Source organism: Euleptes europaea, chromosome 2, assembly GCF_029931775.1.
Source record: "Euleptes europaea isolate rEulEur1 chromosome 2, rEulEur1.hap1, whole genome shotgun sequence".
Classification (NCBI taxonomy): Eukaryota; Metazoa; Chordata; class Lepidosauria; order Squamata; family Sphaerodactylidae; genus Euleptes; species Euleptes europaea.
In genome coordinates, this window is record NC_079313.1 from 83,245,140 (window position 1) to 83,752,573 (window position 507,434).

Genomic DNA, 507,434 nt, shown 5'->3' on the forward strand with positions numbered 1-507,434 from the left:
ATGTTGGACCAAGCTGTTTGGAATTTGTCAAAAGTGGCATCTTTAATTGCTCCCGGAAGGAGACAAGAAATAAAGTGGCTGTCGTGGTTCACTGGGGCAGACGCATCGGATGACAAGGAGTCCCTCTCAGGCCCCAAGATCTCTGAGGCGCAGTCCTTCTGAGCGCTCTGCAGGCAGACCCCATGATCCTTCCAGGGGAACCAGTTGTGGAGCCCTGCCCCCAGTGAGCCAGTGGGCCAGGAACCACCTGGAAAGCCCTGCACCCCACCGGCAGCTTCCCCTGGGGTCGCCACAGGAGCCCTGGCAAGGCCCACAGAGCCCCCACCCCCCGAACCTCGGGATTAAAGACAAAGGAGGACCAAGGCAGAGACAGGGACCCAATGAAAGAATAGACGACAAACAGCCCAGGATCTGCCTCTCTCCAGTCTCTCCAAGGAGGGAGATGAGGTGTAGTCCTTGACAGAAGCCTGGACTTCACCCAGGTCATCAGAAAGGGCAGGGATGCCAGCTTCTTATATAAGCCCGCAGAAGCTTGGATGCTTTGCAGATTCAGATGCTTCCATAAGGCTTGCCTCGGTTTCTGACCTCTTGTCTCCGTCCTGCTTTGTGCCTACTCTGCGTTACTAGGGTTGCCAACCTCCAGGGACTAGCTGGCGATCTCCTGCTATTACAACTGGAAGAAAAGGGAATCCAAGCTGAGCAGAAAATGGTCTCCTCTGGATATATTGTTTTGTTTGGGGGGTCAGAATGAGGAAAAGTAGCAGAGGGAAGGCTACAAGGGCAAATCCATTTGGGTTTCACATTGCTCTTGGATGCACACAGTTCTAACTTGGGACCTTGGTCACTAAGTATTTGTAAAACATTTATCATGTTAAATATCAGGGGGAATCTTAGAACATTTTCAAGGCTTTGCCACTTGAGCAATTGTACATGCTCCAGTGCTGATGCAGCATGGCAGGACTTAGCTGCAAGCTAAGATATCCCCAACTCCTCATTGTCCTGTGCTAAACTTACAATATATACAGGATTTTCACCAGAAATTATGAAAAATGTTGCATTCACAGAGATGGATGTAAAGAATCACTCACCCATCACTGCCAGACACCTGTTCTAGCAGTAACATGAGCTGATGTTTCCTTGCTGATGACACCTGGGATCCCTTAAACGTGCTGACATCAGGGACACCCAAATGTGCTGTGAGAGTAGCAGGTGTGCCCTGAAATATCAGCCACCACCTTAGAGGCGCTACTCAAAAACTGTCAGAGTGGGGAGGACCCTCTGTAGTACTGATCACCCCTCTGCCCATATATGGGCAGTGACATCATCCTAAGAGAGCGTGGGAGGAGGCACCTACAATGCAGCACCAAGGAGCATTTCCCTTGCCAAAATTCATGATTTTTGTCCTTGATAGGGGAAATGAGAAGCCAGGATGTAGTATTAAGGGGCCTAGTAATGGTCCTCAGTTTGCCACCTGGTCCTTGTCTTCTTGCTTAGGGTAGTCTGCCAGGCATCAGTTAGATCCTGTGCCTTTTCTATTGCACTTCCCAGTTTTTGCAGTGGTCTCACTGCAGAGGTGTAGGGGGGTACTGTCTCTAGTAATGTTTAGGCGGTATTGCGAGATCATCATATTTATCGGGGCCTTTGATAAACTGCAGGTACCTGTTAGGGGAAGGGTTGCCAGGTCCGTCTTCGCCACTGGTGGGAGGTTTTGGGGGTGGAGCCTGAGGAGGGCAGGGTTTAGGGAGGGGAGGGAGTCCAATTGCCAGAGCGGCCATTTTCTCCAGGTGAACTGATCTCTGTCGGCTGGAGATCAGTTGTAATAGCAGGAGATCTCCAGCCACTACCTGGAGGTTGGCAACCCTAGGGAGGGGTTACTGCCATTGTTAGTGTTCTTGGTCACTGGGAGGTGCTACTCAAGTAGCTTCAAGTATGGCTTCTCAACTCCTAACTCTGAAATAGCTTTCTTCTTCCACAGATTTCAAGCCCTGGAAGAACAAGCATCTTTCCTTGGCTTCTCACAGCTGCCGGTCTGATCCATGAAAAGGCCCGCTTTCTGGCAATCTGCCTTCCTTGATGACCCTTCCGCTGTGTGCCTCTTGATCCTCGACTCACACTGCTGATCAAATAACCTGTAATTAAATTCTTGTTTCCCCCTAATAGGCTTGTCCGTTTTGGATGGCGCTGCATCTCGTTTGAAGCATCTGCAGGTGGTTTTGGCTTCAGCATGGAGGTGGGGGCTGCCTGTTGCAGGAATCGATTCTGCTGTCATTGATGAGAGCTCTTTGTCAAAAGGATGTATTGCTCTTTCATTTCACCTTTGGAAGGAAGGAAGGGATGCCGTGTGGTGGGGAGTTTCTCTCTCTGTGCTGCTTGATTAATGCCAAAGCTGGAGTGGTTGGTTGTTTTTTTTCCAGCACAGAAAATCATCCTTCCAAGCACAGACCTGTCATTTCAGAACTGCCTCGTTGTTGGAATAATACTGATATAAACATACCAGTGCTTAAATCATTCACTCTCCCAAAGCAGGGCTTTCACTGGACACTGTGTGAAACAGGTGTGAAAAGGTCAACCTGCTTATATGCATACACTTGTACATGTTATGTGCGCCACTCTAAGGAGGATGTTTGAGTATTTGAATAGTGTTTCTAGCTCTGCCAGATGTCCACAAATCTCCAGGTTGCTAGGTTGCTGTAAGGTGATGCACACTGGAACTAAAAATCCTAACTTCAAATATAGGCTAATGGGGTCTGAATTTGAAGAAGAAGAGTTGGTTTGTATATGCCGATTTTCTCTACCTTTTAAGGAGAGTCAAACCGGCTTACAATCTCCTTCCCTTCCTCTCCCCACAACAGACACCTTGTGAGGTTGGTGGGGCTGAGAGAGCTCTAAGAGAACTGTGACTAGCCCAAGTTCATCCAGCAAGCTTCATGTGTAGGAGAGGAGAAACCAACCCGGTTCACCAGATTAGAGTCTGCTGTTCATGTGAAGAAGTGGGAAATCGAACCCGGTTCTCCAGATTAGAGTCCACCGCTCTTAACCACTACACCACGCTGGCTCTCTGAGACGGAGGAAGGAAAAGATCTTGGAGTTGTAGTAGATAGCTCAGTGGTGTGCAAAATAAAAACAATATAAACATAAAGAAGAACACAAAATCAGCAAAAAGAAATTCTTACAAGTTATATCAGCAGCAGTTGTAAAGAAAACCCCAGCAACGAGGACCCTAAAGATGTCAATTAAAAGATCATTGTAAATCAAAACATTTTCAAATTCTTTCAGAATTACGAGGGAAAGGGAACAAGGTGAATACCCCAGGAAAGGGCATTCCACAGCTCTGAAGCCAATACTGAAACCCCCCTGCTCTGTGGGCATTAGGGCTGTCAATTCGGTTCGGCCCGAACTGAAAATCAGCCGAATTTCCCTTGATTCGGCGGTTTTTAGTTCGGACGGATCCGAACTCAAAACTGGCCGGCAACCGGGGGGGCCGAATTCAGCGAGTTCGGGAGTTCGGCGAATAAATTCGGCCAATTCGGCCGTCAGTAAGCAGCATAACCGTCAGTAAGCAGCATTCTCCTCCCCCGGCCAATCGGTGGCCAAGCTGGGTCTTCTTCTGGCCAATCAGTCAGGATTGAGTACTGGAGGAATCAGCTGATGTGCGGCCGGCCGGGGAAAGAGAGAGAGAGAGGGAAATCCTCATGTGTGTGCGAGGGGGTGCTTGTGCACATTCGCTCCTTTCCGTGGCTGCAGGGGGCGCATTTTTTGGGGTACCGACCCCAAACTTTCAGGGGATATTCAGACAGGTTTTTTTAAGAGACCACCCAAGTTTTGTAAACATTGGGTCGGGGGGTCCCGAGATATGGGCTCCCCCCTTTTTTCTTTCCATGGCTGCAGAGGGCGCATTTTTGGGTGTGCCGACCCCAAACTTTCAGCGGAGCATCAGACTAGGCTTCTTAAGATACCCCCCAAGTTTTGTAAACATTGGGTCAGGGCCCCCCGAGATATGGGCTCCACCCCTTTTTCCTCTCCCCCCTTTTCCATTTTCGTGGCTGCAGGGGGCGCTTTTTTGGGGGTTCAGCCCCCAAACTTTTGTCATAGCTTCAGAGAATCCCTCTTAAGAGACCACCCAAGTTTTGTAAAGATGGGTTCAGTGGGGGCTGAAATATTGGCTCCCCCCCTTTTCTCTTTCCATGGCTGCAGGGGGCGCATTTTTGGGTGTGCCGATCCCAGACTTTCGGCGGAGCTTCAGTCAAGGCTTTTTAAGAGACCACCCAAGTTTTGTAAACATTGGGTCAGGGCCCCCCCGAGATATGGGCTTTCCCCTTTCCCCTATTGGGATGAATGGATCACCCTCGAGAGATGCATACATATGGATCTTATATTGGATACAAATGGAATCATATTGGATTACCCAGCCTCCCAGCCCCTCCTGCTGGAACAGAAGACAGCCACAGTAAGACCCCTTTGGGGGCTTTAATCTATATTTTTTCTTTTCTGTGTGTGTGTGTGGGGGGAAAGCAGAGTCTGTGTGTGTGTGTGGGGAGGGAGCAGTTTCTGTGGGTGGGGGGGGGAAGCCAAAGGGGGCTTTTGCCGGTTCTGCCTGGGGTGTGTGTTCCCCCTCCAGTCTCTCTCTCCCTGGTTTGAGGGGGGGCTTCATTTTTATTCTTCAGGTTTTTCCTCATTCATAAGATCAGTTAGGTTATTGATGCTTGCTCAAAACTGGTTTTCAAATGGTGACTTAAAGAATGCATCTGCCTGGTCCCAAGTCCAATGCAAAAGGAGACATTCCACCCCCTCCTGCTCATTGTGCATAGCTAGCTGCCTCTGTCCCTTTCCATGGTATGCAAACTCCCAGGTGTCAGGTGTTGCTATGCACTGTTGCAAAGGTTTTGCATTGCTTGCTTGTGTTGCTTTGCAGTTGTATTGTTTTGCAAAATTCTTCACACCTGCCCCGCCCTTTGCATATTTGCAAAGGGGTTGCTCTGCAGTTGTGTTGCTTTGCAAAGTTCTTAGCACCTGCCCCGCCCTTGCTCTCATCAGCTGTTTGTCGGGCCGGGAGCTTTGTGCGTGGGCGGCAAGCTCTGCGGAGAGATCCACATTAAGGGTGGGGGGACCCCTTTCAGGGCCCATATCTCAGCCCCCCCTGACCCAATCTTTACAAAACTTGGGGAGTCTTTCAATATACGTCCTTTGAAGCTCTGCTGAAAGTTTGGGAGCTCTAAGCCCAAAAATGCCCCCCCCAGAGCCGCGGAAAGGCGCGGTTGTGTTTTTAATGGCTTTATTCGGCCGAATTTTTTCCCCGAACTTTGAATTCCCGCCGAATTGAACGGATCCGAAGTGGGGGAGTTCGGACTTCGGCACGTACCGAACCCACAAGGGCCAAATTCGGCCGAATCCGAACTGTACCAAATTTTTTTTTTTTTGACAGCCCTAGTGGGCATAATGGAACCCCCTGCAGAACTTCACATGCTGACCTAGGGATGTCAGCCTCCATGTGGGACCTGGGGATCACCCGGAATTACAACTCATCTCCAGACTACAGAGATCAGTTCCCCTGGGGAAAATGGATGCTTTGGAGGGTGGACTCTATGGCACTGTACCTAGGGTTGCCAGCCTACGGGTAGTAGCTGGAGATCTCCTGCTATTACAATTGATCTCCAGCTGATAGAGAGCTGTTCACCTGGAGAAAATGGCCACTTTGGCAATAGGACTCTATGACATTGAAGTCCCTCCCTTCCCCAAACCCTCCGCTTCTCAGGCTCCGCCCCAAAAACCTCCCGCCAGTTGCAAAGAGGGACCTGGCAACCCTAACTGTACCCCACTGAGGGCCCTGTCCTCTCTAGTCTCCATTCCCAAATCTCCAGGAGTTTTCCATCCTCAAGGCCAGCTGGTTTTAAAACCCATTGTTTAAAGCAATTTCTTCCTTTCTTACTCTCCCTTGGCAGGAAGCTCCTCTAGAAGCAGGACAGGAGTGTTCCTAGAACGACAGTGCTGACTAGCAAGACTGATAATTATACACCCAGATGCAGCAAGATTTGGCTACAGATTGAGTGCTGATTACAAGAATACATATAAAACCAGAACTTACTGCAGCGAATCTAATTGTCCATAGACTCATGTATGTATGCCTAATTAAGATTATATAAATAAATCAACATGGCATAATTATACAGAGTGTCAGCTCTTGATTTAGCAGGCAATACAGTTAGCTGTGCAATGTTGTGCCTCCACTAATGCGGGTTTGTACGATATCATATGTAAAAAGCCGTGTAACGGACACATTCAGTATTTTCCAGCTTCTTCTAAACAAGAGTGCTGTTTAGGGAAGGCTGGGGACAGAGCAGTGTCCCCACCTCCCACCGTCTTACACAGACAACACACACATACACATTCTTCAGATCAGGCAATCATTTCTAAGGAGCACTTACAATTTTAGGCAATTTTTTAAAAAATTTACAATGGGTGACTAAAGCTGCAAAGCTAAGGGCACTTTCCTGGGAGTATGTCCCATTGGATGCTATGGGGCTTACTTCTGAGTAGACCTGCCCATGCTTTGAAGCGGGTCGTGCTGTTCAGCTGGCAGGCTCTTAGAATGTATCACTTACTGAGAAGTGATCTTATTCAGCCAGTCATCGAGTAAGCAGGACTCAACAACTTTACCTACTTTTAAAAAGCAAGTCTTTTTATTGATATACTTCTAGTAAAATATGTGTAAATGCAGATTATCAAGTCTTTAACACTTCTATAAAAAACTTGTCAAAGTACAATGTATGTATTTACAATGTATGAAGTAAAAGCAAGCAAGTCTTACATACTATTCAGTTTCAAAATCCAACTTCTAAAATATAACAGTCAAATTATTCTGATTCAGTTCAAAGTATTCAAAAAGGGCAAGAGTCCAGTAGCACCTTAAAGACTAACAAAAATATTTTCTGGTAGGGTATGAGCTTTCATGAGTTTTTATGAGTTCAAAGTATCTAATTCATAAAGTCTAAAGTAATGTATTTAAGCCATACATACCAGTCAGCCTTTTCTTGAGAGCCTTTGGAAGGTTCTGAATCTCTGGGCTTACTGTGGCTGTATTTATACTGTTTCAGACTCATTAAGAGTGTTGATTTTACCATCAGGAGGGATATCTTCCTCCCCACTTTCAGATAACATGAGCAGTGCAATAATATACAGTTGCAGCTGTTCAGGTTATTAGCTTCTCCCCATGACCAAATATGGGCTTCCTTTCCTTTCCTTTCAGTCTATTTTGCTTAAAGTATAAACAATCAATTCTGAGAGTCATGATCATGCCATATACTCAATTTTCATACCATTCTCATCTTCAGTACAATACGCATTAAATGAGACTATTTAGAAATCTACAATACAATATATAACTATATAAATCATAAAACACAATTATTGCTCACATTGTAACATGTAACCATCTGGTCAGTAGGAAACATAGCCTTCAGCAAGGTTATAGAAAGCAAGAAGCTTACTGCACTTATAGCCTTGAGGTCTTTGAGTAGGCCTTCTCAAGGTTTGAGGATAGCAGGACTTTTCTGCTCTTGAGATATGAGCAGCTGACAGCTGGCAGCTGAATCAGGAAGGGTAATTTCAGATACACCTTTCTGGCAGATAGTGAAGAATGACTCTGTTCTTCTCCCTTCAAGGACAAGACCAGGGTAAGTTAGTTAGCTCTTGAAAGAATTCAGACCTTGAGAGAATTCAGTCAGCCTGTTCTAAGGACATTTGCATTTTGCAAGCTGTTGCCAGGCTTTTCATTACACAAACCTCTGCAGTTTGTGGTTCAGTTTGTATGTTGTGTTCAAGCTCTACATGGAATTAATTCTGCACATGTACACAAAATACCATAATTATGTCAGAGACCGTGACAGCTTGTTCCCTAACGATGCAATCTCGAGCAGAGTTGCGCTTTTCTAACTCCTATGAAGTTAATGGGCTTAGAAGGGCGATACTCTGCTTCGGACTGTGCTGTCATAGTATAGTAATTGACAGTGCAATTGTAAGAACACTTTCCTGGGAATAAACCCCATTGAACAGACCTGCTTAGGATTGCTTTCTAAATGGCCTGTGATCTGGGTATGCATACTAAAGGCTCTCATGCCTTTGCTTAAAAAAAAAAAAAAAAGGAGCAGTTTGATCTGTGTTGAAAAAAGACTGAATATAGGAAGCTGCTTTATACTGAGTCAGGACATTGGTCCACCTAGCTGAATGTTCCCTACTTTGACCAGCAGCAGCTGTCCAGGGTCCCAGGCAGAGAAACGTCTGCCCCAGCAGTGGCTCCGTGAGTCTTATGGCTAGTTGCCAGAGAAGGCAATTCATCAGTCTGGAGAGAGGTTTCGTGGTGCAGCAGGACCCTGTCCTGGGCCTGCTTCTTTCCAACGTTTTTATTAATGACTTGGCTTAAGGGCTTGAGGGAAACCTTATCTGCTTTGCAGATGACACAATATTTGGGAGGGATAGTAAATACCTCTGAAGGCAGAAATAACATTCAAAATGACCTTTCTCGGCTGGAAAGCTGGGCTGAAACAAACTGTCATTCAACAGAGGCAAAGGCAAACGTTTGCGCTGAGGCAGAAAGAGTCGATTGCGCAAATGTAGGTAGGAGGCCACTTGGCTTGGCAGTTCTCGATGTGGAAAGGAACTCGGGATTTCAGTCAACCGGCAGCCGAATGTGAGTCAGCAGTGTAAATACACATAACACGCATTTCTCAGGCTGAAATCCTACAGTCACTGACACAGGAGTAATTTAGTGGGACTTCTGGGCAAACATGCATAGGATCAGGCTTGTGTGTACCGATTTATGCCTGCTAGGAAAAAGAAGGTTCGCCCCCTTCTGGCAAGCTTCACAGATGAGAGACAACCTTGCCCCTGGCTTTAACCCAGCAGTGTATTGAGGCAATCTGGGAAGAGCAGAACACAGATGACTGCGCTCGATCTCCAGCGACTGCCGCATCTGCCGATCACTCATTGTTATTCTTGTGGCACTCAGCCTGTAAGAACGCTGCTGCTCCTTTGACACACACACTACTAATTTAATGGCCCAAATTCTTCGGGCTGTTCTTACCTGAAGGTCCCTGTGGAACATCAATCTCAGGGAATTCCACAGTCTGATCCCCAGCCCTGGTCCGTGTGGACGGGGGTGACCTTGGGTCATTTGCCTGCAAAGAAAGAAGACAGCCAAGTGTGGAATGAGCTCCTTATAGGCAGATGGATGGCAGGTGACAAAAGCTAATGATTCATCTGGGCTAAGGATTAATTCTCTGTGACTCCAGAAAAAGCCTTGCTCCTAAGGACGTACAGGTCTCCCAACACTAAAACAGCCAGGCTTTTTGCAGTTGCCAGACTAGGTTGGAGCAGTTATGTTGAACAAGCCAAGGCCTTGCAGATGAGAGTAGAGGCCTTGCAAAGTAGAGAGGAGCACATTTCTTCTGCTTTTATCATTTCAGTTCATCTGTGAGGCATTCTCCACAGCTCCATCCCCCAGTGCAGGGTGTGCTGTGCGGGGAGTGAGGCTGTTTTGTCACTTGATAAGGCATGGTGGGGGTGGGGAACAAGAGCACCTCAAAAAGTCATTTTAAATCACTTGAAAAGGGCCGCAGTGTCTTTGTGGTGGCCACGAGGATGCTGTCATGTTTACTTTGGCCCTAACAGCCTCAGGAGCAGGAGGATACAGTGGGGAAGGTGAAGGGGCAAGTCATTCCCTTCTTCCTCTTCCATCAGTAGGCAAATTTGTTACCTTTCCCCTCCCCACACGGAACCCTTCCAACCAACATGGCTTTGAGTCCACAGGGGTCCTGCAGGAGTTGGATAGGACCACTGGGGAGAGAGGACCACAAGAAAGATCTGTGGAAGCTGGCACCTTCTGCTGATGGATCGCCGGATCCCGTCCTTCATGTGTTTGTGTTTTTTCCTGCATCTTTGTTATGGATGGACACGCAAACACATTGATAAAACATTATTGTCAATCAGTGCTGATGTACTAGTATATACAATTGCATCCAGACGTTTTCATGCAGTATTTTACTATTGTGTAAATACACTCCTGGGCACTGGTAAAATACCAGATACACACAAAATCTTGACGCCATATATTCAATTGCTTTAACAGTGTTTTATCAATGCACCTGTATGCATCACTACTATAGAGAAGAGGGAAAGACAGCTGAAAGCTGTGACAAACCATGTATGCACAAAATTTGAAAACAAAAATGAAAAAAAAATCGAGGGTTCCTAACACACCAGTTCCTGCATTTGCGTTGACCTCACTTGGAATGCCTGGGTGGGGGCAGACTGCTGCTGCTGCATTAGCGGATGTCAGGAAGAGGAGTGTAGCTGCTGCATTCGCCACCTGACAATGCTGGCCCTTTCCTGGCTGATGCACTGTGGCAGCCCCTCCTTCGGAGCTGATGAAGGGAGCTTTGACTATCAAAACTTTATACCCCCCAAATCTCGTTAGTCTCTAAGGTGCTACTGGACTCAAATCTAGTTCTTCTTCTTCTTGCTGTCAAGTCACAGCTGTCTTATGGTGACCCCTGGTGGGGTTTTCAAGGCAAGAGATGTTCAGAGGTGGTTTGCCATTGCTTGCCTCCATGTCACACCCCTGGTACTCCTTGGAGGTCTCCTATCTAAATACTAGCCAGGGTCAGGGCCAAGAGTGTGTGACTGTCACCCAGCCAGTTTGCATGGCAGAGTGGGGATTCGAACTTGAGCTTCCCAGATCCTAATCTAACACCTTAACCACTACACCACACTGGCTCTCCTAGCTCTTCTACTGCAGACCAATATGACTACCTTCCTGAAACTTCCTTCATAGCTGGGGAGTATGGCTATCTTTCTCTCAGCAACCAGGGGTTGCCACTCCTGTGTGCTTTCATCCTGTTTCAAAAGTGCTCCTTCCCCTTTGTCTCAATCCTACATGTGATGCTTTACCCTTGAGAAAGTCCTGTGTTGTAATTCTTGTCATGATTTTCATCTGCCACTAGGTGTCACTAACAACACTAAGGCAGTATCTAGTCACAAGATATAGTACACCAAGATAAGACACTCTCTGAAAATCATCTGGCCTTCATTAAATCTCTGTAGTATAGTTCCACAGTGAGCAATTGCATTGCTTTGACATGTACAAGCAATCACAGGGGCAAACCACAACATAACATCTACATGAGAGGATGCTCTCTTGGAAATACTACTCCAAAATATGGTAGTAGGGATTTTCAGCCATGAACACTTTCATGCAAACTATCAAAAAGCTACAAAGGTTATGAAGCAAATGTATTTGGGTCTTTGGCTTTCTCATCTTGAATAGTGAACTAGTCCAGTCCTCTGGGGTTCTTGGAGTCACAAGAACTGAAAATTATGATCATTCCTGCAGGATGCAAGACTTCAGCAGTACCATCTAGTTAAGTACATTTGTTGCAATTTTAAATGTAAGAGTAAAAATTGTTGTCATAGTTGTTCATAGGCGCACTGTTGCATTAGAATTTAATACCGCCCACGGCTGCTGACATTAGCATAGGAGACTCCATGGCAACGATGTGGTCCATCTCTTCTCTTTACTATTGTCTCCGGGTGTTCCCCCCACCCCACCCCCACAAATCATCTAAAGTGCAAGATAACACTACTGTGTTACTAAAGAGGAAAACAAAAATCCAGAATAGTCCTATTTTCTTGAGTCTAGCTTAGTTTAATAAACTGGGCCGTTGTGGTGATGTATGTGAAGGTTCATCTGTACTTTCCCCCTCCTAAGTCCGGACAGAGTGATAGCCCATTGTTGTTCCTGTGCATGGGGGTGGGAAATTTTTAATGATTCACATGTGTTTTTGGTTTTTGCAGCTGTGCCACCAGTCCCCAGTCTCTCTTCCACCATTGCTAACTTTGGTCAGGAGCTTTGGACACCTGGAGCAATACACCTGGAGAGCTGCTGCTACATGGAGGTGTTTCTTGGTAACCTCTACAGGACTGCTAGGAGATATAAAATAGTCCTTTGAAGCATATAGCTCACAATAGAGCTGATCTATGTTACATTTACCCTGGGGACATCCCAAGAAAGCAGGGTCCCAATTCAGTTGGGACTATAGTGCACGATAGGGTTGCCAACCTCCAGGTAATGGAAAACAAATCAGACACCTCTATACACTTATCCTAAGATGAGAAATTCAGTATAGGAATAGCTGTAAATAATGCCAACAAATTTGTGGCTATATATTTTCAGTATGTGGTATTTATTTCTTTTGCACATAGAATTTTTAAACAGTGAAATATTTCAGCAATTCCTATAAGAGGTAATAGTTTAAACTATTGCAATACTTACCTCTTATAGGAATTGCTGAAATATTTCACTGTTTAAAAATTCTATGTGCAAAAGAAATAAATACATGTTTTTGTTGGTAATATGAGATGTTGGTGGGTATATTACCACATACTGAAAATATATAGCCACAAATTTGTTGGCATTATTTACAGCTATTCCTATACTGAACCTCCAGGTAATAGCTGGAGATCTCCTGCTATTACAACTGATCTCCAGCTGATAGAGGTCAGTTCACCTGGAGAAAATGGCCGCTCTGGCAATCGGACTCTATGGCATTGAAGCCCCTCCCCAAACCCTGCCCTCCTCAGGCTCCACCCCAAAAACCTCCCGCCGGTGGAGAGGGGGGACCTGGCAACCCTAGTGCACAAAGAGAGGAGGTTTAGACCTTTGCCCAACCTAGGTTGACCTCAGGGAGTGCTATTTTCCCCATTGTGAAAATGTAATGTGCATGTGTGCAACAACCAACAGACAACTAGTGCCTCCGTAGGGCTATGAGCACTTGTGAAGCATGGAACTTCACACTATGCCTCTTCACCTGACCCTGGAACATTCCTGAGGAAAATATAATCCCTAATTTGGCCCTAAGAAGACTATAGGTTTAGAGCAGGCGTAAAATGCATTATTGTTATTATTCACACTTGTACCCCACCCTTCCTCAAATGACTTAATGTACAAAGATGGTAACTGCCCCATTTTAACCTCACAACAACCCTGTGAGATGGGGTAGGCTGAAAAATGGTGCCTGGCCTGAAGTCACCCGGTAAGCTGCATGGCTGAGTGGGGATGTAGAGTTGCCAACCTCCAGGTGGTAGAGATAAATAAAATGATGGACAATTGATAGCAAGCAACAAAACAGCCAAGGCTGTGACTATATTAGAATGAAAACAATATACAAACAAAGCTAAGCAACTGAGGTTACAAAGCATAGGAGTAACAACGTCAAGAAGAAAAGGAACCAGCTAAAAATAGCTGATAATAGGTGCAAAAAAGTTCATATAAGACATAGAGTCATTTTCTAGTCAATTACAATTTATCTTCAGGCGACGGAGATGCAGATGGTAATGCAGCTCCGGATGTATTCCAGCGTTTTCGCTACAAAAGTAGCTTCATCAGCCTGATATAAAGATATATACACACAATAATGCAAATCAACCTCTATAATAAACTACAACAATTCTAATATGTACATAAATATATAACTTACCAAAAAGGCTTAATATTACTATTCCTAGGATTAATATGGAGCTCCCTGACGGGCTGCTATCTTGATAGATCATGCGTAGGAGTGACTGTGAGAACATCTAGCTCAAATAGAAACAGCTGCAGAGCAAAACATGGCATTTAAAGGTATATTCAAATAAAACAGGATAAATCAAATTCTGTATTTAAACCATTTGGGGTAAGAGTATTGAACAAAAAAATGAAGCGCATTTCATTTTGTAAAAGAATCTTCTGAACATGCCCCCCAAATCTCCAGGTATTTCCCAACCCGGAGGTGGCAACCCTCATGGGGATGTGAACTCTGATCACTGCCATATTCTTCCATCCTCTGCACCACAATGGCTTACAATTGGTGTGAATCTCTTTAGGTGTCTATATAATAAAACTTAATTATTAACGCTAATATCAGATTGTGCACACGATGTAGAGCCCACGAGAGATGAGGAGTCCTTGGACTGATCCAAAAGTAGTTATGCATTGATTTATGTTATTGCCAAGTTGCTGATTCTCCTGTTCAGTGCTAGATTTATTTTTAGTTCACTTGATGGGCTCTGTGTTGATGGTTTTACTTAGTTTTCGCTGTCTTGTTTTTTTGGGCTGCATGCTTAAAATGTATTTTAAATTGGTCTTTTATTGTTATGTAAACCCCTTTGTGGGCCTTTCTGACAGCAAAGGCAGAGAAAAGCACTTCAAATAAACAAGAACACATACAAAGTCAGCTGTATATTAATAAAGTCAAGTCATAAACCTTCTGTTAAGTATGACATTGAATTGCTTTGAAGCAGCAAGTGAGGCTGTCTTGTACCAAGTCAAATCATTTGTCTATCAAGCTCAATTTTTACTCTGACTGGCAGTGGATCTTGAAGGTCTCCAGCAAATAAAGGGCTTTCCCAACACCAGCCATCTGAGATCCTTTAACTGGAGATGGCAGGATTTCTGTACTCATTTGTGTGGATAATTTCCACCCTGTTCTTTCCAACAAAGGCACTCAAGGAACTGAGCCTGGGATCTTCTTCAAGCAAAGCATGTGCTGTACCACTGAGCTACCTCACAACTCCCAACACTTTGAACCTTTGCTTTGTACCCATCAGGAGCCTGAACTCCTATTCTTCAGATATATAGATCCCTGTCCCAAGAGGCCTAATCAGTAAAATAGGAGGGGTAGAAAAATGAAGGAGTAGATTGGGTAAAGGGAGGGAAGGTGGCATGGTATAGAAGAAGAAGAGTTGGTTTTTATATGCCGACTTTCTCTACCACTTAAGGCAGAATCAAACGGGCTTACAATCACCTTCCTTTCCCCCTCCCCACCACAGACACACCCTGTGAGGTAGGTGAGGCTGAGAGAGCTCTAAGAGAGCTGTGACTAGGCCAAGGTCATCCAGCTGGCTTCATGTGTAGGATTGGGGAAACCAACCCAGTTCAACAGATCAGCATCTGTCACTCATGTGGAGGAGTGGGGAATTAAACCTGGTTCTCCAGATCAGAGTCCACTGCTCCAGACCACCACTCTTAACCACTACACCATGTTGGATAACTTGATCTCTCCAGATCTCAGAAGCTAAGCAAGGTCAGTACTTGGATGGGGGGCCACCAAGGAAGAGAAAGGCAATGGCAAGCCACTTCTGCTTGTCATTTGTCTTGAAAGCCCTTGCTGGGGTCTCCACAAGTCAGTTGCAATTTGACAATATATACAGATCACAGATGGCTAAAACCAAACAGTGGGTCACCAGTTGAACAGAAAACATTTCTCCTCAGTCAGAAGCTGTTGCAGTCTTTCCACTTTTGCTTCTGGAGACACAGTGCATCTTTTAAAAAATCTTATCCCAGGACAAAGGAGGCATCTGTGACACCACCCTGATACACCTCTGATGCATTTGCAGGACTTAAGTGCAGTATCACTTAAAACTCTATCAGTAGGGTTGCCAACCTCCAAATGGTTGGTGGAGATCTCCTGCTATTACAACATATCTCCAGCCGATAGAGATCAGTTCACCTGGAGAAAATGGCTGCTTTGGCAATTGGACTCTACGGCATTGAAGTCCCTCCCCTCCCCAAACCCCACCCTCCTCAGGCTCCACCCCCAAATCACCAGGTATTTACCAACCTGGAGCTGACAACCTTATCTATCAGGTAGGACCTGATTGTAGGTGACAGGAGCACAGCAAAAGAGATGCAGCTATATATACGGTAATATTAGTCTTTGGGAGCCAACCACTGCATAACGGTCATCAGAAACACCCCACACATTCTTGTTGCAGTTGATAGAAAGATAGAAAGCCTAATCTAAAGAGTACATTTCCATAAAACAAGTGGCCAGCTAGTCCAGTGTCACGTGAGTGTATGTATGATACATTATTTCTACAAGAGAGACCTATAGATACATCTGACTCCATCCAGGTCCATGGGGGAAGTGAACAAAAAACAATGGCTACTGAGAGAGAAGGAGGAAGGGTCAGAGGGCAGCTCCCAGGTTCAGAAAAAGAAAAGAACATCCCATTCAAGAGATAACACTTATACACTTAGAGTGAATTAGCGTCCCATAATGTCCAGGCATGCTGAGTCGCTCTCACTCCAACACTAACTGGGAATCAAGATGGATTCCAGCTAACTGAGGCAAGAAGCCATATACAGTGACTTTGGCTCAGTGTATTATCTGTGCTCTGGACAAAACTGGTGCCCTGACCAGGTTATGACACTCATTCCTTGTGGCATGAGAAGCTTCAAATGTCCTGGACCTAAGGCACATTTCAAACTCAGTTTTGTACCAAGGAAGGACACATGTTTGAACGCATAACTCTGCCTTCCACTGAGTCAGATCATTAGGGTTGCCAGGTTTACCTGGAGATGCTAAGGATTGAACCTAGGACCTTTTGTATGCAAAACAGACGCTGTGCCACTGAACCACATCCCTATGTCAAGAAATGTTGATGCAGTTGCTTACAATCACATACAGAAAACAAAGCCTTGTCTAGAGCCAGTGGTATAGTGGTTAGAAAGCTGGACTAGGACCTGGGAGACCCAGGTGCAAATCCTCAATCAGCCATGAAGCTCACTGGGTAACCCTGGGCCAGTTGTATTCCCCAGCCTGTCTCTCTCTCATCCTAAGGTACCTCAAAGGATGGTTACAAGACTAAACTAGAGGGGGGAAGAGAACCATGTATGCTTCCCTTAGTTTCTCAGATGAAGGGTAAGATAAAAATGTGGTAGACTGTTACATCCTGAACTGGGTATCCTGCACTGATTGACTCGGGTGAGTCTGGGTGTTGTAGAACATTATGAGAAAGCTTTGCATGTTTACCTACTTGGCTTCACGAGTTGAGAGGACCTTGATGGTTCCCTCCCTGGGTGGGCATGGGCATTAAAGGTCCCTAATGGAAGCGGATGAGTCATGGCGGCAGCAGCAGCACCTAGGAGCACAGGAGGAGTTTGGGGCTCAAAGTGGAACCTAAGGCCCAATGTACCTCCCCACAGACCGACAAGAATGACACTGACTCTGGGCCAGGGAGTAAACAGCTTAAAGTCAGTGTGCTATATAGACATAAGGCCAGGTCTTCAATCAGAGCCAGCACTGGATCGACTCTTCGTAGTACTGGCATGGGTGTGGGCTGAACTCCACTTCAGGGGATTTCCCTGTTGCCCGACTTCTTTCTGCATTGCTGCCTCTCTCAGAGGCAGCCCTCCCCTCCCACTGTCTGTGCCTCTGCAATCGTGTCAGCAGGCTGAGAGTAAATAGTTATTTTATAATCTTATGTTTCTCTCAGTCAACTAATGGGCTCGCTCAAACATCAGTGCTGCAGGAGTTCTGTGCCATTAAGCTGTATAATGCCATATTTCTCAGCTGACAGTCCCGTGCTCTCTCATCAGCATTGCTTACAGTAGCAGAATTGCATTCAAAGCAGGTGGGGGGAAGGCACAGCAGACTTCTCTGCAGAGCAGTGGGATGTGAAGGGCAGGCTGAGCGTGTTGGAAAGGGGCTTGGGGCACTGCTGGACCCACAACTTGAATCCCCATTGCTTTTCGGAAGGAGGATTCCAGCTACACAGCAGGTCGGCCTCCCAGATGTTCAATCCCACAGCCTGCCCCCCACAGACGTCTTTCCTCCCTTGCCATGCACACACATCAGCCATAGATGCTCCATAGCTGTTAGATACTGTGTGTCATGGGTGACCCAAAAGAGAATGAGTTCCACAAAAGGGTGACCCATTGTAGATGGCCTGATACCTTCTCGCTTGGAACAAGGCGATGGATTGCAGAAGCTGCCATGGCATTTAGGTCTCTCAAAAACAAAATTCTCCTCCTCCAGCTTTGGACGGGCATACTTTCTCTGACAGAGGGTTCTCCAGTGCCACAGCATGATATCTTGAGGTAAATTTCCTGAAACTGTAAAGAGAAACTATTGGGGAGGGTGGTGTGAGAGCAGGATATAGATAAGGGCAGGATATAGAGAGCAGGATATAGATAAGGGTAAATTTTCTGAAACTGTAAAGAGAAACTATTGGGGAGGGTGGTGTGAGAGCAGGATATAGATAAGGGGACATCAAAATACTATCTGCCCCTTGTGGAAACCATTTCCCCAGCATTTTTTCTTGCTACACCACCAGAGGGCTTAAAAAAACAACTGGTAATTGCTATAGAACTACAGCACTAATATGACTATAACAATCTATCACCACTTATCTATCTCAAATTTTAATAGAATCATTTTAATAGATATTTTAATAGAATTGGCTGTAGCCGACGCATGAAAAAGAGAATAAAAGGGGCAGTGAGTCATCATGACAGAGCACATGTGGAGGGGGAAAGGCAGAAAATAGAAAGAGGAAAGTGTGCAGAAAACTCCCATGTGTGGAAGCTCTGTTGCCAGTGCGCTGACCTCTGCTCTGTGGGATCCACTGGGGAAACTCACGCATGATCTCTGAGTTGGTGTTGTCACCACTGGGCCACAGCCATGGAGGGGAAGAGCCAGCCAGGATGCCACGGCCAAGTGGTGACCGAAAACAGGGGAAGAGCCCAGTAGTCTGCAAGGGGGAAAGAAGCTCTGTGCCTGCACAAAGGCCCACAGAGGCCTGCTCTGTTCAAACCAACCTCCCCATCCTTGGTCATTGTTTGGCAAAAATGGGGTTGAGCCATGGTGAGTAGGGTTGCCACTCTCGGTTGGGAAATACCTGGAGATTTTTGGGGTGGAGCCTGAGGAAAGCGGGGTTTGGGGAGGGAAGGGAATTCAATGCCATAGAGTCCAATTGGCAAAGCGGCCATTTTCTCCAGGTGAACTGATCTCTATCGGCTGGAGATCAGTTATAATAGCAGGAGATATCCAACCTGGAGGTTGGTAACCCTAATGGTGAGCCGTGTCAGCAGTGATGCTGTTGCAAGTGTATCCCCATCCCACATTATCCTTTCTTTCAGTGCTTCAGTTCCAGTTTCCCTTGGATCAAGCCTGGGTGCAGCATTCAATATGAGGACCCTTCACACGGTGGAGTCCGTTTGCAACTGTGCAAAGTGGCTGGATGTGGATCAGCCAGCAATGGAAGCGTCTGTCTGATGTTTAGTGTTGCAAGCTATAGGGTACACCTTGAGAAGTTGGATTCATTTATCCCAGAAGCAGAGGGGGAGGAGGAGGTTGCCTCGAAGGAGAAAGGCCAACAGTGCTGCTAGCTGCTGCTCTTCCTCTCCTCTTTGCTGCGCTCACTGCTTTCCAGCTCATCTGTCATACGGCAACGACAGTCAGCGTGTGACTAATTTACCCGTAGCTCACTTTAATAAATCATCAGGAAAGCACCGGCTTGGGCACCAATGAAAAATTACTTAATTTTAATTAAGACTGCACAATTAATTTGCAGGACGCCTGCCAGGAGGTGGCAGGGGTTGGTCCGTTCCAGAGCCAGTGCAGCTGGACTGAGGCACAGATGGTCACGGAAATCCAGGCAGTACAGCTGAATTGCGCCCGGGAAAGCCTGGGAGGGGGAGAAGGAACCATGCATGGTACAGGCTCGTTTGGGGAAATGTGTACAATCCATAGATCGCTAGTGAGAACAATGCAGTGTGGAAATATAGCGGGGGTGTTGCAAACAATGGTCATGGGCTGGGATCCCAAGGTCTGCTTTAAGCATACCTTAAGCCAGGAGGTTACTATGTATGGGTGTGAAAGCTGGACATTGAAGAAAGCGGATAGGAAGAAAGTAGATTCCTTTGAAATGTGGTGTTGGAGGAGAGCGTTACGGATATCGTGGACGGCCAAAAAAACAAATCAGTGGGTTATAGATCAAATCAAGCCTGAACTGACCCTAGACGCTAAAATGACTAAACTGAGGCTGTCGTATTTTGGCCACATTATGAGAAGACAAGAGACACTAGAAAAGACAGTCATGCTAAGAAAAGTTGAGGGCAGCAAAAAAAAAAAAACCCAACAAGAGATGGATTGACTCAATAAAGGAAGCCACAGTATTCAATTTGCAAGACCTGAGCAAGGCTGTCAAAGATAAAACATTTTGGAGGACTTTCATTCATAGGGTCGCCATGAGTCGGAAGCGACTTGACGGCACTTAATACACACACAAGCCAAGAGGAACGGAAGGGTATAAATATTTTAATTAATAAATAAGTGACGCCTCATGGCTTTGGCATGTCTTATGGGCTTGCTTAGTTCCCCTCCCTTTCTTTCAACAGCAGACACCCCATCCCCACAGCTCCATATCACACATTTCTTTGCCAGATCTCACTTTCAAAACTGTTTTCCCTGCAGCATGGAGTGTTCTCATTAAAGAAAACCCAAGACCTATGTCCCCTTGGGCATATGGAGTGGCACTAGGGTTGCCAGGTTTCTCCTCACCACCGGTGGGAGGTTTTTGGGGCGGAGCCTGTGGAGGGTGGGGTTTGGGGAGGGACTTCAATGCCATAGAGTCCAATTGCCAAAGCGGCCATTTTCTCCAGGGGAACTGATCTCTTTCGGCTAGAGATCAGTTGTAATAGCGGGAGAACTCCAGCTAGTACCTGGAGGTTGGCAACCCTAAGTGGCACACAGTTTTTTGGCTCCAAACCATGGCTTATAATTAATTTGAGAGCGCATGCATAGATTGGATGGTCAGTTGTGATTAGGACACTTTAGAATCAGGAAGCCACTGGACGAACTCACTTCACTGTGGTTGCCTCTCAAAAGCTGTTGCCACCTGTACTGGTAATGTATGTATAATAAGTGGTTCGAGCCTGGGTTTCATTAGTAAGGCTTGAGTGCTTCTTCCATTGAAAGTGTGGAGGGGAAATTCCTATTGTATTGATAGATGTAAATGCAGGCCCACAAACTAGCATTAATTCTACTCATTTTATTGACAGATGCATTAACTCAGTGCCAAGTGTTCCATCAGATTAACAGCTTTTGTATCCTTTCTGAGGCACTGATGAAAGACAGCTACCTGGAAGAGACTGCCTTTTTCACTCCATAGCTCCTGTAATCCTGTTTGTCACCTGTGAAGTCAGCCGTGTTGCTCGCTCCCTCTGATGTAGACTGCAAATAAGATTATACAGAGATTTGTTTCACAAAAGAGGCAAAAATGTTCATAAGCATAAATGTGCCATGGGCAAGAATCTATCTGCCCAGCCTATCCCAGCCTTAATTTGGGAGAGGAGGCTTTGGAGCAAGCAGTGTGCAAAGCCTGGGTTTGTGGATCAGTCATCATGGGTATCATATTAAAGAGGAGACAGAAATGTTACACAAATCAAACTTGTAAAAAGGGAAGAGGTATTGGCTGAAAATGGGATATCACACTCCTGGGTTGGTATCATCATGACAGTCATTAATAGAAGAAGAAGAGTTGGTTTTTATATGCCAACTTTCTCTACCACTTAAGGAAGAATCAAACCAGCTTGCAATCACCTTCTCTTCCCCTCCCCACAACAGTCACCCTGTGAAGTAGGTGGGGCTGAGAGAGCTCTAAGAGAGCTGTGACTAGCCCAAGGTCACCAAGCTGGCTTCATGTGGAGGAGTGGGAAAACAAATCCAGTTCACCAGTTTTGCATCCGCCACTCAGGTGGAGGAGTAGGGAATCAAACCCAGTTTTCCAGATCAGAGTCCACCGCTCCAAACCACCGCTCTTAACCACTACACCAACCTGGCTCTCAATAGCATCATAGTCTGTACTAGGTATATACCGTACCCTATCTTTCCCTTGACTCTCCTGCTTTTCGTATGGCTTCCTGTTTGACTTCAGATGTTTGTGGAGGCTGGTTTTAGCCAAGTTGGAAGTGGGAAGGAAAGTAAATCAATGGAAAAGATATCCACTAGCATGGACGTACATACCTGCTGCTGCTGTTGTGGAAAAACAGTTGCTGCTCCAGCTACTCCATTTTAGGCTTGCAATGATCAGTAGGGAGACTGGAAATAATCTTTCTGGGAATAGGAGATGTTCAGGATGCTGACTGTTCATTCCTGCACGAACCTTTCCTCTAATGAACCCATCTCCTCTCTCTCCTTATCCTGGGAATTTTCTATGCTTTTCTTCTCCCCAAAGCACCACCCAGGCATTCTATTTTTTTCTACATAATGTGAGACTCTCTAAACACACACAAATAGTATCTCAATAGCTCTCATATTGGGAAGTAGTGAAAAATTAACCAATTACTGAACCATCTTTTTGGAAAGCACAGAAATTATTCTTGTAATTTATTGTTAGTGAACATTCATTGTTTGTCTTTAAAAGATGCTTTTTACCCAGAATGAAGAGACTTAAAATAGGGTTGCGAACAGTAATTTTATTATGTTCAATTTTGTCTTGTTTTGTTCAGTAAGAATGTTATATGGATACTTTAGTATTGTTATTGAACATATTTGGAGATGTTAATCAATTTGATAGTTGTTTGCAAGATGAAACTCATTCCCTCCTATAACTACTCCTCCACCCACACCTGGAATAAAATTATCAAGGATTTCACCGCTCCGCTAAGAGATCCTTCCGCCATTTCAGGCAGATTGGAGAAAGCCTTCCCATTTTACAGGCCATTAAAATTCTACCTTACAGAATGGACACACAAAGGTTTCAAGATTCTTTCCCCTTCCTTTGACCAGAGGGGTGGGGAAAATAGTCATAGAATAGAATAGAATAGAATAGAATCATAGAGTTGGAAGGGACCACTAGTGTCATCTAGTCCAGCCCCCTGCACAATGCAGGAAATTAACAACTACCTCCCCCTCAAACCCCCAGTGACCCCTACTACATGCCCAGAAGATGGCCAAGATGCCTTCCCTCCAATCATCTGCCTAAGGTTATAGAATCATCATTGCTGACAGATGGCCATCTAACCTCTAGTCATTTTTTAGGCATGAAGGGTGCTAAACCCTGGCCACACATGGCCCTGGGGTGGCAGGGGAAAAGGTGCATGCAAAGCACTTTTCTCCCTTCTTCTGGTGCTGCACTATCACTTTCATCTATGTAATCAGAAGTGACGTCATGATATCACTGGATGCTAGGACACCCATAGAGTTTTGAGTGAACCCTAGTGTGTTCTGCAAGGAGGTGATGTCACTTGTGGTTACACAGCCAGAAGTGATGTCGTAGCATCAGAAGATCACTGTTTGTGAAAGTCGTGCCCTCATCAGTCTCCCAGAGCAAGCTTAGTGTCCCTCCCCTCAAGGCCATATTAGGCTGGGTAGCTGTGATCCTTATCTGAAAAGGGCCTCCATGTGCTGGGAAACAATTTCCTCATACCTGATGTCTCACTGTCTGAGTCAAAGCCAGGTTGGGGGAACCTCGACACTGCATGCTAAAAATCATGACATGTCATTTGGCCCTAATCTTTCTCTACCCCTACTCCCACTAATGCCAGCCTCCATTCCAGAGCTGTGCTAGTGTTTCTCTTTATCCATGGCTCACGTAAGGTGCTTTTACACATCCTAAATAATGCACTTTTAATCCACTTTCAATGCACTTTAGCTATCATTTGCAAGTGGATTTTGCCATTTCATACAATAAAATCCACTTGCAAAGTGCACTGAATGTGTATTGAAAGTGCATTATCCAGTGTGTGTGAAAGTACCCATAGTCACGTCTCTATTGCCCCCAGACACACCAATTTGCTGCTGCTGTGAACTCTGGCACTATAGTTACAAGGCTATGTTAAGGTACAGCTGAAAGCAGATTAGGCATCAAGGCTGCAGTTGTGATGGTTATCATCATATGAAGAGATTAGAGAAACAGGTGGAGGAATAAACCTATTGGTGGCTGCAAGCTATGTCAGTCAGAAGTGTAACTCTGTGTTTAGAAACAGTATGTTTCCGACTGCCAGATGATGTGGAGTAGCAGCAGGGGCTCCATCCTGTCACTGCAATGGATTCCTAGTGATTTTGGCTAGCTGCTATTGGTGATTAGGATGCTGAAAACAGGACTGCAGTTTTATTTTTAACCAAGAAACTACTCACATGTGATTATTGGCATAAATAAGATGATCAAAAGGATTGTAGAGCAGGATTTTCGGAAAGGATGTAGGAAGAAGAAGGAAAGAAAGGGGAAACTCTTTCCAAAAAGGATTTTTTTCTTTAGTGTTACCAGGATCTTGATGGATGATGCTACACTGCAAAATGGCCTGTAATTACTCAATGGGACAGTGCAGATTCATCAAGCAGTGATCAATATTCACAGTGTCCAATCAGCTGAAAGCCTTCAGTTCTGGTCTCCAGGCACATAGGAGTTCTAAGCAGATGGACAGGCACCGTTAATTTGACAAGCCGCAATCGCACAATGCATACACGTGCACACCCACTCAACGATACCCATAAAGTCACTATTCCACTGAAATTGACACAACACCCATGCAGCCCTCTAGTTCAGGTACCCTCATTAACTCCTAACAGGCAGATCAGCAATAATGTACTCACTTCACCTCTATATACAATGAGATTCATGCTTTTGTATACAAGCCTTGGCACACTGCCTTCATCAGGCACATAATGCTGAACTCATCTCCCATTGGATGAGGGCTGTGACATTGTTAGTGAAAAGCAATACAGTTCCTTTCCACACGGTCACCAAATTTTACATGCCTTCTTTTTCTAAAAGCTATCTTTAGACGTCGAGTTCTCCTCTGCTGTAACATTCGGTCAGCATGCTTATCTAGTCATCAAACAAATGCCAAACACAAAGAAGGCTATCTTCTGCACAATTGTCAAGGATGTGCCCTTTGTCTTTCCAGAGGTGTAATGCACCTCTTCTGGGATATTTGGTGGGGAAAGAGCCTTGCCAATTTCACCTTGGGGACCAGCTGATAGTGAAATTGATGAAGTTCCTTTTCAGGGCTAGAAGAAAGCCTGCCTTTGCCAAGGGACCTGAACAAGCCTTATAGAAAGCTTGCAAAAAGGCATGAATACAATTGATGGAAGCTTTGTATGACTGTAGCAGATTACTTGTGAACGTGGTTAAAGATCAGCCTGCAAGTCCTTCATTTTCAGAAAAGCACTTTGCAGTGGTTTGACAGGAGGTAAATTCTTTCTGCACATTTAGCTCCAATTTCAAATTGTGGTCCTCGCAAGCAGTCAGCAGGAGCTGCTGGTTGCTTCTGTCTCTCCCAATTACCTTTGGCACTTGTAGATTATGGTTATCAGTGCCTTTTGGAGGGCATCAAGTTCCAGTGCCACTGGGAAGTAATAAGGGAGACTCTGCTGAGTTTTTCATTCCTTTCCTCCAGGTCAGACAAAAACACTAACAGGACGAGGCAGTAAATTGTGAATGAGTATGATTTAAAAGATCAGGGAAAAGAAGAGTGATGGCTGTCTCACTGCAAGGCAACAAGGAGAAACAGTAGACAGCAGCCTTGTAGCACTTTAAAGACTAACATTTTTACTCCAGCACAAGCTTTTATAGATTAGAGCCTACTTCTACTTCCTCTCATTGAATCTGAAGAAGTGGGCTCTAGTCCATAAAAACTTATGCTGGAATAAAAACTTGTTAGTCTTTAGGGTGCCACAAGATTCCTGTTTATTTTTGCTACAACACAGCCATCTCTTATTAAGCATAAAAGAGAAGGCAACAAACTACCAGACCTCCTCTTCAGGGGAGTTTGGTCCCCAGTTGTTCTCTCCTGTCCCCCACTTCAGGACATGGTGCCTCCTCAGATCCGTTCCATGAAAAGCAGGGAAAGATATATGAATACGAACTTACGTAATGCCTAATGAAACATTTGGGAAAGGGCTGAGAAATCTGCTTGGCATGCAGAAAGCTCCAGGTTCAGTCCCCAGCATCTCCAATTAAGGATCAGGTCATAGATCACGTGAAAGACCTCTGCCTGGGACCCGAGAGAGCCATCGCCACTCAGAGTAGACAGTACTGACCTTGATAGACCAATGATCTGATTCACCATAAGGCAACTTCAGGTATTCAAGCTGTCTTCAAGCCAAGATCGAGTTCCTGCAGCAAGATGTCAGCCACCTCCATCTGCCTTGTTTGTTGGCCCTTAAGGGCAATTCCATAAAACAGGATGCTAGACTAGATGGACCGGTGGTCTGATCCAGCAGGGCTCTTCTTATGTTCTTACCTTGCCCTCAAGCAGTCGTGCCTTCAAGTGGCTCTTGCAAGTATGTCTTTAAAGTGCTCCACCAGGACCACAGCCTCTGACTAAATGCATGCATTGATTTAATGCTAAGCAGATGTTGTCAAGTAATTAAGACTCTACATTTACAGCAATTGTATTGAAAAGGGATGAGAATAAGCTTCTTTTGTTGTTTTACAAGTTGGGGTGGGTATACAGATTTTTTTAACAGAGTATTTTTGCAGTGGCTATGATTAATAAGTAACTAAATAGTTACTTAGGAGCCCCGTGGCTCAGAGTGGTAAGCTGCAGTATCGCAGTCCAAAGCTCTGCTCACGACCTGAGTTCGATCCCGACGGAACTTGGTTTCAGGTAGTCGGCTCAAGGTTGACTCAGCCTTCCATCCTTCCGAGGTTGGTGAAATGAGTACCCAGCTTGCTGGGGGTAAAGGGAAGATGACTGGGGAAGGCACTGGCAAACCACCCCATAAACAAAGTCTGCCTAGTAAACGTCGGGATGTGACGTCACCCCATGGGTCAGGAATGACCCAGTGCTTGCACAGGGGATCTTTACCTTTTCCTTTAAATAGTTACTTATTAATCATAGCCTCTTGCAGAAGAAGAGAATCCAGCCTTGAAATAGAATGGAGACAATCAGCACAGAAGGACCTCTGAGGTGGACTGCCTGGAGTTTTAGGGCCTTTCCACGTGACGTTTCTCCCCCTTAATGCCATATTCATTCCGTTCCATTGCTGTCTTTGTGTAACATCTGCAGTTGGGCAGTCTATTGAAAAGCACAGCTTTTCCTCTGCTTTTATGCAAAAAAGGGATCAGATACACTGCCATGATGGAGGAGAAGACCACATCACTTCAAAAAATGAGGCACATGAGGGTTTTCTCTTCCACTTCCAAGGGCCATCTTATTATGCAATCTGGCTCAAATGGATAGATCATTGTGTGTTTGTGTGTCTCCTGCTTAATAGCAGCCATAGTGGAGGGTGATCAGGGTCATGGTGTGAGAGGGAGAGACCTCTGTACCACCCCTGGAGCTGCTATTTGCCTTGCAGGGGAAGGATACAGGCACCATATGGGTACTACCTCTATGTTTCCCCTACCAGACAAACAGCTGTGCAGTGGTGATGGAGATGATGGAGCTAAGGTAAACTAAATGATGAGAAAAGTTTGATCTCCTGTGCCATGACTCTGCTCTGGATCTGGCCACTGCCATTAATTCTTTTTTAATGGTAGATCCATCTCCCACTATCCTGACTAATTTGACCCTTAAGTCCATTCAGTGGTTAATTTTGGCGGACTAAACAATATATACATCTTTCATATGCTACAATTAAAGCATGAGTTATAGGGAAAAGTGGGGAGAGTTGTGTTGCTTCTCACTAGTGATGTTACAGGCACTAGCCAGTGGATGCCTGCAACACTTCTATATTCATAGTATAACCTGTCATTACATTAGTCATGGTAATTGACAGGGGGAAAACATTACCATTAGAATAATGTGAGGATATGATTTCTCAGCAACAGCAGTACTACACTGAACTATTTTCAGCTAACAGCTGAATATTAATAATACAACTGCTCCCCCCCAAACTTTCTAGAAAAGTCCTGAACTGAAGACATGTGGGTAGCTCCATTTCCTAGGGCTTAAAGTATTCGTAAATTGTCCATCTGTATGCTACAGCCAGCAGAAATCCTACATATTTGCACAAAATGCATATATACATTTTTTAGTGTTCATATGTGCAGATCTCTGGGTATTTCCTGGCCTCTTGCATCCATCTGTATATCTTCTAGAAATGCTGTCAATGGCAAGGCTGGGTTTCCCCTCCATTATAAATGACCACCACTACCAGGCTGCAGGTTTATAGATTGCCTCCCTGGTGATGCCAGCTGGGTGTTGGCAAGGGGTTTTATGACTGGGGATAAGCTTAGAGAAGACAACCTACACATAGCAATGGAGGGTTTTGTTATGTGACTGACAGGAGGTTCTTTGAGCCCCCTGTTTGCATAACATTTTCTCCTCTGGGCAAAGAAAGTACCACACTAAAGGGAAACCATGAAAGGAGTTAAAAGAAAACCTAGAAGAATGTGCATTCGCTATTATGGTTGCCAGCTCCCGGTTAGGAAATACCTGGAGATTTTGGGGGTGAGGCCTGAGGAGGGCAGGGTTTGGAGAGGGGAGGGCTTCAATGCTATAGAGTCCAATTGCCAAAGTGGCCATTTTCTTAAGGGGAACTGATCTCTGTCACCTGGAGATCAGTTGTAATAGCAGGAGATCTCCAGCCACCACTTGGAGGTTGAGCAAAATCCAAGTTAGCCTGCTGCTACAAAGTACAGTTGAAGATCAACAGCAGTAAAGCCACAACACATATATGCAATAGTAATCATTGTGTGTATTTGCATTTTCCAGCAACATTACATATAGACAACTGGCATAAACATCCCAGGATCCTATCACAAGAGTCCTAAATGAAACAGTCCAATATTAGACACCATATATTTCTTATAAAGTCGGTCTTCATATTAATATATTGTTAATTAGCTTTGAGTCTTGAGTTTTGGTTCCCTTGATCTGTGACAAAGGCATTGCAATCATGGGATCTGGTATTCTTCCTGTTTCGACTGTGAAATCTTCTTCAGAACACAACATGGACTGCTATGTAGCTTGTTCACATGTTTGTGTGAGAAATTTGAGAGATATTTGAGAGAGCGCTATTCTCTAACACAAACATGTGAACAAGCTACAGATGGGGCCACACTTGTGAAACAGATATATAGCTATGTAAAAACTACAAGAATGCTAGCAGGCCTGCCTTCACAGACAAAAAAAAAAATCTTCATTGCGAATACAAATTATCTTAAACGAAGAAGTTTTCATTGATTGATAATCTGCCTGTTAGCGTATTACCCCATTAATTGATTGCACTTAGGTACATTTGCATATTGCCAGAGCCTTTTTAGATACTGAAGGAAGTGTTAAAATAACTTACAATCTAACAAAGAGGGGCAGCCACAAGTCAGCATTGTAGTTACTTTTTATTTCCTGTCACAGCAACAAAACAAAAGACATTATGGAATCTAAACACCCTCCCAAAATAAACGAGGGTGTGCTCTTCACTTGCTTTCACCAATTAATCACCAGATTAAAATTTTCTTTCACCAGTTAATCAACTAAAACTTTAGCTGATTTATATATATAGATATAGATATAGATAAAACTTGCAGCTTAATTAAAACATGATGAATTCCCACACTGATAGCACTTCTGTATGGGGAATTACACACATCCCATATGAACCCTTTCACTTGTGAGAAACTTGACAGGAAAATCTTAAATGCAGGCTCACATGGGTGCACTTGATTTCCTGCACAGCGGCAAGCTCCTGCAAGAAATCTATCATGTGTGAAGCAGCAGTCCTCAGTTGCTTTTAGTTGTGTAGGGAAAGGGGTCTGGCCCAGCAGGCTGGGGGGCGGTGGAGGGAGTTTTCCTCCTGTTCTGCACCAGCTCCCAAGCCTGTCAGCAGCACCAGCTGGAGTTTCACCCAGGTGTCACTACAGGCAGGTGGAAGATGAGTCTCATTTCACAGAATCATTAATCTCTTTTTGGCAGCCCTGCTGAGGAAACATGTTCATGGGAGATACAGTCTTCTCCTCGCTTCCTTCTTTGGCAGGGGTAATTCTGCCCCCCTCCCCAGACTTCAGCTCACTCCCACAATGAAAGAAGAAAGGGATTTCTGCTGGGTGTCTACAGCCTTTTCACAAAGCTTAGTTACTGAGAGGATTCATTCTGCATTGGCTGCCAGCTCTAAGTGAAAGATCAGCCACGGTGCCTAGGGTGGCAGGGAGGAAAAGCAGAAGAGCAAATAAGATAACAAGCCCTTTCAGTAAGGGGTTCTTGACCAAGAAAGGAAATAAAGACAACAAACTGCTTCAAGAAGGATTTCTCAAGTGAAGATTTAAGGGCAGTAGTTAACCCTTTATTCAGAACTACCTTGGATGCTTTATGCATCCTAATCTATCACAATGATAACTGTAACTATCACATAACAGCTTTGCCAAAGGATAGCAGCTGCTATCAGTTGCAGAAGAAAAAGATAGATCACGATGGGTAGCCGTGTTAGTCTGTTCATAGCAGTAGAAAAAAGCAAGAGTCCAATAGCACCTTAAGGACCAACAAAAAGTCTGGCAGGGTATGAGCTTTCATGAATCACACCTCACTTCTTCAGATACAGCTAGAACGTAACTCACCAAAGCTGATACCCTGCCAGAAATTTCGTTAGAAGAATAAGAAGAGTTGGTTTTTATACCCCGCTTTTCTCTACCTTTAAGGAGTTTCAAAGTGGCTTGCAATCGCCTTCCCTTCTCCTCAGCAGACACCTTATGAGGTCGGTGGGACTGAGAGAGTTCGGAGAGAACTATGACTAGCCCAAGGTCACCCAGCAGGCTTCATATGGAGGAGTAGGGAAACAAACCCAGTTCACTAAATTAGACTCTGCCGCTCTGAACTACTATACCACACTGGCTCTCATGCTGTTTCAGCCATATATATTTTATTTACTTATCATTTATCTCTCTTCTATATATAAAAAAAGAGATCCACCAATAGGGCTGTTAATAGGCTTAATATGTGGAAATGGGAAGCTAAAGTTGTTTATGGTATGGAGGGAAATAAGATCACCTGATAAGGGAAGGTGGCTGTGGCTCAGTGGTAAAAGTTTGGTATGTAAAAAGTTCCAGTTTAAATCCTGTCTCTATAGTTAAAAAGATCAGGCAGTAGGTGATGTGAAATACCTTTGCCTGAGATCCTGGAGAGCCACTGCAAGTTTCAGTAGACAATACTGACCTTGATGGGCCAGGGGTTTGATTCAGTATAAGGCAACTTCATACGTTCACGTGTGTTCAGGTAACATCCCATTAATCTTCTATTGACAGCATTAAAGCTAACATCAAATTAAAATCATCATAATCAATTAGGATCTTCCATCAACTCACCAACGTGAATTAGCAACCAGTTCAATATTCAGTCAATACATCCCCCAGCCAATTAGACAGCAGCATAACCATGCAAAATACCTGGTAAAAATAACATTTTGAGCCTTGGGTAGAAGACCAATAAAAACCAGATAAGGCAAATCCTCCTCGAGAGCAAATTCCAAAGCTATGCCACTACTAAGGTTACCAACTAGCCAAGAAGAAAAACTCCTGGCCCTTTAATGGAGATTTAATATGTGGAAGTGGGCAGTTGAAAACTAAATGGGGTTTTAAAAGTTGATAATTACATTGTCAGTTGTGCCTAGAAACCCTGTGGCAGCCAATGAAACTGATACAATATACTTCATCTGGCTCACCCAAGTCAGAAACCAGTCGACTTATTCTGTACAGCTTGATTTCCAGACATTCTCCAAAGGTAGCCTCAGTGAAGGTAGCCTCAATGAAGACATGGAAGACTCTGGCCAGGTCATTCTTTTCCAAAGATGGCAGTGAAATGCAGGATGTGATGGTCTTGATTAATTAAATTGTAGTGATAATTCTGTTTTCAGTTTTTGTGTTTGGTTTTATTTCTGTGCTTTTTTAATCCTGTTAATTGGACTGTTATGTTTGTGGCGTTGCCACTTGGTGTTGCATTGTTAGACATCCTGACTCTGTGGAGATAAGGTGGGGTAAAATATTTTACATAAATATTGTAGTGGGGGCTATACCTTGGATATGCTTTTTTTAGTTCCTTAAGCAGAAACAGAACTATTAAAACAAAATCTAGCTGTTGAGAAATTATAACCGTTGCCTGGTCCCATGTTACAGCTACCTCAGGTGGTGTAAAACAGTGGACTTCATTTTGTTGTAAGGTTGATTTACAGCAGCTGAGGAACCGGCTCAGAGCCAAGGGAGAAACCTCAGGTTACTTCTGTCTTTATTGCTTGCTGCTTCGCTCACCTCTGCTCACTCAGTGCTGGTCCCATTAACCCCATTTTGCTCAAGAGAGGTTGAAGTTGACTGGCTTTTGTGACCACACTGGAGCAGAACCTTAGCCCGTTCGGCCCTGGAAGCCGCTTCTTCCCTCACTGATAGTTCTCTGGTAACAAAACACGGACGGGATTATGCAGAAAGAATGCCCTTCAAGGTTAGTTTGTTTCTCATTTCTGCTCCGTGAGATGAGAAACCTGCTGAAAGTTTGAGACATCTGAAATAAGTTTCCAGGGCATTACAGTCCCTTATTACGGCTGTTTGTTTCTGAGACTAGAGGGATTATCTGAATCAGTGAACTGAGAAATTCTATCATTCTTGCAAAAATGGGCTGAAACAGAGGCTGTCTGAGGCACAAGGGAGCAATTAGAGTGACCTTGAAGACCCAAGGAAGCGCGACTCTTCAACAGGATGGACGCTTCGATTACGTTGGGATGGAAGGCAAAGCCAGAAACCTAGAGGCGAGCAGAAGGTGACTTGGTTGGACACCAGAGCTAGTCAACGGCGCTCCATACTCTCTCCAGTCCCCTGGAAAATGCATGAAAGGAATATAACTTGCCCCAGACTCTCTTGATGGCTCTGCCCCCCCTGCCCCCCACTCCCCCATCGGAGTCTTTTATTACTCCTGGTTGGAGGGAAATGGATAGCCAATCAAGAGGGACAGAGTTTTGAGGGAAAGGGACACAGACCTGGGCCTTGTGTGTGATTGAAGCTGGAGTTACTGTAGTGTCATAAAAATTAGGAGACTTGTCACAAGACATTTGTTACTGCGGTAAATTGAATGGTTATTTCTTCTGGAGAGTCCAGATGTCTGTCCTTCAGGGAACACTTCTTTGTCAAGGATACGGAATATTTCCAGTAACCAAGCTGCAGGGTTTTGTACCTGGGGGCACTCAGTATCCACCCCACTAACATTTTATTGTGGTTGTGGCTGTTGTGTGGGAAGTGGTTAGTTATACAGGCATCAGTTGCAATTATTAGACATGGTTGTGTGTGTGAAAAGTGCCTTCAAGTCACAGCCGACTTACGGCGACCCCTTTTGGAGTTTTCCTGGCAAGAGACTAACAGAGGTGGTTTGCCAGTGCCTTCCTCTGCACAGCAACCCTGGACTTCCTCGGTGGTCTCCCATCCAAATACTAACCAGGGCTGACCCTGCTTAGCTTCTGAGATCTGACGAGATCAGGCTAGCCTGGGCCATCCAGGTCAGGGCATTAGACATGGCTACACATGTCAAATTCCCAGAGGTCTGCACCGTACCTTTAAATTCTCTGTTGCAGTTTCTCCAGCCTCCCCCTCACCCCACACACACTTCTGTTGTTTGCTTGCTGCAATTAGAAAGATTCACAGGTGATAGAAAGGAAAGGGAGTGAGAAGGAGGAGCAACAGCTATTTTGTCTGCCTCATGCTGGGGAATTTAAAGGTACAGTAAGACATAAGTAAGTTGTAATCTGGCAACTCTGGATAGGATTTCTGTCAGCAAAATGATGAGCTGCACAATCTCACATTCCCATCCCTCTGGAGCTCATTTTTTACATTTGTTTTACTTATTAATATAAAAAATATTCTTTTAATAGAGGTTGGGGTATCACGTCCTCCTACTATGTGCCATGCCTGTTAGGATGCGTTCCTCTAACTCTTTAATAAATTGCAGACACACCATCAAAACCTGCTAATTCTTGCAACAAATGTCCTGTCAACCTATGACCCTTTAACAATAGCCACCCCTTTCCCTTTTGCTCTGTGGAAGCTGTGTGCTATCTCTACCCAGTGCTGGGGCGCATATGAAATCTACAAAGCAGACTTGCATAAGGAGTATTGGACTGTCAAGCTCATAAGTGGGTGTCATAGCCATGGGAGGGGGCAATTTCAAATGTGAGTCCTCTCATCCTATCAGGTGGTAGAAACAGTATATATAGAATTCCCTTGTGCTAGAGGAGTAAGTACAAATAGTGGGTACAAAAGAATCTGTGATCCAAGAACTATGTACACTCTGGGCCAACATCCTTTTGTCATTGAAGAATTAGGTCATGTTGTCTAGTTTTGGCTGCTCTCCAGCAGGCAATAAGAACTAGAGAACTGAGAGCAAATACCTTGGGGGCTGTTAATTTCAAGGGTACTGAGTGGATAACTAGGTTCTACAAGGTGAGATCTATTCACTTCCTCTGTACCACTGCCAGCTTCAAGAAAAAATTAACTATCCGGGGGTGTCAAACTCAATTGTTATGAGGGCCAGATATGACATAAAGTTCATCTTGTCGGGCTGGGCCATGCCTTGCCAGCCCAGATCGAGAGCGGATGTGTGTGGGGGGTGGCTGCCTCGGCTGGCTTGCGGACCAGATAAGAGCTCTCAAGGGGCCGGATCCGGCCCGCAGCCCTTACGTTTGACACCACTGAACTATACATTATGTGAAGGGGGAAGAAAAAAGTGTAGGGAGGGTCCTTTCTTTTCCTAGCATACTCAATAAAATATATTAGTTATATAAAAGATGACACTTCTACTGAAATGCTAACTATCCTGAAAGATCAATGCTTTGATTGCTAAAATCACCAACCCATGATGTTTTCATAGAACATCTCCCATCCTGCTATTGAGCTAGAAAGAATCTATTCTAGCCTATGCAGTATGGATAGTTTTATCAGTATCTTAATGACGGTCAAGTTGCAGAACACTGTCCTACCCAAAACTTTCCCCTGTTAGCCTGGCTTATGGTTTTAATGTATTTGATTCATCATCTGCCCGTCAAATATGCAAAATGTTATACTGACATGGAGGAGGTATTGCATAGCAGAGGTTCAAAAACATATGCAGCTACAGGGGGGAAAGGGCAGAGATTGGATGCAAGAGATTGGATCCCTAGCTAATTCTAGAGAATAGCAATGCTGGGCAGGAGCCCAAGATCAACAAATGGCCCACCACTCCAAAAAAAGCCATTATTCTCTTGATGCAAGAAAAGGTGGGAGACAGCTTGGGACAATGCTCAGCTAGAGTGATCCACCCTGTGCCAGTTGGGAGGGCCACTAGGAGTACCTTGCCAAGGGTGTCCATAATCCAATAGCCTGCTCTAGATGGACATATAGGAATGTGGATGCTAGTTTGAATGTATTTATGGTCGTTTATGCATGGATACTTCCACTCATGTTCTCCCCCGTTCTGTCTTGGTTGTTCCTTGGAGTTATGCATGAGTTTTCCATCCATTAGAGATGACCTTGCTACCAGCCCTCACAAATCCCGGGACTTCCCATTCCTCTATTAACCCTATTCTTCCATCTCCTCTGAGCTCAGCCAGAGTGAAATCCCCATGCATAAGGCAAAGCACGGGACACGGAAGTTTGTTTTCTCTCACAGCAAGCAGTACAGCCAATCACAAAGCAACGTGTCAAGGGACAGGGATTCAAGTGCTTCCTGCTTCCTTGGAGTTCTTTCTGAGCAGAGGAAAGGCTTTTAAAAATGAGGTGTGGGTTTCTCTCCCCCCTCCCATTCTTTTCAGATAGTTCCGTATTTTTGTTTGTTCTTGAAATGCTTTTTTATGCGGCAGTTGGGTTTCCGGGGGGTGGGGGAGCTTTTCGCTCACTACAGCCAATTACAAAGCAGCATTTCAAAGGGCGGGGACTCAAATACTTCCTGATTTGAGCTTGGAGACTGCTGGTGCATAGACTCCCAACAGGAAAGTGTGGGTCTAGCGAGCAACGAACCTCAAGTTAAACTCCCATGCATAAACAACCTATGACTCTGGATTTTCCATACAGACTGCTGTATTATTCCAATATCTGTATCACCTATCCCATCCCCTTCCTTAGAAACAAGTATTTAAACCAAAAGCAGGTACACGTTCAGGGTGAATCTACTTCTCTCAAAAGGCCTGGCTGCGTGTGCATTGCGTCCTACATAGTGAGCCATGTATATATTCCTAACTTGGTGGACTGAATCCAAGCAATCAATCTATAGGAGGCCTGAAAGCAGTCCCTTAATAAAAGGGCAATGAGCAGCTGTCATTTTTCTGCACAGGCATCTGTCAGATACAATGATTATCTATCATTTCGTGTAACTGAAATAAAGGCGTTGTGGTGGCACGTTGTCACCATGATCGGCAAAAGAGGAAATGTCTTGGTGCTGCCTGGAATTTATGTGGCTTGCGAGGGGACATTAACATGAGACATTGTTCTGTTCTGCCGGCATTACCTCTTAATACATTCCTAATACTTATTATAGCGTATAGCCCCAATTTCGTTCCGCGCAGCCAGCCAGAAATGTCCTCCAATCAGTCAGCTGTCACTACTCATAGATCAAGATTCATGATCATAACAGATTCAACACTGTCCATGTGGCACGCTGCCTTTAGAACAGTGGCCATCCATCATGTGCAGCGACCTCTGCCATGGGAGGAAGGCTTAAGCCAAGGACTGAATGACAACTTCAGCTGGAAAGGAGGCTGATGGAGAGCAACCATATTTTGTTGGATCTGGAGCCACAACCTTTCACCATTTTTATCTGTTCAAACTTCTCCCAAGCAGTGCTTGATTCGGTTTTGTGAAGGTGCTGAGAATTCTTTGCTAGAGAACCCTATACTTTCCCCCAGAGGTACTCTGTGTTTGTATGCTTGTATGTAGACAGCCATGTCTAGCAATTTTGCAGCCTGAGCATGCATCAAGATCTCAAGATCTTTGGGGTGAAAGCTGTGACCAAAGGTTGGCAAGGAAACAAGGAAGGACTGGGCTGAACAGACAAACAGCATTTTCCGCTCCCCAGGCCCACCTAAGTGTGAGTGCCGTGCATGAACTGAGTGAAACCTTGAATCCTGGGAGAAGGGAGAGATGACTGTGAGCACCAAGCATATCCTTCTTCTGGAAGACACCTTCCTCCTGCACAGACAAATGCCTAAAAAGCACAATGCAAGGACTTCTTCTGAGATCCTCTCTGGCCACCTCTCCAAGGAACCGAGGGAACAATTTGTGCAGTAAAGCCTGGCTTTGGCACATGCACAGTGGGAATAAAAAGCTTTCATTGTTTTCCATAATGGTTTAACAGGAGGCAGCATGCCAATTCCATCTTACCTGTGTCCTCAGTGTGGTTGCTCCCTAGACCAGACCTCTTCCTGGTCCTCATTATACTTCTCAGTGTGGCTTTGACAGTTAAGCTGGTTTCAAGTTGTAGTTCAGCCATGTAAGAGGAAAACACAAACTAGATGATACTTTTTATTAGGACAGCTCCTCTTTAGGGGGAAAAACAGGCTGGTAAGTGAGTGCCATGGGACACAGGTTATATGCTCAGACCGAAGTTAATCCAATTAAGGACCCATTCATATATTATAGAGCATATATCTGAGGTGCAAAAGAGACATGTTTGCAGGAGTCTAAGCCTGGGGGGAGTCTGAGCCTGGGGTGGGGTGGATACTTCACAGGTGTCTAAGAGTGCGGAGGGATCCAGGTTTGACTGCAAGTCCATTACCAAGAGTGGAGAAATGCTTTTCACTTTGGAGGTTTGGACTATTCCTTTCTACCTCCAAGGGTTGGGAAAGCCAGGAGTAGCACATTGCCAGGCAGAGATTTGGATGGCCACTGGTGCCCAGGTGCCTCAGAAGGCAAGATGAAACCAGGCTCAGGGATCTGTGGGGCTGTTCCGCCACACCATGGTATAGTCTATTATGCCATTTCAGAAATATTCTTTCTTTCATGATTCGTAAGACTGGCTGTATTGAGGGTGGTGGGAGTCTACATTACACACTCATATTGGACCCAGAGGAATAGTGCTTGGACCCTGGATATACCATTATAAATGTATAGAGCCACAGAGCCATAGATGGGATTGTGTTACCTGGAGCATGTCCAACCAATGTTTGCAGTCCTGTGTTGCCTTTTTCACATTGTAAAATGTTCAGCCCTGCAAACAACAGTGTAAACTTAGCAAACACATCTACCATTTATACTTTGCAAAGTGTGTATTGGCCTGTGGAGTCTTTGAGAGTGAAGGATTTAAGCGGCTGTGTCAATTGAGTTACAAATAGCTAAACTTTGCTCAAAGATATGAAGTTATATGAATTTCCAGAGACAAAACAATGACATTTCCCAGCAAGAAAATCTACTGTAATGAAGTTTTCCATCTTTGGTCAATTGAGATCTCAGAGGACCCTTGAAAGACAGAGAACAATAAAGCCACAACAGCAGCTAAATTTGGACAGTGTATAAAGAAGAGATCCCTTATGGTATCTTCTAGCCCTGAGAGTGTTTTGCCTTCTGCTATTCCAGGGTGAGTGACCAAATACTCAGCATGGCAAGGCTCCTGAATCATTAATAGCTGCGTGGAAAATGCAGTTTTGACAGATGCTGCTTGTTATGCAGGAGGAGGAAAAGAACTTTTTTCTGTACAACAATTAAAAGTGCAGGATTCTTTCCCACAACTGAACAGAGCAATTGTCAGTCAACACACATAGCTCCTGACTATCACATGATGCAAACCTATGGAGCAAACCCTCACATTTTTGCGATGGGTGTAGGGAGTTTGGAGAAAAGCCAGCTGGGGAGAAAGTGTTCTGGAGCAGAGAAGTAGAGGGCATGGAGGGCTGTGAGCTTCGGTGTGCTTTACTCTTTTTTCTGTGCTGCAGATGCATATTTGCAACCTTTTATTGGGGAAAATGAGGGGGGGAAATATGGATCAGAAATGCAGCAAGCAAGTAAAGAGTTAACTACTCTCTTCATTCTTCTTCAGATTGCATCCCAGAGATCGATCGGTCGGTCTAGCTGTCTTTCTTTCTTTCTTTCTTTCTTTCTTTCTTTCTTTCTTTCTTTCTTTCTTTCTTTCTTTCTTTCTTTCTTTCTTTCTTTCTTTCTTTTTGGGGTAATTGGGGACTTACCATATGCATTTGCAAGACACATTTACTTATGCCCACGGACTTTGTGTGTATTTGAAATGTTCCCTCTGTGCTGAGACAATTAGTTGTATGCAATTTTAAAACCGTGTTAATTCTTCATTGCATTTTTTCCATTTAATTTCCAAATGGGCTGATTTAGAATATATTGGAACAGAGCAGGTCAGCTCCCAAACCTTGCATTTTGGCCCCAGTTGCAACAAGTACATTCACTTTGTTATCCTTAGCCCTGCTAGTGCCACATTCTTCATAATTCCAGGTCATTCAAATTACTTATCCATTATTTGTCCATCGTTATTTAGATTTGGCTAATATATTTTGTTTGAAGTTGAGGTTATTCATCCAGTCTTTCCCCCTAAACTGGGATGAAAAGGTTTACCGTACAAAACCATACTACAGTCCTGCTCCAGACTTCTGGCATACCTGTAAAAAATGCATGAAAGTATTAAACCTCCATGTTTTAATTCTGTTTCTATTGTAGAAGGCTTCAAGGTTGCAGTTCTCACCTACAACACGACCTTGCCCCCCCCCCCCGCCCCAGTATCGGCTGCTCAGAGGGATTCTGCATCTTATGAAGCGTGAGCACAAGAGCACTCATGGATGCAGATTCCTGTCCTCTCCCTTCTCCCAGCAACCTCCAGAGATCTCTGACAAGCTGGTGTTGGAGGTTATAGTACCCACATAAACAAGAAGCCATGTGGCCTTGGGGCAGCATTGAGGAGAGGGTAACCAGTAGGGTTGCCAGGTCCCTCTTTGCCATCGGTGGGAGGTTTTTGGGCAGAGCCTGAGGAGGGCAGGGTTTGGGGAGGAGGAGGACTTCAATGCCATAGAGTCCAATTGCCAAAGCGGGCAGTTTCTCCAGATGTACTGAACTCTATCGGCGGCAGATCAGTTGAAATAGCAGGAGTTCTCCAGCTAGTATCTGGAGGTTGGCAACCCTAGTAACCAGGCAGGCACCACTATTGTGCCAGCAGAACTTCTTGCACCCGGGGAAGCAGCATGGTTGGAAAAGAGCATGATTTCACCTGATTCCCTCCCCTGATTGCACTATGGCTTCTTGGCCATGCATGCCCTGTGAGCTCCTGGGACAGCATTTTGGAGGTCTCAGGAGGCTGCTGGGTGAACAGTAGGGTTGCCAGGTCCCTCTTCGCCACCAGTGGGAGGTTTTTGGGGCAGAGCCTGATGAGGGTGGTGTTTGGGGAGGGGAGGGACTTCAATTCCATAGAGTCCAATTGCCAAAGCTGCCATTTTCTCCAGGTGAGCTGATCTCCATCGGCTGGAGATAGGGTTGTCATCCTCCAGGTACTAGCTGAAGATCTCCTGCTATTACAACCGATTTCCAGCCGATAGAGGTCGGTTCACCTGGAGAAAATGGCCACTTTAGCAATGAACTCTATGGAATTGAAGTCCCTCCCCTCCCCAAACCCCGCCCTCCTCAGGCTCCGCCCCAAAAACCTCCCGCCGGTAGTAAAGAGGGACCTGGCAATCCTAGCTGGAGATCAGTTGTAATTGCAGGAGATCTCCTGCTACTACCTGGAGGTTAGGAAAACAGTACAGGATAATATATATACATAAAGTGCAAATTTTATGAGCTACTGAGATGAAACAAGGACCATATACATAACACATACAAAGCACAAATATATACAAGATATACAATCCGCATAAAGCAGAAATGATTCCAAAGGTCTCAACAGAGTACCAGGTAAGTATTAGTATTGTAATCTTTGTGTATAAAGTCCATATAAAGCCACAATCATCAATGGATACAGCCGTTTCAGATCCACAGCAGTGGAAATCTTTCTTCACTCCTTCAAGAAAGTTGTTATACATTCATAATTCCTTCCCATGCAGGGTAAGTACAATTTGTTTCAATCAGACATCAGCAAAGTACATCACATAGTGTTAGGATCTTGCAGGTTTTCTAATTTTAATGATGTCATTTATATATGTGTGTTATACTTTCACTTTCCTTTTAATCTTTTGTTGGGAGCCACTTCAGAAGCTGGGCATGGCTGAGGGTGTGGAATATAAATAATAATTTAGCTGTCATAGGCTGACCTAGTTAGATTTTCCAGTTATTCTTCCATGTCTATTATGCTGAGGGGGGGAGGAGGGATACATCCATGAATACTTTACTAATGTGTATGTTTGTGTAAAGTGCCGTCAAGTCGCAGCCAACTTATGGCGACCCTGTAGGGTTTTCAAGGCAAGAGAATATCAGAGGTGGTTTTCCATTGCCTTCCTCTGCATAGCGACCCTAGAATTCCTTGGTGGTCTCTGGCTAGGGTTGCCAGGTCCCTCTTCGCCACTGGCGGGAGATTTTTGGGGCGGAGCCTGAGGAGAGCGGGATTTGGGGAGGGGCTTCAGTGCCATAGAGTTCAATTACCAAAGCGGCCATTTTTCTCCAGATGATCTGATCTCGATCGGCTGGAGATCAGTTGAATTAGCAGATCTCCTGTAACTACCTGGCAGTTGGCAACCCTATCTCTGACTCAATTACTGGCCAGGGCCTATCCAGCTTAGCTTCTGAGATCTGGTGAGATCAGGCTTGCCTGGGCCAGCCAGGTCAGGGTACTTTAGAAGAAGTCGGTTTTTATATTCCAACTTTCTCTACCTTTTAAGGAGAAACAAACCAGTTTACAATCTCCTTCCCTTCCTCTCTCCACAACAAACACCTTGTGGGGTAGGTGGGACTGAGAGTGTTCAGAGAGAACTGTGACTAGCCCAAGGCCACCCAGCTAGCTTCATGTGTAGGAGTGGGGAATCAAACCTAGTTCTTCAGATTAGAGTCCACCGCTCCTAACCACTACACTATACAGGCTCATTGCTAAGAACTCCCCTGTTCATTTCAGCATTTAATTTTCAGTGGTGGCTGTTTTTTAAAAATGCCATTTTCCCAAAGGACAGAAGTTGTGCCGCTGAGATATGACAGACAGAATAATATAAAAGGTAGCTGTCAAGGAGATAAGAAGGGTTGCTAAAGAAAGGGCACTATCTACAAGGAAGATCTTTTACGCAGCTCACATTTAAGGAAGTGTGTGCAGGAGAACTTCCCAGAACACTTAAGGAGTGTCACCATGGGCTATTCTGTTTTATAAGGACTGTTTGCTTGAGAAGTAGGGTGTTGTATGAGATATTTGGCAGCTCTAGTGATGATCTAGCTCCCTCTTGAAATTATTTTTGGGGTGTCTTGAAGGTTGTTTCACAGCTTGAGGGCTTAAATTTGCCTGTTTACTTTGTAACTGATCACAAAAGAAATGAAATTGTCATGCTAATATATTTTAATTGACCCATTAGAATTGCTAAATAAAATAAATTTTCACACGCAGATGCGTCCAGCGAAGCGTGAACTTTCATTTCGCATTCTTGGTTAGCACAAAGTAAATTATTATTTTTTGTGCCTTCCAAGAAGATTTAAATTACAATTCATTGTCTGACACCCTTCTCTTCTCCTTCCCCCTACAAGAGTTCTGTCCTTTGACCTGCTACTGCCACATGTAGTTCTTAAAAGACATGCTCCTTGCATATCTGGACAGTGGCTGTTACTGCACTAGGTATTCCCGGCGATGTATCAAGAGTTTGGAAATGTTATAAAAAAAACATCGCTTTAAAAGGGTTTTTGGATGCCACAATGAAAAAATGGTTGGTTCACAGCTAAAAGGGCCAAACAAAGTGCGAACAGTATTTTTTTATAACAGTTTCAAACCTTAATACATCGGTGGGAATACAGAGAAAGTGTGAACAGTATTTTTTATAACATTTTCAAACTCTTAATACATCGCTGGGAATACCTAGTGCAGTAGTGAGAAGTTCCAGGGCCAGTGTTTTCCTAGTTGGTTTCCTTTGGAGCAGAGAGCACTAGAGACTCATAACATTTTTTGAAGTTTTTTTATTTAAAAAAACAGAAGCAATGCAGAGGTGGAGCCAAAGACGCACGCTTACAAGCGGCAGCACATAAGATCGCCTGTGAAAAGGATCTTGTACCCCCCAAGGAGACTGAGTCATCACACAGCAGTGTCTGTTTCTCACTACTCTGTCTCTTACAAATACACACCTTTCACATCATGCAAACAGGCATGCCCACAACCCTGCCCCCTCCATTCAGTGGGGAGCCTCCTCTAGGCTCCTGGGAATTTCAGCAGAACCACCAGTTGACCCTCTTCTAACATTTATTCCCCCTGCGGAAGCATCCACCCTAATTAAGAAATGTTAACGTTGGTTTGTTATACGGCCTTTCTGACTCCAGTCCCCTTAGGCCAAATCCTTTTATGTACCAACCAAGGATCTGGTTCCAAGCAGGTAGACAAAAAATCCTTATAGTGTATCTAATTCTGGGGACAAAATCTAGATTGATTAACCACAGGAACACTCCACGTTTGCATACAAATCAGATTTGTTTTTAAAAAGCCACAGTAGTTGAAAATATCAAGAATGGTTATAGTAATGGACATGCAGAACACCCCCCCACCTTCATGTTCGGGCAGCATATGACAGCTGTAATCATAATGAAAATAAGGAGGTATAGGTTAGGGGGAGAGGGAAGCACAGCTGGAGTCAGAACCAAGAGGGGGAAAGTGTGGAACAGGGAGGGAGGGAGAATAAAGATGGAACCCCAGCTATTGGAAAGGAGTGAGGAAAAGCTGGTCAGAGTAAGGGGTGGGGACAGTGAAGGTAAAAAATCTAGCAATGTATGCCTTTGAAATCTATACAGGTTGAGCAGGCATTACAAAAAAATAAGCAGTGGCGTTCTTTGCTTTGGCTAGGAGGCATTGTGCCCATCCTAGAGGAGACTGGTGGTGGTCTTGTTCCTTGCTTCCAGATGCACATTGTGCAGCTTTGTTATCATCCAATCACTTCCGTCACCAAGATGCCGACAGATGAATGATCTGACAGGCTGACAGGGGAAGGCATTGAACAGGCAGCCAACAAAGAGCTGGCATGAAAATGGAACAACAGCTCCCAACTCCCCATCACCTTGTGCCCAGAAGGAAAGACTGAATCTGAAAGAGGAGAGCCTGCAGCACCTGCGGCCGGAAGGGCATACACTGCCAAAGCAGCCGTGTGGGTTGTCCCAACAAGATCGAAGGTAAGCTGATAGTGCCTGGGAATGCTGGAGTTTATCCTGTCCAGTCTAATGGAAATTGTCCAAGATCAGCTGTTCAGCTGCACTTTTTGGGCAACATGTTCATCAGCCAGGATATAGTATCAAAATGAGAGGCAGCGATTTGCTCCAACTCATTTGTGAGGCTTGGGGGTTAAGAGACAAATCAGGAGAACCTTGAAGATTTCCCTTCTACCCTCCCACAGTACAAAGCCGGCCCAAAGTATTTAGTAGTGATATGTATTTGCAGAGCATGTGACCAACATCCAACCGAATATGCCCTATTAATTAACCTCAGAAGATATCTAATCAGAATGAAATTACCTCTAACATTCAGAAGCATCTGGGGAAGTTCAGAAATCCTTGGTGTCCTGGTGCCTCGCCCACTGATTCTGTTTCTGATCAACCAGGGTGGGACAGAGCATCATCCAGTGGGAAAGGAGAGAGTGAGGGCCTAACTACAGGAGATGTAGTTCCTGATTCCATCCAAGCTGTCAAGCAGATGTGTGCTGGGAGCTCTGGAGCAAAATTCTCAGGCATGAGGGGTCCAATTCAGGCAGGGCTCAGGACTGCACTGTCTGGACAACCTGATTCTGTGCATGTTTAGTTACTCAAAAGTAACCTGTCTTTCTAATTAAGTTTTTGGTAACTCAGGCTTGCCGATTGGGGGTCTTACTTATTATCACCAACAAATGTTGTTAACTAAAGTGTATGGTTAGGGTTGCCAGCTCTGGGTTGTGAAATACCTGGAGATTTTGTGGGCGGAGCCTGAGGAGGGTGGGGTTTGGGGAGGGGAGGGACTTCAATACCATAGAGTCCAACTGCCAAAGCAGCCATTTTCTCCAGGTGAACTGATCTCTATCGGCTGGAGATCAGTTGTAATAGTGGGAGATCTCCAGCTAGTACCTGGAAGTTGGCAACCCTATGTATGGTATTTTCTTAAAAGTAATGGGGGCCAAATGTTACTTGGCCATTGTGTAAAGTGCTGTCAAGTCGCAGGTGACTTATGGCAACCCCGTAGGGTTTTCAAGGCAAGAGACTAACAGAGGTTTGTCGTTGCCTTTCTCTGCATGTGTGTGTGTAAAGTGCCGTCAAGTCACAGCCGACTTATGGCGACCCCTTTTTGGGGTTTTCATGGCAAGAGACTAACAGAGGTGGTTTGCCAGTGCCTTCCTCTGCACAGCAATCCTGGTATTCCTTGGTGGTCTCCCATCCAAGTATAACCAGGGCCGATGATGTTTAGCTTCTGAGATGTGACAAAATCAGGCTAGCCTGGGCCACTGTTGCAGAAATATCTGGTGACCCTTTCAAAACTCAGTGCCAAGACTTGTGAACAATCAGTTGGCAGAAGATCACAGGAAGCTTGCCCAACCCACTCATAGTACATTTTGAAGCTGAACCACAAGGGCCAACTGAACAAAGAAAACTAAGGCAGCTGAAGTTGGTGGAAAGGCAACCATTAGGGATGACGGCTCCGGGTTGGGAAATACCTGGAGATTTTGAGGGTGGAACCTGAGGAGGGCAACGTTTGGGGAGGGGAGGGGCTTCAGTGGGGTATAATGCCATAGAGCCCATCTTGCAAAGCACCCCTTTTCTCCAGATGAACTGAGCTCTGCCGCCTGGAGATCAGTTGTAATCCCAGGAGATCGCCAGACACCACCTGGAGGTTGGCAGCCCTAGCACCCATTGACTTTGGCCCAGAACCTGTATGACCACAGGGATGACCTTCATGAAGCTGAGGATTGTTTCTCTGCTACTATTCTTGCCCCACTATCCTTTACAGATAAGTGATGGGTCTTTGGCTGGAATCCTGTGTATGCAGACAGCAAGCAGCTCTCTCTCTCTCTTTTAAAATGGATTCTTTTAAGAGGCCCTCACGTAGAACATCTTCAAATGGTGCAGTGATAATGAGGGAGATTGTTGTATGTGGTAATCTAATCAATGGTAATTAGGGCGAGACATGAATTAGTGCCTTGGAGACTTGGTCTCTCTTTGCACTCTGATTGCACAGAGGTGGGAGAACAAAATGGGCAGGTATTTAACTATTGCTGGCTGGCTGCTGCATATATATTCTGCTTATTTGGAAGTTTGCCCAGATCAAGAAAAATATGTTGTTGTGTTTTTCCATTGCATTTCCCTGGCAGATGCCGACTGCTTCTAACCTTGCCACTGAGCTGCTTTTTCCCAATCTGCTGGATGTTAATGTTTGCTGGTATACATGCAAGTCGTTTTTCTGAAGAGAGCCACTTTCTACGATACATTTCATCCACACTGAGGCAGCAGTGAGAACTGGATTTTGCACTTCAGGCAGAGAGGATTTGGGGGGACTGGAAATAAGACACAGGGATCTGACCTGGCTTTGCTCATTCTTCGTTTTCCAGCTGCACTTATTTCCTGAACACTCACCTTTTCTTCAGCTGGTTCTTTTTAAAAGATTACTTATATTTGGCAATATATTAAGCCGGTAGAATGTTGGCCATTGTTGCAGCTTTTAGCATTGAGTTTGAACCATATAGGCTGAGGATGGCCAATTTGGAAGAATCAGGGGCTGATTTGGAGGCAACCTTGTCCATGAACTCTACACTGGCCCACAGGGTATGTTCGGAGAGACCTTTCCTCACAATCATCTAACCATGCAACCAGCCCCTTGACCAAGGTCTTGGGAATCTTTGAGACTCAGGCCCAAAATAAGAATAGGAGTTGAAAGTTTGAGCATAGCTGCAATTGCTTAGCTGCCACAAGCTGTGTCTAGCATCCACGGCTCTGGCAGGGCATGATGAGGAGAACATCTGGGGTTTCACAGAAATTACTGAAAAATCCCAACTTGATCCAGTTGACCTTCTGCAGAAGTGAACTATAGTTACCTAGTGACGTGTAAATTAATAAAACACACCTCCTTGAAGAAAGCTACCCGCCTCCAGGATTAATTATGTAGGCGTAGTGAGAGTGTAATTATATATCCAAGTAAGCTTTACGCATGTTCGAGAACTTATGGTCAAGAGTGCCAATCCAGAAGCAGCAAATTTCCAAATACGTATAACAGAAGGAAGAAATGTGATGCCTTATCTTGTGAGCATCTTAGAATGACAATGTGCTTGGGTTTTGGATGCTTGGGCACCTATTTGTGATCACAAATAACATCTTTTCCTTTCACCCCCTTGGTGTGGTTATTGGCTCAGACGGCACCAGGGCCCGATCCTGCATTTTGCATACATCTTTATCCGCAGACAAATGTCATGTTAAAAATTAGAATACATCAGGAATTTTTTTGGTCTCTTTAGGCAAGAGAATGTGACAGTCTTGCTCCATAAAGTCTTCTAAAGTATGTGAATATACACTAGGAGTTCCAGGCTTATGGGTAAGAGTCATTCTCTTGTTCCACTAAAGGTTCTTACTATCTGCGCCAGACCCCTTGACCGATTTCTAATTAGTGCTTCAGGATGCATCTAATACCTTATAAAAGAGGCTTGATGTCCCTTAGCACTATGAAAGTTTGGATAGACCTTTCCAATCCCCCCCAGTCATTTGTCTTGCTTCATATCTTTCACCTGTATTAGGCTTAAACTCTTGTTTTGGGGAGAAAATCACACACCTATATTACCAAAATCTAGCCCTCAAAATCCCTTTGAAGGAGAAGGAAGAGCATCTGGATAGAGACCACAAACATGGCTTTTGGAGACAAAGGTCGTTTATGCATGGGTACTTTCACTCATGTTCACCCCCGTCTGTCTCGGTTGTTCCTTGGAGTTATGCATGAGTTTTCCCTCCATTTAGGGTTGCCAGGTCCCTCTTCGCCACCAGTGAGAGGTTTTTGGGGTGAAGCCTGTGGGGTTTGGGGAGGGACTTCAATGCCATAGAGTCCAACTGCCAAAGCAGCCATTTTCTCCAGGTGAGCTGATCTCTATCGGCTGGAGAGCAGTTATAACAGCAGGAGATCTCCAGCTGGTACCTGGGGGTTGGCAACCCTACCTCCATTAGGGATGACCTCGCTGCAAACCCTCACAAATCCTGGACCTTCCCGTTCCTCTGTTAAATGATTCTTCCCTCTCCCCTGAGCTCAGCTTGGGTGAAATCTCCATCATAAGGCAAAGTGCAGGACATGCAAGCTTAGTTTCACTCACAGCCAGTTACAAAGCAGCATGTCCAGAGACGGGGATTCAAATGCTTCCTGCTTCCTGGGAGCTCTTTTGGAGAAGAAAGTCTTTTTAAAACAGAGGTTTGGATTCCCCCCCTCTTCTTTTTAAGTTGCTCAGTTTTTTGTTTTATGTTCTTAAAATGCTTTTTTAATGCGGCAATTGGGTTTGGGGGAAGGGAACTTTTCTCTCACTAGAGCAAATTACAAAGCAGCATTTCAAGGGGCAGGGATTCAAATACTTTCTGATTTGATCTTGGACACTGCTGGTGCAGAAAGTGTGGGTCCAGCGAGCAACAAACCTCAGGTAAAACTCCCATGCATAAACGACCAAAAGAGGCAGGAAGGAAAGCATTAAATCTTGCTACAGCCTACGGGGACTGTAGTACAGAGATACATTTCATGGAAAACATATGTAACAAACCCCAACATGGGAGAACTAGAACACTACTTGTTTACAGGTACCCTCCAGGCAAGCATGGATTGCTCTACATGCCAATGTTAGCAGTCAGAAATTCATTAATTCTTGCCAGGTGGTTCCTTTTGTGCGTGCTATCACATCAGGAAAATAGGATCCCTCTAACAGGAAAATTCTGCTTTTATTAACAAAAAGAGGCTCCATCCCATCTTACCTATAGTTAGTGGAAGCAAGAGAACAACCCAGCCCTGAAGCCCACCTTTAAAATGAGGAATTGCTCTTCTGCTTCTCTAGAGTACTCAGAGGTGGAGGGAAGGATCCTTTCTCTCTGCTATCAATATGGAAGTACCAGAGTAACTGTAGCAGCAGTACGAGAGCCATTGCTGTATAGCGGTTAGAGTGTCGGACTAGGATCTGGGAGAACTTGCTTTGAATCCCCCGTCTGCCATGGAAGCTCGCTGGGTGACTATGGGCCAGCCACAAAACCTCAGCCTAACCAAGATAAAATGGAGGAGAGAACAATGTAAGCTGGTTTGTGTCCCCACTGGGGAGAAAAGCAGGGTATAAATAAAATACATAGATACATCAGATGCAACCCCCCCTCCCTTTTTACAATATATCTCCTCCAAGTGCATTTCCGTCATCCTGCTGACAACATCAGCTTCCTCGTGCCAGTGAGTTCACAAAGACCTGAAAGTGGGTTATCTGATGCTAAGCACCGATGGAAGGGGATGCCATTTCCTGTGTTTTCTATCCAAATCCATCTACAGGTGTTCCTACACAATTCCTCATTAGACTTAGTTCCTCCTTGGCAATAAGACCAACTCCCTATCTGCCTTGGGCTTCCTTTTCATCTGTGTCAGGACAAACCTTTGCCTGTTTCCCATATTTGGCAGCTTCCTCCTCCTAGAATTGCAGGCTGAGGCTTGGGATCCAGTTGAGCATTTCTGCAGATGGAACCATTTCTGACCATAGTGCACAACTTTCTCACCTCCCCCTTCCTGCTGCAGTCTGAAACGCCCCCCCCCCTTCTGTCCCTGGCCTCCTGTCTCCCAGGAGCAACACTAGGGGGCATTTTGAACCTCAGCAGGAAAGGGGAGGTGAGAAAGTTGCACTCTGCAGGCAGAAATTGTTCCACCCATGGAAATGCTCGATTGGCTCTAAAGCTCTGACTTGGAATGCTGAATGTGCACAATGGTGCCCACACATCTCGCCCTGCAGGGGGTGCTATGAATAGCGCTTGCTGCTGAGCATATATGCTAAGGGAAGAGTGCTACTGCTATAGACGCAGGAAGAAGTGGGTTCTCCTTTGACTAGTAAAGTTAGAATTTTATTTCCTTACATTTTTGACATCACAAATCTTGGAAATTTATTACCGTGGAAAAGACCCTGAAAACAAAGAGTCCATCTCACAATGAGAAAAAAGGGTGATGAGCAGGACAGGACCCCCCAAAATCTTTGATATTTACAGGACAGGGATCTGAACTTACTAGAGGCGGGATTATCAAATCGTTGATCAGTACCAACCAGCCAGTCTTGGGATTGTAATGTTTTTGTCATGGAAGTGGGTCACGGAGACAATGAAAAAGCATCTCATTTCTAGGTCAGGGGAAGAGTTGAAATCAACCAGAGCAGATTGTGAGCAAAAGCAGAAACCCATCCATGAAGTCTGTTGACAAAGTCTGAGAATTTCTGCATTGCGAACAAGAGGTTCTCTGCTATATTTTGTTGTGAGATTTTACCTGACTGTCCAAGACAGCTGTGATGAATGTAAACTTTTAAAAAATCACAACGGATTAAAAGGGCACATGGTTTATCACACATGCCTAAAGTATGGAATTATTCTTAGAAATCAGGAGCAGCAAAGGCTGTAGTTGTAGTGATAATGGAACATAACCACGATAAACCAGTGATCTCTTGCAAGCCCTTCCCGTGTTGAGCACTACAAGGATGAACCATTGTAGTGTTCTGGCCAGAGTGTTAGACTAAGATCTGGGAGTCCAGGATTTAAACGCCCATATTGCCATGAAGCACACTAGCTGACTTTGGGCCAGTCGCACACTCTCAGTCTAACCTACCTTGCAGGACTGTTGTGATTATAAAACAGGGATAGGAGAACCACGTATGCTGTGCTGAACTCCTCAGAGAAAGGTTGGGCTAAAGCCATGATGGATAGGTAGATTTGGTGAAAGGTAGATCGCTGCTGTCTCATCTGCTCCTGACCCATGCTGATCACAGACCAATCTCATGTTGTTTGCCACTAGTCTAAGTGGCATGCTGGGGTCCAGCAGGATTGGGGTGGAGATGGCACAGTTCACAGCAGCAAACAGCACCAAATCCCTGTTTTGATCTGTACCTTTTGTTTGTGGTGCTTTTCATTTCACTGCCGGCTGAGCACCACAGTACTAAAACAGCCATGAGAAGCAACTGCTACTGCGATGCAGCTTTAATTTCTACAGGACGTACCTTTTTTTGGGGGGGGGGTAACCATTCCACTTCATAATGCAGCAATCCAAGATGAAGCTGTCTGAAAAGTCTTGCTGTATTCTATGCCCTACCAAAGTAACCATTCCCTACATTTAAAAGGCAGCCCAAACTGGTACTTTGTAAGGGAGTCTCTGCTTTCTAAAGCCAGACCCTCCTCTCCAGGTTTCATCCAGTTGCATGAACAATGGTCTATTCTACCCCACACCACTTCACTGAGCTAGCAAATATCCTTCATGCTCCTCTACAACAAGAAACAAAGTGGTACAGCATGAAAAAGTGGTGAACATTTGTGGGAATCAAATTATAAAGCAGTGACTGTGCATGTTCGTCATGAAAGCTCAGATCTGAAGGATATCTTCTGAAATCGGAATAAATGGCAGACAACCAAGCATATCAATTCTGCTCAAAATTCTGAGTTTGCTCCTGATTAATGGTGAATGAGATGTGGCCAAGGAGTTATTTCCAACCGTTATTTGGGTAAGTGCCAGGATAAAATTGAGACAGATAAAAAACTGTAAACAGAAAGTGAGGAGAAACTCATTAAATACATGTTTTGGTCCAGGTTCTTCACTTTGCTCTGACAGCAGCTTTATGATGATCTTTTGCTGTTCTCACCCTTTGGCAAACTCTTTCCCTCTATATGCAGAGCAGATGATGGACCAGAGAGGCAAAGCTGACATGTTCCTTCAGCATCTTCTCACCTCCTTTGGCTTGGTGGAAATGAGTGAAAGGAAGAGGCACAAGAAAAAGAGAACATTTTCTTCACAGCAACTGGAGAACATCCCAGATTCTTAGCAACTGCCTCAGTCAGAGTCTGTCACAACCATATGTGTCAAGGAGGCAGAGTTTACGAGGCCTGTTGAAATCTTGGCTACCATGGCAAATTGTTGTCATGGGAGAAAAAGGTCTACAGAATATAGCATTTCAGATTTAAAATCCACAAAATAAGCCATAAATAGACATATTTGTTTTTGGCAGGGGAAAAGAAGAAAAATCACACACACAGCCTCTTTATGTTGCTCCAGTAACTTGTGTGGCGCATGTGCAAGAGGAAACTTGGGGGAGATGGACCATACTTCATAGGAATGAGCCCAGACTGAAGAATTAGATTGATCCTTTTCCCTCATGATGAGATGACCTCTGAACTGCAGCTTCAGTACATAGGGAGTAGAGAAGTTGCTCTCACAGGCAAGTGCACAATTGCTGTCAGGAGACCTAGAAAACAACCATAAAAAAAGAGTGGAGATCCATCACAGTATAATCTGTACATATTCCATTGTGCCTCCTGAAAGACATCTGGCAGACATTGACTTGGATCCTAAGTAACACAAGTGGAGTTATGCTAGAGGAAGGCAACTTCCTCACCTTCCCCACCACCACAGTCTCCTTCATCTCCCAAAATCAGGGGACCCAAAGGAGAGTGGGGGGGGGGGGGGCAAACTGGGAGCCTGCAGCAGAAGGGGGGAATCGACAAAAATAGCCTTCCCTCCTCCACAAACAGAAAAGCCATTCTGTCAGAGGAACTACTACTGTGCCAATGGAACGGGACCACAGGATCCAGGCCCTCATTGAGAATTAGTCCCTGAGATCTTCTGTGAGCCTCAACCTTAGCTAAGGGGAGGAAGTAGATGAGAGCTTGCCTACATTTGTGAGAAGAAGGAGATGAGTTGGTTTTTATATGCTGATTTTCTCTACCTTTTAAGGAGAATCAAACCGGCTTAGAATCTCGTTCCCTTCCTCTCCCCACAACAGACACCCTGTGAGGTAGGTACGGCTGAGAGAGCTCGAAGAGAAGTGTGACTAGCCCAAGGTCACCCAGCTGGCTTCATGTGTAGGAGTAGGGAATCAAACCTAGTTCTCCAGACTAGAGTCCGCTGCTCATGTGTAGGAGTGGGGAATCAAACCTGGTTCTCCAGATCAGAGTCCACTGCTCTTAACCACTACACCATGCTGGCTCTCTTTGGTCTCCTCCTGCCCTACAGAAGGGATTAGAAATATAGGTGGCAATGACTGCATCACAGAACAAGGGCTGTGGCCGATGAAACCTGGTAACCAAGTCTCTTGAAAACTGTGTTTTTAAATAGAGGAAAGTTTTAGCATTCTAACTTGTCAAGGAGCACAGGCACAATGGGCATTTTCTACTCATGCAATGGGCATTTTCCACTCAACATTTTGGGTGCTTCAGAAAGATGAGCATTGCTCTGAATTAGAGCACTGGTTACTTTTAGCTCATGCATCTGGAAAGGAAGAGACCGTTGTGCAGTGAGCCTAGGCAAATTAGTGGAGCAGGTCTGCAGGAAAAGCGAATGTCATGCCAAACCAGTGACAGGAGCTCTAATCCATTACAACAGAAAACAGCTCCTCGGTGTGATGCATCCTCTGGACTTCTTTCCCTGATAACTCTTAACAACGTCTTAAAGTAACTTAGAAACCCACGAGGGGTTGGATCAGGGTAGGCAGAACAACAGTTGCGCACTCATCCTAGATGCTTGTCTCTCCCACATTGCCTCTAAACATCTGTAGCAGAGGCAGGCAACCTCTGACAGGCATGCTGACTGGTGATATGCCACAGTAATTTGGGGGGGCTCAGCTGCCCCCTTGCTCCTCCCCCAAACCAGGGGCACACTTGGGATGGGATGGGCTCAGGTCATGCCTGAGAAGTGGAAAGGCAGGCTGGAAGTCAGCACAACCCAGAGAAAGTACAGCCCTGTCCTGTAGGGCAGCAATTGTTTAAAATCAGAAATTGGAATTTATTCGTTTGGAGAGTAAAAGTCTGCGAGTATACTCTCTCACCGCTGCCCTTGCACCCCACTAAGGTCCTGCTCACAGGACAACTTTCATCTTCCTTTTTAATTTGTAGGCCCACCATCTTCACAGGCAGACACTACAGTTTTTTCAGCAGGCAAGCCACTCACCCCCCCCCCTTCAGATCAGTAGTTATGCCGACCTTTTTGCCATGGCCAGTTATGTGGCCCATCTGCGAACTTTTTGCAGCTCAAGGAAAAAAAGAGAGAAGAGTTGGTTTTTATATGCCAACTTTCTCTACCACTTAAGGGAGAATCAAACTGGCTTACAATCACCTTCCCCTCCCCTCCCCACAACAAACACCCTGTGAGGTAGGTGGGGCTGAGAGAGCTCTAAGAGAGCTGTGACTAGCCCAAGGTCACCCAGCTGGCTTCATGTGGAGGAGCAGGGAAACCAACCCAGTTCACCAGATTAGCCTCTGCCGCTCGTGTGGAGGAGTGGGGAATCAAACCCGGTTCTCTAGATCGGAGTCCACCGCTCCAAACCACCTCTCTTAACCACTACACCACGCTGGGTGTCTAGTACACAAAGGCCCCTAGTACACAGCTAAAAACAAACAGGGCAATTCACAGACTACATGGGAATATCCAAATATTAAGGCTTGGATCTTATGACCACGTTCCACGTGCACTTCCTTCCAGCCACAGCGCAGCTCCCTTCCTCTGCCGCCAGCACTTCTGTTTGCATCAGGTTCATTCATTCATTGATTGGTTCATTCTGTTTGCATCAGGTTCAAACCCAGGGCCTTGCAGAAATGGAAGTACTAATGGCAGAGGAAGAGAGATGTGTTGTGAGGGGACCAAAGTGCATGCCGAGCACAGCCACAGAATCCAAGCTATTATAATATGTAGGTACATAAGTGCTGTCAAGTTGCAACAGACTTGTGGCGACAGGACCTTTGAAGGCAAGTGAGAAGCAGAGGTGGTTTGCAATCGCCTTCCTCTGCAGAATCTTCCTAGGTGGTCTCCCATCCAAGTACCAACCCTGCTTAGCTTCGAAGACTTGACAAGAGTAGGCTATATCATGTCGCCTTCCCTCCTTGCCATCGTAATACAAGTCTTTTAATACAAACCCTACACCTCAGAGATCCAATGGCACACAGTTCCCTTTCAAGTGTTAATTGAATTATAAGGTGCCTAACATTCTATTAAATCAAAACACAAGTTTTCACAGTGGAATAAGCTGGGAAATCTGTTTCACTCCCACACCCTTGTCCATGACCGATACACCAATGCCTGGAGATTCTTTTGTTGCATTACCTGGGAGAATAGACCGGAGACACAAGAGGCACAAATCCAAGATGATGAACATGTATAACGTACCAAGCGTGCAGCTAAAAGATATCAGATGTTTAATGGCCACCTCAAAAACTGACAACTGTGATGAGAAATTCAGTGCTGTATCAAGGGGCCCCTTTAAACACAGGGATGAAGGCAAGAAATGGGAACAGTACACTCAGTGACCTGTGCCTAATCCATGTGCTGTTATCCTGTTCAACCCACTGGCATGCACTGTGCTGGTAGGCAGCTCATCATAACAGCTTTAAGTACATGCATTCTGGATTTTATTCCCCAATCTCAGTCTTTTCCTTTGGATGAGAGAATTAAATGGAAGTGTTTGGAAGCCTAGGCTGGGTCAGAGAGACACATAAACACATGAAGCTGCCTTACACCGAATCTGACCACTGATCCATCAAAGTCAGTACTGTCTACTCTGACTGGTAGTGGCTCTCCAGGGTCTCAAGTAGAGGTTCTTCACATCATCTGATCCTTATTAGAGATGCTGGGGGTTGAACCTGGGACCTTCTGCATGCCAAGCAGATGCTCTGCCGCTAAACCATGGTACTCTCTCTCCCCGTAGGATCAGATCAGAGTGGATTCATGCACAGCAGAAAGGTGTGTGTGTGTGCTAAGTGCCGTCAAGTTGCTTCCGACTCATGGTGACCCTATGAATCAATGTTCTTTCTTTGACAGCCTTGCTCAGGTCTTGCAAACTGAGGGCTGTGGCTTCCTTTATTGAGTCAATCCATCTCTTGTTGGGTCTTCCTCTTTTCCTGCTGCCCTCAACTTTTCCTAGCATGACTGTCTTTTCTAGTGACTCTTGCCTTCTCAACAGCAGAAAGGCAGGAGCCACTTATTCAAAAATTGTGCAGAGTTCAGTACAAAAGAGATTACTTTTTGCTATGGGAAAGATCCTTCCTATGTATACAGAAACAAAATTCCTTTGCAGGATGGTCCAAGTATGATTCTGAAATATCACCACCACTCCATGTTCACTGATATGATTTTTTAGAGTGACTTCTCATAAAACAAAATTTCTATAAAACAATGGCCAATGCAAACAACAGAGGCCATTCTCTGAGCAGCTCCTGTATCAGAAGCACAGGGGTTGCGAAGACACGTTGCCCTGCCTTAAAACTTCTCATGAGAGAATGCAGCTGAATCAATGAGGTTTCCTTTATAGGAACATGAATAGTGTTCCGTGTCTCCCTTGATTGTACATTAATGATTCAGTAGCAAAAATGTGCACACTCCATGTTGTCAACCAGTTTGCATTAATATTTAATAATGCAAAACAGAGCCAGGGCAATCGGACAGGACATGCCAAATCGGCAATCTTGTTGGATAAATATGGATGAGCCTCTCCTTTCCTTCCCCCTGACCCAATCCCTAAAGTCCAGAGCGGATTTAAATTCCCTTAACAGCCTGAAAAGTCATGCACATCTCAAATGTGCGGCTAAGGTGGTGATGTCAGACATGGGGAAAAGTTTTGGGCACGAGAAATCTGGAGAAGAGCGATGGGCTCCACCTGAGCTGCTGTGGAACCAGACTGCTGATTTTTAACATCAAAAAGGTCACAACGTATCTCTGAAACCAGTTTCTGGGGGAAAGGTAACAGGAGCGGCAGAACATCCCAAATGATTTATTGCTCTGGGATGACAGCAGAAATGTTTCGGGTCATCAAATTGGGGCTACGGTACACTTCATGCTGAGTTGGATGAGTCCCCCTAGCTCAGAACTGTCACTTCTCACTGGCAGTATCTCTTTGGGGCTCAGACAGAGAAAAGGGTTTCCCAATCCTTGCTACCTGAGATTCTTTAACTGAAGACCCAAGGATTCCACATGAAATCATCTTTCACATAAAAAACATGTGTTCTACAACTAAGCCACATAAACTCTACCTGTATGCTTGGTAATAAGCAGGAGGAAAGAAATTACAATCGTTTAAGGAGAACAAAGGGCTGCATGACAAAATGCACAGAAAAGCCCATTTGTAGAGACACACACTGTACAGATATTTATATTATAATGCTAGCAGTCACTGAGCCAAGATAGGGATGATGGTGCTGAAACAGAACATAGATGCACTGGCCAGTCCAAAAACCTGCAGGAACAAAATAATTTGGTGGGATAGTTATCCCTGGATATGAAAATCTATAAAAAGCCTAGAAAAGAGAATATTTGGGGGGGGGGGGTGTTTTTCTAAAGAGGGCAAGGGGGTCCAATAAACTAGAAAAGTTGAATAAATTCCTCCAGATAATCAACGTGGGTAGAAATATGAGGTCAAAAATGAGATTTAGTATCAGGTACATACTACTATTATCTCTCTGATTAAAATATTGAAGATATGATTGATATGGAGAAAGAAATCAGGAAAGTAGCTAAAGGAGAAAACGCTGCAATATTACTGGATGGCTTCAACTGCCTTCTCATTGACTGGGGAGATAGCTGACAACATTTCCAGATATAACAGTTCTACCTATTGAAACAAATTAGGGAAGAGGCCACCCTCAACTGAATAGTGTCTTGAATATGGTGTGAGAGGTAACTACAGAAAAGTATCAGAGTTAACAGAAGAAATTGCTCAGGAAGTCTACCACACTCATGTTTAATTTCAAAAGATGAAATTCCTAAAAAATGAGGCGACTAATTAAAGGAAGAGTCAGAATGTTTTAAAACCATGATAATAGAAACTCAGCTGGAATGTATACCACAGCAACTGGAAAGTACAAACAACAAGTATGCCAGTTTAGTTAATGAACACAGGCAAATCATTTCCAAAAGGGAAGAAGACTTCCTTTAAAAAGTGGTACTCTTAATCAAATGAGGACAGCAGAAAAGAACACAAACACTGGTAAAACAAGTATAAATTGACAATAAGGCAAGCAAAACAAAAAAGAATTTAAGGATCATATTGCTAAAAACATCAAGACAAAGAATGATAATTCCTTAAAATGCATCAGAAGTAGGAAACTAGCCAGGAGATGGACAGATCCTTAGACAGCAAAGGTATGAGACTGCCAAGAAGCTGAATTACTTGCATGGGTCTTCATTGCAAACTGCTTTTGGGGGACAGTATCTGAAGAACTAAGTCACATAGATGGTAGAAGAGAGGAAGTGCTGGGGCTAAATGAATGAAAAATTAAAAAGTCCTCTGGTCCCAATGTCATGCATCAAGAGATCTTAGAGAACTCAGATGTGAATCTGTTGATCTTCTGACAAATATATACTTCATCATTAAAACTGGTGTTCTTCCTGAAAGACTGGATGTGGCTAATGAAATGCCAATTTTTACAGAGGGTCTGGAGTACAGGAGGGGAGTCAGAAAATTGCAAGACCGTTAGCCCCAAGTCCACCCCAAGTAAATTGGTGGAAAATATGATTAAAGCTAGAATGTGCACATGTATAGAAAGAACAAATCTTGCTGAGGAAGCAGCAGCATGTCTTCTGCAAAGGGAAGATTTGAAAATGTCAATGCCCATCACTAGAAGTGATCCTATAACACAGTGTCAAAGACTCCTGAATAAACTTACAAGTCGTGGGACAAAAGGGCGAGTCTTCTCATGGACTGGTAGACAACAGGAAGCAGAGGCACATGGACTTTTCTCACAATGGCATGAAGCAGTGGGGTTCCCCAATGACCTGGATTGGGACTGGTGCAATTAGATTTATACATAAATTATCTAGAAGGCAGGATGAGGTAGCCAAGTTTGTGGACAACACCAAGTTACTTATGATGGTGAAAACATAAGCAGACTGCAAAGAGCTTCAAGATCTCACCAAATGGGATGAATGGGCAATTAATGTAATGCATCTTCGGGCTAAAGACCCCAGCTTTACATATACAAGTGGTAACTAACCAGGCTTTGAACAGATGGTAACAAACCAGAAAAGATGTATTGGTTTATAGTGGGTAGCTCAATGAAAATGCCAACTCACTACAGCAGAGAGGGGAAAAAACCTAATTCTGTACTTTTAAAGAAACTGACAATAAATTGGCAGTATGTATGCCGTTAAATAAATCTATGGTGCAGCTGCAATTTGGGAAACAGTGTACAGATCTGGTCACCACATCTAGGGATGCTGTAGAGCTGGGAAGGTTACATAAAAGGACAATCCACATGATCTGGAGAGCCTTCCTCTCATGGACAGCTAAATCATTTGGGATTTGTTAATTTAGAAAAAAAATTGACCTGGGGGCATTTGATAGAGATTTTGCACGAAATTATAAAATGGATACAGAGACATCCCCACCAGGTGATCAACTAATCTTAGGAAAATTCATAATGTTGGGGGGGGGGGAAGAGAATGGAAGGAATTTGGGTTTTTAGGCAGCCCCTTCTTACGGTTTTCTGCTGCTCACTGTGCACTAAAGGTAAAATCCCAGATGCCCAAATTCTCTCCCAAACCTTTGAAAAAGTGGTACACAACCAATAAGAATGAAACTCAACATTAAACACTGTCTGATGGCAGTTAGGCACGAGGGTGTCATTGAAAGTATGCCTGAGCTCTGTGTACTGTATGGCTATAACATAAATATATAAATAAAGCTGCCTTGTTGAGTGTTTTTTTTAATCCCAATTTTTGCTTTTTATGGAGCCTGTTCACCATCTCAGATCTTCTTGGGGTTCCTCTTGGTGCCCTTTGAGCTATCTGTTTGGTAACAGCAGAGACCTGCTTTTTTCGGTAGTTGCTCTAGCATTACGGACTGCCCTCTCCAAGGAGGTGTAGAGGGCACTTGTGTCATTCGCCTTCTGTAAGATATGTAAGGCCGTTCTTTTAGGGGGTCATTACACAGTTATTATTGTAAGGAGGGTATTGTTGTGAGGGAACATTGTATAGCTGTGGTCGTTGACAAACATGGCATATAAATATTGTAATAAATTAATAAATAAGGAGGGCATTCAATGATACTGTTGTGAGCTTGTTGTGGATTAAAGATTAATGACCTTTGAATCGCTGCATTCCCATGCAAGGGAATGCCCATTTAATTTCTGCTTGTTGTTAAAAAATTTAAAGGCACAGAGCCTCTGCCTTGAAAAACAAACCTTAACCAAACAGAACATAAGCTGGTAAAGGTGAGGCAGGCCCAGATGTGGCCTCACTTGATACATGGAAGAACAGACTCAATACATGATCCATCCTCAATCTCAATAAAAGTACACTTCAGATAAAGTGAAAAGGTTTGAGAGTGGAACCAGATATTATACTTAATGCAGAATGGCAGCCCAAAAGCTGCACTGGTTCAAGTTCTGCCCCTTCCCCAAATAATGTTTAGGCAAATCACAGAATCATAGAGTTGGAAGGGGCCATACAGGCCATCGAGTCCAACCCCCTGCTTAATGCAGAATCAGCCTAGAGCATCCCTGACAAGTCATCAAGCTGTGGATTTCCTTGTGTTCCCCCCCCCCAACCACCCACGTCGTATCACCATCTGCCATACTGACAAGGACACTATGGATACAGCCAGCTTAGTGTGATGGATATTGTTGGACAAGGATCTGGGAGACCCAGGTTTGAATCCCCACTCTACCATGGAAGCTCAGTGAGTATCCTTGGGCTAGTCACACACTCTCAGCCTAAGCTACCTCGCAGGGCTGTTGTGAGGGGAAAGTGGAGTAGCACAGAACAACATATGCTACCCTGAGCTCTTTGGAGAAAAGGCAGGTCAAAAATGTGCTAAATGAATACATGTGTAAAGGTAATAGGACTATACCAAAACACAATAGTTCAGGAAAGTGCCTTATAGGAAAGTTGTGGATAATACAACAATGTATAGGCTGTATTATCACCTTGCTGTTGCCAATTCATTTGTTTTCTTCTGATGTAAAACCATTTTTCTTCATTATATCCACTCTGTATCATGCCTAATATTCTATGCCCATTCAGATTTCAGTAATCTTAGTTCCACTACATTGCGAATTCAATGTCTCCTCATATTGATTGTATCAATCTACACTGTGCTTATTAGATGTCTTGTCAAATGGACTGTCATCGACTTACACGGTGTAATCCCCTTTGAGTCTCCGTGAGAAAGGTAGACTACAAATATAGTAAATAAATATGCCCAAATGTCAAGGAGAACACGATGCGGGGCTGTTCTTTTTTTTTATTCCACCCCATATCCAGCATGATAATTATAGGGTTCTACACAGTAATTCCAGTCTGAGCTCATTGTGGGCTTAGACAGGAGTCACTTTGCATCAAACTGCACTGCTGCTTCCATTCAAGATCTAAGGAATGCTATAGTGATGGGAGAAGTTCTGACTGGTGGGGATTTTCTTTGATGCTACTATGAATGGTACAGGAACCTCCTCAAGGACTGGTCTTGGCATCCTTACAAATGCCCAGAGCTTCCCAATTTGCATGGAGGCATGAGATGGAGGCTTGGCTTGACAATGCCAATCTGTGTTTCCCTGTGGGGAATAGAATTCATCCTCCTCTACACCTCCAGACTCTCTGGCATTAATAAAAGATCCTGGTGCACTTTGGAAGCTCCCACCAGCAACTTCCAGTTCCCTATTCATTGTTATTCACTTGCTGAGCCGACTGCAGCACAGACTTCTGGGCCTCACACGCTGAGCCGCCAGGCAGCTGCTCTGGGATCACAGCGCTCATCTGGGGGGGGGGGGATGTTGCTACAGGAGCCATTCAACTCCAGCACCTTTAGAATAAGAAATTCACTGGCACTTCCTCTCTCTTCCTCCATGGACTCCTTGTGCACTCCTGACCTCTCCATCCCTGCCTACCTCTGGCTGCTCACAGCCAACCCACCCTGCTCTGCAGCCAGCACCCTGGCACATTTCAAAGCAGAAAATTCCCCCCCACACACAGCTTCAAGCTCCCAAATCACAGGAAGCATCTGGAAGTCGGACTTGGAGGCAGCACCAATCCTTAGAAGGCCAAACCTAGTCCTTAGAACCCCATGCTGAACGGCAGAAAATTACCATCTGTAGATAGTTAAACCCAGCATTATCATAGACATCGCCATTTTGCCCGATTTCTGAGAGGCTGCAGAGAGGTGCTAACCTGGGGCTTTATTCCATATTGGGCTCAAGGCTCACAATCCCTTCTGATGGATGGGCACAGGAACTGACACTTTGGAACTCCCTGCCCCAGGATGTGGTGATGGCTGCCAATTTGGAAGGCTTTAAGAGGAGAGTAGGCATGTTTAGGGAGGAGAGGGGTATTCATGGCTACTAGTAAAAATGGATACTAGTCATGATATATACCTATTCCCTCCAGGATCAGAGGAGCATGCCTAATATATTGGGTGCTGTGGAACGCAGGCAGGATAATGCTGCTGCAGTCGTCTTGTTTGTGGGCTTCCTAGAGGCCCGTGGTTGGCCACTGTGTGAACAGACTGCTGGACTTGATGGACCTTGGTCTGACCCATCATGACTTTTCTTGTGTTCTTAGGTCATTTCCCACTGAGAAGAAGCAAGCACTTCAATGGGAAGCCCCAGGAGCAGACAACAAGAGACACTGGGAGTTCTAAAAATGAGCTCCTGGCATATTTCCCCCCCAAATGCAGGTATGCAGAGCCTCAATTCAGACCCAAACTACACCATGGGATGTGGGGGGGGGGGGTTAAGCCTTCTCCCTGCACAATTTTTCTCAACCTGGAATGGGCATATTAAGCCCACTGAGACAAACATCCAGGTTCTGATCAGGGCCTTAAAGTACAGGAAGGCAGCTTTTGGCCAAATATTAGGAGAAACTCCCTAAGGGTAAGACTGGTATGGCAAGGGAACCAATTGCTAGGGCTAGGTAGGCTCTCCCTCCTTGGAGGTCTTCAAGCAGAGGGGTTGGGAAGACTCCAGCTTTGGATTTCTTGCACTGAGCAGGGAGTTGGACTAGAGGCCCTAACAAAGCTCCTTAAAAACTCTATAAAGCCAGTGTAATGTAGTGGTTAGTGTGTCATACTAGTATCTGGCAGACCCAGGTTTGTATCCACTGGGTCTGAACCAGCAGGACTGTTCATACGTTCTTATCCCCACACTGCCACAGAAGCTCACTGGGTGACCAGTCACTCTCTCAGCCTAACCTACTCACAGGGTTGTCGTTGTGAGGATACAATGGAGGAGAGGAGAACAATGTTGTAAGCTGCTTTGGGTCCCCATTGGGGGGAAAGCAGGTATAAACAAAATAAAGAGGCGTGTGGCGCTCTCAGTATTACCTCTCACTCCTAAGCTATAGAGGTTGCCAGATGTTAACCCAGAAACCGTGCCTGCATCTGCAATACTCCTAAAGCAGAGGGAGAGATGCAGTGGCCGCTCTTCCTGACTTGCCCCTTTACCAGCCCCTGCCTGTAGGAATTAGAAAAAGAGGTTAGGGGGAGAGACCAGTGGAGCAACAGAATTGGGGGGGGTTGCATCACCTACAATTCTTACTGCCTCCAAGCATTTAAGGCATAGTCACGGTCTTTGGATTAAAACCTGCCAACCCAAGTAGAAGCTAAATGGCTGTGGATTTCTTTAGGGAGAAAGAAGGTACTAGTCCTTGCCCAAGAACCTGTTATCATTGCTTGCTCTGAAGATGAACTGCATTAACAATTATTTTACAATCCTTTATGTATGCCAAAGCTGCATAGAAACAAACCATCACTGGAGATTGCATCGCCGCTGCATCATAGCAACCAATCACTGCTGGATTGCCAATGATGGTTATGTTGCGACGCTAGCGCAATACCCCACAATATGTGGATGCCCCTTCAGAGTTGCCCAGTACAGAGGCAGTAATCCAGGCCCTTTAACTCTGCTGTTGATTCCTTGTGTTAAAAAGGTAGGTCTGCGCATCAGGCCTGGCCAGGTATCTCTTCAGGCCTCATTATTCCCCCCTCTGTGCTGAAGAGCTTTGTTTAAGGAACATCCACATCCATCTCTACCTGCCGAGGCTGCCGCTTCTTTAATACGGCCTAAGAGAGAGTGATCCCTGGTGTGTCTGTGGTGAACTCCAGAAAACAAATTGCCTGATGCGTGGCCCTGCGAGTGAGTTATATTAATAGCTGGCAAAGCCCTCGTGCGTGGCCCGTGTGCAAACTCTATTAGCAGGGCTGATTCCCCCAGGCAGCAGGGGCAGGCGATGCCTCCCTGCACTCGCAGGATAAACTGGAAGAAATAACTGCACTACAATTTCAGCCAAAGCTCAGCACAGCCTCGGGCCTGTTTTACTCTCCCAGCAATTTTTTTTCAACCGTTACAGCTTATGAAGTGACCCCACCCCCCCAGCACTCTGGATGCTAGATCCAGTCTGATCTTTTCCAGATACATTTCCCTCCAATCCCACCTCTAGACACATTGTTTTGAAGCTCATACACAGGATGAGAATTAAAAAAACATCTGACCTTGGGAGAAAGAGAATAGGAGAACCTAAATCAATACCCAAAAAATTCTCCTCAGCTCAATTCCAAATTGGTTCAGTATTTATGAGCTTTCTTGGATAACTCCTGGGGGAAAAGGTGACCTCTGAAAACCAGCCTTTGGGGGCTTTTACACAACTCTGACTTTAGTGTTTAAGACTGGGAGGGGAAAAAATAAGCTTGGACTAAAGGCAGAGAAATAGTTTTTATTTTTATACTGTTTGCTGAGCTGTTGAGTGAGAGCACATGTTCAGGGAATATACTTTTGCACATGTATCTGCTTGAATGCTGACCATACCTTAGTTTTTATTCCAAGTCAGACAGGGATTTCTTAGAGAAATGACACACAAGCATGACCAGCCGAACAAATTCATATTTTTAAACTGATGCCTATGAACTCTGGTAATAACACAAAACTGAATCTGAGCCAGGGGACATCAGTGCTATACAGCAGAATACATTTCAGAATTTGGTCCAGGGCCGCTGAATTTACCCCTCTTGTTGCTGTTTATCGGCACTTTTACACATACAACAATGCACTTTCAATCCACTTTAACAATAGTTTGCAAGTGGATTTTGCTGTTTCACACAGTAAAATCCAGCTGCAAAGTGCATTTAAATTAGATTGAAAGTGCATTATCTGGCATGTTTGAAAGTACCCAGTGTGTCAGTTCTTGTAGGTTATCTGGGCTGTGTGACCGTGGTCTCGGTATTTTCTTTCCTGACGTTTCGCCAGCAGCTGTGACAGGCATCTTCAGAGGAGTAACACTGAAGGACAGTGTCTCTCACTGTGTCAGGCATCTTCAGAGGAGTAACACTGAAGGACAGTGTCTCTCACTGTCCTTCAGTGTTACTCCTCTGAAGATGCCTGCCACAGCTGCTGGCGAAACGTCAGGAAAGAAAATACCAAGACCACGGTCACACAGCCCGGATAACCTACAAGAACTGATGAACTCTGACCGTGAAAGCCTTCGACAATACCCAATGTGTATCTGAATCTATACCTCTATTGAATGTGTATCCCATCCTTCTTTCAAGGATCTCAGAGTGGCATATACAGTTATTTCACTTCCATTTATTCCTCACAACTACACTGTGATGTAAGTTAGGCAGACTGACTGGTCCAAGATCATCCAGGGAAATGTATGTTCATGTGGTGATTTGAACCCAGATCTCCCTGGTCATAGTCTGATGCCCTAACCACTGCACTGCACTGGGTCTCTGAAAAGCTACCTGGCAAGTTGCTCTTCCCTCAGCAGTCAATCATTCATCTCCAGGATGCAGGAGCGGCATAGCTTCCAGGCAAGCTGGACCTTTGGTACCTCTCTTGTTTACAAATTCAGTGTGCTGAAGAAGCAACTCTTCATGAGAATGCAAGTGGAAAGAAATGACAAAATATTTCAGGTCTTCAACCCACAAACATGCTGTGTTGGCTACACAGCTAGCTCGCCTTGCCAATACAATCGCACACAGTGAACAGAATTCAAGTAATACCTTGGGGGGTTAACATGCTCGTTAGTGCATTAGTGAGTTGGTGACTCTAGACAAATTGCAGGATCTTCTCACGGTAACTAAATAATTGGAAACACAGTCTTCCAGTGGAACTGTCACAGGGGACATGTCTTGGAGCATCCTACTGTAATCCCTCATGTTAAATTTGAAACAAACAATCGGTGGGAAACCATCTTTTTCTGCTCTTCTGAATGGAGGGAGGAGGGCTAGGAAATTATATCACCTGTGTGCCCTAAAGTGGGATTCTTTTTCTGGCATATTTAGTTAGCAGTGGTCACTGAAATGCCTCTCCATTTGGCCAGAGACTGTGGAAATGCTAATTTTTCCAGTGGAAGGGCAGTTTATTCTGAGGACACAAAGTTGAATACAGTATATATTGTGTATATATTCCTTATTTTCACACAGCTTTCTCTAACCCAGAAAGGAGGTGGGTTGAATAAACTTGGCAAATTCTGCTTATCCAGACTTTATTTTAATACATTTTTCTACATTTGACGGGGAGATGAGAAATCAGTGCAAGAGCGTCAGCAAGAAGAGTAGGAGCATCATGGTGGAACTCCTGCCTGGCATGCGTAAAGACCAAAATTGGGCTGGTAAAGCCCTCCCAGGTCCCTATCAGAAGCCATAGCTAAGTGATAGGACACACATTTTGCAAGCAGAAAGTCACAGCCTCCCTCTCTGACATCTGTGTTTAAAAACAATATTAGGGAGCAGAAAGCTTGCCCCTGGTCAGCCACCACATTTCAGAGCACACAAGGCTTGGTTAGATGAACTTGCTGCCTCAGGAAGCATTTTGTGTGGACAGAGGAGCAAGGAGCTGTAAATGACAGAGATGCTCTGTCTCCAGTGAGCTGCTATTTGCCCCACTGGGGAAACTTCTGTGTACTGATGAGCGACACATAAGTGGCTGTCAGCCACTGGCTATGCTTGCAAAACCTTTGCAAAGTTGGGGGCTAACCTGGTTCTGCATGTATACAAACAGATCTTTCCTCTCAATTGGTACCCGCAGAAACCCTCTAGGAAGAACTGTATTCCTACCACTATTTAAACCCATGATGCCCTCTGTAGGAGTATCGTGACTCACACTGAAAGACACACAATCTCCCCATTCCACCCCAGTGACAACAACTTCCTCTCCTCAGCTCCCATCAACAACTCTCCTTTCTCTCAGCTCAGCACCCCCAGAAGCAGCAGGTTTCTTGGCCCCTTTTCCTTCTCGGCTTGGGTTGGGTGGCCAAAAGAAGCCCAGGCGGTTACTCACCGTGACTGTTTTTATTCGTCCCAGTTGCCTAGTGCAGCTCCAGCCTGAACGGTTGATTAGCAAAGAGCACTGCTCCCCATCATCACAGGGCTCCATCCCGCACCACTGTTTGTTGACAATGATGTGGGCTGCCGAACACAGCCAGAGGGATAAAGGAAGATGGAACGGGTGGAGGGAGGGAGGAAGAGAGAGCAGGACAAAAATTAGGTGCACGTTTCACCAGAACAATCAATAAAACTTGAAACTTTGGGTTCCAGAGGATGGGTTTATAGCAGAGGCAAGGTACTCCCCCCAAGCAAGACTGTCCCCTTCCCTGCAACACGCCCACCACCTTCCATTTCATTGGAATGAAACGCAGGGCTTGCATAAGATGAAATCAATATTTTTAATTGGGGAAGGCCCTTTGAAGTGGAAGGATAATAAGTACCGAGAGGGAACAGAAGGAGAGAAAAAAAAAGGAAAGGGGAAAAAGAAGGGAGAATGAATCAAATCTTGGACGCTTTATGCTTTATGCTGTAGTAATAACACCTCCAAACATGAGACAACAGCCACCTGCAGGCTCCGAATAGCCTCATGCTCATCACATGTACCAAACACCCACCCCCAGGCAAGGGACAGATTCTCCCACGTAGCAACACTAGGTAGCGTGTTACCGCTGCACCATCACAGAACATAGCAACACAAGCTAACACGTGCCCACACACTGAGGCCTCAGGAAGGCTTCCTGCAAGTCCCAAAGGACCAACAGGACATTCAGCTCATTTTGCATGGATTTTTCCCCCCCTCAGCAGCTCCCCAACTGTGATCAAGTGGCTTCCTAGATTGGAAAGGCATTGTTTTGTGAGGCCAAAACGCTTCTGTGCAGCTCCGGACCAGATTATTACAGGGTTCAGCACCCACAGTTTGTAACAATTTCCCAGAGGCCCTCTTTCTTCCCTTAGACCATGTCAAAGCCCTCTTGATGTTCTGAAACAAACTGCTGCTCCTATGTAGGGAACAGATGCATGGTATCTAGTTCTATCCCATAAGACCTAGGTGGCTGCTGGGGACTGGTTTGCTTCAAAACTTCTGCCCTCTAGTATTCCAATCACAATATAATGACTGTATGTATAGTGACCAGGTCTTCCCCACAGACTGCATCTTAGGAGGAGCAATGGCTCAGGGGCAGAGCATCTGCTTTGTATGAAAAGATCCCAGGTTCAATTCTCAGCATCTCCAGTTAACAGGATCAGGTAGAAGGTAGCGTGAAAGACTACAGACACTGGAGAGTGGCTGCCTTATACTGAAAGAGACCCTTGTCTATCAAGGTCATTATTGCCTACTCTAATATGTACCTTGATAGATCAAGGGTTTCATTCAGTATGAGGCAGCATCACGTGTCCCTTTCAATGCTCCATGAGTTGGAAGATGCAAGTCTGCTAGTCCTTTCTCCCAATGGGTTTTGTACAGAGGACTCTAGTTTTATCCATCAACAGATGGAATGGACCATTCGAACAGCAGGGTAGGAAGGGGTTTGGCTGCTACATTGCTCTCTCAGAGTTGCACAGTTTCCAAAGGAACAGGTGCCCTCTTCAGGTGAACAGCTTGCGAGACAGACACATATCATTTCACTAGTTGGGGGACTACCTAGGACACATTCTCAGAAGAGGATGAATTTCTGCTCAGAGTGCGAGGGGGACTCTTAAGGGATGCACGTGGAGCAGCAATGTTCCACCAGTCCAACACTAAATGAATTTTATTTTTTAATTACCTCTGTAGGATTGTCCTACAGTTCTGGGGAGAGCCAGTTATTTCCCATGCCTTCTCAGTCCAAGGCTTTGCTCTTAATTCTCCAAAGAACTCCTACCTTGACAAGGTCATATTTCACATATTTTGGGCACCACAATTTAAGAAAGATGTAGACAAGCTGGAACGTGTCCAGAGGAGGGTAACAAAGATGGTGAGGGGTCTGGAGACCAAGTCCTATGAGGAAAGGTTGAAGGAGCTGGTTATGTTTAGCCTGAAGAGGAGAAGACTGAGAGGAGATATGATAACCGTCTTCAAGTACTTGAGGGGCTGTCATATAGAGGATGGTGCTGAGTTGTTTTCTATTGCCCAAGAAGGTCGGACCAGAAACAGCGGGTTGAAATTAAATCAAGAGTTTCCGTCTAGACATTAGGAAGAATTTTCTAACAGTTAGAGCGATTCCTCAGAGGAACAGGCTTCCTTGCAAGGTGGTAAGCTCTCCTTCCATGGAGGTTTTTAAGAAGAGGTTAGATGGCCATCTGTCAGCAATGCTGATTCTGTGACTGTGAGCAGATGATGAGAGGGAGGGCATCTTGGCCATCTTCTGGTCACTAGGGGTGTGAGGGGGAGGTAGTAGTGAATTTCCTGCATTGTGCTGGGTGTTGGACTTGACGACCCTGGTGGTCTCTTCCAACTGTATGATTCTATGATTCACAGCATTATCTAATAGCACAAACAGAATCTGTTACTGCTGGTGGACAAAGTGCGTGGTGTGTATTATGGGTTTCTGAAGGTCTTTCACTACCCTGAGGCAAGACATAAACCTGTGGATGACTTGACTGGTCCCAAAGGCGGGGCATCAGACCCTTCAAATGAGTGCAGGAGCCCTTTTTCCTATACTCACTGTTGGCTCTGGGAACCAGGGACACACACGGTGGTGTTTTTTACTAATTCCTTTGCTTCCATGAAATCTCTCTTCCTCATGACCTGCTTTCTGTCTGGAATTTTGTTCTGCTTATTCCTAGGTGAAGAATACGATATGAGCTACTGCTGTTTAACTGGTGACAGTTATGACTGGAGACGCTCATCTAGTTTCATTGTTTTCTTTACACAGAAAGTTTGCAAAGCTCTACTTCAGCTCCCCTGGCGAGGGTGTCTAGCTTTTGAGCATAAAGATCAGCATATGGCCTCTGCATGGGACATTTGCAGAGACCATGGTTTGCATCTGCATGAGTACTCAGCAAATTTCAAGATAGTCCCCTTCTTTGTGGGCCCTGAGAGAAGAAAGCCTTGCTCTCTTACCATCCACACAGGCAGGTTTTGCTTTTGTTGTTCCAGCAACTTGGCCCCTCCTACAAGCACAACGTGCCGTCTGCCTGGCAATCATCCTCTTGGGATGGCTCATATCTCTGTCCAAGGCTGTGATTTCACACGTCCCAACCTCCAGCTCCTTTCCTGTAACAAGACATAGGAACACGAGAGTATCTCAGTAGAGAAAAGCACGCAGCCTTTCCACCAGAGTAGGATACCTGGAGCCAGACCTTCGGGGTTAAAGGTACAGCAGAAATGTGACACCAGCCACAGAGACATTGCATTGGCTGAGAGAGATGTCCAAAGTCAAGATATCAGCTATTCATTCACCTGAGAGGGAGAGGTGTGGTCTCTGTTCTCAGCTGGCTGGCTGATCCCCACACTTGTGGCTGGGAGGCCAGCACATACACATGCGGTCTTTCCTGCTGCACCCTGAAAAACCTTACTCTACATGGGAGCACAGTGCACAGATATTTACATTCACCGAGACATTAACAGGCATTACCTCACAAATCCAACCATTCCCTGTGTAACACGTTAACGTCCCCTGATGACATTTTTGTAGTACCAAAAATTATTCTGGTGATATTTTTTGTGTGCCTCCTACAACTCTGGCAACCACTCAAGAAGCTAAAATTCAGGAAAGGCCTGTATGGTTGGCTGGCTGAAAACCCTAATGTTTAGAGAAGAAACCTGACTATTAAAATAACTTTGGTGGGGCAATATTCCACACAATTTCCATTCTCATAATCCACTAAAACTAGAAGATTCTTATAAGTCACTAAAACTAGAACATACGGGATCCATTTCTCCTTTCTCAGCAGCCCCATGGAATACAATTTGGCCATTTTGAGGAACTACAGCACATTTATACCAAAACAAGAGTCAAACAAGGAATCAGCAGTTTGGTTGACTTCTGCTGATGAGAAGAGAAGCTGGACCAAGATACTCAACAGAGACAGGCCGTTCTCTTTCAGGTACTGTGGGACACTTAACAGAGAGTATTGGTTCAGCCCAATGCTTTATTTGAAGAGCCACTCCCAGCCACAATGACCTGGCTTCACAAAGCTCTTTTTTCTCTCTCTTCCCTAACCTAGGAAACGTCTGGGTACGAACACAACACCCTTATATCGGTCTGCCTCCAGATAAATAGGATTTCCCAACACACACACACCCGTGAAATAAACTGGCAGTAAATTGCTTTCCTGAAGCCCACCGTATCTTTTTCTCCTGCCCACCCAAGCCTGTATCCATGCCCTGATAGATACAAACTTCTTCCGTTTCTATATGTACCTTCTTGCCTCATCAATACCACCTACCAGTTTCCATTCTGAGAAATAAACTGGGTGCTCCTGTGGAGCTCTAAAAGAAGCTACTGATGAGCATGGGTCACCACACCTCCTTGTTAAACCACCCTGATCATGCTGTTTGCCTGAATTCCATCTAATTCTTTGCAAGGCCTAGCCATTTTGTTCTGTTGTGATGTATTTATATGCTTGGGATCCATTTAAACAAATCCTTTCCCTTTAAGTAAGTTCATAAACCCTTTTGTTTGCCTGCTTCCCTATTATCTGGGTAACAGCACTGTCTCATTTCCTCACTTCTTCTTCAATAGCATTCATGTGATGAAAACATGCAAGATCAGTACGATTTATACAGGCACACGCAGCAGCCTTTTCATGTTTATTTGAACTGTAATATATACATTCAATCTGCAGCTCTCTTTCCCACAGAGCTATTTGTTATCCGAATAAGTAGATGTGAGAGGCTAAGACGTTTCCATTAGAAGTGCATTTGCTGCGTAAGATTTACCTTGCTGAGGGTGCTTTTATCACTTTCCCTGCTTTCAAGGACTTGGGGACTTGATCCTGTAGGACTGCTCAGTGCTACTGACCTCACTAGGCAATTCTTTCCTATATTAAATGTACAATTTGAAAAAGGGCAACCATACATCCCTAAGCAGACGCATGGCCCATACCTGTATGCTAAGAGCACCTTTTGGCACTCTGCTCTGTATTTCTGTGTTGGCCAACATGAGGCTGGGGAGTATGCAAGACGGGGCTTTTTCAGCTCTGCCACCCTCACTGTGGAATTTCTTGGCCTAAGCAGCTCCTCTCTCCTGGCCTTTCAAAGGTTAGTTAAGATTTTTTTCCTTTTTTTTACTGCAGAAGTGTTAATGTCTGGCTTGATACAATGATGCTTGAATCTGTACCAGTGGTTTTTTTTAACCAAAAATTACTGATTTTATTGCTAATTTTATTACTACTGCCGTTTTATTGCTGCTGAGGTTTTTCTCCATTAGTTTTACTGTTGTTTTATTTGTATTTTAGTTGCAAATGTCTGATGTTTTAGACAGTTCCTTTAGATATACTATGCATGATTTTAAAATTTTATGGTAAAGTATTACCTTGATTGTAAACTTCCTTGAGTATTAAAAATCAAGGCATAGTATAAATCTTCCAAATAAAATGAATGCATCAAACTGGTTTGCAATATTTATTTATTTAGGAGATTTTTGTGCCATCACACAAGAGGTAGCTCTTTCAATTAAAATAATAAATTATTAGTATAAAAACAAACGAGCCATAAAAACAAGCCTCAGACCACAAGCAGGCCATGAAGCAGCTGGAGAAATAAGACACTTAATTAAAAGCCTGGGTAAAAAAGAAATGTCTTAGCTTCTGATGTGCCTGGGACCCCCCCCCCAAATGGAAACCCCCATTTTTGATCCCTGTCCATATCCACATCTTAGATGGGCCTAGCAATTAAAGGTGGAAGAGATCAAACTGATATTAAAATGACAGTGAGTCATTTTGAGGGCGTGAAAAGAATGTGAAGGCAGCTCCTCTGTCCATTATGCTAAAAGCCTATGGTGGGAGTCAACTAGCGTGTGGTTTTCCCCAAGGACCCAGGAGTCTCCTCTCTGATAATTTGGTATTAATGAACGACCCAGATCTTCAAGACAATAAGCAACATGCCAGTCCCAGGTCTTTCCCCCTTATCTTAATGGTTGGACAGAAAGGTCTATGCCCTGACTCCCTCAACAGTCTCTCTTCCTAATCTCCCTTTGAGATCCCTTTTTAAGAGAACTGCTACTCTTAAATCAGCAACTGAATGTACTAGAAGGTTAAACTGTCCCCCCACTGGTTTCTGAATGTTGTGGTTTCTGATGTCAGACTTCTGTCCATCCAATCTTTGTTGCAGGGACTGGCCTGTTTGTCCAATGTAGAGGGTGATTTCAGTTGCTGAATTACAACTAATAATGAAGCTCAATGAAAGCTGGACAGTGAAAAAAGCTGATAGGAAGAAAATAGATTCCTTTGAAATGTGGTGTTGGAGGAGAGTGTTACGGATTCCGTGGGCTGCCAAAAAAAACAAATCAATGGGTTATAGATCAAATCAAGCCTGAACTGACCCTAGAAGCTAAAATGACTAAGCTGAGGCTGTCGTATTTTGGTCACGTCATGAGACGACAAGAGTCACTGGAAAAGACAGTCATGCTAGGAAAAGTTGACGGCAGCAGGAAAAGAGGAAGACCCAACAAGAGATGGATTGACTCAATAAAGGAAGCCACAGCCTTCAATTTGCAAGATCTGAGCAAGGCTGTCAAAGAGAGGACATTTTGGAGGACTTTCATTCATAGGGTTGCCATGACATTTTCCCCCTCCTGTCTCAGTCAGAAGCGACTTAACGGCACTTAACACACGCCCGCAATGAAGCTCAAGATTATGCATTCTCCGGGACTTAATAAAGATCTGGGATTCCTGCTAATTTCTCCAACCCTACTACCCCTCTTCATATCACACCTAATCCAATCACGCCTGCTGATATCATTTACTTTGCTTTTGACATTTACATTGCCAGTGTGTGTCTAATTCACTTGTCTCTATTTAAGGATAGATGGAATCACATTCTAGCTGTATCTGAAGAAGTGAGTTGTGGCTCACAAAAGCTCATACCCTGCCAGAAATTTTGTTAGTCTTTAAGGTGCTACTGGACTCTTGCTCTTTTCTATTTCAAAAGTAGAATAAGATAGGATGAATAGGAATGAGGGAAGTCTGTGTCTCAGTCTACTTTTACTTGTGGATGGTTTCTATGGGAATGATATAAAAACATAGTTAACAGGCACAGCTGTGAGACAATATTTTAACAAACAGTATGTATACCCTTTCATCTTGCCCTGGCCAAGTTCTCAGTGGTTTATGGTACCCAATTTACATGAAAGGCAGTTTTTCCCCCAGGAGTACCATTAAGAAAAATTGGTGGTTGTCTTAAATTTGCATACTAGTCACAGGTATGTTTGGTGCTTTAAAACTTGGGGGTTCATCTTACATCCAGGGTCATCCTCCTTTCTGGTAAAGATGATACCTCTGCCCTTGCTATTTTTATTTATTTATTTAGCAAGTGTATAGCCTGTCTTTCAATATCATACTTCTGAAGTTAGAAACAAAACCAAAATGCAATAAAAAGAATAAAACTATCCAGAGAATATGTGTGTGTGTGTGGGGTGGGGGGAGCGCAGGGAGCAACCAATAAAACCAAATAGACATATTAACTATAAAATGCTTCTGTAAATACAGATCTTTAAAGCCCATTTAAATGTGCCAAGTTCACAGGTCTGGCAGCCTTAACATCGGACTTCATTATTGGAGGGCCACCACCAGGAAAATCCTCTGCACAGTGGCCACCAAACAAACGTAAGACAGATCAGAAGAGTATCTGGGCTGGCTCTTACAGTGGGAGATGATACCGCCTCAGGTATCCAAGGGCCTGACCATAATTAGTTTTAAAAGTAAGCACCAATACGAAAATACTAAACAGTGGAGCTCATGTGTGATTTGACATTATCATGCTTGGGTTCACTAAGGACTAGAAGTTCACTAAGGAACTCACAACCTGAGTTCAAACCCAACAGAAGTTGTTTTCAGGTAACCGAGGTCAGTAAAATGAACACCCAACTTGCAGGGGGAAAAGTGTAGACGACTGGGAAAGGCAATGGCAAACCACCCCGTAAACAGTCTGCCTAGTAAATGTTGTGATGTCACCCCATTGGTCAAGAATGACCCAGTGCTTGCATGGTGGATTACCTTTAACCTTCTGTTTGCACCCTGTATATGTGTGTGGGCACGTGTGTGTGTGTGGGCACGTGTGTGTGTGTGTGCACGCAAGCACACATATCTGCCACCTCCATGCATCTGACAAAGACTGGAACTCTGGGTCATCAAGGTACCACAGAACTCCTTGCTGTCTTGAATGGTGGGTGTTTTGTGTTCTCTGTGACTAATGGCCCACACCAGTCAATGTTCTGGTCCAGCTGCAGCTTCTCAATTTCCCAGGGCAGCCTGACAGAGCACCTGTAACAGTTGTCTTGTTGGTGATACGGCAAAACGGGGGTTCGTGGGGGGAGAGAGAGACCTGCAGATCGTTATTCAAGAAAACAGTTTATTCTGGCAGCTGCGACCCAGAGCACTCTACCGAGTAAAAATCTCTGAGCCCCGATCATACTGAGGAAGGAATATTTATCCAAATTCAAGATATGACAACCCATCAACATTCAGGGTAACGCTGATAGCACTCCAGACATCGAGGCGGCAATAGAATAACAGTTTCACCCAGTTCTTGTTATGGTTTACTGTAACCCTCCATGACTCTTACCCCAGTTACTAGCTCAGACACACAGGGAGATTCTGCCCAGCAACAAGCTATTCCCTGGCTGCCCTAATACATTTTACAGAAAGGAAAAGAGATTATTACAAATTGCTAAATCAGTGGATCTTCCATAGTCAGGGGAAGTCTACCTTGCTGTCACATTGGGAAGTTACACCACAGTGCACACCACAGTGACCACATTTCTGGAAGTGTCCTAGAACACACTGAAAACAGCTGAGTATAGTCTGTACCTTGTTCCTCATAAAAGGCGGTTCCATGAGGTAGCACTAAACAGGAAGCTGGGTGAAAAGTACCTCATGGAAGAGGTACAAACAATCTTGAGGGATCAGTACATGCCTGGTTTTGCAGTAGAACTGCTTCTACCTGGAAGTTACTCAAGTATTTCATTTCTGGATTTTGTGCCTAAGTACAGAGTTACTTGTCTGAACTGTTCTCCACAATGCCTGTAACCATGCATTACACCACTTCCTTCTGCCTCGCTGCTTGAAAAAGCCACTGGAGACACTGCCCTAAATGTAACTTTACTTGTGACTGTGTCCCTTGGCCTACCACCTGGAAGTAGGAATAGGCAGTGCAATCTGCCCTTTCCAGCAGCATGCATGTCCCTGTTGCACATTGCAAACACAAAAAATTAACAGCACAGAAACAAAGAGGAACGAGTGATAAGGGACAACGCACAAATGTAACAAAAAGAAACTGAACTACAAATCCTAATAATATTGACTGAAAGAAAAGAGGGAAAGACTTCGACTGCTTTAGTTGTGTGAACAGAGAGGCAATTACAACTGTTAAGGGGATGGCTGCCCTGTTCTGTGATCTCAGAAATATGTCCCAAAATGTAGAAAAAGACAATTATAATCTGTGTCAGTGATTGCAAGAGTAAAAACAGACGGTGCAATTTATTCCAGACTAATTCTCATGGACTGAAAACTGCTTCTCTGCAAAAATGCAGTCCTAATTTCCTGGGTGTACTAAGAGCTACAACCTTCCCTCCCAGTTTTCTTAGTATCATTGAAATGCTAACAATTTTTCACCTCAAGAGTCTCAGAAATCTTCATGAGAATGCAAAGCCATTTTATTTGCCAGAGCTTTTAATGATGTATAACTGCAGTCATCTTTTGTAGTTGGGGGTGGGGAGGGAGATGGAGTTTTATTCCATTGGTTTTAAATCGTAATGTTTTAACTCTGATTTGTAAGCTGCCTTGAGCAAGTACAAGTACTTTAATTAATAAGAACACAGAAAACTCAAAGTATACACGCACCACATTTTTTCTGTTGCACTTTGTTCTACATGATCCTTTGTTTTCAGGGCTTGGAAGGGATCTCAGAAGCATCTCTTGCCATCCTCTGTCCTACAGCAGCAACCTCAATGTGTGTGTGTGTGTGTGTGTGTGTGTGTGTGTGTGTGTGTGTGTGCGTGTGTGTAAAGTGCCGTCAAGTCGCAGCCAACTTATGGCAACCCCTTTTTGGGGGTTTCATGGCAAGAGACTAACAGAGGTGGTTTGCCAGTGCCTTCCTCTGCACAGCAACCCTGGTATTCCTTGGTGGTCTCCCATCCAAATACTAACCAGGGCCGACCCTGCTTAGCTTCTGAGATCTGAGATCAGGCTGGCCTGGGCCATCAATGTAGCAGCCCAGAACTACACCACACCTGAACCCAGCTGCGGATTAACAGATCATAAACTCCAGTGGAAACACAGAGCAGAAGTACATAAGATGCCTCTTGCAAGCAATGCCTGAACAAATCCATGGATGGTTTCACACTGCTTTGGTGCTGTGGTTAAGAGCGTGAATCAAAAAGACCCCATTTCACATTTTATCCGAGCCACAAGCTCTTTGGATGGATGACCCAAGGCAGAGGAACAGAAAGGACCAGAGGAACAAAAAAACAAAAAACAAATGTGAGGTTTTAAATGGACCAACACCTTATTACTGTGGGAACACAAATGTTACGAGTTTTACACAGGTACTGCAGAAAACTAGAAGCAAACAGTTGGAAGAAAAAAGGGCAGAAATCCTGTAGCATTTAGAGGCCAGACTAGCTTTTAATGAACTGAACTTGAAAAGCTGAGCAACACGCTAGTCAGTCACTGAGGGCAAACCAGATGTTTAAAGTTATGCAAATTGATCTCCCGAGCACGTTTTTTATTGGTAAGCAGCAGTTTGGGGGTTCTGATTCAGACTGCAGATAAAGGGGGAGGACAGCTTAACCTTCCCCCCCCCATGCTGTTTTCCGAACCCCCCTCCTAGGAATTCCAATTTGTCCCACTGAGGGAAACATACAGGAAATATCCCAGCAACCTGTATGCTTCCATCCAACAAGGAAAATGGTGGCGGCGGCGGCGGCGGCGGCGGGGGGGGGGGGGCTGTTTGAAATCATGTACATGGTAAAGGGGATAGGATTAAATGCCCCCTGCCCAAGTACCGCAACCCTGACCCAAATCAGCCCCCCTCCCCATGCAGCTACTACCAATTTATTAGATGCTTGGGAGTGCCATTCATGGATCTCTCAAGTCTTATCTACTTGTGTCTCCAGATGCTACAGGGTGTTATCTCTTCACAGAGTTCTATACCGCATAATGGCCTCCAATGAAGAGCTCTGCATTACGCAAAAGCCGCTCTATTCCCAGGTGCAACAAAAGGCTGCTCCGTTTAACAATGTCACTTACACCTTACCCAAGGCAAAATGCGCAGGGCTAGTCTCAGATGACTAGTCTTCGATAGTAAATAGTTCTATCTATATTTATAACCGCCCGGAGGCTTTGTTTTTAGAAAAGGCACCAGATGACTACTAGTAAAAATGGATACTAGTCATGATGCATACCTATTCTCTCCAGGATCAGAGGAGCATTACTATTGTATTACTGTGGAACACAGGCAGGACAATGCTGCTGCTGTCGTCTTGTTTGCAGGCTTCCTAGAGGCATCCGGTTGGCCACTGTGAGAACAGACTGCTGGACTTGATGGGCCTTGGTCTGATCCAGCATGGCCTTTCTTATGTTCTTATGACATTGGAATGTACAGCAAGAGTGGTGTAGTGATTGGAGTGTTGGACTAGGATCTGGGAGACCCAGGCTCGAATCCCCACTCTGCCATGGAAGCTTGCTGGGTGACCCTGGACCAGTCATGTACCCTCAGCCTAAGCTACTTCACAGGGTTGTTGTGAGGATAAAATGGAGACAAGGAGAACAATGTCAACCTGCTTTGGGTCCCCACTGCAGGTTATAAATGAAGCAAATAAATAAATCCCACCTAGGCTTCTTTACACACTGCACAGCAAAGGAAGCTGTGCAGCAACCAGCCTTGTGCTTCACAGCATGCCCAGGGCCCTTGTAAAACAGCTGAGAACTGGGCAGGGTCTTGTCTGCCGAATGCCAGAGGCCAGTGCCGGCCTCCTCTTTGGCTGGCTAAGGCAACTGAATGTCTGCGTGAACATTTACTTACAGTTGCTAATTGCGACATTATGGATGGATCCACATGGATCTGCAAAGTGCTCCCCTCACATCCTTGTTTGCAAGAGTCCTGTCTTGGGAGCTCTCAGCGGAACACTTAAACTGACAGCGCTTTTTATGTTTCTGGGTGAGTGAACATCAGCACAGGATTTCTTCCGCAGTGTCTGGACAGGCAGGGTTGTTATACAGTGTGAGCTGTCAGAAAGGAAGTAGCGGGAGAAACCAGGCTGTATGTGGAATTCCCTGTACCTTACTGTGGCACACTGTCATTCAGAGGAGCTTTACAAGGAGGGCTTTAGCTATAAAAAGAATCACGATTTGTTCAATTACAATGAAAACAGACAAAAACTGAGTTCCTCTTGTGACAGAGAAGCTTCCTCTGGAAGCCAGCATCTGAAAGGGGGAGTCTCTGAACCAGAAGGCATGGGAACCACCACGTACCACACAACCTGTATAAAAGGGAATGGGGGTGACAGTGTGCAGAGGGTCTTTTAAAACTTAAAACCTATTGTGAGGTGGGAGTGTGCAGAGGGTCTTTTAAAACTTAAAACCTATTGTGAGGTGGGACAGCCACACAACTTCATCCTCCAAAGTTGCAGGGTTGAATCTCAGTAATTCTCATGTTACATTAAACTCATGTACAACTGAACCTGTAATTTAAACTGCAGGTTCTGAAATTGGCTACACATTGCCTCTCTCTTACAAACAGGTAGATCACAATGGGTAGCCCGTGTTAGTCTGTCTGTAGCAGTAGACAAGAGCAAGAGTCCAGTAGCACCTTAAAGACTAACAAAATTTCTGGCAGGGTGTGAGTTTTCATGATCCACAGCTCAGTTCTTCAGATATTTACAAACAGGTGTACCATGCAAGTTGCCCATGGGTACATTGTAACACATGGACAGGGTTTCTGTCAGTACCAATGGGTAATCAAGGAGGTGAGATCCTTGAATAACAAAGATCACAGAGAACAGATTGTATGGAATGAGCCAGCCACAGAAGCCTAGATGGACCCAAGTTGTCCTCACGTTGGAGAAAATAGTATTTTAAGGGATCAAAAGTAATAGCAACTCTTTATGGACTATAACTTCCAAACAGACCTAGTTTATCTGCGCACTGCCACCCCCATTCCTTTGTATACAGGTTATGTCCTGTTCTTCTTCTGCCATCGGAATGCTCCTCAGATAGGAAACTAGCACATCAGGGGGAATATTTCTGCAAGCCAGATCTTTGCTTGTTGTGCTGGTCTTTTATTTCCAGTGAGTTTTTAAGTACCTTGAGGCATTTAAAGTAGTATTCCCCACCCACAATTTGAAGTGGTGCAGTCAATTCTACCCTCATAGTATTTTACCCCCACCCATATTCTATCTGTAAAGCAGGCCTCATTTCGCTGGCACTTCAAACTATCTTCAGGTTGCAATCTATCTTCAGGTTGCAAACCTGAGGAGAAGCTGATCTTCCTGTCCTTTGTTTCAACTTTGTTTCAACGCAGAGGTGTCTGTATCTTTTAAGTCCATATCAACTGACAAAGGCTTTGTGGCTCAGTGGTAGATCACATTCTGAGAGATTCCTCAGTGGAACAGGCTTCCTCGGGTGGTAGGAGGTTTTTAAGAAGAGGCTAGATGTCCATCTGTCAGCAATACTTATTCTATGACCTTAGGCAGATCGTGAGAGGGAGGGCATCTTGGCCATCTTCTGGGCATGGAGTAGGGGGTCACTGGGGATGAGGTAGTTGTGAATTTCCTGCATTGTGCAGGGAGTTGGACTAGATGACCCTGGTGGTCCCTTTCAACTTTATGATTCCACGATTCTTTGCATGCAGAAGGTTCCAGTTTCAATCCCTGGCAATTCTAATTACAGATCTTAAATAGCAGATGTTGAGGGACCTTGGCCCAGTCACTCTCTCTGTCAGCCTAACCTATCCTCATATTATGAGGATAACATGAGGAAACATGTACAGTGCTCTGAGTTCCTTGGGGGAAACAGTGGGATTAAATTATACCAAATAACTATCAATAGATGTAACAAAGGAAAAATGTAAGCCTCACAGTGGGCAACACCTTCTATGGAAATCAATTGCAGAGAAACTCTCTGCACATGACTGAGATGCTTTTCTCCCATGCACACTCAGTTACAAAAAGCCCTGGCCTAAGTTTTAGACTGAATTCTCCAAGCAAACTGCAGGTTTCAGACCTAGTCAGTTCCCACGATCCCATGCAATAAACATGGACACGCCTCCCATCCTTCATGTCAATCATGCTCAAGGTAAAAATCAGCCCACAGAACCAGCGTGGTGTAACAGTTATAGTGTCAGACTAGGGTCTGGGAGAGCCAGGTTCGAATCCCCACTCTGCTACAGATTCTTGCTATGTGACCTTGGGCCGGTCGCACAGTCTCAGCCTAACAATACTTCACAATCAGGATAAAATGGAGGAGCTGAGAATGATGCAGGCCCCTTTGGGTCCCAACTGGGGAGAATGGCAGGATATAAATGATGAGTCCAGTAGCACCTTAGAGACCAACAAAATTCAGGGTATGAGCTTTTAGGAGTTAAAGCTCCCTTCGTCAGATATAAATGAACTAAATAAACAATAGATATGGGTCTCAGCCACTGGCCACCAGTGAAAAGGTGAATCTGTTCTTCGATGAAGGGATCCTTCTAGGAAAGTTTGCCTTTCAAACATTATGAGATTGGGCTACAGAAAATGCCTTAGTCCAGGATAAAGTTTGTAGAGGAATCCTTAGGTGTATGCATCATTAGAGTCATAGAGATACAGTTGCTCAGTACATTGCAAGCAGCACCACAGCCCTGAACTGCCCAGTTCAAACAAGATGGCAAGGAAAATCAGCTTGGTGCAGGGGGAAATAAACTCAGAACCCAGTTCTATGGTCCACAAGTAGTCTCCTGTTGTGAAACTTTCCCTTTGGTTCTTTCATGCTTGCCGACAATAAATGGTTCTTTCTGGGCTAGGGGGAAAAATCCTCTACCTTACCCAACCCCTCAATGAACTAGCAAGTTCACAAGCTCAGATATGGCAAATTTGTTACCTAAGTGTCTTGCCACAATGAGATTTTATACACATTTACTTAGAAGAAGTCCAACTGTGTTCAATGGGATTCATTCCCATATAAATCTGAATGGGATTGTAGCCTCAATGCTTCGGGTATCCCTTTCTGTTAAATCCTGCTACCTGTGTAGAAATCTGGAGGAAATGGAATGATCTCTTATGCCTTTGAAATTTAAATATTTAATTGATTCCAGGATACCTGGGAAAGGTCTGGGATTGGTTGGAAGTGATGTCACCGGACTCTCACCTTTGCTGTATTTTATGAAAGGGCAGAGTGGCTCATTTTTTAAAATTTGGGGCTGGGCTGGACTGTAACTGACCAAACGCATCCCTGCTGTGCTCTTTGACTCACACAGAAGCCATCCTTCGCTAAGCTCAAATACTCCATTTCCATTTTAACTTGGAAGCGAAGTATTCTGCGAAAAGTAACCCAAGCTGTATTTGAGCCGTGGCTGGTTTCTATGCCAAAGCAGCTGTAAATATTTTTTTTGCTAGCTTCTACATTTCCGTTTTCTCTGTTAAATATAAAGCATTTCTGACATTTTTGCCTAAGAGATCAAAGTGTGCCTTCAGCCTGAAAACACTGCCAGATTTTAAAATGTTTGATTCTCTTAGGGGTTGGATAGCCTTGGTGGCCAATGAGCTAAAGTTTTAATAGTTTAGCTAGCTTGGCGTTGCCTGCTTTTATTTTCTAGACAAAGTAGCCCGGTGGTTAGCGTGTCAGCCTAGCTAGCACAAAGGCCAATGTTCAAAACCCAGCCACAAAGCTCCCCAGGCGACCGTGGCCCAGCCATTCTCTCCCAATCTAACCTACCTCACAAGGGTGTTATGAGGAGAACACGAAGCTCCCTGTGACAGATTTAATCCATTCCCTTGTGTGAACTCCTGGCTGTGCTAAAAGCAGAACAGCCGGCAGTGGCAAGACACCCAGAAGATGGGCAGGTTATGAGCCTGAGGGGAGAGCGGAGAGAATGCCACGACGTCAGCCTGCTCTCGTCACCAGGTGGATCTATTCAGATATGTTAACCCACAGTGCACAGCGGAGTACAAAAGAGCGAGGAACTTACCTTCCTTGGGCGGGTAAGAGTACAGGAGCCAGAAGAAAAGGAGGCAGCCAAGTATAGCGCTGATCCCTGTAGACAGCTCTCTCCATCCGGCCAGCATACTTCTGGAGGTCTCCCCAGGCCGGCCTCCAGCGGGGCCAAAGAGGGTGCTCTCCCCCCGCCCCAAAGTCCAGCTCTGCTCTAAATCCAACTACCAGGGGGGCGTCTGCCGAACACGGAGGGGCTCCTGCTGCGACCGGGGCACAGCTGCATTCCCTTCAGAGCGGAGGAGGGGGGTGGCGGGGGGCAGCATCAGGTTTCCGGGAGGACGGGGCCCCTCCAGCACAGGGCCGGCGCTGCAACTTCGGAGGCCCCCGCCGACTCCTTTCGCACCTGGGGCTTTTGAGCCCAAACCCCGAGGGAGGGGGGCAGAATGTCTCTCCCAGGGTCCCGGGGGGGGGGGAGAGTCCCCTTTTTACATGCTAGCCAAAACTCCCGCCTTCCTCGCCGTCCACGGCTTCCAGGAGGTTTGCTCCACAACCCGGCGCGCAGCACTGAATTTCGGTGCGGGATGGCAGGGGGATGGCAGGGGGGTGGCGTGGGGGGTGGCGTGGGAGGGGCCCCGCCCCTCCCCTCGGCGCCGGCGGGAGTCCCGTCAGGGCGCGCTCGGGCTCAGCGGCCGTCTCCCTTGGCCGGGGGGCCCAGCGAAGCCCCGGCTGCGGCGACCTCCCCTCCCGCAGCCCGCCCGGCGACGCGGCTCCCGGCTGGCGCGGCCGGCCTGCCCAGGGCGCGGGGCGCGGGGCTCATCCTGGGCTGGAGGGGGGGGGAGGGGGAGGGGGAGGGGGACGTCCGGCTCTCGCACCTGGGGGAGGGGGGCGCGCGCGATCCCGGGCGCTCCCCCGCCGCGCGCGCCGCCCGCCCTCCTGCCCTCCCTCCCTAGCGCGTGGCACAGGCTGAGCCGGCAAGATGCCTACCTGCGGCGGGCGCTCGGCCACGATCCCGCCGGCGCCCAGCGGCCCGGCGGGTCCCACAGGGGGGGGGGGAGAATTTTACAATCCGGCCCGGCTGACCTGGAGCCGCTGGGAAGTTTCCGCGCCTGGACGGAGCCGATCTGGCGAGCGCGGAGGCGGCGGCGGCGGCAGTGGCGGCCCTCCCCCGCGGCGCCGGGCGGCCTCCCCCGGGATTTCCCGCTCTCCGCAGCGGGGGGAGGGGGGGCGGCGCGCCCGAGCCCCAGACGGCGCGGCGCGGCGAGGCGAGGCGGCGGCCGCTTCCCTCGTGACCTCGGGACTGCGGAAGGGCAGCTGGGGGAGAAGCGCCGCCGGCGGGACCCGGGCACCGGGGAGGGGTCACCGGCGCGGCGCCTCCCCGCGGGGGCGGGCGAGCCCGGCTCGAATCGCTCCCCCGCGGCTGCAGCAGCGTCTCCCCCGGCTGGGGGAGCTTGGGCGCCTGCGTCCCCCTCCTCCTCCTCGTCGTCGTGCTGGAGGGAAAAGATCCGGGGAAAGTTTCCGTCTCCGCCCCGCCCCCGGCCGCCCTCCCAGACGGAGACCCCCTGCGGGGAGCTCTCCTTGGCCCAGCCTCCCCCGCCGCTTCCCCCCTTCCGCGCTGCGCTGCCCCCCCGCCCGCCCGACCCGCTCAGAGCCGCCCGCCCGCTGCCGCATTCCCTCGCGCGCCGCGTCCTCCTCGCCAACCCCCCCCCCCCCCACCACCACCACCACCACCACCACCACCACCACGCTTGCCGGAAGAGAGTCCTGCTGGAAGCGGGATGCGCCCCCCCTCTCCCTCCCCCCCCCTCAGCAGAGGTGAAAGCCGCAGGGCAGGGGTGGGTGGGTCGGTGGGCCCGCCAGGCAATGCAGCAGTCTGGGCGCCTCGTCCAGCCGGGCGGCGGAGGGAGCCGCAGCCCGCCGCGCCGCCTGAAGCCCGCGGTCGGCTGGCCGCGCTGCGCCGGGGGAAGAGCTGCCGGGGGGCCCCGCTGCGTGTGTGTCCCCGTCCCCGTCCCCCCCCCCCGCACCCCGCGGATTGCCGTTCCCTGTGGGCGCTGCGACGGCCTCCTCGGGGGCTGCCGCGGAAGATGTGCACGGCCGCCTGGCGCAGCGCGGGAGGGCTGGCGGGTGACCGCGTGGAGGAGCCCCGTCGGGGCGGGGGGCTCGGAAGGGCGGGGGCTGCCGGGCGCTGGCCTGCTTTGGGAGAGCGGCCCGCCCGCCGGGACGCCGTGGGTTGCCCTGACCTCGAGAGAACCGCAGCCCCTGCTGCCCGGTGAGAGGATCGCGGCTCCCGGACAAGTCGATCCTGCTGGGATCTGCTCCCTTAAGCAGCGGCGGACTGGCCAGGGTGTCCGCTTGCCCGATGGCCGGGGCCCCCTGATGAAGTGCCCCCCCCACCAAACATTAGACAATATGTTTAAAATGTTAATGACCTTTTAGTAGCTTGAAAATATGACAGAAATTCCAATATTATTACTGTATGCAACTAAAATGTATGTTGTGTTACTATTTTAATAATTTTTTAAAAATAAAATCATTTTTCAAGGATACTTAATGTTTAAGAATATAATAAATCACTCTGGAAAAATAATTCTGATTCGGGTTATGTGAGGCCGATGCAGACGTTATATAGGCTCGGATCTTTACTACTGCGACCTATAGTTGTGGGTGGGCCCCCCTTTGTCTCCTGGTGCTGCTTTGTGACCGCCACTGTGCCCTTCAGCCCCTCTGCCACCGCTTCTGTGGTTGGGTGCTGAGCAGCTGCCCGGTCTGCCCTTGGCTGCCTCTGGCTCTGACTGCCCTCCTCTGGGTTGCTGCTGTTGTCTGGCTTCTGTGGCATTCCCCCATCTTTGGAGGGAGCCCAGGAACGCTTCATTCGAGTAGGTCTAGAGGACCCCGGCCCATCTGGTTGGCTGGCCGCAGTTGGGAACAGAAGGCTGGCCTCGGTCTGATCCAGCAAGCGGTTCTGAGGCTCCCCGTTACGCTTTGGGTCCTGGATGTTCCGGCTCATGCCAGGATGGGAAGGGCTGCTGGTTTATCACCAAGCTGTGGGTATGTTGCACTCAAAGAGAGAGAGGGTATAACTTATGCAAATTGGCAGATTTGCTGTTTTGTACAGTTTATTCGCCTTCTGCTTCTGCCTGTGGGTTGAGCGGAGAGGGATGGACGTTCCCCAGTGTCTAGTTTTCACCAGCTGTTGCCCATACATTTTCAAGCGTGCGTTTATTAGACTTTTAAAAAACTTTAAGAAGAAAACAGTATCAGGTTGTTGACTCCCATGCCTTGTGCTATTTTCTCCATAGTTCACTGGCAGAATCATGGAGGATGCAAGGCGCTGTTTATTATCCCAGGGTACGGTTGGAAGGCTCATGAGATGCCACCTTTGCTCTGGAGTTGGACGGCACCTGGGCTGGAGGCCTTCTGGGAATGGTACCGGCACCTCCTTGAGATCCATGATGGAAGAAAGAGAACTATAAATGTCATAAAGGATTACTTTGGGTCCACCATGGCTAATGGGGGTGGTATCCAGCACAGGCCCCATAATCCCCTTCGTACACAACCTCCAACATTAGACCTGAGTGCCAGTGCCCCATTGCTCCTTCACATCTACCGGGTGGCCACTTTTGGGTCTCTGCTGGCTGAAAACCTCTAAAACTTGTGCAAAATATTCCCTTCATTCAAATGCAGCAAAAGGAGCCTCTCCCTCTCCACCAGCGGCTCGCACTGCAATGAAAAGCCTATGCATTCTCTCTCGGCCCTCTCTTTTGATTTGGGGGAAATCAATACGTGTGTTCCACCACAGCAGTGCCTGTGACTGGTTTGTTAACCATAAGGGACCCTGAATGAATAGCGCTCGGGCGGGTAATTTACCACCAGATCTGTGGGGATAAAGGGAAACCAATATAAATAGTCAGTAATAAAACTGTTTACTGACACAGGGCGTTCTTTAAATGAGATTTGTATGCAGGGGAGTACACCTCAGATAAGCTCTCCAGCTTACCATTATTGACTCTCTTGTCCAGTGGAGCTGGGGCTATTATTAGCACCAGAAAGCTGGGAGAGTCTGTCTTCATAAAGCACCTGATAATATTAATAAGGAAGGCAACCATATCGGAGTTGAAAAGGAGCCGGAGCGCAAGTCAGCATTATTAGTCCTGCTTAGAGAGTAATTGTTGAAGGCTGTCAGGGCCTGCATTCTTTTCGAGGGGCGCCGCGCCGAGAGCCATTAGAGTGCTATTGATTTTTTTGTCAGCCTCTTAAGGATGTCCGGAACTTCGCAGGGCGGGGACCACAGCACCAGCACAGGTGTCAGGAAGGGGCTCTAGGGTTTCGCGTCTGTTTATGCGGTGTGATGCCAACCATACCTGCAGCAAGAGACAGCTTGCTTAAATCCCAGACTAAGATTTGTAGGAGGCGAACGGTGACAATAATTAGCAACGTGCCCATCGATATGAGGTAGGGAGTGCGTGGAGGAGATCTTGTATAATGCAAGGGCCACTGAGCGATACCGGGTGCTTCTTTGAGTACGCCACATAGATGCCCTTGCCCTTGCCCACACCTGTGTACACACCATGGGATTCCTTTCAGTGAGGACCAGGCCACCCGGTGATAGGGGGCACATTTTGCCCCCACTGCTGACCAAGGCTGCCTGCAATCTGATAGTCCCATCTCTTAACTAGTATTGGACGGCTGTAAACAGGTAGGCACATGCTGCATAAGAAGAACAGACAAACAGTGGATGATGGTGAACTCAGCAGCTTCTACATTTATAAAGCGGAAGTTGAATGTTTGATCCTTTTTTAGCAGTCAATCAAGATCAAGGTTTTCTTTCCTGCTATAAGTAGTTATGCTACACTAGACTATCAGATTGGGCTGTCTCCTACTACTGCTTATATACATTGGAATGTTACCCAGAAATGCCGCAGACTTACAGTTTTATGATATTGCACACAGGGATTGTCAATGTTTAAAATATTGTAGAGAACTGAACTTATTGATGGGATCTTCTTAAGAGGTTGGCTGATTTCTTGGAGTCACACAATTAAGGAGTTTTCTGGTATGATGCTGTTTAGATGAAAGAAAATTTTTCGGAATGCTTCCACTTTGATTCCTGTCTCTTCTTGAGAAATCCTTTCTGTGCCTTTGCTTCTCTGAGAAACTGCAGGGGCCTGTCCCTCTGGCCTGAGGAAAATAAATTGTGTTGGGCACCAAACTCAGGGGCTTGGGGGGGGGGGGCTTGTGTTATAGAAGCCCTTACCAGGCTAGTGAATGTTACTAATGAGATCCTAATTAAAGTCAATAGGGACAAATTAAAAGTGGGAGGAAATTAGGGCAGAAGCGGCACAAGGGGGAAGGAATGAACCCTGCTCAAGGAACTGGTGGAGAAGAGATCAAAGAGATGAACAAAATCACATTTTTTGCCAGTGCTTTGAGCTGCTTTTCTCCAAGGGAACCTCATTCTTCCACTCCTCCCCTTCATAATTCAGAGGTATTCTAAAGCTGGTACAGAAGGGTTTAGCTTTATGGAGTGCTGTTATTAGTGGCACCTCCAGCGACGACTTCTTTCTGACAGACCTGTTTCCTGACCTTAGTTCCTCACCGTGACATCGGCACACAAAGCTGCCATGCTTCACAGTTAGGCAGGCAGGTGTAGGGAGTGTAGGTGAGGTGCTGGCTTGCCAACCCATGCACATGGGCGAAATAGAGAATGTGTTGGGACTTCAGAATATTTTCTTCAAGTAGAAATGAAAAGCAGAAACACTCATTCTCTTTCCCAGTCAGAAAACTGTAGCAAGAAAAGAGAAGAGGAAAGAAGATTGAAGGGGAAGGCGAGAAAAGGTAAGGAAGGGAGCCCCTTAATGGCATACTCCTGGGTCCTCTGGTGGATGATGGTGAACTCAGCTTAGCAGCGTCTACATTTGTAAAGCTGAAGTTGAATGTTTGATTGATCCTTTTTTAGGGCTCAATCAAGATTAAGGTTTTCTTTCCTGCTATAAGTAGTTATGCTAAACTAGACGATCAGATTGTGCTGTCTCCTATTACTCCTTGTATACATTGGAGCGTTACCTAGAAATGCCACAGACTTCTTGTATTTCATTGCCTTTTGATCCCACTATATTTGCATGTAAGGATATATACCAACTTGAATATATACATCATGTCTTTGATGAAGTGTGCCACAATAAATCTGTTAATTTTTAGGATGTTCAAGACTCTAGATATCTGTCTGGAATTAATAAGTACCTGTACTTCTTTGCATTTGTTGCTGTCATAGTTCATGTATATTGTGTTCTCCATTTTTTAAAATGCACATCAGATTATATGCCTAATACCTATCCATCTTATCAACACTGATAGAATTAAATGTATATTATCTGACTTTTAGTACACCTTCTTGCACTGCTTGTTCTGAAACAGTATCTATCCCTTCCTCCATTTTTGACGCTTCTGTGCCACTTCAGTTTAGTCATATAATTCTTTTCACCATGCTTAAGCTTCTTTTTTGTTTAAACTTCCAGTCGCCCAGTGGTTTAAAAATGAGGGATTTTGTATCATATTGACTGAGATGAACAGTGCTATCACAGTGCTATCCTAAGCAGAGTCAATGGACTTTAAAAGCTGTAACTGTGTTAAGGATTGCCCTGCTAGGGGGCATCCATTTACCGAGGGTAAGCTCTGTTGAACCCATTGGGACTTACTCCAGGCATAACCTTTTAGGAAGCATGCTTAAAGCAGAATGACGTTATAAAACCAGATTAAAGGTGCCATTCCTATGTGAAGTCTGTTTCTCCCTCAATAACTTGTGGTACAATATGCCTCATATCCTGATGTTATTCTACAGCTATGGTCCCCAGCATGGCATCTATGGGTGCCATGAAGCCCACCAGTTCCTTACCATCAAAGGTTTTTTGGAAGTGGGTGGGGCCAGGTGGGGCTCAGCAGCTACCAGCACAGTGTTACTTTTATTCTATCTTCTCTTCCCCAGTGTGTGTTTTTTTAATTACTTGTCTCCCCTTTCCCCTGCACTTAGGCTTTCTTTATATTTATTTTATTTATTTTAATCATTCTTATACCCCACTATACCCCAGCAAAGCCAGGCTCAGAGAAGCTCACGTAAACCTGGTTGGCCACTGTGTGAACAGACTGTTGGACATGATGGCCCTTGGTCTGATCGAGCATGGCCTTTCTTATGTTCTTAAACTAGCAAAATACAATAAAACTATAAAATCACATAAAACAATAGGTTAAAACAGCCCTAACAGATATGTGTGTCTCCGCCTCCTGCAGCAGCGATTTTATGGTTGTGCCAAACACCTTATATCACTATTGAGCTAACAGGTTCAAAATGTTTGGGATCCTAGTTCTACTGTGTGTTTCCCTGCTGACATTGTTACGACGAGTGGGATCGTAAAGAAGTCAGGACATGAGGTAAGGTGAAAAATATACTTCACGGAGGAGGGGAAGACCCCATGCCAATTTCATCCCACTATGGTGGAGAAAGACCTGAAGATTGTTGTTTCTCAAAAATATCTCATAGGGAGGGAAGGCAGCATAATATAGCCTGATCAGTACTTGGAAGGGAGACTCCCAAGGATGACTGCAGAGGAAGGTACTGGCAAACCACCTCTGCTGCTCACTTGCCATGAAAGCCCCTTGCTGGGGTCGCCATACGTTGTCTGTGACTTGAGGGCACTTTACACGCACACAGGATATCTTATTGCTGTGTAAACATGGACATTTGCAGTTAAAGGAGTAGATGGTCAGGTGAGGAAGTGTAAATACTGTGCAAATTTGAGCGGTGGCACTCTATTGTATACATAATCCCAGAATAACTACAGAGTAATTACATTCCCTTAATAAAGCAAAGGAATTAAATGGTGAACAGGTGACAGGCTGTATTGCTGTTTGCTTATTTATTTAGAAAACTTTAATATTTTTAATGGATTTTTAACAGCAGTGAGTGGTACTTGTGTGTATGAATTAGTGAGCTATACAAACAATTATGGCCAGTTTTCAGTCCATCTTAAAAAAAAGACTTTGCTGGGATGTTCCATAACTCTTTGTTGCTACCTAAAGAAGTAAAGAGTGCTGAAAAGAGATAAATTATACAAAGTACCAGGATCCATCTGGGGGAGATTTTATGCCACATTTTCAACTAGTGGCTGTTTTAATGTAGCGGTTCCTAATCTCCTCATAAAGAGTACCTCTATAGAGTGAAGAGTACTCATTTGAAGAGCATGCAGATTTCAGAGACATGATTGGCAGGTCTCTTACAGACACCAGGTGCGTGGAGGCACCCCAGTTCCTAGGGGAGATGGCACAGTGCAATGACCTTGTGACTAACTAGATACTCGTGGCCTCTGTCCAGCTTGCTGTAGGCTGCTGAATTATAAAAGGATTTTATCTGCATGATCCTGCAACCACAGGGTCTCAGCACGTTTTGCTCTTTGCAAGAGTCCCCCATCCAGCATGGTGTAGTGGTTAAGAGCGGTGGTTTGGAGTGGCAGACTCTAATCTGGTGAGCCAGGTTGGTTTCCCCACTCCTCCACATGAAGCCAGCTGGGTGACCTTGGGCTAGTCACAGCTCTCTTAGAGCTCTCTCAGCCCCACCTACCTCACAGGGTGTCTGTTGTGGGGAGGGGAAGGGAAGGAGATCGGAAGCCGGTTTGATTCTGCCTTAAGTGGCAGAGAAAGTCGGCATATAAAAACCAACTCTTCTTCTACATGCTGCATCCTCCAAGCTCCACAATATATAGAAAATGCCTTTTGCTCTGGACCTTTGTCAGATTAATTGCACCAACTCTTCTTCTACATGCTGCATCCTCCAAGCTCCACAATATATAGAAAATGCCTTTTGCTCTGGACCTTTGTCAGGTTAATTGCCCTGATCACAGAACTTGGGAAGCTAAATCCTTCCTTTCTGTTTATGGGAGATGTAAAGAAGCTGAGAAAACCTTGGAAAAAAAGAGTTGTTAAAAGTGACACTGGAAGTGCGTCGGGCTTCATTCAATCCCCTTTATGTTTCCGATGGGACTAGCTAGTGATGCTCATATCTACACAGCTGGCTTCCAGGAGAAAGCAGCTGCCCGCTCTTTCCTGAACAAGCATGGTTTGTACACAGACAGCCTGCTGGAGATGGATGGATTTGGCATGATGCGCCCTTGCCTTTGGTTTCCTATTTGTCTGCAAGTACTGCTTAAAGAAAAAACAAAAAAAACAAAAGAAAAGTTGTGAGAAGATTTCCAGGTTTCCTTTCCATGACCTTGATTCATCCCCACCCCTTCAATGGACATTTTTACTATATACATGAAAGTAGGTGGCATGTTTGGTGGATATACAGAGGAGCTAAATGCTGGGGGGCTACAACAGAAATAATGGAGTGCTGCTTTTCATTGCCCTGACTGCTTGCAACAGTCTTGATATTGCAGCAAACCTGCTCTGCCCATCTCACAGGGCAGCCTGATTTCTTCTGACATGAAATCTGGGAGTTATCTTTTCCGCGAAGACTGCAGCAGGGGGGTTGCACCCTTCATGGGTGCACATCTGAACACCCACCTCCACCACCCCAGTCCTAAATACCGCCTCAGTACTAACAAAAGTAAAACTGGCTCCATCATTTTTCCTTTCCAAAGTACCGGATTAAATCCTTGGTCAAAATGAGTAATACCCAAGTAATGGTGCTGATTTCTTCATGCTAAAACTGTAGTTGTCGTGTGTAGTGGTTAAGAGCAGTGGTTTGGAGTGGTGGACTGGACTCTGATCTGGAGAACTGGGTTTGATCCCCCACATGAGTGGCGGAGGCTAATCTGGCAAACTGGATGTGTTTCCCCACTCCTCCATACGAAGCCAGCTTGGTGACCTTGGGCAAGTCACGCTCTCTCAGCCCCACCTACCTCACAGGGTGTCTGTTGTGAGGAGGGGAAGAGAAGGTGATTATGAGCCAGTTTGATTCTTCCTTAAGTGGTAGAGAAAGTCAGCATAATAACCAACTCTTCTTCTTTTCTGTGCCTTTTGTTATAGACTCAGGAACAGGCCTTATCCATTGAATTTGAATTGTCAAGGAAATTTGGCATTGGCCAGCAGCTCAACAGGCCTGCAGATTTTCTCAGTCCCCTACATTAAAATTGTTGAATGTAACTAAATTGTCCGTGTTATCACCAACTTCAGTTGCTGTACTTCTCTGTATACACTTTTCAGTTTTGTGCAGAATGTCACTAACAGGGCCCTTTATCCCATTGTTCACAATGTTGTTTCTTTCTTCTCTCTGTGTGTAGAGCTCTTGCTTAACACAGATTCACTTCACTGCATTTGATGAAGTGGACTCGAATGCACAGAAGCCTATCCTTCAATAAATGTGTCCATCTTAAAGGCGCTTCTTTTGTTTCTGTTGTGACAGACAAACCCAGCTGTTCCAATGGAGTGTGCTACAATAACTAGACTATAGATCAACCAGATTGCTTTTTCACCAGCCAAACCTCCTTTATTTCCATCCTTTCCTTCCTGCCATGCAACCACTAACCTTCTCATCCCATCCGTCAGTTTTTATTTGGTTTATAATTTTAGACGTCAGTTATGTATGCATCTTCTAGTTAACAGAGCCAAAAGGCCTGCTGGATGAAGGAGGCATGAATATTTGGCATATCCAGTTTGTCCAGTCCTAACTTACACAACTTCAGCAGCTCCCAGCTTTCCTGCACAGGCCGTGTCCTGACCCCTTCTGGCAGGGTTACCAACTTCCAGGTGCAGACGGGAGTTCTCCAGGAATTACAACAAATCCCCAAACAATGGCAATCAGTTTCTAAGGAGGAAAAAGTAGCTTCAGAGGGTAAACTCTATGGCATTACATCCCTGCTAAGCTCCCTCTCCTCCCCAAATGTTGCCTTTCCTGCCCCTAAATCTCCAGGAATTTCCCATACCAGAGTTGGCAACCCTATCTCCTGGGCTGACTCAGAAACAGATTCCTCAGAGGATGACCAGGTCAAGGGAGATAACACCCTGGGAAGAGAACAGAAGGCTCACTGGACAGGCAACATCTATGGACCCCCTGCAGACCCAGAGCATCTTCCAGACCCAGAGACCCTGGATCTCAAGGCCTCAGTCGAAGGACCCGGCCCTGAAGGCCTAGCTTCACACCATCTACCAAAATGCCAGACTCCAGGGTAGCCTGCAGGGTAGTCTTATAAGGCCAGATAACAGGCTACTTGTCACCTGGTGGGAGCAACAGAAATGGTAGGTCCGTGAGGAGGCAGTTCAGCTATGATGAAGGACCAGGCTGGTAGACCCATGTTTCCGGCACTGTCTGCTGCCTAAGCTTACATAGTGTTTCACAGGATTGGGGCTCAATCAAGCCCTGGACAGATAAACCCAGGAGCAGATAGGGCTTCATGCTATCCAGGACAGCTTAAGTCCTGGGCCAAACAGAGATCCTCGCTGGTTCAAGCAGTTTGTATGGCTAGTGTGCAAGTGCCACCTGTGGGCCTGGCCCTAACACCTGAGGCTGCCAACCTCTTTAGAAGACTGAGGCCTGGCCTTCGTCTATTAGGTGGACTCCTTGCTTCTGAGGAATCCTTGGGCTGCTTCAGAGCCAGAAGAGGCATTGCCCTCTGATATATTGTTCGGAGCTCATCCTAGTGAGGCCAAAGCTGGGGAGAGATTTAAATCAAGTTCTTCCTATTGGAACGTAATAGCCAGGAATTGTATTATTGATTGTTATTTTTTTTTTAAGTACTCCCTTTTTGGTCAAATCAAAATGGCTTTTAATTGATGCTGCTGTCTTTATTGGATATATGATACTGTATTTAATGGCTCTGACTGTGAAATTCAGTTTATTTGATCATGGTTCTTTAATTGCAAAATCCACTTTTATTGCACTGTTCCTTGCATGTATTATACTTGCTCTCAATGCTTGATATGTGCACCCTCTGCCCAGCAGATGGCTGCTACTCTACTGACCTCTCTCAGCTCTCAGTACCCTTGGCAACTTTGTCATTTTCTCTTGGTCTCCTCTTCTCCTTCCCTCCCACCCCTCACCTAGAGTGAGCTCATCTTTAGTGTATGCAAACAATGGGAAATACATTTGTCATTCAGTGTGAGTTGTCCTCCTCAGCCCACTCAGCTTAAATGAACACTTTTGTGTTATAACCAGGATGAAGATTAAATTTACACAGGTGATTTAAAACACTTCCCCCACCCCTCTCTCCCACAGGTGGTGTGCACGTGTGAAAAACCAAATGTGCCTATTATCAGGTTTCAGAATTTATTGATGGTCATACTGGAAGGTTGATTTGCAGTCATATCCCATCTTCCCTGCACTTCATAATGCACATTTCATTTCAGCCTAAGAAGCCTGTCCTGTTTTCATTGATTATAATATACTAGCATATTGCCTATCAAAATGATGGATCCTGGATCTGTCATCCTTGGTCTGCCCACAACTACTCTGCAATAGGCATGGGCTATGGCCAAGAGGATTGGTTTGCCCCTCATCTACCTTGCAGCAGAAGCAACCTATCCACACTATGGACAGTCACAGGTATGATACACCTCCAGGATGTATTGCTTACTCAGAGAGCCCCCTCGACACTAGTTTCCCCTGCAGAGCTCTCTGTCTCTTTCTGTGGTGTGTGTGTGCTGCCCCTTGGCAGGGAATTATTCACATTTTTAGCCCAAGCCTGTACAGATCGACCATACAACTAAGGAACACAAATGTCCTTACTATGTTATGTTCTTGAGATAGTCCAATCAAAAGATCACAGAACTGGGAAAGGCAGCTGCCACTATCTAAAAAGAACTGGGTAGCTCATTCAGCCGTCCATTCTACAGAAATCTGTAATGGCATGGATTATCATTTTGTGGCAGTGCAAACACTCATCAAAGGGCATGGAGCTGTTTCTAACTAGGATTTTACTGCACAGAAGCCTAGTAAGCAAGGCAATCTACCCATCAGTGAAGCAGTGCAAGATCTTAGAAAATCACCACTCCAAGAGAATGGTGCTCCAGGCTGTTCAATTCCTAAGTACCTCTGCCAGCAAATATTATGGCCTGAAATACAATCTCCATCTACTGAAGGAGTGTAGTGGTTGGGAGTCTGAGCTGCCATCTCCCTGATTCAAACCTTAGCTGTGCAAAGAACTCATTAAGTGGCCTCAGGAAATCCACAGGCAAAGCAATCCTAAGCAGAGTTACATCCTTCTAAGCCCATTGACTTCAATGTACTTAGAAGGATGACACTATTAGTGTTTTCCCAGCCTCAGCTTCCCCATCTGCAATACTGGGGCCAAGATTATTATTTCAGTGTGCAGATAGGAAGGGGGGACTGAGACAGATATTTGTCTAAGACCACTTCATGAATTAATAACAGACAGATTGGCCACTAAGCTAGACCAGTGATTGTAAGTATTGTTTGTATTAGAAACATTTTTTGGGGGGAAACCCCTACTTATATTAATGATGATGGTAAAGTCAGAATGGAAACTGTTCTGTGAACGCTTCCGCTGCTATGTACAACCCTGTGACATCTCTGGTAAGGCTATTTCTCATCTTTCCCTCCATGAAAAAGCAACATTCAGAAGGCAACAAATGTTGGATTTACCACAGTTCTGCTCCTCCTCACTACAGAAAGGCCGTGGCTACATTGATCAGAATAAAGAGGGGTCTTTTGGCACCTTGGAGACTAAAAGGATTTCATTCTAGCATAAACTTTTGTGGACTAGAGCCCCCTTCATCTGACAAAGGCGGTTCTAAGCTGTGAAACCTTAGGGCCAGAATACAAACTTGTTAGTCATAAAGGTGCCGCAAGACTTCTGTTTATTTTTGCTGCCGTGAATAACTCACTATCCCACCTGACTTGAGCAGGGTATTAGCCTTCGCCCTAGAAGGCTAATGTCCATATCCTTGGTCAGCTCTGGTCTCATCTGGCAGCCAGCTCAGCTGTTCATCTGTAAAACCAGCAGTGTTAAGGATGTACTACAAAACAGACCTGTTGTGAAGACCGAGGGGGCAAGGACTGTAAGTATACCTGCTTAGCCATACATTCTTAGTAAGGCAATGTGTACTACTGCCCTCTGCTGCAAGAAATTAGAACTTCTTTGCACGCAGCCCTAGGACAGATGCAGCTGCTGCCCGGTCCAAAAGATCATAGCTCAGCATCAGAAGCTTGTAAGGTAAGTGGAAGATGCTCTGCACATCACCTCTGGGCACAAAAGTACTGAGTGGCATGGTGGTGGTGATTTCAAGCGTTTGAAGACATTATTAGAATTCAACGTAAGATGTTTAATTTTTTCCCCAAAAGCACTGAAAAATGCAAAGACCTGATGATGTCAGTCTAAGGACAGACAAGAGGTGTGATAAAAGGGAGGAAAGGTCTCTAAACTTACAGCCCTCTCTAGCTGACTGCTTGCCCGCCCTCTGCTAGGTCTTCTTCTCAGTTCCTTTGCATGCTAGACTTTATCACTTCCAACACTGCAGCAGTCCCTGAGGGAGATCATAAGATGAGCCTGTCAAGCTGGAATATGAAGGGTACAGCTATTGCACAAGGAACAGAGGCCTGGATCTAACCCTGTAGTTCGAAAGATTTAAGGGCACTTGTGTTTTTGGAAGAGGGAGTGGCGAATTCTGTCAGTCCCCTCTCACACTGAAGACTATTGGACCCCCTGAAACTTTGCTCCTTGTGGTCAGCAGACCCTCAGGAACAGCAAATTTAAGTGCCCTCGTTGGTTTCAGGTAGCTGGCTCAAGGGTGACTCAGCCTTCCATCCTTCCGAGGTCAGTAAAATGAGTACCCAGCTTGCTGGGGGTAAAGGGAAGATGACTGGGGAAGGCACTGGCAAACAACCCCGTAAACAAAGTCTGCCTAGGAAACGTCGGGATGTGACGTCACCCCATGGGTCAGGAATGACCCAGTGCTTGCACAGGGGACCTTTACCTTTAAGTCTTCAGAATGTCTGATTGGATTCAGGCCAGACTCCTGGGGCATCTTAATACCGACACATTAATGCTTTTGTGTACAGCCCAGTTTCTCAGATCCAGGATGTTCATTTCAACTGGTATCAAATTTATAAATGTGAATGAATTTATGTATATATGTACATGCGCACAGGCATACATGAGCACACCCACACAAGTAACAATGGAAATTTTTTTGTTGTGAATGGTAGAACCAAAAGGCTGTGGAATTCAAAGTGTCGAGCACATTTCTATTCAAAGCCAAAGCTGCCACTTCTGGGTCTTCACATTATCGGGACGGAAAGAATGGATAGTCTTGCTTCATCCATGGCCAGTGAGACAAACACAATAAAGTGAGGAGCTGTGCACAGGTGATAGAACAATCCTGGGGAAGGTATCTCAGGCAGCCTCTGCTATTTCACTGCCTATTGCTACAGTGGCCCATGGCTTTTGATCTTAGAAACACTATAGCACTTCTTTTGCGCATACTTTATTTTATTTTGTATTAAACACACATAAGGTAATCCTACACACATAACAAGGTTAAGCAGTGTCAGTGTCGTGCGATAAAAATGTATTAAGTGCCACCAATATGATAAACAAATACTACCCAAAGAAATATCTGCAGTTTTTGTAAAACCAACAAAAAGAGGTTAATAAAGATACGATAATCAATCATGTAATCAAGTTAATGCAGAAAAAATGAATGCACAAACAGCAAGAGTAAAAACAATTGCAAAATGAGTTCCATTGTTAATAAAGAAAAACACTAAAATTAATTAGGGCTATGATTAGCTCCTCTTAATTAGTTATAGTTAGGTCAGTCCAGGTGCATGAGGTAGTTTTTTTTTGTTCCTATTTTTTTTGTTCCTATTTCCCTCTACTCACCAATTTCTACCATATCTATTTCCTAACAGAAGGGGAGCATTTAAAAGCAATGAGCGCAGGAGACCACACGGCTTTTGTTCTTCCCCAGAAGTTCTGTATTCACACTCTACAGGCAGATGTAATGATAAGAGGTGGGGGTGGGGGCAAAGACATTCTCTTCCTTTTCAAATCTGGCGGATACATTAATTGCTTTCTTAAGGCTGGCACTCTCCCAGTACAATTAAGTTTCTAATAGATCAACAATTACAGTCATGCACTGAGGGGAAGGATTAAATTGATCCCTGTTAACCCAGTGGCTCTGATCTGCAGCGGGGTCCAACGTTGCAGCTGCTTTGCTGTTAATGACATGAAAGGGCCTCTGATTGAAATGCCTTTGCAGTGGGCAGTGGTGGAGGAAGGAGCATGCCGTTTCGCTAGTTCTAATCCATCCTGCTGAAGAGTCTCAGTTCCCAGCACCATGAGCAGAATCTCATCAGCACTTTTTAGTTTCAGGCTTTGCACCTAAACTATGGAAGTAGCCAATTTAATGCCAACAACACCCATTAAGGAAGGCCTTGGACACTGGACTGGATTAACTCTTATGGTAAGAAGAAACGGTAGTTCTGAACTTGGCTAATCAACATCTGATCAGAACATGCTCTGTTAGTTAACCTTGGAAGGGTAACTAATCTGAATGAAAGTACTTCTGACTTTTGGTAAGACCACATTTTAGTATGATTTTCAGTGCCAGTATGTCTCTGTCCATTCCATTTCCCCAGGGTGGAGATGGGGACACAACAAGCCTTTCCTCCAATTATTGCATTGACTCAGGGGCTTTCTGAAAGGGGGTGTGTTTGATTGAGTTATTCTGCTATCTGAGATTGTGCACATTGCACGCCGATAGGGGAAAATCTTCAGATTTTGTTCATCCAGCAACGGGCACTCCACTTGCCCTGCAGGCAGAAGGAACAGAGGCTTACAGCTTCTCTTTCTTCAAGGATCATGAAGGATCAAATCATCTAAGTGAAAGAGATTCAGAGACTGAGATCTATTGGATATCTTCCTTAATTATAGTTAAACAACTGTGGGAATTCCAGCAATTCCTCAAAAGGTGTGACATCACTTCTGGATGACAGTTGCCCTCCCATGTCCCCCACCCCCAGGTCTCCTGCTGGTTGCCAGGCCACTGGGCAACCCAAGTGTCCAACCTGGTTGAGTCTGTGAGCACTTCTGAAATTTTGGGAACAGGCAGCGGGAACCAGGACAAAAATGCTGCCATAGGGATGAAGAAGAAGAGTTGGTTTTTATATGCCGACTTTCTGTACCACTTAAGGAAGAATCAAACCGGCTTACAATCACCTTCCCTTTCCCTCCCCACAGCAGACACCCTGTGAGGTAGGTGAGGCTGAGGGAGTGTGACTAGCTCAAGGTCACCTAGCTGGCTTCATGTGCAGGAGTGGGGAAACCAACCTGGTTCACCAGATCAGCGCCAACGCTCATGTAGAGGAGTGGGGAATCAAACCCAGTTCTCCAGATCAGAGTCCACTGCTCCACCACTCTATCACAGGCAACCACAAAATGCAGGGGCTGGCTCTAATCACAAAATGTTGGGAGAATCTGCATTAAGCAGCCTCCTATGATGGAGGCAGCTCTTTACAAATTATGCCTTCTGGGTGCTTTTTAAGAGCTTCTTGTTCCAATGAGGAAGCCAGGATTGGCTCTTTGCTTTGGAGAAGAAGGAAGTGGGCACCAAGAAATATATCTTGAGGTACCGTGGCACCCATGGCTCCATGCTGCAGAACATAAATGTCAATAAAAATAAATCAGACAAGAGGAAAGATTAAGGCCAGCATATACAAATCAATGTGCAAAAATTAGATCAGTCAAACATCATTCACAACAAACCAGTTCAGCCTTCAGGATGACTGCCCATCCTTCAAAAAGGCTTCTTCTGAATAGCTTTTTTATTGTTTCAAGAACAATGTGGGGCCTCCTTGACAGGTTCGAGAAGGCCATTGGGTAAGAGACACTGCAAGTATAAACCTAAATAAATTGCTCTGCACATCCTCAGAATCCCCAGCCACTATTATAACTAATCATTTCCAAGCTTAGAGCAGAATCCCAGTTCTGTGGCTGCACCCCATGCCCCAATTAAAAGTATAAAACATGAGTTATGCCAAGGCATAGCTCTCACTAAGGTGCCTTGCCTGGATTCAATTTAGTCTGCAGGTAGTGGATTGCATGATGGAATGTTCCTCCAAACAACAACAAAATTTGTTCCAGAGAGAAGAAATAGATTGCTGGGGAAAGCCTAGGTTAGAGTCCTTCTCCCTGACGACCAATTTTCTGAGTGGAGGAGATTGTTGTACATGAAGGAGTGAGCCTCCAGATGTGGCTGGGCCATTTAACTTGCAGGGAAAGTTCCTGGTGGATCTCTGCCCTGGAGAGGCACATGCAGCCAGGAGCAGGCAGAACCAAGACCCAGTAGCTCTGGCAGAGCTGCAGGGGCCATTTAGGTCAGACCCATCCAGCAGCACCAACCATGTTTATTGGCTCATCCATTACTTCTAGAGATGTTCAAATACCTACCAGGTTGGCCCATGCCATGTCCTCCAATTGAGAGCAGGAACTTGTCAGTAGCAGAATCAGTCTCACCTACTCTACAGACGCAAGAGCCTCTGAAAGGCAAAGAAATGAATTTTTACTACTGCAAGGTTATAAAACTTGACCGCAACGGCTGCTATGCAAAGCTGTTCAACAGTTGTTCAAGTACGTTGGTGGACGGATCTGATATCCAGGTCACAGGTGATCACAGCCGTCAAGAATATGTTTGATGGTTGAACATATTTGCTGCGAAATTTGTGGCATCTCTAATCTGAAGTGGCACAACCAAGACACAGGTTGATGGCCTCAGTGAGATCAGCCCTAGACCTCTCCCTATGGGGTGGCTGATGGTGGACCTTCAAGGGTACTGCTGCCGAAATTTCAGTTCTCACGGGGCGTTCCTCCTGCTGCTGCAAGTCACTTCAGCTGTTGTACAAAAAAAGGGACTAATTGGCTGCCCCTATAGAAGCCACAACAACACAAAACGGCACTGCCACATGAAACATGTATATTACAAACTTATGAAGTACTTTCATAATGTCCATAATAAATCACTACCAAAAATACAGTGAAAATATATCTATATGCATCAGTAGAATGTGTGTTGTGCCAATGGGACACGGTACCCTTGGTTGTGCTGAGTAGTAACCAGTCCAAAACCTTCATGCTGAAACAAAACCATTTATACAATCTCAGGGAAGTCATAAAGGATCAATTATCCCAGTTCCTGAGGAGAGATACTTCTTGTTTAGATCACAAACAGTAGGAGGGAAAGGTCTTCTGACCACTAATCAGCTGACTAAACTGGAAGCCATGGGTCCAGGAGAGAGAGCACTAGGGCAGAAGGTAGGCCTTTGTATCTTTTGCTGGCTCTGCCTTCCAGCCATTGTGTCTTTTGGCCAACCTTCCTACCTCCCAGACCTTAGCCCTACAGGGGAAAGGGTTAATAGCACCCTGGAGCCTCTGCCTCCTCTTTCACAGGAGGAACAGTCCACACTCTTCAGTGATCTTTCAAGATTCCTAGCTAAACACAGTAATTCCATTTCAGCTGAGCCACAGTTCTGTTTCCAGATGAACACAATGACTTTTAACTCCTAGCTGAGACGAAGCTTCTGGCTGAGAAGTATCTTTCCTCTGGGGCTGGAATTATTTATCCTGTATGACCTAAGTAGCATCTTCTATGAAAAAGCTTCAGTTTTCCTGGATTTTTCCTGTGGATTCTCTCTCTTTCTCTCTCCCTCCCCATATCCACAGTGCTTTTGTGTTAAAAAAATGCCAGTACTCATATATAAGATTGTACCAATTTCCACCAGTTCTCCCCACCAGTTCTCCTGCAGATCCCTACTAGGCTGATTCTGAGGGTTCATTAACCCACACAGGAACAATATTTCAGAGGGCTCAGGGGCTTGCAGCAGAAGAAGGGGATTATTGTTGCCCCTTCTTAAGAAAAGGTTACTTAGTTTTTCTTAATGGTGTGGTTGAATACAGGCCATTATCTGGTAATTTTTACAACAACCCTGTAAAGTTGATCAGTCTTACTATTTCCAGCTAGCTTTTGTTTTGGTTACGGTAATGAATTTCGAGTCTGAATTGTTACATCTGTGTGGTGGCTTTTATTCATTATCTGGATTGTTGTGGCTCTTCGCTGGTTTCTGCAGGTTGTTTTTAAAGTGTCACCCCCCTCCACTTCCTATATTTTGATCTGATGTGTCTGTTAATTGTAGAAACTCTGATGTGAATGTTTTAACAAATTTTCAAACTGTATATAAATGAAACTTTTAAAATCATGTAAGCACATTTGATGGTATTTATAAGAATATCAATGCATAAGAATATTTATTTATAAAATAAGAGGGATAGCAACATTTTAATAAGTAACGAATAATTTAGAAAGGAAACCTTGCTACCCAAAAGCTGTTCTGTTATCAGGAGATTATTGCAAGTATATAGGACAAAACAGTCCAGCAGTCAAAGCCAAAATAATGATCCAAATAATTTCAATGTGAAAGATTTTACGGTGCCATCCTAAGCAGAGATACACTTCTCTGATTACAACGGCACTGCCAGTGGCGCAGATCAGACATTCACAGAACTACCAGCATCCTTTGAAACATAGGACTTGAGTCAACAACAGCGGGGCTAAGGGGCAGCCTGAGAATTTCCCCCTATTAATGATCACAAGCACTTTATACAAGACTGCATGGGAAGCCATTAAAAATAATTGTGGAGAGCTGGTGGGTGGGGGTTACTATTGTGAAGTGTCCTTGATGAGAATGATTGAGCTGAACTTGCTAGCATGAGATTTAGACAACTGAAGGGGGCAGTCTGAAAGAGCTGAGTGCCCCAGCTGGAACCCTGCCCTGAAGTGAACCTGCATCCTCTTCAAAGCTCTATAAAGACTCAGATGAGGCGCTGGGTGTTATAAACTCCCCATAAACTCTCTTGAATGGTGAGGGAGGATAATGCTGTTTTCAGCAGCCCTTTAAGCTCAAGATACAACAGGGAAATGAGGGGAAGAGAATATGATGGGTTTAAATCCTGACTCTGCTACAGTTCTTAACAGTCACAAATCCTAATCTATTATCCTCAGAATTATGGATGAAAACAGACAACCTCTTAGCAAGTGATAATGTTCCAGAGTGAACACAAAGCCCTAAAGGGACGCAATCCTCTGGAGCATCCATCTAGGCAACTAGGAGAATTTGCCGCACACTCATACCCAATTAAAAAACAGGTAAAATGGAAGTGATTGATGAGCTTCTTACCTAGGGTTGCCAGGTCCCTCTTCACCATCGGCGGAAGATTTTGGGGGTACGGTTAGCAGGTCCCTCTTTGTCACCAGTGGGAGGTTTTTGGGGAAGAGCCTGAGGAGGGCAGGGTTTGGGGAGTGGCCATTTTCTCCAGGTGAACTGATCCCTGTCGGCTGGAGATCAGTTGTCATAGCAGGAGATCATCTACTATTACCTGGATGTTGGCAACCCTATTCTTACCATATGGGTAGGCCCTCTACATAACTAGCTCCCTAGTCCATCTCAATATGCTACTATGGAACAGGCAGACCCTTCGGGCCAGGAGGCCAGCCAACAGGGAGGGCATGGCAGAGGCCCCTAGAGGACCAGCAGGCAGGTAGCATGGTCTTCACACAGTAGGCTTGCCAACCTCCAGGTACTGGCTTGAGATCTCCCGCTATTACAACTGATCTCCAGCCAACAGACATCAGTTCACCTGGAGAAAATGACTGCTTTAGTAATTGGACTCTATGGCATTGAAGCCCCTCCCCTTACCAAACCCCACCCTCCTCAGGCTCCGCCCCAAAAATCTCCAGGTATTTCCCCACCCAGAGCTGGCAACCCTACCACACAGTCACTGACTGGCTACCTGCAGCATATTCCCTGACCAACTGGCAGCATGAAGGCAAAGCAGAGCAGCAGAAGAATCTTCCTCAAGGCCCTGAGGAGGTGGGGAGTAGGGTTGCCAGCTCTGGGTTGGGAAATACCTGGAGATTTTGGGGGTGGAGCCTGAGGAGGGCGGGGTTTGGGGAGGGGAGGGGCTTCAATGGGATACAATGCCATAGAGTCTGCCCTCCAAAGCAGCCATTTTCTGCAGGTGAAACTGATCTCTGTCACCAAGAGATCAGTTGTAATCCCAGAAGCTCTCCAGGCACCACCTGGAGGCTGGCAACCTTAGTGGGGAGGGGGGAGGAGGCTTAGGCCCAGAAGTGAGAGAGGATGGCCCAAAACTAGGGTTGCCAGTTCCAGACTGGGAAATACCTGAAAATTGTGGGGGGTGGAGCCTGAGGAAGATCGGGTTTGGGGAGGGACTTCAGCGGGGTATAATGCCACAGAGCCCACCTTCCAAAGCAGCCATTTCCTCTTGTACCTCTATTTCCTCTTGTACCTCATTTCCTCTATGCAGCTCTCTCTTTGCATGCTAGCAGATCTTGTTGACAGTTCACATGACACATAGCCTCTTCTTGCATATATTTTACTTAGATGGGCTTTTCCCATCAGCCTCAATTCAAATGCAGTCATCCAAGCCTTCCGTCATGGGCACCAATTGTAAATGAGCAGGCAGCTCCTGCCAGCGAGTCCATTTCAGTCACTCTCACCAAAGGGGCTCCACTCAACCCACCATCTGAAGCTGCATCTGTGACAGAATATTCAAGCAGCTGGCGTTTGCATGCACACATTTGAATCAGGACTGATCAAAAACATCTGTCCATGGAGCAGTCCACATTAAAAATGCAATGTATTATTGTCATTTACACCCTCCAAGTCTTAGGGTTGTTGACCCTGGTTAGTACTTGGGTGGGAGAGCACCAAGGAATATCAGGGTCGCTAAGCAGAGGCAGGCAATGGCAAACCACCTCTGTTAGTCTCTTGCCTTGAAAACCCTACTGAGTTGCCATAAATCGGCTGCAACTTGACAGCTCTTAACACACACACACACAATCTTAGGGTCATGTGAATTAGCCTCGGCTAACAGAGACAAGAGCCCTGTGGGGCAGAGTGGTAAGCTGCAGTACTGCAGTCTAAGCTCTGCTCACGACCTGAGTTCGATCCCAGCGGAAGTTGGTTTCAGGTAGCCGGCTCAAGGTTGACTCAGCCTTCCATCCTTCCGAGGTCGATCAAATGAGTACCTAGCTTGCTGGGGATAAAGGGAAGATGACTGGGGAAGGCACTGGTAAACCACCCTGTAAACAAAGTCTGCCTAGTAAAAGTCGGGGTGTGACGTCACCCCATGGGTCAAGAATGACCTGGTGCTTGCACAGGGGACCTTTACCAGATTCAGATTGTTTATTTACGGCCCTTAGCCAGATAAAACCAGAAACATGGACTAAAATATTCTTACAAACAAAGAATTACAAAGAATCACCTTTACCTTTACCAGAGACAACTTAATTTCCGTGTGAGTTTGAATGTCCCTGGATGGCTCTACAATGAGGCAAAGGTGAGCCTGTGGTCTCAGGAGGCGTATTTTGAGGCGCAGCAGCTGCCACTGCCTTGTGTCACCTCCACCATCCCTTCCTGTGCAAGAGGGAAGAAGCATTAACTGTTCTAGCTTTTTGGGGAGGATGAGGAGAAGCGGGCAGGGGAGAGGTGGCAAGAAGTGGCAGCCGCAAGGGATGGCAGCCGCCTCAGGTTGTTAAGTTGTCACTGTGACCGTCCTATACTTTTAGCAGGTACTGTAAGGCTTGAGCTTTTAATGGAGTGTAGGGGGCAGACATTTAATAGGTTGGGCATGAATGGGGATGTTACTGTTGCTTGGGTGTTTTTAATTATGTATTGTAAGCTGCCTTGAGTCCTGGGGAAAGGAGGGAGGTAAATGTTTTCATAAATAAACAATAAACAATACTTTCCAGCACATGTATATGCTCAACAATTGCATGGAAGCAATATCGCTTCTCATATAATACAATGTTGCTCTTAAATCAGTTCCAAGACTCTCTCATTCAAGCCACAGCTTACTGATAAATTTGCATGGAGAAGGAATAGGTCAATGAGACCAGGAGATGTCTGACAGGTGACACGCAGAGCAATGTTCATCCTCGGTAGAGCTATGCTGGGGCTCCCCATGAGATCATTGCTAACTAAATAAACAACCAAAGACATGCATGTCTCATAAACACAGCTTCGGAAGAAATGAAACCAGTGGAAAAGGTATGTCTAATCCAGCTGTATATCCTACCCAAAGTATCCACAGCCACATTGATAGTTCTATTGCTGCCTGACATGGAGGTTACACCAGACTAGGAAAAGCTGGAATTATACATCACTTCTCCTCAATTTATGTTTGACTGTTACAGCAGTTTCTCATCATCATCCATGATAAGAGTCATTTCCTGAGAAGGACAGGCATCAATTCTGGAGAACCTAACAATCTGCCCGACTGAGGCTCACTGAATGTATGATTGGAGTGAGATGAGCGTAGGGGTACATGTTTTATGTTTGTGTGTCATAAAAAACATTGTTTCTGGACTGTTCCACATGGCTGGTGTTGTTTTCCATATTGCTAGCTAGTCACGTCATGAGACGACAAGAGTCACTGGAAAAGACAGTCATGCTAGGAAAAGTTGAGGGCAGCAGGAAAAGAAGAAGACCCAACAAGAGATGGATTGACTCAATAAAGGAAGCCACAGCCTTCAATTTGCAAGATCTGAGCAAGGCTGTCAAAGATAGGACATTTTGGAGGACTTTCATTCATAGGGTCGCCATGAGTCGGAAGCGACTTGACGGCACTTAACACACACACAGCTAGTAAAACACAAGGGGTCATAGCCCTGTCTATGCTGTCCTTCACGCCGACCCAGTTTTCTTTTACAGTGGCCAGACAAACACCACTTTCACAAATAATGTTAGAAACAGGATCTTTGAGTCTCCCTGATATAAGTATGGCTAATATGAGATGTTGCCCTGACCTGGAGGCCCAGGCTAGCCTGATCACGTCAGATCTCAGAAGCTAAGCAGGGTCAGCCCTGGTTAGTATTTGGATGGGAGACCACCAAGGAAGACCAGGGTTGCTGTGCAGAGGAAGGCACTGGCAAACCACCTCTGTTAGTCTCTTGCCATGAAAACCCCAAAAAGGGGTCGCCATAAGTCGGCTGCGACTTGACAGCACTTTACATATACACAATATGAGATGTTAACTAAGTGGAGAAATTCTAGACTGAAATCTACCTGTTACATTTTTCTCTCACCCTTCCTCAAAGTAGTTCAGGGTGGTATCCATGGATCTTTCCTCCTCCGTTTTGTCCCCACAATCCCATATGTTGGCTAACAGAAGGTGACGGGTGCAGCGTGTATCATGACTGAATGGGGTCTGAACCTGGTTTCTCAAGGCTACAGTCCAACACTCAAACCATTACACCACTCTGGCTTTCAGCGGACTTCCTAGAAATGTGCTTATCTCATTCATGGGTTTTGAATGAGTGCACATATTATTTGAGTTCTCTGATGTGGTCTTAAAGGCCATCAAGGGTACTTTTACTATAGAGAAATATGGCATCAGGGCACTCCTCTTTGGGGTTTGGCTTCTCCAGCCAGGGGTGGGAATTATATTTTTAAGAAGACAAAGCACCAGCATTTAAACTTGCATAATGTGGATCAGTGTTATGTCACACCGCACAGGGAGGAAAATGAAAACAACAGCAACAAGTATTTCTTGTGAAAATGAGCTTTGGCTGCCAAAATCAGGTTGCACTTTGCGAAATTCATGTTTGCTTTATAGCACTTTTGAATGGCAATAAGCAGCCATGAAGTTATATTTGGAGAAAAGGTCTTAAAGGCGCTAATAAATATTCACATTCCGTTCTGACAGCAGAGCTCTCTCTCTCTCGATATGCCGCTACATCTGGGGAGGGTACATTTTGGATAGGAACATATGGCATACTTCCCATGGGATCTTCCTCTTGTGCTGCGCTGCTGTAAATAAAGCAGCAGAGAAAATTGAAGGCTTACTCAGGGCACATTGGTTAAGCAGCCACTTCCTCAGAACAAACACAGAAAACGGCTGGGCAGGAAACCTTTTGACTGAGGATTTTAGGTTGTACCTTCTGGAGACTGGCATGCGACCCTCCCCACCCCAAATAATTAGCCATTCCAAATGCATCTACTAGAGGACAGCACCTTTGGGAACAAGGAAAATCCTAACCTTCATGTTCACAGAACAGCGGACAAATCTCTGGCAAGCAACCACCTCTAAAACTGTCAGAAGGCACAAAACGGTGTCTCAAAAGGTGGGCACCTTAACATCTGGAAACAGTCCGTATGGACAGCATCTTAGTCATAGGTTGGGTATTCTCCTATTTAAAGTGCACCACAAAGGAGCTTGCATTGAGCTAAGATGGACAGCTGGGGACTGCAAAAGACATTATTGCTCTCTCGGGACTTAGAGCAGTGTAGAGATGGAGAAAATGTAATGCTTGAGATGCAATACTGTAGCGAGAAGATGCGGGCAGGCCAAAACATTAGAAGACCAAGGTTCTCATCTCCAAGGCAGGAATGTATGATCCAAATCTTGCGACTATGCTTATTTCATATCTAGAGAACCTAAAAAATCCCCTTTTGACATATAATGAAACAAGAAATGAAATGCAAGAGCACTTGCCAAGGTTGCTTCATTATCTGCAGATAAGAAATCTGGTAGCAAAAAAACAAAAAGAAGAGTTAGAAATCTGTCTCATTTTGAGCAGGGACTCTTGTTGAATATAAACATACAAAAGGGATTGCTTTCAAAAATGCATTACATTTCAATGGCAATAGTTTTCAGGGATGACAAATGTTGCCTGCAATAGGAACATGATGTATTAAACAAGATAGGTACAGAACAGTGGAGACATATGTGTGATGGGACCTTGATTTGTAATGTAATGTTGTGATGAATGATAAGGTTTATAAGGTGCTGTTTTAGTGGTACTATATTCCAATAAGAATAAAGAAAATATATATCTCTGTGCCAGGTTGATGCTGATATTATTAATGTACAGATGCCCATTTCATATATATCACACCCCTTTGCAGTTCAGCCTAGATAGACTGAACATGCACATATGTATGTGGGGAACCTCAGTGGCAGGCCATGTCCCAAATAATGTGCATTGAGTCTGCTGCACATGTGTATAAGTTTATCCGCATGCATGGAAACCCTGCTTTAAAAGTTATTTAAGAAATTACAGGTGATGCTCTTATGTTTATTCTTCAGGTAAGGTTATTAAAAGTTCTAAGAATCTGTGCAACTAAGAAACCGAGGATTGGCTGACAATTTATTATTAGCTACTAAACTGTTAATGGCTGAAAGCATAATAAGAAGCCATTGATTGAGAAAAGTGTGGAATGTGATGGTGATGAATAAATTAACAGCCACAAACACATCTAGGATGAGGGGAAATTATGGCTAAGCCTATTTTTTTCGGAGAATTGGGAAAAATTATAAATTATCTGAACATAAATATATTGCAGGAAAACATGGGCTTAAGTTGATAGTAAGCAATACATATAGCGGCACGCTTGTGGAACAGGAGTTTCCTGCCTCCTGCTTCCCACTGCAGCCTCCTACACTCCCCCCAAATCCTACCCCTGGGATTCAGAGTCTCCGGGAAAGCACTGGGTGCAGAGAGGGTCTGCAGTGAGAAGGGGTAGGGGAAACTCCCCGTCTGTCAATGGAAGCGCTTTTATGCTTTTTATTTATATCTTACTTTTCTCCCTGATCTCCCCCCCCCCCTCCACTCTGTCTTTATAACAACATGTGAGGTAGGTTAGGTTGAGAGATTGGGATGGGTCCATGGTCATCCAGCAGGCGTTCATGGCAGAATGGGCATTCAAACCCATTTGTTCCAATCCTAGAACAACATTCTAATCCAGGGATTCTCAAACGAATTGAGCGTGTGGGCACTTTGAAAACAGAATGGGCATCATCATAAAATGACTGCCGTGGAGGGCCAGGGCCAAACAGAAAATGGTGGCCATACATTACTGGGGCTAATCACAAAATGTTGGGAAGTTGTCTGCCAAGCATTCTCCTACCATGATTGATGTCTGTTGTTTCTGTGTTCTCCTGCTCCAAGAAAGTGCAGGATTGGCTCTTTGATTGGGGAAGAGATACTTTGTTACCCAAATTAGGCAGTCTCCACTTTAAGTTGGAGGAATTAGCTACGGAGTGAGAGGCGAGTAACTGGGTTCTGTAACCTATGTATACCAGGATTAATCCTGTGGAAAACTCTCCAATAAGCAAGCAGTTGTACAATAAAATTATTTTTTTATGAAAGAAGAAAATAATAAAGAATGTAATTCTCAAGCAAAAGGGTAAACACACACACAATTCATACAAGAGCTAAGGAAACAAGGGTGGAAAACTGGAATAGTTCAGGGATAGGCGATATTTACTGGCCCAGAAGAGACGTCCAGGGAAAGCAGCACTGAGATAGGAAACAGCCAGTGTTTCAGGGAGCGAAAAGGAGCCCACACGCAAGTGGGAGTGTATGCACGGATCCAAGACACACATGTACACTATGAATGGCCAAAGGACTAATATGTATACCCCAAAATGGGTCCTGGGGCGATATGAGGTACGCTGGCAGGAAAGCCAGCCAGGGACAAAGAACTGATTGCTTTACTGTGATCCGAACAAAAAGACAGGAGAGGTTAATGAGTCGTCAGGATGCAGGAGAAATCCTGATCTTGAGGTACTGATTAAATAATTTTAAGGTAAGGCAGTGAAGATTAACTAGTTCCATTGCCTAGCCTGGCACACATTTGGGACATGGGAAAATGCATAGCTATCAAGCACCTTCCTGCCTATGTTATGTACATATAATGGCTCCCATAACTTTTTGAGAGGCTTCCATTTTGAGGACAGCAGTGTCTTGTTTTTCTCTCAGTCCTTGGTCCCCATGCCGTCATGGCACCCCTAGTAGAAGTTGGGGTCCAGCTGCTGACAACTTTGGGGAAGAAGCAAATGGGAAACCCATTGACAGCACCATGGTGCCCATGGGAACCACATTGGGGATCACTGCTTTAACCAGTCTGCAATGGAGGCTCTGGAAGCGCCCTTCTGCCAGCAGAAGAATCCCACCCAATATAATAAAATTGATTATCCATATAAACTATACTTTTTTCTCAAATAATACAATAGGAAACATTTGCTCATTTGTTACATTCCTATATACAACTATTTTTATTTAGCATGTTTTGAATTTGCTAAATTAAAGAATTTATAACAAAATTGAAAATAGGACACAACAATGTGAAGGAAGCAAAAAGGAGGGGGCTCTTTCAGCATCTTATCAGAAAGGGCCCCAAAATTGAGAGCCAGTGTGGTGTAATGCTTGAAGTGTCGGACTAGGATCTGGAAAACCAGGTTCAAATCCCCCTCTGCCATGGATGCCTGCTGGATGACTATGAGCCCATCACAATATCTCAGCCTAACCTACCTTACAAGGTTCTTGTGAGGGAAAAATGGAGGAGAGGAGAATAATGGAAGCCTCTTTGGGTCCCCGTTGGGGAGAAAGATAGAATATAAATAAAACAAGTAAGTAAATACCTACTTGGCCAGAGTGACCAGCAAGTCCTACATTTCCAAGAATAGGGACTTGAGGGTGGATCAGCTGGAAAAGGCAAGTGGTGAAGTGGGTGGAACATGCATATAAGCACATTTCCCCACCAAATTTGTAGCGAAACTATCAGACCATTGCTAGAAAGGTTTCCCGGAAGATCTAATAAAATTAGGCAGGCCATGTAGACATTAAGTATTTGGGAGGGGCTGTGGCTCAGTGGTAGAGCATCTGCTTGGCATGCAGCAGGTCTCAGGTTCAATCCCCGGCATCTCCAGTTCAAGGGACAAGGCAAGTAGGTGCTGTGAAAGACCTCCACCTGAGAACCTGGAGAGCCGCTGCCAGTCTAAGTCGACAATACTGACTTTGATGGACCAAGGGTCTGATTCAGTATAAAGCAGCTTCATGTGTTCATGTGGGAAATTGGGCTCTCAGTTGTGATTAGGAGGTTCTTTTTATTTCAGGTTTATAATTCAATGTCGCATGTCAAATGATTTTTTTTAGAGGAAAGTAGGGTTCAGTAGCTGTTTGCTCACTGTTTGAATTTGTTTGTTTGAATGAGCAAACTTATTTCACTTTTTAGTTAGCATATCATTTCACATTTATTTTCTTCTATGCCAATTTTAAAGGTTCTCTTCTGTTTCCTTAACTACACCTTCCTTGTTCAAGAATATTTAGTTTTGTTTCCGGAATGTAGTAACACCCACATAACACTCTTTTGCTTTGGTTACAAACCATGTGATATATTTATTTTTAGAAATGAACTAGGAAACACACAGTATTAAGTAAGAAAGGGATAGATAGACCTCACTAGTTCCTACCTTAATTTAGGGATACTGAATACATGCACAGGGTGTTGACAAATACCCTAAAATTTGGTGCCAGCAGGAAACCTGGATAGCCGATCCCTATTCCTAAATCTGGGAGGCATGTTTGGCCAGTTAGACCAGTAAGCCCAGACCCAAATAGTAGAAGTAGGAAATTGACCGAACTAGTTTTAAAACAGAAAGAGGATCGCTCCTTGTATTTTCTCCATGATTGGTCATGAGGCCTCTTAATTACATGGACACACTATGGCAGGAGTCCTTAAGGTGATGCTCATAAATGCCATGGTGCCCACGACACTTTTTCCAGTGCCCGCCAAGTGTTTTTAGGAAGTGGGTGGGGCCAGGTAGGGCTTTTGCCCAGCAAGGCTTATGATTAACCATTGGAGATTTCATTGACTGTGCAGATTTTGAAAAAAAAAAGTTGCTTTGGTAGCAGCTGCCACCACAGCATAAGATCTGCACTGAAGTTAAGCTGAGGCAATCATTTTGTGGCCGGCTCTGCCTCTTGCAAGGAGCCCCGTGGCACAGAGTGGTAAGCTGCAGTACTGCAGTCCAAGCTCTGCTCACGACCTGAGTTCGATCCCGACTGGAGTCAGTTTCAGGTAGCCGGCTCAAGGTTGACTCAGCCTTCCATCCTCCCGAGGTTGGTAAAATGAGGACCCAGCTTGCTGGGGGTAAAGGGGAGATGACTGGGGAAGGCAATGGCAAACCACCCCACAAACAAAGTCTGCCTTGGAAGCGTTGGGATGTGACATCACCCCATGGGTCAGGAATGACCTGGTGCTTGCACAGGGGACCTTTACCTTTTGCTGCCTCCTGCGGCAGCCATTTTGTGGCAACCATTTTGTTACAGCGCTCATCATGCTGTGCAAAATTCCAAATGTGCCCACAGGCTTTAAAAGGTTGGGGACCCCTGCAATACGGCCTCTCTGTGTGTACAGATGCTATGTGAGTTGCTTTTAATATGATTCAGTCACCTGAATCTGCCATGAAAAAATAAAAACTGTGTGCTTGTGAGTGTGTGTGTGGGGGGGAAATAAGAGGGTTATTATCTCGCTGATTTTAAATTTGCTTCCCCATTAGCATTTTTTTTTATTTTGAGGGAGGGAGATTTCCCTCATTAATACAATGAGCAATCTAAATGGTACATAGATTTAAATAAATTGGCGTCTGCAAGTGATCAGCAGCTGATAGATTCATTTCTCAATATATTCTTGCCCCTATCCCTCATGACAGGGCAGATTTGACATTTAAAATACAGAGAGACTGTAGGCAATTAGTGTTCAAATGCCAGGGGAAGTGTGAGGAAAGCAGGCCCTATGATGTTACGAATAACATCATGCTTCTTTAAAATGTTCTTAAATGGTTTGTGCTAACCAAAGTTGCTGAATCAAAGAAACCCTTCCTTTTGTTCCCCACAATGTAAGAATTGATTGGCATGACTTTGCTCTGCTGCCCTGCAGATACCCCCTGCCAGCCCATGAGCTGCCATTAGATTTCTGCAGCTGCCCCGATGGCTTGCTGCTTCTTTTCCAGTAAACTGATATACTCTCTTTTCTTATCACCATTTGTCAGGACAAGCTGACATTTTCCTGCACCAATGTTTCTGTGTCTTGCGCATGTTGACGGATACATGTACACACACAAACCCACCCTTTCCTTCAGGTGCTTGCTTGTTGACAGGTGAGTCTTCGAGGCTGGGCTTCGACTTTAGGGCTGACCTTTTCCAACTGGTATAGAGACACATGGACAAGAGCGACGAGATGCAGCAGATTTTCTCAACTCTCAAGGCAATGAAGCATCAGTTCTTGCCTGAAATAAATCAACACTGCAAAGACTTGTTCAGCATGAGGAACAGTTTCCATAGACTCACCTAAAGCGATGGCTACCTGTCTTTGTTGCCTAAGGGCATTTCCAGATGATTTTGAATAGTACATTGGCAGTGTTTGGTGATTGCTGAGGATCCTGCTCTAGGCCTTTTCCACATACATCGCTTACTCCAGATTTTCCACATGGTTGATCTGCAAGGTTTGGAATTGCATTCCACGATTTTTGTCCGCATGCTTCCTTTTACAACGTTGTTTTCTGTTTTCAAAATCAGTTTTATCTAGGGTTGCCAGGTCCCTCTTCACCATCGGCAGGAGATTTTGGGGGCGGAGCCTGAGGAGGGCAGGGTTTGGGGAGGGGAGAGGCTTCAATGCCGTCGAGTCCAATGGCCAAAGTGGCCATTTTCTCCAGGTGAACTGATCTCTATCAGCAGGAGATCAGTTGTAATAGCAAGAGATCTTCTGCTATTACCTGGAGGTTGGCAACCCTAGTTTTATCCTGTCCACACTGTTTCCCCATAAAACAATGTTTTATGGTGGGGGGGGTGTCACATCATTCGTAGGTGATCTCACTTGACTCTCCCCCCACTTCCCCCTTATTTTTGTGTGTCTTTGTGCATGTGCTTCTAGTGCTGATGAGCACCACCATTAAACAGAAATGGTGGAAGAAAGTTACAAGAATTACTCTGGAGGAGGTGGGTGGAAGTGATAAAAAGCCAAGTCCTGGCCTGATATGCAAGCCTGCTCCACAAACAGCAGTTCAGTGGAAGCGCTTGGTTTTAAAGGCGGCTGAGCCCCGTTCTGTTTAGCAGGGCTCCATCTGCTTCAGGGAGCTCATCTCAGCCGCCTTTGGGTCTGTTCAGTTCAGCTCTTTCATAGCCAAAACGTTTATACTCAAAATGGATGCCCCACACTGAAGCAGAATCCACCATTAGGCCACCACATCTGCACACACACACCGCCCAACAACTAGAGACTCAGAGCGTTCATCCAGTTTGTTTTGCACTAAAGCACCATTGAACTAGCAATCTATCATTACATCACTAAACTTGGGGTCAATTTTTAAAAAAAAAATTAAGGGGAGGAGAAATGTGTGGAGGAAAGGGAAGGAAGGGGATCCTGGATAAAGAAATGTGCTTTTGAAAGAAAAGGGGGGAATTGAAATCTAGGCATTAGCATGCATGAAAAGCTTGGCGAGAAGAGGAAAGGCTATACTTTTTAAAATTAAAAATGAGAGGAGGAAGCAACTGTTTTAAAATAACAGATTATAAACATTGCACACACACCCCTTTGCAGCTAAAGCCAGTGTTTTTATGATCTATCATTACATTGCTAATCTCAGCTTAAAAAAATAAAAAAAATTAGGGGGTAATTGGTGGAGGGAGGGGAAGGGAGGGGAAATGAGCAAAGCAGTGGGTGTAAACAAGGGAAGGGTGTTTGGTGGGGCAGAGAAAAAAAGACTGTTTCAAGAAGTTCACACGCTCGAGGACAGCTGGCTGAGAAACAGAGGGGAAAAACATTGTGGTAAAAGTGCTCTGGAAAACAATGGAGGAAAAATGATGGGAAAACGTTTCTGACACCAAACAGGAGAAAAAAAACGTGCAGTAATGAAAAAACAAAACATAGCTTTTGACGGCATGAGACGTTGTAAACCATCCATGCAGAAAAGGCCTGTCTCTGCTGTTGGGGAAATAGCTTCTTCCTCGCTCTCGTCCACAGTGTGAATCAGTTGTGATACAGTACAGCGAGTGCTTTGTGGATGGTGACTGCACACGCGTCATGGGCCAGGGCAGTGAGCTGCTGCGTTGCGGCACAGCGGGACCCCAAACGTATTGCCTAGCCTCTCTAGTCAAAGGGTTGTGTGTGCTGGGAAATGCAGGCTCATATGATTGTGTAATGGGCACAGGAAAATAAACTGCCAAACAAAGGATGACAAAAGATGTTGTTTTGTCTTTAACATAATAAATCCATCAAAGGTACATGTATCAACTGCTCTAGGAGAGTTACATAAATAACAAGTCTCCCACAGATGTGAAACTTACACAAAAATACAAATTGCATGAACAATGCAAACTACAGAAAAGAGATGCAATGTTATAATAATGATGGGAAATGATGATACATGTACCTTTGATGGATTTATTATGTTAAAGACACAATAACATATTTTATCATCCTTTGTTTGGCAGTTTATTTTCCTGTGCCCATTACACAGTTGGCTGGTACCACTTTGTTGTTGTTGTTTTCATTTGTTGCTGTGTAACCCTTCTTCTGTTTGACAGGCTCATATGATGCACGTGAGCAGGCTTCCTTTTGACCAGCACCCACAACCCTCTTCTTGAATACTCCCAAGTTTGGCTCACATTCTATTTGGTAGTCATGAGAAGGGAGCTGGTTTTTTGACAGGGTGTTCAGCTGTTTAGAAGCAGCTTGACCCTGTTCTTTGGGTTCCTTTCGGCATATTAAAACAGCACAGTGCAATCAGCAGTGTTTCACACGCGTGTGTTTTCACACAGCACAGTGGGAGACCTCCTTTCCCACTTCACCCGCAGACCTGCCATTCAGCAGCCAATTGTAAAAACAAAATGAGCAAACCAAACCATCAGCCAGTGAATATAAGCAATGTTTCTTTTGAAAATGTCTTTCCATTTAGTGCTCGTTTAAGTCAGTGTTATCAAGGTTATTTCATGCACGTGTTTTTTCCATAGGCTTACTGGAGTCTTCATTCCCCCCACCCCAAAGCATTTATTTACCTGTCATATCCATCCATGACAACTGGGGGGCAATCAGTTTGACTGATGCAAAAGTTTGTGCAAGGCAGAATGAAATGAAACCCCACTATCACAACTAATGGACAACCACAAAGCTGTTCAGATTGGACGGGGGCGAAACAAGAGGATCCAAGGCTCGGCCCACGAGTGAGCATAACTTTCAAACGTGGCACTTTCAAACGTGGCACACTCACCTGCCAAACGTATTCACCACAAAGACTACAGCAGCCCTAAAGATCGGATTCAGTGATGAGTGAAGCTCACTTGTGATCACATTATGTTCTTGTACAGTGGGGCCAGAGCTGAAGCTGAAAGAGCAGCACCATTGCTAGGCACACTCTGTTGTCTCATGAAAGAGGGCAATCATGAGGGAGCTGGAGAGGAAACAGGAAGTGAGATGGATGGACATGGAAGCAGGTGGTGGGTGTTGCCTGGGAGGCCACATTGGAGGGCTAGAGATAGCAAGGGCTGTCTTGGAGGCATGGCCGTGTGTGTGAAAGCAGGCCTGGGGAAGGAGGAGGAGATCTGATCCAAACAACACCCATTTGTATATACTGGAAATGCTCTTAATCTGAACAAAATCATCTCAGACATTTCTCACATGTGGAAGCAATCAGAAGCTTTCTATTCTGATGGTTTATTCTGGCACATTGCTGTCTGTGTTCATTTTTCTGGGCCCTGTGGTATGGGAGGGGCAGCAAAGAGAGAGTGACACAGCATCAGCAATATGTATGTAACAGGGAAATCAGGATTGGCCTTTTTGTGCTCATGGTTTCCACTCCCCCCCCCACAATTATTACAGTCTCACTGGCTTCAGGAGGGCTTTCTCATTCTACATGACCATGTCCAGATTGCCTGAGCTATTTCATTATCTCGAACTGAATGTGTGCATGACAGGCAATTTGGCAGGGCAGATGTGGGGGAGGTGAGCGACAGAGGCTGTGGTTTGCCTTTTCCTCTGCAATAGGAAGGCAGAGTCAGGTGTTCCCTAGGAGGATGGCTGTGATCTCTGAGAATTCCATCCCAATTGGGGTGGGAAGATGTGCTTCCATGGAAATGTTTTTCTTAAGAAAACCAATGGAAATTACCATCAAACTAATTTACTATGAAGCAGCTATACCCCTTGATATGAAAGAATCCAACTCAGATTTTTAAATCTGCATACAGCCCAACTCCTAATCTGTCTCTTTTTTTCCCTTTTGCATGCCCTGCTGCTTTCCCACTTCTCTCCCAGAGTCCCATTTGTGTTTTTTTCCCTAAAGGTCAGTAACATATATTAACAAGAAACAAAGAAAATGCTTACGGCACAGACTCTAACTACATTTTGCACATGCTGTTCATCTTTTCCCTCCAGCATTGCAGCATGTTCCTCTGTGGACTGAAAGAAAAGAAGATCTTGTCGGTTTATAAAAAGCGCATCCCTAGGGCTGTTTCTGCTTGGCAAAATGGCAGGGAGTGGGCTAGACGGGCAAGATCTCACTGATTTCGCCTACTAAGCAGAATACTTAACCCTGATGCTTGTGGGTACTAGTGCTGTCAAACTAGCCATTTGTCTTCTGTTTGAAACCCAACTAGATACAACATTTCTATAATATGAGGATCTTCTCATCTTGCTCCCCACAGCATGTTGTAGTCAATGATCCATTCAGCGTAAGGAGGTCAGCCTCATTACCTTCTGTTTACAGATCAGGGCATATCTGGGGCACAAACTAAGCCCCTAGCACCAATTAACCCAGTGGCACAACTCTCCCAAGCTTCTTCTCATGTTACAAAACAGTCTACGTAAGAACTGAAGTTAAAGCAGCATGGATATTATAAAGTGTGGGAATATTTGTGTGGTTTTTATTCCATACACAAGTTAGAGAAGTGCAGCCAATCTCAGCTTCCCAGAATAGGTTCATGAACCAAATATACACATGCTGTCTTCACATATGATGATGTACATAGTTTAATTCCTACATTAAAATATTTTCAGTATAAAACTTACACATGAAGGGTCCCTAGGAGCATGAGCATAGATTTGCAGGTGCATATTTTTAAAAGTCTGTATAGTCTACTCAAGCAAAACCCCAACTTCGCAGCTTGTGTGCAACATACATCTGCTCCGTCTTGTGAATTCCATCTACTTCTTCCATCCACACCGGTGTGTCCAGAGTCAGGCAGCTGGCTATGGCAGGAGACAGGAGATGTGTAAGTGGATACAGTCCAAGGTCAAGTACAGATACTTCCAAGTCCAAAGCGTCTAAGCAGGAAAGGGCAAATCCAAAAGGCATGGTCAGGTTCAGTCTAGAAGAGTCAAATTGCAGACGCCAACATATAGCATGGCTACAAAGGCAGGCACACAAGCGACACGTTGCTCCCACCCAAGGCTCTCTTTACTGGCTTTTTAAATATGGAATTATCTTGCTGGGACAGATAAACCAACTGCAGTTAATTAGGTTGTTTCGGCATTCTGAGCTTGGTGTAATTCATCTGCCTCAATGTTGCTGTCAGGGATTGATCTCCATTGAGCTGTAATTCTTGCACTTCTTTGTCTCTCCTGAATTTGACATCTTAAACGCCTCCTTCACTGCTCTAGAGGCTCTGGTGACCCCAAAGGTGAGGCTGCCAGTTGGTGGGTCTTAGGCACTGCTTGAGTTCCTTAGCTGGAGGTCTGAGGGCACCGTGCCACAGCTTCTGCCTGTGACTGCTCCCCTGTTAAAACTTCTGCCTGCGAGTTCTCTGTTATCAGCCCTAGGCTGGGACTGACCTCCTCCACCTCCTCCTCGTCTGAGGAGGTGTCAACAGGCTGACCCACGACACAGTGGGTCAAATACTGGAACATCATACATCTCCTGCCCCAGCAGCATGTTATACTAATGAGGCGGTTATGAACCCTGGAATGTCTATGCGAAGTAAATCTTGTGACTTCTTGCTCCATTTTTTAGATTTCAAATGGGCAGTTCTTTCCTTTGACTTGGTGCAGTTGTATGTTTATGCACACATCCCACCATAATCTCTCTTAAATGACATTGAAGACTCAAATCCTCTGTCACCCCAGCTACGACCTCTCCAGGAATCCGTCATTTTGGCATGTTCAGATCTGACATATGCCCATGTCACTTACACATTTATTTATTTATTTATTTATTTAAAGAATTTTAATACTGCCATTCCACCCACTTCAGGTTCTCCATGGTGGCAAACAAATCTTAAAATGCATATATATAAAACAAACAACGAAACCAACAAAACACAAACAAACAGATGCAGACACTTTTGTGGGAAACCCTTTAATCTTTTATTGGACCATGGAGCAGATTTTGACCCAAGCCTTCTTTCTGTGCCCATGTGCTATATGACTAGCTTCACTGAAGCCTTGGATCCTCTGAGAAAGGCCAGAAAGTGCTTGAGCATAAGGTTATGGATTTGGAGAAGGATGCTTTTCAATTATAGATGTGATAGCTTTAATTTGGTGGCTCAGCTCTTACAAATTTTATTTTGTAGAACTTAACTGCCCATAGCATTCTTGTGACTTTGGCTGTCAATCTCTGTGAATGAGTGATCAGGGACTTGATAAAAGAATGTTAATGTTTCATAATGACTTAAGGTAGATTGTTCCCTGAATGGGCAATTCATCTGCAGGGATGTGGTCTCTAAGACATGCTCAGCAGATATCTTTGAGAGAAGAGCAACAGCAGTTTTGCTGTTTGAATTAGGATAGAAGGAAACGGAAAGTTTTCTACCTAGAGTTAGCTAGAAACAGGGATGCAGTCTGAGGAGCATGTGCACGAACAAGTATGTAATGCTGGCTGTGTTTGCCTTCACTGTGTTCTCTGTGCGTATTTGAAAACGAAGTGCTGGTACAAAGGTATGAATTTGTAACCCAAAGTGACTTACCGTAAACCCTGAAGCGTCCCCCTTGGAGCTTCCCACCATTTGGAGAAGAGTGGAGCATGTATTGTTTAGGAAACATCAGTGAGGAAGGGGGTGGGAGTAGTTTGAAGCCCTTCTGGTGACAACATCCAAAACCTTCACCAGCTATGAGGGGGTAGGTAAAATTCATAGCAAAAATTAGACTTACTATTATTTACTTTACTTATAGATTCCTTTGAAATGTGGTGTTGGAGGAGAGTGTTACAGATTCCATGGACTGCCAAAATACAAATAAAAAAACAAAAAAAAAATCAGTGGGTTCTAGATCAAATCAAGCCTGAACTGACCCTAGAAGCTAAAATGACAAAACTGAGGCTGTCGTATTTTGGTCACGTCATGAGACGACAAGAGTCACTGGAAAAGACAGTCATGCTAGGAAAAGTTGACGGCAGCAGGAAAAGAGGAAGACCCAACAAGAGATGGGTTGACTCAATAAAGGAAGCCACAGCCTTCAGTTTGCAAGATCTGAGCAAGGCTGTCAAAGAGAGGACATTTTGGAGGACTTTCATTCATAGAGTCGCCATGAGTCGGAAGCGACTTGACGGCACTTAACACACACACACACACACATTCTTTACTGGGGGCCTATCAGAATTAGCAGCCGTGGTTGTTGGATCTGTCAGCCCTCTCTGAAAGTCCTGGAACCAGGAGACATTCGGTGATGGCTCAGCTTGTGTTGCCCTCAGCAGCAAATGCTTCTGCTTGCAGAGAAGCCCCTTGGCCTGTCCAACAGCAGAGCCAAAGTCACCAGCAGAACGTTTCCTTCCGAAAGTGGCCATGCGCTCATTCTTCGGGAGAGCGTCAGAGTTAGTTGAGCTTTCTTCAGAATGTAGCAAAACAAACAAGCTCGTTTCCATGACAACTCAGGCAAGAATTGCGTCAAATGACAACAAAACAAAATAAAATTGCTACCAGAGGAGAGTGGCAATAACTAAGGGAAGATGAAGAAGGAGAGAGTGAATCATATGTTCCACTAAATAAACAAGTAAACAAAAAAAATTAAAATAATAAAAGGAAGGGGGTCCTCCTGATCGGCAAGGTGGAGGATGGGAGATAAATATTTGAAGGGATGCCATGTTGATGAGGGAACTAGCTTGTTCTCTGTTGCTCCAGAGACTAGGACACGGAGTAATGGATTTAAACTAATAGAAAAGCGATTCCACCTAAACATTAGGAAGAACGTTCTGATGGTGAGGGCTGTTTGACGGTGGAACGCTCTGCCTTGGAGGGTGGTGGAGTCCCCATCTTTGGAGGTCTTTAAGCAGAGGCTGGATGGCCATCTGTCGGGAGTGCTTTGATTGTGGGATCCTGCATTGCAGGGGGAGGGTTGGGGTCACTGGGGATGAGGTGGGGGAGGTAGTTGTTAATTTCCTGCATTGTGCAGGGGGTTGGACTAGATGACCCTGGTGGTCCCTTCCAACTCGATGATTCTATGATTCTACTGTCAACCATGTTGGTGGAATCCATGAAGATTTCACTTGCAGGGCAATCAGCCTTCTATAGCACAAGGCCTTCATATTCTCACTTTTCTCCCTGTAATGTGAGATAAGGTTCAAACATATACAGCTCCCATTTAGGCAGGATTGCTCTTGAAAACCAGCTCAGAACAGTATATGGCACCTGACTGAGATATGAGCTCTTGTGAAAATCTGCCTTGCTGTGTACGTAACTTTCCCAACTGCAGCTCCTTCTGTAGTGCAGCATCATTCGCGAAATGTACTCACCCACCATGGCATGCAGTTGGTTACAAAAAAGGAATACCAGAAATCATAAGGAAAAGTCTGAGGCAAACAAAGTCACTTTAGGGAACAACACATAGCAACTATTCAGTGTGCCATTAGCTTATTTAAATCCTAGGAATTTGATGGATCACTGTGATGACCTGGAGAGATGTGGGGGGAAAGGAACTGGGCACCCCCCAAAAAATCTATGAGGAAGACACTGCAATTGCTACCAGCTAGGAAACTACTTCTAATCAAACCAGGCATCCCCAGATATGGATGTCTGCTCCCAAGAGAAACAAGGAAGGTTGAATGGCAGGGATGGGAGGTCAACCCCTTCCTTTTAATAATAGCTGTGCTGAGCTCAAAAGGAAAATAAAGCAGCACTTATTCCAAAAATTTTAAAATTAAAATGTTTAGAAAAACGGGAGAGGATTGGGGGGCACAACAGGAATAAGTACAGATCTAATCCACTTTGGGAGTCAATAAGAGTTTAGGCAAAGTCTACAATGGCAAACCGAAACAAAAGAGAAACCCATCCGTTAGTTAGATACAGTCCTTCACCATGTAAGATACTTTACTGCTAGAGTGATAAACTCTAAGATCCAGTCATCCTCATTCCCACAGTGATGGTCAGGATCAGACAAAGAACAACAGGTTTTTGGGGGGAGGGTCTTCTTTTACAGATGATTTGAACACAGATACCTAGTCACTCTGTTGGTTTGATTGTAGCTGGAAATGGGGACTCATCTCCCTCACCTGGATGATGGGGGGAGCAGTCAAAAGGTGTGGGGAAGACCAATCGCAGGTCATTCTGCTAAATGAACTGGCTATTCCAACTATCGGGCTGGGATTTCTGCCTGAATGTGATATCTGTCCTGCTGAACAGCTTTCCTGCCAGTGGTGGCACCTGGGGTTTGGCTACATAAACTATTTCATCTTAGGTTCAGAGAAAAAGAGGCCTTTTGACATGCCTGTCAACACACTCAGACTGCAGTCCCCAGCACTCTTTGACCCCAGTCTTCAGAAAGTTGGTTATCCCTAAATCCTGTTGAAATCAGTGGGCCAAGACAGTTATGACCACCTTAACCGTGCAATCCTGAAGGGAGGGCAGAACCGCACAGGAGCCAGAATAACCCCAGCGGCGGCGTCTGTGCCACTCTTGGCTGTCCAGCCCGCACAGGGTGACATATGCTGGCGCCAGGGAATGGCGCAGCAGCGTGAGCCCCCTTCGCAGTTGCTGCCTTCCTGGCATTGTTTTTTCTCTCGCTCCAGCATCTGGAGGGGTGTTCTCAGGACGTTTCCAGGGGCAGAGCTGCCTTTAGGCAGCTTCCAAACTCCTTTTGACCCGGGAATGCGCCATTTTGCAGGTTACACTTGCAAAATAGCTGGTGCAGCCCCTTGAAAATCAATGGGTGAGTTTGACCGGGGGGTGGGGTGGGTTAAAATGCTGTTTTAATTTTTCCTCCCAGCCAGGAATCCTCTCAGGAGGCGCATGACCTAACTACCACCCCCCTTCAGGAATGGGCTGCTTGTCTCATTCTCTGCATTTCCACACACACACACACACCCAGGAATGGGCTGCTTGTCTCATTCTCTGCATTTCCACCCCCACCCCCCAGTTGGGTCCTTTGTGTAGGGGGTATGATTGCAGTGAGTTGGTTTAAATGGACTTAGAAGCTGCTAGATGCTGCTAAGTCGCCTACTGGAGTGCCGACATCCTGTAAAATTAAAGTCAACTGCATATGAGGAGAAATGCAACAGGATCAGCTTTGATAACATTTGGCTAGAATTCCAGAATAAATTATCGATATGCTAGGTCCTTAAACTCCCTTGGGAGTGCCAAATGACAGCTATACCTGGTCTGTTGTACTAATGCCAGTCTTCTTGGGGTGCGAGCAAAACATCTGTGCACCCTCTGTAACTTGGCCTAGCTGCAAGAAGGCCTAGCTTCTTTGGGGTTAAAATACAAACTGTGCCCACTGTAAATCTCTGCCTACCTTTTTCCAGGTGCCAAATGCAAGACACTACCTGTAGCTTGGGGTCAAAGAGTGCCATATAACCCCCTTGCATTCTTAGGGTGCCAAATGCCTCCCTCTAACCATTTAATAACAAGAGACTTAAAATTACATTTCAGAGACTTGGCAGAGTTTATCCCTTTAGCAAGGGGTACAATTTCTGAGAATTTCAACAGAAAATGAGTGGTAAACAAAGAAGTTACAGCGGGAAACATGTTTCTCATTAAAGCCAATGGAAAAGAAAATGAGTGAATGTAGTAAATAAGAGAACCAAAATGAACAACATTTTGAAACAACCCCCCCAATGTATAAATCCATTTAATAAGCTTTCAAAAGAGCTGAAAATTGTTCAAAGGAAGTATTTCTTTCCTTAGCTTATATACACAATTCTCATTTGTCCCACTATAGTCTCTGATCAAACAGGTTTTACATGTTTTATAAAGAATACAAAAACCTGTGAGATAAAGAGGGGTGATTGTACGCACCATCAGCAGCAAATCTCTCTTTCAAATTTCATCCAATATTCTGGGGGAGGGGGGGTGCTATCCTTTGCCTACAATCTAAGTGCAGCAAGCACAACAGTGCACGGCTGCTTGCCCGCAAAACAGAGACCTGAAAAGGACTACAGGCATCGCCCTCTTGCCAGATGGATCTCTCTCGTGCACTATGCAGACAAGGATCATTCTGGCCATTAGCGGAAGAAAAGGAAACCTGGAGGCACAACGGCCTTCAGGGAAGAACACCAGGCAAGATATTCTCACAAGGGCAGGAAACGACTAAGAACATCTTGCAAAATGCAAAGGTATGCATGTCAGTCCTGCCCTCTTCTCTCATTAACAAGCCGTAGCCTCCAGTCTGGGAGCTCTCTGCGGCAGGCGCACCACCCAGCTCTGTGCCGTTACTCTAATTTGTGCTGACCAGACACTTAATCTGCCGTGCTGCTATGAGCCTAACACAGCCTGACTCTGATGCAGTGACTGTAAAACACACATTGGCGCAGTTCCCAGGCGAGAGCTCTATCCTCTGCTTGACAGGGTCGGACTCTGCGCAGAGGGGTAGGAGAGGGGATTAATAGGTGTGAACAGTTATTTTCTCAGCCCGTCTCTTTCAGGAATAATGGACTTGACTCGGCTCCTCACAAAGCTCTCCTTGCTTCTCAGTACCTCTGGCACCACTTAACACGGGCACAAAAACTAATGAAGCCAGCTGACCCCCTCCTCTTCCCCGCCCAAGGGGATTGGAGGGCTTGTCTTTGCTCTGAAGGAGCTGCAGAATGGGGAGATGTAGGTACACTCATGGGGTTCCCGTGGAAATGTCACTACTTCTGCCAATCATGACACACACGTACACACCCTTGCTAACTGTTTCTCACAGACAACCCCAAAGATGGCCGATAACTTAGACGTTTTCTGTTGTTAAAAAAAATAAAACCCACAAATATAATTGATATTTTAAATTTGCAAACTGTTTTACAGTTTTTATCTTGTCCCTCCTCACGAGAAAGCCTAACACCTCTCTTTACAGATGAGGTGGAGAGCTAGGTGGCTTGCCCAAGGCCTCATAATAAGTATGTTGCAGAGGTACATTTTGGAGCCAAGTATCCCAAGTCTAAGCTGAATCCCAAGTCTACCCTTTAAACATACTGTTTCGCCCTTGTGGTAATCACTACAAACACAAAGAAACCATCATAGCACGACCTGAGGGCTGAAAGGGGAAAGAAAGACATGGAGAACAAGATGATTATTATTCAGCAAGCATTAGGATTTTTAGGACTCTCAGACTATTTGGGTTGCTGTCCTCTCACAAGCAAGAAGCACACAAGACCTAATCATGGAATCTCCATACCATCCAGTGGGATGTATACATTGTGGTGGTCCAAAGCTTATTTTGGGGTGCATAGCTGTTTAAGTGCCATTAATACTTGTGGTTGCGCTAGAGAACAAATAACCCAGAACTGCAAACAGGAAACGCGGAACGTGGGATCAACTTCAGCATGATACATTATTGTGGAAGGTGATTCTCTGATTTCAGTCGGTGTTACTTTTCAGTAGCCTCCTTCAAAGTATAACATCATTTCTTCCACACACACCCTTCTTGGTCTTTTCATAAATTACTTATCTAACCGGGAAGATTAACACTCATATCTAACACCCCCTGTGGGCAGAATCCTGCCAAAGATAAGCACTTTTCAAGCATCTTCAATTCTAGCAGTGGAGATTTAGGCACATGCTTAACTCTCCCATTAAAATCAATGGGACTTCAAAGTTCTTAACTTTGGCAGGATCATGCCACAGACATAGCATATATCTTGTGTGACTGTTCATTGTTACATTTGTACCGTTTCCCCCAACACTAATCTCCATACTAGAAAAAGTAGCCTCAATCCAAGACAGAGTGCAGCATTTCAGGTTGTTCTCATGGTTTTCTTTGTTTTATACATTATAGTTGCAGTGTTTCTTTAATTGTTCAGGAGGGCCTTTATAGTGAGAATAGGGTCACAGTTGTGTGTGTGTAAAGTGCCATCAAGTTGCAGCTGACTTATGGCAACCCCAGTAAGGGGCTTTCAAGGCAAGTGAGAAGCAGAGGTGGTTTGCCATTGCCCTCCTCTGCAGAGTCTTCCTTGGAGCTCTCCCTTCCAAGTACCGAACCTGCTTAGTGTCCGAGACCTGATGAGATCAGGCTAGACCACGCTGCCTTCCCTCCCGGCTCACAATTAACAATTGTGAAATGTTAGGTAGATTTCATTGCTTTATTCATAGTATATACCATACTTTCCACTGTTTCTTTAATTTTGTAATCCTGTTTTGTTTCATTGTTCATACTATTTGATGCAGTCTACTGTTTAGTTAGCGCTGCTCTGAATCTGTGATCACATTTTGTTTCATTGTTCATTGTATGTATTCAATTCTGCTTCATTGTGTTTAAATGTGTAATCCTCCTTGAGTCTCATAAAGGTGGACTATAAATGAAGTAAATAAATAAATAAGCCAACTGAAAATGAACCCAGTGGGCATCATCTTCTGGGAACATGAGTATGGGCAGGCATGAGCTGAATTAACAGTAAATAGACTTCCCTGCTGTGCTTTTTTGGACTGAGAATGGGCCCTCTCACTCAGCCCATTAACACCCTGATGAACTTAAGAGTTTCCTGGACAGTTACATCCCTTCCTGGAAACACGGGTGCAGGATGGAAACTATGGTATTTGGAAATCCACCCATCAGGATCTGACCTTTAATAGAGGGCAATGAATGCTGACATTTTTCACATGTCAGAAGCTATCAGGCCTGCTTGATTAAGTGCAGACAGGGTAGATGCATGCATGGTGAAATGACAATGTGATGCTAAAGGAATGGAGAATGAAACTCCAGACACCTGCAGACTCCAGAATGGAATAGTCTTTCCAGCCCTGAAGACAAGCATTAACTCCCACAGTAGGCTTCATCAAAGTTAATATGGCTGTTGTGTCATGTAAATAGGCTGCAATTCTGACCTCTCTAGGATAGCTCTCCCAGGGTTCAGAATTTCATTTGGTATGAATAGACTTCTCCTGAATTGTTTGTTCCTGATTCAATCCAAACAACTTTTTAAACTAAATGCCTCTGTCTGCCCTGCAGTGCTTGTAAGTCCTGTAGGTAAAAGGTATAGCTAGCTCAGGATAATAGTAATAGCATCTCAAGGTATCTGAGGTAATGCAAAACCTCAGTGTTCTTGCATGCATGTCAGTCCAATTTCCATTTTGCATCTCTCAGTCTCTGTACTAAAAGACCGGCAATATGATGATATCTCTGTACATCCTGTTTTCAAGGGCATTCTATCCCTTTAACACTCATGCTCATACTGCTTTCCAAGTATGCACCAAGCAGGCTTCTCATGCTTTCTAACACAACCATTGGTGTTCATGACCTGAAGCACCCATTTTGCACCTGATATGAGATGAAAGACACAGTCTAATCTAAGCTCATGCTTTCACCCCTAAACTTTTTAGCTCTCCCCACCCCCTCCCTGGGCTTGCATTGCAGTTTGGTGTCCGTCATCTGAAAATTTTGCTGCCATCCCCTACCCACAGTAGTTCAATTTGTCTTTCTCTCCCTGGGGGTAGGATATCCATCACTGTCTGTCTCAGAAGCTGGCAAAGTGTTTGCCTTTTCATATGCAAGCAAGGGAATCTTTCTGGCAAGGGAATTTATCAGAGAGATAGCTGGTTTGTTCCAGCTATAGATGAGCTGCGGGTAAATTCATGGCCAGTTACGTGTGGAGGAGTCTGATATGTCTCAAGGACTGTGACACCTGCTGAGACATTGTGATAGGTCGGAATGGAAATTCAAATAAACACATTGGAGAAAATCTCATCAACAGACTTGTCTAACTTTCATGTGAAAGCAAAATCTTGGTCCTGACATGTCTTGCTGGCCAAGAGAGCAAAAGCAGCAAAGTAAGCGATGAAAAGCAATTTGGTAAAGGTGTGTTTTTATAATCAAGTTGGTGCCAGTGGGTTACCAAGCAAAATTCTCTAGGCATCATTCTGTCCACAAAAGGATGTGATGGAGGGGGGATTATGCAATCATTATTCCAGGTAAAAATCACCCCGCCATATATGCTACATGTCAGATACACACATGGCTTTATTTGAAATCACAAAGGAATGGAGAAGCAGTGGGAAGGAGAAGTGTAGTAGATGCATTCCTCTTATGGAATTGATTTAATTAATATGTAGCATGCACCACAAAGCAAAGTTGTGAGGCTCTCGCTCATCCCATTAATGAGGATGTGTACCACTACATAGGTACATGTGAATAAGGAGAAATATTTTTCTCCCTATTTGAAATTTGCTAGTCATGCAAACTGCAGAGCCAGTGCAGATACAGGTGTTTGTTGGCATGGATTGTCAGGAACAAAAATAATATAGTACCTTTGTACGCTGCCTCCAGTGTACTTTTAAATCTTTTCTTAAGGTTATAAAGTATAATCTTTGTGTGCCCTTCAACTGGGATTTGTAGTATTTTCTTTACACAGCTGCCGGTGTCTCTCTTGAAAAGCTCTCATCTAATGAATCACAAGGTCCACATGAACACATGAAGCCTCCTTATCCTGAATCAGACTCTTGGTCCATCAAAGTCAGTATTGTCTACTCAGACCAGCAGCAGGGTCTCAGGCAGAGGTCTTTCGCATCACCTATTTGCCTAGTCCCTTGAATTGGAGATGTTGGGGATTGAACCTGGGATCTTCTGCATGCCAAGCAGATGCTCTACCACTGAGCCATGGTCCCTGTTGTTCAAGCAAAAGTCTTGCATGAGGACCTTTAGATGAGTCCCTTTCCTTCTCCTGTACTCAGCCATAACATCTTCCTGAATCTGACAAAAGACCCCCATTTCTCTTTCCTGGTCTGTTACTGTGGCTGCTTCCTCCTGAGGCAGAACTTACTCCACTGGTAGTTCTGTCAGGCATTTGGGCCTGGCAAAGGGACTAGCGAGAATGCAAAATTATGCAACAAGAAGACATAAGTAGGCAGGAACTAATTAGCACCCCAGGACAAATATCCCATCCATCCAAGAATGGTCTGGTTGGCCATATAAGGTCATCTTGCTTTTGATATTTTGAAATTTGAAATTTTGAAATTTTGAAAATTGCTTCAAGTTGGGTGATGGGAAAAGTAATCTTGTTAGACTTCAATTTGTAACAAGACGGTAGATTATCTGGCCTGTTTTCTCAAGCCCAGGACCAGCATTTCTTAAACCTTAAATCTCAGTCTTACTGAGCTGTAGCGCATCAAGAATTAGCCATAGCCTGGCAGCCACTATGGAGAATAGTACTTTACCTAGTGGGCAAGAGAGATGAAAATGCCATTGAAAAGGTGACTACACAACCTCTTGGCAACTTTCACCAGACTGGAATGAGTGATTTAGATTTATATTTGTCTGGTCTGGAGGATGATAGCTACTTGCTTTTTTTTTTTTATTTCAGTAGAAGGATCATAACTACTTGGTTTTTAAAATATATATCTTGCATTAATATGCCTTTCCCCCCTTTATGTTAATGAATGGCAGTGCAAGTTCAAGGAGATGGCAATAAGATTTCTGTTATTGGCTGGGCTATACCTGTTGACTCCTTTCAGGAGAAATGGACAGGGATCAATTACTTTACTGAGAAAAGTTCTGCTGTCCTGGCAGGCTGGATTTTTTTCTTTGCCTTGGCAGTAAGCAATCTGACAGTCAAGTCGCACAATCCGACTGATGTACTGAAAACATACATTGCATGGATTTATGGGGGATTTAGCATTTGGTGAAGTGATTGTCCAATTGCTTCAAAGGGATACAGAGGCAAAATCCAGAGTTCATTCCCATAAGAAACCTCAGGGGATACCTACATGTTACAAAAGATTCTGGAAGAGCCCTGATGCTATTTTTAAAGCAGTTTGGCAGAGAATTCAGAGCAAAAGAGAAGCAGGGATGTGTTCTTAAATCCATGCACAGATTTACCACCTCACCTGTGAAATGGTAGAGGGCTTGAGGGGGAACCATCACAGGTGGCTGGAGCAATAGTTGGAATCACTAGTCAACCAGAAATTTGTCACCATGTGGGTCACCATACAAGGGTTTCTGTATGAAATCTATATTCATGAAAATACCTGTTCACGTGACTCTGCCTTATACCAAGTCAGACCCTTGGTCTATCAATCTCAGTATTGCCTACTCTAACTGGCAGCAGCTCTCCAGGGTCTCAAGGCAGAGGTCTTTCACACCACCTGCTACCCGATCTTTTTAACGGGAGATGTCAGGTATGGAACCTGGGACCTTCTGCGTACAAAATGGATGCTTTCCTATTGAGCCATGGCCCCTCCCTGAGTTGTATTTTGAAACAAGGCTGTATCAGTGTGTTTTGAACTTCACTGCCTTCTTTGGGCAAAATGCTAAATTCTAATAAACTGAAGGCAGCGGTTATTACACTTAAATGCTTCTTTGTTTTTATTGAGAGATTGCCAGCTCCTGTGTGATGAGACATTGGGCTAGATACACACAGGTGTGCTACGGTAATCACGTGATTCCTCCTGCATAGATCCATTCAACTTGCACTCCCCATATAACAAGTAGCTAATGTGGATCAGTCTTCTAGTTGCCTCACAAAACTATGACTCAAGGACTCTTACTCACCTAAGAGGTGATCTTTAAGGGAATGTCCATCTAATTTTACACATACTATATGGGAACAGGATAGAGAGAAATTAGGCTCTGAAGTGGATACAATCCTGTCTTTATGCCATTCTGAGTTGCAAAAACCAAAACGAATGTCATTTGCTTTGCTAATTCTTTAGTAATACTCAACTTCTTTTATATTCTTTCCCCTCTAATTCACCTTTGTTTTTATTTTCACATACTTACACAATTCAGACTGCATTGTATTTTGGGGTTTATAATATCCTACCCAAAAAAAACTCTCAATATTTAAAACTCTTGTGTTTTATGCTTTGGATGACTGACTGTAACATGGAACAAAACAGTGTTGGACTAAAGGAAAGGAATCATAGCCAAGCAGGTAGTGGGTACATAGATGAAGGCAGATGGACTGAGGGAAGACGTAGGGTGAAATGGGCTGTAAATGTCCCAGTACGGCCAAAATCTTCAGGATTTGCTTTCAGCAGGAAGAATGCTCTGGTTTACCTGAGCAAATAGAGCATGATGTACATGAGCCTGGCAAGGTAACAAGCCTTTGGAACTCAAAACACTCCAAGGATTCATCCAGGTATAAACAAAGAAAGCCCAACAGAGGCCCCAGAACGGAGACAATTGCAATCAGGACTGCAGAAAAGTTGGCATCTGATTTCTTCTGTGGGGGTATTAATTAGATAATTCCAGGGCGAAGCAGACCATTAGCAATCAATTACAACAAAGCACTGGCAATAAATGCAGATAATTAGGCTCCCAAAAAGTAATTATGTTTGTTCCACTCCACTGAACTTTTTATTTTAATAGTAATTAACTTAGGGTGGGGAGAAAAAAGTTTGAGTGACCTGCTGTGCTCAGCCCAGCCTGCATGAAAGATGGAAGGATGTCTAATTTTAGCCATTAACTCCTCTGTGTTTATTTAAAACCCTACCTTGTGGATGAAAGTGGGGCATCCAAAATGGATCTTATTTTTTAAAAGGGCGATACTAGAAGGAATTGCCTGGGAGCAACAACTTCTTTCACATGTTGTGGCTGCTCAGAGAATGTTTTGTGTTAACTCCAACAATGAAAGTAATTAGAGCGGCCAGTCTCAGCCATGAAAGATAGTCCAATGAAGCATTTCAGGCTGCACTGGCTTTGGAAGATCCGCCAATGCCAAAATATGTATGAGTGATATTCATTTCTCATGCCTGCCTGAGGAGCCACTTGGATGTTTGCTGTTACACATTATTGAAACAATTAGGCTTGGATTCAGGATAGTTTGACAAGACCAAGCAGCCTGGCCAAGTTGGTGCTCTTTGAAAGCCCAAGGCAGCAGGGACTGCTACTCAAACGCTCATCTTGTTGCCACTGTCCATGCTGACCTATGAGAAGATATAAACTCGCTCCCTAAAGAAACCATCTTCCTTTTCCAATCATTTTGAAAAGGCACTGGAGAGGTTGCATTTCTACTTTTTGCTTATTCTCTAGTCACCATACTAGAGAACTTGGGCTTCCATGAAATTACCGGAACCCCTAGTTAGGCCCTGCTTTTAGTATATCTTGATCACAGATTTCAGTCCAAAGAGAACATGATCTTCTGTGAATGGTCCTTCTCATCTGTGGTTGAAAGGAGTCCTGGAGAACGAGTTAAGACTCCCACTTAGGCAGCTTTGGGCAAAGTAATTTTCTTTGTAGTTATTCTTTGATGTGGAGAAAGAAAGCAGTATCTGGACTTGGTCGATAACAAAAAAAAAACCTTCTGAAAAGTTATGTTAATGTCAACAACGTATGAAGAATATTGTTTAAAATAGCAGAATAGCCACCACGCACACATACGGGCACAGAGTGAAAGAATGTTTGTGCCTGGGTCACATAAGCACACTTGACTAGGCACCAGACAAATCATAGCCCAGGTTCTTTAGAATAGTGAAACAGTTTAGGTGGGTCAGGCCAACTTTCAACCACCAATGAGAGGGATCAGTCATAGTAGGTCCAACATTCTTTTCTCCATCAGTGAGGAAATATCCTGCAAAATGGAATGTTCAAAATGAGTGGATGCATCCCATGCGGGAGTCTCTCACTGTAGGAGGACAGCCTAAAGCAGAAGAACATGCTGCCAAACCTTGTTGGTCCTCTGGCACGTTGCTGCCGTAGCACCTATGGAAAAGTTAGCTTTGCTGAAGCTGTTGATTCACTGGTAAGCTTTGCACCTGTGTCATCCCTCACTCACTGAGTCCCCTGGGTGGAAAGCATGAAAGCATTTTTCAAATAGAAAGCAGGCACAGTGCTCATGGAGGCTGAATGTTAAAGTCTGAGGTAAACCAGAAAAGAGAAGACTCAACAAAGAATTACAGCTGGGCAGGAACTGAGGGGCATCCTTCCACAGCAAGGGACATCTGTTCATTTGCAAAGCCCTGCTTGCCTACAGCAAGTGGGAAGGCTAACCCCTTCTTGGTGTCATCTTCTGCCACTGAAAACGTTATTATACTGAATGACGGTATTTTTGACAACTGGTATAGCCATAGGTCAGAGGATTTCTCTTTGAAATACCAGGACTGGACTGGCACTTCTGAAAAAGCGCTGTGAAATTGAAGCTACGTAGGATTGGAGTCCGTTACACTTTCATTCAGGAAAGAGAAGAAGGTTCTCAAGAACTTTGGTGCTTAAAAACCCAAGGAACTGACCAATAATAAAAAATAAGCAACACCGTTCAGTTTTCTCTTTTAATTAGTCATGTTAAACTAAGGACCACCAGGTCGCTGTCTCAGAGGAAACAACAAAAGGCACACACACAAAAGAAAATCAAGTCAGAATGCCTGAGAAAACAACTCCAGGTTAGGAAAGCAACTTGAGACACTGCTTGGTCTTTGATTGGCGATGAGGCTCCCACCTTCTGGTGCATCCAATCTCCCCTGGTGCCATCGCTGAAGGGGAAGCCACTCGACTGCTTTTCTTTTGTGGCCCCCGGGAGGAGAAACAAAACAAGTTGGGTGCAGATTGAAACCTGATGAGATGAGCAGAGGTCAGCCCAGAGCAAGCTGAGGAACTCAGCCACTGGGAACAACTCCACCCTGCGAGGTCAAGGCTTGGCACTAATGAGACCACACCTGCTAGCTACAGTAAAATATTGAATTAAAAACATTGTCCTTTGTCAAAATTCACATTGAGACAATTGTGGAGAGAGAAGAAGAGGGGCTAAAACAGGCGATGGAAGCCATCTCCCCCTCTTTCCCCCAGATAGTTCAGAGGCTTGAACCAAGTCAACCCATGCTCCCCATTGCCTGAAGAGAGGACTGGGGCGGTTCAATTAAGGATGTGGGGGGGGGGAGGGGAGAGAAGAGCCAGGAGATGCAGACTGGGAATCATTTACTCTTCTAAAGAGACTGCTACAGCAATGTACATCATCGGTCCAAGCCACCACTGCAATGCTTGAAGAGGACAGAGTGCTGCGTATTTTCCAAAGGGCATGCTCCAGTGTGGATGAGGAGGGCAGGTACTCTTTGGGTCACTTCCTAGTGAGTCCAAAATGTCTGTTCCAGCAGCAAGCTTCTTAAAACCCACTACCTCCCGGGCTCTGGAGGTCACACAGTGCCATCTTTGCTTTGGAGTCAAGTTTTCCTGACCGAAACGAAACACTTGGATCTGGAAAATGTGCTAGTGCAGATGTGCCGACAGCTCTGGAACCCCAACGGCCAGGGGAGGCCGGGAGTTCCACTGTTATTTGTAACCTAGGCAGCCTTTTACACGCTCGTGACGCACATTATAAATATAAAATCATATCTGCTACAAACAGAAGACTTATAATGTACATCTTTTACCCATATACACAAGAACACAATATACACATAATGCATTGCAGGAGGAGTGTCATTGTCAAGGAAAGGAGATTCGTAGAAGCACAGCTCCCTCCGCCCTCCAGTTCAATGCACACAGCTCAGTCAGCCAGGCAATCAATCAGTCACAGGAGGAGCCCTGTCTTGTTCATTTATGCCGTTTTGAACTGTGGGTGGACAAGACAGCTTTTTCATCATGTGCGCACCACCCTATGCAGAGAGACATGTCGCAGGAGAGCACGTGTGTACGAGAGAGGGGAGTACGTCTCTTGTTAACCATTGAAATGTTGCACTTCAGACACACGGAGCGAAGCTAAGCCCTGAGAGCTTCTTGTGTCCAGTGGCACTGCCATCCCCCGGGCAGGACTCTTGATAAGGCATCTTCGTTCGGGAGTTTAATTGAACAGCATCTGGAGGAAAAGAAAATACAGGCCCAGCTGGGAGTACGCAAATGTGTCTGTGCCGAGACAGGTTAACAAGAGGCTGCAAGGCTTCGGATGAGCCAGGCTGGGCCTTCGGAGGCTCCCTGTTCACGTCTACAGCCCCCAGCCAAGCTCAGGCCACCATCACAGTATGGGACACGAATGGTTCTTTGAGTGGCACATCCACACGCGGAGTGGCAAGCGGGCACACGCAGAAGTTAAGACAGAAGTCTGATGTGAGCTTTTTACAGCAAAGAGCAGGTCCTCTTTGGGGTGTCGGAGGACCCGGACGAAACGCCACAGTGATTGGGACTGGGCCAGCGCAGCGGGATGGAGAGGCAGGTCCCCGGCACCTATCGGCGGTAGTGATTGGGCGCATCCGCAAACATGTACTTGAGTCTGTAGGCTTCGGCAAGGAGGAGCCCAATCTCTTCATTGCCCCAGTGTATCGTGGGTAAGTTTTGCAGCAGCATCAGAAGACCCTGAGGGGGAGAAAGGAGTGTGTTACAGAGGAAGCAGTGAGAGGCATTTCTAGTATTAGACAAACAGAAGTCCCTTTGCATCTTTCATGGCCTAAGGTGTCCAGATGGCCACAGCTAAGGCAGACACTCTGTGGGGGGGGGGGGAGAATCTTACTTCAGTTGACTGAAAGTGAAGTCACTGACTCATCATAAACAGATTGGATAACAACAGTAATAAAACATTTTGGAGCTCTAGATTTGATAGAAAGGTAGAGCAGAAATATTTTAAAGAAATAAACAATTAATTAGAAGTAGCTAACTCATTCTTACCACTTTGGGGGAGACTGGACAGTAGAGACCCTGCCTGACAGGTAGGGAAGCCTGGCATGGATGAACACACTTGAAGCTGCCTTATACTGAACCAGACCCTTGGCCCATCAAAGTCGGTATTGTCTACTCAGACAGGCAGATGTCTACTAAAATCATACAGACAATGCAGGAGATGCTGGAATCAGAACCAAAGCACTGGAACAGAGGGTGTGGCCTGAGGGCATATGATACAGCAACCTTGTTGAAGCTAGATGCTGCTTGGTCAGTGCCTAGAGGGAAGATCTCACTTGACTGCCAGGCGTGCCACCATGAGTTCCATGAGGGGCAGACATGTCATAAAGAAATTATATTTGATGCCTGGCTTAAGAAACAGCATGTGCCTGGATCTTGGATATAGTCATTGCATGCATCTAATCATATGCCAGAGGTACTGCCGATCCTGTTGCCACCTGCCATCTTACCCTAGGTAGAGTAAGGCCTCATAGCGGGATAATTATGTTGCATCCTTTGCTAAAGGTAACTGCTTTCTGAAGATTTACCTGGAAGTCCTCTTCATCCAAGATCTCTTTCCGCCACTTAATCAAGAATGCAGCACAGACATATAGATGGAAATGAGAGAATCCCTCTGGCTCAGACTGGAAAAAAACACATTTCAGGTTAGAAAACATGAATCAACAGACTTACTTTCTACTGTTTCTCCAAGGACAGAGGGGCTGTATAGAGCTATCATCCATCTCACAGAGTTCTTTTACATCTTTACAGGCATGAATACTGAGTGCACTGCTTCCCTTCATGTAAGATGTCTGTTGGCACAGTGTGGGTTACACCTACAACGTCAATTTCCCCCTCCATGTGATCCTCACAACAATCCCATGAGTTAGGTTAGGATGAGAAAGAGTGACCAGCCTAAGGCCATCCGAGGAACTTCCGTGGCAGAGGGGGATCCAAATCCGCATCGCTCAGTTCCTAGTCTGACCACTCTAACCACCACAACACCCTGTCATCTCCTACACCCAGAAAGGCTAATAATTGCCAGCAATTTGCATATGATGAGCAGCTGTATACAGGAAGGCAGCAGTGTAGTCTCCCATACCTGGTAAGTATCCCAAAGGCGAATGGTGCAGCGAAGAGGAAGCTCCCTCATCAGTAAATTGTTCATCCAGCGAAAGGCAAACTGCAGGTATTCCACTTCATACTTCCTAAAGTGATTGTGTACCTGCTCTGAAACAGCACATTCCATTTACACAGCTGAAGATGCAGCCTCCCCCCCCTGTCATATCCCATAAGCCACCTCTCAGGGAAGCTCCCCCTCCATCCACACATATTCCTACCAACCACTGCCTTTGTTCCATTCAGCCAAGTCCTTCCCCCCAAAGTCCACATATTAAATGCCTCCAACAAGCACACTTTGGACAATGTAGGTTTTTTTCTCTACTAAATCACATGCTCTCTTGCCTGCCTATCAGCTAATATCCTCTCCCCCATTCCCATCTCCCAGCAGTGCCCCATTTCCAATATTGCTTAATGGCATCAACTGGGTTAACGGCTCCAGCATCCTGCACTGACTACCATCTTGCAGAGATAACTGGCTAGAGGAGCCCTGAGAAGCTTGTTTCCTACCTCTTGGGAGCTTTGTAAAATCCACACCCACCGTCTTTCTCTCCACACGAACCCACAGGCTGCTACAATTCAGCTGGGGGATAGGAACAATAAGAACTCAGCAAGCTCCTCTTCCTCTGCAGCTTGAATCTCCTCTCACCTACCATCGATACGGCTGACGAGTTCCTCCAGTGCTTTGACTTTCTTTTGGATCCCTGGCTGTGCAAATGTGTAGTTATCCTGTAGAACAAATACAGTTGGTTCGAGGGGAAGCAAGTCCACTGAGCGCACACACCCCGTTTCCGTTAGACCAATGGCCCATCTAGCTCAGTACTGTCTACTCTGGTGGTACCTCCCCAAGGATTCAGGTCAATTTCCCCCATAAATGGAACATGCAACATGCTCCAGCACAAAGCTGTGATCTGATATAGCAGAGAGATATTTACATAAATTCACTTTTACAGCTTGCCCTGTGAGGGGTTGTCTCTGAATGCTGGGGATGAAGTTTTTCCATTTGCCCTGATAGGTCCTATTATTCTCCTTACTGTAACAATCCTGTTTTCTCCGTAGTTTGTTTAAGAAAGGCAGCATAGTGTAAGCAAGGGTAAGGAGGTAGAAGATGTTATTTACTCCAACCTCTGGACAGGAAAACTCTATTTGGAAAGCCCTGTATCCCCACCAGCAAGCGCACAAGTTCTTCCTGATGATCAGTTCAGCAGAACGAAGTATCCACTGCAGTTTGAGGAAAGTCATTTTGAGGAGGAAGTTTCTTCAGACTGGGGGACAGGGATTTTAGTACCTCCTCAAGCATATTATGAAAATATGCTGAATTTGTATAATTCATATAAGTTGCAGCATTTTGTGCAGAATTCCAATTGGCTGAGTACAGAATTGTAATTTTTTTTAGCATGGAATTTGCACAACACTGCACATAACTTGCACCGGCGAGGCTGAGTGAGCAAGGCACATGAATGTCCTGGAAGTGTCAGAGAAGTGAGCATGAGCGCAATCTGCCATATGAGAGCAGCAAGGGTGCAGTACTTAAAGGTGAGTTGCAAAACAGCTCCTACCTGTATCCCGTCCAGCAACTTGCTCATACACCAAAAGCTATCAGCTTCGATGCTACGCATCACATCCTGAGACAGGTTTGTAACATCAAAATTCTCCACATCTTCTTCTGAAAAACAAAGCGCAACAGAAATCCAGGAGGATAAGTATATAAATTGATGCCAAACAGTTCTTGTCCAGCTAACTTGCTGCAGGTTTACTCTTCCTCTCTAGGGTGAACTGTATAACCTGTAGCCATAGCTATTTGCAGTTCCATTAACGCTCAGGAAAAGTACAAAAATCAATACAGAATGTATAATTTAATATATAGAGAATCTCATTTTTATAGAGTAAGTTTCTGGCCTCTGTGAGCACAAAGCTAAACTTTAAAATGCATGGGCAATGTCTGTTGGCATCTCAGAATTCAGCCGAGAAGCAGACATGGATTTCTGTTGTTCAGGGCTGAAATGCCACATGCAACTCCAAGCCTTACGAAAAAACTCCTGGATGGAGAAAGAACTATGGAGACTACATTACAACTATGTAATGTATAAACAGTCAAAGGGACCTGGGCCTGGCAAGCAGCCCAAACGGAGCGGGAAGGAGGACCCAGCTGTAGGGACTTTGCAGCCGACTGGGCACAAAACAAGCAGACATTGCCCTTCCCCATTTGAAATCCTCAGGTAAGAAAGCTGATCTGGCTAATAGCCATGTCAAAAGGACCAGGGCCTCACCAGAGGCACGAGCTGAACGGCAAGAGCACAAGGGCTCTTGGACTGTGACTCTTAGCCTGAGACACACAGCTCGGGTCCAGTTGTTGCACACAATGAGAGGAACCACTGGAGAGCTTGATACTAGCTACCCGCCGGAAAACCAGGAGCAGCAGCGACATAGTATCACACCTGTTGGTCAACCCGGACATTAAAACATCAGGACTAGCCCTGGAGACTGCATGGCTGTTCTGTGGACCCGAGCATCTTGGGTTTGGGGGGCATTCTTTACTTGGTGCAGGATGTTTGAGGAAGGCATGACTTCAGTGCAGATGGGAACTGATTGATATGGGGGTGGGGTTCTCCAAAGACTGTCAGTATTTGGCAAGGATGCTCACTGCCTATCTGATCTCCACAGAATACCAACGGTCAACAACGCAAGGGACCCTGTTTCCCTCACTTCTTCACTAGTGTTGTGCAAAGCCGGAGCAGTGAGGCCTGAAAGTGCTCATCCCTCCAGGGTGTTACAGAAAGAGAAAATTGACATGGCTTGCATAACAGAAATAAGGCTGGAAAAAAAATGACATGGTGTGTCTGTTCCAAGTAACCTGATCTGGTTATGCAGCCCTCCACCAACCCCACAAAGGTGGCTGGGGAGGAGGGATGACTATTATCCTTCCGTGAGTCCTTCAACTTTTGCAGATTTCCAGTACAAATTATAGACAGCATGGATGAAATATTCCTTATGTTGGTGACCAAGGATAGATTAGGCATTCTGCTTGTTTACTGGCCGCCTAGTTTCCCAGTGGGCACCCTCTCTGAGGTGGTGGAAGTGCTCTTGGCTGCAGTGCTGGAGAAACCCAGACTGATGGTTCTGGAGGACTTCAACAATCACACTGAGCATTCCTTGCTATGGCCAGCCCAGGATTTTATTTATTGTAATTACAAAATTGATACCCTGCCTTTCTGCCCTCACAAGGGCCACCATGGTAGTTAACAAATTAAAACATACATAATGAAATCACATTTTAAAACCATTAACCCCCCAAAAAAACACACGTATCATTAAAACAATTAAAACACTGCTAAAATAGATACAAAGGCATAAAAACAGCAATTAAAACATTGGTCAAGGAGAGATCACTGAGGAAAAGCCAAACTAAATTATTCACCTGATGGCAGAAGATGGCAACAGAAGGGGACAGACAAATTTTCTTGGGGAGTTCCAGAGTTTTGGTGCCATGACCTAGAAGGCCCTCCCCCAAGTTGCCACCTGCCTAATCTCAGAAGCTGGGGGCACCCAAAGCAGGGCCTCCAAAGATTTCTGTAGTGGTCAGGTGGGTTCATAAGGGAGTGGGCAACCCTTCAGGTATGTTGGTCCTAAATCATAGAGGGCTTTGAAGATCAAGACCAGCATCTTAGAATTGTGCCCAGGAGCAAATTGGAAGCCACTGTGGATAGGTCAAGAGTGGAGTGATATTGTTCCTGCTACCCACTCCAGTCAACATCCTGGCTGCAGCATTCTGTACCAGCTGAAGTTTCCAAACACTTCTCAAGGGCAGCCACACATAGAACGCATCTAATCTAGATATAACCAGGGCATGCAGCACAGTGGTCAGATCTTCTCTGCCCAGCAAAGGCCACAGCTGGCTAACCAGTCAAAGCTGGTAAAAGGCACTCCTGGCCACAGCTTATCCATCAGTAGGACCAGGTCCAAGAGCACCCCTAGACTATGGACCTATTTCTTGAAGGGGAGTGAAACCCCATCCAGAATGAGTGACACCATTATTGATTTATTGATTTAATTCATTTGTGCCCCGCCTTTCTCCCTAATAGGGACCCAAAGTGGCTTACATCATTCTCCTCTCCTCCGTTTTATCCTCCCAACAACCCTGTGAGGTGGGTTAGGCTAAGAGTGTGTCACCGGCCCAAGGTCACTCAGCAAGCTTCCATGGCATGAGTGGTGATTTCAACCTGTGTCTCCCAGATACTAGTCCAACACTCTTAACCACTACTCCACACTGGCTCTCCTTAAATCCCAGGTCAGACGTTCCACTTACCAGTAGCACTTCCATATTGCTGGGATTAAGCTTCAGTTTATTAGCCCATATCCACACCAAAACTACCACCAGGCACTGGTTCAGGGTTTCTATATTCTCCCCGGGGATCAGCTTAGAGTGTGAGGTAGAAATGAGTGTCATCCACATATTGGTGATATCCCAGCCTGAATCTCCAGATGACCTCACCCAGAGGTTTCAAACAGTTGTTAAAAAGCATAGGCGATAAGATGGAACCTTGCAGGACCCCAGAGGCCACAGGCCTGAACAGCAGTCCCCCAGCACCACCTTCTAAAACCTACCCTCCTGTTAGGATCTGAACCACCACAGAATGGTGCCTCCCAATCCCAGCCCAGAAAGACATTCCAGAAGGATACCATGATCGATGGTATCAAACACCACTGAGAGGTCCAAGAGAATCAACAAAGTCACACTCTGTCTATCTCCTAGTGCAGGTCACCACCAGGGCAACAAAAGCTGTTTCAGTCTTATAACCAGGCTAAACCAAATTGGAAAGGATCTAAACAATTTGCCTCATCCAAGAAAGCTTGAAGATGTACTCTTCTTCTTCCTCACGGATTGGACTCAAAGGGTTGCTGTTGGAGATAAAGTGTCTTCAGTGTGGGAGCTGCTTGCAGATTCCACAGGGTGCAATCTCATCCCCCATGTTATTCAACCTCTAGGAGAAATCATATGGGGCTTTCGAATAGGAACTCATCAATATGCAGATGACACTCAGCTGTTTATTGTTCTATCCAAATCCCCTAGTGATGCAGTAGAAGTCTTAAGCCACTGCCTGATTGCTGTGGTCAAATTACTGTGGTTGAAACTGAACAAATTGAAACTTCAGCCAGACAAAATGGAAGTGATGCTGGTTGGGCAGGCAGAGATCTTTAAGGACACTTAAATTTTCACTGGGGTCCAACTGACCCTTGCTGACAATTAAGAGCCAAGGGGTTACACTGGATCAAGCACTGCGGCTGGAGAAGCAAGTTAAAACATTTTTTTAAATGTTGCTTTGGTAGCAGCTGCCACCATAGCACAAGGATCTGCATTGGGTTACTGAGGCTAAGCTCCGCCTCCTGTGGCAGCCATTTTGTGGCAGCATCTACCACGCTGTGTCAGAATTCCAAATGTGACCCCAGGCTCAGAAAGGTTGGGGTCCCCTGGGATAAGTGGTGTCTTTAATTCTATTAATTTTCCGCTCGTACTGTATCTTTGGCGAATAGCTGCAGTACCATCTTGGGTTGCCAGAACTGCACCAACAAGGGAATCTGCTCAATGCTCACTGGAATCTAGGGTTTAGCTTTGTGCTTTTCACATATTGAAGTCCCTTTTGTCAGCATCAAATTCCAGTGGAGGTCTTTTACACCTTTTGAGGGAAGAAACTTACAAAAGTTCCTGGGTGAAGTTAGTGGATAGCAAATTCGAGTGTCTTGGTCTTTCCCTTAAAATGATCCAAAATATAGGCTATTACAAAGTATTGAGAAAGATCAAAATGAGGTAATCAAAGTTGATAAAATTAGCACAAAATTCTGAGCTTGCTGTCTATGCTCCACCCTAGCCCCTGGAATCTCCCCCCCCCCCCGTAAGTCTCCCTCCAAATTTAAAATATCTTATCGTTCCTAGCAACTACTGCCTATTTATGCTAGGTAGACTGAACGGGTTGCCTACTGCCAAACTGAAAGGGCGATTTACTAATACTCCATTCTCTGGATGCCTCTGTTGTGCCTCTGGCATAATTGAAACCATTGATCATGTTCTATTTTGTGACCAATAGTCTTCATTGTGAGAACTTTGGATTCCCCCCATTTTTTGAGTAAGTACCAACTTGCCATTGAGCCTCAGGTAGTTTCCTTTTTCTTTTTGGCTGACATTAGAACTGCAGTTAAGCGAACTGTGGGCAAATTCTTGTCTAGTATAACATCTTAGAGACCCTCTTCTGCTAAGTATTAATGTGACAATCTCCCGATTTTACTAGTGGCATAACTTTCTTTTATCAATCACTCTGTAATTGTTATTGATAACTGAACTGTGATTTCATTGTATGGCTCGAGACCTCCAGTCGAAGGCGCTTATTGTTAATAAAGTAAAGGAAATCTCTTGAACTACACCTCCTAATCCCAGGGTCCTTTCAATTGTGTTGCTCAGCCTCTGCAACTTCCTGCCCCAGGAGGTTCATCTGGCTTCCTCTCTGTTTACCTCAGCTGCCAGGTCAAGACACCATTATACCATTTTCCCAGTGTGCTTTTGGTCTTCTATTATAGCGTTACCAGAGCTTTGTAATTTTAAGACACAATGTTTTAGAAGGTTATTACTGGACCTTGTTTGTTAGCTGTCCTGGGGAATCTTAGGATGACAGCAAGGTGGGTGGTCTAATATGTTTTAATAATTAAATAAATGCATTTGGGCAGGATTCCATTACTCATTATTGAAGACACTGTGCACATGCTCAGAACCATTCTCTATTTTTAAATTTAGCAATACACATATTTCGGGATATGGATATTACAGAGCATCCCTCCTAAAGGATGCTTTGGCTGAGAGTATCGAGCAGGAGGCTACGCTTCTCCCATGCTTCTTCCACGAAGCCAAGAACAGGCTATTCAAGCCACCCACGGAGTCGAGACCTACTGCCGAGCAACTGGCCTAGTTCTCTGGTTCAAGGGATTGAGGGCTCCGAGCCCAGAAATGGCAGCGGCTCTGCAGTACAGACAAGCAGGCACCGAACTACAAGCTAAATTTAGAGAACAGGCTCGGCAGAGGTCTCCTTTGGCCTCTGGTGCCCTTCTGTGAGAGTGGTGCCCGATCCCAGGACAAAGAGAAGCATTCCTAGCTGAAAACTGAGTGGCCACCGTTCTGAAGTGACAGCCATCACATAAGAAAAGCCAACCTAAAATATGGAGAGGGTGGTGGATTTTTTTGTTATTTTCTGTTTTTGAAAGCCAAATTGCAGTTTGGCTGGAAAGATTTTGGCGTGAAATGGCAATCAAGTCCAGCAGACACCAAGAAGATGCAAATAATTTTTAATATCCCAAGCCACTAGAATAGACAATAACTCTGAAGAAATGAGGCGCTTAAGGGCAGAGCCACTAAATCAGGCGGCAAGTAGAAGATAGGCTTTCCCCTCCAAGAGTTGAAGGTTGCATAATAGAGACGATGTTGCCTGTAGTGTGCACACTCATCCCCATTAGTCTCTGTTCACAGGTTTTTCAGTTTTTGCAATGCTTCAAAAAACTGCAAAACCTATCTGACCAGAGACTACACTGAGACAAAAGAACACGAGTATATATAGCACAAGGGGAACCTTTAAGCCCTGGACTGGTTTATCCCCATTTCACAACTAAGATCCTAACACATTTCCTGATCCATTTAAAATAAGATGCCCTCCCTGAAGACTACCGCACTATAACCGAAAAGGTGCATTTGAATAAAAGGTTTTGAGAAAACATATTTTAGCCCCTATGTAGAGCTGCCCTCGAAACTGATACGGAAGCTCCAGCCAGTGCAAAATGCCATGGCGAGGCTCCTCATGGGGTCCTCGCCGTGAGACCATATAGCACCAGTGCTAAAGCAGCTGCACTGGCACCAGCTGGAGTATCAATCAGGTTCAAGGTGTTGGTGAAGCCTTACAGAGTCTGGGACCATCGTACCTGCAGGACTGCCTCTCTTGGGATGCCCCCCCCCGAGAGCTCTACACTCTACCAATAACAACCTACTGGTGGTCCCCAGCCCGAAGAGTGTGTGACTGTCCTCGACGAGGGCCAGGGCCCTGGCCCCAGCCTAGCGGAATAGTCTCCCTAGTGACATCAGGGCCCTGTGGGACCTTAAACAGTTTCGCAGGGCCTGCAAAACGGAACTATTCCGCCAGGCCTACAACTGAGGACAGCCGCGAGTCGTTCATCATTGCTAGCCTCCCCATTTCTCCCCCCCCCCACTTGTTATCTGTGGGGGTGAATCTGCTTGTCTGATCCCAAAGTGAATACTACAGTTTCTGAATGCCATCTTGTTTTTAGTTGTTAAGACTGCTATGTTTTAATCTTGATGTTTTACAGTTTTATGTGGTTTTAGAGGTTGTTACCTGCCCTGAGCCCAGTCTGATTGGGAATGCCGGGGGAAGGGGGGGTTTAAATGTAAAAAATAAATAAGATACTTTTATTTGTTTTACTGCATGCACATTCCACTTTTCTTGCATAAATTCAAGCCACCATACATCAAGGTTTCTGGACAGTCTCCTACCAGACACTGACCAGAGTTAGACCTGCTTAGTATCAGCAAGGCTGCTTCAATATGTATTGTCCACCCATACTCAGAAGATGTTTCCAGGGGGTTGCAGCTCAGTGGCAGAGCATCTGCTTTGCATGCAGAAGGTCTCAGGTTCACATCCTGGCATCTCCAGTTAAAAGGACCAGGTAGTAGGTGATGAGAAAGACTTCTACCTGAGACCAATGGTCTGACTCAATATTAGGCTGCTTCATGCATTTAACTAGCAGATCCAGAACCCACATTCCTGTTATAACAGTCACAAGAACTAATCACAATACACAACTCTCCAAGATGCTTGCAGTAGTCAAGGACTTAAGCTGCCTCATTATTATTATATTTATTTATTTACTTTATTTATATCCTGCCTTTCTCCCCAACTAGGAGATGGCAATGGCAAACCACCCCGTAAACTTAGTCTGCCTAGTAAATGTTGTGTTGTGATATCAACCCATAGGTCAGTAATGGCCCAGTGCTTTCACAGGGGACTACCTTTCCCCCCACTCCCCAATGGGGGACCCAAAGCGGCTGACATCATTCTCCTCTCCTCCATTTTATCCTCACAACAACCCTGTGAGGTAGCTGAGGCTGTGAGTGTGTGACTGGCCCAAGGTCACCCAGCAAGCTTCCATGGTAAAAGTGGGGATTTGGACCTGCCTCTCCCAGAGCCTAGTCCAACGCTGTAACCACCATACCATACCGGCTCATTGGGTGCTGTCTGGTTTTTAAAGCAGGCTCTTAATATCTGAAGCACTTTGGGTCAACAAGTCACCCTTGGCAGCACTATGGTGATTCAGCAAATGCAAGAAGAGTTGCCAGCTGGCTGCGTAATGAAGCAATCCCACAACTGCTCCTTCGTAACATTAAACTCAGCTCAGTTTCACTCCTATCAGTTTGGTCGTGAAAAAGAGCTTTAAACAGACACCCAGGAGGCCTATTCACACTTCTGGTGATTCACAGATGGCAATGTGAACCATCTTAAATATCATTTTATAACAGAAGGACAGGTTATAAGTCTTTCAAATAATCCATATTTTACTTTTGTAAACCCAGGCACGAAGAACCCCCAAATTCACATGCTTGCGAAATGCCACCCATTGTGAATGGTGCATGGATGCTGACATGGCCAGATTGCTGGAGTCAGGGACAAGAAAATAGTCAGGCCCCTCTTTCCATATTTATCACTGCAAAACTGGCTGTGTAAATACACAAAGGTAAAGGTAGTCCCCTGTGCAAGCACCGGGTCATTCCTGACCCATGGGGTGATGTCACATCCTGACGTTTACTAGGCAGACTATGCTTACAAGATGGTTTGCCAGTGCCTTCCCCAGTCATGTACACTTTACCCCCAGCAAGCTGTGTACTCATTTTACCACTCTCGGAGGAGCCCCATGGCACAGAGTGGTAAACTGCAGTACTGCAATCAAAAGCTCTGCTCAAGACCTGAGTTCAATCTGATGGAAATCAGTCTCAGGCAGCCGGCTCAAGGTTGACTCAGCCTTCCATTCTTCCCAGGTTGGTAAAATGAGCACCCAGCTTGATGCCTGGGGAAGGCAATGGCAAACCAGTGCTTGCACAGGGGACTACCTTTACCTAAATACACAAGCATCATTTGTCACTGGTAGTATTGCCCTTGTATTGGCCAAACGAAATGTGAATACTTTAAAAACCAAGATTTTTAAAAACGTGAATTGGCCCTGAGCAACATTATTAATGGCCAGTTCCCCCAGGCAAGTTAATATATTGAGAGAGGCTTGCTTGAGATTGGTATGTCATAAAACAGCAGTTGCGTTAATCCTTTTTTAAAAAAGAGTGCACCCTCTTACATTTCGTTAGTTGGAGCCCAAAGTACTTGTCTGCTGTAGCTGGAGGGCCACAAGGGTTGTCTTTGCCATGAAGCTGATCCCTCTCTCAACCACCAACAAGCAGCAGGCAAGAGATCACAGCGCAGCGGGAAGGCACCAAGGCTACGGCAGCGCAGCAGCCAAGAGCAGATGAGGAGGAGCATTAGGGTAATGGAGATGGCAGCGGGGGACTAACAGGCAATGGCAGCCAGGGAGGGGAGATGCAAGTTGCTCCCAGGCAGCCACCCAGCGTCTTTGAAACGTTCAGCCATCAATGCTAATTGCAGTTTGTGGAAAGACCACACAGTCACAAAAGCATAACAGCCCTTAAACAGTTTCTTCCCCAGCCAAGGCCTGAAAGTTAAATCTAGCTCAAAGCAATTAGTGTCTGCTGTAATGATGAACTGATGGCAGAGTTTTCACAGGGACAGACCCCTCCGCTTAGCAAGCTCCCACCCCGTCAGGACTTGAGAGGGAAGCATTCTCTGCCATCGGCTTAGGGGCATGAAAGGAGTCTTATGAAAACAGCCGCTTTGAGAGAGATTCCCGTTTGCTTCCGAGTTTTTCCAAACCTACTCAATTTGGATCACAGTAGGATGGGGAGGGCCCTCTTCTCTTCTCAAATTCTAAGGGTACGCTGCAAGTTCAAGAGGCAAGTAGCTGTTACTGGGGGAAGTTTACATTTTTGTTATCCACCAATTTGGATGATAAATCAGCTGTACTTTAAACCTCAACATAGACTGCTTTTTGATATTTAAGAGAAGTGTAAGATACACTACTTGATAGAAAGGAAAGGGCCATCTTTCATTATTTCTCCCCCCCCCCCCATTGCAATCACACACCAGAATCAAAGGAGCTTGAAATACAAGCAGGTGTGCCTTTCCCTCTCAACTCTACCAATTAAATTCTATGCTGATTAAAATTGGCTCCTTCCAAACCAAATAATCAGCTAAACCCTTTTTTGATCAGTTTGCTGCTTTATTTTAAATCAAAATTCTACTACAGGACACAGCAGCCTATGGGCCTCCAACCTTGTCTGTGCCCCATGAGAACTACAGGAATTCTGAGAACTGATAGTAAGTGTTGTTGTTATTGTTGTTGTTGTTATTAGAAGAAGAAGGAGAAGAAGAAGAGGAGAAGGAGGAGGAGAAGGAAAAGGAGGAGAAAAAAAGAAGAAAAGAAGAAGAGGAGACGGAGGAGGAGAAGGAGGAGGAGGAGAAGGAGAAGAGGAGGAGGAGAAGAAGAGGAGAAGGAGAAGAGAAGAAGAGGAGGAGGAGGAAGAAGAAGAGTTGGTTTTTATATGCCAACTTTCTTTACCACTTAAGGAAGAATCAAACCGGCTTACAATCACCTTTCCTTCCTCACAACAGACACCCTGTGAGATAGGTGGGGCTGAGAGAGCTGTGACTAGCCCAAGGTCACCCAGTTGGCTTCATGTGTATGAGTGGGAAAACAAATCTAGTTCACCAGATTAGCATCCACAGCTCATGTAGAGTAGTGGGTAATCAAACCTGGTTCTCCAGATCAGAGTCCACTGTTCCAAACCACCCCTCTCAACCTCTACACCATGCTCCCTCCCCCCCCGATTGCAGGGCTGAGGGCGGCTTACAACATGAAATAAAAACAATCCATTGGCACACGCAAAACAGTAGCAAAATCCAATCAGTAAATTACATAAAAATCTAACAACAATGGCATCTAAAGTAACATCATACCTCCCAGTGTTAAAACAAGAATCAGTAAGTGTCTCCTACAGGCACAGGGGCCAATCATAAAATGCTGGCAGGTTCCAAGCCAAGCGTCCTGCTATGATGGAGGCAGCCATTTCTGAATGGGTGCTCCCTGCAGACACTAAGGTGATACCTCCTGGACTCTTCTGAAGAACTTCCTGATCCAGTGAGGAGGAAGAAAGCCGGAACTGGCTCTTAGCTTTGGAGAAAGTGGGATCTGGGAATCCCATCAGCAGGCACCACACTGGGCATCACCAAACTAGTACAACAAGGTTTCTTGCAATCAGGTAAAGGTCAGAGAATTTAAACATGACACAGCAAGCATTTGTGCTATTCTTCTGTGGGAAGCTAGACAGGGCAGTATGGTCTAGCAGAGACAGGCAGCTGAACTGAAAGAGAGAAATTCCTGTGTGTGCGTGTGTGCTCCAAGCTCCCATCTCACCTCCTTCTGTTCACTATCCAACCCAGTGTAGCCAGGAGGACACAGCCTATGCACGAAAGAAGCAGCCAGGCACACAGGTGAGATTCATTCAACACAGGCTGAATTCTTAAGAGAAAACCTTTATTCACTACAACAGCTTTACACTCTAGAGCACAGGTATATAGGGAAAAGTATATCACAGCACTGAAGGACTACTGCAGAACTAAGAAAGGAAATAAAACATAAGCTTCAGAGTCACAGATGTTACCATAGTATCCCCTTCCTGGGATGGGCACAAGCCCACTTCAACATGTGAAACAGAGGCTCCCCAATGAAGAAATCACTCTTTTCCCTCCCTTGTTCCTGGTTGGACCATCTCTGACCAGGTGCCAGATCTTTTAACCCTTCCTGCCCCAGCTGGGTGGGTTTCCCTTCACCCAATGCAGAGTTTGGGAAGTGATACCCCATGTGAGTCACTCAGCACTCTTTTCTCCAACCAACTTGGAATGCATGTCTCCAACTTTTATTGCCCCACGCAGGTAAACTCAAATACCCATCCCTCTTGCCCCTTCCGGGCAGTTGGGAAATGGGTATCTCCTTACAGGAAACTCTGCTTAGCTGGTATTTTAAGAAGTTTATTTCTCCCTTTCCCTTGGAAAGGTTAGGTTCCCCTGTGCGTAATTCAAGGCATCTTCCACCCCCCTATTACAACACCAACAAGAAAAGAATTAAACCATTGGAGGGAAAGCTTGCACACTGTTATGTGTCAATGGCTTAGTCCTAATAAAAGTATTACATGGACTGTGTTCTTGGCTTTTACATTTGGACCAACAAGGTAAACAACTAGCCATTTTACTCTACATATTGACTACAGTTAATCAAATTATCCCTTTAACCCTTCCTGCCCCAGCTGGGTGGGTTTCCCTTCACCCAGTGCTGAGTTTGGGAAGTGAAAAATGTTGCTGAAAGACAAAAAAGGATCAGCTGAGATGAACTGCCCTTACCAATTTGTAATCAGATATCATCAATCAAGGCCCATAATGCTGTTTCAGTCCCAAATCCCAGCTTAAAGCCAAACTGAAATGGGTCACAGGCAGATGTAGGTAACGATGAAGAATGGCAACCTTTCTGGACCTTTAAGAGTAGGAACAAACATTTTACTTATTAAAAAATGTATATATCTGCCTTTGTCGCAGGCAACCTGGGACCCAAAGCAGGTAGCAACAATGTAAACATATAAACAACATAAAGTCCTTCCTGTGTTACCCGCTAGCACAAGCCAGAGTGGCTTAATTTTTGTCAGGCACCTCGGTAGCTGGGGCAGGCACAGAGTGTTGGCAGGAACAAGCCAGAATACCACATTCATATGTAAAGCAAAATCATAGTTAAGACTAACTCTGGTTGATAAACCAACTTCACATCCTGGTTTCAGAGCCAGGTTTGAAGTCCCCTAGCTAATCATAGCTAGTGCAGCGGCCTGCATTCACATGACCAATTAATTATGGCTATTCTCAGACACAAAAGATATAAAAGTAGTGTAATTTTATATACTAACAAAGTTAAAAACATGAAGTGCCCCATTCATAACGCAATAAAATATGTTACACTTGATAAGAAAATAATGTGTGCGTGTGTGCCGTCAAGTCACAGCTAACTTATGGCGTAACCCTAACTGTAGGGTTTTCAAGGCAAGAGACATTCAGAGGTGGTTTGCCATTGTCTGCCCCCGCGTGGACTGAGAGAGTTCTGAGAGAACTGTGACTGGCCCAAGGTCACCCCAGCAGGCTTTCATGTGGAGGACTGGGGAACGAACCTGGTTCTCCAGATTAGAGTCTGCTGCTCTTAACCACTACACCACACTGGCTCTCAAGAAAGTAGTACTTTTGCCCAAAATATAAATTTCTTGAACACCTTCAAAATTTTCAGAAAAAAATTAATCTCTATTGGCAATTACTGTCTACTTCTCTCCAGGATCAGAGGAGCATGCCGAATATATTAGGTGCTGTGGAACACAGGCAGGATGGTGCTGCTGCAGTTGTCTTGTTTGTGAGTTTCCTAGAGGGACCTGGTTGTCCACTCTGTAAACTTGATGGACCTTGGTCTGATCCAGCAAGGCTTTTCTTATGTTCTTATGTATTTTAGGGTCCTTTGGGGATAGATTATGATGATTTCAGCCCAACTGCTTATCCTGGAAGTGGGGAGGGTTGAGAGCCATGACCTCCCCAGTTCCATCAGACACCGTATTCTCCTTTATCTGCCAGGAAAGGCTCCTGCATCTCTGCTAAACCGAAAATTCAAAAGAAATTCCCTGGGGCAAAAAGAGAGAGAGACTAGGCATGGCATGGGGGAAATCTTGCACCATCGTCATGCTTGGAGGCCTACTGCTGTCGCTGGCTTTCCTAGAATCCATTTGAGCTTGTAAGTGGGCAGAAGAAAAACAGAGTTTCACTTACCTGTAACTGTTGTTCATCTGGTGGATCTTCTATGCAGGCACACATGGGACTGCGCAGGCCAGCCACGGATAAGATTTGTCAGCTTCTAACAAAATCTAAAAAAGAGTGCTCCCCCTCCCCTTGGGGCATGCAATCTCCCCGCCCACGGTCACATGACCCACGGAGGAGGGAGCACTCTTCCCTCCAGTTCTCCTGCCGCCACAGAACCAACCACTGGTCTAGTGGAGAAGTCCCACAGAGGGGAAGGAGGGAGGGATACGTGCCTGCATAGAAGATCCACCAGATGAACAACAGTTACAGGTAAGTGAAACTCTGTTTTTCATCTGCGTGGCTTCTATGCAGTCCCACATGGGAGAGTAGCGAGCTCGCTTACCAGGACGGTGGGTGTGGGACAGTCACCGAAATAAAGACTGCAATACGGCACGTCCCACAGCTGCATCTCTTGCCGAGTCCACATCCATAGCGTAGTGTTTCATAAACGTAGAGGGTGTGGACCAGGTAGCAGCCTTACAGATGTCCCGGAGATCTATCTTAGAGGATAAGGCGATGGAAGCCACATACGCTCTGGTAGAATGTGCTTTGATCATAGGAGGGCACTCCTGGTGAGCAAACTCATATGCCATCTTGATGGTTGACGTGATCCATCTCGAGAGGGTCTGAGGAGAAGCACGACAACCTTTGCGATGCCCGCCGAAGCAAACAAAAAGGTTGTCATCTTTACGGAAGTTTTGAGACCTTTTAATGTAAAAAAGAAGGGCTCTGCGGACATCTAGGGAATGTAATGCCCTATCAGCATCTGAGGATGGGTGAGGGGAAAAAACGAGAAGGACAATGTCCTGTGTAAGGTGGAAGGCTGAAACGACCTTAGGTAAAAAGGAAATCTTATCCGAGTGGAACTCTATCCGAGTGGAACTTAGTATAAGGAGGGGAATGTGACAGTGCTGAGATGTCGCTCACCCTCCTTGCCGAGGTAATGGCGACTAAAAAGGCAGCCTTGAAGGATAGTAGGGCCAATTCACAAGTAGCTAACGGCTCAAACGGAGGTCTCATGAGCTGTGAAAGGACTAAGGAGAGACTCCACTGGGGAACTGGTGGAGTGACAGGAGGATACAAGTTATTGAGACCCTTCAAAAACTTTTTGGAAAAGGGGTGAGAAAAAACTGAGAAGAAGTCAATATCTGGGTGAAAAGCCAATATTGCGGCTAAATAAACTTTAATGGAAGAATTAGATAAACCATCATCTTTGAGAGATAGAAGGTAATCAAACACAACAGACAGTGGGCAATTGATTGGTGAAATATTTATAACCTTAGCCCAATCAGAAAAATGTCTCCATTTAGCATCGTAGGACTGCCATGTGGAAGACTTTAACGAATGCAGCAGAACTTTAGCTACCCTGTCAGACCACTGCCCTGGGGTATCACCCTCCAGGCAGCAAGTTGCAGATCTGGGGGGGGGGAGTGGGAGGAATTCTTCGGAAGAAGAATGTAATTCCCTTGTGCAAGTGACATGAGCACTGCGAACCACGATCTCCTGGGCCAAAAAGGAGTGACAATGATGGCATCTGTCTTGTCGTGGTTCACCTTGGCTAGGGCCTTGTGAAGTAGAGGGAATGGGGGAAAGAGATAAAACAGAGCCCCGTTCCAAATTGCCTGAAAGGCATCTCCCATTGAGCCTGGGCTGGCTCCCGCCCTCGAATAGAACTTGGGACACACTGAGTTGAGGTGTGTGGCAAAAAGGTCTATTTGCGGATAACCCCACAGGCGGAATATTTGATGGAGACAATCGCTGCTCAGGGTGAGCTCGAGCGCTTGATTGGGAAGGCGACTCAGAGCATCCGCTAGTGTATTGCTCTTCCCTGCGATGTGAATCGCTACGAGAGTAGCGCGGTGAGCTGTGGCCCATTCCCAGATGTCACTGGCTTCCTTGGAGAGCGAAACGGACCCTGTGCCGCCCTGCTTGTTAATATAGAACTGGGCGGTGGAGCTGTCTGTGGCAATCTGAATGTGCTGTCCGTCCAGGTGCCCTGTGAATGAAGACAGAGCAAGACGGATGGCACGCAGCTCCAACAAATTGATGTGCAACTGGGATTCTAGGGAAGACCAAGTACCCTGGGCCGTAAGGTCATCACAATGAGCCCCCCATCCTGACAGAGAAGCGTCTGTGAACAGGTACTTCTGAGGAGAAGGGAGCTGAAAGGGGACACCTGAGAGGATGTTGGCATCGTGTGCCCACCATTGTAAGGAGGAAATAACGTATCTGGGTACGGAAAGGCGTTTGTATTGGGGATCAATATTGAGCCTGAACACCCGGAGGAACCAGTTTTGGAGCGGGCGCATACAGAGCCTCGCAAACTCTACCACGGCCATGGTAGAGGCCATGAGGCCTAACAATTTCTGAATACGATGGGCCATTTGAAACTGTTTTTTTGTGAAGCTAGCCACCATTTTTTGAATGGCGCGAGCTCTCTGTACAGGGAGGAAGGCTCTAGCCTGGACAGCATCTAATTGCGCTTCAATGAAGGTTTGTAGTTGCGCAGGTACAAGCTTAGACTTAGAAAAGTTAACCAAAAGATCCAGGTTGTTGAGGACTGAGAGGATTAAGTCCACCTGTGTGGCTAATTCCGATTGTGACAGACCCACCACTAACCAGTCGTCCAGGTAGGGAAATATTACGCAACCCTTCAGGGCAAGGTGAGCTACCACTACTGCAAGGCACTTCGTAAAGGTCCTGGGGGCTATGGACAACCCGAAGGGCAACACATTGTACTGGTAACATTTCCCATTGCATTCAAACCGTAGGTATTGGCGACACTCAGTATGAATTGCAATGTGGAAATAAGCGTCGCTGATATCTAACACCACGAACCACATATGTTTATCCAGGAGGGGAAGCACTTCTGGGAGCGTGAGCATACGGAACTTGCTGGACCTAATAAAGGCGTTAAGGTCCTGGAGATCCAGGATAGGGCGCTTCCCCCTTTTTTATCCACAAGAAAAAAGTGGGAGTAAAACCCGTGATTCTGTTCCGAAGATGCAACCTCTGAAATGGCTCCCTTAGACAGGAGAGTGGTAACCTCTTGTACGAGTAAATCTGGGGCCGGCGAAAGGGAGCAGCCCGTGGGTCTGTATGGAAGTAACATATCAAATTCTATGAAGTAACCAACATTTATTATTTTGAGAACCCAAACATCAGTGGTAATAGCAGACCATGAGTGGTAGAAAGCTGACAGGCGATCAAGAAAGCAAGCAGACATGTCTAGTCATGCCTGCTTTGGTTTGTGGAAACTGCCGGGAGACCCTCTGGGGCCTTTACGGGCCCTGGGTTTGGGTGGGAACTTCCTGTCCTGCTGCGAGCGGGGAAAGGACGGGCAGAAGGAGGGTTGTTGGAAGGAACCCTGGAAACGATATGGGCGGGAAGATTGGTTGGCTTGATGGCCAAAATAACGCCGCTTAAAATCAGGGGCTTGGGGAGCAATCCCTAAGGATTTGGCATTTGTTTTGTTTTTTTTCAGGTGATCCAGGAAAGTATCAGCTTGGTCGCTGAACAAGGATGTCCCTTCAAAAGGAAGGTCCTCAATACGGGCTCGAGTGTCATAGGGGAGAGCAGACTGGCGCAGCCAAGCATGCCGGCGAATGACAATAACAGAGGCAATGGCTTTACTAGAGGAATCCGCCACATGGCGTGCAGCTGTAAGCTGTTGCCTTGCGAGGGACATGCCTTTGGACTGAATGGCTACTGCCGAGGGACATTGATTGTCGGGAAGGATGGAGATTTGAGGGGATATACGATCCCAGAGGGAGTATTGATACCTGGCCATGATGGCCAGGAAATTGGAAATGCCGAGACCCACCGCAGTGGAAGTGTAAATTTTTCTGGCAAGGGTATCTAGTTTACGGCCTTCCTTATCCTGCAGGGAGGAGTGTGCTCCAGACCTATATTTACCAGGCAAAACCTCCACTATTACGGAATTAGGAGGGATTGGCACCGACGACTGTATCGGCTCTGATGGCCCCGATGATAGGATCGGCTCCGACGGGAGGAACAGCTCCGACGATGGGCTCGAGTCCGACTGCGGGATCGGCTCCGATGAGAAGATGGCCGGCGTTTGGAGGAAGCGGATCGTTTGGACTATCGGCTCGACGTCGAGAAGAAGATCGGCTCCGACGGGTAGATTGACGACGGCGAGAGTTCGACCAACACCAACTGGATCCGGACGAAGCCGGGGATCGGGAATGGCGTCGAGAAGTCGATCGACGCCGAGGCCGTTGGCCGGGCTCGAGATGGGACGAACGCTTCGGAGACTCCGCTTGGTTCCTTTCAACCGAACGCTGGGAGTCCTGTTGAACACTCACAGGATGGGGTGGTTGATCGGCACCGACCTGGAGCTCTGTAGGTTCTGCCCGAGGCCCTTTATCATCAGGCCGTGGGGACTTTGCAAGCACCGGAGGCACATCTTTATAGATGTGAAGGAGGTGCTGCTTAAACTCAGCCGAGTCTTCCTGGGCCCTGCTCGGACACGGAACCGAGGGGGTAGCCAGGGAACGAGGAGGCGAATCCTCAATGGTAATGGGCTGCTGTGCAGCTTCGTCGGGAGATCGCGACTCACACAGACGAGGCTTGGCTTGGGATCGGCGTCGAGGGGTCCTCGGCGACCTCGAAGGTGATCAACGCCGAGGTGATTTTTAGCGGGACGCATGGTGCGGTGAGCAGTGGCCATCTTGCGAAACCGGAGCAATAAACTTTGCTGGCCGAATAACGACGGAGGAAGGCTTCTTAGAAGGGCCAACTTTTTTGGACTTTTTGTAGTAGGACCCACTTTGGGTTGGGACTTACCGGTCGAAGTACTCAGTTCAGCAGAACGACCTCGTGGGCGAAGCGACTCTTTGTAGAGATGAGAAAGTAACCGAGTCGACCGAACCTTCAAGGCCTTGCTGGTGAGTTTGGAGCAACTTTTACAAGCTGCCGGAATGTGGCCTTTCCCCAGACAAAGGAGGCATTCAGTGTGGGTATCATTCTTTGCCATCTTAGTACCACACACAGTGCATTTCTTGAAAAGTGGAGCTTTTTTGGGCTCCATGGCTAGAGAGAGGTGCTGACACGTTCTCTCTCTGTGGCGACAGAAAGAGAACTGGAGGGAAGAGTGCTCCCTCCTCCTTGGGTCATGTGACCGTGGGCAGGGAGATTGCATGCCCCAAGGGGAGGGGGAGCACTCTTTTTTAGATTTTGCTAGAAACTGACAAATCTTATCCGTGGCTGGCCTGCGCCTGCGCAGTCCCATGTGGGACTGCATAGAAGCCACACAGATGAACTCTTGTTAGGATTCATATGGACTGCAGAGATGGAATGCACTAAATGCTACTGTGGCTGGTCCCACACGAAAGAAAAATGCAATAAGTGAGGCACTATCTTTTCTGCGACAAGACGCGCAAGCTTTTGGAAGGGTTCTGCCTTACCTCGGGCAACACCACTGTACTCCACTGACTGCTGTAATCCTGACTTCCTAGTATTGTACCAGGTTGTGTTCAGTGTTTTCACATACATACAAAAAGACAGTGTAACAGCCCTCTCTTCTCAAGTCTATGATCTGCTTCTTTCATTCTGTACATTGCTTTCCAAAGGGGAGAGTTAGAAAATCCAATTCACCCACCACCAGCAGAAAGGAGGCTTTATTTCACCCATCAGCTTACAATAACTTTTTAAAAAGAAATGCAGTGTTATTCAATGGGAAGGTTTGTCCAATGATAAAAGTGAAACATGTGAGGAGTCAGTACAAGAAGCTAATCAGGAAAGATGAAGATAGAAAACAGCTGAGCTACACCCATCCTACACTCAAGCTTATAAAAGATAAATGGTGCCGTTCATACAGGTTTACTCCCACCCACCTTCTCCCTTGGCCCCTAACAGACTACTCAATACCAACAGTACAATCAGCCTTGAAAAACTGAGCCAGGAGCAAAGAAGAGCTTTGCGAGAGCACAAACATCTGTTCTGCAAGAACCTTAGACAGGTCCCTCATAAAGAACCTGGATATCCAACATATGGCTCCAACAGAAACTGAAAGGCAGCCAACAGCTTTGAAACAGTCACTCGAGGCTGGCGTGAGGACAATTCTAATGATTGACACCACAGTGCAGGGCACTTTGGGGCCAGGCTAGGAGAGAATTAGTATGCATGGTTCCAGCTGACTAGGCATATGGCTGTTGGGAAGAACAGAATTCTTTGGAGTGGGATTCCACCAATAAGCCTGGCGACAGTACTGGTAACAAGCAAGTGGAATTCATTTAAACCAGAAGTATAGCTGAGCTCATGGCTGAGAATACAAGTGCTGGCTAAGACATGCAGGGCCCTGCCAAAAGGAAAGGCTGTATTTTTCCTGCCTTACTGGGCACAGATCCACTATCTGTGCTGTAACTGCCCACACACACACGCTGCATTTTAAAGATAACCACTTTGCTGGCTTCCTTTATTTCACACATGTGCCAGCTTGCTATGCCATCACATTTGTTTGCCATCTGGCCATGACCCAAGATAAATGTATTGGGAGAAGGTTGCAATAGAAGTAGCAAAACTTACTCCACCAGGAGGCTGACAGACTAAGTGTACGAGAAGAGCTAGACAAATATAAATTAAGAAAAACCTGTTTCTAGAATGCCTACGCACTGATGTAGTTAGAGCCATTTACCACTGGAAGGTAAAAAATGCACAGTTGGCAGTAATGTCCAAAGACGAGAGTCTCTCACACATCAAAGATGGGACTGACTCAAAATATGTTTCTCTTCCCAAGACAACTTTGTGTGAGATCTCCTTGATGGCTTTTTAGATCGTCAATAGTATTCTTACTTATACTTTTGACTGTACAGAATATTTTCCATTATTTGCCTTTCCTACTCTCTGACCACACAATATTACCATTGTACAAAGGCAGATCCATTGCTATTCAGGAAATTTACAGAAATCGGTGACCAGGTCAACTAGGCCCGTGCACCAATGATGTCCACAAGATGCATCAACGGGTTATTATGTTTCCCAACTGTGTTCGGCTTGTCAAAACCAATTCTGAAAGCGCTCTAGTGGCTTTGAAAAAACATCACAGACAATCTTTGCTGTCTCATCAAAATCAGTAAGACTGAATGGAATGAAATAACATGCTGTTAGACTAAGGCACATTTTTAAGAGGCACTTAGAGATTATTTGTGTCCCACAAAACATACACACACCCCAAAGTGCCTGCCTGCTTTTGATGAGCGTAACAGACTATACTTTAGACCACTACTTGGACGTGCTACTATAAGGCATCGCCTTAAAATCTATTCTGATTGACCCCTCAGGAAATGTGCCATTTGGGGACCTGTCCTCACTCCACCTGTAGGACACTGAACTAGGGCTGTCGATTCGGTTCGTCTGAACCAAAAAAACAGCTGAATTTTCTGCAATTCGGGGTTTTTTGGATGGATCCGAACTGAAAAAAGGCGGGAAAACGACGCCCTGAATTCAGCAAATTCGAGGCGATCGCTGAATAAATTGGCAGGTTCAGTGTTCCCGAACCTGCCTTTTCCCGCCTTTAAAGACCCACCACCCACTTTCCCTGAAGCCGGGCAGGGGGCGCTTTAAACAGATCTGCGCCTTCCAGTTGGAGGGCGTAGATCTGTTTAAAGCGCCCCCCACGCGCCTTCATGGAAGCCCCGTGAAGGCCCGCGGGAGGGGGCTCTTTAAAGACCCCCGCCCCCTTCCCGACTCTCGGTTTGAAGTGGTGGGCGCCGCCTGGGCAGGTGGCGCCCAGGACTTCAAAGACCCGGCCGAATTTTCCCCCGAACTCCGGATCTCATGCCGAATTTCGCGGATCCGAAGCGGGGGAGTTCGGACTTCGGCACGTCCCGAATTAAAAAGGGCCGAATTTTGCCGAAGCCAAACTTTACCGAATTTTTTTCAACAGCCCTACACTGAACAGCTACAGACATAGCACCGACAACTCCCACAAAGTATTCTGTCAGATGCTACCCGCTAAAACAAGCAGTTCTCAGCAATGATCAGTTGAAATCATTAATCTGATCGACATGGCAGACACTCAATATATAGATCTGTCACTGGCAGAGTCCCAGAAGTGCTCAAGTGCTTTGCCAACTCATGAAGGCAGCTGAGTCTATGCAGGCAGGCAACACTGAACACCCTGGGAAGAGAACATACAAAGGAAGGAAGAAATGGGGAGAGGGCAGAACTTATAACGTTTCATTGACCTGGCGAACCACTGGGAATCCAGCAGACATTTATTCAAACAGGTGGGAGCAACCAAGAGCAATGTCCTATGGAAGTAACAAAAGAAGAAAGATGCTAGATCAACTGTTGGGTGTGAACCAACTTTTGCAATAGGGGATGAAAAAGAATGATTCAGTTGTCCAGTTCTGTACCTTTTCCAGCTCTTCAATATTCTTTTGAGATAACATATCCACCGGGTCATTCCAATTTCAAAGTGAAATGTATAATTTATGTAACGGTACAATTCCTAATATCTGTGGACAATTTAATAAGCCCATAACCCTTCTATGTAGAGTGAAGCTCCTTGGTATGTTTTCCAATTGCAAATACTCCAAACCCTCATAGAGTCCCTGAAGGAGTCTCTATGAGTTTTGATTGGACAGATATATGAACAGAGTACCAGACCACTTTGGGGGATGTTTCTCAATTGCCCTCAAAATACGCTGAGGACACTGGCTGGAAATGTAAAACTTGCACTTACCGAAGAGGGGTTAATGAATGGCAATGATCTTGCAGACCAAGGTTAATCTATCACTGAGCATGGATGCTATGGGAGAGACCCGTAAATCCAATATTAAGAGGCACGGGTGTCAGCACAAATGCATGAGCAAGAGTTCATTTGGAGATAATCTCTTAAGAACTCCTACCTCGAAACAAAGGAACCCTTTCCCACACAAATGCTTCCCTTGGGAGCCCCTGCAGGCTTGCTGACCCTGTTATTTATGCTGTAGAATGTGCTATTAGGGGGGCAGGTATGTACAGAAAAAGCTCAAACTATAGATAACAAACAGCTATTTAAGGATGTTTGTAATGGGATACAGTAGCTCCAGGTACTGATGTTCCACAACCCAAAAGAGGGACACCAGCCTTTAGTATCTATAATACCGTACAATTCTAGGCAACAGGCAGCAGAGAGAAAATGAAACAAGCTCAGACTTTAAAAGTGAGATGCTTCTTGCCTGGAAGAGTGAAGGGAGAGCTGTTTTCCAGTACTGAGAGGAATGGTGTTTTGAATTTCAGCTCATGTGCTTAGTACCCTTCAAGTCCTTCCAGAGGAACACTGCAAATATGAAGTGGTAAAAGTTCAAAAAACACAGAACTAGTAAAAAACTAACCCCAGATGCAATCTGGATTTTTTTTAAAAAGGGGGGAGGAGAATGGACCACCACCTGTATTACCCCATAGGCCCAAACAGCCAATTACTTTTCAACCTGGGCTATACTTTGCACTGGAACTTGTTGGCCTATTACACTCTTAGCTGTGAATTCCAAGCCCAGCTCAACAATGAGCAAGATATTTGCTTTAAATTTGGTTAAAATAATATACTTGTCAGATTCCACAGAAGGTCAATTTTTAGTAGGGGATCTAAGAAAGGCGACAGCAGTGACTGCGTAAGACTAAAACTAGACTGGGAGGGATATGTATGCTCTTCTGGGTAGAACGCATAGCTTTTCCTGCATAGAACTCTTACCTACATACCAAACATCAGCCTTTCCAGATTCATCACATTTCTTCCTCCATTTTGCTAACTGCATTATTTTGCAACCAGGATGGACTACCTAACCCCTACTGTAATCAAGTCATGATCCCCACCATTGCCATTGTTTCAATGGAGTATACCCTTATCCTGTTTAATTTATGCTCACACATCTCCACAACGTAAGCAATGTGCGTAATTGTCTGAAGTACAGTACAGTTACAGTGCCCAGTTAGCACGGAAGGTAGGCACAATAGTAACCACAGCAGCAAATGACAGGCATATATAGGTGAAGCTGATATTGAACAAAAAAGTGTTGGTACAGTTCTGGCTTAGTTGCCTTAATATCTCTTAACCAGCTTACTTCTTACAGATGTATAGAGGAACAGAATAGAATAGAATCATAGAGTTGGAAGGGACCACCAGGGTCATCTAGTCCAACCCCCTGACAATGCAGGAATTTCACAACTACCTCCCCCCCACACACCCAGTGACCCCTACTCCATGCCCAGAAGATGCCCAAGATGCCCTCCCTCTCATGAACTGCCTCTCATGAACTGTCTAAGGTCATACAATCAGCATTGCTGACAGATGGCCATCTAGTCTTTGATTTGCAGTTCCTATTCTAAGCCTTTAGAGGTGAAAAAAGAAAAGAAAATTTGCTCCCAAGTCAGATCATGGTGACCGATTTATCACACAAGGCTACTGAACTGATAGATAACCCCTATGTGTTCCAGAACATAAAACTGTTCACAACATAAATGTGATAAATAATCTTAGCCATAGTTCCATCCTGTAACCTTACTAAAAGTTACAGGAGATGGGCAGGCCTTTCCATTAATAAAACAAATGTGTGTGTGACTTGCATAATGCCCTAATTGCAAAATGTTAGTCTCCTCAGCACAGAATTTAAATATTTTGTCACCACCCTAGCCATGACTACTGACTTTTAGTCTCAAATGGCTCGTTTTGCTACCGCTAAATATGAATGCAAAACCATACCTACTTGCAATTTTAAGTACTGTATGCTACTGACAAAAGCTAGTCCAGGAGAAAAGTGGAAATAGATTAATATGCATTCTAGCTTCATACAACAGCCAACGGCAAAGCATTTCTGGCATGATAAAGCTTATCTGATGACAATTTGAGCATTCAACAGCAAGGGTAATAACACACTGCAGCCATTAAACATCGCTTACCAACATATTCAGAGAGGAACACGACAAAGAATGGAGTGACCAGGTCATTAATCCCCTGCACGTAGCCGCTGGCTGGGTGTCGAATGGCCCAAATAAACAGGATTCTTTCAAAGATCTAGAGAGGAAGAAGGAAAGCCAGGTGCTTAAGTTAGCCATGCCCAGAGGAGAGCCAGAGTAGGAAGTCTGATGAGTGCTGGGGAATGAAGAAAGGGCACAGGAGGCCCAGCCATCCCGAGAAAAGGGTGCCAACAGACAGAAATACACAGTGCAGGAAAACTCAGCATGAAATGAACATGGGGCCTCAGATAAGACCCAACATGGGGTCCTAGACACGGTCTAAGTAAAGGCTTAAGTTATCAGACCTATCTGATGTCAGCGTTCTGCACTGAAAATAATTAACTGCACAAAGACAGAGGCAAACCAGAGGTAGCTTAGGGAAACAACATACAGGTTGAGCATCCCTTATCCGGAATGCTTGGGACCAGAAGTGTTCCATATTTCGGATCTTTCCATATTTTGGAATATCTGCATATACATAATGAGATATCTTGGGGATGGGACCCAAGTCTAAACATTAAGTTCATTTATGTTTTATATATGTGCTATATACACTTTATACACATAGCCTTAATGTAACTTAAAACAATATTTTAAACAATTTTGTGTACACTGAACCATCAGAAAGCAAAGGTGAGAGGTGCTTGGTGAGCTGCTGAGGGCCTGCCTGCATGTTGGCTCAGAACAGGGTGGATTTGATTTAAATCAAATCGATTTAAATCACAATTTAAATTATTAGTCAGTAACACTAGATTTGCCCTGACCTGGATGGCCCAGGCTAGCTTGATCTCGTCAGATCTCAGAAGCTAAGCAGGGTCAGCCCTGGTTAGTATTTGGATGGGAGACCACCAAGGAAGTCCAGGGTTGCTGTGCAGAGGAAGGCACTGGCAAACCACCTCTGTTAGTCTCTTGCCATGAAAACCCCAAAAAGAGTTGCCATAAGTCGGCTGCGACTTGACGGCACTTTACACACACAATACTAGATTTAAATCATGGTTTTCTCCCTCCTCACTTGGCTCCTTGTGCAGATCTATTCCATTCCAAACAATCTTCTATTCAGTGAACTTCTTGAAACTTAGCACTTAAGAGGTAAGAGGTTGAGTCTGCGTACATCGATTTGCAAAGGAACAATGGGATTAAGGTCATTTTCTCAACTCTGTGTATTTTATAACATTTTTGCTGTGAAGAAGAGCCGTGTTATCTCTGCAGACACAAAGCACTATTTTGAGAAATGAAAACCAAGCATCTGTGATAATATCTTCTAGACAGAAAAACTGCCTAAAATAATCATACAGAACCCTCTGGAAGAATGGATTAATGCAATTCATTTACCAAAAAAATGTATACAGCCTCACGCGAAATAATTAAAAACAAATCCTTATTTCAAGAAGAATAACCTTTGGACTATAATGTGTCTTAAATAGAAAACTATATATTGATAGATTTCCCCTCAAAAAGTGTTTTATTAAAAAAAAATCTAATTTAAATGTCAAAAATCTGGTTTTTAATGTAAAAAAAAAAATCATTGGTTTTTATCCACCCTGGCTCAAAACTGCTGGTTTTCAAGTCATTCCAGTTTTAGGACGTCCAGCTAAGGGATACTTAACCTTTACTGTTTAGTAACCTCCCAAGTTCATTTTCACTATGTCCTCAGAGTAAGAGGCAGAGCACTACAGGCCTTTGTACTTCCCTGTTTCTGTGGAGAACGTTACCATAAAGCAAGAGCACCGGACCAGGACTAACTTCTTTTACATAAGCAGTTCCTACCCATTCTAAGGATAAAGAAACAAATACACAGGCAACGTTTCACCCAGTTGTTAAGAAACACCACTCTATTCCTCCAGTGTCCTAGACAATGACAACTAAAGTTACTAGGACAACTGACAAGCGCTTACCACTTAATTGTATTAATATTAAAACTAAGTAACTTAAATGTAACCACTGTAGATTATCTCCATTGTAGATTATCTGTATTTAAGTTTTTGCTCTCTTGCACCAATTCTTCATATGCTGGAGGAGCTACATTCGGTGCCACCATCACAAAATTTCTGGCCATGATTCTGTCCCTAAATGCCCCACAGAGGGTTGTGCGTGTGTCTGTCATTTATTTGCCTTTTCTTGAAATCTCTGTCTTGCTGATGATCTTGATTGAAAGGAACAAAACTGGAACGGAGCAACGCGAGACATTGTTCAAATAAAAGGCTATTCAGGACACCATTTACCAGCTTGGCCATGCGTGTGTGCGCAACAGGTGAACCTTTTACCCAAGATTTTTTTCCCCCTATATAAAAGTGACATGTACAAATCTCATTTCAAACCACAGCTTTGTTCTTGGCCGCCAATTATAATAGCTTTCAGTTACCAAACCTCTTGGCTAGATTAGGCAGCTTGCTAGTATATTTAACATTTTGCAATAAGAAATCGAAGAATGCTATAATGATGCCACTGGTAAGCATATACTAAGCTGGGCCAGGTTTTGTTTGTTTGGTTTTGCAGATTTCACTAAACATTAATGGACTCCCTTTTCAACGATTTAAACAGGTTTGCATTTCAAAATATATATCAAAAGACTTCAACACTCATTCTTGGCACGTAAGGCAACCTGATACAACACTGTTAAAAGAACATGGAAGCAACTGCAGATAGCATACCCTATTAAAATTATATCAAAGTTTCCCTGTCTTCTATGCTAATCAATCTCTACCCCACTCCCAAACACTTGGTGTTTCCTAAAAAACCCTGGTTCACACTTTGAGAGCCCCCCCCCCCCGCACATACACACACCCCTCACACGCGAAGCAACCCTGCTATCACAGCCTTGCAGTGGGGAACTAATACAAACTGCCTTGTCACGCCGTTGCTTGGTGGCAATTAATGTGAACACAGCATGGCAACAATCACTCCTGGGAATGTGGTACAACCCCTCTATATGTTGCTTCCTCCATTTGATTTATTCTGAACCTTGTATTTGTGTGCTTGTTCTGTAGAAGAACGTTCCATCATAATTTGAGGAGAGGCATGCCTAAGGAAGGGGCAGTAACACTGTAACAAGACTAATAGGGTAATCCTATTCGTCCGTGCAGCCAAACCAAACAGAAGTCCAGTGGCATATTAAAGACTAGCAGCATTTTTTTTTCTAACACAAGATTTCATTGCTCAGAACTCACCTCCGATGTACTGTATTTACTCAAAAGGAAGAGGTCTTCCACTTGGGTATACAGATCCACGAAGTGTGGGAGGTCACTAGCTGCACATGGGGGAGAGCAGGAGAGGTTTGGAGAAAGTGTGCCAACTCAGTCACCAGCAGAGGATTGGCAGTAGAAATGACCCTGCGTCTGCACAGACTGCCTTTCAAGCTGCTTTGAGTTTCAGGGAGACAGAGGAGTCAGGTGGACTCACTGCCTGGCTTCAGAAACTGCAGCTCCTTGTCTGGCAAATGTTAAGGATTAGGCAAGGAGAGAAGTTTAAATGTCCTTCTGGATTAGAGATATAACACTTTCTGTTGGAAAAGTGTGACTCTAGCCTACAGAAAGAATTGTAACTGGTGGGAGGGGTTTAACGGTGTATTCATAAGCAGAGTTACACCCTTCCAAACCCATTGACTTCACTGGATTTAGGAGGGTCTAATTCTGTTTAGGATTGCACTGCATGTTGGTCAGTTTATCTGAGCCTTTGTCTAGTAGTCTGACTCTTGGTAAGGGTGGGGTGGGGTTAAAAAGCCAGCCTCTTGTCTTTTAAAATTTGAAACAGTGATCCCATACTACTCGTGAATAGTTACAATGGAACGAAGTACAAAAAGTGAAAGTCATTATTGTATATTGATTATTATATGTTTGTTTTGTTTATACTGCTACCTTTTTTAGGAGGAGTTTTACATTCTGGGTTATCTGTTTTTATGTATAACCTCCTCTTTTTTTGGGGGGGGGCTTCTTCCTTTTGAGTAAATACAGTATGAAGTGTATATCCAGAGCAGACCTATTAAGTATACCTCTGTTTCTGGATTTCTGTTTAATATATCAAGAAGCTACAATAAGGAACTGGCAGTCACACAAGGCAAACTAGAGAGACAGTCTGAATTCTGGAGATTTTGCTGTAGCTATAGCCATGTGTTTTTGAAACACGTCAACAGTGAAGAGCCAAAAACCTGGCGGGGGGAAGGGGGCTTTTAAGAGAAAATTAAAATTTTCAAGAATCCATCCCCCCTCCCCCACTAAGAAACACAATGTGATAGTTGGTCTCATCTAGATCTCAGAACAGTCATGGGCCATTTATTGCCAAGGCTGACAACACAGGCTCTTGCTAGGCATTTCTTTATGGAACTGATCGTGAGCTTCTGTGCTTTAGAAATCTGAAGAAAAGAATCTAACTTTTATGGTTGCATGGCTTTAGAAGTCCCTGAATTACTTATCATAAATTCCAGCACTCAATCAGCTACTGGCTCTTAATAGCACATTGCTCCTCCTTGCTACATATACAACCCCTGGAATGGATTAAGTGCATTCAGACTTGACTGAAAATGCATGATCTGCAGGCATAAGTAAATATTCAAGAGGATTAGACTCAAAGAAGAATTTTGAGCTATTCCGCAAAATCAACTTTTTGTAATTAATTCTTGGTTTTCTGTAAATTGTACAGTTCTGTCTGGTCTAGACAGAAGTTCTCTCATATGCTTGGCTCTGCCATTAACAAGCTACATGGACTTAGACAAATGACGCTGCTACAATGAGGATTTATCCACTATTATGCTATACAGAACGCTAACGGGATGATTTCTTGCCATATGTGCATAGGGCAACTGGTCTAACAGGTCATTAATTTTTGTTAGATTTCCTAGAAGAAACCAAGTTAAATGCTACCATTCCCAGTCACTTGTCACAAGACACCTACAGAAATCAAACACAGTCCTGCTATATTAGAAAATGTCAGCGTTTTGCAAATAGCTAAATGTAATTAAATGCAGCAGAAATATCAATATCTAACAGATTTTAAATAGGAAAAACTGAAATAACAGGATTCAGCTGCCCACTCTCTTGGCTGTTCATTTTTTAATATACAGGGAAGAATGTCTATTCTTATGAAACTTCAGCCACATTTAAGTGTATTTAAGGCTTTATGGTTGCTACCCAAAATAGTAGCCCTGTATCTTCTGCTGTATCTTAATTATACAGGAGTCAAGTAGCACCTTAAAGACTAATAATAAGTTCAACATAAGCTTTTGTAAAATATTAGCAACTATAGTGAGTTAGGAAACCAAGATCCTTGTTAAGCCCCCCCGCCCCCGACGGGCATTGTCTGGAATTTGTGAATGAATAGTACTTTTGCATTGGATCCTATGTAGATCCAAGGCCTGTGAGAAAGACGTATCTTTATTCAGAATGGGTTGCAAGTCCCTGGTGATGTACTGGACTGGTTTAAGTAGCTGGCTGTAGGTGACAATGTTTGGGCCCGTCTTGTAGCAGGCTCAGTTGGGTGGCAGATCTTTTCTTGCCTACAACCAGCTTTCGAAACGAATACAGCTTCTCTCCAACAACCATGGCTCACCTAACAAACCCAGCAACCAAACCCTGCAACAGTACTTAGCCAATTTTGCCCCTGCGTACATTCAAACACTGTTACAGGTCCTAATAATATCAGTCATACCATCTTGGACTCACCCGCTTGCTCATCCTCCAATTTAATACATGCTGTCCTTCTAGTCTCTATATTGGGCAAACAGGACAATTCCTACACAAAAGAATAAATGGATACTAGTCTAACAGTTACAGTGTTCAGGAACCAGCAGAGGAACATTTCAACCTACCAGGACATCCTGTGGCAATTTATTGTTTACTTTCAAAACAACTTCACAGTGAGATCCAACGCATCAGACCTGATTTAGAATTCATCCACAAAAATCAAGACAATGTAACCACCCCTACCCCAGGCTTCACAGGGACCTTAGATTCTTAGTTTGCTGTAGGAGCTAGTATCTCACACATCCCACCCCTTAGATTCCCCCACACACACCCATTAAGTCATTGCAACCTGAATTAGATTTCATGATTATTCTACTTTGTTGTTGTTTAGGAATGTCTCGTACCTACTCTGGGTAAACTGATTTCTGTTGTGATCAGATTTTGTTTTACACCAGCCTCTCTTGTAACATTCTTCTTCGCCTTCTGCTGGGTATTTAAACCTAATGGACTTCTATGCATGTGAGGAAATGAGCACAAAAGCTTAGGCTAACATAAGTGCTGTTAGCGTTTAAGATACTTCTGGACACCTGTGTAATCATCCTACGACAGACTAACATGGCTACCCTTCTGGAATTATTTTCTTTTCCCTAATAGCTACCAATGCAAAATATATCACTACATTTCAAGTTTATCCATACCTTCAAACAACAACCAATAAAAAAAGAAGGGGCTCAGGAAATGGAGCTATTACGCTGCATCGTGCATTTTATATTATCAGACATCACTAAAAAGCGAAGGAAATGAGATGGTGGGCTATTTATTTATTTCTCATATTTATATTCCGCCCTCGTTCCCGGGAAGCAACAACAGTGCATCTGCCAACATCTAGTTCTGTTCTTATGGCCTTTCCAGACAGCCTTTGCAAGGGAGATGTGGAGTGATCCATACTACCCTTCACTCTCATCCTACCACCATGATAACACCCAGAACAAAGAATACAAACTGAGGATGCTCCTACAAAACAAGCCTACGAGCATACACTTGGTTTCATAGTTTAGTCTGAGCACAGTAATCTGCATTTTCATGGTGCGGAAAAGCAAAGTACACACCACGCTGTCATTTGGATGCAAGCAGAAATACAGCTGGCCACATTTACACCAATGAAGCTTTTCTGGGCTGTTGGACCAACCCTTGCACACAACAGACTCAATGTGAATGAGACACTGAACTTACTGTGGGGGCTTCTTTTCATTGGTGGCTTAGATTCTAAATGCATCCTTGTGAGGGCGACTCCTTCCACCATGGGCCACAGGCAAGGCTGTGCTGAATATCTGTACAGTACTTCCATTTCTGGTGGGTGGTAGATCCCCTGGGCATTGGTTACCAGTTAGCTTCTGGGCTCAATTCAAGGTACAGGTTATCACCTGCAAAGCCTTTCATGGCCTAGGACCCATATATCTGCAGGACCACCTCTCCTGAGAGGCCCCAGGTTACGTTCATCTGAGCAAAGCCTTTTGAAGGTGCCACCCTGCAAATGGGTGAGATCAAAAACTGCCTGCACCTGAGTATTCTGTTGTGGTGGAATGGCCTGCCTGACATAGTCATGAAAGCTCCCATGAATTTATCATTCCACAGAATGTATAAAATAGAACTATTCCAGAAGGCATTTTCATAAAGGAAATAGGGTTATAGAAAAATGTATGTGAAATGTTTGGTAGCCTTTATTGCTCTGTTCATTGTATTAATAGTATCTTTTATTGCAATGTTCTCTACCTTTGTAATCCAGTTTGATTGCATTATTGGTTGTACTGCTTATATTGCATTTTTTAAAATTTTGCATACTTTACCTTGAGTCTCAGTAAGAAAGGCAGACTATGAGTGAAGGAGACAAAACTGCAGACAATGATGCCTCAACTAAATACAAGGCAGTCTACTGCTTTTGTTTATGATCCTCACATTATACCAACAGGTTACATTTCCCAGTAAGGTTCTGGCCATAATGCCCATGGGGAGGATTCCCTCCAATGAAAAGAAACCCTCATGGTGCAACCAATGATTCATTTTCCATCAGTGGAGTAGAATGTCCTTGAGAGGAATGTTGAAAAGCTATGTCATCCTGGGTGGGAAATGCCCGAGGAGTCTATGAGGGAAGAATTCACTGAAGCGCCAATCTGCTAAATGGTTGAGGCGTAAGCATCTAGTTTCTCGCGCCTTGCAAATCTGTAGGTGGTGACCCTGGTAGCTGCCCTAAAAATCTCCAAGGGGATGCTTTTGGAAAAGGCTACCAAGATTGCTGTGTCCCTGGCGGAGTGGGTGGCAACCCTGGTAAGAATCAGGATATGCTGGTTCTCTGTTACGAAAACACAGGCTTTTATCCATCCGGCAATCATAGTTCTAAAGACCTTCCTTCACATGGATGAGGGATGAAATGGAACAAAGAAGGTGTCTCAACATCAGAAGACCATTGTACAACTGATGTATATTTAAAAGATCTGTTCCTGTCCAATCTGTGCCATCACCTCTCATGAGCATGGTTTAAATGAGGCCTGAATGAGGTGAGCACTAGCTTTTGGCTTCTATGAAACAGGGAATTCACGTTGGTATTGTGAACCAACCCCACCTTCCACAGAGTCTCTGTGGAAATGCTGAACTCCTTTCTTAAGGAGACAGTGCAGAGTTCTTGTACTTTTCTGGCTGAGGTGACAGTGACCAGGAAGAGAATCCGGAGGAGGTAACTATTTGATGGACTCCAGAGGATCTTTGTAGAGGGTCATGAGGACCTTGTTATGTCTCATGTGGGAAAACCCACAGGAGGGCTGAGGAAGGATGCACCATTCAGGAACCATCAGATTTGAGGATGAGTGGAGAGGGAGAGCCCTTTCCTGGTCTTTTGATAGTAGGGAGGGCAGTGCCCTATCGTTTGAGAATATTTGGATAAAGTCATTGTGGAAGGGAGTTATGGAAAAAGTTTAATACTTGCATCACTTTTTTCCATTAAGAAATCCATACACTGCAATGGCACTACCTGGTAAATGCCGTCCATGCTGCCTCATAGAACCCATTTGAAGAGTCTTCTGGAGGCCAGTAGTGCGTTGACAACTATTTAACAGCAGAAGCAGTCTAGCCCCCCCCCCCCACTTTTCAGGCTACAGGCAACGAAACAAAACGAGTCAGACTTGAGCTGTTGTTAAGAGTCTTGGAAGGAGATGCTACATGTTATTGGAAGGGTCTACGGAAGCTGAACTGCCATGGCCATTGGATCCGAGAACCATGTCTAATGGGCCAACAGAGAGCAACGATTTTACCCTCCCTTATTTGGCTTTGTTGAAGACCCTCACAATGGAAGGTAGAGGGTGCTAGGTATAGCAAGCATTTGGACCAGGGATGACTGAATATGCCTGCACTCACTGTTCTGAACCTTAAGGAAAAAATTGGGAGGTTGTTCTTCACAGGAAAGGCAAAAGTTCTAGTGGTGGCAGCTTGAGCAATGGCTCAGAAAAACCTTTTGGCTCATGGCCCAATATCCCGAATCCGCATGCTAGTGGCTCAGCCAGTTGGCCTTGGTGTTGCTACTATTGGGCTGAGATCCCTGTGAGTGTGAGGTTACACCCCTGTGGTGTGAGATCACACCCAATGCAGCAACAGCAGAAAGCATTCCTGTTTGAAAGACTGTGACTTTGTCCTATCCTATGAAGACATGTATTCTCTCGACTGGGAGTTTCAAGGCACAGTCTGATCAACCTGAGTTCCAGTGTATTTATACTATGATTGAATTCAGTCAGTGGCCACTTTCCTTGGGCTAGGAGGATTAGGCAGTGAGCACCCCATCTAGTTAGGCTGACAATTATGGTGATTGCAGTTGGGGCTGGATCTCTGAGCGGTTGTGCCTATTTGAAGGTTCTGAATGTGAAGTCCCTAACAGAGAGAGCAGTGAATATCTGAAGGTAATGGGACTTGGATTCACTGCTGCTAGGCTATGTTGTCTGGAAATGGGGAAAGCATCCACTGTGACAATGCAAGCAATTATGGAGTCCCGGATTTTTGAAAGAGCCATCGGGTTCACGGTAGCCTTTTGGTGTATTTGCAGGATGACATCTTGTAACTTGCTTATCCTAGTTGGTGGAAGATACACTGTTCTGGCATACATGCAAGTGCAAAGATGCGTTAAGATTTTAAACTGGATGAATGAACTCTACTTGTTGACTACTAACACAGAAGTTTGCAGACAACAGATGTTTGTGAGTACTTCTTAGATCCTTTACTGGCTGGAATGTTTACTTCTGAGTAAACTTGTCTTACCTTCAGCAACTGACTAGATGGGGGAAAGAGACACAGAGCAAAATCCAAACACAACCTCTTAGAAAAGGAATGTAAAGGAGCAATGGCAAAGGAACATGACAAGGCACATGGCCCTTGCAGCAGTTCGTCCAAGCAATCAACTGGGAATACATATATTCAGCAGTCCAAAGAAAGAAATCCAGACTACCTCCTTCCCTGTTCCTGTGCTTGCTCAGTATGTGACTGCAGTGTGCTACTGCAGTCGCTCTCTCATTTCTGAGCAAGGCATGCATTCCTCCCATACGTCCTCCCCTTCCCCATGAAGAGAGGAGTGAGCAGTCAGGGACAGGTGATGCACTAAGTTGGCTGCTTGAACATTTACAGGAATATATATAAACAGTAAATGGAGATCATTTAAATGTTTAGTATTTTACATCCTTACAAACGGAAGGAGCTATACAAGATCTCACCACAGGCTTGCCTGCAGAGCAAAATGAGAGGAGTGACCCTTACAAGGAAACCTCCAGGAAGTGATCTTTCACCACCATCCTAGGCTAGTAAGTACAATGAGGGAAAGCTAGAGAAAGAAACCTTCTCACCTCCTGAACTAGCGGCTGCTGAAATAGAGGGATGAGGGGATTCGTCCGTGGAATGTCTATATGGATCTGAAAGGGATGGAAAAACACACAAAAAAATTATAACACACACAGGGATTTTTGAGCTCATTTGCCCAATTACAATAAAAGGCGGAAGTACTTCCAAGGCCCAAACCAGAGCAGCACTTTTAATAAAGACACAGAGGACACATTGATTCATTCAGCAACCACTCCCACACCAATACCTGCTTGCTGACCCTTCAGTGGAAGAGGCCAGACATTTCAATGCAGAGGTCAGAATAAACATGCCAACCTACCAGGTATGATGCCCACATGACAGCATGCTTTTGGAAAACAAGGGGGAGCATCTGGCATGGGAATGAAACCTTTAGGGAAATCGCTTGATGGTAACTTCAAGTACCGGAGCAATACTTCCCTTGAGAATTGCTGTTTAGGTCAAGTGCTACATCAGCACACTTCTGGCAATAAACTCTGCACCCACACTGTGCCATAACACTGTAGGATGGATGCAACACGATAGTGGACAGAACTACTGGGGAAAATTCAGAGTGCCACTCTTAAGGAAGTCACATCTCATGAAATCCCCAAGCCCTCCAGGATGCAACGCAATGAGGGCAGGCAGTATGAAGTAAATGTTTGGGTACCTGCCGGTATGTGTCTTGATGGTGTTCCTCATTTCTAGAGTCATAATACTGCTCAATAAAGCCAAAATACTCCTCTCGTTTGCGCTGCAAGGTCAGTTTCCTCCGCTCCATGTTGGCAGGGAGATAACCCTATAGCAGAACAGGGACTCGTCAAGGCAAAATCCATCCTTTCTTCTGTTGTGCTCAAAGTTTACCTATTTCACCCAGCTGACAGTAAGCTTCAGGAGAAGTATTCTAATTAGGGCTGCAATACTTGGTAAGAAATGGGACTCTGGGGCCTTTAAGAACTGTAAGGAGAGTGTTAATTTCTTTCAACCTAGAACTGCTGCAGTGGGAAAAACTGCATTGCCAAAGTTTTCACACAAAACTTTTAAAGGCATTAGGAGGCTGTGCTGCACTGGATCTGGCAATCCTAATTTAATGACCATGCAGAGATTTCTAATTGGAAAAAGCTTTCCTGAGCCCAAACATGTGACTGTCACATATTTGTTCTCACTTTTTGTAAAGGGTCATCTACCACAACCGTTATTTAAGAATTGCAGGCGTTCGCTAAGCCTAACTAGCACATTGCACTCTCCTTATTTCTGAATCTCATCTGCCTTTAAAACTAAGCATAACCTACATTACATTATGGAATTGACCACAACTCAATGGCAGAGTACATGTTTTGCATTTTCTTATCCAGCTAAACAGCTGGATTCCAGTCCAGTAGCACCTTAGCGATCAACAAGTGCTACAGGACTGGAATCTAGCTGTTCTACTGCTGACCAGCGTGGCTACTCTCTGAAACTATTCTCCAGCTATAGAATTTCAGACAGCAGGGTTCAGAAAAACCTGCCAGATCTAACCAGAAACATAGGCGACTGCAAAACCATCCAGTTACAATGCTTGCACATTTCCCCCCCCCCCCGTATGATGTACGCAAGTCAGCCTAGTCCAGGTACGCAGCATGAGCACTCACTGATAAAAGCCGCCACGTCACAGGCCGAACCTCTCTGGGGACACCAGGCCAGCTGCATTTCCTCAGTTCATCTGCAAATGAACAGAAGTTAGTTTCTTCACACACAAGTATCTCTGACAGCATTCCTGCACTTGCAAAGCAAGGCAACTCCTTTCTGTTCAGCAGCCTCGTAATTCCAAGCCCACGAGATGCTTCTTCTCTAGACATGTTCTTGTGGCAATAGCTTAGACCAGGAGTGTTGAACTCCATTGTTACGAGGGCCATATATGACATAAATGTCACTTGGTTGGGCCAGGCCAAGCCTCACCAGCCCAGATTTAGAGTGGGAGGGGGTGGCCGCCTCGGCTGGATTGCGGGCCGGATAAGAGCTCTCAAGGGGCTGGATCCAGCCCTCAGGCCTTATGTTTGACACCTCTGGCTTAGACAGTTGTTATCATAATTACAGCTTTAAGTGTACCGTTATTAAATATTTATGGAACCGAATCATTTTAAACTATGTGGTAAGCAGCACTGGGAAAGGCTACAAATATTTTGGATATAATTATTTAGACAGTGCCTCTGGTATACCAGATGCTTGACTAAATTTAACTCCCTCCCATTTCCTATTTCTCCAGTACAATTTCAACATCAGTCAGCCAAAGATCAACTGAAATTGATATGGAGTAAATTCAGTGATGCCTCCGGAATAAGCAGGGCCTCATAACACAGTTTTCTTCAAATACTCTGACTCACCTAGGTCGGTGTTGTGGCTGGACAGAAGCTGCCGGAATTTCTCCAAGCGGGTTTTCTCACGCACTGTCATGGGAGGAGCTCCTGAAGCATTTTGGTCAGAGATGCGAGCAACAAGTGGAATGATGGGTCGGAGTGGGAGGGATTGTTGTTTGTGGAGTGGGTTGCGCATGCAGCCGTCCTCTATAAGAAGATAAAGAGGGCCATCAGGCTGTGAGCACACTGGACAGCAGCAAGCATGGAAAGTAAGGGGGCTTCCAGAACCCACCATCTTCTTCATTTATCTAGGGTTGTGAATGCTTAATACATGCATGGCAGGGAAAGGCTCTACAGTTTTAATTTTTCTACTCCACCAAGGAATGATAGGCAAAAGCTTCACCTAATGAACCTTTCTGTCATGCCATTATGGAACGTACAAACACAGCCTCAAGACCAGAGTGTATCAACCCTTCCGGGCATATTACAGAATTGCTCTGCTTTGATAGCACATTCCCTGCTTAAGCAAATGTTGTAACTGAAGCAATGCATTAGTGCTCATCCACAGAAAAGAAACAACAAATAAATCCTCATCCCTTTTGTCTTAGCCACCACACTGATTAGCATGATAAAATGCCACACTGCTAGCAAAGGGTACTATTCCATGACTTATAAGGATGGCTGTCAAAACAGTTCTGATCCAAGATTCCTGAACATGGCTTCTATCACCCGCTCTGCCCTTTCACTCTGAACATGGGCAGTTTCTCACTGCTCTCCTAGCCCTCTCTTCCTGTTCAGTCCTTTCCACTTGCTTCAGTCTTCATGCTCTTTTCTCATTTCTGTCTCTGGTATGCTAAACGGCAAACTTGAGAGGAGGCTGGAGAACCAACGTAGCAGGGAACCACAAGGTAATTTAGAATGGGAAGCTCCCCAAATGCTTGTTACACCTGAATCCCAAACCAGTTACCAGAACACACATAGTGGTATGATATAGCCTTGGATGCCATCTGGTGGTGATAGTGTGACAGGAGGCTAATTTCTAAAATAGTTCCTGAGTAGCTGTGTTAGTCTACTGTAGCGAAACAAAGCAGAAGTCCAGCAGCCCCTTAAAGACTAACAACATTTAGTGCAGCATGAGTTTTTGTTAGTTGTCAGTTCTTCTGATTGCATCTGAAGTAAGCTCAGACTCATAAAAGCTCATGCTGGAAAAAATTGTGTTAGTCTTTCAGGGGCCATTAGATTTTCGTTTCTTTTAATTCTTAAAGCCAGCCATAGCATGCATACTTCACTTACTGGACTCCCACCTACACAAAATGATAAGCACTTAACTAAACTACTCAGAATATGCCTTCCATATGTTCTCAATAATCTCTGCTCAAAGTTCCACTGGCTCTCCCCAAAGCCTCTAGTTTGACCCCAAGAGTGCTATTCATACTGGTTTGTACCATTAACAAAAAGACCTTAATTCACAATAGTCTGGCCCAATCAATCCAAAAGAGGTTCATTAGAACTTACTGACAATCCAAAGTAAATGAATTAACTTTGCAAACATTTGGTGCTATCTTTAAATACAACAAAGTAATGTCAGTTCTGACCTGGATAACCCAAGCTAGCCTGATCTTGTCAGATCTCTGAAGCTAAGCAGGTTTGAGCCTGGTTAGTATTTGCATGGGAGACCACCAAGGAATTGCAGGGTCAAACTCAGAAGAAGGCAATTGCAAACCACCTCTGTTATTCTCTTGCCCTAAAAATCCTACAGGGTGCCATAAGTCGGCTGTGACTTGACAGCACTTCACACACACACACAATCTCAATTCTGTATCAAGAAAAGCTGAATTTCACAAGATAAAAACTGACTGAAAGCAAGGGTCCACCTCGGCCATCGTTCTGTTTCCAATACAAACCATGAATTACAATTATGCAGAACAAATTTCAATGTACTTTCTTATTTTACAAATACAATTCTGCTCCCGGTAAGTACAGAAAGGAAGAATTGTACAGAGCACAAAAGCCTTCTAAGAACCCCTTGCCCCCAACATTCAAGATTTCACCAGGTGTGGTGAGCACACTGTAAATCCTATTTTTGCAGCCACAGGGGAAAGAAGCCTGCCTTTCTTGACAAAGGTCCAGTATTCTCAAGAGCTTCTGTTCTGTACTCAACAGAAAGTGTGATTATTTGTGCAGAATCTATGTCACCTTGGTAGAAGCATGCATTGCAGTAATGACAGAGGAGTAGGAAGAGCAGCAGGACTCTTACCCGATCTGGACAGCTGGGCCTCACTATTAGACTTAATAACTTTGCAGTTGTTTGGTACTTCGTTCAGAGCTGCTGGGGGTCGCTCCGACTTCACACGCAGCCTGCTGTGGTTCTCCAGCACCTGTGCAGCTGTGGCCTTGGCCACCTTAGAGTTCAAGGTTTGGAAAGATGAGAAGTCCTCATCTTCATCATCCCCAATGTCCCAGGCATCACTGGTGTCACGGGCAAACTCATGAAAACTGCTGGCCTTCTTATTCTTCATGGGCAGCGCATTGACCTTGGAACGTTCTTTGATGAAGCTACAAAATGCAAGAGAATTGGTGTTATTGCCATCACTGCACAGCCGGCCACGGCCTCTGGCATTCCCCGGCCCGTGATATCATTTGTCCCTATTGATTTCATTTCCCTTGTACATGAAAGGTAACTTCTCCATCACATCGCATAATCCTGCCTCTTCCAGTCAGGGTGAGAATAAGAAATGCAAAATCCTTCCCTGCAAACCCCACCAAGTACAAACAGAGCTTTACAGTCTTGACACAGGGGAGGCCAAATGCTCCTGCCAAGTGCCTTAACAAAGAAAGCCTGCTGTTTGTTGACTGTGTGGCAAGCAAGCAAAACAAAGGAGGAGGAGGAGATCGTATTTGAACCTCAGTGAGCATGTGAGGAATCCTGGCTGGCACCCTCTAAAGAGCAGCAAAATCATAAATATGGTGAGAATGAAGCAAATGTTCCTTATTGGGTTGGAAGAATAACTAGGTCTAATCGTTTGTGTATTCCACGTATTAGTTGGTCTGATCACTAAGGATCACTAACCACTCTTTGTGGTTACTGTCAAGTGGGACACTCATGATTTTGCTGTTCTTCAGAGGATGCCAGCCAGGATCTGAAAAAATTCATGTCCCAACAAGAAATAAAAAAGTACTTAACTCCAAGAAGGTAATACAGAGCATGAAGGAATCTGGGGGGGGGGGGGAGAAATTTGCAATGTTCCAAGTATCAGAAAGCCCTACTAGAAACAGCCCGTGCAAGAAGAAACCCAAAGATTGTGAAAATACCCCCCTAAAGTAATTGGTTGCAAATGTCTTCATGGTAGGAAAAAAAAGTGGGGCTGTGAGGTCATCTAAAAGAGACCTTTTTTAGACCATTACAATGTCATAAAGTTTCTGTTCAAATAATGCACTTTTGTTTAGTACAAATTTTGTTTTCTACCTTCAACTTTTATTTTTACTACCTCTTAGATGGCAAAAATTAATGATACTTGTGCTATGGTGGAATTCAGTGCAGCAGTTTGCAGCTTTCTCTCTCAAGTATTGGGTATACTTGCATTTTTTGGTTAGAAAATGAAGAAATTTTACTTTTAAACTCCATAAATATGCCAAACAGTACAATCATATGTGCTAACTAATTTATAATCTATGTATTTTATGCTGTTAAATCAGTAAAAGAAGTTTAGCTTTGATCGAAAAAAATTGTATGTATTTCAATTTCCCCCAAAATCTCCATTCCCTCCCCACCCCCCAAACTGGGGGGGAGGAACTCCTCCAGCTTCAAAACGTCTGGAAATTTTACATCTCTAATAAAGACAGAAGAAAAGCCCTTCTTATGCCCTCATGGCTAACATTTTCTAGGAATGGAGGCGGAGGCTCTCCACCTCTGGAGGGGACAGAATCAGATTCCCCTTCTTGCAAAGGCAACCAGCTAACTTCCAGATCACCTCAGAGTACTAGCCAGAGAACGCACAAGTTAGATGCTGGGAACCAATAACTCAGCCCCAGGAACTCTAATTTTTTGAGTGTCTCCAAGGAGGTACCATCCAAATGCAGTCATCGATTACTTCTCTTATAAAACTGAATTGTCATTTCATTTTCCAACATGAAGGATTTCAATGTAGAGGCACTAGACGCTACTGGGCATCTAAAGACAATAATAGCCAATAGAGTTTTCCAATTTAATACTAAAGCTGAGGTTCCAGTGGTCCTATTTCTATTTCTATAAGCAGCTCTGAAAGTTTTCCAGGCCCTTTCCTATCTCTGTTCAGATGACCTCTAGCTGGAAGTCATTAAGGAAGTTTGTTGCCCTCTGCAATGCAAATCCCTTGTCGATCAGAGGCTGTGAGTGACTACAACTCAGGTTGGGGTCTTTTGAGTTATAGCCCTATAGAATCAGCTATACTCTGAGATCTATCATCGTAAGGCATGTACAGACAATAAGCACATTTTCTTCAAAACTGTCTTTTAAAATGTAGTTGATAAGAGTCTCAACAGGGAGCCCCATAGAGCAGAGTGGTGAGCCGCAGTACTGCAGTCCAAGCTCTGCTCACAACCTGAGTTCGATCCCAACGGAAGTCGGTTTCAGGTAACCGACTCAAGGTTGACTCAGCCTTCCATCCTTCTGAGGTTGGTAAAATGAGTACCCAGCTTGCTGGGGGTAAAGTGTTGATGACGGGGGAAGGCAATGGCAAACCACCCCACAAACATAGTCTGCCTAGTAAACATCATGATGTGACATCACCCTATGGGTCAATAATGACCTGGTGCTTGCACAAGGGACTACCTTTACCATTAAGGGTCTTAGTGTATTTTTTTAATGGACAGAAGCCTTCATGGGGCATATGCAGCTTCACACATGCACTTTGAAAAGTGGCTGCCCACTTTTCTATATTTTGTATTTTTTCTGTATTCTGTTTCTATATATATATATATATATATATATATCTATATCTATAAAAGATAAAATCTTTTTAAAAGAAAAAGAAAAAGAAAAGTGGCTGTCCAGCATATGACATGTGATGAGGGAGGTGGGGCAGATGTGAGAGGTCTGTGGAAATGGTTTAATCAAAACGGGGTTATTGGGTTGGTAAAGTTTGTGAACTCCGGAACTGGTGCATTCCTAGCAAAAGTCTAGACAGACAGAAAAGCAATCCTTCAACTTCCAATTAGCAGGCATGGAGAAGAATCTGCAGGGAATGGATGGCTGTTAATTATCCTGCACACATCCTTCATCATCCATTTGGTAGTGGCCATAATCAGAGAAAAAATACACTGATACAGAGGGGCACTGATATAGCACTGTGCTACTAAGATAACAAATGAACCAAGATAGAATAGATTTGCTGCATAAATGGGTGTATAAAACAGTATTTATAGCATCTATGGAGATTTGTCAAGATAAGACTGACTCCTGTACTAAACAGTGGGGTGGGAGGAACTGGATTTACAACCTTTAAACTGTCACATTTCTTAGATGCTGCAACCAATGCGTAGGCCAGGTTTGGACAGCAGTAGTCAAGACTTTGCCCGACTTGAACCTCACCTTTTCCTTGGAGAAATTCCTTCTATATACCAGCATGGACTTTAAGACTCCACAACCCATCAATTTCTTGACGTGCTGGCTCAGCAAGGACAATGATTGTGATGGGGATGCCTTCCTACAGTGACTCAATAGTAAGACCACCAGCTCATTTCAAGCCCTTCAATCAATGGCCAACAGCTTGTGGTGAAAAAAGCAAACACAGAGGTCAGCTTCAAATTTGATTATGAAGAAGTATTGGTCTAAATATAGCTCCCAACATCTTCCTCAGGGGTGATAAAACTATTTCAAAAGGATCTTCATCACAATATATGAGAATTCAAAATTGTCACTAGGGCTCTGTACCATTTCCCCCTCAATATATTTCAGGTTTATTAAATCCGGAAATTTTCAAAAATCCAAAAAATCTGAATATAAAGAATTTGCGTTTTTTGAATACTTGAAAATGTTCGGGTTTAATACACCCGAACCCAAAAATACACAGAGCAGAGTTCCAGCCCAGCACTTAGATCGCTCTCCCCTGCCCCCTGAAGTAAAAAACAGCAAGGGAGAGCAATCTAAGCACGGGGCTCCAGCTCAGCGATTAGATCACCTCTCAGCCCCCTCCCCCCAGTCGGAGGCTGTAGGGGAGAGTAATCTAAGCACTGGCCTCCAGCCCAGTGCTTAGATTGCCACTGGCCTCTGAACTTTGGAGGTGGCGGCAAGGCAGCCAGCAGAAAATTAAGGGGGGAGGGAGGGGGGAATGGCGGCAGGGCGAAAACAGCCCTTAATAATGCCGAAAAATTCGGCGAAAACAGCCCTTAATAATGCCGAAAAATTCGGCATTATTTTGATCCGCTTTTTCGGCTCCCTTTATCTGCCACCATTTTTTTAACCAGTAACACCCCCCCCCAAAAAAAAATACCAAAAAGGTATTGGGGGGGTGCGGTTCAGATAAACCAGATGCACATTCCTAGTTGTCACCCATGAGGAAAACATTTTATTAAAATGCATGGATAAAATGCATTGAACCAAAACATTCTCCCTCAGGTAACTTTGAGGTTGGCCTTTCTCTGCTTCTGTGGCCATTTTTGGTGTATCCTTCATTTTCTATATTCGTTATCACCAAGTGAAAAGCTCTTGAAGGCTGCTATTCCATGAAACAGTAGACAGAAAAAAGCTCTCCTCCCAAGGATGAAGAGGCATCACACGGTGATGACCACTAATAGCCCACCTTCTGGACGAGAAGGAAAACTACTTACTTTTTGGTGAGCCGGGGATCCAGAGGAGGGTGTTGAGCACCATAGACTGGCTGAATGCTGCAGGGGAAACAAGAAAGTTGGGTGATTTGTGAGTAATTGTTCTAGTCTCAGATAGTTCGGGATGTATGAAGAGCCACGCAGAAACATCATCAATAGCTCCAAGCCTTAGGGTGATTCTTCCAAGAGAAGTATAGACACTGCCTTCACTGCCACAGCAGAATGATTGATGGAGTAAGGAAGATGGAGCTGAGAATAGCTTAGCTGATAAACTCAGAGAAGGTTCCACTGAAGGGAAGGAAGGCAACGAAGATGGTGAAGGGTCTGGAGACCAAGTCCTATGAGGAAAGGTTGAAGGAGCTGGGTATGTTTAGCCTGGAGAGAAGACAATTGAGAGGTGATATGGTAGCCATCTTCAAGTATTTGAAGGACTGTCATATAAAGAATGGTGTGGAGTTGTTTTCTGTTGCCTCAGAAGGTTGGACCAGAACCAACGGGTTGAAATTAAATCAAAAGAGTTTTTGGTTAAACATGAGGAAGAACTTCCTAACAGTTAGAGCACTTCCTCAGTGGAACAGGCTTCCTCGGGAGGTGGTGGGCTCTCCTTCTTTCAAGGTTTTAAATCAGAGGGTAGATGGCCATCTGACAGCAATGCTGATTCTGTGGACTTTGGCAGATGATGCGAGGCAGAGCAGAAAGGGATGAGTCAGTGCTTGAATCTTATGGCCCTTTCCTACATGCCCAGAATAATGCCGATCACCTCTTTGGGGTTAGGAAGGAATTTTCCTCCAGGCCAGATGGGCCAGGGATACTGGAGGGGTTTTGTCTTCTCTGGCACAGAGCAGAGATCACTGGGGGAGTGGGAGAAGGTAGCTGTGAATTTCCTGCATTGTGCAGGGGTTTGGACTAGATGACCCTTGAGGTCCCTTTCCAGCTTGATGTTTCTGTATTCTATGTTTCTAGTCATAATTCCATATAATGTCAGGGTTTGTAAATCAGCATACACTTCTTACCAAAGAAATGGTGGTTACTCTGCCTTGTTTTCTTCTACTGGGATCAAATGGAGCCCTCAAAGCACTTGCTAATCCATAAGTGCATTTTACAGGGGGAAACTGTAAGATGTCTTTTGCTGTTATCAGAAATTCTTTGGCTCATCCCAGTATGAGCCTACTCTGATGAATGAATGAAATGAAAGAGTAGCAGATTTTCTTTCACACTTCGAACACGCTATTTGCTTGAATCTATTGATCTGAAGAGGTATTTCTCAATTAATACTAAATTCAGCCTAAAATATATGGTCTAACCTCTGTTATTGCCCCATCACATGACCTTGACCAAGTCACTTCCTCGCTCCATATTTCTCTTCCTTCTTTCTCCAGGCCTGCAGAGCGTCTTGCAAACTGATGTGTTTTTTTTCCCTTTAAAAGATTTATATCTTGCCTTTATACAAAACAAGTTCAAGGCTCTGACCTTATTTGGATTTTAAAATCTGAGCTATCAACCCTGTGCTAAAAACATATTTACCATTACCCTATTTTATTCAGCAATGGCCATTTACGTACACTGTTGTGCCACTTAACAAGCACATTAATCACAGTGGTAGGTCAATACCACGAAGACACGATACACACATAACTGTGCAGGCCTTCAGAGATCCAGAGGTCACCTAGCATAGCTGCCTGACACAGGGCAGGATTCTCCCTGGAACAATCTGCTGTTATATACACTCCACCTTTTTGATTATGCGTGCATAAACTGCCCAAGACTCATGTGCCTTGGGCAGCTTCATTCTGGAAAGGAGGCATAAAAATAACTAAATCTTTACCACAGATATTAAAATCCATGCAGATTCATTTGATTATAAAGTACTACAAAGCGGGAACAAGAATAAAGGAGCCACACCCATGAAAAACCTACACAGGCATCTTAAAGTTAATTCAGTAAAACGCATACTATTCATTCATACAAGTTACCCAAGCAATCCACTACAGGGTAAAACAACAATATTGACTGTTCAGTCTCTCTCATAATCCCCTCCTTACTCTCTCCTGTTTTGATAAGCAGCTCTTTGAAACTTGCAGTTTCCCCAAACAAAATCTCCTCTCCACCCCGCTTTGCTGATTTATTAGAGGCTGACTCACATTACTTCATATATGATCAAGTGCTTTTTCTTCCCACCTTGGATTACACTGCACATGGTGCAAATGGGTCATCAGAACCACTTAGCCCAAGCACAGACTTTCCTGACACAGTGTAAGCAATGCAGTTACTTACACAGACGATTTATTTACAACATACCAATCACAATCCAGGCTGGGGAAAACAAGAAGCTGTGTTTGAAGCGGCTGTATGAATTGGCCTGCCGTATAACAATGATTGTGCTTCTCAGAAACAGAGTAACCCCAGAAATGACATGCACTGCAAAATATTTAAAGCCGTGTGAATGCACATACCTGATCTCCTTTCCACTGCCCTAAGATATTCCTAGCAGCCTACTGACTGAAAGACAACTTATACCAAAGTTTGTGAAGTTTAAGTTCAGCAGTTGGGCTGAGTCTCAAGTAGGCTCATTTATTTTCCCCAAACCGGTTTCTCTGGTTTAACCAACTTCAGTGTTTAAAATAGGTATAGATGGAAGAGACACGTTGCTTTAGAACAGCAGGCACAAATACAAGCAGGATGTGGCATTACAATAATAGACCTAACAGATAGTGCTAGTGTTTTCTCAAATACAGCTGCCATGACCTGTATTTGCAGTTCTTTCATATATTTGAACTTTTTTGGCCATCTGATAGTTTGACCAGGGGAAAGCGAGCATATATTAGAGACAGAAACAAAGAATTAACTGACCGGGCAGGATTTAAAGTCAGTTAAGAGGCCATGCAGTACAGCACTGCAAGGGAGCTGCAGGGTCAAGATGAGGTGACAGGTTTGTGTATAGACTGCAATATCCATATTAATTTACTGTCTTCATCTCAAATAAGTAGAGAAAGGTAGACGACAGCCTTGGCTTACTTTCTCCAAGGGCACATACTCCTGACTACATTAGTAGGCATTATTATCCTCCTTCAGGCATCATGATAGCCATAGAGGTCAAGGAATTGTAAGGCAGATAGAATGTTTCCACTCTTGCTGTGCATATTTTACAGGCAAACTGGGAATTCTAATCCGTGTGTGTGTGTGGGGGGGGGTATGCAGTCATGGCCAGAGTGAAGAAGTTTTTCCAAATTAATTAAAGTGTGATGTTCCGCACGTGGCTTTAGAAACTTCTCACTGGTGCTGAAAGAAGGTTTTTCCAGCACAGACCCTCTCGGCCATAACACTCTCTCACCAAGCTAGCATTTACTACAGCTACCATGCTCCCAAACAGAACAGTGATGCAGAGAGGAAAAGAAACCCAGATTTGAATCAGATTCCTTTTTCTCTGTGTGAGATGTCAGTAAAGGACCTCACTAGGGCTCTTGATGACCTGGGCTTCTGCTTACAGGTTTCAGAACTGGCGTGGCGTCCTCCGGATGTTCTGGGAGCTTTCTAACTACAACAGGGGAAAGAAAGTCCAGCGGTACCTTATAAACGGGCATTTATTTCAACACGCGCTTCTGTAAAGCAGTGCTACATCGGACAAACACACCTACGATGGTTCAAAGTAGGCCTGACTAGTCTCGGTGGTTCAGGATCGCAGGGTCTCTGCTGCAGCTGCCTGTGCATTTCACCTTCATTAGAATGCTCTGCAATCAGCATAGCAGATGAGCACATACAGACTGACAGCACTAATGTATGCAAACCAGGAAATGATTTCTCTCCCTGGGCAAAACAGAAATCCTGGTTACCTGCCCAGAGCAATGCCTTGCTGCTGCCTAAACGCACCAATGCCCTAGAAGCTGGGGTGGGTGGGGGGATGTAGTTCTATTAGTGTCCCCCCCCCCAAAAAAAAGAGGGTTCAGACCTAGGAAGTAAGCAGATAGTTGCCCCCTTCGCCCACCAGGAGAAAAGCGCCCTGGCTGGCAAAGAACTTCAGTCGCAAGGGCTGCTGACTGATGGAGCAAGTCGCAGGAGGAGAAGAACATTGTCGGGGGGGTGGGGGGGAACCCCCTTCGCAAGAGTTACCCCCGAGGCAAGGGGAGACCCCACTTCAGCCCCTCCCTCCCCGAGGGAACCTGATCGCGGCCGCTCGCTGGCTTCAGGGCGAGGGCCGCCACCTTTTCACGCGCGCCTTTCCGGAATGAATGGCGGCGAGCAGCACCCGCTGAGCAGGCACCGCTCCTCGCCTTCTGCCTCCGCGCGGGACGCCTGGCTAGTCAGCATCCACACCGGGCCGGAGCCCGATCCTCACTGACCTGCCCGGCAGCTTCGCGCTCCGCTTCCAGAACTGCTTACTGCTTTCCGAAGCCATGGCTGGGGCCGGAGATCGAGCCCCCCCACCGCCGGCTCCTGTGGGGGGCAGGGACGAGCCGGAGCGATGGGCCCCTGTGGGAGCCTCGGGCCGAGGCCGCCTCACCGCCTCCCTCCAGGGGCCCCGGCGCCAGTCCCCTCAGCCGCCATCTTGGTTCCCGGCGGGTACGGCCCAACGATTGGCCGCCTGGTGGAGAGCGTCCGAGGCTGGCCAATCCTGAGCTCGGTTCCAGAAGGAACGCGAAGCGGGATGGGGGGGCGAGGAATCAGAAGCCTGGCAGAACTCGAGAGGCGGGATAATTCGTCTGGAGAGCGGGAGGGGAGGGGCGGAGCAGCAGGGGGGGAGAGAGAAACCCCACGTGCAGATCGTGAACGAGGAAGCGGGAAGGCGGTTAAACGGTCAACGCTGCCTGCTTTAGCCAGGAAGCGGGAGGCCAGGCGCGCCGCGCGGGAAAGGCTTCGCCCTGAGAGCGCCGCAGCCGGGTGTCGCTTGTCAACGAAGTGGCGACGAATTGGTTCCCTTAATTGTGCGTTCGCGGTCGTCTCAGTTGCAAACTGTAGGAGCGATCTCAAACGGCTATTTTGCTCTAAAGACACACACATCCCTGCAGTTCTGGAGTTACTCAGATAGCAGCTGCAATCCTGTGCAAGCTTCTGAGGGAGTAAGCCCTCCCCCCCCCCCACAAAAACACTTAGTGGGACATATCAATAGACTTAGGGCTGGTCAGGGTCACCAACTGTTGGGCGTAGGTTGCTTAAATTGCAGCGAAAGTGATGGGGAGGGAATAGAGACGCCTCAGCGTACTGAGTATAGTTCTCGGCCAGCGTGGTGTAGTGGTTGGAGCAGAGGACTTTAATCTGGAGACCTGGATTGGATTCCTCACTCCTCCATCCGAGTGGCAGATGCTAATCTGGTGAACCAGGTTTATTTCCCCACTCCTACACGTGAAGCCACTCTGACCTGGATGGCCCAGGCTAGCCTGATCTCAGAAGCTAAGCAAGGTCAGCCCTGGTTAGTATTTGGATGGGAGACCACCGAGGAAGTCCAGGGTTGCTGTGCAGAGGAAGGCACTGGCAAACCACCTCTGTTAATCTCTTGCCATGAAAACCCCCCAAAGAAGGGGTTGCCATAAGTCGACTGCGACTTGATGCACTTTACACACACACAAAGCCGGAAAGTCAGCATATAAAAACCAACTCTTCAATACGTTAACAGAGTCAAATAGACATAAGTCTACTTTTTCCTATTAAATGGCCTGTTTGTTGTTTTCCGTCTCTTTCCAAGTTATGTAGAAAATGCTGAGTAGCTACCAGAGTAAACTAAGGGAAGGCCTCGGGTCTCTGTCTCTGGTTATATGCCTTAATGCGGCCTGTGTAGCATTTTTGATATAATAACGTAATCGAGCAACCAGGCAAATTGCCTTCCTTTTTTGTCTCAGGCCTGTTACTACAGTACATTAACTCTTTATTGTTGGAACAGCTGGCAATGGGTATAGTGGGATTCTAAACACATTTACTCAGAAGTAAGCCCAGTGAGTTTTCCTCCCTGTAATTGTATCCATTTCCACAAAGGTCATTTGTCCTAACTTCAATGCTATTGAGAAGCATTTCGGCTTTTCCCCGGTCATTCCCAAACCAGCTCCAAAGTTTGGGGAAAGGTTGCAGCAAAGCCTGGATGGTTGTTGCATGAGTGGAAAAGTTCAGATTTTTCTGCTGCCCATATGGTAGCCATTTCCCCCCAAAGCAGCCATTTCTTCCTGTCACCTGGTTGTTGTTTTTTAAATTTTCCTATTAGCAGCTAAATATTGTTATATCAATATAATATTACAACAATATGTGTAACAGGTTATTTGAACTGCCAGCTTTCATTTTACATCTAGCCCCTTTTGTTGCAGAGATCTAAAGGAGAAGGCATATCTCCACAATAAAGGGGAGTTGATACTTTTATTTTATTTTTTTTTGCAAATGAAAACTGGGAATTATAATACATTGATATAACAATATTAAATTGCTGATTAAAAACCCCCCAAAAATCCATGGTGGTGTAGAGGTGGGGGGAAATGGCTGCTGCCAAGCAGACTGGGGCAGGAAAATAATGGGGAATTCCAGATGGGCTGTTGCGTTAGTCTGTTGTAGCAAAATAAAATGGAAGTCCAGTGGCACCTCAAATAATAACACTTATTCCAGCATCAGTTTTTAAGAGCCAGAGCTTACTTCTTCAGATACTGTGAAGAGGAACTCATATTCCACATTTTTATAGGGGAAATTATTGTTGGAGAGGAAAAAGAGTGAAGTTGGGGCTGAGAGGGGCTTAGTAAGAATCCTATTATAAATCTTTCAGGTGTGATTCTCTGTGTAAGGGACTGGAACAGATGAGGTTAGAGAGGTCAGAGGTTCCAGCCTCTCTTGCTAGGGGTGCAGACATACAAAAATAATTATGTAGGATAAACAGCTAATCAGGAAAGAAGCCATTTGAAGCATTCTTAAAGGGTTATATTATGTTAAGAAGAGTCAATTAAAGTTTCTAAAAAGTGACTCCTGTTGAATAGTTAGAAATGACAGTAAGTGAGGAAATCCAAGTTTCTGTTTATGCCGGGATGTAAGGTCATATTTAGTTTCCTAATGAATTCTAATTCAGCACTTTCACTTTCTAGATCTGCAACATTATGTTTCTGGAAGATTAAAATGTTCCCCCACTGGTTTCTGAATGTTCTTCTTATGTCAGGTTTGTGTACTTTGATTCTCTCACATAACGACCGAGATGTTTGCTCGATGTAGCTGGTAGAAAGATATTGTTGGCACATGGTGACATATTAAATTGGATGATATATAAGTGGATGAGCACAAGATGATGTCACTGATTTTATTAGGTCTTGTAATAGTATTACCTATGTGTATAGGGACAAAGTTGGCATCTATGGCTGTTGAAGTGTTTGGTTCCTGGTTTTGGGTCTCTGTTGGGTGGTCTGTGGTTGTACATGAAAACAAAATTAACTGACTATAATAAACCTATGGGGAAAACTGGATGCTTTGTTGCTGCTGTACACTACTGGCAGCCACAGTAGCAATGGGGAAACTACTCATGCCTATTCTTGTGTGAAGAACATCTATAGCTAGGATTGCATTCTGGAAGTGGTTTTATATTCAATTGCCCTCTTAGACTTCTGTTTACACATTGGGGCGTTTTCCTCTTGAGTCTCAAATTCAGCTTTGCCTTAATACATATGGAATGTGAAAGTAAAACTAACAGTGATAGTGAAAATATGCATTCACTTTTAAAAGGGCTCTCTGTGTTCCATTTTGCATTGACAACATTCATGCATACTGAAAGAGACTAAAAGGCACTTTTTAGGGCCAAACTATACATTGTTTGTTTTTAAAAAAGTCTACTCATTCATGTACAAACTGGTGTGTGTGTCAATTTTTAGAACAAGTAGATTGAGGAGTATTTATGTTACCCCTACCTGGGGCTTCTTCTTGCCATCTCAGAAATCCCTCCTTCTGCAGTTGGCTGTTTTAATCAATCATTACAATGATCCCACAGCAGCTGTAGGAATCTCAGTTCCCATTCTCTACCACTGATGCCCCTCTGCCTTCTTCTCCACTTAAGAATTTGCCTCCCCCTTCAATGATAAAATTGAAACTATCTGATCTCTCTGCCTCTTGCCCACCAAGTTCTTTCTCTTTCACCACTCCCTAATTTGTGTACTTCCTTCAGTCCTTTCCTCTCCCCGCAGTCTCACTTGGTGAGTTAACTTCAGAGTTGTAACAAAGGCAGGAAACTTTCCCCATATAAGTAAGATACTTGTTAGTGACATTATTTAGTGATAAATATGTGGAAGATTTGAGGAGAATTGCCACACAAATGGAGGATATTTGGTAGCGGGTTATTTGGTTGTTTTTATCTCCACTATGTTTAAGTGGCCCTGACCTGGATGGCCCTGATCAGGCTAACTTGATCTCCTCAGATCTTGGAAGCTAAGCAGGGTTGGTCCTGGTTACTACTTGGATGGGAGATCTACAAGGAATGCCAGGGTCATGTCACAGAGGCAGGCTACCACCTGTTTGTCTCTTGCCTTTGGGAACCCTGCAGGGTCACCTTAAGTCAGCTGTGACTTGATGGCACTTTCTACCATCAGTTTTAGGTGATTGTAGTCTATTTTTTTATTGTTGCTGCTTACATTAATTTTATTTATGTTAGAAATTATGTCTGGCATATTTTATGTTGCTACTGTCTATTGTTTTATTTGTCTTTGTGGGCAGGGGGGATGTGTATGGGGGAGACCTGGGAACTGGAGGGGTATAGGGGTTGATGAGATCTCTATTGTCTCAGCCCATTTTCTCATGAAGATATTTTGATGGGACTAGGACGTGCCAGTTAAGGAGAAGAGAATCAAGACAATTGCCTTTCTTCTGACCCTTCTCCCAATCAAAGAAACCCTGGGTATGTCCATCAAAAAGTTGAACACCAGGTCAGTGACTTGAAAAAACCATTGCAATGCAATATGAGGTTTATAACTGTAAGATTTAAATGGCTATATTTCAATTAATTGAACCAGAGGATGTGGATAAAATACCTGGTGAAGTGAAACTTGGACATGAGAGGTACCCTGCTGGGTCAGATGAGTGGTTCCTCTAGTCCAGCATCCTGTTTTCACCCTGTTTCCACCCAGGTACTCTGGAGGGCTAGCAAACAGGGCATAGATGCCAAAGCCTTCCCCGAGGTTGCCTGCTAGCGCTGTATTCAGAGGCTTAATGCCTCTGGATGAGGAAGTTCTCTTTAGTCACCATGCTAGTAGCCATTAATGTACTTATAAATCTGTCCAATCTCCTGTTAAAGTCATTATGCTAGTGCATTAACTCGTCTTTTAATGAAATGAGCAAGGTTTGGACGAAGACAATGGCCTTTTATGCATAGCTGTTTCCGTCGCCGCACCCCTCTGATGACTTTGAGTTTTGATTATGCATGCTGTTTCTGACCGTCAGAGGTTGCCTTGCTCTCCCTCAGCATTTCCCCACGGTTTGCCCACTTCAAATTTGAGATAAAACAGGTTCCTACATTACATCTCTACTAAATCGCCTATGTTATCCATGAAAAAAGTGAAAAACCGAACCATGATGTAGAACATAAAGGGCAAAAGCAGTGTGCATGACCATTGCCTCAAACTGACACTGAAATATGTCAAAAAGCTAATGCTGATAATCTTGTGTTTTCCATATGGCTAGACTGGGTGCACTGAAAGGCAAAAATACACAGATCAGTGTATAGACCTTCTTGTTTCATTATTCCTTCCTTCTTTCTTCATAGAAAATATGTTACAACAATCACAGTTCTGGTCTTGTGATACAACAGTATTGATTAAACAGAACTATGGGGAGGATGTAATCCGAGGAACTATATCAGAGAGGTGTCAGGCTCCAGCAAATTCACAGCGTTTCAGCAATAGACCTTCAATCCAGGCAGAGCGGCGATTCAAAGATTGATTTCAGAAGTCAGTGATTTCAGTAAGAGACATGCAAGGTTGGAATACATGACAGGGGGAATGGGGATACATTTATAGGGCTGATACAATAGGGTTACAGAAACAAAGAGACAATGTAGTCATTTCCTCCCGGTAACGACTTAAGTAAAACTGAAACAGAAACAATCATGAGCAATCAGTGGAGGAGATGGCCGAGCTCTTGGCTTTGTGTGCGGGGCCCGATATCAGATCGAAGATTTACACGGGCAGGTCCCAATACAATTGTAAATCTCTGGCCGGAGCTTGTGTGCAAAACCGCGGGGGAAGGAGTGCACGGAGAACTCCATCTTGTTTGCGGGGGAACCATCTTGTTTGAGGACGGAGCTGTCAGAAGCCCTATCTGACATTCCGCCTCTCCAAAGGCCCCCTCCCTGGGTTCCCAGGCTTGTCGGGACAACTCGATGGAACTCGGTGATCAGAGAGGGAGCGTTCACGTGTTCTGCCGCAACCCACTCATCGTGACTCGAGTTTAAATGTTTCCAGTGTACCAGATACTCCAGCAGACCCCTCCGCAGCCTGGAGTCCAGGACCCTAGAAATTTCAAATTGCTGTTCCCCCTGCACCATGATAGGTGTTGCCTCTGGGGGTTCGGGGTGCCAATCAGGGGTGGGAGAAAAAGGTTTCAGTAGGCTAACATGAAACACGGGGTGCACTCCCTGTAAAGTTTTGGGGAGATCCAGTTCAGCAGTGACCTCGTTGATTACTTGGGATATAGTGAACCGACCCACGTACTTTTGGCAAAGTTTTCTACAAGGACGCAGGGACTTTAAGTTCTTGGTGGAAAGGTACACCTTTTCCCCGATTACAAGATCAAACTGAGGCGCTCTGTGTTTGTCAGCCTGCGCCTTGTACCGTTCCTTAGCCTGGTCCAACTGTTTAACAAGTCCCGGCAAAGTATTTCTGACGGTGTTAGACCAAGCAGATACCTCCGGAGGGTCACCTCCCGGCGGGAGGGGAACCGCCCCCAAAGGGTCAAATTCTATCCCATAGAGAGTCTTAAAGGGACTCTGCCCAGTAGCAGAGTGCACAGAGTTGTTATAGGCATACTCCGCCAGGGGTAACAGATCGACCCAATTATCCTGGTGATAGTTGGTGAAGCAGCGCAAGTAGCATTCAACAACAGCATTCACCCTCTCCGTCTGCCCATCAGTCTGGGGGTGATAGGCTGACAACAAACCCTGTTGTACCCCCACAATTCCCAAAAACGCCTGCCAGAATTTGGACAGGAACACCGAGCCTCTGTCGCTCACGATCTTCCGAGGAAAACCGTGCAGACGGAAGATCTGTTGAACAAACAGTCGGGCCAACTTGTGGGCTGAGGGCAACCCCTTGCACGGAATAAGGTGGATCTGCTTAGAAAACAGATCCGTGATGACCCAAAGCACGGTTTTCCCGTGGCTAGGAGGGAGATTGGTTACAAAGTCCATACCAATCACCCGCCAGGGAGCCTCCGGGGTCTCCAGGGGTTTCAGCAGTCCAGGGGGCTTTCCCATGAGACGTTTATTGGTAGCACACGTTGGGCAGGACCTTACGAAACCATCTATGTCCCTGGCCACCAAAAGCGCCGCCGTACCAGGTGTAGGGTCTTAACGAAACCAAAGTGACCCCCCCGTCTTGGAGCTGTGGCTCCATTCTAGCGCTTCCCGGCGCAGCTTCTGGGGAACATAAGTCCTTTCTTCTGGGGTCCCAGTTTCCTCCACCCCAAGGGGACCCTCCCCTCGTTCCTCGCGAAGAGCCTCCTCCCACCTGGTCTTTGCGGCAGAGGGCAGATCTCCAGGAACCTCCTGGGAGCGGGGGGAATCGTGAGCCTCCCTCTGTGGGAGGGCCGGGGGAGGCAGAGAATCCGCCGCCCGGGCTTGGGCCCGGGTCCGGACTCCCTGGGGGGGAGGCATCGGGTGCTCTCTCTTGCTGGAGGTCTGGTACAGGCATGGTAACCGCCGCCCGGGTCTGGGCCCGGGTCCGAATCCCTGGGGGACGAGTGGCACCGCTTGTGCCGCCTTGCGGAAGTACCGGGGCAGGTGGGGGGGGCGCTGCCCGGGTTTGGGCCCGGGTCAGAACTCCCGCGCTTGCCCCCTCCGGGTCCAAGCCCAGGTGTTCTGGGGTGAAAAGGGACCCAAGCGGCCGCTCGACTCTGCAATCGTACTGTGGCATGCGGGAGAGATCATCCGCCAGACAATTCTCCCTCCCGGGAACATGCTTAATGGTGAAGCGGAATCTAGAGAAAAAGTCCGCCCACCTCAGCTGTTTAGCCGAGAGCCTCCTCTGCCCCAAGATGGCCTCGAGGTTTCAGTGGTCTGTCCAAACCTCAGACGACACCGTCGCCCCTTCTAAGAAACGGGCACCAAACCGTGAGGGCATGTTTGATAGCCATGGCCTCCTTTTCCCCAATCGGCCAGTTGAGCTCGGCCCCCGAGAACCTTTTGGAAAAGTAGGCTCAAGGTCTGAGCTTCCCCTGAGCGTCCTTCTGCGGAAGCACTCCTCCCATTGCTTTGTTAGAAGCGTCTACTTGCAGGACGAAAGGCCAAGAACAGTCGGGGTGAGCTAAAACGGGCTTAGACATGAACCGGCCCTTTAGTAAGTCGAATGCTGCCTGGCAGCGGTCGTCCCACGCCACCTGATAGTTAGCGGCCGTGGCCGCCTGACCCCTCCCCTTGGTCTTAAGGAGGTCCGTGATCGGGAGGGCTATCTCAGCAAAATCCGGGATGAATCCCCGATAGAAATTTGCAAAACCCAGAAATTGCTGAACCTGCTTATGGGTTCGGGGGGGGGGGGGTTCCCAGTCTCGAACCGCTTGGACCTTCTCAGGGTCCATGATTAACCCGTTGGGAGACACTACAAACCCAAGGAAGGCAAGCTTGTCCTGATTAAAGGCACACTTGGACAGTTTGGCGTATTGGTGGTGCTCCCTCAGTCGGCCCAGTACCTCCCACACCAACTTCTGGTGTTCCTCTGGATCCCGAGAATAGATTAAAATGTCATCTAGGTACACAATAACCCCCTGAAACAGTAAATCATGTAAAATTTCATTGATGAGTTGCATGAAGCAGGACGGAGCTCCAGACAGCCCGAACGGCATCACGCTAAACTCAAAAAGACCAAAGCAACATGAGAAGGCTGTCTTCGCCTCGTCCCCTTCCTTAATCCGGACCCGGTAATAGGCTTCCGCCAGGTCCAGTTTTGAAAATATCCTGCCTTCCTGCAACTGACTGAGAAGGTCAGGGATGAGGGGGATGGGATATGCATTCTTTTCAGTCACTGCATTGAGACCCCTATAGTCCACACACAACCGGAGGTCCGAAGTCCCCTTCTTCTTTACAAAGAAGCAGGGTGAGGAGAATGTGGCCTTGGATGGACGGATGAACCCCCTAGCCAGATTCTTGTCCAGAAACTCCCGCAACACAGTAAACCCGGGCTTTGGAGGGCTTCATGTCCGCAGTGAGCTCAATGGCACAGTCTGTAGGTAGCAAGTCACAGTCCTTCCCCTCAAAGACATCCGCAAAGTCCTGATATTCCAGGGGCAGTATCACGGGGGTTGCTGTCGCGGCCGTCACCCTCCCCCCATCGGGCATGTCCTCCCGGCAATGCCACCAGCATTGTGGAGACTCAAAAACCACTTGACGCTGCGCCCAGTCAATGCTGGGGTTGTGGCCCGCCAGCCAGTTACTTCCCAGAACCACTGGGTAAGCGATCCCAGGAGCAATGGTAAGTATGATCTGCTCCCAGTGATCTCCCACCCCCAACAACACTGGGTCAGAGCGCTTAACTTCTGTCGCTGCCACTGCCCACTCTACTGCCTCCTTATTTAGAAGCCCGATGGCGTACCGCACCCGGGCTTCTTCGGAAGGAAAAGTCTCACCCTGATCGTTCATGAAGCCAGAAAGTTGCAGTAGAAAGTGGGGTAACTGGGCACAGGTTCCATCAAAGGAAATCTGCAGGTCCCGGGCGACTGTGCGTGGAGAATGAACGGGGAGGGTAGTCGCGCCGATGGACGATCAGAGTCCTCGCACCGTCCCTGCTAGTGCCGTCATCTCCCTCCTTAGGATCTCCAGCTGGTCCTGAAGCTCCTGGTTCTGTCGAGTCAGGTTGTGGTTCTGCTCCTGCAGAAGACAGTGTTCCTCTTCTCGGGGGCACGGGGTTGAGGTGACTGCAGCACGGCCTCGGAGCGGTTCCTCCTCCCTGGAGTACAGGTCCTCCAGCGAGCCTCGGTATAGGAGATCGAAGTTTGGCCCCGTGGTTGATTGGTGGACGTACTGTCCGGCGATCTGTGGTGCCCCCTCTGCAAGTTCTGTGGGGCTCCTTCCAGGGGTTACTTCCTCCCGGCTTGGATCTGTTCCTCTCGGGGCTGCCTCCTCCCGGGGCAGGACCGCTCCCTGCTGTTCCGACAGGCAGAGGCGTTTGTACCGCCGGATCAGTTCGGCGGATCGGGTCGAACTGGGGAACATCTTTCTCAAGAACTAACTAGTAGAAAATAAAAAAGATGGATTCCAACCTAATGTCAGGCTCCAGCAAATTCACAGCGTTTCAGCAATAGACCTTCAATCCAGGCAGAGCGGCGATTCAAAGATTTATTTCAGAAGTCAGTGATTTCAGTAAGAGACAGGCAAGGTTGGAATACACGACAGGGGGAATGGGGATACATTTATAGGGCTGATACAATAGGGTTACAGAAACAAAGAGACAATGTAGTCGTTTCCTGCCGGTAACGACTTAAGTAAAACTGAAACAGAAACAATCATGAGCAATCAGTGGAGGAGATAGCTGAGCTCTCGGCTTTGTGCGCGGGGCCCGATATCAAAGATTTACATGGGCAGGTCCCAATACAATTGTAAATCTCTGGCCGGAGCTCGTGTGCAAAACCGGGGGGGAAGGAGTGCACGGAGAACTCCATCTTGTTTGCGGGGGAACCATCTTGTTTGAGGACGGAGCTGTCAGAAGCCCTATCTGACAAGAGGAAAGGTTTAAATATGGGTTTAAATTTCAGCAGTGATTATGGGTTTAAATTTCAGCAGTGATTAACCATAGAAACTTGCAAGATTGGTTACTCAAATCAATACTGATGTTCTAGTGCACAGAGACAAATTTTAAGAAATCATTTACTAAGGTCTGCATAGGGCTTTAGAACTAGGTTACCAGAAGGGAATTGTTATGGCTCGTATGCTTATTTAACATTTAGAGGACAGGTGGGTCTGGTTTTCCATCATCCAACATTAGTGCAGGGAGTACAGTCTGATGGTTGGTTAAAGAGCAATCAAAGATCAGATAATCCCCAGACTGGAACCTTGCAGAAGTGGACTAATTGTGACCTTATAGATAGCAAGAGTAACAGTGAACATACATTCACACACATCCCTAAGATCTCCAACTAGACCTTCTGATTGGCTGGGCCCACTATTACATCACTTGCTTCGCCTTTTGGGTGAAACAGGTAGATTGGCAGTTCTTCACTTCCAGATGCCATGTCTTCATATAAAGATCTATTATTCAATGATAGTTATAATGCTAGCAGCCTGTGTCCAATTCAGCAGTCAGATTATCCTGTAAAATCTGCAGGTGAGTGGCAAAACAAATTGGGGGCCCACAAGGAACTGCTGTTGGAGAAATGAACCATTTGAAAATTCCCCCTCCCACCTTTTCCTTCAGAAACTATAAGAAGGCAATGAGCTGGCCAGTTTCCTCATTTCTCTTCATTTTCTTTCACTGTTTCTGAACATTTCAAGGGCAGTGAGCATGCCCTAATTAGGCTGTTTTGGGTGGGGGTGCCTTTGTTCAACTTACAAACTAATATTGTTTCTGCATATCTAAGGAGTTCTCCAGATTTGGCAAAATCCCAGCTGTCTACAAGAGGGACTGTTTTGTTGACTTTATGATAGGCACTTATCTGTGTAGTTCGCTGTTAAAGTGGAAAAGCTGGAACCCATAACAAAATGTTGTGTGCTGTATGGCATTGCCCTATACAGCTTGCTTTAAAAGAAGACGGGCTTGTTCCCCACCTCATCACCCCCCTGGGATGTTTCTGAAGCCCCTAAACAGCAAACAGCCTTCCAGTGCTCTGAATTAGAAAATGCAGCCCTAAAAAGAAAAATATATGGTTGGGATAAGAGATAGACATGGAGAAAATCTCTTTCCCAGTCCCATCCTGTAATCTTTTTTATTTATCCTGGAACCAATATACTGCTTGAACTAATGTGATTTTGGGTGATGCCTTCAGTTTGCAGGTCTGTTTGCTCTGGTGTAGTTTACTGCTTTCTTTATTTAGAAGAAGAGTTGGTTTTTATATGCTGACTTTCTCTATCACTTAAGGGATACAGAATCAAACCGGCTTATAATCACCTCTTCCCCTCCCCACAACAGATACCCTGTGAGGTAGGTGGGGTTGAGAGAGCTCGAAGAGAGCTGTGACTAGCCCAAGGTCACCCAGCAGGCTTCATGTGTAGGAGTGGGGAAACTAACCTGGTTCACCACATTAACCTCCACCGCTCATGTGGAGGAGTGGGGAATCAAACCCAGTTCTCCAGATTAGAGTCCACCGCTCCAAACCACCACTCTTAACCACTATACCATACTTGTTCTCGCTTTGCCTCAGCCTTTGGCTTGGATGGGTAAATATGCTTAGTATTAGGCCAGATCACTTGCACCTTGGTTTTCAAGAAGGCAAATTATGTTTTCCCCCCAAGGTGGAGCACAATCTTGTGCCTGTATTGTAGTAGTCTACCAAACTGCACAGTTGTGTGGTGCCTGACCCAAAGATTGTTTATCATTTCACTTAATTATTTAAAGAAGCGTTCAGCATATTTAAAGAGGATCTGCAAGAGTAGATTTATATGGTGCAGCTACCTCATTGAGACCAAATTATGTACACTGGGTACTTAAGCTGTGTCTGCACTAGGAATTTGCTGCAGATCAGTACTATTTCAAACGCACGCCACTATCTGATCTGCACTCTACCATGTCCCTACAAGCAACCATTTGTATAGCTACTTTGCCTCCATTTTTCAGCTGGGAGAGGTTAGATATACTATGCAATCACAGCCTTAGGATGGCTTCAGACTGAGCCCTATAAAAAGAAAAGCTTTATTCAGGAGGCAACACAGACATCTGAAACCATCCTCAGAAATCAAGCATCCAGTTTTACATGAACAGAATTGACAGTTGCACTAGTCGCCACTAGAGGGTAGTAGAATGCTGCTGTGGACAGAAACATTCTTTTTGTTGAGGTTACATTTCTTGCCTTGTTTTCCTGTTTGTAGAAACTATGCAGTGAATGTGATATGATCTCTAGTCAGTTTTCAAATTCAGAACAAGACCAAAAGTGAAGGAAAACCAAATTCCCTGAACTGTTTTCCCCCAAACAGAAAGCACCACCACAAGAACTTAGGACAGAGCAAAACTGAAAGCTATTTTCATGATTTATGCCCAGCTACGTAGTACCTACTCTTAAAGTTGTTTCAGTTTAGAGAAAAGCAGAAATCAAGCCTAGTTTCTTGAAGTTCTTACTTAAAACATATGGTCTTCTATATTTGCATAGGGCCTCACTGTTTCAGCGAATCTGAACGCTCTCTTCTTATTTGGCTCAAAATGTCTTGAGGAGGAGTTCAGCCTTGAGTTCTTATTTGGTTCAGAATGTCTTGAGCAGGAGTCCCCAACCTTTTGGGCATGTAAGCACCTTTGGAAGTCTGACATCATAAGGTGGGTCCATCCAGAAAATGGCTGCCCCAGGAGGCGGAACCAGCCATACAGTGGCTGCTGCAGGTTACCTTCAGTCACACTGTGAAGATCCTTGTGCTGTGGTGGCAGCTGCTGCAATGCAACATTTAAAAAATCGGAATCAGAAGCCTTGCTGGGAAAAAGCCCTTCCTGGTCCCACCCACTTTCTATAAACACTTGGTGGGCACCAAGAAAGGTGTCAGTGGGCGCCATGGCACCCATGTGCACCAGGTTGGGGACCCCTGGTCTTGAGTAAACCTTCAAATGCAGAGAGCTTAAAGGTATTGGCATACATACTATAATATTTTGATAGCCTGGACTAAGATTATCTTTGTTTCTGTCTCATGCCAAGACTGTGGTGAAGATTCCCACATCACTTATGAAATTTCCTGACTAGGGAGATCAAAGAAAGCTGCATTCTACTGAGTCAGATAACTAGAGCATTGTGTCTCGTTCAACGCTTTTTGGGAAGCAGTTTTTCTTTCTTTCTTCCCTACTGCGTTGTGGTACATTTGTACACCTCTGGGGATTTCCCTGGCTTTGCTCAGAAAAATCAGAAATCCAGTTTTTCCAGCCTGTTTGGCAGTCATTTTCTTTGACCCTGTTGTGAATTAAGTTATCAAAGGCTTAGGAACAAGCTGTGCTTTCAACCAAGCCCTTCTAACATTTTCATAGTTCTTGTTGTGTGTCTGAATTTCTCTTTAAAGCAACAATTGCATTGGAGGTGTTTCAGTTATACTGAATGCAAACATCAAAAGATGGTGATAATAATAATCATGTACTTAAAGCAAGTCAAATGTCCAAAGTGCTTCACATATATTACAACAACTCCATAAATTGAGCCAGGATTATGGACCCTATATTGTAGCTCAACTTTCACACTGAGACTTGAGGTGGATTACAGAAGATGAAAATCAATTCGATCGGACAGCAAAGACCTCCAGTAAACAGTGAAGTAGGACTAGGAGTACAGAACTGTGAAACAATGTAAACAAAAAAACTGTTTAAGGCAACAAAAGCTATCTGAGGCATGACATACCATAATGAAGAAAGGAGGTTACAAAGGTAATCCTTTATAAAAATGCCCTCCTGAACACTGTTGTTTTGCACATCCTGCAGAATGACAGAAGTGTGGCAGCCCTCCAGATAAGGTTACCAACATCCAGGTACTAGCTGGAGATCTCCTGATATTACAACTGATCTCCAGCTGACAGGCATCAGTTCACCTGGAGAAAATGGCCACTTTGGCAATTGGACTCTAAGGCATTGAAGTTCCTCTCCTCCCCAAACCCAACCCTCCTCAGTCTCTGCCCCAAAAATCTCCAGATATTTCCCAACCCAGAGCTGGCAATCCTGCTTCCAGACCATCTCAGGAAGGCCATTTCAGCAAGGTGCAGTGATTATACTGTCAGATCTGGGAGACCCAGGTTCACATCTCCACTGTGCCATGGAAGCTTTCTGGATGACTTTAGGCCAGTCACAATTGGTCAGCCTAAACATCTCACAAGGTTGTTGTGAGGATAAAATAGAGAAGGGTAGAACGTTGTAAGCCATTTGGATTCCCAGTGGGGAGAAAAGTGCGGTATAAGTTAAGTAAGTAAATTCCACAAAGCGAAAGCCACCACAGAGAATGCAAGTGAATGGACAGCTGCTGATCTTATCCATTTGCAGAGTGACACCTTCAGAAGGCTTTAATCAGACAAGTAAAACTGTTGTGGCAGAGATAGTCCCGCACATATATGGGTTCAAGGTCATAAAGGGCTTTGCAGGTGACAACCAGAATTTTGAATTAAACCCAGTAACTGATTGGTAACCAATCGGGTGTCTGCAGAATGTGTGTGACACAAAGCTGAGCAAAATTTGAGCCCTGGTTCTGAGTACAGTAAGCACATGTATTGACATTAAAGTGACCAAATAATCATGTCTTAAATTTGGCAGACTTCTTAGAGCACCATGTTAATGCACCAGAAGGCAGTAACTTCATCCTGAACAGTGCTGTGGTGTTACACATTAATAGGGTGATAAGTGCCAGGGAAACATATATGTCTGTTTAGTAGATTCTTACATGTACTTCATTGTACTGAATAAAGGTAAGCTTTGATGAGCAACCTAAAAGGTAAAACAAAAGGCCTTGAGAACTAGTGTAAATAATTTGTTTTGGCAATATGCCAAAAGGAGAAAAGGGAATACACACTCAACCCAAAAATTTAATTAAGTACTATGAAGGTTGAGCAGGAACAATGTTAAAAATGCATTAAACAAAATAAATACATTTATTGTACAGTACAAATTAAATATATAGGCCTTGAATTTGGCCTCAGGATTGAAACCACTGGACTAAGTAGTCCTCAGTGTACATTAAATAATACAAATAAATATCCAAAGGTTGATGACATACAAATACAAATGACACAGAAATAAGACCACAGTCACAGTAAATGGACCAAATGCATTTTGGCTCAATGGGCCTTCTTCAGTGGTCACTAATACATAGAGACACATACACACCCTGAACAATTGTTGTTATGGGCCAAAACAAGTCTTGATTGATTCTTGCACATTTTCTACTGTGTGGCCAATGGGTGACATAATTAGGATCATGGATCTTGTTCCATGATGTCCATGCTCATACATAAACATGTATGTTTATAAATTATATCTAATTTTGGCAGTTCATTTTGGGAGTCAACATGGTGTAGTGGTTAAGAGCGGTGGAGGCTAATCTGGTGAACTGGATTTGTTTCCCCACTCCTACACACGAAGCCAGCTGGGTGACCTTGGGCAAGTCATGCTCTCAGCTTCATCTACCTCACAGGGTGTCTGTTGTGGGGAGGGGAAGGGAAGGTGATTGTAAGCCGGTTTGAGTCTCCCTTAAGTGGCATATAAAAACCAACTCTTCTTCTTCCTCTTCCTCCTCTTCTTCCTCTTTCTCTTGTAGTGTGTATGTATACATCAACCAGCAATCTGACAAATTTGTCAAAACAATTGTTCTTGGTCTAATTTGTATGGCATCAACCCGTGGATTTTTTTGTATTATTTAATGGACATTGAAGAATACTTAGTCTAGTGGATTCAATCTAGAGGCCAAATTCAAGGCCTATGGTTTTAATTTGTATTTTAAGTGCACTGTACAGTAAATTGACTTATTTTGTTTAATTCATTTTTAACATTGTTCCTGCTCAACCTTCATGGTACCTAATTCATTTGTTTTGGCATTCACCTTGATGAGCAGCAATATGGAGTGATGCATGAATAAGTGACATTTATTTTAAACAATGAATAACCACAGCTCAGGAAGGCTTTATGCAGATTAAAGACCACAACTTAAAACATTTTGAATGATAGAGTTATGGATGAATATTTCTGTTCAAAGAGAGAAGACAATATTTGTGCATTAATGGGAATGCTTCATTGCCAGAACAGTCCAGATAGGATAGGGTGGAATAGTTTTGAGAGAAACTCCATAACAATCCTATGGTCCAGCCTATAATAGTTGTGGTTATGCTGGTATTTATACTGATATAATTAGTGAGCATCCTTTTGCTCTCCCAGCAGAGAAATAAAGAGAAAAAATCTGGGCAGATGGCTTAGCAATACCACCAAATCCATGCTGACATTATCAACATCTACTAATCACAGGGTGGCTAACCAACAGTGCCTCTATGTTAGCCATGCATGAGATAGAGCCAATCCACACACAATGATAATAGCAAACTCGTGACATCACCATGCCACACCAGACATCCAGTATATAACACAGAAGACACAAACACAGCACCCTCAACTTTGAAGTATTATGGCACTCACAATAGGAACCCTGTAACAGTCGTATTTCATGGGATCCTGAAAATGAGTTGAATCCTCTTATGCCACACAAGACCACAAACCATGATGGTTTTGATAGAAGGACACACGGAGAAGGAATGAAAGGAGTTCTTTCAGCCATCCCTGTAGCTCAACTGGGAATGAAGTCACCCAGGAAAAACCTGTGGCGGGGAGTCTTTGTGAAAGGCAAGGTGAATTGAGTGCCAGGCAACAAGGGAAGACACAACTTCACATTTATAGAAAACAATTATGTCATCTCCCCAAAAGCTCTCTAGGAAACAAAAACACTGTTATGAAAAACAGGAGACGGGTACAAGCCCCATCCTGCTGACAAACCAACCTTATGCACCAGCAGTAATGAACTTAGAGAAAGCCCCAACTAGGGCTGTTGAATTTTTAAAAATTCGGTATAGTTCGGATTCGGCTGAATTCGGCCCGTTTAGATTCGGGATATGCCGAAGTCCGAACTCCCCCACTTCGGGTCTGTGTAATTCGGCGGGAATTCAAAGTTCGGGGAAAAAATTCGGCCGAATAAAGCCATTAAAAACACAACCGCGCCTTTCTGCGGCTCTGGGGGGGCATTTCTGGGGGTAGAGGTCCCAAACTTTCAGAGGAGCTTCAAAGGACCCTTCTTGCCAGACCCCCCAAATTTTGTAAAGATTGGGTCAGGGGGGGCTGAGATATGGGCCCCGAAAGGGGTCCTCCCCACCCTTAATGTGCATCTCTGAGCAGAGCTTGCCTCCCATGCACAAAGCTCCCAGCCCCGACAAACAGCTGATGAGAGCAAGGGCGGGGCAGCTGCTAAGAACTTTGCAAAGCAACACAACTGCAAAGCAACACCTTTGCAAACATGCAAAGGGCGGGGCAGGTGTGAAGAATTTTGCAAAACAATACAACTGCAAAGCAACACAAGCATGCAATGCAACACCTTTGCAACAGTGCAAAGCAACACCTGACACCTGGGAGTTTGCAAACCATGGAAAGGGACAGAGGCAGCTAGCTATGCATAATGAGCAGGAGGGGGTGGAATTTCTCCTTTTGTATTGGACTTGGGACCAGGCAGATGCATTCTTTAAGTCACCATTTGAAAACCAGTTTTGAACAAGCATCAAAATAACCTAACTGATCTTATGAATGAGGGAAAACCTGAAGACATAAAAATGAAGCCCCCCCTCAAACCAGGGAGAGAGAGACTGGAGGGGGAACACACACCCCAGGCAGAACCGGCAAAAGCCCCCTTTGGCTTCCCCCCCCCACAGAAACTGCTCCCTCCCCACACACACACAGACTCTGCTTTCCCCCCACACACACACACACAGAAAATAAAAATTACAGATTAAAGCCCCCAAAGGGGTCTTACTGTGGCTGTCTTCTGTTCCATCAGGAGGGGCTGGGAGGCTGGGTAATCCAATATGATTCCATTTGTATCCAATATGAGATCCATATGTATGCATCTCTCGAGGGTGATCCATTCATCCCAATAGGGAAAAGGGGAAAGCCCATATCTCGGGGGGCCCTGACCCAATGTTTACAAAACTTGGGTGGTCTCTTAAGAAGCCTTGTCTGAAGCTCCGCTGAAAGTTTGGGGTCGGCACACGCAAAAACGCGCCCCCTGCAGCCACGGAAAGAGAAAAGGGGGGGAGCCGATATTTCTGCCCCCACTGAACCCATCTTTACAAAACTTGGGTGGTCTCTTAAGAAGGATTGTCTGAAGCTATGATAAAAGTTTGGGGGCTGCACCCCCAAAAAAGCGCCCCCTGCAGCCACGGAAATGGAAAAGGGGGAGAGGAAAAAGGGGTGGAGCCCATTTCTCGGGACCCCCTGACCCAATGTTTACAAAACTTGGGGGGTCTCTTAAGAAGCCTTGTCTGATGCTCCACTGAAAGTTTGGGGTCGGCTCACCCAAAAATGCGCCCCCTGCAGCCATGGAAAGAAAAAGGGGGGAGCCCATATCTCGGGACCCCCTGACCCAATGTTTACAAAACTTGGGTGGTCTCTTAAGAAGGCTTGTCTGAATATCCCCTGAAAGTTTGGGGTCTGTACCCCAAAAAATGCGCCCCCTGCAGCCACGGAAAGGAGCGAATGTGCACAAGCACCCCCGCACGCACACACGAGGATTTCCCTCTCTCTCTCTTTCCCCGGCGGGGCCGCACATCAGCTGATTCCTCCAGTACTCAATCCTGACTGATTGGCTAGAAGAAGACCCAGCTTGGCCACCGATTGGCCGGGGGAGGAGAATGCTGCTTACTGAAGATTATGCTGCTTACTGACGGCCCCGAATTGGCCGGATTTATTCGTGAACTCCCGAACTTGCTGAATTCGGCTCCCCGGTTGCCCGCCATTTTTTAGTTCGGTTCATCCCAAACTAAAAACCACCGAATCAAGGGAAATTCGGCTGATTTTCAGTTCAGGCCGAACCGAATCAACACCCCTAGCCCCAACCCTGTGGAACAGCATGGGTTTGTCAAGAAAATTCAAATACTGGCTGTGATTACCAAACAAAACAGGGCTGTCAATTGCATCACTGCCCCAGCATGCATCAACAGAACCAATCAGTACCAATGGACTGGTTATACCATTTAGGTAACTAGCTGTCCCTGTCCCATGCTCTCTGTTGATTACCTCAGTCTAACCTTTATTGGATGGCCCAGGCTAGCCCAATCTTGTCACATCTCTGAAGCTAAGCAGTGTCGGTCCAGGGTTGCTATGCAGAGGCAGGCGATGGCAAACCACCTCTGTTCATCTCTTGCTTTTAAAGCCCTATGGAGTCGCCATAGGTTGGCTGCAGCTTGACAGCAGATTTTATTATCCATCTCTCTTCCATAGCATAAAGCTTACCTGCATAGTTTCTAATACTGTAGTCATCATGTGATTGCGAGCTCTTAGGAGCCTCCCCTTTGTTGGAGCCAATATAGCCAGAAACCCATGAGTCCCACTCCCAGTATAAGTTCCATCCTGAAAATAGATAAAGGGAATAATGAGTAGGGACAGATCCATATTTGCTTAACCCCATCAAAGATGCCAAATTTGTAGCGACCAGCACTGGAAATGGAGTTTTGAAAGCAAGACCGATGAATGAGTTGTGTGTCAGGCAGCAGAATAACAGCTGTGTCACAGGGATAGTATCTGCTATGGACAGCATCTGTGGTAAGCCATGTCCTGCAGGTGTCTTCCTTCTGTCAGTGGGATGTGGAATTTGCCCAGCTGGCCCAATTTACTAAACCTCAGTGAGCTAATTCTTCAGTCTTATTCCACCACATCCAACAAACAAGTTCCTTGATAACTCCGTCCCAAGCAGAAGTTTAGTTTATTAGATGTATACCCTCCCCTGGCAGAGCTGAGCTCAGGGCAGCTGAGAAAATGGGAAATAATGGGAAGCCCTATTGTGGGCTTACTCCCAGGGAAGTGCTGCTCTTAGGATTGCTCTTAACTGCTGCCACCCACCAAAATTAGGTCTGTAGTTTTTAGTCCTTCCAACTAAAAATATCTCTAAATCATTGCGGCAATATTATGATACCACAGAGTTCCTGATGCTTGTGCTTCTTCAGTAAATGCTGCTTAGGGGACTTAAGTCAGGAACTTGGAGGTCCTGAAGCTTGCCCAGAAGAATTGTAGGACTCCTCAGTAAAGATACTGCCTCCCCCCCCCCTTATGTGCTCATACACTCTATGAAAAACTTGGGATCTGTAGAGTGATGCGAAAACACACAATTTTACACTTCCTTGTTATCACTCATCTGTTTGTCAACACCCTTGCCAAATTGTGGCACTTCTTCTTTTTCTCCAACAGTTCATCTCTTATTCTAAAATGTGTTTAAGTTTACTCTCTGGGTTATCTTCTGCAGATATTTATGGAAACATTTTCCATGCCCTATTGGACTGAATGAGTTGTCTTTGTTTTTCAAGGTATTATTGGAGAAGGCAAAATGATCATCTTCTGTCCTGGTGGATTTTTTGGCATGATGCCAAAAACAGGGTGTGTTGTATCTGGTATCTACATGATTATAATGACTAATATGTATATTATCTTTGAGACGGGTCACCTGGATCGAGCAAAGAGGCTGCTACCCATTACTGAGGATTCGATCATCTATTACTATTACACCGCACTTCTCCTGGCCTGTCTAACTTATCCTGTATGTATCCTCCTCATCTATTCTGTTTGGAATCGAAACGTGAGAGGCATGTTCACCTATGTTGTTTGGATAATATTCTATGACCTAGCCAATTTCACTCTTCTAATCCTGACTTTCTTGGCTAGACGTTATGCCCACCCCTTTTATATCCATCCTTTGGAATGGTTTGGGCTGGCCTTGCGGTTGCCTGTGGACTGCTTTTGGCTTTCTTATATTATAATTTATGCTCTGATGATTTTTGAAAGCAGAAGCAAAGGGCGGATGTCAATGAAGGTAAGGCGTATCTCTAAACATGTGTCGGAACCTCCCAAGTATAGGTTGGGGATGAGCAGGAAACTCCAGTGAAAGCTGACGTATCCTATGCACTGGTGTACATCAGGCCTGCACAAGTCATGATCTACCAAGCAGTGCACAGCTTACCAACCATGTACTGCTGTCCACGCTAGGTGTTGGATAGCCCTCCTGTTTCTGCCATGTGTAAAGCAACTGAAAGACTACTATATGTGGCCAACAGGATTGCCTTTGACTTGGAGGGCCATAAACTGTACAAACTGGGTACACACACAAGCATCCCAAGTGGTATTTAATGTGGTTTAATTTTGTGTCATTGCTTTACCTTCGGATTGGCTCGATGTTCTTAGTAAGCAAAAAATTTCTTGTCAGTTTTATTTGCAATTTCCCTCCTCAGGCTCCTGTTTTGTATAATTGAGGGCATGAGAACTAAAATACTGGGGCAGATGGATGCTTCTGTTTCTAACCCCTCCATATTACCAGATGCAATTTGCAAATGTATCACAGTTGTATGCCTGTGATAAAATGGGATCCTGTACTAAGCACCTGGATGGTCATATCCATCAAATGCCAAGATGGTGATATTTTATTAGTAGATGCTAATTTAAAGAAGAGCTAGCCTGTTTTTGTTGTCTTTCTTATTCTGGAACTGCATGACATACTAACAAAGCAAATTCCTAACCACATGTGTACTGAAACATGCATGGGTGGGAGGACTTTGCAGGGGAGAAGTTGGCAAAGGACAACTAACCCTTTCAGCTGCTCCCCTCCCAATTCTCTCTCACATGCTTATTTTACCTAGCAGGACTGAAGAGAAATAATGGTTTCAGGGGAGAAGTAGCACCCTTGCTTCCTCTCCTTTACCCCTACAAATGCCCCCAGTAATTCAAGTTATTTGCCAAATGTGGGTTTGCATGTTTGCTGGCATAACATGTAGTTCCAGTAGTTCAGACACACACTCTTCAACAATGCAGTTAGTCAGTATGGGTTTCTGATATTTCTAATTCTGAAAAATATAAGCTTTACTTTCTAGAATTCAGATATTCTCGTACCTACTATTCACTATTGAGAAATAGTACTGAAATCTTCATGCATTGAGCCAGGAACTAGTGAAAAAGCAAATGTAACACAACAAATGTAAATGTAAGCAAATGTCATTCAAACTTTTGAAACAAATCAGAGTTTATTTGTTGCAGGCACAAACCTGGTTAATTGTTGGGCTCACTTCCATCCTTCCCTTCACTCCTCCTCTTGTGGAGGGCACCAAGATTGAAAATGGAACTCTTCAACTAACTCTGCTTAGTCGGGATGTTCAAATGTCTTAACTATTTGACCTTAGTATCTTTGCCAGGGATGGGATTCATAACCCCAGCTTGGCCTGGTTAAGAATCCCAGTTACTGGGAAAGAAAGTAACCTAGCACTTGCATTTTGATGTTACAACTAATTGCTATTAATTGAAGACTTTCATCGTCAATCTCTGTGTACTGTATGAGGGGGAAGAAGAGAGAGTGTGTGAACTCAACAATTAATCATATTTGTGCCCAGCATAGAGGAACTCTTGCTTGTTGTGACATCTGACCTGAGCCAGACTCCTCTATTCTTTAAACTGCTAAAGCGCATATGGAAACAAGTTTGCAGATGTTGCTGCTGCATAAATTTGTACCATCAGCTATTTCTTCCTGGTGGATTTGTTTTGAGCATGGTGTGATGCCCTGGTTAATTCCTTAGGAGAGCGTGTGCAAGCCTTGAGACAAATTGGCCATTAACTGTTTAATGTGAAATCAAGCTACGTTCCATGAAGACAATATAATAAAGTTTCTTCTGTGCAAAGCGTCTTATCTAAACTGAACAGTAGGCAGAAATTCACGTGGGAACAAATACTGGTCATGGTAAGCCCTGAGACTCAGCTACTGCCAGTGTTGTCAGTGCACAACTTGACCCAACAAAACAAACTTCGCTTTCTCGCTCTGAGAGAGAGGGGCATCTTCAGCTTGGGTTATTTACCAATCCATATCTGGGAGGCAGGAACTAAAAAATATCAAGACTTCCTGTCTCCCAGGGGGAAATGACCCCTCCCTTCTCAGAGAGTCAGTTTAGTTTCCTGCCTTGATGGGAGAGCAGCTTCTTTCAGTGCTCTGCTAATCCGACTGTAGGAAATTAGTTTGTTCTTTGTTCGTCTTGTTTTCTCATGTTATACCTCTGACTACTTCGTCCTCCCCTCTGTATTTGTCCTCCCCGCTCCTAGCGTCAGTCAGGCTCTCCTCGCCGCAGGCTTAGGCCAGGCTATAGCCGCTGCAGTTTCCCACCTAAAAAACATGGCGGCCGCGGCTTCTAATGACGAGTACATCTTGCCTCAGGATTTAGATCCTAACCTCTTACTTGCCGCTAATAGCAGATCTACGGGCCAGCAGACCCAAAAGGAGCCTCAGCCTAGCTCCAAACGCAAAACTAACTCTGGTAACTCGGAAAACTCGGGGAAGGACTCCAAGAAGAAAAGAAAGGGAGAGGACAAGAAAAGCGGCTCGGCTCCTAGCCGATCGCAAAAACGCAGCAGTGCGGCTCCTAGCCATTTAACAGCGCCCTGGGCTACTTCCTCCGCCCAGCCGGAGCAGCCCGCCATCCCCGCAGAGACTTCCACCCCGGCTTCCCTCACAGCTCTGATCAGGGATGGAGCTAAAACCAGCAATGAGGCACCAGAGGGTAACGTACAACCCCGCACGTCTGAGATTCGGGGGGAGGGAGGTCTGGCAGCTTTAAGGAATGAACTCGTTGATCTAGTAAGGGCTGCAGATTTACAGTTCTCCTCCCTACCCTCCTCCATTCAGGGCGACCCAAACAGCAGTCAAGCCCCTGGCAGCCACACTCCCTGACAGGAGCCGGCCAGAGAGGCTCATTTAGACCCCAGTGAGGGTCAGAGTACGGGGGAAACTCCTTGGCTGACTAAGGCAGCTAGGAAGACACCTGCACCAGGACCTTCTAATGTTACCATGTCCCCTGACTCCTCTGATGCAGAAGAGGAAAACAGAGAAGCAGGGAGAGTTTCCCTCCGATGAAGAGCACCTTCCCGTGGAGGAAAAACAGATGAGGCTCTTCCCCCAGGAAGAATACCAGAATTTATTGTCCAAGATGCTAGAAGCCTTGGATCTGTCAGAAGACACTGACGCTAAGTCCAAGGAAAAATTAAGGGTCTCTAAGGAGTTTTTTCACAGACACAACATCCCTGACAGGACTGTTCCTATGCCTGACAATTTTCACTACACTCATTAAAGATGAATGGGGAAAAAACCTATGGCTGTAAAACAATTTCCTGCTGTTGCTAGGAAGTTTTATTCCCTGGCCAAGTACTCCTCTCAACTCCTCCAACTTCCTCTGATGGAGGCCCCTGTAATTGCACCCCACTCCTATGATCTCGTGGCCAGAGAGGGTGTGGGTTCTCTGAAGGATCCTTTAGATTGTAATAAGCACCTCTATCTCTCCTTCCACTGCCTGTTGCCAGGCAAGAAACACCCACCCTGTAATAAGCACCTCCCTCTAGAGGGCAGTGTTAGTGTTGCAAAACTTTGCAAGTGAAACAAAGCAATACACTTTTTAACATAAAAACAATTTTTAAATGGCTTACATTCTCCACCCAGCCAAACGTTTGAGGTCCCGGCAATTTTCCGCAATACCTCCATTTTATACCCATTGTGGTACCTGTGGAACGTGCGCTCTTCCCTTTCTAAATGTGCAGAGGTTGCCCAAAACATTCACTAACCTATGAGCTATATGAATGGGCTGCTCACTTGCTACACCTGGAGCTGTATAAGTCAGACGTTGCACAGGTTTAATCTCCCTGTCTCTTCTGTTAAGACCGGATGCCTCTGTTCGGCTAGGTAGTGGCTTGTTTACCTCAGGAGGGTGAACTACAGAGGGGTCCTGTTCATCAACTAAAGCAACATCTTCAGTATCTGCCTGGGGTTCCATAGAAGGACTCTGTCCCTCCCCAGGACTATTAGGTGCATGAGACAAAATATCTGATGATGGAGATGGAGGCAACAGGTTTTCTGGCTCAGAAGCTAATGGTGCAAAAGGGGTCTGCTTCTGGGTTTCAGGGGGCTAGAAATCTGATTGGTTTCTCTTAGGCTCTCATTGATCTGTGAGGAATTTCCTTTATTTTTATGAGATTCACCACTTCTAGCCATTGAACATTCCTCTTGCAGTCTGGGCATTTCATTTCAATATGCCCAATTATCATTCTCATCCTCTGAATCACTGTCTGAGCCAGTTATTTCAAGCTGTCCGGAAGGATTGTTCCGTGTTGGAATTCGTTGCATTGTGGTTCACATGAGATGCTACTGTGGGTTGTATCACAACTAATTCACCAATGGGTAACAGAAGATTTTTATGTATGGTCTTTATTGCCCCCTGGCCTATTTCAGGTTTGATTTTATAGACTGGCATATCCCCCATTTTTTCCACCACATAGTAAGGCATGGCTTTCCATCGGTCTCCTATTTTGCATTTCCCTGCAACACTTACATTCCTCAACAAAACTCTTCTCCTGGCTGAAGTTTCTGGGATCATAGCAAAGTTTATGCCTGTCAGTATTCTTTCTAGCCGCTGCTGTAGCAAGATGGTAGGCTTCCTGTAGTCTCTCACGCAGCTTAGTGGTATACTAATGGTAATTCTGAGGGCCTTTCCCTCTGCTGAAACGCCAAAACATAAATCTATTGGTAGGCGTGGCTCACGCCCAAACATCAAAGAATATGGAGTAGCTCCAGTGGCATATTGATTATCATTCCGGGTAGCATTATATGCAGGCACCAGATATGCAACATGTTGACTCCAATGTGTTTTCTGCTCTGGCCGAAGTGTCCCCAGCATATTCAGAAGTGCCCTATTAAAACGCTCTGGCTGTGGGTTTCCTTATGGATGTTAAGGTGTAGTTCTGGATTTCTTGATGCCAGCTACTGCAAGGACCTCCTTTAACAGGTTACTCTCAACTCCCTCCTTGGTCAGTATGTATTCTTGCTAGCAACCCAAAAACGGAAAAGTATTTCTCCCATAAAACTCTAGCAACAGTACTGGCTTTTGGTCCTTAGTGGGATATGCCTGAGCATATCGAGTAAAATGATCAGTCACAACAAGTATATTTCCTATATTTTTTCCGATCTACTTCAAGTGAGAGGAAGTCCATACACACAGTCCTAAAGGTTTGCTGGTGGAAATTGTTTCCAGATATACAGACCTAGTAGGTAAAGTCTTTCTCTGAACACACCGTGCACATGTCTCACATTTCTTGCGTAGATCTTCTACCTTACGGGGCCAATAAAATCTACATCTAACAAGGTCCAAAGTACATTCTGATCCCAGATGCCCAAAATCATCATGTAATGCCCTCATAGCAACAGTCCGATATTTCTGAGGGAGGATCAGCAGTTTTCTTGCTCGGATAATGGCCCCATTGAGATTCGGTGCAACGGCCCCTTGATTAGTTTAAGTCTGCCCCACTCTCGCAATAATAACTTGGCTTCAGGGGTTGATAGTGAACTTGCAGTTGGAGGTTGGTTATTCCATTTTGCAACCAGAATATTACATATATCTTTATCCTTTATCATTTACACCACCTTGGCGCCTCCCAGATCGACACGATCTGCTCCTCCAGGGTCCGATATGCCACCCGGATCCAGCCTGGTACAAGTTGACCATCTGGCTATTGAGAGGGAAAGGCTTCTAGAACGTGGCTACGAACCAGAGGGCATCGAAACGATCCTTGCCTCGTGTCATCCTTCCACTCTTCGTATCTATAACACCACCTGGAAGGCCTTCGCCTGATGGTGCCGTGGCAAACACCTGAACCCACTTAAACCCAAGGCGGCCGACCTTCTCTCCTTCCTTTAGGATGGCCGTAAAATGGGTCTTAAGTGTTCCACTAGGAACAGACAACTGGCGGCGATTGCCACTCTAGTCCCCCGCGTAGCAGGATATCCGTTAGCCACGCATCCACACAAATCATTCTTAAAGGGAGTAAAGTCGTCTTCTCCACCCGTGGCACATAGGTTCCCCATGCGGAAACTACACACAGTGCTCACTGCCTTAACGAAGCTTCCCTTTGAGCCCCTTCATTCAGTTGACTTGAAATGGTTAAGACTGAAGGTGCTGTTCCAGACGGCCATAACCTCAGCCCACAGGGTTTCTGAATTGGGAGCCCTCTCCATCAGACCCGGGTTATGTGAGTTCCACAAATATAGGGTGGTCCTACATCCTGACCCCACCCTTGTGCCAAAAGTAAATTCATGCTTTCATTGACAACAGGAGATAGCGTTACCCACCTTTAGCCCAGACCCTGCTCGACCAAGGGAGAGGAAGTGGCGCTCCTTAGATCTACGTAGAGCTCTGAGGGTGTACATTAACCGTTCTCAACCTATTAGGATATCGGACTCCCTCTTCATCATGCTGACTGCCCCAATAAAGGGAAGGCCATGTCTACAGCTGCTATTAGTTGCAGCATTAAGAGCTGTATAGCCCAAGCATACAAATCCAGTGGCCTACCTATTCCCCAGGGGATCACGGCTCATGCAGCCACCTCTGAGGCCCTATACCGTCAGGCCTCAGTAGAGGAGATATGTAGGGTGGCCACCTGGTCCTCTATCTCCACCTTCGTTCACCATTATAAACTTGATCTTATTTCCTTGGCGGACGCTGCCTTCAGCAGAAGGGTGCTGCAGTGCGCGACAGACACTTAGGTCGACTCCCCCAGTTAGGACAAGCTCTTGTACGTCCCAAGCTGAAGATGCCGCTCTCTCTCAGAGCGAGAATGAGCCTTGATTTACTTACCGTGACGGCTCCTTCTGCTCTGAAGAGTCGAGGGGCATCTTCCCCTCCCGGCTTACCTGCAGCAAAAATATACAAAAGAGTAGTCAGTGGTGGGGTAAAACTATTTATAGTTTAATTACTGTACAATATCAGTTTATTGTCCTAGAACCAAAGACTCCTCTCCGGAGGGGTGGGGGGGGGGAAACACCTTTCTGGTCCATTTACCTGTTACAGTAGTCCTTCCAAAAATTCCTACTGTTCTCCAATTCTCGCAGAGCCAACACGGTTCATTTAGTTACACACCAGTTCTAACCTGTATTTTTTTAAAAAGTTTTTTTCAGGTTAATTGTTATGGTGTACTGTTAAATCTTCCTGTCTAGTTCTATTTGTTTCAGCTTGAAAATTACTGACTCTCTGAGAAGGGAGGGGTCATTTCCCCCCGGGAGACAGGAAGTCTTGATATTTTTTAGTTCCTGCCTCCCAGATATGGATTGGTAAATAACCCAAGCTGAAGATGCCCCTCGTCTCTTCAGAGCAGAAGGAGCCTTCACGGTAAGTAAATCAAGGCTCATTCCTGCTATGTTTTGTGTTCTGCCAGATGCTTGAAACACCTCTGTCCCTCATGTTTGCAGGTTATCAAGCCTGTGGCTGACTGCTGACTGTCGTCTATGGGCTGCATTCAGCACAGTGAGGCACAAGTGATGCAAGTCTGCTTTAAGTACATTATTAGTTTAATTCACATGAGGAATTATTTTAACACTGATGGGGTAGGCCATAGACATCTACGAATGCTTCACTACTTGTAGACATTAAGTCAAACCAGCGGTGGTGCCAACAAGACTGTGGGACAGAAGTCCAGTGCCTGGACTCAGCAAGGGGCGGGGGGGGGGTGCTGAACAGCAGGCTGGAGTTTCACATTTTAAATAGGTATTATTGTCTAAAGACCATTTAGTGCAGAATCTAAAATTACCTAACTGCACCACTGCAAGCCAGGTCAACAGCCAAAATGTCTCTGAAGTCAGAGGCAATAAACAGCAACCAGGCACAAGTAATAACAAATAGGAGAAAATCAATACAGGTGGAAGTCTGGTGCACAAGCCAAACGCCTAAGTTCAACCGTTCCATTAATCAAATATCTTTCTGCTTCTGGGCCACCAACATTGAGCAGTGTGTTGCCCTCATGATGCAGCAACATAACAATTAAGATGTTGCCCCCCCCTTCAGTATGAGGTGAACATTACAGCTCTTGGGGTCTTGTGTAGTTTGGATAGTGATCTGAATCAAGGAAGCACTCCTTCCTTCAATCCAGTCACTTACCTGGCTGCCATTGTATCAATAGCTATGCCAGCACCGGCTCTCTCCTCTCCTTCCCTTTGGTAGGAAAGCAGGAGAGATGATCGCTTCCCCATAATACCTATGATGTTACAATAGCATTCCAGCTGCCTGAGTCAGGGCTCCTTGAATGCCGAGGGCCAAACTAGATATGCTTGTTTTTAAAGAGTTGGGTCTGGATTTCCCAGACTCAACCTGTGTTTGCTACCTCCACTCAACAGCTGTGGGGAATGGCTTTTTTAAAGATGAAGGATAGCTCACTTGAGTTCAGAATGCCATCATGGGGAGAGGCAGGGTTCCTGCTGCCCCCCGCCAGCCATTGTTGTGCATTGATAGTGGTGTGGGGAGTTATTTCCCCATTTTTTCTGCTCCACATGCACAGAATATTCTACGAACACTCCAAAACTCCCCCTCAAGCTCTGTTTGGTGCAAAAAAATTGCTCAGGGAGGGGAGGCAGGAGCCCTTCTTCTTTCTGCAATGATGTGCTGTGCCCAAACAGCCTCGTCTTTAGTTTTAAACAGCAATTCCCTGCAGCTGCTGTGTGGCTACCGGGCACCTGAACTGTGTCCAGGGAACTTTGAACCAACTCCTTAAAGACAAGGACATCTAGTTTGGCCTCTTTAGGAATGTTCCATGTGCTAGGGCTGAGATATGTTTCCCTACCATTACTTCCACCACCATTATAGCGGAAGAAGAAGAGAGAGAGGAACCTTCTGCATCTGCAGCTGTGGCCAACAGCTGAGGGATAGGAAGGGAGAGCTCAAATTGGGACCAGAAATTACAAGCTAATTTAAAGAACTTTTTAAAAGACCCTCTTTCCCCCAAGCATTCACATTTGGCGAACGCTACTTAAAAGGCAGAGCTATGCAACCTGCATAGGACCCTGTGCATGAGGTTAGAGGAAAGGGGAGGAGACTGCTGTGCCATAGAATCATAGAGTTAGAAGGGACCTCATAGAGTTGGAAGGGACCCTGCACAATACAGAAAATCCACAACTCCCTCCCTCCCCCATACCCCCAGTGAGCAAAAGATGGCAAAAAACAAACCTCCAGGATCCCTGGCCAAACTGGCCTGGAGGAAAATTGCTTCCTGACCCCAAAGTGGCAATCAGCATTTCCCTGGACATGCAAGAAAGGGCCACAAGAGCCAAGCACTCACACAACCCTTTCTGCCCTCCCTCTCATAATCTGCCTAAATTCACAGAGTCAGCCTTGCTGTCAGATGGCCATCTAGCCTCTGCTTAAAAACCTCCAAAGAAGGAGAGCCCAACACCACTGAGGAAGCCTGTTCCACTGAGGAACGGCTCTGTCAGGAAGTTCTTCCTAATGTTTAGCCGAAAACTCTTTTGATTTAATTTCAATCCATTGGTTCTGGTTCTACCTTCTGGGGAAACTGAATGCACAGCAGCACTGTCTTAAAGATGCTTATTTCCCCAGGTTCAACCTGTACATTTATAATATGGGTCACTTCCACATGAGTGTTTTGTTCTGACTTGGGTCTCAAAGTGCTGTAGAGGTGCTGTTTTTAGGAGATTCCACACTGCATTGTGGTGCATTCATGCACCATCCAGCTTTTCCCTTGCTTTGTTGTAAAATTTCCTAGACTTGCTTTGCTATTTTTTGCCCCTGAAAAATCACAGTTGAAGATTTATGGAAGCCACGTAGACTAGAAACCTGCCATGTGGATGCTCTGTTACCACTGCAAAGGCCTCCACATTTGCATCAGCCACAACAGCCAGATGGAGAACTATCATTATGTGGAAATAGCCACAGTTATATAAAAAACAGTCTCTAGTACTTATTCATCACTAGGAAACTTACCCTATAAGAGGCTGCTCCTAAAATTTCCTACAGCTTCTGACTGCTTCAAAATGAAACACTAGTGACTAATGTGTGTGTGTTAAGTGCCGTCAAGTTGCTTCCGACTCATGGCAACCCTATGAATCAATGTCCTCCAAAACGGCCTATCTTTAACAGCCTTGCTCAGGTCTTGCAAACTGAGGGTTGTGGCTTCCTTTATCTCTTGTTGGGTCTTCCTTTTTTCCTGCTGCCTTCAACTTTTCCTAGCATGATTGTCTTTTCCAGTGTCTTCTGATAATGTGACCAAAGTACGATAGCCTCAATTTAGTCATTTTAGCTTCTAGGGTCAGTTCAGTGACGAATACACATGTGCAAAGCAGTGCAGGAAAAATACACAAGACCTAATATACTCAGGTATTGTACGCCTTTTAGGCATGACAAGTTAGTTCCTAGCTCCTTATTTAAATCAGAAATGCAAAAGGAACCCAGATCTGTATTAAATAGGGAACAAAAATAGGAACTGCAAATAAGGAACTTGGGGCCAACTTCAGCCCCCTCTTCTATAAACACAAGGACCATCCTGCAATGAATGCATTCCAGAGCACAAGGTACATATTTGGTTCATTTTAGTATGGTAGATGCTTGCATGGTACAGAAAAGATGAGTAAAGCCCAGTTTATGTAGTGTTGAGACTCTTGCAGTGCATCTGGGCCAATTCATATGACCACTGTGCATGCTTTCCTATCAAGGTTGCAAATGATCATAGCAACAGGGTTTTTAAGTGTTCAAAGCATTTGTTTTGTAGGGTGCCACTGCGAACATCCAAGTCTGGGTTGAACAAATCTGTGATTTGTGGTCATGATGACAACAAACCATGAATTCAGACTGGGGGGGAAACAGCTGATTTTGCACATGCAATGGTCATCTTGACTGAGAGCCAAAATAGAAGTTATGGTAAATGTATGACAGCTGCCAAAAACAGCCTCTACACATCCAGTTCCTGTTCCCTAACACCAACCAGAACTTAACACTGTGCTGTGGTGTCACAGTACACTATGTTTCCCTGACCGCAGTGTGCATCATTGGCGGGTAGCAAGAGGAAAAACTGAATGTCATGATATTGCAACACAAGACATTAGTTAGGGGGGGAGAAAGGGACTGGAAGCAGGCTGGCACTTACACTGACATTTCATTTGTACCTGAGACTACATGAACTGGGGGAAAAACTGTTCCCCTCTCCCTCATTTAAAAAAAAACACACACACTTATGTATTCCACCTCTTCCACACACATACAAAATGCTGTAATTTCTGCAGCTTATTGGAGATACTCCATCCGAACCAGGGTGGAATAAGGGTCTTATATGTGCTATGCTCTCTAGTCTGACATCATTTCCTTTATTCTTACTGATACAGCAAAGGGTGGTAGGGAAGATAGGGACAAGCCATAGATAAGAAGTTACTATCATTGGCTCATTCTCTCTGCAGCTTGCTATTCTGGTCACACTCTATCTCTTTTGTGAGGAGGCTTTCTTAGAATAACAGTCAACCAGCATTCACTGGAACAAGGATGGGACTGGGGCGGTGATGTTAATACACTCATGTGGAAACAGCACTGAAATTAATGGGGCTTTCTTCCACGTATTGTATTTTGAAGCAGATCATAAGCAAGCAGTGCCATATTGATACCACAACCAAAGTAGGGACCAAACTACTCATGTGGGAGACCCACAAACAGTTATCCGATCATTTTTAATACTGAAATGCAGCTGCAGGGGGGACTGCCTATTTATTCAGAGTGGCAACATGTGTGTGTGTGTTGTTGTGTGTTTAATCTCTTCTCACGTACCATATTCTTCATCAACCCTAAGCTGTGCCATGGGGGAAATGTTGGGGCAGTGAGGAAGGGATTAAGTGTCCTTTGCTCATCTGCCAGCAATGTCCTTTAGCTGTTTACATTGGCCAAGCAAAACAGTCTCTATGCAAAAAAACAAATACATTAATTAATGGCCGCAAATAAAACTGAAAACACCAAACCTGCAAACTATTTGCCTGGAGGGAAGAGAAAGAAATCTATGTGTCTGCTTGTGAGCTTTAGTCTTATGATAATCCCATAAACAGACATCTACAGACAAATAGTCCAAAGAGAGTTGATTTATTGGAAAATCTACAGGTTAACAGAAGCTAAGCTGTGACATTCAGTCACAGACTTAAGCGCTGTCATAAGGGTGGCTCCAGTTTGAAACTGATGAGGTGGAATTCATATGCAGACGGGACATTATTAGATTTGGGGTCAGTAGAGACTGGGAGCCGCTTATTCACTAACACAAATAATTGTCGCTTGTTGGGACTCATGTGAACTCATGTGAATACTGGATATACTCCTGCCTGTCGAGCGCAAAACTGCTTGTGTCTGACAAAAGAGGCTCGAGCTCGCAAAGGTTTATACAACAATAAAGAAATTTGATAGTGTTTGAGGTGTCAGGTCCCTTTTTGATGTGAAACTGTAAAAGTATTTCCTCAAAATAAAAGGTTACGGAATCTAATTTGGAGCTCCTAGGAAAGCCAAGGGGCATAGAGAGCTCAAAATCTATACTCAAAAGCTTGCTGAGCACTTTCTCTTTTTTTGCCATCAAGTCACAGCTGACTTATGGCGACCCCTGGTGGGGTTTTCAAGGCAAGAGACGTTCAGAGGTTTACCAATGCCTGCCTCCGCATCATGACCCTGGTATTACTTGGAGAGCTCCCATCCAAATACTTGCCAGGCTCGACCCTGCTTAGCTTCTGAGATCTGATGACATCAAAGCAGCCCGGGCTATCCAGGTCAGAGACTCAACAAATCTGTGCAGAACTACAGATCCAACTATACATCTATTTTCACAATACTTTTAGCCTAAGCTGACTTCCGTTCACACTGCCAAGGACTGAGTGGTCACATGTGACCCAACAGCCTGAACCAGCTTTTGGCACAACACTGCCATGAGCTGCAGTCAGGGACAAGCCATCGGTAATGACAGTAGGAACCAAAGGGAGTGGGTTCAAGCACTTTGGAGGAGCATGGTGGCAGCAGAGAGTGAAAACCTACAGCTGCTTCCATTTTGAGATGAGCGTGTGGCAGTCAGAATTAGTGGCAACTCAGCAGCGGTTGACACTGGAAGCCACCAGCTGACCTGCTGGCTGCCCTTTCCTATCCTTTCATCCTTTCCTCGGGGCTGGAGAGTCTAAGGCCATTTTTGCATGGTCAATTTTGATGCTTGCTCAAAGCTCTTTTTAAAAATGTGACTTTAAAAATGCCTTTTCACAGCCTGGATGCAAAAGGAGAAGTTCCACTCCCCCCACTCACCTGCTCCTTTGTTTCTGATTGCATAGCCATTAGCATATGCATAGCTAACGCGCCTCTGTTGTTTTGCATTGTTCCTTGAGGGGGAATCTTCCTGCAAACACCAAAGGTCGGGTTAAATGGGCTCTTTTGTAATGTGAAGCAGTCCCTTCCGGAATGATGGTTCAGCATGCAAAATTCAAAAAAATATGCGGGGCAATTCAGCCTGGAACGCGCTGCTAATAACTCTGCAGAAATGGCCTAAGACTGATATCCTCCTTGCTCCCCAGGATTTGAAACATGCATACCAACAGGACTGCCCAAACCCTTGCCAAAAGTGTTAGGTACTCTTTGCAGGGAACAAAAAAAGGGCAAGCCAGTGGTAGGAACTGCAACATTTCCCCTCATTAGAACTGGCCCTGGTAAGAGTTGCATGGTGTAGACTGTTTCAGTCTCCTGTGGCATCGTTTTATAAAGCTTGCAACAGCAAATGTTCATATTAGAAGTGAAGCAAAGTAAAACAGTGCATCAAACGAGCAAAACTGCACTAGGTGAAGGCTCCCTCCCCCCCAAAAAATTGTTATTTAAAGGAAGGTGGAAACACAGATTTGAGCTGTACTGTAACTGTACACCTTGATTACAGTACCCAGGAAAGACTGAAGGAACAGGTTATGTTTAGCCTAGAGAAGATAGAGAAAAGATACGATCATGCTCTTCAAATACTTGAAGGACTGTCACAAGGAAGACCACAAAGAATTGTTCTGTGCTGCCTCAGAGACAAAGACTAGCTCTATGGACTTAAGTTACAGGGGGGTGGATTTTGGTTGAACATTAGAGGACACTTCCTAAAAAGGAAGCCAACAATTGGCTGACAGTGTTCTCCAGCACTAGAGGTCTTTGAGCAGAGGCTAAACAAGCCAGATGTCAGAAATGTTCTTGTTTTGGATTTCCGACATTAAACAGAAAGTTGGACTATGAAGCATTCAAGAGGGGCTGAGGCCCAGTGGTAAAACATCTGCTTGGCATGCAGAAGGTGCCAGGTATGATCCCTGGCATATCCAGTTAAAAGGATGGGGTGCTTTTCTGATCGATGTGGCTCCCTGGGCCGCATCAGGGAGGACCCTCCGCAGGCCGGCCCTTGGGTCGGCATTCAGGCGGAGTGGCGCCTCCCCTCCCGCCCAGCCCTGCAAAAAAAAAAGAAAAAAAGATGGGGTGCTAGGTGATGTTTCTGGAGATCTGCTGCTGTGCAGAGTGGACAATACTGATGTGATGGACCAACAGTCTCATTCAATAATAACTTCATGCGTTCATGTGTAGATGGCCTTCAAGGCCCTTTCCAGCTCTAGGATTCAAGGAGTTTGAAAGAAGAGGGGAGAGGCTTCATGCTGCACTATTTTATGTGGCAGGTAAAGGTTTGAGAAGTACTTGGTACTTTTCACTTTGCTAACAGTACAGACAAGGAGAACAATTCTAATTTTAATACGTTTGAATAATACTCTGCACCTAGAAGAAATGTTACATATGGAAGAGAGTGAGGAACATCAAGCTGGTTTAAAGCTGCTAGCACACACTTGTGAATTGGTAGAGCTGTGTGAATCACATGGGTCTGTGGCATAACAAAAGCTGTGGAGACCAGCTTCACTCTGGTGTATGCAGTAAACAAATGCAGGATAGAGGATGTGGCTACAAGGAATTTCTGAAGACTGGGTACAGCAGAAAGGCACTGGGAGCAGCTACACTACAGTACAAAAACTCTTAGTAAAAGCTTAGCCATGCTGCGTCAGAACAAAGGAAGACATATCATTAATCCAAGACACATGAGAAAAATGCCAGATGTGTGCAGATGGTCTGCTGTAAGTGGCTACATTGGCCACAGCTTAATTTACTGTGTAACACACAGGAATGTTCAAACATGGCAAAATTTTATCATTCAATTAAAATTGTTTTAAAAAGAGATGAATACATGATTGTATCAGCAGAAACAGATGAAAATCCACATTATTTTTTCACTCACTGAATTTTTCAGCTATGGAAAATGGGCAACATGCAAAAATTTTCAGATATGTCAAGATATAACCCATCAAACAGATCCACATTTGCAAGGGGGAGAGTGAATTGTGCCAGTTCCTCTCTCCCACAGCAGCCCTTGCTATAGCTGTAGGGTTCCCCTATCCACCAGGAGCAGCATTGGGCGGGGGGGGGCATTTTGGGCTTCGCCAGAAGGGGGAGCCATGGAAGTCACACTCTGTGAGCAGAAAGCCTCCTGCCTGTGGTAAATTCCAGTGAGATTCAAGCCATATTGTCAATATTCACCAAGTAGTGAATTTTGAAATTGAACCTCTGGACCGCTACTCACCATCTTTTATAAGAACAGATCATGTCAACAGGAGCCTGCATTATATAGTTATTAAGTCTCAAGATTAGGTCTGAGAAGACTTGTTTCAAATTCTCACTGTTAGGAAGTTTACTCAACAGCCTTGGGTCAGTTTTCTCCCTCTGTCTAAACTTCACAGAGCCACTGTGAGAACAAGAGGGGTGGACAGTCATGCAAGGCACCCTGACCTCCTTAAAGGAAGGGTGGGATAAAAATGTAGCAGCAGATATCATCAGTAACAACGCCCTTGGCTTTGTTGGCAAAAGAATGAGATTTGTCATTATTTTCTCATTCTAACAGAATGATGAAAAGAGCAATTCCAACTGTGGATTGCAAAGAAATCTGATCAGACAGAGATATGTACAGTAAAATAGAACTGCATGCCACAGTTCTGATTCTTCTCCCCACCCCCATGGCACAGGAGCTGCAATTTAAAGAACTGGCTGCGTGGGCCAGATCTTTCCCATGTTTTCTCACCTCGACTTGCCAGCCCAAGCTCTTTATTTTTTTCCCTTGGTGTGGATAATCAAAACATGTTCATACCTGCTTCCACAGAAGATGGATGTCCCCAACCATTCTAACTTTTGTACTAGGCACTGCATGAAGGCTGCTGCCTTCACCACTGAATAATACTTATTTTTGCTTCCTCTGATTCCAGTAGTAGGTTGCTTTTGGCAAGAATCATTGTCGTTGGAAAGTGTAGGTGTATATGAGCAGGTCAGCATGACCAAGAATCCTGAGGGAAGCAGGTAGCTGGTATACAAAGCCCCTGAACACTACGATCTTTATAGCTGCCTTTTATGTCTCATGATCTAGAGCACCACCCACCTTCTGGCTAGAAGCATCAGTGATGCATATTCTACTCCAGATTTTATGTTGTAATATAAGCATTCACATTTTAGGCATTTTTATGGCACTATTAATTGTACTTGAAGCTTGTTAACCAATTATGCCTCCATTTGTGGAATCGATTGTATTAATCACTGTCCGTGATTGAATGTTTAATAAGCGAATACACAAGGCAGTGAAAGCAGAGTCAAGGTAGCTGGGAAAATCATGTATTTACATCATCCATGAACATAACTGCTAGTTCTCAAGTTGAGTAAAAGAATGATGGCTTTTTTGAACTATAATGGGTTTTCACTGTGGCATTTGACTCCTTGCAAAAAAAATTTGGAAAAAAACCCCAGAATCCTGAGTAAATCAAGTGATTCCATTTTTATTTAAAACTGCATGTATAAAAAAATAGCATTTCTGAATTCCCTGTACAGTATTAGCTATTAACAAAACGAGCAGACTACACACCAAATTACTTATACAAGCTCGACAGTGTTGAAGTCCAGGGTATTTTGCCCCCCTTTTCATTAAATGAACATTATATACACATGAGTGGCACCAGCCCTTCCCCACCAATACTTGTGGAAGCATGTCTCAAAATTCAGGGAGGGCTGAGCAGCCACACAGGAGGATATATTTACAAACAACCAAGAGAGGTGGTCAAAGCTGCTTCCTATAGTGGCAAGACATCAGAGCAAAACAGGCAAGAGACAGAACCTGGAGGGTGGGGAAGGAGTGCTGAAGGGTGCAATGTAACAAGACCAGAACAGCAGCTGTAGAGGTGAGGTGCAGACTATAAGCCTACATGATTCATAAATAAAATAAATAAAAGTTATCCAAGCTAGGACATTTCGTTTAAAAAACCCTGGAAATAAATTAAAAAAAACTAAGAAGTAAAAACATTATAAACTACAACCTTCTGTACACCAAGCTTTGTTTCCTGTATTATTCTGTACAAAATTACAGTTCAGTGGGGTTGCATTGTTTGTGCACTTGAGGATGCCCTGGCTTTTGAGAGGCTGCAAAAACCAACTCGGGAGTTCATACTGGAAAACCATTGGCTAGGGGTTGCCGACGTATCACACACAAAGCCTCTTTCGATGATGTTCTTTTTGGAAGATGGAATAAAACCCAAACCCAGATGAATCTTGAGACAGCAGCAGTGAAGGAACATTCAAGTATTTTCCCTCCCAGCACAGCTCAGTTTGCAACTGAAGGCACTCGGAACATGGTGACACAGTGAAGACAGGAAGCCAATCCAAATCAATACTTTCCCTCCCTGCTCCCATACCTAGATTTCCCCAACGGAAACATCTGCTCTATCTTTCTGTTCCACTCATTTCATATTCTAGGATCCGATTCAGCAGGTTATGGACACTCACTGACTTGCCCAAGTCACCTAGTGGCAAGGAGATTTGCAAGGTGGAATCCTGAGAGTTCAAGTCCACACCAGTATGAGATTTCTTCAGGCTTGGAAAAGTTTCCAGGCAGACTGGATCTGGAATGAGATGAATGCTGTCCCTGTAAAAATCCCCACTCAGTAGGGCAGAACTTTGTTTTGCACCCAAACAGATTAAATACTCTGCTATTTGTTAGACTCTTGAATTAGACTGTGCAAATGGATCTCAGCAGTTTCCTGAGGCAGGAGGACGTCTTGCATCCAAGAATGGTTCAGAATATCTTCGAAGGATGGTCTGTCAGAAGGCCTCAGAGCCAAACACCACTTAATAAGATGCTGGCATTCTGGAGGGGGAAAACATAAAATTAGGGGGAAATTGCAAAATTAGAAGAGGCATCTCTTTTCAAACTTATTTTTAAAGAAATTGTTATGTTAACAAATGAACACATGAAGCTGCCTTATACTGAATCAGACCCTTGGTCCATCAAAGTCAGTACGGTCTACTCAGACTGGAAGTGGCTCTCCAGGGTCTCAGACAGAGATCTTTCACATTACCTACTTGCCTAGTCCCTGGGACCTTCTGCATGCCAAGCAGATTATCTACCACTGAGCCACGACCCCTCTATTCTACAATTCATACACTGTGCATGTTCACAAGGAACTTGGGTATGGAAACCCTATAACAGTTATTAACTGGAGGGACCACTGTTAGCTAGCTACCAAGTTCAAATTCTGGACTTCAGCTTGAGTAGCGGAGGTGCTACTTACACACTGTGCAGCCTACCCAGTATGCTAGCTTGCAGCAGCATCTAATACAAACTGTTTTCTCAAGAGAAAACTCTGCAACAAGTGCTCCCTGGGTAATGTCCTGAATACCTGATGTGGCCATGCTTTGAGTGTACACTGTGAGCCAACATACCATCCAGATCTCACCATCCCTTCTGTTCCCCCTTATTAAATAAAGGTGGCAGGCAAGCACTCACCTGGAGAAATCCTTTGCCGAAAATAGACCTGACCTCTTACAATCTCCTCATCATGCTCAAAGGGGATGTCACCACAGACCATGTCATATAGTAATACTCCAAGTGACCAGACGGCTGCAGATCTGCCATGATACCTGTGGTAGCGGATCCATTCTGGGGGACTGTATACCCGAGTCCCTGAAAAAGGAAAATTAGATCTCATCATTAAGAGAATTAAAAGATCCCACAGAATTCTGGCAGTGATATGCTTAATCCACGCCTTAACTTTAGAATTACAGCTTGGCCAGGATTTAGATAATCCCTTGTTGCTTTAGCTGTTGCAGTGCTCGGGCACCGACTAAAGGAACATAAAAATATCTGGTTTTCAGCTGCATTGCAATGAATGGCATTGCAATGAATCATTCAGTCACATGTTCAACTGTAGTGTCCACGCTGGGTAACCCCCTTATGTTACCATTAAGGACAGTCCCTAAGCATTACAGTTGCATGTATTGTTTGTGGTGGAGGGAAAAGATCATTCTCTTCCCAAAGATCCCTTAATTATTAAAAAAAAAACCTCTCCCCAAAAGAAAAAATGACAACTACGCAAATGCCAGGTTATCCTATTCAAGAGGTCAACGAAGATTTATTACAGAGATTTACAGGAGCTTTTTGTTACCATTGTGCATGTGGCAGTTATGAGATGCTCAGATTGCACCTTATTTGCGCTTCTGTAAGACGTTCTTGGCTCAAATACACCCTCTGCCTTTGTTGGTAGCATCCAATCCCCCCTCCCGCCCCCGCCCAGGGAGGAAGCAAGGATACTGAGGTCAGAGCCGCTCAGTCTGGTTTCCAGCCACGTGACTCTTGTTTACAAACTTTGGGTTGTAAAAATATACTTCATGATCCACCAGGGGGCACCACCAGATAGGAAAATTATGCCAGAAAGAGGGCAACAAGGGGAGGAGCAAAGCCATCCCTGGTCATTAACCGTTAAATTAAAAGCAAAACAAAAAAAATGCAACCCAGCAGCAACTAATGCCATTCAGGAACACAGATGCAGAAAAGAAACACTAATCAAAAGCCAGCCATGATTTTTGAAAACCAACGGTTCTCACAGAAAGTCAGTTAGCCATGCAAGCAGCTTACTAAAATATTTCTAGAAAACAAAGTGTTTCTCAGCAGCTCTCGTTTCTGCCCTGTAACACTTTTAAGTACTTGAATTACTCCCGCTTCCCACATTAAACAACAACAGACGGCTCCTTTCACCTGCTTGTGTGTTTCTTAGTAGGAAAGGAAAGTGAGATGACTGTAAGCAGATCTGCTCCCGATTACATTTCACAACATTCATGCCATGACCAGAAACAACTTTCCAGTTAAGCTGAATAATTTAGCAAGATGGCAGGGGCAGCACTTTTTCTGAACAATTACCATCGTCACTACCCCTTGAACTCAGACATCACTGGGAGGCCAAAGCCCAATACGCCCCCTTCCATCTACCAAATTAAAAAAACATTAGCAACAGTCTTGCCTTGTCTAGGAGGAAACCCAAGCTCATATTACAATACCTAGCAAGTGAATGAGTGACCACTACCTCAAACAGACCTGCTGCCTAACTTCCTCATGCCTACGCTCACAGTACAAAAAAAAATGCAGGTCCAGAGCAGAACTGTTAATTTGACTACAGCACTCATTAATGAGATGCAAATCTCTTCCCCAGAAAGAAGGATGAGTACAGGCAAAAAGGATAAATGGATTTCACACACAAAACAAACAAGTCCTATAGAACAGAGGAAGTACATGTTCCCTTGCTGGGAAGTTACTGAGCACTCAAAAGCAGGGAACAAACTGTCTTAGAAAGGAAATTCTTTGGCTCAGAGGGGCATACGGAAATCGACAAGACTCACCATCAAAGTCAGTGTACACTGTGTCCTTGAGCAGTGCTCCAGATCCAAAGTCTATAAGTTTTAGCTCTCCTCTGCTCAAATCAATCAGGATATTCTCATCCTTGATATCCCGGTGGAGCACCCCACAGCTGTGGCAATGCCGAACCGCCTCCAAAATCTGACAAAAAAAACTGCGGGCCAAATCCTCAGGCAAAGCCCCTCGCTCGGTGATGAAGTCAAAGAGGTCCTGCACAGGATCCGGGCGTTCCAAAACTAAGATGAAGCTGTCCGGCCTCTCAAACCATTCCAGAAGCCGGATCACCCCTCGAAATCCCGAGCTGACTTTTTTCAGGAGCAAGATCTCCATGGGCACTCTCGTTCCGCCAGGCTGAGCAGAGAACACGGGAGGGGGGAAAGGGGGGGGAGTCAGGGAAAAGAGAAAACGGTCCATGAATACAAGAGCAAAAGGATCTTAACCAGCTGCAGCTCAGCGCCACACTGACTGTGCAGAAAACCCTGCGGATCACCCCAGAAATGCTTAATCCACCCCCCCATCTACTCACCAGTTCTCCCCAGTCTGAGACGCGGTCACGGGACACATGCTTGATGGCCACCTGCAAACAAAAAGAGAGAGAGGCTCAATGGCAGCACAGGTAACTGTAGGCGCTGAATAAAAGAGGGAGAAAAGGCATGCAGGGGATTGGTCAGGAGCACGCTGGAGGTACACAACGCCCCAAGAGAGCCCCGGGCGGGGAGCCCTGAAAGCCCCAACCTGGGTAGCAATCCGAACACTCACCGGAGCGCCATCTGCCAGCCGGGTGCCCGAGTAGACCGAGCCGAAGCCGCCGCTGCCCAGCAGCGGGCCCACTTGGTACAGCTTCTCCAGGGGCTCCTTTTCCTTCCCTGCAGAGAGAACGCCGGGGGGGGGTGAGAGGGGGTCGGCTCCGAGCCCCCCCCTCAGGCCCCTCCCTTGCACCAACCCGGCCCGCGCGCACCCCAACCCCTCGCCTCGCGAGGACCGAGCCGGCTCCTGCGGGTTGCATCCAGGCCACCCATCACCCGGCGGAGCCCCCCCCCCTTTCCCTTCAGCCTCGCTGACCTGGCAGCGGCTTGACCGGGTGCAGCTCCCCGCCGGGCGCCGAGCACAGGTGGGCCAGGGAGTTGATCTTGGACAGCAGCATCCCCGCCCCGTCCGCGTGTGCCGGGCGGGCGGGCGGGCAGGCCGGGAGCGGCGGCGGCGGCTTTGGCGCGGCGGCGGCGGGGCTGGAGCCTGGGCGGGAGCGGCGGGCGGGCGGGCGGGCGGGGTCGTGTCGGGCCAGGCTGCTCCCTCCCGTGTGGCGCGGCGGCCCAGGCTCCAGCCGCCTGTAGTAAAGTGGGAGGGAGCAGAGCGAGGGCGGAGCCGGGGAGAGCCGGCGGGCAGGTCTCGGGCGGGAACAGGCCCCGCCCACTGGCGCGGCGGCGGCCAATCGCGGCCGCGCTTGGCAGCCCGCGCCGGGCCTCTCCGTCAGAATGGGCTGCTGAGGAGACTCGACGTGGCGGGAAGGAAAAGGCGCCAAAGAAAGAGGGGGAAGCGGGCGGGGGAGAGCGGGAGGCGAGGATGGGAATCCGGAGAATGGAGGGGAGGGGGCTGAGGGCCGCGGACCTGGCGGGAAAAGGGAGAAGACAATGGGCAGGCGGACACCCAGGAGGAGGAGGAGGAGGGCCGCAATGCTGGGGCTATGCCGAAGGCGGCTGCTCCTGAAACGGCTCGCCGGTGCGCATTCCTGCCTCATCACACACCATTGGTCTTCCCCCCCACAAACAAACAACCTCGGCTGCCAGCGCTGAGGGCTGCCTCGGTCTTCAGCCTTTGGCAGCGGCGCGCTCCGCTTCGGCAGGTGCGCTTCCCCTCGTCACTGCACCGTCAGGCTGGGGGAAGCAGCAGCTTCTGTATTGCAGTCGTTTTGGGCTCAGGGGCCTAGTAGGGGGGGGAGGGGCTGCCCGGGAAAGCAACTTTGAGACTCCCGCCGATCTCAGGCGCGCTACATTCACTCATCATCAGGCTAGTACAAGGAGTCCTTTGTAGGTCTCCTGCTAATGCTTTTAATAGGTGGGCGCCAGGTAGAGATCTAACCGGTGTGGTTTCCTCGTTATTTCAAGATAGGGAAAGGTTTAATCTTTTCCCGCTTGTCACAGGCTTAAAGCAGAGGACTTCTGTCAGGGGGGGGGGGAAAGAAAGCAAATCTACCTTCACCCCACTTTCTTTAGCCTTTTGTAGCTTAGGGGAAAGCAGGCGCTTAGCCTTGTTGGTTTCATTTATAAGAGCCTTGCAGAGTTAGGGCTGTCTTCGTCCAGTGCTTCTCAGACTTTGAGTTAGGACCCAAAAGTGAGCCATGACCTGCGGAGAGGGAGGAGGAAGAGGAGGCTGCATGGCAATTCTGGGCTTCTCGGTGAATAATATAAGAAATGGCCCTGAAATAGAACCTGTTGCTCAGCAATGCTATCTTTATACATCGAAAATGTGAAAAATAAAATATAAACTAGTCCACTGTTTACTGATGTGACAGCCCTACATTTTATGCTGCCGCAGGGAAAAGTATTGTGGGCTTACGTTGCAATCTTAAGCATTTTTAGGATCGCACTGTTATACCAGATGTGTAACATGGAACTTCCTCTGTTTGGCAGGGATCTTCGGTATATACTTAGGTAGCACCTGACAAGCTGAGTTTATGTATTGGCCTCTGGAGTAAAAAGAGCAAAATGGGAGTAGAGATGAAAGACAATATTAAAGCAAACATATATGGTAGTCAATTAGGTCATCATGATCTCTGTGAAGCTGCAAACCAGACAAGATTTTAAGTATTAAAATGTAATCTGATACTGGCTGTACATTCCATAGAATGACTCTGTACTTGGATTAGGAGAGGACACCTAATAAACAGAAGTTAGGTTAATATCTACTTCATCTTTCATTTTTTGGAAACTAACATAACAACATTCCTAGCTATATAGATAAACTTTACATGGTGATGACTCTTGATTTGCACATGTGAGGTCTGTAAATCCCATACTGCATGCATTTAACTTGGAATTTAATTGTACACAATATATTGTAATTGCACTAGACAGAAAACACCATGAAGTTCATTTCATTGCCTCCTTTGAGATGGTGGAACTGCTGATACCATTTCCAGTAAAGATTTTTTTACAACCTTTGGCCTTTTCTTGTAGCGGGTGATGTGTGTGTGTATATTGCAGTACAAAGGTAATAGCATGCAGTACATAGTGGGAGGCTGTCATTTTGTCCATCCTTTTTAAAATTCGGTATAAACTAGCTTATACAAATGACAAGAGAGGTGATTTTACAGCTTTTAAATTTAATTTGAACAGGAACAGCTGCTTTAAAACAAACAAGTATTGGTTAATTGTAAGCCAGTTGTAGTAATTGAAAGTGAAACTCTATAAATACAAGTGAAACTAACAGATTTTCACCATGTAAAAGAAACAGTGTGTACACTGCAACGCTGCATAGCCAACAAAAAAACTGCAAAGATTTTAGGGTTTGCGCCTTTAGATAGTGAATATAAAATGCTGTCCCACCAGACTTTTCCACTCTAAACCTCATTTTACACAAAGAATGTGAGGACAGCCCAGACTATTAGTTTTATGTTAATCTGTTATTCTATAGCAGAAAAAAATAAGCATTTCTAAAGTAGTATTCAGGCAACAAAAAAGTGGTGCAAAATTTGGCAAATCATTCCAGTTGTAATATTTGTAGAAGGAATGTACCAGGGACATTTGTTACTTCTTGCCAACTTGTCAATGGACTTTATCAACATCACCACACCAATGTAAGAAAAGAATGTGAGAGAAGGAGACCTGGGGAAACAGTAAGTTGCCTGAGTTACATAGATAATTATTCTCCAACCATTATCCTGGAGCACTGATATCCTATTGAGAATAATGCAACTTCCCCTTGGGTCCAAAACTGAAGGGGTTGCTGTCATTCTCTGGCCCCACGAAAGTTCTGTCCTTTATACTGGAAGTTTGTTATGTGACCCAAAGAAGTTTTTCAATTGCTGTCCTAATCTTCCCATTCCCACTGGTTAACATAATTCTACAGAACCAGTAACAACTGGTTTTTAAAAATTAAATGTTTCTTAAATATATAGAGTGTATACCTAGAAGGAAAAAAAGAAAAATGTATATGACAGAAAAGCAAGTGCCCTGACCTGGATGGCCCAGGCTAGCCTGATCTCGTCAGATCTCAGAAGCTAAGCAGGGTCGGCCCTGGTTAGTATTTGGATGGGAGACCACCAAGGAATACCAGGGTTGCTGTGCAGAGGAAGGCACTGGCAAACCACCTCCGTTAGTCTCTTGCCATGAAAACCCCAAAAAGGGGTCGCCATAAGTCAGCTGCGACTTGACAGCACTTTACACACACACAAAAAAAGCAAGTAGCTTTACTGGAGGACCTGGATGGTCAGGTTTCAACCTGGGCATATTCACTGTACTTTTTAGACTTCAATCCTGTGAACACTTATTTGCAAGTAGGTCTTAAAGAGTGAACATGCATAGGTTGAGAAGCTTGAGTTACACAGGGCTGCAAATTTAGCTTTTCCTATCATCAAGTGATAAGACAAACAAATGCAACAGAAGCAGCTCTGCCTCCTTGCAGCTCTTACAGGTACAGGAACTGGGACAGAATCTGGACCTGGGTTCAGTAACAGGAGTTAACAATAGGAATGGTTCACCATTATGTAGCAGTTGTGGGAGGGGGGCAATGGACGTTTAGGATGGTTACTGAGAAATTAGACATGTTCATTTTATTTCTGAATTTGAAAGAAATGCAGTTGAATTCTCCCCTTTTGTACAAATGCAAATGTTGCTTCACAAATCCAGGCTAAAACACAAACAGTAATGTTACTTTCTGCATTACAGGCTCTGTGATAACAACAACAAAAGCCTTTGTCATGCTCACAAGCCAGCCTCTTCAGATGCCAAGGTGAAGTCAGTCTTGATTGACTTTTCCTGCTAATCTTGTCATTACTTCATCTCTTCCAGAAAACATGCAGAAAGAACTTGGCTGCTGAACTTTTACTCTTTTATAAGATTCCAGCTGGGATTTCTTGACCACAGCATCTTTCTACAGAAGTCGCTGGGTGAGAAGCTGTTCTGAGTTCCAGAGATCAGATAAATAATTTACCAGTATAGGGTTCTGATTACTCAGTCTATTAACATTTACAGCAAAGAACTCCAGCCAGAAGCATCTAAATTATTACAGATGAAGACTGAGTTTTTTTTTTCCCCTTCTCATTTTCTTTCTTTCCTTTCTTGGACACACTGGGAGTTCCCAGCATCCCACACATACTTGGGAAGTGAATTGCTTGGATCTAAAGGGGTTTACTAGAAATTCTGGTGATTGCTATTTACTTGTATCATTTAAACACATTCACACAGAGCAGTTCTGGCTTCTTGCTGCATTGAAACAAAAGTATCTAACTCTTCCAAGCTTATCCAGAATTAGATCATTCATACGGAATTCCGACCTCAGATACTGTCCCACCATGTGATATTTCAGAGGAGTGAAAACATTTCATTGACAAGATGATAATACTGTCTCTAGTTTCAAAATCAACATATTGTTATGTACACGAGGGGAAAAAAGATGCTCAACTTCAATCCTAAATAGAGTTACACCCTTCTAAATCCTTTGAAGTCAATGGGTTTAGAAGGGTGTGACTGTTTAGGATTGTGTTGTATACAATTTTGCTAGTGAAGTAAGCAAGATAGGGAAAGCATCATGCATATAATCCTTTCTGGAATGTTTGCAACTATAAAAGGTGACTCGATAGGATAATTCAAGAATACATGGCAGGTAGGCCCTGGACTAGGTCTTTTCATTCATTAGATATAGCCATATATATTGCACACAAACACCCATTTCAACCTTTCCATTTGTGACGAGGGGAATAATGTAGCCAAAATGAAATTAAAAAGTTAATTACTTTTTAATTAACTCCTGTCTTTGAAAGCACACTTCTTTTAAACTGATTTTTTTTAAAAAATCTAGACTTGGTGAGCCTTTTCTTGTATGTATTCTAATTGTGAGTATCAAAAGAAATATGTAGTGGTGTACAAAAATGCAACAAATTTATTATATGAAATAAAAATCCAGATGAACTAAGAAATAGCAAAACAACTAAATAAAAAAAAGAGAGACCAGGAAATCCTATAGTCCCAAAAGAGGCTTAAACATATTAGAATAGACAGGTGTACACTTTTATATGAAATGTGGGGTTTGGCTCAACAAAACCCCTGATGCCCATTCTAAATGAACCGCTGACCCCCCTGTGCCACCGTGAGCCCTGGCCGCAGAAGAAACCTGCCCTTGAAAGGTGTCCATCTATGCAGGCGGATGCTCCTTTTGGTCCCCCACCCCATTTGGAAGCCGCCCCAGGAGAAACACACCCATTTCCCCAGAGGTGGAGCGGAGGTAGAGTTTAGTTCTCTCAGCTCCACTGCCCCTAGAGCCCTCCAATAAAGTGTCTTCATTGGCCACAACTGTGTTTTTTGTGTGTGTGTCTCTGGGGGTCATTGGATGGTGGGTGGGGAGGCTGATTAGCACTGCAGATGCTGCAATCTGCCCGCAGAGCAGATAGAGCTCTTCTTGCTAAAGATGGTGACACATCTGCATGGGCAGGCCTTGGGGTGCTGTGCCCTCCGCCCCTGAAGTGTGGACCATCAGACAAAAGCACAAACAATGTCTGGAGGCCCTCCATGGAGTGGAGAGTAATCAGTTGAAAATAGCTGGGTTCTTGGAGTCGGGGCCACTGTACAGCGGGATGGGACAGCTCAGATTGAGGGTTGGCCAACATTTCCAATTGATTAGGGAGATACTGGGAAGGGGCTCTATGGGTCCATGGAGCTGCGTTGGACTGAGGAGTCCACGTTCTTTCCATGTGGGGGTGCAGTGGGTGGAGCAGACCACTTGAAACAGCTCACAGCCACCTCTTGCAATGGAAGCCTGTCTTTCGACACTTGCAAACAATGCTGGTCAATTTTGGGGGGTCTTGCACTAAATGGAGGTCTGGAAGGGCCAAGTAGATGCCACCACCTCAACCCCATTTGGGCATGCTAACGAGGGGGCAGAGCAAGAAAAAACCATGGAGTGTGGGCTTCATAGGGGGCCATTTTCAAAATGGATCAGTGCCCTTGCCATTGTATGCGTCAGGCTTCCGCCTAGCTGCGCTGGAAAAAATGCCAACCGTTAATGATAAGCGCTGATGCTGCAGGTGGTATGTCAAGTTCCAACTGCCTTTATTTCATCCTGGGGCCTTGAGCCCTCAAAGCTAGGAGCACCCACCCTTTTGAGGTGGGTGCACAGGAGTGGGGAGGGGCTGTGGCTCAGTGGTAGAGCATCTGCTTTGCATGCAGAAGATCCCAGGTTCAATCTTTGGCATCTCCAGTTAAAGGGACTAGGCAGGGAAGTGATGTGAAAGACCTCTGCCTGAGACCCTGGAGAGCCGCTGCCGGTCTGAGTAGACAATACTGCCTTTGATGGACCAAGGGTCTGATTCAGTATAAGGCAGCTTCATGTGTTCATGAGTGTGCCATGGAGGGGTCAGCCATCCATACAGATGTGCAGGTCTTTCCACATTTTGAGTTGGCTGGATGCTTAGAAAAAACCTGGTTCTGCAGATGTCCTTAGCCAGCAGAAACAAATGCACTTTGTATCCTTACCCGGAGTGGGACGTGAACTTGCTTTGTATCCCTTGTGGGACATTTGATGTAACCTACATTGTGATAATGGAATATGTAGAAAGATATGCAGGATATTGAATGAAGGACTGAAGAAGAATTGCTTAATAAGCTAAGAATTTGAAACGGACATATCCTCCATAAACTGTTGGCTTCTATTTTGCTACATGATATCTGCCTTCAATAAGAAGATTTTGTACTCATAATTTAGAGAACTTTGAAAAACAACTGTGTACATATGAATTTGTATATATGGTCTTTTGTGGGTCTTTGATGTACATTTTGTCTTGTTTGTCTTGAACTACAAAACTTGAGACAGCTCCAAGCAACTCTAATAAAGGGTGGCACCTAATGTATATATTTTGAGTGGTAGAGATGCTGTGGGAGGGAACTCAATGATCCTTGTACTATCTGCTCCCCAGTATCGAGCTCAGGGAAAACCAGTCCTGCATTTTTGAGGCAGAAACTGGCCTATCTACACATTGATTGGTTGGAGGCTTATGGTATAACAAGCCCACCACCTCAGGAGCAGTTTTTCCAACTCTTTAAAAATAGGGTGGCTTAAAAAAAAAAAAAGTAGGCACTGAAGAAATGCTAATTTGGATAAACATGCAAGTGGTTCATGAGGGGGGAGCCAGACACTCCAGCTGAAGCACTGAGAGAGATTCAAGACATAACTTACTCATTGTTCAATCCGTTGATACGTAAATCTGTCAACTGCATTGAAAGGGTAGGAGGAAGCTGACCTTATTTCATGGAAGGAAAAAACTGCAATAAAGACTCGTTAAAGTACATCTTTACACATCCTCACAAAAATAAAATATCTCTGAAAGGAGCATGATTTCCGGGGGGAAAGAAGGGTGTGTGTGTGTGTGTGTGTGTGTGAAGTCTTCTTCATTTAGAGTGATTTTGCTCATGCTACCAAGAATCCACACCACAGTCTTTCTTATTTTCAGTATTGTTCTTCTGCTTGCGTACATTTCCTAATGTTCCTGTTTACTTATGTAGGTATTTATACGGCATGTTTCTCCTCAGTGGGGACCCATAGCAGCTTACAGCATCCTCCTCCTTTCTCCATTTTATCCCCACAACAACAAAATTGTGAGGTAGGGTAGGCTAAGATAGTAAGTAGCCTAGGTTCACCCAGTGGGCCTCCATGGCAGAGTGGGTATTCATACCTGGGTCTCCCAGATCTCAGTCCAGCACTCCAACCACCAGGGGCTGACTGGCTGACCATTTAATTTCCTGGTGGGCCACGGGTGGTCAGGAGCAAGCAAAGCTAAGCCCCAGCAACTCTGTCCAAGCCTTGGGGCCACTCAGCCCAGACCCCTCATCAGCCATGGCAGTTTGGGTCAGCTCACCATCTGCCTCCTCCTGCACTTCTTCCAGCTTGGGGTCCATTGTCAGTAGGGTTGCCAGGGCCCTCTTCGCCACCAGTGGGAGGTTTTGGGGGCAGAGCCTGAGGAGGGCGGGTTTGGGGAGGGGAGGGGCTTCAATGTCATAGAGTCCAAAGGCCAAAGGCATCCATTTTCTCCAGGGGAACTGATCTCTATCGGCTGGAGATCACTTGTAATAGCAGGAGATCTCCTGCTAGTACCTGGAGGCTGGCAACCCTAATTGTCAGCCCCGCTGAGCTGAGTTGCCCTGCAGTGATGGCTTTGTAGCACAGCAGGGGCTGCTCAGCTTGACTTGCTCCAGGGCCATTTTCACTTCCCAGTCCACTACACCACACTGGCTCTTATTCCTCAAGACATATGACTCTTTCTCAAGGGTAAATAGAACCCAGAAACCTCTGTCCCCAACTTCATTTTGTCTTTCAGTGATAAATTCCAGAAGTGCCTTCGTCTGTTGCTGCAAAAATGACAGAGGCTGGTGGCGACTTAAAGGCACACACTTTTACGGGCAGAACCTCTTCTTCCATTTACATATGTTGAACCAGGCTTCCTTTAGGTAAGAGAATAAGTGGACACATCAGACTTTAAAAGTGGTATTACTCAGAAACAGATCAGTAAGTTCATTCTGTAGCAGACTTTAAAGTTTCCTTAGATCAAGACAAAAGTTTCAAAGGGAGACTCCAGTGTGAAGCTGCTGATTGATTTACAGACTTGACACTTCATTCTCAACGGAGTCTGGGAATTGCTTGCTCTCTGCAGAAAGTAATTGTCCCTCTTGAGGTGTTTATGTACTTTCTTAATCTCACTTTGACAATTAATCACCAGCTGGGAACTAGTCACGCCTCTTCTGATTGGATCTTTTACACTTTTGACTGGACCGCCTTTTCATTTGTTCCCTGCATTGATGTGTCACACCTTTCTCTTGTGACCTTCTAGCCTTACTTTGTAAGGATTAACAATTCATACATCTGAGGAAGTGGACTCTGACCCTCAAAAGCTTAGGCTGCAATAAACTGGGGAGCCTTTAAATTTAAAGTAACACAGCTCTTTTATTTTTGTGATCGATTAAGGTCGCCATGTCACGTCAGCAGGTGAAGATTTTCCTGTTGTGATTATAAAACTTTATCTGCTAAACTTCTTCATGTTGTTTTAGGATAGTTACATGTACTTTATTCACATGTATTACCTATTCACATATCAAGCAAGGGGGTGAAGCCATATTTTTTAACTCAAAAAAGAATACACAGGTGAGGAGAATTGAATTATCCTGTCTTAATGTGCTGGGCTCCATTGTTTCAAGCATTTCTTTTCCCTGTCCAGTTCCAACATCAAAGAGTTTAGTGTCTGAAACAATGGAAACTGTGAGGTAATGGCTAGATTTTGATCAGAGCAGATTTATTATTCTGAAAGTTAAAGCCTTTCAGCTGTTACAGTCCCCTTACATTAAAAAATAAATAAAAGATACAACTAGATACAACCATATGATACCCACGCGAGACCTCTCTTGAGCATTTGTCGATCAACATTTACTTCCTCAAATGAGCTATCCAGCTGAATGGGATCTTTTCTCTTGGCAGTTAGCTACCCAGTGAGAGCTAGCTGGCTTGCCTCACTGGTGTTATTATTTGTTTTACCTATTTTATCTGTAGATGACAGTTTTTTATGTGATGAATGAGAGGTAACTGCTGGCTCCAATCACAAACATTTCCTCTCAACTGCTTTCAGGAGCTCTGAGCCTCACACGACTCAGTCATCTCACACAAACTGCAGTTCAGTCTACTATTTGAAAGTGTCCAGCTGTGCATTCACTAATCGTGAGCATCGGCCCTAAGTAGCCTGCACTGTGTAGGGGAGGTAGTTGTGAATTCCCTTCATTGTGCAGGGGGTTGGATGACCCTGGTGGTCCCTTCCAATTCTATGGGCAAAAACGCACGGTCGCTTTAGCCTCCTTTATTCCCTGTTTCAGCCAGGATTCAGCCAGGATCAAATGCACGTTTTGCAAAAACGCATGCGTTCGATCCTGGCTGAATCCTGGCTGAAACAGAGAATGAAGGAGGCTAAAGCGACTGTGCGTTTTCTCCCTATGATTCTATGATTCTGTGTTCTGAGTGGACTATTACTGAATTCTTTAAACTGGTGCTGAAAGGTACCAAATTGGCAGCCCCTAGAACTAATCTTCTCTGTTTACAAACAGGAGACAAAGGTGCCCTGTTAACACGCATCATCTGACCTGCAGAGATTTACAGTCAACAAAACAAACAAACAAAAAACTGTCCAACAGTTTCCATGATCTATATGTCAAACCTAATTTGTGTCAACTGACTGTGATTATTTCAGTAACGTAAATGACGAGACATAAATTCTTGATTAATATCATTGGGCTTTGGTATGTTGAAAGGCATAAAGTTAGGTTGATTTTGTAGCAGGCAAAACACCCCTAGGCCTTTTTGCCTTTGAGCAATGCCCCAGCTGCAGCCGTTACTTTCAGATGCATCTGTGCAGAGACCAGTTAGTAACATACAGTGCTAGTAGCTGCTCCAGCAGAGCACCATCAGTTAATAGTGATATGTTAGCATTTGTCTCTTTACATAAGTGGTTTGCACTGAAATCAGAGGAAATCTGAAGCACATCTCTTTAGAGAAGCAAATTTTACATTTGATCCCCAGCATTAAATAAAAGCCAAGTTTTCTGTGGTTAGATGTTCATATCAGGGCAGTTATACTGAGATAACAATTACCAAGTCTAATTTGTGGACATGGAAGGGATCAGTGACAGAATTCAACAACAAAAAACATCCCTGAAAATTTAGGGACTTGAATTCCATTTGTCTCAACAGGCTCAGTGACCATTCAAATCAGTAGTCTCCTGACAGGAGATAAAACTTGGACAATGTATTGATGGTCATATAATTAACTTTAAAAATTCTTGCATGGGCCTTAGATTCTATAACTAATGTGTGATATCCTTTGCCGACATAAATAACAACTTCAGACAACATTTTAGCTGGAGAATTCCAGTGCATACACCCCTTTCCTCCATGGACCCATCCATAATCTAGCTACTCGATCAGCAAATGATAGGATAATCTTTCTCTCCCCTTGCATTCTCAGCTATCTCTGGCTCTCCCTTGGCATATTCTCCCTTCTCTCCCCCCACCCCGTCCCAATCCATCTCTGTCTGTCTTCTTACTGGTCTCTTTCTCTCCTACCCATCTCTCTTTCTCTCTTGCCACATCCCGTCCCCAAAAAACTACTGTTTGTAGTGATGCTTCACCAGTACAAACACCACACAATATGAGGTTTCTTAGGATGACTCCCTTCAGTCATTAAAGTGGAACACCTTCTTGCATCCCTGCTTTTGTAAACAAACTGTTAAAGATCTGGTGACCTTTCCCCTCCCCCCAAGATGCTATGCACCCACTAGCTTTTTCTAGATCACCTGTAGACAGCTATTCAGCACAGCTCTCCACCCTGACTTCCAGTGAAATTTGAACCCAGTAGTCGCTATAAGACAATGATGGCAAGCTGGTTAATAGCAACACCATGAGAGATCCCCAAGAAGAGTAAAAAACAATCAGGAACATCACGGTTGCATCATTCTTAGCCCTATTAGCAGAAAGAAGTATATGTATTTCCCGCAAGGAGTAAATTGTGTTTAGAAGTCCCTTTTCCCAGACATCCAGGCTGACTTGATTAAATAGAACAGGTCTTTTTTTCACTTTATGTTTCATGGCTTCTTGCCCTAATCAATTAGCAGGCACCAAACAAAACAAAAGGGATTCCAGCTAGGTACCTTTGTTGCATTTGTGTAGAATAACTTATTTTCCTGCTAGATATTAAACACCCCTCCTCCTGCTATCATCTCCAGTTAAAATTCAAGCTGCCAAGGATATCAGTTCCTCACTACTGTTACATTTCGCCTTAGCACCTTCTTCATGGTTCTTTTACACAGAGATATTTCCAGCTCTCAGGCTTGCTTATTTAGTGCACTTGAGATCCAGAATGTGTATAGTGCCCATGTGCAGGCTTCATTGGTGAGGGGAATGCCAGATGTGGATGATTTTTACAGGCTGCATACAGAGGAAAGTGCATTGTTGGTGCAAGAACTGCTATAATACATCCTGGAATTGATAAGCCCACTTCCAGTTGTCGAGGGTTACCAACCTCCAGGAGGTGGTTGGAGATCTCCTGGAATTACAACTGATCTCCAGGCAACAGAGATCCATGCACCTGGAGGAAATGGCTGCTGTGGAAGGTGGACTGTATGACATTACACCTCCATTGAAGTTTCCCCCCTCCCCAAACCCCGCCCTCCACTCCATCCCCAAATCCCCAGATATTTATCAACCCAGAGCTGGCAGCCCTATGCCGATTATTGTTCTTTCAATTATTGTTCTTTCGTTATAGTCTCAAGGGGATTCTCCCTTTGCTGCGGATCAACAGTTCTGCTGCTTGAAATCCCCTCATCTGCTTGCGCCAAACATTTCTAATTCTTGCTCTTTCACACCCAGACCAGAAAAAAGCATCTTTATCTTTGCCAAGGAAGGGTGGCTGGGCTGTTCCCTTGATGGTGGAGCAAATTTGATCCTTTTTGTGTCAGCTTGGCAGACATAACACCAAACAGACTTCAGGTTGAGTGTGTGTATTTGTGTGTGTGTGTTTGGAAATGACAAGTTAGATGCCATGTGGGGGGGAAAATCTTTGTCTGTCAACATCTCCCTTTAATTCTAGGAAAGGTTGCATTTCTGCAGAATTACATATTGTATTTGCAACCAATTTTTGTGCCTTTGTGTGCTCAGTTGGTTGAGAAGCTGCTAGTGCTTTCATGCAGACATCAAAGGGTCAGTCCCCAGCACTGCAAACAATCCATCCAATTCTACAGTCTCTTCAGCAGCATTCCAATCCAACCAGAGCTGCCTTGCATGATAATAAGGCCTAATTACTGCTTGATCCCCTGATTGGGCCTTTGGAACTGTAGTGTCCCTTTCTCATCTTACATGTATATTTCTTCCCCAACTCTCCCTCACCCTATTGTTTTTACATCCTTCAGTCTCTTGAGATTTTACTATTATAATTAACAAATGTGGGGGTAGGTGTGTGTTGTTTTTTAAAGGTTGCTATCAAAACCAGCTTGTGATTTTAATTCATTGAACACAGATCATTAGTATATTTTCCCCCTTGGATGTCAGAGCTGGGATTGCAGTTTGTTCAGTTCTGGGAAGTTTCTAGCTTTATTATACTAAATTCTAGGTTAAAACAGAGGGGGTTACCGCACTTTGTATTCCCAGCGATGTATTAAGAGTTTGAAAATGTTGTAAAAAACAATCACTTTAAAAGGGTTTTTGGATACCACGGCTTATAAATGCTTGGAAGACGTCTTCACAGCTAAAGGGGCCAAACAAAGTGCAAACAGTATTTTTTATAACGTTTTCAAACTCTTAATACATCGGTGGGAATACATAGAAAGTTCGAACTGTATTTTTAATAACGTTTTCAAACTCTTAATACATTGCTGGGAATACAAGTGTGGTAACAGCCAGAGATAACTCAAGTAGCCACATACTATAAAATACGAGCATTCTACCTGCTGTTGTAACACAATGAAAATGGACTCAACAAAAATCAATAGGTTTTACTTGTGTTCTAAATAATCATTCATAGCCAAATGATCAAGGGTATCAGTCCTCCTAATTTACTGTTGCACAGAGAAGAACTGTAGCTGAAAGTACCAGTGCCGGATTTACGTATAAGCTAAACAAGCTATAGCTTAGGGCCCCACTCTCTTGGGCCCCCAAAAAAATTTAAAGGAAAAAAAACACCTGGATGTACATTTCCAAAATATAAGATAAAAAACAAAGTATTTCAGTTCAACAATTACTTTGATAAAATACATATTTTGTTATGTGCAAATGGCTTTAGATACCTATTAGGTCCATAAATTACCATATAGTGTATATTCAACACAAAAAACAGTGACAATTTGTTGTTGACAAAGGACAGCTGAACATATAAAGGGCCCCATTACCTTCAATAGCTTAGGGCCTCATCAAATCTAAATCAGGGCCTGGCTGAAACAGAATGTTGAGTGCCACAAATTAACTAGAGGCATGGCTATGAGGAAGAACATGCTAAAGGTCATTGCAGAAGCCATATGATCTGTGCTTTATTTCCAGCCTGCCTGTGATTGTGGTGTGTTCATTGATATGGTACTTTACCTTTCCATGATTCAGTGTTGTTGTTTTTGCCATCAAGTCACAGCTATGGCAACCCCATAGGGTTTTCAAGGCAATAGAAACCCAGAGGTGGTTTGCCATTGCCTGCCTCAGCATCACAACCCCGGTATTCATTGGTGGTGTCCCATCCAACTACTAACCAGGGCCGACCCTGCTTAGCTTCTGAGATCTCACGAGATCAGGCTATCCAGGTCAGGACATGATTCCGTGCATTCGTCAGCAAAATCAGTCATTGCTTCCATATCTCCTAAGAGATTATAGGTATATAACACAAATTTTGTCTGAGGAGCTGCTGAAACAGCAACACATATATATGTTTACTTGGGGCTATTTCTCAATAAAAGGCCATTTACTCAAGGGGAACAAAGGCGCAGAGAGAAACTGAGGCCCATTTCAGACATTGCATTTGTTCAGTTCCCAAGTCCAAAATAAATATAACTGAAATCGCTGATGAAAGGCGTACGTGTATATAAATTGTGTCCTCCAAGATACATAAAAGTGTTGCTTTGGAAGGATATGGCCAATAGTTGTGTTTATATTGTTATCCAAAACCACAATCAAAATACATACACACAATTCGTAAGTGACCATATTTTGCACAAGGGAATTGGTTTGCCATTGCCTGCCTCCATGTCACACCCCTGGTATTCGTTGGTGGTATCCCATCCAAGCCGACCCTGCTTACACACATGACACATTCACATGACAGAGGTACTGCAGAGTATTTTGCTTTTTGGCCATTCACTTTTGCATTAGTACTATATGGATGGTACTCATGTGAGGGTCACTTTGCCAGGCAATAGCATGATGCTCACAGAAGTAGCACAGTGCTGGTGTTGACCTAGAACACCAGTGGCCAGATAATAATAATTTGTCTTAACATTTTCAGTGTTCAGAGCCCTTCACATACACATTCTCATGTTGTAACCCTGTAAGGTAGGCTATAATTATATTGTAGATGGGAATCTAAGACTAAGGGAGATCAGCTTTCCTAAAGGAGAAATGAGATTTGAACCACGGAACTTCCAGGCCACAGTACAGCCAATCCAGTCTCTGACAGAATTACCAAATTTTAAACATGGTTAGGTTTTTAAAAAAAGTTAACCTAGAGCTTCACTTGTAAGAAAAAAAAGGTGAAAAGTTAAGGGGACTAGGGCATTTTTTAAATAATGCCTCTTTTTTGGAGGGAGGGTTATATGCAACTGTTGGAGCCTTTATTACAGAGATTGACCATGCCTGACAAAGGAAACTTCCAGCATTCAAACCCACTCTAGTGAACAGGCGATTACAGGAGTTGGACATTTCAGCCATAGAATAAGGCCTCAGTATCAAAAGTTGCAGCTGCCCAAGAGCAAATGAAGAGTCCTGGGCAGGCAAATCTTGAGAAGGTGGCGAAAGGTGGCACAGAGGAAGGCCAAGTTTTCCTGCCTTGTAGACAAGCATCCCAGGCCCAGATTTTCTTTCTAGTTTCAGTTAGCTCAGTCCAAGCATGGGCAATTGTCAGCTTAGCCACATATGCAGACTTCCTGGTGTAAAGGAGAGTGCTCGTCATGAAGGAAAGCAACATTGGGTTGCCAGCAGGCTTCCCAACCAACCATGTGTACAGAGCCCATGTGTGTACAGCACATATTTGCACTGGTCTATTCTAGCAGGCATGTGGGGTGGGGGGCAGAGAGGGACTTCCTCCTCAGGCACTTTCAATCTGCACCCACTGACTGTCCACAAAGGATTTAAGTGTATCTTAATGGAATTTAATTGTTCATCCCTAGTTTAGCTCATCGGTGGTGGGTGGCTGATGAATATATTACTTTAAAATATTTCCCTCCAAGTTCAACAGGTCTATATTCGTAGAACTGCAACTTTAATCACAGAGGCAAATTCTTAAGCCATTGGTTTTTTTTAAAGGTGACCAGAACATTCAATGATTTCAGCAAAAAATATGGATTATCAGAATATTCCAAGAAAAAGATTTAAGCATCTCAGGTTGGGCACGCAAGTCCCAGAAACCATTCAACTGTCTTGGTTTTTAAATGTTGCAGTAGCTCCTTTGGACAGCCATTCTCTTGGAGTTGTGCATTCTTTAATGTGCTTTGAGATCTTCCAGAGACTTTGGCACTATTGTGTTATTGCTTGGCAGTTAGAATTCATGTAGCCTGCCCTCCAAACTTCTTTCAGCCCAACAGAAACCTTGTGTAAGGAAATCTGAATGCTAGTCACTATGATAAAGGTTAAAGAGAGCAGCCCAGTTTAGCTTCAATTTTTTCTTCTGGGGCGAGGAAGGAACGCAGAGGAGCTGGACCCCGGAGCTAGAGAAAAGGCACTATGTATACCTGGGAAGGGGGTTGCTGATGATTCTTATTGTTTGCTGGGGGGGATAAAGTTGTGGGCTGAATGGAGGCCCTAGTGCCATTGCTAATCTGCTTTGTGAATGGAGCCACATGGGGGGCTGGAGAGGGAAAGGAAGCCACATGCCTGGAATTCCTTTCTTTGGGTGGGCTCTTTCTCGCCAGACTATCAGGATGTGGGAAATGGAAGATGAAAGAAACTGCATTTCCAGCCTATCAGGTTACAATGCCTAAACCAGAAAAGGATGAAGAAAGGGGGAAGGGGTGTATCTGCAGAGGGAGAGCTTTGCTTTATTGGAGAGTGTCACAGAGAGAAAAAGAGAGGCCGGGAAGGAGAGAGTTTGGCTGGGACGAGGGGTGGCAGCTCATGTTTTGTTTCACATCACATCAGAGCTGTGGAATTTCCTCTGTTCTAGGGGTGCCTTGCAGAGAAGGGGCAGGGTTTAAGGTTAGCTTGGGATGAATAATAGTCCAGCAGCAACTGATTAAGCGTGTTACTTAGTGACTGCTGTTTACAAGCAAAACCTCCTGCAGCAAAGAGTGGTCTGACTGGGTGTGGAAGATGCATACTTGTGTGATTTGTACATGGAACCCCATGATGACAGTGAGTGGGAGGTGTGTATGCACACTTGTGTGCATACATTACTTATATATAATCACACAGGTCCTGCTACAATCTTACTGATCATCTTGACATATCTGATTGCTACACTTTCATGACATGCTTTTAACTTTGTGGGTTAATTATTACGATGGTATCTGGAATTGCAGTCAAAATGGTGATATGCATTTATTTATGAGAAACCAGTTAATATATTTTCCATTTCCGGACTGACTGACAGTATCCAAGCATCTATCAGCAATCTAACACTGGTAACTATTGAGGAATGACCTCGCCAAATTTAAGCACTTTTGTCCCATTGATTTTAATTGAAAAGATTTAAATATGTGACTAATTATCCCACTGAAAATAAATGGGCTTAAAAATGCCTAAAATTGACTGGATCGTGCACCACATATTCCTGTTTGAATATTTTCTGTTTCACAGGAAATATTCTGGGACAACAAGACAATAAGAAGAGTTGGGTTTTTTATGTGCTGACTTTCTCTACCTTTTTTTTTTAAAAAAAAAGGAGAATCAAACCAGTTTAAATCTCCTTCCCTTCCTCTCCCCACAACACACAACTTGTGAGGTAGGTGGGGCCGAGAGAGTTCAGAGAGAACTGTGACTAGCCCTAGATCACCCAGCTAGCTTCATGTGCAGGAGTGGGGAAACCAACCTGGTTCACCAGATTAGAGTTCACCGCTCATGTGGAGGAGTGGGGAATCAAACCCAGTTCTCCAGATTAGAGTCCACCGCTCCTAACCACTATGCAACAAACATCATTTTACAGCAAAAGTAAAATGCATTTTAAATGCTTTTTAAAATGGGAAGGATTGTTGGAGGGGGATGGGTGTTGTGATTCGTTCTGTACCATGGAGAATGTGGGATTATGACTGCATATGACCTTGTCTGTACTTCTTGTTACTCAGAATGGGGTAAAAAAAGAGCTAGGATAAGCCCCACACCCATAAGCAGCTCTTTTTTTTACCATGACACTCTTTAATACTTTGTTTGTTTGTTTGTTTTATAGCTCGCCTTTCTCACTGAGACTCAAGGTGGATTTCATTAATATTGGACCATTGTTTATGATAAATTGAATTTTAAAAAACTGGTCAAATTCTTGTTTATTAAACAGCTATCTTAAATTCTCCTACTGTCACATTTGTTTTGGAAACCACTTGAAAAGCTTGCTTTCTAAAGCTGCTCTCGCTTATATATCTGAACCTGTTAGCTTGCCACAAATGTCACAGCGGGGAGTTGCTAGGTGCTAAAATATTCCGAAAATTTGGTTTATATTTAGATGTCAGAATGGGCTGAACCTCTGAACACTGCATGCACAGAATATCTGAGAGGCTGACTGAGATGCTGCGCAACCATTCATTGGCTCTGCAGTACAACATAGCTCCCCCATACATTACTATCAAGGGATTGGTTAAGGCAATTAGCGTTAGGTAGTCATAATAATAACATATTATTTTAACAATTGTATTTTTAAAACAAAAATGCAGATTTCTGAATAGACTTCTATTTCATCGTCTCCAAAACAACCTCCTGAAGCTGGTCAACTGCTATCCTCATTGTGTAGGCTGTGATCAGAAGCTGAGGCTGCCTGTGTTTCCTTCCCTGACTGGATTTCCCTGCAGCCGTTTTTCTTGCAGTTTGCAGCCATGGAATCTCAGTGAGAGAAAAACAGCTGGGGCAAAGCAGTGTTAGGGTGGAAAGCATGAGCAAAGGGAGAATTCAACTCCTGCAAACTTCCCCTGCTCTGCCTTAAATGGTACTATTCCGCTTTATATGAAGTTCCTGCTGATCTAACCCTTACTTGCAAGTCTGCTGCACCTACCGAGAGGTATTCGTAGGAAATCATGGAGCACATCCTGAGGCCAGTGATTATAAATGGCACCTGTCGTTCCTCACTCACCACCCTTGTATCCCTTCCCTCTCCCTTCCATCCGCTGCCACTGTGCTTCCTCAAATATTCAACTGTATATTGTAAGATCCTCGAGGCAGAGACCAATCTTTTTATCATGCTGCAAAGTGTCACTTTACACTGATAACATTGTAGAAACACTAATATCCCTCCTCCACCAGCTTGTACAGAGAGTTGGACAATGAAGAAAGCTGACAGGAAGAAAGTTAGATTCCTTTGAAATGTGATGTTGGAACAGAGTTTTATAGATTCTGTGGACCGCCCAAAGACAAATAAGTGGGTTCTAGACCAAATCAAGCTTGAACTGTCCCTAGAAGCTAAAATGACTAAACTGAGGCTATTGTCCTTTGGTCATATTATGAGAAGACAAGACTCACTGGAAAAGACAATAATGCTAGGAAAAGCTGAAGGCAGCAAGAAAAAAAGGAAGACCTGATTGACTCTATAAAGGAAGCCATGGCCCTCAATTTGCAAGACCTGAGCAAGGCTGTTAATGTTAGGACACTTCAGAAGACATTGATTCATAAGGTTGCCATGAGTCAAAAGCGACTTGACGGCAGCTATGTTGGTAAAGGCTCCCCACAGTCGGTTGATTGATGTCCTCCAAGGCGGTCATCCTGAATATTGGGAATGCCCCCGTTTTTCTAATGGAAGAATTTACATTATAGCATAGGTCAACTTGACCCACGTTGCTGCAGTCCAGACAGTCTGAGTACTGAGAGAGCCAATTTATCATCTTGCTTTCTAGCGGGACCAGAAACTATCTGGGCTTGCTGCAACTGAAGGAGTTGGGGGGGGGGGCATGGGGGAGAATCACAGAAATGCCTTCCAGTCTGCCAGTCTTCAGCATGAGGACAGCTTAACCAGCCCGGGCTGCTGGGTCTTCTAACAAGTGTACATAAAAGCATCCTTAGGCAGGACTCCTCAACAAGCTTGATTTCAGTGGACTTTGAATTTTCTTTCTCTCTAACATAGGGCAGCTCCCTGATGGAAGACGCTATGACAACACTTGGCAGGTACAGACTGAATAATGATGGGTTTTTTTTGTGGTTCTGTCATCTAGTTGTGCTTGAGGCCATTACAGAAAACCTGGCCTAAGGGCAGGCCTTGGCCTAACACCAGAGCTCCCTGCGATTACCACTGTTGGTGTATAATCAGCAGTGTTGCAAAAGTGTGAAAATTTAGAAGGAAAACCTCTGTTAAGCACGTTAAGGATTCAAAAAACAAGGTTTTCTTGGAGCTCTATTCTAGCCAAAGCAATGAAGGGGTTAGAGTGTTGGATTAGGATCTGGGAGACCCACGTTTAAATCCCCACTCTGCAGCTTGTTGGGTAATGTTGGGTGAGTTGCACTTTTTCAGGGCTGAACGAAATATGACGGCATTGTCATGGCCACCACGAGGCTGCCGCCTCCATTTTAAGGATATTTTAAAATGCTGTTAGGGCAGGCCTCAGTGTGGCCCTCTTGGGCTCCCACCTGCACTTTTTCCAGTGCCGAAACAGCCATAGTAGGGACAAGCCCCCCGTGGCTTTTTGGGGGGGCACTTGAAAAAGTGTGAGTGTGTGTGGGGGGGAGAGGACCACACTGAGGGTCTGGTGTGGACCCTCACAGCATTTTACAATGTCTTTAAAATGGTGGCAGTGTCCTTATGGGTGCTGTCAATGTTTAGTTTTGCTCTTAGCCTAATCTATCTCAGAGGACTGTTGTGAGGATAAATGATGGAGGGGAGAATGGATGTATCAGATCGACTCTGATCTGGAGAACCAGTTCGACTCCCCACTCCTCCACATGAGCAGCGGGGGCTAATCTGGCGAACTGGATTTGTTTCCCCACTCCTACACATGAAGCCAGCTGGGTGACCTTGGGCTAGTCAGTTCTATTAAGAGCTCTCTCAGCCCCACCTATCTCACAGGGGGTCTGTTGTGGGAGGGGAAGGTGACTGAAGCCAGTTTGATTCTGCCTTAAGTGGTAGAGAAAGTCAGCATATAAAAACCAACTCTTCTTCTTCTTCTTCTTCTACCCTGAGCCCCTTAGAGGAAAGTCATAATTAAAAATGTACTCAGTAAATTAATATTGGCAGAATAGCTAGGGTTGAAAGCTCTGTCTTGGGGAAAAACTTGGAGAGTTTGGGGGTGGAGCCTGAGGAGGGTGGGATTTGGGCAAGGGAGGGACTTCAATGGGGTATAATGCCATAGAGTCCAACTTCCAAAGCGGCCATTTTCTCCTGGTGAATTGACCTCTGTCACCTGGAGATCAGTTGTAATCCCAGGAGATCTGGCAACCCTAAAGTGGCCTCCCCAGCAGTACAGCAGAGATAGTGTTCCCTTAAAATACATTGATACTAGCTGTGCTTTTTTCTGTTTCATTGGGGGAATTCCCAATGGAAGCAGCTAGTATTGCCAACCTAATTCCAGTAGTAGTGGCTAGTGGATCATCAGAGGGAGTCTGCGATAGAAATTTGAACCTGGATTTCCTACAGCAGTATCTGTTCCCTCTCCAGCACCAACACCGTTCAATCATATAGGTAATTCTGCATTTCCTAGATGCCTCTGTATGTTTGATCCTCCTGTTTATTTACTGTGGGAGAGGATTGTGAGCACATGTGATCTCTGGGCTGAGCTCATTTACTGCAAACTAGTGAGTGAGTGGAGTAGTACGATTGCCAGGCAATGGGTTCATTCAGAGAGAGAGAAAGAGAGAGAGAGCTAGCCAGTGGCATTGTTGCCAGGGTCCAGTCCTGCAATGCCCATTCAGAAAACTCAAACATGTGAGTCAAGGGCAGTGGTATGTGGCACCACTGTACCAGTGGTGGCCTCAGAGTGAGTATAAGCAGCAGACAGTTAAAAAGGTGAAAGTTTAATTGCTCAAAGCTATCCTGGCAGACCATGGCCAAGCAAGATTTGAATCCAGATCTCTCAGATTTCAAGCTTCCTACTAGACACCCCCTCCCCAGCAAGTATGTTATCAGACCAGGAAGTATGATTCTTTCCAGAGTGGCATATTCTTTTTGTACTGGTGCTGTCGATATGTAAAACAGGAAATGTTCCAATTCGTAGATGATGTGTCAACGAATAAAGGGCTTTAAAGAAGACAGTGACGTGCCTGTTCATACAATCCTGTGCACATGAGGGTCAAGTGGACACATCTTGCAAACAAGGGAAATGGTCACTTGATTTCTTCAGAGGTTAGCTAGATCTCCAATGAGCACGCAGTGAAGCAGAGCTATTGTTTTTCTCTCTGTGATATCAGTGCAAACTGAACACAGAGATCTGGAAGGGTGCCGAAACGAACAATCCTTTCACCACTCATACAATTGCATCCCTCATCTATTGATCTACACCCTGCTTGAGTGTTTAGAATGGTATGAATTGGTCCTAATGCGCTTAGCAGTTGTCAGCTTTTCCTGACAGGGTTTACTTAACCATTAGAGAACAAACAAAAATTTAGCAGCTGCCAGATTCTGCATATATTATATTTCTGCCAAATGCTAACAAGAAAGAAAGCAACTCTATTATTGTTTTTTAGTCTCATACCTTTTGACCCAGAATCCTTGCTTTCTGCACCTGCTTGGGGTGGTGGTGGCAAATGAAACTAGAGGTAGTTCCAAATTTGACTTCAAAGTTTCATTGTCATTAACAGATTTGACAGCAGACAAATACCACAATCGCTTTCATGCAGAGTTCTGTGTAATTTGGAACTGAAAGCTCTCATGTTCTTACACTAGCAAAATTGGGCAGCACTGAAAAACCAAGGTTCAGGATTTGTTTTCTGGTACCCTGTGCAAAGTCAAATGAGCAATTGTTCCACATTCATTTGTGCCCAACCAAACTCAAAAGCCTTTTCAGATGTTAACAAATTTGGCACTCCCACCTTGTGTCCTGGGATAGCGTGCTATGTGTGACCCTCTCAATACACATGTTTACCATTTTGTGTATGATTGCCATCTGCGGGTTGGGAAATACCTGGAGATTTTTGGGGCAGAGCCTGCAGGGGTGGGGTTTGGGGAGGGGGACTTCAATGCCATAGAGTCCAATTGCCAAAGCAGCCATTTTCTCCAGGTGAACTGATCTCTATTGCCTGGAGATCAGTTGTAATAGTAGGAGATCTCCAGCTAGTACCTGGAGGTTGGCAACCCTAATTTTGTGTGACATACTATTTTCCAGTTTTAGCACTCACAAGGAGAAATCCAGATTTTTGGAGGTATGCTATGGTGATTGGTGGGAAATGATGTCATAGGCAGGAACTCCAGACCGGAGCAGCAGCAGGGGTGGAGAAGGAGAATGGGGAGGGGGCCGGGAACGTGCTGTGGCTGCTTCCTCCCGCTGAAGTTTGGCCTTAGCAAATGAACAACCACTGAGCACTAGATCAGGAAAACATTCTCTCCTTTCTGAGATCAGGCCTTCTCTTTCAGAAGAGGAGACAGAGCATCTCCAGAGCAACATCACTGCCTTGCTTTCACTGCTGGTGGCAGGTGGCTGTCTGACGGGGGGAGCTGCCTTGGTTTGGATCCCTCCCCCCAGAAGCTGACAATAGAGGGAAGTGATCACTGGGGAACAGCCACTGAAAGGGCTACTTCTGGATCCCAGTAGCAGCCTTGATTATCCTTTAAAGGTGGGAACGAAGCTAATGAGCTGCTCTGTTTGACTTTATGATGAAGGCCTAAGGTTGGCAATTCTGTCTTGGGAAATTCTGGGAGATTGGGGGGGGGGCGTTTCTAAGAAGGCCAGAGTTTGGGGAGGGGAGAGACCTCAGTGGGGTACAATGCCAGAGAGTCCACCTTCCAAAGTTGCCATTTCCTCCAGGGGAACTGATCTCTCTCTAGTCTAGAGATCAACCACTATGAAGCTGGGCCTCCTTCTAAAACAGAAAGATCAGAGGGTTATCAGGTCGAACATCAGGTCGAACATCCTGGCAATATTGGTCAATGCCTACCTATGCTCAGCTACTCAGTTGGCAGAAACAGGCCAGCAAAACATAGGGACAGCTATCGTTGTCCCCACATAGGGTTGCCAGGTCCCCCTTTGCCACCGGCAGGAGGTTTTTGGGGCAGAGACTAAGGAGGGTGGGGTTTGGGGAGGGAAAGAACTTCAATGCCATAGAGTCCAATTGTGAAAGCGGCCATTTTCTCCAGGTGAACTGATCTCTATCAGCTGGAGATCAGTTGTAATAGCAGGAGATCTCCAGCTAGTACCTGGAAGTTGGCAACCCTTACCTGGCAGCCATAGTGAGGAAAGTACAGGCTTCAGAATCAGGGCTGGGTGCTGGCATTGCAACTCAAAACAGATAGCAGTGAAAGGAAACTCGCATCACACTGTGATGATGCCCTTAGTCAACATGCCACTGCTGGAGTGACAATATGGAGAAGAGAACAAGGTCCCTGTACCTTTATAGGAATTGTACAGAAGGGGAAATGACAGGGAGGGCTGTGTCTCAATGGTAGAGCCCCTGCTTTGCATGCAGAAGGTTTAAGTTTCTATCCTTGGCATCTTTAGTTAAAAGACTTCAGGGAGCAGCTGCTGCTGAGAAAGATCCTTCTTTGCCTGAAGAGCTGTAGTGAGTTGATCAGATGGACCAAAGCCTGATACTGCAGCATCATTTGTTGATTTGCATATATACTGTATAGTAAAGAAAATTCTAAGAACTCAGCCTTCTGTTGCATCTGGTCCTGGCATAAGAGTTTAAACGTTGCCTTATTGCAGCAGACCACCAACCATCTAGTCCAGGAATCTGTTCCAACAGTGGTCTGATCAGGGCTATGACAGTGTTGGTCAACCTTTTCTGACTCTCATTCAGTCTGCTCTGAGTTGGGTCTGGAAGACCCTTCTGAATCTACACCGGATTTAGCCTCTGGTGACCACCTACCTGGCCCCTCTGGAGAGGAGATCACTAACTTCTCAGAACAGATGGCTAGAGCAGCTAAGGCGTTAGGATTTGATGATAAATCTTTGGCACCTAAATCAAAGGCACCTAAACCTCCACTATTTTCCCAAGCCTCCACTTCTACGGCTTTCCCAGTCCTTGAGGACTTTATGAATGTGGCTAGAAGGGTTTGGGAAAGTCCATCCTCCACTCCTTCAACTTCTAGGAAAGTGGACAACATGTACAGGGTCCTGCCTACGGGATGTGAGTTTTTATTTTCACATCCAGCCCCTTCTTCAGTTATTGTGGCCGAGTCTCAGAACAAACGCCTGGGTAGCCACTCATCACCTTCTGACAAAGACAGTAAGCACAGCGATGTCCTTAGCAGAAAGGCGTACTCTGCAGACGCTCTCGGATTTCGAATCGGGAACTACCAGGCTATTATGTCGGCTTATCATCTATTCCTATGGGAAAAGATGTCTGGTTATCTGGAAAATCTGCCTGAGGAGCAAAAATCATTGGCCAGAGTAGTGATATCAGAAGGAACACAGTTGGCCAGACACCAGATGAATGCTGGTAGGCACGCCTCAGAGTCAGCTGCTAGGGGCATGGCTGCTTCGGTCTCTCTATGCAGATTCGCTTGGCTCCGTTCTACTGCCCTATCCCATGACATAAGGAGCACCACTGAGGACTTACCCTTTGACTGCAAAGGCCTATTCGCTGCGACCACTAATGACACTCTCAGTCAACTAAAGAAAGAGAAGCAAGATGCCAGATACATGGGGGTATCTGCTCAGGTGTCTGGCAACTTCCACAGGCCACGTTATGGCTATAGGGGCAACTTTTACCAACCAAGGTTCCAGAGACCGCCTCCTCCACCACCCAATCCTTATGGGCAGCAACGATTCTTCCAGTCTTTTCAACACTAGAACAGACAGAGATTTCCGAGGTCTCGATCCTCTGCCCCGAGGTTCCAGTCTCCAAGAGGACAAGGCCCAAAGCCATCTTTTTGACTGTTAGAAAATAGTGAAAGTCTTCCCTGTGTGTTTGGCAACCGTTTAGCCTCTTTTTATTCAGCTTGGTCAGATATAACCACTGATGTTTGGGTTTTACACCTCATACAATATGGCTATTCGTTAGAATTTCAATTTATGCCTAGTTTAAGTCACCCCCCACCCTACAGCGGCCCCAAGTTGTCTCCAGCTTTACAAGGTGCCTTAGAGGAGCTAGTTAACAAGGGTGCAGTTCAACCTGTTTCAACTTCCTTGAGAGGTTTTTATTCCCGGTTGTTCGTGGTTAGTAAGAAAGATGGCGGTTTACGCCCTATTCTCGATTTAAAATGTTTTAACAAGTGTTTGCAGTATAAAAAATTCAACATGCTGACTGTTCACAATGTTTTACAGCTATTAAAAATCGGTTAGTGGTATATGGTTATTGATTTGAAGGATGCTTATTTCCACATCTCTATTCGGGATGGCCATCATAAATATCTAAGATTTGTTGCAGGGAACAAGGTGTTCCAATATGCTGTTTTACCTTTTGGATTGTCCACAGCTCCTTGTGTATTCACTAAATGCATGGCCATAGTGGTTGCACACCTCCGTACCAAGGGCTGTGTGATTTTTCCTTATTTGGACGATTGGCTGGTGACAGCCCCTTCTATTGAACAACTAACTTCCCAAAGAGAACTCATACTGGATTGCCTAAGCTCCCTAGGCCTCATAGTCAGCCTTAAGAAATCTACCCTTATTCCAGCTCAGACTGCTAGATTCATAGGCACTTCCCTAGATTCCACTCTAGGTAAGGCTACTTTACCCACTGATAGAGCCAACAAGTTATCTGGTATGGTGAGATCCTTTCAAAGGAAGAGGCATCAATCGGCCTAGCGTATTCAAACACTTTTAGGTTTGATGGCTTCTACTACAGCGGTTATCAAAACTGCCCGTTTACACATGAGGCCCCTCCAGAACTGGTTTGTTAGGAAATTCAAACCTTTGATTCAATCTCAAGAGACTAGATTTTCAGTCCCTAGACAAGTGTTACTTACTTTATTATGGTGATCCCAGATGCACAATTTGACATCTGGGGTTTCTTTTGGGGTATTCACTCCTGATGTGGTGCTCACATCTGAAGCTTCATTGTTGGGTTGGGGTGCACACTGCCAAGGACTTTCGGTTCAAGGGTTGTGGTCCCCTCAAGAGATTTCTCTTCATATTAATGTTTTAGAGCTACGAGCGATTCGTTATGCTATTATGTCTTTTGCAGAAATCCTGTACAACAACGCAATGCTCATCCAGACAGACAACACCACCGCAATGTTTTATCTAAACAGACAAGGGGACACGGTTTCCCTCACCCTATGCAGAGAAGCAGAAAGCATTTGGAAATGGGCAGTTCTACACAACATGTCTCTACAAGCCATCCATATTCAAGGAGTACAAAACGTCAGGGCAGATTCCCTGAGCAGGATTTTTTTCCCCCACCACGAATGGTCTCTCAAGTGGGATTACATTCTACCCATCTTTCTGGAGTGGGGTTTCCCCGAAATAGATCTATTTGCCACATCTCAGAATGCAAAGGCACCCCTTTTTTGTTCCAGGGCAGGCCACGACCCGTGGTCTCTGGGAGACGCATTTTTGAGACCTTGGGTGGGGGCTCGTTTTTATGCCTTCCCCCCAATACCTCTGATTACCAGGACGCTGGCTCGAATTCAGGCTTACAAGGCTTATTGTATTTTAATAGCCCCTTATTGAGCCAGGCAGGTTTGGTTCACAGAGCTGAGGAGTCTTGCTCAGGGCAATTTCAGACACCTCCCGTCAGCACCAGACCTTCTGTCAGTAGGTCAGATGCGTCACCAAGAACCAGGCACACTCCAGTTAACAGCCTGGCTCCTAAACCCTCCTCAGTAAAACTTTCTGATCAGGTTCTAGAGGTGGTTTTGAATTCAAGGAAACCTTCTACTAGGGTTTCTTATGCTTTTAAATGGGAACGTTTTTCCAGATGGGTTGCATCTACAGAGTATTTCCCATCGTCATGCCCTTTACCGATTGTTTTGGATTATTTACTGTCCCTTAAGAAAGGGGGTTTGAGTTTGTCCTCAATTAAGACTCATTTGGCAGCCCTGTCTGCTTTTCATGTAGGGGTGGATGGGTGCTCCTTTTTTTCCCATCCTACGTCTAAGTTGTTTTTGAAGGGTTTGTCAAATATGTTTCCAGTGAGACATGTGCCCGTTTCGCAATGGTCCCTGTCTCTAGTTTTGGCCCATTTGATGCTATCTCCCTTTGAACCCATGGAGAAAGTTCCCTTAGCATGGCTATCTTATAAGGTGTGTTTTTTGGTGGCCATCACGTCAGCACAAAAAGTTGGTGAACTCGCAGCGCTGAAGTGTCACCCTCCCTTTGTCCAGTTTTACCCCTCTAGGGTAGTGCTACGTACAAGTTTTGATTTTAAGCCCAAGGTTGTGTCTGAGTTCCACTTGGGACAAGACCTATCCTTACCTGTATTTTTCTCAAATCCACAAACTGCAGCAGAAAGAACACTTCATTCTTTAGATGTTAAGCGGGCTTTATTTATTATTTAAATCGTACAAAACAATTCCGTAAGTCGGATTCTCTGTTTGTTTGTTATGCTGGCCCCACGAAAGGGGAAGCGGCTTCTTCCCAATCTTTGTCCAGGTGGATAGTACAAGCAATAAGACACTGTTATGTGAAGGCTGGTAAGAGGTGTCCTAAAGCCTTACGGGCTCATTCCACTAGAGCCCAATCTTCTTCAGCAGCGTTTCGGAAGAGGGTCTCCATCAAGGACATCTGTAGAGCCGCTATCTAGTCTTCATCAGAGACCTTCGTTAGACATTATGCTGTTGATGTGGATGCAAGACAGGATGCAGCTGTGGGGAAAGCAGTGTTGCAGTCATTATTTGGCAGAGAGCTCATTCCCCTCCTCCAGGTGAGTGTATTGCTATATAATCTCCCAATGTGGGACTGCACAGAGGATCACAGACGAAAACAGAGTTGCACTTACCTGTAACTGCTGTTCGTCAAGATGTCTTCTGTGGAGGCACACATCCCACTCTCTTGCCCCTCGGAGAGCTCTCATGTTTGATTATTTTCAGTTTAAAAAGTCTCTTCGAGAGGGCAAAGAACAGAACTGGGGAGAGGGGGCGCCGTTACGCCACGTCATCGGGCAGGAAAGCGGACGCATGCGCAATGGCGTACGGCGCCCCCTATCATTTTTAGAAGCTAAAAGAATCCTTTCCGAGGTTGGCCTGCGCAAGCGCAGTCCCAATGTGTGCCTGCACAGAAGACATCTTGACGAACAGCAGTTACAGGTAAGTGCAACTCTGTTTTCCTTTTTGTCTGTTCTGAATCTTCTGCTGATCAATTTCATGAGATGACTCTGAGTTCTAGTATTATGAGGGAGATAATTTTGTTCATTATTTATATTCTCCACACCATGCTTCGATCTTCATTATTGTATTGTGGAAATTGTATAAATCTACCCTCCTGTGCTTAAGTCAGATCTCTTTTTTAAGGATGTTTCTGCCACCATAGCAATTTCATTTCTGCAGCAAGGCTGTCCCCACACTATGGCTGTCCTACCCTGCAGTTGGATGCAGAAAGTTGCTGTCATTGACAAGGGATTTGCAAGACTGCTTTGCAAAAATTGTGTTTTGGTTGGGCCATACTTTCACTAAGAAAGGCCTTTGGTGTGGCTCAGCACAGGTCAGTTCATAGCAGATAAGGCTAGGAAATATAGTCATTTATGCCCCTGGAGGATCCAGCCCTCTGATCAAATGGATCTTGTGGCATGTCCCTTTCCCATAAAATGTTTTCCAAAAGCACCTTGCAGAAACAGCTCTTCACATGTTGGGCAAACAGGAGCTTCCTCCATTTGGAAGATTTGAGCTGAGCCCGTGCTCCCCATCATTCTATGTCTCTGCATGTTGCCTCCTGGAATGAAAGGAATTGCTCATTTCTCAGGTGCATTCCCCACATTCCTCTCTTTGTGAGAGCAGGCAGGAATGCTGACCTTGCTGACCATGGGAAAGCCTGCTCTCTGCAGTAAGGAAAAGGTCTCAGAGATCAAGGAGGGAGGTGGAGGTCAGAGGAAAAGCCTCTTTCATCTTTTCATGGTCGCTTGCCACATCGTTCCAGCACAAGGCAGCCTGGGAGGCCAAATGAAGAAACCAAGGCATAGGAGAGCAAGTCTCATCAAGCACCGCCCGTTCTCAAAAGGGAATTGGGTTGGGGGCTGGGCTGGTGTCCAGCTTAAGAGGACATTGAGCAAAGCCTTTTCCTTGGGAAGGTATAATGAATCCTAGGATAAGTGACCCCGACCACCCAGTGACACCAAGCAGAGCATAAAAGTCCCATGGGAACTAGGGTTCAAAGCAGGGCACTTCCTCTCTCCTGCTGCTTTTGGAGCGCACTTTGACCCTCTCTGCTGAGACACACTGTGGAGTCTGAGTAAAGTGCAAATTCATGTGGGTGGGAGGGAATCCATTAGTCTGATTTCTGAGGGGCAAGAGGAAAGGACCCTATATATCATATGTATGGTTTCTGCAGGTTGGGTTACCTTTATCTTGAAATGCAAGAAGGATTGACTCTAAAACCTGATCTAAGCTTGACATTTTGGACAAGAAGAGTGAGCTCACCCACACAATTTTGCACAAGCCTCTCGGGCCAGTATGTGTGTAGTCCTTCTACAAGTTCAACATTATATGTATATACACAGGGCCCCTGACAGTTACCTCCAGGTGCTGGAAACATGTTTATATAAAATAGATGTTTCACGATATTTCCTAAAGCTCTGAAGATTCACTCAGACAAAGGGCCAATCCAAGATATTTTGCTGCCTAAGAAATATTAGAAGCAGAAGCAGCAGAAGAAGAAGAGTTGGTTTTTATATGCCAATTTTCTTTACCTTTTAAGGAGAATCAAACCAGTTTACAATCTCCTTCCCTTCCTCTCCCCCACAACAGACACCCTGTGAGGCTGAGAGAGTTCTGAGAGAACTGTGACTAGCCCAAAGTCACCAAGCTTCATGTGGAGGAGTGGGGAAACCACCCTGGTTCACCAAATTACAGTCCATTGCTCATGTGGAGGAGTGGGGAATCAAACCCGGTTCTCCAGATTAGAGTCCACCGCTCCTAGCCACTGCACTCCTAACCACTGCACTCTGGCTCTCTCTTTTTGCCCTCCTGCAAATTAAGCACTGGGGTTTCAAGGTTGCTAAATAGCAAGTACTTGGACAGTGAAAAATACATACTTGAGCTATAGGGAGCAGGATGGACAGACAGCCATAATTCTTCCCCCAAGGCTATACTTTCCCTTACTGATTGGGTTTCAACAGCTCTTCTCCCAACCCAATATTAACTCTGGATTCTCATAGCCCTAGTACCTGGCTGTGCTCTTTGCAAGGGATAAGAAACTCAAGGCAAACCAAAAGCTCCCCTGTCCCCACCCATCCACCCTTGCACCTCCCCCCAAAAAAACCTTAAGGAGGCTCTCTACCTTTTGTGCACGTGGCAGTCTCTGGGTTCTCATGGGAGGCAATGGCACAGAATCAGCGGGGAAAGAGCATTTATCTCTTGATCTGTTGCTAAACATAAGCCTGGCAGAGGAAGCAATAGTCCAGTGCAGGGCTCTGAAATGGGAAAGTAACCATTCTGTTGATAGTCGCAGTCAGTTACATTGCGATCTGGTACAGGCGCTGCTAGCATTGGCCCGTGACGTCTCAAGCACAGTCTGCACCTGCCGAGCTCTGATTCTGCTCTCCTGGTTCTGCGGAACAAGAACAGCCTCTCCCTGGCCTGGAAACTAATTGCTGTACAAAACAGAATCCCAGGGTTTCCTGCCAGGCAGCCAGTCCGCCCCCACTCCAAGGGCTGCTCCTTCCTAGATTAGGCACTTCAGAAAGTCACTGCTACTTCTAATGGGCTCCTTAATCAATGGGCTACTCCTGACAAGTTAAAGGTAATTTCCGCACGATCGCTTTACCCTCCTTTATTCCCTGTTTCAGCCAGCATCAAATTTTTCAGTATGCACGTTACCTCATTCCTTGGAAGCTCAATGCTGTTTCAACGCAAAACTAACCCGGCTTTTCCCAGTCCTCTTCTGGCCTGAATTAAATCATTCATCCTGGCTCATTCTGGAGTCACAGAGCGAGCATACTCCATTCTCGGGTTCAGCTTCGCCCCCATCCTTTTCCAAACCCCTCTTCAAGGCAGCATGCAGAAAGCCAAACAGGGGAAGCACAGAAGATTGGCTTCTCTCACAGCCAATCACAAAGCAGTGTGTAAAGAGGCAGGGATTCAAGGGCTTCCTGCTACCTCGGAGCTCTTTCTGAGCAAAAGAAAGGCTTTTTTAAAACGAGGCTTTGATTTCTCTCCCCTCCCTTCTTTCAGATTGCTCCGTTTTTTCTTAAAATGCTTTTTTATGCTGCAGTTGGGTCTGGGGGGAAGGAAATCTTCTCTCAGTGTGAGTACTGCAAGTCAGCCAATTACAGAGCAGCATTTAAAGGGGTGGGACTTGATTTGAACTTGGGAGACTGCTTTTCTATATTCATGCCTCCGTTAGCACACAGTTTCGTCCCTGATCTTTCCAGCCAAGGCATACAGTTTCCCCCATCCCCGATTACTTTGATCCTGGCTGAAACGGGGAATAAAGGAAGTAAAAGCGACCATGCATAAATGACCATCAAGACCTTGATGCTTGGCTCCTCGGGGCTTGGACCCTGCAGAGATGTGTGTGTGTGTATGTGCTTACAGCGTGGAGATTGTGCTGTTGTTACAACATTGACACTTTTGTGGCTTTCCAGCGCTGGAGTGAAGCAGCATAGCTTGGCCTGGAGTCACATGCTTCACAAACCAACACACCATCCTCAAATGAGGACTCTGCATGCTCTGGGAACCCATGTGATATGCAGATGATCTGGCTGAGAGTGACTCCTGCTCAGCCAGAGCTCCCCAGTGCCAAGGCAAGACTATTCCCTAGTCTGGTTTCCTGGATACAGGGCACAGTTGTAACAGTTGCTTGTCCTCCCCTTTTTCTTCGCCTTGCTCTGGAGACTGCTGTCTCATGGCTACTGAACAGAGAAGAAGAAGAAACCCAAACACAGTGTCTGCCCTGTGCAGTAGGCAGGGATCGGAGGGTGGGTGGCATTGGCCAAGCACTAAACAAACCAATTGTTGATTCAGTAGCAATTCAACCAGACGGAAGGTCGCCATTCACAAGCTTAACTTTCCTTTGGGGAGAGCAATGCTCAGGAGTCCCCTTAGGAGCTGTTGGGGGAGCCCTTACCTGCCACAGCTGCTAACTTATGCCCTTGTGTATTTGTTGCGATCATCATGGGCTTCTCAACCTGTTGCATCAGGAAATGGTTTCTTTGGTCCTTATGATGAAACCATCATGCTAAATGTTAGAAGCCATTGCAAGAGGAGGGCACAGTGGAGCTAGGTTGAGCTTGTTAGGCTAGGCAGGTTCACAGCTTCCCACTACAGGGATGCTTCCACTTAAGAGTAGTGTCTCTCTCTGTAAAGATTAATCATGTTACAGGGCTATCGTAAACCCCTTGCTAAGTCCATTGACGTTAATGGACATAGAAAAGTGTAACTCTGTTTTGGATTGCACTGTTAAAAATTAAGACTTGGGCTGAGAGTCTGGGAGAGGGAAGCAGTACCCTCCCTCCAAATGTGATAAGGTTTCTTCTATCATATCAGTTGCTAATCAGTTGCTAAAGTGTGCTGGTTTGCCCAGAATTTCATCTAGTGGTGGGCAAACTTTCTTTGGTTTGAATTGCAATTTGATTGCAAATTGTGGGCAGCATCCAATGTTTGCTTTTTACCTAACCTCAAGATGGTTCTAAAATTGTATCGCAAACGTGTGTGTGTGTGTGTGTGAATTCTTGCACTGCTTTCCTGCTGTTGCTCTCCCCTCTCCCATCTATCCAACCCACCTGATAGAAAACACACACCATTTAACTTACAGAAGAGGTGCTTTCCTTGGTTGGCTCAACCATGCTAAAGGTGGGGTGGGGGAAGCTGCATGGCTTGACTCTGCAGCATTCCAGCCCTGCCCATATTGTTTTTCTAACTTCCAAACCTGAGTACATTTTTTAAATGCGACCTTTAAAATGGCTATTCCCCGTCCCTATGCAAGAGGAGAAAGTCAAACAAATTCCACCACCCCCACTCGCCTTCTCCTTCATTTGCATAGCCATTAGTGATCATCCTTTGCATAGCTAAGCCACAGCTGTGATTATTCATAGTTCATTCAGTGAATGCTTCAATGTGGGGGCGGAGCAAATACAAAAGGTTGTGTTAAAGAGGCTCTTAAGAAATGCGAAGCAGGTTTGGAATGAAGGTTCAGCATGAAGAAATCAAAAAAATATGTGGGGCACTTCAGCCTGGAAGGCTCTGCTAATTACCAAGCATAAACGTCTTCATGCTAAATGCTGCCAACCAATTAATGCTGCTGATTGTACACGTGAAAAAAGAGCACATAAGCATGTAACTGCACCCATGATGATTAGAGTTGCCATGCCCCTCCAACTGCTAAAGCGGCCATTTTCTCCAAGTGAACTGATCAGTTGTAATAGCAGGAGATCTCCAGCTAGTACCTGGAGTTTGGCAACCCTAATGATAATCGTGGGGCATACATAATCTAGGCAGGTCAGTAAATTGTGAACATGCACCAGCAGCAGCTGCCTGCTCATATTTTGTTCATACTCAGCAACAATGGGTCCATAGGTGTGTGTTTTTTAAAACTTTGCATCTGGCCACCATCCTGATTGCCCCTAAATCTATAGGTAGCTGAGCCACCCAACTGCTCCAGATGCACAGCATATATTTTACACAGCTCCCCACTGCCCTGGCATCCCTTTACTTATGACCTTGGTGTCCTTCCTCTACATTTCCCAATCACCATACTATCATTTCACTCATATGTTTGCAATAGTCCAGACCATATCAAACAGTTGACCTTCTTGGCTTGTAGCTGATTCACATGCTACAAAGTCTTCTTTCCATACTTCCCAGGTATGTGGAGCCCAGTTCTGATCAGGACCATGGCGTACTTCAGCTTTCCTCTTTGATTTAAGAGACCAGCATCCTGTTCCAGGTTTCCTTGTTTTGTCCTCTATGCTCTTGTTTACAACAACTGTCCTGTCCTGACTTTTCATTTGCTACTTGACTCTAATCTGTTTTTGGGATCTGTGGGTCAAAAGTGGAGTCTTTGCACGTGAAAAATCGCCACACTATAATTTGCATAGGAAGCCCCTTTATTGTTTATTTTGCTGTGTTAAAAGATGATAGCTGTAAGGAGCTGCTAGTTTATAGCATATTTTTATTGAGGTTTAGCCTAAACTAACCACTTTTTTTTATAAACTAACCACTCTCTCCACTGTCAGATTTTAAGACGGTAAGCTTCTTGGGGCAGAGAACCCATCTTGAGTTGCTTTTGCTGCAAAGTGCCATGTACACGAGTGGTGCTATATAAATAATGTAAAGTGACTTCTTCTGTGAAGACTGTACTTTTGCTAGCACCAGTATATTCTTTCAACACTTCTGCCAAATGGAGCAGAGCTGTCATCCCATGATAAAGGCAGGAACCTCTGGTCCAGAGAGACCACATCATTTTCTCAAGGTCACACAAGAAGGCTGCAACTGAACAAGCATCAAACAAGTGCCCTAATAACTGGACCAGCTTTCACACCTTCAGGGTCACTGAGAAACTGAGAAGCAAAAAGACAATCCTTGTCTGTCAAAAATACTGCATAGAGCAGGCCTGCCTGGCTTGGTTCAATATAGCTATGAAGAAATGGTTCTGAAATTAGTCCTGACCTGAGGTAGCAAAGACAGCAGTTTTTATTACAAGAACCAGATTTTGAGACAACAGTAGAAAAGGGGTTGTGTATTCTTTAACACTGAAACCAATGCAACTCTTTGGTTTACACTCACCAATGATCTACCTCAGAATTTATCAATACCGACTCAGTTTCCTTTTCTGCTCTCCCCTAGCTCTAGAGCCTAACTACTCATTGTATTTTCCCCATATCCATCCATGGGTCAGGTCAATAGATGTGATCTGGGAGGTCCCTGCTTTGAACTGGAACCCTGGCGAAGGGACCTAAGCTTTCTACTCTGGGCTGTTTTCCTAACCTGAAGTGACCCTGGGTAGCTGCAATTTGCCCTGTCTAGCCAACTGGGGTGACAACTGGCTCCCCGTTGCAATTTCAGATCAGAAAATGACACGGTGGGGGGCGGGGCTAAGCCTGCTTATCCCATGTGTCAGTCTCAAACTAAATTGGGCCCCCATACCCCTGGGAAGCATGGGATCTGTCTGTCACCACATGTGTGATCCTTGTAACTGCCATGAGCACTTTGTATTTTGTGAATTGGGCCTTACAGCTGGAGAAGCAAAAAGTCACTCACCAGCTAATGGTCCACCTACCCCAATATACTGTCAGTGACAATGACCAGATAGAGATTTCGCTAGAATTTGTAAAAATGTATTCAATAGCACTGCCTTTGAAAAGTGTTTGGAAACTTCAGTAGGTCTACGGCATTGAAGTCCCTCCCCTCCACAAACCCCGCCCTCCTCAGGCTCCACCCCCAAAACCTCCTGCCAGTGGTGAAGAGGGACCTGGCAACCCTACCATGGACTCAGCACTGGACTGGGAAGTCAAAATGGCCCTGGAAAGGGCCATGTCTCTGCTCCTGCCCCTGGGATGAAGGTAGGACTAGAGGCACAGCACAACTTCCCCTGGTGGCAGAACAGACTGCCAGGGCCAGGTAAGCTGCAGTCCAACTCTCTGCAACTCACTAGGGCCAGGTCAGGGACCTCCTGGGCCAGCTGGGCCTGGGCAAGGGGGCTCAGGAGAGGCAGTCCACCAAGCCAAATCAGCCCACTGCTACTTTACAGGGTGGCCACAATTGCCAGTCCACCCCTGCTTGGAGTTTGAAAGGGCTCATCTCCATCTAACCAGTGTGACAACCTCGGCCGAAAATCCGCCCACAGTGCCACAAGAGGAGCTTCTAGATACTCAAGACATGGCCCTTACTTCAGATGAAACTGTGCTGTTCCATTAATGTGCCTCAGAGATTGGGTGCTGGCTGCCTAAAAATCTGTCCCTCAGATTTTCCCTGAGAATTATCACTCATTATAGACCTGTCACAGCAAACCACTGGGAAGATGGAGGAGAGCAGAGACAATCTGACATCTGTAGTCACATGGATTAACTTCTATCAAATTCTGATGCTAAGGCAGTTCACAGAGCTGTCTCTCCTTGCTTTTCACAGCCTGACTGATACAGAGATGCCAGACCTGGTATAGCTGTATCCAGACAGTGTGACTGGAAGCTTACTAGGCCATGGGAGTGTGTGTGTGATGACCATGTTGTTGTGGGCTGGTTTTCTATGACAATTTAACCCAAAAAATTAACCAAAAATTGGTTCAATGGCAGGAAGCAAAGAGTAGGAATAAATGGACAGTTCTCACAATAGAGGGAAGTAAGCAGTGAGGTCTCACAATGATCAGTATCGGGGGAGGTACTATTTGATTTGTTCATAAATGATCCAGAGCTGGGGGTGAGTAGTATAGTGGCCAAGTTTGCAGATGACACAAAATTATTCAGGATGGTGAAAACCAAGGATGACTGTGAAGAGCTCCAGGAAGAGCTCCACAAATTGAGTGAGTGGCTGACAATGTGGCAAATCAAGTTCATTGTTGGTAAGTGTAAGGTGATGCCCATTGGGACAAAAAAAAATCCCAGCTTCAAGTATAGGCTAATTGGGTCTGAATTTGCTGAGATTGAGAGGGGAAAAGATCTTGGGGTCGTAGTAGACAGCTCAATGAAAGTGTCAACCCACTGTTCTCCTTAAGGTGTGCCTGGCTTGACAATGGAGCTAGCTAATTCCCATTGAGTCACCCTAAAGAGATTTAATCTGCACTTCGAGCAGACCATTACTTACCCTATCTGCACCCATCCAGCAATCAATAAGTATTCAAGAGAATAGCCCAGGCACCCTCTTGGGTTCTGACAACCCATCAAGCCTCTCCTATTCTTTTGTTGGAACCCTAGAAAAGCAATCAATTCTTTGTCTCTGGCTTTCTTGCCAGTTTACATCATACTACCCCAGGACCCATTTTGGGGAATGAATATTGGTCCTTTGGCCATTCAGTGTGTGTGTCTTGGATCCGTGCACTCTCCCACATTTGTGTGTAGGCTTTCTCCTTTCTTTTGCTCCTGGAAACGCTGGTTGTTTTCCTTCTCAGCACTGCTTTCCCTGGACATCCCTTCAAGACTGGTAACTTTCAGCCAGTCCCTGAAACCCTATCCAACTTCCTCCATTTTCTCTTAGTCAGCTCTTGTCTGCTTTGTGTTTGTGCTCATTGCTTGAAATACATTTCTTATTTTTCTTATTTATTCTTTAATAAAAACCCATTTCAATTATACAACTGCCTACTGATTTAAGAGTTCTCATCAGGAATGACACTGGCCAGGACGAAGGAATCTTGCCTTCTTCAATTACTTCATTATCGAGAGAAAGTAAAACCGGGGTCAGTTGTTGTTCAAGCAACTTATAAAATTGTGGAGTTATACCATCCGGACCTGGTGCCTTATCTGGTTTCAGGTTATTTATGGCATCTACGATTTCTTGAGTCGTTATCTTCTGATTAAGACTCTCTTGGTCTTCTTTTGATAATTTAGGTAGTTGTGCATCTGATAGATAAGTTCTTAATCCGTCTTCTTGCAAGTCATCTTTCACATATAGTTGCTTGTAATAATCCACAAATATTCTTTCAATTTCTTCTTGTTTGTTGTAAATTATCCCGTTAACCTTAGCCCCGATTATCTTCCTTGTCTTCTCTTGTTGTCGAAGTTGATTAGCTAAAAAGCGACCAGGTTTATTTGCTCTTTCAAAAAGTCTTTGCTTGGCATATCTAACTTTTGTTTGAATTTCTTCTGTTTCTATCAGCTCAATTTGGTGTTTGGTCATCTTGATACTTTGCAAGGTACTTTTATCTGACTTGGTTTGAACTTTTCCCCCCAATATTCTTAATTGATCTTGAAGATCTTTGAGCTTTTTCTGTTTATCTTTCTTGATTTTAGTATTCAGGGCAATAATTTTCCCTCTAATAAAAGCTTTACTTGCATCCCAAATAACAAAGTCAGACATACCTGGAGTTTTGTTTATTGTAAAAAACTCCTCCACATCCTTTTTACATTGTTCAAGTATTTGTTTCCTTCGCAGTATTTGGTCATTTAAACGCCATCTTCTGATCCCTGTTCTACCTTTTAGTAGAGTCAATTCAATTGGATTGTGGTCTGACAGTATTCTAGGTGCAATCTGTATCCTTTCCACAGTGGTTATCATTGATCTGGAAATCCAACACATGTCAATTCTGGAATGTGATCCATGGCGATTTGAATAAAATGTAAAGTCCTTAGTTCTAGGATTCTTCATTCTCCATATGTCAATTAAGTTAAATTCTTTCATTAATTTAAAAACATTCTTCGGCAATTTTCCAGATAAACTATTGTCTTATCTATCATTGGGTTCACAACTGCATTAAAGTCACCTAAAATTATAATTTCTCCTTGGTGATATTCTGCAAGATTCTTGAAAAATGTTTCGTAAAAAGCTTCCTTGGCAGCATTTGGAGCATAAATATGTGCTATTGTAAAACAAATTCCATCTGAGCCATAAAGGATTAAAATTTGATAACGTCCATCTGGGTCTGCTATGTGGACCTTAACAGTCAAAATTTTCTCGTTAATATAAATAGCCAGACCCCTCTTCTTCTCTTGAGCCGAAGCAAGATAAGGGGTTCCAAGATGGCAGCAAGCACATATTTCTCTGATTCCAAAAGAAGGTACAGATCAATATCTTCCCCAAGCTTACAGACCGATTTCATTGCTGAACATTGACTACAAAATTTTTGTTTCTATAATTAGTAAAAGATTTCAAAAATATGTTGGTAAATTGGTACATCCAGATCAAACTGGCTTTATCCCGAAGAGACTTATGAGAGACAGTGTACGACTGATCCTCAGTGCAATTAAACACATAAAGTCTAAATCATTAAAAACGGCAATTATTTTTTTAGACGCGAAGAAAGCTTTCGACAACGTCTCTTGGATTTCATTTCTAAGACTTTACAACAAATGGACTGTGGGGATACTCTTTTAACCATTTTTAATGCCATATATTCCGTGCAGAAAGCTCGTCTTCTGATAAACGGCTCACTCTCAACAGAATTTGCCATCACAAAAGGTACAAGACAAGGCTGTCCATTATCTCCACTTCTTTTTGATTTATCACTGGAAATACTTTCGAACTATATAAGAAATGATTCAAAGATTAAAGGTCTTACAATAGGAAACGAAGAACACAAAATTAAAAGCTATTCAGACGACGTTGTTTTAATCTGTCAGAACCCCGGACAAACACTTCCACAGGTTTATAACCATATTATGGAATATGCAAAGCATTCCGGTTACAAATTGAACAAGACAAAGACGAAAATTATGACCTTTAACACTACAACTGATGAAGATAAACATATCAAAGAAGTTACTGGTTGTCAGATTGCCAAGGAACCAGTTAAATATCTGGGTGTCAATATATCTCCACAGAATAAGACACTTTTAAGGTCAAACTATTTGAAAATTTGGGGAAAAATAGAAAAGGACTTAAGTCAATGGTCAAAGATGAATATTTCTTGGTTGGGTAGGATATCGGCGATTAAGATGAATGTACTTCCTAGATTGAACTTTTTATTTCAATTTTTGCCGATTGAAATTCCAGATAGAACAATAGAAAGTTGGCAAAAACAAATTAACCGATTCGTTTGGAACGGGAAAAAACCAAGAATCAGATTTAAAGTGTTACAAGACGAAAAGAAAAGAGGAGGTTTAGCATTACCTAATTTTAAATTATACTATCATGCCGCCTGTTTGACTTGGATTACAGAATGGATAAAGCGCCCTAACGCCAGACATGTTATTTTAGAACGAGCGGACCTTGGACAAGGTTTCCACAAAGTTCTGTGGGACTCTACAACGAAAATCCGAAAGGATAAAATACCAGAAGACTGCGATGTGAAAACAGCGTTACTAAGAGTATGGAAGAAATACAAAAAGAGAATAAGTCCCTCTCCACCATCCATTATGTCTCCAGTTGAAGCTTATCACGATGATGTTAAATTAAAACCGGGCGTTCATTTTACTTATAATTGTATGATCAAGCCCACAGGAGAAATTAAGACCCTGACCAATCTTCAAGAAGATTTTCAAAAATTGAATTGGCTGACTTATTTACAACTGAGGTCTAATTTACAAAAAGACTGTTTTTATCCCCAACCATTTCGTGAACTAACAGAATTCGAGCAGATAACATCCAAAAATGACTCACACTTATTAGGAAAAATCTATAAGCTTCTTCTGAAATACGAAACAGAAGAGGAACAAGTGAAAATCAATATGATAAAATGGATGCAAAATTTGGAGAAATGATTAATATGGATTTATGGGAAAAACTTTGTACTTCCGAAATGAAATACACCGTCTCTCAAGAAGTGAGAGAAAACTGGTACAAAACATTTTATAGATGGTATTTGACTCCTAATATGCTTTCTCAGATGACTACCCCTGGAAAAAAAGGTGCCTGTTGGAAATGCCAAGATACTGATGGTTCTTATTTTCATGTCTGGTGGACATGCTCAAAGATACAAACATATTGGAAAAGAATTCATCAAGAAATTCAGTTAATGTTAAATATTAAGCTAACTTTTGACCCCAAATTCTATCTACTCAGTATAGTGCCACTGAATTTACCTGCGAAATTTCAGGACGTTTTTAAATATGCTACTACTAGCAGCTAGAACGGTTCTTGCAAGAACCTGGAAACAAACCCACATACCCGAAATAGAAGACTGGAAAGAAAAACTATTGGAATATGCTAGCATGGCTAAGATGACTTTCGAGATTAATTCAAAATCTACTGAATCTACAGAGCAATTTCATGATAAGTGGATGTCATTCTACACCTATATGAATTCTAGTTAATTGAATGTAACATGACGGTTATGTAATATTCAATTTGTTATACACAATAGTAATGTAATCTTAGACCCTTATACAATAGAATACTAATATAAGTAATAACAGAATGACACTATGTAATAGTTTTTTTAGTATAGAGAATGTCTCTTAATATACAATCGAGCTTATTTTTTATTATTGTATTGTTTTTATACTTATAATATTCAATCCCTTCCTTTTTTTCCCTGTACCCCTTCAATTATATAAATAAAATTATTTAAAAAAAAAGGAATGACACTGGTATACATAGGTTATCGATCCCAGTTACCCCCTTTTGCTCTCTGTCTACAGCTAATTCTCCCAACTTAAACGGAGACTGCCTACTTAGGGTAACAATGCAGGGAGAAGGATGAAGCCCTGTCCTCCTCCTGCACCACAGTCCCAGTCCAAATTTGGCCTGTTTGGCACTTGGGCATTTAGCTCCCAGCAGCTGCTGCCTCACTACAGGGAATGAGATTCAGTTCGAGGGAACCCCTCCCCATTTAAAGACATAATGTCTAGTTTGGCCCTTAAACACAGCCAACGGAATGTCACCTGTGTGATTTGGCCATGTAAAAATTCTGATACTTACTATCATCATGAGAATACTAACAACGTCCATTGCAAACTAAAGAGTGTTAACTGCACTGTCAGCCGCAGCACAGACAGAAGCATTCCCAGCCTCCCCAGATCCTTATATAATATTCTTAGTATCTGTACGCTTCATCTTCCTAGTGGGGCCTTGACAGCAAATGCCCCCAGAGTAGAGATCATTCAGTCCATTATTTACTTGATAAAGGAAAGCATATTATCAGTAACTGGTTAATAACATGGTTGCACAGAAAAGCCATTTGGGAACAGAATCCCATTCTTCTAGGCCAAATAAAAACACTCCACTTCCCCAAAGCATTTACTATGGAAAGAAAAACAGAACAAGGGATGGGAGAAAGGGAAGGTGTTTACACAAGGTCAATGACTGAAGTGGGAATAGGTTCCTGCATCTCATTCCTTATCTGAACTGCACATTTCCTCCATCATCAATGGTTTTGAAAATCTCATCTTTAAGAAGATGTAGCTCCATGGATGGGCACCAGGAAAAAGAAGCACACAGCACCAGAGACTGTGCCAAGAGAATTCACTGTGGGATTATCTTATGCAGGTCATAAGGTTGCATAAGATGCAGCAGCAGCAACAGGAAGCAGAAATGGCACCACGTGGAAGGTCATAGGAGGTAAACATTAGGAGAAATCACATCAGGGCATCATCACATCATGGAAGGCTGCCCTTGAAAAGTGTTTGGAACCTTTAATTGGCACAGAATGCTACTACAGCCAGAATGCTGACTGGCACGGGTCATAGGGATCATATCTCTCCAGTCTAGACCCATCTACGTTGGCTCCCAGTTTGTTTCTGGGCATAAACCAAAGTGCTGGTGTTGACCTTCAAAGCCCTAGATGGCTTGGGACCAACATACCTGAAGGACTGCCTACTTTCTTACAAAGCTACCTGACCACTACCATCCTCTTCCAAGGCCCTGCCTCAGGTGTGCCAGCCTTCTGAGATTCGGTGGGTGACAACCTGGAACAGAGCCTTCTTGGCTGTGGCACCAAAACTCTGAAACACTCTCCCCAGAGAGACTCATCTGCCCTCTTCTTTGCTGTCTTCTGCTGGTGAGTATAGACTTTCCCTCAGTGATCTCTCCTTTCCTGCTCTATGTTATTTTTTATGTTTTTGTATGTGTATCTTAGCTTGGTTTTAATTCTTTAATACATTGTTTTTGTTTGGATTTAATGATTTTTAAGATGCGTTTTTATTGGGTATGTTTTAATACGTTAGCCACTTTGGTGGCCATGATGAGGGCAGAAAGGCAGAGGATAACTTTCTAAAAAAATAAAGAAATGAACAATTGGAAACGCATCATTAGGGCACTTATTGTCCTACAATATTTTAATGTGGAGGTTTTGAATGAGAGAGGAGGGAGATGTATATTCCATTCACACCCAGTCTTTGCAACCCATTGTCATCTGTGATTTTATCTCATGCCAGGTTGCCATGCTTGTCTACACTTTCACTGGTGGCAATAAGACCAGTGGTTCATGTGAAAAAGGCAAGGGGAGGAGCCCCGTGGTGCAGAGTGTTAAGCTGCAGTACTGCAGTCAAAAGCTCTGCTCACGATCTGAGTTCGTTAAGCTCCAGTACTGCAGTCAAAAGCTCTGCTCACGATCTGAGTTCGATCCCGACGGAAGTCGGTTTCAGGTAGCTGGCTCAAGGTTGACTCAGCCTTCCATCCTTCCGAGGTCGGTGAAATGAGTACCCAGCTTGCTGGGGGTAAAGGGAAGATGACTGGGGAAGGCACTGGCAAACCACCCCACAAACATAGTCTGCCTAGTAAACGTCGGGATGTGACGTCACCCATGGGTCAGGAATGACCCAGTGCTTGCACAGGGGACCTTTACCTTTATACCAAGAGGGGAGAAGATGGGGGTACTAGATTCCAGCAGCTCTGCCCACCCCAGGGGGCCAAGGGAACCAGGCAAGTTGCTCTTGGGGGTACCAGGATACTTGTTCTAATCAGGCATCTGAGGAACTTGGGAATGTTTCATCTGGAGAAGAGGAGCTTGAGGGGGGACATGATTGTTCTCTTTAAGTATTTGAAGGGCTGTCACTTGGAGGAGGGCAAGGAGCTGTTCCTGTTGGCAGCAGAGGATAGGACTCACAATAATGGGTTTAAATTGTGGGCAGAAAGGTACCGGCTGGATATTAGGAAAAACTTTTTTACAGTAAGAGTTGTTCGACAGTGGAATCAGCTACCTGGGGAGGTGGTGAGCTCCCCCTCACTGGCAGTCTTTAAGCAGAGGCTGGACAAGCACTTGTCAGGGATGCTCTTTGGGGGTTTCTCTTTGGGGGGTCAGGTCTCCGGCTTAGCACCGCACAGCTAAGCACTAAACCGGCAAAAGCTTGGCTGAGGTGGGGCTCCCATTGATCTCCCACATATGCCCTGCTTAGGTCCACACACACTTCGCTTTGACTATCTACAACAGTGGTTCTCAACCTGGGGGTCGGGACCCCCAAGGGGGTCACGAAGTGTTTTCTGGGGGGTCACCGCCACTGTCCTGGGACAGCCCCCGTCCCGGGCTGTCCAGGACTAACCCAGACGTCCTGTAACCCTGATCCGTCCGCGAGGGCAGGGAAGACCCCAAGCAGAGAGGTGAGGAATTGGCCGACCGACAGCCAGAAGGAGCAGGGCTGCAGAGACGCAGCGGCGTGCTGCCGCACACCAGCTGTAGCCCCGCTGCCCAGCTGAGAGGCGGGCAGGCCAGCCCTGGGCGCGATCACACCTGTGCCAGGCGGATGATGCGGCAGGATGTGTGGGAGGCCGAGGAGCTCCCCTGGCCCGGCCAGTTCAGGTCTCGGAGGAGAAGAGGGCGGTCCCCCTTGAGGCCGCTACAGCCACTTTGTTTTTACTTTTAGCCGTGCTCAGGTGGGGCGGGAGCTTCAGCCTGGAATCCAAGTGCGCATGTCTGTAGTGTGGCTTTGCTTTTCTGCCATGAGTCATCAGTTCCGCTCTGGCAAGGCCAAGGGGGAGAGAGTCGAGGTGCATGCACAGTTCGGGATTTCCCCTCGAGCGTGCAGGTTCGGTGAGGCACAGAAGGAATGGTGACTGGCGGAGGGGAGAAAAAGGCAGGAAAAGTCTGAGCGGGATAAGCGGCCCTTTCCTGGCCCTTCGCTCTCTTGAGGTGATTAAACGGAGCTCCGCTTTGAGGGATAACTGCAGTTCTGTGCACAAGCAGTGTCCCAGTCACAAGAGAGGGGGTTTCCTCGCGAGAGCCCCGGCCTGCTTGGAAGAGTTTTTGGGGAGAGAGGGGAGGACAAGGAACGCAATGCATGCTCAGAGGCACTCTTTCCTCCGTGCCAGGAAAGGTTGCCGCGCCACACAGTCACAGCCGCTGCGCAACAGGTGGTAGTACCGTTTGCTTGTTTGTTTAACTTTAAAATTTAAAGTAATTATATATATGGATACCCTGGACTGCCAAAAAAACAAATGTGTTTTCTTTATCCTATTGAAAATGTCATTTATGCAAATTTATGCAAATTTATGCAAATGTGACAAGGGTCACAGGTTACTTGGCAATTGTAAAAGGGGGTCGCGACTCGAAAAAGGTTGAGAACCACTGATCTACAAGATAGGGTGCTCTCTAATCATTGGGTATCCTCGGGTGATTCACTAGGCCCTTTGAAAGACACCTGTAACAATGAAGGGATGATCCAGTTCATTAAGGGCGAAAACACATGGTCACTTTAGCCTCCTTTATTCCCTGTTTCAGCCAGGATTTAGCCAGGATCGAACACACGTTTGGCGAAACGCATGCGTTCGATCCTGGCTGAATCCTGGCTGAAACAGGGAATAAAGGAGGCTAAAGCAACCATGCGTTTTCGCCCTAAGACAGCTGTGGGACAAGACATGGGCAGCCACACAAGCTGTTTTAACATAATCATTTTTGCCCCTGGAGCCTGAAGGATATATTCAGGTTCCCCACAGAGGCCATGATCGAGCCTCACATCATCTCTGTACTCTTCCTTTTGTCTTGCTTAAGCAAGTAGGGATTCTTTGAAGCAGAGATCATCAACATTGGCAGCACCGATGGGACTGAAGGCAATTATGGCCCACTGACTAGGCTAAAGTAATTGACAGATTCCCTTTTGATAATCTTGTGTGCATTGCAGCAAAGGGAAGCCATGGCCTCTCATTCTGTCATTGCCGTTAAAGTCACCTGCTTCGTGACTTTAAGAGAAGTGCTGAATTAAAGAAAAAGGAAGCAACATCTGTGATTGGACTATATAGGTCCTAACAGGCTCTCTTTGGTTCTGGAGCTCAGAGAGTTCCATAGCCATCCTTGGTCTCTGCTAGGGTTGCCAGCCTCCAGGTAGTGGCTGGAGGTCTCCTGGGATTACAACTGATCTCCAGGTGATGGAGATCAGTTCACCTGAACTGCTATGGAAGGTGGACTCTATGGCATTTTACCCCATTGAAGCCCCTACCCTCACCTAACCCCGTCCTCAGGCTCCACTCCCAAAATCTCCAGGTATTTCCCAAACCAGAGGTGGCAACCCTAATTTCCGCCCAGCGATTCACTGCCTTTCCTTCTCCCCTTTCTCCCAGAGGTTGTCCACTTCTGTCTGGGTAGTAACCACTGGCACCATCAAATCTGAAAGAGTATCTCCCACAGGAAGGATTATTACTTCTAGTATTCTGTTGCTGTTTAAAGTCTCTGCTTATTTGCTGTGTCTCCTGCTTCATTTGTACTAGTTAATGCAGGCCCCAGACTCATCTCCTTTACTGCTTGACAGAAAGCTGGGCTGAATCAGGCATGGCTTCGAGCATTCTAATGGTAAGAATGTTTAATAAACATGTAAAAAACGCACACATGAACTGTACAAGCATCATACTGATCAACCTTATAAAGAAAAGGCAAAAACACACAATCTTCTAACCCGAATTCTAAATGTCCCCCAACAATGTTGTTGCTGGGATAGGCAGTTAACTCCGGAGGTTACAGCAATTTAAAAGTCTTCCATTACTTCCATTCTCCAGTTTATGGGTTGCTCCCCATGGGTCCTTGACATGCGGTCAGGATGGAGTCTCAATGTAAAAGTTAGCCTTTCGTGGCTGTTCAAGTTGAAGATGTTCCCAATAAGGGGCAAATAAAAAACAGCTTTCTCCAGTATGTCCAGAGAATTTAGAATCTCCCTTTGGGGGTTGTCCCTTTCTTCCTGACCCAAAATGAAAAGATAAAATCTAGGGGTTTGGCTTCTCTAGTCTCTGTCTCTAGGTGTGACATTCTAGCTAAGGTGTTAGATGGTAAAAAACTTTGTCCCCCTCTGGCCAGAACCATCTGGGAGGGAACTATCTCCTGTATTTTTTCCTTTTGCCAGTATTTTACCAGCATTGAAGCTTCTGGAACATGTGTAGAGTGCATGCTCAGTTACTGAAATATTGAGGTGAATTCTAGGGTGGAGGACATTTATCTAAAAGGACCATAGGTAAGGCTTGGCACAAATACAAAACTGGAACAGTGTGCTTACTTGGTCTCCTAACAGTTAGAACACAAGGTATCTAATGCTGAAGAAACTGGGTCCTACTGTTTTGGGACTCCCTACCCTCAAGATCTGATTGCTGAAGCCTACAAAATAAAGATAAATGAGCAGAAGAATAATTAGTATGGCCACATTTTATGGAGTAGAAACATTGCACCAGTTCTGGAGCCCACAGTCTGGAGTTGTCCCATCATTGTAAGAGATCTCAAGGCTGTGGTCTGCTATCTTCTCAGAGTCACACAGGGATCCTGTTTGTCCTTCCATCTAATTTCCTGTTTCTGTCCATCACTGAATTGCGAAATACTCAGAAATGAAAACCTTGCCTGCTTTTGGACTGGAAGGATGGGGTTTCCCCTTTTTGTTTCCTTTTCTCCCCCCCCCCCCTTCTCCTTCAAATGAACAGTAGTCATTTTCCAAACCTCTTTAAGAATTAATTAATCAATTACAAGCCTGTTTATTCTTTTAGAATACTCTTTTCATCCTATGCTATATCCACCTTTTTAAAAAAAGTCTATTTATCACCAGCTACTTACCCCTTAAAATAAATCTTAAAATTCCTCCTATGATTCAGATTACAGAGAGATTCCTGCTGGCAAATTGCAATGATTGGGCTGTTTTAAAGCAAACTTGTTCTTTCTCTTTGGAAGTCTCTATTAGGGTTCCATATTAATTATTAGAAATAGGGTTTTGCAGTCCTGTTCAGTTTGCCACACACAAGTTGGTAAGTATCTCAAAGTTAAGGGACATTTATTGTGCGAAGAGAGATCATCCCAAAATGTTTGTAGCTTTTCTCTCCCAACTGGTGGCGTCATGTGTCATGTCTTTAACAAAGTGGTGTTATGAGGCATACCATTGCAAATATGAGGCAGATGATAAAGCAGAGGCTAAAAATATCATAGACCTATGTAATTATTCATAGGAGGAAAAGGTGAGAGGAGGCCATTTAGTCATTTTGCTTCCTAGGTGGGTATGATCTACCTTCATTATTGTTACTCCTTCCAGTGTTGCTGTTGCTTGTTGTTGTTGTTACAAAACAGAGACATGGGCCACTGCTCCGTTGTATGAGGCATAAAATATGTACCCCAGTCTCCATCCCCCCCTCCAAGGATTCAAGATGAAAAACTGCAGCCACTAAGCTTGCTTGGATCTTGGGTTGCATTGTGTAGTGCTAATGTTCAAGCTACATAGCCGGCTATTTCGAGATTCATGGTTTGCTTCCTAAGATATGGCAAAAGCAGATAAAACAGGAGATGGATTAGGCTGAAGCGATGGTGTGTAGGCCATGCAGCTCACATGTGCCAGCTCAGCAGGTAAGTCCTAAACAACTGAGCTGTCACTCCTAATAGCAAACTAGTGGGTCCTGTGCATCTCAGTAGGGCAGCACAACAAGGCCACCCATAGGTGCAGTAGGACACAGGCAGGATGGTGCTGCTGCAGTCGTCTTGTTTGGGGGCTTCCTAGAGGCACCTGGTTGGCCACTGTGTGAACAGTCTGCTGGACTTGATGGACCTTGGTCTGATCCAGCATGGCCTTTCTTCTTATATAAGGAAGGGAGGTTCTCCATATATAGAGGACTTCCCCTGTATGTAGAAAAATATTATTTGAACAAGAAGAAAAGAAGATAACTGTCTTCTCAATAAATAAGCCCACAAGCAGGAAGCATGCTAATTACTTCCCAGGAGTCATAGAATATTGGAGGATAGTTGAGTATCAACTGAAATATAAAAAAGGGAAACATGGGGGGGGGGGTTTGGCCTAACAGTATTTGGGGAGGAGGCATTAGTCATGGGATGTGTGCCTTCCCTTCAATCCTAATTCATTACATCATCCCAAGGGCTCTGTGAACTCAGCAATCAGATCGTAGTTGGGCTCCAGTGCTGAACTGCTGAGGTTCAGAATAAGCAGGATGCTTCTGATTGGGAACCCCAAGCTTACCAGCCTGCCACCATTGGACTATGGGACAGGAAGGGATTTCCTAATCTTTTGTCCCTCCATAATTTCCTGCAGGCTCTCGATATGGACTGACTATTACTAGTATAGAATCTCTGCTTATGTCCGTGTTAAGTCCAAATGTTGAAATCGTAGGAGCTTCCACAGTTTTTCCCAAGGCAGTGCACAGTAGGAGTAGGGTAGCCAGCTCTGCGGTGGGAAATACCTGGAGATTTTGGGGGTGGAGCCTAAGGAGAGTAGGGTTGGGGGAGGGGAGGAACCTCAGCTAGGGTTGCCAGGTACCCCCTAGCCACCAGCAGGGGACAGGGGTTAGGGTTATCAGATCCAGGTTGGGAAACTTCTGGAGATTTGGGGATGGAGCTTGGGGAGGACAGAGACCTCAGCTGGGTACAATGTAGGGTTGCCAACCTCCAGGTACTAGCTGGAGATCTCCTGCTATTACAACTTATCTCCATCTGATAGAGATCAGTTCCCCTGGAGAAAATGGCTGCTTTGGCAATTGGACTCTATGGCATTGAAGTCCTACCCTCCCCAAACCCCACCCTCCTCAGGCTCTGCCCCCAAAACCTCCCGCTGGTGGAGAAGGGACCTGGCAACCCTAGTTCAGTGCCATAGGGTCCTCCCTCCAAAGCATCGATTATCCCCAGGGGAATTGATCTCTGTAGTCTGGAGATGAGCTGTAGTTCCAGGGGATCCCCGGGTCCCACCTTTAGGCTGGCATCCCTAACCTCAGCAGAGGACAAGGCCCTAGAGTCCACCCGCCAAGGCAACCATTTTATTCAGGGAACCTGATCTCTATTGCCTGGAATCAGTTTTAATAGCAGGAGATTTCAAGGCCCCTTCTTGAGGTTGGCAACTATAAGTGCAAGGCAGGTACTTGAGGAATAAGAGCCATTATAATATAAAGGTGCCACTTTTGACCCCTCTGCCTTGGAAAGGCCTTGAAACACTTGATTCTCATTATGCTGAAGGGTCATCAGTGGCCTTTAATAAAACACTTGTGCTAGAGCAAATTCAGTCTAAAATGCTTTTCTGGTCTTCCAAATGAAAAGTGATACAGAAGACATGAAGTAATATAGCACTAGGGAGAGTGTTCAGGGGAGAGGCTTCAATCTTGAGTCACAGTCCAACGTTTAATCCCTTGCTGTCAAGGGTATGGTTGATGGATCCCTGTTGTGAAGGGTATGGCTGATTCATCCTTTTTTATTCCTGTTGTCAAAAACCAGAGGTAACTCATGTATCTTTTAATGTTGGAAACAGGGCTGTGCAAATGTGTTCTGTCTCCAATACAATGGATGAGAATCCAAAGGTGGCTATAGTAACATGATGTTTCAGTAATTAACGTCACAGGCTGAGCCTCTTCATCTCTGCAACAACTCAGGAAGCATCTCTCTTTCTCATTTCCGAAAGATCAGTGCTTGTAGTGTACATGATCCCTTTCAATGTGCATAAAGTAAATTTCAGCCTCCTCGGTGACAGTATGACGGTGCTCCTAGTCTGCACTGTGCACACAGGCCTACAAAGACAGAAGATCAGCCCTGCCCTTAGGAGAAATTCCCACATGCGCTTAGGCTTTATCGCCTCTCCCGATGATCTGCCTTTCCTTGTGTCCCACCCATTCCTCTTGGCTAGTCTTGTGCAATGCCTGGCCTAACTTAACTCTCCTTACCATTTACATATTTCCATGCTGTTATCGGGTTTCCCCATCACTCATTCTGCTTTTTCAATCTTTCTTCACACATCACTCCTTTCAGCACCAATGTTAGGATGGTTTCTGCAGATAATTTAGCACAACACTGAGTTCTGAGTATTGGTCCTTGACTTTAGGCCAGCTTTTTGTACCAGGGGTCTAATCCTGTGTGGTGCCAGCGTGGTGTAATGGTTGGCGGACTGTAATCTGGAGTACTGGGTTTGATTCCCTACTCTTTCACATGAAGCCTGTTGGGTGACCTTGGGCCAGTCACAGTTCTCTCTGTACTCTCTGAGCCTCACCTGCCTCACAAGGTGCCTGTTGGTGGGGAGAGGAAGGGATTGTGATTGTAAGACACTGTCGAGACTCCTTAAGGTAGAGAAAAGCAGGGTATAAAAACCAGCTCTTCTTCTTCTTCTCTGCTTTGCCAAAGTGCCGACCAAGAAAAAATCAACTGAGTCTCTTGCTCCTGTTCCCCAACGTGGGGTCAACGGATCCAATTTTTTTAATTCATCTTACTCAGTGAATGTTGTACTGTAACATTAACAGTTTCAAGTCATACTAAGCAGACTATCTGATCCAGTCATAAGTATATATTCCCCCTTTCTTAAAGGGAGGTAGCCCTGCTGCATGGGTGGGTGGGAGGACAGCTGGTACTCTCACCAGCAGTATTGATGATGTTTCTTAAGGCCAAACTGTGAGTTACATGGGAAACCCTTGATTTGATTACTGGTGTTTTTATGTTTACTTTAAAGCACCCACATGTGGCATGGTGATGTTGTGTCCACTTCTTCAGCTAGAAGTGATATTGTGGCAGGTCACTAGGTCTCTGACCCCCCCCCCCGTCTCCCTGTAGTTGCCACTTCAGGACTGGCTACCCTATGTATGCTGCAGAACTAGACTGAGTTGGTATACACACCTTTACAAAAATTCAACAAGGGACCCAGGGGCACGAGGTTGTGGGGAGTTCTGCTGGGATCAGTGATAACCTTGCTGGGCTTTTTGGCCTCTGTGATAGCAACTGTGGTGTTAAAGTCTTGGATGAGTATTTCCTCACTGTAGTGCAGTAAAGGAAAGACCAGCCACCCAATAATGTTTTGAAAAGTTAATTTTTAAAATTTGAAATTAGTTTTAAAAGCACCCAGAAATGCATGTGTATGTGAGAGAGAAAGGGTGGTGTATTTATTAAAGTATTGACCTAGGATTTGGAAAAGCCAGGTTCAAATCCCCGCTCTGCCATGGAAGGTTGCTTCATGAGCATAGGCCAGTCACTCTGTCTCAGCCTTATCTACATCACAGGGTTGTTGTGAGGATACAATGGAAGGAAGAATTTGATGTGCACTGTCCTGAGATCCTCCTCAGGCAGGATAAAAATGTACTGAATAAAAAAGAGAGGGGTTCTAATTACAGCACAGGCACTAGCCAATAGATCCTCATCGCACTAGCAAAGCCACATTCTGCCCCAAACTCACAAAATACATTGGATGCATTAATGGGGAGAAGAACCACAATTTCCTAGGAGCTAGGATTAGTGGTTTCTCTGCTGAGAAACCATGATAACTGCAATGTAAATGCTTGCTGGGCCAACATCATCTGCAACATGCCCACAAATGAATAACTGTGGCATGCTCTTTGCACAAAAGCTGCATTGTCAGGAATTGCCCTGAAACAAAAGGGGTTTTGCCACTTGTACAGCTCTTGGCACCTGTACAGCAGGAAAACAGGAAGTGAACTAATAAATATGTATGTGCCAAGAGTGCTATGCAAATGTTTGTAGTAGTCTCAGTATTCTTGTAGATATGTATCTTCCTGAGCAGCTCTTTGGCGCCATAGTCCATCAGTGCATCCCTGACCCATTTCCTGTTTGCATGCTTACAGTTTCCTGAACAGAAATATATATATATATACAGTGTTACTGCTCAGTCACAGAGGCATCCAGGCCCCTCTGTAATGGGCAAAGATGATCTGTTTCTGGGATTGTGTTAGATCTTGCAAGCCACATGGCTTTCCACTCCACTTATCAAAAGTGCTGCAGTTTGTGCATGGCCACATAGTCTACCCAGGGGCAGGTGTCTGTGCATGAAACCACATGTGCAATAGCATCCATTCATTTATCGATTATTTATTTTAGGGATTTCTAAGCGCTCTCAAAATCATCCAGTCCTCCAAGGGCAGGAAATACAAAATCCAACAAGATAACAATACCCAATAATAGATAATAATCCACAATCAAGTAATGAATTAAAAGAGTTAAACAGCAACATTCCAGCCATAAAGCAAAGTCAACACAATGCCATCTTTCAGAAGGACATCGTGGCGCTGCTTTCGGCGTGGTCGGTTTGGACCCCAAACACCAAAACACAAAGTATGGGAAGATCCACTGCAGAGGTACCTTCAAACTCTGATTGCTACCTAAATGCCAACATGCCCAGTCTTTGCTGAAACTGGTAGACTGTTGCCTTGGCATTCAAAGGAAACATTCGGAAGGACATTAGGCATGCCTAAATTCCATTAAAATCAATGCCACTTAAGTATATAAAGTCTGGTTGATTTCAGTGGACAACAGACACACGGAACTTTCTTTGCATCCTATCCAATGTGTCCGAACTGTAGGATGGACAAAGCCCACATAACAAAAGCATTCCAGCAGAGGTGGGGAAACAATAGAACCAAACTGTGTGTGTTAAGTGCCGTCAAGTCGCTTCTGACTCATGGCGACTGTCAGGCTTCAGTACTCCATTGCGTCTCAGCAATAAACTTTACTCCAGACGTAGCAGAGAGTCCTGGCTGACAGCGACCCTATGAATCAAAGTCCTCCAAAATGTCCTATCTTTAACAGCCTTGTTCAGGTCTTGCAAATTGAGGGCCATGGCTTCCTTTATAGAGTCGATCCATCTCTTGTTGGGTCTTCCTCTTTTCTTGCTGCCTTCAACTTTTCCTAGTCTTTTCCAATGACTCTTGCCTTCTCATAATGTGACCAAAGTACGACAGCCTCAGTTTAGTCATTTTAGCTTCTAGGGTCAGTTCAGGCTTGAATTGATCTATAGTGCACTAGGCTGGAAGAATGGAGAATGAGACCAAACTGAATGACTCCTGATTAGATTCCCACTCATTGTCAGGGAAATGGAGGCCTGATCTACTCCTCCCAGTCCATCTCAGAGATAATCCTTGAGCTCTGCCATCAGTCCCTCTTTGGCTTCCCCTGCCTTTGCCTTTGCTAGTAACACTCGTGCTTCCAGTCAGCCCCTGCTGGAGAGAAAGTATTATTTTAAAAAAAAATGACTAAAGTTTCAGTAATACATGCTGGGTCACATTTTTTCCCTATTGACACACATTCCTCTGCAGTGCATACCACCGACCTTGTTATCAGTGTGCTTTGCTTGTTTGCTGGGAAAGGGTGGTAGAAGAGTGCGGGTGACCCAACGCTTCCTTCCTTTCCTGGAAGCTGAGTGTTCTGAGTATTACGTTACATCTCTGATAAGCCTCTTTCACAACAGACAGCAAAAATAGTGGACTTTGGAGGGGGGAGAAGGAGGAGTTAAGATTCTTTTCCCCTTCCTTGGGCATTGCCCAACTCTTCAGTAGTACAGCAAGCTGCCCTTTGGTTACACACAGCACTAGGAACATGCTGTGGTTTATTACGGCACAAGAGGAGTAATTATAACTCCAGAAGCCAGCTGTATGAGTACCCAGCTCAGAGGCTGAGATAGTGGGTTGAAGAAGCCAAGCTAACACTCATGGAGACCTAAGGGTCAGTGTCACATGGTCACTGAAAAGCCCTGCTCTGCTGGCCGAAGTGGTGATGTTTATCCTTTCCTTATCTTCTGATCAGGTGCTAAGTTTGCACATCAACTTGCAGGCATGCATGACTGAATGTAATCACTTCTATGTTCAGCACTACCAAGAGAAACTTACTGGTAACCACGTGAGAGCAGGCAAGTAAGTCAGCTTTCAAAGGCCACTTTGTGGCCCTAGTCAGTAGAGAACCCCGCGAGCAGATCTTCTACATGTTCTAGACAACATCCTACTGAAGTCAATGTGACTATGCCAATGTCCACTATTCTTATCATTTAGTATAGTGCCGTCAATGTAGACAAAGAGTAACATAGCAAATAAACAAGTTTTTGCTTGTGAAGCTTTCAATTTAAATTTCTTCAGGAATAGGTAAGGTAAGAGAGGGTGAAGCTATGGTTCAGAGGTGAGGTTGCCAACTCCAGATTGGGAAATACCTGGAGATTTTTGGGATGGCGCCTGAGGAGGGAGGGGAGGGACTTCAATGCCATAGAGTCCAATTGCCAAAGCGGCCATTTTCTCCAGGTGAACTGATCTCTATCGGCTGGAGATCAGTAGCAGGAGATCTCCAGCTAGAACCTGGAGGTTGGCAACCTGAGGAGCCCTAGGCTCAAGTCACCCCCCCTTCCCTCCAATTAAAAAGGGATCAGGTAGTAGATAATACGAAAGACATCTACTCAGATCCTGGAGAACTGCTGCCAATCAGATTAGCCAACACTGACCCTGATAGACCAATGGTCTGACTCAGTATGAGGCAGTTTTATGTGTTCAGAGGAGAGAGGGAAGGGTGATAAAGGAAGACCCAACAGTTTTTATAAATGAGAGACAGAGAGGGGAGAAGCAATGCCTTGAAATGCCACGAATGTGGGCAAATACAGCTTCGAGTCCACTGGCTTCGTCTCAGCTGGGTGTGAAGATTTAGGCTTACTGAAAAAGATTAGGCTGTTTTGGATGTTAACTGGCAGGTTCTTCAGGCAGAATAATATTGTTTTGATTTCAGATGCAAGGCCTTAACAAACTGCTGCTTGGAGAGTGCTGAACTGTTTGTTGTTGGGGATTTACAGGTTCAAACCATATATGGCACAGCAAGAGATCTGTTACTCGATCTCCCAAGGTATATTTTAAAAGTCCCTGATGGGGGAAGGGCAATGTAATCTGAATGGAGGGCATGGTAGGGGAAAGGGTTTTAGAACCCTTTCCCCCTTCATCATTTTCCCTTTTAGAAATAAGCCTCCTGAGCTACTATTAGTATGGTTACCAACCTCCTGGTGGGGCCTGGTGCTCTCCTGGCACTATAGAGATCCCCAGGCTACGGAGATCAGTTCCCCTGGAGAAAATGGCTGTGTCGGAGGGTGTTGTTTATGGCATTATGCCCTGCTGAGGTCCCTCCCCTCCCTAAACCCAGTCCTCCCCCGGCTCCACCTCCAAAACTCCAGGAATTTGCCAACCCAAAGTTGACAACCTGACCTATTAGCCTTACCAGGTAAAAGGGCAGGACCTATACTGTGGCTGGTTTATTTTCCATCTCCTCATACTGGAGGTAACAGCTACTTCAAGAGAGATAAATGGCATGGGAAATGATTTAAAAAAAAAAAAAAAAACACCTCCCCCAGTAATATGGCTGTAATCTGAATTTCCCCCTCTGTATAGATCTGCTTCTTAAGACTTTAAAACTATGTTGGGGGATCTAATAGATGTGTAATTTGACCCTATAATAACCAACTGTCAACTAACCCCTTGTGCAGTGCGTACTAGAAGGCCCCAAGGAGTGACTGGTAACCTAGCATTGTGCTAGAAGGTAGAAGGCAGAGTGTTATCACAAGGAAGGAATTCTGCACTAAAAATTAAATTCTGCAATTGGAAACCCAATTTTTGTGATTGAAATCAGTTATGTAAGCACTATGTTTGCATAAATATAAATAGTATGCATACTTTGTTTTGCTGCAAATTTCATTCTTCCTGCACTTCAAATGTGTAATATTTTTGTTACAGACCTTTAGCCACAGTCTGGGTGAGTCTAGTTACTTCATTCCATTTCTAGGCCACACTTTCTCACTAAGACTCAAGATGGATTACAAAATATAGGAAAAAAATTCAGACAGCTCAAAATATCCAGTAACAATGCAACTGGACTAGAATTACAGAAATTAGGGAGCAATGATAAAGACTTTTTTTCCCTGATAGAGCTTCAAGGGGAAGTGGAAGAAATTCCTCAAATGTGCAGGGTGTGGGGAAAAGGGGAAAGTGTCCCCTGCTTTTAGGCAGGTACTAAAGGCCCAGGAGCCTGGCCAGAAAGAAAACCACAAAGCCTTTTTTCATAGGGGAAGTGCTCCAACCTTTTGCCCCCTTTTGTTGCTCTTTTCTCAGCTTTGCAATATTCCTTTCTGAGATGGGGTGACCAGAACTGTACACAGTATTCCAATGCAGCTGCATCACAGATCTTTTCAAGGACACGAGGGCAAAAACGCACGGTCGCTTTATCCTCCTTTAATCCCTGTTTCAGCCAGGATTCAGCCACGATTGAACGCATGTGTTTCGCCTAATGGGCGTTCGATCCTGGCTAAAACAGGGATTGAAGGAGAATAAAACAACCATGCATTTTCGCCCAAAACTAGCCATTTTGATATAAACCCCTTTCCGAATAATTCCAAACATGGAATTTGCTTTTTTCATTGATATTGCATACTGCATTGCTATTATCTTGGAGCAATCCACTGTGATCATTGGATTATTTTCCCGGTTCAAAACCCGTGAACATGTATTTCCAAGTTAGGATTTTTTGTACTGATATGCAGTATTTTAACCTACCCTGAACTGCATTTGCTAAACTGGTGGCCATTCTTCACCCAGTTTGGAGAGATGGTATTGAACTAGGGTTGCTAGCTGTGGGTTGGGATATACTTGGAGATTTTGGGGGCAGAGCCTAAGGAGGGCGGGGTTTGGAGAGGGGAGGGTCTTTAATGCCATAGAGTCCAATAGCCAAAGCTGCCATTTTCTCCAGGAGAACTGATCTCTATTGGCTGGAGATCAGTTGTAATAGTGGGAGATCTTCCAGCTAGTACCTGGAGATTGGCAACCCTACCCCTCTACGGGCCAGGGCACCTTCTTGGGCAGCCCCTGATGCTAGAGGTAGAGGGGGGGCGGTTGGGCTGGTTGGCACCCCTTGACCTCTGACACCCTAAGCATTCACCTAGGGCCACCTAGTGGATAGGCCACCAGTGCGCTATAGTGCTTTTGATGTGAGATGAATTTGACCTCTTTGGTTAACTCTACAGCTATCAGAGCCCTTTCTGAAGTACTTTTCAGGAAGTTGCTGGTATTTGAGTCACCCCTACAGAAGCTTAAGACCGACAAAGGGCTTGCTTACACCATCAGAGATGATTATCTAAGGGTGGCTGCCTTGAGATAAACATTGTATTCATTATCTGGGTGAGAGGAGAGCCCCAGATTTTGCCAGCCTGGTGACTCTATGGTTCATTTCAGTCTCTACCCTTTGGACATGTTTACATAACCAGAGGTTGTAATTAGTAGTTTGTTAACCTAGGATAACTGATGGTGTAAACAGAAACATGCTGAATGTAAGAAAACAATTAATGCTCCCCCAGAATTCCTCTTTGTCAATCTCTAGGACTATGGCTGACTTTCCCATTCAGGGAAGGCCATAAAGTACAGCCATGATCATAGAGAGTGAGACCAAAATCACATTGTCAGGCTTCAGCAAATGCACAGCGTTTCTGGCAATAGATCTCCAATCCAGGCAGAGCAGCGATTCAAAGATTTATTCCAGAAGACAGTGATTTCAGTAAGAGACGCGCAAGGTTGGAATACATGACAGGGGGAGAGTGGATACATTTATAGGACTGATACAATAGGGTTACAGGAACAAAGAGACAATGTAGTCGTTTCCTGCTGGTAACGACTTAAGTAAAACTGAAACAGAAACAATCATGGGCAATCAGTGGAGGAGATGGCCGAGCCCTCGGCTTTGTGTGCGGGACCCGATATCAGATCGAAGATTTACACGGGCGGGTCCCCATACAATTGTAAATCTCTGGCCAGAGCTCATGTGCAAAACGGGGAGGGGAAGGAGTGCACGGAGAATTCCATTTTGTTTGCGGGGAAACCATCTTGTTTGAGCACGGAGTTGTCAGAAGCCCTATCTGACACACATGTGCCTTGTAGGGTTGCCAACTTCCAGTTACTAGCTGGAGATCTCCTGCTATTACAACTGATCTCCAGCCGATAGAGATCAGTTCACCTGGGGAAAATGGCTGCTTTGGCAATTTGACTCTATGGCATTGAAGTCCTTTCCCTCCCTAAACCCCGCCCTCCTCAGGCTCCACCCCAAAAACCTCCCACCAGTGGAGAAGAGGGACTTGGCAACCCTAGTGCCTCATGATGTGCAATATGATTGCAAGTCAGCCTTCCTGCATAGCCATCAATTCTTTCAAAAACCTGGTTCAAGCACAATTAGAAATGCCTTTCTGTTTTCACACTTGCACAATGAAAGAAGGGCTAAAACCTACATTCAGCGGCATGTATGACATTTTTCAGTGTTGGTATTTTTCCCCTGGAGGGCTTCCTTGCCTTTAACAGCTGCATGTGAGACAGAAATTCACCAGGCATCACTTTCCCTAGTTGCATTGAGGTACACTGCGCTTCTCGTGTTTGTGCCAATCAGGCAGCTGCCAGCAGAGAAGGAGCAGGAACCATGCCAGAAGAAAAGGTGGCAGCGTTACAGAGAATAACAGGTGATGTTGTGATAGGTGAGCTTTATTGAAGTAATTCCCAGCATGACTGTAATCTCCTGGAGTTTGGTCCATGTTGCAGTCATTTCCTGTATGTAACCTGTAACATTTGACAAAGGGAGATGAGATACGTTTGTTTCACATGAATGGATTCATAGGTCAGTCATGAGGAAGCTTCTTTTACGGAGGCTAGCTGCATTCCTTGCCAAAGAAGTTTGGAAAGATTAACTTCAAAGGACATATTTCACTGCCATTCTGAAAGCATACTTTAGATTCCACATGCCCATATATTCTGTATGCTGCATAGCATCTCATTCCAGACATTTCCACTGTGGTGATAACTAGTGTCCAAGAAAGGGAGGCAGCATCATACAGACAAATTATAAACTGTTGGCCGATAAAGACAGGTATGAAGTTCATGATACCACAACAGTTGGTACACCCTGGGAAAAATAGTCAGGGTATCTGCAAAACAGAAAGAGTTGGAGGGTGTGGATGCTCTCCCTGAGCTTGAGTCTTGGGCAGTAGGCATGATCATGAGCAAACAGCAATAGGTGTATGATAATTAAGCACCCACAGACGCTCCTCAAGGAGAAGTATTGTTCCTATTGCTAATTATTATTATTAATGTAGCAGGTTTACAAGGCTATAGCCGAGGGTGTGTTCCCATCTCCACTCAAAACTCACGACTCAGCTATTTTAATGGCCGACGTAGTCACTTAAGAATGCTGTATTGTCTATTTTGTGATGCCTTTTCAACGTTGTAACCTTTAAGTATTTCATATGTCTTGGTTGTACTATTTTCCTATTCAATGAATGTCAGATAAAAGGAATTTGCTTTAAGAAGTCAGTTAATAAAAATTAGCCATGAGTTTGAACTTTCCAGTTAAGGTAGGCCGCAAGACTCCTTCAGTGGCAGATTTATGGCACCCATGTGTGAAATGTCAGTTAGGTTTCATCCTACCATATGAAGAACCCAGGCATTACATGCCAGATATGTATTGTGGGCTGGACTCTTTTGGGGGGGGGATTTCAATATTTGGTGTTACCTTGGCATGTTTTCATGAAATCAAGCTTGTATCATGTGTAGGTTCTGGTGTTTTGAGAAGACCCTTGTTTTCTTGTAAGGAGATACGGGTTTCTTGCCACAAAATTTTGCCTAGTGCTACAATAACAGGAATTTGTATGGTGTAAGTGCCTACCTGAGGAATCAATGTCACATGTACATACCCTGTAATAATAAATCACAAAAGTATTAGTCTGCTGAAACTGAAAAAACCAAAGGTCTTGTGCTCCTTTAACACCCACTTCATATGAAGGTGTTTTCCACGCAAGAATAGGTAGATACAGTCACCCTGTTGCTGCAGTCATCCCCAATATAGTGCAGAGGCAACGGGGCTTTAGTTTCCCTGCCCGTCTCCTGGTTGTGGCAACCACCTTTTAAAAAAACCCAGCAACTGAATATCATTATATCAGTATAACGTTATAACATGGAGAATGATGAAAGGCTGTTTTCAGACTTCGTTTGTGCAGGGTCAAAATCTCTGAAAACCCAACTAGGGATATCAGTTTGGATATTTCTGGTCCGATTATATATCTGAAAAATACCGTATCTGTATTTTTTCAGATATATTAGGGTGTCTGAATGCTGTTTGGAATTTTTCAAGATACAGTAATTGGAGAGACTGCCCATAGGAAATAAAGGACCTGAAAAAAATTGGAATTCCTAAAAAAAAACCCACCCCTGAATCCAAATACCAAAACCGTATTAGGAACCCAAATAACCTGGAATGCCAGTATTTTTGCTCTTCCCAAAATCTGAATAAAAAAATTGCCAGTTTTTTTGGATGCATATCCCTGAACCTGACCTGAAGGGACTTACCTAAGGTCACATAGTAAACACCTGACAAATGGCTTTACTTCTTCCAACACAAATTTGTAAGCAGGAAGGCAGCTATTCCTTCCTTCCTCCCTCCAGGGCCTTTTCATTCTTTCCACCATAGAGCCTACTACACACATGACTGTCAGGTGCCTCCTTCATCACCTGGTTAAGGTTTAAAGTGCTGGTGAATCAGACCTATTACTTTCTCCACCCCTTCCTGCAGTCGCAGGCCAAGCCATGGCTTCCCTCCCTCCCTCCTTCCCTGGCTCTGGATCGCATGACAGCCTCACTTTCCAATTAAAGAGAGTGGTAGATTTCCTCTTCATCCGCATTCTTTTGAAGCATCCAAGTCTGGAAGCGGAAGGCAGAGTAACAAGTGAGTCACAAATAATGAGCAGGTAAAAGCATCGTGCAGGTTTCCTCCCTGAGCAGCACAACATGTTGCCGCCTGCCAACCAGCGAGACACCTCCCTGGCTCAGGACACCAAGAGCCGGCTTCAGGCTCTCTGGCTCAGGGGGCAGGCGGCCTTGCTCTGCAGCATCCTCCCTCCCCTAAGAGCAACTTGTCTCCAAAGTGCACCAGACACATCCATCTTCCCTCGCTGTCCACATTCCCGGAGGGCTACAGGCACATCAGCAGCATTAATAAGCGCCAGCACTTTGCTTTGCTTTGCACAGAATATCCGCTCCTTCCAAGCGGATGATTTCTTTTTACTTAACTCACATGAGACTGTACATAGCAATGTGATTATTGTGGTTGCTACGGACAGTCACGGTGGTGATACTTGGTGTGGCACTTCCAGGAGTCTGTCCCTGGCCCCAGACTTATAGTAACCAGCAGTGCACCCCCATTGTCCTGTGGGTCTAATTAACTGATCCAGGCAAAATAATTCCGGCTCACAATTCAGCAAGAGGACCATTCCGAACCCACAAGTCTCATAAAAGAAAGGAATGGAAAAACAGGATGAAGATGTACCCATGAACAATGGGAAAACCCAATACCTAGATGTTCCAATGGGGAAAGCAAACTGGTATCTAGCAGTATCTTGGAGAGCTTCTTAGATTTGGAACTGTTTAGGCTTCAGTTGGAGGTGGCTTCTAATTTGACTGATGAGGGGTGGTTTACTAAAAGCCTCTAGTAGTCCTGCTTTTTTTTTTCCTCTGTGGATGCAAGAGTCCTCCAGGAACTGGTTTAGATTTTGTTGCGTGGGACAGCATATTCAGCAAGGTCCATGGGTGCAGAATACAAAATGAATGTATATTTTCAACAGCATTTGTTGTGGTAGTTTCCCGTTTTTTTTTGTTTGTTTGTTTGTTTTTTGTACTTCAAAATCACTAGGAATATTATTAATGCACATAAACCATCTTTTTGGGGAAGCAAAGGGACTTGTGCTTTTTGACCTGTATAGTTAACACCATAGTCCTATGTATATTTACTTAGAAATAAGTCCTATTGGGTTTAATATGACCCAGGCCTTTTATGCATGGGAAGTTTGCATTGGGTTTGCTGCTCTTTAGATGCACATTTTTTCTCATCCAAATCCTCAAAACTCTATGCATGGGGGCTTTTTGCCCTGAAGAAATTCCAGGAGTGCCTTGTGATCAATTATGCATCACCAGCAAAAATGAGGAGCTTCTGAGTCCCTCCCCCCTGAAAACGCTGCTTTGTAATTGGCTGTAGTGTATTTTTTAAAATACGTCACAAGTCCCTGTCAGGCCCACAGTGGGATTCTTTCATTTGAAATTAACCCAGTGGCCATTTTACAGCCAAAGTAGAGAAGGGTCTGTAAAAACACCCCCAAACCAATTTCTTTCTGGCTATCTCAGTGCCAGGGGCATTAGAACATAAAAACACTTGCACGGCCATTTCCATTTCATCATTCCATCAGTAATCACCCGCAAACGGAGAAAAAAGGCTTTCATGCCTGTAAGAGGACATGTATTGGGGGGAGGGAACCAGCCTGGCTCTGTTCACTCTAGAAGTCTGAGAACCCTCCTGTGAAATTGACTAAAGGGGGGGGGGTCAACCGGCTCTGTTCATTTCCTGAAGTCTGAAAATCCTCCCTGTGAAACTGACCAAGGGGGGGGGGGATTCTTTTATAACTGAGCCAAGTAGCCATTTAACAACCAAAGCAGAGAATCACACACAAACTCAGGACACAAGCTGGGGTTTTTTGTTTGTGACTTCCATTTTAGCGATAAAACACTAGATATATAAATAGAAATGAAGACAAGAGCAACTAAGGTAACTCGGTGATAAATTTCCCAAATTGGGGGGCGGGGAGAAGGGAGTGCTGGGTCTTTCCCTAGGCTCCTATTCATTTCTATCCATATATTTAGCATTTTATCGCTAAAGGGGAACTTGCAAACAAACAAACAAAAAACAGGCAGAGGGGGGCAGCTGGAGAATGGCAATCGTCATGCTGATGGAGAAATAAGCGGCTGCAGTTATTTCTCCAGTCTCCATTGAGATGGCTTTTGGGAGATTTGGGGGGTGGGGTTGGCTGAAGTCTAGCTGGAGAAGGAGGGGAAAGTGAGAATAGGGGCGTGGGGAGAGAAACCCAAAGTAACGCCTATGCACGGAAATGGCACCAATCAAAACAGCATCCTGTAACTGCGGGGAAAGGCGAGGCAGGAGCGAAATGACTTCTGAAGGTAGGAAAAATGCAAAATTCCAACGAAACCCCGAAGCACTAATTAACCACCAGTGATCACAGCACTAACTAACCATGCATAAATGGCTTTACTGTCAAGCAAGTGTGCATAGGATTGCAACCTAAATAGTCTCATATATACAACCAGTTAATGCACAATTAAATAATCTAGTACAGATGACCGCTTAATTGTGTATAATGATAATTGAACTAGGGAATGGAAAGATGTCAGCAAGTTGGATCCCATCCCTAAACGGCACCCCTGGATTTAGATATGGCCTTATGCACAAAGTATAGCGCCATCGTAATGCACATTTCCAAACTGTGCATATGATGTTACCTATATCCCTTGCCAGTTCATCTTTTTATAGAGAGTTGTCAATTTGGGATTTGAAAAATTACTGACCTAGTAGTTAGCTTCAGAGGAGGGAACTAGGCTGGAATTTGGCAGATCCCTACATGGCCTACCTACCAAAACCCATTTACATCAGTAGAATGGCTGTAAAGTCACATCCACTCCCTTCAGCAGTGATTCTCAAAACTATTTTGGAGTGGGTCCTGAAAAGCAAAGAAACTCCATGCTACTTTCCCAGGCCCCAGTATGTATTTTACATTTTTAGTATTCTTAAAGTAAACAAAAGGGGGGCTCAGGTGACTTGCCTTTTTCTTCCTGCCCAGCCACTCACATATCTGCCCAGTCTTCCCTTTCCCCTTCTGCTTGTCCACCTGCTGGCATAGCCAAGAGTAGGGAGACGCAAGCAAGTGAACAAGAGCTAGCCCTTTTTGCTCTGGTCCCATTAGCTGTCATAAGAACATAAAGGCCATGCTGGATCAGACCAAAGTCTATTAAGTCCAGCAGTCTGTTCACACAGTGGCCAACTAGGTGCCTCTACGAAGCCCACTAACAAGATGACTGCAGCAGCATTATCCCGCCTGTGTTCCACAGCACCTAATAGACATGCTCCTCTGATCCTGGAGAGAACAGGTATACATCATGACTAGTAGGCATGGATAGCCCTATCCTCCATGAACATGTCTTCTCCCCTCCTATAGCCTTCCAAGTTGGCAGCCATCACCACATCCTGGGGCAGGGAGTTCCACAATTTAACTGTGTCATCAACACATTTTCACACAATGTTACTACAACAACCCAAGATGCTGCCTAAACTTATTTTTTGTGATGCCTGCATGTGTGCAGACATTGCTTCTACCATTTTGGTGGTTTATATCCTTCCAAGGTCCTGTTGTGAAGATTTTATGACCCACATGGGGCCCACCCATGGCTATTAGATGTATAAATAGCATTAGTGAGTAACAGGGTGTATTTCATGGTAGTTTCATGCATTATGCAGAGGGAAACACAAATTTGTTACTGAGCCTTGTCTCCCAGATTACCCTGTTCCTCCTCCTCCCTCTTGGCCTTGTGACCCACCTGCAAGAGACTTATGACCTATTTTTGAGTCTTGACACACAGTTTAAGATCCACTGCCCTGTAGGTAACAGACCTATTCAGGGTTTTTTCCCCCCAGCACTTCATCCTGTACCTTCAGTTTAAAACACTTTGTAATTTTTTTCTTAGAATACTCTACTGTTTGTCAATTTCTTAGCTAAATCACAGACTACTGGTAGCCTTGGGCAAATCATTGGGCGAAAACGGTCCTTTTAGCCTCCTTTATTCCTTGTTTCAGCCAGGATTCAGCCAGGATCAAACGCATGCATTTTGCCGAATGTGGTTCGATCCTGGCTGAATCATGGCTGAAACAGGGAATAAAGGAGGCTAAAGTGACCATGCGTTTTCGCCCATCTCTTAATCTCAGTTTCCCTGTTTGTAAAATGGGAACAGCATGATCTGCTTTATGAAGCCTTTGGATAAGATAAGTGAAGTGAAGAAATGGATAATTTAGGGAGAAGGTGGCTGCTAAATTTAAAGTGAATAAATAACACCACTAAAAATAATGTGACACAAACTAAATGTGCTTTAGTAATGCTTGGAATCTCTTCCTATATAGGGATAAAGTGAGGCATGCCCCAATATTACCTAGGAAGTCAATATCAGAGTTAAGATTAGATGACTGATTTACATGTTACAAAGATATTGGGTCCCCTATGGAGCTGCCTCAAGGACTTTTGATCATATGTATGCTGGGAGTTGCATGCTCACAGTTTGATTCCCAGGGGTGTGTGGACTAATTTAGATCAGGACTGTGGCATACAGACAGAGGAGATTTAAGCTCCCTCTCGCTGCATGCCATGGTCCCCAAATGCATACTTGGGAACTGAGTACTGAGCATGGAACTCCCATGTCTGTCAGCCATCTACAAAGGGGACACAAGGACTTTAGATCATGTAAATTGACCTAAAGAGGTCTGTTTTCTCATTCTGTGTTTTGGTATAGTTTTCTTTGGAAGAAAACCCCATTAGAGCTTCCATCATTTTCAATAGGACCAGTCTCTTTGAGGCAGACAGCAAATGTACTGGCTCAAGATGCCAAGTAAGATGTTAGGATGTCTCCTATTCTGGACAAGAAAAAGGAGACAGAAAGCTGCAGCTGTCTCCCTTTGTCCTTTGCTTTCAGTATAGTACATGCAGAATCTTTTTTGAGACTTGGAAAGGGGCAAGTAAAAAAAAAAAATGCGGGCAGCTGTGTCCTCAGTGAGAAAAAGCAACCACCAAACAGCATTAATAACATCATGCTGTTATTTGGACCAACTGAAGATAATGTATTTCTACTATTGTTGCAACTGATAGCCATTTGGTATATTAGAAAAGGGCCTTCCTTCCCTATAAAAGTGATTCCAAGATATAGGAGCAATTCCAATGAAGCAATTTGTTGGATGAAAGAGAAAGTGTATTCAACCTGGAGGCCTGGTGTTCAGAGGGAATTGAATACTCTGCAACATTTAAATGGAGAGAGAAAAAACAGCTAGCCTTGCTTTACAGTAAGTGTTTCTAATATAGTAGACAGCAATCCAAATGAGAAAGCTGCTTCTCCAAACCATATACCCTCTCAAGGAATCCTTGAAATAAACTTTAACTTCCAAATACACATTTACCTACAAACTAGAAAGGACATTTTTACAGTTAGATAAATGTAAAAAACATAGAGCTGGTTCCTCTGGAAAAGCTCATGGAGGAGCTGGCCGACTGAGTCTTTCTCCGCCTTCCCCTCTCCCCAGCAGCCTGTTGCTTCTTCTAGAAATCCACTATGGGCAAAAATGCATGGTTCGATCCTGGCTGAATCCTGGCTGAAACAGAGAATGAAGGAGGCTAAAGCAACCATGCGCTTTCGCCCTATGAAAGTCAGGGAGCCTCTTGAACAAAATGCATTGCCGTATAGGGGCTGCAGTGTAATGAAGAGGAACTGGGCAAAATTGCCTTCTCCTCCCTCTTCTGCTGGCTTGAGGTGTTTCTGCCCAGTTCTTACTGCAACCTAGAGTTGCTAACTTCTAGGTGGGGCCTGGAGGTCTCCTGGAATTACAACTGCTCTCCAGAATAGAGAGATCAGCCCTCCTGGAGAAAATGGCTGCTTTGGAGGGTGGACTCTGGCATTATATCCCACTGGGGTCCTTTCCCCCCCCCCAGGCTCCACCCCCAACCCAGAGTTAGAAACCCTACCACAGCCCTACTGTAGTGCATTTGTTGAAGAAAGTTGCCCAATGCTCAGGATTTCCAGGACAAACAGCTGGCTTCTGGTGAAAGGGAAGGTAGAGAAAGATCTGCTCTGCCAACTCCTTCCATGTGCTTTTCTGCAGGATCCAACCTTTTATTTTGGTTGCCGCACAACATTTTACTCCCAAGCATTAAAACTTTCACAACACTCAGCAATGTAAGATCTAAATCCCACATAACATGGACTTTAATTAGATAATCAAATAGCTAAAAGTGGTAGGTAAATTCCTGTAATGGCTGCTTCATGTGACTGTTCTAGATGGACTTCTTTTTCAAACACCAAATGTTAGGACCCACTAAAAAGTTAAAAAGGAATTAACTGTTTTTGAGTTAACCAGAGCTCTTCTACATGAAATATATTCAACAAAAAAAGGATGATAGAGGGAGAGAGAGAAAAATATTGTTGGACATGATGAAAAACTCAACTCTACTCAAGTCTATAGCCTTAAAATGGTAAAGAGGAGGTGTTATGCAGTCATAATTACAGTACACCTTGCCTGGTGTAACAAGATTTCAAGTGACAGCACTGCATACTGGGGCAATAGAGTAATGGCTACTCACTCCTTAAAAATGTAAAACTTAGCAGTTTTTTTTAAATCGGCCTCTACTACTAATTGGAATGCACAAGTGTCTTATAAAGCAGGGAAAGGGAAAGAAAAAATGTGATAGTCTTTGCATTAACAAAGCTGGAGATAAATAAAGTGGGTAAAATTACCTATATAGTATGCTGTTTCCCCAAAAAAAACCTGCGGCTCAGATCAGATATCATACATAAGCATGGTTTATTTTAACCATGGTTAGTATGTAAAATCAGGATTTGTCTTGCAAATGATCTCTCAGATCCTGGATTGCTTCAACAAATGCTGGTTTCATTGTGTTCGCTCTGGCCAGGCATCTCTGTAACTGGGGGATGTGCAAAGGTATAATCAGGGAACAAATCTGGATTAAGTCCATATTCGTGCATCATGCAAAACCATGGATCAGGCTGACTGTGGTCAATAGATCAACTTCAGACCATGTTTTCAAGTCCTGGTTTGACAGATCCTCACTGACCAGTAGCCCATGTTAAAAAGGGTAAAGGTAAAGATCCCCTGTGCAAGCACCAGGTCATTCCTGACCCATTGGGTGATGTCACATCCCAACGTTTTCTAGGCAGACTTTGTTTGCGGGGTGGTTTGCCAGTGCCTTCCCCAGTCATCTCCTCTTTACCCCACCCCCAGCAAGCTGGGTACTCATTTTACCGACCTTGGAAGGATGGAAGGCTGAGTCAACCTTGAGCCGGCTACCTGACACCGACTTCCGTTAGGATCAAACTCAGGTCGTGAGCAGAGCTTCGCCTGCAGTACTGAAGCTTTACCACTCTGCGCCGTGGGGCATGTTACCACAATGATATTATCCATCAATAGTTTATTTAAACCATGGTTCCAGGTTATATGAACTGAGACTCACCATTAGGTGATTAAAGCTAGAGACTGCTTCTGCCTCCACATGGCAAAACTCTCCCTATGGCAAAACTCTCCCTATTCATTGCCAGTGGACTGCTGAGGGCTGGCGGAAGGGGATTTTTTTTCAATGGCACCACACTGACAGTGCGACATCACTTCTAGCAAATACTGGAAGTGATGCCACAGCACCAGCATGATGTCAATGGAATGCTCTAGGATTGGGGGGAAACTCTATGGTTTTACCAGCGCTCTGCTATTTCCCCCCATCCCTGCTCCTCCCCCATTGATTGCCAGCTATTGGCTCGAAACCCTATCAACATGCTTTCATTGCTATTGCGAATGCAGAGGCATATATGTTGGTGACAGAGCTTCCACATGGGGGATTTTCTGCACAATTTCCTTCATCTCTTTTCCAACTTCTCATTTACAGATCTGTTCCACTGAAACTCCATACTGGGCTTGGGGGCTTGGTCATCCGGGCTACCATGGCAACTCACTGCCTCCTTTTTTGATTTTTTCTTCATGCATGTGCTATAGTGCCATAAATGTATTGGCCCTTTACCTATAGCATTGCCCTTTTCATTCTATAAGCAGAGAAATCACTGTGTGGTGGAGTCTGAAAGGATTAGTTGTGCCATGAATTCACACTGTACCCCCTGATTTGCCTCATTGCATACTTGCATTATAGGTTCTATTACAATTTGAAATGCAAGTAGATACCGCAATGTATCGTTATACTGCTATGGCAATTACAGATTTTTAAAGTCCTCAGATTGCTCTGCAGTGGTGTAATAAGATTAAATGCTGGGGAAATGGTTCTTCTAAGGAATTGGCCAATGGCAGGAAAATGGCCCTACTCTGGGGGGAGCTTTGCAGAACAGGGAACTGTCCACTATTCCTTTCAGATCTCATGCTAATGTGCATTCTTTTCAAAAAGACTGGCATAAAGCAGGTTTGGCAAAGAGTGTACTGAGGATGGGGAAACCTGGAAACCGACTGTCACAGCACAGTTTTCTGTGGAAACTCCAAAAAGAAAAGTGCTTCAGTTTGCCAACAAGGGTGAGAAAAACCTCCACGTGGAAGTAGCCAGAGTCATATAAGGGCTGGCTTTTATACTGTTAAAGGGAGACAATATTTTTTCTATGCCACGGAATGCCCTGCTGTGATTACAAACCTTTATTGAACCAGGTACAATTCAACCCAATGGACTGTGCAATCTTATGCAGTTACTCCAGTCTAAGTCCATTGAGACCAGTGAGCTTGGACGGGAGTAACTCTGTACAGGATTGCACTATAAGCCTGCAAAATGTCCCCTCCATTCTATTTTAAAGCTTTGCTCTGGCTTTCACCTTGCCTGGCAACATCTTCTTGTCCCATGTAAAAGAGAGAGATTGCCCAAGCTGTTAAGCCTTCATACTACTTTATGACTTTATGACATAATACTTCTTACAGGCATTATGGTACTGTCTGGATTTCTTGCTGGTTGTCTAACATTGTTGTCTACCTAAGATTTTGTAAGTATGCACCTATCAACAGAATGAGTGAATGAGGAGATAAGCATTTGAAGATGCTTATACAACACAGATACACTTGCCAGAAAGCTGAGAGTGGCTATGGCATTGTTAAAGTGAAAATTCAGTAGCTTTCAAGCATAAATTCTGTGGTTGCTGTGCAATATATGAACGGCCTGTAGTATTAGGAAGCTATCCACACAAAAGGAAGATAGGTGTTATTCCTGTTATATAATCATAGGTGGAGTAATGGATGGTGTTGTTGTAAACACACTGTATTTTGCACACAGAGCAAAGAAACAGGAGTAAAACCAGTTTTGCAGAAAAGGCTGCCTTGCCTCCCTTAATCTCTGCAGTCTTTACCATAAATACTAGGGAAAATTCCTAGAGCATCACTATGTGGAAGACATTTTTTCTCCTGCTCCTCAACTCCTTGGGAGCAGGAAATTGTGGCTGGGGGGTGGAGCAAATAAAAAGGAGGCCTATTTGGGAAGTGGATTTTTTCCCTGCTTCTCTATCATCACATGGTGCACCTGTGCACTTCCCAGAGTTTCACAGCTTTTCTCTGATCTTTCCCAAACCTGGTTTGCTGTGAAGTCTTGGGAAAGATTTCCACAAAGCCTGGATGGCTGCCATGTTGGTGGGAAAGTTAGGATTTTCCTGATCCCTTCCATATGGCAGCTCATGTCCCTGCTGCAGCCATTTCCTTCCCCCCATAGGGGGGCTTTTTGGAATCTTTAATCAGTGATTGACTATCGTTATATTGCTATAACAACAGAAATCTGTGTATCAGGTTCTCTGAATTCCCAGCTTTCATCTAAAAAGAGTAAGTCCCTAGCCCTTTTTGTTGCAGACATATAACAGCAATGTGTTATCACGGCAATGAAAGGAGATAGAGACTTCCTTGTTAACAAAACAAGAGGTGGGAACTTAGAGAACCTGATAAACAAACAGATCATATCATTATAATAATATAAAAACTGAAAAAGGCCTGATGTGTTTGAGGAAGAAGAAGAGTTTTTTTTTTTTTTTTTTTTTTTTTGCCGACTTTCTCTACCACTTAAGGAAGAATCAAATCGGCTTACAATCACCTTGGGGAGGGAAATGGCTGCCGCAGGGGGGCTAGGGCAGGGAAACCATGGGGGAACCTGCCATGTGGAAGTAGGGTTGCCAACACTGGGTTGGGAAATTCTTAGAGATTTTGGGGGCAGAACCTGAGGCGGACAGGGTTTGGAGAGGAGAGGGACCTCCACAGGGTATAATGCCATAGTGTTCACCCTCCAAAGCAGCCATTTTCTCCAGGGGAACCCCCCATTGTTTTCTATGATACTTTGGACACAGGGCTGCCAGGTCCCTCTCCGCCACCGGTGGGAGGTTTGGGGGGCAGAGCCTGAGGAGGGCAGGGCTTCGGGAGGGGAGGGACTTCAATGCCATAGAGTCTAATTGCCAAAGTGGCCATTTTCTCCAGGTGAATTGGTCTCTATCGGCTAGAGATCACTTGTAATAGCAGGAGATCGCCAGCTAGTACCTGTAGGTTGGCAACCCTATTGGGACACCAGTTGTGCCAAAGACATAGTACAATGTGCACACAGCTCATGCATTCCCTAGTCCGTAACTTCTCTAACAAATTTGCATTGCATTAGAATACCCAGCTTCCCCCCCCACACACACACACACACACATGCACCTGGGGGAAGCAATAATCTGACTTCTGAGGCCGGGTCTAAAATAATTAACCTGAGCATGGTTAAAGGCCCTACAGCGGAGGGATGTTTAACCATGACCCCCAGTCTGACCTCTAGAACCCACTGGGAATTCTCAGAGGTGAAATTGCTGATCATGAGAATCAGTCTATTGGTGGGAGGGTTGTGGATGGCACCAGGCCACGTTTTCCAGCTGGTCAGTTTGCTCCAATCTGTCCTGCACAGTTATTTTACCAAAGGGCATCCTGGGATTGATTCTACTTGTCATCTCTTCCCTGATCCCCCCCACCCCAGCGTGTACATTTCTCTCTACGGTTGCTCAGTGTTGCCAGGAGGAGAGAACAGCTTGATTACAGTGGTTTGTTATTCTTTTGTTATCCATTTTGATTTATATCCTGCCCTGTCTCGAGGGCTCAAGATATGGAATGATACATATTGAAAATATATATACCGTTAGTCAACGTTTGTTTTTTGTTTTTTTAAAGTCAACAAGAAACAAAATCAACCCCCTTGCTGCTCTGTTTTGCCTACTGAGCAGCCCAAACATTCAAAGTCTCCGTGTTGCTCCTGGGTGTCCAAGTGTAAAAGGACAGGATTTGCAGACTGATCAAAGGATTTGGAAGTCAACTCAGCATCTTGAATCCGGTTACTTGGCAAGGCTCCTTTTAGACCAGTGGCTCCCAACCTTTTTTTGATCAGGGACCACTAGGACTTTTTTGTTCGGTGCAGGGACCCCAAGGTTCAAAATAAAAATTCCAAGAATTTGCAAATAAACTTTAATCACAACTGTTAGTTAAACATTAAACTTAGAATAATATTTGAATATTTATTTTTATAATAGAGAACTTTTAATTGAAAATATTAATTTATTATGGGTTTATAACTTTGTTTCACGGACCTTAATTAAGTTCTTGCGGACCCCTGGGGGTCCGCGGACCCCTGGTTGGGAACCAGTGTTTTAGACAGATGATGAAGGAAGAATGTTGTTTGGCACCCAAGCTATCCAGAAATGACAGACTTTGGGACAAGAAGGGTTACCCCAGGTCCCTCTTTGCTACCAGCGGAAGGTTTTGGGGGCGGAGCCTGAGGAGGGTGGGGTTTGGGGAGGGGAGGGACTTCAATGCCATACAGTCCAATTGCCAAAGCGGCCATTTTCTCCAGGGGAACTGATCTCTATCGGCTGGAGATCAATTGTAATAGCAGTAGATCTCCAACTAGAACCTGGAGGTTGGCAATCCTAGGGATAAGGCAATAAAGCGAAGAGATCGGGGGTTAATAGACAAATATGTCTTACCACTGTCTCCTGCTGTGAGTACAGAATGGTCTGGAAGGCCAGTAACAAAGTAGTGTGATATGCAACCTGGTCTTCTGCATGTTTACTCAGAAGTATGTATTCCATAGGATTTACTGCTAAAGAAGTATTCATCGGATTGCAGCCTTAAAGCCTGGATGGTGGGAATGGCTTCTGCACAAGTTATCTGCCCTGAGTTCAATGCTTTTGGAAAGCTCTACCACCTCCCCGCTTCCTCACTGCCTCATGATGCATTCTTGCACTTCCTGCTTTGCTGCAATGTTTTGGGAAAGATTGCAATAAAGCCTGGACGGCTGCTGAGTAGCTGGGAAAATTTGGATTTTCCTGCCCACGTGGCAGCTGTTTTCCCTGTCCCTGTCCCTGCGGCAGCCATTTCTTTCCTTGTGCCACTAGTGGCCTTTTATGTCTTAAAAAATTGGAATAAGAATATCATTATATAATTGTAACAATAGGGTAAGCAGGTTCTCTGAATTCTCAGCTTTCATTTTTTTTTAAAAAAAAGTCTCTAACCCCTTTCCTTGCAGAGATATAAGGGAAAGGGCATATCTTTGCAAGGAGAGAGGATAGAGACTTACTTTTTAAAAATGAAAGTTGGGGATTCAGATAACATGCTACAGCTATCATTGCAACAATATGTTGATATAAGAATATTCTAGCACTGATTTAAAATAAAACCCCCCGCAAAAGACCTGGTGGCCCAGGGGAGGGGGGATAGCCACTGATGATTGACGGTCTCTTTGAAAAAAATCCCACTGAATTATGCCTAGCATCATTTCAAGATACAGCTACCAAAACATTTGGCCATTCAAGGCTTACCCAGGATAATATGTACAGCAGGAGAAAATCACAAGAGTCTGGATTTATCAGCTTCCAAAATAGGAACTATTTACAACCTGGGATTAATTTCTCTCCCCATCTAACAGTCCCTTTGACACAGTGATCTATAAACTGCCTAACTATGCACATCAAGGTAAACTGAGTCCTTGGGGTGAATCATGGTATCTGTCTGGTGTTACTGAACTTTAAATTCTTTGGAGCGGATAGTTCAGGCTTCTTCTTATCAGAAATATCACAATAAGCACTGGAATAAAGACATCCTGGCAGCCACCAAGCAGGATATCCAAAGTGGAAATGTTGTATAATAAGTGTAATGCAAAAATTTGCATCATGGGTTAGACACCTGGCCTATATTCTGTGCCAGGTGCTCTTGAATACACCTGTGACAGTATTGCAGGTGCTTGAAGGAGGTTGGGAGTTTGCCCAACACCTGTCTACTGCATGTCTGCTACTAGCATAGCACAGTTGGTGCCAGGATTACAATTAAAAAAGCAATACCACTTTAGGAAGAATGGATAACCTGGGAGTCCTGCCTGTTTCCACAAGGAAGTTCCCTTTTCTGAATTGCATGTTTTCTTTCCCTGTAATCGAAGAGTCCTTTCTCCATCTCCAACCTCTGGGGAAAGAGAGCTTACCACCTCCCGAGGAAGCCTGTTCCACTGAGGAACCGCTCTAACTGTTAGAAAATTCTTCCTAATGTCTAGATGGAAACTCTTTTGATTTAATTTCAGCCCGTTGGTTCTGGTCCGACCTTCTGGAGCAACAGAAAACAACTCAGCACCATCCTGTATATGACAGCCCTTCAAGTACTTGAAGACGGTTATCATATCCCCTCCCCTTCTTCTCCTCTTCAGGCCAAACATACCCAGCTCCTTCAACCTTTCCTCATAGGACTTGGTCTCCAGACCCCTCACCATCTTTGTTGCCCTCCTCTGGACACGTTCCAGCTTGTCTACATCTTTCTTAAATTGTGGTGCCCAAAAATGAACATAGTATTCTAGGTGAGGTCTAACCAGAGCAGAGTAAAGCGATACCATTACTTCACGTGATCTGGACACTATACCTCTGTTGATGCAGCCCAAGACCACATTTGCCTTTTTAGCTACCGCATCACACTGCTGACTCATGTTCAGTGTTCGGTCTACTAAGACCCCAAGATCCTTTTCACACACACTATTGCTCACACAAGTCTCCCCCATCCCATAATTATGCATTTGATTTTTCCTACCTAAATGCAGAACTTTACATTTCTCTTTGTTGAAGTGCATTTTATTAGTTCTAGCCCATTTCTCCAGCCTGTCAAGATCATCCTGTATCCTGGCTCTGTCTTCTACCGTATTTGCTACCCCTCCCTATTTAGTATCATCTGCAAATTTAATAATCATCCCCTCTATTCCTTCATCCAAATCATTTATAAAGATGTTGAACAACACAGGGCCCAGGACTGATCCCTGAGGCACTCCATTGCATGTACTAGCTGGAGATCTCCTGCTGTTACAATTGATCTCCAGTCAATAGAGATTCAGTTCACCTGGAGAAAATTGCTGCTTTGGCAATTGGACTCTATGGCATTGAAGTCCCTCCCCAAACACTACCCTCCTCAGGCTTCCCCCAAAAAACCTCCCACTGGTGGCAAAGAGGGACCTGGCAACCCTAAAGAGGGCATCAATATGATTCTGTCCCTTGTTGCCAGTGGCGGCTGAGACAGGGACATCATAGCCTTCCTGAGGCCACCTCCTGGCTTGATGACCTAGGCCGGATGTCCTGGCTACCACTTTTAGGCGGCAACTGTGTGCATGCTTACTTTGCAGTCAGCCTTATTAAACACAGTGAGATTTAGGTCCGAGTATGTTTGCATAAGAGTGTGCTGTTAGATGCTATGTTGCACCATGCATTTCCCTTTTTTTCACAAAGGCAAAACATCAGTCGGATGATTGAATCAAAGAAAACAAAGGCTTGTTAGCATCCCGCACTTTCCTCCCAGTTAGTCAGCTCCACGCCCTGTCCCGCAGGTGTTGCAAGGTGCCACTGGCCTTGCCGTACCCCTCCCTGCCATTCCAGTCCTGCTTCTTCCCACAGTCCTGACAGACTTTCACCATAAGAAACAAACTTTAATCTCGATCTCTCATAAACTTGCTTCTTCCCATTGTGACTCATCTCTGTTTTCCCTCCCTTTTTCCCTCCAGTTCTCATGGGGAATATATTTCAGTGAAATTCGCCAATGTGGAGGAATCCAATGCAATTCCTTTGCCTGAGGAGGAAATAGAATCCCTCAGTGGGTATATACCAGAGATTTGCTAATAGCATCTGAGGAAACTCTCCCAAATAAGTGGGGGGGAATGACTCTGTGAGCATTCCCAAGGGAAGCAAGACAAAACAAGAACAGACTGATTAATCAGTGTTTCTCAATCACATCCTTACCCGGCTTGCAGTTTGTCAGATACAAAGAAAATCTGCCTGTAAGGCTTGCCCTGAGTACCCACATGAAGTGATTCCAAGGCCCCAATCCTATGCAATGGTATGGGTATGTCTCCACTAAACTCAGTGGGAGTTAAAAAGGTAAAGGTAGCCCCTGTGCAAGCACCAGGTCATTCCTGACCCATGGGGTGAGGTCACATCCCACGGAAGGCTGAGTCAACCTTGAAGCCGGCTGCCTGAAACCAGCTTCCGTCGGGATCGAACTCAGGTCGTGATCAGAGCTTGGACTGCAGTACTGCAGCTTACCACTCGTCTGTTAATTTATTAATTTTATTCATAGCCTGCCTTTCTTACTGAGACACAGTATAAACAATGATCACACAAAAATCTTAGGTCTATTCAGATGTAAGTCCCATTTTATTCAGTGGGGTTTCCCTCCATCAAAGTGTCCTTAGCATTGCAGACGTATCTGACTGGGATGCAAAGAAATAAAAAGAGTGGGGGGAGGATTTTTGCTGTCAAGTCATAGCTGACTTACGGCAACCCCGTGGTTTGCCATCGCCAGCCTCTGCATCACAACCCTGGACTTTTTGGGTGGTCTCCCATCCCAATACTTATCTAGAAACAGGAAAACATGATTCAGGAAAAGGAATCTGAGGTGAAAGTTGGAGGACTGAGAACGGAGGAAATCAAAGATCCTTGCACATGTATGTCTGGTATGGAAAATAATATTGGAGCTATGTACTGTTGACGTAGCTCAGGCAGCTCTCCACTGGTAATGCAGCTTTGCAAACTCACAAAGGTATCAGTGAAGTTCTGTGGGTGCTGTGTTATTGCTTTATGTGTTATAACTGTGGTAACATCTTATATGCATTTTTATTAACCCTGATTTGATGCTGAATGCTGCAATGTTTTCCTGAAGAGATGTTTGGGGCAATGTGGTATTGGGAAGAATGATCAATGTTTTAAGCATCCCTTCATGTTGTGTGCAAAATACAGTGAACTGGGACAGTCAAAGCAATCCAGACTAAATCCAGTTGAGCAAATTGTGGTTTTATGCCTGCCTGTTTTGTCTAGCCTCTAAGGAATGTAACCACACTGGAGCATGGATGGCTTTCTTTCTAACAAACATACTGTGTGCAACTTGAAGGTTCATGGGAAGTGTTATAGGTCAGAATCCACCAGGAATGCTGTCTGTAAAAACTATATTGATACCACAGCATTTTTTATTAGTTACAACAGCTCTTTAGTCATCCTAGTTGCTGCTGATTTGTCTAATGCATGTGTGTAAAGTGCCATCAAGTCGCCACTGACATGGTGTCAATGAAAAAAAAGAAATAGAAAAAAAAATCAGAAAGAAAAAAAACCTTTATGTTCTAATCACATCTTCTACTATTCTGATGATGAGGTACAAATATGAGCTGATGTGTATACGCTTGAGGGCTCCCTTCGCATATATGCCGCACTACCTGCATATGCCACTGCTTCCAATTCCCCATCATTTCCTGGCTCCATGTTACAGGTCGTAGGAAGCGTGAGATGCACATAGTGTCAGCCACACAACTGTAGTCAAGTAATAAGAGTATCATCATGGGTGGGTTGGATTGTGTTGGTATCTGTTTTCCCATATTCTCACCGCTGGTTTACTGCAGAAACAGTGGCAGATCGAGGCATTTGGCCACCTGAGGGGCCACTACAGCCCCTGTCTCACCACCCCCACCTCTCCTCTTGCTTCCCCTCTCCAAGAGCTGAGGCAGCTAACCGACCTTGCTCCCTTGCTCCCCCAAATGCCTTTACAACCCAAACAAAAAGATGTGCCTGCCCAATAGGGCTTCCCAAACTCTTGAGAAAGGAAGGACTCCCTTGATTGTTCCAGAAGTCCTACAGGGTGGGCACAGCTTGTTGTGCTGGTTTTAAAGATACCTGGGGAAGCAAGGAGGCAAGGTGGTTTCTGGGCAAGGTTGGGTCAGCCATGATGAAGCAAAGGGCAGGGGCAGTAGGGGAGTCTGACAGGTATGTGGAGACTAAAGACCAGTGGGTAGTCCAATTCAGCTCCCTGTCAGGGAACTATGGGATCTGCCCCTCTATCAGACTGACTGTTTTCGCCACCACCTCCCTATATTAAAATTTTATCATGGAACATTACAGGTTGGTGTAACAGGTTGAGAGATCCTGGTGTCAGGACCTATTTGTTGGATTTTCATATTATTTTGGTACAAGAAACTTGGGTTAGGGATACTATTGATGTACCTGGGTATGTTGTTTATACTGTAGATGCCGTTTCTGGTCCAACCCGGGGTCGTCCCAAATCGGGGTTGGCATGCTTGGTTTCTTCAATTTTAAATTGCACAAGTATAACTTTGATCCCTTCTTTTAATTCTGTAATTGCTTTATTGCTGAAGTTCCCAGGGTTCTCTTTTATAATTATTACAAGCTACTTCCCTCCACTAAACTCAAGAAATGACATTAGGATTCTTTGGGACAAATTGGGATCCCTTTTGGATAAGATTACTGTGCGATATCCCAGAATTCCATTATTGGTAGCAGGTGATTTTAACGCCCGTATTGGCACCAATGATGAAGCTGGGTTAGTTTGGCCCACGACGGAGCTGCCCCCCCCCACATTTGTGTGAGAGATTCTCAAAAGATTCTAAGGTTAATTTTGCAGGAAAACAATTGTTTGAGTGCGCTGTGAATCAAGGTTTGGTAATTTTAAATGGGCACAGGCAGTTTGATCCCACAGAAGATTTTACTTGTGTAACGTTCAAAGGGGCCAGTGTGATTGATTACATGTTAGTATCAGAAGGTTTGCTACCGCGAATTCACGATTTTAAGATAGGAGAGTATGGAGGGGACCATCTTCCCTTACAATTAACTCTTTCATTGTCTCCTGATTGTTTTTTATTCCCCGGTTTATCAACAAACCTATTACAAGGACGAAAGGCCTTGAGGCCCGTTAGATGGTCACCTGAGTTAACTCCTATTGTAGTGAATATTATGCATTCAAATCAATGTCGGTCCGCCCTTACTGAATTTTTTAAACAGAGGGATACGGTGCAGATGATAGAATCGTTAACTAATATTTTAAACCTTTTTAAACCAATCTATTCAAAATCATCATCGTCCCAAGGATTCCAACGTAAAAATAGCTGGTTTGATGGTGAGTGTAGAGAAAGTATTAAAAAAATAAGATCTCTTCACCGCTTATACAAAAATACCAGCTCAAATATACATCTGTTAGATCTTATACGGCTAAAGAAGTCATTTAGGTCCCTGATAAAGTTTAAAAAACAGCTGGACATGTATAAATGCTGGAAATTACTCATCTCAGCAATAAATAATAACGAAACCCAGACTTTTTGGAATCTAGTGAATAGAGGACTCTCTACGGTGGCTAGTATCCCTTCATGCATTACTCCTGGGATCTGGGAAAAATACTTTACTTCTAATTTTGTAATGGTCCCTGGTTTTGATTTGGATGAGGAACTGGTTGAACCCCCCCCAAATGGATAGTTGGCCACAGGTCTCCCCTGAATGCGTGAATGCCTTAATTAAACAATTTCGGTCAGGTAAAGCTCCAGGTCCTGATTTAATTCCGGTTGACCTTTTGAAAGTAAATCTGTCTTGGTGGAGCCATATTTTGGCCTCACTTTTCACGCAAATAAATAACACAGGAGATATTCCCGCAGCATGGAAACATGCAATAATTGTGCCACTTTATAAAAAAGGACCAAAAAACGATCCTAAAAACTATCGTCCTATTAGTTTGCTTTCATCAATAGGTAAAGTATATGCAGCCTTTTTGCAGTCAAAATTATCGAATTGGCTAGAAACTGAAGAAATAATACATCCGGAACAAGCTGGTTTTAAGAAAGGCACCTCTGTCTTGGAACATTGTCTTATATTATATCATCTTGCAGATAAGTATTCTTCATATTCAGGGGGCTCTTTGTATGTTGCCTTTATGGATTTAAGGGCAGCTTTTGATTCAGTGCCTAGAGGCCGACTGTGGGCTAAATTAAAAACCACAACCATAGATAAGAGATTACTTTGGCTGATTTTTAAGCTTTATGAGAACCCTACCGCTCAGGTCCGTTGTGGAGTTGAAGGCCAACTTACTAATAGCATTCACCTCTTAAAGGGGGTGAAACAAGGTTGCCTTTTGGCCCCCATGCTGTTTAATTTTTATTTTAATGATGTGATTCCGTTTATTCAAAAGACAGCTTATCATGCACCAATATTAGCTGGTCATGAGGTTCCCATTTTGCTTTATGCGGATGATACAGTCCTTTTGTCTAGATCTGAGGTGGGCCTTCGTAAGACTATTAATAGGTTTATTGATTATTGTAACCAGGAGGGTCTATCAGTTAACTATAGTAAATCAAAAGTAATGGTTTTCTCAAAGAAGATCAAAGTAAAACGAAATCCATGGAAAGTTGAGGGGGGTGAATTAGAGATGGTGTCCCAATTTAAATATTACTTTTAGTCAAAATTTGTCTTGGAGACCTCATCTTAGCTTGGCAAATAAAACTGCCAAAGTTAATTCGAACGCTTTGTTAAGATTCTTTTATTCCAGGGGAGGCCAATATGTTCCTATGGCTATTACAGCTTTCAATGCCAAAATATTCCCTCAGTTTCTATTTGGAGCTCCCATTTGGATTAATGAAATCACGGAGTCTGTTGACAATATACTTATACATTTTCTGCGGCGTTTGACAGGCTCTCCAAAGTGTGTGGCGGGAACGGCACTTAGAATGGAACTTGCACAGTGTTCTTTTGAATCTAGGGCCTGGATTGCTGCCTTCAAATTAAGGCTGAAGGTTCTCTACTCAACTCCTAACATCCAAGGGGGCCTGTTACATAGATTAAAGGAAGATAACTACAGAGGGACGTGGGGAAGACATATAGATAGTAAACTGGTACTGCTTGACCTTCCACCATTAGTTCTTAACAACTTAAACTTTTCTGAAGCATTTAAATTAGTAAGGTCAAGGGTGAGAAATCTTGAGTGTGTAAGCACTACATTCCGCGCTAGGCGCGTATGTTCTACCCTTGCACTGGGGATTCCCCCTCCTGAGTTCGTGCCCTCTTATGTGAGCTTGCTGACAATCCCAAGCCATAGACGTGCCTTTATGCTTGCCAGATTAAATGCTTACCCAACTGCAGAGATGTCAGGTCGTTTTGCGAAAACTCCATACTCAGATCGAGTTTGTGAATGTAAATCTGGAGATATTGGGACTTTACACCATCTCTTATTGTTTTGTCAGCACTGGTCAGCTCCTCGGTTGCGTTGGATCACCCCAATATTGTCTAAATACAAACTTCCCTTGGAGTCCTGGGTGATATCCCACATAATGGGAGATATTCATCCTGATATCACTAGTTCTGTTGCAAGATTTTTGGCGGAGGTGATGTCGCTCAAACGTCAAAACAAAACAAGCACGTAAACTGCGAATTGAATGTTGAAACAGATTTTGTGATTTCAATGAGACTGGTTCAGGGGGAATATATTATTATGGTATTGGTGATGCTATGTTTAGTAATTGTTTTCTACTGTGTTTTAACCTTAAGTATACGTTGGGTGTTGTAAATTGATTATGTGTTGTTGTATTATGTATTATTGTTATGGTTAAGCTCAAGACCTTTGGTCAAAGGAGCTAGTAAATAAATGGAATGGAAAGACCAGTGGGCAAGATGGATGCCGCTTGAGGTGGCAGCCTTAATTGACTTCATTATTGAGGAAGCCCTTTGCAAAAACTCCATACTAAAAGACCAGAAAACTAACATCTGGATGCATTATTTGGCTGATCCATCTCTCATCAATTCACCCTCACTGGTGGCCCCTATGCAAGTGCCTCAAGAGTGCTTGGGGTTATTGGTGGAAGTGCGCTCTCAGCCTGGTATTCCTACAGGGGCTGTATGTTTGGCTGTGGGAGGGGCTGTGGCTCAGTGGTAGAGCATCGGCTTGGCATGCAGAAGGTCCCAGGTTCAATCCCCAGCATCTCCAGTGAAAGGGACTAGGCAAGGAGGTGATGTGAAAGACCCCTGCCTGAGACCCTGGAGAGCCGCTGCCGATCTGAGTAGACAATACTGACTTCGATGGACCAAGGGTCTGATTCAGTATAAGGCAGCTTCATGTGTTAATGTGTTTGTGTAGTTGCAGCAGCTTGACAAACGGCTACAACAATAACAAAAACAATTGTACGGATAGCATCACACAAATGGCACCTCCATGTAAACCTACCCAGAATTCAAACTTTCACATCAGAGAATAGCCAGGAGAAAACATGTTACAAACAATGGAACAAAGTGAGGTGGGACAGAAACAGGAAGCCCCTTTTCCTCTCTTTCAGTGCTGAGCAAACAAGCATTTTTTAAGGTGAGTTCCCCCATGTATGTCTGACTACAAGTGTGGTTATGCACCTGTGACCCAACATATGTTGGTTGTATTGTGTAGTTTGGCACTGAAATTCACGAAGAACATGAGCACGCACATAGATTTCTGGCTTGCAAATGTGGCCAGAATCAACAGATTTATTCATTCATTTGTTTGTTTATTCATTTGTTTATTGCTGGTGGCAGCCTGTACTGACAAATAAATTCCAGACCAAGAGGAGAAGGAGGCACTTGTTCTCTGTGGGCTGGGATATAAGTTTTTAAATACCAGACACACACACACACCAGCTCTCAGCCAACTGGGAGCACAAGGCAAAGCCTCCAACAGCAGGATACAGTGCGGCAAATGAGGGATGCCTTGGCTCTCGTCCCTCAGTTAGCCCCTCAGCTCTTCCACTGGGTGTTCAGTCTTGCACTCTGTTGACCAAGAACCAAGGAGGTCTCGCGTTTAAACTTCATTTTCCAGCCCAGGGAACAACAAACTCCTTCACCACCACCCCCTAACATTTGGAATCTTTTCTTTGGTACAAAGCATCATGAATCGGATTGCTCCCCAAGCATACCTAAGTTACCACACCCCCAAAGACCCTGGGTGTAAAATACTTTAATAACTAAATATATATCCTAGAAAGCGCAGATACTTGGGAACAATATATAGACAAGTAGAGATAAGGCAGAATGCTTAGAAAAGAATCAAAGGACCAAGACTTTTAAAAAACCAAGTTGGAATAGCCCAAGAAACAATATAGGTCATGCAAACAAAGGAGCAGTTCTTATGAACATGATGCTGGTCAACAGAGGCAATGATTTAGACAGGACCGTTCAGTTTTCGATGGACTGAAACTGAAAAATAATTGGGTGTTATTAGTCCCTCAGTTGCTCTTGGGGTGTAAATGTAGGCTGTGGCAAAGAGTGCTTCTTTCTAGATGCACACTATTTAGAAACTGTCCTTTCTAAACTCAGCCAATTTGATCATGAATCCACACATGAAGCTGCCTTATGCTGAATCAGACTATGGGTCCATCAAAGTCAGCATTGTCTATTCAGACTCACAGCAGCACTCCAGGGTCTTAGGCAGAGGTTTCCCACATCACCTACTGTCAGATTTTTTAACTGGAGTCACCAAGGATTGAACCTAGGACCTTCTGGATACCAAGAAGATGTACTACCACTGAGTCATGGGCCCTCCTCATGAATATTCCTGTAAACTCAAGAACTGACTACTGTAATTCAATCTCTGTGGTGTTGCCCTTGAAGATTACTCAGAAGCTTCAGCTAGTGCAGAATGCAGTTTCCCATTTGTTTATGTGGTGAATTGATATGAACCTACAGCATCAATTTTTGAAGCAGCTGGACTGGACTGCAATTTGTTTTGAAGGTGTTCACAAACCTCTTAGCTTTGAAGAAAACCTGCCTTCCTAATGTAGTGTTCTCAGATGGACTTTTGCCGATGGTTCTGATGCTGGTGATGGAGTGGAAGTTGGAGAACATTGGAGTGTCTGTCTTTTCAAAGTTTTATACTGGTGTGATTATGTGGAGAGTTTTTTGTTACTATTTTGTGAATTAAAAAGACTATTTTGACTTTCGTTGTGAGCCACCTAGAGCTCATTAGAAGAGTAGGACATAAATATATTAAATAAATAAATAAATATAGAATTAGACAAGTTCCCCAAAGCCAGTAAGCATGATTCACGATTGTAAGTATTGACCTCTTAGATTTTCCTGTTTGGAAAGGAAGATCCAGGAGGTGAATTATTATAGAAGCCGCATATCTAGGATGGTGGAATGGAGGGCATATTCATATTAGATATGGGAGGCTGAATAAGTGAGGTTTTTCTGTGTGCGGAATAAAATAAGAGTGATACCATCTCGGAGAATTTCAAAGGGGTAGACAAACGCGGAAAGTCTTTGTTGTTTTGGTTACATCAGACTTACTCATCTGTTGCAACCAAAATAACAAAGAGTCTTGTGGCACTTTAAAGACAATAAATTTGTTAGTCAGTGCTGCAAGACTTTTTATAATCTTGGAGACATCATTCAAAAAGAAAACTTAAAAGCATGTGACATAAAAGAGATCCCTATCTTGACATTTACATTTAATTACAAAGCAAGGTAAATAGCTACAAATAAAGAACAACCAACTTGTGGACCTCTCTGCCTCAGGTAGCTATCAAGGCAAAGACCTTATGAGATTCTGGAAGAGGTATGAATGAAATTAGCTTCTTCTAATTAGAATGAAAATTGCAAAGGCCCTTGATGTTGCCACTTCAAGCCATTAGGAGATGATGAAGAAGAAGAGTTGGTTTTGATATGCCAACTTTCTCTACCACTTAAGGAAGAATCAAACCAGCTTACAATCACCTTCCCCTCCCCACAACAGACACCCTGTGATGTAGGTGGGGCTATGAGAACTCTAAGAGAGCTGTGACTAGCCCAAGGTCATCTAGCTGGCATCATGTATAGGAGTGGGGAAACCAACTTGGTTCACCAGATTAGCGTCAGCTGCTCATGTGGAGGAGTGGGGAATCGAACCTGGTTCTCCAGATCAGAGTCCACCGCTCCTAACCACCGCTCTTAACCACTACACCATGCTGGCTCTTGTGAGAGTCAAGAGGAGCTGTTCCCTCTATCAGTAATCTAATTTAACTTTGTAATGTTTTGTCTTTTTTGTTATATTGTTTCTGTGTTTGTTTTTAAAAATGGTTTGTTATTGTTGTTTGTTTGGGTGGTATTTTTCTGTTTGAAAATTAATAAAAATATATATTTTTAAAAAGAGGAGCTGTTCCCCTTCTCATGGGATCCTGGTGCACAATTATCAAACCTTTGTACTCTCTCTGAAGTATTCTGCACTACCAGAGACAGGATGCAAGGCTAGCTGGCTCTTAGTTTCTTGGAACAATTTCATTGTTCCGAAGAGAATGATTCAATATACATAATTACTTTTAGAAAAAGATGCTTAGAACCAATAACTTGCCAGGCATAAAACTAACAATACACTTTATGCTCCACCTCTAATTGCACATAAATCAGTTACCTCTATATCAAGATACTTTTAGGGAAGGCAACATTCAGGCATTTTGATTCTACACTCCGACCGTAGTGTTTTCAAAGCAAGAGACCTTTAGAGGTGGTTTTCTATTGCCTGCCTCTGCATCACAACCCTGGTATTCCTGGAAAGTTGCCCATCCAGACATTAGGCTGACTCTGCTTAACTTCTGAGATCTGAGATCAGGACAGGTGTACGTTCAATACATGTACTGGAGGCAAGTACCAGTAATGCTTGCTATGCTTATAGAAAAGAATCCCTCTACTTTTGTGGTCCCTAAGAGAAATTAGCCCGCAATATCTACAAGAACTCCAACAAAGCGATTTGAATCAGTTTCCACTGTATTAAGTATAATAGGGAGGGTGGATGCACCTTTGGGTGTTGAACTTCACTTTGAATTTTTTTTGACCAGGATTGTACTATGCAGCCACAGTGTCAAGATGGAACTATATGAAATTTGTAGTTCTAAATTTATTTTAAAGGGACTTTTTATTTCTACAGATTGCATCTACTGGGGCTGCAGTGTCCAAGGGGAGACAGTGGTGAGGAAGAGGGGTTTTTAACCTTTCCCCAATGCTATTTTCACCTTGAAAATTGCCATCGCCAACCTGCTTATATAATTGCTGGGGCGGGGGAGCGCCTGTAGGGTTGCCAGCTCTGGGTTGGGAAATTCCTGGAGATTTGAGGGTAGAGCTTTGTGATGTTGGGGTTTGGGGAGGGGAAAGACCTCAGCAGGGTATAATGACATAGTGTTTACCCACCAAAGCCACCATTTTCCCCAGAGGAACTGATCTCTGTCATTTGGAGATCAGTTGTAATTTGGAGAGATGTCCAGGCCCCACCTAAGTGCCTGTAAGTTTTCTGTAGCGGGAGAAAAGCAACTGGGGGTGATTGGGAGGGGGTAGCAGGGCAGTATAGAGGGTTAAATATCCCTCCTGTGGTCTCCCCTGAAAACTGAATCCCCGCAGTTGTCAAATGTATAGGGTTGCCAGGTCCCTCTTCACCACCAGCGGAAGGTTTTTGGGGCGGAGCCTGAGGAAGGTGGGGTTTGGGGAGGGGAGGGACTTCAATGCCATAGAGTCCAATTGCCAAAGTGACCATTTTCTCCAGGTGATCTGATCTCTGTCAGCTGGAGATCAGTTGTAATAGGAGGAGATCTCCAGTTGTTATCTGGAGGTTGGCAACCCTACAAATCTATATCTTAACAAATACTTTAAAATGAACCCCCAAACTGCATATCAAGTATAGTACCATCCTGAGTGTGGTACTTGTAAGGTACTGAAACAGCAAAATGTGAATTGCAAACAGGAAGTTGAACAAAGGATTCTTAATTAGTTTGTGTATCCCCTATACAGGGTTTGTAACCCTGAAACAGCCACTCTGTGTCCTCTTCTTCTATCCCCGGAAGTCCTGACCTCAACTCATTTGATTTTCTGTATAGTTTTCAAGCTTGAGAAGAAGGGGAAAAACAACAACAAAACCCACAACAGCTAGAACTAATACATTGCCATCCCAGAATCTAGTTACAGAAATTATAGCCTCTAAGTTTTAACAACTTTGATTTTATCAGGGTGTGGATCCCTCCAGCTTTTAGTGTTCTATGTTGATGTGGGTATGGCTGCCCTTATACACAGTAAAGTATCATTCTGCTTATTATTAATAATAATTCTGAAGTTTCATGAGGTTGTGATGGGGGTTCTGGGTTGATAGTGCAATTCAAATCCAAGTGTTATAGTCTTCTAAATCCATGGAATTCAATGGGGTTTGAAGAGTGTAGTTCTTCTTAAGATAGCATCTAACTCTATAACTGTATGGTTTATTCATGACTTTTTCCATATGATTTGCATCTTGCATCTTGTTAGTTGTCACAACAAATCTTTGAGGTAGGTGATTATTATTATTCCCATTTTACAAAAGTGCATAATTTGCCAAAGGCCATGGCAAGTGTGTGGTCAAAAGATAGAAGAAGAAGAAGAAGAAGAAGAAGAAGAAGAAGAAGAAGAAGAAGAAGAAAAAGAAGAAGAAGAAGAAGAAGAGTTGATTTTTATATACTGACTTTCTGTTGGATTAAACGCTGCTGTGCTCCTCCAGAATCACTCCCTCCCTTCTGGTGACAGTTACTTGTAACCAACTGACACTTGCAACTGTCATTCAGTCAGTCTCTGTCTCACTCTAAGTATCACTCTGTGTTCACCTCTGCCTCACACTCAAAAGATGTAACAATGTTTCAGTTAATATGAGGTAAAAGTAATAGAAACCTCAAAATGAAAATGTTGATTGTTTTAAAGGACTTTATAAACATTTATTAAATACAGTTTTTTCAATTTTAATACGTGTGCTGTTTATATTCCTCCACAAAGCTTTTGGCTGTTTTGAACTCTGCTGCTATATGCAGGTGGAAGATCCTGCACCAAGTGAGTGCTGGAATATTGCCCCACATAAGGGATTGGATTAATTTCCATTTCCCCCCTACACTTTCTCTACCATTTAACGAAGAATCAAACCAGCTTACAATCCCTTCCCCTCCCCACAACAGACACCCTGTGAGGTAGGTGGGGCTGAGAGAGCTCTAAGAGAGCTGTGACTAGCCCAAGGACCCCCATCTGGCTTCATGTGTAGGAATGGGGAAACCAACCCGGTTCACCAGATTAGCGTCCACCACTCATGTGGAGGAGTGGGGAATCAAACCCAGTTCTCCAGATTAGAGTCCACCACTCCAAACCACCACTCTTAACCACTACACCACGCTGGCTCAGATACATGTCCACCAGGGTCCATATCCAAGGCTCTTATCTTCAGAAACTTCATGCATATAAATATACTGAAGATAAGGTTGCCAACCTCCAGGTACTAGCTGGAGATCTCCTGCTATTACAACTGATCTCCAGCCGATAGAGATGAGTTCACTTGGAGAAAATGGCCGTGTTGGCAATTGAACGCTATGGCATTGAAGTCCCTCCCCTTCCCAAACTCCTCCCTCCTCAGGCTCTGCCCCGAAACCTCCCATCAGTGGTGAAGAGGGACCTGGCAATTCTAACTGAACAACATGTAGGGTTGCCAACCTCCAGTAGCACCTGGAGATCTCCTGCTAGTACAAATGATCTCCAGATGACCAAGATAACTTCCCTTGGAGAAAATGGCTGCTTTGGAGGATGGATTCTATGGCACTATAGCCAGCTGAGGTCTCTCCCCTCCCCAAACCCTCTCCTCCACAGTCTCCACCCCCAAAATCTCCTGGTATTTCCCAAGCCAGAGCTGGCAACCCTAACAACATGAATGTAGTTCACTGTTTTGAAATGTATCTTTTTGTTTATCAGTTTTGGCAGTCAGAAATCCAATAGACAGGTTCCTGGAGGAGATCATGGGATATAGGGAATTTCCTGGAAATGCCATTTATCTGCTGGGTGAGTCACTCTCCTACATAAGTATTTATTTCACCCTTTTCCCTAGAAGTTCTTTGAAAACACAGTATATATCAGAACAGATCTGGTTTGAGCTGGGGCCTGTGCACCATTCTCTAATAATTTATAAATATATCCATGGTCTGAATGATACCCAATCCAAAGACACAGTGGCAGCAACACACAACATACAGGGATTGCCAAAGGACCTTTAAAGGGCAGCTTTCAAATGGTCCCAGCTTGGAAATGAGAAACTGATTTGAAGCATGTTCAGACTCCCAACTGCAAGTGTTTAACAACCCTGTATCAGTTCTGGATCCCACCAGCCAGGAGCTGTGCCCTGGAAAGATCCCATAGGGAGCCCATTCTGGCACATATCAGATTGAGAGGCAGCACATTCCCTCGATTTAATTGAAAGCTGGTGCTGTGGGTTTGGCTTAAGCCGCCCTCCTCCTCCTTCATTAGATAACGTCTCGCTGAAACCACACTCTGCAAGCTCACAGCATTCCAATCTGCTGATCCCAAGTGGCAGCCCGCTGGGGCTCTGCTGTGTGAGCAATACATGTGCTGATGGGGCAGAAACAATAGAGACAGGCCCTTCTCTCCCTCCCTGCTTCCCAGCCTCTCGCTGCTCAGCTCGGCTCTGGGCGTGTCCCCGAGTGAGGCACAAAGCAGACAGGAGATGCTCATGCTTCAAAATACTAGGGAAATCTGACCCACCCAGTGAGGGAAACGTGACCTCTGCTGGGAAAGCAGGTCACTGCGAGGAAAAGTGGAGGGGGGGGGGAATAACGAGGGCCGGTGGCGACTCTTTAAAGATCTAATAAGGAGGCATTTTGAAACAGGATGGATGGACAGAGGGGGAATGGAAACGGAAAAAAAGAGAGAACTGTGATTACAAGAACACGACTCTCCAAAAGGCAAATGGGGGTGGGGGTGGAAATAGTTTGTGAAAAAGGGGCCCAGCCTGCTTGCCCATATTGGCAGAGTGCAGCGGGAAGTGATGGCAGGAAGCTGAGGTGCGAGTGAATTGTGAAGGGCATCGCTATCTTTGCCAAATCTTTTGCTTCCAGTAATGTTCCACAGGTAGGAATTAGCACAATACACTGTGCATAAATCCCAGGTTGTCTACTGTGGAAGGCCTATGGCGAGGTTATGGGGCTGCACAATGACACACTTTGGACACTCTAGCCCAGCTAGACTGTGCTTTGGACACACTAGGCTAGCTAGACCGGGCTTTGGACACACTAGGCTAGCTAGACTGGGTGCCCCCCCCCTGCCAGCCAGACAAGGTGTGTGCATGCCCTTGAGCTGGTGCCCAGCTAGGAAGGGACCCAAGCTGCTGACAGCCAGCCAGTCTGGGGCACACCCAGAGCCACTAACTACCAGCAACCTGGGCAGAGGTTAGGGTTCCCGGGTCCCTCTTCGCCACTGGCAGGAAGTTTTTTGGGGTGGAGCCTGAGGAGGGTTGGCTTAAGGAGGGGAGGGACTTCAATGCCATAGAGTCCAACTTCCAAAGCGGCTGTTTCCTCCAGGGGAACTGATCTCTATCGGCTGGAGATCAATTGTAATAGCAGGAGATCGCCAGTTAGCACCTGGAGGTAGGCAACCCTAGCAGAGGTACTGGGCAGAGGGTGCCTGCTGCTGGTGTCCCTGGAGCTCCTGCCCTCTGGAACCCTGGGCAATCCCCTGGCGTGCTGGGTATGGGTAACCTTAGGCAAGCCGTTCTCTCTCAGCCCCAGTCCTTAATCACTGGAGATATTGGAGATAATAGTACCATCTTACTTACAGAGCTGTTGTAAGGAATACTATGATAGTGTCTGTGGGGGTTACCGCACTTTGTATTCCCAGCGATGTATTAAGAGTTTGAAAATGTTATAAAAAACATCGCTTTAAAAGGGTTTTTGGATACCATGGCTTATAAATGGTTGGAAGATGTCTTCACAGCTAAAGGGGCCAAACAAAGTACGAATAGTATTTTTTATAACATTTTCAAACTCTTAATACAATGGTGGGAATACATAGAAAGTGCGAACAGTATTTTTTATAACATTTTCAAACTCCTAATACATCGCTGGGAATACAAGTGCGGTAGTCCCCTGTGAAGTGGTTTGAACGTTCACAGTGCAATACAAATGCTCTTACACTGAGGCTCTGATGTAGCTTTGATTCAGGCATATGTGTGTTCATGGCAGTATGGAGGTATACATGGAGAGAGATGCTTGGACCTGGGTGTCTGGATCTAAGGCCCATCTCTGTTGTGGATTCTGTGTGTGGCCTTAGGGAAGGCACCGCCTCTCAGGCCAAAGTCCCCTACCTGCGGAATGAGAATGGCAAAATGAAGGCGCTGACTCCCATTACAAAGATTGGGTAGCACTTTTGCAGATTAAATGAGCTATATGAATAAACTCTCATAAGTATGATGTAGCATGTGAGGAGGACCCCTAATCATGCACACACCCAAAATTGTTTCCAAGTCATGGATCTCTATGAGCATCACTTCCCCACCCCAATTAGGGTGAAATCTTCTCCACCTTCTGTCAACATCCCAATCAGTGAAGATGACAATATGTTCCAGATAAATGAGTAAAATGGAAAAATAATGTTGTAAAACGCTTGTCTGTGGAAAAGGCTGGTTTTGATTGTATGGGGCAGTCTATCTATTCCCCAGATGTTTTGCTGTCTCCACTTAACAGGTTAGTCTTCCTACCAAATAAAGGCCAAACTACACTTCATATGGCATTCGGTGTAACTTTCCCCTGATATTTTAAAGCTGCTGCTGTGGACTGGTCAAGAGTGCTGGAAATTTGGGTAAGGAGCAGTGCTTCTTGAGGACCACTTTTAATTTCAAAATGGGTCCCTAGTTCCTTCCCCCCATAAAGTAAAAGGCCAGGTCCTTATATATTTTCCTCTTGTATGGAAAAAACAACATGAGGAGATAAATTTGTGTGGGAAATAGGTGGCAGCAAAATGATTGCACACCCTCTCCCCGCCCACTATTGCTCTACTCCCGACTGTTGCCTTCAGAGGCTGCTTTTCATTAACAGAAAACAGGGGGAGAAGGGTTATTCAGAACTCCATGTGACATGTAGTTTGACTCCTAAACTCTTTCATGCCAACACTCCTGACCTACTTCATTTCATTTCGCTTTTTAGTTCCTCAGCGGCCTGAGATGATCTTTGTACATTTCCTCCACACATGTGCTCAAAATAGCCATGTGCGTGGGAGGGGGGGTATTAATTAATAGATGCTTAATTTGCATAATTGGAGCCATAACCTACACAGCATCTAATAACAGAGACACAGACCTGGGAAAGAACTGCAACGAAGCTAATTTCTAGATTAGCCAGGTTTTGTGGTCCAGGTTTTTAGATTTTGCTTCCAGTCAAAATGGAAAACATAAGTAGAAATTATATTGTCGCAGCTTCGTTACACCGTCGCAATATACCTACTACTAATTTCCTTAAAAGTCTGGCAAAAAAGTGGCCCAGTGGTGAGTGGAGCAAAATGGTGGATGTGCAGAGCTCCACGAAGAGCCTCCATTGCTGCTGCGCCGCAAATGTCTCTATATTCAGGGCAGCAATGAGAGCACAACAGGGCATTGCCCCCATGTGGAAGAAACCTTGGCCTCACCAAGAATGACTTAGTTCAAGTTGTGTTCATGGAGGTCTGGTCCATTGGGTGGAATTAATCAGACATGCTCAGATATGGTAAGGGTTGCCAACCTCCAGGTTGTGGCTGGAGATCTCCTGCTATTACATCCAATCTCCAGGTGATAAAGATCAGTTCAGTTGGAGAAAATGGACGCTTTCAAAGATGGACTCCATGACATTATACCCCATTGAAGTCTCTCCCCAAACTCCACTCTCCTCAGGCTCCACCCCTAAAATCTCCAGGTATTTCCCAAACTGGAACTGGCAACCCTAGATAGGGTACTGACTGTTAAGTCCGTGTGGGGAGGACACACGAGGTCGGAGACGGAGTTCCAACAACAACTGCTTTATTCAGGACGAGTACAGAACTGAACACAGTGAACCGGCCCCGCTTATATGCCCCCCTGGCCGCCTGCGGCCACTCCCCCCCCCCCCCGATCTGTGATGGGGGGGGGAACAGTCCCCCAAGTGGCCAATGGCATGTGCGGGTTTAGGAGCCTTCGTTTGGGACTCAAGCTCCCCGGGTTTCCCCTGCTTACCGGCACTAACTATTTACATACACAACACTGACCACATCAGTTCCTGGTGTGCAACAGCCTGTAGAAACATGTACGTCTCAGGCTGAGTTTTCAGAACTGATAGCAAACCAGCATCTAGGCGGCGTCATTTCAGGTTGCAAAGTAGAGGAGTCTCACGTGACTCAATGTTCTTCCATACAAAAATAAAAATTCATACTTCTAGCATGGCCTTCTCTCTGACACGCTTGGTTTCTGTGTGTCGGAACCTGTTGCCCTGGGGGAACATTCCATCAAGGGAGCTGTCACCTTCAGTCTGATGCTAAATCACTGATGGTGAGAATTAAGCCTAGTTGGTAAAGGAAGAATCTTGCCATACACATCCAGCTTTGCGGCAAGAAAAGAGGCTGGGAGCTTTTGCTGTGCCCTGGGCCTTCTCCATCAACTTAACACCTCTTTATCTGACACTGCCAATAACAGCTGTCTCCCAGAGAGACTGGATAAATGGGCTTACTGCACTGAGATATGGTACTCTCCATGTCTGCCACGGTGTGCTCATCAGCTGCGTATATGTGAATGTGTACTAACACTCCAGTTTTGTAACTTCCTCTCCCCAAATACCTCAAAGCTGTGGAAATGAACTACACACATACACGAAAGAGACAAATCCTTGTCCAGAAGGGCGCACAGACTGTTTTAAGCAAAGATGGGGGGAGTGGAAATGATGTGTGTGGAAAGGATGGGGCAGAAAAGGAAAGCTAGTTTAAAATAGCCTATATAAAAATGTCACAGTTATACATTTCTGCACTCATCAAAGATACATATGGGGGAAGATGGAGCTGGGAGGGCTGGAAGCTGCATCTTAAAAGAAGATGCCCACTTTAAATAAACTGCCCATGTAAACAGGCCTCAAGGCTTGATTAATGGATTTGGTTTGGCAAAGGTCACCATGGGAGTGCTGCTCTCAAGTGCCCTTCCTACAAGCATCCTCCTATTATCTATTGTTACTTAGATCTTCACGTATTCTGCACATCCCTGTGTTAGTATAGTAGGACATCTCCAGAAACTGAGCTTCATGGCTGTTGGGGTTTTGGTTTTGAAATTTTTCATCCCCAAAGTAACTGACTTTTTATTCACTGAGGTTCTGCATATTGCTAAACACACTATGCAGTTTTATGGGACATCACATCTTATGCAACACAGGACAATATTACAAAGAGTCATTGGGCTACATGAGCTCTTGTAAATAAAGCTACCATGCTACGAAGCATTAATTCAAATATATTGATATAACCCTTGAGCTTCCAAAGGCATCTCGTGTGTGTGTTAAGTGCTGTCAAGTTGCTTCCGACTCACGGCGACCCTATGAATCAATGTCCTCCAAATTGTCCTATCCTTAACAGCCTTGCAAATCAAGGGCCGTTGCTTCATATATAGTCAATCCATCTCTTGTTGGGTCTTCCTCTTTTCCTGCTACCTTCAACTTTTCCTAGCATGATTGTCTTTTCCAGTGACTCTTGTCTTCTCATAATGTGACAAAAATACGGCAGCCTCAGTTTAGTCATTTTAGTTTCTAGGGTCAGTTCAGGCTTGATTTGAAGCATCTTAGAAGCAGGCAATACACCACGATGTCTCAGTGACAAGTCACACTGTCCACTATGACAGAAGTCAGCAACCTTTTATAATTAAAGAGCCCAACTACATCAACCTTCGGAGCAAGAGATCATCAAAGAGCCCTGCATAAATGAAAATGCACAGCTTAGCCTTAGTGATAATTGACACGTGGGTTAATAATTCATTCAGTTTCTGCAGCCCAAACATTAGTTGTTACAAATCCTATATTAGGAAATGGCATGCATGAGTGGCTTAACTTGCCATTATAAGTAACAAATACACACGGGAGCACCATGCATAATTGGGTTAGTGCTCTGGCATAAATCTGTGCATGGTTTGTCCTTGGAGTACCGGCAGGTATTCTACTCTAGTATTTCCTTTTCTGCAAAGCACACCTAGGAACCCCTTCAGTCTTTGTCTGCCATTCCCTTCACATACTGGTTATTTTAGCATCTCACCTACCATTCCAATGTAGAACTTAAGGATTTCATTTTCTTTTTTAAAAAGAGCCGTGCTGAGCCACAGCTGGTTCTGGAGCCACAGGTTGCAGTCCCTTGCTCTTTGAGGCTGATTAAGGATCGAGGCCATCCAGCTTTATGGAGATACCATGACAGCAACTGAAGCCTCTGCAGTGAGGCACACAATGTACAAATGGCTGAATGGAGCCATCAGATGGCCTCTGCGATTCGCTGCCCCCTTCAGTAAGGATTCCTTCTACCAGCATCTGATAATGTGCATGTGACCTAGAGTTGCCAACCTCCAGGGGGTGGCTGGAGATCTCCTGCTATTACAACTGATCTCCAGCTGATAGAGAGTAGTTCCCCTGGAGAAAATGGCCACCTTGGCAATTGGAATCTATGGCATTGAAGTCCCTCCCCTCCCCAAACCCTGTCCTCTTCAGGCTCCGCCCCCAAAACCTCCCGCCAGTGGCGAAGAGGGACCTGGCAACCCTAATGCAACCATGCCAGTCCAAAGCAAAAGGACTTTTGTGAGAAGTTTCCCACTGAGTTATAGGACAGGCTGTCTGACGGCCTCCTACCTCCAACCCCCCGCCCACCTTTGGTCTATGCTTCTGTTGCAAGCATCCAAATATATGTATGCTAATGAAGTATAGAAAGTAAGCATATTTATGCAAATAGAACCATTGCCTAATGTCAACCAAGGCCAGAACTACATTACTTGGGGTGGGGTTGCCAGGTCCCTCTTCACCACCAGGGGGAGGTTTTGGGAGCAGAGCCTGAGGGGGGAAGGGTCTGGGGAGGGGAGGGACTTCAATGCCATAGAGTCCAATTGCCAAAGCAGCCATTTTCTCCAGGTGAACTCATCTCTATCGGCTAGCGATCAGTTGTAACAGCAGGAGATCTCCAGCTAGCACCCAGAGGTGGGCAACCCTACTTGAGGGGGGGCGGAAGTCTGGATATTTTGGACACAGAATAATGCCAAACCATTTGTTTGACTTGTCCCTGTTTTGAGGAATGAGACCATGAGGAAAACCATGACCTATACCCTCTCTGCCTAGGATCTGATCTCTACTAAACCAAACATCCCAACTACCAGGACTGCTCCAAGACACAGCGCTCCAAAACAAACCTTTGCACTCCATTCTCGGAAACGAGCACCCCAAGAGTTCTTGCCATGTTGTAGAGTATATTATTATGTAGCTCTTAGACTGTGTGTGATCTAAGAGCAGCATCCTGGGTAACATCACAGAGAATTTAAGGATGTCACGCTCTTAAGGACTGATGCTCCTAAAAATATTGTTGCTCCAAGCACCCCCTTGAGTGACAGCCAAATGAGCCCTGCAAAGACAGCCTCTAAGGAAGCAAGCCCCTGTGTCACACTGTTTCTGTCCCCTGTGTGTCATTCAGGCCCCCTTGCCCCTCTGACCACTCCTTGCATTATGATTTCTGTTTCAAAAGCTCCCTCACCTCCTCCTCCTCCTGCAGCCGGGGTGAGCACAGGGACGCTGCGTGAAGCAGCCGCGGCTATTTCCCCCAAGAAGGCAGGACGTTCTCTGCTTTATCAGCTCATTGCAGATTCACGCAAAACGTTTGAAAGGAGAGAAAGGCTTTTTCCCCCAGCGGTGTCTTATCAGACTGCTGAGCCCTGGATGCTGCTTTGTTTCAGCTCATGTTCCAATTAAAGATGGAAATGACATTCAAGTGAACAATTGCTAATTCTCAGAAGATTATCTGAGTGTGACAGCTGCCCCAGTGCCTCCGTCTTGCTTCAGAACACACAGTTCGAGAAGGAGGCCTCTCCCTCTCTCTGTCGGGCCAATCCCTGGCACGGCAAAAGCATGCTTCCTCGTTTTTCTCATCATTTTTGTTCATTTGGGAGGGCATACACACAAACAACAGCTCCAATCCCTTGGCCATTGAAAGCCGTACCCATTTGTGCTCCCGATGTTTGTTACTGCTCTATGCGCTTCTAGTGTTTTTCCTCAGGCCATGAGGTCTGGCAACTTTTTAAAAATTAAAATGAGCAAAGGGTGTCAAAAGCCACCAGAATTTGTGGTATATGATTCGGCCCCATGCTACACAGAGCAATTGAGACAGCAGAACGATAAAAACGTAGGACCCAAACTACACTTGACACTGGAGTTCTGTGTTGTTTGGCATAGAAAAGCAGCTGTGGGAGGTAGGATATGGATTGGGGTTGCAGCACTGTGGAAAAGTAAAGCTGGGACACTGGATTAAATCCTTATCCTGAAATCATCAAGGAAGGAAGGAAGGGAGGAAGGGAGGAAGGAAGGAAGGAAGGAAGGAAGGAAGGAAGGAAGGAAGGAAGGAAGGAAGGAAGAAAGAAAGAAAGAAAGAAAGAAAGAAAGAAAGAAAGAAAGAAAGAAAGAAAGAAAGAAAGAAAGAAAGAAAGAAAGAAAGAAAGAAAGAAAGAAAGAAAGAAAGAAAGAATGTTCAGGGAGTTTTGTTCCCAGGCAAACATGCATAGGACTGAGTGTTTGCTTTTCTCGTTTCCTTTTCCATCTTCTGGTGCTTTCTCATTTGCTTATTTTAATTTAAAAAAACTTTTAACATGCTTGGAAGCTAGAATTCCAAACACTCAGCAGCCACAACATTTCTCAAAATGTAGAGCATTTCTCCAGTCTCAGTTGCTTCCTTAGAAGCTCAGGCTTTGGTCGTTAATGGTTTCCTGATGGTGTAAAGAGACCATTATCTCTTCTGCACAGGCTGCTTTTCCTCTCATCCTCTTCATGACTTTAGTTCTCTCTGTTTTTTTACTATGGGCTGATTAAGTCCAGAAGAGCAACACCGAAAGCATTGAGTTATGATGGATCCCTGATCTGGCCTGGCCTGGCCTAGTCAGCAACCTGCTGTTTGTCATTCTGTTTCATAAATATTTTGGATGCTTGACTCTTACGATACAGCAGGTTAGTATACTTACAGAATTAAGTACCCAAAGGTCAAGAAAAAATCAACATACAAGGCCAAAGGTTATACAATATAAATAGGGTTGCCAGGTCCCTCTTCGTCACCGGTGGGAGGTTTTTGGGGCAGAAACTGAGGAGGGTGGGGTTTGGGGAGGGGAGCGACTTTAATGCCATAGAGTCCAATGGCCAAAGTGGCTATTTTCTCCAGGTGAACTGATCTCTATCGGCTGGAGATCAGTTGTAATAGCAGATCTCCAGCTAGTACCTGGAGGCTGGCAACCACTAAATATAAAGGTTATGTCAATACAAAACATGTATATATTTATTACAGGCTAAAATCAATAACATATATAAGGCCCTCCAATAGCCTACCAATATGTTATTTCAGGGCCTTATATATGATATTGATTTTAGCCTGTAATAAATATATACATGTTTTGTATTGACATAACCTTTATATTGTATAATCTTTGTCCTTGTATGTTGATTTTTTCTTGACCTTTTAATACTTAATTCTGGATTTTTTAGGGTTAATTTACCCCCCCTTTGTTGTTGGTGTAGTAGACTTACAGCCCATTCCTGAGTCTGAGGGCTGAATCGCCTTAGGAGGCAGCGTGACCCCTACGCCGGCATCCATGCCACTTGCACCATGCAAAATGGCACTGACGCTGGCATGGGGCCACTTATGCCAGCCCCCCATGGACCATGGCAGCAGCGCAGCCCTCAGACGCCGGCACAACTTCCCACCAGCGTTCTCCCAGTGCAAGTCCCTGCGCCAGAGTCCCGGGAGCTGTTCCCAGGGCGTTCTGAGGGGAGGGGCTGCCTTTAAGTCTCTACCCATCTTTCCTAGCCATTTTCTTCTTTCTCTGCTGCATGATCACAGCCTTTTTCTTTAAAGTTATTTTTAATGATGAATTTGCACTGATGTACCTGCTTTGCATGTTCAGTCCCTGGCACCTCCAGTTATAATTATTTCGGGAAATAGGTGTTAGAAAAGATGTTTCTCTGCTTGACACCCTGGAGTAGATCAGGGATCCCCAACTTTGTTGATCCTGTGGGTGCTTCTGGAATGTTGAGAACCGATGGGGGAACCCATCACAAAATGGCTGCCAGTGGCAGGCCCAATCACAAAATGTTGGCAGGTTCCACAAAATGTTAGGAGGTACCACAGGTCATGCCTCCCGGGCTTTTATGACACACATCCTACAACAGTGAACTGTGGGGAAAGCCAGGACTGTTCTTTGCCTTGAAGCAAGTTAGTGTCAGGAAACATGCTGGTTGGTGCCTTAGGATCACTGGAGTAGACAGTACTGAGCTAGACGGACCCATAGCCTGATTTAGTTAAAGGAAGATTCATATATTCCCCATAGAAAACCTTGCCAGTTTTCTTTTGGTACCTTATTTTATCATCTGCTTCACGATTCCATCTCAAGTGCCACCCAGACCTCAGTATGCTATTTTTCAGTACACCGATTTTACTGTATAGGCATATGCAAGGGTGCAATTACAGGATATGAGGACGAGGGAAGCAGGAAGACAGCTGACAAAAAAATAGATCCTGCATTCCAGTAGGAGGAAGGATGTTTCTTCCAGGACATTAAAGGACAAAAGTGAAATGTGACAAGAGTGCTTTACACACCTTATGTGCATTAGGACAGGGCAGTGGATCACTGCTGAGAAGACTGCTGCTTCTCTCTCACTGGGAGGCGGTTGTTAATAGCCAATGTCCTTAATTGCTTTCGTGAAGGGGAAAGAGCCTTAGTTATTTTAGAGCTCAGTGACTCTTTAAGACTATGATAATGGTTTCCTGGAATTTGTGTACTAGAAACAGTTGACTAGAGAACAGGTTTCCCAGAAGGGTGTCAGTCAGCTGTTGTTTTTTTATCAGCCCCCACAGAAGAGGCTACATCTGGGGTGTCAAACATAAGGCCCGCGGGCCGGATCCGGCCCCTTGAGAGCTCTTATGTGGCCCGCAAAGCCAGCTGAGGCGGCTACCCTCCACTCTCAATCTGGGCTGGTGAGGGATGGCCCTACCAAGTGTCATTTATGTCATATCCAGCCCTCGTAACAATTGAGTTCGACAAGCCTGGGCTACATCTTTCCCTAAATCCATCTGCGTTCTGAATATTGGGGAGAAAAGAGATTATTTAAGGGAATTCTCTGTGAATGAAAAATGTCAGCTGTGGATGAACTTCCCTGCGAGAGGAATGCCTGACAACTCGTTTTCAGAAAAGGCCAGTCAGGGGGGCTATCGTTGTTCACATAGCCTCACACTCACCAGTATTCCCAGTTCTAGTCTGACCACTGTGCCACACAGACACGTTCTCCTATCATGTGACCAAAGCAGAGTTTAATTTGAATCAGGACTAGCCTCTCAGTCCTGGAGAATGCCAGCTGACTCCTGGAAAATGCAAAATAAAAACTAAGAATGTGAAAAATACCCTTCACTCACCATGTTATCACAGAGAGTCCCTACAGTCTTAGGATGAAGTAGAAGAGCTTTTGGGTCAGCAGCTGAACTGTGTTTTCCAGGCAGGGCCTTCCTAACTCCTCTCTTGAGAAGTTAAGCACTGGACTGTAGTAATGCAAGAAGATGTACCTAATGCTCGTCTTCCTCAGTTACAGCAAGGTAGATTTTAAAGGGCAGAAGAACAAGCAAACAGCCCCATCAAATCAACCAAATGACATGCTACACAAGGAGCATCAGCAACCAGACCTTGATGGAAGCTCCTCTCTGACTCCATATGCTTCAAGCAGTTTGGCCTTGATGCCAGGTAAAACCCACCTGCCCATCTTCACAAAAGTGTTGGAGTGAGCAACTCAACATGCCTGGACATTGGGGGAGGGTGCTATATTACTCAAAGTGTGTATTTGTTAATTCGTTGAATGGGATGTCTCTCTTTTTCTTAACCTGGGAGCTGCCCTCTGACCCCTCCTTTATCTCTATATCCTTTGTTCTTCCCCATTCTCTGCATGGCTCTTCATGGAGTCATTTGTCTATTCAGGTCTCTCTGATAGAAAGAATGCCCTCGTACCTCTATAATATGATGCCGAATTTAGCTGGCCACTTGCGATAGGGAAAGTACTCTTTAGATTAGGCTTCTCTTTCTCTTTTGACTGCAACCTGAAGGTGAACTGAATCTACTTGAATAAATCTAAGTTTTACTTTTGAAATATACTTCTTGGGAGATTTATTTTCTGCACGCAATATCATGCTTCTATGACTGGGTAAACTCTGCTGTATTAACCAAATACTCCAATAAAAAAGAATGTGCTAATGTGCCAGGAGTTACTCTGATATTCCCTTTTGCTTGCAAATCAGGAATAGGGTACACACTCAGGTTCTGCCACTTAGGTTCATATAGCAGACATGGGTGTGTTCAAAATAACACCCATTTATTAGTAAGAAGACACAGGGATGGGAGCAGCTGGTTTCATGATGAGGGACCTCACGCAGTCTACAATTCTAACTAAAAAACAGAATGGAGGAGCAGGAACTCCATCCCCTGAGATTAAATCAATGCGCTCATATATCAGAGGGAGGACTGACTGTTCCATTGTAAAATATACAATATATTAGGGTTGCCAGCTCTGGGGTGGGAAATATCTGGAGATTTTTTGGGGCTGAGCCTGAGGAGGGCAGGGTTTGGGGAGGGACTTCGATGCCATAGCGTCCAATTACCAAAGCAGCCATTTTCTCCAGGTGAACCAATCTCTATCGGCTGGAGATCAGTTGTAATAGCAGGAGATCTCCAGCTACTACCTGGAGGTCGGCAACCCTAGCAATAAATACACCATCCAACATAGCTTGGATACCCCTGAGTAGATCTTGACTGGGAAGAGAAAACCCTTCCTGACATCAAAAGGCACAACATAGCACCAGCAAAAGGTCACAAAATGTTTTTGATAAATGTAACTAAATAAACCAACAAAGTTTGTTCCTGCAATGAGTGAAGAAAAATTATTCCAGAATTATAAACCTAACAGGTGTAAACCTAATTTGCAATATAAGTAGACATCTTAAAGCTATTAGTTCTTATGGGCACAAGCTTCATTAACCTAGATAAGTCTCCCACACGTCCACAGTCTGAAGTATTTGTAGTGTGTAGTCACATTCCCTCTCAGCTTTTTAAAAAAAATCTAGGCCAAGTACTTTTCATCTTTCTTTATTCATTTAGTTCAGTAATAGGCAGTACTGATAGTCCATGGGCCAAACCTGTGCCACATTTGGCCACTAGCTCAAAGATTACTTACTTCTGCCACTTCAGAGGTAAAAAAGAGCCTGTTTGCAGGGCCCATTCTAACTTCATCACAGCTGGCTGGGAAATTGTCCCCTCACACATATTTCTGATGCAGCCTAATCTTATGTTGAATGGCATGTACATAAACCCCACAGATGCCAATGAATTTAGAACCTCACTCTGCAAAAAACTGGCCTGATAAGCTCAGTTCTCTTCCTTTCTCTTGTAGACCTTAGTTGGCTGTCACTTGACTGTTTAGTGGCAAATAAGTAAGAGGAGGACATATTCCAAGGGAGGAAGGAAAGATTTCTCTCTTACCTCTCAGTTCTAGCTGAGGGACAACAAAGAGACAGTGCTTATATGTTCTGCCCTGAGTGGTCCACCAGCAGCCAATCCAGTTCACTGGTCTAATTGCTCATTTGTGTGGGTGTTCTTGTTCCCCGAAAATCCCACGAAAGAGTTATCAGAAGATTATGGGAAGTAGTCAAACTCCTTTACAGAGGTGACTAGTTTGTTCCAGGCAATAACATCCTCTCTGATAGATCTTGTATGCTTTTGAAAACGTATGCTCTGATTGCAGCTTCTCATCTGTATATGTCAATCTACATGCAGGTTATACATAATTTCCCCTTTGGATTTGGAGCATTTCAAGCATGCCTGAAAGTGTCAGCTACTTACACATTGTCTTTAGGGCTGTCAAAAAAAAATTCGGTACAGTTCGGATTCGGCCGAATTTGGCCCTTGTGGGTTCGGTACGTGCCGAAGTCCGAACTCCCCCACTTCGGATCCGTTCAATTCGGCGGGAATTCAAAGTTCGGGGAAAAAATTCGGCCGAATAAAGCCATTAAAAACACAATCGCGCCTTTCTGCGGCTCGGGGGGGGCATTTTTGGGCTTAGAGGTCCCAAACTTTCGGCAGAGCTTCAAAGGACGTATATTGAAAGACTCCCCAAGTTTTGTAAAGATTGGGTCAGGGGGGGCTGAGATATGGGCCCTGAAAGGGGTCCCCCCACCCTTAATGTGCATCTCTCAGCAGAGCTTGCCGCCCACGCACAAAGCTCCCAGCCCCGACAATAGTTTGCAAAGCAACTCAACTTGTAAAACAACACCTTTGCAACAGGGAAAAACCAGAAGACACACAACTGAAACCTCCCCCCTCAAACCAGGGAGCGAGAGACTCGAGGGGGAACACACACCCCAGGCAGAACCAACCAAAGCCCCCTTTGGCTTCCCCCCCATCCACAGAAACTGCTCCCTCCCCACACACACACAGACTCTGCTTTCCCCCCCACACACACACATACACAGGAGAAAAATTATAGATTAAAGCCCCCAAAGGGGTCTTACTGTGGCTGTCTTCTGTTCCATCAAGAGGGCCTGTAGAGGACTTGTAATCCAAGATGATTCCAATTAGGCACGGGAGGTTTTCTCTGGAGAAGATGCACAGGATCGGCTGATCCATTCATCCCAAAAGGGGAAAGGGGAAAGCCCATATCTCGGGACCCCCTGACCCAATGTTCACAAAACTTGGGGGGTATCTTAACAACACTGGTCTGAAACTCCGCTCAAATTTTGGGATCTGCACCCCCAAAAATGCGCCCCCTGCAGCCATGGAAAGAGAAAAGGGGGGAGGCGATATTTCTGCCCCCACTGAACCCATCTTTACAAAACTTGGGTAGTATCTTAAGAATAATTGACTGAAGCTATGCTAAAAGTTTGGGGGCTATATCCCCAAAAAAGCGCCCCCTGCAGCCACATAAATGGGAAAGGGGGGGAGGGAAAAGGGGGAGAGTCCATATCTCGAGACCCCCTGACCCAATGTTTACAAAACTTGGGGGGTATCTTAAGAACACTGGTCTGAAACTCCGCTCAAAGTTTGGGATCTGTACCCCCAAAAATGCGCCCCCTGCAGCCATGGAAAGAAAAAGGGGGGAGCCCATATCTCGGGACCCCCTGACCCAATGTTTACAAAACTTGGGGGGTATCTTAAGAAGCTTCATCTGAAGCTCCAGTGAAAGTTTTGTGTCTGTACCCCAAAAAATACGCCCCCTGCAGCCACAGAAAGGAGCGAATGTGCACAAGCACCCCACACACACACACGAGGATTTCGCTCTCTCTCTCTCTCTCTCCCTGGCCGGGCCGCACATCAGCTGATTCCTCCAGTACTCAATCCTGACTGATTGGCTAGAAGAAGACCCAGCTTGGCCACCGATTGGCCGGGGGAGGAGAATGCTGCTTACTGACGGTTATGCTGCTTACTGATGGCCGAATTTGCTGAATTTATTCGCGAACTCCCTGAATTTGGGGGGCCCGGTTGCCCGCCAGTTTTGAGTTCGGTTCCTCCCGAACTAAAAACCACCGAATCAGGGGAAATTCGGCTGATTTTCAGTTCGGGCCGAACCGAATTGACAGCCCTAATTGTCTTGCCTTTGTCTCATCCCACTGCCCCACAATTCCTTTCATTGAAACTTGGCTTGCTTCATTATAATTTGTACTCTAAAGCCATATTCAGACAACCACAATATGTGTGTATGGGGGGGGGGGTTGGAGTCATGTCTGTTGTCCCTTTCCCAAACTTTCATCTGATCTTTACAGAGCCTATGCATGCACAACCCTTCATTGTATTCAACTGTCAATCTGACAAGTACTTACTGTAGTAAAGTGTACTAATTATGCTGAAACCACAATCTGCTGCAGAGTTGTGCACTTAAGTGCTTTTATCTCGGTGAGTTTAAGTATGCTTAGCTTTGTATAGTTTGAGAGCCTTGACTTGCTAGAGTCAATGAACTATATCTGGGGCTTGAAAGGTACTGTAAGAAGCTTTGGTTCTGACCACTCTGGCTCAGTCTTCCCTACACAGCAAAGGGTAATAATGTAAATGCATCTTAATGATTGTAGGTATCTCCCCAAATGGGCCTTGAGTGGCAGGAAATGTTTGTTTCTGTGTATGTGTGTGTTTATGAGACCATCAGAATTTGGAAGAGGTGAGTTTGCATAGATGGAAGGAAAGAGCACATGGGTGTCTGTGTGAGAAGGAAGCACAGTTCTGATGCTAGGACAGGCAGAGAAAGGAGCAGACAGACTCTGCTGAGTTGTTTGCTGAAACACCGTGGGGATACAGAATCTCTTGCTGGCAATCTGATGTGAAGTAGCAGATCTGCTGCTCTGCAGAACTGCTGTCTCCGTGCCTCCACCTGTGCTACTCCTGTATATTTGCAAATAAAGCAACCACTACAAAATGGGGACAATCTCTGGCAAGTGATAGACTCTGGAACTTCTCACTGTTTGGAGGAGTAGGGTGAAGTTTCAGTAGTCAGGGAAAACTTAATTGATGGATATGCTGGAAGTTCATAAGGAGCAGGTTGCTTATGGAGACTGTGCCCTGTATTTGAATGCCCCCACAAACACTTATGTCTATTTCAGGGACATAAAGAGTTGCTTGGAAACCAAGATGTGAGTGACTCCATCCATCACACCTCCAGGACCATGAAAACCTGTGCATTCCATAAGAATGTGAGAGCAACCATACTGGATCAGACCAATGGTCCTTCTTGTCTATCATTGTGTTTTACACAATGGTCAGCCAGATGCCCCTAAAAGGTCAACAGACTGGGCACAGAAGCTAAAATCTCCTGTTGCTCCCCCGCACGCTGAAAGCCAGGTCCTAGAAACCCTGTGCTCAGGGGAAGGCCTTATTTGAACAAGAGCCTATATTGACTGGGGATCTGGAATTCACCTGGGAATCTATCTGCACCTGAATTAACATCTTGTGGGTCTCTGAAATGCATTTGTTGACAATAGCAGTTGAGGGATCAAATATTTAAGTTGTTCTGTTTTGATGAGCTGCTGGACACATGCTATTGTTTTCTATTGGTTGACTGGGAGCATTAAAAATGTTTTTCCCAGTGATGCTTTGTGATTCTCCTTTTGCAATAATCCTTTCAAAAATAATGAAACCAGTTGGGTTCAGCAAGACATAAACTTGTGAAATCATTCTCAAAATGTGTGGCCTTTCACCGAAAATGAAACTCTCAAGAAAGTGTGGACACTGATGTTGAATTCTGGGAAGGAGAAAGTAATGATAATAGTAGTTTATATTAATCATTATTGAGTCAGCAACCTTGCAGAACCTTTCTGTTTTAATTAATAGCAAAGTGTTGTAGTCCCACACATGTGTCATTTGGCTTGTTGTGGTGCTTGACAAACTCACATTTAGACTGGTAAGTCAAAAGTAATGCCTAAGTAATTTACATTACTTATTTACATTACCTATTCAACTCTACTGAGTTACCAGGCGCTTATAAAAGAGTGAAGAATACTCTTTTATTTACAAGGTACCTATTGACCACAAAAGTGTTTTGTGATCATGGACAGTTATCTAGTTACTTTCTGCCCAATCCACTGGAGGGTCCCCAAGCAGACAAGCAGCGTGGTAATTGATCATGGATTATTATTTTTTTAGAACTTCTAATTTCCTGACAGTTATATGGCAACTCCCAGGATAATTTCCAACCCAGCTCTGGGACTATGTAGTTTCCTTGCTCTGCTCTGTTCCTGTTTTCACTTGGCAGTAGCCTGTAATTATACAGTTGGAGATGCAACATAGATCAAAGGCCCATTAAAGCTTGACTGAGATGCGCAATTCCCTGGGCAACAACTGTGCACTTGTCCCTATAGTGCATTTTAAGCCATTTTCTCCCCCATATAAAACCAACCCTTACATTTCCGGAAGAATCTAAAATTTACACAAATAGTCCATCATAGTAAGCATCCCCCATCCAATATATTTGGGCAGAAATTTTAGGAAACATCAACAGTATATTTTCATTTACAGCAATTCAACCCAAGCTTCTGGATGCTTAAGATATTAGTATCAAGATGGAGGCAGTATAGCCAGAAGAGGTGGTTTAGACTGGGAAAAATTGCTTAGGGAGGGGGAAGTCTTAAATACCCCTCTCTCTGATACAGATAGCAAATTTACTGCCCCAGCCCATAACTGTGTTTCAATTAATTTAAAAAATCACAGATTTCTGATTTAACATTTTGAGCCTCAAGCATCATGCCTTAATAGTGACTGATATTCCCTGAGATTTGCTTAGCCCTTCTAAAAACTCACTGGCACTACTGACCATCTTAGTGATGAAGCCTACCCCAGGAATTGCTGAAGATGTACACCCGTGAACAATTTCAAACAGAAACATTTATAGGAGTAATGGGGAGTGTGTGTGTGGAGAGAGCCATCAAGGGATCTTGCTATTCTTTGACACAGGCAGAATGGGTGCACTCAACCAGAAGGCACAATCTTAGATTCATCAGGGACATTATTCAGCCACCTGGTATCATTTGGACAGCTTGATCCACACTGGCAGGGTTTTCATTCCTTCACTTTCCCACCACTCAGATAAGTAAAAGATCTATGGCAATGAGACCTGCTGAGTGTACATTTCTGTTTTTGCACTTTCCCCCCTACCCTTTCTCCAAGGAGCTCATGGGGGTACTCACAGTCATGTCCCCCAGCCCTTACTTTGTGCTCAAAACAACCCTGTGAAATAGGTTACAATGAGAGAGAGTGGCTAGGCCAAAGTCACTAGGTGAGCTTTATGGCAGATGGGGGGATTTGAACCCAGGCCTCCCAGGTTCTACTCTCACTGTAATCACTATGTTGCCTGTCTAGTAGGCACCAACAAGAGCCTTCTGCAGCCCAAAGTAGCTATGCTGAATTCAGAAGGTGTTATCATATCGCAAACCATGAACACTATTTGGCTGTTTGGTCTAATAAATTGAGGAAGTTATTGCGTCTGGGGGGAAATATTCCAGAAGTTATATATTTTGTACTTTCCTATAATTCTTTGGAAACCCTTCTCTCATTAGAATCGATTGCAGAGAAGTGGTCAACCTTCTCATAGTAGAAAAGGGCATCTATTGGTAAGAGTATATTAGAAAGGAAGGGCTGCTCAAATGTTCTCATTTTTTAAAAAAAGTCCAAAGCAGCTAGTTCTATTTCTATTTCCCCCCCCAAAAGAACAGAGCATGAATCAATGCCAGTTTGTCAGATTGGAATCATGCTGTATAGAGATGGATCTGCATATGCAAGTGAGATCCATCTCCACTGTTTGCACACCTAAAAGCGCACCTTCTTATACAGGCAAGGTCTGTAGACTGTGGAACGGGCTTGCTAGGCCCTGCTTGTGCAATATATCTCTACATTGAGTCTGGACATAAATTAACCCCCTCCCCACATTTGCAGCACTTGGTAATTTTGTCTTCAGGAGCACAGCTTCCCTTCCCCCATTCCTGCCATGTGGCATCTTTAGCAGGACTTGCCGCCAGGCAGAAGCGATGACTGATGGCCTGGGCAAGGAGGAGAAGGCTGGAGGCAACAGCTGCTTCAGGGATTATTAATGAGCAGCGAATGATGGGAAATGCAAAGATCAATTGAAACAAAAGAATTCAATAGTAAAAAGAAACATTTGCAGAGTAATGAGAGTCCATTTCTCCAGCCCAACTGTCGGAAATACATCCTGTTAAACATCCATCAATTATCCCTGCTTGCAAATGCATTAAGGGATTCGAACAATTATCCATCAGAGATACTTAGACCTAGTGCCCTCCCTCCAACCGCCTCAGTTTAAAGACAAGCTTCAGGCAACAAAATCTTACACAGCTTAATTTTCAACAATTTTGCATTGCAAGTACAACACACTGTTTGCTGGTGATCCAACATCTCCTCACACAAGCATGAAACACTGACCCGGCTGCCTTTTCTACAGAGTGACATGAAGCAGTTTGCTGCAAGCAGCACGTGCTGGAGTGATTGAGCACCATTTTTCTACTTCACCCCTCCATCTCAGCAGGGTATGTGCACCAAACACACCAGTTTATAGATGCCCTTCTTCCTAGGAAACCCTGGGGACTGTAGTTCTGTGGGAGAGTCCAGAGACCTATAATAGTAAATTCTTGGCAAACAAAACAAACAAAATCTCCAGAATTCTTTGGAGAAGACCAAATATTTTATAATAGCAAAACCCCAAACTAATTTAGCAGTGTATAGCTGCCCAGTGTGTAATGTTCAGATGCACATCAGAGAGGTGTGGTGGTCTCATTTTAATCTTTCAGATGCAAAAAAATCTAAAGTTAGTGGTGCAATCCAAATGGAGAAATAGAGAGGATGACCCCCCCTGCTTGAACATATAACTGTGAGTCAGGCAGGGACACGTGGATTTCGTATTGCGTATTTTAGCCCCAAGATAGCCCTGCTTGAAAGCCCTCTCCAGAACTTGAAACCAGACCCATTTGAATCTGCTCTGCATCTAACGTACAATGTAGGCCTTAACAGGACTTAACACCATGGTCTTTTATTCATGGCCGGTTCACTTGCCATCACCCCTCCAATGACTTCAGGTGTTGATAGCTGCATTACTGAGATGAATACAGGATTAATACATGGGGGAAATGCACAATAACACTATCGTAGGGATCTATATTGCCCGGTTTGCAGGCAGTACATCTGTTTCTGAAAGAAATAGCCAAAGAAAGGCTAAAAGCTCAGCTAAAATTCAAGGTGATGGTCAAAAAAGCCTATTAAGAGGAAACGAGAAGCAGAGACTCTAGGGGAAAGGGCGGGGAAAGAAATAATGGGTACAGTAGAAGGAATGAATAAAAGAGGCATTGAAGCAGGTGGGAAGGGTGAGGGGGGGCAACTGGCAGAGGATGCTTTTGAGGGGAGACGATGGGAGGCAAGAACAGGGCTGAGAGTGGGAACTGGAGGAGGGAGGATCTGTGGTATAGGTGGGTCTGGGGTTTGGATATGTGCCTGTTTTTAACAGGGCTCTTGTGCTTAGGAATTTGGTCACCCTGGTTATAAAACAACAACGACAACAACAGTGGCATCTTTCAGAAGTGGGTGAGCCAGAGACGCACAGTCGCTGCCAGGGATGCCTGCTGAAAAGCATTTGTCTGAGTCTGTCAGTGGCAGGAGAAACATCCTCTCCTGCCCGCATCCCTGCAGAATTAATGGACTCTTGGAGAGTAAATAACAATCTGGTAATGTACAGAGGCTACAGTCAGAGATAAATGAGCCCCCTCCCCCCCACAACATGCTGAGCTCTGCAAAAGGAACGAAAAACCCTCAAGAAAGAGAGGCAGGAGGAAGGGAACGAAGTGAAGCATCTACTTCAGCTTGTTGACAAGGGCAACATCCTTCATGGGGAAAACATTCATGTCCCCCAAGGGATCACCCAGCTTCCAGTTTACAGTTTACTCTGAAGAGGTTATGGGAGGTCTTCAGCAATGATAACAGAATCTTCCACTCTTAGCCTTGTAATTTGAAAATAAAACTTCCATTAGCAACAATATTAATTCAATGTAAAGATGGCTTAGTTTGACATGCTATCCTGCGCATTAAAAACCAGAATATATTTGGGGGGTGGGGGGGTGGAGTCCTTGACTTGCATAAATACAGTGAATTTTCATTTTTTTAGAAATTGAATTTTGGAAAATTTAACATTTGGATCTGCTCAGCTAATTGATATATAGGCACAGAGATGCCTGCAAGCACAAGTACCAAAATCCAATTATTAAACTGCAGAAACTTAAAAAATTATTGAATTTCAACATTAAAGGACCAGATAATAATGTTTATCCCCCTCCACTCCACCAAGAAAGGGATGCAAGATTTTAATCCATCCAGGGTTAACTGGGCTGTTGTGCTGGGGGTTCATTTCCTTTCTAAGGGTCCACTTTCTCTGCTTTCCTGGGAAAAACAGAGGGGGTTACCGCACTTGTATTCCCAGCGATGTATTAAGAGTTTGAAAATGTTATAAAAAATACTGTTTGCACTTTGTTTGGCCCCTTTAGCTGTGAAGACGTCTTCCAACCATTTACAAGCCGTGGTATCCAAAAACCCTTTTAAAGCGATGTTTTTTACAACATTTTCAAACTCTTAATACATCGCTGGGAATACAAAGTGCGGTAACCCCCAGAAGTAGATCCTACTGCATGTGTTAAGAAGCAGTTCCAGATTCCTTCAGAGTATGCAAGATGAAGAGGCTTCAGTTTCTGTCTAATGGCTCAGATCACGCAAGTAGGGCTGTCAATTCGGTTCGGTCCGAACTGAAAATCAACCGAATTTCCCCTGATTCGGTGATTTTCTGTTCGGACGGATCCGAACTCTAAACTGGCGGGCAACCGGGGGGGCCGAATTCAGCGAGTTCGGGAGTTCGCGAATAAATTCGGCAAATTCGGCCCCCCTTCAGGGGAGCCCGCTGAAAGGCGCGGGCTGCCCTTTAAACTGATCTGAGCCTCCCAGCTGGGAGGCGCAGGTCAGTTTAAAGGGCCGCCCGCCCCCCTTCAGCGGGCTCCGCTGGAGAGGCGCGGGCTGCCCTTTAAACTGACCTGCGCCTCCCAGCTGGGAGGCGCAGATGAGTTTAAAGGGCAGCCCGCCCCCCTTCAGCGGGCTCCGCTGGAGAGGCGCGGGCTGCCCTTTACACTGATCTGAGCCTCCCAGCTGGGAGGCGCAGGTCAGTTTAAAGGGCAGCCCGCCCCCCTTCTGCGGGCTCCGCTGGAGAGGCTCGGGCTGCCCTTTAAACTGATCTGAGCCTCCCTGCTGGGAGGCGCAGGTCAGTTTAAAGGGCAGCCCGCACCTTTCAGCGGACTCCGCTGGAGAGGCGCGGGCTGCCCTTTAAACTGACCTGCGCCTCCCGGCCGGGAGGCGCATATCAGTTTAAAGGGCAGCCCGCCCCCCTTCAGCGGGCTCCGCTGGAGAGGCTCGGGCTGCCCTTTAAACTGATCTGAGCCTCCCAGCTGGGAGGCGCAGGTCAGTTTAAAGGGCAGCCCGCACCTTTCAGCGGGCTCCGCTGGAGAGGCGCGGGCTGCCCTTTAAACTGATCTGAGCCTCCCAGCTGGGAGGCGCAGGTCAGTTTAAAGGGCAGCCCGCACCTTTCAGCGGGCTCCGCTGGAGAGGCTCGGGCTGCCCTTTAAACTGATCTGAGCCTCCCAGCTGGGAGGCGCAGGTCAGTTTAAAGGGCAGCCCGCACCTTTCAGCGGGCTCCGCTGGAGAGGCTCGGGCTGCCCTTTAAACTGATCTGAGCCTCCCAGCTGGGAGGCGCAGGTCAGTTTAAAGGGCAGCCCGCACCTTTCAGCGGGCTCCGCTGGAGAGGCTCGGGCTGCCCTTTAAACTGATCTGAGCCTCCCAGCTGGGAGGCGCAGGTCAGTTTAAAGGGCAGCCCGCACCTTTCAGCGGGCTCCGCTGGAGAGGCTCGGGCTGCCCTTTAAACTGATCTGAGCCTCCCAGCTGGGAGGCGCAGATCAGTTTAAAGGGCAGCCCGCCCCCCTTCAGCGGGCTCCGCTGGAGAGGCTCGGGCTGCCCTTTAAACTGATCTGAGCCTCCCAGCTGGGAGGCACAGGTCAGTTTAAAGGGCAGCCCGCACCTTTCAGCGGGCTCCGCTGGAGTGGCGCAGGCTGCCCTTTGAACTGACCTGTGCCTCCCGGCCGGAAGGCGCAGATCAGTTTAAAGGGCAGCCTGCCCCCCTTCAACGGGCTCCGCCCCCCTTCAATGGGCTCCGCTGGAGAGGCTCAGGGGAATCCCTCTGAAGGCGCGCTGGGGCCGAATTTTCCCCCGAACTCCGGATCTTCCCGAATTACCGGGGATCCGAAGCGGGGGAGTTCGGATTTCGGCACGTACCGAACCCACAAGGGTCAAATTCGGCCGAATCCGAACTGTACTGAATTTTTTTTTTTGACAGCCCTACACGCTAGGTCTTCAGGGTCCTTGAGCCAAGGTCACTAAGACCATATATGAAAAACAGGATAAACCTGGACCCCTTGACTGGAGCTCTTTGCCATATCTTGCATGGTTTCGTTGCTGTAGGTAAAATGCAAATTCCATGTAAAACAATACTATGATATAGAGCAGCAAATAACAATAGAAATCCTTAACGAATAACAAATAGTATTTAAATAGTAATAGGAAGTCTCACCACCAGCTTATGCCCAGAAGACAGTAAGGAGCCTGTGCAGATACTTCTTCACATTGCAATGCACGCTGCCTTGAGAGGAGGCAAACCACAGTATTCAACTAAGGCCGTTTCCTCACCATTAACTAGCAACATAGTATCCTCGTGCTTAATCTTATAGGTTTGGCAGTGAATTCAAAGTTTTTTTTCCACACGTAGCCTCTTTCGCTGTTGTATTCCTCCCGTTTCATCCAGTCCACACTTTCCAAAAATACCCTGGGGAGCGTCACGTCATTCGTGACGTCGCTGGCGCTAGGGTTTCCAGGTCCCTCTTTGCCACCGGTGGGAGATTTTTGGGGTGGAGCCTGAGGAGCGTGGGGTTTGGGGAGGGACTTCAATGCCATAGAGTCCAACTGCCAAAGCGGCCATTTTCTCCAGGTGAGCTGATCTCTATCGGCTGGAGATCAGTTGTAATAGCAGATCTCCAGCTAGGTTGGCAACCCTACTGGACGCTCCCCTGTCTCCCTCCCCCATTTTTGTTTGTGCATGTGCGCTAGCAATGCGCACACAGGGACGAGGATGTTGTTTTGTTTTACTCTGCATTCCCTGTTACAGTTCTCCTTCATTATATCTGGGCTGGGGCTGCCGCTGACAGTGAAGGGGGATGGGTGCAGCTGTATTCTGGAGCGGCTAACATAGAAGAACTGTGCACGAGATTCAGGCACTGGGCTGCAGTAGGCTGGCTGCACTGTCCCGATTGCACCACCAAAGCAGAGCAAAGCACAATTTCATGGCTGGGCATCCTCTTGAGGAACTTTTGGCACTGCAAGCCGCCAGGGTCTGTTTTTCCCAAGACAGAGCGCCGAGGAGGGGGCTCAGCTAAGGGGACCTTCGCTTCCCAGTCCCACTTGCTACAGAATGCATTGTCACCCCCCACTCTTTCTGCTCTAGCCCTCCCTTTTTGCATCCACCGCACTGCCCTGCAACACTTTCTCTATATTGCAATATTGCAAGCAGCAGAAAGGACTGGTCAGTTGAGCCTCAAGGTTGTCGTCCAACGCTCCAACATTCCTTCGGTAGTGCATTTAATTTTAAAAATTTAAAATCACAGAAAATGGCTGTTGCAGGAGAGGAAAGGGGAAAGGAGATGGGCTGCACAGTGGGTGTGGACAACAAAGGGGCGGAGAAATGAATAGCGCACCTCAGGAGAACTCATCCTTGAAATGGAGAAAACAGAAACATTGTATTATAAGTGGTTGCAGGTAACTTGCAGATTAAATGATTGCAAAACATTTCCAATCCCAAACAGAGGGAAAATAGTGTGGACACGAATGAAATGTTTCATGAAACGTTGCAAACAGAGGGTGTGGAAACAGCCTAAAACTAGGGCAGTCTAATGTAGTCTGTATTACAGTTGTCTAATCTCAAGTTTACAAAGATATGGATGGTCTTGATTGTACAGAAAGGGCTGCAAGCCTACACAACATGCGAGTTGCAGAAGGCACATCTTGTCTGAACCCCAGTCTGGGCTTCAAGCCACAGTTGTGGCTCCAAAAGCACCCTCAAGGCTGAAAGGTCAAGAGATACTGAAACCACCTGTTTTAGATGTTTCCATCTCAAATCACAACTTCTGACCATCATTTTCTCCAGTCTTGTCTGGGGTTCAGCTTCCTATGGCTCGTCAAGTCGACATGGATATACTCTACAATGAATGTTTTTTTTTAATCATGCCATAATGCTATAGTCTGTATTCATTATGCAAATTAAGAAAATTGGCATTGTTTTATTTGCATAATTTATTCTGCCTTTACCACTTTGCATAATTTATTCTGCCATTTACCACTTTGCATAATTTATTCTGCTAATTAGGAGACTGGGCAAGGAATGATGCAGAATGCTGGAGCCCTGTTCTCTGGCTGCTCCAATTCAGCAGCTTCTCTGATATCTGAGGTTTTTCTGGCCACCATCCGCATGACCCCGGAGGAAATAGACACGTTCTGGCGTGGGTGGGGGAGTTGGAATTCGTAAACATGAATTCTGTGGCCAATAGTACTTTTGGTGCCTTTTTTGCTCTTTAGTGGAACCATAGATTACACATAAACTCTTATCAAGTCTTTTGTCTTATCCAGGCACTGCTCTGAGATCTATATGTGGTTGCCCTCGAAAAGTGTTCAGAAGCTCAATTGGTACAGAACACTGCAGCCAGAATGTTGGCTGGAGTGGGATGAAGGTGCCGTATCACTCCAGACTTGGTCCCCTACACTGGTTCCCAATTTGTTTCCAGGCCTAATTCAAGGTGCTGGTTTTGACACTTAAAGCCCTGTGCAGTTTGGGACCGACATACTTTAAGGACCACCTTCTCCTGTACAAACCCACCACACAGCTTGGTCATCCTCAGCCTTTGCTTTGTGTACCCCAATCTCAGAGGCTGGAGAGGTGGCATCCCCAGAGATCCATGGGCGTGGATATTTGTTTGTCCCCTTCTATCACTGTCTTCCATCAGCAAGTGAAGAATTTTTGTTTTGGCTAGCATTCCCTCACTGATCCCTTCTCTTTGCCTTATGTTTTAATTTTGAGGTATTCTGTTTTATACAAGTATTTTTAAGCTTTGTTTGTTAATTGTTTTTATTATGCAGTTTTTGTTGTTAGTAGGGTTGTGTATATTGATATACCAAACCGAAAATAAACCTGAAATTATCCATTTCGGCAATATTCAGGTTTTGGGTTGACCAAATATCCAAACCTGGGAATACGCCCAAAACCGAATAGGCGATTCCCGAAAGAAATATAATCAACACACTGAGAATTAGGGTTGCCAGCCTCCAGGTGGTAGCTGGAGATATCCCGCTTAACAACTGATCTCCAGGCAACAGATCAGTTCACCTGGAGAAAATGGCCGTTTTAGAAGGCGGACTCTATGGCATTATACCCCATTAAAATCTCTCCCCTCCCCAAACCTAGCCCTCCTCAGGCTCCACCCCCAAAACGTCCAAGTATTTCTCAATCTGGAGCTGGCAACCCTACTGAGAATACTGAAACCCAGACTTCCTCACAATCTCACCTATATGCCAAGGACACCTTTCATTGTTCACTTCCATGTTAAAAATGGAGAGGGATAACAGTTCTAGAACACTAAGTCCCACTGCTGAGGCATGAGCTCCTATATAGCTTCCACTTTGCTGGTTTTTGTAAGGACCGGATGAATATGTATAGAAAGTAAGGGCTCCATGCCTCCTACCTTTCTTGGCACGCATATTAAGAGGAGCAGCAGGTGAGTTGAAATCTGTCTATGGGGAAGAGGATTTCTAATTATTATTTATTTATTCATTCATTGCATTTATAGCCCTCCCTCATTCCCAGCAAGCCGGGCTCAGAGCCGGTTACACATGGCTGGTTCAGAGGCTCTCCCTTGCCTGCTCTCTTTTCTCCCACACAGCACAGCCTGACACTGCCTCCTGACCCTCTACTGCTCAGCACAGGTGCTGGCAGCACACAGCCCCTCTCGGTGAGAAAGCAGATCTTTGGCAGGCAAGGGGGCTCTGCACTGCAAGCAGGGGTGAGGAATACTGGATGACTGGTGGGGGATGGCTGGGTCTGGAAGTTCAGACAAGGAGAGACAGGAAACGTAGAGCTGTTATGGGGGGGTTAACCTGTCCATGCTGGCTTGTTCATACAGTTGCCAACCTCCAGCTACTAGCTGGAGATCTCCTGCTATTGCAACGGATCTCCAGCCAGTAGAGATCAGTTCACCTGGATAAAATGGCTGCTTTGGCAATTGGACTCTATGGCATTGAAGTCCCTCCCCTCCCCAAGACCCGCCCTCCTCAGGCTCCACCCAAAAAACCTCCCATCAATGGCAAAGAGGGTCTTGGCAACCCTACTTGTTCACCACTATGCTGCACTTCCTGGTGCTTAGTTTGTGTTTTCTGGCTCTGGCTCTCTTGGTCTGTGGCCCATGGTGCTGACCTTGACACCAAAGAAATCATAATTCTGGCTTGTCGTTCTCCTGTCACATGATCATGATGTCACTAGACCTCCTGTCATGTGGCTGTAATATCATACAACTATCTGTCATGTGCTTGGAACTAAGTGGGTCCCACGCTGCAGCCTGGGAGGTTAAAGGTAGTCTTGGGTCTGGAAAGGTTCATGAGCACTATTCCAGAATTCCCAAAAGAAGAACCTGGCTAGAAAAGGAGCTTCTACCCATTTGACTGAAACAAGTGGAACCACCCTAGAGCAGGCCCACAAACACCCACCTAGTGCTTCAGGATGAATGCTATGAAACCTGCAGAAAGGTCTAATAGGAGCAATATGATACATGGATATGAGCATGGATCATTGACCAGGGTCACAAGAGGAGTCTTGGGCTCCAATTTGCACGTAAGTGCAACCATGTGGGTATTTCTTCACCATGGGCATTGATCCATATCACAGTATGTCAGAATTACGCAGACAAGCTTAATTCCTTTCCATGTGAATGTGGCTATAAAAATCCCCCCCGATAATTTTGGAATCCAGGTGGCGCCATGAAATCCTGAGAGCAAACCAGCCTAAGGCTCAACACACTTCAAGGGGCACTGGGGCAGGGGTCAGTGCCCTTGAAAGGTATGACCAATACTTTACTTTCTGCCCTCAGAAAGCAGTGTCTTACACTAACCAAAGACGTGAGTCATCAATAGACATAGGGTTGTGGATTATAACAAATGGACCTTTGGTACTGGCTAATAGCGTATATCAAGAGAACACAGTCCACAGTCAAAAATAACGGTCTGTGAGGAGTAAATACAGTGAAGTTTGCTGAGGTGTTAACCATCAGTAAACATCAAAACAGTGGAGATGATGGACCCCAGATGTAAGGCATCCAGGAAGTCCCAGAGCGAGTGATCACCAGAAACAACCTATGGAAAAGCTGCCCTCAGTTGGCAGCTATCCTTCCAGTTCATTTCCCGCTGACTTGCCTTTTTACTCTTCCTGTGAGAATGATCCAGTACTGAGTCCCAAAAACTTTTATCCATGTAGAGAGTGTGGCTTCAAAGTCCATTCCCTACCGGAATTTCCAGTCTTAAATCATTTAGTAAGGGCCAGTAAATGCCTCAGCCCTTCCAAGCATGAAATACAAAGCACTCACCATCTCTTTACATCCTGTTCCCTGAGTACCCATCTCTTCACATTAAGCCTTTTAGGTCTCCTTCTTCCTCCTTACCTGACCAGTCAAGAAAACCCTGGTGTATTAGCCCTGTGAAAAATCCTTCACTAAATCATTCTTGATGAAAAGCTGTCTGCAGTTTCCTTTCTGAACTCACCCACCCTTTGACTTTGGGAAAGTGAAGGGGGAGCGGGGTCAGCTTTTGCAGCATGCAAAACTGCACCATGACTTTGTTCAGAATGATCTTCTTATGTTTACAACAGAAACATGATTGCAGGGGTCAGTTGCCCTAAAGAGGAGCCAGTGCTACAACCACATCTCTCTCAAGCAAACTCCCAGTTCTGGAACTACACATCGTCATGCATACATACAAACAAGAGTCAGCCCTGGAGCAAGTTACAGCCAGCTGTGAACTGCTGCCCAAATATCACCTTCTCTTGCTGCTCAAAGAGATTATTCTTAGAAGCTGTTTTGCTGACTGTTGACATGCAGGGTCACCTGCCTCCAATATGCTCCTCCCACACCAAACTGTATTCAGTAGCTGAATGTGCTTTATGTATTAGGGGTTGAACCCAGGCTACATTTTCTGCTAAAAGAAGTGAAAGTGTAATTTCCATCAATTCCCTCTTCCTGATTAGGGTTACCAGGTCCCTCTTTACCACCGGCGGGAGGTTTTTGGGGTGGAGCCAGGGGAGGGCGGGGTTTGGGGAGCGGAGGGACTTCAATGCCATAGAGTCCAATTGCCAAAGCAGCCATTTTCTCCAGGTAAACTGATCTCTATCTGCTGGAGATCAGTTGTAATAGCAGGAGATCTGGCCTTGTGCCAGGAAGAATCGGGCCTTGTGCCTTGAAACGATCGTTTTCTCCTTCAACCAATCAGCTGCTGCAAAAGAAAAGGAATACATCATAAAGGACATTTTAATTATAATGAATTATTGCAATACTTACCTTTTATAGGAATTGCTGAGAAATTGTTGTTGTTGTTTAAAATTCTATATGTAAAGGAAATAAATACATGTGTTTGTTGGTAATATGAGATGTTGGTGGGTATATTACCACATACTGTAAATATATAGCTATAATACCACCTGGAGGTTGGCAACCCTATTCATGATGCAGCCCTGGTTTGACCCTCACGCTATTGATGAGGGTCCCTTGTCCCCCAGGAGCAACATTTTGGGGAGATCAGTGGGCTACAGTCAAAGTGAGTGAGGCAGTAAAGCTCTGTTTCACTGATTGAAGTGGAGTGGAGAAGTTAGTCTGGCTCTAACCCTAGGCTGCTGTAATTGGCCAATGCAAAGCAAATGCCGTCACGACCCTCTGCCTGGCCTGCTGTTCTTACCAAGCCTCTGAGCAAGCAGACAGCCAGGCTTTCATTCACCCTTGACCATCTTCTGTCATTGTCCTATGCCAAATTATATAATTTAATATTATTTTAATAACCGTCAACATATGGCACGACCTTTGATTGCTTTTCCAGGTCGCATGCAGGGCAAGAGCTCCGTCTTCCTTTCCCAACTACATGATTGGTAGAAGGGATTTTTAAAAACAATCAATAAAACATAACGCCGAGGTTCTGATTTCGAATGGTAACAATTTCACCTTGTCTCCGTTTGCTGCTGCAAGCAGCAGTTCAGCCCACCAGGTAACCAAAGCTCTTATGCCACACTGGAATCTGATGCCAGTACGAAAGGGCGCTACTGTACCTCCCTTGTCTGTTCTGCTCCGATTGGGGATGTAGCTCCTTCACCCCAAAGGATGGCAGCTCCTATGAGTAAGTGGCCCATCTGTCTTCTTTGGGACATTAACTGTGATGATTTGTCAGATGTAAGAGAGTGACAGACTTGTGCAAATTACCCAGAGGAGGGGAGGGCTGGGTTGCTGTGCTTATTCAATCTGGAACAACCCTGACCTGCTGACAAAGGCAGAGTTATTTTTAAAAAGCCACAAGTCAGCAGAATTCTCTTTAGCAGCTTCTGCTGCTGCTGCTGGTATAAATTAGCCCCTAGCAGCAGATATCAACTGACTGAATTATGGCCCCAAATGAGGAGTGGAAGAAGCTCTCTGAATTAGTGCCCCCTTCTCCTCCTCCTTGCACCTCTGGATCAATTATCAGAGGAAGCAAAAGGGGGCCACGCTTGACCTTCCCCATAAGCTTATTTTCAGGGAGAGCAATCCAGCCTTCCAAGGAGCAAACGGCCTGCTGGGCCATGCCACTCCCTCAGGAGAAGTCTTGGCCTGCTTCACAGCACAAAAAAAAAAGTATAGCTGACATTCCCTTCACCAACATCCTCTCCAACATGGTGTTAAGACCTTTCCCACCTGGGAATTTGAAGTGCTCTTCCATGGAATCATGCCCTGGTGCTGGGTATCATGTGAGTCGTTCCCAGCATGGAAGAGGAGAAGAGGCCCTGAATCTGAAATGAGGGCACCAGAAAAATCTTCACTTTAAGAAAACCTGGCATCTGGACTAGCTAGTGCGACAGCATGTCTGATTTCTGACACCATCACCAGAGTTTATTATTTATCTATTTATGTAAAACATTTTACATGGTTAATTTTATTTATTTATTTATTTATTTATTTATTTATTTATTTATTGAAGTTGTATTCTGCCTTTTCTCCCAGCCAAGGCCAGGCTCAAGGCAGCTAACGTTTATACCCCTTTCCACACAACCTAAGATACCCAATGTGGAAAACAATGCAAAATATTAAAACAATATTTACACACACATGTGTAAAGATTGTGTGTGTGTGTGTCTATACACACCAACAGACAGACAGACAGACAGATCGATCGATCGATTGATCGATCGAAACAGACAACTCTTCCTGGGGAGGAAAGTCCATAAATGTGGTGCAATGGCCAAGAATGCCCTTAGAATCAGAGAATCACAGAGCTGGAAGGGGCCATACAGACTATCTAGTCCCTTGCCACATGGCAACCAACAGATTGTGTTTACTGTAACAACAAAGGCTCCAGATATGCCCATGATGGGCATGAGTGGAGAATGGGCAAAGGAACTGGAAAAGCAAAGCAGAAATTGTTAACGGCAGCAGGATTCTCATTGTAAGCATGCTCCCCAGGTGAGAACTGGCAAGTACAGTTACATGCAGAGTGTCATAAGGATCCACTAGTTTTTACTGGAGTGATGCTAGCAGAAGTGACCCACACCCCACCATTTTTTGGCAGGCCCTCAGTGCCTAATAGATTGGATAGCAAGCAGAAATTCAGCAGGCACAGCTTTCCTGCAGCATGGAGTTGCAGTGATGTTGAAGCTCTACAAAACTGGTAATGCAGGACTTCAGTGTTCCAAACCATGCTAACTCTTCCTCAGCCAGGCTTGGTTTTCTATATGCTCCATCAGTAAACCAATGGTAAAGTGTTACTGTGGCCACACCCACTATACTGGTTCACACATGCAATCTCAAGTTATGGTTTGCACGGCTGAATGGATCATCACAGATAAATTCTAGATATGGCACCACAGATGGAATGTTCAAACAACCTAGCATTGCCTGACATGAAAGGCTTTTTAATGGCATCCCTTTACACATTCAGCTGCTTGTCACCAAGTACGAATGATCTGTAGTGAACTCCAATAATGTGCAGACCAGGCCAATGGTTGTAGCAATATTGAACAATTGTGAGAGAACATCATGAGACATAATTTAATTGTCTATCAAGGGCAAGTTCCAGTGTAACTCATGGCATGCATTCAGTGATTTTGCAAAGTTATCACTTGATACATGCATCCTGCCCTGGATGGTCCAGGTTAGCCTGTTCTCATCAAATCTCAGAAGCTAAGCAGGGTTGGTCCTGGTTAGTACTTGGATGGGAGACCACCAAGGAAGTCTAGGGTTGCAACGCAGAGGCATGCAATGGAAAACCACCTCTGTTTGTCTCTTGCCTTGCAAACCCTATGGGGTCGCCATAAGTTGGCTGTGACTTGACAGCACTTCTACCACCACATCATGCAAACGGAAAAAGGTAATTTGGAAACAGGTTTATCTAATTCCTATTTTATGAAATATACTGTAAATAAGAGCCTGTAGGGATTTAGGATCGCACACATTACCAAAACAGCTAGCAGATAAGCCATTTCAATGTAACTTTGCTAAATATGTCTGTTCAGATATTTTAAAAAGCTTTTTGTTAATAAATCTTTTCCTTGGAATTGACCCCAATTATCTCCTGGTCCTCACATTAGATTCCCTTTGATAGATTTACCAAGCATCATATTCAGAAATCATTTATTATGGCTTTGCTATTATGTGCATTCTAAGTTCAGCATATAAAAAAGTGCGGAAAGAATAATGGCAAAATGAGATTGAATTAACTATGGGCCTTCTCAGACAATCATTTTTCATCATGTACACACACAGCAGAAATGACTGGACTATTGTGTGGGATCCAAAAACATTTTCTCATAGTTTTCACACAGTTGCTGCAGATGCATTTGGATGGCTTTCTTCAGTGTAATGTGGATAATTCACATAGCCAATACTGAAGCAGTACTTTTTTTGTTGCTGGAAAACCGATTTTTATTTCCCCCCAACTAGAGCTCCATTGCAATTGTGAGTTCTATGTGCGCTGTGGTTTCACACACACCTCCTGAAGAGTAAAGCCAAGAGACAAAACACTTCACCATGGCTCCGTACTATGTTATATACCAAATACACATTGTGTTTTTAAATATTTGAAGAGCAAGCTATCTTTTCGCATACCACTCAAACTCTAACCTTGCTAAGTTCCAGGTGGGGCCTGGAGATCTCCCAGAATTACAATTGATCTCCAGACTACAGAGATCAGTTCCCCTAAAGAAAATAGCTGCTTTGGAGAATGGACTAAAAGTCCCCTCCTTAAACACTGTCCTCCTCAGGCTCCATCCCCAGGTCTCCAGAAATTTCCTCACCCAGCATTGGCAACCCTAGTGCTCATCCTGTGGGCAATGTTCTCACCATTTTAAACATTTCTTTAAAAAACGAACAAACATTTGAACATTGTGCATCTCACGCCTACTCTAGTGCAGCTGCAAGGGACTTCTCTGCTGGAATGTGTTTTTCAGAAAAGCCTTGTCTATTTCGCTTCTTCCCTTGGTACAACTGATTTAAGTTCCGTATAATTCACTGGCTCCGATTAGGACTTGCTGGCCTACCATGTCCACATCTGAATTCTCCTGTCCTGATACCAGCAGAGTCCCAGAACATTCTCCATCAAGCATAATCAGATATAAATGCATATCAGTCACAATCATAAATATGATTCTATCACACATGATCAGAACTTAGACAACATATTTCATTAATGATAATTATCAATTACATATTCAGGATGCTTCAGGCAAGTTAATACAAGCATCTAGCTCTCTACCGCAGAACGTAGCTACTTGGGAATGACGTGCATGGGGCAGCCTTTGTGGTAGATAGGATATGAGAGTATTTCCTTCTTCATGGCTTTGTTTTGCTTACCTATTTGAGGTTTCTAGCATACAATGTGAGGTAGAGACCCCTCAGAGGCAGCAAAATCCAAAGGTGTAGCCATGTTAGTCTTGCAATTAAAAATACCAGTGGTGCTCTGCAATGAACCAATTTGTAGTGCTGCCATACAGTGAGTAAGACAATTGATCAGTATTCTCCTCTGACTGGTAGTGGCTCTGCAGGGCCTGAGGTGGAGAAAGGTCTTTCTTAACACCTTCTGCTTGAGATCCTGGAAATGGAGATGCCAAGGATTCAGCCTGAGATCTTCTGCAAGCAAAGCATGTGCTCTATCACTGAGCCACAGTGCCTCCATAAAGAAACAGATGGGGCTGGGGGGCACTGCACATATTAGCTAAAGCTGAAGCCTGGAAGCACACATCAGAAAGGGGAAGGAGACAAAGCCCTGACCTGGATGGCCCAGACTGGTCTGATCTCGTCAGATCTCAGAAGCTAAGCAGGGCCATTCCTGGTTAGCATTTGGATGGGAGAACACCAAGGAATACCAAGGTAGTTATGCAGAGGACGGCAATGGCAAAACACCTCTGTAAATCTCCTGCCTTGAAACCCCTACCGGGTTGCCATAAGTCAACTATAACTTGACGGCACTTTACACACATATACATAGGAGTGGACTGTGAGTCTCTATGGTACAACATGACCCTATTATTATAGACATCGCTCATCTACTTTGGCAAGGACCAAAAGGCTGTCTCAACCAAATCTCTACCCCAAAACAACAAAAGGACCACATGAAGCTGCCTATCCCACAGTGGGTTACAAGGAAGAACAAGTATGTTCCAAAGAACCGTAAAGATCAATTGCTGCAAATGATTTATGTACCATATTTGATGTGGGGAGGGATTCACACCCAGCTGTGGCAGCCAATCAGAACCTGCGCACAAGTAAAAGCCCATTCACTGAATCATCCCCAAAGAGGTTTGTTGGGCACACCTGCATGCTCCCTGGGCAACCTGTCTTCAGCTATAACCAGACAGTGAAGTGGAAAGGTTGTTGCCCACAGCCAAGCAAGTCCTTTGACTTGGTTCCTGCTCATGATTATTTCTAATGCCAATGCCACACAATTGGAGGGAAAGCAGCATGGCATAGTCTGATCTTGTCAGATCAGGGCTGGTACTTGGATGGGAAACCACCAAGGAAGACTCTGCAGAGGAAGGCAATGACAAATCATCTCTGCTTCTCACTTGCTTTGAAAGTCTCTTGCTGGGGTGGCCATAAGTTGGTTGCAACTTGACGGCACACACATGCATATACTGTATAACACTTACACTTCTTATGCCAGTCATCAGCACAGCTATCCTACGAAGCAAGTCACAGCCATTTTTTATTTCCAGATCCAAAACAGCAACTTGACTAAAGCCATCCCATAAGTTTATGGCAGGGTTGGGATTTTAAGTCAGGTGTCCCAAGTCTAGGTCTCTAATCATTGTATGGCTCAAGCTCTAAGTTATTTCTAGAGGGCTTCTGTGCCATTAAAATCCCAAGAAGCACTGCATGGGCTTGTCCTTTTTTCCTCATGACTATCCATGAGGCAATATATAGACAGGCAGCACATGACTGGCCCAAGGCCATAAAAACATAAGAGCATAAGAAGGGAGAATTTCACCAGGAGCTGTTTTCCCAATCATGGTGCTGTGGTGATGAAAGAATCTTTTGCACAGTGAAATTTTTCCTCTTATACAACTGGTGAAGATACAGGATCCCTCTCAGTGTCTGACCATCCTCCCCACAGCTAAACCATGTGCCCTTAGCCCTGTTTCACATTACAGGAATGTGCCTAGTTCCCAGGCCTGCATTTTGTCCAGGGTGTCTATGTCACATACACTCTGTGCTGATTACAAGGACTACTTGCTGTTTTATGCGTGGAGGTGAAGTAATATGCCCACTTCCAGTTGCCACAGGGCCAGCAGCTCAAGAGGGAGGACTGAGATGGCGGGAAGCAGGGAGGACATGGAGGGGCTGTTTCTCTTTTGCTTTTCATTTCTCTCCTAAACAGTTTTCTCTGGCATGATCTCCTGCATTGCTTGCTGAATGAAAACCCCTCCCGTAGGAGGAAGGGCATATTTTGACTCCTCTCCTGCAGGTCCTTCAGTGTAGGATGAAACCAAAATGTCAGCCAGACAACCTTTCCATTTTGCTTCATAGGCAGACTATAGCATGGTGTGAGGCTAACCTGCTTAAAGATATGCACACACAACAATTCCTTCCTGAATCAGGAATTTAGGGCACGTTGCTTTAAAGCATGGCTCTTATTGTGGTCATCAAGTGCATTTCAGGACAGCCCAGTCCTCACAGCACACGTATGGCAGAAAATCCAACCCTTGTCTGTTGTCTTTCTTCTAAAGCTATTGCTATTTGCTGTAGGCTGCAATTCTATGCACACTTATTTGGGAACAAACCCCTTTAAATATGATGAAACTTACTTCACAGTAAACATGCCTAGGGTCAGGCTACACATGGCAATCCACCACCCGCTTACTAGGGAGTGAGTCCCAGTGAAATCATCAGATTCTTGCAATGATTCTCCTTCTGTTGACCAGACAATATTCTCCTTCTTTTATCGCCAGTGAAATGCCATCCTAATAGGGTTGCCAACCTCCAGGCACTAGCTGGAGATCTCCTGCTATTACAACTGATTTCCAGCTGACAGAGATCAGTTCCCCTGGAGAAAATGGCTGCTTTGGCAATTGGACTCTATGGCATTGAAGTCCCACTCCTCCCCAAACTCCGCCCTCCTCAGGCTCCGCCCCAAAAACCTCCCATTGGTGGCGAAGGGGGACCTGGCAACCCTACATCCCAGCCTAATGAGATGCTGGGTTTTCTGGGCCAACAAGAGAGAACCTCCTTTTCAAGCTGACACCTATTTCCATATCACAAACCCCTCCAGCCATTCACAACATTTTCACTCTTGTTTGTTGCTGTAGTTGTCAAAATTGAATCAGTACATTAGAATAGGGCTGTTGATTCGGTTCGGCCCGAACTGAAAATCAGCCGAATTTCCCTTGATTCGGTGGTTTTTAGTTCGGGACGAACCGAACTCAAAAATGGCGGGCAACCGGGGGAGCCGAATTCAGTGAGTTCGGGAGTTCACGAATAAATCCGGCCAATTCGGGGCCATCAGTAAGCAGCATAACCTTCAGTAAGCAGCATTCTCCTCCCCCGGCCAATCGGTGGCCAGCTGGGTCTTCTTCTAGCCAATCAGTCAGGATTGAGTACTGGAGGAATCAGCTGATGTGCGGCCCCGCCGGGGAAAGAGAGAGAGAGGGAAATCCTCGTGTGTATGTGCGGCGGTGCTTGTGCACATTCGCTCCTTTCCATGGCTGCAGGGGGCGCATTTTTTTGGGTACAGACCCCAAACTTTCAGGGGATATTCAGACAAGCCTTCTTAAGAGACCACCCAAGTTTTGTAAACATTGGGTCAGGGGGTCCCGAGATATGGGCTCCCCCCTTTTTCTTTCCGTGGCTGCAGGGGGCGCATTTTTGGGTGTGCCGACCCCAAACTTTCAGTGGAGCATCAGACAAGGCTTCTTAAGAGACCCCCCAAGTTTTGTAAACATTGGGTCAGGGGGTCCCGAGAAATGGGCTCCACCCCTTTTTCCTCTCCCCCCTTTTCCATTTCCGTGGCTGCAGGGGGCGCTTTTTTGGGGGTGCAGCCCCCAAACTTTTATCATAGCTTCAGACAATCCTTCTTAAGAGACCACCCAAGTTTTGTAAAGATGGGTTCAGTGGGGGCAGAAATATCGGCTCCCCCCCTTTTCTCTTTCCGTGGCTGCAGGGGGCGCATTTTTGGGTGTGCCGACCCCAAACTTTCAGCGGAGCTTCAGTCAAGGCTTCTTAAGAGACCACCCAGGTTTTGTAAACATTGGGTCAGGGCCCCCCGAGATATGGGCTTTCCCCTTTTCCCTATTGGGATGAATGGACCACCGTCGAGAGATGCATACATATGGATCTCATATTGGATACAAATGGAATCATATTGGATTACCCAGCCTCCCAGCCCCTCCTGATGGAACAGAAGACAGCCACAGTAAGACCCCTTTGGGGGCTTTAATCTGTAATTTTTCTTTTCTGTGTGTGTGGGGGGGGGAAAAGCAGAGTCTGTGTGTGTGTGGGGAGGGAGCAGTTTCTGTGGGTGGGGGGGGAGACAAAGGGGGCTTTTGCCCGTTCTCCCTGGGGTGTGTGTTCCCCCTCCAGTCTCTCTCTCTCTGGTTTGAGGGGGGGCTTCATTTTTATGTCTTCAGGTTTTCCCTCATTTATAAGAGCGGTTAGGTCTATTTGGATGCTTGCTCAAAACTGGTTTTCAAATGGTGACTTAAAGAATGCATCTGCCTGGTCCCAAGTCCAATGCAAAAGGAGAAATTCCACCCCCTCCTGCTCATTATGCATAGCTAGCTGCCTCTGTCCCTTTCCATGGTTTGCAAACTCCCAGGTGTCAGGTGTTGCTTTGCACTGTTGCAAAGGTGTTGCATTGCGTGCTTGTGTTGCTTTGCAGTTGTATTGTTTTGCAAAATTCTTCACACCTGCCCCGCCCTTTGCATGTTTGCAAAGGTGTTGCTTTGCAGTTGTGTTGCTTTGCAAAGTTCTTAGCACCTGCCCAGCCCTTGCTCTCATCAGCTGTTTGTCGGGCCTGGGAGCTTTGTGCTTGGGCGGCAAGCTCTGCTCAGAGATGCACATTAAGGGTGGGGGACCCCTTTTGGGGCCCATATCTCAGCCCCCCCTGACCCAATCTTTACCAAACTTGTAGGGTCTTGCAAGAAGGGTCCTTTGAAGCTCCTCTGAAAGTTTGGGACCTCTACCCCCAAAAATGCTCCCCCAGAGCCAAGGAAAGGCGCGGTTGTGTTTTTAATGGCTTTATTCGACCGAATATTTTTCCTGAACTTTGAATTCCCGCCGAATTACACAGACCCGAAGTGGGGGAGTTCAGACTTCGGCATAACCCGAATCTAAACGGGCCGAATTCAGCCGAATCCGAACTATACCGAATTTTTTTTAATTCAACAGCCCTACATTAGAATACATTCAAATGGCTCTTATTTGGGACATCAGGTGCATTTCAGCTCACCCACTTTCGTTCTAATGTTTTCATGTAGGTATTACAAAGTGCTTATTTTTTCCTGAAAATTTTATCTGAAGCCCTCCCAGTTTGGCTAGGACCCTACACAGTAGCATTTTCTTAGCATAATGATTACTCCAGCCCTGTGCTTCAGTAACCCAAACATCTATACACACACATCACTTTTCAGACAAGCACTCAAAGCAAGTTTTCAAATATACAGATAAAACCATAAGCATTAAAAAGAACTACAACCAGACATTCAGCCAACTGACACTTCAGAGATCCTCAAAAGCAGCCCCATTTATAGCACATTACACTATTGTAATTGGGAGTTTACAGTAGCATGGATCAGCATAGCTAGACCAGTTTATGAGCTAGATGTAACTGAAAGAAGCAACAAAGCTGACCTGCTCATCCATTAACAAGGCTCAGTCTAGAAACACCCTTAAGCTGCTAACTTGACACACCATGGAAAGCGTAACATTTTCTAAGTCTGGTAAATCAACATCAGCTGTGGAGAAGTTGCTTGGAAGAGTTCAGCCTCAGCTTTTGTCCATCCTGGCTTGTTAACAGCTCATGAAGGGGATTTTCTGCCTGGGTCCAAAAAACAGTGAATGCTTCATTAAAGGCAATGGATGATGACCACCTTGAAAGAGGTGGTTGTGATACCTTCTCCAGTAGAAGTCCTCCTTGGACCTATTTGAATATCACTGGTGGTGTTTTGTAACAGGATTAAATTTAGCTTCTCAGCGTATCAAGTGCAGATGCCTTGAAATCCTGAACACCAGGTTCCACCATGAGAGCGGGGGGTGGCTGTGCAACTGTAGGCTTTCTTAGATAAAATGGATAACAAGACCCATTTCTTTTCTCCCTCTCTCATAATACCAGAACATGGGGTCATTGGCTGAAGCTGGAAGGTGAGAGATTCAAAACAGATAAAAGGACATATTTCTTCACACATAGTTAACTTGTGGAACTCCCTGCCCCAGGGTGTGGTGATGGCTGCCCACTTGGAAGGCTTTAAGAGGGTAGTGGACATGTTCATGGCTATCCATGGCTATTAGTCAAAATGAATACTAATGATGCATACCTATTCTCTCCAGGATCAGAGGAATATGCCTATTATATTAGGTGCTTTGGAACGCAGGCATGATAATGCTGCTGCAGTTGTCTTGTTTGTGGGCTTCTTAGAGACACCTGGTTGGCCACTGTGTGAACAGACTGCTGGACTTGATGGACCTTGGTCTGATCCAGCATGGCTTTTCTTATGTTCTTATGCTCTTATGTTCTTTCAGACTGATTTTGGAGTGAAAACTGCTTCGGTCACCATAAATTACAACCTTTGCAGGGGGAAAGGATGACGACAACTTCTTGATTATCCTGGATCTCTCAGTGGCTTTTCTGTACTGTTAACTATGGAACCTTTCTTCATCAGTTGGCTGATGGGTTTCCAGTGGTTCTGGTTCTATTGGGTTGACTAGTTTCCATATATATCTAACTTTTTCAAGTTCTGAATGTATTTTTAATGATACTATTTTTAGTCCTTTCTGTTCTGTTTTTAGGATATAATGTTACGTTTTGTGCTCTGCTTTTGCCTAACTTCTTTTTTAAGTTGGACCCTTTCCATTTTATTGATATGCACTAGAGAGCAGCATACAAATTTTTCAGATAAATAGCTTGTCCCAGACTGAGCGTTTTGTAACAGGATTAAATTTAGCTTCTCAGCGTATCAAGTGCAGATGCCTTGAAATCCTGAACACCAGGTTCCACCATGAGAACAAGTACCTACAAACCAGTTAACCCTGTCTGCAAACGACATCTCATGCAATCCCAGCAGAGTTAAGACCATTGCCTGAGAGTTTGATCCTCTGTGCACCCATCATCTCGCTTCTAAGTGCAGTTCTCAGATTTCTCTGCTCATATTTATATGTGGATTGGATCAGGCGAGCCGGCAGAGTTCAGAAGTCCCCAGTGTGACTGCTTCTCTGCACAAGCTACAGAAGGTCCTTGGACCTCATGAGCAGCTGGTGTGAAGCTGTAATTACCTTAATTAGCTTTGGGATTGCATTCCATCCCAGTGCCAATTTCGTTTCTACAGTAACCAGACTGAGAGGTGTGTGTGCCCCAGCAGGAGCAAGCTCTTCTTCTTGACTGGAAGAAAGATCTGAAAGATTATAAAAGAAACAACATGAGTGCCTGTGCCAAGCTGCTGGCTTTGAATGTAATGTTCAGCCTTCCCAACATGGACCCAAAGGAAGCTCTCTCCTCATCGACCATGGAACTGTTGTGAGTGAACAGTCCTAGTACCATCAGCGAGCTTCACTTCCTATAAATGTAGAGCAGCTATTTTATTGGTCTCCATCACTCATTTGTCAAAAAGTCACATGGATGCCCAACATCAATTGTGTAGCCTGATTAAATTTAACCAGCATCTAGGCATGCCATTGTTGTTTTTCCGGAGCAGGGCTCCTGTGCTTTTAAAACACATGTAATGGGCTGATATTCAACATTCTTTACGCAGGTTGAGGATGGTATCCTGTAAGTTTAAGAGCTGCTTGGCATGCAGATGTTTAACTGGCAATGTTCATTCCAACTGCATGCCAGGAAAAGATTTCCTGACATTTCTACAAATCTAGCCATTGTTTCAAGGCAAAGGAACCCTGTCAAAAAAAAAAATCCTCACAAACCTGACATGCAATGACAAGGAAAGTGTCTGCAACTGAGTTCTTGCCCAAAAGAGGAAAAGAAAAAGGATCACAAACTCTGGCAAAACAAATATAATATACTGATAAGGCAAGAAAAAACAAGAGAGACGTATTGTTTAAAACATCAAAACAAACAATAGACATTTATCTAAATAGATCAGAAGCAGGTATGCCGGTCAGGGATACAGTCAGACCATTGGATGACAAAGGTATGAAAAGATTGCTGAAGGAAGATAGGAAGACTCCAGAGAAGCTGATCAAATACTTTGTGGGCATCTCTGTTGCAGGAGATACTGGAGAAAGAGGCCCATGGTACCTTTAGAGAATGGGAAACCTCAGAGGATACAATCCCAGCTCAGCAAGTTGCCATGCTGGGCACCTTCACCTCTTGTTTCTGGGCTGCCTTTACCATTGACCAATCTTTTGTTAATGTCCAACAGAGTCTGTTGAGGTGTCCTAGAGGGAGGAGAAGCTTTGTGTTACTCTCGCCAGGTTTCATTTCCCATGTTCCTGGGATGCCTCACTGTTGCCACTGGTTGTTGCTGGCAGCTCCTCCACAGAGGAGAAGTCCTGCCTCACCCATGTTGCTAGAGATGATCCTGTAGACGTGGAACATGTGGACTTTTGAAATGCTTGGGACAAAATTCCTCACCAAAGGTTCCTGAGTAAACTTAGCTGGTTATGAGATATGAAAAATTTCCCTCTTATGGATCAGTAACTATCAAATATGGGATAAAAGGACAGTTCTCGAAATGGAGGGAATAAGTAGTGGGACTAGTGCTGTATGTTGCTGGAAAGGAATACAATTCTTAGAGTCATTTTAGGTATCCCTAAACATCCTCAGCAGTTCTCCTTTGTTCAGAAACTGACACACTCTCTGATTCCGAGAATCTTTGTAATTATTGGATTAAATCCTTTCAAAAGAAGATCGCTCAAATTTTGCCTAGAGGAGTCTTTTACCTTCAGGGAGTTCCCTAGCTGATTAAAGCCAAACATGTTGTTCAGTCCCATAGGTTGTTTTTATCAGGTTATTTTTAGATTTGCCAACCCATAGTAGCCCAAAAGAAGTTTGCAAACAGTAACCCTTGATGCAAATAAATGAAAATTGGATGCAGTTTGAACTACCAATGCTTCCCAAAGTTAAATCTATTGGTATTATATGTTCACATTTAATCACAACTATTAGTTATTTAGCACAGTTCACTATTTTTCCCACTGGAAGGGCTTTTGCTTCATTATAATTTCAGCAGATGCCTTCTGCAGTTCTAGATGGTCATTTTAAAAATGTGCTTTTAATCCCAGATTATGCATTTGTTTTGAGATTGATCAAATCAACAGAAAACTAAATTCATGAGCAAATTGTAACTGAAAATGTAGATTTTCATAAGACTCTGTTTGAAAAAAGCTCTTTTCTGCAAATATAGTATGATGTGCTACTTTTATGATTTTTCCAGATCTCTGATATTCTAATCTTTATATTTTTGTCTTTTGTAGTTATAGCTTGAGTGAACAAAGTTCATTAATTTATTCTTATCCTTTGGGTAAATGGATTTCCAGGTGATCTGCTAAATATATTTTTGCTCTCTGCTTAACAAATTTGTGTCTGAGATAAAATAGGAAGCAGTTGCAGGGTAATTCTTTTGTGTGTTATTTGCTTTTGTTATGGTCTATGAGCAAACATATGCTCTAGAACTGAATAAGGAGATAACACAGAATATAGCCAGTATTCTCATGGCTGTGGCAAAACTTGGTGCCATATTTATTGTTCATATTTGCAGAATATGCACATAAGATTAATGATACTTTTTACTGTGATGTTTGCCGTTCTTTACCAAGAATTTTCTTGACTTTTTCGTTCTGTTTAGAACACCAGATGGATTTTGTACCTGAGATGTTTAACAGGTAGAACAAATAAAAAAACCTGTTCGTAGATTATTTCAACTCAGGGTTGAATTAGTTAACTGTGCAATCCTAAAAAGTTATACCCTTCAACAGGCTTAGAAGGGTAGAACTCTGTTTAGGATTGCACTGTGGATGAAACTAAAAAATTTTCGGAGGGTGAAAAACCAAGCAGACTGCAAAGAGCTCCAAGAAGATCTCCCCAAACTGGATGAACAGGCAACAGGCAGTAAAGTGACAGATGAGGTTCAGCATCAGTGCAAAGTGATACACATTCTGACACAAAAAAGTAACTTTACATAAACACTAATGTACCATGGACAGGGACTAACCAAGGAAGATATAATTTGCCTTATAATAATTATTTTTTGCAGTCAAGTTGCAGTCAACTTATGGCAACCCTGTAGAGTTTTCAAGACAATAGATGTTCAGAGGTGGCTCACCATTGCCTCCTTCTGTGTAGCAACACTGGTACTCCTTGGTGGTCTCCCATCCAAATACTGATGAGGGCTAACCCTGCTTAGCTTCCAAGCTCTGATGAGATCAGGCTAGCCTGGGCTATCCAGGTCAGCCCTCATCAGTATTTGCCACAAATAGTTCAATGGGTGGGGGCAATTTCGTCTGCAATGTCATTGAAAAGGTAGATTTGTCATTGAAAAAGGTAAATTCCATGTTGAGTATTATTATTATTTTTATTTTTTGCCATCAAGTTAACTTATGGCAGCCCCATAAGGTTTTCAAAGCAAGAGACATTTGGAAGTGGTTTGCCATTGCCTGCCTCCACATCACAACCCTGGTTCCTTAGAGGACAATTCCTTAGAGGACTCCCATCCAAATACTACCCAGGGTCAGGGTTGAGTGTGTCTGACTGGCCCAAGGTCACCCAGAAAGCTTCCACAGCACAAGTGGGTATTTGAACCTGGGTTTCCCAGGTCCTAGTCCGACACCTTAACCACTACACCACACTGGTTCTTTGAGGAGTATTATGGAAAGTATTCGCAATAAAACATGAATGCTTTAATGCCATAACATAAATCTATGATGTAGCTGAATTTGCATGATTCAGTTTGCCCCACAAAGGGCATTGTAGAAAAATCAACATTTGGACCAATGCCTCCTCTCCATCCAATAGTTTGCCATAAGCAAAGTGAGGTCACTTCTGGCGGATGCTGAAGAACAGAAAATAATCCAATTATCTAATTTTTATTATGGCGTTATTGCTGTGTGGTTGCAGTTGCCTTGAACTGGCTCTTCTTTTAAATTCTGCAAGGTGCAGCAGCAAACCGCAATTACCCACAGGGACATTGTGTCTTGGAGCGCTGTGCCTTCTTCCACAGCTTGTCCAAAGCCAGGTATAAGTATGTGAGAGGCAAATGTGAGGGCTTGAGATAGCCCAAAGGTATTTCTCATGTGAAAAGCTGCAGCTGACTCTCCCAGGTGCAATAGTTGACTTGTGCCCTGGGTCAGTTATATCATCCATCTGGAGGCAGAAAGGTTTAGAACAGAGGTCCTTCATCCAAGGCACTACATAACTGGGGAAACTGCATCAAAATCAATCAGTGATCAGTTGTTCTTTTGCAGTCTGTTTGAGGGGAACTAGTGGCATGCCCCTCCCCAAATGAACCTGCGATTTACCTGACTTAACCATATAGTATTTTCCTGAGCTTTAACTATCCCAGCAAGAAGTCAGAACTTTGGTCCACTGATGGGATATGACTCTCTCACACACAGGAACCAAGCCAGGAAAAGCATAGACAGCTCAGAGGTTATTATGCAGATTTCCTCATCTGCTATTGCCGTAAAGGACAACTGGAGGGGTTTAGGGGGTAACAGGCCTTATCTATGGCCTGTTACAAGTCTTTCCCAGTCTCTAGCAAACTCCTTCTGCCAACAAGCAACAAGCTGCTAAGTCCACAGGGGCTTCTGGCTTGGTCTGCAAACTTAGCCTCCCCTTTGGGGTCAGAGGCCCTGAAACCAGCTCCAAACAGCCCCAGCACTCACGGCTGTGTAGCCCATGATCTTCTAGCTGGGTAATTGCTGGAATTGGCCCCCCGCCCACTGGCTCCTCTCTGGCCGCCACATTCCCAGTGCCCCCTTTTTCTGGCTCCGAGAATTTTCCGGAGACATTTTGCCAGTCGCCCATTGAGTTTTGAGAGGTTGAGTTACGTCCATAGAGGCTGGTGGGAGTGTTTAGTCTGGGATGCTCATAAAGGAATGAACTGTGCTCTTTGCCTCAGCAGATGCACGGAGGGATTGAGGGCCGCTTGGCGAAGGCCCTGGATCACAGAGAAAGACTTGTTTTTGTTCTCAGCCAGCCCGTAAACTCCTTCCTAAGCGTCACTCCGCTCTGTGTTAGGTACTGTGCAACACTCGGCGTCTGAGGGTTTCAACATGGGTGTCAATGTTATACATTTCACTAGCTGAGGCAGTTAAATAAATATCTGGTTCCATGCTGAGTTTCAGGCAGTCTTTAGATTTTAGAGCATGGAGGAAGGGTGGAGGGGAGGTAGGGTTACATTATTTTTTGATGTATTAGCAGAGCTGAGAAATTTATTTATACACACACACACACACACACACACACACACACCCTTGTTGGCTTTGAAGAGCTCCTGAGGCCATGGAAATGTGTTTCCTGCTCTGTAAAAGGTATTGTTACTTCTTTTTAGAATGGTCTGAAGGAATATCAAGAGGCTTCATAGTTTCTGGGATTAGAAATCTGGATGTTGATCTGTCTGCATCTGTCATTCTCAAATAGTGCATCACAAGAAATGCATGAATTAAATAACTGAACATATATGGATATAAGAAGCTGCCTTGTATTGAGTCAGGGGGCATTAGTCCATCTAACTCACTATTGTCTATTCTGCCAGGCAGTCGTTCTTCAGGAAAAGAGCGGTATGGTGAGGGGAACATCATGCTGCTATGATATCAGACTGTGAATGATCTTTAGCATCTGGCCCTGCAGCAAGGTAACTTTTACTTTTTTGCAGTGAACTGTTCTGTTCCACTAATGACAGATCCTTTGTCCAGTTTGTCCCTTTCTCGAGCTCCACGTGTCCACGTTGGGCACCCATGTCTCAATTCGTATCTCATGTATTGCATATTTTGGACCTAAACCCATTGACTTCAACAGACTCAGAAAGGTGCAGTTCTGCTTTGGATGCAGGGTCAACTAGTCAGGGAGGTCCATTTGGCTTTCTCGAAAGGGGCCTCAGCTTTAGACAACTTCTGGCATTTGATAAGTTGTACAGTTTTAAACATGCATCATGTGTCACTTTTTTTAATGGCCAGGAGTGTTAAAAGCTGGAAGAAGTGCTTCTCAGAGGCCCTGTTAATATGGCACTGCAAATTTCCCCACAGTTGTAAAAGCTGAAACCCAGATCCCCCCCCTCCCAAAAAAATATCTGTGATGGCAAAGAAGAGTCATGATTCCACAAGTCTCAAAACACACTACAGCCACAGCCTCCCAATGTTCTTCTGTTCATTCACTAGCTACAATTGTAGTAACAGATGCTAATACTCTGTCCATCTGGAAGCTGTGAATTGCCATGTATGAGCCTTGTCCTACTCCAATATCTGTGATTATCTGAATTAACTGCAGCAGCTCACACACTGACTGCCTTGGAACGGCGCAGGCACACATGTCCACGAGACAGAGAAGGTGGAGAGAGAGAGCGATTTAAAACTGAGCACAGGAGGTCAAGGAGCTCCTCAGCGGGCGATAGAAAATGGCAGTGAGGCTTCCTGCCATGGGCTCCCAGATGTTGCCTCTGGTTGTTATAGCCTTTTCAGAATCTCAAGAGAAGTGCTCAGTGCTGAGCAAGGACATGCTCCATCTGCATGGAGTGAAATTGGCTCGCCCTCTTGGCCCCGGCAGAAAAGTGAGGAAATTGGTTGAACCCAGGAAAAGGGAATGGGCAATTTATTTCGAATGAAGGCATCTGACTGCAATGGAGGGGGAGTTGAGCAGAAGCCCCAGTGCGGCAGCTAGTGGGCAAGCCAGAGAGGAGGAGTTAGTTCACGTGAAGCATTCCCACCATGAAGTAACTGGAATGAGCCTCTTTCAGCAACCGTTTCTAAGCAGAGCTGCCCTTGGCCTTGGTCACTATACTACAAGTCCCAGGATTTATATAAAATTGATATATGTCTGCAGTGCCTCTTTCTGTCTAGAACATTTGTATCTGGCCCTGCCTCCATGAATCTCTGAGCAATGCACATAGGTCTTCTTTCCTCATTTTATCCTCACAACAGCCTTTTAAAGTAGACTAAGTTGAGAGATAATGACTGGCCCAAGTGAGTTTTGCAGCAGAAGAGAGATTTGAACCCAGGTCTCCTAGATCATAGTCCAACACTTTACCATACTGGCTGTAATATAGACCTTAACAGAAACAAGCCGACTACATCTTGCTTGTGGATGCCCCCACATTACTCGGTGAAGATGTCACAATTATGATATAACCTGTGCATTCATCGTTGCCTCGTTGATGAGTTAAGCCTGGCTGTAATGCTTCACACCAGGGCCAGTCAGTAGAGCCGGAGGATGAGGAAGAACACACAAGATCTTGAAAAGCCCTGCTGGATCAGACCAGTGGTCTACCTAGTTCAGCATCCCTTTTCACACAATGGCCCAATCAGTTGCCCTAGAGGGCCAACAAACAGGGCGTAGAGGTCAAGGCCTTCCTCACTGTTGCCCTCTAACACTGGTATTTAGATGTCTGCTGCATTCACTGAATATGGATGTTCCCTTTAGTCATCATGGCTATTAGCTATTCATGGACCTAACCTCCATGAATCTGTCTAATCCTATTTTAAAAGCCATTCATGTTCATGGCCATCGCTACAACAACTGGCAGTGAATCCCACAATTCAATTACTTATTGAATAGGAAAGTATCTCCTTTTTCAACCATCAAGGTTTCAAAACTGCAGGTGACCTCTCAAAATTTCTCATGAACAGCAGATTGGTTAGACAACAAACTTCAAGGTGGTCTAACCTTGAATGGTGATGAAGTTCAAATGGAAGAGGAAAAATGTCAGGAATATACAGGATAATGACAAAAAAAAGCAGTTGCACTCCTTTCAAATAGGCAAACAAATTGCAAGATTGACTGGTGGAAGGGAGTTTGCAAAAGGTAAGCTTAAGAAACTAGATTTTGCAGATGGTTGGAATCTATTAGACAAGGTATTTCAAATTCTTTGAGTAGACATTCTTTGTCTGGCTCTGAAAATAATCTCTCTCAAGACTTTATTATTATAGATAATTTCACTAAGCAAGACAATACACGAATCCTGCAAATACACACATATGCATAGGAAAATGTAGAGAAACAGCAATGTCAACTGCCATTTCAGGAATGGTGAGAAGTATATAAAGTAGAGTTGCCAGGACCCTCTTCGCCACCGGTGGGAGGTTTTTGGGGTGGAGCTGGGGTTTGGGGAGGGGCTTCAATGCCATAGAGTCCATGGCCAAAGTGGCCATTTTCTCCAGGTGAACTGATCTGTATCGGCTGGAGATCAGTTGTAATACCAGGAGATCTCCAGCTAGTACCTGAAGGTTGGAAATCCAGTATAAAGAATGCATAGTTTCTGATAAATTTAATAAAGCGCAAACTCATAATGAAAAAAAATTCTGATGTGAAGTAAGAACATAACTTTGCTCTACTTCTAGAAACGTAAAGGAAGTACCCAAATACATAATATCCCAGATGAATATCATAATAAGGTAAGATACCTTTAATGTAAACAAAACACTTCCTGGCTTCCCTTTCAGCTCAGTCACTGTTTCTTTCTTTGTCAGTTTATAAGGGAATTTTTCCAGTTAAAAAGTGCCCTCGTCCATCTGTTCTATAAATATGTTATCAATTTTGGCACTTACTCCGTAACTAATAAATAGCTGAGAGGGAAAGATCATGTTTGAAAACCTTGTATAGGATCTATAAGAACAAGCCAGCTTTCTTACAAAACCAAGCAGAGGGACTTCAATGCCTTAGAGTCCAATTGCCAAAGCAGCCATTTCTTCAGGGGAACTGAACTCTATCAGCTGGAGATCAGTTGTAATAGTGGGAGATGTCCAGCTAAGTATCTGGAGGTTGGCAACCCTAGCCCTCTCTGGCTGGTTTGGGGGAAGCCTTCAGCCAGGTCCTTCCTGCTTGGCTTCTCCCAGGTTCTTTCATGGTTGCCACATACACAAGTAAGCATCTGCCATGAAACCACTGAGAATATTTACTTTTCTGCAAAAGTAAAACTGTAGGATATTTTTTTTTTTGGGGGGGGGCATCATAAACCTAGCCTCAGCAAGTTTTGAGATAAATCCTGAACTGTGGAGGATTCAAAAGTCTAGGATCTGGGATTATGATATTTAAACTGCTAATCTCCAGGGTTGAGCCCCGTGGCGCAGAGTGGTAAACTGCAGTATTGCAGTCCAAGCTCTGCTGACGACCTGAGTTTGATCCCGACGGAGGTTGGTTTCAGGTAACTGGCTCAAGGTTGACTCAGCCTTCCATCCTTCCGAGGTCGGTCAAATGAGTACCCAGCTTGCTGGGGGTAAAGGGAAGACTGGGGAAGGCACTGGCAAACCACCCCATAAACAAAGTCTGCCAAGGAAACGTCGGGATGTGACGTCACCCTTGGTCAGGAATGACCTGGTGCTTGCACAGGGGACCTTTACCTTTAATCTCCAGTGCAACCAATGGCATACTTATGTGACATGTAAAGAGAGCCTTCTTCTGGGATTTCATTCATCCCCAGCTCTGTCCTTCTCACAGGAACCGGATATTATCTTTTTTCTGGACGAGTGGAATGGGGAGACTACATTGTCTTCACCCAGAGCCAGAAGACAACACAGCACTTGGATAATCTTAGCTAATGAGGCACCTTGAGGCGTGGCAATGGTGTCATCAGTTTTATTGCAGACTGTGAGGGAAAAGTAGACGGGGAGCAAAATGACAGCTACTGGGAGATCGGGGATAAACAGCCGTATCACCACACCCTACAGTGCCCTGTTGCCTAATTCACTCTCTCTCACACACCCATATGCTTCATGTATACACTTATTCACAAGCACACACATTTTATGTCCATGGCCACGTTCCTGTAAATTTGAGCACACAACAGTAAGCGTGCTTCTTTACACATATGTGTATTCACAAGATATTACATAGCAGTCTTTTAAAAAATCAGCAGATGTGCACACAAAGTTTTCAGCAATCCCTGAAGATGAAGGGCAGCTCCTAGTTCGAATGCACCTTTTAATTTACAATGAATGGAGACATTGATTCATCACACCAGTTAATCTGTTATTACTTTCAAATCAAATGTCTAGCCAAAAGCATCCACACACCCAAACCTTGACACAAACATAGCTGAAGCAAAGGAGATTTACATGTGTCACTCTTCATCCAGTTTACCTGCTGGATACAGTTTATAGCAGTTTTCTACATCATGTTTCTTGAGCTGCATCTTCTAGCCGGATTACAGCAATACGCAACTGTTGTTGAATGCTTTTCGTCCATCTGCATCATCTACCTATATTATTTCTTTATTTATATATTACAGTTATAGCCCAATTTCCAGACAACTCATTCCCAAAGCTGCTTCCATGAATAAAGAGGCACAGTGATCCTGCCTACAGGTTTACAGACTAAAAAGACAAGATGCATAAAGAAAGGGGAGTGGAGAGGGATGTTAGAGGAGGGAGCTAAATTTATGCCCAATTCTGCCAGGCTTATCTTCTTATGATCAAGTTCTTGCTTGGATGGTTGTACTGCAAATGTTGTGTGGCCCGGATCTCTGGTTTTTCACAAGGGCCAGAGTGCCTTTTGCCATTTGCCTGCAGATTCAGGGTAGTTGGAGCACAATTCTGTTTGGAGGGGAGGGCAAACCTCCTGCAGCAACTCGTCTTCTGGCCAATTGCTGGGGCCAAGTTGATCTTCCTTTTTAGGGTTGCCAGGTCCCTCTTTGCCACTGGTGGGAGATTTTGGGGCGTGGAACCTGAGAAGGGCGGAGTTTGGGGAGGGGAGGGACCTCTATGCCATAGTGTCCAATTGCCAAATAGGCTGTTTTCTCCAGGGGAACTGATCGCTATTGGCTGGAGATCAGTTGTAATAGCAGGAGATTTCCAGCTAGTACCTGGAGGTTGGCAACCCTGTCCTTTTGCCATATTAGTCTCCTTGACCACCTGCTGGTGGCAGAGTCCAAAGTGTCTTTTCACTACTCATTCAAGCAGTGGAGGGGGACTAGAAAGGATCACTGTGAGCCTTACCACTGGAAACAGGAGGCTGATGAAGCCTTAAGGTGAAACGCACTGAATACCTGCGTTCCTGATCCGGTTCTGAACACCATTGGTTTACTTGTGGTCCCCACTGGACATTTGGCATTACCCTTTTAAGGGAAATTCAAGAAATGGAAGAAGCTTGGTGCTTAATATTGAGTCTACGGACAAGTAACTTTATGTTGGAAAGCTTGATGAACTTTACTAGCGCCTATCTGGTGGTGACTGTTTCTTGTATATATTGTACATAGTACACATTTATTGTTCAGCACCATTGTTTGTTTGCATAGTCCTTGTCTGTGGATGGTTGTTAGATGTTTTTTTGAATATAATACACTTCATACTGTTTGATATAAATTGAGCCTATTGTTGTTTATTATATTGAACTATTTCAGTACAACTAGGAGTAATATTGTTTAGGTAGTACCTGGAGGTTGGCAACCCTATCCTTTTGCCATAGTCTCCTTGACCACCTGCTGGTGGCAGAGTCCAAAGCATCCCCTCCAATGCGCAAAGCCCTGTTACACAAGTGTATATGCTCAATCCTGTAATCTCTACAGATACTAACCATTTACTTTCTATACTCATGTATTTTAACACACACATTTCTAAACACTTTGCTATGCCCAAATATATATATACCTCTTACAATTTCCTTTTTGATTCCTTGTGCTGAAGCATGAGATGGCTATAGCAAGAAAATAAAGGAATCTCAGGCGGAAAAGCTGAGAATGGGCACTTGCTTAACCTTTCCACACTGAAATCCATGAAGTTTAAAATGTACTCCCATTTGTCTGTGTTTTATACAATGTTGAAGGAATCTGGAACTCTTGCTTACATGTTTGGGCTCTGATCACAGTACAAAGAAGGAATTTTTTTAAAGGTCATACTGGCTGATGATACTGAGGTTTTCTCTCTCTCCTTTCTGCACAGTTCATGGCTTAATTCATTTGGGTGTTTGATTCACTTGGGTGCTTGATTCCTTGTCTGACTGCCAAATTTTAGCACTGAGATACTTTGGTTTATTTTGCTGTCTACTTAGATTCAGGCTCAACAGCCTGAACTTTCTTAGAATAGGAGGGTAGAGAGAGGTAATGTGTTAGAAAAATTCTGGTTGTGATGAATCATGCAGGAAATGGCAGCAGACAACATTACCAGCACTTCAGCTATATGATTGTTTTTCTGTGGTCCACAAAGCGGTTAAGCTTTGCACTTGACTTTAAGAGGACTTAGTCTAACTGAGCAGTAGAATTATGCTGAGGGCTGGCATAAAAGTAGCATATTTCTTACTGGTACTATCTTTCTCAGGGGAACATATGAAGCTGCCTTACACTGAATCAGACCCTTGGTCCATCAAAGTCAGTATTGTCTACTCAGACCGGCAGCGGCTCTCCAGGGTCTCAGGCAGAGGTCTTTCACATCACCTACTTGCCTAGTCCCTTTAACTGGAGATGCCAGGGATTGAACCTGGGAACTTCTGCATGCCAAGCAGATGCTCTACCACTAGGGGACTTGAAGCAGAAGGTGGGAGTTATTCCTTCAGCCACATTCTTACTGGTACTCTGTACCAGCCCCATAACCTGCTTATTTCACCCTTAGCTGAGGACATAGTGGATGCAAGCCTCATTGATTTCAGTGTGGAACCACTTTTCATGTAGTGTGTACTGTTGAATGGAGCAACCAGAGACTCCGACTTCAATTTAACCCGTTTATGCAGGCATAACAGTCTTTTCCAATGCTCCCCAAATTTCCTATGCTTCCCCAACATTTTCTCCCTACATTAAAACTGGAGTACATTTCAACCAAACAAGCATTGCTGAATTTAGCATGTTATTAAGTATGCTTAAAAGATGAAATAGAATGACTCTAAGAGACTCCAGGATACCAATTCCCACATGTCATTTTGAAGACAGAATGCAGCTTGCCTCAAGGTTGCTGCTCCTGATGATGGTGATGCCTTTGACGTCACTGGGCTTTCACCCTGACCTCACAGTTCATTGCCATATGCAGAGGGCTATATTGTACAACCAAAGCAAATGAGAGCAAACCACAGAAATCTCCTTTTCCAAATTCCTCTCTTTTTCATATAGGTGCCAGTTTATCCCAGATTTCCAAGGGGGGAAAAATCTGCAATGTGGAAACCCTGGACTAGTCCCTCTACCCAGATGCAGCCTATCCTGGCATGATAAGTACTCCCTACACATGGATGCCAACACCTAAAGCCAATATTTCAGGTGGTTTAACTGTCGTGGTTTCTCCCATGGAACCACTGGAATTACACATTTGGACAAATACTGCACCGTCCATCCTCCATCCATGTGACTTTTGGGTCACATGGGTGGAAGAAGCAAGCCATGACTGTTAAAACTGGTTAAAGTCTGTAATGTAAGCCCATACCCCAGATATGGTGTAGAATGCTCTTAATTGTGCTGCAAAGTGTGCCAGGTTGAAGGGGAGCAATCTGCCTTACAACTATACTGCATAATGGTATGGGGATGGCAAACTGGAACATCATCCCGTTGCCCTTGTCCAGCCCCTGTGCTTCACAAAGGTAAGATTTGCAAAGTGTAACAGGCTTTTCTTGCAAAATGCATAAACAACCCTTAACAGAAATTAACTCTTTCCATTTCTTCTGGCATTTATATCCCACCTGTCTTCCGTCACAGAACTCAAGATGGTGCGCTTGCGGCTCCAAAATACAGGACCAGACATGATTAGCTTCACAAGGGTGTCTTGTTATGTGCATTCAGACCATCCTTTGAGAGGGGTACAAGAGGCCGGTATGACTGCTTCTGCTACCCTCATTATACAGCTTGTGAGTGGCCAGGGCCTTGCTGAACTTGGCTTGACTGAGTGGGGAACTGGCACAGAGAAGGGAGGAGCTGAGCCCAGAAGCTGGAGCCTCCTCCTGGTTCCCATCTGGAGGTGGCGTCTGAGCCTCCAGGTCCCTTGAGCCTCAGATGTGGAGGGGAAGGGGTTGTGCTCACCCAGGCCCTCTTCCTCCTGTCAGGGTGCTCCCTGCTTGTGTCTTCTGGCCCCCTCTCCATGCCAGCTCTGGTACGAGAGCAGTCCCAACTACCTCCTCTTTGACCTGAGGCTGGAGGGTTTAAATAGGACCTCACAGACTTTACATGTTCCCTGGCTGGGTCTCCACCTTTTGACTGGGTTGTACCCTCCCCCTCCATTGTGCCCTGCTTGTGCCTCCCTCCTGGCCAGCTGGGCTTTAGGGGCATAATTGACACAACCCCACCTTCCAGCCAAAGCGAGGGTTGCCAAATCTGCGTTAAGAAATCACTGGAGATATGGGGGTAGAGCCTGGGAAAGGCAGGATTTGGGGAGGAGAGGGCAATCAGTGGGGTATAATGCCAATAGAGTCTACCCTATAAAGCAGACATTTTCTCCAGGGAAATTGATCCCTGTTATCTGGAGGTAGTTGTAATTCCAGGAGATCTCTAGGCCACACCTGGAGGTTGGCAACACTAAGCCAAACCCCACCAGACAGCTGAGCCATGGCAAGGTCACTGACCTCTGGCTGTTGTCAGGTCATGTCCCTGCTGCTCTGGGATGGCCCATTGAACCCCCGGGGGCAGCCCACCATGGGGACCTCACCATGGTAAGTGGGGGTATTGTCCAGGATGGGGGTGTGACACCCTGCCCACTCCTATACACCACTCTTGGGTAGTTTCCCCCCCACCCCACTCCACCACAACCCATTTTTTCCTTATACTTTGTACAATTGCACAATGTTTGTGAGAGGTTGCAATAAGGGGACTAGCTAGTTGACCCAAACACGGATCATTTCTGGCTGGAAATAGATAGGGTTGAAGGCACAGTGAAAGAACGAAAGTTACTTTTAAGTACTCATTCCATAAACAAGTTTTGCAGGTTTCCTGTTTTGGGTTTTTACCGGAGTGGACAGCTGTGGAAGAAAGGAAATGTGTTATGTGCACTGGGGGAAATTGACTTTCTTTCAGTTCTCTTGAAGACTGTAGTTTGGCTCCATCTTCTCACAACAGACCTGCATATTCCAGCCGTGCACAGGACAGTTGTTTTCTGTTGCCCCAGAAGGTCGGACCAGAACCAACGGGTTGAAATTAAATCAAAAGAGTTTCCGTCTAGACATTAGGAATAATTTTCTAACAGAGCAGTTCACCAGTGGAACAGGCTTCCTCGGGAGGCAGTAAGCACTCCTTCCCTGGAGGTTTTTAAGCACAGGCTAGATGGCCATCTGTCAGCAATGCTGATTCTATGGCCTTAGGCAGATCATGAGAGGGAGGGCATCTTGGCCATCTTCTGGGCATGGAGTATGGGTCACTGGGGGTGTGGGGGGAGGGTAGTTTTAAATTTCCTGCATTGTGCAGGGAGTTGGACTAGATGACCCTGGTGGTCCCTTCCAACTCTATGATTCTATGACATAGATTGCAATACAGGAGTAGCTGAAAAACGTTGGCAGCAGAAGCAAAATGCACAGCATAAGTAAAGCAACTTGCAGTATGACATTATGATGTTGCAAAAAAAACTATTCAAATGCCAATTTTTTTAAATTCCAAAAAGCTCTCAGTAGCACGGCGGGGGAGGGGGAGGCACTGCCAGGAGGTCGGAGCAAGAAAAATGCAAAAAAGCCTTCCATGTGGAATTGCTGCTGTGCTGTATCTGCAGCTGCAACACAGAAACCAATCCATACAGGCCTCTCCCTCTGTGGAAAACCGCCGTGGTCACAGGGAGCCACCAGAATTTTTGGCATTAGGGACTTTGTGTGTGTGTGTTGGCTTCACCTAGATGGGATGGTTGCAAGTAACTTGCAGTTGACAAAATTGATACAAGTTACTTGCAATTGATAAAAGTGTAAGGTGGTCAGAAGGAGATACAGAAATTTTATTGCAAAAATACAGGGTTATTTATTAGGGAAACCCAGCCATTCCTTCTGAATTTAGGAGGTTCTGAATCAGCTGCCCCATCATCTGACTCATAGTGTGTGACTGGGAGGAGGGGGCACTCTCCTGATTTTAAGCCAAACCTAGTGGTTGAGTAGGGTTGCCAGGTCCCTCTTTGGCATCGGCAGGAGGTTTTTGGGGTGGAGCCTGAGGAGGGCGGGGTTTGAGGAGGGCAGGGACTTCAATGCCATAGTGTCCAATTGCCAAAGCAGTTATTTTCTCCAGGTGAATTGATCTCTATCAACTGGAGACCAGTTATAATAGCAGGAGATCACCAGCTACTACCTGGAGGTTGGCAATCCTATGGTTGAGAGGTATGGATTGTAGGCATAAGAAACGACTCGGGTTTTCCCAGTACAGGTCTGTAGCTAGTCTAGGGTTGTCAACTGCCAGGAAGTAGCAGGAGATCTGCTAATTCAACTGAACTCCAGCCAATAGAGATCAGATCACTGGAGAAAAATGGCCGCTTTGGCAATTGAACTCTACGGCATTGGAGTCCCTCCCCTCCCCCAAACCCCGCCCTCCTCAGGCTCCGCCCCAAAAATCTCCCACCGGTGGCGACCTGGCAACCCTAAGATAGCCCTATATTCTTTTCGCACAAGACAGAAGTTGGAGCTAGATGGCAAAAGGCAGGCAGGTGGTATACAGAGAGAGAAGGAAATCCTCCATGCTCACCGTATTTAGGGTTGCCAGGTCCCTCTTCGCCACGAGTGGGAGGTTTTTGGGGCAGAGCCTGAAGAGGGCGGGGTTTGGGGAAGGGAGGGACTTCAATGCCATAGAGCCCAATGGCCAAAGCGGCCATTTTCTCCAGGTGAACTGATCTCTGTCGGCTGGAAATCAGTTGTAATAGCCGGAGATCTCCAGCTAGTACCTGGAGGTTGGTAATCCTAACTGTATTTCAGCCTGGTGCAAGTTTGAGAAGGGTTATTTACCTAGTGGTCCCTTCCCAGAAAACATATTTTTGAACAATTTCCCATCCCTGTGCTGGGGTGTGAGCCAAGGGAATGCGGCCAGGCATGTTTGTACAGAGAGGGGAAATGCCCATTGCATCATGGAGGGGAGGGGAGGGGAGGGAAAGGCCTATAGTCTGTTTACTGGACAGAGACCCTGAACATGCTGAACTGCAGCCAGGCCTCTGGAAAGACACATTGTGTTCAGGCTCTGCCCTGTGTGTGACTCACCCATTACCATAATGCTAATATTTATTAGCTAGGCTCATTATACAACTGAGGGAAACACAGTATCACTTTGGGGGGAAAAGCACATTTCAAAGCCTCCTTTGCCAGCTGTCCCTGTTGGGAAAGAACAGTCTCTGCTTTACAGGCAGAGATGTGTCTAATTTCCACTCCGGCCTGCCAACAAACCTTTTCCTGGTCCCGTGGATTTGGCCAGCGTTGAAAAGCGGAGTCTCTGTTATTCCCTCACCTCGCGGCGTGTCCCTGTTTGCTCTGCTAAACCTGGCAGCTGAGCCTCACTGAGTGAGACAGAGAGGCACGCGAGAAGGCAGACAGAGTTGGCCTGAGTTTCAGCTGGGGCTTTTTGACGTAATGAAAGCGAGCTCCCAAATGCATTTTAATCCTTTGCAGAAAATTCCTGCAAGCCCCAGTCCAGTGACAACAGTGCAATAGTCCATCTCAGTGCTGCAGAAGAACCGGGGGGGGGGGGGGGACACAGCCACACTACACAGAACAGAATCGCCGGGCTACTGGTTCCACTTCTGTCTGAACTACTTTTTAGATCATGTCCTCAAAAGACTCCCCCTGAGCGAATGCTGGAGGCTAATGTAGGGGGACAATACAGATGAGAGAGACAGAGCTTGTGAAAGGGATCTAGATTCCTTTGTCAGGATCACTTTGCTTTATCTTGAGCAGGATTCAGTGCATAAATCAAGTGAAAACTGGCCGTGGTTTCTGCAATGACCATTCCACACAGTGTGCGGAATGTGTGGTCATGTCTCCGTACCATTGGTGGCACCAGGTCCCTCATTCCTGTCAAGCAGGGTTGCCAGCTCCAGGTTGGGAACTTCCTGGAGGTTTGTGGTTGAGGCTGGGGAGGGCAGGGTTTATTGCCAGGAAAGGCTGCGGAATAAATCAAACAAAGTAAACAGAGCAGAGTAGGGTTGCTAACCTCCAGGTGGTGGCTGGAGATCTCTCACTATTACAACTGATCTCCAGGTGACAGAGATCAGTTCCCCTGGAGAAAATGGCCTCTTTGGCAATTGGACTCTATGGCATTAAAGTCCCCCCCTCCAAACCCTGCCTTCTTCAGGCTCCACCCCCAAAATCTCCAGGTATTTCCCAATTCAGAGCTGGCAACCCTAGAGGGGAGGGACCTCAGCAGGTTATAAACACTCCAAAGCTGCCAGTTTCTCCAAGGGAACTGATGTCTGTAGTCTGGAGATGAGTTGTCATTCCTGGAGATCTCCAGGCCTCACCTGGAGGTTACCAATCCTATTGGCAGGAGATTTACAGGGTGGGGGGAGAGAACTGTCAGTCAAAATCCATTCATTCATTTGTGTGTGTGTGTGTGTCTGTGTGTGTGTGTGTGTGTGTGTGTGTGTGTGTGTAGGCTATAATATTGAAAGTGTGGCTTCTTGAGAATGATTTGTGAAGTTGATCTCATGCTTGGACTCACAATGCAAGAATAGGCTGCTATAATCCAGAGTCTGCTCTTAATAACAGGGACCATGTCAGGGTTATTGTTGTTGTTGTTTACAATACTAAACCAAAACCACATCAAGTTCCCAAGTGGCCTGAATTCATCTCATATATCTATTATTTTAACCTGAGTCACACTTTTACTCGCCAAAGCAATACTGCCAGCAAGTCTTGCTTCCTCACTCTTGATGTTAAGTAGGTCCTTACATCATCATTCACGGTGCCAAGTGAGGCTTGGTGAAAAGACATTACAGTACACCGCTGGCAACGGAAGGGATTGACAGTGATTGCACAATGCACGCCCACGTGTGGTTACAACACTTTGCGAGGACTGGCTCATTCTGATGTTACGTGTAAAAGCGCTTCCAGACACCTGCCTCCCCAGCAAAACGGTAATATCAATAATCACTGGAACCACAAGTAACTTCAAAGCAGAGCTACCCACTAGCATGGGAGGGTGCTACTACAGTCACTGGTTTTATATCATAGTTATGACATTCCGTATGCTGTTAATAAACATATTTAGAATTAGCACAGAAGGAAGCTTAGCCCCAGTATGAATTGAAAGTGTCAGGCACACTAATCCAGAAGATCCCTGGATCCCGTGGGGAATGTGGCCTCTGGAACATCCACACAGAGAGACTTTAGTAGGCTGTGTCCATAGCATGATGATATCTGGCAACCCTTAATATTTTGTTTCATAACATATTGTTCTGTCCTGTTTGTCCCCACATGGTATATTTTCTGAATACTTTTCACTGCGACATCTTTGCATAGTATATGTACTTTGCCCCCATATGATTACTGGATTTTTCTTTACATTTGTGGTAGGGAGGAGAGTGGAGAAAGACTACATTTCTTTAAACCCCACCGCATTTGCATACAACCAGACACAGGCCTTGGTTAGGTCACTGTTAACTGTTTTGTAGCAAGGGTTGGGTAATTTTAAAATGAAGTCTTTCCAACATTGCATAGGGCCAGTAGGCCTCGTTTGAGAAAGTACTTGAATACGCTGATATGCGAACAGTTTAAAAAAAAAAAAGCTCTAATAAATATGGAGAAGGTAAGGTGGGAAAGTGACTGGTAGAAAGGGTGAAGAAAGGGCAAAATAATCATTGCTAGCACTGAGGGGCATTTTATGAAACATTTATACCTAAGAAATGAGAAGCAGAGCACAGACTGGGACAGGGTACAATATTGGACAACCCGCAGAAGCCACTACTAGCATTCATTAGAGGAAAGGATGAAGCCCAAATCAGCTTATGACAATGTACTTTAACTTGCGTACTAAAAAAATCACTCATGCTCACATGAAAGCCATCATTTAAGCCTGTCACCTCGACTTTCATGTCATGGGAGCAATATAGATGTTAAACAGTGATATTTCATACTTGCTTAAAGCTTAGGATCCATGCAGCTACGCAATTAGATCCCCCCCCCCGCAAAAAAATTTTGGCATTGCTATGATATCCATTCCTTCAGATGGGCATTCCACATCATTACTTTCAACACCTTACCAAATTCTTATTGAACTGTTATCTAGCATCATCAGCATTGTCCCTCCAACCTGTGACTTAAAATCTTTCCGTTTTTAGAGAAGAGTTGTCTTTAATATTAGAATGTCCTTGTTGTATGAAAAGGGGGGGGAAAACAAATTCCACAATCTTTCTATGTGGGAACGGAGGGAGGCAATTTTTTGTCTTGTCTTGCCACAGAACTGCAACAGCACAAAATACTTCCTGTGCAATATAAAACCAAGACTAAACAATAAACCTTCAACACTAAGCCCCCTTTTTGGCCAAAAAGATTTGGGTGGGGCACACAACTTCACTTGATTTTTCCTTACTGTACTGTATGTATTAAATGGGGAAAGTGAAATTACATACCGGTAACTTGAATCTGAGGAGATAAGGCAGGGTATAAATGTTTTAATTTTTTAAAAAAATAAATAAGGTTATTAATATGCAATAGGTTTTCATCAAGCTTGTTAGGGTAATATCCCTGGAATTTTTGACAAATAAAAACTGGAAAAAATAAATTGCAATAGGTATGTTTTGGACGTACAGACTTGTAAACTTTCAGGATCCAAGTATATTTTTTAAAAGTCTGTAACTGTGATATTTTACACCAGATTTTTCTGAAATTTGATCAAATTACTTCACTCACCAGGTAAAATCCCTATTCCTAATTTCAGCCTGATGGGACAAACTGTCTTTTCAAGCTAGTGACTTAATTATAAAACTGTATTATATACAGTTTAATACAGCTGTTTAATACGTTTGGAATTGTGCTATGCTGGATGCAATGTGATGTCTGATAACTCTCAGAGAATCTTAAGAATCTCCAGCCTCCATTTGTTTGGTTAGAGGTTGCATTGTATTGTTAACACAAAACAGAAGTTGATAAAGCATAGATAAAAACCTTGCAATACAAATATTGGAACAAAATATTGGATATTTTACTTAACTGCAAAATAAAAAATAAAATAAATCAGATAGTGCAGCCAAAGTCCAGTATATTCAATAAAGTTATGCAGATATAACTGGGAGGTAGTTGTGAATTTCCTGCATTGTGCAGGGGGTTGGACTAGATGACCCTGGTGGTCCCTTCCAACTCTATGATTCTATGAGATGCACAATTCATTCTAATCCCTGAATTAGGGTTTTCTGTCTGCAGCATTTGGGGTGGGGTTTTTTTAATGCAGAAATGCCCTTTGATATCAATTAATTTGATTGTGATCCAATTTTTAGTCAACCCAAGTGTATGACTTTGATTTCTCTGGTGTAAGTGGGCAGTGCATGAAGATGAAAGGTTGAGCTAAATGTAAGAGAAAGAAGCGACCAGCTGCTGGCGGAATGAGCCAAGGGGAACACGTGCTTCCCAACACCACTGAGATTACAGGATGCTGTGAGGCAAAGGGACCAGCAAATAATCATTACACAACTATGAGTGGGGGGGGGGGAGGAAAGGGAGAGAAGGCAAAAATATCCTTTCTTGCCGGAATCCAACGCCAGGAAAAATGAAAGTTTGCAGCCTGTGTCGCAGCAGGGCTGCTCATCCAAGGGTCTTTCAGAGAGTTCACAGCCAACCCTGTGCGCACACCCGAGGCTGGAAGGAACCAGAGCACAGCGGGGACAATGGCAGCCACGGCCACACTCTGGGCTATTTATAGCCCACTCTGCTGGATGCGGCAGCTGTGGGAGTTATTTTTAGCCCACCGCAGGGAATCACAGCGATGCCTGCAGAATGTGGCTGTGAACTGGGTGGAATGATACACACTGGGTGTTTGAACAGAATCCAGGAGGACAACCCCCACACCCCCACACCCCTTGTTGCCATTGCGGCTCTCCGAGCAAAGGAGCCTTGAGCGAAGCAGTCCGGAGGCTCAGGAACTGGCTCCAGCTGGGAGAACTGGTCCACAGCCCAACCTGGGGTCCTCAGCAGCACACAAGGAAAGGAATACAAATCCTTTTGTCTTGTCAGATCATGAGCTGCCAGTTTTCATACCAAAGAGCACATCTGAGTTCTTCACAGATCCAAAGCTGCTGCGGTAGATGCAGATGCAGAGCCAGCGTGGTGTGGTGGGTACGAACGGTGATTTGGAGTGGTGGACTCTAATCGGGTGAACCGGGTTTGATTCCCCACTCCTCCCCATGAAGCCTGCTGGGTGACCTTGGGCTAGTCACAGCTCTCTTAGAGCTCTCTCAGCCCCACCTACCTCACAGGGTGTCTATTGTGGGGGGGGGGGAGGGAAACTGATTGTAAGCCGGTTTGATTCTTCCTTAAGGGGTAGAGAAAGTTGGCATATAAAAACCAACGCCTCCTGCCCTTCTTCTTCTCCCACTCCCCACCTTCATGCCCTGACTTTTTGCCAGTCTTCCCAGTCCCCCTTGCAGGGGCAAACAAGACCCCCCCTTGCTGTCCCATGGCAGTAAGAGGGAGGGGGCAATGGGGACAAGGCTGGTTGCACCCTTTTTTCATAGTTGCAGATCAGTTAAGAAGACTCTCCATGTCTCTGTGTCTGTCCCTGGCAAGCCAGAACAGATCCTGGTGGAATCCCCTCAGTACATATCCACAAGTCCTATGATCCAAAAGCATGGCCTCAGATTTGCTCACCTGAAAGATCCCTTGTAAGAACTTGGTTTCCCATCTTGGTCCTGAGAGACAATTTGGTCCTTTAGAAGCTACACGACAAGTAGATGTTCAGTATGCAGACCCAGGTCTTCCAAACAAGCATGTGCACTAGATAAGAATGCAAATGCAAGAACCACATTCCACTTGCAGTCCATGGCCACAGTTTAGAAACAAGTAGAAAGATGCTCTTACTGCCCATTTACTGCTCTGTGAGCATGAAAAAGTGGCCAAGTCTGTTAATATCAAAGTGTAAATGAATATGCACCCTCTCATGAAACAGAGAGGGGATGAGAAAACCCTGTGATGAGGTTATCTCCAAACATCCTTAGGGATGTTACTGCCACTCACCTACTTTGGGGATGCAAACAGACTTTTAGGTTTAATAGAATAATGGCTATGGGTTTCCAAAATGTTTTACTTGTTCTTTAAGACTCTCTTGCCACCCCTACATTTCGTTAACAGAATTATAAATGTTGGTAAGGTCAACTGTTTGCCCAATGATCACAGAACTGGAAAATTTCGTGCAAAACAACACAAGGGCTCAGACATCAAAAGAAAAGAAATACCAGGACTCATCTCTGTTTAATGTGCTTTATTTCCCTTGCCCTTAATCTCAGTGGGGCAGGAGTAGAAATTCTCTCTTGATTGACATAAGCCACTTTGAGAGATGACTGCTAGATGTAAATATAGGATGTAAATATAACAAATCAATACAGTGCAGCACTGCAAGACATGGCCTACCTTGGGCACCTGAGCTCTGTCTCACCATTGCCACAGTCAGGCTAACTAACAGTGCCGTCCTAAAGCACTTAAGACCCTTCTAAATCCATAGAGGTCAATGGGCTTAGAAGGGTGTAACTCTGCATAGGGTTGCATTTTAAATGAGCAGGAAATCCTCTTCAAATAAGCAAGATAATAATCAGGAAGTCTGAAGTTTAAAAAGCATTGCATTTGGAGGAAGGAGGGTAGGAGAGATATGGCATACCAACCCCAGCCTGGCACATCTTAAAGAACCACTTGTAGAACAAGTCTTTCCATCCCTTATGCAGATATGAGTTCAGTTTGCTATCAGAAATGTATAGACGTAGACAGATAGATAGAAAGATAGTTGCAGATACACATACCAAGTAGGGTTGCCAGGTCCCTCTTTGCCACCAGCAGGAGGTTTTTGGGGTGGAGCCTGAGGAGGGTGGGGTTTGGGGAGGGGAGGGACTTCAATGCCATAGAGTCCAATTGCCAAAGCAGCCATTATCTCCAGGGGAACTCATCTCTATCGGCTGGAGATCAGTTGTAATAGCAAATCTCCAGCTAGTACCTGGAGGTTGGCAACCCTAATACCAAGACTTACAAAGAGGTGTGTCTGTTTGTGTGAGAGAGAGTGGGGGGTGGGAAGGGAGGGAGATGTCTAGTAACAGGGCCATACAATGGCTGGCTCCAATTTTATTTCATTTTAAAATTCTTCCACCCTGCCTTTCTCCAGGACTCAAGGTGGCTGAACACTTAAATATGAAGATAGGTCATGATGAGTAGTCTGTCCGTAGCAGTAGAAAAGAGCAAGAGTCCAGTAGCCCCTTAAAACCTAACAAAATATCTGGTAGAGTTATGAGCTTTTGTAAGTCACAGCTCACTTCAGACATCTGAAGAAGTGAGCTGTGATTCACGAAAGTTCATACCTTACCAGAAATTGTGTTAGTCTTTAAGGTGCTACTGGACTCTTGCTCTTTTCTGGTTAAATATGAAAGGAGACTTTTCCCAGATGTCAGGAAGGAGTGCCCCATGGAAATCTGCATATCAACAACACTTGCAGTGTTATTTATAGGAAGAGACGGGAAGGAGATGGAAGGTATGATTTAGGAAAAAACTTCAACCAATTGTTTTTCTATCACTAAGTGAAACATATTATTAATAACTTCATGAGCAGAAGAACATCTCTGTCAAATGCTCTTCCCATGCCTACATATTGTCTATCCCTGGATGCTGGGACATGCTGGTAGGCAAAGGAACCAAGCATACCTTTCAGCTAACCTATGTGGTACCTTCTTACAGACATTACTGGGACAGTATGGAATTAGATCATGGGGAAGTGGGTGTCACACCCTTTTTGGTCTTAGTGCCAGCATGTCTGAGCCATTGGCGCTCTAAAACCATTGTTTCCCCATCGGACAGGATATGCTGACTGCCAACATACCTCTGTCCCTCACAACCCCAATGCTTATTCCCTGATCGTCTCTGCCCTGGCTTCATATTTCATATCTGTTCTCTGTGAGTTTACCAGCCTGAGTACTCTGGAGGGTTTGGTCGTTTATACATGGGTACTTTCACTCACGTTCACCCCCCGTCTGTCTCTGTTGTTTCTTGGAGTTATGCATGAGTTTTCCTTCCATTAGAGATCACCTCGCTGCCAGCCCTCATAAATCCTGAACCTGCCTGTTCCTCTGTTAACCTGATTCTTCCCTCTCCCCTGAGCTCAGCCTGGGTGAAATCTCTGTGCATAAGGCAAAGTGTGGGACACGCAAGCTTAGTTTCGCTTGTAGCCAATTACAAAGCAGCATGTCCAGAGGCGGGGATTCAAATACTGCCTGCTTCCTCAGAGCTCTTTCTGAGCAGAAGAAAGGATTTTTAAAACCAAGGCTTGGATTTCTCCCCCCCCTTTTTTCATATTGCTCTGTTTTTTGTTCTTAAAAAAAATTTATGCAGCAATTGGGTTTGGTGGGGGGAGGGAACTTTTCTCTTACTACAGACAATCACGAAGCAGCATTTCAAGGGGCGGGGATTCAAATACTTCCTGATTTGAGCTTGGAGACTGTTTTTTTCTGCCATGCCACTACAAGGCTTTTTGCAGGTTTTACAAAAAGGTACTTGCTACCACTACTTATCTATTTTAATTTCAGGTCTTAGTTCATCTGAATTCAGTTTTCAGTTTTTAAAAAATGAAGACTCCCGCATTTTTTGTTACAGAGATATAAGGGGAAAGGCATGGAAATAATAGAACTGTTATAGCACACGCATGAAGAAAATAATAAAAAGGAGATCCTTGAGTCACCACAGTACCCACAATGACCACAGTCCCACAGCCAATGAGGAGACTCTGTGAAGAGCATGGAAAGTCAGAAAAAGACCGCAGAAACTGTGCAGAAAACTTCCATGCGTAAAAGCTCCGTTTACAACACACATGCCTCTGCATTCACAGTGATGATGAAAGCAACATGGAGAATTCTCACCATGTGGAAGCAGCCCTAGTGTGTATGAGTTAACCATTATACCCAACTGACTCCTTATTACTTGAATGCTCCCTGATATAACACTTCTTCTCACAGACCCTTCCAGGTGCATAAAATATGTCTAAAACTATATATATAGACACACACACACATATGCCTTGACCTGGATAGCCCATACGAGCCCAATCTCAAAAGCTAAGCAGGGGTGGCCCTGGTTAATATTTAAATGGGAGATCATCAAAGAAGTCCGGGATCCTAAGGCAGAGGCAGGCGATGGCAAACCACCATCTCTCACTTCGAAAACACCATAGGGTCACCGTAAATCAGCTGACTTATTGGCAAAAAAAAAAAAAACACAGAGAGAGAGAGAGGGTGCACTCTGCTTTCTTCAGACCTCTTTTTCACATCCACACAGCACCTTCTTTCTCTCATCGGCACTGATCTCCTTCCATCCCCACTTTGGCTCGCTACCATTTAACTTATTCTGGCCTAACTCCTGTGCTTTTAACAGCAGGCTGACATACACTGAGAAAGGTGCCGACCCTTCTCCACCACCTCCTGTGCTCAAACACGAGCAGCCAGACACTCGCTGTGTGCGTTTCGCTCCCCCCCCCTCCGCCAATGTTGCTCTATCTCCTCCTCCAAGGCTGCCGCTTCTGGCTCAGGCATGTCAGTTGGGCTTGGAGACAGATTAATTAGCTTGGGGATGCAGGGAGCGAGGTGTGAGCCAGGGCCATGTGGCAGATGCAATGTCCAGATGGGGCAAAGTGACTCTCTTTGCTCCCATCTCGAGAGGGAAATGTACTTTCTCGTCACTAGAGCTATTCCTACGGTTGGCAAAAGCATCCCAAACAGCCTGGGAATTTTTCCAGCCCAGAAGTTTCCTTCTCCAGCTGATTACTCAGAGGACGGCCCACTGCCAGGAAGACTGAAATTGCTGCATGTAGGTTGGAAGAACTCTTCTGAAGTCACAGGCTGCCTAGAATCTGGTGAAATCCGATCCAGATAAAGAGGAGGGGGCTTCACCATATTCCGATTCCTTTGGTTTATCAAATCAGCCAACCCTTAGAACAGAGGGCCCAAAGAAACAATCTAAGCTAACAACATGACTGTCCTTAGGATACAGTATCTATACCAAGTAATGAAAGAGAACATCAGAGTGGAAGTACATGATAACTATAACAACAAGTTCTACTAGAAAAAAGCAGACTTGCAACAAAACAGGAAAGATGTAGAGCAGGGGTGTTGAACTCATTTGTTAAGAGGGCCAGATATGACATAAATGTCACTTGGTTGAGCCAGGCCATGCCTCGCCAGCCCAGATCAGGACTAGGGGGTGGCTGTCTTGACTGGTAAGCCTGCAGTGGGCTCGCTAGCCCAGATCGAGATAGATGGGGTGGCTGCCTCGGCTGGCTTACGGGTCAGATAAGAGCTCTCAAGGGGCCGGATCCCACCTGCAGGCCGTATGTTTGACACCCCTGCAGTAGAGAAACAAGCATGCTTAACTTTCTTCTGCCCATTATTTTTCTGCTCCAAGCCGATAGAGATCAGTTCACCTGGAGAAAATGGCCGCTTTGGCAATTGGACTCTCACTCTGTGGCATTGAAGTCTCTCCCCTCCCCAAACCCCGTCCTCTTCCCAAGCTCCATCCCAAAAACCTCCCGCCAGTGGTGAAGAGGGACCTGGCAACTCTACCAGCAAGCCTGGCTCAAAAGGTATGTCCTACTACCTCAAGCTGGGTAGACACACAGCCGGTTTCAGAGGAGACACACCTCTCGGACCTGCCTCATCCCCTTCTGGGAGAAGACACACACCGGTGGCATTGCCAAAGCCTCTGAAGCCCACCTTGCCCCCAGGTGGCAGAAGCACATTTGCCTCTCCCATTCCCCCACCCTCGTCAAAATGTGGCACCCCCACCCCATTAAAAACCATGCCTGATTCCCAGGATGTTTTTAATTCTGCGCCTGGTTTACAGAGCTCTCTGCAGGTGCCGGGGGGAAGGCATGGCTAGCATCATCAACCACAGGCACTTGAATGGAATGCAGAGGCTGTAAGTCCTCATGTTCCAGGCAGTTTCACAGTTTATTTTACACCCTATTAGATTCCAGCTGGCAAGGAGGCTCCCTATAAATATACATAAGGGCTCATTTACATGATGGTTTATTTGGACGCAAATTCCACAACTGCCTGGCAGACAGCTCATTCTCAGCGGCTGAGAATTCTACATGCACGGAGAAGGTGGAAACTCTCACGCAGGGTGTTGCTACTGTTGATAACTGGTGAACACAATGTTGCTGTTGTTTGATCATAGCGCATCAATTTGCACAGCTACCCTTCCTCTCAGAAACTCAAGGTGGTTGATCTCATTTTACCCACACAGCAATCCTTAGAGGTAGGCCAGGGCTGTGAAAAAATAACGGGACCAAGATCACTCAGGTATCTTCCTGGAGGAGCAAGGATTTGAACCCATCTTTCCTCAACCCAAGCGAGACACTCTGTCCAGTACAGCAGATTGAATAAACCCAGTCTAACGCACAGGATAGCTGTGAGGATAAAATGAAGGAAGGGAAAGCCCTGCCACCCTGAGATCCTTGGAGGAAGGGAGAAGATTCAAATGTGATGCTAGATTGAAGAAAATATCTCCACTAACAGACAGCTATGAAGGAAGAGGTTACCCCATCGGAGTCATAGCTCAGGCTAGAAATAAAACCTTGGAGCTGGACCGCGGTTCCCTCATCACCGACTCTAAACGGCAGCAATCTTCTTCCCAAAGGTTGGCTGCTTCCTTACAATATACCCATCTAACTTACGATATTAAAAAGGTAATACAGCGACACTTGACACTTAGTTGCCAACAATCTGGGATGCAAAGAGTTCCCACTTTTGGGACTCAGGAAATCCAAATCTCTTAAAGGTCACCTAGTCAATACTGATTTGCATAAACCCAGAAAACATTTAGACATCCAAGGCCACCACAAATGTGGGTGCCCTTACAGCCTTCCCATTAAAAAGGTTAGCTCCACATCTTCAAAATTTTCTTATACTCTCAAAAAATTCACTAATTGCGGATCAGAAATGGTTATTTAGTCCATAATTTGTCCATGCAAATTGATGTACATAGGCTACACATCCAGACCTCTTCGCCTCAGGATCGGGGAACACAGCGCTAGAATATGGGCCAGAACGGTTGACGCTCCCCTGGTTCCACATTACATCACACATGGTCATTCTGACACCGACTTGCTATTCTTCGCCTTATGGCGATATGAGCCTCGTCCTTTTCAAATACAGGATGCCAGAAAGATCATGCTGCAACAAGAAACAAGGCTCCTTTTTGCTTTCCAAACCCTCATGCCCAACAGCCTGAACAATGAACTGGATCTTTCTTGCTTTCTATAAAACTTTCTATAAAGTTTTCTTCTTGTTCTGTTCTCATCCACCAGCATATTAGATATTAAGTCTCTGCCTCTTTAACTACAAAAAAGTCACTAGCCGACCTTGGCTATTTTACGCCCAGGTGTCTGCAGTTTCTCTGCACTGACACAGCTAAATTTCCCCCACACACAGCCCATTCATCATCCGTGAAAGAGAGACTTCCCGCTCTACACCAGAGGCTACGTGCCCGATGCTTACAATCCCTCAAGAAGGGTCTTCGCCCCACGGGGTAAGTGGCTTAGTGCATCTTATGCTGATCTTACATGCCATTATGCCAATCCTATTTTAACATCAGTCAATAATTCATTACAGGGCATTGAACCGGCCACCAGTAATTCTCTTTGATAAAGGAGCTGGATAACTACAGAATTATTACGTGATTGAGCTGACGAAGCCATCGAAACATGTCCTGACTAGTTACACGTCCTCATTCACCATTCGTTTGGACCCGATCCTGTATAAGACAGTCTACTAGTCTGCTTAATTTTGAAGAACTGTGGTTCTATTCAGGTCCTTCCACGTAATTTTGACACTCTGCTATTATGCAGCTTTGAGACTATGGTCTCCTCTGACCACTTTGAGTCTAGAATATTATTGCATTTAGTTTCCACTTACCTGTTATATTTTCCTTTTTCCTTGATTGTGATTTATGGGCATTAGCACACTGAGAACTTATCAGTAACATTGGTTCTTGTAGGTTATCCGGGCTGTGTAACCGTGGTCTTGGTATTTTCTTTCCTGACGTTTCGCCAGCAGCTGTGGCAGGCATCTTTAGAGGAGTAACACTGAAGGACAGTGTCTGTCCTTCAGTGTTACTCCTCTGTTACACTGTCCTTCAGTGTTACTCCTCTGAAGATGCCTGCCACAGCTGCTGGCGAAACATCAGGAAAGAAAATACCAAGACCACGGTTACACAGCCCGGATAACCTACAAGAACCAATGAACTCTGACCGTGAAAGCCTTCGACATTATCAGTAACACTTTGCTTTTTCCACAGTTTCTTTTATTTAATTGGGACTGAGCTGTATCAGCCTAATATGTATAACTTTTCTCAATGTTGACTGAGCTTTATCAGCAATGCATGTATTTTTTCCTTAGCTACATTGTTGTATAGTATTGCTTGTTTGTTTCAGCAGGAGTCACAGCGTTTTGTGAATTGCACTTGCTTGCATATGTTGGCAAGTTTTTTCGTTTTGCGAATGTTTTTTATTACCCATTAAATTCCAGCGTTACTTTCACTCATTGTACTTTGGTCAATTTCACTACAGCGTTGTTAACGCTACTTAAATATAGAGCCCAAGTGCTGCTCATTCCCTCAGTTTCTACTAATTACAGCATAGGTTACACTATTATCTCTAGTACCTAGGGGTTGGCCACCCCACCAGTTCCCCTGGAGAAAATGGCTGCTTTGGAGGATCAACTCTGGCATTGTACCCTGCTGAGGTCCCGCCCCTTCTGAGGCCCAGCCCTCCCCAGGCTCCACCCCCAAATCACCAGGCATTTCCCAAACCAAAGTTGGCCACAATAGATATATCCTCTTAAAATCCATCAAATCTGCCTTTAGATTGGTCTGATGAAAATATCTAAAGATTTCCATTCTACCCATGGCTTCAGGAAGAAAACTTAAACTCAGAGTTGACTTTCTTGCTACAAATGCCATAGGGAGGGTCCTTCAAAATAGCCCCTTTCTTAAAAATGCAGTGAGTTTTTTTTGGCACATCATCTTGTCTTTTATCCATGTAATAAGTTTACACATGTAAATGGCTTCCTCTGCAGTAACAGCCCCCCCACCCCACCCCACGTGCCATGTTTTGAAACAGCCCTTGTGGAACCGTCACAAATATATAGCAGCTCTCTCACTGATACAAGTGGATTAACTTCACCCCTGGCCATGGAATTGCATAACGTAAAATGGCTTGAGAGGAAAATCAAACTCACAAGCAATTGCCTGTGTATAACTGAGGAACTGGTGACTGGGTTGGAATTTCTGAGTCACGGCCAAAGAACTTATGGTACAGAAACTCCCAGCAAAGAATGACACATAGCTGGTCAGCAACAACAACAACAGTGGAAAGGACATTTTAAGAAGCAGGTTCTGGAGGCCTGCAGTGCAAGCAGATCCTCAGGATTCAGGGCATGCCCAATGGCCTAGTAACTGGCCCTCAGTCAATTATGTAGAACTCTGATCTGAGGTGCTTTTGTTCCTGATCTTGCAATTTTTCTGTGTCGTTGTCGTTGTTGTTGTAGTAGTAGTAGTACAGAATTTCAAACCAAGATCATATATAGTTCAAGGGGCCACTCATGTCACAGTGTTTCAAATAGCCGGTGTCTCAAAGGCTCACCTCATGATGAGTAACCACAGTGCTGAGAAACATTGTCATTTGTGCAATGGGGAAACCAAAGGCGCTCAAAACAGAGGCACTATTTTTGCTGATTTTGTCACAAGTCACACATATTATGCCCCAACTCAGGCTCAAAACTCCACACACACACACCCATCAAGCCAGGCTTTCCTCTTGTCCTCAGTCAGGATTCTCCTTCCCTCACACAAGTGAATGTGTCCACAAAAAGGCTGGGGATCACAGTTGCCAGCTCCTTACTGGATGCCAGTAAAAACATTACTTGAAGTGCCTGTCAGGAAGCCAGTAAATCAGATTGATTGCCAGTAAAACACTCTTGTTTCAAATAGATCTCAACTCAATTAGCAAGTGTCTTAGCAAGTGTCGTCAAAACGAAACCTAAGAAATAAACCGAACAGCCTCCCTCCTCAGGTTGAGGAGGCATTTTTTCCTAGAAAACACAGTTTTTACTGCAGACTATAAAGGAAGTGGCTGCTTTAACACATGCCCTGGTTAGGTTTGTGCCTACTTTCTAATGTGGGGAGACTGAGCTGTGGCTAGTCTGTAATCTGGGAAATCCCTGGCTAAAAGCTTGCTGATGCCAAATAACTCATTAGAAGGCCCTAGGCAACAGTCTCAGAGCTAAGTCTCAGAGCTCAGCTAGAATTGTCAAGCTCCAGATGGGGCCTGGGGGTTCTCCCAGACTTACAGCTGCTCTATAGACTTCAGAGATCAGTTTCTCTGGAGAAAATGGCAGCTTTGGAGGGTGGACTCTATGGCGTCACATACCCCTCCACTGCAAAGTCAGCCCTCTTCAAGAACTTTCTCCAAATCTCCAGGAATTTGCCAAGCTGGAGTTGGCAACTAGGGATGCCAGCCTCCAGGTGGGTCCTGGGGACCCCCCAGAATGTTTTAGAGGGTGGGCTCCGTGGCATTGTATCCCACTGAGACCCCCTATCCTCCCTGGGCTCCATTCTCAAATCTCTAGAAGTTTCCCAGCCTGGATCTGGGGGGAGGGGGGGCTGGCAGACAACCCTAGCCCTCCTGCTGTAAAAAGGGGAGCTTTATACCTCCCAACAATTAATGTATGTGAAACTCTATGCATGGTATGTTTCCTCTTGTACATTAGAATACAGTTAATACTGAAAGTATGCATGTTTTTAAATTCTTGAGCCAAAAAGAAATCTTCATTAGTAAGTCCTAGGCATTTGGATTGATTAATTTATTGGTTAAATCCACATCAACTTGCATACAAATAGTTTGCATAGCTTTGAGAAAAAATGGCTTTTGTTTTTACACACATGTCATAGCAGGAAATCTCTGAAAAGGCATATTCCCTCCTGTGTGAAGGAGGGAGGGAATGCCTCTTCTAAGGTAGTGCCAGCTGCCTGGGTTTTTTTAATAAGCCACCAGAACAGAAGACTCAATACATAAATAGACAAAAAGGCACTGCTTAAGAAGAGACCATCAAAATACGTTTGATATATACAGTAAAATTATGCCTTTTACAAGCAAACTGAAAACATGCATTTTCTTAAGATATTTTCTGGTTTGCCTTCAAAGTATCTTCAGTTCACTTATTATTGCAAGAAGGAGCCTTGACCGTAAAGTTTCCAACAGACCTGGAATAAAATGTCTTATCCCTTTAGTACAAGCTTAACATGCAGAAATGGACAGCTGAACCTTTTAATGGCATGGAGGCAAATAGCATTACCTGATGAATAACATCCTGTTAAGCTTTCATTAAAGGGTCAGGATGTTTTTCCTCCAGGCAGTTGGCAACCCTCTTTGAGAGCAGATTCTCTTCTTGCAAGCCGAGATATACATCTGCATTTTTAAGGACTTGTATTGAAAATAATTACAAATTTTAAATATAAATCTGCTACCAAAATAATAATCAAAAGTTTTTAATTGATTAACATAACTGATTAATCAACTAAATGCCACAAACTTAATTAGTACCAGCAACATTTTCCTGGCTCACAGTAATCCAGGCATTTTCCATCTGGAGCCCTGGTTTTAATGTCTCTTTCTGCCCTGAACTACCCCGAAGTCTCTTCACTGGAGCACTACTCAAGAGACAAGCAGGGCAGTGCCAGGGAGAGATCTGGAGCCAAGACTTCCTTTTGTCTCTCTGGGAAGGTTCATAGGCACTGGGCTTTTCACCCTGGAGCCACCAATGTGTGGTCCATGCTCCTGCCTGCCTCTGACTTTAATGTGCCCTGATGGAAATGGTTGAGTCTCTCTCATGTTTATATCATGATTATTAGCTGAGTCACAGCTGGGGTGCTGCTAATTAAATGTATTTCTTAATTAACAAGATCACAGAGAAAGCATGCCAGCCGGGTCTGGTTTTCAATCATTGTTGACAAAGGCAGCTGCTGCCAGGCTTGGGCCAAAGGGAGGGGGAAGGGCAGCTGCTAGAACTGCAGTGTGCGAACTCTAGGCTGGTAAGGATGAGCACATGGCCAGTTGCCATATTGTGGGCCTGAGCTGAGCGGCTCCACAGAACGTCCTTAACACATTCTGAAGCAGCCATATCATTGTGTCAGCACACATCTAACTCACAACTTGATTACTGTACCACTCATCAACCCACTTCTGGCAACACTGGCCACATGAGCAATGTACATTGGAGTGGAATTGGTTACTGGATGCATGTTAGTTGAGTAGGGTTGCCAACTTCCAGGTAGTTAGAGGAAATGGCGGCACAGGGGCTCAAAAGGAACGAACCACACTGGAATGTAACAAATAAATTATAATGGTATAAAGGCATTAGCCTCATGCCAGTAACCAAGAAACATAAACGTCATATACATCATAGCAACAGTTACAAAGTAACAAAACAATGCCCATAGATAGCAAGGAACAAAGAGCCAAAAAATGAAAATGCCCAGGCTGGGAGGCTCCCGCCCGGGAGAAATAAAAGTTCAATAGTCCATAAATCAAAGCAAGGTCCAAAAAGAAGGAGAGGTGGGAGAACGTGTGGCTAGTCATTGGTGCACGTTTCAGAAGGCTTTCTTCAGCTCCAAAAACAACTTGAAGGCAAGCAACTATAATGCTTTTAAATCCAATTGGGGATAAGCACATTGTCCATTGACTGTCAGCTAGAATAAATGCGTCTTTGGAATTCAAGTGCACATGTAATTTCGTAAGAGCGGTGACTACCTTTGATGTAGCCGCGCTGTATACCAACATCCCACTTGATGAAGTCCGTTTCATTATAGAAGATTTACTCCTTTCCAGATCTGAAAATTCTCCTCCCACTCATTTTTTGATGAGTCTCCTTGATATTCTTTTCAAGAACAATTTCTTTCGGTACCAAGATAATTTTTTCCTCCAGATTCGAGGAGTTGCGATGGGGGCGGCTTGCGCTCCCTCCATTGCCAATATTTTTATGGTACATTTTGAGAAAACTTGTCTATTTTCTTCCACCTTGTTCTCCTCCAATATAACAGACGTTATATTGATGACATCTGTACCATACTCACACATTCTAACCATTTTCAAGAATTTTCTACATGGCTCAATTCTTTGCACAACTCCTTATCGTTCACAGGCTCCACCAACAAGGAGAAGAAAGCTTTTCTGGATGTCACCATTTTCCGCCTTTCTAACAACAAGTTGGCTGTCAAACCTTACACTAAACCCACTGATTCTGGGTTCAACCTGCATTTTTCTTCTCATCATCCATTACATCTACGATCCAATTTACCATTCAGCCAATTTCTTCGTATCAAGAGGAACTCCTCCAGAGAACAGGATTTTCTGTCTTCAGCAGCTACTCTTGCGTCCAATTTCTACAGAAGAGGATACCCTCCCAAAATTATACAACGCTCGTTTGACAGAACTCATTCTAGGACTCGATCTGCATTACTCAACAGAGATCCCCCCCCTCACCTAGACAAACCTCTGACTGAGTGGTAGCCTCTTTTCAGTTTTCACATTTGTCATACGACATCAAAAAGAATCTGGTGCGCCATTGGCACTTACTTCACGACATCCCGGGCTGCCAGAATTTACCAATTTTGGGCAAGAGGAAGACTCTCTCTATTAGGGATGTTCTCATAAAAACTGACACTACAACCACAAGACACCCCTCGTGTCAAAGGCCATCATAAATGTGGCCATTGCTCAATGTGTCCCTTCAGCCTTCCAATTAAAGATGTACATTCAACTACATCCAAATTTTCTTACTCTCTCCAACAGTTTAGTAATTGTGGCACGGCCATGTCCATTTATGCGGTCATCTGCCCATGCCGGCTTATGTACATCGGCTGTTCATCTTGCCCCGTTCGCCTTAGGATCGGCAGGCACAGGGCGCGCATACGCACAAAACATTTAGAGGCACCTCTTGTCCTACATTATATTAATCTACATCATTCTGATACTGACATATTGTTTTTTGTTCTCTGGCAGTTTAAAACGAAACCTTTCCACATTCAAGATGCTAAGAAGATTCTACTCCAACAAGAATCCCGCCTCATCCACGCGTTCCATACCCTTACACCTAACGGACTTAACAATGAGTTTGATCTTTCTTCCTTCATATAAAGCTTCAAATCAAATCAGATTACCATAAGGACATGTTCTCTTTAAGAGTCTTGTTTTTCAGTGATACTGCTTTCCGTTTTTCTCACCATCTTTCCTTGTACTGATTGGCTTACTATTCTATAAAGCCTCGCATATCCTTAATCCTCCCCTTACCGCTCTTACGAAATTACATGCGCACTTGAATTCCAAATAGACGCATTTATTCTTGGTAAGCATGGATTAATATAGTTTTTTGATGGCAAGTCTGACTTTTACCTTGTATTATTTAATTGGTGTTACTGCAACATGTATATATTTTTTTGTTAATTTCACAGCTGACGGTCAAAAAAAAAGGTGAAGGGGGACCTGGTAACCCTAATGTTGAGGCCTGTCTAGCAAACTAGACAAGGGGAAGGGGTCCATGGCTTAGTGGCAGAGCATCTGTTTGGCAAGCAGAAGGTCCCGAGTTCAATCCCTGGCATCTCCAGTTTAAACGATGAGGTAGAAGGTGGTGTGAAAGACTTCTACCAGAGACCCTGGAGAGCCACTGCTGGTCTGAGTAGACAATACTGACCTTGATGGACCATTGGTCTGATTCAGTATAAGGCAGCTTCGTATGTTCATATGTTCAAACTGGACTCTGTGGAGATCCAACCAACACACTGTATTATTATGCCTCTCTTGGTCATATGAACCAAACTTGTGCTAAGTTACACTAGTAACAACAAGTTGCCTCCTGAAATGTAGAGTGGCTGGTAGGTTTTTCAGAGCATTGGCTGGAGATACTGAGTCCACATGCAGTAGCAGCAGCAGAAATAGGATGACAGGAGCCAGCCACATACTCTACCCAATATTCCTCCTGAGGGTTCTCTCTTCTTGACACTATGAATTTATAACTTGAGAGGCTTAAAAATTAAACAAAAAAGATAATAGCTGCTATTTCTGCTACTTGTAGACACTCGTTTTTTATATATACCTTATATCCACTGTATTCCGGCATACCCCATTTCATTCATGTCTATTGATAGACTTTGATAATGATGTTTTGTTATTTTGACTAATTCTGGAATACCTGGAACGATCTTATATGCCAATAAAGATTTTTGAATTTGAATTTTGAACTTGAGAGGCCACACAGCCCAAACCTCTACACAGGAGATATAGGTCAACTTTACTAATTTCTGACTCAGTAACAAGATCCAATCAATGTCTTAAATTACAGGGAGCCTGGAGAGGCCAAGCCCCTTCTGTTTGTGAGGATGGCTCCTTCACCCACAGTTCTGAGAAGGCTTTCACAAGAGCACATTTTGGCCATTAAAAAGTCTCCAGTATTTCCCTCCATAATCTGTGTTATCGGTCGTCTTCAGCTTCATGTAGCTCAACTCCACAATTTCCCAGAAAGTGGTAGAGTCAGCAGGTATGGTATGCAAAGGCTTTCAGCTGTTCGCTCAGAGGAATAGGAATTTTCTGATCCAATCTTCTAAAACTTAATTAACCTCAAACCATTCATGAAAGGATTTTCAGTCCATCTCTGCCTTACAAGGTTGTCCCCATCCTCAGATATCCTCCATTCTGTCACTAGACAAATGTAAATATCCTCAATAAATGTTTGCAAAGTCATCCGTTTCCATTGCCAAGCTCTCAGACTTCATGGCAGACAGAAAACCTCACCAACCCTCCCTGCTTCAAAGCACAGCCGCCGAATTAATTCACCTTGGCTCAGAACAGGATGAGGGGAAGAGCTAGCTGTGGGACAAGACAGCCCTGAGGGGCACTTCCCTGAGGCAGACTGCTGCCTCCTCTCTTTTGATGCTTAGGGTGACAGACAATGCGAGCACCTCCTTTCTCCATCCTTCTGAAGCAAGGGGAGCAGCTGTGGATTGCTCGAATTATGAATTGCAGGAGAGAAGCAGTGGGTGCTATTTTGGGTGTTAGTTCTAGGACAATATGAGAAGCCGTTGTTGAGCTTCTTGGTGCACCTTCTACTCCTAATATTAAAACTGGAGTAAGTGACATGCTCACCAATAGCAGTGCCTGGAGCTGTTACTGTAATATTAATGTTGCCTGCAGACTAACCCTTTCCATCTGTCTGCAGGAGGAGGGGATTATTACAGCCTAGAGTTGAGAGGGTATTTCCCTTTAGCTTGATTGCCTCAGTGGGGGAGGCCTATCATTTTGAAGACAGGGCTAGCACTACACGCACATGAAGCTGCCTTATACTGAATCAGATCCTTGGTCCATCAAAGTCAGTATTGTCTACTCAGACCGGCAGCGGCTCTCCAGGGCCTCAGGTAGAGGTCTTTCACATCACCTACTTGCCTGGTCCTTTTAACTGGAGATGCTGGGGATCGAACCTGGGACCTTCTGCATGCCAAGCAGAGGCTCTACCACTGAGCTATGGCCCTTCCCCACACACAATGGGATCAGCCAGTTTCACCCTGAGAGCTGCTCACCTCTAATCTGATTCTGCTCGTTTCCTGGCTGCAGCTGCTAGAGTGGTGTTTGAGTGCCCCAGCTTGCAGCCTGCTGTAATACTAGCCCCTGCCTTTGGTTCCTCCTCTCCCCCCCCACCTGCTCATCAGTATTTGAAGCCTTTCCTCCCCTCCACAGCTGCCCACCCCCAGCAAGAACATGCACAACACAGAACCGCTGCTCAAATAAACCACTCGTTTGTTGCCAGCACCTGACCCAACCAGAGCAAAAGGAGGGAGCTAAGCAACTAGCTGGGACTGAACCTATTTCAAGCCCGGAGGATTCCCTGAATGGCCAGGAATAATGATGACTGCACGCAGGAATTTTCTGGACTGGAGAACCATTCCAGTTGTCAGCAGAGGGGGAAACACAGTCTCTTGCTAGTACTGTCGAAGGCTTTCATGGCCAGAGTTCATTGGTTCTTGTAGGTTACCCGGGCTGTGTAACCGTGGTCTTGGTATTTTCTTTCCTGACGTTTCGCCAGCAGCTGTGGCAGGCATCTTCAAAGGAGTAACACTGAAGGACAGTGTCTCTTGCTAGTACCCTTGCTAGCTGCAGCACCTCAATTGTGATAGCAAATGTTCTGACACAGCAGCAGGATGACTGTCTATGTTCCTCAATGCCTGGCCTCGAGGGCATCCTATTTCTGGGGTTCTTTGCAGTTAATCTACATCAGTGATTCTTATCTGTGCCTATTCAGAACTTGGAGTGTTAAAGGGGGCTTTTGGGATTGTCAGCAGCCCCTTCTTCCTCTTTGCAATAGCTTTTGATGCTCAGCAGAGGAGAGTTGTTTTCGTTGCCCAGAGGATAGAATCCCAGCTACAAGATTTCTTCCCCAGGAATCCAACAGGAATGCTCCCTCTTCACTTGGGGAGGGGGGCAGAAAACAACAATCAAAAACCGACTTTAGGAGCTGCCTCAGAACTTGAGATCGGAGTCCCACGACAATTTGTTTCAGGCAGTCAGGCTAAAATATACATTCACAAATTAATCCAGTCCAAGACCGATGTTCCTTTTTTAAATAAAAGAGCCAATTCAGGAAGGGACGACAGAGAGGGAAATCGTGGGGGGGAGGATGAGTGTGCCTTTCCCTACCTGCCATTTCCCTTCTCCAAATTGCCCCCTTCTCAATGGATTTTCCCCTTGCAGGTTGCCCTTCTTATCTCAAGCATTGCACCCCTTCTCAGTTCTAAATTTACTTCTGAATTCCTGCAGCTTGCAGGCAGAGCTGTTGCTTTCGTATTGTGCCCTTCCTAACACCTACTGCAGCTTTTGGGAAGCAACTTGAAAACAGATCAAACCATGGTGTCATTCCTGCTGTATACTGGAAGATGAATGTCGCTTCCGAAACATGGATCCATTTCTGGGCATTCAGTCTCTCTGATCTCTGAGTAAAGGCTGATGTGTTTGTCTGGCTCTGTCATCGGGCTAAATCAGTCCAAGAACCGCATCAGTGGGCGCTATTTCTTTCCTATGTGTGTAATGTTTTCCCTTCACTCTTGTGCATTCCTTCTCTTTCCCCACCCCCCTTTGCCTCCCTTTCTCCTCCCACTCTGGTCTCCCCCTCAAGTGTTGCTAATGTGAAGTCAGATGGCAGCGATGCCGGGATTTCTCCCCTGACTTAGCAGTCTGATCATGTCCTACCTGAAGAATGGCAGGAGTGAGTCACGTTTGAGCCACAGCAGTGACTCATGCTCCAGGCTCCCAAAGAGCAGCGAGCACATTTCAGAGATTCCTGGATGAAAGCAAATATACACATACACACACACGTCTCCCCCTGGTGCTATGAGAAACCACTACTACGCCACCTCCTTGTTATTTGGCTTAGAAACCGTCTTGATTTTGTTTGTATTTTCCCCTGTATTGGTATCTAGCCCATCGTCTGGAAAAGGGTCCAATCTGCAGTTACACTGAGGTTCCTTTATCACACCTTGACAATGCAGTGCAGGGGAGGTCAGAGGCCTCTTTGGGAGTGGCTTTTCTTGTCTGGGGGGCAGCTGGCACAACAATGCTCCCAGTATCAGCAGCATGGCCAGAGCACACATTGGTTTGCAGTTCAGCCCAGAGAAGCATAAAGGTACTTAATTAACTCCTGGAGGGGCAGAGGGGCCAGAAGCATTGCTATTGGCTCTCACCAGCATGATACTTAGGGTTGCCAACCTCCAGGTGGTGGCTGGAGATCTCCCGCTATTACAACTGATCTCCAGCCGATAGAGATCAGTTCACCTGGAGAAAATGGCCGCTTTGGCAGTTGGACTCTATGGCATTGAAGTCCCTTCCCTCTCCAAACCCTGCCCTCCAAAATCTCTGGGTATTTCCCAACCCAGAGCTGGCAACCCTAGTGATACTGATATCATGCTCTATATCAGACTGGGTTACAATGATTAGTTGGAAGCTGGAATCTTACAACTGGTGGCATTGGGGCAAGCAAGCAGATTTATTTACTTGGGCATTTATAGCCCACTTTTATCCCCACTGGAGACGGAAAGCAACTTACAAACAAAACAGAAACATACGATTTTGACAACTATACAGAGCAAAAAATGTATGTACATCAAAACTTCAACTCCCAGAGCTGGTTCTGGATCCACTGGGCCAGCTCACAAAGGGTTGTAGGCTACGAGTCAAGGGACATGAGCCCTTTGGCTTGTGCCCCAGGCTCAGGCCACGCCCAGGCTAAATACCTCCAGCAGAGGAAGAACAGCTGCTCAGCCCACCTCTTACATGAGAGATGAGCTGCAATGTCAGGCACATTCCTTTGGAAGTCAGCTTCACTGAACACAGTGGGACTTACTGCTAAGTAAATGCACACCGGTTTGCAGTTTTATTCTGTACAATAAAATATCCCAGCACAGCCAGTTTGACAGGGGCAGTGGAGGCAATCTTGTAGATAATGTCTTTCTTCTAAAAAGTGGTGCTGTCCTTTAAAAGGCAGGGGCTACGTCCCACATGAAGGCATCTCTTTTCAGCTGATGTCCAGGACAGACTTGCAGAAGCACCGTGCGTGAAGCACATGGAGGCATTATCTCCAGGCCTGTAATCTGACCTTCAGTGGAAGAGTGGGGGGGGGGGTTGTCACTCAAATCATACCTATCAATAATGAAAGCGTGCAAAGCTAAGGCAAGTTAGGGACCCAATCTGAGGCCTGTATCTTGACCCCAGAGCAGAGGCGGGCATAACAGAAGGGGAATATGGCACCAAGTGCCCGTTCATTGTTTACATGGCGCAGCATGAGAAGCAGACCATGCGCAAAAAGCTCCCCTGAGCTGCAGAACGGCTGGCAGCCAGGAGCTTGTTTTGCTGCCATTGCAGTTTGTCTGCACTTTAATGGAGCCCTTTCCCCCACCCCTCCTCTTCCCCCTGAGGGTCACAGAGCGGATGGAGAAGAGCAATACTGGGAGAGGTTTCTGATTCAGAATGGCTGGGTTAGGGGCAAAGACACCACATGGAGATCAAAATCACACTTGTCAAGAGCTGGGAGGCTGAAACTCAATTGTAAATCAGCCTAGTACAAGCGGCTCTTCAAATTTGCCTTTTTTGTTTTTCACGTCACTGATACCCACACATTTGTATCTGTCTTTCAGTTTTTCATACATGTACAGCACTGCTGGAAGGAGGGCTGGAAACTGATTTAAGTAGCACATGTGAGTCTGGGACTCTTTCTGTGGGTTCCTCTAGTTTCTCCCCTCCATGCTCTTAGTGAAACCTCTGTGGAGATAAAAGTAGCTCCTTGTAGGGTTGCCAACCTCCAGGTGGGGAGGCTGGAGATCTCCTAGAATTACAGCTGATCTCGACTACATAAATTGCTTATTGTTTTCTCGAAGGCTTTCACGGTCAGAGTTCATTGGTTCTTGTAGGTTATCCGGGCTGTGTGACCGTGGTCTTGGTATTTTCTTTCCTGACGTTTCGCCCGCAGCTGTGGCAGGCATCTTCAGAGGAGTAACACTGAAGGACAGTGTCTCTCACTGTCCTTCAGTGTTACTCCTCTGAAGAGGCCTGCCACAGCTGCTGGTGAAACATCAGGAAAGGAAATACCAAGACCACGGTCACACAGCCCGGATAACCTACAAGAACCAATGCTTACTGTTTGTTTGTTTAAAACAGTCATTCTACTTGTCCTGGAGAAAATGGCTGCATTGGAAGGTGGACTGTATGGTTTTATACCCTACTAGGGTTGCCAGGTCCCTCTTCACCACCAGCAGGAGGTTTTTGGGGTGGAGCCTGGTGAGCCGATCCCAGGATTAGTTCACTGATGCAGCAAACATCCCAAACTCCTTATGAGCTGCTCCGTGACTGAGTAGCACAGTCCCAGCATCCTGGTGAGCAGGGTTGTTCTGGAACCAGGCGGGAGAGTGTGTGGAGTGGAGCCCTGGAGCACCTCGGGAATGCAAGTTAGAGTGCCGGCTGAGCCAGAAGTGTGGGGAGGTTGGCGGCATCCAGAGGCAGTGGGGGGTGGACTGTTTGTATGTCACTTCCTCCATTTGTTGCTGAACTGATGAAAGTGTCGGGTTCACCCTGGAGCTACACTGCAAAACCCTGTCTACCTGTGGGAATTAATAGCACAGATCAACCCTTATTATTATTATTTGCTCCAGTATAGTGGAGCCCTCAGACACAAACTGGTGGTCTTTCTCACCCTCGTTTCTCCCACTACATATTTCTACAGCTAGTGAGGTGGGCTCTGGGTTGCTATGGGGAGAGTGGTAACCCCTGCCCGTTCCCCTGTCCTTGTGTAGAAAAACAGATTAAAACAAAACAAAACAGCAGAATGATTTTGGAAACCAGTAAGCCCATTACAGTACTGGTGGAGGGAATGACTGTGTGAATTCCATCAACAAAACACACATGTATGAGTTTTTTAAAAAACTTTTATTAAAAGTACCTATTGTGCTGCCATAGCTATGCCAGAGAAATTTGTGAGGGGCATGAAGTATGCGTGACCAGCAGGCAGGGAGGGAGATGAGGCTAACTACTTTAACAGGGAAAACACAGCTCCCATAGTCCTTTGCTAAACTGCATGTGCATTAAACAGCACACATGTGTGAAAGCCAGTTGTGTGTGTGTGCATGCATGCATGCTGTTGTGCTAGACATGCAGCTGTCTAGTGAATTTCCAACAAATGGGTCAGCAGATACTCAATCCAATTATTGACAAATTGGTGTCATATTCACAACAGGCAATTACAACACAATCCGAACTCACAGGAGCTTGAGCATTCCTAGTTCCTTGACTTGAGTTCAAGTTCTTTGTAACTTGATATGATAAAGGTGATAAATAGGGTTGCCAACCTCCAGGTACTAGCTGGAGATCTCCTGCTATTACAATTGATCTCCAGCCGATAAGAGTTCTCAGTTCACCTGGAGAAAATGGCCGCTTTGGCAATTGGACTCTATGGCATTGAAGTCCCTCCTCAAACCCTGCCCTCCTCAGGCTCCGCCCCAAAAACCTCCCACAAGTAGCGAAGAGGGACCTGGCAACCCTAGTGATAAAGGGCTGATGGGGATTCCAGGATCTGCTTTCCCTGTCTGCTACAGAAACCTTACCAAAATAAGGCCATGATCACTCATTTCACTGTCCTGATTCTCCATACAGATGAAGCATAGTTACACGTCATTGGTACCCAGGGCTCCCATGTGCACACATACGCTGAATACGAATGCAAACACAGACTCAGTACAAAATTGCACAGTGGGCATATATATTCCTTCAAATTAATACTTGTCCCATCATAGTCATATGCATGCTATATTTAATTCATTTGTATCCCACCTTTCTCCCCAATGGGTACCCCAAAACAGCTTACAGTGTTCTCCTCTCCTCCATTTTATCCTCACAATTACTCTGTGAGGTAGGTTAGGCTGAGAGTGTGTGACAGGTCCAAGGTCACCCAGCATACAACCAGCACATATGCAAGTATGCTTACAGCATACGGGTTGCCAATCTCCTGGACTGGTCATGGCAACCCTGGCAGATGCATGCAGCAGCCTTTCCAGACCAAGCGGCAAGCCTGTGCCACCACAGAAAGGACTCCTCTTCATCCCGCAAAACCGGCAGTCAAAGAGCAGCAGCCAAGGCAGTCCCTCCAGCAAACCAGAGGGCATCCATGTTCCTGTGTATCCTGCTCCAGTGAAAGCCATATTGCAGGGAATACATCCAGGCATGTAGCCTGTACCAACACCCCTCCCCTTGCAACATCGGACTGGTTAAGCAAAAGCCATTCAGAGACATTGAGATAACAATCCCTGGACATTAGCAAAGATCGCACCTATTGTTTACGCTCATTAAGCACATCAGCGAGAATCTCCTGGTTTCTTCCTGGTTGCACAAGTCACTGGCATTAGAATAGATTTCCAAATTCCAACCTCCCCACCCAGGAAGCCGGCCATTAAGGGCTCTGCCACCTTTTGTTTTACCACCTGGATGATCCAGACAGCCCCCACCCCCTGAAAGAGTATAACTGAATCCTGAAAGTCCATACAATCCCTACCTTAGGACTGGCCATTTCATACAGACTGCCACTCTCTGCCAGAGTGAGCAGCCATGCTGGAGTACGCAGGGGGCTACCCCTGCCCTCTTTTTATCCCAGACCTCCCCGGCCCCCTTTTTATTGATTTTTTGATCCTATGGAACTCTGGACTACAGGAAAGGTATCGTATATCCCGTGAAAATATTCCTGCCACCTGGCAAAAGTCTCTTCCTACTACCTTTTATTCCTAGATTCTCTGTGTGTTTGTGTTACACCATTTGAATGAAAGAAAACAATAAACACTATTTAATTTGGAATCCTTTTGCCTCTGTTTTATTCCAAGGTCACAGAATATGGGCTCTGGTATAGTTGGCTGCGATCTCGCTATATAAATACATAGTTACCGATTGCTCAAGCTAATTTCCCCATTCAAAGAGCAATTCAGGTAACAATGTGCTAACAGTGTGCCCATAATAGTACATCAGACTTTAAGCATATTCACTGAACATGTAAGCGCACACGCTAAAACACTTAACTATAAACGCATGACAGAAATAGCAAGTTCATATTCCCCACTTTACACTTCTATATGGGAGGCATGCCCACTAAACCCTTTCAAGCACAACCAGAAGACACAGTAATAGAGAAATGAATGTGAATATATTAATCACACATGCACATGTTTGTACATACCAAGATAATTATTGCACTCACACGGAGGAAAGAAACATTTCCAAAACTGTACTACAACTGATGATGAGTTTTCTAAGGCCTGGTTTGTTCTGTACATGTGCTCAGATCCAATATGTATCTGATGTGCATCAGACCTATATTGTCAAGTGTGTGCTACACACCTGCCTTGTATGTCTGCACTACAAATGGGGCCAGATTTAGTGTCAATACCAAAACTGCATACCTTCCAGCTATAATTTAATAGTCACAGTACCTATTTTTTTGCTGTATGCACCCATTTTTGATATGAATTGTGTTTGAACACCTGCCAACTGTACTTATTTGAACAGCAGAGCAGCGTTTGTACTTGGAAACTGGATCTGACAACTTACTGAACTTTGAAATTCCATAAATATATTGGAGAATTAGATTATGTCTGATACTAGGAACAAAGGGATTTATGACTTTTTGATGTGGTAGATAAATGTAATTTTGAAGTTAATATCTTCAGTGGTCTTATGCAGCATGTGATAGTAAATATCCCCTCCTCACCCTCTAGCATTGGCTTGCACATTTTACATGAGTGTCATAAGGTTGTTCCATGACCCCACATTTCCACAAGTGGTAGAAGGTTACAGACACAGGCTTGGACCCAAGGGAGCTTCCACAGACCAGAGGGATTTATGTCCATGGTGTGGGATTTCCCTGCCTCCCCTCTCCCACTGCAGCTAAAAAAAAACAGAACTGGAGATGCTGCTTATGGGGAAAAGAGGACCCCAGGAACAGCATGGGAAGGGGGGAGTCAGCTGCCTGGAACAGGAGTGGGAATTGGCAGAGATTACTCCCCCTTCAGTCCACAGAAATCCTCCATGGGATCCAAGCTGCAGCATTTTTTTTCAGAGTCCCTTCCTTGGGGGAAAGAGGCATGAAGATCTAGGCTCTCTTTTAACACTCTCCATTTACTTACAGCCCATTCCTGAGAGTTGCAGAGGCCGGGGGTGGCATGGCTGTGGCAGTGCTGCAGTGCCTCCAAAGAGGTTTGGCCACTGCAGCGGGGGGGGGGGGGTGTTTTTAAAAAGAAAAATAAGAAAAGGGGAAGCCCCATTGAAAACAGCGATACTGCACCAACAAATAGCTGTCGCAGCACTGCTGTTGCTAAAGGGGGCGTTCCCTGGCTGAAAGGGGTTAGGAAGCTGCCTAATGGCAGCTCCACAGACACACACACACAGAACGCCCCAGGAACACTTCCCGGGACACTGGTGTGATGACTTGCGCCGTCAGTCCTGGGGGCCCGGCGTAAGTGGCACTATGCCGGCATCCATGCCAGTTTGCACGGCACAAGTGGCACGGATGCCGGCATAGGGGTCATGTGCCTCCTAAGCCCATTTGGCCCCCATGCTCAGGAATGGGCTGTTAGTATACAGCACCTAGAGACAGCACTAGCCTTCAAAGCAGTCTGTTTCCTCCAAAAGCATCTTTGTCTTTCCCCCTATAAGGCTCTTTCTCACCAGACAACTGCAAAGCAACCTGCTTTTTCCTTCAGAAGCTACATTGGACCAACCAAAAAGCTTCTCTCTGGGCCCCATCCAAGCAGATGAGGCATCTAGTTGCTATCAGCCATCAATGTTTATCTCATAAAGCCTTCTTCTAACCATCGGTGCCATTACAGAAGCTTCATCTGTGATTGCTAAACAAAAGCCCTGCTTCATTCCCTTTAGCTAAAACAAAAGGTCATCTCCCATACCCAAACGCAACAATATGAATCTCCTGGCGGGAATCTCTGTTCTTCCCTCAAACATTGCAAAGTCAGAGGAGGGTTATTTGTACGGAGTTGGGTCACCCACTCCGTCTTCCCACTCATTGTTTTCATTTTGGCAACGGCAAGTGTCCAACACAAAGCATAGGCTACTGCAAGCATGGTCCAGTGCTCCAAGCCAATATCACATGCTGGTCATCATGGAAGACAGAGTCAGAGCAAAGTGGAACCAACCCTGGGCTCAGACATGGAAGACCTGAGTGTGTCTCATCTTGACTCTGGCCTCCCTGGGAGTTCCCACCTCTTAGCCTCCGTTCCCCCTACCCTACAATGAGAATGTCGAAAGCCACAGGATTATTGTGTGAGTGAGTGAAATAAGGAAGTCTTCTTACACAACGTCAGGTCAGGGCCAGCATAAATCTAAATAAATATATAGGGGATTAATGAACGACATTCGGTTCTTCCTGCCCTCTGCACCACAGGGAATGCTGGCACAGAGGTGGGAGCTCTTGGCCTCCTAGGCTGTGCCTTCCATGGGAATAGTGTGAGAGCCTTGGCATGTTCCCATACAGGACTGCTGAATGGAGCCGCCAGTCTCGGGGGGGGGTGTCCCCATGAAAGGGGAGCCACTGTTACATCCGAGGCAGGCAAGAACTGAACAGACATCCTGGGGCTGTCTCCAGCTGCCTTTGGTGCTGTGGGTGGCAGAGAGCTGCCTCTAAATGAGGAGACTTTTTGATGTGCCAAGGACAAAACTTGAGAAGAGCCCATTCAGTGCACTGAAACAAAGGGCTCCGGGGCTTCCAAGGATAAAGGCAGCTTTCCGGAGAGAATCCCCCTTGCCTCTGTACTGCTTTGCCAAGTGGTGATGTTATTACAGGAACAGAAAGCAAGTGGTTTCCCCTCTCCCTTTGGGTGGGAATCAAGGCCCTTTTGTGTTTCCTCAAGGCCCCAAGAGCTGGAACTAGGTGCTGACACTGGGCACTGCTGACGGATTGCAAGACAACCAGAGACACCAGTGAATCCAAATTTCTTGAAATACTGCTATATATGGGGTCCCATTTTGGAACTGAACACAGCCTGGCTTTATCTCTAGTCTACCTGTAAGCTCCCCTCAGTGATGTTGCATCCACACAGTAAGGATTCTTCATATTCTTGTCGTCACTGTCACTAACCCAGAGCCATTTGAAGTGGCAACACAAGCAACCACACAAATATATTGTGTATACTTTCCCCCATCAGGGGCCCTTTTCCTTGATACACTACCAGAGAGCTTTTTCCAGGCTTTAAAAAAACAAGTGACTGCTATTGCTCTGTAGCACTATAACATGGTCTATTGTCATGATCTACTAGCTCCCTTGAATTTCCAGCTGTCATTATAAAAAAAACTCTAGCCCTTTTTGTTTCAGAGATATAAAGGAAAAGGTGTATTTCTGCAATGAAAAAGGCTAGAAACCTTTCAATTAACATTGGGAATTCAGAAGATTATTGCAATAGATTGATACGATGTTATAATACTACAGCTAACTAGCAATTATCATTTTGTTTAAAAAGACTGAAAAGAGCCCTCCATTGTCATGAGGAAAATAACAGCTAGAGGGGGCTGAGGCAATGAAAATGGCATTGATTTGGGTGGGACCTTCAAGAATGTGCACCTTCTCTTTCACACGATGTGTAAATGTACTTTGGCATCTTCCTAAAACACTTGTATCAAATCGGTTTTGGGAAAGGTTGAAGCAAAGCAGGGGAAACCCCAGCCAATGGATGATTAGGATATGATTAGCTTGACAACAGAGATCTATCAGCCAAACATAAGGTCAAGGTAGCTACAAACGTATTCCTCCTTCCGTTCTACCCCATTGACCCACAGCATATCATGTTGCTCCCAGTTGATACAGCCAGAGCCCCATCCTTACATGTATTTGTTTCTTCCTTTCTTTCCCACCTTTCTCTGCACATAATGGATCCAAGGTAGGTTACAGAATCATGTTATAGAATCACAATAAAACATACCAATAATCTGTAAAAAAAAAAGCATGAAAATATCACATGAAAATTCCATTGCACGCTGCTTTCTTCGTAAGCTTCCTGAACAGAACTATTTTTGTTCTTCTGTGGAAGCTTCCAAGTGACTGAACTAGGTGGGCGTCATGCATGAGGTAGTTCCCCAAACATGACACTGATGGAGAGGAAACCTGATTTCATGGTGGAGCAAGGAATATTCTCTCCTTTCGTTCTTCCCCATCCTATCTTGAAGACACTCATGCAGAGTATCCCATTGACATTGAAAAACCGAGTCCTACCACTCAGTGAGCAAATGCTAAGAGCAATCGGCTCACGAAGTATATGCATTATGGGTTACAGAGAAGACCATAACAGCTGTACGAAGGGAACAAGGAAATAAGCTCTCAAAGTTGTATGCTGGCTACTTTCCCATCATAGGTTGGAGTTGTAGATGTTTATAATATTGATGGCAATATTTCAACTCTTGGGAGGAGGGTAGGGAAGAATTGTCCTTAGGTTATGGAGGCCAGGAAGTTGTCATAAGAAAGGCAGAAAGGGTGAAGGTCACTGACTGCTCTTTCCAGCAAGGACTCAAGATCAAGATCATGATTCAAAGAAAGGACATTTTCTTGAGTGCCAGGAACGGGAGAGTATAATGATCCTGAGAGTGACCCAGGAGAGGTGTTCCTTTAATACACCTGACCCCAAATTGTAAAATGTCCTTAGAGCATGATTGTGCATGCTGTTTGTTTATCAAACCAAAATACCAATTCTGCACCAAGGAACACTGGGATCCTGCAACGTGGGTAAATTATGTGCTCTGAGTGCACGTGTGTGTTTTTGTGTGTTTTGCTTAGTTTGCGCAATTCCTCCTGCTTCTTCTAATCCTAAAGAGGGGCCCAGAGCTACAGCCCACGTTGAAGGCCAGGCCCTGAGCCAGAGAAATCATGCTGAATCCCAGCCCTTGAAAGCCTCTCGGGGCTAGAAGCTTGCTTTAGGAAGGAAGGAAGGAAGGAAGGAAGGAAGGAAGGGAGAGAAAGGAAGGAGAGAGAGAGAGAGAGAGAGAGAGAGAGAGAGAGAGAGAGAAAGAAACAGAGAAACAGAGAAAGAAAGAAAGAAAGAAAGAAAGAAAGAAAGAAAGAAAGAAAGAAAGAAAGAAAGAAAGAAAGAAGAGAAAGAAAGGAGAGAAAGAAAGGAGAGAGAGAGAGAAAGAGAGAAAGAAAGAGAGAGAGAGAGAGGGAGGGAAGGAAGGGAGGAAAGAAAGAAAGAAAGAAAGAAAGAAAGAAAGAAAGAAAGAAAGAAAGAAAGAAAGAAAGAAAGAAAGAAAGAAAGAAAGAAAGAAAGAAAGAAAGAAAGAGAAAGAAAGAAAGAAAGAGGGTTTCAGGATATTGAATTCCACAGGGAAAACCAGTTTTGAATGTGTGTGTGTGTGTGTGTGTGTGTGTGTGTGCACAGCGAAACAGCAAAGCACACACAGTCCTTGGTAGGAAACAGGAGTTAAAATCCTACAGGCCCTCCCTAAACGCCTAACCCCAGTGTCCTCCTGACGCCCAATCTGACCTACTTCTCTCTGCGGCCACCTTCCAGCGGCTTGCACTCGGCTAGCTCGCTGCCATGAAAACGATGGGGCGGCTTTCTCTCGACCGCGGCGGGCTCCGCCTCCCTCCCAGGCCCCCGTCTCCCGCCCAGCCCTCCCGCCACTGCAAGGCGGCCCGTCCAGCAGCGCCGCCGGCATGCCTCGAAGGGGCGGGCAGGCGGCCTCTCCCGCGAGCTGCAGCCAGCAGCGGCGGCAGCAGCAGCAGCACGTGACAATGCAGCAGCGAAGGGGGGAGGCGGGAAGGTTCTTCCTGTCCTCGGGTGAACTCCTGCGCCGGCTCGCGCTCATGAGAGGCGCTGCCACGCGGCCGCCTCCGCCTCCTCCTCGGGAAGCTTCTTGCGCGGGGGATATTTTTAGCGCCTGCTTTGTACTCCGAGCAGGAACTGCTGCATGACTCTCGCCGCGTCAAGCGAGGCTGTCAAAGGAGCTGCCAGGGCAACTCGCCGCAGCTCAGCCGCTTCCCTCCAGCGGGGACCTGAAAGGCTCGCGCTGCAGCCGGCGCGAAAATCACCCGTCTCCAGCGCCTTCCCCCCCACCCCCACCCCCACCGTAGCGCAGGCGTACAAAAACCCAACAACACCCGTGCGGTCTTGCCCAGCCGTAGGATGGAGAGGACGCCTTGACGCTGAACGATGAGGAGGAACCGCCCCCCCCCGCTGCTGGGGAGGCGTGAGGGTGCTGGCAGCACCTGGCACGCCACAACGCAGCCATAACGTAGGGATTCGGGGTGGTGTGCTAGGTACCAGCTTAATTTATTCTGCAGGGTTTACTGTTTTCCATAATCCTGCTTCAGCTGGTCACCCTGAAGGGCATGGAGCTATCTGCGCAGTGCGCTGGAGACGCACACGCACCTCCAAAATCTTGTTCAGCAGGCATTGTCTACGTAATTTCAAACATATCTTAACCCCCATAAGGACTAGAAACTTGAGGGGGGGGGGGTTTACAAACCACGATTACCCAGGGAGCTGAAATCTGTACTCTGTATAGAATTCTCATCCTGCATTAAAGGGGAATCAAGGCAGATGCCACTAGGGTGGTTTTAATTTTGTTTTCGTAGAATCATAGAGTTGGAAGGGACCACCAGTGTCATCTAGTCCAACCCCCTGCACAAGGCTGGAAATTCACAACTACCTGCCCCCCTCAAACCCCCAGTGACCCCTACTCCATGCCCATAAGATGGCCAAGATGCCTTCCCTCTCATCATCTGCCTAAGGTTATAGAATCAGCTCTACTATTGTTACATAAATATACCATTGTAACAATAGGTGCAGCAGATTCTCTGAATTCTCAGCTTTCATTGTTTAAAACAATCAAGTCTCGTCTAGCCCCTCCCCTTGCAAAGATATAAGGGGGAAAGCATATCTTCACAAGGAAAGGGGCTAGAGACCTACTTTGTTTAATGAAACATGGGAATTCAGAGAAGCTGCTACACCTTCAGTGTATCAATATAACAGTATTCCAGTGCCAATATTTTAAAAATTGCAAACGCACTGGTGGCCTGGGGGTTAATTTGAGGGGGGGATTATGGCAGGGAAAGTGCAGGGAAGTCTGCCATGTCCAAGCCCCGTCACTACTGCGCTTCATCATTTGGGGAGGGGCCATGGCTCAGTGGTAGAGCATCTGCTTGGCATGCAGAAGGTCCCAGGTTCAATCCCGGCATCTCCAGTTAAAGGAACCAGGCAAGGAGGTGATGTGAAAGACCCCTGCCTGAGACCCTGGAGAGCCACTGCCAGTCTGAGTAGACAATACTGACTTCGATGGACCAAGGGTCTGGTTAAGTATAAGGCAGCTTCATGTGTTTATCTGCAGCTGCACCAGCAATGGGGAAACCACAAAATCCCATCCTTGTGTGGGAAGCCTCCTATGTGCTGTTTCTGCCCTAGACTTACCTTGCAATCTGGATATTTGTGTGTGTGTTCTAATTTTGTGATTAGAACTTCCCCTGTGACTTCCCCAATTTGGATCAAGCTATGTGTGATGCTTAGTCACATACAAGATGGTCCCCAGTCTTTTTTCCTCTTTTAGAACATGGAGCCACGGAGGCTGCAATTTAGTGGCAGACCTTTGCAAGGTCTTCACCCTTTCTGCCTCCTGCTTTACTCAACTGGGAGGGGGGAGAAGCACAGTCATTCTGTTCTTCAGTGTGGCATGATTTCCTATAGTGTACATAGAGGAAGGTAATGGCAAACCGATGCCACCTCTGCTTCTTACTTGCCTTGAAAACCCCTTTTCCAGGGTCACCATAACTTGGCTGTGACTCGACAACACACACACAGACACACACACATGAGTATATGCACACACACATATTTATTTATTGTGATTCACTTTGCTCCTGGGTCCCAAAAGGTATAACAAATTTAGCAGTGGATCTCCAAATTTAGCAGTACTTTTCAAAGTGAGCCCCGCTTCAAGCAATTTGAGAATTTCTCAATTAGACTTCTGTGCTCCGGTCTGGAGGGAAAGGGACAGAATAGCCTTGCTTCCCCAGCCTTATTTTCCAGATGAGTGCACCTTTATCGCCTTTTATCACTTTTAAATGTGCAGTGGTAGCAGTGAAAGCTGGGACTACCCCAGCATTGCTGACCTTACACAATCCCTGCTTACTATTGCAAGGTCTGCCTTCTTTTGGGGAGTGGTTTTTGTGGACACCAAGAGCCTTCCGCGGATGTAACCAGATGTTAACCCTTGGGTCTCCACATGCCCACTAAACCCTTGGAACAAGATTTGAGGTTCTAGCCCAGTGGCAACCCCCTTGCTACTGTCTCCTCATGAAAGGGTGCCTGACCCAACACAGTAAGCTATTGGCTTCCCTGAACCCATCTCTGTATCCTGTTACTGGTGGTGGTTTGTCCTCTGTGCAGGCTTCATAAGTGTCTGGAACGGAAATGGCCCCACTCCACGTCTTTCTGTCCAAGCCTCTCACTCTCATCCAGCTTCCTGACATCCTGGGCAGCTTTTGTCCAGGCAGCTCTGTCCTCCCTTCTTTGTGGCTGCAGGAAGTTCCTTAACTCCAGTGGAATGCAAGGCTCTGGATTCCTAGTTGCCCCTGACAACAGGCCTTTTGTATCCTTGAAGATTAGCTCTTTCTTGGGCCCAGGCCCAATTTCCCCTGGAGATCCAGGAGCAGGGTCAGGTCTTAAGGGTAGTGTGCTGGTTGGGAGGTGTTGGTCACATGGTGGTTCTGCCTCAAAATTCCCTCCAAACCTTTGTTATTTTGTATAGTGTTCTGTACACACTAGCATGGACAACCAAGGAATGATGGGGGGCTCATGTGTGCGCATCTCAAAAAGGAAGGGGGGGGTCATCTGTACCTTTCTGGGTCATTTGAACAATCAGACATGAAACCAACAGATTTGCAGACAGCACACCACAGTAACAGTACCGCCCCATTTAGGAAGAAAAAGCAATAGAGTGACCTTTTTAATTACTTGTGCAGATACACCCAACAGTTTGTTCTTGTTGCCAGGAACATCCTTCATACAGCAAAACAAACATAGGAGTTTCAAGGTTTGGAATCACAGGGAGCTGAGTTGCTTAGGACATTTGCGGAGGGACTGTGATGCTGACCCAGAATGTACAAAAATGCTGATGTTCCCGCCGCCTGACACCACCATGTCCAAGGCAGGAGCCCCGCACAGCTTGCCCAGTGACTGATCCAGCAGCCACATGTCCGCTCCGATGAATACCGGCTACTGATAATGAGCTGAGCCCCCTCTTGGCTACCTCACAGCAGTGGGAGAAAGGGCTCAGAGTGGCCACTGGCCACTGGGAGACTGTTACTGTTTCCTCTTGAAGAGCCAGGCTCAGCCCCGCCGTAGCACACCACCAGGACACATTGTGTAACGATGCTGGTGAAGATGATCTGAAATGGCAGAGTCTGGTAGCCTCTGCATCCTGCTTATGAAGGATCAACATTTCATATATAAGGGACATTTTGGAGTTGTGATGTTTGTGGTTGTAAGGCTTTCTGGAGCCGTGATCTCAAATAAAGGACAATGGGAAGTAAGGGTTGTTCCTTACCATGAAGGGCATCTGGCAGAGTCAGGGCCCATGCTCCATGCTGAAGTGCAAGTCAGGGTGAATACATTCCACGTGGGATGTTCTGTCTTCCAAGGTTTGAGGATATTGAATTTCTTCCCATCAGGTACTTACTGGCCAGATGGAAAGTAAATAAGGCCTGAGCTTAATGCAGGAAGCCCTTGCAATAACAAAGAATGCAGCATGCTTATGTGGCAATTCAGTTGTGCTAAAGAAAACAGTGCACAGAGAACATCCCAAGGAATTCTGAACAGAAGCTTGTGCTAATGCAGTGCACAGTGGCTTACAGAAAAGCCACACCTAGTCTCTCTCTCTCTCTCTCTCTCTCTCTCTTTATTTTTTTTATTTTTTTGCTGTGTCTATCTGTAAAACCCAAACTTTGACCAGGGAACCTTGGCCTGCCTGTATATATACACCCGAGCTGGAGTCTCCCCAAAGGTTCCCAGTTTTGCTCATTATGGAGCCAGGATACATGCGGAGATATGGGGCTGTCCCTCCGAAACCCACTTCCTTCCACAACTGGCAATTTCTGTTCATGATACAATTTCTTTTCCCACAGGGTGCCAACAGTTACACTGGTTCTGATTCTCAGAGCTTGAACTGAGGATCTGAGACAATAGTAAGTCTTTTGGCTTAGAACTCTAATTGTTCCCCAGGTTGTGTGCTCTGATAGAAGGACAAGCGCTCAGTAATCTGGAGCACTGCTGTAGCCCGAGGGCTTGCTCCATATCCCTGAGGTACAGAAACCAAGAACACAGCGCCACCTCCTGATCAGAGGAAGCACCAGCAGAAAATCAGTTTCTGGATATTATAGCACACCATTAACTACATGTACGCCAAAGGCACAACAATGGCATATGTATCTACACAAACATGTATATATAGGCATGCACTCATACACTATGTGCAGATTCGAGAACCCCAGTAACACCCACACTTCTTAGCCTCTAGTCCTTACATACGCTGATGCATATCTTTCAAAACCTGCTACATACTTCAGCAGTGAATTGTACTTTTTCTAGTGAGAATTCTCAGTTTAGGAGCGTTCTGGGATTGTTCCAGTCCATGCAAATTTATCCTCCCCCTCCCATTACATAATGTACATTTGGTAAACTAGTTATTTGCACTCATCTTGCAATAATACACATGAAGGTGCCTTATAGTGAATCAGACCCTTGGTCCATCGAAGTCAGTATTGTCTATTCAGACGGGCAGTGGATCTCCAGGGTCTCAGGCAGGGGTCTTTCACATCACCTACTCACCTAGTCCCTTTAACTGGAGATGCCGGGGATTGAACCTGGGACCTTCTGTATGCCAAGCAGATGTCCTACCACTGAGCCACGACCACTCCCCAATTATAAATGATCTTGATGTTGCACAGCTTATAGTAAGCATGATAGCAATTTGTACACATGGAGAGGTAGTGTACGACTATCCTATCACCTGTGCATTCAATATACCCATTATTTATTTTACCCTGTACCTGAATAAACTGAACATTCCCACCCTACATGGTTGTTGTACACATTCCTTGGAAAATAGGAGATTTGCTGTAGTGGTAGTGGTGGAGCACAAACAGAAATTGGTGTGGGAATCAGCTCTGTCTGCATTGGGGTGGAAAGAGTGCTGGCTTGAAGGGGAAGAAAGAGACCGAGGCCACGTGCTTGCTGAAGAAGCAACACAGTAGACTCCCTCTCCCCCGCCAGGGATTTATCAATGGGCAGGCGGCTCCCACTTCCTCCTTGTGACTCGTCCTTGCCATGTGAGTTTCATAATAAATTTTGGTCAGAGTTTACAAGAAAAGGCGTGGGAAGAAAGAGGGAAGGGAGGGGGGAATTCCAGTAAATTGCCGCCAGTCCTTCTTCATTCTTCAGAATAGGAAGTTAATGGACTTCTCTTTGGGGTTTTCAGTTTCTGCCGAACAAGGAAAGAGATCTCAGTTCTCTAACCTTTGCTGAATGTCAGGTCCTTGCAGGAGATGTCAAATGCTTACAATTTTCCGTTGCTCCTTCTGGGCTACGTCTCTCGTTTTATTGGCCTCCGTTGAGAGTCTCCCTCACCTTCATGGTGAGGAGAAAAGAATTTCCTCTCCTCAGAACAAGGCAGTGACAGACGCATGCTCTGGCCGACTTATCTTCCTCACTGATCCAGTCATGACATCTTTGAGGGCAACAGGCCTTGACCTGCTCAGGGACTAAGCGTTCTCAGCACGCAACCAAACAGCTCTGGCCCCTTGGAAGGGAGCTGTTTTCTAGCTCGTACTGGAGCCAGCGCCACATATCTTCTGAGGTACATTTTAAGCTTTTTGAAGAGCCGGGGAAGAGAGAGACAGAGAGGTCAGGCGACACGCTGAACTTTCAGTCCTTCGGTTGCAAAAGGCCATAGGAGGGGTCATGGCTCCCATCTCATCCAGGAGAAGCGCTGTGCCTGCTGATTGGCCTGTCAGCCTGGTGATGAGTGTCCTTAGAGGTTATGACGTTCAGCAAGAGATCAAGATGACTCAAGCCTCCTCCCTGACACATCACACATTCTTACCCTTTCACCTACTCTCGACATCTGCTTGGCTCTCACTTCATATCACAGAGCATAATTGGAAGGGATTCCCCCCCCCCCATCATTTTTTAAATCCCTGAGAACACCCATTCAGTTTCCCACTCAGACCTCAGCCTGAGTGCCTGGATCAAAATTAAATGGCTTCTGAGGAAATGCTCTTCTACAGAGCTCTTTTGCAGTGTTTGTTCTTTGGAATTCCTTGCACTTGGGAGTTCTTTGTTCCATGGAACGGCAGAGGTTTTGTTTTTAAGAAGCACCGAGACAGTCCCTTCAGCCAGCTAGACAAATCTCCAGCTCTGTGCCTTGCTTATGAACATGCAGACATCACAGGCCTCAAAGGTCGTGTGCTCCTATGCAGCCCATTATATAGCAAGCACTAAATCTGAAGGAATCTCAACTTTTGCAGCATGGGATTGCAGAATCACCAGGGTTATGTTCTGGAAAGGGTGTTGTATTTGGACTGTAGAGGCCTGAGTTCAGGTCCCTGCTCGGCCATCAAGGTCATTGGGGCTGCTTTCAGACATCATGATAAATCATGTTTTGTCTAAACTGCAATTGGTGCAACAAACTCATCTATAGGGTTGCCAAGTGCCAGGTGGTGGCGGGCAAACCCCCGCCAATCCACCTGGCTGCCCGCCAACCAGCTGAGGGTTGACGGGCAACACGTGCATGCGCATCTGCCCACTGCGCCACATCACTTCCAGTTTACAACGGGAAGCGCCGCATCACAAGGGGCCGTTTACCACTCAAACTCTCAGTTGTAAACCGGAAGTGATGCGATCGCGTCAGCGCGCCCATAAGCCCACGCAGTCTTTCCCTACCTCTGCTCCAAAAACCTCCCGCCGGAGGACAGGGGGGACCTGGCAACCCTACTCATCTACCAGATAAAAGCAACACGTCTGTTCTGTGGATAAACCCCATTGTGGGTGATTCTCGTTTCTTCTCCTTTCCCTGCAGCGAGAACATCTTTCCTATTCCACCATCTTTGTGGCTAGGCAGCAACAAGGAATGGTGCTATTCAACACACCTTTGTTAATGAATTCAGACATTGTAACAGGCCATAATCATGGCAAACTGTAGTCGATAAATCAGCTTCAAACCATAATCTGAAATTCCAGTTTGATTTCAGATTTGTCACAGCTAACTAAAGTTAACTCAAGCCCATGATTCATAAACCAGTTGATCATGATGTCTAAATGCCATGGGTGGTCACCGTCTCTCAGACAAGCCTACCTCACAGAGTTGTTGTGAGGATAAAATAAGAAGTCAGGAGTAAGCACAAGGTGCACATGTGATAGCTGAACCCATCAAATAGAGATTCAACATTTGGCAGATACAAATTTGGAGTGGTGTAACCTGCTAGCGGATGATGAATCTTGATTAAACAGCATTTTAAAAAAACCCACTGTATTTCTCTGCAACTTTCTTGCCAAAAAGGTGCACATTGATTCAGCTTTCATCTAGATTCAAAGCCTATTCATTGTATCTGTCTTTAATGTATTCCCTACCCCATCTAGTAGCTCAGGGCTGCATATATTTCTACCACTGACTTCCCAGTGTCCCAAGAGAGGTTTTTGTAGGGGGGGGGGAGGGACATCATCAATATATAGTTATCCCTTCTGTCTCTGCTTTGTGAAAATGAGTCATTTCAGGGAGACAGCTTGTGGCAAGGAATCAGACCCTGTGATGTGAAACACCAGAACGGTCGTAAAAATAGAAGTAGGATGACCTTTGACCAGGAAGCAATTTCTCAAGTTTATTAGCCTGAGGGAAACAGGAAGGCTATTATTAGAATCAGAGGCCCATTTTGTGATTGGGGTAATGACAGCCTGGCCCTTGTTTTTGTTCTTCTCTGACATGCAGGATGACGTTTAGCAGGAAGAGTGATTGGGAAGCACGGGCCGGGCTAGGGATGCTTCCCCTGCGTGCCACAACAAATAAGGAGGCTTCCCTGACTTTGAAAGGATGCTGAGGGATCACATATTTTACTACTTTGTTTGAGTAAGACCAGGGATGTTGCGGCTGAACAGACAGGATGGAAGAAAGACAAGGAAGGTGGAGGTGCCAACTAAGAAGGCAGAGCTGGTGTTGGGGGCTCATATTCGTTCTTGCCTGGAGTTCATTACATTTCCCTATAGCTGTTGCAGCAGGGGCCTGAGTACACAAGCCCTAGATGGCCATAGGGTTGCCAGCTCTGGGTTGGGAAATTCCTGGAGATTTTGGGGGTGGAGCCTGGAGAGGGCTAGGTTTGGGGAGGGGTCTCAGCAGGGTATAATGCCAGAGACAATGCCCTCTGATCTTGGTCATCTGGAGATCAGTTGTAATCGTGGGAGATCTCCAGGGGAAAAGGGCGGCTTTGGAGAGTGGACTTATGCCCCCCCCCCTCAAGCTCCAGCCCCAAATCTCCAGGAATTTCCCAACCTAGAGTTGGTAACCTAGGCTTAGTTCTTATGCTTTTAATGACACATCAGGCAGAAACTCTCTGGGGAAAGCTGTACTTATTGACTGCCTGACTGCCATGCTGCTGTTAAAGATCCCCGCTGGATAACAAGGCGGAAGTCCTACCAAGGGCCAGGACAATTCTTCTTTTGAGGACCAATGGTAAAAACTGGATTTGGGAATCTTACATTTTTACTGGCAACTTTAATAAATGCAGATAAATAAATAATAGAGTGTCAGAAGAGAATTTGGGAGACCAGGGCCCAAAGTACGGGAGACCCCACCATGGGTCTGACCCCACAACCTCCCAATGCCTAAAGCTTGAAGAAATCCTGTCCTTTTTACACCTGCACAGGGCATGTATTTTCAGCTGCTCACCTCTTAGTTTCAGTTCCTGGTTCTCATGATCAGAGACCTCCAGAAGCCAGAATGGGAAAGAGCAGAGAGTCTAGGGTTGCCAACTCCTTGGAGGGGAATTCCTGGAGATCTGGGGGTAAAGCTTGGGGACGGTGGAGTTTGAAGAGGGGAGGGAGCTCAGTGGGCATGTGATTCCACAGCTTCCACCCTCTGAAGATGCCATTTTCTACAGGGGAACTGACCTCTGTAATCTGGAGATAAATTGTAATTCTGGGAGAACTCCAAGCCCCACCTGGAGGTTTGCAACCTTAGTAGGTACTGATTTTCACTCCTCCCCACCCACATCTATCTCCATTTCCTCCCTATTTCTTCTCATGCCCACTACTCCCCCCACCACCACCAGGATTTTTGCAGGGTTTGCCTCTCTGTGGTACGTATACTGTTAAGCTATAGCAACATATCTATTTATGATTTTAAAATGTTGGGTGTGTTCCCTTTGCACCCACCATTTCCCCCCTCCCCACTACCAGCAATGAGAGGAAAAGTGGAAAATGTTCCCTGTGGAAGAAATTTATGACAAATGATGGTATGACTATGTGCATCATGGTGCAGGCAACCTTCTTTTGCCCCATATGACTGTCACAGCCGCAATGCATTTAATGCCGCATCTTTGCCCTGTCCTGGATAGCCCAGGCTAGCCTGATCAGGTCAGATCTCAGAAGTGAAGCAGGGTCAACCATGGAAAGTATTTGGATGGGAGACCTCCAAGGAATACCAGGGTTGTGATGTGGAGGCAAGGAAGGACAAACCACCGCTTGCCTTGAAAACCCTGCCAGGGGTCGCCATAAGTCAGATGTGACGACAGCACAAAATAAAATAGCAGCCTTCACAACTCTGCCACTCACTGCCATTGCACCATGTGAGATGAGCAAATGGAAGAAGGGCCTCTGCCCCCTTGTTTGGCCTTTGCAGCAGGCATATCACTGATAGGAAGGCTCTGTGGGTAATGAATCTCTATGAGAATTGCCAAAAGCAGCTCACTTCTCATGGCCACTCAGAGAGTAAGCAGCTTTTCTATGCAATACCTGATTAGCGTATTTCAACCTGCTTTGGAGGGGCAGGCAGACGAGGATTATTGCTGACACTGAGAAAGATTCCCCCCTTTTTCTCTCTAATCCCTAAAAAAAACCCTCACAACTCATATCCCCAACTGTTTCCTGGGTTTCCAAAATCTTAATGTAAGCCAAAAACCTTTCTTCCACCACCCCCATCCCCAGACTTGCTGGTTTATCTTCTACTAAACTTGTACTTTCTCTTCCATACATTTGCTTTTCATGTTGAAACCCAAGTCTGATGATCTTTGCTACACTCAGATAAATACTCATTCTCTGCCACCACTTCTTGGCTTTGTCTGTATATTTCACATCTTATACTGCTCCCTGGTGTTCAGAAGGCACACTGCAGAACACTGTAACATGTCTTTTAAGGTGGCACAGGGTTCTTTCCGCTACAACAAACAGGTATATGGATCAGAATCCTACAAACATATATCAATTCCAGATATGTTTGATCTTAAAAAAGAGGTTCAAGATCAACAGCAAGAAAATCTCTCACTGATATTTAATTTTCCTTGATTCTTCAGCAATACAGTGAGATATAAAGCCTTACAAAATATCATGTTTCAGTGTTCTTTGTGCCAGTGTTAGTATAGGGGTCGGTATGTGAATGAGAAAATTATCATTTTGGCACTTCCTCCGTCGTAGTATATAATAACGCATTATGACTTGAGTGATGCATTCTACACCATTTCATTACAGGCTTATAAGCGTACTATGGAAATCTGAATTCTGCAGTAATGTTACAGGAGATACCAAAACAGTTGATCAATTACAGCTGTAAAATATTATGAATATATGTGTTGCCAGAACAGGAAACAGATATCAAAGCTTATCTAGTGAGCTGGCAGTAGATCTGTGGGGGGGGGGGGGACACATGTAAGTTGTGATCTGACTTTCATTGTGATGCAAGATCTGAATTCATGCCCTTTCCCCAAACTAGGAAGAGCCTCATGACGAGGTCCCAATTACTCCAGTTCATCAAATGAGTCTTCTTCCTCTTCTCCATGAGCTGCCTGTGCTATGGCTTTCATCCATCGCTGTTTCAGTTCTTCTGTCTCTGCCATCAATGTGTAAATCTGCTTGGACTGGACAAGCTGGAAGACGTGACGGGTATCATTCTGGGGCATATCCTTGACTTGGTAGCCCAGCAGGGGGATTGAGGTGTGAGCCTTGACATCCTGGGGGAAAACAAAAGGCTCAGACATAGGTAACAACTCCAGAGGGGTAGCCGTGAGAATTTGTTGTAGGAATTCAATAGTATACATTTAGCTGGTTTGGATGGGCACTCCCATGCATCTGAATGAAGTGAGCTCGGACTCACAAAAGCTTCTGCTGGAATAAATTTTGTTAATTTTTAATCTAGATTCCTGTTTAATATTTTAAACACAGGGATTTTCACTGTCCCCAAACTGACCCCCCCCAATCAATTCAGAACTGCTCCATGTTTTGCAATGGGGTGGCCAAGACAGGCTACTTTTGCAGTCCCAGAGATGTCGAAAGGAATGGACTGTGCAATGAACACATGAACACATGAAGCTGCCTTATACTGAATCAGACCCTTGGTCCATCAAAGTTAGTATTGTCTACTCAGACCGGCAGCCGCTCTCCAGGGTCTCAGGCAGAAGTCTTTAACATCACCTAATTGCATGGTCCCTTTAACTGGAGATGCCAGGGATTGAACCTGGGACCATCTGCATGCCAAACAGATGCTCTACCACTGAGCCATGGCCCCTCCTCTATTAATGCTAGCACAGACTTTGAAGTCTCAGGGGAGGGCAGTAGAGAGTTAGTACAGGGGTATATAAGGTGCTCTCTGACCTTTTTCTTTGTCTACGCCTGCTGCTGTCCCTTTGTTACCCCGAATGTGACTCTCTAGGGTTTCTTCCTTCCTGTCACTTCCCTTCTCTCTCTTCCCTTCCTCTGTCCACCATGAGGGCTAGACTTGCTGTTTACAATCTCTCCGTCCTAGCTTAGATAGATAGCTAGAAGCCTTTTCCTTCAGAAATGGAGCTTTCTTACAATAAAGCACTTCTATTTCTTTTCTGAGTACCAAGCCTAAGTGTGAACTTATTCCTGAAACAGCCAGACTATACAATTCCGCTGTGCAGAGACTTTAATGAGATACAACTAAACGTTAGATGCAGATGCACGCACATATCTCCTAATCCTTTTCCTAACCGAACCAGCCACGGGAGATTGAAAGTTTAAGCAGAGGAATGGTGCAGAAAGGAGGCAAGGGGCTATTAAACACTGTCATTTCCCCTCCCACTATGTTTCTCATCATGGTGAAACTGGTGAAGGGTGTGGATGCCACACTCAGATGGGCAAGCACCACTGGGGCACAATGTTGAGTAGCAACACCACCAGAGAACAAAGGGTTAAGTGGTGTCAAGTCACTTCAACTCATGGTGACCCTACGAATCAATGTCCTGTCGTTAACAGCCTTGCTCATGTCTTGCAAACTGAGGGTCGTGGCTTCCTTTATAGAGACAATTAATCTCATGCTGGTCTTCCTTCCTCTTTTCCTGCTGCCTTCAACTTTTCCTAGCATTATTGTCTTTTCCAATGACTCTTGTCTTCTCATAATATGAACAAAGTACGATAGCCTAAATATTGTTGAAGGCTTTCATGGTCAGAGTTCATTGGTTCTTGTGGGTTATCCGGTCTGTGTAACCGTGGCCTTGGTATTTTCTTTCCTGATGTTTCGCCAGCAGCTGTGGCAGGCATCTTCAGAGGAGTAACACTGAAGGACACTGAAGAACAGAGACACTGTCCTTCAGTGTTACTCCTCTGAAGATGCCTGCCACAGCTGCTGGCGAAACATCAGGAAAGAAAATACCAAGGCCACGGTTACACAGACCGGATAACCCACAAGAACCTACGATAGCCTAAGTTTGGTCATTTTAGCTTCTAGAGACAATTCAGGCTTGATTTGATCTAGAATCCACTTATTTGTTTTTTTGGGTGGTCCATGGTATCCATAAAACTCTCTTCTAATACCACATTTCAAAGGAATCTACTTCCTTCCAGTCAGCTTTCTTCATTGTCTCAAGGATACATTTCACTAAAAGAGAAATGTCAAGGGAACGATAGACCAAAATGCATATCATGTCTATCTCTCACATTTTTATCTCACCCTACCTCTAAGAAGCTGGGTGCAGCAGATCTCCCTACCCAACAACCCTGTGAGGTAGCTTTGGCTGATGCAAGATCAGACATTGAGCTTTGTGGCAGAATGGCGATTTGAGCCCAGGTCTTCCAGATCCTGATCCACCACACTGGCATATTGAGTCTGGGCCTGAGAACATCCTTTATCTCCGGAACTAATTTATTTCTCCTTACAGGACTGAGTTGACCACTGCAGAAGCCATAAGTATGAATTGCAACATCAAGACAGAGAGGTGTGTTTTTTTTCTCAAAGTCACAGCGCAGTCCAAAGAATGCCTTCCTGGGAGTAAGCCTGAAAATGATTTTGGGTAGGCTTGCCTAGGGTTGGACTGTCAGGCTCCAACCACACCAAATTCAAAAGGCAAAGCAAACAAAAACGTACCTGAGGTGCGGCGTAAATGTACAACACCAGAGGGTCTTCTCGAGGGATCACAAACCAGCCCCTCATGTTCCCCTTTCCATTCTTATCCAGCAGCTGGAGAAAACTGCACATCAGGCTCTGCCCAGAGATTTCTGCAGATTCTTTCTGCCAAGGATACAAACACCACAGCCATTCTACTCTTGCTCCCCAGCCCACAGGCTTCTGTTGGCTCTGCTGTGATTCAGCAGAAGGGGCAAGGCGAAAGTACCAAACCTGTCACCTCCAGATACTATTGGGGCAAATAGCAAGACAGAGACAGGCAAAAGTAAAGCTCTTAAGTTGCTTCCAGCCTGTGCTGAGCTGGTCTTTGCAACTCTGTGGTGCGGCTGAATAGTGAGCCAGGCTGCTTCCACATGAACCTTTAGCTTAATGTTTCCACCCACACATACAAACACACTGCAGAGGTGTTTTTCCCCCCCTTCCAGTTCCTGCATGACAACATCGTGCAACTGTCCACCTTCTGGGTTTCCTGCTGCCTCACAGCGCATTTCCAAACCTACTCTGGTATGATCTTTCCTGAAAACTGTGTTCGAAGTGGGCTTGGTCCCCATGTGGATGAGAAGCCGTGGATTTTCCAACCTCCCTGGCTCACTTCTTGCACCATTTTCTCTCCATTTCTTCTACTACCCACCATTCATCATCAGTGGGCTTCTTGTCTGGGTGTGGAGCTGTGGCTAGGGGTAGTACATTCCTTGCTATGGCATCACAACACAATCGTGATATATCAAGCACCAATTTCGTTCAAGGCTGGCAGAAAGCACACCAGTAGTAGGAGAAGGAAATGGGAAATGGAGGTAAAGTATAGACAATATCCCTATGTGGAGGGGGGGGGGCTCCAGTGCTGTTGTTTATGTCTCTGAATCCCTCAGTGGCAATCAGATCACGATGAAGAATAATCCCCATGTAGAAGCAGCCTTTGTCACTCCAGAGAGAAAGGATTAATGGGGTGAATGCACTATTTGTAGCATGCACCTTACATTGCCCTGTCCTTTTTTCAGAGGCTGTCTCTGAAAATGTCTTGTTTTGGTAACACATATATCATTTACAAAAGCATAATTCTTTGTGGATAAACTATTTAACTATGGTATGTTATGCTTAATGACACTGGCGTCCTGTTCTTCCTCTAAAGAACTCAATACAGTGCCCATGGGGCCATCTCCTTTTATCCTCACTAAGACCCCATTTAATAGGCTAGGCTCCCTCACAGTTACAAAGGGTATAACCTCTGCTTAGGATGGCACTCTAAGAGCACAATCCTGAAGGGGGGGTAGGTCCGCAGTGGAGCCACGCCACCTCCTCAGAGGCTTCATGGCCACCGCAGACACAAAAAATACCTTTTTAAAAATGAAATTTAAGGGAAAGGCCCCATTGCATACAGTGAGGCTGCACCACCAAAAATAGTGGCACAGCAGTGCTGCAGCATTAGGGGGCGTTCTCAGTGCAAATGGAGTTAGGAAGCTGCCTAATGGCAGCTCTGCCCCCCCCCCCCGCCCCGGAATGCGCTGGGATTGCCTCCCAGGATGCCGGCATGGGGACTTGCAGTGGGAGAATGCTGGCAGGAGGGTGCGCCAGCGTGCAAGGGCCATGCTGCTGCTATGGTCCAAGGGGGCCGGCATAAGTAGCTGTACACTGGCATCTGTGCCATTTTACATGACGCAAGTGGCGCCGACACCGGCGTGGGGGTCATGCGAGCTCCTAAGAGCATTCACACACACCCTGCACTGTAATTCTCCTAATTTTATTTATTTATTAACAAAATTTATATCCCATTTTTCTACCCTCACAAGAGCCCCCAAGGCAGCTAGCAATTTACAACATACATGATACAATCACATTTTAAAATCCCCCCAAATTATGGACATCATTAAGACAATTAAAAACAGAGATAAAATATATACAAAACATAAAAACAGCAATCAAAACATTGGTTAGGAAGGAGAGATCACTGAGGGAATGCCAAATGAAACAAAAAAAGTCTTCACCCACTGGTGGAGGACAACAAAGAAGGGGACAGATGAATCTCCCTGGGGAGAGAGTTTCAAAGCTTTGGTGCCATGACTGAGAAGGCCCCCTCCTGGGATGCCATCCACCTAATCTCGGAAGGCAAGGGCACCCAAAGAATGCCCTCCAAAGATGACCATAATGGTGCATCAATGGGACTGGTAGAAGGGTTTCCTTTCTATTCATTCTTAAAGGTTATGTTGGGTCATGCTGAAGAAGGTCTCTAAGCTATGTTGGGAAAATGAGTATTCCAAAATATCTAGAAGCAATTTCACTTGTTCCTGTGCTATGGCCATCTACAGAACTGAACAGAGGAAATGAGTAACAGTTAAAAGGATAGTATAGACAGCTGGAGATACTATGTTCAAAGCTTCTGCAGTATAACTGGGGAAAAATCCTACATGGAAGCATCATGGTCCTGGATGTAAACATAGTGAGAGATCTAGGCTGTTCTAGACTTCTGCTAATCTTCAGCACCATGGACAGAATCTCCCTCTCCTTCCCCCCACCCCCTTCCCTCTCTCTGTTTGAAAGGGGAGGAAAAGGTACATCTGTAAATATTCAGGGATGTGCTTGGGAGTCATGATTCACCAGGAATCTCCAATGGGTGCACTGCATGTTTAAGAATTTGCATCTCCTCTTCATATATGTTTACACTGGAGAACATTGGTGCAGCCTGGCTGCGTCATAAGGTGTGAAACGTCTCCAAGATACCAAAATAATGAAGTCCATCACAGGTTGAGGGCAATTAAATGATCACTGAGGTAAAAATCACAAACATGGTGGGCTGACCACTGAGAAAAAGATGGAGGCATCCCACCTCTGCTTTTCCCTCACCTCCAGAATCCCTTTGTGCTTCCCGTGGCGCTCATCAGGCAGTAAACGTCCTGTCAGGAAGATGTAACACTCCACACAGACACGTTTGGGCCCATTCCTGTCATACTGCAGTTCAGTCTTGTACTCAGAACACCGGGCACATACCACCTGCCTCCAGGAGAGAGAGAAAGGGATACTGACGGATGGGTTTGTAAAGGAAGCCTTATCCCTGTTTAACAATTCTTAAACTAAAGCAAAGTTTGAGAGGTGACCAGTTCAACATCTCTCCTCACCCCCCAGATATGGCTGAGCCATCCATGGCCATCCTTGTTGCGAGTTCTCAAGACTGGCCCTTCAGGACCACATGAAGCTCAGTGCCATGGTGCCCCTACCGAAAGGAGGCAGGCGTGGTTACTCACATAGCCACAGGCCCGACAGTGGTGCCTTCTGCGTGTGATAGCATTGAATGGCTCTTTGCAACGCATGCACATGGTTACCAGCTTGTCTCTCACCCACTGTGGAGCCCGCTTGCCCAGCTCTTCAGACTGGCACTGTTGAGGAAAAGAGAGCATGGATCAAGAAATCCTTGTGGTGACCCTCCATGGCAAAGAAGTCATTACAGCAACAAATGGAAGGTTGCATGACCAATGCTTCAGTCCAGGCAACATCAGCAGAAGCTTTCTTCATTACTGGCCTAGAATCACCTCTTTCCTGCATGTCCCACCACTCCCCATGTCTTCTCCCCCATTCATCACCCCATTTCTTGTCCTTTTGATTTGCTGTAGTTCTTTTTACAGAACTACAGGTTTTATCAGTTTCAAAAAAGTCAACAATGGCCTTAAGGCAGGATAGGTGGGTGAATGGTTGTGAAGAGGGTTACACTGAAGTCTTGGGTCCCTCCTTCAGTCCCTTGGATGGCCAGAGTGAAGCTCTCACTCCTCTTCTTCTTCTTGTCAATGGCAGACAGGAAAGCCTGAAAAAAGGATATGAAAAGAATAGCCATTGTGTAAATCCTGGTCTGCCCCCAATCACGTATTATGTGGGGAATAGTGGTCTGATTTTTAAGGGATGGTGTGATAAATACTTCCTTTCCACACACACATACAACCAGCTTATTTTTCCACAGGCTGACCCCCAATGTCACTTTTTCCCCAAGGTTTTGATGTTGGAATTGAGCATGGGTTGAAGAAAATTACCTGAGAAGAGCTAATCCACAACTGGGAGAAGGGATTAGCCTCCTGCCATAACCTGTTTGCTCTTAAAATCACACACACACACACACCAGGGATTTCCCAGTGTAGTACACCATGGTACTGACCAATGTGTTTCCAGGTACCCATTTGGTTCTTCCCCCAGTCCTGGCTTTCCTCCACTTCAATGGAGCAGGAGCTACTTCAGAAGAGCCCATGAGGCATCAGTTTTGTGTCTGCAGACAGCACTCCTTTAGAACCAGCCATCTGGACTCTTGGCTTGGAACCTCTCAATGTGATTGGCTCCAGACCAAAATGGCAGCCATTTTGTGGTTAGCAGAACTCTCCATGGCAGCCATCTTGTGGTGGAACCCCCTCAACATTCCCAAAGGTCCACAAATGCCAGTGGGCTCAGTGAGGTTATACATGATTGAGGCAGACCTGGCCTTAAACCAAGGAGTCGTCTACTTTCACCATCTGTAGTTTGAGCCTCAGGCTCATTTGTGAAAATCCCCAAGCAGGAGCCTTAGAGCATGAGCAAGCAAGCCTTAATCTAGCTGCCAAAGAGTCCAGTTGTAAGTAACAGCCACTTTTCCTGACTGCACTGAAAGTAAATAATCAATGGTAGCTGAAAGAAGGCCACAGGACAGGTCAAGGTCACACAAGGCCAAGAGGAAGCATCAAATCCTGGACCTTGTCCAAGGTTGCCAACAGGGCCAAATAGGAGTTGTATGAGAGAAAGGGTTTCTTCCTGTGCATACATGGAATTGTCTTATCATCACCTAAGCTCAGGCAATGAGCAGGTATTGCAGGACAGGCTACCTTTATCCAATCATTCATATCCTCCTGGGACCTGCAGAGAAAAAGAAGTCACCTGCTAGTGAGAACTACTTCTAGGCTGCCCCTGCTAGAAAGGGGAAGCGCCCTGCTTGGTAGTTACCTTGCTTGCAGTTCCAGAGTCCGCTGCTTCCCTGACACAAGGAAAGCATGAGGAAATTCCACATCATTTAGTTCCCGAACCTGAATCAGATAAGGAAAAGCATTGATGTCAGAGTAAACATTTTCCTGTTTAGAGTGTTTACAAAACCATGTGGCTTTAGCAACGAGCCCATTGTGGATGTGTACTCCCCAGACTAAGCTCAGGGAAAATCTGTTCTTCCTTTTGCAGCCAAAAGGCACAGCACCAACAACTGACATGTCCTTCTGACATTTAGGAAGCCATGTTCCCTATCCCCTTCCTCAGTGGAGTTTTTAGACATTAAACAAATTATTTGGCAACAACAAGGGAGTATACAGACATTTGGCCCAATAAACATGGAGGAGAAGGAAGAACCACCACCACCACCCCTGTTGGATCCAACCAAAGGCCCATTTAGTTCAGCATCCTGTTTCCTATAGCCGCCAATCAAATGCCTTCAGAAATATCCCTTATTCATGATTCCTGTACCCAGAACAGCCTGGGTGTTGTTGTTTTTCCAAAGGCTTAATAACCAGACAAAAAATGTCTAATGTAAGTATCAGCTACTGACAACATAAAGTAATGCAGATCTAAACCCTTTTTAAAAAAAATACTGTAGTACCCTATGATATCAGCTTGCTTTGACCTCTCATCAGTTTCACCAATGTGCAGTCCCATACAGTTAAGGACAAGAAGTGTGCTGCTGAATTTCTAACTGAAGAGTCACTACTGTTTCTACTGTGGTGCACGAATGTCATGTTTTTAATGACAATGTTGGGCAGGAATTCTTGAGGTATATATGTAACAAGCGTTTAGGAAAGCCGCACTTGTTGAACAGGATTTTAGATGCATCATCTGAGTCCAATGTCTAGCTGAAAGATTAAAGCAAGGTTCCCCAACCTTTTGAGCCTTGTGAGCACCTCTGAATTCTGACACTGGATGTTGAGCACAATCACAAAATGGGTGTTGCAGGAGGCGGAGCCAACCACAAAATGAAAGGAAGGAAAATTATGCATAGCTTTCATAGGAAGTCTTCAACATTTCAGGCAGGAGCTCTGTTTAAAAGGATGCCTTTTAATCTGCACAGCAATCTGCACAGAAGCCCTGCTGGGCATAAGCCCCACCTAGACCTACCCAGCTCTACCTAGGGTAGTAAAAGCACTAGGCAGGCACCTGGAAAGGTGTTGGCGGGTGCCATAGCACCCATGGTCACCAGGTCAGGGACCCCTGAACTAAAGCTAGGTATGAGTGCATGATGACTAATTGGCAAGTGGCCATAAAATGTGAGAATGTACAAAGCATGGCACAAAAGTTAAACCCTGACCATTTCCACAGGTTAATTTGTAAGCTCACAAGAACCTCATTCATACCTCAAGCATCCCATTGACCGCAAGCATCCTATTCCACTCATCCTGTTTTCTCTTCCTTTGTTCTATGAACAGCTGCCATGTTTTAATCCAGAAATGGTCATTGTGAGGGGAAAACACAAGGCAGGAGAGGAGAGCTCCAAACACATGCAGAACAAATAAGCAATACAATTCTCTGACCTTCATGCCCTCCACGTCAATCCGACTATGCACCTGAAATTCTGCACCCACATGAATGACTTTTGGCACACAGTACAGCAGCAGGTTATTAAACTGAGGGAGACAATATGTGGAAAGGAAAAATTATGCTTGAACAAAGCTGAACTAATTTGATCTTCCAGGTTCTAATGTAAAAAAAGATCAGTAAATAAATAAATAAATTTTATTTGCGGCTAGTATGCCAGATAAAACAGGTTTAAAAAAAGGTCATTACTAAATGGACCAGACAGTGATAGAACTGCGTGCCCCAAATAACCCTTCCCTCTCAAAACGAGAGCATGTGAACCACTTTTCAAACAAGGACAGGGAGAAAGCTATTATAATCCTCTAAGGGTCAGGAAGGAACGTGGTCAAAGCATCACTTTGTCTTGTGACATCATGAAAGAAGGTCCAGGCTAGGTTTAAAGTACTATCCTATCAAATCCTTTCATTTGTAGCACTGGGAGGACCTTATAAGGGCACACCCCTCTGACACTATCTTAGTACTTCCATTCCATACAGTGGGCTTCATCTCCTTCTGGTTTATTCTTGGTCTACATCAAGGGGAAGGGCTCAATGGTAGAGCATCTGCTTTGAATGCCCAGCATCTCCAGTTAAAAGGATCTAGAAAACCCAACTGGGTTGCCATGTCAGCTGCGACTTAATAACACTTTACACCAGGTTTTGTGAAAGACCTCTACCTGAGACCATGGGGACCAGCTGTGTGACAGAGTAGGCAATACTGTCTTTTATAGATCAGTGGTCCAATTCAGGATAATGTGGCTTCATGTGTTCACAAAGCAAACAGTACATGCTGTGATTGGGCTAATGGTACCTGTCTTTTTCTGGCAAAGTTGCCACACTCCTAGGTGTGGATTGTCTCAATAAAGGAAGCCACAGCCTTCAGTTTGCGAGACCTGAGCAAGGCTGTTAATGACAAGGATGTTTTGGAAGTTATTAATGCATAGGGTCTCCATAAGCTGGAAGAGATTTGATGGCACATAACACCCTTGGGTGTGAAATAAAGCACTGACTCAAGAGCATGAGAAATTTCTTTCAGGACTGCTTTGCAGCTGTGCAAGCCTGCACATCTTGTGACTCAACACAACGAATGTGGTCTGCCACTCATATATTGTGCCCTGCCAAATGCTAAGAATTCCTGTTTTTGCAGTTCTGGGAAGAAAGCAGAAAAGACAGCTTTATTTCACACCACAAGGCTGTTGCACTGAGTTTGACTTGGGGGAATAATAATTTGTACATGAATGAATATTTTAGGGTCCCATGTGGTTTTATGTATTTCTTCTCCTTTCCTTTTTAAGAGAAGCCACTGCAATGTAGTAGTTAAGAGCATTAACCTGACAGACTCAAATTCAAGTGTCTATTCATGTCATGAAGCTCACTGGTGATTTTGGGACAATCATTCTTTCTTGTCCTAACCTACCTCACAGTGTTATTGTGAAGGCAAACTGGAGGAAGGGAGATTCATGTATGTCACCCTGAGCTCCTTGGATGAAAGACGGGGTTAAAATGTGGAATTATTTTAATGGTAGAACTCTTTGGAACTGCTCAAAAGAATACAGATGTCCAACAAGCCACTGAGGCTAACCTTCATTTCCACCATCCCATAATTTAATGCACCTTACCAAGAACAGGTATTTCTCTGATGTACTGTTGTGGCGGAAGGAAATGTTTTGAATGGGCCCCTCTTTAATTAGCTCGTTCGAAGGGTCAATAATGTCATCTTCAAGCCCCAGTCTGTGGTAAACCTCCCAAAGGTTCTGGAGACGTTCCTGGAGAGCACCCCCCCCCCCCAAAAAAAAAAACACAGTTGAGATGGGGACCGAGCATTAAGTTCTCAGACTGTAGGAGAGGGAGCTAGGCAGTTATATGAAGTTGGGACTTACCATTTCTGCAATGGCAGCATTGGAGTGCTTGGCGGCAGTGAAAATCATTTCCAGAGCTTCTGCAAAAAATAGCAGAGAACATCTATTAAATTTGCGGGGCTCCTCCACATAATAAGCTTAAAACAGCCCTTAAGGTGCATTTCCTGCAGGCTGCTGTAGCAGCACTGAAGTGATGCTCTGTCTTCAAGGGTTCAGGGATTTCCCTATCCACATACACATGATGAAACAGTACAAAATCACAAATCACAAAATCACACAAGGTTGGAAGAGACCACATGGGCCATTCAGTCCAACCCATGCCATGCAGGATCCCACAATCAAAGCGCTCCCGACAGATGGCCATCCAACCTCTGCTTAAAGACCTCCAAAGACAGGGACTCCACCCCACCCCCGAGGCAGGGCATTCCACCGTCGAACCACCCTCACTGTCAGAAAGTTCTTCCTAATGTTTAGGTGGAATCGCTTTTCTCTTAGTTTAAATCCATTACTCCGTGTCCTGGTCTCTGAAGCAACAGAGAACAAGCTAGTTCCCTCATTAACATGGCATCCCTTCAAATATTTAAACATGGCTATCATGTCACCCCTTAACCTTCTCTTCTCCAGACTAAACAAACCCAACTCCTTAAGTCTCTCCTCATAGGGCATGGGTTCCAGACCTTTGACCATTCTGGTCGCCCTCCTCTGGACACGCTCCAACTTACCACCATCCTTCTTAAATTGTGGAGCCCAAAACTGGACACAGTATTCCAAGTGAGGTCTGACCAATGCAGAATACAGTGGTAGCATTACTTCCCTTGATCTAGACACAATACTTTTTTTGATGCAGCCCAGAATTGCATTGGCCTTCTTAGCCACCATATCACACTGTTGACTCATATTAAGTTTGTGGTCCACTAAGACTCCCAGATCTCTTTCACATGTACTGTTGTCAAGCCAACTATCTCCCATCCTGTACCTGTGCCTTAAGATGTTTCTGCCTGGGTGAAGTACCTTACATTTCTCCCTATTTAAATCCATTTTATTGATTATGGCCCAGCTCTCCAGTCTATCAAGGTCATTCTGAACTCTGACCCTGCCCTCTGGGGTATTAACTACCCCTCCCAACTTGGTGTCATCTGCAAATTTAATTATCATGTCCTCTATTCCATCCTTTAAGTCATTTATAAAAATGTTAAATAGCACAGGTCCCAAGACAGACCCCTGTGGCACTCCACTGGTCACTCCTCTCCAGGATGAGCACCCTTTGGGTTCACTTGGTCAACCAATTACCAATCCACCTGACAATAGCAGTGTCCAGTACAGGTGAGCCAAGATGATGCTGAGCAAGGGAAGGGTTTTTTTCACCCTGCTACACTGTGTGATGAAAAACAAGCTGAATTTGGTGGAATTTCAACCAGTTCTTAAAGGAACCAAAGCTCACATGTGGATCGAATGTAATTACCTTCATATAACAGGCGAGTTTGTTACTCCCATCCCCCTTAATATGCAAATATTTCAGCCCCTGAATGGAACTGAGAAGGAAGATGCAGGGGCACGCTTGGAAGGGAGACATTAGGCCAGAGACAAGTAAAGACACATTTTACAGGGCTTCAGCATTTGTGTGAAAGCTCTGGAATTAATTAGCACATATGGGAGTATCCCTGAGATAGCAATCTGCGAAAGGAGACTCTCCTTTAGCCTGACAGATAAAGTGGCACCTCCCTTCTTTGCACCCACTCCAGAAACGACCAAATGGGGCTCTTACTCTGCGCATCCTCCCTGTCTGGTGATGCTGGAGGTAGCTTTCGAATGTAATCCTTCAGCAGGAGTTCATATCTGGGGATTCTCTGTACTGGCTCCAGCATATGATGCTGCAAGGTTAAGTTGGCAGAGATCTCCCGTCTCTGGAGAGCACCATGAAGACACAAGAAAGAGAAAGAGAACCTGTGTTACCCGTGCACACCAATGTAAGGCCAGCCTCACCCCTTAGCAGGCCTGGGTTACTGGCTAGAAAGTTACACTCTCGTGTAACTGATGAAAGGGACTTAATGCCTTGGAGCAAGACCTTCTACAGCTCTAGAACAGCAATGAAAGGCATGAAGCTAGATGGAAGGGAGACAGTGGGATACCTGGGCCAAAAGCTAGATGTGTGACATGAGCAGTGAGCTGAATCAACCTACTGACCCCCAGGGGTTCACAAGTCAAAGAAAAGAATGGATTGTAGTGTCAAATATTCAAGGAGGCAGCAGCTGGCTCACAAGACTCGATGAAGGAAGTCAGTTGTAGGGTCGTGCAAAATGGAGGAAGAACGTCTGGTACAGGCAAGGGGTTGTCGTTTCATTGCTTTGCTTAGGACACCAAAAAGCCTGTGGCCTTTGCAGCATACATATATCTACACATCCCGATACCCTGGATTTCTTCCCTGATAGGAACCAACTGGGTAAACTGTGAGGCCACTGAACCTGGATGTTTGAGATGAGCTCCTGGAACAGCAAGGACTTCTCAGACCATGTGGCAATCAGCTCCACCGCCTTGTCAAAGTTCTTCACATATTCACTATACATCTTCAGGAAAGGAGCCACCTTTTGGATGATGTCCCCAATCCTGGAATTTGAATCCCTGCAATCAGAAGCCAAGAGAACAAGTCTGCTAGTGACATCCCTGGAAACGCAACCCAAATGGTCTAAAGAAGCTGCCTGGAGAAATCTCCATATGTCTCCATCACCAGCCTTGGCTAGCCATCACTGGCATGGTTTTGTGACATCTGCAAGAGTTGCTGTTGGATGCAGCCCAGCTCCTAGTATGCAGCTATCCACATTTTGAAGAATGCATCACAACACACAACACTGGCTGTCCTGGTTTATTCACACCTTCCACAGAATAAAAACTAGTAAGGTGAATGAATAGCCTCAAAATTGGGCCTTTCTTGGGAAGCCAAATTGGTAAATATAACAGACTTCCTCTAAATGCTGTTGTGTATTTTATGGCAGCACCTTCTCAAGAATGGGCATTGATAATTGTAAAGGAATTACAAAACTCATACAATTAAATACATCTATTATATAGAGTTATATACTATATACTGATAACAGTTTTCAAAAAGCCATTCTTGCCTCTCCCCACAATAAAAGCAAGAGAAAGATACGGATTGCCTTTTGTTGTATCATAAAACACAATCCGTAGTATGGCTATTTCATAAAGGGACAAGGTCCTAGAGATGTGCCATTGGGATTTTATTAACCAAAATCCAGCTCAAACCATGTCCGTTGCTTCCAATCAAATAGAATAGTTTCTGACATTTGAGAGTAGGTGGAAATCTTCCAGCCTGACAATTATTCTGGGCCTCGCTGTCTGATGTCATTTCTCTGAGCAACAGGAGGTCAGAGGAGCAGCGAGGGGAGAGGGTGATTCAGCAGATATGTGCCTGACAGAGACATCATCCAACAGAGTATCTTCATGGTAAACAGTATTATGCTGTTTTTGTACATTGTGTTTCCAGTTTCTGCCAATCACTGTACCATCAGTGGTTTCTGATTCTATACTAGCACAGATTCTGTGTCTGCATGAGCTATTTTGTTGTCTGGCAAAGTGCCTGATAGGCAGGGACAAATGCATTGCTTGTACTTGTTGACAGGCAAACTAGTCAAATTAATAGCGGGAAGGGGCAGAGGCTACAACTTGCCCTATGTCTCCCCATAATATATGCCTCATCTGCCAACTTGGAGTGGGGGTAGAAGCAGAGACTGCCATGGGAAAAACTTAACATGCATGGGTCTATCCGTTCCCATGTAAAGTAAGGAAGAATGTCTTCTATTTAAAAATAAAAACAGAATGTCTGTGTGAGGGCAGCTAACCTTCTCACCCCTCCATCTGCATTCCACCATTTGAAGCATTTCTTCCAACCAGGCTTTAATACTGGAAATTAGCCATGAGAGGATAAAAATGCTGAAAGCACTGGAGTACCCTGAGGTAAGGGTCAAGGTTGTCAGTTTAGTCCACCTCTCCCATAGACATGCACAGCCACATGCTGCTTGAGAATCCCAGGAAAGGTAGAAAAATTCACTATCATACCAACATTGTCAAGCCTCTGAGTGCTTGCGTTGCAAGGGCAGATTTTGATTGCTTCAAAAATGGGGGTGTTTTCACTTGCATCACAAAGAATATCTTGGTAAAGGGGTTCAGTCCCAAAGAATTTCATCCCAATTGTGTGTGGGGGGGGGAGGCATTACTCCCACAAATAATTATCAAATTAAATAATTGCAAATGGCCATCAGATCAGGGTTGCCAACCTCCAGGTGGTGGCTGGAGATCTCTCGCTATTACAACTGATCTCCAGGCGACAGAGATCAGTTCCCCTGGAGAAAATGGTCACTTTGACAATTGGACACTATGGCACTGAACTCCTTAGGTTCCACCCCCAAAATCTCCAGGTATTTCCCAACCTAGACCTGGCAACCCTACATCAGATTGATTTCTTAATATGACTAGCTTTACCTCTGATATTAAAGAGTGTGCATATTGTGCCTATTCTGCAGCCACCCCAATGGTTACCAGTCAGTTTCCAGGTTCAATTCAAGGTGCCTACAAAGCCCTTCATACTCTAGGACCCACATATCTACAGAATCCCCTCTCTGTATATGCTGGGATGTGAGAGCTTTGCAAATATGAGCCACTCTGCAAAGGGATATGATCAACAGCTGCCCATACTTGAGCTTTCTCTGTTGTGTCTCCCACCTGGTGGAATCAAATGCCAGATGAGGTCAGGAAGGCTCCAATACTTCTGTCATTTTTTAAAATGTGTAAAATGCATTTTCAGGGAATAGAGATGAGGTAAAATAGAGGTGCTCAGGAGAACACCTTCATAAAGGTAATCGAGCTTGAATTTTTATTGCCTGTGAAAATTTTAGGCAGTGTTCTTTTTTCTGCCCCATCATACTGCATTTAATTGCATGTATTGTACTGTTTTTATTTCATTGTTCTTTAATGATCTGATCGAGGGCGTGTTTGTTTTTTTGCATTGTTTATTGTATGTAATAAACTGCTCTTTATTGCATTGTTTTTATAACCCTGTAATCCACTTTGATTTTCAACAAGAAAGGCAGATTATAAATGAATTAAATTACATAAATGAAGTAAATGAAGAACCTGATTCAAGTTCATAAATTTTAAAGCAACAAAAGAAGTTAAACAGATGTCTTTGTACTTGCACGCCTATATCACGGCTAGCTCAAAATGTCCTAACCAAACTCCCTCTGCAGATTTCAAGTCTTACAACATGTCTCTAGTTTACTAGTCCATTTTCACTTCCCTTTCCATGAATGCAGACGGAGGAGCCTGATGCCTGTCACTCACCAGTTCTCCATACGTTTTTGCAGTTCTGGCAAAAAAAACTGGGAATGGAACTGGTAAATGGATGAGATATTAGAGAATATCATTTTCACCACATCTTCTGGAATAGTTCTTCCACTTCTGGCTTCATTCATCAGCTCTGAAAAAAATACCTGGGAAAGGGCATTCCCAGACAAGTATCAGGGTAAAGGCTCAGCTAACATTCCTTTTATTTTATATTATTCCCCAGGTTGAGGGTGTGTCCCAGTATAAATGATTCCCCATTTTAAAATGGGGTACCTCCAGCAAGATAACTAGGGTTGCCAGCTCCTGGTTGGGAAATACCTGAAGATTCTGGGGGTGGAGTCTGAGGAAGGTGGGGTTTGGAGAGGGGAGGGACTTCAATGCCATAGAGTCCAATTGCCAAAGTGGCCATTTTCTCCAGGGGAACTGATTTCTATCGTTTGGAGATCACTTCTAATAGTGGGAAATATCCAGCCACCACCTGGAGGTTGGTAACCCAAAAGATAACCCAGATGCAGGAAACATGATGGAATGCAAGCCCTCAAAATCTGGTGATAGATAGAGCTGATAGAATGGGATATTCAGGAAAGCTGACAATGGATTCACACCTTTAAAATATCTTCATTCCAAGTTTTAAGTATCCTTGTGCAGCATTTTACTTACAAAACTGGGTTGTACCTACGGTTGCCAGGTCCCTCTTCACCACCGGTGGGAGGTTTTTGAGGCGGAGCCTGAGGAGGGTAGGGTTTCGGAAGGGGGGACTTCCACGCCATAGAGTCCAATTGCCAAAGCGGCCATTTTCTCCAGGTGAACTGATCTCTATTGGCTGGAGATCCGTTGTAATAGCAGGAGATCTCCAGCTAGTACCTGGAGGTTGGCAACCCTAGTTGTACCATAACTATTCATTGCACAAATTGAACTTTGGTTCCAGGTTCTTGATAAATCCTGCAAGCTATCCAGCTACTTCCTAGTGGTTCTTTGTCTGCTGTGCCTCATCCTAACTCAGATTCATCAGTTTCTCCAACTCATAATGGCATCAACAAACAATGGCTTAGGCCTGGTCTAGCCTGGCCTGACAAAATTACCTGCCAGATCAGGTGCAAGGCTAATGTGCTGCTTCTGGGCGAGGAAGCAGCAACAAATAGGTAAGAAGGCAGACAGGAAGTGACATTGGGCGAAAACGCATGGTCACTTTATCCTCCTTCAATCCGTTTCAGCCAGGATTCAGCCAGGATAGAACGCATGTGTTTCACCTAATGTGCGTTCAATCCTGGCTAAAACAGGGATTAAAGGAGGATAAAGCGACCATGCGTTTTCGCCCATTGACACTAGTTCTGAAAAATGGTGACAGTGTAAGGTAGGAGTGGCAAAAAACCACAATGGGGAGAGAATAGAGGGGATTAAAATCAGGGCCTATCTAGAACTACTCTTTCCATGTATAGTTGGTTTATTGGACTAGCTATAGTGGTTCCTACAGGCTACTAATGAAATATATAAAATTAATAATAATAATCAGCTTCTTTCCTTTCTACCTAGTTTCAGTTGGGGTTAGCAGACTGTCAAGAATCTGAGAGTCTTGGGGGGGGCTAGATATGGAGAACAGCTGGGGAAACATTTCAGGTGGGAATATTAGGTAGCTTCAGTTCTCACTATGGAAGAACTCCAGAGGTTTCACAGCATACAGAACTGGTTGCTCATTAACTTTCAAGGTGAAAGGGTTGCTCCAGAGACTAGGAAACGGAATAATGGATTTAAACTAAGAGAAAGGCGATTCCACCTAAACATTAGGAAGAACTTTCTGACAGTGAGGGCTGTTTAATGATGGAATGTGCTGCCTCGGAGGGTGGTGGAGTCCCCGTCTTTGAAGGTCTTTAAGCAGAGGCTGGATGGCCATCTGTCGGGAGTACTTTGATTGTGGGATCCTGCATGGCAGGGGGTTGGACTGGATGGCCCTTGTGGTCTCTTCCAACCTTGTGTGAACTTGTGAAAGATGAAATGGTACAAGAAGCTAGCAGTGGCACAAAACTCCCCAAGGGGCACCTCAGGATATCTTCATGCACCATTCAGCAAGGTAACAATTAGGCAGATGCTTTACTTTTAACTGTTTGGCAGAGGCATTTCATTGGCAATTAACCTGATCCAGAAGGTGAAGACGGTTGACATAGGCCTTCTCTGTTTCCAGCAGTTCCAAAGCTATCTTTTTCTCCTCTGAGTCCTGCAAGTATAACATAAAGAAAATAATTGTGATCATGCAGTGTGTTAACAATGGATGATGACCCCACTGGGACAGGTCCAGTTCTTCTCTCAGTGAGTACAATGCAGTGTAACTGCTAAGTCATTTCAGCCCATTTGGCTGGAAATCTAAAAGCCCCGTGCAAGGGAGCTGCAACCTGAGAGAGCCAAAGAAATTAATCTACAGTAAGTAGACACTGGACTGCATCCTTATTGTGACAATATGCATGGTTATGGTCAGTTATGCATGGCTGGTTTGTCTCACGATTCTCCTGCAATTGTCCCAGTTCTCTGTCAAGGTTATGCATGATGTTCTCCTCCCTATGGGCTCAGCTCACTTCCATCCCGCGACTTCCCTGGGTTTTCCTATTGCTGTTTTATCCCGAAATTAAGTTAGGTTCCGAGCTTATCTCAGATGTGAGTAGGTGCATAGTTCAGCCGCGGGTTGATCTTCCCACATCACGACATGCCCCCATCCTCCAACTCCTCCTTCAGCCATCCCCTCAGCAATGCCCCAGGAAGCCATATAGGAGGCAGAGGCAACCATGGTAGGCTCCTTCTTTGGGCTCCCTCGTTACATTTTTTAATTTTTTCTGCTGCTCTGATGTATTATCGATATATCATCGAATCACCCAAAATACTATTCAAAATCACAGAGAGAGGTGGCAGAGGCTACGATTGTATGTTCATTTTCCCACCCACATTTTGGAGATGACTTAACGGGGGTGGGGGGAGTGAGAGCACAATCCTAGGCTTCGCTGGCTCTCTCTGCAATTTTGATTAGCATTTTGGGTGCTTTGATGATATATTGATATTACATCAGAGCAGCGGGGGGTGGGGGGGATGGATTAAAACCCCCAGCAAGGGGGCCCAGAGAAGGAGGCTTCTTTCAGCAAGTTTGAGTGTTGTCAGGCCTCAGCAAGTCGATGCGTTCCAGGCAGTAACTTTCCTCCAGACGATACAGCGAGTAAAAAGTTTATTTCAGAAGAACAGCGATTTCAGCAGGTCAAAAGACTTAAGGCTAGCATACAGGTATGGGGGAATATTGAAACATATATAGGGTGGATACAATGGGGTTGATTGGATTATTGGAAACAAAGACACAATACCGAAGCAAACTACTGGTAAAGACTTGAGCAAAAGTATTCAGAGTAAAATGCGTGCGTTAAGTGGCTGATCTTCCCGGGCTCCCAGTATTCTTCTGCGGGACCCGGTATCAGATCAGCCATTACCGGGGGGGGTCTCCATTGAGCTGCAGATCTTGGGCAGGAGACCAGGTGCAAACGGGGGGGGGGACGGAGTGCAAAAGGACTCCATCTTGTCCGTGGGGGAAACCATCTTGTTTCTATCTGGGGCCGGCGGAGAGCCTATCTGACAAGTGTTCAGCCACAGAGGACATTTTTCCAGCCCGCAGAGCTGAGGCAGCCAGCCCCTGCACCCTCCTCCCCGTCCTTTCTAAGCTTCCCAGGCGGCGGCTCCGTGAGCACAGCCACCCACCCTCCACTGTATCTCTTTCTCTCTATCTCTTTCTCTCCCTCGCTTTCTTTTTCCCCCTCCCCTCTCCCTTTCTTTTTCTCCCTCTCTCTCTCCTCCCTCTGTCTTTTTCTCTCTATTTCTCTCTCTTCCTTTTTCTCTCCCTCTCTCTTTCTCTCTGTCTTTCTGGACTGGGGGAGGGCTGCGGGCTCACCAGCCAAAGCAGCTACCCCTCCCCTAGTCCAGATCTGGGCTGGTGAGACTGCTGTGTGCTTGTCGGCTAAGGCAGCCACCCCCACCCCAGTTTAAAAATTAAAAAAATAATTAATGCCAAGGACCAAAGATATAAATGTTATGGAAGACACAGGCAAACCCAGTTAATGATATTCTTTCTTACTTTTTAAAAAATTTTTAAATACAAACATGCTTAAAACAATAACACAGTATTTTATTTTGTTTTCTTTAACAGTGTTATTGTTTTGAACCATCTATTCTAGTCAGTTTCAGCTGTGTTTGTGCAACCAAGAATCTCCCCCCTTTTTTTCTTTTGTGGATGCAAATCTGTATGCCATTTTGCAAGAAGGGTTGTAAAATGGCCACTCACGGGGCGGGGAGGGGGGCTGGGAGACGTTTTGGTCAGAGTAAGCACTACTGCCAATGACAACGCAGCATTGGGACAGGGACTCTGGTGCTTCCTGGTTTCAGCTTGTGATTATGCTTTGCTCCTGAAATTCCCAGGACTTTCTTCACAACAAGCAACACCCTTGCATAAGGTTTTCCAATCTCGGGATATAAAAGTGTGAGACAAGAGAGGGACAAACCAGGGACATACTAACCATGCATAAACAGCCATTATGATAGTCCAACTTCTGGCATTTTATACATCTCAGATATATGGCAGACAATATAAACAATCCAATAACCAGACCTAGAATTTTGGGGAGGGGAGGGCCCCAAGGGATTAATAAATGTGTATATTGAACAATCTATAAATATGTATTTAAGATAAACTTGAACTCATGAAACTGCCTTCTCCTGAGTCAGACCACTGGCTTGTTGAGGTCAATACTGCCTACTCTGACTGGTGGTAACTCTCCAAGGGTCTCAGATAAAGGTCTTTCACATTACCCACTACCTGATCCTTTTAACTGGAGGTGGTAGGAATAGACTGCATGCAAAGCAGTTTCTCTACCAATGAACCATAGCCCCTGCCCCAAAGCTTCCAGAGTAAAGAACAATTCTACATGCACACAACCCTTCCCTTTCATGTCAGCATCCTAACAACAGGGTGAGAGTCTGGAATAACATTGAATGAATGGAATTATTCAGCTGTGAGACAGCCTCCTGACTCCTCTTGATGAGTACAGGGGCTGCATCTACCAACACAACAGTTGTTCGCAAGTATTCCCCATGTGTATGTCTTCAATAACCTGGTACTCAATTACCTGATTTCTGCTACCTCCAGAGTATGTCCTAATATTTGGCTGAGAATCTGCGCTCTGCTGAGATCTCCAGTTGCTGTCAATGATCTTGCCTCGGAAGGAGTTGAGACTCTTGACAGAGAGCCCTCTGTGACCTTGTGGCAGCACCCTCACTGGCTCCAGGCTAGGGGGTACCTGGCTGTGTTGTATTGATGTGCCCTTGACTTTACTCATGGTTTTTCCACCTGCTGCAGAAGGATGCAAGTAAGACACCATGGGATGTGGTGCTGTCCGATGCAGTTGAACATGGGTCTGTTCCTTTTCAGGAATCCTGCAAGCCCCGACCAAAGAAAGGCAAGACTGTTTCAGAAATCATCTCTGCTCAATCTCTTTCTGCACAACACGCTACATTGCCAAACAATAATTATAGTATAGTAACTCAATTAAATGAAGAGTTAAGGCATAAGGTTAGGACAAATTTAAACTCCTCACACACCAGGGTGGAAACCAGGAAAAGCAAAACAGCCATTTCAACCCTTTGTGGCTAGTGTGGTTGCTGAAATTGTCGACTTGTCATTGGAGCTGTGTAGACATCTGCCAGGGATAATATCTATGTCCATGCTGTGAAAAGTTATATCCACTAGTTTCTGAACACTGAAAGTGCAGCTAAAAGCACAGGAACAAACTGAGCCATTTTTTCTGGCCAGTTAACAATCTTAAGAGCTTTACTTCTCCACTGTGCAATTAAGCAGTAAAAGGAATAGAGAATGGGAAGGAAAAAACCTCTTGCACAAATTACTGTTAAGATTCTAGCTTGGTACTTTCTGATGAGACTTCCAATTGGTCTAAAATATAACAGAAACATGGACTTCTCAGAAAGCAACAGAAATTATCTAGCCTTAAGTATTCAGCGGCAGCAGTTGTTCCCGAATAACACATATGTTATTATGTTCCCGAATAACACAATGCATGCATTGTGGATATACGAGGGCTTTGTCCTTGCATGTGTGAACAGTATGCGAGGGGAACCAACTCACTGATCCACAAGATGCCTTTGCTAGGATTCCTCAGAAACATGGCTTACCTCTTCTGTACTGAAGCGCTGTTGGATCATCTATTTGTGCTTCTTTTAGAGAAGGCTGGCCTACAGATACCGAAAACCGAGCAGAGAGAGGAGTTTCCGTATTTCTATTTCTATGTTGAGAGCTGCGATTGAAAGCTAAATCCTTATTTCTGTTCCTTCATAACATGCTCAAAGCTTCCCCATCTGTCCAAAGGCCAGCTTCCATTTCCCCTTATTAAGCAAAGTTTCACTTTTCAAAAATAAACCACAACTCAAGACAAACAGATCTACGTGACAGCAGCAGGCCTAATCAGTCCGATGGCAGCCTTATTAAAGAGGCATTCTCCTGTTTGGATCAGAGTTGCCAGGTCCAGGTTGGGAAATACCTTGAGATTTTGGGGGCAGAGCCTGAGAAGAACAGGGTTTGGAGGGGGAGGGACTTCAATGCCATAGAGTCCAATTGCCAAAGCAGCCATTTTCTCCAGGTAATGTTCTCCATTGGCTGGAGATCAGTTGTAATAGTGGGAGATCTCCAGCCACCACCTGGTGTTAGATTCTGTAACTCACTTACTTAATCTGCTACCATTCAGATTGATGGATCTTGGTTTTTGGCTTATTGAAAATAAAGGTTAGTCACACTCAAAAACACCACAGAGTCGTTTTCTTAATCAAATCAATTCTTTACTAACTAATCTCAACGGTAGGGTACATGGGTTAAACAATAAACTTCCTACATAGCTACGTTCCCTAGACTTGCTAGACTCCTCTAGCAGTTACTACGCTTACTCACGAGTAGCCATTCTCATAGGGAGAATGTACTCTTCCATCCTCTCGGGTTGGTAACTAAAAACAACTAGGCAGCGGTTTCTCTTTCAAACAAAAGATATACCAAGGCAGTAAAATGTAGATTACTTTGCCTACGTGACCATATGACATGAATGCAATGGCGATCTGCTCTTCCTGACCATTTGGCTAATTAACCCTTGACTGTCTGACATGTAACGAATCTCGCTGTCTAAAACCCAACACCTGGAGGTTGACAACCCTAGTTTGGATCTATATAGGCAATGGAAAGGCTGATCTGATCAACTAGTAGAGTTTTCATGGTGTCTTCCAGATAGGGACAGAATTTTGTGGTTTCACCATTGCTGCTGTGGCTGCAGATAAAGCACAGTAGCAACAGGGCTTCCAAATGGCAGGATTCCCCAGTTTTCCTGCCCCAGTCCTCCAACAGCAACCATCCCCCTTCCATGTGCCACTAAGGCTGTTATAATTTTAAAAGAAAATCAGCACTAGAATATTGTTAAGTCGATATACTGTTATAACTATAGGTACAGCAGGTTCTCTGGATTCCCAGCTTTCATTAAAAGAAAATTAAGTCTCTAGTCTAGTCCCTTCCATTGCGAAGATAAGCCTTTTTGCTTATATCTCCAAAAGGAAAACGGCTAGAGGCTTACTTCAAAAAAAATGAAAGCTCAGATTCAGAGAGCCTACTACACTTACTAATAGAATAGTATATTGATTAACTAGATTCTTGAGCTGATTTTTTAAAAAAGCACTCTGTGACAGGGAGGAAATGGCTGCAGCTGAGGACAGGAGCAGGGAAATTGGCTGTCATGTGGGCCAGAAAACCTGAATTTTCCCACTGCTATCTAAGCTTTGCTGTGGTTCCCAAAACTTTGGAGCAAAGCAGGTTTGAGAAAGATTGGAGAAAAGCCAGAGAAAACTCTGGTGGTGCACAAATGCACCACAATGCTGTGGGAAAGCAGGGGAAAAACCTACCGTACTTCCCACAAGCATAGTATTCTGCGCAGATAACCTGTCTGGACAACACCCATGTGTTCTCTGCTCAGTCCATGTAACAACCTAGTGTGCTAACTATGCCTGGAACATTCACAGAGAGTTCTTAAAAGTATCCACGCATGCAAATGTTAACTGTGGGAGGTCCGGGGCTCCCCCCCTTGGCCCCCCCGGCCTTCCCTTCCGTCACCCCTCGCAGGAGAGGGGCTTCCTCGGCCTCAGATTGCTCCGTTGGGGTTTCTGGGCTCTCTTCCCCTCTGGAGTCCGCCAGCGTTCTGAGCTTTCCCTTCAGCCCAGTCGCAGCCTCCTCATTGGCCTCCACCCGCCTCCTATTTAGGGGATCGCGTCTCGGCCAAACCCCGCCCCCGAGCCCATAAGTTCCTGCTCTTTCGGTCCGCCGCGGGAGAAGCCGTGTTCTCCGGCCAGCCCCGCCCTCTCCCAGCTCTGGCCCGACCGCCTCTCAGCTGTTCCCTGGGCGCACCCTGCTCCGGCGATTCTCCGTCTCGCCCATCGCCTCCTCTGCTGTCGCCCCGCCCCGCCTGCCTCTTACCGCCGGCTTCTCCGCCGGGCTGCCTTCCCGAGGGGACGGGAGAGGGACCCGGTAAGCCTGTGGCGCCTCCCCCGAGACTCCTCTCAACCCTGGCGCCGCCGAGCGTCTCTCCGGCGCCCCTGGGCCCGCCGTCTTCCTCCCCGCAGGGGGGCCATGTACCCCCCTCCAAGCCCGCGACCCCTGCCTGAGGCTCTGTCGCGGGACATTAACCAAACAACTTGTTGAATGGGGAAGTTAGACCTGGTATTGGGTATGCCAACTGCTGTACCCACCAGAACATGGTATCATCCAAGAGTGTTTTTATTGGTAAATAGCAGCCATCGGAGTCCCCAATTTGGACTGAAACCATTGTGTTGGATAAGGTGAAGTTAGTCCTAAATAAGCTTTACAATGCCCCAATTCAGGATCACTTGCTGTCAAATGCAGGATCCAAGAGCCCTGTCTGAAGCACATGAGAATTTAATAAATGGCAAGTTCACAAATTTCATTATGATGGCAGCCGTTGTGGCTGTCCTTACTCACAATTTTTGCTCTTAAGCCCTGATTAGCAGTTGTACGTTCATCCCAAAACATCCCCTTGTACCTGAAGTTCTCAAATACACCCACAAGTTTAACCACAGAGATCGATGGATGGCTCTGCTTCTCCTCCATCAGGCTGAATCCCGTTGAGCTGAGCAGAAATCTGCAAATTGCATATGAAAGCCTAGCAATTATTTTGCTTGAAATGTTTCTGGAACATACAAAAATGACTTAATATATCCACTCAGAGTTCTGAGAAACTTGCAAATTATTTGTCTTCTCTGTGTTGTGGGGAAAACCCTTCGCAAATATTTGGACACAACACCATAAAAGGAAAAACTAAGAGGAAGTACAAAGGGTAAAAGGAGCGGCATTTACAGAGTTTTATGAGCACAGAGTACACTCCTATATTCTTCTAAGTCCGTTGAAGTTAATGGGCTTAGAGGGATGCTTAGGTTCACTTTAATATATTCTTTGAGGGCTGATATACCATTAGGTAGACAGAAGGACTAACAGTGCAATCCTAAGGGGGAGTCCAAAAGGGCTCAAGGAGCAGACTGAGAGTTACCCTGGCATATCCTAGAGATATACCAACATAAGGCTCAGTTATGCTGACGAAGGCCCCTAGCTTCACTCTGCCACTCTCAGGCACCATCACAGCCCTGCAACATCCACCCGTTGGCACAATAGATGTGTAAGTGCCTGCGCCAGCATGGTGGGTTTGGGGGCATGGCTGCATTTAGTGAACTTCCAAAGCCCTTTCAGCCTGAGAACCCCCCTGTCAGAGGCAGAAAGTTATGCCACTAAAAACCACAGCATAGCCCACAGGTGCCCCTGAAAGTGAAAAACCAAGTCCCCCCGCCCCATGTGCAAACATGCCCATAAGGTTCAGAGCTGCTAAGGAAGGCAACGAAGGGAACAACCAATCACCTTCCTCCCCTGCGATGGCCAAGCCCCCTCCCCAGCACCCAACTGTGGGCCCACCAGCCCTATAAAAACCCCGGCTAGGATGCAGCACAACTCACAAGGTAGGACACGGGGCACAGGACTCTGTCTCAGAGCTCCCTGCCGTGCTGACTTAGAGCAAGCGGGGAGGCACTTTGATGGTGAGAAAAGCACAGAGAGGGTCCCAGCACTACTGGGCGAGCACTTTGTGCCAACACCCAAAGGGGAGAGCACATTCTATACTCTGTGGATGACCTCTTCCATTTCAGAATCTAAACAGATACCTCATCTCTGGAGGCAGGACCCACAGGAGTGGCTAGCCACACACTGACAGGTAAGAAGGAGCCTGTTTCCCAAATCTACTTCCTTGTTTCCCTTGCTTGAGGATGGGAAGGGAACTGCCCCAACAGTGACATCTCTCACACCCGAGCCCAGCAGCATTACAGTCGAGTGGGGGGTGGCAGGAGCCACAGCCTTTTGGCATCATGACTAGGGTCACTTGGATTGCCGGGCAACTATCGCCCAGCTCAGAAGCGAAAATTGCGCGCACCGCCATGCCACATCACAACGGGCCCTTTACCAGCGACCGCGCATGATCGCTACTCCAGCTCTGCCCGAAAAACCTCCCGCTGAAGGAGAGGGGGAGTGGCAGCCCTAATCATGGCCCATCACACAGAAGGGAGATTGCTACACAGCAAGTGCTCCAAGAGACTTGCCAGGGGAGGGGACCCAAGTTTTCAGTTCCACATTGGGCTATATGCTCATTCCTTTTCTGGGTTCCCGCTTTGTTGTGGGGGGGAGGAGTGCAGCCTCTCCATTCTCAGTGGAGTAGGTTGCTACACAACCCTTGAACTCATTCTCTTGCAGGAACAGAGCCCTGTGCAGCAGCTGCCACGATGGATGGATCCTTAGCAGTCACTTAAGTTGCCAGGTCCCTCTTCGCCACCGGCGGGAGGTTTTTGGGGAGGAGCCTGAGGAGGGCTGGGTTTGGGGAGGGGAGGGACTTCATTGCCATAGAGTCCAATTGCTAAAGCAGCCATTTTCTCCAGGGGAACTGATCTCTATCGTCTGGAGATCAGTTGTAATAGCAGGAGATCTCCAGTTAGTACCTGGAGGATGGCAACCCTAGCAGTCACTGAGCACTTCAACACAGGACAGGTGAGCATGGTTTAGATAGCACCAGCCTGTGCCTCAGGAGGGGAGGTTGTGGACAAGTTCTGCCCCATGGGCCAGGGAGTGAAGACCCTGGCAGCCTGTGACAGACATGGCTGCTCCCAGCAAGGCACTCGTGGCTGCCTGTTGTTGCTGGATGTGTCTCTGTTTTTCCTTTCCTTATTTGTGAATCCAAGACAAATATCAAAGACAATTTAAAAGCTCTGCATCCCAAAATAAGGTTTGAACCACAGCACATCATACACCCTCACATTTAGGGGACTCTGCCCTCCAAGGGGACATGGATGATGTGGGGTGGTCCAAAGATTGTTTTGGAGTGCAGCAGGGCCCCAGTTTCTGTGTGTGAATTTGTCCTGGAGACACCTCACTTTAGAGCAACTGGCACAAGACCTGGACTTTGGACCTGAGACAGCAAGGTAGACTTCCTCCGAATGTGGAGGATCCACTTAAGTATTTTAATTTAATCGTTTTTGATAGCCTCTTCTCCTTGTCTGTGAATGTGTTGAGACAGCAAGGGAAAAAGTCTGCTTCAGTGCAAGACAGCTCTGTGTGTGTTAAGTCAGTGGCGGAAAAGTCATGGTGAATGATAAAGGGGACTGGATGGAACTGCTGTATGCTCTTGTGCTCCTGACTCTGTGAAACTACTAGATAAGCACCAAATGGTGACGTGTCATGTCTTAGCCTGGAATTAGGATAAAAGTTCATTCCCCAGTACAATCGGGGCCCAGTCTTTTATGCTTATTAAGGCGGCTGGACCACAGCTGTAATAAAACTGTTTTCTCGACTAACGGTCTCGGGTCTCTCTCCTCCGCGAACCTCCGTTATCCCGCAACAGACCAGGAACCAGTAAATATACCCTTGAAGGGCAGAGTCCGCTGAATATGGGGGTGTATGATGTGTGGTGGTCCTATCATTATTTAGGGGTGCAGAGCTTTTATATCTTCCTCAGGATTCAGGAACTAGAAAATGAGAATAAGGAACCAGGAACTGGGAACAAACTGGGAACTGAAAACCAACTTCAGCCTCAAGTTTGAGTGGATGATGAAGTTACCCAGGACTATCAGCTGAGGGAACCTCAGAGCCTACTTGGAGATGGCATCAGCCAACTTCAACAGGGTATCCGCTGGTGAGCTCGGTGGACGGTCCACCAGTTATTCTAGCTGTATCTGGAGAAGTGAGCTGTGACCCACAAAAGCTCATACCCTGCCAGAAATTTTGTTAGTCTTTAAGGTACTACTGGACTCTTGCTCTTTTTTATGGTACACCAGTAAGATATCCAGTCTCTTCCCTGTACCCCACACCAGGCCAACACATTCCATCCCAGTGATCTCCAGTACAGAGATCCTCCAAAAAGAGATCCCTCCCAGATTAGAATTGCAACCCCTTCTCCCCGTCCTGTTATTCGGGATTGATTCGGGGTTTTACCATAGAATTTCCAGCAATTCCTAGATCTACCCTTTGTCACTTACAGAATTGCTGTAGGAATTGCCAGAAACTCTTCCCATAGTTTCCAGTATTTCGTAGAGCTACTCTTTGCCATTTTGTAACAACTTCCAGTAAGTACACAAGGCTGCATTAAAAAAATATATCCTGTGATGATGTGCCCCCACCCCACAACACTCCAGCTGGTTGCCAGGTACTGCCTGGCAAACCTATCCCTGCCCCCTACTCAGAGGAATCTGCAGCAACCAAATACCACCCCCTTGTGAATGCGACGCCAACAGCCCCCATCCCTAGCAGTGCCATTTCCAGTGGACTACAGAATGCAGCTGGCTGAGAAACGGGCCATGTGCCTAATAGCCCTCTGGCAGAGCTGGCTCCAGACAGCTCAAGGGGAGCTGAGGTGGAAGGAGTCACCCAAGAATGATCATAGCTGGCAGTGCCAGCTGTTAGAAGCTCAGCCACAGCTGGAGGCATCAAGCCAGCTGGCTGGAGAGGTGGAAGTAAGGCAAGTGTGCACCCAAGGATACAAGGGTATGGTGGCTGATGGGGAGGAACCTGCCTTCTGGGCTGGGTTGGTTAACTGAGCGTTCTGGATCACCAGGTGTCAGATAACCTTGCATTGTAGTTTTGACAGCAAGTCCTGTGAAAGGCCCAAGCTTTGAAAATATCCTGATGTCCAGTTAGGTGTGTGGTTAGACAGCTAATTTGTAGTGTTTGAAGTGGTGGCTTTCCCTCCACAAATACTCACACACACACCTTCTGAATAATGTGTTTGTTTATTTGATGTATTATTAACCGGGACCCAAAAGATATCAGGAAAAAATGGATTGCTGACAAAGAAACTGATAATGATATGCGCCTAATACAAAAGTCCAAGTTCTCCCTATGGTATCCGTTATTCAGATCGAATAAGTTCTTCTCAAATTATTTAATGGAACTTTTGGACCCAGGGTTAAGGAGAGCATTTACAACGGCACAATTTCAAACGATGCCTTCAACTTACACCCATGGCAGATATAAAAAAATTCCCCATAATCTAAGGCTATGTCCCTGTTCCACAGGTTCAATAGATAGGGTTTCCAGGTTCCTCTTCGCCACCGGCGGGAGGTTTTGGGGGTGGAGCCTGAGGAGGGAGGGGTTTGGGGAGGGGAGGGGCTTCAATGCCATAGACTCCAATTGCCAAAGCGGTCATTTTCTCCAGTTGAACTAATTTATATTGGCTGGAGATCATTTCTAATAGCAGATCACCAGCTAATACCTGGAGGTTGGGGGGGAGAAAAACGGCACCTCTGTACTCGTACCAAAAGGTTTAGAAAAACAGTACAGGAAACTGTATATACACAAAGTGCAAATATTTATAAGCTACTGAGGTGAAACATAGACCATATACGTGACATATATACAACACAATTATATACAATATGTACAGTTCACACAAAAAATGTAGAGAAATTTCCAAAGGTCTCAACTGAGTACCAAAAATATATAGAGGAAGTTCCAAAGGTCTCAACTGAGTACCAAATGAATGCTAATATTGTAATCCTTGTGTAAAGTTCATATAGAGCCACAATCATTGATGGATACGGCCGTTTCAGATCCACAGCAGTGGAAATCTTTCTTCAGTCCTTCTAAAAATTAATATATTACCATATTTTTTGTGTGAACTGTACATATTGTATATAATTGTGTTGTATATATGTCACGTATATGGTCTATGTTTCACCTCAGTAGCTTATAAATACCTGGAGATTGGCAACCCTATCAATAGAGGATCTCCCACATATTTTGTTTAGTTACCCATTTTACGACTCCATTCGTTTTAAATTAACCCAGCATATCCCAGATGTATTAGATACAGCTGAGGGCCGAGTTAGATTTTTAATGGCAGACGTTAACTAAGATCATGCTTAGTGTGGTTTTTTTTTTTTTTTTTATCATGTTAAGGAAGAAATTTATTGAAAATTAGGCTCCAAAGTTGCCACAGAAAGAATATTCTAGGGGAATTATGACATTTAAATCAGCAACAATATGTATATATGCAACTGTCTGTAACATTTTAAAATTTTTATTCAATTCTGGGTGTTGCGGGTTATATATTTTGTATGGTTTTAATCTGAACATTGTTAAGGTCCGTGACTAAAACATTAATAAAATTGATTGTATTATTAACTGATGTTTTCATTGAATGCTGCCTCTATCTTCACTTGCATTTGGAGCACACGACGTATGTAACACTCGTGGCTGCAGCAGCAATCGCAATCGTTCATCAGCTGTCAAACGACCGAGGCTCGTACTGCACCAGCAGAGACAACCGCTAGAGAGCGCTAATAACCTACTGCACAGGACGCCGTTCACCGGGCAATTCCCAATATCATTTGAGGGGGGTCAGTTCTCACAGAACTCCTCCAAGACTCTGCAGGACCATCCTGTAGTAACACTCCACGGGGTTAGGCTCGTCTTCAGGGCCGCCAGGAGGAAACATGATTGCAGGAAAACTGACAGTGTTATAATTCTTATTTCCGCCTAAGCGCCTGTGGCTCCCCACCCTATTCATAATGGTATCGCCCAACGGCACGTCACTATGGGGAGGCAGAGGGCGGGAAAAAAAAAACCCAGTTCCTTTCCCGCTCTTTTCACTGTGGACGCACTATCCTTTAACATCTCTATGATAAAACTCCTCCATACTTTGCATTGGCCATTAGTCCGGAAGTGTTAAGGGCTGAAGGGGGCCGTTACCGAGCGTCACGTGTTGACGCACAAACTCCGTGACCCTATGGATGGGGTCATGTGACAAGGGAAGAGCGTTGTACCCGGAAGTAGGCTTCCTTGTTGCTTGCGGGGGGGGGGGATGGCGGTTGCTTCTGTTCGTCCCGGGGTGCCTCCCCCGGCAGCTGGGCCGGGCGTAGGACCGGGCCCGGCGGAGGGGGCGGACGCGCTCTTCGTGGCATTAAGCGCCGGTTTCACGTCCCTGAGCCATCCGCTGCTCTATGTGAAGCTCCTGGTGCAGGTGCGGTTGGTCAGAGTCCCAGGTTGCCGGTTCCGCGTGGGCAGGGCTTAAGCTGTTGAGGCGTTTCTTTGGGCAACTTCCTCTGCCAGGTTCTCGGAAATAATGAGACAGAATCCTAGAATCGCGAAAATTTGGTTCCCTGCCAATGGGGAAAGATACGCCATCCCTGTGGTGTAGTGGTTGAACTAGGACTGGGGAGACCAGGATTCAAATCCTCACTTGGGCGTGAAGCTTGGTGGGTGACTGGGCCACACACTCAACGCTAAATTGCCTCCTATGGTAAATTGGTGTGGGAGAGTCCCTCTGCAGTATCCCAGAGTATCTTCAGGAATTATGCTATTTCTATATCTCTTCTAGTGCTATCCCTGATTAGGTTTCGTTGTACTGTTCACAATGTTTCTGTGGATAGATGTTCAGACGTTTTAAAGTACACCGGCCCTGTAAAGTGGCTTTTTAAATATGGCAGGCTGTTCAAGGTTCTCACACTTAGGTCTGCTTGTGATCAGGTGTGGTTGCTAAGATACCAGTCTGCTGCCTATCCTGCCACTTAGGATGGCAGGCAGGAATACTTAATTGCTGGTGGGTCTTTTTTGCAAGCAGTTTTCCCTCCTCATGAGGTCTGCAGTTGTGGAATGCATGGGAGTGGACTCTGGGCTGGCAGATAAAGAGTTTAATTTGTATGAGGAAAACTCAGCAGTCTTTCTACTTTGCAGCTGACATTAAATGGGAAATGTTACAGTTCTATACAGGATGTAAACTTATAAATAAAGATGACTAGTTTTCAGAGAATTCTTGTAAAGAGAGGTTGCCTGATTGATATTTCTTTTAAAGGTCGGTCATGAACCTCTGCCTCCAACCATTGGGAGAAACTTGATGGGGAGAAAAGTACTATACCTACCTGGCTTTTTTACATATGGTGAGCATGTCCTTCTAATGCAAGTAAGGTTTTGTAAATTTCCATTAAAGGCCATGTAGAGTTCAAACCTGATAGATCAAATGTTCATATGATTCAGATACATCTCTGTGCTTTTAAGAAATATTATCTTTCACAAAGAGTACAATTTATTTAATGACTATTGTTTTTCATAGAAACAAGCTTGAGATGCATCCCTGTCGTTACTGTGGTTGGAGTGTTGTTGTTTTCTGCTTGACTTCTTTAACAATCATAGGATTGCCATAATTTCATGCATGGAATTTTACAGTGGTAAACATCCACAATCAGTGCCATTTTAAATAAGGGGGGTTGGTTTAAGTTGTGGTTTTAAGAGGCCAGCAAGCTTGTGAGTACATGCTACATTTTGAGAGATTCCAATTGGGTGGTAGATAAATTTGCCAGTACTTTTTAGCTCCTTGTAGTTTCCTGCAATTCTGTCAAGAGTGTGTTGGTTGTGTCTTGATTTGTAGGTTGTGGTAATAATTCTCTTTTACCCCTTTTGTACTGACACTGGCTTCATAACAGAAACAGGGAGTGCTTAATGTGATTTGTGGAACAATGGTGAGCGATAAAGTTCTTTGATGTGTAAATTATATCTAAGCCATTAAATGTGTCCTATGCCACTACACGGCATTTTTATTTTAAGACATAATTTTAGGTGCATAGTGGTCTTACCTGTTAGTTATAAAAAAGATACTACCTTGAAAGACAGAACTATGCCTGCATTATCATGTTAAGAGTCAGTTTCTTGGAAAGCATCATAATCAAAGCCTAAGTGGGAGCTGAGGATTTGACACGTAACATCCTATCATGCCATTTATATGATTCCCCAAGAGGAATATTTGGTATCTCCTCAATTATCCCTTAGCAATCTGTATTGCACAAGGTGAAGTAGCTCTTAAAAGGGATAGAAACATAGTAGAGTAGCAATATACTTCTGTACATTGCTGATTGATTAATGAATTGGTTTTTTGGTATGAAATCTGTTGCCTTGTATGAGGAATGATGTGTCTTGCTAATTTATTCCCTGCTCTTGGAGCTATCTAACTGTGTTTTATTGGTACTCTAATATTCTGGTGGTTTTGCTAGCAAAGTTGGTCATATTTTGTTCTGCTTTCTGATTGTTGTAGCTTTGTACAATAAATATTATTTGATCAGCTGATGGACTGTACTATATAGCTGCTTAATAGCGATCATGTAATCTCATTTGTTTCTTAGCCATAGTAGCATATAGTCCATACTGCAAGGGCTGGATCCTTCCATTTCATTCCATTGGAACCTATATCTTCCTCTGGTGCAAAGAACTGTGTGCTGATGTACGAGATTCTTGCATTGATGCAAGAGTATCTTATATCAGTGGGAGGCTGTTTGTGTTAGAAGAATATGTAAGTGCAAATGAAATGGTACCATCCAACCAAAAAGGATGAAAAAAGATGGGGCTGTCTTAGTAGTACTGGAGCAGCTAACTTCAGATTGTTATAGTATATTAATTACAGTAGAGCTTATTTGAGTTTTTCCTTTCTCTGACCAACTGATGATTATAATAACTTAGATTCTATGCAATTCCTTTCAAAACATTTTGCAGATTATAACCTGAACCCTTTGGGGTAGAAGGAGGCAGCACAGCTAAGCATGAGTTAAAGGGATCTTCATACTCTGACCTAACTCAATAAAATCCAGTGTAACTCAGGTAGGCTGACAATAGTAAATAGACTAGTTGAACATGCCAAAGGTTGTACCCATTTTATGAAAAGTTGTGAGCTCTTGAGTGTGTTAATACTTTGAGATATGTATTTCAGGAAGATTTTTGGTCAGTTGAAAATTTAACGGTCCAGAAGACTCATGGAGTGCTACCACTATCTTTTATTCCCTAGCCAGACACATTGTGAAAGTGGATGGGAAAAAAGGTTTGTTCCGTGGCCTTACTCCTCGTATCATCTCTAGCACATTATCAACTGTAACTCGAGGACGAGTGAAGAAGGTAAGAAACAGATTTGCCTTCCAGAATTGGTTTATTGAATGCTCCTTGTGAACTGGTTCAGGCTATATACTATTTTCAGGTAGCCTTGAAAGGAGGGGAGGTCAAGGACAGCAGTGGCTGCTTGGGTTGTGGTAAACTGCATCTCTCCTTCAACCAAAGACAGAAGATCATTTTGTAAACCTTTTGGCAACTGGGCTCATGGTAAATGGAGCCTCTCAATATGAGCTTTTAACTTTTAATTTTGTGAACAATTTCCTGAGTCCTAAGCATTTTTGATTACAATCAAATGCTGACGGCACTCCTGGACCATATTTTAAATTAATTAAGTCACCATCAAACAGTTTTAAGTAGGTCTGCATGCCTTCAAACTCACTAAAATAATGAGCTGCTGATCCTCTCATGGTGACTCTTTATTTCCTTGAAAGTCTTAGTTTGACACTTCTTGGCCTGTTCAGCTTTTGACAGTGGTGCTGTTGATTTCACTTTTCTAATCTTCAGTGACAGCTCCTCATTAAGGATGGGAGAAGTGCTGCTGTGTCTCCTGCCAAGATAAGTTGGCTGCCTTCCACTCCGTCTCCTCCTGCTGTGTACAAGAAAGCTCTGAAAGCAAAGCAGCTCAGCATTGTCTGATCTAATGTATGGCTAAGAAGTGTCAGCAGGTTGCCACTTCCCTCCCTTCTATGCATTGTTTAGAAGTGTGGGGGATGGGAAAGCTCCTGCAATCTCCTTCAGCTCTTGGGGTGCAAACTTTCTCATACCATGGTTTGCTGCTTCAAGCACTTGGTGATCAACAGGGGACCCTTGCATGTTTCCCAGCTGAGAGTTTCAGAAGTGTACAACAGTTTTCTTCTCTGTTTCTGGAAAGCAGAAGAAGTAATTCAGCAAAAGCGTGGTGAGGGTGGAAGGGAGTTGCGAAGAGGATGCAAATGTAACTGTGGTTGCCCGAGTTCAAATCCTTGCATTACCATTGATCACACTGAGTGGCTTTGGGCATGTCACTGTCTCACACCTAACTTACTGCATTGGCTTGTTCTGAAGACTGGGGTAATCTGATCTCACTACATGTATGCACCCCTGAGCTCTTGGGAGGAAAGGCAGGATGTGATAGCCTGTCCCCCTTGGCCATCAATAATTGCACACGCACAGCAGCTTGCTTAAATGGGGCCCTTTTTTTTTTTTTATAAATTTTTATTGATTTTTTAAAGCTATAAATTCTCCATAATTTTGACAACAGCGTAAAAATAATATCACAATCGCAATTATATTGATTGTTGTCTTAATTACCATTAAACATAAAAAATATGACAACTTCCCCATCACCTCCATCTACCTCTTAATAAAGTATTATTAGCCTTCGTTAACATATACTGATCCTAGCATTAATTTCATTCTCATGTTTTATAAAGTTTTAGATTCTGGATCAAAATAAAAAGTAGCCTTCCATTATTCCCAGATCTTGTACATTATCACAATGATTCCTTCAGTACTCCCCTTTTCCCCAGTTTCTCCAACTCCACCAGTTCTAGCGTTAAAATGATTTAATCCCTTTATTCTGAAACCTTTGTCCCTTTCCATTTAACATAAATTTAAAATAGCCATGCCACCCGTCCACACTGTCAAAGCCTTCCAATCCAGCAATCATATTTAAGTCAATCCTTTAACCATGGTCTAATACTTCCTTCTGTAACTGAAATAAGTCAGTCAGGTATGGGAACAAGATTTCTTTGTTTTCTCTCATTTTCTCAGGCAAGGTGCATATCCAAAAATAATTCTTTCTGGGCTTAATCCCCATCGTGGCTTCAATCTGTGTTCCTTGCTCTGCTCTCTTCTTCCTTGTATCCACACGTCCTTCCATGTCTTTTTTAAATGAAAAGTCCATTTCTTGTATGTCTGGTCTCTTTGTCGCCGGCTGGTTACTTTCTTGAACTTCTGTCTTCTTCTTTATATCCTGATATTCTTCCGTGACTTTTTGGGCAGAAGAATCCATTGCTTGTATGTCCATATTTGTAGTCATCATTTGAATTTTCAAGACTTTTATGTCTTCTGTAACCAGATTCAACTTCTGATTACATACCAGTGATGATTGGTCAAGAGTCGTCATCACTGAAATCAATTGAGCCATCTGTGTAGAAATCTGTTTTAATTGTTTAATTGTCGCCTCAGAATATTTAGCAAACATGTCCTGTACTTTTTTTTCCATGATTGAATTCAGTAGAATTCCCTTTGATTTCATAAGAGCAGGGCTATGTATTTAGCCAGATCAGGGAGAGGCTCCAGAGTATGTAACTTTATTAAAAATTTGATGGTCATCTAGCAGGAGTCCAGCATGTAGTTAATAGAGAATACTTTATTGTCCAACTTAATATCTTTTTCGGGTTGAAAAAATAAGTATTTAAACTTAAAAAAACTTTTTAAAGTTAAAAATACCAACGAGTTTTACCAGACGCTCTAGATCGGCTGAGCCAGGAAGTATTCCAGGGATTACCTAATCGTAGACCTTCTATCGTCTCTTCTCTATGGTTATTACCTTCAGGAGTGGTTTTGGTGTAACACGAGTAAGACGAATTTCCGGTCTTACGACCTTCTTCCTGTTGATTTGTAGAGCAGTGGAGAGGTAAAGCACAGAGTCTTCCGGTCAAAGGATCCTCTTTGTTGTACACGTGGCTGGAGGACCTTTTTTTCCTCATGTAACTTCTCAAAAGTTCCTCCCTCCCCTTCCTTTAAGAACGCGTCTGATTGGCAGATCTTACATCAATCATTCAAGCTCGTTGTTTTAATTTAAGTTAATCAGTTTGATAAGGCTCCTGCTGCTTTATCTGATGGATCTCATACAACAAAATCATCCAGTTCAATTAAGGGAGAAAAACGGTTACCAGGAATATTTTCTTCAACCCCCTGTTATTCGATGACGCCAGTGAAAGACGAAGGATTCTTATCTACTCACTTGGGCGCCCGGAGGTGAGGCTTTAATCTTAATGTAGTCCTTATGATGTTTATAGGGTGCTGGAGGGTAGAGTCTAAAGCCGAAGTTGCGCGCTGGCGATTTCAATCCCTTCGTGCCCACGGGACCAAACGTCTGAAACTCCGGGGGGCTTATTAAAGCTACCTCAGAGTATTCAGGAGGTCAAACCGCATATATGGCTGCAGGGAATTCCTGCCTCTCAGCCCACTTGCAAGGGCTGGGTTGGGGTGCAATAAAACACCCCAAATCACACGCAAACTTGGATACTCCCCAGGAGCCCCTGGGAAGACGCAGCACTCAGCCCAGCTCAGCACCGGAAGTTCCGCTTAAATGGGGCCCTTGACCAACTACTTGTACACTATTAGTATGCCAGAGTTCTGTAGTCTGGGTGTTGTGCTCAGACTGGGAAAACTGGCAAAGAAGGAGATATTGCCTAGGACTGTCTGCAGTTTTTCCAACAAAAAGAAACTGGACATTTTGGCGAGCTCTGGAAAGAACCTCCTATGAAATATTTTCCTCTTTTGTAACTACTGAAATGCTTTTTAAAATGTATAGTATAACGATTTGTTACATAAGACTTCTTCCAGCATTAGCTAATTTTTTATAGACACATATAACATGCTTTCAAAAATACGATGTTTGAAAGCAACTGATTTTGTTTACTCAATGCTCGATTAAATAATTTTGTTTACTTAATAAGCTATTACACATAGAATAGCACATTGTTGAAGGGTTTGTTGTTTTAATGTTATATTTAATGCAGTATCCAGATATGCTGCTGATCAAATTGTGACTGTATGAGACCGTTTCTGAGACATTTTTATTTGTTTACTACAAAAGTTGGTTTCTGTTAATTTTAACCTTTTCCCACATCTCAGATGACAAAAACTAAGATATGTGTGGCTTAAGTATTATAGAGTGCAGCAGTATGCAGCTCTTTCTTATATATTGGGTATATTCAGTTTTGCTTGCAGAAAACTAACCTTTAAATTGTATAAGTGTGCCAAATAGTAGTGTTTAAATTATGCATTTTATTCTGTTAAAGCAGTAAAAATTAGATTTGGTAAGGAAGCAGAGAATATATTTTTTGCTCCAAATGTCTGTGCCCCTCCCCCAAAAAAACTGTGTTTTTTGCACGGCTTCAAAATTTTCTGGAATTTTTACATCTGTGGTTGGACTGGTGTGCTAACATTGTACACATAGTGGCAGAAGGCCAGGTTTGAACAGGATGCTGTGTATGTGCAACATGGCAGGGGAAAGTTCTTCTTGCCCCCCTGTATCACATTCAAATTAGGCTTTATATAGGTGGTTTGAGAGAGGTTTTGGCAGTGCTATTTGTAGCAGAGCCTCAGTGACTCATCAGCTGCCATTGCTAATCACACACAAAGACATGTGGAGGGAAACCAGTTTATTGTCTTTGTGCTTCCTCATTTATATTCCAGGCCTTTCCTTTGGAGGATATGGAGCATGTTTCGAACAAGGATGATGTGAAAACTTCCCTCAGGAAAGTGGTGAAAGAGGTGGAACCCACAAAGACTTCTTTTCTTTTTTTATCTTGTACTTGATAAGAGCAGCTCCATCTAATAGCTTTACAGTTTAGATAATAACGCGGGGTGTTGATTGTGGAGGTTGATTTGGCATGTCCCTCCGAAATTGAGAAGGTATGACAACCTGTATGAGTGGTATGAAATCACAAGCATGAATTCTAGCTCCAAATAGATTTCTTTAATAGTAAGTAAGCATACATCCTCCTAATGCAGTTTCCTGTGATTATTTAAATTCAGTCTTGAGACTTTAGCATAGAACCTATATCTTGCATTCTCCTACTAATAAATTAGGACAGTCTGATTTGCTTAAGAGCTTGACTGACTTGGCATTCAGGAACTGAAGTAAAATTGTGTAAAGAGTACCGTATTTTTCGCTCCACAAGATGCACTTTTTTCCTCCTCAAAAGTGAGGGGAAATGTCAGTGCGTCTTATGGAGCGAATATGCGGACCCCCGCCCCTCCCGCCAGCCGGCTGGGCGCATCGGAACACAAGCCGGGCTTCCCCGCCCTGACGGCCAGCTGGGAGGCGGGGTATTTAAACTGCTCTGCGCTGCCTGCCTAGGCAGCGCAGAGCAGTTTAACCTCCCCCCCCTCGCGCTTCCCGTTCCTGAGCCTCGGGACAACAGTACTGAGTAGACAGTACTGACTTTGATGGACCGAGGGGGGTGGTCTGGTTCAGCATAAGGCAGCTTCACGAGGAGGGGCCCGTGGCTCAGTGGCAGAGCCTCTGCTTGGGCATAGAAGGAGGCCCCCGGTTCAGTTCCCGTGGGGCGCCTCCGCTCCCACCCACCCCCGGCCCAGGCGAGCCCGGCGCTGCCTGGCCTCCGCCTCCCACCCCCCACTCACTGCACAGAGGCCGGGCGGGGCGGGTGGAGAGTGAGGCCGGATCACGCCGCCAGGACGATCCGCCAGGCCCTCCCTCCTTCCCTTCCGCTCGCCCGGCCTCCATGCAGCGGGGATCGCCGAGGGGGAAGTGGGAGAGGGAAGAAAGGAAGGCCGGGGTGGGGGTGAGGTAGGCCTGAGGGGGAGACGCCGCCTTCGCTCAGCTGTTGGGCGGGGGCGCTTCAGGACCGGGAAGCGCGTGGTGGGGAGGTTTAAACCCCCACCGCCCCCCTTCCTGGGAGTCCTCACAGGAAGGAGGCCTGGACCGGGGGTCGAAGATGGTGGTGCTGGGGCAGCTCCTGCTACTGCTGGGCTCCTGGGCGGCCAGTGCCGGAGGTAAGCGGACTCGCGGCCTGGCTTCCTTCGCCGGGCGGGAAGGAAGGAGGGTCTCCTCAGAAGGGGCTTCCCCTCCCCCACCACCCCGGCTTCCCCTCCCCCGTGGGTAAAGGCGGCGTCTCCCCCTCAGGCCTACCCCACGCCCCACCCCAGGCCTTCCTTTCTGTATTCGGCAGAATGTGTTTTCTTGTTTTCCTTCCTCTAAAAACTAGGTGCGTCTTATGGAGCGAAAAATATGGTATATAAGAAACTAGAAGTCTTGGAAAATTTCCAAAATTGTCCATGTTTCTTTGGCTTCTGATTACAATTCAGCTTCACAGCCTCCGTTATCTGAATGAACTGGGATACAGTTACCTTGGAACGAGACTATGTGGGAGGCAGGAATTGACTTAACATAATGAAGAGGCAGTGGGAGTTGCTGCATTATGTGTAGTCAAGCAAACAATTTTTTCATTTGAAAATAATGTAAGATGTTCTTAAAATGAGTTTCCATATGTGACTGTGTTTTGTGTTTATATTTTATTAGACCTCCCATGAGATGATAATGCAATGTGCATCCCGGATTATCTCTCATCCGCTGCATGGTGAGCTGTGTGGGGCTGTGGGGTTTGCTCTTTTTCAGTCCCTTTCTCTGCTTTAATATTAACCTTGTAGCCTGGTCAAGAACCATTGGTTTTTATTTTGTCACCTAAAGGCAATCATGTCTTACTGAAGCATGTTCCTGGAATTTGAATCCATTGGATGCCTGTGGCTCAATGGTAGAGCATCTGTTTGGCATGCAGAAGGTCCCAGGTTCAATCCCTAGCATCTCCAGTTGAAAGGACCAGGCAGCAGGTGATGTGAAAGACCTCAGCCTGAGACCCTGTTAGAGCTGCTGCCAATCTGAGTAGACAGTACTGACCTTGATGGACCAAAGATCTGATTCAGCATGAGGCAGCTTCTTATGTATATGTGCATGACAATAAGATAAATGGACTGACTTGGAATGCATGGTCACTCAAATCCTGTACGTGTACAAAGCAGCTGCCTTAAAATGGCAGATTGGAGTGATACTGTAGCATGATTTGGAACATAAAGTGGCATTTAGTAAACCGATATGTATTTAGATAATTTCAGAAGGATCATTATAACCTGTAGCTTTCAAAAAGAATGTGATAAAAATCAATGCAAACCAGTAACAGCAACATATTGTACCTGGTGATCCTATGGTAAATCTCTGCTAACAGAAGGCATCTCTATCAGCAGAATGGGACTTGCTAGACTCCCTCCTCCCATTACCACCTGAAATGCTCGCTGAAATGCTGCTCCTGGGGGACAAGGTACTCTCAGAAACAGAATGATGGGCAAATCTCTAAGTATCTTTTCCCCTTTCCCATTGGTGGAAAAACACTGTGGGATCCAAGCTACTGACAGGTCTGCAAAAAAAACATTTGATTGTGTGTTTGAGATGCCTATTTGGACTTCTCCTGGACTGCCACTTACAAGTTGGATGTTGTCCATAGAAAAACATTCCCCCCCCCACTCTGACCTACTACATCTTAAGAGTTATCGTCTTGCAGCAATTATATGGAATTTGTTATTACTGTTATGAATTTCAGACAGGAGGCCCTATAATAACACACATGAAGTCCTTCAAAATCTAAATGCTGGATCCTATGAAATTGTTCTACTGGTGGTTTTTCTTGAGTGCAAAAGGCCTTGCACCAGTAGAAGAGCCTCCTTCAGTAGTGCAAGGCTTCTTACTACAGAGAGTACAGAGAAAAATGTATACAGTATAAGAATGGGGAGGAAGAAATTGGCATAAATCACACACCCTTTTTTCTAGTGTGTGATCTACTAGTGTGGAGGAATGCTGAAGTTGGCAGTGTGGTGTAGCGGTTAGGAGCAGTGGACTCTAATCTGGTGAACTGGGTTGGTTTCCCCACTCCTACACATGAAGCTAGTTGGGTGACCTTGGACTAGTCACAGTTCTCTCCAAACTCTCTCAGCCGCACCTACCTCACAAGGTGTCTGTTGTGGGGAGAGGAAGGGAAAGAGATTGTAAGCCGGTTTGATTCTCCTTAAAAGGTAGAGAAAGTCAGCATATAAAAACCAACTCTTCTCTTTTGTACCTTGATTCAGAATGATGATTGGAGAACTGTCTGATATGCTGTTGGTTATGTGTTGTGGCCATATTCACAGAACTTTGTGCAATGGCAAACTTTGCTTCTGTCTTCATTTCTCTCTTTCACAGTAATCTCTATGCGTTGTATGGTCCAGTTTGTAGGACGGGAAGTTAAATATGGGTGAGAATCTCTTGGTGTTCTTGAGTTGGATGTTTAAAGTAAAGGCTAGGAAGAATTGTTAGGTGTATCATTTCATCAGTACAAACTGCAGAGCTTCAACATTGATATTTACACAGTTTCCTCATAGTCAGCTGCATCCTTGCCCTTATATCTCCCCCCCCCCCCAAAAGCTGGAAGCGCCAGATATCACACACATTGTGTAAATAGCCCCCTCAGAACACAGGCAGACACATAAGCCATGATACCATTGCAGAGTACACCATGCTGAAACACATGTTCAGGGATGTCAAAGGGGAGGACACAGGGAAGATACTAAGCACCGTGCATGGGAACTATTTCCATGCAGCAGATAACCTGACTCTCAAACCACAGAATGTTGAAAGGCTTGCCTTGGTGTCATGCCATGTAGGTGCACTCCACACAAAGGTGAAATTTGATGGAAATGCAGCATGGCTCCATGCCCATAAATGTACCACATCAATACTGATGGAATTATGCTGCATGAAGTAGGTTTACTTAAGCTACATACTTGTACGATATGGGATACTTGTACATTATAGGGTGAACTGAAAAAGTTAACATCTCATACTAAAACCATAAAAACATAATTTTCTAAGCTTCCTTTGCATAAAACGTCTGAATAAATGTCTGTTGTGTTAGTGCTACATAATAGAGACTGTGGTGAAATCTTTATCCTTAGTGCACTACTCTTGAGAAGGAAGGATGGTCTTCATCCTTTGAGACCCTTCTTAGCAAAATCAGGCTAAAAATGTTACTTCTAAGCTTTCCACCAGCAAGTGGTTCTCTGCTACCATGTTTATGACACTTCTGAGTACTTTGAATTTACTTGAAAGTGACCAGAGATTTCGAGAATGGGAATACTTGCATTGTTCCTTCCTTCCCTGGTCCATGCAGTAAGATTATAGCACTGATGGCTCCTGTCAGTGATGAATTTGCAGAGGGATTATGTTTAGGAAATATATATGATCCTCCTTTCCCATGTGGAAGGTTGTAAGTTAGACATCTTGACTAATCCAACAAAATTAAATTGGAAATCCTATTGTCCGATAAAAATCACTGGGTATCTAGACAAGTTGCTAAATTTTGCCTCGGGATGTGTAAGACTCGGGGAAATGATAGTAAAGCTGATGTAAAGCTGTAGACTCATAAAGATTAGTTTAAATGATCAAGTTGCTACCCCTACTCTTCCGTTGTATTGATTCATTGTTCTAATGATGTTCTGAATCTGGAACTTTTGTTAACTCTTGTTATACTGGTCAAAGACCGCAATAAAATTTTATGTATGTGGCTCCCATGTGGAAGGATGCTGGTAGCAGCTGCAGAAATCTGCAGACTCAAGAGGGGTATGAGATCCTTTCCCTGAGCCTTTCCTTTTTTCAGCAGGGGTGTATTGAGCTCCATTGGGACAATTTTGAAAGAAGAAGGGTTTTTGGGATTCTTCGTGTACGTGAGTCTATCTAAATTCTTATCAAATGTGTTTAATTTGAGCCTGTTCTGTTGCTTTTCATGATCAAGCATTACATATTCAAGGTGGCCTCAAATCCAACATAAGAATCCGCTAGCAGAAGAGGAGGTTACTGTTTCCACTACTCATAGTTCAGGTCAGCAATGTTCATTGGATAGAATACAGGAAGGGCTTTTGCCTTTTATGCCCATTATGACAAGTAAAAATGATATGAGCGCAGTGCGTATTTGATTGCTTCTCAACCCTGGATCTTCTCCCTTCATAAACTCGGAGCCTACGAAGGAAAGGAGTACAAGGCTTCTTATTTAAGTAACAGGAATTGAATGGCTCAGTAAAAATAGTGATGAGAAGATTAGCAAATCTTACTTTATCTGTGATTGCTTTTAAATCAGCACTAAGGTGGCTAAAACTCATCTTTGCCGTCAGTGTTCAATGGTCTTGCAGTGACTGAGTGCTGTTCTTTATGCTTCATTGAATTGCAAGATGGAGAGATCTATACCAGATTAGAGACAAAGCAAAATCCCAAATTTTCTGCTCACAATTGATGACAGATTTCCAACCCAGTTTGAAAAGATCATTGGCATATCAGTGGTGGTTCAATTTTAAATGCAAATGTATTGTTCTAGTCCCTGTTTATAACAGGAGAAATTTTTTTAAAGTAGGACAAGGGTTAAGGAAGATACTCCGCAATGTGACCTGGTGAAACATTTATGAATTTTATTCATAAGAGCCCCTATATAAAAATAATCTCATAAAAAGTGGTCTGTTGCCTATTGAAAGAATGAGGTGCTTGGAATAGAAATATAAAAGGTATACAGGCAGTAACAATCCTTCTGGACAGTTGCAACACAAAGTGATGTTTGTGATTGGCACAATGCAATTGGATGCAGGATATCCTGTTAACCCTTTAGACAGTGGTTATATCCCCTGCTGGCAATGAATGCATGTGTAGTAGTAGCAGCAGTTAATTGAGAGCACATTACGAATGAGCTTCTAGATGTTTTGTAGGTGTGTAAAAAATTCTCTATCACTTAGAGCAAAGATTATTTTACATTTATTAAAATATGTACGTATGTCAAGGAAAAGGATATAGAGTCCACATGGAATCTTGAATTTGGAACATTTAATAAATGGTTGAATAGTCTGTTTTTTCTTTTATACCTGAGATAAGCTGTTAAACACCAACCGTTACATCAGTTTATAATCATGCTTTCTCCAGTTTATGCGTAACAAAAGAGTAGCACCTCAAGTAAAATAATTTGTCATGATTTTTCCTGTTCGATTTTGTACATTGAACAATGGAGCTCCGTTGGGAGGCATAAATAAGGATATTCCAGTAACTTAAGCCTCCCTTTCAAACTTGCATTGTTCTTAATATTTGTGGACTCATTTTAAAAAACATTCTGTGTATACTGTGGTTACATACCGAGAAGTATATACCAAGGGATATCTTGATGTGTAAGCACTGGTGTTATGGTGATATTTTTCTTGCCAGGTGGGTGAATGCCACGGAAACCAGCCCTCTCCTTCTTGCCACGATACATTGCCTCTTGGAAATGATTGACTGTATTCATATTGTACCAGATTATATTGGTCCATTAATATATTTATTCCTCCAAAATTGCCTGCTGCGCTATCTCTTTGAAGTTCACTGCCCTGACATTTGGTCTGGGTTCCTTCCCTCCTTTTCTCCCCTAAACAGTTTAAAATCAAGTGGGAAACTGCATTACTCCTTTTTTCTATGCCGGTGGCCCAGGTTTTGAGTCAGTACTTTAGTTCAGCATTTTGTATCCCCAATGTGTGTTCTATATTCGAAGTACAAAGATAAGATTATAACCTTACAGGCATGATTGCTGAATCTTCAGATCCTTTGAGGTTCATTCATTTTTTAATCCGGGCTTTGTTCTTGCTTTCCCAGAGGTTTAATTCCTCACATTCTAGGCGATGTTGTTTTCTTGTGGTGCTGCAACCTTCTGGCTCACTTCATTAACACCTACGCAGTGGATGACAACGTAAGTGGTAACCTTTTTGAACTTTGTGGGGCTGGGTTTTTTTTGGCTCATATCATGAGTGTGACTCTGAAGATCTTAGCAGGCTGATTAATGGTTGAACTAAAAAAAAAGACTTTTGGGCAGCAAAAAATAGATTTAAAAAAATAGAAGAAATAGATTTTCACTGACTCATTAGGAACCTAAGGATTTATGAACCTCAGTTGAAGGTGTATGATATCAGAATTAAATGAGCCATAATCTATTTTCTTTCTGCAGTTTAAAATGTGTACAGGTTGATGACAAAAGTATCCATTTTTTATTTGATTATCTAAACTTCAAAAATTTGACCCCGCACCATAAAAAAAACTATGGGTGGGTCATCCAGCTGTTTCTTCCCTATGCACATGGTTTCTTTTAGATGGCTTGGCTTTGCTCAGATTAATTTTCCATTGTAAATTACAGCATACGGAGTCCAAAGAAAGCACTCAGACTTATTTCCCAAAGCTTCTTTTTAATATGGCTCATGAAATCTGTTCCCTCGTGTGCATGGCATCAAATATTAAGCTAGGTGGGGTGTGACCAAAAGCTCTTTCTGTGAAAGAGCAGGCTGGCCTGCGTAGAGTAATGTGATGTCTCTGTGGTCTTGGCCTTCTTATTAGAGGAATTGTAATTGCCAAAGCCCCAGCTCAGTGGTTACCTTTTGAAAGGCCAAAACTGCATTGCTGCCTGCACAAGTCAGCTACAGGTCAATTTATGCCGGTGGGAAGTCCTCTGCCACTTCGTAATTGCTTTTTTTGCTAGTATGGATTATTTGATCTTCCTGTATTTACTTAATATATGCAGTGGCCGCAGCGTCAGGTTCTCTTTTTTCTTTCTTTCAGTTCAACCAAGCCTCTGTGGTCCGGAGTTACACCAAGTTTGTGATGGGGGTATGTAAATAAATTTTCCTGTTGTGCAGTGATCAGGTGTTTGGCAGCTTGCTTATATGTTGCACTCAGATAAATTCTGTGCATACTCATGAATAGTCGGGCTTAAAAACAGAGTAGCAGCAAATGATTTTGGACAGCGCTTCTGATCTGGGAAGTTTAAAGTGTTGACTTTTGATCCTGTGGCTAAAAGTAGTACTTTCCAGTCTTTCATACTCAGGACCTGTGGCATACTTGCCAGTGTTCTTTGGGAAGGGTGTCTCACCTCCAGAATATGAGAGAACACCAGCTGATGGCATGTGACTGTATGTGCCACTCCCTTAACTTTGCTGCTAGTCTGCAGCCTTCTCCCCAGCTGCTCAGCACAGCCTTGGAGAGTCAGAGTTGGTGCAGACTTGCTCTGTGCCATATACAGGCTCCCTGAATCTCCTGCTTGTCTTCAAAAGTGCTCCCAGCCACCACTAGCGCTGCCACTTGTACTTTAAAAAGTCTGGGCTTTATAAAAAGGAGCAACCACCTGCCCTTTAAAATCTGGCCAGCTTGACACATTTCATGTTAGAGGACTTATAAGAACAACTTTCAAACAAAAATCTTTTATCTGAATGCTTACAGTGCTGCTGGCTATTGTGGCCTCTGAGTTCTTAAGCTTGAGAAGCAGCTGTAGTGCCAAACCAGATCCGAACAAACCCCTAATCAACAACGTGCCACGTTTAGGCTGAAAACCAGCCATTAATCTTCTTACCCTTTTAGTAAGTTGGCCTCTTTCCAGGCATTCCAGATTTTTAATAGAAATGGGTGGCTCTGAATATTGAGAACCAGTGTGGTGTAGTTTCCGGCTATGGTCTGGGTCTGGGGAGACCCAGGTTCAAATCCCCACTTTTCCATGAGAGTTTGCTGTGTGATCTCACCGATCTCACAGGGTGTGATGATGATAAAATGGAGGTGAGAAGAACTGTGTAATCCACTTTGGCTCCCCATTGGGGAGAAAACTGGCATACAAATGAAGTAAAAATAAATGTATTTACAACATTTATAGCTTAATGCTGTCAACCAGATGGGCTGCTAGAGTTATCTTCCACCTTCCCCAGTCAAATTAATAAAATTTGTCATAAACAAACATTGAAAATGACCATCAATATAATACTAAAACAATAGCAACAGAATAAAATAGTTAAAAGTCCAGTACTGTAGACCAGCTCATCAATCAGATGTTGCTACTGTACCTTTCCATAGTTTTGATGTGTACATCGGGGTCTGTTATGTTGCTTTCTTCCAGTTAACCTGCCTTTGGCAGAAAGGTTGTTCTCGGAGGGTGCAATACATGTTGGTCTTTTCTAGTTTTATTTAAGTGATATGGATTCTTCCTGCTCATTTTGTATTCAGCTTTGCAGAAGAAAAGCCTTAGACTTTCTTTGTTTCAGATTGCGGTGAGCATGCTGACATACCCTTTTCTTCTTGTGGGTGATCTCATGGCAGTGAACAACTGTGGGTAGGTGATTCTGCTCTTCCCCCACCCCACCCCCAAATACTATCCTGTCTCTTAAATGAAAATATAGCAAGTTTTCCCCTGTTTGGCAGATTCCACCTATAGCGTTCCCATACAAGCGATCATAACACTTTCACACATAAAATGGAGAAGAGAACAATGTAAGAACAACTGGGAAGAAAAGCAGGGAATAAATGAAGTAAATGCATACAAATTGTTCCCTTTAATCAAAAAAGAAAATATGCCTTCAAGCTGAGGGTTTGACAAGGATATGCATTATAAGGCACAGCCCTGAAGAATTCAGGAGGATGACAGGCTGGCTGTGTGTGTGTGTGTGTGTATCCCACATATATTTTAATTAGCACAGCTTGCATTTTTAGCCTAATAAATATGAAGCAGGCTTTATGTGTCTTTCTGAATATAACAACCTTGGGCTTGTTATAAAAGCAGCTGGTGGATGAGTTTTTGTATAGTATCTGTAGTTTGTGGAACAGTCAGATGGTGTGTGTGTATTGCAGTTTTAATTACACTTTGGTAGTAGAGGAACTTAACTCTGCATTGTGCTTTAATTGTAATTGAATAAATCAGTATCTACATTTAGATAGTTACCCTGTTTATACTCAATATTGTATATGTGCTCTCTTGGTAAGGTATCCTCTGTATGTTCTTCTCCTTGACTGTTCTTTTTGGTGTGTAGGTTACGTGCAGGCCTCCCTCCATATTCTCCTGTCTTTTCCTCTTGGGTTCACTGTTGGAGACATCTCTGTGCTCAGGTGAGCAGCAACATTTTTTACTCTGAGAAAAGAACAGACAGAGATGGTTTCTTGACCATTGCTCCTCCTGTAATAGAGGAGGGAAGAAGCACATTGGCTTTCTTGTTCAGAGTAGGATTAGATGAATTCCAAGTGTGGGAAGACCTGCCTTTGTCTCATCTGCATTTGCAAGTGATCCTCTCCCCCCTTCATTTCAATATTCAGCTACTGTTGCTCAGTCTCAGAATCTTGAAACGACTCATGTGAAGCCCAACACATTTTCCTTATTTTTGCCTTTTTATCAAAGTAAGTCTTCCTCCCCAACCAAATCTATAATCTTCCTACTTATCGCCAAGAGTTCTACCCCACGCCATAGTAGAGATCTGCTCCTGCCCTCTCCCGTTCTAATGCCCAGCATGTGGGACACCAACTTTACTAATACAAGAATGATGACAGAGACACTTGCATGCTAAAGGAAGCAAGTGTGGTGTTCCAGAGTTTGTATTGTTCTTCTGTAACTAGAGAGTCCCAGGGAATGAAAGGTGATGTGCAGCTGTTATTTTTGCAAAATAGCACAGCCAAGTTAATTGCTTTTGCTACATGAGGGAGGACGTTCTGTGGTTCCTTTTCCTGATTTTAACACCATAGTTATGGATTTTAACTCCATGGAATTATTTGGAACATTCCCAAGGAAGCTCAAAGGCTGCATTTATCTGAGTGTCCATATAAAATTGCAGTACTTTTTTGGGGTGTAGAGTGCCAGCCTTTGAGCTTCACAGGGGTGCCCTTCAAGCATAGCAAGGGCTCAGCGCTGGTCTTCCCCAGAAGGGAAAGCCCCCGTCTGCATGTGGGAGGGGTGCTACCAGAAGTGGAGCTGCCTTTAGGCAGCTTGCACAGCCCTTTTGCCCCAGGAACGCCCCCTTGAGTGGCAGCGGGGCTGCGCCACCTTATTGGGTGGCATAGCCTCGCTGGTTTCAATGAGAAATTTCCCCTTTTTTCCTCTCTTTATTTTCAAAAATGCTTTCTTTTTCTCCGCGGTGGCCGGGAAGCCTCTGAGAAGGAGGCGTGGCTCCGCCGCTCCCGGCCATCGTGGTTCTACACCCCCCCTTTCAGGACTGCGCTCTTAAAGTCTATATGATTTGTTTATAGAATTGGAATTGGTTTTTGAAAGCTTCGTATTCAGCATTTTTACTGAATAAAATTTTTAATTAAAACAAAGCAACCTGTGTAAAGTAAAGTGACTGCAGAGTCACTGATTTTTCCTAACGTAGGTGTTATGCAAAGAGTTTCAAAGTCATTGCTGGGAATGAGCCACAATACAGTCTCTCTGATTCCTAGTCACTGTAAGTATCCAACTTCTTGCTAGTATAATGTCTGCTAGAAATAACAGTTTTCAGTGTGCCAGGAAGAACTGTGGCTCTTAAAAGCTTCTCTTGAGATGGTGGTTGAATAATAAATTGCCAGCCTGAGGAGGCTTTCATTTCTAATGTGATGAGCTGTATTGAAAAGTGGTCTAGGTGAAGGCAATGGGGTTGAAACTGGCTGAAGAGAGGTGTGGATCATTTGCCACTCTTAATATCCATTTGGGTTTGACATTAAGGGCTTAATGATATCATTGGGCATGCTTTGCCTCTTAACATCTTTTCTCTGGTAGATAACAATGCAATCCTGTGTCTGCTTTGATCTATTAATCCACTGAACGTTGCACATTTTTACCTTCACTTCGTCACACCAGGCTTTTCACACCTGATCCCAGTTGCTTAAGCCTGTGCTTCAGAGTGTAGCATCCCTTTGTGACTTGGGCTTCTTGGTCCCCGCAGGGCACTCACTCTAGCAGCAGTCAGGACACTGCTGTTGGGGGGGGGGGGGTAGTTACCCGTACCCAATTCCCCTAAATCTTTTCCTCTTCTCTTCCTAGGGGCAGCTGTTCAGAGGCTCCAGCTTGCTGTTCCGTAGAGCATCCCCATCAGCAACTTTCCTTTTTGATTAATCTCACCAGGCATGGGGGAGGCCAACAGACTTGTTGTAGAAGAAACGCTATAAGCTTGCTTTGCCATTTTTTAATTTTTGAAGTTAAAGGTGAAGAGCAAAGCCATCTTCTCCCCAGCAGGTTGGATTGGCTTTCTGACTGCACTGGGGTTGCCACATGACACTAAGATTTTGCCAGTCAGAGGAAAGGGACAACTTTTCAGAGCTGGATCTTAACCTTTCTCCTGGGCGGTGGAGGTGCTACTTGGGGAGGCAACAGGCAAGGCTATGCTCCTGTGCTGCTGGCAGCCAGGCCTCGAGAGGGGAGAGCACTTGTCTCAGGGAGACGAGGGGCGTAGTTGTCCAGATGGTTCTGCTCTGTATCATAGATCATGTATGTTGCTGCTGTAGGAGGAAATTTGACTTATATGTGAGCTGTACTGAGGCAGCATTTCTAATCCATAAGGTAGTATCAGGAATAAGTTGGCTCAACTTTTTAATGCACATATTAGTTATGCTTTTCATCTAAATGAACTAAAAATCCAGCAATGGGTGATCAGAGACAGATTCTGAAGTACAGTAGCTTCTTGAACAGTTATAATAGTATGGGGAGTATCTTAGCAGGGTTGTGCCACGATCAGACAGGTTAAAGTGCTGCTGTGTATAGATGTGTTAACGATTTTCCTTGTCCTTCTCACCATGGTGCTAGTTTCTTGTGTTGTGTGCATTTGTGGACGTGATACACGATAACTCCAAATGCATTTGTTTTAGCTTCAACAACGCTTGGAAATGTTTTCTGGGTCCTGAGCAAGTGTGTTAATTTGGTAATGTTGCATACAGTGAAATATGAGATGTCTGCCTTGACTTTTCTTCTGCATTCTTGGAAGATCCAGGAAGAACCTGTCCTCAGCACTTTACATCTGGAAAGCTGCAGAATTCCTTAAAGGAATTTGGTATCCCTAGTCTTTTGCTTTTGGACATTGTCCTTTAACTGGATAAAAAACTTTTTGAAGCCTTGGAAATCACATCTGTATAGCATGTATGCACATGAATTGGGCAGAATGTGAAAGAACTCTTGTGGGATCTGGAATGATAGTTGCCTCCTTAACTTTTTGACTAACCATCACTTTGATGCAGTTTTATGTTAAAAGTAAATGCATGGTCTGTATTTGTAACCAATTTAATTACAAGATGACTTGACTTTTGCTCTGAAATAAAAGTATTAAAATACTTCTCTTGACCTTTCTAATGTCATGTATAAACCAGAATCCAATAGGACTGTACCACACACGTCCAGTGCTGTACCTGGGTGGGAAGGAGGCTGTTCCTTGGGCAATGTTTTGGGGAGGCACAATGAGCAAGACGGTAGAAAGTTCTATTCCAGGACCAGAACTTTGAAACTGTACTATGAATACTGCCCATGGATTCCTTTTCATTCAGATGAAAGTGTTCTCAACCTCTTATTGCTTATATTTAATGGGTGCTACTGATTACTTTTCTACTACTGCAAACTGGGCAGGATTTTGAAATGTTAAGGCATAGGCATGCATACTCTTGTCTTAGTAATTGTGTCCGAATTGCTAGCTGCTCAGATCCTTTACATGTTTCGTTTAGTCCTAGCATTGATGCACAGCTACAGTACTATAGGTTATAAATAGCAGCTTTAGTTAAGTACACAGACTGCAGTGTAACCTTCAGGCAGGAGAGATAATGACAACCAGAGTGAGAGTTGGTGTAATGCAATGGGTTAGCAACTCAATCCTACACATTTATTTAGAAGTAAATCCCATGGAGTTATGTGGAACATTCCCAAGGAAGAGTGCATAGGATTTCAGTCTAAATGTGTGAGCTTGTAAATCTGCAACAGGGCTTGCTCAGGGTATTTCCCACCCCAAGCAGGTCTCAGGCAGCATGGGTCAGAAGGCGATAAGTATAGCCCACAGCTGAGAGGGCAAGCACCAGGAATGGGCAGTGGAAGTACAGGTCAGGGAGTCAACAGGCAGGGCCTTCTCAAATTCTACTGGAAGACAGAAGGACAGTGACACACACACACAAAGCCATGTCTGTTACTTCTGCCCATGCTATGACCTTCCTCAAATTGTGGTGTCCCTGGCAGCTGCCTGACTCATTTGTACGGTGAACTGGCCTTGCTCCACAGTTGTCTGTATCATGAGCCAACCAGTTGACTTCACACAGGTCATTGGCCTGTGTCCAACAAGAACCTTTAGCAGAATGTTATTTATTTACATGATTTACGGTCTGCCTTTCTCACTGAGGCTAATGTGGATTACACAGTATAAGTCAATGCAATCAATAGGACGCAACATCTGATAAGCTATGCAATAGGATTGGGATGCAGAAATTAAAACTAAGTAACTAAGGAGCAAGGCTGAAACAAAGCTAAAGTATTAACATGGCATACTAAATGGTGGCGAAATTACATAACAGGATAATACATACAGCAAGGGATAGTACATATTATTGTAGGCAACACTCCCCTTATTAAAGCATTCTTCCTGGATTAATTCCATAAGGCCCTGTTACCTTCATAAAAATGCCCTCCTGGATAATCAGTTTTGAAATCTGTAAAGTGCCAGGAGAGTGAGCACCTTCCTGACCTCATAAAGCAAGCGATTCAGTAAGGTGGGGGGCCTAAAAGAGAATGCCCTTGTACAGGCAGTTATTGATCTTGCTAATTTGCAGGGTGGCACCTTCAGAATGCCCTGCTCAGATGAGCAAAATTTGTCTCTGCAGAGCATGGGGGAGATGCAGTCCTGCAGATAGGAGGGTCTAAGGCCATGTAGGGCTTTGAATGTGATAGCCAATGCCTGGAATTGAACCCAGTAGCTGAAGGGAAGCCAGACTGCAGAACGGGACTAATATGCATGCTCTGCCTGCCTCCTGATAATAACCAAGCTGTAGCATTCTGCACCAACTTGAGTCTCTGGTTTTGAAGGGAGACCCACATAGAGTGCATTACAGGAGTCTAATCTTGATGTTACTCTGGCATGGGTCTAGATGTCCAGGGATATTTTTTGCTTAAGGATTGCCTTTGTAAGTGTTCCAGTATGGAGAGTTGTCAACTTTTCATGAGTCGTTGACCTGACCTTCCAGAGCTCCTTTGCTACCATGTTGCCTTCTTGGTGAATTGATGGCGAGTTAGCTAGTCAGCTGCCAGTTCTAAGTTATTAACTTAGCAAGGCCTTAGCAAGGTGATAGCAAGGCCTTCTGTTCTTTTGTGAAATGTGCTGAGTTTGTTGAAGACCCATAGTACAGTTCCTTGCATCGAGTGCTTAGGTTCAGTCGCTGGTATCTTCAGTTAAAGCACCACAGGGTCAGAAAATCTGATGGTGATTTTCTGTGACAAATGGACTGTCCCAGTATAAGGTCATTTTATATATTCTCCATTTCAGTAGTCCAAGGATCTATGTTTAGAGTTGTTTTCATTGTGACAGCCTCCCTTCATCATGTGCTGCTTTTTGACAACTTAGGAGTGTAGCTCACTTTCTGCCTTCCAAAAGATAGGAAGAAGAGTTTGTATGATATGAGTTAGATGTTCAGCTGTAGGCTGTGCTTTGCTGAGACACTGACTAGGATATTAATAGAACAGCACAGTAGTAATGCCTCAACAAGCTGTAAAAGGAAGTAGTTTAACTGTGTAGAGCAGATTTTTCTTATCTGTATGGTAAGCAGATTCTTTCTGGTCGTTTATGCATGGCAGTTTTACCTGAGGTCCGATGCTTGCTGGACCCACACTTTCCTGTTGGGAATCTATGCATCAGCAGTCTCCAAGCTCAAATCAAGTCCCTGCTCCTTTAAATGCTGCTTTGTAATTGGCTTACTGTGGGAGAAAATCCCCCCCAAACCCTACTGCTGCATAAAAAAGCATTTTAAGAACAAAAAAACAAAAACGGAGCAATCTGAAAGGGGGGGGAAATTCAAGCCTCGGTTTTAAAAAGCTTTTCTTCTGCCCAGAAAGAGTTCCGAGGAAGCAGGAAGCATTTGAATCCCGGACTCTTTACACACTGCTTTGTAATTGGCTGTGAGAGAAACCAAGCTTGGGTGTCCCGCGCTTTGCCTTATGCACTGGGATTTCACCCGGGCAGAGCTTCAGAGAGGGAAGAATCGGGTTAACATAGGAATGGGAAGTCCTGGGATTTGTGAGGGCTGGTAGTGAGGTCATCTCTAATGGACAGAAAAGTCATGCATAACACCAAGGAACAACCGAGACAGACCGGGGGCAAACATGAGTGAAAGTGCCCATGCATAAATGACCTGTATGGGTTTTCTAAGACCATGATAATGACACATTATTTCCAGATCTTCTCTCTTAAAGGTGTAGACAACTATTTCTATGCTGCTGCTGTTATGCTATAATGTATAACCAAAAATTGGGAAAATGTCATAGTAGAAGGCAGGTTTCTATTTTCCTTAGAGTTCCTCTCCATAGCTTTGTTATATAAAACCAGATACTTCTGGAATTAGGGGCATAGGAAGAGCTAAAATGATGCATCAGATCCCCTGAAATAGGGCATACTCACCTGGTTCTAAAATGCTGTTTCCCAAGCAGTCTTTTCATCTTTCATCTTTTTGAGCAGGTGACTCAGTACTTCGCCTTTTATCCCCACATGTTTATTGGGGAGCAGGGTAAAAGGAAAGCATCTTTTCCCTCCCTCCTCCAATATTGAACTAAACGTTTGCGGGACTGATGTAATGCAATGCATACAATTTTCCCTTTCCCAATTCCCATCCTAACATTGACCCTCTATGGTCTGTCCCTAGGGACGACAACAGCCTCCACTCCTCTCCTTTTGTATCTGCTTCCTTCCCTTTTTGTATCTGGTTCTGGCAGCCACTTCCGTCTGGTGACGAAGTACATGGCAGATCATCTTGCACTGCAAATGGCTTCTCTCTCTCTTCTCCCCACCCTCAGCACGACAAGAGCGGCTGCAGCTAAGAAATACTACACTTCACTATTTCTGTTGCAATTGTGACAGCTTGCAATTCTTTTGTCTTGAACCAACATTAGAGCCCAAAGAACAACTGCCCATGGATGACTTCCACTGCACAGTTTAACAGGCATGCTTTTCTCCTGTGTGGGTAATAAAGTTTAAAATGGGCCTTGTGTACAATGGAAGATGCGCATGTTAGTTGCTCACAGAGAGTCACACGTTGACTCATTCACTTAACTGTCAAAAATACGCCAGCTAATAAATGTCTTTTCTTCAGCCCCCATGCTGAAGCTTATCTGGAATCAGGATTTCTCCCATTGACAGCTTCGGTCTGCACATTTTGAAAATGATGTTAAGGATATAAGCCAATATGACACATACATCAAATGACTAGGAATCATGGTAATTACTAGGACTATACAAATCCAAGTAGGCCCAGGTAGATCTGTGTTTTTCAAACTTGGTAGCCCAAGGAGAGATGAACCAAATTTCTGAAATTTCCCCACATTTCAGTTTTGCTTTTTGCAACTGAAAATTGAAATCTGACTGTGACAGTAACTCCAAAATCCAAGGACTAGCATTTCCCCCCATTTTGGACAGGTAATGTGTATATATAGAATCTTACAAACTATCATGGATGAAAAATGCTGTTGCATGTTGTTAGATACTAAATAGCATTGCAGGCCAGTTATTAGTAATATGCTTACAAACCTCAGTGTGGTACAAATGGTAAGAACACAGTCCCTGGTCACAGGCTCATAACCTAGAACCAACCGCACCTGTCCTGCTTCCTATACATAGTAGCAGGCTTCAGCTATAGCATGCAAGTAACTTCATGATCACATGGAGAGCTGCTCACTTTCAGATCACAAAATTGTGCTGTGCCAAAATTGCTTGCATCCTAAGGCTTTGTAATTTGGGGGCTCAACCTGTTTGAAGATGGTCCAGAGGGTTTTTTATTAGCCCCATTTACCTCAGCTGCCTCTAATAATTTATTTAGTTGTTATTTATAGTCTGCCTTTCTCACGGAGATTCAAGTCAGATTACGTAATATAAGTCAATATAATCAATAGAGTAAAGAGATATCTTACAAACAATGCCGTAGGACTATGACTGCAGAAGTCTGAAACAAGGCAGAAGTATTAAACATTACTTAATAATCCAAGAAATGGTATTACATAGGTAGAAATGTAATGGAATGTGAGCAAGATAAAATGGTACAGCAAGACATAGTATACAGTAGTAGTATAGTCAACTGTTTCATTCCTTCTACTGAAACGTGTTCCTGAATAATTCAGTTATCATGCAGCCCTATTCCTTTATTAAAATTATCAAATGCTAAAGGTCAGTTACAAGCAAGCATCAGATTTTCAAGTTCTGTCAGATGTCACTGGCAAAGCACAAACAATCAATGCTTAGAAACCATCTGGTGACTATTCGACACCAAAATTCACTGAGCAGAATTTTCCGGAAGTAAACATTTCAGTTCGACCCCAGCCTCTCGCTTTAAAGTTGCATTTGAAGCAAATGAGGGGAAAGTACCTAGGTAGCCTGAAACTGGTCATCTGGTGCCCAAGCTACCTGTGTGCTATGCTATGGAGGCTGTTCTATATCCAGCCCTGGAACAGGGCTGAGGATGACGCACGGCCCTGTGCTAAACAGAGGAGCCATTCTTGAGGCTATGGAGCACGCCCTTGGCCCAGAGCGATAGGAATGTTTGCTTTTCTCTGCTCCTGTTGTACTGTGCCAGAACAGGCAGCACGTAGGCAAGAAGACAGCAGATCCCAGCTGGAGGGGGAGGGGGAGGTCAGGCCTGATACTTTCCCACTGAGCAGCTTGGAGGGCATAGTTGGAATAGAACAGCACATGGCACGAACAGCAGCTCATAAGGCTATTGTTCTTTTCTTTTTGATTGGAGCTGTTTTACTTGGGGATAGGAATTATAAAGGAGGCAATCAATAAACCAGGCCAAGTCAAACTGACAATAATAGGAAGTTAGGGATAACAGGCTACCTAAGTCCTATAGCAAAAAGACATCAGGGAAACTGTATAAAGGACAGCAGATTTGTACCTGTTCCTACATTATGGCCTAAATTTTCCCAAGGAGTACAGTCTTCTGAAGAATAAACTTTAATTTTTAATTGATCCGTACAGTTTGCAAATAAATTGTCATTTACCAAAAGAAAAGAAAAAAAAGCAAGTGGCCAATGTAGACACAACTCTGCAAAACCATATGGGAAAAAGAAAACTCTGCTTCATAAACAGGAAAAGGGATTTCATTTTCATGCTTTAACTCTTCCATCACCACAACCACCCCAAAAATAAATAAATATGTGTATGTATATTTATTTCTGCAGTGGTGGGGGGAATTTTTTCCCTTTAAAGAGCTGTAAGTGTGGGAAGCCCAGTTTTCAGTTGCAAAATCATATATGGAAGAAAGGGTTAAAGTCCCTTCCTTTTCCAGATGTCCCTATTCTGAATCAAGACTGCACACAGCTGTAATTAAGCTTTAAACTGTACGTCTCCCTTTTGTTCATCTGTTTTGACTCAGGCTATGGAACCATTTGTCCATTGATTTTCTCTCTGGTTTTGATACAATCTTTGCTGTTACAATAGCATTAAAAACTAGCTCATGCTGTATTTTCTTTCAGATTAATAATAGATAATATTTGGATCCACGTTTATACTTTCTCTTCTTGATATTTCTGGTTTTGTCTCCGGGAACTCTGAGCTTTACAGTTCCTCCTGTAGTAGTAATTTTAAAAAAAACTTTGCCTTTTCAGAATTTCCTTCTCTGATCCTTACATAATATGGTGAAGATCACTCATGATCTGCCTGCTTGTTATCTTATGTAAGTTTCACAGTATGTTATCGCTAGTAGGAAATTGGATTTATCCTGGCCTTTGTCAATAGCGGTCATCTTGGCCACCACATCAGTATCCTCAAAGAAAAATAGATTCTTGCTGTACACAGAGGATAGAGGATTGGATGGTGAGGTGTAAAGGACTTGGGAGCAAAGAAAGCCGATTCAAAAATGGGCTAGGACTCAGCTGGAGAGGGTAGCAGGTGTCTAAAAAGAACAGCTAATGAGGAGAGGAGGCAGAGTGCTTGCTTTTTTTAAATAACCCATCTTAAAAGATTTTGGTGGTTAACAAGAACCTGTGAAAAGCAGTGAATTCTATCAAAATCAGTGCCAGTAAGTTGGCTGCTGGGTGTGCTCCTCTTTACAAGTTTGTTTGCTTTGATCTTACATTGCATAGACATTGTCTGAAATTCCTTGTGTTGCAAACAGCCGTACAACAGAAGTGTCCTACCCTGGGATTATTGGTGATGGCACAGGAAGGAGGGAACACATAGCAGTGGGATCCTGCAAGAACTGACCTGAGTGAGCAAGCTCAGCTGCCCTCAGCTGTCTACAGACAGTTACTTCTGATCTTTCTCCTTATCGCAATGGTGGCACTAGCCTCTATCTAGCAATATCAATAACTGTAGGCCCCTTAAGAAAAAAGCATTGGAGACCTAGAGAGAGAAGCCTTCCTGAAAGAACAACCCTATTTGCTCCATTCTCCTAATTGCAATCAGCCCTCCGGTCAGACAGAATTCAAAGGAGATAGGAAATTGGCATATATCAAACTGCAAACAGCTTCTAGTCTAGTCAGTTTCACTCCTAAGGGAAGCTTGGCACCAACTGAAAGGATACTGGAGTGGGCATGCACCCTTCCTCTGTCTTATTTTAGTAAAACAAATAATTTTTAAGGGACTTTAAGCATGGAATGAGGGATTAATGGCAATATTCAACACTTCTATTGTGGCAGCATAGGTCATACTGCTGGGACCTAATTATGGCTTTTCCCAGAAGCTGTGTGACGTGCCAAGAAAACTTTAATGACAGAGACTCTGGTACTACTGAAAAGGTGAATTCATACCATGGGCAATCAGGGCTCTTCAGCTTTGAAAAGGAACCTTGGCATGGCCTTGATCTATCTTATCTATCTATCTATCTATCTATCTATCTATCTATCTATCTATCTATCTATCTATCTATCTATCTATCTCTGGATTACCACAGCTGATTTAAGAAATGTATCATCTTTAGCACCTCATTCTTCTAGTATCTCTCCACCTAACATTAACATCCCTATGGTATCTGCCTGTTTGTGGGTTACTTAGTAGTGCTCCATCTTGGTGTACCTCAATGACTAACAACAACAACAACAAAAAGCCTGGAGGATGTAAATGACCCGAGAAGTTCCACTGAGGCTTGTTGAGTCTCCCCACTGTTCAAGTCCCCCTTTCTTCAGTACTTGGCAATATCAAGACTTGTTGGATTGCCATCACAATGAAATCTGCCAAAAGAAATATAACCTTACTTATTGTCTTTTATGCCAGTGGTTTTTAGCTTTAATGTAATTGCTTTGTCTTGTCCTATGTTATAAACCATCTTGGAAGTATATATATTTTTAAATTAAGAATGTGGGCCATATAAAATGAGTAAGTTTGAACTAGGGTCTTAAACCTGAAATGCCAAGATGCATCGGTCTGCCTCTAGAGGGCCCTGACTTGGTTCCAGACAGACAGGCAAGCCGAAATGGCAGCCATAGGTGGACATAATTTGAATTAAGATATGGCAGGCAGTGTTCTCTTAAGGGTAGCGTCTTTCTAGCTGCTGGAGGAATCCGGTCTGAGCAGTTTGGATGCGATTCAAGAGGCAAAAATGAAGAGAAAGAAAGAAAGAAAGAAAGAAAGAAAGAAAGAAAGAAAGAAAGAAAGAAAGAAAGAAAGAAAGAAAGAAAGAAAGAAAGAAAGAAAGAAAAAGAAAGCAAGCAAGCTCAGGGTGTCATTGAACAATTTAACACACCTTGCTAAAGGATTGTGTTTTCCTTCTTGATATGAAAAAATGAGAGTCTGCTAGGCAGGAGAAAATAGCTGTAGTATGAAGGTAAAAAAGGAAGCAGCTGGATTTCCCCAAGCCAGCTGCAATGGAAGCTATCTGTGATGGCCGAGAATCGTACATATCATGGGAATAGGTTTTACTCAGGACAGAAAAAGCCCAGTAGTATTTCTAAGCACATTCTAGGGTTCTGCAGTAGAAAACAAAGGCCTCGCAGTCATGGCGTCTCTTCATCTGCTCCTCACAGCAGCCCAGGAAGTTCACGTTGTGTGTGGAGAGAGAGAAAGAGTGGGACTGTTTTAATGCTGGATTCCTGCTTCGGAGTGCATCTCGCCTCTTTCTCCCCCCACCCCGCGTTCTTAATTCCAAATTGCTGTAGCAGCCTTTAGAGGGCCACTTATGTTGATCCAGATGTAAGGAAAAGCCTCCCCCTCATCCTCTTGCTCTCCCTTGATTAAAACATTATAATTCTTTAATCTCTCTGAATTGAGTTTCTTCCTTAAAAGCTGCCTGTTCTCTTTGATACACCAAAGCAGTTCTTGTCACGCTGCCAAAGGAGGCCGGGTGGAGTGTCACACAGCTCAAACTTTTACAAGCTGAGTGAGCAGGAAAACAAGCAAGGCACACAGACAAGCGCAGGGAGAGAGAAAGAGAGAGAAATCTTCCTTTTATTTTAACGTTTGGCTTCTTTTGCTGAACGTAGATTTTTAAAATTTTATTTTTTGTGAACCTCAACCATAAATATAATCAACTTTTCCAGCTAAGTTGATGGGCAACCTCTGAGAAACTTGGAAGAGAGAGAAAAAATGACGTCACCACAATCTGGGGGTGCCTTTCGCGCTGCCTGTCAGAGCCAAAAGAAAAGAACAGGGCAATAAAACAACGGCTGCCTCTGTCTCCTTCGTTAAACATGGCACTAATTGGATGTTAATTTCTCTTTGCTCTTCTCGCTGTTTGATTGTGAGAACTCTCTCCCTCTCTTTCTCTCCTTGCCAGTCGCAGGGAGTCTATACTGTACATTCCCTCCCAATTGTGGGCTCAAACAATTCAGGAGCCAGGCAGTATTAAAAGAGAAGGAGGGGGAGGGAGGGATAGGATTTGGAGTTTCACGAAGCTCAACATTTTCCTTTCATTGCCCTGTACAGAGTTCGGAGTATTTTTCTCCCCCTTGTGTTCTGTCCAGTCTCCTTGGCAGCATGAAAAAGAAATTAACCCAACCACTACCCAACCCTTGTGTGGAAGCCGGCATTTGGGGAGCCAGTGCTGGCAGGAAGCGATTGCCGTCTTTGCTGCCCGGGTCACCCTTAAAGGGTGTGTGTGCATGTGTGTGCCTTAGCCTGAATTCTGGACTCGATGCATCTGAAGGATCCATACTGTACCCACATGCACACTCACACACAAACACTGGTGCAGTGGAAAGAGGTAAGTTAAGAACAGGCTTGAGGGAGAGCAGGGGGAGATTTGCCAAGGGAGATGGTGGGTGGGTGGGTGGAGAAGAAGAAGAAGGGGAGGGGAACGAGCGGGAGGAGGTGGAGGGTAGCAATGTGGGAGTAAAGTCCTACCTGGGATCGGTGCCAACTTCCTGCACAGGGCTGCAGACCCGTAGCTTGGAGCAACCCACCAGAGGCGACTTTTCTCTCTTGTCACGATTCCAAGAGGCAAGGAAGGCAACAGGAACAGGTACAACAGATGTAAAGCAGCCTTGTTTGCCAGGGTGCTGGTGGGTAAATCCTCTTCTCTGTCTCCTCCCCACCCCCACCCCCCGGTCCTTATTGCAGCCAGCTGTATTTTTAAACGGTTCTTTCCAGCAGGGTTGATGAAGGCTTTTTAATTTTAATTTTTTTTTTTTTTTGGGAGGGGTGAAAGAGGTTGCATTCTCTTGTCTGTGTCTCCTCTCCTTTTGGATTAACATGCAGAAGATGTGCCTGTCACTTTGCTTACTGTCAGTGCCTGTTCAGGGATGGGAGACGGCTTTGTTCCGCGCTGCTTGGGAAGCTGTGCCAACTCTGACTTGGCAGCCAAGCCAGAGTGGGCAGGGAGAACGCAAAGAGAGCGAGCGAGAGAATGATTGCCGAGGCTTCCAAAGTGGGAAGTGGCTGTAGGCCCATTTCCGAACGAGACAGCTATTCACTGTGTGCCCCTTTCTCTTCCTCTCTCTCTTTCTCTCTGTCTCTCAAGCTGGCACAGACAAAATGGAAAATGAGGGGATTTGTCTGTTCTCCTCTGGCATATCCTGGTTTGGGTTTTTTTTTTTTTTTTTTTAAACCGTCCTCACCTGCCTCCGTTTTTTTCTGAGCTCCATTTTTTTTTCCAATCGGCAAATGAGGCATTTCACAAAAGCAAAATGCGTCGTGCATAACTAAGATTTGTTGTGTTTCATCCTCTGTCTCTTTGGCAGTGTTAAACAATTCTGGTGCCTCCAGCATCTCAAGTTCAGGACAGTGGGAGCCAAGATTTGTTTTATGCGTCTTATTGGGCTGATAATACAAGGGGAGACGGGGAAATTAGCTGTTTCTTTGAACTAGTATTGATCCCAAGCAAGGGCTTTTTGGTAGGTTTGTGGTGTCTTTGTTGTGTTTTTTGGGGGGTGTCCTTTGAGCGTTTTCACAAAGGCTGAGAAACTTTTCTCCTGCACTGGCTCTTAAAAAGTCAGTGAAGTAATTGAGGCATTTTAAGTTTTTGGGGGGTATTTTTAAACGCCATGTTGATAAAGGGAAACCATCCCAGGGGCATGCTAGCCAATGGTTCCAAGTGCTGGAATTCCTGCCAGCTTCTCTTTGTGCCAGCCTCTTGTCGGCCTTGGCGTCTCATTCAGATGAAGCCTGGCATGCAGGCACCGCCCATTTCTTGGCGCTGAGCTGCTATGAGAAGGAAAAGGGAACGCAAGAGAGGGGGGAAAGCTGCCTCACTCAAACTGGCCTTTCTCGAAAAAAGAAACCATTGCTGATGATTGTCCAGATAATCGGAACTAAAGCCAGCGGCTACTGAACAACAAAACCCTTCTCCTGCACGGCACATCTTTCTGGTACGAAATCAAATGTAGCTCTTTTTAAAAATGTTTGGAAATGCCATTTTATTTGTCCAAATGCTCTGGGCGTTTGCTGTTGCTACATCCTTGCTTCTCTGCCCCAACCTTCCTGCTTTCCTCCATGCTAAAACATACTATTTCTTAAAAAAAACAAAAAACAAAAAACGAATGGTGGATTTTATTATCTGTTTCCCCGGCCCACCCATAGACTAGTTTATTCTTTTGGTTTTGAATATGTGTTGCTTATGGGTGTGAGGAGGCTGGGTTGCTTTGGATTTTTGCCACCCTACGCAGTAGAAAGTGTTGAATCATGTCAGACTTGCAATTCAACATGGCAGCCCTAACTAAGAGAGTATGGCTTTGCAATGTCGAAAGACGTGGCAAGCAGTGTCTCTAGAACACATGAGATGTGGCAGCACTGGGGTGGCAGACTAATAGGGAAATGATGATTCCTTGGGGGAATAATTTGGAGGGATTTTATCAGAAGAGTTTTGGCCATGATATCCTCGTTTTGGTATTTTGTAAAATATTAACCATTTAAAAGCTGCTCCGTGGCTATCATTTAGATGCTGGTTAATTTTTATCAGGGTTGTGTGTGTGTGTGCGCGCGCGCGCACTTACCTGGCACAGATTTGGGGTTTATGAGATGCAGGGAGAATAGTTTGGGGTGCTATTGGTATACTTCTGATGTCCTTCAGGATTTGGAGGATGACGTCGCTAGTGATTTGTTGGGAGAAATCCAGACACATCATGGAGGCATCTGGAAAGAGTAAAGAGTGTGCCTTTTTCAGAAAGCCCACTTTATTTCATTTTGGGTGGCTTGTTCCTCCACTTGCCACTGGTGTAAACTTTGATGGACTCTACTACAGTGAACAGAGTCCCTTACAATGTTGGAATGAAGCATAGGGGTTTTTGTGTGTAAGTCTGGCCTCTTTATGTCAAGCTTAATTTAGGCCCTTGTTTTCTGTAACAAAAGAATGTTGTTTCCCTGAGAGTAACAGATTCCTCTTACATACAACTGCTCCCTTCTAAATGTTTTCTAATCATCCAATCCCCTCCAAAGGTGGAAATCTCTTTTCTACCTCTAATAACAAAGTGGAAGTTTTAGTACGAGCTGCTAAATGCAAGTGTTGAATACAAAGCAAGAAACCCAGTGTGACTGAGCACCGCTACAGCCTCAGTGGGATTTTTTTGGCTGCTAAATATGAATTTGGCAGCTCTGGGAGAACCAGGCCTTTCATTGTGTCTTGGTCTTTTAGATTCCCTGCTTCCCATTGCCAGAAAGACAGAGTTCTGGCTCTGCAGACATACTTTGGTTCTTGCCCCCTCACAAGGAGAGTGCTACTGATCACTATGTCCCATTAAATAGTGGAGAAATCCTCCACAAAATGTATAACTGTTCCCTTCTCTCTACAGCCTTGTCAACAGCAACTATGCAAGAAAATCCCCTGTTCCTCTGCATACACTGTTTATAACCTAGCAGGTTGTGCATTCAGAGCCAGCAAAATGGAATCTTCAATTTCTTTATGCCTGCTAGTTGCCTTCAGAATTTTTTAGTTGGTTAGGTCACTGATATTTATTTTAGTTATTGCTTGGGATATAGAGATCAAGACAGTGCTCTCTTTGTGAGCTCCGATCGCTACTGTAACAGGTTCATGGCTTGCGTGTTTGTCGTAAGTCCACCATCTTGGCTGTCTTTCTCCTCTTACTGCTTCAAAGGAGGAACCAACTTATGTTTGGATGTCATCAGTTGTAAGCTATAGTAGAGGATGCAGTTTGCTGCTCTTGCTATACTTGAGTTTACACACAAGTGCCAACAATCTCACTCTATGTTTGATAATTCTTTGCTTTTTGTTTTAAATATATCCCATCCTATCTAGTAAGTAATGTGACACGCTGTTTTTCAAATGTACTCGCCCATAGATATATGTGCCTCCCCTCCAAACATACACATCTATGCCTATGCTTTTTTATGGCCAAATGTGTATTTAAACAAAAAGGTAAAATCCTGGAATCATATGTCCCGTATAATACAATATATGCAGGTGCATAAAACATATCATGATGACTTTTAGAGAAGTAACGAATGTGCATACATACAGCTGGACTTGATGGGCATGACAGGGCAGTACCCCTAAAAATAATTCAGCCATTTAAATTCCTCTGATCCACATATTTAGATACCCTCCAATAAATATATTCAGCCCTCCAGAGCTCAATTAGTAGCTAGCTTTAACAGTTTGCGCTCTTTCTCTGGAAGATGGTCAAAATTAGAGGCGCAAAAATCCAGATATTACTGGCAGCTTAAAAACTGGGTCTGGTGACTGGCACCTGAGCTGCAAGAAGTGGGTTTCTGTTTGTTCTGTGTATGCTGTAGTATGTAGGGTTTGGCTGGCTCTTGTCGTGCATTTCTTCTCCCGAAGACTCTCCAAGAGAGAGCGAAATTTTCGTAGGCGAATATTTTCAATGCACAAATGGAGTTTTGAGGGGCCTAAAATATTCTCTGAATGTCCATCACTCAAATCATGCACTTCCCCCACAATTTCCCTGCTGTTCGCACCACCTCTCAGTAGCTGCTTTGGTGCCATTTTTTAAAAAAACCTTTTTTTTCCCTCTTGGAAGGGTTCACCAACGAAATTTTGCCGCAAACTTGTTGACACCTGAATCATGTAGCCAGTATAATGGCTTCATGACTCCACATAGCCAATCAGGCAAGTCTACATGATAATACCAGAAAGCCAAATCCAAGTGAGAAAAGTGCTTCCTGACCTCATTCAGGAAGATTTTTTTTTTTGCCCTGTTTCGCTGAGCCACTGAATTGTCGCTGAAGCAGAGTACCACTTCCAATGGGATGCTTTGCTGGTTTTTTTGGGGTTGGGGAGAGTGAAATGCACCCTAACCTAGTGTCTTGGTTAATCCTGATTCTTGCCTTTGTTATCGTTCCCCATATGCACTAATATTATTTTTCCACAACTTTAAACATATTCTTTTATACATCAAAAATTGGCTTTTCTGGAGTTCTAAATTAGCTTGCATTTTTTGCACATGCACATTCTTACACTGATTGTAGTGAAGGGACTGGGTGGGGAAGGAAGCACTACCAGGGCAGCCACACAACACTCCCAGACTTAGGATTTGTTTCTTTTAAAGGCCATGTTTGTATTATGCGAGCCCCTGTCCCTGAGGTGTATGTAATTCCCCCCCCCCTCTAATTTTGAAATTCCTGGCCAAATGGATCATATAAGTTAGGAGTCAGGCTATTCTCCTGTAAGGCCCATTCCTATTTTTAAAAATTCTAGTCAATGCCAGCAGTCAAGGACGATTTCATGGAGACTGAGTAGGTGGCTAAAGCGATAAATGTTCAAGCATGTTCCAAGAGTGGCTCCCACCCTTTGGTACTCAATCTCATGAATGCCAACAGCACAGGTGCAAGACAGCACAGCATGTACACATAATACATTTCATTTTTAATTATCAACGAAGCAAGAATTTCAGAGCAAGGGAGCTCAACTCACAATACAATTGTATATAACAATCTGCAACAGCTTGTGCTTGAATTTCACAATAAACAAACCCCTATTTCACTCCCTTTCATTTTCTTTAGCCTTATTTTCACTGAATGTTTTCTTCTCCATTCCTTCTCTGCACCTTTATTGTAATAATTTTTCACTTTCCCTCTTTTTACTTGTCCATTTTCCTCCATCTTTTCCAAACAGCCGTCAATGGTAGCTGACCTTAATCTGAACTAGAGCTGCTCAAGGCACAGCTTCAGAATCTTTCCTACTGCAGACATTCATCTCTGGCGGTTATGTAGCATTACTAAAAGTGGCTGTGAGCTTATGCAGAGTTCCTTTTATTCACCACTGAGTAATTACAACCATCAGTCACTCAGTAGAGAAAGAGCCCGAATCCAAAGGCTATGCTCTCCAGGGTAGGCTTGAACCTTGAGAGATCTGGATTAAACACTCTCCAAAGGGGGAGGGGGATTCAGAATACACTAGCTCAAAAAATAGACCTTGTCTCGTGCACATTCAGGTCTTCAAGCTGGTTAATCTGTCCGGCTCCTTCATTTTACCAAAAAAATAAAATGCACTCTTGTTCTAAACACAATTTCATGGATGATCTCTAGAGCTTCCACTGATTTTCAAAAAAGTTATTTTTAGTTCATTGCTAACTAGAGTCAGAAGTTCTGAACACCATCATTTAAAACATTGTCACAGACTTCCACTTTCTTTCCAGGTGTAGTATGAAGAGTTTGTCTTTCCTCATAAAGCCTTAGACAAAACTGGGACTTGGGCATTTGAATACCAGCATTGGACTGTTTGAAGCTATCCATTTATTGAGATCCTCCACCTGAGGCTTTCCTCAAGGTACCTCTTTCTGAGTTTTCTTGGTGGCCACCAGGAACAAGGCCTTTTATATGGTAACACCCTAGTTATGGAAAGTCCTCTCTAGAGAGATCCATATGGCACCTACTTTTTATTTGTTGAGCAGCAAGTTGAAACACTTTTATTTTCACATACTTTCAGTGAGCCTGAAATAGACCTTTTGTATGTGTGGCCTCTTGCTTTATTGCAGTTTTCTGTCTGATTTTGTACATCTTAGATGGTTATTTTTTACTTTATTTTGTTTTATTATTTTCACTTACAGTTAAAACTGCCTTGAAGACTTTGGGGGTGAAAATAAATATGTAAAACAAATTAACAAACAAAGTAAATAGTCATGCTGTACATTGCCAGATGCCGAGGCTCTTAATAATTTGATAATGTATCCCTCCCTGCCTCACGAAGTTAGAGATCTTGCCAGAGGCAGGTTAATTATAAAATTGTAAGATTCTTTTATCATCCTTCAAGGCAGATACTACCTCCTGACATAAAGCTGGGGATTACATTCTTGTTGGCTTCCTTGAGCACTGAACCCAGTTTCCTGCATAGGAGGCAAAACCCCACATACTTATTACATATTTATAATTTATTTTAGGCATATATACTCCACTGTCTCAACCAAGCTTCATTCATGAGGTGACTATTTGACATCTTTGCTTCATTTTCCTTCCACTGGTATCATATGCCTACTTGAAATGTCTCAGTGGATTTCTGTTGGATTTTCCTGCATGTTAAATAGTCTCAGAATGACTTTAAAGCAGAACCATTCCAAAACCATTCCATCTCTTCATAATGACCAGCCAGGCCAAGACCGGCTCTGTGACTTTTACTCCTTGTAAAAGCTGAATAATGTGGTAGCTTGTAAACATCTTTCAGTTGGCAGCATGAGACAACCTTTCTGCTTCAAGCCACACAACCTCTGCTCCATAGATGTGATCAGTATGACTTGTATGACTTGTATCAGTATGACTCTTAGCCCCTAGCCATGATACAGTGGAGCTTCTTCGCAGAAAGGACTGTAAAGGCTCAATTTATGTGATCATTTTCCATACCTTCCAACAGGTGGCAATGTGTACACTTGTGTGGGTTTCCCCCTGTAAATGGGCATGGTGTTGCTGGTATGAGAGCAACCAAGCCAAATAAATGAACCATGCTCATTTGGTCTTGTGATACACCCTTCCAAAATTCTTCTGAAATATTACCTTTCCTAACATACTGGAACATACAGTTTGGCTTTAAGATGCTATAAATTTGCTTGGTTTATTGTCCCAGCTCATCTAATTAACTTGGTTTACTTTCTTGGCTTGGCATCATCTAGTACGTTACAGCCTGTGTATGTATACCCACCTACACATACATGCTGGATTTTCTTCATACATCTAATGAAATAGATTTTTGTCTATAAGCAAATTAGCATATAAGGTGCCACAGCAATTCTTGTCATCTTCCACCCAATTGGAAAATGTTAATATCTTCTAGGAGATGTTCTGCATGCTCATTTCATTCTTCTTCCATTCTAAAGATGTAAAGGAATCATAGACATGTAAAGTTTTTCACTGATCATCTGTTTGATTTTTTTCACAATGGGACAGAAAATTCTAGAACTCAAGTGCCCTTGAGTGATGTGTCGCCAGCCTAATCCTACTCATCAACTTTATGTATTTATGTGTTGATTAGATTTATATCCCTCCCTTTCCCAGCCAGGGCCAGGCTCAGGGCTTTAACTGTGAGAGTACAAATAAGAGCGTGAACCTGCCAAAGCATCATCCAGTTCTCAGCAAGGGGAACTTAATACCTTTTTGTAAGGTAAAAGGCAAGTAGTTGTTTCAAGTATTGATCTCTTAGGAAGCAGAGTAAGGGCACTGTCCTTGCACCTGCACCTACTGGCACTATGCAAGACCCTTTGCACAACATTACAACAGGAGACAGCTGTTGGTGCAGAAGTGACCGTGGCTGTTAACTACCTGTATTGTGAATAAGGGGAAGGTGCCTTGGTATCAGTAAAGGCCATCCTTTCTGCCAAAGCCGGGTTCTTTAAGCTCAAGAAGTAGTGAAAGATCAACTGGACCACTAGTTTCCCATCCGTAACCATGACATGGCCCGCTTCTGCCTGCTGTGCTAGTGAAATTACTTGGAAAAGCAAGAGATTCAGAAAGAACACTGAAGGCAATAGTTACATCAGTGGAGTGATGGCCTGCGCATCTTAGCACATGGGCATGCTGGGCATGCCGGGGGGCCCACTAGCATAGGGGCCCCATGCTAATCTATGTATGTTGTGATAGAAAATGCATATTTAGCATGTGTTTTACTACAGATAATGAACAATATTAATGTTAATTTGGGTTTGGATTAAGAATATATTCTGATTCGTTTTTGCTGTACAGCATCTTTTTTAACGTTTAAACACTGATTTTGTTGGAAGTACCAATAAATATATCTTTAATTTTATTGACCATTTACATTTTTATTCCTGTGAGTGGTTGTGTAGGTAGGGGCCCCAAGTGCACTGTTTTCCCCGGGAGCCTATAATACTGTTAAGACGGCCCTGGTTATGCCCTGGGCATTTCTTAAAATGAGTTCCAAAACTGCACATCTTATTCCTTATCAAATTCCCCTTTTTTGCATACATGGTTTGAGAAGCTTGTAAAAAATGTCTTGGCGTATTTAAGAATGACCATTTTATTACACTTTTGAATAGGTTACAATTAGAACGCAACTTCAGATAGACTCAATGGAGTCTCTTTTCGCAGTGCTCCTTGAGTTATCACTCCGTTGGCTTATTCATCTCACTTTTGTAATGAGGGGTTTGGGATGTCTGCATAGTTTTCTAATTTGGTTTCTAGTAATGGATGGCAAGGTTAGGATTAGATTCCAGTTCTCCCATCTATAATTTGTCAGATGGACTGTGGTCGGCTTCTGTTTGGCGTATACCATTTTTAACCTTTGTTCTGCTGGATTTACCCTCTCCCAGTAAGACAAGATCTGAAGTAAATGTGAGAAATTAAGTATTTCACTGGAGTAAAGTGGCAGTAAAGTTATATGATCTAACTCCCATAACTTACCTTAAACATCTTTATTATGGGTACAGTCACTTTTTGGACTCTAAACCTCATTAATTATTTGAAGATGCATTAGTATTTGGTGTCCATCCCTGATGCATGAACTTTTCCTTTCTACACATTTTTGTTCATATTTGTTTATGTACATTCTCACATCAGTAATTCTAATATGTCTGTGCACACAGCCACTTGGATTAACTGCTCAGATTTCTCGAAATGTGCTGTGCAGATAAAAGGTTCTATGACAACTTGATTCTTGTTATCATGTAGGAGTTTCTCAAACCATCGTAGTGCTTCCATTGAAAACTCCTTGCTCTCTCCACTCCTCACAGCACATAGGTTACCTGTGGGGAATATAACCCAAACTGACCTTTAGCAAGGTCCTGCACTTGTTCCTCTTTTCTCATGCTAATAAAATCCCATATTTATTTCAGAGATCACTAGAGAGCATATGGCACATATAGCTATTGAAATGATGTATAGGTGAGCTTTATACCCTGTGGATTTACATATGAAAAGAAACAGTGTATTATTGGAGCCAGTCCAGTTATTCCAAGCTATCTCAACATGGTTGAGGTATACATGTTTCTCTGATCAATACACAGGAGGGAATGAAGTACTCAGTATGATGCCTTGTCATCTTTGGCTTCTTTAGCTGGATGTCTCAAGTGTCCATCTACTAATGGATGCACAGGAGGAAGCTAGTCTTAGGTAACAACAAGGCACAGCCAAGGGCATGTAGTACACATGAACACATGAAGCTGCCTTATACTGAATCAGACCCTTGGTCCATCAAAGTCAGTATTGTCTACTCAGACCGGCAGCGGCTCTCCAGGATCTCAGGTAGAGGTCTTTCACATCACCTACTTGCCTCGTCTCTTTAACTGGAGATGTTGGGGATTGAACCTGGGACCTTCTGCATGCCAAGCAGGGGCTCTATCACTGAGCCACGGCCCCTCTCCATAATGGCCAGAATGTCAGCCTAAGAATGGGGGAGCCACAAGTTCACATTCCATCCTGCCGTGAAATTTACTGGGTAACTGTGGGCCAGTTGCTATCAGCCTAAACTACATCAGAGGATTGTCGTGGGAATCTGTGCTTCCCCGTGCTTCTTGGAGGAAGGGCAGTCTAAAAAATCTAATGAGCAAATAAGTAATAAAACGATGTGAGGGGAAAAACAAGCACTCTGTGCATCCAGCTCTTTCAAAAAACCCTCTTACAGAGTAGTAGACTCTTTGAGGAAAATGGATTTTGGGATGCTGTAAACCGCTCTGTTTATAACTAGGAAGCTTCCTATATATGATCATTTTCTACCTAAAGAATAATTTTAATGAATGAAATGAGGAGCAAGGGCTTTTCCTCCAACAATGAGTATAAAAATCAAGTAATTATACTTGCTGGGCACCTGGCCATTTGCAGCAGGAAGAATGCTTGTGCTGCTCTTCATTATCTCTCTGTAAGAAATAGCACATATAAGGATTGCCATCCATGTGTGGTGCTTCTTGAACCGATACATAACACCGATAATGTTGCAAAGTAGTCTTTCAAGGGTCCAGTGTTGAAGCCAACAGAATTATAATTGGTGGGCATACCTTGACTGTCTCTCTCATTGTTGTGCCCTAATGGGAAACAGTTATATCCATTCAGTGCTTCCACATATGAGTGGAAGTTTTAACAAAATGATCTTTATTATTCCTGCAACTAAAATTATTAGACGTTAGCTTATGAAGTGGTATTCCTGCAAGGTATCTGGGATGACTTCGGCTAATGGTACTTGTGAATTGGAAGAAGCCAGTTTGGAGGAGAACAAGTCAAATCCAAATGCATATAATATATAGATTAGAGTCTCAGTCGGACTTAGGAGCCAGTTAACAATATTGTTTACAAGATCAAGCCAGACTCACTGCTTTATGCCACATGACATATAGCCCTTGCCTATTCTGTTTCCAAAAGAGATGAGCACTGCCGTAACATCTTTTGAGGAAAGAACAAGGAACTTAATTCTGAATATAAAGTTGCCTTATCCTGAGTCAGACCATAGGTCCATCTAGCTTAGTAATGTTTACTCTGACTGGCACTCAAGGTATTTGGGTAGAAAGAGTTTTTTCCCCCAAACGGAGTGTCTTTTAGTTAGTGGGGTGCCAAAGTTTGAGCCTGGGACCTTTTGCATACAAGGTAATGGCCATTCTCCTCCGTTCTGTAACAATAGAACCCTACAAATGGATTAAGACTCCTTGGATTAAGGGTTATAATTGGATCCAAATGACTAAATGTTTGGTTCAACCCCCATCCCCAATACCCTGTTCTGCCAAGCTCTACATCTGAAATTGGTTCTTGTAGGTTATCCGGGCTGTGTAACCGTGGTCTTGGTATTTTCTTTCCTGACGTTTCGCCAGCAGCTGTGGCAGGCATCTTCAGAGGAGTAACACTGAAGGACAGTGTCTCTCAGTGTTACTCCTCTGAGACACTGTCCTTCAGTGTTACTCCTCTGAAGATGCCTGCCACAGCTGCTGGCGAAACGTCAGGAAAGAAAATACCAAGACCACGGTTACACAGCCCGGATAACCTACAAGCACCAATGAACTCTGACCGTGAAAGCCTTCGACAATATCTACATCTGAAACATTTCAAGCTCTGAAGCATTATATTATTCCTGTGTCTCGCTTCCATCCCTGCCAGACAAGCTACAAGAAGAGTTAATCTGGGCTATGTTGTCACACAGCTGTGATGAAACCTGGAGATTACTCCCAGAGCAAGCACTTCCTCATTTATAATAAATCCACCATTAGCTATACAAGGTTCTTTCTAGCACAGGAAAGGCTTCTAGCAGCAGAACTAACTAAATAAATAAGCAGCTAAATAAGGTCATCTGGAAAAGTTATTTTATCAAGCCAGCCTTCCTTTGGATTAAACCAGAAGACTTTATCATAGACATGGCCTTTTAAATTAACGTTTTATTACAGTGTAAATTGAAATAGCGTCAATAATGCTAAAAACGATCTAATAAGCAAATAGCAAATGTACATGTAAAGCCACTTTCAAGAAGGGGCAGAAATATGTTAAACAAATATATCCTTCCTTCATAATATTCTTACAGCAATGATGATTCTTCCTGCTTAACATTCTCATTCAGTTCAAGAGTATTCCAAGATAGAAAGGACTGGCCTTGGCTCAGTTATGGGTGGTTTGTTTCTTTCCCCAAGGGCCTTAAAATATATCTTCCTCTTCAGTAACATAACCTGCCATACATTCCATGTTAATTCTTCTGTTATTGGTAAGAACTTAGTTCCCCTGTATTTTGTCTAGAGGATTTGGGCTATTAATAAAATGGGGTAATACCTTGTAAAAATGTCCTTTGAGTTTGTGTTCAGTGAGCATCAATGCTGTTCCTTGCAGACAGATGGCCAAAAAGCGTTTAGAATACATGCCATTTCCAGTTACTTCTGCATTTAAGTGCCCCAATGCATAGATCACCTTCTCTGAATCAGGAAACGTGAGCATGAATCAGATATGCATCTGATTCATGGCATCAAACTGCATTGCATCACTTTCAAAGGGATGTGCATTTCCATTCACATTCCAGCAGAATTAATCACACAATATGTGACTAGAGCTGGACTGGCTTGATTTCTGTAAGTATTTATATTTCAATAAAAACATTTATATCCCTCTTTTCTAATTTATTTACAAGGGTTTAAATCAATAAAATACAAAAATAGTTATTTTGATTATGCCTGTAATCAATTACAATTTTATTTATCCCCCCTGCCCAAATTGTACTACAATAAATAAGCTAAAAACAGCAGCGGATTAAAAACAAAAGGCAGAACACGGAGCAACAAATTAAATCAAACATACCCATACTAAAGGCAGAAAATTATAGTGCAATCCTAAACAGAGTTGCATCCTTTTAAGTGCATTGACTTTAATGGATTTAGAAGGGTGCAACTCTGTTTAGGATTGTAGTGTGACACATCGACAACAAATCAATATACCATCAAATAAGCTGTCAATAAGCAAGATACATATCTCAAATAAGAGCTCTTTATGAGTTACAGGGGTATTAACTGCTCAAATGTTGTCACATTTTTTAAATATCTAATTCCCTCTGTAACTTTTGCATTTGGCTTCTAATTTGTAAGTACTGGGGGTAAAGCCTAATTCTGCATGGTAGGTTAGATTCAAAGGGTAGCTAAATGAACTGCATTTGCAGATGGAAGAACCTTCCATTCATGCAGTGACTCCCTGGAATCCAGCACATACTGTTCACTTTGATGAGACCCAACCCTGTATTTTGAGGCTTTGGGTTTCAGTTTAGAGGAGTCTACAGGAATTCACAATTCATGCAATATTTTCTTCGAGCGCAATCCTGAAGGGGGAGCAGATCCACAGTGGCCAGCCGCCATGGAGACAAAAAAGCGAGGTTTAAAAATAAAAACACTAAAAAGGGGGGAAATGCCCTATTGAACAAAGCAAGGCTGCACCACCCAAAAAGGTGCAGTTCAAAGGGGTGTTCCCAGGATTAATGTGGTTAGGAAGCTGCTCAAAGGCAGCTGCTCAAAGGAATGCCCCCCATTTCCCTTCCAGGAAAGCCCTGCTGGCATGATTGCACTGGTGGCAGGGGCTGGCAGCTCCCAGACGCCAGCATGTTTGCCCCCACACCAGCATAGATGCCCCCTTATTCTGTGATAATGTGGCACGTATGCCAGCATGGAGTCATGCCGGCTCCTAAGGAACTCCCCCCCCCTTCAGGAATGGGCTACCCATCACTTTTCAGTCTTGGAATCTGCCTTTACCTGTGTTGGCCTCCTTCATTCTTTTCTGACTTGAACACATGGACACATGAAACTGCTTTATACTGAATCAGACCCTTGGTCCATCAAAGTCAGTATTGTCTACTCAGACCGGCAGCGGCTCTCCAGGGTCTTAGGCAGAGGTCTTTCACATCACCTACTTGCCTAGTCCCTTTAACTGGAGATGCCAGGGATTGAACCTGGGACCTTCTGCATGCCAAGCAGATGCTCTACCACTGAGCCACGGCCATCAATCATTAACAACTTGGGGATTTGCTTCTTTGGCTGTAAACTTATCTAGATGACTGGTTAACCATAACAATGGGAGAGAGGTTTCTTCATTGAATAAACTGTATCCAAACTAGCTTTTAACATTCAAATTTTTGATTTCAACTTTTAAGTATATTCCTTTAAACATATTATGCCAATAAAGGTATTTGTATTTATTTGTTTTGTCATTGGTGACTCCACATGATGATGTCTGTTTATCTAGATTTGGGTAGACAGTTAACAGAGGATTTATCCCTTCACAATTATGTTCAGCAGAAAATTAAAGAGCTTCCAGTTAGTGCTAAACTATAGTAGGGGAAGTATCTCGTGGAAAAGGTAACAATTAGCATGAGGGATTGGCATTACAATTGCTTTTGTGCCACAATTGTGCACTAGCCAGTCTGACCAAGCCAGTCCATTTGGGCTTAATGAGATCAGCATGGGGATTTGGCACAGAGAGGACTGTGTCAGGCACGTCTGTCCCTTTCAGAAGTCTCTGCACATTAATTCCTTTTGTTATTTCATTATGAAAACGGCAGGTACTTTTCACGATGCACTGAAGTCTGTAGCTCCAAAACAAGCTAGCAGCTGATATGCCCCTAACAGCAAAACCACAATGTTAGTTATGCCAAACTATTAATTACTAGTTCTGCATTAAAAATGGATGTCTATGAGAGGCAGCCTAGCCTAATCTTTACAATAACTGACAGGGGTTTGCTTTGCAAGCCCTTCTCGAGGCGGTATTAGAAGCCATTTAGAAGCTGTATTGTCCACATGGCCAAAGACCTCCCCTGCTGAGGGAGACCCTTACTGTGCCTTTAATCAAATATTATTTGTGCAGCTTCCTACCAGGGGAAGGTCAGTAAAATCTGGTACCGCCAGGTGGTTTCCATTTCCATGCTTTCTTCCCATTGGGAATTTTTCCACGGAATGTGTGTGTGCGTGTGTGTTCCTTTTTGGCCAAGAGGTACAAGCTGAGTCATGCTTTTGCTTGTGCCAGCAACACGCTAGACCTAGGAAAGATGTGCTTTGCCTTTAAGATCAGACTATTCAGATTTTGTCAGCAATTGCATGTTAGAAGCCCCAGGAGCTGATTCCTTTAGGCTTAGCTTTTCTGCCCCAAGAGCAAGAAGGGAAGGTGTAACAAGGTATCTCTGTGAAGCTTTGATTCCTTCGTAACTGACCCATCTCAAGGAGTCCTTCTCCCCTCCCTTTCTTTCCCCCCTCCCTGTTCCGAGACGCGCAAAATGGCTGCTGCCTGGCCAAGTCATCTTCCGTCTGGAAAGGGAAGCGAGAGGGCTGGGGCGTGGCTCTTTTGGGTATCTGCGGCCATGGTTGAGCCTAACTATTTCATCTCTACGTGGCACCATCTGTAACAAAAACAAGAAAGCCAGTTTGGAATAAGATCAGAGTTGGAGACACAGTGTGGGTAGTTTTGGCATAAGCCGAGTGTTGCAAATCGGCTGGGTTGCCAAACTGAGCTATTGTGTTATCGGTGTAACATTACTCGGTATAGCCAGGGTTGTTGGACTTTGCCTAGAACCGGCTGGAAAGGTTTATTCACAGTATCAAAGGAAACGGTTTGTCTTGTATGTTTCTTGAATGTTGTTATCATGAATTGCTCTTTGATAAAGTACTAGAATTGTAAACAGTTTCGTGCTCTTGGTCAATGTGATTATAACGGGCCATGCCATAGGGTAGGGCTTAACTTGTCCCGCTTCCTTTCTTGTTATTCGTTTTTTCAAACAGGATTTGATTATATCTCTGTGCCAACAGCCTTTCCGTTTGCTGGTCTAAGCCTACTGACCAGCCTGTTTATCTATAAATTCTTCTTTTCTTCAAAATGCTGTTGTGGCTTTTCAGGTACCACAGTTTCATAGCAGCTTATGGTAAGAGTGGTGCTAGTATCATACGACAAAAAAACCTATAGTCATATGTACATATCCTTTTATAAATCATGAGATTCTATGGCACATGTCATACCAAGAAAATCTGATGTACCTGAAGAAAAGTTATGATATCTGAGCATCTCTTATAGTTCAATGTTTGCAGTACTGTAATAAGCAGTGTGGGGTTGTGTCTATTATTCTGTTGGCACACAAAAAATATTGGGCTAGAGAAGACACTAGTTCATGTTTATGTTGTAAACACCTATCAGAAAAGGTTTAAATGTATATAGCAACTTTAGCAACAGAGACAAGGAGGGGGGTTGCCGCATTATGTATTCCCAGGGATGTATTAAGAGTTTGAAAACATTATAAAAAATACTGTTCGCACTTTCTATGTATCCCCACCGATGTATTAAGAGTTTGAAACTGTTATAAAAAATACTGTTTGCACTTTGTTTGGCCCCTTTAGCTGTGAAGACGTTTTCCAACCATTTTTTAGCTGTGGTATCCAAAAACCCTTTGAAAGCAATGTTTTTTATAACATTTTCAAACTCTTAATACATCGCTGGGAATACATAATGCAGTAACCCCTGAGGTTTCTCAAATAATATGTTTGCTTCCCTCTCTAAGTGGACTTATATGGTGCTAC

The 507,434-nt window shown here is 44.8% G+C and overlaps 6 protein-coding genes across 6 annotated transcripts; 2 read left to right on the forward strand and 4 right to left on the reverse strand.

The window, feature by feature from the left end:
• Positions 1-52,100: 52,100 nt before the first annotated feature.
• LOC130473685 (chemokine-like protein TAFA-5) lies at positions 52,101-83,638 on the reverse strand. The gene is made up of 4 exons (XM_056845252.1): positions 83,542-83,638; positions 70,279-70,431; positions 67,252-67,379; positions 52,101-52,247 (listed from the first exon to the last, which is right to left on the reverse strand). The coding sequence occupies exons 1-4, from the start codon at positions 83,636-83,638 to the stop codon at positions 52,239-52,241; spliced, it is 387 nt and encodes a 128-aa protein (XP_056701230.1). The 3' UTR covers positions 52,101-52,238.
• Positions 83,639-137,730: 54,092 nt separating this feature from the next.
• TBC1D22B (TBC1 domain family member 22B) lies at positions 137,731-189,438 on the reverse strand. The gene is made up of 13 exons (XM_056844250.1): positions 189,363-189,438; positions 185,029-185,085; positions 180,479-180,777; positions 178,249-178,428; positions 177,517-177,587; positions 176,556-176,684; positions 175,894-175,959; positions 165,285-165,399; positions 140,898-141,004; positions 139,992-140,067; positions 139,322-139,449; positions 138,768-138,863; positions 137,731-137,919 (listed from the first exon to the last, which is right to left on the reverse strand). Exons 1-13 carry the CDS (start codon positions 189,416-189,418, stop codon positions 137,791-137,793), a joined length of 1,509 nt encoding a protein of 502 aa, XP_056700228.1. The 5' UTR covers positions 189,419-189,438; the 3' UTR covers positions 137,731-137,790.
• Positions 189,417-212,644, forward strand: TMEM217 (transmembrane protein 217). Its single transcript, XM_056844814.1, has 3 exons — positions 189,417-189,582; positions 210,374-210,876; positions 212,624-212,644. The coding sequence occupies exons 1-3, from the start codon at positions 189,417-189,419 to the stop codon at positions 212,642-212,644; spliced, it is 690 nt and encodes a 229-aa protein (XP_056700792.1).
• A 15,809-nt stretch (positions 212,645-228,453) lies between these two features.
• On the reverse strand, positions 228,454-484,900 carry PIM1 (Pim-1 proto-oncogene, serine/threonine kinase). Its single transcript, XM_056867665.1, has 7 exons — positions 484,895-484,900; positions 232,698-232,798; positions 232,395-232,501; positions 232,162-232,212; positions 231,620-231,986; positions 229,734-229,910; positions 228,454-229,094 (listed from the first exon to the last, which is right to left on the reverse strand). Exons 2-7 carry the CDS (start codon positions 232,777-232,779, stop codon positions 228,937-228,939), a joined length of 942 nt encoding a protein of 313 aa, XP_056723643.1. The 5' UTR covers positions 232,780-232,798; positions 484,895-484,900; the 3' UTR covers positions 228,454-228,936.
• On the reverse strand, positions 427,968-449,716 carry FGD2 (FYVE, RhoGEF and PH domain containing 2). Its single transcript, XM_056844815.1, has 15 exons — positions 449,492-449,716; positions 446,491-446,571; positions 444,357-444,505; positions 441,467-441,623; positions 440,770-440,908; positions 439,026-439,084; positions 438,765-438,911; positions 437,104-437,196; positions 435,539-435,618; positions 435,421-435,451; positions 434,289-434,381; positions 433,828-433,959; positions 433,430-433,576; positions 430,553-430,696; positions 427,968-428,180 (listed from the first exon to the last, which is right to left on the reverse strand). Exons 1-15 carry the CDS (start codon positions 449,714-449,716, stop codon positions 427,968-427,970), a joined length of 1,890 nt encoding a protein of 629 aa, XP_056700793.1.
• On the forward strand, positions 459,785-479,566 carry MTCH1 (mitochondrial carrier 1). Its single transcript, XM_056867666.1, has 12 exons — positions 459,785-459,982; positions 460,814-460,898; positions 462,791-462,897; positions 467,302-467,379; positions 469,151-469,208; positions 470,858-470,909; positions 472,314-472,373; positions 474,314-474,407; positions 475,268-475,315; positions 476,734-476,801; positions 477,496-477,571; positions 479,469-479,566. Exons 1-12 carry the CDS (start codon positions 459,824-459,826, stop codon positions 479,538-479,540), a joined length of 957 nt encoding a protein of 318 aa, XP_056723644.1. The 5' UTR covers positions 459,785-459,823; the 3' UTR covers positions 479,541-479,566.
• Positions 484,901-507,434: the final 22,534 nt, after the last annotated feature.

What these genes read in the sequence shown, in the direction of transcription:
- TMEM217 (XM_056844814.1), top strand. Translation starts at nt 189,417, where the DNA reads ATGGCTGGGGCCGGAGATCGAGCCCCCCCACCGCCGGCTCCTGTGGGG. An exon ending in GCCATCTTGGTTCCCGGCGG is followed by an intron (nt 189,583 to 210,373) that starts GTACGGCCCAAC and finishes TTGTTTTTCAAG; the next exon opens with GTATTATTGGAGAAGGCAAA. An exon ending in AAGGGCGGATGTCAATGAAG is followed by an intron (nt 210,877 to 212,623) that starts GTAAGGCGTATC and finishes TTAATTCCTTAG; the next exon opens with GAGAGCGTGTGCAAGCCTTG.
- FGD2 (XM_056844815.1), bottom strand. Translation starts at nt 449,716, where the DNA reads ATGAGTAAAGTCAAGGGCACATCAATACAACACAGCCAGGTACCCCCT. An exon ending in ATCAGGTAATTGAGTACCAG is followed by an intron (nt 446,572 to 449,491) that starts GTTATTGAAGAC and finishes TTATACTTGCAG; the next exon opens with GACTCAGAGGAGAAAAAGAT. An exon ending in AGCTCATCTCAAACATCCAG is followed by an intron (nt 440,909 to 441,466) that starts GTTCAGTGGCCT and finishes GGTGCTCTCCAG; the next exon opens with AGACGGGAGATCTCTGCCAA.
- PIM1 (XM_056867665.1), bottom strand. Translation starts at nt 232,779, where the DNA reads ATGCTGCTGTCCAAGATCAACTCCCTGGCCCACCTGTGCTCGGCGCCC. An exon ending in CCCGGTCAAGCCGCTGCCAG is followed by an intron (nt 232,502 to 232,697) that starts GTCAGCGAGGCT and finishes TTCTCTCTGCAG; the next exon opens with GGAAGGAAAAGGAGCCCCTG. An exon ending in TCTCAGACTGGGGAGAACTG is followed by an intron (nt 231,987 to 232,161) that starts GTGAGTAGATGG and finishes TTCTCTGCTCAG; the next exon opens with CCTGGCGGAACGAGAGTGCC.
- TBC1D22B (XM_056844250.1), bottom strand. Translation starts at nt 189,418, where the DNA reads ATGGCTTCGGAAAGCAGTAAGCAGTTCTGGAAGCGGAGCGCGAAGCTG. An exon ending in AGCGCGAAGCTGCCGGGCAG is followed by an intron (nt 185,086 to 189,362) that starts GTCAGTGAGGAT and finishes TTTCCCCTGCAG; the next exon opens with CATTCAGCCAGTCTATGGTG. An exon ending in GGCCCAGCTGTCCAGATCGG is followed by an intron (nt 178,429 to 180,478) that starts GTAAGAGTCCTG and finishes ATCTTCTTATAG; the next exon opens with AGGACGGCTGCATGCGCAAC.
- LOC130473685 (XM_056845252.1), bottom strand. Translation starts at nt 83,638, where the DNA reads ATGCTGGCCGGATGGAGAGAGCTGTCTACAGGGATCAGCGCTATACTT. An exon ending in CTCTTACCCGCCCAAGGAAG is followed by an intron (nt 70,432 to 83,541) that starts GTAAGTTCCTCG and finishes GTCTTGTTACAG; the next exon opens with GAAAGGAGCTGGAGGTTGGG. An exon ending in AAAACCTGCCTGTGTGGATG is followed by an intron (nt 67,380 to 70,278) that starts GTAAGAGAGCAA and finishes TGTGTTCGGCAG; the next exon opens with CCCACATCATTGTCAACAAA.
- MTCH1 (XM_056867666.1), top strand. Translation starts at nt 459,824, where the DNA reads ATGGCGGTTGCTTCTGTTCGTCCCGGGGTGCCTCCCCCGGCAGCTGGG. An exon ending in CCTACGCAGTGGATGACAAC is followed by an intron (nt 474,408 to 475,267) that starts GTAAGTGGTAAC and finishes TCTTTCTTTCAG; the next exon opens with TTCAACCAAGCCTCTGTGGT. An exon ending in GGAGACATCTCTGTGCTCAG is followed by an intron (nt 477,572 to 479,468) that starts GTGAGCAGCAAC and finishes TTCTCTTCCTAG; the next exon opens with GGGCAGCTGTTCAGAGGCTC.